A 514,923-nucleotide genomic window follows, 5' to 3' on the forward strand; every position below is an offset into this window, starting at 1 on the left:
TCTGGAAGCAAATACTTAAAGTATTCATTAGACAGACATCATTGTCTTATACTGTAAATTAATAATTTTTATAAATATTCAAAATGTATTACAATATCTTATGAATATATCTATGTGAATATATGAATTTCTACTTCAAACTCGTAATGTTCTGCAGATGACTGTCCTCTGGGTTGTTGCACCATTTGTTCTAGTAGAAGTTTACTGACGCTTCAGAGGCAGCAAGCACCCCTGAACTATTCGTAAACTTCTACCAGAACGCAGCCACCTTCATTGGAACTTTGAATCTCACTTGTTTTCAAACTTTTGCCCCACTCCATCCCAAATAAAGGTTTCTACTGTGAATCATGAACCGCAGGTGGTTTGTGTCTGATCCAAATCGCTGATAACTGTTAGAGCCATCTGTTGCAGAATGTAGGAATTACGCGGTTACAGTAGTTTACGATTACTGGTTACCACAGATAATACCAACCTGTAACGAAAATGTCTCAAAGCATAAAGTTAACTTGCCCTGTACAAGCTGTTAATCGATGCCAGCAGACGTTTGATAAAATCAGACGCTTTGAACTGAAGGGAACGACAGGAAATTGCCAGCAATTGAACAAATTCAAGGCGTCGTGCCACCTGTCGCCCAATATCCTAACTATTTACCACTAAGAAACAGCATTCGGTTTCGTTACGTAATTATGCACAGATGATCACAGTAAATAAATATTGTTGTCTCCATAAACGACCCGGCGTTGTTACTGTTTATGTTCTGAAAAAGATAAACATGCTGATTTTTCTTCATTTCCTTCTTTAGAAAGACAATTGAACTTATTTTACTTTATTTAAAGTGTGAGTATATAAAACCCTTCATTCTTTTTTGGAATAAGGAAAACTGACATAGCCATGAATGGAATTCTGATTATTTACAATATTTTTAAAGATAAGTCCCTGAGCTCTTGCGTAAAAATTCCGAAAAGGGGGCTCCATTGTAATGAAAATTATTAAAATATCGGTATAAAATATTTTTTGGAGTGTACAGCAAAATATAATAAACACTCCCACGGTTAAGGTTTAAGACTTTCGAAATCTGCACGATGTCCTCAGTGGCTTCATTGACCCGATTCTGTGTTCTCGGTGTAGCTGTTGCAGAATATTTTCCGCAAAGCAGCCATGATTGGAGTGTCCAGAGAACTTTCTATTGACATTAATTCTTCTGGGAATTTTTCCTCAACTAGGCAGAACCATTCTCGAAATTCACATGCCATATTCTAATCAAACCCTCGTGGTACACTTGGCAAAAGATCGCGGGAGACCTGTGTACCGCGGCACACAGGTTAAGAACCACCGTTTTATGATAATCGTCATCAAACATGAAGGTCTCTTTGGAAAATAATGACTACTTTTTGTATTAAAATATAGTCACTGCCCAATTTATACCAAATCTAATAAATTTAGGAGAGCTTTTGATTTCCGGTTCCAATAATTGAGAAATGAAGGCCGTAGCTTGAAACCTCTAAATTATTTTATATATTTAGAATCAGCAAGGCTACTTTAATTTCTGCTCTGTCATATTTCGGAAAATAAAGGTTCCTTTAACACGTATCTAATGTCTCGGGTGCTCAAATCTAGTTCTCGTCTTCACAGCCTTTTTCCACAAGAAATATTTTTAATTGTATCTCTCCATAGAGGTCTGGGCTATATAATTGGTCTCTTCACTTAAAACTCTTTGCCCTAAATCACAATCAATTTGTTTCCCTGCTCGTCTCATTCGTAATTATTCAATCACCCCAAAAATATCAAATGACAATAAGAAATCATGTAATTTGTCAGTCATATGTTAATTCATCTGCCATGAGTTCTGATGTACGTCAGTCAGTGTGAGACAGACATTTCATACTAACTGTAAAACAAACCAATTAACGATATGAAGATTTCTGTCTTCTGGCTTATAGCGCTGTGTACTCTGGTAGAAGTTTGCCAACGTCTCAGAGGTCGTTGCAGTGCCCTGATAATAACATCTTTCTACAGGTTTCGACAATCAATGTGTAGCCCATTCGCGAATCTTCTGTTTCATATAGTCGACGTCTTAATATTCTAACCTTATGGGAATAAGGATAATTAGGTTATCAAACTGACCAAAAAATACAGTACAACTGCTCTTGAAGTAGACAGTGCCCATAACCACATGCTCGAAGGAAGATATTGATAAGTAATGTTACATTTATAACTGCTCCAACTTTGGTTATAAGCAGATATTTGAACATTGGTAAAGAGAAGTAACCTTATGGTTCTCACGGCGCAACAACCCCGAAGACAGCCATCTTCTCATGGCATATCGCACAGACAAAGACCTATATATACAACGAAATTTCTTAGTGCAATTAAGCCAGAAAAGTATAAAACAAACGAAATATATGCCATTGTGAATTCGCCTCGTGAGAAAGGATGAGACTTTCAAGATAATATGCTCGTGGGTTGGCCTTCAGTGCCATCGTAATTCATTCGTGCAATTTAATGTCTTGGATCGGACAGCCAAAACATTATAATCGCGTTTTACTCTCATTACAGAATTAAGGTCGAGAGTCACGTGATACCTCAGATAAGGCAACCCATGGGGGTGACGAGACAGACACACAGAAGGAGCGCGATGTGGAAGAACAAATTCCGCGAAGGCAGTGGTTGTGCGTTGTTGTTCCTGGTTATCTGCGTGGGGTTCATAGTCATCGTGTACCTGAACAGCGCAGAAGAGGACCCAGAGCTGCAGGTGTTCGTGAAGCAGGGTGCGCTCAGGGGTCAGCATTTCACCACCAGAAAGGGACGTCATATTTTGGGTTTCCAGAGGATCCCATATGCTCTACCACCCATCGGAGATCTCAGATTCCGGGTGCGTAGAAAATTGTTCTTTGCCAGAGAACATCTGTCCTGACGGAGGTTGTGCATGGTAATCCACAGAAAAGGACTTCCATGACAGCTTATGTTTTGCGGTTTGATATTTGAATGAATTTCTAGTTGTAAGACTTGAGGTTCTCACAGCGGTGAGTATGAAGATTTCTGTCTTCTGGGTTGTTGCGCTGTGTAGTCTGGTCGATGTTAACCAACGTTTCAGAGGTCATACTGCCTCCTTTATCAGGGCGATGAGTATGAAGATTTCTGTCTTCTGGGTTGTTGCGCTGTGTAGTCTGGTCGATGTTAACCAACGTTTCGGAGGTCATACTGCCTCCATCATCAGGGCGATGAGTATGAAGATTTCTGTCTTCTGGGTTCTTGCACAGTGTAGTCTGGTCGATGTTAACCAACGTTTCAGAGGTCATACTGCCTCCTTTATCAGGGCGATGAGTATGAAGATTTCTGTCTTCTGGGTTGTTGCGCTGTGTAGTCTGGTCGATGTTAACCAACGTTTCGGAGGTCATACTGCCTCCATCATCAGGGCGATGAGTATGAAGATTTCTGTCTTCTGGGTTCTTGCACAGTGTAGTCTGGTCGATGTTAACCAACGTTTCAGAGGTCATACTGCCTCCTTTATCAGGGCGATGAGTATGAAGATTTCTGTCTTCTGGGTTGTTGCGCTGTGTAGTCTGGTCGATGTTAACCAACGTTTCGGAGGTCATACTGCCTCCGTCATCAGGGCCCTGATGACGGAGGCAGTATGACCTCTGAAACGTTGGTAAACATCAACCAGACTACACAGCGCAACAACCCAGAAGACGGAAATCATCGAATTTCTAGTTTCTCCAATACCAACCACACACACACACACATAATTTAAATGGTGCATACGAAAAGTCTCGTTTCATTTCCATTTCAAACACTCCTCCAGATGTCTTCTCCGTAGTCATTTGGTTATCGTCAAACACGAATATTTTTACATAAAATTTAACAGACTTTACGTTTCACTCTGTACTACATTGCGTATCTCAGTACTTGCATCGTCTTGAACCACTCAGACATTGGTATCGTGGGTTTGAATCCCATATAGAATACGCAATGTTGAAGCTTCAGGTGCAAAGTTCGTGTAGAATTGTGCCATCCAATAATCTACTTTTATATTGAAATAATGTTTCACAAGACATATTCTACACCGTCTAGTTTAAGTTCAGAAAAACGTGTATCCACTGACGCCAAGCTAAGAATTATTCTCTGAGGACAACAGATAATTTCTCTTTCATCCAGATATAGTCTAGTTAGTCGATTGCTTGAATTGGACATGGAATTCTGTGAATTACCTGCTCTTCATATTCACACGTACTAGCGGGGATAAGGATTCGTCTCTGGAAGTTCCTTTAAAGCAAGGAATCCTCAGAGGTTATCGCCTCAAATCTTGAAAGATCTCAGATTTCGGGTAGGTAAATGATTCACTTAACAGCGCACGCCTTCTTCATTTAAAAATTTTAGGTTTGTGGAACCATCTTGAGTGTTTATTACACTAATTGGTTTGCTTCATAAAATATGGTAACATTACAGTTTCTAAAATAGTAGGCCTATAGCAAACATGAAAGATATTAATTGAATAAAAATTTACTTGGATATTATCCATCGTCTAGTAATAAAACGTAAAAAACGTAAAACGACGTTTCGGAGATGGGGCTCTATCTCCGGAGATAGGGATTAGCTCTATCTAGTGGGCCCAACTGAGTGGGAACCTGAAGACGGAGATAGAGCCCCATCTCCGAAACGTCGTTTTACGTTTTTTACGTTTTATTACTAGACGATGGATAATATCCAAGTAAATTTTTATTCAATTGACTCTTCACCATAGTCAAGAAGTTTTAGATTTGATATGAAAGATATTAGTATATAAAGACATTTCTGACACTCATACACACTATTATTTATATCTGGGTTGTTTCTTATTACTAGTCGATGTTCAAACTCCGTGTTCTATCAGTAAACAAACAAAGCAACCCAGATGGTTAAAGACGAATGTTGAACTGTGACATTTGATATGATGACAAGCAAAAACGTTTCTACGCACGTGATATAGACTTCTTTTCGTGTAGTCTGTTCAAAGTGTACCAACGTGTTTGCAGAGCGAGATCTGGGATGATATTTGTCTCATGTCTTTGTTAACAGACATTTTCTGCCAAGACACGTTAATAAAACATACATGCTTTTATTTTAAGTTCATTCAGATCATTATGCAGACGATATAATTTAAACGAAATCGTAACTTGTTATTTCGAAAAATGTTAAATATTATATAAAATATTCCATATTCCTATACAATGACATATGAGTATTTTAGGCTGTACTTATAATTATATTTTTTTAATACGTAATGTCTTGTATTTCATAATATTACCAAAAGTTACTAATTTGTATCCTATATGCGTCATGTTTGTGTTTGATTAAATATATTTATTTTGTACAGTCTATATACAAACGTTTGAAGTTTATTGGTGTTGTAAAAATTATATAATATTAAAACATTTTATTGTGTAAAATATTATATTAGCGCTCTTAATCGTAAATACGATTTTACATTACTATTTTTAATAGATATTTATACGAATATTTATTTATTTCCTATGTCAATTCATACTCACTCCAAGAAAATAATTAAACATTAATTCCACAGATAAATATAACGTCTGACTACAATAAGCAACTTACCATGAAAATGGAAAGCTACAAACAGAACTACGGATCATTATAATATATTGCATCAAATATCTAATAATTTTTAAAATATTTTAAATTGATAAAAACCTGAAGACGACGATATTACCCGTCGAAACATGTCGTTTTAATAAAAGCGCTAAAAATATAATGTAAAATCGTATTTACGATTAGGAGCGCTAATATAATATTTTACACAATAAAATGTTTTAATATTATATAATTTTTACAACACCAATAAACTTCAAAAGTTTGTGTATAGACTGTACAAAATAAATATATTTAAAAGTTACTAAGTATAAAGTGATAATTTATTTCGTTAGATATTGGCTCACGATATCTGGACAAATAAAAAACTGTTCGAAATTGCTGTAAATATAGAAGGAAGATGTCGGGATTTATGTAACTCATGTACAAAGTCATTGGCATATTTTATTGTAGTATGTGCCTAGTTATTACTGTTTAACATAATTAGCCCTGTTTTACGTTTTCAGGATTTTCCTTAACACCATTTACAAGCGTTATCACCTTCAAAACTTTGTATTCACCTAAATGTTAAGCCGACAAGTAAAATCTCGTAAAAGTTCTGAAATGACAAATATTACGTCATCGGTATACAAGAAAGTGGATCTAAAGTAACTGTGTTCATTATCCTCCAATTCTTATTCCAAACTTAAAGAGACTTCTTAAAAGCTTCTTTTAAATACTCTAAATTTATGATGTTGACATTTGGCTGCACAGAGAAGTCGTTATGCATTCTTTGTATAAAGTGAACGAATTACGTAGGGATCACTTAAGTCCGTAATGTCTTATCACTAAAAGTAATGAACTGACTGTGTCCCGTAGCGCGCACAAGAGAAATGATAAATACATATACAATTTTAGTATGATAACATGAGAGAAAGGATCACTTAGGAGGCAAAGGCGTAGACGAGAAGATGATTCTGAGGTGGATATTAGTAAAACAGTGTACGAAGTATGGGCTGGATTCATCTAATTCAACATGGGGCCAATTGGTGTATTTTTAACACAGTATGAAACTTCATGATTCATAAAAAAACGAGTGAATTTACTAATTTATTGACTAGGTAAGAGAGTATAAACTTCTCAAAATGCCTGCACTCCATGCAATTAATCGATAGTTAAGGGTGCATGTGCTGCACACTGCTGATGAATTTCGATTTTATAAGCAAAGACTATATAACCCATATATGAAGCTCAAATATATTTTATCGCCTAGGTCAGTGGTATTGAACTTTTTTGTTCGCGTACCCCCAGATATAATTTCTCTTCAACTTTGTACCCCCAAAATTGTTGGTGTATAATTCAAATTATACATAGTATATAATCTACATCTAAAATCATTTAAATAAATTACATTACTGATTATTCAGTGTTTATCATAAAATAATATATTTTTTTAAAATTTCACGTACCCCCTAAGATGTCTTCGCGTACCCCCAGATATAATTTCTCTTCAACTTTGTACCCCCAGAGTTGTTGGTGTATAATTAAAATTATACATAGTATATAATCTATATCTAAAATCATTTAAATAAATTACATTACTGATTATTCAGTGTTTATCATAAAATAATATATTTATTTTTTAAATTTCACGTACCCCCTAAGATGTCTTCGCGTACCCCCAGATATAATTTCTCTTCAACTTTGTACCCCCAGAGTTGTTGGTGTATAATTAAAATTATACATAGTATATAATCTATATCTAAAATCATTTAAATAAATTACATAATGATTATTCAGTGTTTATCACAAAATAATATATTTATTTTTTAAATTTCACGTACCCCCTAAGATATCTTCGCGTACCCCAGGTTGAATACCACTGGCCTAGGTTATTCGCATTACATAACCTCAATCTTCAAACAGCGTCGTTATGAAACTTGTAAATGAAGAAAATCTTGCTTCTGTTAGGGATACGTATTTCAAACTACTCCCCTACAGACATATTCTCCTTCGCCATTGTTTGGGAGGACGAATCTTACAGTATCAACAGTTTTAATGAGCACGTAAGTTAGCCTTTAGGAAGACCGCGCCATGTTGATACACGATCTCTACGATTTCAGAGCCCCCAGCCTTTCGGTAATTGGAAAGGGGTGTTGGACGCTACACGGCCAGCCCCAAAGTGCGTGCAAAGGAATGTGTACCTTGAAGAACAAGAGGTGTCCGGGCAGGAGGACTGCCTATTCATTAATGTCTACACTCCACATGTTAGTATCAAAACAGTTTTCATTTCATAGCATAACATTTGGAAAAGCTGACATCTACTGCTTCGATATATCGAACCATAAAGTACTGGTGTTAATGGTGGCCCACGATTTGAATTTAGCAGAATCTGTGAAAATAAATAAACAAGCATGTTCGCTTTCACTTTTACATTTCTTGTCTTGTGACGTTTGACCTTCGCTGGGTCATAGGGCGGCCAAACACATTACAGGGGTGGAACAATCTTCAGCCGAAGCCATTAATTGCTGTTTGGTGAGGCCAAGAAGATCACGAACAGTCGGACCTACCAACCTTACTACGACGCCAAATAATAAAACAAACACGTGGTAAAACATGGAATTCCTTAGCTGATCTAGGCTTTTAAAATCTCATTTTTCTGCGTATTAAAAAAAGACTTTATTTGTTACCATTAGCAGTGCTAATAATGTTTCAAATTTTATTTATTTTTTATTAACTATGAGATTATAATCAACAGTTTTAATAAATTCAGCATATGGCTGAGTAGCAAGTTTTTTAATTTTGTATTTAAATTTTTAAAGTTCCTTCCATCCTAATGTTGTACCTACAATAACATTTTTTAATAAATGCGCGTTTCCTAAAGTTTTCTTTAAATTCTTTAACAATTCCGTTGGTGGACCAGCTTTGAATTGTTTTATCCGTAAGGTGGCCAACGTGTACAATTTTCCATTTCGGTTTGTGGTTTCCAAACCGTACATTTTAATCATTTCTGTGTGTTCCTTTATTCTCACTTATGTAGCGGAATTCTATTTGCAGGACACAAAATTTTAAAAATGTCCAAACTCTTAACTGGCGCCTGTACCTTATAATTAAAAAATGGCCTGTTTAAAGCTAAACAGGGAACTTTATAGCCCTGCTTTGTTTATTAAATGGCGCCTCATTTATTTAACAATTTTTCTATACTGGATATATTATGCAGCGTCGAATGATAAGAAAATGTTAATGATTGATTGGAAAGAATATCGAGTTTATCTTGGTTTATTTTATATAAATTTAAATTTATGCAAATGGACTTAGTAAATCTACACAAAACCTCAGTCAGGATGATAAGCATCGAAAGCGCAAATTTTCTGTTTGTCCAGCTTTGTGTTTGGCAGGTCCCGGGTTCGAATTTTGGCCAAAAGAGGGACTATTCTGTTTGAGGTTCTCCATTTGCAAAATTATATCTGCAGAATACTCACAGATTAAAGGGCACCACCTTCTGGACGTGATGGTCTACATACATGGTGGAGGATGGGTGGCTGGCACGGGGAGGAACTACCAGCCGACATACCTCCTGGACAGAGATGTCGTCCTCGTCACCTTCAACTACAGACTAGGACCACTTGGTATGAACCCACTAACAAACGTTTCCTTTTCTGGCCAAAATGTGTAGAAATATAAAATTATAGGCAATTGCAAATATCTCAAAACCACCACAAAACTTTATCATGATATATATATATATATATATTCATTGTTTGTTGTGTCTTATTGTTTTTGTTGTGTCCTTTTTTATTGTTTTGTTCTGTCTCTGTGTTGATGTATCTCATTGTTTGTTGTGTCTTATTGTTTTTGTTGTGTCCTTTTTTTATTGTTTTGTTCTGTCCCTGTGTTGATGTATCTCATTTTTTGTTGTGTCTTATTGTTTTTGTTGTGTCCTTTTGTTTATTGTTTTGTTCTGTCTCATTGTGTTGATGTATCTCATTGTTCTGTTGTGTCTCATTGTTTTGTATCTTATTGTAGGTCACTGCCACCGGGTATAAACCCATTTGCAGTCAATAATAAATAATAAATAAATAAATAATAAATATATATACGCAACATGAAACCTATAATACACGTTTTAAAATAAATATATTATTTTAAACTCCTTTGCTACATTTCTGATACTGAAGGATATAGGTTAATATAAAGAAGCCAAAAGATTTGGAAGCTGAAGATTTTCTGAAAGTCTTTATAAGATTCGTTGAATTGGAAACCTTATCCGGTAATACAGACATCAGGAAAGGCTTGAGACAATGCCAGGTATGAGTACAAACTAAAAAATAAATATCAAATCTAAAACTTCTTGACGATGGTGAAGAGTCAATTGAATAAACATTTCCTTGGATATTATCCATCGTCTAGTAAATATAAAACGTAAAACGACGTTTCGGAGATGGGACTCTATCTCCGTCTTCAGGTTCCGGTCCGGAGATAGGGATTAGCTCTATCTAGTGGGCCCAACTGTGTAGGAACCTGAAGACGGAGATAGAGTCCCATCTCCGAAACGTCGTTTTACGTTTTATATTTACTAGACGATGGATAATATCCAAGGAAATGTTTATTCAATTAAAAAATAAATTATGAAAAAATTTCCCGAGACCTTTGCTTCTTCCATCAGTGCCATCCACCGCTGCCCCACATAGACAATGGGCTCCAGACAGACAGACTCTCATCCTGTAGCATTAGTAAACAATAAAGAATGTTTTAGTGTAATAATGTTTTTTTCAGTTTTTAAAATTTTTTCTGGAGTCTGTATGTTTAAATGCAGCGTCTTGTGTGATTGAAATCACAGCCATCAATTCATCGCATAAACCCTCTTTTAAGAACGAGTTCTTCAAGAAACGTATTTCAGCTAAGCTTTTACTGTGAGCCGAGTAGCAGCTTAAATCTGCACACACCTGTAATATATCAGGTTTTAATGCACAATTTCGACATAGAAAATACAAATGTTTTCAAATTCCAAGTTCATTCGAATGTCTTGTAAGTTTGCTTTGCTTGGCAATGGTCTAGGTTTCCTGAGCACTGGAGATTCAGCGTGTCCAGGTAACAACGGAATGAAGGATCAGGTGGCAGCACTGCGCTGGGTGCGAGACAATATCGCAGCGTTTGGCGGGAACCCGAGCAGCGTAACGATATTCGGCGAGAGCGCGGGTGGCGCTAGTGTGCACTATCACATGCTGTCACCTACCAGCAAAGGTACGTTTATAGTCACTGAAGACAAATCGTGCGTTGAAATTACTGCATCCACTGTCTTCCTCATCTTCATCCACAATTGCCCACGGTATTCCAGGCATAGAAGTCACAAAACGGCGCTAGATAAAGAATGTGTCTGTTGATTGCGTAGGCCTGTTTCACCGCGCCGTGTCCCAAAGCGGAACTGCTTTCTGCCCCTGGTCCCTTGCTCCTAATGGGTCGAGCAAACACCAAGCTGAGGAACTTGCATTTCTGCTCGATTGTCCGACACAGCCCAGCAGCGAAATGGTTTCGTGTCTCAGGACGAAGGACGCTGTGGACATCACAGCAACTGACAGAGCTTACATGGTGAGTATGGAGCAACCCCACGCATCACCAACAGCGGAACGACATCTCAAATTGACCTAGAATGATGCGTCCTCACGTTGCAGGAGCAGGAGATGTGTTGAGACGTTTGCAGATTCACGAGTTCTACCGAAGCATTTCATATATCGCTTGCCCCTAAAGAATGATATTCTGTTATCCGCTGGTAGATGCAGACATCTTAGTGAAGGAAGATGTTCGAAAGCACTTGATGGGAAATTAACGTCGGTTGTTCACTCTGTGATCCGTTGCTTTACTAACTGAAGAACTAATATTGTTAATAAGTCCGATATTTGATGTTATTCACGTATTTATAACACAACTATTGTTTCTTAAGGCCGATGGAAATCTTGTGATTGCGACGTCCTGGTGTCTAAACTGCAGAGAGCAATAGTTCATAGTGCCTTTGTCTTCTCTTGGAGTGACTGAGATAAATGCAATAAGTCACAGTTATTATATCAGTCTTAATAGCCGGTTTCTGGGCTGAAATCAGAACCTGAAACCTCACCAACAAGAAGCAGGTTTGCCAACCACTCGGCCGCGACGTTCGTGACTCTAGTTATCTTCCACTTAAGTAAAGTGTCCGTTATAATCTCAAGTTTTTTCAAACTACTAAATATTCTAACAACTTCAAACCGACACATTCTTACTGACAGCAATATTCCGGTCTGACTGCCTGAGGGTATACGAGGCGAAAAATAGTTCTTACTGTGATGGCGAAGCGTTAAAGTTGGTCTATACTTGTCTATCACTAAAACGTTAGCTTCACGTATGGTTAATTTTGGCATTTGATAGAAATTAACGACCACTTTCATATTGCAGTCTTTGTACCCTTGAAAAGATTCAGGTTTTCCTTTGAGGCAGTCTCAAGGTTACAGCGATAAGAAGTCGATCCCAGGTCTTCCAGCCCATAGCGAGTCACTGACCGAAGTATTGTGATTCATAGACACACAATGTGACTTTTGAATGTCTAACCAAAGAACTTGTATCTGTGATATCACATAGATTCATAGACGATAAACGTGAAACAAAGTAAGTTCTGGCCATGAAATGTTTTACACCAGTCCAATATATAACTTTCTGCAGGAATGGAACATTCATCCTATGATACCCTTCAGACCTGTGATAGAGAATGGGGACGACGCCTTCATACCTGCCAGTCCTCTGGAACTGTCGAGGAACTACACAGCTGTGCCATGGATGACCGGCATAACTTCGGAGGAAGGAACCATCGCCGCATCAAGTGAGAAACAACTCAGAACACATAATTTCTATGCACGTTTCTTAGCGTCCTGGGTTCGTTGTAAAGTTTATTCTTAACATATTTAGAACCTGCACGTGGGCAGACAGTGAAGATGGCTGTCTTCTGGGTTCTTGCGCCGTGTAGTCTGGAAGACGTTTACCGACGTTTCAGAGGTCATCAAGATGGAGGCAGCATGTGACTGTAAACTTTAACATAGAACCAAAAGACACCAAGAAGTAATAACCCAGAAGACGACTATCGTAGGGAAATATTACGTGAGAGTGTAAAGTTGGTCTTACTGACTGAGAACTGGTTTATGCGATGAGCTATTGTACCCACAGTGATGAAACGTCGTGTATGCTTGATCAGTCATTTACCTATTAACAGTGAGTAATACGTAAATTAACCGCCACGGTGGTCTAGCGATTAGAACGCTGGCCTTGTAATCCTGGGGTCTCGGGTTCGATTCCCGGCGGTGCCCGGATTTATAACTTGTGTTGGGCAAGGCCGTGGTCCAGGCATCAGGGAGTTTTCCTCCGGGGTTTCTCCGTGGCATCCCAACAATTACTCCATTCACACACAGAAGAAGGCAATGGCAAACCACTTCTGGATCATCTGCCAAGAACGTACATGAACAGGTCCGAGTCCGAGAAAAGGATGGAAGGATCCTGTTCATATGGACCTGTCGTCAGACAGAACACTAAATAATAATAAGATGGGGTGGTCTAGCGGTTAGAACGCTGGCCTTGTAATCCTGGGGTCTCGGGTTCGATTCCCGGCGGTGCCCGAATTTATAACTTGTGTTGGGCAAGGCCGTGGTCTAGGCAACACGGAGTTTTCCTCCGTGGCATCCCAACAATTACTCCATTCACACACAGAAGAAGGCAATGGCAAACCACTTCTGGATCATCTGCCAAGAACGTATATGAACAGGTCCCAGTCCGAGAAAAGGATGGAAGGCTCCTGTTCATATGGACCTGTCGTCAGACAGAACACTAAATATAAATAAATAATACGTAAATTATAAAAACTGGAAGCTCGTTTCTTATTTACGATGTAACGTGACTGCAAGAAAACCCTCGGGATTACGCGAAACTGTGAATGTGTTCTAGGACTGTACGGGAAGAATCTGATCCCCGACATGGATGCGAGGTTCAAGTACGCAGCTCCCATCGCTCTGTACTACAGCGAGACTTCGCCCCGAAAGGATGAAGTCACCAAACTGATAAGAGACTTCTATTTCGGAAACAGCACCATTAATAACGACACAGTCGCATCTGTGGTGAATGTAAATATATATCGATTTATATCGATATTATTTTACGTAATTTTTTTTATGTGAGTTTTCATATGCGTTCAGACGACGCATTTTGAAAACCACATATTAGTTTTGTCATGACTGCAAATAGCAGTATCCAATCTGATTTCCATCAAGTCCGGTATTTATTTATCCATAATAGGAGATTTGAGATTCTCATAATGGTAAATGTTCTGATATACTTTTCTGGGTTGTCACGCCGTGTGGATTTGAAGGTTCATACAAACGTTTCGGAGGAAAGCACTATCTCCATCTTCAGGAGTAGGGGAGATCGAATAAATGTACGTGCGTCTAAGGAGTCAGGTGTGAACTCAAACCCCAGCCGAATTTGGTAGTTCTTACAGTATTCTTGGATAAAATCTGGCGCGGAATTTAAAAGGAGAAACATTTGAAATTATTCCGCCTGACCAAGTTCACTTTGTGCCCTAAGGTAGCAAAGAGTTTTAAGCAATCTGGGGATGATAAGGCACTGGCAAACATTTCAGTCTTCGTAATATCAGTACACAACATATGTTACGTTTAATGCTTCACAGCTGACGAACAGTCTCCTGTGTATCTAACCTAGGCCTACTTTTCGAAGGTAATCCACTCTCGACTACGAAATTTCTGCAGGACTTTAACTGGAAATATTGCGAAATTCAGATAAGCCAATTAGATGTGTGGTTATTGAAAAGTATTTCTCAGCTTACAAGCTGTTTCTGTGAAAGAAAATACTGAATCAGAAAACATTAAACTAACTAACTAGATGGCTTACCGAACCCGAAGGTTCATCACCGAATTAACTAAAGCCCTCCACCGGACCCTGTCCTGGGCCAACAAAATCCAGTTTCCTTCAACTCATATCTCCCATAGATCCCGCCTGAGATTATCCTCCCATCTACGTCTAGGTCCCTCCAGAGGTCTCTTCCCCTCAGGCTTCCCGACCAGTACCCGGTGCACACCTCTTGTCCCATCCATGCGCGTTACATGCCCCGCCAATCTCATTCTTCTCGACTTAATCACCCTCACAATACTGGGGGAGAAGTACAGATTTTTAAGCTCGTCATTGTGCAGTTTTCTCCACGCCCCATCATCTTCCCCCTTAGGCCCAAATATCCTCCTCAACACCCGATTCTCAAACACCTACAATCTGTGTTCCAACCTCTGAGTGAGAGACCATGTTTCGCACCCATACAAAACAACAGGTAAGATTATTGTTTTGTACACTTTAATTTTCAGGTTCTTAGAAATCAGACGGGAAGACAAAATATTTTGAACTGAGAAGTAGCAAGCATTTCCGGAATTTAGTCTCCTCCTAACTTCCTCACGAGTATCATTTTGATTTGTTATTGTTGTTCACAAATATTTGAACTTCGTAACCATTAATGAGATTTTTAATTGATTAATTTTCGTTGTTATGTATGCTTATTTAAACCAATGAAAGCGGTGTCTGAACATTATTAGTTTCATCATTAGTGCACATTTGCAGTTGCTTCGTACACCGAATAGACCAGACCGAGTCTCGAATCAAACTGTTTAACTGTCTGCAGATGTTCACGGATGGCTGGTTTTTACAAGGAGCGGACCGGGCCGTGAGTCTACATTTCGAAACAGGGACTGCACCAGTTTTCTACTATTATTTTACGTACCGGGGTTCCAAAAGCCACAGCGCGGTCTTCGGCGATGCGAACAGAAATTACGGTGAGAATGTGAGCTTTATTTTCCTTTTGATAAGAGCACAAAACCGAAATTTCGTACACATCGGATAGATATTACATGTAATGAGTAATGGATGACTATTCTTCAACAATTTCAATTCCATTAAGTTAATTCTGTTAACACTTTGAAATTAACGTAAATGTTTTATTAGTAATTTCATATAATCTTAAATGTAATTATAATGCAAATTAATTCACTGATATACTTGAGAACAGCTAGTCTCATTAGAGGCAAGTTTTAAAATATATTGGTAGTCAAAATTCTTGTATCTACAAAAAGTAAAATATAAAAACAAACACAACAAATATGACAAAGAGTACAGGAATATATACAAAGCACATAAAATATAAATAAATACAACACAAGAATAATATTCGTGTTTTTACAACATAAAAACAACTGAACACAAAATAAACAATTCGGCTTCATAACCGGTATGTAAGAAAATGGTTGTCCCACTTTATCCCATGTAGGCGTTTGGGAGGAGAGTCGATTGATTAGCATTCCTACTTCGTATTCAGAACATCTCGCGTTAAAATCTTTGCCCGGAGACTGGTTGTATTCCCTGAGATTTTTGGTGATTTTCCTCAGTTCTTCCAGGGGAAACGCCTGGGTGGTAGCCCATCTTAAAATGAGGACGCACACTTCCTACAACATCGTTTCCATCTCATTAAACATCCTGCCATACGAAACTCTATGCTGAGTTACTGGCAGTTTCGTTAAATAAATTACAAATAAATAAATACGTCAAGACTATCTGGAACTAGTGATATATAACTTTAGAGATTTCCGTCAGCTATGTTGATGTTATTAATGACAAGTAATTATAAAGTGTATATGTGGATCAGGTTAATTAGTTGTCACTTAAAGAGAGTAAATTTGTTTTCTATTTATGTATCGAGTACTGAGAAAAGCTTGTGAGATGTCTCATGATGTAACATCTTCCTTTGCAGGAGTGTGTCATGCCGACGACTTGATTTACATCTTCCCTTCTGGAGACACTTTGCTTGGTACAACACTGACGGAAACAGATGACAAAATGGTCGACATTATGACAACATTATGGACTAACTTCGCTCGTACTGGGTGAGATAAAATTATTATCCTACAGCGTATCAAATTGCTCTCGATTGTCAGGAATTTCTATAAAATTGTTAATGGATTACGGATTTCACAAAGTATAATTTCTGAAAAAGCAATTAACCGAAAGACAAGAAACTTCAAAATGCGTTATTTATTTAGTCATATATCTTGGGAAATATATTTTCTTAATCACAATACACAGAGCTTCTTATTTTCTGCTGTACACAATTGCGTGTATTGTACCTAACTCTGTGGACATTGTAAATTGTCTTGGTTACGACGTTTCGGAAGTTAACTCTGCTATCTGGATAGATTATTATAAAATAGATTATTGACGACAGTCAGGATTGAATCCTAGATCTTTAGACTACTGTGGCTAATACGATAACCTCTTAACCACTGGATGGTATATGAAACATTCTTCGCCTCAATGGCCAATGTCCAACACAATATTGGTGTAACGACACAAACCCTCAGAGGTAACTTGTGTTTATAAACTTCGCAGGAATCCAACTCCCACCCCTTTCAACGGCGTTCAATGGCTGCAAGTTGCTTCGCCTTATTCAAAAGAATACGTCCAAATTGATAAAGATGGCTTGAGTCCGAAAAGAGGACTGCTGGAAGAAAGGGTCAATTTCTGGAACACTTTGCCTTTGGAAATTCCACCCTCGAGTTCCGGAAAGGATGAACTCTGAAAAACGTTTCTTCAAGTGGGTAATTTCTACTACATAAAAACTTTTTGGTTACTAATCTACAATACGAATTAAAATAACTCGTTATCTAAAGAAACTGGCTAATATTATTAATTTAAAAACTAAAATTATCTCATCAATATAAAAAAAATGTAATAAATGTCTTAAATCTCTGACAAGTCTTTGTACTGAATTTATTTCATTTGCAGATCAAATTCTGTCCGCCATATTATAGATCTTTTAAAATCGAACTTATTCTTGTAGCACCAGAGGGCAATGCAGTTACCTGAGGGTTAATGGGAGCGAATTATAGAGGCAAATAAAAAATGTACACGAATTTCGTCGTAAGCCTTCGCTGGAGCGAAATCGGCATTATGGTTTGTCACCGAGAGTGTCAGAAGCCTCTTCTAGCTTTTAATTACGTAAATGAGAAGGCTTCCAATTCCTCTTACCGTCGGATAACTGCGTTTTACCAATGTGAGCGCGTATCGAAGATGACTTGTCTTCTGAGTTGTTGCGCCGTGTAGTATGGTAGAAGTTTACCGACGTTTCAGTGGTGCTGATGTAAGAGGCAGCAAGCACCTCTGAAACGTCGGTAAACTTCTACCATACTTCACGGCGCAACAACTCAGAACACAGCCATCTTCAGACTCACCGCCGACATAACCCCAAATCCTACAATTTTTCTGCAACAACGTCCTTGGATCCAGATGTTGGGAGACGATTTGCCTTGTGGAAGGAAGGCGGGCTCTATGGCAGGAACCTAGTAAGGAAAAAGTAGCTTAAAGATTTGGCTTCCTTGGCCCTCTCCTTATGCGGAGAATCTCAGTCAATCGGAAACGGTGTTCTGGTTTACAAAGAGCTCATCCGTCCGTTCTATGATGGATTATGCTTGCCCCGTCTGGAGGTCAGCCACGTCCAGAAACTGAAAGTTTCGCAACCCAGGCGTTTTCCAACTACGACCAAGGCAGCCTGGTAAGTTCGAAACGAGGATTCGAAGATTTCAGTCCCTCCGACCACGTCTGAGCATTACCTAAGGATGTCGACCCAAATTTAGCTTATAAACTCCCAAGAGTGAACAGCGATGTTAAACAGCAAAATAATGCATAAATCTTTTTACATGTTTATGTTTTTATGAAAGAAATCGAATAAAATCGTGCGTTAACTCGACTTCCATTAACTGGGAAAGCTTGAAGTGACTTTCAGATCTTGTTTGCAGGAGATAATGGAAATGGCCTGATACACCATATGGACAGATTATTTAATTTCGTGGGGTGTACTGCACTGAAGTCCACAGTCGGCCCAAATTCGATCAGCAAGAAATTAGAGAATATGCTTCAGAGAAAGATACACCATATCCCAAGTATTGAATATAAGTGATTATTCTGAAGGCCCTTCGAAGGTCTTTTAAAGTAGCGTACTCGAGAATTCAAGGTTCTTCTAACTTGAGACTCAGAAATTTGTCAAGGCGATTTCGAGTTATTGCTAGGTTATTGCCATTACCCATTTCGTTACACATAAACCTCTAGTGTTCAGCTTCACGTTCTAGTTACTGAGACAATCTGTCCAGGGTTCATTACCCGATACGTCATTTAACCTAGTTCACTGAAAGAGGGAATAATATAGCCAAAGTTTTTGTATAAAACACTTAGTTCCAGTTTAAAGACGACATTCTATCGGTAAGAGAAGGTTATGTGGGACAATGTGGCGCCATTTGAGTGACTTTGACAAGGAGAAAACAGAAGAGGAAGGACTTGTTTTTCACCAAGTCATCGTAAATGCGCGCTAAACAGACGTTTCCGAATATACAGGTCAGGATGAAGGCTGAAGGCTCGACCAGCAAAATTTGTACAGGTCATATGACGCAGAGCCTTACTGGAACAGCCAATCAGCTCTCTGCACTTCATTTTTTTTTTAAAAAAAAAAAAGCAAGGTCGACCTCGAAGGTTCGGGACTTCGACGAGGACACGTCGTCCTTTAATCGGAATTGTACTCAGCTCTGCGAAATTTGTGTTTATCAACGATTTCTGCACGCAATACGCAAGAATCATGACGTGAAAGATACGTGGAAAAACGCGTTCTATAACCGGTGCTTGGTACGAAGGCCAAGGAATACGAAGTACGTTGACATAAGACCTTATTACAAATCACCAAAGGAAACACTGTTAAGTATTTGGCTGATGTTATTGTATTCAAGCCAAGGACGATGATTTGAGCGGCGCATTTAGCACGCGTGAGAAACTCGCACAACATTTTAATCGGAGTACCTGAAGTAAAAATACATCTTCGGGGTAGCCAATGCGTAGAAATGATAATAGCATAAATGTAGAGTTTAAAGAATCACTTGGACTTGCCCACATTTTGCACGTGATACGGTCCAGTTGTCTGGTCATTCTCAGACGGAAATTACGTAGGGAATATTTTTACCTAAGTATGCTCCTAGGCTCATCGGCTACACGTCAAAGCAAATGGAATCCAACTTTTTAAAAACTGGAGAAACTTAAAGAAACCTTAAGAAAATTATCGAAGTAATAACACTCAATTTTATTGCAAATGTTCTGCAAAGAGGTCGTATTCGGAAGGTCCCAGGTTGAAGTCTCGCTCAGAGACCGGTCATCCAGACCAAGTTTCTTCGTGGTGTTCCTCAGTCCCTCTCTGGAGATGACGGATCGGGAGAGTGCCTTAAGTTATCTCACGACATCTTTCCATTTATTTTCCAGTTCATAATTCGTTACTGACAAATAAATAATATTCTGTTTGTGTATCGTACAAATTTGGAGACACGTGCAACGGTGTACCGGTGAAACGATATGGTCCAATTAAAAGCAACAAAGATTTTTGTGACAAATGGTTTCCTTGACAACATAAGACAACTTAAGCAATATTAAAACACTACGTCCATTAGCGATCTAATAGTTTGAGAAATACGCCCGTTAGCTTCAACCTGTCTGCCCGTTTTTCCGATAATGGCTTAATCAAAGCACATTATATTTTATGTTAGGGAATATTCTAAGATTCGTTGACACATGCCACTTCTGGTTAAAATCGGACAAAAGCAATGCATTTTTCCGGGGAAATAACTTGGATGTGGAATTCTCACACTGTCTTGGTTACCATAGTTTTCTGGGGAATCCCCAGTCGCTCAGCCACTACAGGAATGCTCCATGATGACATCATCCGGCCAGACATATACCAGACTACGCACAGACGCAAGGTAATTATCACGGAAAAGACTGCAATGTGGAGGTAAAATTCTAGCGAAAGAACCCGATGTTATAAAAAATCCTAATTTATTTCGAGATTAACCTCAGTCCGTCATGTAATTTACGCATTTTTACGTGATCTGGAGTCAAACTGGTTCTGGAAAAATGTGTCAGCATATCATTCAAGCCTTATTCTTTGCAATAGTTCTAGCCTAGATGTCCTAGTAATACTTTGTAAACCTTGTAATAGTGAAAGGAAGCAGCAGAGAGAATTATTCTTGATAGACTAACATCACTCTGTCACTTGAAGATTACAAATTGCGAAATTTCACCTCGCCAAAATCTCTCATTTATTTTGTTATATCGTATTTATCGTATGACTTAAGTCCAATGCAAAATAATCTAATCTAAAATAAATCTCTCCTTATCCAGCAGTTTAATCACTGTCTCAAAGAAATAGTGTCTCATTTTCGTAAGACGAATATATATATATATAAATTTTTTTTTCCCCCAGAAAGGTATTGAACACCAGAAGCCAATGCTCTCGTCACTACTGAGAACAAGTAAGCCTGAAATAGTCAATTTTGTGTTTTCAGCATGAACGCAAAAATCTATATTTTTGCCTAATTCAGTATTTAATTATCTTGCTCAATGGAAGTATTATGTTTTAGTGACATAACCCGGTCTTCACTTAACCTTCTAAGAAATAAATTTTACTACGCAATTAATAGACCTGTCACATTTTACCAAATTTTGACTTCATACTATTTTCCTGCAATAGCACAGACTGATTTTGAAAATAAATATCAGTTTTCTCGCGTGAATATTAAAATCTGAACACAGTTACACTTTACTAGTTAAGCGCCTTTGAAGTTACCTAAAGTGACAGGACAAATATGTCTCAATCGAAGTCCTCTGGCCTCTCAAGGTCAAAGGAAAACCGCTGAGTTATTGGTTCGTATCTTAGATAAATAACACAAGCTTATTAAAATAAAGTCCACAGTTCGCTTGCACCTTGAATTACGTAACATGATTCAGTACGTCTACATACAGTTTCTGCATTGTAACTACCTAGCAGAGACCTTGAAAACTTGTTGCCCGCTTAGCTAGTCAAGAATTTCTGCGTCTCTTTTAGAATCAGAATGTTTACAACTCTTCATCCCGAGCAAAAAGAATTCAGCCAACTTCAGACTTTATTTTGTATTTAGGGTCTTTCATAATTTGCAGTGTAAACTGGGATTATTTCCTTAAAGAAAATTAACAAATCTGTTTTCTGAGGGTAAAGTGAAATATTTTCTTTGAGGTACGGATTGAATTCTTAAATATTATTACAAATATTATCACCTATTTGTAAAACATCCACATGACGTGTATCGACCTTCCACCAGTTTCCAGTTTACGTGTCTGTACTTTCATGTCTTCTGCGATGACCTGGTTTCAGATTATCGAACCCGGTGGAAAGAGTAGGGTCCCCGTGTGGGGCATAGCACTCAACAGCGACAGCGAAGTTTTTGTGGGGCGGAGAGAAGAGAAGGTTTTTGTGAGCTAGGGCTAACAGGTGGGACAGATACACCTTAAGGACGCAGCCTTACCTGTTAAAGAGGGCCTCCGCATGGTTCGGGTTAGTTTATGATGGGTTTCGTCAGGTTAGGTTATGTTAGGTTTGTTAGGTTAGGTTAGGTTAGTTTAGGTTAGTTTAGGTTAGGTTAGGTTAGTTTAGGTTAAGTTAGTTTAGGTTATGTTAGGTTAGGTTAGTTTAGGTTAGTTTAGGTTAGGTTAGATTAGGTTAGTTTAGGTTAGGTTATGTTAGGTTATGTTAGTTTAGGTTAGGTTACATTAGGTTAGGTTAGTTTAGGTTAGGTTTGGTTAGTTTAGGTTATGTTAGGTTAGGTTAGGTTAGGTTAAGTTAGGTTATGTTAGGTTATGTTATGTTAGGTTATGTTAGGTTAGGTTATGTTAAGTTAGGTTAGGTTAGGTTAGGTTAGTTTAGTTTAGGTTAGGTTAGGTTATGTTAGGTTAGGTTAGGTTAGTTTAGGTTAGGTTAGTTTAGGTTAGGTTAGATTAGGTTAGTTTAGGTTAGGTTAGGTTATGTTAGGTTATGTTAGTTTAGGTTAGGTTATATTAGGTTAGGTTAGTTTAGGTTAGGTTTGGTTAGTTTAGGTTAGGTTATGTTAGGTTAGGTTATGTTAAGTTAGGTTATGTTAGGTTAGGTTAGGTTAGGTTATGTTAGTTGGGTTAGATTATATCAGACGAGATTAGGATAGGTTGCGTTAGGTTAGGTTGGATTGACTTAGGCAAGGGACGTTAGGTTGTGGTAGGGTAGGTTGGGTTATGCCGAGGTTGCTGGATGGGAGAAAGTCCTTTCGGTAGGGCTGAGCCCCAACGAAGACGGCAATTCTTTTGTGGGTGGGCGCCCTAAGAGATGCGGAGAAGCATCATGTGACGGCTACCCCTGGTTGGAGCCGGGTCGAAGTCACGGTTAGGTTACGTAAAGTTATATTGAATGAGGAAAGGTTAGAAAAAACTGGCTTAGATGCATTTATAATTTCAAAATTCGCAAAGAAAGCTTATGGAAACTGTGTTGTTCAGTACGGATTATACCTTCACACCTTGTTAGAGGAGTTTCAGCTTCAAGGACTTAATACTATTTTCCCATCCACGTCTAGTTCTCGCAAGTGGTCTCTTTTCTCAAAGTTTTGAAAGTACATTTATGTATACTTTCGTCATATTTACCATTCCTGCTACATTGCAGCGTCCGACCTCATCCTCTTTGGCTATTTTAAAGTGTACGTAATCTGTGATAATAATAATACAATCTCAACTTAAAATTCATCCAACCAATGCAACGAAATGCACGGAGAGGCGGATAGATATACGTGACCTCCCCTACACGCATTCACTTCGTGCACTGCGCAAACAGAACGCATATAAATGGCACACAACAACGCCCCAGCAAACTCCAACTCACGTAGGTGCAGATTAAAAAAATTTCTATCATTTATATCAGCACGACGTGTCATAAGTGTGTAAACAGCGCGTACCCTGACCAAGGCCAAGCACAGAGACCACAAACTCGCAACTACAGACATTAGTTTGTGCGCGGATCTCAACCACAGAGCAGGCAAATATGATGAGATCTGAATTTATATTTCTGTTGACATCTGTCGCCGTCATCCTGGCTGACGATATTATTGTACTAAACCAAGGAAGCGTCAAAGGACATCGTTTAACGACACGGAAGGGCGGGGAAATATTTGCTTTCCAAGGAATTCCTTACGCAAACCCACCAGTCGGCGAGTTGAGATTTCAGGTAAGGTGTCACAAACGTTTCGCATTTTTCTTTTAACTCGATCCTTGTAAGGTGGCGACTGATTTGTAACATTTACTCGTAATGTAACATTCGCGGCGAGCATGCTACATTACACCACAACTGATGAGGCGTATCGAATGCTCGTTTTGAACGCTCGGCTCGACTGTGCTCCATTCATTTCATTCAATATGTCGGACGTGGAGGTTGTGTTATCTTTGTTCCATTTAATACGCTACTCTTATCTAAAGAACTCGTGAATGCTCGTTACGACGCCGCTCGACTGACTGACTGACTTGTAAAGGTACAATTTTGCTGCACGCGACAGAGACGAGAGACGGACACATCGCAGCTTGTCGCCACACACTTTTGAGGTGACGACCGAGACATGCGGCAAAGTGTTTGTTTTCTTTGTTTTGTTGAGACATACGTGCACATATTCTGTGAAAAATGAGTACAAAAATGCTTCTAAAAAGGTTAATCGAAGAAGATGATGTGTTGCTGTGTTATTTGTTGCGAAAGAAACAAAGAAAACCTATGAGTTCAATATTCAAAACCAGACGCGAAGAAGGATCTTTCTGTCGGTGGTCAGTGGTCGGTTTTCTGCTACTAATTCTACCAATTGCTCATCTCGGTCACCAGTAAATTTAATTTCTAACATTATTTTACTCAACAACACACGTGCTGCCTGAGCCCGTCGCGAGACACTACTGGTCCGAGAGCGGTAGCCTGTGCTTTGTCTCTGTCGCCTGTCTTTGTCTCGCGCTCGTAATTGTACAGAGAGCAGACAGGAAGCGACCAGTCTCGGTCTCGTAACTCTGTCGCCTGCCTCGGTCGCTTGTCTCTGTCGCGTGCAGCCAAATTGTACCTTAACACTCAAAGGGATTCACGAAAAAACCGAGAACACGATGGAGCGCCCGCGAGCGTGAGCGGCTCGCATCGAGCGGCTCCGTTCGCTGTCTTCACTTGTGTAATGCTCGATTTGTAACACGTTACATTACAGGCAAATGTTACAAGTCAGTCGCCACCTGTAGACGAATGCTATGATCGCCGTAGAACAGGGCATCATCAGTCCACCTGGCATTACGGATTATTTGACCTCAAAAAACACTGCCTTCAAGGCAGTCCGCCTACACGCATTCCGCGACCAGTTCTCATGCATGACTGTTAACGAGTCCTACCTCTATTAAAACATATTTTGTAATGGTAAATAAACTTCTCACTTTACTGTTTTCATGTCTCTGGCGTCGATGTTGACTTATTGCAGATATAAGCGTGATCTTGAAAAGCTAACCTCACTACCTCTTACATATTCAGTGTTTGGTACGAGCGGCTGTTTAAGAGAGAAATTATAAGTTTGAACTGATTTTAAAGTCAATTCGTAAAATAATAGTGTACCATCGAAAATAATACGGACGGAAGGAGAGACGCGGAGTCTGATATGGGCAAAGTCTTCACTGTCCAGGGAATGCATAACAGCAAAGGGGGACATCTTACGTAAGAAACTTTTGTGACATAATTCCCTGAAAGGCATCTCCTACGTTATCTGTGGATCAAATTCAATTGAACTTCATGATATCACGCCCCTTCGTTCAATAACGGGCACTATTCAATTTTTTTTTTTGCATTATCAGGTCAAAGTATCATTTGACTGATCTTGTTAAGTAATTTATGGAATCTGTTACAATTGCAAGAGCCAAATGAGATGGGGAATGTTTCACAAACAGAGATTAATTATAAAATTAGAGAAAGGCCATGGCTTATTTAATAAAACGATCCCAAAATTTGGTCCGGAGAGACTGAGTCAAATCACGAGAGCCGTGTTCAGTATCGTTTCAAGGTAACATGAAACTGTTACAACGCTGAAACACGGACAGCGGAGTCCAGTTGAGTGACGACAGCTCAGAACTCGCAGCGTAGCTAGCAAACGCTGCACTGGTGACTTGCAGACGCGAGATAAGGGGGTAAAGTCCTTCCGTGGTCTTGAAGCATGCAATTTGGTGACATCGGCGGCTTTTATTTGAGCTGTATGTACGATTTCATATCCAGTGTTTTCCTCTGTAATCCAAATTTGATGAGATAGATCTAAAAGTAGTACACACAGGCATATTTTGACTTTCGCGTAAGATCATAACATTTATATAGGTTTATTTATAAACTGAAGTTAGAATTGACAACATTAATCATCATATAATCTATCTTTAAACTCTATATAATCAATGTAGTTATACGTAAAAGCATAGTTAAACCGAAACCAAACTGGAAGCAATAGTGTTCCACAGGTTGCAAGCCTAACTGATTGGAGCTAACGAAGAAAGCAATTTATCTAACAGATTTTGCTATATTTCAGTGTAATGAGTACCAATGAACCACGAAAGTAGGATTACTTTATTTTATCTTTCAAACTGTTAGCTGGGCTAACACGGTTAACAAGAAAGGTAATAAATAACGCAATTTTTTCCAAATAAATATGTAATATCATGTTTTAAGAACACAGGATTTGAAATTTAAAGTTAAAGCGTTTCAGGAGATTTGTTATAGCTTTGGTAAAATTAATCCGGCCCCCAGTTCTACCTTACTCGCAGTCACTTACCACACACGCAGGTCCATCAACCTTGGAAGTCTGCATGTCGAGTCATGGTTACAAGAAGCGGTGGGCTGTTATTAGATTATTATGTAAATATGAACGTTTGCGACTATGGACAACAGTGAAGTCAGTGATATATTGGCGGAGATTCGAGTTGCTTAATGCATCTATGTAAATTTTAATATCAATGACATAAAATAAAAAAAAATAGTAAGATTTTCACTTTTACAGATGCAAGGAAGGTAAATTAAGGTCTCCAAATAAACTATTTATTGCAGTGATATTGGTGTTTCCTTTCTGTACAAGAAGGGAGACCATGAAATGCAATGAACATTACAGAAGTCTATAAATTAATATACGCAACACTAATAAAAATTAGGAGCCACGGTGGTCTAGCGGTTAGAACGCTGGCCTTGTAATCCTGGGGTCTCGGGTTCGATTCCCGGCGGTGCCCGAGTTTATAACTTGTGTTGGGCAAGGCCGTGGTCTAGGCAACACGGAGTTTTCCTCCGTGGCATCCCAACAATTACTCCATTCACACACAGAAGAAGGCAATGGCAAACCACTTCTGGATCATCTGCCAAGAACGTATATGAACAGGTCCCAGTCCGAGAAAAGGATGGAAGGATCCTGTTCATATGGACCTGTCGTCAGACAGAACACTAAATAAATAAATAAATAAATGGACTTAACCTATTAATCTAATATACAAAGTCGTCACAGATGAACCTTTTTCCAGGTGTTTTCCTACATTGCAGCAGCGTTTGTGAGTTACACCAGAGAAGAAATGACTTTACTGCATAAATACGCAGGAGTCAAATAGCAAATTTTTCCCTGTTTGTGCATAGTATTTTTAGAACAAAAACTTTCTCTATTAATATATGTAAGTGACCGGTATTAATACGCTCATGTCCCACTGATTTCAATGGGCCATCAGCTTAGCGTGTTTAACTACCAACAGCACACAAGAAATACTCTAACATTGTTCATGAACCGAAAGGCATTTGAGTAGATTATATGTTCAAGGTTATAATTCGTGCCACTTGAGTTTAAAAATCTTTCCACCTTAAACCCTTACATTCACGTATGTTCAAAATGGCGTCTCAAGTAGAAAAATCTAAATGCGTGCTGTTGTTTCGCTGTTGTATCTGTGCTGTTACAGTGTCAAGGAGATTTCGTACCGTGTTTGGAAGACAGCATCCAACACGTTTGTCGATTTGCAAGTGGTATAAATTGTTCATTAGTAGAGGAAAAATCCCTAGAAGACTTGTTTAACAGCGAGTGGACTTATATCGAATACAGATATGACATCTGCTGGACCACTCATGGTCTGAAAACGTGTTTATTTAACCCATTTAAATGTACTTAGGTTTCACTCCTGTGCGTCTTAATTCATGATAAAATGGCATAGGCCTAATTGCATTTCATGGCAGTAGGCAGCTTTGATATTTCAATGCGTTAATTATGAATGTTGTCAAATTCTTCTGCTACTACTGAATGATAATTTTTATTTAGTGTTCTGTCTAACGACAGGTCCATATGAACAGGATCCTTCCATCCTTTTCTCGGACTGGGACCTGTTCATATACGTTCTTGGCAGATGATCCAGAAGTGGTTTGCCATTGCCTTCTTCTGTGTGTGAATGGAGTAATTGTTGGGATGCCACGGAAGAAAACTATGGGTTGCCTAGACCACGGCCTTGCCCAACACAAGTTATAAGTCTGAGCACCGCCGGGAATTGAACCCGGGACCCCAGGATTACAAGGCCAGCGTTCTAACCGTTAGACCACCGTGGGGTGTTGTTAAGTTCATACGAAATAAATAATGCTACCGGGCATTCTTACCTAAATGTAAAAAGTACCTAGAACGATGAATAAATAATTCTGATAGTAGAATTTCAATTGTAATAATTATATGTTTTTGATACAAACTCTTAAAATTAACAAAATTCTCGCATGTGGACAGCGTTTACTCAAAATGTGTATGATATTTAAAGAGACGTTATGAATTCAGCAATCTTGGAATTAATTCGTTGTCATCGCAATATGTAAATGCCCAGTGGCCGTTTGAGTTATCTGGGTTGCACTTCACGGACTATTTATAGATTACGTAGTTTCGAGAATGTATTATAAACAAATGACACGCGGACATATCGGTCCTCATTACTATGGACCACAAACTTGTGAGTCCAATTCAAGTTCTATCCCTTTTGAACATTCCCAATGGCTTATTCTTATAGAAAGTTGAAGGACAGTGATAACAAATCACAAAGGACATTCTGATTAGGAAATGGGCCAAACAAATATTGACTCTACGAACTACACATTTTAAATGACCTAAATAGTTAAATGTGTGCATAGAATTTACTCGGTGTACTTTGGGGTCTCGGGTTCGATTCCCGGCGGTGCCCGAATTTATAACTTGTGTTGGACAAGGCCGTGGTCTAGGCAACACGGAGTTTTCCTCCGGGAGCTTCCCCGGTTTCTCCGTGGCATCCCATTCACACACAGAAGAAGGCAATGGCAAACCACTTCTGGATCATCTGCCAAGAACGTATATGAACAGGTCCCAGTCCGAGAAAAGGATGGAAGGATCCTGTTCATATGGACCTGTCGTCAGACAGAACACTAAATAATAATAAGATGATGTGGTCCAGCGGTTAGAACGCTGGCCTTGTAATCCTGGGGGTCTCGGGTTCGATTCCCCGCGGTGCCCGAATTTATAACTTGTGTTGGGCAAGGCCGTGGTCCAGGTATCACGGAGTTTTCCTCCGGGGGCTTCCCCGGTTTCTCCGTGGCATCCCAACAATTACTCCATTCGCACACAGAAGAAGGCAATGGCAAACCACTTCTGGATCATCTGCCAAGAACGTATATGAACAGGTCCCAGTCCGAGAAAAGGATGGAAGGATCCTGTTCATATGGACCTGTCGTCAGACAGAACACTAAATAATAAATAATAATAACTTCTCTTAACCAGATTTCATTTAACAGCTGATGAATTATCCCACTGTACTCCCTTTTACTTTAGCACTATCTTGAGAATGTAGGACATCTGATGAGCTGTTGATTGAATTCTTGAAGTCCACATTAATGGTCACTAATAATTTCAGTTACAAATGGGGTTAACCCTGAACGAATAGTGTTGAATAACATTCGTTGATAAGAGTGTTCTGTGTATTGTAACATCGCAGCGTGAGATAGAGGCCAATGCCGGAGATAACAGACGAAACAGGCCTCATGTGCATTATAGTATATATTCTGCTTCTAAACTCATCAAAAATAATATTGCCTCGCCAAATCATTTTAATGAAGACCAATGATCTTGCTACTATAAGATACGTTCTGCGTTCCTAGTCTATTCCAAAGATCAATTACGAGATTAAGTTGCTTAGTCATTCTCTTCCACAAATATCATCATCTGTTTAACAAAGCTTATAATAACGATGATGTTACATCAGTGTCGACTGTCCCGCACAGAACTCTGGAATAACAGTTTCACTGGCTATAAAAAAATACAGAAATTAACTTAATCGAAGTAAAAATTATATTTCCCTAAACCTTGTCTTCGAAAGTAATCTGAACTGGTTATTTATTTATATAGAATAGTAAGTGTTTGTATTGCGACACTATCTGATATCCGCTGTGGGCCTACTTTTAAGAAATCAGCATTACAAAAATTCTAGCCGAATAAGTGCAAATAGTGACATTTACCTCCAACCCTATAGGAAAATGGTTACTGTGACAACTTCCGTCCTTTAAACTCTCGTTCATCTGTTATACACGGCCTTCCCATCTCTTTGAATGCTATATAACCTCTGCAGTTAAAACGGTGTTTTTAAAAAGGCTAAAATTAGTTTTATTGTTTTGATATACAATTGTTTTAGCATGACTATGTATTCTATTATCTGTCAAACATAATTCTTTATTTTAAAATAGAGTAAACCCTTCTCCATTTCGGGTTTGTCCAACGCGGATTCAATTATACGCGTAAAATAAATGCAGCGGTTAGAACGCTGGCCTTGTAATCCTGGGGGGTCTCGGGTTCGATTCCCGGCGGTGCCCGAATTTATAACTTGTGTTGGGCAAGGCCGTGGTCTAGGCAACACGGATTTTTCCTCCGTGGCATCCCAACAATTACTCCATTCACACACAGAAGAAGGCAATGGCAAACCACTTCTGGATCATCTGCCAAGAACGTATATGAACAGGTCCCAGTCCGAGAAGAGAAAAGGATGGAAGGATCCTGTTCATATGGACCTGTCGTCAGACAGAACACTAAATAAATAAATGATGGCTTAATGTTCCGTTAATATTTTTTGTTATTTTAAACTGTAACTTCCCGTTAATATATTCCTTTTTGCATAAATTTCTGATGAAACTTTATTGTATTGCACTGTTTGTTCACGAATAAATATCATTTAAGTAAATTTATGATTATTTTGTTTATTTACCCACGGTCAGTATTCAATATTTTTAAAAGTATATAACCTTCAGTTTTGATATAGTTGTTTTATTCTCTTTTATAATATTGAATATTTAAAATATTTTAAATTGTGTATGATTTTTGACGTAATTGTTTTATATAATTTTTAAATTTTAATATGACAGTCCATGGAAATGTGGATATACTTCACAGTAAGCATATTTTCTAGCATATGTCGTGTAAAAACAAGGATCTGATGATGGCATGAGAAGTGCGGAAACATATAACCCAAGATATTGAAATATCATATTATGTATTTCAAATACGGAATTGAGTTGGACGTATAATAGAATATCTAGCTACAAATTACTCATTCAGTCGTTGTACGAGAATTAAAATAGGGATTCAGATTGTGTAGGCAACAACTGCAATGAACTTTTTTTGTTTTGTGTGGGTAGGAAACTTGGTATCTAGCCGTGAAAGGAGCACACAGATTGATAGTGTTTGACATCAAAGTTCTGAGGAGAAATTTACAATTTGGAGGGAGGGGATGATAGAAGAATGTTGACGAATTGAACACTGAAGAACTTCGTAATTTGTGTTGTCCCCAAAATATTAATCGCGCGATCAAAAGGAGAATGAGACGCTCAGAAATGTGTACAGAATATCAGTCAAAATTCCTGAAACTAAGGGATCGTTTCGAACACGTAGGCCTAAGTGGGACTATAATATTAAAATAGATCTTAAAGGAAACGGTTGCTAAGTTATGTAGTTTATTCAGCTAGCCGTGGATATGTGTCCAGTGGCAAGCTATTTCAGACACAGAAATGAACCTCTAGGTTCTGTTATAATAAATTTCTTGAGCAGAACCCTACTCCATTTATATTCAAACGTACAACCAAAACTATGATTTCTGTCGACAGCCACCTCAAGCCAAGGAGCCATGGAGCGGAGTGCTTGATGCCACCAAAGAAGCTCCGGTATGCGTGCAGCGAGGGATATACCCTGGAGACAATGAGATCAGAGGACAAGAAGACTGTCTTTATCTCAACGTGTACACGCCACGGGTAGGCCCAATACTACAGCGACATTAACACGATATTCTACACTGATTAGACACGTAAACAAAACGTATAACAGTTCTACAAAATTTCTTTAAAATTATACAGAACATTAACATTGCTTTGGAATCGGAAGAAAACAAACATTTATTAAATCTGTGGTTCCGATTCCACAGAACACGACAATGCAACAAAATATATAGGAGAAATTATTAAGAGTTATGTCGTCCCCCTCTCAGATTCCGAGGACTGGCCACAGATGATGTAAGGCAAATAGAAATTCAGCCTCCATTATCTGTTCATAATATAAAACCAGAAAAAGTACACGTGACATACGAATATTGAACCTTACAGAGGTTTTTACACTAAGGAAGTCTGGGTCAATCCCAGGATAATTCCTGTAGTTCTATTATCAGATACGATAATACTATTTTGAGTCTTTTTCTGACTTTTTTCTCAAATGCCAATACTCAATCTGCAGATACATCGCACTCACAGTCATAAATGGGATGCGAGGTAGTATCAAGTAGCCCGCAGGGGAATCACAACATGTGATCCATCACGTGACCTGTTTCATTGTAAGGAAATGTGGTTTATTGTTTCAAGTTGGGCGGTACTTTTGTATTATTACCAAACTTTCAATACAAGAAGGAATGGTAAAGATGGTTTTGTTTCGTTAGATGCCGGACAGCACTCTGGGTGTGGTACCGCTCGATGTAATGTTCTGGATTCATGGCGGAGGTTGGTTTAATGGCTCGGGGAACACAGATTTCTATGGACCTCAGTATCTTCTGGACAAGGACATTATCCTTGTTACCATCAACTATCGTCTTGGAACAATAGGTAGGATTTATGCTCATTATTTCTCTTTCCCTCTCTCTTAATCTAAATAGCAAACACCTGTATATATATATAAATACAAATTATTTAACACAATATGTAATTTTTAATTAACGGTAATTAATAGACGATTAAATTATTCTTAGTGAAGGAGCAGACTCAGAGTTCTGCGGGAACCAAACAGATCGAACCCAATAAATGGGCAAAATGATCATTACAAATAATAATATGCGGAATAATAATTAAATAAAATAATTAAATTTAAATAATTAAATTTAAAACTACACCTTTTGAATCATTCACACTAATTGCAGATGACGTACTATAAGTTATAAAAAATAACTTTTCTCCTCTCAAAATAAGAGCACACGCAGAGTTAACAAGCTTAATATAAAATATGTCGTGTGATTTTATGATACTATGAGCTGTTTACGAAAAAAATGTATAAATAACAAGTTTGTGCATACCACGTGCTTAAAATACAGCAGAGCATGAAAACATGAGAACATCGGGAACAGAAACGTATTCACATGCTTAATATTCATTGTACAGTTGTCAACAAGAAGATTATACGCTGAGCTCTGCAGCAAACAGGTTGAATGAATAATGTTACGTGAAGTAAGGTAACGTAAGATAAGATAAGAAGTAAATTATTTGTAATGCAACCCTCTGTTTGTCCATCTTATCGAATATGACTCGATTAAATTCATAGAATTTTACGATAAAAATCTAAGTGATGTGCACTCTTTGAAAAGGATTATAATTCAAAAACTCTGATGTTATAGGCAAATACCATTATGCAGACTTTAAATTACTTTTTATTTATGTTCACTGTTCATAATAGGCTGTTTATTAAAGAACGACATTATATGAACTGCAGATATTTTGGTCTGAACGACTACCAGAGAATGATTTTGAATGCAGGTCAGACATCTGCCGTGGCCTATTTAAGGTACTATCATGCATGCGTCTCGGTGCTCAAGTGTCGAACCGGGTGCCCCCTCTCACATCCCGGTCTAATTTTACCTCTAAGAAAACACCTCACGCCCGAATTCGATATTACTCAGTTACTACGATGAGTGGGTGTGTTTTAAGCGTGCATATGAAGTTCAAGTTGCCCCTGGATCTTAATTAAGTCCCATGCCATGCAGATATATGGCGAAGTGGAGATGTTTATAACCTCAGCATTAGGCTGATGTGAATGGTTAGCTTAACGACCTAGTTACGAAGAGAAAATTCTGTTCTGCCTTTAACCTAACCCCGATTACTCAATCCATTACATAATCGATAGAATGAATTATCCGGGCTCCAGCTGAGATATTCATCAAAAAACGTACTTAATATTTCCACTTTACTGTAATTTATAAATAATTCTAGACTGGTGTTGCAAATGGTTGACCTGGTGCAAGGTTGGAACGTTTATGTCATTCGTGTTAGCCACATTGGCCCAGCTAAAATGAAAAATGTTTCCCGTCTTACGTACGTGGTTCATTGACATTCCATACAGTGGAATACAGCAGAACCAACTAGATATAATGGATCGTTAGCCATTTTTAACCAGCCAATCAGGGGTTGTTATCGGGTTTAAACTTTTAAAAACGAGAAAAATGGTCGGTTTTGGAAGTGTTAGCCGGGCTAACACATCGGTTTTGGAAGTGTTAACCGGGCTAACACATCGGTTTTGGAAGTGTTAACAAGGCTAACACATCGGTTTTGGAAGTGTTAGCCGGGCTAACACATCGGTTTTGGAAGTGTTAGCCGGGCTAACACATCGGTTTTGGAAGTGTTAACCGGGCTAACACGTCGGTTTTGGAAGTGTTAGCCGGGCTAACACATCGGTTTTGGAAGTGTTAGCCGGGCTAACACATCGGTTTTGGAAGTGTTAGCCGGGCTAACACGGTTAACAAAAATGCTCCGCCCCTGACCTGAAGTGTTAAGAAGTGACGCGGTTGGCTTCTTTTTACGATAAAGCGACATGCAAAATGTATATTTAGGAGCGAAGGGTCGGGTTCAAAGCTACACTACGTCTTCCGTAGCACGGAAATTGCCACGCCGGCAACAATATCGTAACTGAAATTAGAACAGATAACATAAAACATACTGATTCACACATTATTTGCATTTGAGTGTGCAGAATTTTATCGCAGGTTCAAGGATAGTTTACATTCATCACTCCTTCCCTCCATTACCCCTGAAATGAAATGTCCCCGTATTTCAGTGTACCCCAAAGGCCCACACAAACCAATACAATACCCAAGTTTGCTTCTGTCCTATTTATGACATCCGTTTATATCGTTCAACCAAAAATTGTTTTAAAACCGATTACTACAAAATAATTCCTCCCCTATTTTATACTCGTATTTAAAATTACAACATATCAGAAATATCAAATTTTCCTTTCAAATGTTAAATGGCTTTATTCATTCTTAACGCAAAAAGATAAATGATTATTATTTTTAATTCAATATTCTACTGGCATGTTAAGTTTCCTGTAGTCAATAGCTGGTGACATCACTCCAAGATTTTAAGAACAGCTCTTATTTTCTGTTAATTTGTTATAAATTTGGTCTCAAGTGGCGACAGCTCCTAGATAGACTACTAAAGATAACTGTAAATATACTGAATAAGCAGTAGTGGACAGCCGAAAAGGAGTGATCCTGCAGCTTGGTGGTAGGACTAACAATTTCTTAATGTAAATTTTGGGCATTACTAAACATTAAACAGGACTTATGGACTGCTGGAATCGCACTGTCACATACGTTTTGAATAAAATTCCTATGTGTACCTCTGTCTTGTAAAATCTCTCCACTCCTCTCATTGTTTTATTCTACTCAACATTAAGACTCTGCCGAAAATTATAAATAAAATAACAAACAGAAAAGTCCCACGACCGACGGTACTTTACGTGTTATTTCGTATGTAAATGTTTACAGGATTCATAAGTACTGAAGATGCGGCGTGCCCAGGTAACAACGGAATGAAGGATCAGGTGGCAGCACTGCGCTGGGTGCGAGACAATATCGCAGCGTTTGGCGGGAACCCGAGCAGCGTAACGATATTCGGCGAGAGCGCGGGTGGCGCTAGTGTGCACTATCACATGCTGTCACCTGCCAGCAAAGGTGAGAAAATGCGAAAACTTCCCCATTTTGTAATAACGACCAACTTTAAACCCATTTTATATATCGACATAAATCGATTATTTAAAATGAACAGAAGCGTTATTTCAGAGGTATTCGTACCGGATCGCTCCCTTAGTCTAGCAAGTCGAGTGTAATGATAGTTATCTCAAATTACGTCTACTTATTCTTAATTCCACATTCGAAATTGATAATAATTATACACTGCACGTTGTATGCCCTCTGTATTTGAAAAAAAAATCATCAAATTATTTTAATTATTATTTTTAAATTAAAATGGAAATTTTTTAGAAATGTTATGCTTTGAAAAAAAAATATTGACCTTTACACCGTAAGCTATTAAAACTGCCATAATCATGTATTTCTTCACAGGTTTGTTCCATCGCGCCATCTCCCAGAGTGGCAACGCTTTGGGCGTGTGGGCATTTACACCTAAAGGAAGACCAAAGTATTTGGCAGAAAAAGTAGCAGATCTGTTTGACTGCCCGGCTCAACCGAGCACAGAATTAATCTCCTGTCTCAGAAAACAGGACTCATACAAGTTATTCAAGGCGGAACTTTCCATTTCAGTAAGGTGTAAAAGAGAGAGAGAAGGAAACAGAGGCCCGGGAAAGCGGCCCTAATAAGAGCCCATAATGGTTCGGCAAATGAAGCCCTAATAAGGGCCGTTTTCTCAGACCTCTCTCTTTCCTTCTATCTCTCCCGTGTAATTATCCCTCCTACTAGCCAGGCTGAGACACAAACCCCACTCCTATTGGTTCCCAGGCCCTCGAGGGATTCTGTCTCCAGCCCCAAATATAACTCTAACCGTTTCCACGCGAGCGGCTTACTCATCGCCCTGATGATGGAGGCAGCAAGAACCTCTGAAACGTAGATAAATTTCTACCAGACTACACAACGCAATAAATCAGAAGACGGCCATTTCAATTAGTTAAGGCTTATGAAACCCGATATCTGACGGGTTCCCTTGTGTTCCGGTGAAAATATTTCAAAATAAGACAGAAGACTTTATTTTCAGTTTTCCAATTCATTGGTTAACTCATAGAATGTTCCGCCCCCTGGTTCTATTCGTGGAAAGTTTCGTAAATAGTGGTGGGACAGTTTATAACTCGAATCTCGATAATCGAATTTCGTGCTGCCATTACTGAATCGATTTGAAAATTTCAAGATAAGACACCTCAGCTATCTTCGTCTTGATTACGAAATAACGGCTTGTTTTCCTCGTCAGTACTGGGCGTTTTCCACGTTTTCCTAATCCTTAATTTTCCTTTAATAATAATAAAGCAAGTAGCTCTCGAAAAGCGAACCAATACACTCCGTTAACCCTCCCTCCCATCCTGTTATAGCTTTCTTCTGGTTGATTTTCAATCAGGCTTTATTTTTTTTTATTTAGTGTTCTGTCTGACGACAGGTCCATATGAACAAGATCCTTCCATCCTTTTCTCGGACTGGGACCTGTTCATATACGTTCTTGGCAGATGATCCAGAAGTGGTTTGCCATTGCCTTCTTCTGTGTGTGAATGGAGTAATTGTTGGGATGCCACGGAGGAAAACTCCGTGTTGCCTAGACCACGGCCTTGCCCAACACAAGTTATAAATTCGGGCACCGCCGGGAATCGAACCCGAGACCCCAGGATTACAAGGCGAGCGTTCTAACCGCTAGACCACCTCATCTTATTATTATTTAGTGTTTTGTCTGACGACAGGTCCATATGAACAGGATCCTTCCATCCTTTTCTCGGACTGGGACCTGTTCATATACGTTCTTGGCAGATGATCCAGAAGTGGTTTGCCATTGCCTTCTTCTGTGTGTGAATGGAGTAATTGTTGGGATGCCACGGAGGAAAACTCCGTGTTGCCTAGACCACGGCCTTGCCCAACACAAGTTATAAATTCGGGCACCGCCGGGAATCGAACCCGAGACCCCAGGATTACAAGGCGAGCGTTCTAACCGCTAGACCACCTCATCTTATTATTATTTAGTGTTTTGTCTGACGACAGGTCCATATGAACAGGATCCTTCCATCCTTTTCTCGGACTGGGACCTGTTCATATACGTTCTTGGCAGATGATCCAGAAGTGGTTTGCCATTGCCTTCTTCTGTGTGTGAATGGAGTAATTGTTGGGATGCCACGGAGGAAAACTCCGTGTTGCCTAGACCACGGCCTTGCCCAACACAAGTTATAAATTCGGGCACCGCCGGGAATCGAACCCGAGACCCCAGGATTACAAGGCGAGCGTTCTAACCGCTAGACCACCTCATCTTATTATTATTTAGTGTTTTGTCTGACGACAGGTCCATATGAACAGGATCCTTCCATCCTTTTCTCGGACTGGGACCTGTTCATATACGTTCTTGGCAGATGATCCAGAAGTGGTTTGCCATTGCCTTCTTCTGTGTGTGAATGGAGTAATTGTTGGGATGCCACGGAGGAAAACTCCGTGTTGCCTAGACCACGGCCTTGCCCAACACAAGTTATAAATTCGGGCACCGCCGGGAATCGAACCCGAGACCCCAGGATTACAAGGCGAGCGTTCTAACCGCTAGACCACCTCATCTTATTATTATTTAGTGTTTTGTCTGACGACAGGTCCATATGAACAGGATCCTTCCATCCTTTTCTCGGACTGGGACCTGTTCATATACGTTCTTGGCAGATGATCCAGAAGTGGTTTGCCATTGCCTTCTTCTGTGTATGAATGGAATAATTGTTGGGATGCCACGGAGGAAAATAAATCTGGTATAGTATCGACGGAACGTGAGTCACACACCGCCAGTCCACGTTACTGGCATGAATCCTAGTGAGACTCGAATATGAACATTAATCATTGCTAATATGCGATATATCGCGATATACCGTGTTCGATAACCTGTTTATGTTTCAGGACGAAGGGAATTTCCCGATCACATTCGGTCCTGTCACTGAGACTGAGGTAGGGAAAGGAGACGAACCATTTGTCACTGATCATCCCTTGAAGATGCTTCTCTCTAGTGACTTGGAACCTGTGCCCTGGATGACGGGAATAATGGCAAAGGAAGGAGGATTTTTTCTATCTTGTAAGACAATTTTGCATCAAATTAACTAACGATTGTGTTAAAATTGTTGGGTTTAGACTTTGCCCATCGTCTAGTATTCCGATGTCACGTCCAATGGGTACCGGGGTCCTTTCTACGGGGGTTTAGAGCGGCCGGGTCGTGACGTTGACCTCACCCCCATCTAGTGTCGAGGTTGAGAATGAGTAGGAGCTACACTCTCTCCCCCCCGAAGTGTCTATATGGCGTGTAGTGAGACAGCTTTACTTTTTTATTTACTAGTATTGCGAATTGAACACAGTTTTTCGATTTGGATTTGTTTCCGACCTCAGGTGGAAAACTCGAGAGTACCTCCTGGTACCTAATTAATTTCGTACTTTGGAAATCACTGTTCGGGATCAGAGACGATGGACAAACTCAGAAAATCCAATAGCAGGTGGTAAAGGTATTTTCAATTTGAAGCTAATAGCCAACGTTGTGGCCGAATGAGTAACACCGCTATTATGAAGGTCCCAGGTTCAAATCTCTGTCCATACGCCGGGTATCTTAAGATATGTTTCTCGTTTTACTTAATTCCTCCAGCCAAATTCCGGGATAGAACCCAATATATTTGGCCACGACCACCTCTTTACTTATAATTGAAATTTATAATAATTAATTGATCATACTATCTCTTTCAACACTAAAAGCCTGAGCTATTGACAGAGTAGTGTAATGATGTATAAATAAAAATACTTACTCTTAAGTACTCGGATAGGAATATGCATTATTTATTCCGGAATAATTATACTTTCTATTCTTTCCTTACAGACGCCTTAGAACGTATATTTACAAATTTACAAATATTCTACTTATTTGAGCACAAAAGTCATATCCCCTTGTTTGTTGCAAGTTCTTTTTCTTTAGTACAGAAATTTCTGTTGTTTTTATTTTTGATTTCTTGTTATAGTTATGTATGTCTTATTACTTATTTTCGTAATAATGATTATATTTTTCCAGTAGATTACTGTATGTTTGATTTCTGACGCAGTAAAAAAAAAATTGTTTTAGGATTTATCGTATTCTGCGATTGTATTGTACTAGTGCTAATTGTTGGTAGACATCAGTCACATAATCGCCACAAATACTATATACAACACAACTGATTCTCTTGTGTTTCAGTTGGGTTTCTAGGGGAAAAGTCGGAGACAAACCTGGAAGACAGTCCTTTAATTAAACTTCTCCTTAGTGAATTCGAGGACAAATCACTAAGAACTGAAATTACTCAAAAGATACAGAAATTCTACTTCGGAGATAAACCAACTGCAACTGATGCCACTTCAAGTGTAATAGACGTAAGTTTTCGTGCACGCATCGTAAATTAGATTCGTGCGGGTGTGAAACTTTGGCCTCTCAATCCCAAAGGAAAATCATACAATGTGGACAAACTGAAGCACATTCAAGAACACATAACGTCTTATAAACTGGCTGATGATACAAAATACTTCAGCCTAGTTTATTAAAATGTTCCTAAAATTTATTACATAAATCAGAGTGATTTTAGAAATAGTCAGTTTCTCAGTTGATTAAGAAACTTCTCACTCGTCACAATGTTCATAAGAACAAGCCGCTGGTCACTATTCTAAATCAGATAAATCGTGCTCAAAAATTCTGTCCCAAGTTCAATCCCTTCACCTCAGTAGTGCTATTTTCTGACAGAAACTGACTTAAAAAATTTTCATTGCCCCAAATGACTAACGACATTGTTATTTAAATATTATTCCCCGTTTAATATCTCTCTTATCTCGTTACAGAGTTGCACTTCGTGTACTATAACACATAAATAAATACGAAAACAGTGAAACAAAACAGAAAGGCACAATAGCCATATTTATTATTCTAGGTTAAATTCTTTTATTTTTTTTTTCTGTTTTACTGAAATTCTTCTGTGACAGATGATTACTGACATATTTTTCTTCACCGGGACGAACAATGCCGTGAAGCTTCATTCTAGCAAAGGGGCAACAGTGTACTACTATTACTTCGACTATCGCGGTACTAACAGCTTTAGTACTAAGGCCACGGGTTCAGCAGAAGATTATGGTGAGTGCTTACAGTCCACGGTAAAAGTACAAATGGACACGAATTTGTAGCAAACTCCTGAATCTTGTGTTCGTTTCAGAATACAGGAAACAGGTTCACACACGCAGATACACACAATTACCATTGTTATTGTTAAGGAGGATAAGAATGTCTGCATGGAACTGTGACCACGAACAGGGTCTATTGTATAGACCAGTGGTATTCAACCTGGGGTACGCGTACCCCCCGGGGGGTACGTGAAATTTAAAAAAATATATATTATTTTATGATAAACACTGAATAATCAGTAATGTAATTTATTTAATTTATTTTATATGTAGATTATATACTATGTATAACTTGAATTATACACCAACAACTTTGGGGGTACAAAGTTGAAGAGAAATTATATCTGGGGGTACGCGAAGACATCTTAGGGGGTACGTGAAATTTAAAAAGTATATATATTATTTTATGATAAACACTGAATAATCAGTAATGTAATTTATTTAATTTATTTTAGATGTAGATTATATACTATGTATAACTTGAATTATACACCAACGACTTTGGGGGTACAAAGTTGAAGAGAAATTATATCTGGGGGTACGCGAAGACATCTTAGGGGGTACGTAAAATTTAAAAAATATATATATTATTTTATGATAAACACTGAATAATCAGTAATGTAATTTATTTAATTTATTTTAGATGTAGATTATATACTATGTATAACTTGAATTATACACCAACGACTTTGGGGGTACAAAGTTGAAGAGAAATTATATCTGGGGGTACGCGAAGACATCTTAGGGGGTACGTGAAATTTAAAAAAAAAATTTTTTATGATAAACACTGAATAATCAGTAATGTAATTTATTTAATTTATTTTAGATGTAGATTATATACTATGTATAATTTGAATTATATACCAACAACTTTGGGGGTACAAAGTTGAAGAGAAATTATATCTGGGGGTACGCGAACAAAAAAGGTTGAATGCCACTGCTCTAGACCACTGATACTACATGAGATCATATGGAGCAGAGATGGGATGATAGAAACAGAGGAAAACACAATAAATTTGAGAAAAAGATATCTTACGTTACTTCTAAGCACAGGAACAAAGGCAAAATATATCGATAGGATGTACATGTCTCTGTAGACAAATTTGGAATATTTTTTTCAAGTTACGTTTACCAAATGTCGCATTAATTTCATCCTAAATGTCCTCTCCACAGATTGTTTTACGTATGTACTGCAGTTAACTGAAAGGCAATCAATAGAAACTTTTACTGGGAATTTAAAATTTTTTTCAGAAATATTATAGTGCATTCCCACAATGTCTACGCCACGATCACTCGGTAAAAACGGAAAAGTGAACCACACTCGCAGCGTGGCACAGATTGACCTTGAGATAAAGTACGACCAGGCCTCGGCAATGTGACCAGTCACACAACGAAAAATTTTCCAAGATTAAGGATTTTTTTTAAATCTCTCTTGTGTATGATTTCCATGTTTAGTAATACGTATTTACTTAGGGCAAGCAGTTATTCATTTTATTTGAATTTCAGGTCCCGTTCACCTAGACGACGTGTTGTACTTGTTCCCACAAAATCACACATTCCCTAACTCCAAACTGACGCCAGAAGATGAACATATGGTAGAAACTCTAACAACGCTTTGGGTGAACTTCGCTCGCCAAGGGTATGCTAACCTCATTCCATACACACTACATAACTTATATGAATTTCGATGGCTTTATCACACGCTGTATAAACTAGTATGGCAAATTAAAAGTACGTTCATTTTTAGACTGACGTCAGATAATGAGAATTAGATATGGCGGGAAATATGGGCTTAATACAGTGAAATGACGTATTAAATATTAAAATATTAAAATATTATTACTATAATTAACATTTAATATTTAAAATATTTAAAATATATTAAAATATATATTAAAATGATGCTCTTTCTATCGAAATGTTCGATTTACAATTAGAGCATCATCATTTTCACGACATGGTTATTTATTTTTAAAATGAGACGTGTTTTTATAATTTTTTTTGAAAATATATTAGTGGTATCATTTTAAAGTTTTATTCTTTGATCCTTACACGATGCGGAAAGGCGGAATAATTGAAGTTCACATTTTAAGTTGTTTGAATTTTTCAGTTATTTTTGGTAAACTAATATTAAAATTAGAGCCCTTTAAAACGTATTAATTGTATCAAAGCACATTTACGTTGCACGCTACTTACGGCAGACAGAAACACCAATGCATGCCGACATATTTTTAGGACAAAATAATTATTATATTTGTTTACCGTCAAATCATAATAAAATAGTAAGATAAGATAATTGAAATGATTAAAATATCATCTTATGTTCCATATCGAGCATTCGATTTACATCGGAACATTGTGAATGTTCCGATGTAAATCTAAATACAGGGTGATTCTAAAAGGACTTTACAACTTTTAAAGTGTATAGAAATTTAATCAGAAAGCTTACAGAATCGGTTGAGGTGTCATTTTGCAGCAAAACAAATCAAGTTTGACTCACGTTGTGCTGTAGTACCGAATTCCGTCACCGCGAGCGCAAGCAGCAGTGCATTTAAAATAGCTACTTCTATTCTTTTATATGTAACGCGGAGTAGAGAGAGTTCGGTGACATTTCAGGTTCTCACGGCTGTCCTCTGGGTTGTCGCGTCGTGTAGTCTGGTAGAAGTCTGTCGACATTTTATATGTACTTCCTGCCTCCATCATCGCCCTAATGACAGAGACAGCAAGTCCCTCTGAAATTTTGGTAAACTTCTACCAGACTACACGACGCGACAACCCAGAGGACAGCCATTTTCGGAGATCTTTACTGTACTTCGTGTACAAGAAGCTTACACTGACCATTCCATGACAACTGTAAGCTAGTACTTGGTGACTGTACAGCTTGAAATAGGATGACTTCACTGTCTGTTAATAATGTTCCGGTTTGTAAAATGTTCTTTCTTACAACAGGAAACCAGCGCCATCATGGAATCCTGTGTCTTCACCCGATGTGCTCGACTACGCTCGCATTGCTTACGACGGACTACACCTAGGCCAAGGGCTTCTAAAAGAGCGAATTGAATTCTGGGACTCTCTCCAAAGCAGATTCAAAAAGACCTCAGATAAAGACGAACTCTAGCGATTTCATACATTCTGCGAAGTCGATGTGAAGATTAATGATTCGTTTACGAAATAAAACATGTTTTATAATGTATAAGAACACTTGTTTCATGCTACAAGTCAGACTATAATAATTGTAGTTTTCACAGAGTACATTTAATAATGGCGTGAATACTGTAAATAATTATTATTGTTGAGTTGTTGCCATATGGAGTAATTATAAATTGATCAAAAGAATTTCGAAACGGACGTAGACACTATAAACTATACAAGGTAGGGGTCAGAACTTTCTGCTCGCAGGCCACATGTGACACTTGCAACACTTTTATGCAAAGTTTGGGAATTAGCCGACGAGAGAAGGTTAAAATTGTTTACATAAAAATATAAATAACAACCTTCTGGGTTCATCATTCTGTTATTTGACAAGTCATGAAGACTAATTCATAAGAACTCTTGCACGAAGTACTGCTGGTTTCTCATTTGCGTCTTATTACGATGCTGTATGAAAAACAGATGAATGTACCCTTTGCGTGGCCTTCAGAACACAACTTTCTTCTACGCATGGCAACCCTAACCACTGCACATTAACCCCTTCACGTACAAAAATGACCAAACCAGCTTCAGTAATGAATTCCTGCAGATGGTTTGGTCGTGTTCGAAGTTATGAACTCATTCCAGCTGTTTCGTCACTGGATGCTCACTTGTTACAAACAATTCGTACGTTACGAAAATGTTATACCAATTGTTGTCTTATTCCGTACCTACTTCTTGTCAGGACACACTATATGATTCATAGACAGCAGCAAATGACTTCGATATAAAACAATTTTCAAAAATAAGACACGTTCTACTCGTGAATATACCATGTTCCCACAACTGGCGAAATGACCTAGTAACTGGGATGACCTTGACTCGAATATCACAGGTGAGATTGGGAGAGTCTATTACAAGGGGTGGACCTGGTTGTAATCTGATTTTTGTATAGCTGTATTCAGCGTTTTTGGCCTTTGAACTATGTGAATTGGAGCCTCACTTACCAGAAGTTTGCTGGACAGGGACTACAGCAGGCCGCGTACAATACACTCCAAATAAAGTGAAACATCACCATGGTATATAACACAGGAAAGTCGATTTCACTACACCACACTACACATCACTATTAAAATTAACACTGCAGAGAGTATTTGATAATTTTATCTTCTTAACAACTCTATAGTCCCGGTACGACCTGCATACGGAGACTACTACAATTAGTACACGGCCGGATGATAGCAAAGGTTAGACAGGGCGTTCAATGGCGCACATTTAACACCTCACGTTCTTAAAACAAGTAAACATTGTATAACATAATATTTTCTTCAAATTCATGTAATATATGTGGATTTCTTTTGTACACTTTGTATTTCAAACTGCCCCAAAAATTAGAATCAGATTACTGTGCCTGAGATAAGTCCGCCCGTAAAGATAGAACGAGTTATTCTCCTTGCATTTAATCCATACCAAATACCAACTTTCGAGTCATGAAGAATTCCAGGGTTTACCGATGATCAGTATTGGTTATTATGCGTGTTCATACGTCCATTTAAAATCAATAATTGTGGGGCAGGTGTACGTTCATTCCTGACTGGATAAACCAGTCACAAACATGTAACCTTGTAGCAGTCTCTTGGTTGCAAAGAACGCACTTGTTTTATATGGGCAAAATTTAAAAAAAAAATGCTGTTCTTGCTGAGGAGGTTGTAACGTTAGCTTCCTGGACTCGTTTTGCCAGTGATTTTGTTCGCGAAATCTCCGGTCTTGCACCAATACCAACGTTTTCTTCATTCAGTATGCGTCTTCCTTTTGTTTTCTTGTCCAAAACCGTAATTTTGAATTTATGAATCAAGTAATGAATAGTAGATTTAGCAGTAATATCAAAACCTGAGAATCTTTGTTGGAACTCTGTGCGACATGCACAAGTTGAATCGCTGTTTACTTAACCCTTTTCCTATAGGCGACGGACCGACTCGTCCGGCATTTAACTACGTTGATTACCTTATACTGTACTTATGCACCACCCAGAGCACTACCTGCGCCCACTCTGAGTCATGGCGGCTGAGCCAATCACGAGGCCCTTTGAGAAAATAATACACGTACGGCATGTTAGGCGACTTAAATTATTATAATTTTAACGATTTGAAAACTAACTCTCTAGAACAGACTCACCCAATTCATGGAAACCTTTCTTTCAGCCTAATGCGAGTAATTATCGAATTGACGACATATTTAAATAGTGTTAATCGATATCTAATCGAACAGCACATAACCAAACTACCGTCAACAACAGCATTTTGTGGCAAGGCATCGTTTACTCTCAGGCTTTTATACAAAATTTCCTCAATTTCTTCTCCGTTTTCAACCTCATACAAAAGCACATGTACAAGATAAACTACTGTAACAACATAAGACGAAAGGGCAATACGATTTGTTATGGAAACCTTCAGTTTGGTTGTAGGCCTGTTTGTTACCTGTGTGTTAAACTCTGGAGGTTAAAACAATGGTTCATGTCTTGAACTTCAGTAACACGCCCGAAGTAACGAACTGCCAGTGCAGATGGAAAAACTTCGACTATCTGAACTTTCTGAAGGGTGAATTCTTTAACATTAGTTGCCTACTGTGAATCCTATATCATTATTATATAAACACACTATACATTCTAGTAAATTATTTACTAGAATGTATAGCATGTTTGTTTTTAAGGGAAGATAAAATAAAATCTCAAGATTCTTACGTTTCTGATATTAAAGATGCATATTTTATATTAAATATAATGGGAAACTGAAAAATAACTAAATACATACTAATATCAATTTAATAAACTGGTTGTATGTTTCATATTTTTTTGTGCAGAGTGCTGGGTCCATAACACACGCATGTAAAACATACCAAAAGTAATTATATCACTTGTCTGTTGGTTTCATTCAGGCTTTGCATTTAAAGAAATTATTTCATTGTGCAACTTCACTAGCGGATGTCCCGAAAGACCAAACCCTCCAACGCAAAGTCATAATATTTTCAACGTGCACTAGCTCATAAAGACAGCTTCATTGTTTGGGACAGTCTTACAGCCCACAAACTAGCAATGGCTTATTTACATCTTTGAAGCGTATCACAGGTGCCAGGGTTAAGACTTCAAAATTAATATTTTAGGAAATTAATATTGAATTGAAAAGTCCTCACAAATTTTTGCTACTTAACACGTAATATAAAATAGTAATCATATTCTTAAGTTACAACCCTGGTGATATAATTATATACTCCCACTCATGTCCACAGGAGATTAAACGTGAGGACTCAACTCAATATTATTGGTCGGGGACATACAAGGATCAGAATGTACAGAACTGAATTTGTTAAAAGATCGAAGTAGGTGGTGTTAAAACAATCACTGTAATCCCTTATTTGTTACATGTTAAATACATTACAAGTAGCACAGTCTATATATTCCTTTCCCAATGAATTGAGGTGTTGAGTGCAGTAGATAACCAATAAAGCAATGTGAATATACATAAATGATTACCAAATGCAGTTTTAACTCTGAGCCAAGTTACGGGAAATCCAGTACCAGCAAAGCAACATCCTTTCAGATCACATTGGCCAAAACTCTACAAATAATGACTAGAAAATCTATATTCATTACCGGTTAGTGTCATTAAGAATCAAATAAGTGAAGCAGTGTTCCATGGAAATTCTGATTGGTTTATTCCTGGTTTTTACTGTGCAGAAATTAAGTCGCCAAGTACTTCTTGTTTAATTAGGCATTTCTGTCTCTGTTACTGCAATTCTAGTCATGAAATATAACAGAAACATATAACCGCAGTGCCATTTCTAGTAAAATACCAACCAAATAAAAATACATCTAAGTCCTGTAGAGACACTGCTTTTAATTCGACTTTAAAAGCTGTAACAAATGCAAGGCATCACAAAGGTGAAGCCGTCCCTTCTTTCGTACCCAGCACTGAAACAGAAAAAATGCAACAAGTATTACTGATTTCTGCACTTCGTCCATAATCTAATATTCTGAAAAGAACACAATATTTGGGAAAAGTGGAACTGTTTGTGCCCTCAGGTGAAAAGGCGTGGAGAACGTGCTCAGCCGATCTGTTAAAACACGCTAACCTCAATCACTCTTTCTAATTGACCCAATATAGTGGGAATTCCCCATCTTTCCATCTGTAGACCACTGCCTGACACGTGCGTGCTAACTAAGCTACAGCTTAGGGCCTCGCAGAGTGAGGGTGTAAATATTTTAATGAATCTGTTGTACAAACACCGTCCATCTTAGCTTTACACTCATCTTCGCATATTACAGTTCAGTTTCACGTTCATTTTTTAGTGTTCCCGTCAGTCAGGATAATAAATTTCACTCTGATGGTCAATTCTGGCCCTGCTGTGGACAGAAACAGATCCAGTGTCCAAAAATGTCTTCCTTTCAGAATACTGGACAATGGACAAAGTTCAGAAATCAAGTTAAATACCATTTGTAATATACAAATGACAGAACAGATTTAAAAATCAATCGATACATAAAATAGAATAACAGAAAATGGAAGCTTTTGTTTTGTCAGGTAATAAAATGCTGGAGGTATTCATATTTAAGTTTAAAAGAGGTGAAACACCGTGTTCTACAAGCTCTTACAAATCTACAAACTAAGCTAAAAACAAGCTACTAATACATCTTTCAAATTAGCATAGCTTTCTGACGCTATCAATTTACAGCATTACAAAAATTTGAGGCCAAATGAACTATTATTACCTCACATATTTAATCTTCTCTACATTAGTTACAAATATTCATTCCTTCGGACATATTTCAGTTTCAGTTACGCAGTACAGACTACGTTTAGAGAACAATTTATTCCTGATTCAAAGCGCTGTGTACGCACTCTACAGAAAATAAAAACTATTCATAATCATGTTAAGAACTGCTTTCTTTTTTAGTAACATCTCAATTCAGTGGTTGCAGACAACAAAGATAATTTTATTTCTCACAATAATAATAATATTAATAATAATAATGATAATACCAACGGTTTCTCACTAAATGTCATTATTTCAACTTCGAGGTCATAACGATATGAAAAACTATGGGCAGTTTTACTTTCTTGCTTCATTAATAATGAAATATTACAAATTTCTTTGGAAGTGTGTGTACTGTTGATCCAACGCGTGAGCTCGCTTCTAACAGGTGCTTCCACATGTTAAGCCTCTAAAATTACATCAACATTCTAACATAACTTTTTAAGACACCATTACTTAAAAGGCAGTGAAAAAGATTATGAAATTTTAGCTGTTTGGTATAAAATATTTTTTTACGCTATAAATGAGGTAAATTACCGGATGTCTTCACCCGTAATATCGGATTCAGCAGGACACTGAGGCAACACCCAGAGCGATTCAAAATGTCGTAACAAAAATAACTACAACGCACTTGCCAGGGATCAAACCTCAGTCATGAAGATCATACTTTACTGAAGAATTACAGCTGGGTGAAAGTGGAAACCACACTTAAAATTCATACCGGACTGAAGCTACTATCGTTTCAGATGAACAGTATCCTGAACAAGAGATACAGACCGTCAGTACAACCTGAACATCCACTGTATCTGTTTTTCTATATTTATTATTAAATATAGAATTCTGATAAAGACGATGATAATTATTAGCACCACAACACTTCCATGGCATATATTATTTGCATTTTTTTTAAACTTCTACTATTCGATGCAACCGTCACAATAACACATGAACGAACCATATTCTGACGTGACTTAACCATCTCTAGAATTTATTATTTTGTAATGTTCACACATTTTAAAACTGTTGCAAATTCTGTGACAAACATTCACTGGCACTACGAATACAGTTAATCAGTCTCGGCTGTAGTTATAACAGAAACACGCAAATTCCTTTCTACTCTAATAACCTGAATTTGTCAGTGATATTATGTTTGAATTCATTAAGATACTAAAATATTTAATTTCCAATGGAATTCTTTTGCTGCTAAAGGTTGAGGTGGGTCTCGATCACACAAACCTGACAACGAAGGCCAAATGGCTACAAAATCACTGAAATATTGTGAAATATTAAAGGCACTGTCAGTAACTGCAAATGTGATACATGGAAGTTTGCCAAACACATCCATAAACTTCATTCCTAGCTACCAAAAGCCATCAGTAACAGAAAGGAAATTTCCAGATATGCCGCAAAGTTACACTATGTCCTCGTAAGAGTTGAAAAGCTAGTTCTGATTACACAATCTATATCCTCCGTGGCTGGAGAATCAGTCAAATAACTTTAAAAAAATGTGTTCTTATATCCCTGAATATCCTTAAACTATGGCTTTTTTTTAACATGTGGCACTGTTTTATATTCTGTTGTATACACGTCACCAAGTCAAGAACGTAATCACAAGCGAAGCGAAGTTTCCGCTGGAAGCAGCAGAAAAAAAGCAATCGACCATTTCTGGGAAAATATAAAAATATTTCAAAAGCTACTAGACTTTCATTCTCATTACAACCAAACCTGATAACAATTCACCCAGCTTATATTTTAAGCCACAGCTGTGTTTTTGAAGTACATTATCCGCACGCATAAAGAGATTAACGTCTGAAGAAGAAACATCAACTTGAATTGTAAATGCAAAATTTTCCATCATGGTGATCATTAAGAAATGATTTAAAATACAAGAAACATAGTTCAAATGTTAAACGTTACGACAGCAGAACATGAAGGTTCGACACTAGCGACACCAAACCAGTTTCATCCAAATTCCAACTACACAACCCATCATCCAAGATTCATATCACTGTTATTCTCCCCTCGCCTTTTCATCTTCAAAGTATAAATTTTTCAAAACAGGTTTCCCCATCAGTTTTATGTAAATTTAACTTAACATTATTTGTTTCATGGGTTTACACATGGAAGCAAAATACCTTTGATTCCCATTAACTGATATACCACGAGAGACCAAAAACTGTGCCATCCCGAACATACCGTGCTTATGGGATAAATGTGTGACATTGGGGGCTTGAAAAGCATTCCGTATAAAGACAGACAAAAGAAGAGAGACTGCACAAGACAAATATACCAAATAAATTTATCTTGACACAACATAAAATTATTTTTCCATCAATTTTCCAGTGAAGGGTCATCTTCGCATCAGCAATTCAGTAAATTACAAATTTCAATATGGCATTTAATACCAACTGTATAAAAACACAGGGTCGTGCCATCAAAACTGTAAAGCAGCGACTTTTAATTCATTCTGCATTCTAGCTGTACCGTCGTCATCAATTTAGCTTTAAATTAAGTTTATGGTTTTCAAACAGCTACGAGTATTGTATTTTCTATTTGTACAGGGAAGACTAAGAAAGTATAACCGCATCCTGGTTTCCAAACTGAATATGGAGGAGCTATATAAAATTGAGGGGTCTGTAGTGGCCGCGCGGTCTGAGGCGTGGGCCTTGTGTCGCTTGGTCACTGGGACCGTGAGTTCGAATCCCACTCAAGCCATGGATGTTTCTCCACGTTTTTCTGTGTTGTGCTGTCCTGTGTACAGGTAGAGGCCTTGCGGCGGGTCGATCCCTCGTCCAAGGAGTCCTACCGAATGTCTATAGATCAAGCCAACGAAAAAGTTGGGACCCGCAGTGCTCAGGCACTTGGGGAACGGGTCGTTCCCAGTATATAAAATTGAAACATGATGCACAACCACTTTAAATACAATTCTTGTCTCAGTGCAGTAATATACAGTAGTGGCAATTAAATGGTACATACTCTTCCTATATTTTATAATTCATATTAGAATGTCTGTACATACAGCAATTACCCATAGTCTATCCCCCAATAAATGCTTAACAGATGGGAGCACCTTAACATGCCTTCCAGCTGCAGGAGGGCATGCCAAAATATAACTGCGTGTTTTGAATAGCCTTACAAAAACTCGCAGAGACGTGGTCCTGGACGGAAACTGAGAATCTTCACTGAACCGGTAGTCAAAATCAATAAGATGCAGTAAATATTCATTCAGAGGGTTAGAAATTTCACAGTGTTGTAGTGAACCCAATTGAGAGCACACAAGTTTTATCACAAGGCTACAGAGTTTCTTGTAAGACTATTACTATGACCATTAACCGACAAATAAAAAAAAAAAATTACACGATGAAGAAACCATTCCATGTTGATTCGCGCACGACACTTTTCTTGTGCGATTTCAATCTTCGGTATCAAGCTTCTGAACACTGTATGGTTATATGCACTTGTACAAATTTGTATTAACTATTTTCAGAAAAAACAATATTGATCAATACTCTGACGTTTCTTTTCTATTAAAGTTTTGACTTCAAGTGGCAGAGTACTATATCACCAGGGTGCGTGTTCTGATCAATGAAATCTTGCAGTGCTAAGTCCGACACCATAATGCTGAACTGCAGAAGTGCTGATATTTGCATATTCGAAGCTGTTTCTGGGCAGTTAAATTTCAGGCTTCCTGTTGAACTTCCTATAAATTTCACTAACACAATCCACTGACACATTAAATAGAGGTTTCTTCAAATGACAAACTGACGAGAGTACCTTAATGTCCATGTGAACTCAATACCATTCCTGAAGTTCACTGATAAATAAATTGTTATAACACAGAAGTTTCCAATAAATGTTAACCCTTTCGCTACTAGTTCACATCATAAGCTACAACAATCTTTCAAGTCCATTTCATTACTTCATATTTTGAGCTTTACTTCAGACTGATCAATATGAAGTTCACAGGTGTCTACTGGAATGCACGATCCTCAATTTTGCTTAATAAATCAGACAACTGAATAAAAAGGTTATTTTTAGGAAGTGTTACAAATCAATCTGTCTGTATGTAAGATTTGAGGTTTTCACAGCGGTTGGGTTGTTGCGCTGTATAGTCTGATCGATGCTAACCAACGTTTCAGAGGTCATACTGCCTCCGTCATCAGGTCGATGAATAGCTACCATTGATCCACTCCCACGCCTCCTCCCATTAGCTCAGGGCAGGCTACTCCATTCACATTCCGGCACCTATGAACCTAGCCCCACACCCCCTATTGGCATATTCATCACCCTGATGATGAAGGCAGTATGACCTCTAAAACGTTGGTTAACATCGACCAACTACACGGCGCAACAACCCAGAAGACAGAAATCTTCAATCTGTCGGTACTTTAAGAACATTGGAACCATTTTTACTGATGCATAAACAAACAGTACCCCAGATTTCCACCACAAGCCAGTTTCTTCTTACACAAATAAAAATATATTTACCTCACTTCAATTTTGAAGTTTGTAAAACTTAACCTTTAAAATAAAACACATAGGATGTGCAATATAAATGCAATAAACATTTAAATGTACTTGGAATTGAGAGGAAACAAAACTAAAGAAATTGTTAATTAAAATAGATTCATCATTCTACAGAGATCATTCCAAATAACCAAAAAATTATACGTTTGTATAATGACAATAATACGACACATTCGAGAACATAAAAAAGTCCAATTACTGTCCTTATTTAGTTGGAAGATAGGCAAGATACGACTTAAACAGACGTAGATAATTCTACTGCAGAAAGAATCATATGTATTACATTCACAATATGTGTAAGCCATATATCCATATATACAGTAAGCATTATTACTGTGCCAGTGATAGAATATAATTACGGTTCCAATTTCTTAGAAATAATTAAATAAAACTGAGTTACTACTTTAAAATAATACTAAGTCACAACTAAGCAAACTAAAATCAGTATGATTTCAGTCATAAACATGAAATCAAATGAGCAAAATGAAAGACATAAATAGACTAAGGAAAGATGACGCTCACATGTGGGGTCCACTTCAGCTAAGTTGGAACTGGCTTCAATCACGAACAGCCATCATTACCAGTCAAAATACTCGGTTGAAAATGCTGTTCTATCGTACAGAATACGACAACATTTTATCAAGGACCACAATTTTCCTCTCACACAGAGTTCAGCAAATCCACTTACTATCCAGAAAGTGGCTTCTTACGACAGAAATAAGTTATATGAAGACATATCTGCATAGAACAGACACATCACATTTTTATCTTTCGTCATCTTAAATAGGATCCTGGCATTTTGGCGCTTCTGACAGCTGAATTGTGTTCATAAAAAGAAATTCTCAAAAAGTATACATTATTTTCTTATTATACTACAAAAATTGTATAAATATGTAATTTGACTTAACTATTTCATGTTTTTATAAACTGAGAAGCCCTAAACAGCATTCATTCCATTTTGAAGTCTTGAAGAATAATGTTTAGCTCATGTTCAACTATTAGAGAAGTTTGTTGTGAGATTTCATGTTCTTACAGAGGCAAATATGAAGATGGCTGACTTCTGGGTTGTTGAACCATGTACCATGGCAGAAGTTTACTGATGTTTCAGAGGCGATTCATCAGAGAATGATGGAGGTAGCGAGCACCTCCAAAAGGTCGGTAAACTACTACCAGAGCAGACAGCACAAGAACAATGAAGACAACCATCTTCAATAAATACAAAGTTTATTGTGAAATCTTGCAATAATACAAAGTGGAACCTTGCCAGTTTGGTTAAACAGCACAGATAGAAGCAGAGTAGTTAAAAGGAAAAATACAGTCTTTGAAGAGAATCACCTGGCTACATGTTGAATTTGTACTCTGCATGTGTCAAAATGAATGATAAAGAGTAAAATCATGGAGTTTAGTAGGGAGCTGTTGTAATGATGGTATAAAAAGTTCTTCAAAATTCTCTGTTTGACATACTATCATTTCTTGAACAGACTTTCTATTAACACGTCAACACAATCCTTGAATATTAGAGAAGTTGCACATTCAAATGCTTCTGCTTCCAGTACTGTACATTTATAAGCTGACAATATTGTGTACACATACACATTCCAAGTCTTCTATTATAACCTAAGAAAAATGTATAAAAAATTAAGGTAACTGAAACAGATACTGGTATGCAAAAGTTTAATACAGCATCCATCCAAAGCAATCATGGGAGGTCCATGTTGATGAGTAAATTTTTTCATTCATATATATTTTATCTGGATAAGTAATAAAATAGTTTTCTCAAAAACCTGTCTTGTTTTAAAGTCAAGTAAATAATAAATATACTTGAAGTGTTAAAGTGTTACTCTTACGGGTTAAAAAAAATATCTTTATTCTTTTTCATTTCTGATAATTATCAGAAATTATAATTTTATGCAGACCACACAAAGAGATTTCTGCCTCATGAACAAATATTTATACATATGTACATTCTCACTTCTTCATGGATGTCTGACCCATTTTCGCTAACTCTTTATAATTTTACACAATTCATACAAATATTACGAGACGTGGAATTCAGATCATCGTGAATCGCAGTAATGCAGCATTCATTAAAATGGCAAGGTCCCACTAGGACTAATACCTAAAATATGGAAAAATATGGTACTTTCAAAATGCAACGCTAACATTTTAACTAAACACGTCTCTCCTTTCACATCTCTTGTTTCAGAAATGAAACAGAGAAGAGAAGACTTGCTTTGGTTGAAGCTGTAACGAAAGGGTTAAAAATATACTGCACAGTACAATGTTTGCAGTCTCTTTTCAACAACCAAGCTGGATATCAACTTGTGTTTAGAAAGCTCCCCTGGAGAAAGCTTCCACAACACGCGGAACCTCAGCATCAAAGCCTGCCACATCCAACATACCAGGATCATCGGGGCACGCCACGGCAAACTTTGAAATGCCCAAACCACAGGTCACCAATCTAGGGAATGTGAACAAGCGTAATCAACAATAAAACAATGTTACAGCAGACACAAAATAACTACAAGATTCACTGACTGTTACAAATATACACACAGGAGAGAGGGGAAGACTGCAAAGTGTTAGCGCATGTCGAGAGATAACACGATCAATACGAACGATCGAATTTAGGCTACAGAAGAAATGTGTGCCTGCATTGCTAGTGTTTTAAAGTTCCTTTGGAGCACAAAATACAGTTTAGTGTGAAAGTGTATCAAAATGTGTCAAAATTATAAGGGTAAAAAATGCTTTCACACAGAATCTTTGCAGTCTTGCTCCCACTTGCACTTTCCACCGTCTCCTCCCCTATTAATGTGACAAAGCCCAGGTTCAGAGTAATTTGTGCCCAGTGTACTTAAGACCTGAACAACAGAAAATAACACACTGTGAAGGTATGAGCATCTCCAACAAATACTGAATTTGAAATAATATATTAGATGTTACAGGGCCTGATGTACAATATCCTGACCTCAAGGCTTATTTCCAGTTCATTCAAACACTTAGATGCAAAGGTAACTATGATAGCAATTTTCACTTCAAAGTAAAAATAAAATTGATAAAAAATGTAAATATGTCAACATTTCTAACATAAAATTTTAAAAGCCTAATTGCAACAGATTATCATTTACAGTAAATTGGAAATATTACACTTTTATCATATGGATATTTACAACACTAAATCCAAGTGATGTCAATTAAGGAGGTCGCATGTAAAAGTATTCACGACTGGTCCCAAGAGTTGCTCCCAACACAAAAGTGTACTCATTACCAGGACAGAATGGTCTAAAAGGAAAATGGTATCAGGGAGAAGTCAGAAGGTTTGTCCAAAATTCATTAGAGACAGACACACAATGTCTTCTAGAAGTTTCCGAGTTAAAACAGCGTATCTGAACACTAAACTATGAAACAGTTTAAACACAGTTAATTTAACAAGTTGAACAGAACCTTGAATCAAGATCATTAAATTGTAATTGCAGCCTAGAATGCAACGACCTGAGAGCATAAGTTTGCTTCCCCTTCAGCAAACGTCAATATCGTAAAACTTGCAAAGAAGTTGATCTAAGGACACACCAAACAAAAGACAAAACTTAGTATTAATCAAAAACATTTATTTTTCCTGCACGCACATTGTGGTGACCAACAGCAACAGTACTATCTTCAAACCTTAACTTCACCGACAACAAGTTAGACTAGGAAGGCGACTTACTTCGCGTTGGGAAGGTTGAGAGCAGTACGGTACTGTTGCAGACTATTAACGGCATTGGATTTGCCTTGCTTCACCTGAGTGTCTGTCAAGATAATGAACACATCCACTAGTTTCTTCAATTTCATGGCCCACAAGATAGGCTGAGACAGGTCTACAGGCCCATTTGGTATCTAAACAGAAGAAAAAATGAAGTGGCAACATAACCCCTCATTTTACTCCTATTAATGCCAGGAACAAGACTGTCGGATACACACCCACAAACTGTTAATCCCACCACATCTTTACTTTATCCTACGCAAAGTGACAAACTCTACTATAAACATAGACTACAGTGAAACCTCGATGCATTGTTTTCGGCGGGGGCGGGAAATAAAAACGATGAATGCGGGAAAACGATAGATGCGGGAAAGCATTAAAAATTTAAAAAAAACAATGTTTCTCTTTCAAAGTTACTTCTTTTTACCAAAAAAGTCTTTAATGGACAACTGGTTTGTTGAAACTTTACGTTTTAGACCAAACAGAGCACTTTCCACGTTCAAAATGTTTTCTTCGTCACGTTCACTAATATTAAGCGCATAAAAGAACGACTTCACTTTCGCCAATGCAGCGTGTGCTTCGGCAAAACTCGGCAAAGCTTCGGGCTCGCATTCATCGTCTTCCTCTTCCTCACCACTCCCACCCCCTTTGCGGACAATAACAGGAAGAATGGAAATACTATTACTGCCGAACTCAACGAAACGTAGCTGTAGAAGACCCTGAACCGCTGGAAACGAGATGAACCAGAAGAATGAAAAGTGCCGCCAGCCTTTCCTTTGTACTTGTAATAAAAGCATTTGTGAAGAAATTCACACTGCACATGCCATCTGGCATCGCTGGAACGAAATATGAGTGCACCCTAATTAAAATCGTAAAATTTCTGACAATGAGCACCGCCATTCACTCCAACTATCACCCCTGCACCGCTGACCCTCATTCCAAAAGAATGTGCTGGTTGGGCGACATAACAGGTTACCGCTACTGCGTATTCCAAAAACATTGTGCATCTTCCGGCATTAATTTATCTCAAAACCCAGCATTTTAAATTCTCAGAAACGATCATTGCGGGAAAATTGTGGGACGGGACTAAGATTTTTGAACGATCGATGCGATAAAACGATAGTTCGAGGAACGATAGAAGCGGGAAAATGTAACATTATTTTATATGGGATGTATTCGGGACCGAACAAAACGGACGATGCATCCGGGAAAACGATAGTTCCGGGAACGATGGATAGAGGTTTCACTGTATTTACTTCAGCGTTGAGCCATTTCCAAAACTAAAAACATAAATTCACAATTAGTATTACTAGGATAGAAAAAAAAATACATAAAGCTAACAAATTTCATTATTAACAAGAATTTAACTAAAAGCAACTACATGCAAATAAAATTCACAAAGTTAATTTTCAAACTGTGACCACATTCCTATTTCCAAACACAGAAGTCAGATTACACATATATTTTCACTTGTTCGTTTTAAAAAGAAACAGCTGAGTTTGGAAACCTGTAGTGTCTCTTTATGCACATAAATAATGACAGAGCAATAAATTATGCGACTCAGATCTCCTTCATTCAGTGATAATGAAACATCATGAAGGAAGATTGCAACAAAAAAATGACACACACATAATCTTTGATACCTCTTTCAATCTGTTTTGTGTTTCCTGCATTGAGATGTTCTTGCCCAATTCCACTGGTTGCATCGAACCTTCTGCACCAAACGCAGCCACTGTCACATCACGTTCTGCTTTTACTAGACAAAGAGTCATCAAGACAGCTGCCTGTGCTGGTGAAATGGTAAGGCAATGCCAACACTTGCCATGCACCATCTGGTTCCTCACATCAATTGCCACCAAGTAACGCATCCCTGTTGGTACTAGTAACTGAAACACAAATACAATCTGACATAAGGAATCTGCAGGAAATTTAATTAAAAAGTAAGGTTAATTATACTGTTTTAATTAGTCTAGTGACTCAAAAACTTTCTGTTTGCACAACGCCTGGATGTCATGATGCTGTGGAACACTTTGAAATTTGATTTTTTGCCATCATTAAACTAGGAAAAATAAATATTAGCCTACAAGTGAAAAATATTTTGTCAAATTATACTGTGGTCTGCACATCTCAAGATACGACAAAATGAAGTGAAAAGCTTAGTTCCAAAACAAGACATCAGCAGATTTTTCTTTTTGAATCGACAGAAATTTATTATATAGACGATGTTAACACCATGAATGCGTCTTTGTTTTAGGATTGATATGCCACACCTCAAAGAGATGTTCAGGCTATTATCTGAAATCCTAAGCCAACATCACTCTGTTTATTTGAATTTTAATTTTGCATATGTCTAGTTTTGAAACAAAAAATATGTCTTTTCTTGGAAGCAAAGAAGTAATTCATATGCAGATGGAGATAAGCACCCTGATGATGGAGGCAGCAAGTACCTCTGAAACAATGATATATTTCTACCACACTACATGGTGCGACAACCCAGAAGAGAGCCCATCTTGCATTTCCTGTAAATGACAGGATTTTTATCAGTCCATAGAAAAGAGTAAATAAGGGGTTTCACCGTATTAAATAGTATTCATGTCACTTCCACATAAAAAAAGCAAAAAAAAAATGCATTTTTTGTTACTAATTTTATGAAAATTAAAGCTAAAACTTCTCAGACCTACCGTAAAAGTAGACATTAACAGTTGGTTCAAAGCCTCTATGATTTTTGGGTGTGGCTGTGGTGTTGATTTTGTTTTAGTGTCTGATTGAGATGTTCGAGGCACAAATGCTGTTGGCCTGTCAACATATTCCGAAACATTATTTGATGCTCTCTTTATACTTATAAATAACATTCAAATAACATATTTAGTACCTTAAAAGGCAACATAGGTACATGATAAAACTAGTTTTAATCACCTCTACAGAAATTGATAAAATAATTAGCTGCTGGCATGTTACGTGACAGAACGGACAACTGTCACAAATACAATTGCAATGAGTAAAATTTTCTTTAAATGTAACAATTGTAATCACTTGTAAAAAATACAACTACTTTGTAGGATTTGAGGTTTTCACGGTGGTGAGTCTTAAGATTGCTGTCCTCTGGGTTGTTGCACCGTGTAGTCTGGTAGAAGTTTACCAATGTTTCAGAGGTCCTTGTTGCCTTCATTGCCCTGATGATGGAGGCAGCAAGGACCTCTGAAACATTGGTATACTTCTACCAGACTACACGGTGCAACAACCCAGAGGACAGCAATCTTCAATACAACTACTTCTTCACATTTTATTTTCAGAACTCTTAAGAAGCCACGGAAAGGGTAAACTCCCCAAAATAATATGAAACTATGTCTGTCTGAATCATAATAAAGCTACGAAGGACAGAATTATCATAAACTGACAAGCAGGACTAAACTTCTTTATTACCCACATCATCTAATTAATTCCCATCACAACATAAATTCAAATACAAAATCAGACATTATTTGTTACAAAGCAATATTAGTTTCTTCTTTTACCCTTTTGAGTCCGATATTGTGATGTGGTGACCCTGCCAATTAAGATCTTTCCACAACACCAAAAAAATTGGAAAACCTATCAGCGATCTATTGGTGGTACTTCCTCACTATTACTTCTCAGACACAGTCAGAGGTAGCAGCAGCTTTGGGTTTTTACCACTTGTCAATGTGATGTCTAGGAGACAAGCAGCAAATTAAAACATTGCATGACAAGCAGTACACTATGACCCGTCAAGAAGCCCTAGTGGAAGTGACGGCAGTTGTGCCATGATGCCGAAAAGTTTAAATATTACAGTGGTATTCTGATAAAAAGTACGAAGAACAATTTATGCTGTTATTAATGGGGTTTTCACTAATCTATAATAAAAAAATGTCATTTTGATATTTGCGGATGGGTATGTTTTTAACTGTCACAACACAAACATACTCTCACAGACAACATATTTAAATTGATGTGAACCCCAGGGAAAACATTAAAATTATGTAAAGTAAAGTTTGTCCCTCTACGTGCCGTAAAAGCACTTGGGGTGAGTGGAGGTATAGCTCCTCTCTTTCTTGACCTCGGCACTAGATGGGGGTGAGTGGTCAGCATCACGCCCCCAGCCGGCTTTACCCCCGGGAAAGGACCCCGGTACCCATTGTAGAGGAGGCCGGGTGGGCCCCAGAGCCGGTCTGGACGAAGAGGCCAGAGGAATAATCCTCTGCCCCCGTCAGGGATCGAATCCCGGTCGTCCAGCCCTTAGCTAGTCACTATACTGACTGAGCTATCCCGGCTCATATTAAAATTATGTAAGACATGTTTATGCCTGATATTTTTTATTTCTGTTCTGTTATGGTATGTTTTGAGATACTTGTCACTTTGCATTACTTGGTAATATGTTGCCTTTTAACTGTGCAAGTTATCCAAAGGCGTGTAGCAAGTTCATCTTTGGTACAACAGTGAAAGAAGTAAATGAAGGGAGGACATGCTATTGTAATTTAATTTTGCTGATGAGCTGATGATACCCCTAAATCAATTTCTGCAGAAGGCCTCAAAATGTAGCTGTTTGGCTCTTACAATATCCGTTACCTTAAAAATCTGAGCACAATTAAAAGAAATAAAGAGCCAGAATAATTCGGCCACTCAAGCTGGATGATTAGGGTTCAATTTCAGACAGGAGCAAAAAGGTTTTCTCTTAGCTTCTTCATTTGCACCAGCTCTGGAGCCTATCTAGACTCCTGTCCGATTAATATTCGGAGCCCCTTCCTGGGGCATGAAGCTAATCACCCACCTTCATACAGTGCCAAGGCCATGAAAGACTGGAGCTATACCTCCACCACCCCACATCTCCGTGGCATGGCGCTTAGTAAGTATGAAGGACAACTTTATCTTTAATAAGAGCACATAATGAGATTTTTTTTACAGCTGCATATTTTATCCTTTAGGGATCAAAGTAGGATTGAAATCCTTTGGTAATGTACAGACATATGTCATAATGAGATTTCACTGTGTGATGTACTTACAGTATATAAATGACTTAAGTTCTTCTGTTTTAACATACTAAACGCGTGAAACATACCTTCCCAGACTCTCATAGTTGCGAAGTGCCACAAACACATGAGCTGGATGCAGGTTTGATTCACCAATAGCTGACTGGTCATTCAAAGCATCCAGTATTTTAGCCACAATGGGTTGATTTCCTTTAAGAAACCACAGCCGTCCAAGTCGTTTCAGATTCTGTAGCAACACTCCCAGTGACAGATTAGGTATCAGCGCATTCCACACCTGATGGTTAAATAAAATAAAGAAACTATTTTTCCTAAAGCATATAATAGAATCATCTCAACACATACAACACCCCCGAGAGGAAAAAAAAACAATATATTGAATGAAATGCTAGCATCCAGAAAGTATAATCTGAACACAAGTGTCTGGAAAGTACAATCAACACAATATTGTACTAAAATAGCTATCCTGTTTTTGGAACTATCATCAAATAGATGGTCATATCAATAAGGTGTACAGCCGTTGATGTTCAAGGTCTGTACATGATGGAGAGCGGTTTCCTGGAGACAGAGTATGACTGCATTATCATACTGAATTATAGCTTGTAGATGTGTAATCCTAGAATGGAATTCATTAAGATTCCATTAGATCAGGTCCATAAGGCGAGAGAAAGACTTATTGTTTATTACGCCGTCTTCTTTACAAGAGGTTGGTGACATATTATGAACAGGATCCTTCCATCCTTTTCTCAGACTGGGACCTGTTCATATACGTTCTTGGCAGATGATCCAGAAATGGTTTGCCATTGCCTTCTTCTGTGTGTGAATGGGATGCCACGGAGAAACCGGGGAAGCCCCCGGAGGAAAACTCTGTGTTGCCTAGATCACGGTCTTGCCTAACACAAGTTATAAATTCGGGCACTGCCAGGAATCGAACCTGGGACCCCAGGATCACAAGGCCAGCGTTCTAACCGCTAGACCACCATGGCGGTGAGAGAAAGACTATGGAGAAGTAAAAACTACGGTGCTTTTATAAGGTATAATCTCGATTTCCATCCTCTTTCCCTTGGGAGTGTAAATCAGAACACAGAATGTTTTGACAAATTTCCCTCACCTGCTTTGATTTCAGAAAGTGAGCAGGAACATGTTCAAGTGTGAGAGAGTGCATTTCTATGAGCCTTGCAGCATTATGTTCATCATCACAATGCTTAAAATCCTCAATGGTCTGCAGGTAAGTCATCACTTGTTGTGCCTCAGGTTTGTCCGCAAACTCCTTCTTGGCATCCTTCAAGCCATGGATAACATACTTCAATACTGCAGCCATTGCTAAAATCATAGTTTATATACATATAACGTTAAATATATACACAGTGTGTTTCAAAAGTAGCTTTACAACTTGAGGGCGAGATATTGGTGAACTGATACGAGAAACACATAATTTCAGAACATAGAAATGTAGTCAAACACTTCAAGTTTTATGTCCATCAGATTTTTATGGTTCAATGTGACTTCCATTTGTTATGCGGCAGACGTCCCATCTGTAGTCAATATCTTGCCACACGTGGTGTAGCATTTCCGGTGTCACTTCAGCAACTGCAGTGGTAATTCGAGTTCGGCCACATTTGCAGGTAAGGGTGGCACGTACACTTGATCTTTAACAAATCCCCACAAGAAAAAATCTAAAGGTGTTAGATCCGAGGAACGAGGTGGCCATGCTATTGGTGCGGCCCAACCAATCCACCGACCTGGGAAACGGCCGTTGAGGTACTTGCGCACTTCTCCGAAGTAATGAGGGGGTGCGCCGTCTTGCTGTAAGTGAATGCGTCCTTCCTGGTCATCTTCGTCAAGTTGAGGAATGAGGAACTGTTGGAGCATGTCCAGATACACAATGCCGGTAATGGTCTTCTCCATGAAAAGTAAAGGGGTGTACACTTTATCTTTGCTGAGGGCGCAAAACACATTAACTTTTGGACTGTCACGAGCATGTTCCAGGAAGGCACTTGGATTTTCACTACCCAAATCCTGCAGTTGTGGGTGTTGACCTTACCAGTGACATGGAACGTGCTTTTGTCACTGAAAATTACCAAGTCCAGAAATCCTTCAACGTCTTCAACCTGCCGCAACATTTCTGTGGCGGTTTTCGGTAGTACAGTTAATGTGCATGAAACTTGGTGTGTTTGGCTAAATTTGTGCATTTGAAAATATTGTGCACATCCTTTAAATAAATTTATATTCTCCTGCAAAGTTGTAAAGCTACTTTTGAAACACAGTGTATTTTAATTCAGAACCTAAATAATTCACAGACTTCAGTAGCTACAAGACTCTCATACTGATTTAACCATAGGTTATTACAAAATCTCAAGTTTTTACACTGGACATAGACCCAGCTAACATTCAACAACTACAGAATTTACAGGGCAACAGATTACTACCATATCCTGAAATAACAACATATCTATATTTCAGAAAGAATTTACTGGGTCTGTTGCCTCAGAGCAGTCATACGCTACATTATTTCAGATTCAACAGAACCTGGATCAAGTGTAAAAATGTCCAATAATGAAGATGGTTGTCTTCTGGGTTGTAGCACTGTGTAATCTGGTAGAAGATTACCAACGTTTCAGAGATTCTTACTGCCTCCATTATCAGGGTGATAAGTTAGTAAGGACCTCTGAAACGTTGGCAGACTTCTACCAGATTACATGGTGCTACGACCCAAAAGAGAGCCATCTTCAGACTTACCGCCATGAAAATCCTACATGCCAAATATTAACAGAATCTTTAAAAACAATTTCAGGTCATTATTTACATCTTAACTACTGACTATATATGTAAACAAATTTTGGTACTTGAGGGTTATCGGGACACATCGCTTTAAAAATAGGTTAGGTTAGGTTAGGTTGTTGTTCTGCAAGATTGTTTACCGCACCTCCTGTTCACTCTATCACTGAAATATAGTTTCATAGCAACCTAACCTAACCTAACCCAACCTATTTTGAAATAGATGTGTCCCGATAACCCACAAGTACCGAAATTTTTATTACTATTTTCAATATATATTCATTTCACCTATAAAATTAACAGACTTCACATTTTATTTATACACTCAAACCATGAGATATGAAAATATCAGTATTGGTCTCATGTAAGTTACCATTTAATTTGAGATAAAGTCACCACCCCTTACTCCAAATAGGATGAATGAATAAAATCATATAATCCAGGGATTCACAATCTGTGACCCACTGACATGATCATGGTTTCTATGGCAAATGCACATGAGCTTGCAGCATGATAGTGCTAAGCCAAATCTGGAATGAGGCTACATATACATAGCGAATATTCTGCTAATGGTAAAACATCATCGCCTACTTCTTTGCTTCTATGCATCTCTTAAGTCTGTCATTAGCATGTTATTACTAACAGTTCAGCTGTATGTACTTGAATCTATGAACAACAGTTACCAAAAAATAGCGCAACAGCAAAGAACACAAAACACCAATTTCATAACATAGGCCATCATTACCAACATCTGCTGACTTCGGATGAGACAGCTTAATGATATCCCGGTGCGTCCAACCATACTGACCACGGAATTTTGTTACACATTCACATAATTCCATTGGCTCCTTCCTCAAGTACCAATCAATTACCACACGTCGCCAGCCATGACCACAACCTGGAAAAAGTAAGAAATAAGCATGATAAAAATGTATAATGGAACGAATATCTTAAGTGGGGACAGGCAGGTCACGGAATGCGGCATGTCATTAAACCTAGCTTACCTGAATTTGACTGTGAGAGATCATGAGCAAATTTAATGAACAGGAAGAAATCGATAGGGGCTTTGCACACCGTCTTAAGGGCATTGTAAGCAGCTGCACGCAATTGTTCACTTGTCTGCTGACGGGCGCACAATGCTAAAGCATACACTAATGATTGTGGATGTGCAGAATAACCATCACTGAATGCCTGCAAAGGAAAGCAATTTTTCATTTCACATCTGTTATATGCAACGTACAACAAAATCAAGCACTTGCAGTTTTCGAAGTCCCAAACCAAAAATAATAAGTGTACAGCTGGCATCATAATTCCAGTCATTCATATTCTTGTATTTGTCTGTATGTGGGTTTTCTTCACCTTCCAATAACTATAATGACTTTTGCATTGTGGGCTGTATACTTGTGTTTTGAAGTGTATAAAAACAATGAACCTTGCTGAGAAGCGCTGGTTGCTATCAAAGCCATAAAAAATCTCATCATTGATGTATGTAAAAGAAAATTTAATGTACAGGGTGTCTACAATGAAACGCCCAAATTTTATCGTATTCTCAGGAAGTAAGGAATAGAGACATGGCCTATTTATTGACAAATATCAGTCACACAACACAACAAGTACGTGAGCACCGTTGGTGACACGTAGGATATCTAGCCTGTAATCGAGTTCCGCCCAGGTCCGCTGCAACATATCCGGAGTGGTGGTACCGACAGCTTCCACAATCCAGGCCCGGAGGTCTCGCACTTTAGTGGCGTAAATTCTGTCCTTCACGTAGCCCCACAAAAAGAAATCTAACAGCTAGAAGAAGAATCCTCTGCCCCCGTCGGGGATCAAGCCCCGGTCGTCCAGTCCGTAGCCAGTCACTATACTGACTGGGCTACGCTGGCTCCTCTATGTAGTTAAGAATAAGAAAAATTTATTTTATAAGAACAATATAATACTGCACCTTAACAATGTGAGCAACTGGATCAGTATCTTTACCATCAGCTATCAGCGCCTCTATAGAAGTCACATTGCCTGGTTCAAAGTACTTATTTGCATAACGGTCACCTGGCTGATATAAAGCTGTCTCACGCCCATAATGAAGGAACCGTTTCAGTTTCAGTTCCGAGGATGCCGATGTCATAGTCGGGAATTTGACCACGTGACACCGACAGAGTAATTATTCTGCAAGAAAAAGAAGAGAATGAAGCTCTCCTCAGTGTGTCTAAAACAAATGACAAAAATTCATTTATCATATTAATTAATACTTACAAGGTCTTGTAAGTATTGGATGAATGTTATCAGAAAGAATTGGCAGATGGAAAGTAAGTGTGGAGTTGCAATAATTCATCAAATCAGTATATTTGAGCAGTTTCCTTTCTCTTATGTTCCATTCTCTCAACAAATCACCATAAGGAAACTTAAATATCACTAAAAAAAACTTCCAACAGTGCAACTACTATTCCCACCTTACACATTCAACCATGAGGTTAGTATTGTTAATTATGGGAAGTTTAGTCCGTGACTGTAATCTTGAGACTTGCGGGATGAGGAAGTGGGGTGAAGGAGGAAAGATAGTGTCTGCCTTTGACGCTTCAGACATCCTGCATTCCTTGCAAGTCTCAAGATTACAGCCGCGTACTGTACTTTGTCATCAGATGCTCTGTACATAAACTTAATCAATAACATTGAGGATAATAATGAAGGACATACACACATAAGCAGCCCAGTAACATAATTTCAAATTAATGGAGTTTCTTCTTGTACAACCCTAATAAGACAACCAAACTTCTGGGGTCTCTTCATAAACCTTGTATTAAAAATTTTCTCCTCCCTCCTGTGTACAGTTTGGCATGTAAGTATGAGCAGAAGCTATTTTATGCACATAAGAACTCACTTTAAACTACTACTTTACATGTAAATATAAGATGTTAAATTCTTAGCAAGAGGTGAAAATGTAACATCAAGACCAAGTTTCATAGCACAGTTTACGCCATGTCAATGTGACATGTTGTGATGTGGAACAAATTAACTGTGGCTACAACTGTCATAATTCAGACACATTCTTCTTTGACAGTGATAACTGATGACCCATTGCTGTTAGGATCCTGAAATGTGATATAATATACCATAATCATACCTACACATTTTTGCACAAACAGTTCACTGCATTAAAAATGACAATTATGATATCAGCACATAACCTGAAGGTTATGTATAACAAATTACAGGCAGAATTTAAAGCAAAAATCAAACTACACATGAACACAGATCAGTGTGCTGTGTAATTGTAATTATCTGTATTATACATAGGCCAGTTTATGTGTATGTTTGCTTACGCTCACAAAGAAATTTTTTATAGGATCAGGTCTCACGGAAAGCTTAACATAGTCCGATTGAGATTTTCCATAGTTTTCTACCTGCAATGTAATGTTAGGTATTATCTTGGCAATAACTGTTCAAACTAAGCAAAATATGAAAAGAAAGGGCAAGAGTAGTTCAAGAAGTGACATATGAACCTATTCGGCCATAAGAACTTATTGAAGGAACAAGAAGTAAATGAACCAGGAGATAAGGCCTCATATAGTTTTATTTGCACATGTGGTGTTTCAACTTTTACTGACTTATTACATATGGTTACTCCCTTTGTACAAAAATACCCATGAGAAATGCTGTTCTGACCAGCCAAAAACTTTCTGCTACTTTATGCTTTCTGGTTATTGGACAAGCATTTGAAGATCTGAAATTAACAAATACAACACGACCTCAAACACTGAGCAGAATAGTGCTTCAACCAAGCAAGATGAGCCTTAAAGTAAAACACAAAGGTAATAAAGTTACTTGCTATCAAGCTGAAAAAATACAATATACTTAAAAAAATTCAATAACTCTATTGTTATGATATGCCACCATGACAACAGAACCACAACTGAAGAGATAATGCACTGTGTACACACCAAACTACACAATAAACTTGAAGCAAGGCTGCTTTCACAACATGTATATCAAACTAGCTCGATGTTTCTTCAATCATTGCACAAACCTTCAATACTGTCCATACACTGTCAATTAAAACTATGCAAACCCAATACTGTGCAATTAATATTGCACGTCTAGGGGCCCCTTTTGAGTTACAGACCAAATTTCACATCTATATAAAACAGGTACAATTGCCTTTTTGTATGTTTTCCTATTTAGGTCATTATACAGGTGATGAGACAATAAAAAAATTAATTGTATATCAGCAAGCATTCACGAATTTAACATTCTCTTAACTTCTTCGTCAGTACTTATTTTGATTTGTTACTGTCTTTCCACAGTATTTGAAAGTTAATGCATTTTTTAAAACCTAATCTCTACAAGTTTTATAGTATTCTAGTGACGAGACTAACATCGAACTAAACGTGGTGCACATTTTTCATAAATCTTCTTGGTCAACAGATGACTATCTGCACAAAGCCACATACATAAAAGAATTAAATAAATGTTCTTAAAGGTAATATTCGTTCCCATAATAACAGGACTGCGAACTTAAAATCAGTTCTGCAACAAGTTCCTATGAGCACTTCACCAAAGTAATTACAAAAACCACAGTATTATAAATCTTCGTATATTATATCTTAATAAATGACACAAACCTTTGTATATTTAATATTTCTTCTTCAGTATTTCAGAGATGTCAACACAAGGCAATAAATGCACGATAAATGTGGGTCAGTACTGAAATTATGAACTAATGGGCAAGATGAAATAATCATAAAAAATTATATTTCGCCTTTAACTTATAAAATCTAACAGCACCTTTGTCTACCTTGAAAACTATCTTCATTAATTTGGTATCTAATTTGAACTTAACAAATTCATGTGCAATTACTTGGAAGAAACTCATACGACTCTGCACCACATAGAACTGAATGTCACTTCTCGAAATAGAGGCTGATCAAGAGCACACAACCCACGGATTACACATAGACATTTATATGATCTATGCGCACAACATACTTGTATTGTAACGTCTATGACTATATAAACGGCGATATTCTTTGAATCAGAAGAAAATCTTTGATTTGTAACGTCTAAACATATCTTCAATCGAATTTAACTTTAATAATTTACAATGATAACAGCAAGTCCTAGTTCACATGCTGATATTTTCGAGGGAACAGTTGCTCAACTACCTGTTAAAATGATTTAATCTGAGGTGAGATTCAGCCAGTAATGGTAGAAGGCAGGAGATCGACTTCAAACGACCAACAAATCGTACTTTCTTTGAACATATAACAGATGGTAATTTTAATTTGTCAATAACAGACACATAACACCAGCTCACAAACCGGTAATTCAATGCTACAAGTTGGCAACGCACTCAGCGTGTGACGTCACGCATGTATTGTTCTGCCATCTGTCCGCAGCTATAGTAAAACTATTAAAATGATTAATCTGGTAATAATTTGGTATCAAACACTAAAACAATCAATGCCGTGAGATCAGTTGGAAACGTCAATTGCATTGTGAACTGTACGGCTACTGGTTGTCATAAAAACCTTCGACCATGCCATTCAATTTACTCAAATCTAAACCTCCCCCCCCCCCCCTTCATGACATAGGAATAATTAATTTTACAAATCTTAAGATTTGCGAAATTAGTTTCAATAGGTTTTTATTTATGCAGTAAATTACAGCAAAATTCCGTAACTGTAAGTTCCTAAATTGAGGGATAGGCATAACTAGTCCCTTGGCACATCAATGTCAAAAGGGTTGCTTCCAACCCCATCATGCTGTCACCAAAAATTAATGATCTGAAATCCAACCTTTTGGCTACCTTCCAGCAATAAAAATAAAATGTTCACAACTCTACATAAACCCCTGCTACTCCAGATGTTGACAAGTATGTGGTTCATTGACAAGTTTATTGACCTTTATTGACCATGCAGTCCAGATGGCTGTGTGTCACAAGAGTATACCCACACTATACCATTACAGTTATAGTAGTACTATTCATAGTATATAAAGAATGTAAAACATAATTACAAAAAGGATACATAATAAAATCCATTAAAATGCTTATCTACTATAAAAATCTGTGATTTACCATTGTCGTTAAAAAGTGACGTCACCAAACAATGTCACGTTATATTTGTTTACTCGGCACTATTGAACCAACACAACAATGCCGAGTAAACAAATGATTTGACTAGTATCTTACACAAGATTTTAAAACGCAACCAACCCCCCCCCCCCCAAAGGGGGATTGGTCAAGTGTTTTAATCCCCTATTTGGGAGGGGGGTGGGTTGGTTGGTTTAGTTTCTTACACAAGATTTTAAAACGCAATCAACCCTCCCGAGGAGCTCCGAAAGGAGCTTTCCAGAAGGAAGGGGGGGAAAAGAAGAAGAAATAAAGAAAGAAGAAGAGACAAACAGAGAATGTTTACATGGATATGCAGTAAACAGAAATACAAATCTTAATTCACAGACATGTTGCTCTATATACTATTGTGAACCATTCTTCTCTCAAAGCCAAACTTCATATGCAGATGAAACTACTGGGGATCATTACAGATCCACATTGATTCGAACATAACAGAACACCTGCTGATCAGTTATTCTGTATTTGCCAGACTCTGGAGAAAAATGGTAGTATTATTCAACAGCACACCAGATTTTTATAAACATCAAGAAAGTCAGGAGACAGATACCATGTAACACACGATAATGCAGGGAATCGAACCCTGGTCGTGCAGTTAATAGTCTGTCACTATACTGACTGAGCTACCCTGGCCCTCGATCAGTTGCAGCAGCAGTGCTGGGTTTGTCACATGACATTGTTGAATACTGGTACTTGAAACAATTACAAGAAACATTCAAGATAGGTTAACTGAAACATGAACTAAGCAGTGCCTCATATTAAATATATCATTTAAAGTGAAATGCAAAGATAGAAACATGAAAGCTGCACCCCTGAACAATATAAATCACAGAATTCTTTGGTCTCAAAATAATTCTGTGGCAGAAATGAAAGAATGTATTACAGGCTCCTGGGACTGCATCAGGAAGATGATTTATTTATGAAGTGGAATAATTCAATTACATATCTCACGGCCTACCTCAAAGTTTAGCTTAACTAGGTATTATATTACCTGTGAAATACACAATAGCCTTTCTTAACTAGTTATAGATTCCACTGATACAACTTTAATTCAATACTTTCATTCATCCATTATATTCTTACTATCACTTTCAAAAATCATCTTTCATTTTATGCCTCTCCCCCATTCCTCTTATTTTAAACAAGTAATTACAATATCTATGAGACCAATAGGGGTGAAGGTATTGTTTGTTAACGACAAATATTCAAGTCCGAGAAAAGGATGGAAGGATCCTGTTCATATGGACCTGTCGTCAGACACACACACAATAAAAAAAAAAAAAAGAAAAAAAAAGAAAGAAAGAAAGAGTTTCCTAGATAGTGGTTTTAATTTGTTTTTAGCTGTGTGTGATATAATTTTATGAACATGTCTGGAACGAATTCAAGGTTTAGACATCTTTATAAAAGAAATAATTTGGTGTCTGAGGGTGGCGGAAAGTATAAACTAGCCAAGAAGAAATTAGAAGAACGCCATGTTTCCAGAATTGAACATTTCAACAGGAAACGCAATTTGACCGGTGTAAATGATGACTCTGAAACCGTCAGGACGGTGGTTGACTCACACAAATAAGACTTCAAAAATGGAAGGAAGAGAGACTCAAGAAAAAGTAGTTAATAAAGGCTTCACAAAAAACACCTTTTAAATGTGGCATTGTGCATCATAGTTTGTGATCTCCCTAACGCAGTGATATCTCCAATGTGCCAACACCTGCAAGGCTTAGACAGAAAACATTCGTAGGGAAGAAAAATCCTTTTCCAGATGATACAAAACAATCATTCGCTCCATCAGGTTTCAAATTCAAATCTTGTAGTCATAATATATTTTTTATAGGGTGCAGAATAACTCAACAATTAGTTGCTTATTGCAACCAATGTTTCAAGGATATGTGAACATAATTTGTATAATTATACATGTAGCCATTATGTAACAAATATCAATATGTTAATATCCCGCAATTGCAGTGTGTCATTCCACTGGCTAGTTTATGTCAGAAAATTGGTGATGTCAGCTTATTTGTATGAAACTTTCCCCACTATGTCTCATTTTATTTTACATTTGTTAATTTTTGTTGTGGGTTTATGATCATCCTCATACTTTCTGTGGAAGAATGAAACGTATGTAGTGAATATATTTTGTGGGTGTGCATGGATATTAATGTATTTTGGTAGACAATATTGATAAAGGATTTCTAGTTTAATTTGTGTATCACATATGATTAATATTTGCTGATTCTTCTGTACTTGAGCTATAATTATTTTATAGGAGGAACTTAAACTGGTGATGCAAATTTTATGTCTGGTCTCTTTGTGGAGGATTTATCACTGAACCCACAAGAAACCGAAACAAAATCTCTATTGCGGGGGGGGGGGGGGGGGGGGGGGGGAAGAAGAAGAATAAAAAAGAAAAGAAAGAAAGAAAGAAAGGGATCTATAATTAAATTTCACTAATAATAACTCTTCATACATTAACTATTTCTTACATTTTAAATACATTCTGTAACCTGCAGCCCAAAATGACACTTTTAGCACCATCTGTTTCACAGATTCTCTGTCTGTAGGCCCTATACAGTATCCAATTATAAGATTTATTCGATCTTCCTTTTTGAATACCACTATTTTGGTTTTCTTTTCAAACCATAGTAGATTTCCTGCCATTTATTTTTCTAATTTTGTCCTTAGATAACTGATCAAAGAATAGAAGACCTGCAGATCGTTCGATACTTTCAGGTGGTACCTAAACAAGAAAGCAAGTGTTAAAATGATTTTAACTGATAACAATACTGATACATGTAAATCAATAAACTGGTAACAGAAATGAAAATATTGTTAAACCTGTATATTATGAAACTGAAAGAACCAAATATTTTAATTACTTTTACAAGAACGAAAATTAAAGGTATACTCCCGCTTGAATACAGAATTTCCAAGTGTGTTCCTGCAGTTTTATTTGATGTAAAGTTGATTTACATACATTGTTCACAGACAGGTTAAAATTTATCTAAACAAAGAAAGATTGTTTTATTTGGATAAAACCCACTTATGGAATCCATAATTTTGCCAATTATAAAAAATATATTCTGATGTGATTTATGAAGGGTTGGTTCCTTTACACTAAGACAGATAGCATTCTTTTTCTGTTTTTTTACTCACAGTTCAACGTCATGCAATCATGATTTATTCTATACCTACTTGAAATACAGTTAGAGGTGTGTTGTCATCTATAGCCTGATTAGGCATTACGTAAGCTTCCATGTCCAACTTGTAATCATCAGTCTCTGCAACTAGAACTTTGAAAAAATGTGTTGGCACCGCAACTGAATTTGCTCCTATAACTTGGTATCTGACATACATTTTTCCATCAGTATCTTTTCTATAAAAATCAAAAACATTTATAGTGTTCAGTGTTCACAGAACACAACAAATTTTGTATCTTTATGACTGTCAGATAAACACACTTTTAAAACACACATATCGTTGACATTGCATATCAGTTTAGGTACTGATAAACGTCAATACTCTAAAGTGTATATTTCCTTACAAGATTTTCAATGTAGCTATTAATTAAAATTTTTATGAAGAAAAATGCGTGTACTATGAAATATTAGAAACATGGCAAATATGTGGACACTCAAAAGAAAAGATGTCCTCTTTTTGGTTTCTTGATATTTTCTTATAAATGCGCATGCAACAAAGAATGTGTCAGAATCAGACAATATTGAACCAAACCGTTGTAAAAAAATAACTAATACTAGAGGCAAAACTAAGAGTTATATTTCCTATTGTATTCCTCACAATAAATGAAAGATGAATATCGATAAAGAAGACTGGCACGGGAAACAAAATACCCAGAGAAATGCCTGTTCCAAAATTTTTGCATATATTGCCCTGAAATTGAACGCAAGTCTTCATAGTAAGAAACCAGCACCTGACAGCCTGGACCGCTGCACAGCTTATGGTATGGAAGGAGATCTTAAATGTAACTTAAACAAAAAGTTAAAGTGAATTTTCCTACACAGCCCTTAATCTGTATGATATAGAAGTGCAAAAGTATGGCCAACATAACGGAAATATTGGTATTCCTGCATGTGAAACAATGCTATTGATAAAAATTTTCCATTCATATCTTACCTGGGCAGAAAAAGAGGACCTGTGCATACATACACATTCTTGTATGTTTTTGTCATCTTACGGACATATTTCTCCAGTCTGTTCCAAGAATGTCTGTTGAAACCAACCCCAACTTGGGGAGCTATATTAGAGAGAAAAAATGTCTGATCCACATGTTTCTGACAAACGCGATGATTACCAGCAGCCGCCATATGACCTCGGTCAAAGCCAGTTCCTCGATAATCTGAGTTAACAGACCTAAAGAGACACATTGTATTAACAGGTGGTGTTCATCTTCCTTACCTTATGAACATTTAGCAGGTTCAAGCTCAGACTTTACTATGACTCATCATCATCAACTACTACAAGGACTAGGCCATTGACCCATTCCAGGACAGTTGCTTAAAGCAAGCATGAAAGTTGCAGTTCTGACACTGGGAGAATCCACTTCATTTACTTTAGAGGACTAACGCATCTTGTTATTTAAGAGTTAATATAACAGGAGTATAAAACCAAAACCTTCAAAATTTGTACTCTTTCCATCAAACAATATTATTTTTATAGTTTAGATGCGTCATGTTTGTGTTCAAAATTCAAATACATATTTATTATTCAAGTCTATACACAAACTTTTAAATTGTTGATGTTAAAATTTAAAATCACCATTAATATTCTGCGCCATTCATCGTTATCTCGATGTTACAATATTGCGCTATATATTACAACATGTTTCAATGTCATAGCATCATCTTCAGGTTTTTATCTTTAAAACTATTCTATATTTATTAACTTTTACTTTTAAACAAAGACACAAAGAACACGTAACAGCTATCAAACATAATAAGGATTACTCAGCTTATGCAAAACATATATTAAACACGGGGCACACATATGGTGGAATTGAACAAACATTGGATATTATAAAGATCGTGCAAAATAGGCGACATAGAGAAACTATAGAAAAATACTATATACAACGCACACACAAACAAAATATCGCGCTAAACGACAACCTATATTTAAATAATCCTATATTTAACACAATCCAGGTCATTGACTCAACCCCCTAACACCTTCTACCTATATATATACGACCCACATCAATGCACCAAACCAGTCTATGAACTGACATTCACCTGATCAGACGGGGACACACTGCACATCAAACTCTTGGTATGTTATTGTGTTTCTACTTTTACAATGAATTTTTATGACAATATCCAAACTCATTTTCATATAAATAATATTAATAACTCAAATGTTAACTATATTGTTGATAATTTCACAGAATAATGAACAAATAACATAATAGGCAACAAAATATGCAAAATAATAAGAAGATCAAAGGAACACCCACAACAGTAATCTACAATCAACAATCAATGAAAAGCGTGCATTAATAAATATAGAATAGTTTTAAAGATAAAAACCTGAAGATGATGCTATGACATTGAAACATGTTGTAATATATAGCGCAATATTGTAACATCGAGATAACGATGAATGGTGCAGAATATTAATGGTGATTTTAAATTTTAACATCAACAATTTAAAAGTTTGTGTATAGACTTGAATAATAAATATATATTTAAACAATATTGTTAATGAAATCAAGAAGGATGACCTGGTCAGAACATATGGGGTAGATGAGATATGTATATAAAATAACAGAAACCTTATAGGAAGGGACAAGGGTCATACTGAGCCTCCTACCCACTGAGTACTTCAGAAGTGAAGCTAGCCATTCATATCAAACAAGTACCATTATTAAAAATGTATGGAGCTTTATTTCCAGTCTTTTTATGCTATGGTGCTTTAGTACACAATCTTTATCTGTACTAATGTAATGCCATAACTTATCTAAAAAGCTGTATAATCACAAAAACACATTTTCACTCTTGTCTTTATGATGATTCATTGAAGTATTGGAGTGAAACTAATCCATGCATTTTAAACCACATCACAGCCAGAAAGTAACATTATGATGTATGATATTGGCATTTGGTTTCATAGGTTCGTATTTTTCTGAGGATGAAATTGGCAGTGCGGTTACTGTGACATTTTATTAATGTGTGCATATGGTAAGCGAGTTCTTGTTTTCAGAGTCATGTCACCTGCCACAACAACAAGATGGAGTGACAGCACATATTGTTCAGCTAGTTGAACACTTTAAGGACTGTGTTTGAACAGTGAATATGGTGACATTTCTTGGTCAGTCAGTTTTCCATTTCTGTCAGCTAATGATTTTTTCTTATGGAGCTACTTGGAAAGCAAAGTGTTTCAAACATGTCTGGCAGGTTTAAATAATCTCAAACAGAGAATTCATGAAAAAATTAATGTCATATCACTAGCCATGTTACAGCATGTAATGGAAAGTGTTAATCAGTGCATCAATCTTGATGGATGACATCTGACAGACATAACTGTTAGAATGTTCTTCAATAATGGCAAACTCTTTTCTTTCAATTCACATTACGTTAAATAAATTTGAATAAACTATGAAATGTGGTCAACTAGAGTATTTTTACAAATGAAGAATGAATGCTGCCCCAGTCTGCATAACAGGCAAAATGGAAAAGACAGAAACTGGCTTGAGTACTCTTGGAAAGATGGATACTAGGGAAAAATAATTCCGATGACTGGCCGTTATGACACATGAATAGAAAATTTTCAGAAAACGAGAACAAAGTCCTAACCAGCTATAATATTGCATATATAAATTACTGCTTGCTCCAGTTTGGAATTTATTTCATTTCAACAGTGAGAATAGCACTACATGGATATACAAGAAGTGTGGCCTGTTTGATTACTTTACCAAATGTTCACATTGAAACTACTTAAATACATTAACAAAACCAGAAGTCAGCTAACTATAACTCTACATCACTATCCATTATTTAGAATTTCAATCACTGATAACTTCTTAATATTACGAATAAAATGGAAATTGTTAAAAGAACTGTAGTAGATAGATTGGTCTTATTCATACCTGAAGTAAGGATGAACTGATGTATCCTCAGCAAATTCACATTTCGACCGATCAACAAATTCATTGTATACCAAGGTCTCTTTTGTAAGGTGTTCAAAAACCCAATGTGGCACTCTGTTTCTACGATCATATGAAAGCACATAATCATCAAATGATCTTACAGTATCAATGCCTGGGAAACCATATTTCATTATCTGAAAGAAAATAAATAATACATGTCGATGAAGTTCAATTGGGTACTACCTCAACTCAAGAAATTATTTACATTTCTCTGAGAAGGAAAAGTAAGAATTAGAGGACAAACTATTAACCTATGAGCTGGGGTAGCTCATTCAGTATAGTGACTGGCTACAGACTGGACGACTGGGGTTCAGTCCCTGACAGGGACAGAGGATTTTTCCTCTAGCCTGTGTCCAGACCAGCTCTGGGGCCCACCCAGCCTCCTATCCAATGGGTACCGGGGTCCTTTCCTGGGAGTAAAGCACGACCAGGGTATGACGCTGACCACTCACCACCTTCAGGTGCCAAGGTTGAGAATAAAATTTATTTACATTTCACAGATCCTTCATAGGCCTAAGCCAAGGATGCAGGTCATAGCACAAATATAAATGCATAATTGTAACATCTGTTTACAGATTTTTGGAACTACAGTATTACAGCAAAATAATTATGATGAGAAACCTTCACCATTGTTACTTACTAGTATTTATAAATTCTTCTACTGAGTAGGAGTGAGAGTGGAGACACTCTTTAACGCTGCCTTAAACATTTTTATATCGTGATTTAAACTTTTGATAATAGGTGAAGGATTATTGAATAACTTCATTCCAGTAGAGTAAACTCCTTTTTTGATATTTACTGAGGTTAGAATTTGGCACATTAAAGTTGTATCTGTATCTTGTTCTTATATTGTGGATATTTGTATTTGTTTAAAATATTTCCATGTTATCCACTACAAAAGATAATAGTGAGAGCAAGAATTCACTGGGCAGTGGAAGAATATTAAACTTCTCTAATAATTCCTTACAAGAGCTCTCCTTTTAGCAGGAGTTATACCTGCCCTCCTCCCAAAAGCCTACGTGGCGTATAGTGGCATAGAAAAAACTATTAACCTGCGATACTCTGCTGGGTTTACGTGGAACAGGAGACGATTCACGTGAAACAAAATCATTTTCCAGAACTGAAAGTTTGTTTTCTGGAGAAGCAGCCGATACTGTTCCAAAAATTGGTAGACCAGGCATTCTTTTTATTTTACACAATAAATCATCCTCAGTGTTTTCGTTAATACATTGACATTCGCATGTAGTTTGTCTTTGTTTCCACCTCTCTGTCAATATTCCACTAAACCAACCTCCGACTCCAACACCTGTCAAAGAAATAACTTGCAACGTTAACTTCACCGTCATATTGTATTCAGACTACTAAACCACACCGACTTCCTTAGCAAATAGCAGACGACACAAAGGAATTCTCGTGAACCTTGAGTCCTTTTAACGATATTCAACTACAGGGCCACCAATCATACAAATTGAAACTCGAAGTTCTCCCGCTTTTAACTTTTAATACGCAACCATATTTCGTGAAAACTGTTTATACAAGCGTAACAGTATGACATAGTCTGTGTTAACTGTTCCGTAGTAATCCATGGTTCTAACTCTATAAACATCTAGAGCCAATCTCATATAGGTTAAGGGTACCAGCTGTGTTAAGCAGCTTAAAAGTCAGTTGGTACTGCCGTGTAAAACAAATGAGGACTAAGTTTTTTTTTATACACTGTTATGTTAGCTGGTGCATTAAAAGTTATAGGTTAAGTACAAACAATGAAGATAAAGTCAGGGGAACGTAACATATCAGCGATGAGTAAATTCGATGTAAAAGGAGTCCGTGAACTACTGGTAGCAGAAAGCAAGTTTATAACACAGTTATTGGATAAGCGTAGCGTACCTGTTACTGGGAACAATGAATCAGGTATGATAATTCTCCAGTGTCTTGTTGTGGTATTATGTACTTTCTGTAACTGACTGGGTGGCACAGAAGTGTTTTTGGAAATGTGTAGCATGTTGTCAACACTTGACCAAGTTCATAGGAAGATAAACCTCTATTGTAATATGGAACTTTTATCCAGATAGCTGTATCACATATAGGACCATACTGATTTAAATTAAACATGAATAGAACTTAATTTATTTACATTCCGTAAATACTTCATAGTACCACATCATAATATGAATACCATCACTCAGTACAAATAACTTTTAATGCTAGATGGAAGAATATTGAATAATTTGATCCCTACACAGTAAACACCTTTCTGAAAACTGGCGATGTTAGCATTCAGCATATGGAAGTCATGTTGTGTTTATACTTTGTATGTCAATTTGTTTGGAACTTCTCCATGTTGTTCACAATGCATAATATTGTTAAACATTAAGATATAACAGGTAAAGTAATGAGTTATAAGTGAAATGTGGCTTTTGCTGTAGAAAAGTCAGTCAGGGCATGCTATGTGATGTGTGTAAGTGGTAGTATTAGGGAATGTACCACCACCACATCCTGTAATTTGGATTTAAATAAGTCATGGTATTGCATTATGTAAGCAGGCTAGGTTAATCAGGGAATAGGAAGAAGCTATTTTTGGACCTACAGAGGAATATTGTCTTGGCTCGTAATCAGATTGTTGGTTTGAAAGCTGATAGCAGCTATTGTTTTAAATGTAACTGTCCACATTTTGGACAGAGGTTGAAACCAAGTCCTGATGCAGATCCAAAAGTTTTCATTCCATTGAGGATCTGAAAATCATTGTATTCCTGAGGAACAAATTTGAGACTGTGGTTATTTCAGGACCTTTGAAAGTTGTTCAGGTCATGGATAGAGAGGATCCAGAAACCAGACTTATAAGGAGATGTCATCAGACTTGATTTAATAGTTTTAATTAATTTGGGATCAATGGAAAGAAGACTAAGTAAATAAACAACTGTCTCACGCTTTCATCCAAAGGACCATAGTTTCAGAAAAAAATCTTTAAAGTATTCTGTTTGGTATGTGTATGGTTTAAGTTGGCTTATTTGCAGACAAGGCATGATAGCCAAGGAGATGAGGTTATTGACAAAAACCTTTTTAATCACTGTCATAATACATACATATATTCATCGTGATGTTTGTGATGTATTAGCATTAATGAAATATATTTTAAAGTAATTATTTTGATGAAACAATTTTTCAGGTGTTGTAAGAGGCAGTTCTGAAACAGATTCTGGTGTTTACAGCAAAAAGAAAGGTCTGTATTACTTTAAACATAACTTGTAAATGATAATAAAAAAACAATCTTCAGTCATATCAGATTTGAGGTTTTTACTGCAGTGGTGATGATGATCTTTTGAAGAAGGAGACTTCATTTCTCTGAAAGCTTGGCATGAGTCAACATGGCACCAAAGCGCAGAAGAACAACATAATTTTCAGTTTGGCAGAATTCACTGATTGACATGTATACTCATTTATAAAGTGAAGCTTTTGCGGTGACTGAAATTGATGAAAGATTCTCGGGTTACAGGCCGCGTCAGGTGACTGAATGGTGAATTAACCATATCTTCTGCCAACGTTTCGAGAACAATCTCTGCTGTCTTCCTCAGGGTTGCTGGATCGGATTTGTTACCCAGAGATTGTTCTCGAAATGTTGGCAGAAGATATGGTTAATTCACCATTCAGCCACCTGACGCAGCCTGTAACTGTAGAATCTTTCATCCATGTTGATGATGTGGCTCAGGAATGTCTCATTCTGTATGACAAAATTCCAAGTGGAGATTAGCAAGTGTGTAAGAGTCATTGTTGCTCCTTGGAGAGATGGCATGATGTGATCTTGCAAATCCTCAAAATGTCTGAGGCTATGCATCACCATTAATGTATTACTCCAGCCTCAGCTGCCAAGTGTCAAGTGCCTGTCCATATGCATCAGTGACTGAATAAGTTGCACCTACTGGTTCAGGACGGCTGGTCTTCTTGCATGTTGCGCGTACTTCACCACGACTTGGTCATAACAAAATGCCGATCCCACTATGCAAACTTCTGATATGGCAGAACATCAATGCTGTATGCTTCCTGCAGGCCTTACCAACAGTCCTTCCAATTACATGCTTATGTGACCTCAATTTTTATCCAAGTTGTTGTTCCGCTGTCATAAACATGATTTTAGAGTGCTACATTAAATGATAATATAACTTTAAATTTTATTGGCTTGCACATCATTGTGGTATGTAGGAGTGTGAATTGGTTGATATGCTTGCCATTTATGCACCTACCAGCGAACTGTACATTCGGCTACTCTCGTGCACTTCTGAAAATGTGTGGCAATGCTGTCATCATTTTCTTCAAACCTTTCTTTCTACTGTTAGGCTAGGAAGTACAGACTAGAATAATTTCTTGATTAGACTGAGTCAGCTTCGGTTGCCATTGCAATTCATAATTATGTAATTGTTCCATCTATCACTGTTTATGAAAGCTTTTCAGCAACAATAAGGCTGTAAAACAATAGAAACAAAAAGGGACCTCCTGGCACCTTAAGTTTTATTTATTTCATGTGAAAATATTAATATCAGTTTCCCCATAACAGTTGTTTTGATAAAATTTGGTCATTTCAGCAAAACTACTTGCAGCACAAAATAAAGGAACAACGCGCGCTAAGAGTTTAGAAGAACTTCACGATAAGCTACAAGCAATGAGAGGTAACGTACATGTTCATCGTTTGTCTGCTAAATTGTAATTTTGAGGCTTATGCAGTAGTACGTAAGATAATATAATGTATCACTCTCCCGGAGAAAGATATGAACAGTAATTTCATACAATATTTTATTTTCCGTCTACACACAAACTTAAAATAATGTTGTTTAAAATTACTTAAAATTATAACATTTTCAGTAGATACTGCATCTTGTTACATTTTTTGTATCGACGACATGTTTCAATGTGTATCACATCATCATCAGGTCCATCAATTTTAATACATTTTAAAAACTGTTGTACATTTTGCGTTGCGTTTATTGATTATTTGGATTTGTTTAATTTTAAGTTTTTGGTTTCTTCATTGAAACATGTCGTCGATACAAAAAATGTAACAAGATGCAGTATCTACTGAAAATGTTATAATTTTAAGTAATTTTAAACAACATTATTTTAAGTTTGTGTATAGACGGAAAATAAAATATTGTATCAATATAACACAAACATGACGCAATTAAGATATAAAGTAATTTCATGTTGGTGCACTGAGGTTATTTTATAAACTTCAGTAATATCAATTCCTGACTTAGTGCACATGATGAATTGTTTGATCTGCTCTGCTCTTGAGGGTACTTGTCACATGGTACATTATTTTTGTTGTTTCTACCAGTGGTTTGATTTTGGTAATTATCAATTTAAACCATCCAACTAATTCATCTCAGTTTCTTTAAACTTACCTTCATTTTACATGAAGATGATCACATGAAACCTCTCATCCTACCTCAACCATATTAAGTCCATGTCTGTGTATACGGCCAAGTTGATTACTCTGCCTTCTTCAAGTTGCTTTTCTAAAATTGAAGAATAATGAATATATGTTGAATTAATATTAGTGTTTACATTCTTTCAGGTAAAAAGCTGGGTTATAAGGATAAATTGTTAAAGAAAGGCTTAAAGAACAGAGTTCTTAAAAAGCAGAAAAAGGATGAACGGAAAGGAAGAAAAAACTTAATTAAGACAGGACCAGATTATAGCGCACAATTTGAAAATAAACCAAAACCGTCAAAACCTATTTACAATAGTGAAGGCAAGATGGTATTCAGCAAATTTGACTTCTCAGAATCAGGATTCAAAAGTGAAGCTTCAGAGAGGAGGGGAAGAGAAGAACGGGATCCACATAAAATACTCAAAAAGATTGAGAAGAGGAATGAGAAGTTAAAGGAATTGGAGACGAAAGGTGAGGTGGAGAAACTTTCTGAGATTAGGGAGAAAATTGCTTGGAATAAAGCACTGAATAAGTCCGAAGGTGTTAAGGTTAAAGATAATCCTGAACTGCTGAAGAAGACAATAAAGAGAGAGAGAAAACAGAAACAGAAAAGTAGAAAGAAATGGGATGCTAGACTAGAAGGAATGAAGAATCGCCAAGAAGAAAAGCAGAAGAAGAGGATGGGTAATATACAGGCACGTAAAAAGCAGGTTAAAGTGAACAAACTGAAGAAAGCTGCTTCGAAAGGAAGGATTATACCAGGATTTTGAACACAATGCCAAGAAGCGAGAAGATGGTATATTGTTCCATGTGGTGTTGAAGTTGACTGAGAACCTGAAATCTCACAATTTCAAGCAGTTGCTGTGTGCATTGCTGGGATGTTTCCTGACTAGCACCAAAGATGCACAAGGGTTGTCTGAGATCTTGTGCTGCTAATATGTAACTGTACAGTTAATGGACCTACCTTATTACCATCTGGCATTGTAAATTTTGAGGTTATGGAATTCTAATATGTACATATTAAATATTTTGAGACCTGATACTCCTTTATGAACTTAATCATTTACAGCCAATACCTGTTCTTTAATCCTTAGCCAGTATCATTTTTTACCGTGTCTGCATGGCGGAAGATTACTTTACCAGACTTTTCAGTTTTCAATCCTGTATTTTTGTATCAGAATGGCCATAGCTTATTGCGTGAAGAAGCCTCAAGGGTTAAGAGTAAGCTTCTTTGGGGCTGTAACCTGGAAGTGCCCTAATCCTCAAAAGTGGCCTAGCCCCATAGACATAAAATATCTTGGGAGTAGTCAAGATCCTCTTGAGGCCATGATGATCTAACCTGAGGTCTAGAGGTGTCCAAAACAACTAGGGATAAGGTAAGGGGGAATGTCAGCGAAGGCAAAGCACTAGAGGGACCACTGGTGAAGTTCTGTGATAGAAAATTTATTTCCAAATTCCTAGTTGGCCAAGAACAGGGCCAGACCCAAATAATACAGAAGGGTCTGGATGGTAGAACCACAGGGATTGACTAAAAATCTCGGTTTTAAATGTATTATTTACTGGCATACGTCACTTTGTTGTTGAGACTAAAACTGTGGGAATATTCTTTAGCCAAGGTGAAAATCTTTGGTCCACGTCTAGTCCGAAAAGCACGCAATAGCAGCTGTACGTTGGAAGAGTCTAAACACGGAACGCTAAGCCCAACATGCTGTGACGTGTGATAAAGGACTACCAGGCCCTGTAGAGGATTAAATTATCAAGAATCAGCTAATGGCGATTTAAAATGACAAGTCCACTGTTCGATGACAACGCAAAACAGATTAGGCGGAAATGGAATGCGATGTCCTGATCCCTGAATTATAATATTCGTAGGCAACAGTTAATACAAACCTGCACTGGCATTTTATTTTCAAAAATTGTATAAAATTTAGTACTGATGTTTATTATCTGTTAGCAATTATTCAATTTGTTTTCGTAAACAATTTTGTGAACCGAATGCAATACCGAGTGGAAGGACACAGCAGACGAAGAGGTTAAAGACGTTCGCACAAACTGACGCAATTCAAGGTCGACATTTGTATTTAGGGTTTAGCAACGAACTGTTCTACAAAACACTTGATGTTTGTTTGCTCGTCACGTTTTATACGCACTTCGAAAGTGTTCATGGAACCGCATGTGGCTATTAAGTCACTGCATTCACGTTTTTAAATTACAAACAGTCATTGCTGCTAGTCAACTGTCATAAAATATATTTTAAAAAATATTAAGTATTTATAATAAAATGTTTTGATTACTAACACATTCTTGAACCTTGTTAGTCTTTGTGGCACAGTTAGATGTGGTTTTCTGTGTCTATCTTTGCATCAGAAAGCTTTTTTTGTATAAAATTGTTTTCTTGCCAGGGACGTTTTCCTTGGCGTGTATTGATATTAAGCGACACTTTGAACAAGGTTTTTCTCTGAAGGATCGGGGGGGGGGGGGGGGAATAGGGAAGGGGTGGGCTATATAAGTGGTTGTTTCCTGTGTGTTTTATGTATTACTTCGAAAACTAAATTACCTTGATCTTTGTTAAATTCATCCATACGAGCTTGACGTTTGCGCGCTAGAAAAACGTGACACTTCTGGCGACTATAATATTTCCAATGAATTTTCTATATTCCCGTACGTGCGCGTGTTATATCTGCTTCTACAAAATATCTTATATCAGTTAAACTTTGCGGTCCTTTGTACCAGAAAATTGTTACGATATTTGAGGCACGCTGCACTATTCACGTTACAAGAGCGAAGTTGTCAGAAGTTCTTTAAAAATCAATGATTCTTAACACAGATCTGCAAAATATTGAATACTGTGATTTATGCATATCATTATTCTGTTAAAAATCATATTAGTGTAAATTTTTCGGTGTGCAATGCTAAACACAATTTGAGACCGTCTTGTAACAGTATTCTCAGATACACCGTCAGCCGAGGATGTCTGTCTTACTCTTCACATTAACTACGTTCATCCTGAGCGGATGCGCCGCTCAAGTTGTCGAATACGACTTCATCATTGTGGGTGGAGGTACAGCGGGATGTTTGCTGGCTGCACGGCTGTCGGAGGTCTCTGACTGGACAGTGCTACTGATTGAAGCTGGTGGAGAGGAGGCCGTTCTGCAGGATGTCCCTATGCTAGCAGCATTTGCTCAGTTTTCGCCGGCAATCTGGACGTATAAAACGGAGCAGTCGCCGACAGCCTGCCTCGGCTTGGACGGTCGGTGTACCTGGATACGTGGCAAAGTCTTAGATGGTAGCAGTGTTATCAATTATATGGTGTATACGAGAGGAAATCGTAAGGATTATGACGACTGGGCAGAGGAAGGGTCCGAAGGCTGGGGATACGACGATGTCTTACCGTATTTCCTCCGGTCTGAGGACATGCTTATTCCGCGTTTGGCTGCAGACAAGAGATACCATTCCACGAAAGGAGAACTGCCAATCACTCACCCTCCATATCACACCCAGGCTGCGTCTGACTTCATCGAAGCTGGTGTGGAAACAGGATACAATGAAGTTGATTATAATGCCGCAAGTCAAATAGGATATTCTTTCCACCAGTGCACCATGAAAGACGGAATGCGGGTCAGCGCAAATCGCGCGTTCCTGGAGCCTGCGAGGACGAGGAGGAACTTGTACGTCCTGAAGAACAGCCTTGTTACAAAAATCCTCGTTCACCCGGAGAATCAGACTGCGTACGGCGTTGAATATGAATTGTGGAGTGTCCTTCCACGAAGAGCTCGCGCTAGGAAGGAAGTGATAATCTCTGCGGGCGCCATAAACTCTCCTCAGCTGTTGATGTTATCCGGGATCGGCCCTAAAGACGATCTGGAGAAATTGGGGATCAGCGTTATGCAGGACTCAAAAGTGGGCTTCAACCTGCAGGATCACATCAGTCTTGGAAACCTCTATTTCACCGCAAATTCCACGATCGGAATTCCGCCTGACTACAATCCAAACGACGTTTCGAACGTTATCAAGTACCTACAGGACCGCGAAGGACCACTTTCAATACCAGCTGGCACAGAAGCATTTGGGTTCGAGGACATTGATGATAATGACGGTTTTCCAGAAATAGAAATAATCTTTTCAACAAGTACTACGTCGTCATTGAATGAAGTAGGGGATGCCTGGGGAGTTAGCCCCGACATATATGAAAATTACGAGTCCTTAGCTGATGAAAATTCTTTCATGATGCTTCCTGTGCTTATGCATCCAAAAAGTCGCGGTAGATTGACGCTCAGAAGTAGAAACCCCATGGACAAGCCTCTTCTTTACCACAACTACTTGACTGAACCAGAGGATGTGAATGTTCTTATAAAGGGAATCAGACGGGCAATTCGGCTGACTGACACCGCGGCCTTTCAGAGGCACGGCGTGCAACTCTTAAAAGTCCCGCTGCCTCCGTGCGAGGTTCACGAGTTCGGTTCTGATGAATACTGGGAATGTTCAATTCGATACATGACTTTTCCCATGTACCACGAAACCGGAACCTGTAAAATGGGCCCAGATTCCGACGAGAACGCCGTAGTGGATCCACAGTTACGAGTGCGCGGTATTAAGAATCTCCGTGTGGTGGATTCTTCCATCATTCCAGTCATCATATCGGGTCATTTAGTCGCCCCAACTTACATGATCGCTGAAAAGGCATCCGACATGATCAAGAATCATTGGAATGCCACTTCGTTCTGATTTGGACATGGAAAGTACTCCGTAGTGTTTCACTTTCCCTCTGACAAAAGTGTCTCGTTGTGCCAATTAGTTTCTTAGGTGCCATCACATCTTTTGTCGTAGATTTAACATTTCACATGAGCATGTGGAAAATTTGGAGGCGGTTTGTCTTAGTTAACTGCAAATGTACTATCGTTACGAAGACTGTGTTCGTAATTGATATACCGCCATCTTCATGACGTTGTCTTGTTACCTACAAGTATGAACATCAGCAGTGGTGAATCCTGGTGTATGAGTCAGGTTGTGTTATTAAATTCTTCAACAATTGCGTCATAATATCTAAGGTATTTTAATAATAATAATAATTTTCCGCCATGGTGTTTCTTTTACATTCCTCCAAGCTTTGGTGATCTGGCGGCCTACTACTAGGCAGATCTACTCATTAGCCACGGATTTATAACTTGTGTTGGGCAAGGCCGTGGTCTAGGCAACACGGAGTTTTCCTCCGTGGCATCCCAACAATTACTCCACTCACACACAGAAGAAGGCAATGGCAAACCACTTCTGGATCATCTGCCAAGAACGTATATGAACAGGTCCCAGTCCGAGAAAAGGATGGAAGGATCCTGTTCATATGGACCTGTCGTCAGACAGAACACTAAATAAAATAAAATAGCACCAAAATAAATAATGTACACCAAAAACATTTTCTGGTATTTGTGCTTTCATCCACGTCCAAATCTCCAAAGCAGTCTTCGTTCAGAATTCCAGACAATTCTCTTTTTAAATCTATCATCTTCCGATGGGGATTTTTCTTGATATTGCCGATTGAAGTGGCCACTTAGATCGAGGTTCCTAATTCCACTGAAGCCACAGATGTGTGTCCAGTTCTCCCTGTGTTGGGGTTGGTTTCAAGGCGCTATCTGCTTGTTTTAATTTTATTCCAAAATAAGCCGTTTAAGAGCCGAACATCTGTTTACTGCAGACTAGCAATAAGCAAATGTAGGCCATTTTCACTATTTAGACACTTTAGACCATAAATATTAATGCAGCTATCAAGACGTTAAATCTGACGCTGGCCACCTCATAGGTCCACTGTGTCTGTTGTGCTGATTTATCAATCAGGAATTTGTCCATCAATAACTTGTCGTTAGAATGCAAGGCACTCATCATGTTGGAACCACATGGACAGACATGTTCAAGCGATAGGTTTCTGAAGAGAGGCAGCTTCAGATGTAAAAACGCTTAAATCTATTCCCTGACAAATATCCTTCAATAAAATATTATCCAAGGCCGCCAATCATGTTATAAAAGATGTTTTAATGCCGTTGGGATCTTGTACAGTATCACTGAAAGAAGAAGTCCATCGAATGTCTGAGTGCGATTAACTTAAATCTCATTAAATTAAATTCTGGATGTCTGATATAACGGAAAGTCATTGCTCATAAAGTGTTAGCACAAGAAACAAAAATTATCATATTTTTGGCGATTATCAATTAATTTGCTGCAATAAATGTTTAACATTAGATATCCTGTAAGATTTGAGGTTTTCACATCTGTGAGTATGAAGATTTCTGTCTTCTGGGTTGTTGCGCTGTGTAGTCTGGTCGATGTTAACCAACGTTTCGGAGGTCATACTGCCTCCGTCATCAGGGCGATGAGTATGAAGATTTCTGTCTTCTGGGTTGTTGCGCTGTGTAGTCTGGTCGATGTTAACCAACGTTTCAGAGGTCATACTGCCTCCATCATCAGGGCGATGAGTATGAAGATGGCTGTCTTCTGGGTTGTTGCGCTGTGTAGTCTGGTCGATGTTTACCAACGTTTCAGAGGTCATACTGCCTCCATCATCAGGGCGATGAGTATGAAGATTTCTGTCTTCTGGGTTGTTGCGCTGTGTAGTCTGGTCGATGTTTACCAACGTTTCAGAGGTCATACTGCCTCCATCATCAGGGCGATGAGTATGAAGATGGCTGTCTTCTGGGTTGTTGCGCTGTGTAGTCTGGTCGATGTTTACCAACGTTTCAGAGGTCATACTGCCTCCATCATCAGGGCGATGAGTATGAAGATGGCTGTCTTCTGGGTTGTTGCGCTGTGTAGTCTGGTCGATGTTTACCAACGTTTCAGAGGTCATACTGCCTCCATCATCAGGGCGATGAGTATGAAGATTTCTGTCTTCTGGGTTGTTGCGCTGTGTAGTCTGGTCGATGTTTACCAACGTTTCAGAGGTCATACTGCCTCCATCATCAGGGCGATGAGTATGAAGATTTCTGTCTTCTGGGTTGTTGCGCTGTGTAGTCTGGTCGATGTTAACCAACGTTTCAGAGGTCATACTGCCTCCATCATCAGGGCGATGAGTATGAAGATGGCTGTCTTCTGGGTTGTTGCGCTGTGTAGTCTGGTCGATGTTTACCAACGTTTCAGAGGTCATACTGCCTCCATCATCAGGGCGATGAGTATGAAGATTTCTGTCTTCTGGGTTGTTGCGCTGTGTAGTCTGGTCGATGTTAACCAACGTTTCGGAGGTCATACTGCCTCCGTCATCAGGGCGATGAGTATGAAGATTTCTGTCTTCTGGGTTGTTGCGCTGTGTAGTCTGGTCGATGTTAACCAACGTTTCAGAGGTCATACTGCCTCCATCATCAGGGCGATGAGTATGAAGATGGCTGTCTTCTGGGTTGTTGCGCTGTGTAGTCTGGTCGATGTTTACCAACGTTTCAGAGGTCATACTGCCTCCATCATCAGGGCGATGAGTATGAAGATTTCTGTCTTCTGGGTTGTTGCGCTGTGTAGTCTGGTCGATGTTTACCAACGTTTCAGAGGTCATACTGCCTCCATCATCAGGGCGATGAGTATGAAGATGGCTGTCTTCTGGGTTGTTGCGCTGTGTAGTCTGGTCGATGTTTACCAACGTTTCAGAGGTCATACTGCCTCCATCATCAGGGCGATGAGTATGAAGATGGCTGTCTTCTGGGTTGTTGCGCTGTGTAGTCTGGTCGATGTTTACCAACGTTTCAGAGGTCATACTGCCTCCATCATCAGGGCGATGAGTATGAAGATTTCTGTCTTCTGGGTTGTTGCGCTGTGTAGTCTGGTCGATGTTTACCAACGTTTCAGAGGTCATACTGCCTCCATCATCAGGGCGATGAGTATGAAGATGGCTGTCTTCTGGGTTGTTGCGCTGTGTAGTCTGGTCGATGTTTACCAACGTTTCAGAGGTCATACTGCCTCCATCATCAGGGCGATGAGTATGAAGATGGCTGTCTTCTGGGTTGTTGCGCTGTGTAGTCTGGTCGATGTTTACCAACGTTTCAGAGGTCATACTGCCTCCATCATCAGGGCGATGAGTATGAAGATTTCTGTCTTCTGGGTTGTTGCGCTGTGTAGTCTGGTCGATGTTAACCAACGTTTCAGAGGCCATACTGCCTCCATCATCAGGGCGGTGAGTATGAAGATTTCTGTCTTCTGGGTTGTTGCGCTGTGTAGTCTGGTCGATGTTTACCAACGTTTCAGAGGTCATACTGCCTCCATCATCAGGGCGATGAGTATGAAGATTTCTGTCTTCTGGGTTGTTGCGCTGTGTAGTCTGGTCGATGTTAACCAACGTTTCAGAGGTCATACTGCCTCCATCATCAGGGCGATGAGTATGAAGATGGCTGTCTTCTGGGTTGTTGCGCTGTGTAGTCTGGTCGATGTTTACCAACGTTTCAGAGGTCATACTGCCTCCATCATCAGGGCGATGAGTATGAAGATTTCTGTCTTCTGGGTTGTTGCGCTGTGTAGTCTGGTAGATATTTACCAACGTTTCAGAGGTCATACTGCCTCCATCATCAGGGCGATGAGTATGAAGATTTCTATCTTCTGGGTTGTTGCGCTGTGTAGTCTGGTCGATATTTACCAACGTTTCAGAGGTCGTACTGCCTCCGTCTTCATATACTAAATTAGTTCTCACAGCATGGGAAGAAAATAAGATTGAGGGTTTTTGACAAGTGGGGAGAGTATTTGGATCTAGTAGGGAGGAAGTGATAGGACACTAGAGAAAACTACACACGAGGAGCTTCATAAATCAAATTTCACTAAATATTAGGATGATCACCTGAAGGAGGGTTGCACACATGAAATAAATAAAGAAAACGAATGCCCACAAACATTTTATTTACACAACCTGAAGGGAACACTTGCATGGCCTAAGTGTAGAAGGGAGGATAATATTAAAATGGATCTCGTGGAAATGACTGGGACTACAGTCATCTGGCTTGGGTTAGGGAACAACGGGAGACTCTTGTAAACATCGTAATTAACCTTTTGGTTCCATAAAAGGCAGTGAATTTCTTGACTATCTCAGCGACAATTAACTTCTCAAGAACGACTTTCCGCCATGAAATTTGTTAGATGGTGTTACGTATTTTTGAACTGCTTCATTCTTCTGTCATCATTTTGGGAGGAAATGATGAAATTTGTTCTGGTTCTTTCATTGCACTTACTTGTGGGCGTGGTTACAACACGAGGCATAAACAGAAAGGCGGGGCCTGTCTAATTTACAATTGTCTTCAGGTCACCACCGTCGTCATTGATGTATGTTTGTGCGCCCTAACATAAATATGCACTTGTGCCCGTAATTCTTACATTATAATTTAAGAAGTACACAAATTTCTTTAATAGAATATAAAGTTTCCACACAGGTAAGAGCAATAATATGTTATGTACATAAATAATTAAGTACAAATATTTTCTTAGCAAGACACAGGTAAAATATTGTGACATTAGGCATTTTGCATTTGCATTTTTCTATTTGACATTCCACTAGAGAAGTTGAAGAGAACAGGAAAGGGCATGAATTGAATGACCACATTAAGGTGATTGATGTTTCGTGTTGGTGGTAATTTTAGCTGAGAGCGTATAATTAAAACAGAGAATGACTAGATTATTTTACAAGGCGCTAAAGAAATTCTCGAATTCTGCTTACCACGCAAACAGTAAATAAAAGAAAATTCCATGTCCACAGATAGCCGAAGACAAAAATCTACGAATTCACAAAAATCTTTACTCATATATAGAATTGCACTATATAGCAATTTTACTGTTGACTGCAATGAAATATTCTGGTTTCTTATTAATTTATTCACAACTCAATGTTGTTTTATTTGATTAAATAACATATCAACACAGTTATTAAATAGAATGACAAGATGCTTCTTTCATATTAAATATTTGCTATGAAAAATCTACGATGTCACATTTGTTTCATTACCTCATATTTTGGTGTTAGTGTTGGTATTTGTGACTTCTACGTACTTAAAAATTTAGCTGTCGAAAGGTACAATTTGAATAATTTTCTGCTCTAGTGAAAGTGTACATTTATTAACTCGGTGGTACATTTTCAAATTTAGACCAAAATTAAATTTGGCCAATAAATTTCTAAAAGTTACGAAACATTATTAAAATGCTCTTACCCGACAGACAAATACAGTGAAAGCTGCATCTACAGGGCAGGAGTTCACAAATTCTGTTTTTTTTAATATACCTTGAAATGCCTGAGAATTTATAAAACATAATATTTGGTCAAATTTAATTAGAAAATTGTGAGTAAAGTGATCAACATACAACACAACTGATTAAAAAATTGTAGTAATACAAGGCAGTTTTCATTAATTTTATTATAACCCACCCATCTCCCAGAAGTGAGACCATAGATATTCTTAAGCGGCCCTCCACGTACGAGTCTGACTCGCGAGTTTGGCTCGGCGAGCTTGACTCTTGAGCCGGGCTCGGATATATTTCACCACACATGCATAGCAGACTCGGCTCGTGACACCCCACCCACAAACGAATTTGGCTCGATGGAACCCGAGCCAAGCCACAGATTCGTACGTGGATGGGCCGCTTAAACAGACTGAAAAATGTTATATCTGACCTTCACTCAGTGAAACGACCAAGTGTGGTGGGTAGTAGTCATCCAGAAAGGACCAGGGCTGCAGAATTTTATAGCCCCACTCACTGAGATCAGCTGGGGGTGTGGACAGGCGAGGCAGTGAGGGTCATCCACAGAGGTGTCTGGTCAACCCCCGACATGTGTACGTGGACCTGGACTCCTACTGACACCTGCCCACCGGCACGTGGAGGATCCTGCTAGCTGTCAGGTGTCATCAGCACCTCTGTGGTCGTCATCTCAGGGTCAGGATCAGAGCGTTCTTCCACCACAGTGTCCAGCTCCAGCGACGGAAATCCGCGACTCATCGTGCGCTCACTTCTCAGGCTCACTGCCCGTGTCCTGCCAGAACCTACTGCAGACAAGTGACTGGAAACCATTCACGAAGACCACGATCATGATAACAGCAATAACAATGTACATGATCTGAAGCTTTCACGGTAACCAAGTATAATGAATTCCTCTGAGGCTGAAAGCCAGGTAAGGTGGTTTAATGGAGAAAACACCATCACCCTAATAATGGAGGCAGTATGACCTCTGAAACGTAGGTAAACTTCTACCAGACTACACAGCGCAACAACCCAGAAGACAAGTCATCTTCTGACTCACTACCTTAAAAACCTCAAATCCTACAAATTATTGAAATCTTTGTAAGCCACAAATCCTTTTAGCGATGTTTATGAATGAACTGCAAATTCTTTCTTACTCTGAACTATGTTAAATAATTTAACGTTACTGAAACATGACCCTTTTGAAGATAACAGAATCACTTGCATAAATATTTACTACCATTCTGTTTTCAACAACTGGTGAATATTTAACCAAGCTGTTCAATATAAAGGTGCCAGGGTAGCTCAGATATTATAGTGAATGACTACGGACTGAACGATCGGGGTTAAATCCTCTGCGTCCAGACCGGCTCTGTGGCCCACCCAGTCTCCTGTCCAATGGGTACCGGGGTTCGTTCCTGGGGTAAAGCTTGGTCAGGAAATGACGCTGACCACTCACCCCCCATCTAGTGCCGAGATTAAGAATTAGTAGGAGCTATGGCGTATCTCTCCATAAGCGCCTACATTACGTGTAGCAGGACAGTTTTACAAGCACTTATGTACTTATTTCCCAAAATGTGTTCGGTAAAATAAAGGATGGAAGATTAATAATGAGACTAAAAATGATCCATTTTCTGTTGCCAAAAAAATGGTTTATGTGAAAAATTACTAAAAGAACACCCATAGAATTTAAACATCAAACAATTTGTCATAACTGTTAGCCAGATATAGGATTATTGCAAACCATAATGCCAAAATAATGTTAATATCAACACCACGGCAACCATTATGATTATTGAAAAAAAAACACAATCACTGTCTCTAAAATTGATCGCTTAAAAAAAACTTAACAGCATACCACGGAAACAATTAAAACAATTTATGACTAATATATATCCACAATCATAAACATCCTCATATTAACACAATAATTTATATATTGAGAGACATACTTACCTAGTCTGTGAATAGGGCTGAAACGCACCAATGAGAGAGCTCCATGGTCTGTATCGTAGTTCCTGAAAACAAACCGAAAATTGGCTGTAAAGACTAATTTAACATCTGGCAGGATGATCCGGAGCCTAGTGGCTTGTGATGTCAGATGTAACAATACCTTCTATCATCTACCTCAGTTCTGTAAATTTTGATTCTCTAAAAAGTTTGTGACAACAGTCAATTAATTACTTTAGAAGTAAATTAAAGATTAAATATCACATGATATTTTTGGAGGTGGCTATAAATCCCAAGCAATTTTATAATATATTTTAAATTGGCGTACACATAAGAAATTACGCCCTCAAAAGGAAAAGTTATTATTTTTAAAATTTAATTTGTATTTTTACTATTAATATCTGATTTCTTACTCCATATGCAGGTATTGTGTCCAGTGTAGGTTTACTGTGTGTATACTAAGTAGTACTTGGTGTCCATTTGTACATGGAACACTGCTGAAGAAAATGGTTTACAACATTCTTCTTGAAGCATGTTTCTGTTCGTATTTAGTGTATTAACGACAATGATAAAGACCAATACCAGACTTAAATCATATCTCACCTCGAACTCAACACAATTTATCTCAATTATAAAGATCAACCGGTTGTAACTCTTTAAGTAAATAATCGATGTTCGCTCTGGAAATCACATGAAGACCGTCATTACATGCAGTAGACAAAACGCAGATTTATGGTACTGGGTCTTTAATTTTGTATCTTCAATTGTCATATTATGCGCGTGTATTCAGCGCTACCAAATACGTGAAACTAGCTTTCCTGTGCAATAATCATTTGCTAAAGTTTTAATAAAGTTCAGTGTTTTCAAATTGCCTGAAGTGACTTCCAATTACAGATTCAGCATTCTTAGCCGTCATTTATACATCTGCTCTGTGAATGATTTCTTTAAAATTTCTGACTAGAGTTTCGTACCCTTCATAGTCATTATAACTGTCTTTTTGAAAATAAACTTTTTACATGCCAAAGAATCTGTAAAGTACAGTAAAGATATAGAAATTCTGATCAAAAGTCCTTGCCATTCTTTGTTACCGCTAATTCCTATTGCACGCCCAAGCTCGTCATTGCATATAAGATATTAACACTTTTAATATCGCGCAAACTGCCTGGGAAATAACTTGTTTGCGCATGTAAGTTGGTGTAATGTACGAGGCGCGTCCACAAAGTAAGTTTCCCCCTCGTCCCACAGCTAGCAAACCTTATATTGCACGAAGCGACTGTGCGTACGTGATAGAGCAATGACGTAGCATGGCTCATGCACTAACGGCACTTCCCGCGTTCTCACAGTAGCATCGTTGCAGCTGTTGAAGATGGAGGTTCTTATTCCAGCTCCCGCCGACTGTGAAGTGCGGTCAGTGATAACGGTAGGCCGCACACGGCTCGACGGACAGCAAGTCTCCTGCAGGAGTTCAGCTGGGAGGTGTTTAATCATTCACCCTACAGCCCGGACCTCGCTCCCAGTGATTTCCATCTTTTCCTACACCTCAAGAAATTCCTGTCCGGTCAGCGTCAGCGTTTTGAGAATGACAGAGAGGCGGAGATGGTTGTCACACAGTGGTTCCAATCCCAGGCGGCAGACTTCTACGACACAGGTGTTCAAAAGTTGGTCCCACGGTATGACAAATGTCTCAATTCCGGTGGCGAATATGTTGAAAAATAGCTGGACACTTGCTGTATCTGTTGCAATAAATATTTCCATGAAATTGTGTTTTGTTTCTGTAAACGGCCCCAGGGAAACTTACTTTGTGGACGAGCCTCGTATTTGCCCCTTTATGGTTATCTGATTTAAATCTGCGATAAATACCGTTAAACCTATCCCTCAATGTACGAAAGTAATTTTGTTGGACGTAAGCTGTTCGTAGATGTCGGTATAACCTTAAAGTTTCCATCGTCGCCATGTTTGTAACATGGTTCACTTGCAAACAATACTTAAATTGTACGTTTACGATCTGTTTCTTATACGAAACTTTACATGCCTAGCTGCAATGATCCATTACTTATCGCTGTCAAACCAAAAGCTGAAGAAACTCTTCGTACGTTTTTGCTTAACATCTTGTAACAGAAAATACCTTGATACAAGTTGCAAATTTTCGCAGACGTAATACCATACACGTTTCTGGGTCTGAAGTCATGTGACGCTCCCATCATACAAGTTCGTTCGTCAGCTATAATTTTACTCCTGATAAAAAAAAGAATGAAGAATGAAAAATTGAGGTAAGTTTGGGGTGACTTCCAACGGTCAAATGTCTACACTAAGTTTGATAAAAAAATTAAAATAATTATTATATTTGTTTACCGTCAAATCACAATAAAATAATAAGATAAGATAATTAAAATGATTAAAATATCATCTTATGTTCCATTATCGAGCATTCGATTTACATCGGAACATTCACAACATGTTTCGGTTTTATGAAACTGTCATCAGGTGTAAATTATAAACTTTTAAACTCAAATTACAATTATTTATAGTTTTTTACAATTTTATACTTTTATCATCTTTCTCAGTATATTTTTTGGAAGTTGTGTTTAGATTTAATCATTTTAATTATCTTATCTTACTATTTTATTGTGATTTGACGGTAAACAAATATAATAATTATTTTAATTAATATCACAATATGACGCAACTATACTATCTCATAAAAAAACATTAGTCAACTGGTTCAAAATTTTAAATTGGGACACACAGACGTCGTTATAACACCAGGCTACTTTCTTCCCTTAATAAAGTAAAGAAGGCTAAGACATGTTGTTTTCCTTGGCCAAATACGATATTATGGTCCACTCTTTTAACAGAATGCGCTATTATATCCAAGGTTCCCACTCAACGAAAATACTTGTCTATAACTTTAATTGTTCTCAACCATATCATTTTAAAAGTCACTGATTTCATGCTCAACATGAATACGGACCAAACTAACCCATCGCATTAATATTAAACATAAAACGACAAGAGGAGTTGGGCATGAAGTTTTATGATCCCATGCGAATCTAGAATTGGCGCAGAATAAACCTTTGAAACACCAAACGCATGAAAAAATTGTGCGCATTTATATTAAGTATTATTTTAACACGCGGAAAACATATTCAATTACATATATCCCTACTTTCTACGTAATAATAATGTCAGCCCAATACCTCTTCATCAAATTTCTGATTTTTCCATGTTATCCAGCTGGGTGGGAACCCTGAAATTGGAGAATAACAGAAGGTTTATGATTCATACACAAATAAGCTATCCTATAAAGCAAAATATACCTTTAGGCCTAATTAAGCAACGTTCCTATACATGGAAGAACGAGATGGTTCGCTGTGTCAATTCGTGACTTCGCTTTTGCTAAGACACGAAACAGGCGATGGAAAATACAAGAACGTCAACATGCAGTTTATGTCCTACAGATATGAAATGTATTTTATTATTTAGTGTTTTGTCTGAGGACAGGTCCATATGAACAGGATCCTTCCATCCTTTTCTCGGACTGGGACTTGTTCATATACGTTCTTGGCAGATGATCCAGAAGTGGTTTGCCATTGCCTTCTTCTGTGTGTGAAGGGAGTAATTGTTGGGATGCCACGGAGGAAAACTCCGTGTTGATGCCTAGACCACGGCCTTGCCCAACACAAGTTATAAATTCGGGCACCGCCGGGAATCGAACCCGAGACCTCAGGATTACAAGGCCAGCGTTCTAACCGCTAGACCACCCCATCTTATTATTATTTAGTGTTCTGTCTGACGACAGGTCCATATGAACAGGATCCTTCCATCCTTTTCTCGGACTGGGACCTGTTCATATACGTTCTTGGCAGATGATCCAGAAGTGGTTTGCCATTGCCTTCTTCTGTGTGTGAATGGAGTAATTGTTGGGATGCCACGGAGGAAAACTCCGTGTTGTTGCCTAGACCACGGCCTTGCCCAACACAAGTTATAAATTCGGGCACCGCCGGGAATCGAACCCGAGACCTCAGGATTACAAGGCCAGCGTTCTAACCGCTAGACTACCTCATCTTATTATTATTTAGTGTTCTGTCTGACGACAGGTCCATATGAACAGGATCCTTCCATCCTTTTCTCGGACTGGGACTTGTTCATATACGTTCTTGGCAGATGATCCAGAAGTGGTTTGCCATTGCCTTCTTCTGTGTGTGAATGGAGTAATTGTTGGGATGCCACGGAGGAAAACTCCGTGTTGCCTAGACCACGGCCTTGCCCAACACAAGTTATAAATTCGGGCACCGCCGGGAATCGAACCCGAGACCTCAGGATTACAAGGCCAGCGTTCTAACCGCTAGACTACCTCATCTTATTATTATTTAGTGTTCTGTCTGACGACAGGTCCATATGAACAGGATCTTTCCATCCTTTTCTCGGACTGGGACTTGTTCATATACGTTCTTGGCAGATGATCCAGAAGTGGTTTGCCATTGCCTTCTTCTGTGTGTGAATGGAGTAATTGTTGGGATGCCACGGAGGAAAACTCCGTGTTGCCTAGACCACGACCTTGCCCAACACAAGTTATAAATTCGGGCACCGCCGGGAATCGAACCCGAGACCTCAGGATTACAAGGCCAGCGTTCTAACCGCTAGACTACCTCATCTTATTATTATTTAGTGTTCTGTCTGACGACAGGTCCATATGAACAGGATCCTTCCATCCTTTTCTCGGACTGGGACCTGTTCATATACGTTCTTGGCAGATGATCTAGAAGTGGTTTGCCATTGCCTTCTTCTGTGTGTGAATGGAGTAATTATTGGGATGCCACGGAGGAACGGGGGAAGCCCCCGGAGGAAAACTCCATGAAGTATAAACTTTAACACCGTGAGGTGGAATTAAGTCACGAATAGGGAGGAAACAGAAAGCAGAAATTATATTTCAGGACAAGCTCATAATAAATTAAATCCTCACATGGCAAACATGCTTCAGTATTACTAATCTCTCTTTACGTCCATAATGGCCTTCGGAACAGTAACGCCGTTTGTGTAGACACCGACGTTTTAGAGGAACACATTGCCTCCATCTTCAGCGATGTTTAATTTTGGAACAATATAAATGAAGAAAGTCACAGACTAGGTGATTGGGATTCAATTCCCAACAGGGCCATGGATCTATCATTTTTCCATCGTTAACTGACTGGCTCTGATATCCACTCAGCACCATATATAATGGGTATAGGGGGCTTATGCCCCTGGGGTAAGTAGGTCGGAACGTTAAACTCTATTTCTGACGTCAAAAATGTGTGGGTGTTTCGTTGTGTTGTATAATACGATAATAACTTACTTGAATTTTATAGGCCTATGACGTAATTCTGTCTCAGAAATAGAGAAAAACTTTTTACACAGGATCAAGACATAATCAGTTATGCTGGGTAAGTGGAATGTTAGAAAATGAAGTTACGTTGACAGACTATATTTAATCAGCTGTTGAAATACCAGTGCACAGATTTAAAACAGTACAAGACTCGTCACATTAAAGTTCACTAGATGTGTAAGTGCATGTTTGGAACGCAGATTTGTGGTGATTGTCCTGGCGAAGTAGCAAATTATTACGTCCTCTGCCCTAAGTTGAGGACTTCACCTCTGACACAGCACTCGGCCTTTAAAGGAGTTTTTAGTGCGTGGGATAAAATTACGGTAGAAGAAGTTTTGAAGAAAAAAAATGTCACTGATTTTATAGCAACATTAAGTTATTGGAGATGAAATAAATATTTATATCAATAATATGCTACAGCTGATAACGAATCTATGAAAATAACGTAGTTTTGACTCGTGTTTTAAAAATTCTCTTATTGCCCAAAGAAATCTAGTTTTAAAATAGAAACATGAATAAGGAAGTAAATATTTTCAGTAGTGGCTTTTATCGAATGACCGATTCACAATTTTAAGCTCTTATTTATAACAATTTTATTACATCTGTCTGAAGATGACTGTCTTGTGAGTTATTGCGCCGTGTGATCAGGTAGAAGTTTACCGACGTTTCAGACTATACGACCTAGAAGGCGGTCATCTTCATATTCGCCGTTGTGAGAAGTTTAAATTACACAATTTTGTTATCTGAATAAGGTTATTAGGTATAGAACTACCCTTGTGATGTCTAGGGGTAGAATAAGCCTCTATCTCTGTCAAAATGAGGGTTAGTGTCCGTTTTGAAAGAAATACTTCGTAATTTATTCCTCTAAAGTAATGACCATATTCTGATTGGTTGAGATAGCCCACAGTGCCATAGTTGGTCACATTTTTGTGAACTATCAGATAGGCCTAATCTTACACGGTTTCGGCAAACGAAGATAACAGAATCCGCGATACAGAGTCGCACTTAAAATATCTTCAATTACTCAGATGGCCAGGAAATTCCCTGTTATTATGAAGACATTATTCATTGTCGTGTTCACAGTAGCCTCACATTAGACATTGCCTTCTCAGCTTTGGTTTTGAAATTTTTTAAGGTGATAAACTTCTTAATGTCAAGATACGTTATCTCCAAGCCCAACCTCTTATACCTGCACGGAATTACACCTGTAGTCTAGATATTGAGTGTTCTTGACAAAAGTTTCCACACCATTTGAAAGAAATCTGACGTGCATTACAGAAACGTAACAATAATTGAGCTGTAAGTTTCCGGTTTGAAAGTGTAACGTATTATTCAAATAAAACGTGAGATAACATTAATGGAAGAAACATTTATTATTAATATCCTGCATATTACTTGGTTTATGGCAGCATTAAAAGTATTTATGGATTTTGGTTATTATTATTATTATTATTATTATTATTATTCTATAGACTGAGGATTATTCAAATGTATCCATACACACTCTACTGATGACAGTAAAAACGTAATGACAACTGACCTCGGTTATCGAACTAAGGACTCTCTAAATGCAAATCTGGAGTGGTAACCAATACATCACAACGCTCGATACAAGTACGGACACAATGTCAAATTCCACGAGGTATTTTAACTTTAGTAATAGATAATGCAAGCGATTACATGTACGATGAATCGGTAAGCCCAGATGATTTATTGTAACGTTGGCAAGGGCTACGGAAATGTTCAGACTTAGAGGCCAGGTTGGCTCAGCGAGCAGCTTGGAGCTCCTCAATAAATTTGATTTTGAAATATACTTACAGGAAAGTTGTTATAAATGGGGCGGTAGCCGATTTGTTTTCCTGTCAGTATAAATTCTGTTTAGATCCGGAAGCTGTGGGAAGAAATACCAGATACCGCGTTCTGCACAGACTACCTCAAATACCACGGATTTGGTCGTTATTTACTACGCTGAATACCGTCTTACTAGGGAACCTTGAGTGTCATTTCATGAAGGATTTTTTTCTCAAAAATACAAAACTCCAGTAAATTTTAAATTAAATTAAGTTCTTTTTTCTAACGAGCCGAACAGACAGTTACATGGATCATTTATAACATCAGCACAAGAATAAAAAATAAATACAAAGTATACAAAACAATAAAAAGTGAAACAGAATTAATTAATACAATCGACCTAAACACTTTCTCACATCGAGAACGTATCCCCAAAGGAGTGAAAAATTTTTATAAAAGGAAAAATATCTGCATATCATTTGCAGAAATGACACGCCTAGCTTCGTCTTAATTTACAGCTCACGCTGAAAGTAGAAAATTTTCTTATTTGCATTGTGGGCACACGAATACCAACAGTGTACATGATAGAATATCAATTATTTTTCCATTAACAATGAAAACACGGAAAATAAATAAAACATCCAAATGTCGTCGTCTAGAATAAAGAGTTCTGAAATTTACAGAATTTAAAATTAAATCTAAATTAAGTGAAATAAAAATAAATTGAAAAATATGATAATAACACAACTGTAAAACTTTCTTTGCTTATTTTGTATTCTATTGGAGTCAGTCGACATAAGATTATTTCACGTGACAGATGCATAATCTAGCTTTATCCTAATTAAAAGAATATAAAAAGAACACAAGACTATCTACAGAAGAGAAATTATAAGTAATAAAACTTAAAAAGTCCTAATGTCCTCAATGCATGAAAATATACAAAATCAACATGGGAATGAAAATACGTTTTACTAACATGATATCAACGTCCTTTATACAGGGTGGGCCAAAAGTCGAGCGCTACAAAAATATGCACAATGCGTTATAACAGAACGAGAGGGTAGGAAGTTGTACTCCCATGGAATGGCCACCACGGTCACCGGACCCCACGCTTCTAAATTTTCCTCTTACACCACCTAGAGTCTAACGTTTACGCCGACCGACCAAGAAATGTTCACGAATTGCAGAACGACACAAGGTTTTGAGTGTGATAGAATTACTGTAGACATGTTGCGGCGGTTGCAAGAAGCTTTTGAGTTCCGTCTCCATAAGTGCACGAATGACACAAATATTTGATAGAATATTATATTAAAAATATTTTGTAACGTAGAAATATAACAGATCAGAGGCTTTTTACAGATTTAAAGACGCCATACCTTGCGTCCTGTCCCTTAACCTCACACCCAAATTTCTCTTCTTTTTTTTATATCTTAATTGCGTCATGTTTGTGTTTTATTGATACAATATTTTATTTTCCGTCTATACACAAACTTAAAATAATGTTGTTTAAAATTACTTAAAATTATAACATTCTCAGTAGATACTGCATCTTGTTACATTTTTTGTATTGACGACATGTTTCAATGTGTATTACATCATCATCAGGTCTTAAAATCAAACAAATCAATATAAGCAACGCAAGATGTACAACAGTTTTTAAAATTGATAGACCTGATGATGATGTAATACACATCGAAACATGTCGTCAATATAAAATGTAACAAAATACAGTATCTACTGAGAATGTTATAATTTTAAGTAATTTTAAACAACATTATTTTAAGTTTGTGTATAGACGGAAAATAAAATATTGTACCAAATTTCTCGTACTGCCGACCACTGGTCCCTGGAACTGAAGCCCAATTCCGGGAAGAACACTGGACAGCGGAATGTCCAAGCTACGTCTAGTGCGTTGCACTAAAATAGTACAGGAATTACGGCGTGTACCACGGAAGAGTCCGGTTAGTTGCCGACGTGGGTTCTACAGTTTTGTCCCCGCTGTAATGGACTAATGACGGTTTAAACACTTGCTGTTCCGGATATTATGACCCCTGGCTTTTATTACTGCATTTAGTGTCATCTTTAAGTTCTGTAATATATTTGTTATTGACCCATAAGCGTTTACAGTGTTTAGTTTTGTGACGCATTGCCTTTACTCGTCTCCTATTTGATCCACGTAGGCAACCCACAGATCATACAACGCCACAGCGTAATTCAGTTTGCAGAGTTGGACACAACATCAAATCGACAGTGAAATCTTTATCCCTCAGTACGTTTGTTACTATACAGTTCTAAAATGTGTAATTCAATCCATTTCCCAGAACTTTTAGGAACTTCTCTTTAGTAGTTTAAATAAATATTGTTAAAAGTTAATAACAAATCTCGAGACTCTGTGTATATATATCATATTTATACGAGATTTTTACGTCAGCTTGTATGAATGGTGGCAGATTTTGCAACCAAAAGGCAGATGAAGAACACTGCTGAAGCTATTGAGTTCCACATACTTCAGCGAAGATCGACTTAGATCTTGACCTTTCATAGTTAGAAACACACACAAAAAAATTTGTGGAGCAAAAGTTTTGCATCAGTAAGGCCACGAGGGATGTAAGATCTCGAAGAAATAAGAGTAGTTCTACCCCCCCTTCCAAACTTCAGCAACTTTCGACATTTGAATTTTGTTAGTAAAACTTTCTATAACTATTGGACTACTGAAAACAAATAACTGTGAAAGTAAAGATTAACGAAAACTGCTCCATTGCTTAACAGTTTTAAAACCGAGATGGAAATTAATGCCGAAAGGCAGTTCTTTCTAGGAGTTCTTTATACTCTAGCGTGAGCGGAGAACATCCTGAGGGCACGTCCATGTCTGCCTATCTGTCTATCGCATTTCTCTTACTAAACAGGCAATTTGCAAGGCTTCTCCAAAGGATGACGCGAATCTAGGCGGCTGCAGTCCGAAAGTGTCTCTCCCGCCCAAACCAGAGGCTTCCACCCCAGATTGTGTCCAAGCGCGGTTCTTTGCCTCAGACATTTGACCCCCCTCGGTCTACCTCACTTTGGGGATTTGACCACAGGGTTTGGTTCCCGTGGTTTTTCTCTCTCCCCTCCCCCGCCGAGCCTTCGCTGGATTGGAAGTCCCTGAGCTTCCACTATCCCGGGTAAAATCACGAGGCCCCCGTAGGATCGAGACTTCTCCCGAAAGACTCCCCTAGATATTAACAGAGTTTTACCACCCATGCATTGAAGGTAACTGAGGTAAATGTCGAGACACAACCTCCTATCATATTATCGCAATAATAACCTCGGATAAGATTTCTGACCTTGTTATTCGTTTCGAGTAGAATGACAGAAACCCACATTTCTTTCGAATCGCGGTTACACCAAAGAAGCAACCTGGGAACATCATCGCTCGTGATGTCGCGTATTACAAAGGATACTCTCGAATCTTATAAACTTTCCCCCCAAGACAGGTCCGACAGTATTGTACACACCGTTTACTCCATGAAGTGAACGTTCTACGCTCAAGAGTATTTTATTGTTTTAATAAATTTAAGAAATGAAATGTCTTGTAAGACCCGTAAAATCACCTGCAAAATCACTACAAGCATTGAAGTTAAAATTTACTGAAATGGCTTTCTCAGAGCTGTAGCGCCGTGTAGTCTGGCAGAACTTTACCAGCGTTTCAGAGGTCTTTGCTGCCTCCATCATCAGGGCGATGAGTCACTCGTTGGTGAACTTCTACCAGACCACAAGCCTCTATAACCCAGAAGACAGCCATCTTTGTACTCACCGCCGTGAACACCTCAAATCTTAATTGAAGTGTACGGAATTTCTAATATTCTGGTTCCGTGCTTGTTACATTTATTATTATTGAGTGTTCTGTCTGACGACAGGTCCATATGAACAGGATCCTTCCATCCTTTTCTCGGACTGGGACCTGTTCATATACGTTCTTGGCAGATGATCCAGAAGTGGTTTGCCATTGCCTTCTTCTGTGTGTGAATGGAGTAATTGTTGGGATGCCATGGAGGAACACTCCGTGTTGCCTAGACCACGGCCTTGCCCAACACAAGTTATAAATTCGGGCACCGCCGGGAATCGAACCCGAGACCCCAGGATTACAAGGCCAGCGTTCTAACCGCTAGACCACCTCATCTTATTATTATTGAGTGTTCTGTCTGAGGACAGGTCCATATGAACAGGATCCTTCCATCCTTTTCTCGGACTGGGACCTGTTCATATACGTTCTTGGCAGATGATCCAGAAGTGGTTTGCCATTGCCTTCTTCTGTGTGTGAATGGAGTAATTGTTGGGATGCCACGGAGGAAAACTCCGTGTTGCCTAGACCACGGCCTTGCCCAACACAAGTTATAAATTCGGGCACCGCCGGGAATCGTACATTAACGTATTTAATTTATTTAACTGTAATTGCAAGTAATCTAAAATGCTTAATGAGACCAGCATTTCGGTGATTGAATTTAGCATTGTAGTCAATATAAGAACAAATGTCAGTAATTCAACCGGGCCACATACCCGGCACGTCTCCTCGCCCGTTCTCGGGCCAATTTGGCTCGTCGTCTTAGGCAGCAAATCACCAACAAGGCCAGCAGAGGAAATCCCAGAATGCAGGATACGATGGGGATCACGATCGATTCCGGAGACACTGCAACAAACACAGAAGGCTTACATTACTCACCATATTCGTGTACGTTCTGAAATCTCTATTAATCATCACCACGGGCTCACAACAGAGCTGAATGACTGTAATTCTGTGGTCGCACGTCGTATCCCGGCGTGGTCCGAATATGATCGAGCTGCCGTCTAACACAATGTCACTATCACTCACAGATTTGTAATTTAAAATCAGAGCTGAGCTTCATGTGAAGTAGGATTATATAGGAATTATACGGAACACAGTCAAATATGTCCCCCACCAAACTTTATGAAAATTTGTGGCGTTATTCCGGAGCTAAAACGAAAATTTGGAAAGACTAACAGTCACGATGTTGCCACATTTCACTAATAAAATGGAACCGTATGTAGTTATCACGTCAAAGCTTAGAAATACGATATTGAGCTTTTTTTATATAAAATGCATGCATATAGGTGTCAATACATTACGTTCATTAATTATAGGGGAACGTGTGGACGTGAATATGACTAAAACAATCAATGAACATAGGGACTTGCCGAGTACCAAGAATTAATTTCACAGGAGCTTCTAGGTTATCAATAGATTTTACTGCTATCTAGTGCCAGCCATTTGCTTCATAGTGGCCACCTCGATCACCAGACCTAAAGCTGACAGACTTGTGGCTTACGTAAAAATGAGGTTAGTAACTTTGGCAATGCCCAGAAGAGGCAGGAATCGAGATTTGAACCACATCTGGGCTGAAGTATGTGTTCATGAAAATTTCGATCAGTTAAACATTTGCAAACAAGTAAATGCTCCTTATGGCAAGCATTTTGCATGTCATAAATGTTGGAACATTATAATCCCGGACCTTCTTCTGTGACTATTCACAGATAAAATTCTATTCCTAAGCTCACTGGATGTTTCTGACTCACACTGACGTACTGAAACTCCACTTTCATTTATGGGACATAATTTAGAACATTCTGTATTCAGGGCGATTCTTAATTATTTGAAAGAAATAATATGTACAAGGACCGTGTTATACTTCTAACATGAATAAGATAGTGTAATTGCGTCATATTGTGAATATTATAACAATTATTTATTTTAATCCGTCTGATCACAATATTTAAAATTTCTTATAATTAAGATAATAAAATATCATTCATGTTCCATATCGATTGATCGATTTACATTTCGGAACATTTACACAACATGTTTCGGTTTTTATAAAACCATCATCAGGTGTAAAATATATCTAAGAACTTAAAACTCAATTATGATTTCTGTAGTTTTTTGGTGATGTTTCATTACGTTTGTTTTTCCATTTTTGGGCGAAGGTGTTGTTTTTCTTAAATGTTATTAGATGTACATATCGGCCTGTAAGTAAATGATTGAAAGAAACACTAAGGAATTTGAAAGAATTTATAAAATAATTTAGGGGATAAAATGAAAAATATATAAATTATAGTTAGAAAGTATCAATAAAATAGAAATAAAAATAAAACATACCAAAGATGTATGAGTGAGTGTCCCGATATGTCCAGAAGTACTACTGTCTTCGAATAGGTTTGGGTCAATGTTGTTGTTATCGAGACATGATAACACCGCGCTATTAAAACACTTTAGTATTTGAGATTCCCAGAACTGTAGGATTACAATTATATTCACCTGTGCAAACAAACAGACCACATGGAACGTATATATTTCACGGCAGAGAGCTTTGTTCCTATCGATTGTTACGCTCATGAACAAAAGAGGAGACGTACAGGAAAATTCCGATAGTTGGACAAACGCACAAACCACGAATAGCCTCTGGGGATACGGTAGAGGTTATTGAAACCTAATGAATACCACAGGCAGCTAAAATACTTTAGACATAATCAAAACTATAACGAGATGAATTATTGTAGTCAGACAACAGGATGCCTAAAAATAAATGTCCACCCTTGTTTTAAAGAAGGTTTTGGACGATGAAAACTGGATGTAATCTTCCGTCGCCAGCTGAAAAGCTTTGATCTTTGCAGTTCAGACCCACGTTTAAATACAACGGCGATAAATCTGTGGCTGAAAATTTTTCAGTAGAAAAGTATTAATATTTATAATTTTAAACAGGTTTGATATGCTGCCCCCCACATCAAGGTCATAGACTTTCTCAACTTCTGCAGAGCGCCCGTAGATTCCCGGCGGGCCTACGAAGCGACTTTCGATGGTAGGCGTGTGTTAATTTAATCTAACCTAAGGAATGGAATATAACATAAGCACAAGCCAGGGATAAATTCATTCAGCTCACGTATCCAATATGCTGTGAGCAGTATCTTCCACTCAGAGTAAAGTGTTAGAATTCGGCATCCAAGTGATGTGGAAAAGGAAGTCATCTGTGACAGCGAGAATTTCGCGTTAAACAATTTAAATAACTTCACCCCTCTGGAGCCACGTTCTCCAGATCTGCTTATTCTGTGTTACTCGACAGACGCCCGCCGGGTCGATTCTGACTTTCCTTTCATGAGAGCAAAAAATGTTTGCCGTCACTCAGAGGCTAGATATTCGAGAGCAGTTCGATTTACAGCTCCAATACGGTGATTACAGTTTCAATGTTTTTTTTAAGAATCCATTACACGTTTCGATCTTAATTGGTCATCTTCAGGTGGTTTTCTTTAACTGCTCGAAATTAATAGATATGTCTGCTAGGTTGACACATTTTCTGTTGTTAGCTTCACCATGTAATGGATGTCTTAAGGAGCTTACCTATTTAAATAGACTGGACTTAAACTAACTTATGCGATTTAATTGTCCAGTTATGAGCGAATTCCAGTAACGTCATATGCTTAAAACATAACCTCATATATTTTGTAATTCTTGGCGCGTGTACGGCCTGTGATTATGAAACTTACTTACTTACTTACTTACTTAGTGTTCTATCTGACGACAGGTCCATATGAACAGGATCCTTCCATCCTTTTCTCCGACTGGGACCTGTTCATATACGTTCTTAGCAGATGATCCAGAAGTAGTTTGCCATTGCCTTCTTCTGTGTGTGAATGGAGTAATTGTTGGGATGCCACGGAGAAACCGGGGAAGCCCCCGGAGGAAAACTCCGTGTTGCCTAGACCACGGCCTTGCCCAACACAAGTTATAAATTCGGGCATCGCCGGGAATCGAACCCGAGACCCCAGGATTACAAGGCCAGCGTTCTAACCGCTAGACCACCGTGGCACGGTGATTATGAAACATCCATATAAAATTTCAAAGCGCAATTATTACCCGTTGGTTAAGACCGTAAAACCGAAAGCTAGATGTAGATTTGAGCGGCCACCATTTTACAAATAAGACTTTAGTCTAATAGCAGTACACATATCTGTAAATTATTATCACATAATTTATGACGAAACTTAAAAATTAAAAGAGTTTGGATGAGTCACATTTACAAAAATACTTACACTTGTCGAAATGAATCAAAACCAGCATAACAGAGCTAGGTTTGTTTTCCAACACTGTGATAAAACACTAATGATTAGTGTTATGAGTTTATCATTACGTTAATGGCGGATGTAAGCTCGTAGCATCATTTAGTAACAACGTACATAAATCTCTCATCAAAATAGCCTTATTTTCCTGTACGACTGAATTTATAAATTACAACTAATTGATACAGTCCTCCACTAAGTCTAACACACATCCACCACGATTACCATAAAGCAAACAGCAAACGAGCGTGACAATACAACATATACATTGCGATCAATGCAATAAATCCGTATCTTATGGGGTCTGTAACACGTAGTGATGGAAAAGTCACGCAACCCATTCCTGACACAATTATATTTGTCAAAAATAAATTTTCACAGAAATCAGGAAACATGAATAATAACAGAGTTAATACAGAGTGTTGGAAATGTCGACCGCGTTCAGGGACGCACGAATTAATTATTTTTCTAGTCTTCGATGCGGAAAGGATTATCCAGACGAGACACTGTCGATTTCTTTGGCGCAGAAGAACCGGGAAATACACCCCTAAACACATTCTAGCCAGGTAATGTTCGACGATGAACACTCGTTACACTTCGACTGATTGAAGACAAATGGCGGACTGGGACGAACAGGTTACAGGCTCGTGTATTGTGGCAACGACGCTGTGTCTTTATGAATCAATTAGAACTGTATTGAACTGTTTTAATAAGGGTGGCGTGCCTTCTCGATCACTGTGTATAACAGAGTACCAGCACGAGAATCGAAACACAGGTCCTTGTAGCCTGGATAATAAACACGGGTTGGGATTTCTGGAAGAATAGAAAATAGAGAAAAGTACATTATGTGGAGCTTTACCTAACACTGTTAAGTCTGGAGTTATCAAATCAAGGTTGATAATGTAAGACTTGAGGTTCTCACAGCGGTGAGTACAAAGATTTCTGTCTTCTGGGTTGTTGCGCTGTGTAGACTGGTCGATGTTAACTAACGTTTCGGAGGTCATACTGCCTCCATCATCAGGGCGATGAATATGAAGATTTCTGTCTTCTGGGTTGTTGCGCTGTGTAGTCTGGTCGATGTTAACCAACGTTTCGGAGGTCATACTGCCTCCATCATCAGGGCGAAGAGTATGAAGATTTCTGTCTTCTGGGTTGTTGCGCTGTGTAGTCTGGTCGATGTTAACCAACGTTTCAGAGGTCATACTGCCTCCATCATCAGGGCGATGAGTATGAAGATTTCTGTCTTCTGGGTTGTTGCGCCGTGTAGTCTGGTAGATGTTAACCAACGTTTCAGAGGTCATACTGCCTCCATCATCAGGGCGATGAGTATGAAGATTTCTGTCTTCTGGGTTGTTGCGCTGTGTAGTCTGGTCGATGTTAACCAACGTTTCAGAGGTCATACTGCCTCCATCATCAGGGCGAAGAGTATGAAGATTTCTGTCTTCTGGGTTATTGCGCTGTGTAGTCTGGTCGATGTTAACCAACGTTTCGGAGGTCATATTGCCTCCGTCATCAGGGCGATGACGGAGGCAGTATCTTCAAGGTTAATAATGTTCACGGTACGTGTAAAACGCAAGTAAAAGATATATCACATCGAATTTTGTTGGAAAACATTCAAAAACGAGACCACTTGTGGACCTAAATTGGAAGAACGTGTTAAAATGAAGCCTATTCTGTCTTTTAAAAAAAACTGTGAGTGTGTGGAATAGATTAAACCGACTCAGGACAGGTTCCAGTGGCGGTCTCTTGTGAACAATACATAAACCTTGGGTTCCATCATACAAGTCGAGAAATTTCTTGATGAACTGACCTACAGACGTCTTGTCAAGGACTTAGATTCATGGAGTTCGGAGCAGAGATTACATAACTTGTTTGCTGTTTATTTAACGACCCTCGCAGTAGCTCAGAATATTCAGCGTCGAGTGACGAGAAGATTAATGAATTGGAAAGGATGTGGAAGGAAGCGGTCGTGGCCTAATTTAAGGTACTACGCTGTCATTTTGTTCAAAGGACTTACAGAAACCACGAAAGAGTACAGATTATAACTTTGCTTACAAGATAGTCAATTCTTTCTTTGCACACCTGTGACTTTGAGACCTCTGCTCCACTGAAATGTTCTTCTATGAACGTCCATCTTTTCTCCAGTAACAAATGAAGCACGAAGTCCATCTTGGCTGGGTCATAGCCATGTTGCAGAAGCAAAACGAACAAACTCGATTCACATTAAAGGCAGAGAATGTGAAGAGGACGGGGTGTTGTTGGGGCTTACGTACCTCGGATTCTGATCCGGTACGATTTTCCAAGAGAGTTGATAACGACGCGGTTCAGATTTCACGCTGACGCGACGGACCGTCGATGTAGTACGAGGTGCGATCGGAAGGTTTCAAGACTGCGCGTATAAAAACCCGTACACTTATCTCAGGTATTAAATTCATCCATCACCCTCGAAGTAGTTCCCCTGGGAGTGAACACAACGATCCCAGCGCCGCTGCCAAGCCTGGAAGCATCCCTGGAAATCTTTTTTTGTCAGCCTGTCAAGCACCATCTGCGATTCTGCCTGAATCTCTTGCCAAAGACTCGCCAAAACGGCTACGAAAACCTATGAAATGCTAAAGCTAGCATTTGGGGAGTCCGCAATGGGTCGTGCACAAACTTTTGTGTGGCATTCACGTTTTAAAAATGGCCGAACTTCTGTCGATGATGACGAGCGTTCTGGACGACCATCTTCGAGCACAACGCCCGAAAATGTTACGAAGATTCGGCAGGCCATTCACGAAGATCGACGTCGTACCATCAACGACTTGTGCGACATTGTTGGGATAGGCTATGGGACCTGTCAGCTGATTCTAAAGGAAGAACTCCACATGCGACGCCAAGGCTCCTGTCTGAGGACCAGAAGCAGAATCGACTTCTCGTTTGTCAGGAGCTCAAAGATCTTGCAAGAACCGACCCCAAATTCCTTTCTAAGCTCCGTGTGACTTCTTCCTCTTCCCAAAGATGAAAATTCAGCTAAAGGGAGGGAGATTTGAGACGATAGAAGAGATTCAGGCAGAATCGCAGATGGTGCTTGACAGGCTGACAAAGAAAGATTTCCAGGGATGCTTCCAGGCTTGGCAGCGGCGCTGGGATCGTTGTGTTCACTCCCAGGGGAACTACTTCGAGGGTGATGGATGAATTTAATACCTGAGATAAGTGTACGGGTTTTTATACGCGCAGTCTTGAAACTTTCCGATCGCACCTCGTATTACGTCTCGTCCTTTCATATTGCACTGGCTTCGTTCGCTAACAGCTCTCAACCACGTACTGACAGAAATAATAGTTCTACAGCCATTTCCTGTTCTGGAGTCAGCGGAGAACGAGCATTTTATTGTTACCGTTCTTTATAGAAGCTGGAAAGTCCAATCCATCGTCACAATAAAAACTGTTATAGAGAAAAATATTACCACGACCACAACTGAAATACTTCCGCGATACGTAGTTAAGAAAATAACGCCACTGCCTATCATATTCTGACCTTTAACAATTTCCGTGTCGATAAATCGATAATGACTTCCTAACCTTTTAATTTAAACTGTTTAATTGTGGAAGTAAAAATCAGACTGTGGAATCTAAAAAGTGAGGTATATTTTAAAACGAACGGTAATAATTTCGTCCTTGAATTCTGTTGTCCATCACTTACAGTTTTATAATAATCACTGCGTTTTCATCTTAAAATGTTAACACTGCCACCGCGTTGATATTTTTTCTTTAGTACAAGCGTACTAAAGAGAAGGAAGTGTGTAGGAATTAATTTTTATAATATTTGCCTCGTTGAATAAAAAAAAAAATTCTGACCGGGTGGTTATTACTTTCGGTTCAAATTACAGGCCTATAGACATGAAACGACCTACATTTATTTAATCTTGTAAGGTAGTATATTTGCGTCATATTGTGAATTAGGTTAATATTTTAATATTTTCCGTCAAATCACAATTTTAATAAGATAATAACTATATTATATTATATATATATATATATTATCTTATTAAAATTGTGATTTGACGGAAAATATTAAAATATTAATCTTGTAATAAGTTTTCGTCTGTTTACCCTGTTTATGATAGACACGTTTCGGCAGTTCTAGCATACTTACGTCATTTCATTAAAACGTTTCACAATTTGCGGGCGTCGCCATATTGCGCAGTACATTACACAGAATAAATGGCTGCGTACTGCAAAGGATAGAAAATGTGGCTACCTACGGAGTGATATATCCTCATTCCAGCACAGCGTGGTCGTTACTGGCGGCCCGCGGGTCACATCCTGACCGAGACCACTTGTAATCGGGCCCGAGAAATCATTTGTTTCTTTATTACCAATTATACAAGTTCCTGTATTTACTTTACTCTGAAGGATTTTAAAAAACCGTGATTCTTAACTCGTCTGATGTTTTACGTAAAATGTTATCGACTTTAAATCCCCACTTTAACAAGCAAGTTTTCCAGGTAAAATTGCGTCAGATACAAGCTGTTGTTGGAACGAAGTTAAAAGAATATGTAACTCCCAGTAACTTGTGAACACTACTACATTATTATTATTATTATTAAGTGTTCTGTCTTACGACAGGTCCATTGCTCTGCCCAAAAAGAGCTCTCCAGTTGTCCCTATTCTCGGCTTCTCGCTTTAATTCCTGGAACGTCATCTTCTTTCCTTGTTTAAGGTCGTCGGTTAGCTGTATCAATCTTCTTCCTAGTCCTCTCTTTCCTTCAACCTGGCCTTCGGTGACATCACTCAGTATCCCATTCCTTCTCATAATATGTCCCAGCCAGTTAGCTTTCCTTCGTGTAATCGCCTGCAGAATGCTTCTTTGCTCGTTGACTCTCCTCAATACTTCTTCGTTGGTCACTCGATCCGTCCACCTGATCTTCTCTATTCTTCTCCAACACCACATTTCAAAACTCTCCAGGTATTTCTGTTCCTTCTTCCTGAGTGTCCAAGTCTCTGCTCCATACGTAACACTTCACTAGTTTCTTCTTCATCTCCATGTATATTTAATTAATTATTATTAATGTTCTGCAGCGAAGAACACAAGAACACGATAATAAATACAGAAAGGAAACAACGAGGAGATTGTGTAAAATTACATGATTTTAGAGGACATTTATACATAAAGGCAACTTGCTACTGAATATATATTTTGTAATAACAGTTTAAATAAATTAAGTAAATTAGATTAAAATGAGAAAATTATGCAAAACAAAGACTGTACTAAATAATACGATTTAAATACTTAGAATTATAACACAAAGCTGATCAAAGCTGATTAATGGAGGATATAAAGAGGGAAAAAAATCTATACAAATGTATTTAATGCAATTAATATCTAATTTATGAATAGGAGAACAGTTTTGGTAGTATGTTATTAAGGGAATAGATTTCTTTTCAAAAAAGATTTGAGTATATATAATGGAAATATGTCAGTTATGAACGAGTAATGTTAATGACTATTAGTTTTCAAAAATTGTGCAAGGAGGTTTTGGCTCTTGGGACTTACAGTAAGACTATTCTTGGTGGCCTGAGGAAGGAAAGAAAATTGGACCACACTGCTCTACCATAAACGACCTAGCCTGATAAAACATTTTAAAATAATTAACTAAAACGTGTTCAACCTCACTGCACTCCTAACCTAAAATGTAACGCCAGCAACCACTGGGACTGAGTTCTCCGTCGAAGTGCTTTGTACTTTAGGCTTTGTACTAAATTCCACACAACTTCGAAAACTTTTCGTCTGAAAGTAACCTGCAACGCAAATGTTAAATTAGACAGCTGAAAGATTTTCTTGCTAACGAGGGATCAACACAGATCCATGGATCAGAGTTCACCAATGATAGATCAACCATTCCTATGAGCGTCGAAGCTGATGGTATTAAAACCTGGATTTGGTGCTGCCATCAAGTTCTTTTGTGAAAATATAGACCACATTCGCATTCACTGCATACAAATGAGATAAAATCAATACATTTTTTTAGAGGCTTCACAGCTCATGCGAGACCTTCACTGGTGATACCCATCAATCAATCAGAGATCTGCTACACGCCTTAAAGCTCTGCTTTGTGAGTGCCAAAGCGAACCTCCTTTGGCCAATTTTCTTCCGGATTTAATGCCGTATAAATGGATGTAGGTCAGTATCTTCCACCAATCAAATGTCAGCTGTTTCACCTAGGCTTCAGTAACACTATCAAATCTAAAACTTCTTGACGATAGTGAAGAGTCAATTGAATAAAAATTTACTTGGATATTATCCATCGTCTAGTAATAAAACGTAAAAAAACGTAAAACGACGTTTCGGAGATGGGGCTCTATCTCCGTCTTCAGGTTCCTACACAGTTGGGCCCACTAGATAGAGCTAATCCTTATCTCCGGACCACGTTTTTTACGTTTTATTACTAGACGATGGATAATATCCAAGTAAATTTTTATTCAATTCAGTAACACTGCTCACTGCTGAAGGAATAATTTTGTGTAGCATCTGAGGCCTATGTGGAATGTAAAATAAGGCATATGAGTCACATTCCTACGAAATATTCTTGCATTTATAGCCTTGCGTGCATTCAGGTTCGTTGTACAGAACGTCGCGGCGAGTGGTTGGCAGCCCTGCTTCGTTTTCAGGAGGTTCTGGGTTCAATTTTCGGCGCGAAGACCGACTATCCTGACTGAGGTGTTTCATTGACCTCAGTAGCAATCTCGTCAGTAATTCATGTAACTGGTCACAATACCATAAACAGCTGTTGACTATTTAAACCACAGCCCGAGAAATTAAAACAAAAAAAGTCTACAGAAATTTTAGCAGCAGTGCAATGTACGCAGATTTGAGCTGCGATATTGTGAGACAGAATTTTACTCGAAACTTTACTCAAAAATATCATGAAGCAACGAACGTTTTGTTTTATTTTTACCAATGAAGCCGTCTTCTCGCCAAACCATAGTTTATTAATTTTATTTCGAGATGCTGGAGAGGTAAACGTTTACGTATTTGAACAAACTCCACAGCTGTGTCATCAGGAAGAGGGAGACATTTTAATTCGGAATATTTATGCTGAGAATTTCCTTACACTTTTCTGCAGGATTCTGTTTTGCGACTTCATTAGTGGATCAGCTGTCTCCATTGAAAGAGTACTGAAGGAACAATAGACTAACCGTTGGAATGTAAAATAACACGCCTTTTCCTTTCTGATTCTCTCGCGTGAAGGAATGAAACAACAAAGTCTCATGGTTTCTCCATTTGGATACATACCTACTTCTTGGCAACGCTCTAGAGCGTGAATAAAGCTTGTAAAGAGAAAAAGGAGACCTCAGATTGTTTACAATTGATTAAAAAACATGGAGAGAACTAATGTGAAGAGAAGATGTAAGATGCATAGATGTAATCCAAGTCGGAATATTTTACAAATGAAAATACTTAATGATTTTTCAGACATCTCATTGGCCTCAGTTTTAATTCATTCATGATCTGCAGACATAAATTTATCTTCCTACTGAAACATAAACTACCTCGGTCATTTCTGAAACGACAACCATAATTACCTAACGAATAGTGTAAACTATTGAAAACTTACAGGAATCTACTATAAAAATTTCTGTACTGTTTTAAAGCTATTAAAACCACATACAAATTATATTTTCATGTAATTTATACGTTTCAAGAAATTTTTTTTAGGTTTAATGAATGCTATATCAGTGTGAGGAAACTTAACAACTTTTTTTTACATTTCTTTATCAATCTTAATTGCCCCGTAAACTTTAGACAGGTGATAATTTGTTACGTATCGTTAAATGTTATACGAAAAAATTGTCTCCAAACGCAACAATCCGGAGCGTAATCAAGCAGTTTACTTGGAGCAGGCGAATTACCTCGAACTGTGCTATTACGTCTTTCACTCAATGCCAAATTTGAACCATAATAACAGTTGAATAAATTAACCTGCTTTCCCATACCTTCGTGGTATGATGCATAATTAAGAACCAGAGTCGGTTTCCAGCATCGTACAATATGGGATCCGGGATTCTCAGTTACAAAAACGAGATGAATGATCGACTTCTTAATTGCATGTCATTTTCCTAAGTAGGCAGACAGCTGTAGGGCCTGTAGTTATATTAAGAACATCTCTTAACACAGAAAGCCCTTCTGTCGGAAACCGAGTCTGGGAAAAGAAAATGTCGTCTTTTAAGCTTCTGAAGAGATACAAGTGCAATTTGTTACTAACAGAAGTACATATTTATTTGTGACGGTAATATGTCTGCTTCCTAAGTATAATATTAAAACATATAACCGTTTTTTGTTATTAAACGTATGACTTCAATTACAAAAATACGAATTTTATATTATGAAGTTTCATATTCCCGCAAAACGTCAGGAATTATTACACGCATTATTAAATCAACTCTTCTCCTGATTTCACTGAATATACGGAAAGTCTACATCCGTTCTGGTTGAATTTTCGGATGATTCATTAGTAATTCGTACAGTATGACTTCGTCCTCCGTTCTGAGGACGAGACACGATTCTAACCTCACAAGCTCCTAACAGACTTTTGCATTTTTGTTCATGCTACATGCATAGCTCATGCGGTCCGTTCGTTTTCCATCATTCCCGTTACCGCTGAACATTTCTCAACGGCGTATTAAGCGAGATCGAGAAGTAACAGCGATAAATCATCGCCTGCTTCACATCCATCGCAATAGAAAATGCATTAGAAAAATGTTTGCTAACACAGACTTCACTACAGCGTATTTTAACACAATACTAAATCAGACCGAAGTACCAGATTAGTTTGCCTTCACCGATTAATACTGGTAGTTCCTGTTCTATCAGAAACCACGAAATATAGGGATTACGTTACAGCCCGAAGCCTTTCTATTACGTAGACTAAAACACGGGGCACATATCCCATATGAAAGGGCAAATAAGAACTGAGATTCTGCATCAAATGTACTTTAAAGGAAACTGGAAATAGGGGCGAAGTCGGTTTACTGGCATTTCAAAACCAGTGTCACCTCAGTGAATACATTTTATAATAACGGTGTCCTGAGGGCATTCATTTTTCATATGATGACATTGCGTGTAGCCAGGAAAAAACTTTTAAACTAAAACCGAGCTGATAAATGGATGGGTTTCAGTTTACAGATCTGTCCGCATGGCTCTCCCACGACCGCCATATTTCATGACATAAACCCCCAAGAGAAACGACTCCAGGGATACTTACCCCCTCCATCCCACCCCCATGCAGAAGAGGAATGTTACGTGTGTAAATATGGGGTTGTTCTTGAAGTAGAAGACGCAAGGGTAACTTTCATGTACAACGACGTTCTGCACATAAGGTCTCGTTTTACGCCATAAAGAAACGATACTGAGAAATAATTCAAGCAGCAAATTATTATCGCAAATCAGTTGAAAATGGAAGTACCTGGCCACAAACTTTACAAGCCAGGGTTGAATTTTAGATGACAGTAATACAGAAATACGTCGAACAGATTCGTGCCGTAATTCGAGTCCAGAAACAATCACAGTCGCGCGTTTAAAGGCTTTTGACAAATAATCTGCCAATTAAATTAATAACGACCTTTGTATTGTGGTTATGTTGAGGGATTAGATACAACACAAATCTGACAATTAAGGACAAGATATTTAACATTGTACCCAAATAATTATTATATTTGTTTACCGTCAAATCACAATAAAATAGTAAGATAAGATAATTAAAATGATTAAAATATCATCTTATGTTCCATATCGAGCATTCGATTTACATCGGAATGTTCCATATCGAGCATTCGATTTACATAAGAATGTTCCGTTCCGATGTAAATCGAATGCTCGATATGGAACATTCCGATGTAAATCGAATGCTCGATATGGAACATAAGATGATATTTTAATCATTTTAATTATCTTATGTTACTATTTTATTGTGATTTGACGGTAAACAAATATAATAATTATTTTAATTAATATCACAATATGACGCAGCTATACTATCTCATTGTACCCAAAGTTAATCTGTAAGAAGATAGTAGTCAACACTGTCACATCTGAAAAAAGTTCAGACTTATTTAAAGCAATTAAACATAACCTACAAGTTCCAGGTATCCATTTCATGATCCGACACGTATATCACCCTAATAATCCATACATTTTATTGTTACATTTTACGAGCATCACTAACCTAACCAGCGCAAGGAAGTTGTATCGGACTATAATCTTCAAATAAATGTTTCCATCTTTCGATTCTAAACGAGTTATACATATTTCAGTTTACTGAATCAAATTTTCTAATCACATTTTGTGGTTCCACATGAAAGGATACGACTAACATAACACGTCGATTTTCACTGTTTTTTCCCTCAATTATTGATCTATCTTCGTGTGCTGAATCCTTTGTCACAACTTTCTAACAATTTACTGGAATCGAACTGTTAGAAACTATTTTTAAAATAGAACATCCAGAATTTTAGTATTGTCAAATTCTATAGCAGCTCCATGTGGTATATTTTCTAAACTAAACATGTCTTTGTAACACACAGATAGTGCGTATATGTAAATTATATCCCTGGTTCAGCTTTGCAAGCACCGAGAAAGATACAAGTTGGGTGTGTTTATGACACGTCATAGCATACATACAAACGTCAGCCGGGCGTGTCTGGATATACAGAGCACGTAATGTACGGAATCAATATCAGCAGAACAGCAGTTAGTCGAAACGGAATCATTTAACAAGGTTGTTAGGGTTCAGAGCTTTGACGTCATCTGTTCGGTTGCTTCGATGATCACACACGTGACACGTTATCGAAGTATGTTATGTCTACGTCACTGGTTGGTGAGTACGTACGTCAGCAAACGTCTCTTTTACTGTCAGTATTTCATTAAAAATAATTACAATTACGTGCTTATTCAGTTTACTATCTACTATTCCGGGAAATAACCATATTTTTAATAGATTATTCACGAAATCGGACTTAAAATGTATCAAAAAGCCTACATGACGGATGAAAATTTAAACTGGCAGGTGCACTTTAAAACGTTTGAATAGGCAGTCAGACCCTGAACACTGAAGCAGACGGCGGTGTCAGAGACGAAATACCAGCGAAGAGGAAAGGTTTATAGCAGCAACTTTATTTAAGTGGAAGGAAATCAGACTCACGCGAAATAAAAATACATTAAATTTATCTTAATAAAGAACGCCCTAAATTCCAAAAGCAGAATAACCCAGGATAGCGATGAAAGATAATCATGCGCTGATGTACCCAAATATTCATTGAAAGAAGGATATAGCAGCGGTAGATTTTTGAACCGACAAGGCCAGATGCATCGTCCCAGATGAACAACACGAAATTTTTCGAAACAACAGCGACGACTAGCTCGGAAAATGGTAAATAATTAAACGAAGCCGTGCCCAAAACATTAAAGATGGCTGACGAATGCTCCTTCCAAAATTTGTGTTGTCTTTTACTACGATACAACAAACAGCAGCAAACAATTAAAAGCTTTGATTTCGTAAGTAAAATTTCGAAATATATTTTCAACTTGGCGGAGTTATATAAAAAAAGTAGAACATTTCTCACAACCCTCTTCTTCAAAAAGCCTTTTACTTATGTTCTTCTTGATTCAGTTTCTGAAATGACCCGTGTTGCCATCACTCTTCCTTCTTCACTCGACATCCTTACCAGAAGTTTACTGACTTCAGTGTTATTTTTCTTCAGTGTGGGCTGAACCACCCTTTTAAAACGATTCGGAATAGGACCGAGACTCAGTTATCACGGTAAAATTGACAAACAACAGTGACGTAGATAACTACGTACGTGACGCCTACACATCTGTTGTCAGAAGCGTACACGTCTACGGCAGAACACAGGCAAATCGAAAGGAAACACATCTGAATCGATACTAATCGAAACTAACAATCCAAAATAACCTATCCTGACAGCAGTCGGAAGTACTACCACCAACCAGTGGTGGGAGAAAATAAGGTGTAGCTCTATGAAGATGAAAAGCGAGTTAAACTGCACATGACGTCATAATTGCTCATAACGAACAATTTAAATTAATTAGTATTGTAGTGAATGCCTACTGAAGCAAGGTAAAACACATTTCTTCACTTAATTTTTCATGTTTATCCAAGCAAACTAAAAAGAATAAGTTTATGAAAAAGTTTTCGTAATAATTTGAAATGATCTGAAAAAAAAAGTTATTTTGCTATGAACTTTAAAATCGACCGATACAAACGTAAACTGAATGGGTTGATGTACAGTTTCAAAATATTTAATTTTAATTCAAACTGGGTCACCCGTTCTCAAGTCGATTTACGCAAACGGTGGAAGATGATCACGCTGTACGTCACAACACCAGGGCACGAGCACACCTTAATTAATACCACCACTGACAACCCAGAAACAGAACCAAGGATCTAAGGAACCCACGCTCATGCCCAGGAGGAAAGACGTTTTTATTGACGGTCGCTCTTCTTTCAAACTGCACTGAATGAAGACGTTGGTTTCATACCGGACGCAAAGTCAACTTCGACGTGTCTCTCCACAATACAAGCGGGTACACAATAAGGGCACCGTCATTCATGAACTTAAATTAACCGCAAGAACACGTGACCTGAATCGATAGTTAGCACCGTAACTCCAGGTACCGAACAGCAGTGTTCGAAATATCGCGGCTTCGATACCAACCATCACGTATAATATTAAAGTACATAAATAAATCTGTTAATTACACGAGCACTAATCACTTGAATATGGAATTAGACTGAAAGCCAACTACAGAAATGTCACGTATATAAAATATATCGCAGACAATGGGCACTTCCATCGTAATGTTGTTAGCAATCATTGACAAGAAAACTTGAAAGAATAATAAGGTATGTAGTATCATTGAGACGCGGTTTCCAAGTTATAAAACATCGATACAGAGAGAATAATTTATCTCTCTTTAATTTAAATTATTTTTCCTTTCGACGAAATAGTTGTCACTGCATTTTCTCCATTAGCATATTAAAATTAAGAACATATGACGAATTCGCGGACAATCGTTTAAATGAGAGTCTGTAAGTTAAAATACACGTTTTGTTCATGATTATTAAGACTACCTTACAGACGTGGGTTGATGGAATAAAATCCTTACCATCAGTAAAATAGGATGCTTCATATAATGTGATAGGCTACTTAATTCTCTCAAAAAGTTTCCTGAAGATGTGCTCTTTTAGATGTGATTACAGAATTATGTCATTTTGAACGTTCATCACTTCAGTACCCTGACAAGAGCTTAAAAGTCACTTACATACAATGTAGCAGTTCACTCACATCAAGTGAACAGCGATATTTAACATTTTCTGTGTGTTGTAGTTCTCATGCAGAATGAATTTCATCCCAAACAGGCTTTCTTCCGTCAATATGCACAAACATAATAAAGGGTTTGTAGCGAATTACACATAGCATACAGACGGCTATCCATAAGTAGACATTTCTAAGAGATTTCCTGACCAAAAACTCTGCGATCATTTCTTACATCCCCCCGCCTTAGCGACACATGTGACCCATCCCAGCTTTCTTGATTTAACTACTCTATATAACAAGTATACTACGTAACCTGTTAAGGTCATGGCTATTTAAAGAGTAATGTTTTGTTTAATATCTTCAGCAACGTTTAAATCTGTATCTGCGAGAATAAATACGCACTTGTTTAATTCATTTAAGCGTGGTTCGTCAAAGAAAACCTTGTAACTTCTTCTGACGAAGCGATCTGGTAATAGATGGTATACACTCTTATTTGTAAGAAAAAGACGGATATCAAATAGCTGGAAAGTACACACGACAATATCACGTTCCAGCTAAACGTACGCACATACGAAGATTCTTAGAATGTCAAATAACCTTTGGTTTGATATTGGATTCCCTGTAGCGAAAAGCTATTCGTCTCTGGAATGCTGCCACTGAGCTGTTCGCAGTGTGACCTCTGATTTTAACGCTGGCAAAGAACAGAGGAGGATATCAAGCGAATCTAACGATCAAGTGGGAACCTACGTTATTAGGTCTGGGTATGCCAGCGTATCGACACTTTAAAGAACGTTCAGTAATATTTATTTCCAACTCAGAGCTGGAAGCACTTCGTAAAACAGTGTCCTTGGAAAAGCCAAGAGACTCTCCCCTAGCTAAGAATTATTCTCCGCCTTTTAGGGGACCCGAAGGCTCATTCCCGGGTTCATAACAGCACGACAGTGGACCCTATCCCATGCCAAATGAGTCCAGTCTACATCGTCATAGTCTATTTCTTTAATATCAACTTTAATATTATCATACATGTAGTAAACTTAGCTCTTTAAAGATGTCTTCTTTCCAGGATGTCCAACTTAAATTCTATGTCCGTTGCAAGTGTCCCATCATGCATTTCCAATCACAGCCTTCTTGATTTCGTCACCTTAATAGCAGATCCGATTACTAAGCTTCTCTTAATGCAATTTGTTCATCGTCACGTTACATCCTCTCTCTTTTAGGTACAAATATTCTCCTCAGTTTCTCATACTCGAGACTTCCTAAATCCACGTTCTTCCGTTAAGGTGAGGGTTATAATTAACAATCCGAAACAAAGGAAATAGTCGACTTACGGTTTTTGTATATTTTTTTATTTACATTTTTAAACAGGAGATTTGAAGAACGTAGATTCTAAACAGGATGATAAGATAAATTCCTCGAATTTAATCTGTTATTAATTTATTCGTGAGTGTATTTTTAATTTCTTCCAGTGTTTCACAAATGTTTGAAGCCTTCACACATTTCAGATGCATTTTATAACTGTATTTTTGGAACATTTCCAGCCTCTTGTTTGCGGGAACTGAACAAACACTTACATAGTTATTCTGAGTTCAATATCTTTACCAGAATCCAACAGACCTCCTGTAACTTTATTGCATTTATATGTTTGCCCATTAAACTACATCAACTTCACTCCTTCTGACTTTCTTGGAACTTAATAACGGTTTATACTAAAAACAAGTTGAAAGGGAAAGATGGAAATCACCTTGTTTCAAATAATTCTGACTGAAGACCTCATCAGGAAAATGTTTACGTACACAAACATTAAAGTATAAATTCTCTATATCACTTTTCAATTAGCGTAATCATTTCGATGTGTATACTAAAATAAATGTGAACAACTGGATATAACATAAATTACAATGTAATTACATTGAGAGTGTTTACCAGAAATATATCCTTGTAATGCTATGTGCTTGCCTTACAGGTTGAGTGAATGTAAAATTCAATCACGACTTGTGTACAAATTTTAACGCAGACAGCGGATGATTAACATTTCATTACGGCAGGATAAATCTAAACTTAGAAACAGAAGACTAGCAAACACTTTATGAATACACCAAGATCCCGGTAACGAGCGATTATATCACGAGAGTTATTAACCTTTAGTAAATGCGACACCACGGATTATTCGCGGAATGAAATGAAGGACAAATGTAAGAACTCGAAGATTCGCTGTTCCAGCGCAGCTCAAGAAGAGCTAATGACTTGGTCGATATTCCACCTTTGAAGCAGCCAGAACTGATCCCTGTCTCAATGACTACCTACTAATTTACCATTACCACACAGGCCTACTTTTTGTGCGAACCAAATATGAGCCTTTCATTCGTAAAGTCCCTCCCACATAACATAAATCACAATTTAAAAGTTCTGTTCTCAGTCAGATCCATCACGTCTTAAAAACACTAATTTTTTTTTTTTAAAAAAATTCCGATCCAATCATTTAACTTCCTTTATCTAACTATTTACATCACAACATTTGTTAATATCAACTTGAGGATAAGCAGATCCACTGAATTAAACATTATTCAAATACTTGCTCCAATAACGCGATTTTACACATAATAACAGGTGAAGCAATCTCGTCTGGCGAAGATGTTATAATCAGCTTTTAATGAATCACCGAATTACGTGGAAACACAGAAATTACGTCATGGACATTTCCTTAAAAATCCTTTACCTATTAACGGTCCATTAAAGTTCTCATCTCATTCGACGATACATAATGTTTCATTTTTTTTATAGTTTTGATGCGTCATGTTTGTGTTTATAATTCACATATATATTTATTATTCAAGTCATATACACAAACTTTTAAACACCCACAATAGTAATCTACAATCTACAATCAACGAAAAGCTTGCATTAATAAATATAGAATAGTTTTAAATATAAAAACCTGAAGATGATGCTATGACATCGAAACATGTAGAAGTATTAAAGCGCAACATTGTAACATCGAGATAACGATGAATGGCGCAGAATATCAATTTTAAATTTTAAATTTTAACATCAAAATTTAAAAGTTTGTGTATATGACTTGAATAATAAATATATATGTGAATAATGTTTCAGTTCAACAAGTTTAGTTAATTTTATCTAATATAAGGATGTACAGCCTTGAAAAAGTTGGACCGACCTATTGAAACCGAGCTGTCATCGCAAGTGTGTCTGATACAGCAACAAACCGCATCTACGCGTTCGTTGTTTAACTTTAATTGAAGCAGCGACGTGGAACAGTGATGTGTCACAGATGGCAGAGACTAAGAGTGGAGTAAAAGTTACGATGACTGACGTAATCTAGCAACTTTTTGGCTGACAATACTCGGTGCTTGGCCACATACGTCGCTGACGCAGAGAATCGGGCCTACACCCGAAGCGACCTCATGACATTCTACTCAACAAAGACGAAGTGTGAATCGTTGATCGGTCTCCCACTGAAACATTAACTTTAGCATAGAAAGCCATTCGAGGGCTGCATTAATCCTCATATCAGTTATCATCACAAACTGCCTTATGAAGCCATGAGTTCGAAGGGTAAGTAACTAACAATGCATTAGAGTTCCTCTGTACGCAATCAAACAATCGATGACATATAATCAATTCTATGTTTTTGTATCTTCATAACTTTTAAAGATGGCTGTCTTCTGGGTTGTAACTCCGTAGAGTCTGGTAGAAGTTTACCAAAATTTCAGAGGTCATACTGCCTCCATCATCAGGGAGATGAGTATGAAGTTTTCTGTCTTCTGGGTTGTTGCGCTGTGTAGTCTGGTCGATGTTTACCAACGTTTCAGAGGTCATGCTGCCTCCATCATCAGGGAGATGAGTATGAAGATTTCTGTCTTCTGGGTTGTTGCGCTGTGTAGTCTGGTCGATGTTTACCAACGTTTCAGAGGTCATGCTGCCTCCGTCATCAGGGCGATGAGTATGAAGATTTCTGTCTTCTGGGTTGTTGCGCTGTGTAGTCTGGTCGATGTTTACCAACGTTTCAGAGGTCATACTGCCTCCGTCATCAGGGAGATGAGTATGAAGATTTCTGTCTTCTGGGTTGTTGCGCTGTGTAGTCTGGTCGATGTTTACCAACGTTTCAGAGGTCATGCTGCCTCCATCATCAGGGAGATGAGTATGAAGATTTCTGTCTTCTGGGTTGTTGCGCTGTGTAGTCTGGTCGATGTTTACCAACGTTTCAGAGGTCATGCTGCCTCCATCATCAGGGAGATGAGTATGAAGATTTCTGTCTTCTGGGTTGTTGCGCTGTGTAGTCTGGTCGATGTTAACCAACGTTTCAGAGGTCATGCTGCCTCCGTCATCAGGGCGATGAGTATGAAGATTTCTGTCTTCTGGGTTGTTGCGCTGTGTAGTCTGGTCGATGTTAACCAACGTTTCAGAGGTCATGCTGCCTCCATCATCAGGGAGATGAGTATGAAGATTTCTGTCTTCTGGGTTATTGCGCTGTGTAGTCTGGTCGATGTTAACCAACGTTTCAGAGGTCATGCTGCCTCCGTCATCAGGGCGATGAGTATGAAGATTTCTGTCTTCTGGGTTGTTGCGCTGTGTAGTCTGGTAGATGTTTACCAAAATTTCAGAGGTCCATGCTGCCTCCATCATCAGGGAGATGAGCAAGTTATCTTGATGGTGACAACAAAAACCTCTGAAACGTCTACCAGACTACACGGAGTTACAACCCAGAAGACAGCCATCTTCGGACTTACCGCCTTGAAAACTTCAAATCGTACATGTACCAATTTTCCAGAGTATATTTTCAGAGTCCAAGAACTGTTTAATATTCAAATGGCGATTTGGGTTAGAAGGAATGGTACTGACCCTACTAGTCCTCTGTATCGTGTTCCTATAGTAATAAGCGCACATGTGGCGCGAGAAAAGCTATTTGAACTCTTAGTTCCCAGCAAATAGCTAGACAACTTTCCAGAATCAATATTGCTTTCCTAAAACGGACGTACGGACGCCCGTGTAGGCAGCTGTCAGTAAGTAAGCGTGTGTTTTATGAAAGTGCCACTTAGCTGGAAGGGGTCGCGAACGTTTGGCTTATGAAACATCCATGAGGCTAGAGACGTGCAACGGCTGTTCTGACGCTGACGGACATCTTGATGGGTTTGAGGGAAATTCCAATTCCACTTTCATACGTCAGTCGAAAACGAAAGAAGTCTGCCCGTGGGCCGTCCATGGATATTGCAGACATTACAAATTTTACACACAGAAACTGGGTTAGAACATCACTTCCTGTGGGAACTTCCGAACACTACAGAAACAATAAAGATAAACGTGAGAACTACTGGAGATGGGGACGTGATCTGACGTATCCTCAAATTTCTGACGTAATCTGCATTTGCTGTCTGTATCTGTTTCGTTAATGACCATCTCCGGAGGAACACATTGCATTTTTATAGAGTTCGGTTGTAAACTTACATCAGACATTAATAACTCGGGATCACTAAGGCTGGAAATGTGTCTAATAGGAAAGTAGGTTTGAGTCACAATACTTCCTTCATCTCTTCAATTCTTCGAGAGGAAAGTTAAAATGCGTGCGTAAAGACCATAAATGAAAAATTATATCATTAGGTCACTAAATGGGGAAGATATCTCCCATGTTTGTTGTCGTATTCCATTTTACGTGGCAGTTCTTGAAGCCATTTCGAATAAGGAAGATGGAACTTTAATTCCTTATAGATACCACTCCAATACGCCGTAAAATAGACAGATAGACGGCTGTCATTTCATCGAGCTTCTGTTTTAGCGTCTTGAGGATGAAATTACACTACTTTTTTTTTGCGAGCTTTCTTTTTTGTTCGATGTTCCGTAAAAACTCGTGTGTTTTAGTGGAAAGAAGGTAACACTTCATGTGATGGTTGGAGGAAATACAATTTAAGGGCAATTCTATAACCTTCACACGCACGAGAATAACATATTTTTCACGTCATGTAATGACGCAACATATTCTCTCTCTAAAAAGCAGTGAACACGTCTTTCGCACACAGAACACATCGAAGCCAAAGGGAAAATATCACAGACTCAAGCGCACTCATAAAATAAATAATAATAACAAATAAGTACGTTAAGTAAGATATTGTATGTGCGTCATATTGTGATTTATTTAAATAGTATTACAAATATATTAATATATGAAGGACGTGAACATGATAAGAAAAATGAAAACTAAAAATCTTAAAAATCAGTAAAAATCAGTAATTCAATTAAAACGTTTATAACATAACACCTGATGATGGCTATATATAGCCGAAACATGTCGTAAAATGTTCCACATGTAAATCCAGTACTCGATACGGAACGTAAAATGATATTTTAATCTTTTAATTATCTTATATTGTGATTGACGGCCAATTTTAATATATTTGTAATACGTTAAGTAAATTAATCAATTAATAAAGTATATAGGCAACTTCATCACAATTACTTTATCATTTTCGGCGCGGCGTGGAGGAAACCTACAGAAGGGCTCGCAATGCCTGCCTGATGAGTTTCGCCTGCCTGTAGATTACACGCTTCACAACGTAGTAGGAGAAGTTGCCGACGCCGCGCGGCGTACTGTGGTGATTACCTCGTGCCTTGTCATAGCAAACGGATGCCACAAATGGAGAGAAGTATAATCACAAGCATTTGAGATATCGCAGACGCATTCTTTGTTTTCACACTTACGAACTTGTCTGTGCAAACTAAAGACAGAATTCAACTGCTCATTTAGTTCTAAACAGGGAAACATTACGAATAAATCATAAATAAAATGAAGTAAATGGAAAATGCTCCTTTATCAACTTACAGGCTTCAAATTTTTTACGTTAGATTGCGTGAAAGGATGATTATATATCCTGAATCGGTAAGGATTGGGTTATTATTATTATTTTTTTTATTATTTAGTGTTCTGTCTGACGACAGGTCCATATGAACAGGATCCTTCCATCCTTTTCTCGGACTGGGACCTGTTCATATACGTTCTTGGCAGATGATCCAGAAGTGGTTTGCCATTGCCTTCTTCTGTGTGTGAATGGAGTAATTGTTAGGATGCCACGGAGATACCGGGGAAGCCCCCGGAGGAAAACTCCGTGTTGCCTAGACCACGGCCTTGCCCAACACAAGTTATAAATTCGGACACCGCCGGGAATCGAACCCGAGACCCCAGGATTACAAGGCCAGCGTTCTAACCGCTAGACCACCTCATATTATTATTATTTAGTGTTCTGTCTGACGACAGGTCCATATGAACAGGATCCTTCCATCCTTTTCTCGGACTGGGACCTGTTCATATACGTTCTTGGCAGATGATCCAGAAGTGGTTTGCCATTGCTTTCTTCTGTGTGTGAATGGAGTAATTGTTGGGATGCCACGTAGATACCGGGGAAGCCCCCGGAGGAAAACTCCGTGTTGCCTAGACCACGGCCTTGCCCAACACAAGTTATAAATTCGGGCACCGCCGAGAATCGAACCGGACACCCCAGGATTACAAGGCCAGCGTTCTAACCGCTAGACCACCGTGGTAAGGTAAGGATTGGGTAGAACGCGATACAATTCCATTGCTAGGAGATAACCTAGGTCTCACTGGAATTGACTGAGTAAAATCACAAAAACCAAACTCATAATAACCGGTGTCCTACCCAAGATCTGAATCGGCTGTATCTGAACATAAGTCAGGCGGGTAACAAGTTACCACAGCAGCCTACTTGAGATGGTACCGCGAAGCAGAGGGAAAGTCTGGGCGACTAAGGGCTTTATTGGTCTGAGGCAAATTACGAGTTATCGTACACCAAGCCTTGCGTGCGTAGCAATGTGGGGGTAATGTCGTAGTTGGCACCCTTCGGATACCAATCGACATGCCACTGAATACAGCCCTCCGTTCCACGTGATGGGCGTGGCAGCATTTCCCTAGCTACTTATGGGACACCCTATAAATAAAAATGCCATGAAAATGTCGGTACAGTGATCCATAGGACTCCCATTAATTGTCTAGCTCCACTGCAGTTGGACGAGTCGTGTCAAGGAATATTATTAAACGGGGTTATGCATCTCTCACGTGTATCTGTACGTGGTCAGATGGAAGGACAGCTTTTGTGGGTCCTCGAGGCATCGAGAGCAGCATCGAAGCGAAGATTGTCTGGGAACGTTGTGCCTTGCCTAAACTGAACAATGTCTACTTCTCTGGATTCCTGGTCAGAGCGGGATTCAGGGTAACTAGCAATTCCAATCTTTTCCATGCGTTGATAAGATCAAAGCTTCAGAGTGTCTGATGGAGAGGCATTCCGAATACTGGGACGCCACAGCAGGTAGGAGGCAGTCGAAGCTCTTTGTCTCAGGCCTTGTGACAAACTACATCCCTGTTGATTTTGGACAGGTAATAATGCAGGCCAGTGAAAGGGTTGTTAACTGGCTACTGGTTGGTCTCTCGGAAAGCATCAAATTTAGGAAATGAGTACAGGAGGAGGAATATTCCTACTGTTCTTTGTCAAAGCCCAATGTTGACTGGGCACAGATTAAGGATCTTCGATTGTGCATCGGTAGAACCGACAGATATTTTACGGGCTTCAATTACGACGAATCTGGTTCTAGCACTGTGGTCAGGGCGCTTTGAAGGGTCCTAACAAGGTCCGGAATGCACAATGACCGAAGCTGCCTTCCCTTGATCAATACCGATGTTAACAGTCAGGCGCCTACCGCAACACGAATCTGGTGTTGCTATGGCTTTACGGTAAGTAGACGAGAAAAGAAAGACCTTAGTGTAATTAGGATTTTCTGCCAAAATTACAGCAATACAAATATAAAACTCGGAGTGGTTCTGGGCCATATTTATTACAGAATTAACTGCATGGTGCAGTCTCTAGAACAATGGTTTACAGTCACTGCGTTGAATGTGCTTACTGACTCGAACGAATCCTACCCTTTTCCTTGATTTTAGTACGCGAAATACTGAAATCATTTTATGAACAGAATTATAAGAATTTTCTGAATATCGTACAAAAGATGCATGTGGGTAGAATGAAAACTCAGCCAGCAGCTAACTGCACAAGCCCTATTCTACAAATATACTACATTGATTGACGTGTAATTGATTTGTTTAATCAATTTATTCATGTATAAATAAACTGTAAACTAAAAATGAAGACAAAGCTAATCTTCTGCCTCCATAAAGACTTATGATAGAAAAAGATAAATCAACATATCTCTAAAATCGGGACGAGACGCAGATGTGCAGTCAGCTTCAAGTTCCAACAACTTTACATCTCGGACAATGAAGGAGAATCTGTAAGAACCCCACAACTGACCTGTGCTTCGTAGATAAGGTAATAATCATTATCCTTGATCAATCAGCAGCCAATTACATTACTGGTTGTGCTGTTCCGGCTATATTTCTGATAACAAATGTTTTATTTTCTCTGTGTTTATAAGCCTCTACCCTCCAATTCTCGGTAAGTGCGAAGCCTTTTAGAGAGGTGTGAGTAAAGACCCCTTAAAAACGATGTTATACGAGAAACTTTGAAGATGTGTAAAATATATCTCAAAATATCACCCTATGATTCGTTTGGAAGTTTATACAGCCTTTTGTTTACAATGAGAAATGTGGGCTATTATTCAGAATTTGTACAGTGGTACATTTTAAATTTACATTAATTACTTTGTCGAGCCTACAAATATTTAAGGTAACTTCAAATGCAGTATACACGTGTCATAAGAATCATAATGTTACCAAGATTTCTGATATATAAGAATAATTTTGATGACTGCTTGCAAGTGAAGGGAAGTCGTAGCAAATTCAGATTATTAATTTAAAGATATAAATTTCTTTAAAACAATAAACTGATTCTTGGACAAGCACCCGTTCCACATGCTAGAAAAATTAATTAATATATCTTAACGTTACCTGATGGACTTTCCCTGAATGAATTCAAATGTGATCAACATAAGAAGGTCCAACAGTTAGAGTCATGCACTATTAGGCCCTATTACTGCCTTACACTATTGTATTTCTCTGACGTGACGTCAGAACTTACCAGTAGGGTACACGAGAATTGTGGGCCTCTTGTTTTGTGGCGCAGCGGACGGTGAGAGGGGTGTTACCCCAGTCTCACCCTTGCTCGCCATGCCCCTTACCGCATGTGACGTCACAATCCCATTGCAAGCCCGCAAAACATCTGAAACAAAGAAACGGCGCACTGGCTGTAGCAGCTGACTCTTTGGTACTCCACATTTTTACACGTTTATCCATACCTCGTTACGGCTTCGTTTGTACAACAGGACGGAAAGGAGGTATTTACCGACAAAATAACATTCATCTCGGCTGTATTCGCTCCATTGTACATTCGTACACTGCTCATGCTATGCGTAAGACGGAGAGGTAGGGCTGGGCATGCGCAGAGCGTCCCGTACTAACCCTTCTCCCGCCCAAGTCAAACAGCGCGGATAACATGTACGAGGTGCGATCGGAAAGTTTCAAGACTGCGCCTATAAACACCCGTACACTTATATCAGGTATTAAATTCATCCATCACCCTCGAAGTAGTTCCCCTGGGAGTGAACACAACGATCCCAGCGCCGCTGCCAAGCCTGGAAGCATCCCTGGAAATCTTTCTTTGTCAGCCTGTCAAGCACCATCTGCGATTCTGCCTGAATCTCTTCTAACGTCTCAAATCTCCTTCCCTTTAGCTGAATTTTCATCTTTGGGAAGAGGAAGAAGTCACACGGAGCTTAGAAAGGAAGTTGGGGTCGGTTCTTGCAAGATCTTTGAGCTCCTGACAAACGAGAAGTCGATTCTGCTTCTGGTCCTCAGACAGGAGCCTTGGCACAAACTTGGCTGCGATGCGTCGCATGTGCAGTTGTTTCTTTAGAATCAGCTGACAGGTCCCATAGCCTATCCCAACAATGTCGCACAAGTCGTTGATGGTACGACGTCGATCTTCGTAACATTTTCGGGCGTTGTGCTCGAAGATGGTCGTCCAGAACGCTCGTCATCATCGACAGAGGTTCGGCCATTTATAAAACGTGAATGCCACACAAAAGTTTGTGCACGACCCATTGCGGACTCCCCAAATGCTTGCTTTAGCATTTCATAGGTTTCCGTAGCCGTTTTGGGGAGTCTTTGGCAAAATTTGATGCACACGCCATTCCGAAATCGCAGGAGAGTCGCTGTAATGCACTACCAAAACGCCCGTAACTAAGAAACAAATGCTAATTCGATGATGCCGGCTGGCACACTGATTCACTATGATTGTAGGCCGCACCTTCTAACGGCAGAAGCTCGTATTACATCCGGTTCGCCCTCTATTGACACAGTCTGTAAACTTTCCGATCGCACCTCGTATACGTTACTACAGACATTCCATGACGCAGTGAACAGAAATTCGTATTCGACAAGTACCGGATCCAAACCTTGCGCGGAATATCGGTTTTTCGTAACGTTCCTCTGTCCCTTAAGGAAAGTAATGGATTTTTACCTGAAGTAGGTCATTACAGCTTCCTTACAGATACATCCAAATCCGTTATTCATAATTATCATATACGATACAACGATGTGATAAGAAGTCAGTCACTGAATAAACATACAAACAAACAAACGGACAATCCCACTAAACTATTTTACTTACTAATAGGAAAAGTGTATAGTTAGTTAGGAGGAAGGGTAATATGTAATCGCTGTAATGTTTAAAGACTGGTATGGAATACTGAACATGAGGAAAGAGACAAAAGACAAATTGGTGGGAATGGGATAATTTTAGTTTTCACTATGTAACTGCATTTCTTTGCCACCGTGTACACCCCTTATAGAAACAGTCAATACAACTTAAGTCCTTCCAATCCGAAACAGGGAGCATATCTCTTATATCCGTGTCCCAATGTTCCTTTCCAAAATATGTGTGAACTTTGACTGTCATTCACTTTGGAGAAATTTCAAGAGAACTTCTTCATTAACTCCTTCTTGTTTCATTTAACGATGTTGTACTGACTGTACACATCATTTAGCTCTGAAAGAGGATGAACTGTAGGATTATTTTCTGAATGGTGCGCATCGAAACGATTTACGTCTGTCTGTAGATTCTACGTCTGCAAATTCCTACAGGGATTTGTAGAAACTCTCGAAAATTTCAGCCAACAGCGCCGGCCATGTTTGTGTACTTCTGACGGTGTACAGCTCATAATCGATTATTATTTTTAAACAAGATATACCATTTGGAAAACTTAATACGTTCTATAAATTGGAGGTGCAAGCTTACTCTATGAACATCGTAATGTTTTTTGTAACAAATTGCAGTCATTTTTAAAGACCGACCTCTTCTATTTGTCTACAGAAACAGAAACGACAGGTGATTCCGGAAAAAGTAAACACTTTATTTGGAATAGATGAGTTCTCAGAGTGTCATTTGTTTCGGCAGAGTACGCTCCTGACAGCCTGATGGATTACAATTGCTTCAGCATCAACGGTTTAGAACCGGATGTTCTCACAGTCCCATGTGCTGCGTTGTCCATGTACGCCTGATGGATGGATTTTCAGTAACATACAAGCTAAAAATTCAGGACTGTTCACCTGATGCTTAGCAATACGTCACACAACAAACCTAATAAAGTATTAACAAAAAATAGCAAAACTACACGCGAATCGGAAAATCTCAGGTGTAGACGGAACACAAAAATCCCCGTCTGTCACTTAATCTTTATCCTGAATTCATTTTTCTACGAGACTAAGAAAGCTTTCAGTGGTCAACCAGCAAGATCGCCTGTTCATTCATCCGTCCGCCCCATTCAACAGCATCTTCCTATAATTTTGATCTAATTATATAATTTTCACAGATCTACTCACTAAGATTATGCCACAGAAGTCAACCCTATTCTCGTACTTTCCCTTAACTCAACAGTACCAATACAAGAACCATTGGGAATTTCTGCAAAATTTCTCAGTTATTGTTGTATGGAGACAAAGACTTGAGATTTGGAGGCAAAATTAAATAATTTTAATGTTACTGTAAGAATAAAACATGGTGAATGGACATTAAAATTGCGGAGAGTAACTGTAAAAATTCAATTGAGATTGTCACTAACACGTTATTGACATGTCTGTATGAAAAACTTAACAATGAAAAATACTGGCATAGCGATACTGCAAAAACACCGAAATTGTTTGATAACTTCCGATATACGCGTATATAAAGAAAATCATGAGAGGAAAATTTTTCATACACATTTTTATCAGAAACATCGTATTTAATGACAAGTACAATTTAAATGTTTCATTTTTAAAATATGTAAATATTCGTAAAACTAATCTGAATAAATTGTTCACGACATTATATACGTAATTATATTAATATTACGCTTCACACTGCCTATTGTATGATGTATATTTAGTATATGTCTACACGACGTTTCGGTAGCTGTCAATTCCCAGAAATTATAAAATGGAATATAATATGCAGAACGCAAGGTGTCCATAAAAGTCGCAACGTCGTGTGAAAGCAATGCGGGTGGACAGACTATAAGTTTTTTTTTCAGGAATCGAGATTAAAGCATATTTTGCAGTCTGTTACGCTGATTAACGCTGTTTGGTCATCCTTGCAAGAAAGTGTATAAGAGACGTACTCATCTGTTCTTTCCTAACATTCTACTGAATTTTAGGCAGTAGATGACTGGGCGGAGTTATTGATACATCCATCGATCATCCATCTCTCCGTTTCTCCTCCAAATTAATCTTCGTCAGATACATAGTATAACACAAACATTCCATGCTTACTTTATTAAAACTTTATGTTTAACTTTAAAACAAAAAGTTTCATCCATGTCTCACATAAACTGATTAACGCTTTCAGATGTTTGAATATGACAGAATCTTACTACTGTGCCTGAGTAAAAATGGATTAATATCACATTTACATCATTATACGTATTTCTACTGTTCAAAATTATTACGAGGCGCGTCCTCAAAGTAAGTTTCCCACTCGTCCCACAGCTAGCAAACCTCATATTGCGCGAAGCGACTGTGCGTACGTGATAGAGCAATGACGTAGCATGGCGCATGCACTAACGGTACTTCCCGCGTTCTCATAGTAGCATCGTTGCAGGTGTTGAAGATGGAGGTTCTTATTCCAGCTCCCGCCGACTGTGAAGTGCGGTCAGTGATAACGCTAGGCCGCACACGGCTCGACGGACAGCAAGTCTCCTGCAGGAGTTCAGCTGGGAGGTGTTTAATCATCCACCCTACAGCCCGGACCTCGCTCCCAGTGATTTCCATCTTTTCCTACACCTCAAGAAATTCCTGTCCGGTCAGCGTCAGCGTTTTGAGAATGACAGAGAGGCGGAGATGGTTGTCACACAGTGGTTCCAATCCCAGGCGGCAGACTTCTACGACACAGGTATTCAAAAGTTGGTCCCACGGTATGACAAATGTCTCAATTCCGGTGGCGAATATGTTGAAAAATAGCTGGACACTTGCTGTATCTGTTGCAATAAATATTTCCATGAAATTGTGTTTTGTTTCTGTAAACGGCCCCAGGGAAACTTACTTTGAGGACGCGCCTCGTATTTATGACGTTTCACTGATATTGATTTCAGAATATCCATACATCTGCGGAGTAACTGGTGGAATTAATATAGCGTGTTATTAATTTACGATCTGTATTGGTGAACTTCAATAGTATATAAATTTGAAACTCGGTTTCTGGTTGCCATTTGGTGAACAAACAAATATCGTGTAACTTTTGCAATACACGACATCAGAGGGGAAAACGACCACCAAATGCAAAGTCAATATGCCAGTCAGTTGTACGGGAAATCAAAAAAAATGTACATTCCACAGAACGAACGTGTTCTGCCCAACGCCTGTGCCATATAAAATATTTTAATCGGATATGCAACTAACATAGCATCCAGCGCTTTCAAATAGAATTCCTAACACTGATCGACTACATCTGGCTGAAGTTAAGCACATTTGCTCATCCCTGGGGGTTTACTACGATGACAATATAAGCTACACATCTATTTTGAGCCAGATAAATTCAATATCCATCAGAGCTACTGTTACCCAGGTGCTACATCGCTTTCCTAATATTATTCTCTCACATATTACATGGTGCAGAACACAAATGACAATCTACTATGAGATTTATGAACTAACATTTTGTATGTTCAGTTTGTTGTTAGCAATTTCTCACAAGGTAAGTTAATGCTATCTTAAAACTTGAATTTATGTAAGTAAACAGGATGATAATAAAATTTGCGAAGAATAATTTCAAAATTTGCACGCTTGGAAAAATACTGCCAGTATGACCAAGTTAAATTATAAGATTGGCCGGAAGTGCAGCACGCGTAGGAGAGAAGACGAGAAGTGCATACATAACTTTAGTCGAAGTGTCTGAAAGGAAGAAACATCTTGTTATTTCAAGAGTCATTACCCTATTAACATTATTAATTTCTGGAGGTATTATGTCTGTGTATGTATGTCCCCTTCTACCGCATGAATCAACTGATAAAGTTATCTTAAATTTTATATTGACAGAATGCCACTTGGGGCTACTAAACTATGTACTTTTCAATTCCTTGCCATCAGTAACACCAACAAGACGGTCAAATATATCTTCTACGAGGCAGCAATAGCAAAGACATGTAATGTAGGCAAGAGGTTGCCAGCCGTGTGCTGCGGGAAAGTTGTCACAATCGGAATTGTTTTAGGTTACACGTGAGAATTTTGAATTATCCATAATACGTTACGTTTTCTAATAAAACGACCTACTTTTAAGTTTATTTTTGTGACCTGGAGTGTGTTTAGCTATTTTTTTAAAAAAAATATGGATTGTGGTTTTCTGTTATGACGCCGCGCGGTCTCGGAAGATTAGGTTAGGTTAGGTAAAGTTAGGTTTGGTTAGGTTAGGTTAGGTTTGGTTAGGTTTGGTTAGGTTAGGTTAGGTTAGGTTAGGTAAAGTTAGGTTTAGTTAGGTTAGGTTAGGTTTGGTTAGGTTAGGCTAGGTTAGGTTAGGTTAGGTAAAGTTATGTTTGGTTAGGTTAGGTTAGGTTAGGTTAGGTTGGGTTAGGTTAGGTTAGGTTAGGTTAGGTTGGGTTAGGTTAGGTAAAGTTAGGTTTAGTTAGGTTAGGTTAGGTTTGGTTAGGTTAGGTTAGGTTTGGTTAGGTTAGGTTAGGTTAGGTTAGGTAAAGTTAGGTAAAGTTAGGTTTAGTTAGGTTAGGTTAGGTTTGGTTAGGTTAGGTTAGGTTAGGTTAAGTAAAGTTAGGTTTGGTTAGGTTTGGTTAGGTTAGGTTAGGTTAGGTTAGGTTAGGTTAGGTTAGGTTTGGTTAGGTTAGGTTAGGTAAAGTTAGGTTTAGTTAGGTTAGGTTAGGTTTGGTTAGGTTAGGCTAGGTTAGGTTAGGTTAGGTAAAGTTGGGTTTGGTTAGGTTTGGTTAGGTTTGGTTAGGTTTGGTTAGGTTAGGTTAGGTTAGGTTTGGTTAGGTTAGGTTTGGTTAGGTTAGGTTAGGTTTGGTTAGGTTAGGCTAGGTTCGGAAAAACGTTTTACTGTGTCACATTCCACAAGAACACGTTTCATATTCTCACCGACGTAAAGCACTGGAATATCGTAAAATATTTCGGAAAATGCTTTCTTCTGAGAAGACAAGATACAAAGCAGTCAGTGACCTAATTATTTCAGGCATAATTTTCTCAGTAGATAAATAGGCTGCAAGCGTAACCCTCTCATATCTTAAGATGACCCAATCATAAAAAGGCGAACTCTGACATAGCGTACTGAAATTTATATTGGAAACAAATCTTCGAAAAATACGGAATTGTTTAGGATAATATTCTTGTAGATAATAAATCATACATGTCGGAGGAACAAAGTCTGTAATCAACTTTGAGTTTAACATCAGGGGCTAATGAACATTTGATCTGATATAAAAAAAAATGCAGGTCGTGATATATTATTTTCTTGTAGGTACAGAGTTACGTGTTCTTGTAATATTAAAAATCTGACAGGGAGAGGGAATTTATTTGTGCCAACAAACAATTGATTTCTTAAGTAACACTTATTAGGCGGCTAATTTACAGATCTATCAGATTTTAAGAATTTACTAATTACGTAAATTGTAGATGTTCCGCTGCAGTTCTTTATAGTAATCGCCCGAGGACTTCATTTCCTTCGAATGACGGTAATTATTCCGTTGAAATTTCCCGTCCAAGCGGATTGCTAACAATGGAGGACCAGTCTATCTTTTATGCAGACAGACATGTTAGCAGCAAACTATAAAAGAAAATCTGAAATCCGAAAGCATGTAAATATACTGCAGCATATTGTGATGACGGTGAGAGATGAAAGTAATAAGCCTTCAACATAAAAACAAAACGAACAAAAAAGGAGAAATTCAATTGAAATTGAAATAAAAGACACAGCTCGGACGTCATCACAGAGTAGGGAAATCATAGACGTATATCAGCAGCTTCTAAAGAACGGGCGATTTTAATACAGAATCGACGAAACTGAAAACGGAGGACGGAATAATGTACACAACTGCAATATATTTCGAAATACATTTTCCCTGGCGGTTTTGCGTACCTTATCGGCCTCGATCACGGTTTATTGCAGAATCGAGCAAATGACTGCAAACACAAATCGACTGTCGCAAAGCTAATCACACTTCACACGCTTACATGACAATGCACACAGAGCGAAATAACGTTAAGTACTGCCCATTGCTGTAGTTCGTAACAGGATCTACGCCTAGATTCTACGCCCGCTTGACATTTATTGCAGTTTATAAAAAAAAAAGAACAAAAACGTTCGATTTGAATTTGACGTTTATCAGGAATTACAGAGGGATTAAGAGAATAAAAATTAAATTTGTACGATAGAATTTAGTGTATTAATATCGGTGTAACGCCGTGTCGACTTGTAGCTGCATAGCAACGTTTCGAAGGAACATACTGAATCAATCTTCAGTCGTGAAGGCATATGCATCTTCACCGGGGGGCAGAACCTCATATTTTTAGAAGCTGTGTGTTCCGATGGTAGAATAATTAAATATTTTATAGAGTTTACTGTAGATTCAAAGATGACTCCTTATTACACGCTAAATTTATGAATTTCATTCCAACACTAATGTAACAGATAGGTGGGTTCTTTCCTGACACAAAAATACACATTCGAGGCATTACAGTGGACTAAAACCTAACATCCGTCAAAACTATTTCGTGATATTAGCACCGCGCGCCCTTGGAGAGAGATAAATCAAGACACTGAAGCGTAAAATTAATTTTCATATTCTTAAGACATTTATATTGCCTCTAGGGTTTTGGCAAACATACTGCTTAGTCTCTCTTTACCCGTCCATAAATCGAGTACAATTACGAGACCCCCATTATTACTCAGGACGCGGTGTTGAAGCGAGAAATCCAATTTGCCACTGCTGAGGACAGAAGATCAGAGGCAGAGACGACAAATATGTGTAGCCTGAGCTTGAGGATTAAGTTACCACGAATTATTATTACAGGAAATGAATGTCAGTAAAATAAGAACACGCTCCGAGTCGGTACTGGATTGGTTTTGTTAGGTTTCTGGATCGATTACAGGTACTACCTGTTAAGATTATTTCTGTGGACAGCGTTTCTCGAGACTTTGAATCCACGTCTCTACGGAACCGTGTCACTGATGACAGAAATAAACGTTCTTTTGTTCACGTATTAAAATAATGTAACACTGAAGAAGCAACATGAAACTCACGAACATTGCTTGAGGTTCTGATGTTCTCATCTACTAAAGACATGTAGTTTGAGTCTGTGTATTGTCAGAGTTAAATTACATCTGCTAAAGTTTCTTTAGGAGTACGGAAAATGAAAAAAGTATAAAATGCTTATGTCCAATGTCCGTTTGTACGTCTATGGACTAGTTGGTAGGCGATCAAAGCCGGTAACACTGCCCCCGTCATCAGGGCGATGACCAGACTACACAGCGAAACAACCCAGAAGACAGAAATCTTCATACTCATCGCCCTGATGACGGAGTCAGTATGACCTCCGAAACGTTGGTAAACATCTACCATACTACACACCGCAACAACCCAGAAGACAGAAATCTTCATACTCATCGCTGTGATAAGCTCAAATTATCATATTTATTTATAGTTAATTTAGCGACGTGGTTAGTAGCTTAGAACATCGAATAATGAAATGATCGATTAATAAAAATTTAAAAAGTATGAAAGTGGTCGTGACTGATTTAAGGTACTATCCCGGAAATTGCCTTGGTGACCCAGGGGAAACTCCCGAATAAGAAGTCAGAGTGATTAAGATTCGGACTTGACGTCCGGTTATACAAATGCAGCTGCAGTTCATTTCAATAGGAACCCGGTCAAATATCTGACAATTTCGGTGGATTTCATTTGCTGAAAAGTAATATGAATATAAATAATGTGAGTTGAAACGATTGTCATACTGAACAGGCAATTTCAATGTCTCAGCAGAGTTTATTTTAAGAAGAGACGGCGAGAAGAACGGACGTTTTCGTTAGCAGAAACCGAATTCCGTTTATGTTTTCTCCTGTTTCCTGTACAACAGAGACAAGTCTTCATGTAATTCTAGTGACAGAGGACAGGATTAATGTCGTACATTTTCGACCAACTTTCAGAAGTTCAAGCCCTACTGATTGCAAAATACCTAAAGTTTGTAAAAGAAAATTTGGATATAAAAGCATAAAGATTTTCGGTCGAACTTAAGGGGCTATGACGTCAAAGAACATTCAAAATGTTCGGTGCTAAGAACGAGATATGTCATTTAGAAACTTTCATATTTAATAAAATGTGTGAAAATATATTTCTCCTGCTCCCTTTTGATAATCAAGCTTTATAAGTTACCGGACTCATTTCAACATTGATGTCTTATTTGTACATCAGTTAATATCTAAATATACAAATCACGTGTTCTTAATGTCTTTTTATGTAACAAAAATCAGTACCAATGTAAGCTAATGCGTATTCGCTCTGCAGTAGCTTACTGGCGTCATACGGAGGTGGTGATGGGTTCGAATCCTAATCGAGTAAATTTTCTTATCGCATTGTTTTTGTTTTATATCGTACACAGAATTGAAATACTAAAGTTGCGTATTTTTCGAATATATGTTGCCATATAACATTGTATTACCCCGCAGTAAAAGGGGCTTATAAATTTGTTCGCCCGCCATGTTAGTATTACAGATTATAGGAAATAAAAAAGATTGCAGTGTCGAAACGTATATGTAAGATTTAATCGAAATCCGTGTAGCGTTCCTCGGGTTAAATCATGCGGACGGACAGTCAGACATGGTCATTCCTATATACGTTCCTTTCGTATACACAGTGCAAAAGAAATCATATTCGTGAAAATGCGTTACTAGGATACCGTTGTTTGCTAGACTGACAGAATTTAAGAGGACGTCTGTAAATTTCCAAGAGTAAATGACGTTACACGCAGAGAAAATTCCTCAGCTGCTTTGTGCACCGATGCACAGACTTACGACACAAACACCGTCGGAAACTTTTAATTTGTATGTGTGGTAATTTCACAGGTAGGAGCAGACACACGTCAGAGAGCATCACGGGAACAATTTTTTTTACAGGTTTTGACACAAACACTAAACTCATGTCATGGAATTACTGAAACTCCGTTTATAAATTTCTTGGCTGGATAATACAGAAACTGAACAAAATATTTCTTCTACATTACAACTATATTTCTCAATTAATAGACCTGGGCTACGATACTACTGCATATATTTTCAGCACAAAACAAATTGAAATAACAGAATCAAAAAGCTACCTGCGAGATATATTAATAATTCAAAGGTTAATTTTTTGTATAAGCTTGTCGCGTGTAATATTCCGGGTTTCTTTTCGTCAGAATATTCCTTGCACCATATTTATTTCAGGAGAAAACGTTAAGTCCATTAACACATTTTATTGAATGTTATGTACCTACCGTAGTACTCGTACATGTATTATGTATATATTCAATTCACTTTAATTCGCGTTACATCACTGAATGACTTAAATTGCATCTTCCTATCCACGAGCGTATCTTCTGAGCCCTTCGACAGATTCTGATGAAAATCGAATTATAGAAGTTATTACATACTGACTACAGTGCCTCGAGACTTCAGTAAGTGATTTCATTCTTTTCATAAGTCGGCCGACATCAAACCCACACACACACAAAATGGAAGAATCACAATTTCGAGTGACTACGATTAATTTACGTGTCACGCCTGTGTAACTTCATGTTCGGGAGGATCCAGTCACATCAGAACCCTGAGGATGGGGACAGAGTTTGTTCCCGAAACGTCGGTTTACTACGGTAACCAGTTAACGCGGCTGATCGCCCGAGAAAATTTTATTGATTAGTCATTTATAAATTAATTATTCGGTTTTTGTCCGTCTAATCACAATTATATTTAAAATTTACAAATAAGATAATTAAAATATCATTTTATGTTCCACATCGAATAATCGATTTACATTTGGAACATTTCCAAATGTAAATCGATTATTCGATGTGGAACATAAAATGATATCTTAATTATCTTATTTGTAAATTTTAAATATAATTGTGATTAGACGGACAAAAACCGAATAATTAATTTAATATTTGATCCAAAATATGACGCAATTATACCATCTTAGTCATTTACAGTTTGCGTTCCGTTAACAGAAAAATTTGAGCAGGTAATCACGAGTGTAGGTCAAGGATTTAGAAGGAGGCAGTTGTGGTTATTTAAATGTCTTTGAAGTCATTCACCTACGGAGGCTGTGGAAAATTACAAATATCCTTAGTTAGAAAGGCCCAGTCGAAATTCGAACCAGTATCGACCAAGCACACATGAGGAATGTTATCAATACATCACAACCTGCTCGGATGCTAGAGTGGAAGATGGACGATGACATGCGGATATAATGCACGCTCTCCGCCCGTTCTCACTAGGAAAAGGTAAATATTCTTGCGGAGATTAACAGGCCTCAAACTGGAGCTCTTCTCACAAAGAATGAAGGTCCATTTCCCATTGCTTCTAGGCGAGTAAACAGAAAATCCATCTGGAATTTGCTTGCTGTGGAAGGGGACGCTTTCACAAGACCGTTCGAACAAGAGTGAAGTAGAGTGGAAAGGAGAATACAGTTCAGCGGAGGTCAAAATTCGTCGCCTGTGGGGAATTTAAGAAAGACGCCAATAAAGAAATTCTTTTAGATTCAACATGAATGTTTTAAATTCAACTGATTTGAAAATGAGAATATCGATTGTGATTTTATATCTGCATTTTCGATTTTAATGCAAATTTAAAAAAAAGAAAATTATACTGACAAACAAATACTTTATTGGATGAAATAAATTGCGTCTTATACAATTTTACTTCAAATTCTCGGATATAACCTTGCTTTTCTTCCTTGTTCGTGAAGAATAACACTAAAAAGAAAATTAATAATAAAATTTTACTACATAATATTTTCGTTAAATGATGTATTTTTCATCAAAGCGGGATGTTTTGTTGGCAACCCTGCACATAATAATTTCATCCTCAGTGTAATTGAAGATTCTAACCCTAAATATGTGCGTTAATATTGAATATTTCAGACTGGTGTACTAATAACAAGTTTTACTTATATTTGTGGTAAATTCACTCTGAAGTTCAAACAACAAAAGTAACGCCCGTCATAAAGGAGGATAACAAACTGTATTTTGGTTATAAAATTGGTGGCCAGAACTAAACTGGAATATTTACTATTCAGCGTGTGTTTTAAATCCCAGGGCCTGGCTTAAAAAACGTGCGTGCTATGTAATTTGCTATACAATGGCTTGAAGGGAACCGAAATAATCTTGTATGAGACTTGAATATGCCCTCGATTCAAGCAGAGGTTGTTGGTTCCAGATTACAAGAATGAAATTTCCTTTTTTTTAAAAAAAATAGAACACACAAAGCGCTCAGTTTTTTATCAGGAAAAAGAATTTGTAACTTTATTTTCTATGAATGGTGAAATATCCTATAATAACAATGTTTATGAAACGACGAGAAATCTAGGGTATACAAATAAGCTTGAGAATTGGCGAATGGTCACTCATTCTTTAAAGTTAAGTCAGAAGGCACATTTTATAATGAAAACAATTTAGTATGAAATCCAGCTGCCCATGGTGTGCACATAAAAGTGTAGTATAAAAATATTATATTTCTGCATAATAAGCACTGTTGGAATATTTATGGAGATTTAGAAGTCATAGATCTTCTATTGGTTATACAAAATATCGCTGCTTCTTAGCGAAGAGGAATATCGCCCAAGGCTTGGTTTCCATGCTGTGACAGAATGGCCTAGTAGTGAGAAGATTGAGAAAATTCTTCCTGGCTACAAGAATGCTAAAAATGACACAGAAGACAGTTATACCTTACGTCACATCAAGCCTGGACTGATAAAAAATTGTGTAAAGACCATGAATCGGAATGGAGAAGGTTCTTGGTGTTTGGAACAGATGATTCCACAGGTAAAAGAATGGATCTGCGTCCGTCCTCTGATAAAGCAAATTTTAATGAAGTCATAGGACGAACTGAGAATACAGTTTGCAGAGAATTATCTGGGAAACCACAAAGCTCCAAACAACAGGTAGTTGGTTAGTTGAGGAAATGCTTGAAGTCTACAGAATGATGGATTGAAATATGTAGCTGAAAATCCACTTCCTGCACTCTCACTTGGTACATATATCCGAGAAATCTGGAGACGTCTGCGACGAACATAGTGAAAGGTTTCACCAGGATGTTTCTGCCATGGACACGCGACATCGAGGAAATGGAATGCTACTATTCTGGAGCTTAAAAGGGAAGTTCCAGACACGTTCAAGAGGAAATCAAGTGGAACAGGATTCTGACTACATTGAACGTAAGAGTGTATTTTGCGTTCCTATAACACAGTGTACTAAATGATAGGACATTCAATTTTATATGGCGTTATTTTTCATTTCATGTTTAACATTGCCTTGAATAAAATTATAGGCACATTCATAATGTTACAGTAAATAAAAACGATTGAATTAATCAATACTGGAAACTTTATTTGTTGTTTCCTCGAAAAATCTGCGTGCTACAAGATTTCTCTGGCCAGATTGGGAATTAACAGCCCGGAACCTGAAAGGATATCAAATATCGTTATGGAAGGAAAAGTTAAAATTTATTTTTCAGTGTCATAAATAAATGTATAAGTGCTACTATCATTCGGCAGTTTTTGGAAGTGCTTCTAAAGAAGATAAAATCACGAAAGGGATAAGAGAAACGAAAACATGGAATATAAAAAGAAGATACGACATAAATAATTTCCCGTTGAATTTCAACGGGAATATTCTTTTAATATCATTAATATTTTTAAATTACGGCCATAAAACATACACAGATCAAATTATTTCCTTGCAAAACGCATGCAAATTATTCCGTTCTTTCAATGTTATACAGTAACAAAAGGCTTCAAGGTTTGTCTTATTTTCAATTTCGCAAATGTATCCACAGTTCATGGCAGTTGGTGCCAACAACATTCTCATAGACGCAGTTGACCTGAGTGCATTGCGGGCACGTCTTTCGCCCCCTGGTGTGGCCGGCCAGCTGTGACTGCGGAGCACATGGGCTTGGAACGGTTGGAAAACGCGGCGGGTTACACGTGCTGTATTGCAACTACACGAACATGGGGGTAAGCTGGGTGTGGGGTGCAATGAATTGTTTTCAACACTTAAGGGCAACAGCTGTAATAATGCGGATTAAGAACGTGACCGACGTAATATTACAGCCCTTGAAATTTCACATTTTTGTGCAGTGTAACTAAACAAATATGGTTTCTGTATGTCTTGAAATTCATCTTGCCGCAAGATGTCAGTGTCACTGTAAACTCGCGTAGTATCGATTAGTCCAACGAATATTATTTTTCTATCTGTTGCGTCATAATAGCCGTTAATACATGTATAATACCTGTATAATCTGTTAATAGGTGTTTGAATTATCGTTGGCGCAGAACAGTAAAGAAATTATCCAAAGAAATATTATTATAGACTTTTTAGATGAAAGCAGTGACTGTTTCTTCATTTTTAAATATTTCTGTCACGGCTCTGGTTCATCAGAACAAGTCTATAGACGCAGTAAAAGACTGTATAAGGCATTCTGTTGGTCTGTCTGTCCGAACATATTCGGGAATTGCTGAGAAATTTTTTTACGGAGAGAGATTTGCTGAAATATGTGGACGCATTGGAGTTTTGGTTGAAATCGAAAAAAAAATCCTGATACTTTACATATGCCTTCGTGTACACTTCTCGAGCGGAACTCCGTAAATATTTATCCAAAGGAAAGAACGTATGCTTCAAACGAAAGTAAGAGAAACACATACAAAATAAGTTTTATGTTGTAAGATTTGAGGTTTTCACAGCGGTGAGTATGAAGATTTCTGTCTTCTGGGTTGTTGCGCTCTGTAGTCTCCGTCATCAGGGCGATTCATCGCCCTGATGACGGAGGCTGTATGACCTCTGAAACGTTGGTAAACATCTACCAGACTACACAGCGCAACAATCCAGAAGACAGAAATCTTCATATTCATCGCCCTGATGATGGAGGCAGTATGACCTCCGAAACGTTGGTAAAAATCTACAAGACTACACAGCGCAACAACCCAGAAGACAGAAATCTTCATACTCATCGCCCTGATGATGGAGGCAGTATGACCTCTGAAACGTTGGTTAACATCGACCAGACTACACAGCGCAACAACCCAGAAGACAGAAATCTTCATACTCATCGCCCTGATGACGGAGGCAGTATGACCTCCGAAACGTTGGTAAACATCGACCAGACTACACAGCGCAACAACCCAGAAGACAGAAATCTTCATACTCATCGCCCTGATGACGGAGGCAGTATGACCTCCGAAACGTTGATAAAAATCTACCAGACCACACAGCGCCCCAGAAGACAGAAATCTTCAAGTTTTATGTTTATTCCATTTCATTCGAAGGTGTTACGGTTTTCGAGATAATGACGCTGTTATAGCTTATGAACCATCGACTGATTTACCATTCACGAATGTCAATCTCGAGGCATTAACAGAGAACACGCGCCAGAATTCTTAACGTCATGTTTACTTTCTGTGAGAGGTTTCTCAACGGATGAAAGTGCGTAGAGAATATTCGGGACGATTGGGAAACGTTTCTAATTTATGAGCAAAGCCGAGTATATATAGACAAAATACGAAATTAATCACGATTAAGCAAACATGCAGTCCTCACTTCAACTAACTAAACAGGGGCGCAGGTCTCTCGGCCGCTAATCAATTAAACAGCTATCTCTGCGGTATTCACATCTTGACCCTTGTCCTGGATTTTGAACGTTCTTTCCCATCTGCTACACAGCTCGCTGATATGAATATCTGAACACCACGTTACGGGTACCACGACACAATTCCCAACAGTGATCTCTAAGCTGCTATTTTCATATGTCTATACAAATTATATACAACAGTTCAACATAAGCAGTACACTCTAATATACTGATGTGTACCTCGGGGATTCTACAAGCTCAGTAACAGAGATTTGTTCGTGGTCGGTCTGAGTGTTTTATCCATCCAAGACCGTACTTGTCTTAGACTGCTCATCCACTGTGATCAGCGAAGAACAGACTTTAAAAGGTTTGGGATTCGAGAAAATTAAAGTTGGAAAGAGGACTTAGTGGGCAAAGGACAGAATTATTGATCCATGAACTGGAATTTATTTATTTATTTATTTATTATTAATTGCAAATGGGTTTATACCCGGTGTCACCGGAAATTTGAAGGGTACTTACGAAGATACACAATGACAAACTGCATTTAAGGAAATAAAAAGAGAAATGGAAATGTTAAATACAGAAATATGAGGGGGAATCCGTCAGAAATTATGAGACAAACAGTGGTATTGGTTTAAACAGAAATACACAATGTGAAGAAAAATATAAATATACTGAGAAGTTAGAAAAATACCAAGGAGTAATATCCTACACTGCAAACAGTAAGCAACATACTTAATAAACGTAAAATGTCAAACACACGCAATTAATTATACGTAGGTGTACACACATATTGGTTCGATGACATAATAACCAGGCTACCCTAGATGTTAGGTTTGATCAAATTACACGTAGAATTTCGGGGGAAACATTTCAAAGATAACACGAAGGATCAGAGTCTGCTTTGCTAATCTTCTTGTTGCTTAGCTAGTCAAAAATTTCGTCTACTTTTATGGATACGTAAAATCATTATCGTCTTCACAAAAAGCCTACCACAAGATACAAGAACCAGATGAATTTAATTAGTATCTTCATATCCAATTTTCTTTAGATTTCTTCAAGATAATCCTCAATGTAGAAGATGATATGTGATGGGTTGAATTTGTTGGTAATCATAATGAAACAGAACTTAAAATATTGTACGTATAGTCAACTGATAAGAGATTTATCAGGTTTCTCTTTGTCTCTTATCTTTTCGTCATATTTACAGAAATACCCAGAGGGAATCTGGGTTTTATTTATTATTTTATTTAGTGTTCTGTCTGAGGACAGGTCCATATGAACAGGATCCTTCCATCCTTTACTCGGACTGGGACCTGTTCATATACGTTCTTGGCAGATGATCCAGAAGTGGTTTGCCATTGCCTTCTTCTGTGTGTGAATGGAGTAATTGTTGGGATGCCACGGAGGAAAACTCCGTGTTGCCTAGACCACGGCCTTGCCCAACACAAGTTATAAATTCGGGCACCGCCGGGAATCGAACCCGAGACCCCAGGATTACAAGGCCAGCGTTCTAACCGCTAGACCACCTCATCTTATTATTATTTAGTGTTCTGTCTGACGACAGGTCCATATGAATAGGATCCTTCCATCCTTTTCTCGGACTGGGACCTGTTCATATACGTTCTTGGCAGATGATCCAGAAGTGGTTTGCCATTGCCTTCTTCTGTGTGTGAATGGAGTAATTGTAGGTCCATTTATGCTGGAATAAAGGGTTCAAGATTTAGCACTGTTGAAGGACGCTCTAATCTCTTTGACTAATGAGAAACGATAAGGACGAAGAGGAATTGGGTTTATACGAAGCGGAAGATGAGACAGAAGAGATAATTAAACAGGAATTGAGAGAACTTGAAGGCGCCCGGGGTGTGAGTTGCAGTTGAAGGTTTAAAAGGTATTGCTTTTATCTCCGAGGCGTCTGTCTGCTCAAATCGAACAACTCAAAAACAGCTGAAAGCTTTTTATGAAATCTGATATCGGCGAGTACTTTTCTTACTACAACATTATAACATTAACGAGCGCTTGAAACGAAGACCTGCATTGTTTCTACGAGAGGAAGTGTCTGGTTGCGAAATATTCGTAATTACGGTCCGCGAATTGAACACCGGTTGTCAAAATTAGTTCCCCCATCCCCTACTCATGTGAATAAATCATTCATCTGCTCCAAGTGAAGTCGTCATAAACGTCATTGATCGATTATTCCAGAGGTTATAATTCTCTCTCCTAAACATATCGTCGAAAAGTTTAAATTGTACTTTCACGGAGTTGTATTATGTTATAGATTATAATTTGGACGAAGAATAGATATGGAAATCAGTTAATCTAGAGGAATATAGGCAAGGATTGCGCGGAAGTTTCTTCAAAGCGTAAAGCGGCATGGAGTAACATAGTTTTTAAACGAACATTGAAAACATTAAGCATTAGGCGATGTCGCGGAGATGGTAAGCTCAGTGACATTAAAATTTCCCCAGCCAAGGTCGATGTGGTTAGATGGGGACAAGCAAGTTGTATTGAGTTTCATATCCTACTACAAAGACGATCATAAACAGAGCTGACACCAAAGTTCAATGGTCAATAATCAAATCATCACGGCCAGGGCCAGGCAATGACGCTGTTTGACACAGAAATAGATAAATGTAATCCGAACAAAACATTTGCGAGCCGATAAAAATTCCAGTAGCCAAGGGAAAATTAAGTGATTAACACTTAGATCTTACATCTTGCAAAAATTTATCCTCACGGGGGAATTCCGAGTGGGGAATCCACAGCCAGCCGTGCAACCACGTAGGGAATCCCTGCGATGACGTCACTACTCAGTCACATGGGCGCCAGGTACTCCACAGAATTATTGCGCCGCGCATGCATCTCCAGACATGTCAGGGTTAAGCTCGTATATTTGGAAACGAGATTTCAACGAAATCAGCAGAGGAGTTGAGACAGCACTGAGGACAGTTACGTTATAAACCTACTTATATACGTGTTTCCTGTAACAAGCTCATGAGCTAAAATATATTAAGTCTGAATTTTAATTAATGAAACGCTTATTATACAGTCTAAAATTCTGTGGTTTGAATGAGCGTGACCGCACATGGTGGAAATATCAGTATATAACATGATAGTATGAATAAGTTAATAACGTCGTATAATGTATGTCTAAATTCTGTCGCAAGTCGTCTTTCTACAGAGAGCGTCTAAGTCGCATGATTTGCTACAGGCTCTGTGAAATGAACTGAAGTGAATGAGATTAGATCCAGTTATATACCGAATACAGATAAAATGTACCACCTACGTAACCTGCTCCTATATACCAGTACCAGGTGAATGTTATTGGAAGTTACGATGTCAAAGAAAATTCGCTACATTTTTGTTTCGTTGCATGGAACGCATAATTTGGAGTCTCTGCGTCTAAGTTAAACCTTGGAACCACTCCCCTGAACCCGCATTTAAAATTTTTGGATGAATTTTTTGCGATCCGTAATGGTGTATTTTAAACCCGACTTCTTAAAAGCTCAGGTAAAATATTTTATAAATCAGCACATCTACAAAATGTGCGAAGATGACATATAAGTACAACTCAGTAAGGAGCATTTCATTTGACATATCTGAATATTTTACGTGTGCAACGGAATGATACAGATAAGTTGATCAGCGTGTACAAGATTCGATTTGAATCCAATATGAATTTCCGCCCAAGGCAAATGATAAAAGTGAAAACGTGACGTGACGCCATGCTTTGTGCAGGAAAGGTGAATAGAAATTCATCTGCCCTTCACATAGCCAAGACGGGGAAGGATCCCAAGATATCCTTTTCCTACAGACCCATCATTCTTCTTAAGACGGTCGGCAAGCTCTGTGAGAAGATCCTATTGACTAGGGTCGTACACGAGGCAAACGAACGTGGACAGCTGCGACTGAGTCATTCAATAAAATGATTAAATTTTCTGAAATTGTTACCTACTGAAGTACATAATATTCCTTTGTCAAAATAAGAACAATGAAACAGACTATTGCACATGATTTCTAAACGAGAATTTATAAAAGAGAAAATAAATTTGCAATTCTCTAAGTACTTTACTTATTCCATGAAGCCAAGTCCTCCCTGAGAAGACAACAGTCGCTTAGCCACTCAAGAATTTCCCAACATTTTACGGGACACAAAGGTTCATTGCCGTGTTCACAAGAGCCCGTCACTGGTTCCTTTACTGGGTCAAATGAATCTATTGCACACCGCGCCATCCTATTTCTCTATAATTCATTTCAATATATATTATACCCCCACCTATGTCTAGGTCTTCCTAGTGGTCTCTTTCTTTTTGGATCGCAGACCAAAATCCTATATGCATTCCTCTTCACTCCAATGCGGGCTACAAGCCCTGCCAATCTCATCTTCCTCGACCTGACCAGTCTAGTTATATTTGGCGAGCTACGTACTCTACACATTCTCTATATATTGTGAGTAGAACATTCTCAAGCCGAATCGTTGATACTCTGGGAAATGCTTTGTTTCCTTAAACCCGTCCAAGATGGCAGCATGGGATTTAAAACGGAAGACTAATTACGCGCACTCAATTAGGATTTGGCGCATTGGACCAGACTTAAGAGCTCTCTGGGGAAGTCGACTCTTCTATCTCTGTCTTCTAGGTTGCATTACAGTATTCTCAAAAGCAAATATGTTGGATAAAAGTACCTTCTTGATGTTCTGATGTAGGCTAGGAAGTTCCCTATTAAATCGCGTCTCCCTCCGCATCCATTTATGAACTCTGATGATTCATTTGTGCTGAATAAGAATGTAGATGGCTGAAATGTGTGTTCCTGACGTTTCTGTTCCTAACTTCAGTATACTTTACATCATTAATATAATTGCCTACTGACAGTACCTTCTTTGCCGCCTTCAACTTTTAAAGATCACTACAATATCAGTCAACGAATCTATCGGACATTCGGAGTAACATCGATCGAGCGTGCTGACCACAGTATCGTATGATCTTGAGTCACTGGAACACCAGGATTGGTTCGAATGTTTTAAACAAAAGCGACCATTTTGTGCTGTGTTATGTGTCAGCTGCCTTCACATTATCGTAGGCCACTTACACTGAAAAAAAATTGTCCTCGGATGACCTTGAAATATTTAATGGTCTCTGTTCGGCAAACCCTTTAGCTGACATTGTCGTGATCTTGGCATGACCTAGGACTACCCGTGACCTAAACGTGACATGAGTATTGGCTTACAGATTCTCGCAGATCGGCAGAAATATACGTTTAAAAAACGACTTTCGAATAACTTTGAAAATTTTACGGCCTATATCCAGCAAATATTGAATATCAAAAAATATTTATTATCCCCAAACCCAAAATTTTACAGAGTCTCTAACCCGGGAGAATTTTGGGTTTATGACCTTAGTTCACGTAATCTTCTCGCCGAAACAAATAATATTGTTCTTTTGGCCCGTTATATCGAGGTTAGTATCCAAGCTACAGAAATGTTCTTCCTCGGGACTCAAACCCACAGCAGCTAGGCTATGGTCTTTATTTCTGTAATCTCCCGCCAGAAACACAGAACTTCAGTCTTGGTGCCTTCATCGGGAATTAAATTCAGGGCACTCTTCCGGAGGTTCAACCTTCCGACATTCTGTTTCCACTCTCAAGAAATAAGCAAACAAAGTTTGGTGTTAATGATTTTATCCCTTCCTGAGCTCTAAGCAAACATGCATACACACATAAAGATACATGCCCGTAATTTGAAGGGAGAAAGCGGAGGAAAGAGACAGAGACGTGTACAAATAAATAATCAAAGAAAGAGGAATGCAAACTTCTGCATAAGAGATTTTGAATCTAATAAGTGCACGGGGATACAGAACAAATGCGCGGCAAACTTTAAAACATGTCGGAGAGGCACCTGAAGAGACATTTTACGCTATTTTGTGTCACAAGAGGAGCCCATTTGTTACGTCCAATGCTTTTAGCGTTCCATCGCTGATGTAATATTTATCTGTGTCGGGCCAACATTAATGCGGATTACCGGGACGCGCTCATAGCCTACAGCGCGTGGTATCTGTCATCGCGATCCGTACGTCCTTGTATACTTTCACTATGACACTGCTACAAACAGCGAAACAGCCTACATTTGACAGCTGGTGGTACTCGTACAAAACACCTGCACTCGTAAACTCACTCCAGAGTATTCCGAAAGCGTTTGTTTCGCCCGGTTATGAATATTTTATTGCCCTATTTGACTGGCAACATCACAGACCGGGGTCTGCAGTGGCCGCGCGGTCTGAGGCGTGGGCCTTGTGCTACTTGGTCACTGGGACCGTGGGTTCGAATCCCACTCAAGCCATGGATGTCTGTCCGCGTTTTTCTGTGTTGTGCTGTCCTGTGTACAGGCTCGAGGCCTTGAGACGGGCCGATCCCTCGTCCAAGGAGTCCTACCGAATGTCCATAGATCGAGCCAACGAAAAGTTGGGACCCGCAGTGATCAGGCACTTGAAGAACGGGTCGTTCCCAGTATCCCAGTACATCACAGACCACCCACAAAGCAAACATGTTGCAAATTAAGGAACATGAGACACAAAGCTGGAGGTCGCGTATTTCTTTCGATACTAATCAACGAACTGATATGGAATCGAGAATTGTTGACGTCGATACTAAAGGCTGTTAATCGAATTTAATTATAACCACATCTCCTCATTACAACAAAACTTTTCAAGAAATTGCTATCGAACTTAATTATTAAGTAACTCCATGGAGCAGAGCCCACCAAGAGAATTTTACACTTGTGCAGCTGTTCAAATTTCAGCTTTCTGTGGAATGAGAAGAATTATTGTCCTATTTCAAGCCACCTGAATCTACTCTACTTCACATTTATTTTATTTCTAAATGCAAGCAGAGGATTTTTCCTCCAACCTCTAGGGTTCACCCAGCCTCCTATCCAATGGGTACCGGGGTCCTTTCCCGGTGACCACTCACCCCTATTTAGTGCCGAGGTTAAGAACAAGTAGGAACTAAATATCCTCTCCCCCCAAGCGCCTACATGGCGTAAAACGACACAGTTTTCTTTATTTTTAGAAGTTACGTTATTGAAAGGACCGCCAATTTCATTAGAAAATTTCTATTATTCTACTTCCATAATCTTCGGATTAGTTACATCCAAAATCAAGATGGCTGTCTTGTGGATTGTTGCGATGAACGCCGTGATGCTGCAGGCAGCAAGGACCTCTGAAACGTCGGTAAAGTTTTACCAGACTAAATGGCAAAGCAGCCCAGAAGACAGCCATCTACAGACTCAAAACCTCAGATCCAACCAAAATCAAATTTCCCTACATGACAAAAAGACTGAGAGATCTAACAGATTTGGTACTCTCTGGGAAGGAATGCTGTTCAACTAATTAAAAATTTAAACACTGTATTTCTACATAATTTCCAACACACAAGATGCTGTATAATTATTCCATAATGAACCAGTCCCTTTGAGACGGAATCTATTTTAAATCGAATTATTACATCGTTATTTACACGTTCATACATTCTTTCATGAGAAAAGGGTGCACTGCGAAAGGATGAGGCAAATATTATTTCTCCTAAACCTCATTTCATACAATTCATTTACTTCGTTTGATCCATTTTAGCTGTGGTCTTCGAATCCCATTAGGACGACTGGAAATGCTGGTACAACACTTCTTACAAACGCCAAAGAAAATCCATCTTCTTCCGTTTATAATTACATGCCATTATTTCAGACCGTATCTTTTCGCTTCGCAGCAAAATAACGGGAAATGAGAAGTGTGAAATAATATTCATAAAAGACGTCTTGACAGCCCCGAGAAACTCGTGCTTCTAAAAGTATGCTAATAATTACAAATATATTTAAGAGTTTATATGATGAAGTAAGTCCATATGAACTTGTTCCTACAATAGTAGCTCTAGAAAGGATTTGGACAGAAATGAATTACCGCTTGAAGACTTGTGTTTTGAAATGAGTACAAGGTGGTGAAAAAGATTCCGAGTGCATTCTGTCAAAACTGAAATACGAGGTGCGATCGGAAAGTTTCCAGACTGCGCCTATAAAAACCCGTACACTTATCTCAGGTATTAAATTCATCCATCACCCTCGAAGTAGTTCCCCTGGGAGTGAACACAACGATCCCAGCGCCGCTGCCAAGCCTGGAAGCATCCCTGGAAATCTTTCTTTGTCAGCCTGTCAAGCACCATCTGCGATTCTGCCTGAATCTCTTCTATCGTCTCAAATCTCCTTCCCTTTAGCTGAATTTTCATCTTTGGGAAGAGGAAGAAGTCACACGGAGCTTAGAAAGGAAGTTGGGGTCCGTTCTTGCAAGATCTTTGAGCTCCTGACAAACGAGAAGTCGATTCTGCTTCTGGTCCTCAGACAGGATGCGTCGCATGTGGAGTTCTTCCTTTAGAATCAGCTGACAGGTCCCATAGCCTATCCCAACAATGTCGCACAAGTCGTTGATGGTACGACGTCGATCTTCGTGAATGGCCTGCCGAATCTTTGTAACATTTTCGGGCGTTGTGCTCGAAGATGGTCGTCCAGAACGCTCGTCATTATCGACAGAGGTTCGGCCATTTTTAAAACGTGAATGTCACACAAATGTTCGTGCACGACCCATTGCGGACTCCCCAAATGCTTGCTTTAGCATTTCATAGGTTTCCGTAGCCGTTTTGGCGAGTCTTTGGCAAGAGATTCAGGCAGAATCGCAGATGGTGCTTGACAGGCTGACAAAGAAAGATTTCCAGGGATGCTTCCAGGCTTGGCAGCGGCGCTGGGATCGTTGTGTTCACTCCCAGGGGAACTACTTCGAGGGTGATAGATGAATTTAATACCTGAGATAAGTGTACAGGTTTTTATACGCGCAGTCTTGAAACTTTCCGATCGCACCTCGTATGTGATTACAGTTTGCAACAGTGCGTTGTAGGGGTTTCGGTTGTAAACATAAAACTGAAAGTGTCAAAGAGTGTAAACTTCGGGAAAATAAATCGACAAATTACGGATGAAAAGTGGAGTGTGACAGGTTGTGAAATTACTAGTGGTTAAGGAGTATTAACGGATCACTCACGACGAATTTTAAACACAATTTCAGAATTCATGTCATGTCAAATATGGTGTGTACACAATACAATCGAATAAACTATATAAAGAATGTGTATTCCATGAAAATGTAACTGGTGATATAAAATGGGTAGAAATGATACATTTATTTAAAATTTATTTAACAAAGTTTTTTCAGTAGCTCAGACTATATAGCGTCGATGAAATTATAAACGAATACATTAATTTTTCATGCGAAATATTATTTAAGTAAATATAACAGACGCGTTTAATGAAATATATTTCGTATTACTTGTTAAAGAATGTGCACATTTCAGTGTTCGTAGGAAACTCAAGTCTGCTCTAGTGATATGTCTGTATTAGGTAATGATTCCCCTTTCGTAAATTGTTACGACGAGGTCATTCTATACAGCACAGAAAGTATATGCACCGACCGTACATGTGTTTATGACATACGATTCCCATAAATAACATAAAAACTGTTGTTGAAAACCCCGGTTGGAAGGGAACATAAGAGATTCCTACAAACAGTTCAATGATGTGGGCTGGATACGTCTTATTTTATGATAGGGTTCATGGTGGGCTCTTGTAATGAATTTTAGGTTATATAAAACGTAAGGAACCTCTTGACTCGCTGAGAGAATATTTGCTTGTGAAGATATATTACATTCTATTAGAAGAATGTAAAAATAGAGGAATTTGTTATACATGTCGAAGCACTTAATAATTCAAACACTTATACCAGTTTATTTGAACTTAGTACGTTGAGTTTTAGACATATTTCTATTAAGAAGGAATGAAAAGGTGTGTTATAAATTGCAATACACTTGTTTTTTAAAACGTGTTCTTTGCTATGTTACATACCTTACTGGATATGATGTTAGTTGATCCTGTTAAAAATCTATTATTGCACAGATATCCGTATTCTTATCAACTTATCAACATAACAACCATCTTCGTCCCACTGCTGCTGAACACTGAACTGAACTCAATCTGATAGCGAATGTTGTGGTTAAAACCCGAAGACGCTACAAACGAAATCGTGGTCGCAACTCAATTCAGGTTTTATTATAACAGCCTTCTGCTGCAAAGCTGTTCACACTGCTAAAGTATGATCAGATACGTTGTAGGTTAAGTCTAATTTTTGTTTCCTTTTGTCAAATATATAACTGCTTCACATGAGGTTTCAATAGTACGTAATATATTTTTTGCAAACCTTTAACGCACAAAAATGTGTGTGAGTTTTTTAAGTTATGCAAAGTACACATTAAAATGGTACGCAATTTGTTTTTCCACTGCTATATTTGACATCATGTTTAACGCCTTAATTGCGTGTATCATAACAACTTGTCTCATAAATGAAAAATAGCAACGAATAGTATGAAATTATGCTCATTAATTACCAATTGGGAAACAATATCGTCCACAAAAGTCAGGACGTCTGTAACCACATGGACATATTGCGTGTTGCATTTCCTGTTCAAAAATGTCTGAATATAGGAGCAGAACTGTTAAGTTCGAAATTAAATTGAATAAACGCGTATATTAGTTGAGCCATGCCTGCATTCTGTCAATCTGTCCGTACGTAACAACTAGGAACCGCGTAATATCATAATAATTAGTAATGAGGAGATTCATCAAAATTTAAAGACACGTTCCAACTATGGTTACATTCGGACACCAACCGGAAATTCATTTGAAACTACGTGTCTTCCTACGTGCGATAGTGAAACTGAACCAGTATGGGAGGGGCTATTCCAACACAGACAGACAGACAGACATCTGTAGTATTGCTCGCATAACCACGTTGATGGAATCTCTCATGATGACATATTAATGCAGACAGTGAGGCACCAGGCAAACTCATGCAAAGGTCTTTAATTCAGACAAATATGACGTCACTTGCACCATTCACAAAAGTTCAAAGTCGTGTTTCACGGAATCACCAGCCTGCCGTTACCATTTACATGAGAGCTTTCGTGAACTGAAATTCTACGAGGTGCGATCGGAAAGTTTCAAGACTGTGTCAATAGAGGGCGAACCGGATGTAGTACGAGCTTCTGCCTTTAGGGAGTGCGGCCAACATTCATAGTGAATCAGTGTGCCAGCCGGCATCATCGAATTAGCATTTGTTTCTTAGTTACGGGCGTTTTGGTAGTGCATTACACCGACCCTCCTGCGATTTCGGAATGGCGGATTTTCATGAACAAATCAAATACGAAATCACTAGCATTGTTACGTTAGGCGTATGTTTTCCATCTAGTTCGTTAAAAAGTTGGTTTTGAGGTAGACGATGAAATTTGATTAACGGTATAAAAACAGGTGTTAAAACTCCGCCAATACGGGGCCAGAATCATGTTCATGTAGCAGTTCACACACAATACCAAATTTAATCAAAATCCGTTTAGCAATTTTGGCAATGAAGCAAGCTGACAGACAATGAGAACGGACAAATATCAGTTCCAAATATGAATTAATCTCATGCAATTAGTGCAAAAATGGAATATTTCAAATCATGATTTAAAATGGTATGTTAGATAATATTATATTTATTTTGTCTCAACTGGGTTGAAGTAAAATATATTACGCTGAGGTCATTTGTAAACGTTTCTTAGAAGATTAAAGAAAAAGAGATGCTTTAGTCAAACACTCCTAAAAAGAAACGAAAAGAGCAAAGCTAACCTTACACACAATTCCCGAGAAAAAAAAACTCAACGAACCAAACACACTTTGAGTAAAATGCGAGTCGAACCGCGGAGAGAACAAAGGTAGACGTTGTTACAGGCGGTCGTGCTTGGAATCCAGAACAAAGTTCCCGGGGTCAAAATCCCGTCACGTTGAAGACGTTGTTTCATTTACGATGGATTAATTACAATTTATTACAAATGGCAATCACAGTTATTTTCTAATTATGAACTTGCATCCTTTCAGATATTGAAGCCTAATGGTGGAAAAAGTCTAAAGTTACAAGCCGATTAAAATTACAAACCACACAACTCCTCAAAGTAAAATTATCCTTGAGAATCTGACAGTACGTCAGCTGGTCAAGATATTTACCATCTTTTGTATAACTCAAAGGTTCATTAAATTGTTTACCAGAGCCCGCCACTAGTCCCTATATTGAGCCAGTTCAGTCCATGTTACTGATTCTATCTGAGAAAGATTTATTTTGAAATTACCCACCCGTTTAAGCCACCTCCCGAGAGGTATTTCTTTTTTTAAGCATTCCATCTAAAACTTTGTGCGCGTTTCTTGTCTCCCCTATTCTAATTCGATTTTCTGGTTGAAAGTCTCGAGTTTTATAAACTTAATTCAAATTAAAGTTTAGCTTATTTATTTTTATGATTTACGCACCAAATGGGGAGGAAAAATATTCCGGACGGAATAACTGCAAGCATTCCTAAAAGTTTAATTGACTTAAGTTTCTTGTTGCACCAATCCGAATTTAAATTTTCTTCGAAACATAACCGGGGCAAAATGTCCCCGATTTTGTGTCAGTCAGTCGGTAGAATGGCAGAATTAATATTCATCACAGAATTCAGCGTCGTCTTAAGAGACACGTCCGTCAGTGTATGAGCATACGATTTCATCGAGCTTTAAAAATAAGTAGATTCGTTTCGTATCGTGCTTTGCCATTTTGACACAGCACACAGCGCCCGTCTCTCATTCAGCCGCGGCGTCATCACTGTTTCACGTGAAGTAATTTGTTTTATGTTTGAACGACGTGAATAAAATGAAAGCATAATGTGGAAAACCTAGGAATTCTTGGAAATACCAAATGTGTTTCCTTCAAACTGAATACTAGATTTTATACCAGATGTCGGATGTAATTTAATTTGCTCTTTACTGGGCAAATGTAACCCCTATACAGCAACGAAGTAGTCCAGATTCCAAATAACAGAGAACACGTGGCTCGAAAAATTGTTATTTAACAATCTTGGTTGCTGGTAGATAATTCAGGCAGCGAGAGAGCTTTGGGTTTCAAACACTTGCAAAGGCCATAATGTAAAAGTTATTGGCTTCAAAGCCAGTTACTTCACATTGGAGTTTGAAAGAACTAAAAAGTTTCAAGTTACAGTTTCGAGTTTGGGCAAAACGTGACAGAATTAAAAAAAAAGCACGCATGGGTCGTGATCTGCTATTTATTTTAACCCCTTCATGTTTGTTGGAGAAATAATGGCTCAAAGGGGTAAGTGCGTGGTACCATGTGTCTAAAAATGACGAAAGTTTTCAGATGTAAGATTTGAGGTTTTCACAGCGGCCAGTTTGAATTTTTCTGTCTTCTGGGTTGTTGCGCTGTGTAGTCTGGTAGATGTTTACCAACGTTTCTGAGGTCATACTGCCTCCGTCATCAGGGCGATGAGTATGAAGATTTCTGTCTTCTGGGTTGTTGCGTTGTGTAGTCTGGTAGATGTTTACCAACGTTTCAGAGGTCATACTGCCTCCATCATCAGGGCGATGAATCTTTGGTAAACATCGACCAGACTACACAGCGCAACAACCCAGAAGACAGAAATCTTCATACTCTGATGACGGAGGCAGTATGACCTCTGAAACGTTGGTAAACATCGACCAGACTACACAGCGCAACAACTCAGAAGACAGAAATCTTCATACTCATCGCCCTGATGATGGAGGCAGTATGACCTCTGAAACGTTGGTTAACATCGACCAGACTACACAGCGCAACAACCCAGAAGACAGAAATCTTCATACTCATCGCCCTGATGATGGAGGCAGTATGACCTCTGAAACGTTGGTTAACATCGACCAGATTACACAGCGCAACAACCCAGAAGACAGAAATCTTCATACTCATCGCCCTGATGATGGAGGCAGTATGACCTCTGAAACGTTGGTTAACATCGACCAGATTACACAGCGCAACAACCCAGAAGACAGAAATCTTCATACTCATCGCCCTGATGAAGGAGGCAGTATGAACTCCGAAACGTTGGTAAACATCGACCAGACTACATATCGCAACAACCCAGAAGACAGAAATCTTCATACTCATCGCCCTGATGATGGAGGCAGTATGACCTCTGAAACGTTGGTTAACATCGACCAGATTACACAGCGCAACAACCCAGAAGACAGAAATCTTCATACTCATCGCCCTGATGATGGAGGCAGTATGACCTCTGAAACGTTGGTTAACATCGACCAGATTACACAGCGCAACAACCCAGAAGACAGAAATCTTCATACTCATCGCCCTGATGATGGAGGCAGTATGACCTCTGAAACGTTGGTTAACATCGACCAGATTACACAGCGCAACAACCCAGAAGACAGAAATCTTCATACTCATCGCCCTGATGATGGAGGCAGTATGACCTCTGAAACGTTGGTTAACATCGACCAGATTACACAGCGCAACAACCCAGAAGACAGAAATCTTCATACTCATCGCCCTGATGATGGAGGCAGTATGACCTCTGAAACGTTGGTTAACATCGACCAGATTACACAGCGCAACAACCCAGAAGACAGAAATCTTCATACTCATCGCCCTGATGATGGAGGCAGTATGACCTCTGAAACGTTGGTTAACATCGACCAGATTACACAGCGCAACAACCCAGAAGACAGAAATCTTCATACTCATCGCCCTGATGATGGAGGCAGTATGAACTCCGAAACGTTGGTAAACATCGACCAGACTACATATCGCAACAACCCAGAAGACAGAAATCTTCATACTCATCGCCCTGATGAAGGAGGCAGTATGAACTCCGAAACGTTGGTAAACATCGACCAGACTACATATCGCAACAACCCAGAAGACAGAAATCTTCATACTCATCGCCCTGATGATGGAGGCAGTATGACCTCTGAAACGTTGGTTAACATCGACCAGATTACACAGCGCAACAACCCAGAAGACAGAAATCTTCATACTCATCGCCCTGATGATGGAGGCAGTATGACCTCTGAAACGTTGGTTAACATCGACCAGATTACACAGCGCAACAACCCAGAAGACAGAAATCTTCATACTCATCGCCCTGATGATGGAGGCAGTATGACCTCTGAAACGTTGGTTAACATCGACCAGATTACACAGCGCAATAACCCAGAAGACAGAAATCTTCATACTCATCGCCCTGATGAAGGAGGCAGTATGAACTCCGAAACGTTGGTAAACATCGACCAGACTACATATCGCAACAACCCAGAAGACAGAAATCTTCATACTCATCGCCCTGATGATGGAGGCAGTATGACCTCTGAAACGTTGGTTAACATCGACCAGATTACACAGCGCAACAACCCAGAAGACAGAAATCTTCATACTCATCGCCCTGATGATGGAGGCAGTATGACCTCTGAAACGTTGGTTAACATCGACCAGATTACACAGCGCAACAACCCAGAAGACAGAAATCTTCATACTCATCGCCCTGATGAAGGAGGCAGTATGAACTCCGAAACGTTGGTAAACATCGACCAGACTACATATCGCAACAACCCAGAAGACAGAAATCTTCATACTCATCGCCCTGATGATGGAGGCAGTATGACCTCTGAAACGTTGGTTAACATCGACCAGATTACACAGCGCAACAACCCAGAAGACAGAAATCTTCATACTCATCGCCCTGATGATGGAGGCAGTATGACCTCTGAAACGTTGGTTAACATCGACCAGATTACACAGCGCAACAACCCAGAAGACAGAAATCTTCATACTCATCGCCCTGATGATGGAGGCAGTATGACCTCTGAAACGTTGGTTAACATCGACCAGATTACACAGCGCAATAACCCAGAAGACAGAAATCTTCATACTCATCGCCCTGATGAAGGAGGCAGTATGAACTCCGAAACGTTGGTAAACATCGACCAGACTACATATCGCAACAACCCAGAAGACAGAAATCTTCATACTCATCGCCCTGATGATGGAGGCAGTATGACCTCTGAAACGTTGGTTAACATCGACCAGATTACACAGCGCAACAACCCAGAAGACAGAAATCTTCATACTCATCGCCCTGATGATGGAGGCAGTATGACCTCTGAAACGTTGGTTAACATCGACCAGATTACACAGCGCAACAACCCAGAAGACAGAAATCTTCATACTCATCGCCCTGATGAAGGAGGCAGTATGAACTCCGAAACGTTGGTAAACATCGACCAGACTACATATCGCAACAACCCAGAAGACAGAAATCTTCATACTCATCGCCCTGATGATGGAGGCAGTATGACCTCTGAAACGTTGGTTAACATCGACCAGATTACACAGCGCAACAACCCAGAAGACAGAAATCTTCATACTCATCGCCCTGATGATGGAGGCAGTATGACCTCTGAAACGTTGATTAACATCGACCAGACTACACAGCGCAACATCCCAGAAGACAGAAATCTTCATACTCATCGCCCTGATGATGGAGGCAGTATGACCTCCGAAACGTTGGTAAACATCGACCAGACTACACAGCGCAACAACTCAGAAGACAGAAATCTTAAAGTTTTCAGATGCCATTCGATTAGATGTGTTGTCTAACGGGTGAGGACTCATAATTACAAGAGCCTAAACAGAATCCACCAGTCATATATGAGGGGTTGAAGGCATGGGAAGAGGAATGAGAAGCTGCCTGTGGCCCAACAAGTTTTCTAAACTCCCAGATACTCGGCTGTTAGTAATTAAACACTACAGACGTGTCCCCGCGAGCCAACAGAATTTATTGTGTAAAAGATTGCAAGAAAAAGAAAGAAAAGATTTTCCTTCTGCATGTTTTTACATCGCACGATATTACATCAGAGTCGTATAGGGAGGAGATTACAATATGAGGTAAATTCAATGGTCACTGATTGATTCTTACGATCTTCAAGTGTGAATTTTGTATTTATCGTGGCTGGTAATGCACAGCTGTAATAAAGTGCGACATTTATTTCTTACAAGAAATTCCGAAGACAAGTTTGTTAAAATGTTTGCAAGAGCCTTAGCAATTTCACAGCACTGATGTTGGCATTTACATTCCTCACAGCCACCGTCCCATGGGCACATGGGCACATGCTGCTCTGAAAGATATTGCGGGCCGCTACAAATATCCATGTAGCCACCTTTCTCACTGGCGAATCTCCAAATTCTTTTGACTGTCATTTTCATAATGGATTAATTACTGAAGAATTCGTATTTTAATACACGTATTCGTAACTGTTGATACACAATGAGGTGATTAAGTTTACACAGTCTATATTTTGCCTTTATTGAAGTAATTCGGTACCATCAAATATATTCAAATTTATTTTAGTTTCATTGTTTCCCTAAAGCCAGAACTCTAAAATATTGAATTTCTCGCTGGAAAAAATTAATCCAGATTCATTCCAGTTAATTCTAGAAATTTTGAATTTTAAACTCAAAAATATTTAATTCTGTAGCGTTCATAATGTTTCTGAAAATTAAATAAGTTTTATCAAGTAATAAAATAACCTTATCATAGGAAGACTACGAATGGAACATGAAATATCAAAGTGATTACGAAATCTGAGGTCCTTAAAGACGCTAAGATGTTGAGGTGGTCTTCTGGGTTGTGACGCCGTCTGGACTTGCAGGTGGTAACCAATGTTTCGGGGGAACATACTGTCTCCATCTACAGGGCTAACGGTTAAGTACGGCGTTCCCCTGAAACGCTTATACCAACTATTCGTCTGCTGTTCGAAAATACTGAAAACACAGATAAATGCAGGCAAACCTCGCCAAAGGGAAGTGATTTGTTACAAGCCACCTTTTTTTGTGTTGGATCAAATAACATCTGAGTGAACAGATTTGGTGTCATTGCTGTTTTACGGAGGAAGTGATAACAGAGATTTCATAAATAAGATAAATGCAAAAAAATGTCGGAAAGAATAAAAAGACAGGGAACAGATGTGAATAGATGACGGGGATAGGAAATTAATGACCCAAAATTCGAAGAGGAACAACGAGAAACAAAGCATCAAAAGAGAAAATGAAGAAGTTGTGAAACAGAGCGAATGGCAGATTCTAATCCAACGAAAAATAATGCATTGTAACGTCTATTTTTAAGTAACACGTTATTAGATGCACTAAAGAAACCTTCAGACATGCAGACGATTTATTACACGTCTTACGCAATGGCTTACATTCAGAGACCGTCAGCCAGTCTCGACTGAAGGGTTGTTTCATTGTGTTCCTCAGTTCCTCCACGTGAATACTAGTGTTTACTATACGCAGCTGAGAAGGGTATTTTAAACAGAGACAATATGAATTTTGCGTTACATGAAAACTTTGTAGCTGATATGGAATAAGTACCCCGTTCATATTTACGTCTATCCGGAACAATTTCCGATTCTACGAGAATTTAACAAGATACATGTACACATATTTACGTCTTAAAATAACTCAGTTAACAGCATCGATTTCCACTTGAATCTACTTTACTCCTTATTAATATATTTCTTTACCGATCTAATTTAATATCATGATTTCTCACATTCTGAAGTGTCCAATGGTCTTTATGTTTCAGGTTTTCCGTAAAATATTCTGTATGCATTTCGTATTACCCAAAAGCGTGACACATGTCCTTTCTAGCTTCAATCATGATGAAAAGAACTACTGAAGTCAGAGGTCGCACGTGACACCTCAAAACATGTTTGTTTTTTTGCGATGACGGGCAATTAGACCCAAACACCCAATTTGGAGCATCCACTGTGAATGTCAGTCACTGCTTATTATAAAATGTTCACAGCTATAACCCATATGTGGGTCCATCCGTCTCGTGAGAGGACACGCTATTCTGTAAGTGTGTAAAATTACCTTCATTCGCCAAACTTATGACGGGCGATGGCAGGTTATGAATGTTGACAACCTCTGCCTGAGACGTTAATCACAGATACCTCGAGAGGTCTCTCATACGAGGTGCGATCGGAAAGTTTCAAGGCTGCGCGTATAAAAACCCGTACACTTATCTCAGGTATTAAATTCATCCATCACCCTCGAAGTAGTTCCCCTGGGAGTGAACACAACGATCCCAGCGCCGCTGCCAAGCCTGGAAGAGGTTCGGCCATTTTTAAAACGTGAATGCCACACAAAAGTTTGTGCACGGCCCATTGCGGACTCCCCAAATGCTTGCCTTAGAATTTCATAGGTTTCCGTAGCCGTTTTGGCGAGTCTTTGGCAAGATTTGATGCACACGCCATTCCGAAATCGCAGGAGGGTCGGGGTAATGCACTACCAAAACGCCCGTAACTAAGAAACAAATGCTAATTCGATGATGCCGGCTGGCACACTGATTCACTATGAATGTAGGCCGCACCCGCTAAAGGCAGAAGCTCGTACTACATCCGGTTCGCCCTCTATTGACACAATCTGGAAACTTTCCGATCACACCTCGTAGTTTGAGAGATGAGCGATCAAACCACACACGCAGATTCCCATCGTTAAGGATCGGCACATCAGAGTACTTCTTGTTACAAAACAACGACGCGACAGTTTAGCGAGCTGCTTCTTTGAAGATATTCCTTCTTTCGATGTAAGGAGTGACATCAGATGGAGTCAGCAATGATTCTGCTGACGTGACATTTGTCACATTTGGCTGATGAGGAAAATGACGAGTGTTTCATCAGAGCAGAAAAGATCAGTGTTGTTATTTGTACATTAACTTTGTTTGTCTGAAGGCTGGATTTTCACAGAAGACGACAATGAACAAAGCGTAGCTTTTCCAGGCGTCAGAACGTGTAAAGTCGTCGGAATGAATTCCAATCCACAGCTCGAGTTAGGTAACGCATTCAGAAAGCTCGAAAGACAGCATTAAGATATACGTTATCGATCAGGAGAGGAGCGTCCTCAAGACAGCTAACAAGGGACCTCTACATCAAACCATCGCGTAGATTAATAGATCTGACACCGTGATGTCGACGGAAGAGATGTGAAGTGAGATGAGACGAGATGAATCAGTCAGAACAGTATACGTGAAACAACAGAGCCTGAATAAAAAATAAGGAAAGAGATTCACAAAGATCACTCAAATGAAAGTGGGTCGCTTCCATCCAAAGACAACATCGGTACTAATGACAGCAGCTGATATTCGTCTGTGGAAATAATCTTCAGGTTTGTAATACAACAGAGTTAATGCGATGAAATTTTAATTAAATGTTAATTATTAATAATTAGATAAATTTATTTTGCATATTAATGTACCTCATTTTATGAGATGATGAAGTTGCGTCATATTGTGATAAATATATATTTGTTTAAATCTTGTCAGTCTTGTAATATTAAAATATTACCATAATTAACATTTAAATATTTAAATGTTAATTATAATTCAATTCAATTCATTTATTAAAGTGTTTGACAACAGCCAAAAAGGCCAATAACAGCCAAGCACTAACAATAATACAAACATTACTATACAAAAGCAAACAAACAACGAACTGAAAACATAAATGTACAATATTGGTAATTATGGTAATATTTTAATATTTAATAGGAATTTTATTGTGATTAGTCTGACAAGATATAAACAAATACCTCATTTTATTTAACTTTGTATAATTTTATATAACAAATCTATTTCATTCAGTAAGTTTTATGGAACTTCCTGTAGCACATGTTCATTATAGCTGAAGTAACAGTCCTGAGTATTATGTCTTAAGCACTATAGCTAATGATCTGCTTTGTTAGCTGTGCTAATTTCTTCAGCCTGGAGCTATTGAAAGTGCATCTCTGACAGCTAATGGAGGTAATTTGTCACGAGGGACCCTCCGGATTTTGAAACCGTCTACAAATTTTACTGCAAACATGTTGATAAGTCTTCAGCGTTTACAGCAGACAACAATAATCTCGTCTCCAAAGCCTAACCAGTCACAAAATTAATTACAAAAAAGTCTTTAATACTAGCGTCTATTAGAAGTACCCAACCAGAATAAAGGATTTATAGCTGACTGTTTATTGTTCCGGGATCTTTGATAAGACGTGGGTCATGCTCTCTGACTTTCGACATCACAGCGTTCTAAGATATTAAGAAGTGCAGTCTCATGGATGTTCAACGACGTTTCAGAGTTTCTTATTGCCTCCATCACCACGGCAGATCTATCATCAGGGCTGCTCGCCCTGGTAATGGAGGCAGTAAGCATCCGCTATCATCGTTCAACGTCTTTCTACAAGACAACACCGCGGCTGTAAGCCTCATGCTCACATCCGTTAGAACCTTAAATCACACGACATCGCATTTAAGTCTGACAGTAGGACACCATTATCACTCCACTTTTAGACCAACCTATCAGAAGGTAACGTACATATTTTAGCTTACATGTTGAATACATCAGAACAGTGAAAACCGTAATAAATCAGACAAGCTTTAATAGTTGCCATACTAAGTTGGTGGTTGCCTGAAGCAGTGGTTTTCAACCTGGGGTACGCGAAGACATCTTAGGGGTACGTGAAATTTAGAAATATATATATTATTTTATGATAAACACTGAATAATCAGTAATGTAATTTATTTAATTTATTTTAGATGTTGATTATATACTATGTATAACTTGAATTATACACCGACGACTTTGGGGGTACAAAGTTAAAGAGAAATTATATCTGGGGGTACGCGGACACATCTTAGGGGGTACGTGAAATTTAAAAAAATATATATTATTTTATGGTAAACACTGAATAATCAGTAATGTAATTTATTTAAATGATTTTGGATGTAGATTATATACTATGTATAACTTGAATTATACACCAACGACTTTGGGGGTACAAAGTTGAAGAGAAATTATATCTGGGGGTACGCGGACACATCTTAGGGGGTACGTGAAATTTAAAAAATATATATTATTTTATGATAAACACTGAATAATCATTAATGTAATTTATTTAATTTATTTTAGATGTAGATTATATACTATGTATAACTTAAATTATACGCCAACAATTTTGGGGGTACAAAGTTGAAGAGAAATTATATCTGGGGGTACGTGAAATTTAGAAATATATATATTATTTTATGATAAACACTGAATAATCAGTAATGTAATTTATTTAATTTATTTTAAATGTAGATTATATACTATGTATAACTTGAATTATACTCCAACAATTTTGGGGGTACAAAGTTGAAGAGAAATTATATCTGGGTGTACGCGAACAAAAAAGGTTGAATACCACTGGCCTAAAGTGTAGTAGCAGATTGTCGTCCTGCAAGTGTATAATAAATTTGATTAATCTGCAAGGTATATTGGTGTCAATTCAGTTACCAACTATGGTCAACATTCAGTCAACACGATTCTGTGGATTAAATCTTACCTCTCCGACTTGGCTACAAATCTTAAATAGATATTAATATTTTCGGTTAATATTTCTGGCGCCAAAATCTTACATCAGCCATTAACTTTTCCTACTATCCATATACTCAACTTAATTGGATTCCTTTACATCAGTTAATTGATAATTTGTATCACCTGTACAGCGGAAGTCGGCCCATCAACACCAAAGAGGATAAGAACGTGAAGAATGTCTATAATCGTTGCTTAGGGTCAGATTAGCATTTTTGTAAATACGAAAATTACTCATTTCGTAAAAAGCAGTGTCTCTTTACCTAAGACTGGCCGCATATGCTACAGTGTTTTAGAAAATGTGTTCCGACGAATTTGATGTCAGATTCCACACAAAACAGACAACAAAAAACATTTCATCCAAACGGTACATAATTTTATTCGCACAATTTAACTTGCACGACTGAAAAACTTGACTTTTTGCCCTACGGGAAGGTAATAAATTGAGGATATTTGAGAACTGGGTGCTAAAAAGAATATGTTTATTGTAAGAGAGAGAATGTACAGTGTAATCGAAAAGTCACGTAACCCATAACCTAATCCTACGAAATGTTCTATCTGTAAAAAATAAATAGCACTGGTATCAGAAAAAAACAAAGTAGATTTGAGGTTTTCACAGCGGTGAGTACGAAGATTTCTGTCTTCTGGTTTGTTGCGCTGTGTAGTCTGGTCGATGTTAACCAACGTTTCGGAGGTCATACTGCCGCCATCATCAGGGCGATGAGTATGAAGATTTCTGTCTTCTGGGTTGTTGCGCTGTGTAGTCTGGTCGATGTTAACCAACGTTTCGGAGGTCATACTGCCTCCATCATCAGGGCGATGAGTATGAAGATTTCTGTCTTCTGGGTTGTTGCGCTGTGTAGTCTGGTCGATGTTAACCAACGTTTCGTAGGTCATACTGCCTCCATCATCAGGGCGATGAGTATGAAGATTTCTGTCTTCTGGTTTGTTGCGCTGTGTAGTCTGGTCGATGTTAACCAACGTTTCGGAGGTCATACTGCCGCCATCATCAGGGCGATGAGTATGAAGATTTCTGTCTTCTGGGTTGTTGCGCTGTGTAGTCTGGTCGATGTTAACCAACGTTTCGGAGGTCATACTGCCTCCATCATCAGGGCGATGAGTATGAAGATTTCTGTCTTCTGGGTTGTTGCGCTGTGTAGTCTGGTAGATGTTTACCAACGTTACAGAGGTCATACTGCCTCCTTCATCAGGGCGATGAGTATGAAGATTTCTGTCTTCTGGGTTGTTGCGCTGTGTAGTCTGGTAGATGTTTACCAACGTTTCAGAGGTCATACTGCCTCCTTCATCAGGGCGATGAGTATGAAGATTTCTGTCTTCTGGGCTGTTGCGCTGTGTAGTCTGGTCGATGTTAACCAACGTTTCGTAGGTCATACTGCCTCCATCATCAGGGCGATGAGTATGAAGATTTCTGTCTTCTGGGTTGTTGCGCTGTGTAGTCTGGTAGATGTTTACCAACGTTACAGAGGTCATACTGCCTCCTTCATCAGGGCGATGAGTATGAAGATTTCTGTCTTCTGGGTTGTTGCGCTGTGTAGTCTGGTAGATGTTTACCAACGTTTCAGAGGTCATACTGCCTCCGTCATCAGGGCGATGAGTATGAAGATTTCTGTCTTCTGGGTTGTTGCGCTGTGTAGTCTGGTAGATATTTACCAACGTTTCGTAGGTCATACTGCCTCCATCATCAGGGCGATGAGTATGAAGATTTCTGTCTTCTGGGTTGTTGCGCTGTGTAGTCTGGTCGATGTTAACCAACGTTTCGGAGGTCATACTGCCTCCATCATCAGGGCGATGAGTATGAAGATTTCTGTCTTCTGGGTTGTTGCGCTGTGTAGTCTGGTCGATGTTAACCAACGTTTCGGAGGTCATACTGCCTCCATCATCAGGGCGATGAGTATGAAGATTTCTGTCTTCTGGGTTGTTGCGCTGTGTAGTCTGGTAGATGTTTACCAACGTTTCAGAGGTCATACTGCCTCCGTCATCAGGGCGATGAGTATGAAGATTTCTGTCTTCTGGGTTGTTGCGCTGTGTAGTCTGGTAGATGTTTACCAACGTTTCAGAGGTCATACTGCCTCCGTCATCAGGGCGATGAGTATGAAGATTTCTGTCTTCTGGGTTGTTGCGCTGTGTAGTCTGGTCGATGTTAACCAACGTTTCAGAGGTCATACTGCCTCCATCATCAGGGCGATGAGTATGAAGATTTCTGTCTTCTGGGTTGTTGCGCTGTGTAGTCTGGTCGATGTTAACCAACGTTTCAGAGGTCATACTGCCTCCATCATCAGGGCAATGAGTATGAAGATTTCCGTCTTCTGGGTTGTTGCGCTGTGTAGTCTGGTCGATGTTAACCAACGTTTCTGAGGTCATACTGCCTCCATTATCAGGGCGATGAGTATGAAGATTTCTGTCTTCTGGGTTGTTACGCTGTGTAGTCTGGTAGATGTTTACCAACGTTTCAGAGGTCGCTGGTAAAGTCTAACAGATTACACGGCGCTACAATCCAGGTAACAGCCATCTTCGCACTTACCAAAGAACTCGCTCAAGAAGTGCATTGTTGAATTTTCTGTATGCGTTGCATTCTTATGTTGCTGAAACCAGCGGGATTGTTCATCAACTTACAAAAATTACATGAAATTCATAATCAATCTCTGGTAACGTTCAGATGTTATCGTCTCCGTCAGAAAACCAAACTTTGTTCGCTGGAATTGTGTCGAATACCTTACCTTCTGAAAGACTATTGTTTTGTATAGACTCGTTCTATTTTAAAACTGTTTGACATTACAGCTGTTTTTGGTAACAAACTAAGTTTATTCCCAGCTGAAGTTCTGTCAACAGTTCCCATCAATCTGTATAAGTCGGAAAGCTTTAGGCCTAAACCAGATGTTACACGCCAGTGGAAATGAAACAGAAAATCGAAGGATTTCATAACTTACAAGCATAGGACGGAACAGGACATGTGAAATCTCTTCCTCTGTCTGGTTATCTGTCTCCAATACGGGGCCTTCAGCAAAATCCAATACACCGCAACGCTTTGTGATGCTTTTTACTCGTCAGATTTCAGCACAGTTAAATGTTGGCAGCAGAACATGTTCAACGATAATGTTACACAAGTGTGAACGTCGTCTAAGTTCTACAAGAGAAATGCCTCGAGATTTACAACATACGTCAACTGAATCTGGAGTAATTTAATCCAATGTTTTACCACAAACCTCTTTATTCCGGATACTGAGTATATATTGTAATATAACATTATTTGGAAATTTAAAATTGTTGTGGTCTGGGTTTTTTCGCCGAGTACTCTGGTAGGAGTTTACTGACGTTTCACAGGTCATTACTGCCTCCATCGTCAGGGCGATGATGGGGACAACAATCACTTCTAAAACAACGGTAAACTACCAGACAACATGACGCTACAGCCCAGAAGACAGTCATCTTCATCAATACCTGAAATTTCACAAATTAAAATTTTCCCCCCTTAATATATGACCCAATTTCCACAGAATCACTGCATGTGGTAAACTCTTTCGAAATTATTCCCACTGCGTTTTGAAACCACGTTATAACGTCAAAGTAAATAGTTGGTTTGGGTAATTGGGCGATTCAGAAATCAATGAGAGTAAGTTTTTGAAATTAATTAACTTCAAGGGCAAGTACGTAATGTGTTGTCTCCAGTCAGCCTTAGGAACTACTGAACGACAATGAATGGCTTCTGAAAATTTATGTCTGTACACTCCACAGACCAAAGAAAATTAATCTTTATTATACTCTCTGCCTTCTGAAGCGTTCTCATGACGTCAAATGTTACTATGACTGGAAATGATGGATTGGAAAATCAATCATAAGCAATACTAACGAATCCCTGTTGAATGTTTCACCCACCACACCGTTCAAACACACGCTTGTGGTTCCTGGTCGGTGATGGAATAGGTTATAAACTTCCGTGCGCTATAACCCACGTGTATCCAGTCTGATAACGAGGGCGTTCGTGAATGTTTAAATCTTACGTAGGCTCCACATGGGAACATAAAATGTAAAGGAGAGGTTGCAAGGGCGGCCAAATCTGTGCTTCCTTAAGTTACGTCACCACAGTCAAATGGGCAGAGTTTGAGGACTTCGCCGCTGGCACAACATCGTCGGAGGACAGCCATCTGCAATGTGATGATGTTAATCAGTGGAAAACATGCTAAGAAGATTTCACTGGAACGTATTACATGTTGCTTCCGTGTGCTAACAAAAAGTTAAAAACATTCTTTCGATGAACAAAAATCTGGTAGTTTGTACCCCCAAATAATCAGTAAAAATTTAAATAACAAGAAAGAGCAGACTGCTGTTGGAAATTATGATAAAAGTACTCTGCCGTTTGTGGAACTGGAGGTTCATTATTGTGTTAACAAAAGCCAGCCACTAAACCCTATCCTGAGCCAGATAAATCCAATCCACATCCTCACGCCCATATTTAAGGTACGTTTTAACACGTATCCACCAACTACAACTCACATGCACACTCGCACATGTCATCCTATTTGATTTAATCATCCTAAGAGTATTTGGAGAAAAGGAAAATTACGAAGCTTACAGTTTACCCCAGTCACCTGTCACTTAATCCCTTTTGAAGTCCAAGTATTCTCTTCAGCAACCTGCTCTCAAATACCCTCAATCTACGTTCTTACATTAACGTGGGAGCCCAGGCTCTATAGCCATACAAAATATAAATAAAACTATGGCTACAAATATATTTTTTAATGTTTCAGATGACAAAAATTCCCTGAATTTAGTCTGCTCATATTTTTTCTGAATAAAATTCTGATTTTTACCGTAGTTCCTAATATTTTAACGTTTACAAATAATCAAAGAATTCGTTACATGCCTTTACGTAAAGACGTTATTCTGCAGTATGGTGATAAGACATCAACATTAGGCACACACGCAAGGTTTTAAGATATAAGGCTCGGTTTATACCGTTTTATCTGAGTTTAATTCCAGACAAATTTCTTAATTGCAACTTATAGAGCTTTTGTACTTTATCCGAGGAATCGGCAATGAATACCAGCCGATATATTCCATTAAAGTCCAGCCATTCTTTGGGTTCTTGGACGTTCCTAATATCGTAGTGCAAAGAAAGTGAGACAGACAATTCTGAATGACAAATTACGCAAACGTTTTCTCCACACATTCTGATAAAAACTTCTCTGGAATACTAGACAGTTTATATATCAAATCTAAAACTTCTTGACGATGGTGAAGAGTCAATTGAATAAAAATTTACTTAGATATTATCCATCGTCTAGTAAATATAAAACGTAAAACGACGTTTCGGAGATGGGACTCTATCTCCGTCTTCAGGTTCCTACACAGTTGGGACCACTAGATAGAGCTAATCCCTATCTCCGGACCTAGTAAATATAAAACGTAAAACGACGTTTCGGAGATGGGACTCTAACTCCGTCTTCAGGTTCCTACTCAGTTGGGACCACTAGATAGAGCTAATCCCTATCTCCGGACCTAGTAAATATAAAACGTAAAACGACGTTTCGGAGATGGGACTCTAACTCCGTCTTCAGGTTCCTACTCAGTTGGGACCACTAGATAGAGCTAATCCCTATCTCCGGACCTAGTAAATATAAAACGTAAAACGACGTTTCGGAGATGGGACTCTAACTCCGTCTTCAGGTTCCTACTCAGTTGGGACCACTAGATAGAGCTAATCCCTATCTCCGGACCTAGTAAATATAAAACGTAAAACGACGTTTCGGAGATGGGACTCTATCTCCGTCTTCAGGTTCCTACACAGTTGGGACCACTAGATAGAGCTAATCCCTATCTCCGGACCTAGTAAATATAAAACGTAAAACGACGTTTCGGAGATGGGACTCTAACTCCGTCTTCAGGTTCCTACTCAGTTGGGACCACTAGATAGAGCTAATCCCTATCTCCGGACCTAGTAAATATAAAACGTAAAACGACGTTTCGGAGATGGGACTCTAACTCCGTCTTCAGGTTCCTACTCAGTTGGGATCACTAGATAGAGCTAATCCCTATCTCCGGACCTAGTAAATATAAAACGTAAAACGACGTTTCGGAGATGGGACTCTAACTCCGTCTTCAGGTTCCTACTCAGTTGGGACCACTAGATAGAGCTAATCCCTATCTCCGGACCTAGTAAATATAAAACGTAAAACGACGTTTCGGAGATGGGACTCTAACTCCGTCTTCAGGTTCCTACTCAGTTGGGACCACTAGATAGAGCTAATCCCTATCTCCGGACCTTTATAGTCACATATAGAATTACAAAAAATATTCAAGAATAAACGATGACAATTAATTTGGTGTTAGTTATCAACGAAGAAATGTGTAGGAAATTACAGAGACATCTCCTTCCACCCCTCCAACTTCGTTTTAAAACGCAGATGTCGAACCTGGACAGCAATAAATTCTATTACTAAAGTATCAGTTAGTTCTATGAGTAACCAGAGTAGTTAAGTGAACTCTAAACCCAATCATTTACAAATTAAATGTCATGTTCAATTCCAGTTTGATTTATATTATTAATTTAGTGTACAGGTATGTGATTAATTAAACTCGAAGTTCGTATTGTACCTTAAATAAGCTGCTGGACACAAGTGAACAATATGACGAAGTGTAAACATTAAAGCCATACGTACAATGTACCACGTGTCTTCGTCAAAATTTATCATATATACTATATTTACTCGATTTTATGACGCCATCGATTTTCAACGCACCCGCGATTTAATAATAGGTTTTAAGGGGAAAAATCACTATATCGATTGTTAGACGCCATCGAAATGTAAGACGGACCCCGATTTCGGAAATATTAAAATATGAAAAAGTGAGTCATTACGTTAAAATATCTTCACTATAAAATATTTTATGACTCACTATCATTGACGAACATTTTCTAGTCTTCTGCTTAACTACGATTTCCATATATTCTGCTGCACAGTGTATATATCTAGAGAGAGTGAGTTTCGTAAATTCAGCACATCGAGTTTAAATTAAGTTATGTCATCTTGGTGCTGTTTAAAGTTCCAGACAACTGAAAATACGAAGGTTAAATTTATACCTAAACACCAAACCGTTAAAACTATTTGCTACTTACAACGGATGTTCTGTTTAATTCACAATTATATCGCGAGAGATGCGATTTAGTAAATGTTTAATTTGCTAATTATACATTCAGTGTCTAAGAACGCATACGTCGTATAAATTCAGTTCCTCTGTAACATATTTCGGTCTCCGGTCCATCAAGTGGGCACAACGTCGTAATTTTAAAACCTTGCCTACCGTGTAGTGTATTGGACTATAAATCATGCATACAAACAAAACTGTTTACACTTTGAAGGACACTAATGCCAAACGCGTTTCGACCTCAAGAGGTCATCTTCAGTGGCAAAACAAATTAATTCATAAAATACAAATCAAAAAGTTTATGGTTTTTAACACAGCATTAAAGGCATGTACTTTACAAAACCATATTTAAGTAACACCTCACTGGACGTTGATTACACAGGAGTTGGTACATTAACTTGAGCACTTAGCTTTTACGTTCACTGGTCTGATGGCCGTGGTGTGCCTGTGAGCATCAACGATACATGGGCGTTTTGTTTGTATGCATGGTTTATATTACAACGTTGTAATACTAAAAAAATTAAACACTGCGTGGAAATTTTTTAAAAAAAATGCTACATCAGTAGGATTTGAGGATTTCATTTCATTCATTTTAATTTACTTTAATGATAGATTGACTGTTGCGTGATCTGTGAGATGTGAAATATGAATAACGAGCAGAAATTGAACTCTGGAAACCGAACAACTAAACGTAACTTTATTTCAACAGAGTGAGACCACTTTATTTCTTGAGCGTTGAAATTATATAAAGGAGTAAAATTTAGACGCAACAAAACGCGAGTATATGAAAAGAGAGAGAGGTTCTTGAATACGAGGTGCGATCGGAAGGTTTCCAGACTGCGCGTATAAAAACCCGTACACTTATCTCAGGTATTAAATTCATCCATCACCCTCGAAGTAGTTCCCCTGGGAGTGAACACAACGATCCCAGCGCCGCTGCCAAGCCTGGAAGCATCCTCCTTAGCTCCGTGTGACTTCTTCCTCTTCCCAAAGATAAAAATTCAGCTAAAGGGAAGGAGATTTGAGACGATAGAAGAGATTCAGGCAGAATCGCAGATGGTGCTTGACAGGCTGACAAAGAAAGATTTCCAGGGATGCTTCCAGGCTTGGCAGCGGCGCTGGGATCGTTGTGTTCACTCCCAGGGGAACTACTTCGAGGGTGATGGATGAATTTAATACCTGAGATAAGTGTACGGGTTTTTATACGCGCAGTCTGGAAACCTTCCGATCGCACCTCGTATAGAGCGAAAGGACTATATCTGCTATTTTAATGAAGTCCATACACGCGGGTCAGCAATGAGACCGACATACATTCTTTTGTACCAGGGGTGGTTAAACGTTTATGCAATGATGTGCTAACCAAAACGGAACTGAACACTGCAAAATAATAGCCTAACAAGCGACATTAATCTCAAACTTGGGCCTAGAGAATTAACATTTGGTTTAATTTCTGAAGTGCCAATTAACATTACATCATGAAAGTGCACTCTGAACGGCGGTACAACCCAGAAGGCAGCCATCTTCGATTTGCTTCATTTGACACATGATAAAGCACGCTAACATGTGTATGTGTACTACCAAACACACTTGACAAATATCGTGCTATCTAAAGTAACACAGAGACTAGATACTGGCAAAGAATATGAAACTACTAAGCAGATATAGGGCTTAAAGCAGCTCAGCCTATTGAATTTGCAATTTTCCAGAGCATTATATTGACGTCAAGGGATAATGGGTATTTTAAAAATACGTATATTTGTAGCATAAGTACCAGAGTCTTTGAATATTATTTTAAAATCCTCAGTCAGAGAATCAATTAATTCTAGAGAACTGACTGTTGGAGAGGGAACATATCCTGATCCACCCCTACGAGGCAAAGAGCAGGAAGATAAATGATGCAGCATTCTCCAGCTGTTTCCGAAATAGTTTCAGCTTTATTTAAAAATCTCTATCGGAGTAAAGTCCTCTTTTCAAAGAAGCATTTTTCCTCTTTTCAGAGCTTGGATATATTTTTTGTAGTTTTCTTTGTACTTTAACTTTTAAAACTCAGTAATGATATATATTCCTTCAAAAACAGCATTACTTCCACTACAAATTAAACACAAAGCTTTATCATTTACAGAAAAGCACGAATATATATCTGTCCACTGTCTCATTATATATTCTTTACCAAGATCCCATTTTACGCTTTAGTCATAAAGACAACAAATGGTGTTTTGTAAAATTCAGTCGAGTGTTAACTAAAGAGAACTCAGAGAAACAATTCTTGGAAGAAACGAAGACGATATTTCTGAACCACAAGAATCTCTTACATTCTACACGAAAGCAAACCAATGTCAAGTTAACTGCTCCAACAAATCACTGGAAAGACATTGGCATCTGGCGGCATGCAGACAGTTCTGTAATGGCCATGACAAACATCTGATTGATCTCCGCTGAAGAATACAATACAACTCACACCTCGTAACAATAATATCGCATGTTTCTGGCGGGAACTTTGAAGATTTGTGTCAACACAGAGTGTTGAAGTTCTGTTCAGAATTTATATGGGAGTTCCTGTTCCCGAAACAAGGTGGCGCATGTAGGATTATTGTTTTACGAAGTCACACACGCCTTCGAGAGGAAACTGGCAGCTGTTTTAACAAAATTTTGAAGAGTGATAGGGAACTATTTTCGCCACTGTCATTAACACAACACTCCTGCCAGTTAATGAACCCTGAGCAATAAAATAAAATCGATTGTAATCACAGAATTCGACAAATAACATGACAGCGAATTCTACGGCCTGGGGTCTCCGTTTCGATTCGCCATACCCAAGAAACGGCCCTAATTACAACTTAATTTCAGGTCGGTTATAAGGGCCGTATGAAGAGATACCGTGGGCCGCATCCGACCCTCAGACGATGGGGTCTGTACCCACCCCTGATGTAAATAAACTCATCACCATCTTACTCACAAAATAAAAACTTATGTTGAGTTTTTTTTATTTAGTGTTCTGTCTGACGACAGGTCCATATGAACAGGATCCTTCCATCCTTTTCTCGGACTGGGACCTGTTCATATACGTTCTTGGCAGATGATCCAGAAGTGGTTTGCCATTGCCTTCTTCTGTGTGTGAATGGAGTAATTGTTGGGATGCCACGGAGAAACCGGGGAAGAAGCCCCCGGAGGAAAACTCCGTGTTGCCTAGACCACGGCCTTGCCCAACACAAGTTATAAATTCGGGCACCGCGGGGAATCGAACCCGAGACCCCAGGATTACAAGGCCAGCGTTCTAACCGCTGGACCACATCATCTTATTATTATTTAGTGTTCTGTCTGACGACAGGTCCATCTGACGACAGGTCCATATGAACAGGATCCTTCCATCCTTTTCTCGGACTGGGACCTGTTCATATACGTTCTTGGCAGATGATCCAGAAGTGGTTTGCCATTGCCTTCTTCTGTGTGTGTGAATGGAGTAATTGTTGGGATGCCACGGAGGAAAACTCCGTGTTGCCTAGACCACGGACTTGCCCAACACAAGTTATAAATTCGGGCACCGCCGGGAATCGAACCCGAGACCCCAGGATTACAAGGCCAGCGTTCTAACCGCTAGACCACCGTGGCGGTACATGTTGAGTAAGGAATTAAAATAATAGTGACATGTAACTTTCGCCTTCATCACGTGCTGTGCTGAACTCACACTGGGTGAAACTACGCGATCATACTCGAAACAAACTGTCATAACTACGCCGTTGTTCCTGTGCAACTCTGGAGTGAGTAGCTCTATTGTTGTTTGCAGCAGGAAAACGCCCCACACTACAATTGTTCAGGGACCCGTGCGTGTGTACAAACCAGTTCTCTCCACCTTTGCCGAGCACTATACTCGTATCACAACACTGATTAACCCTCATAAATGCGGTTGTAGGTGTGTAGTTCTGAACTCTGAACATGGACGGGTAATGAACAGAAGTACGTAAATGAGCATAACCTAACAATGGAGCAGAATTTGAAACGTGATGGTTAGTGTGTTGAATAAATCGGAACAGCGAACATTGCAGAACGCGCAAATCGACCGTAATTCTACTCCGCCATTGTTCTAAACGTGACAACTGAATGGCGAAAATGTTGTTATTATAGACAAGTACGTTCCGTGAGAGGTTAGACATTTCTGCAAGTCAAACATTAGCCATTAAGAGGATAGAATTTGCCTGCTTCTGGAGAAAAGACAAGTCGAAATGAAACAGAGCAAATATTCGCTGAACTTATTCGTTGTCTTCTATCTTTCAAAGCTTCCTTTCCTGTCTGCAAGTAATAACAATCCTGCCACCTCCAATCCACATAACAGAACTTGAGGAATAATTGGTCATATTTTATTCTGAATACTCTTATAAGAGACCTCTCAAAATACTTTCTTATTCTTGGTTTTATTAAATATTTAGGACGATGCTGAAATTAAAACAAACAAACGGTGTCTTAACCGGGGTTGTATTTTACCACGTGTTAACACTAGACAATTAAATTAACGAAGATGTAGTGTCGTTTACCCAGTAAAGAAATTTTACATGCTGCCTATCAAACGCGACCTTTTCATTATCATAATCACAAGGACCCTAAACTGTACCCTGTCCTGAAACATAATTCAGTCTATACTCTCTGCCCCTATTTATTTATAATAAGCTTTAATATTATCCTCACACATACGTCTAGGTCTCCCAAATGCTCTCTTCCTTAAGGTACATTCATAAGAGTAATGATTGCTTCAAGCTCCCCCAGCGTCAGTCTCCTTAATTTGGGGACCCCAATAATTCCTGGTGGACAGCGTAATTATGCAATTTTTTCCATTCTCTTGCTACAATTCTCACTAGGGCGAGGAGTAAAATTTTACAAGCGTAAAATACCAAGTAAAATCACAGACGTGTGTAGAAACGTAGATAAATAATACAGAGTCCTTTGTAATGTACAAGATCTAACAGGCACTGGAAGGCAACCAATACAAAGCGTCTTAACGAGGAAGAAACTTTATTTCAAGCATACGTAAAGAATAAGAAAGAATTACCCACGTTCATGCAATGTAATGAAACACCAATTGTAAGGTTTATTTTACAAGCTTAAATCTTTCTTCCAGAATGTTCCTCGGTTTCAGTGCAGTAAGCGATGTTCGTGGAATCACAGCCACCGAGATTACTTACTAACTGTAGTACATGACCAGCATCTGAAATCCGTAGCCCGGCACAGCTAGGAGATGTTCTAGTGATCAGACTGGACGTCTGACCAGGGGCGACAAGGCAAAATGACCAGGTGTCAAGAGCGAGAACAGTGAACAGAAAACAACTTTGTCACAGCAAAGGCTGGACATCGGCCAGGAAAAAAACGATTTGGAAAACGCGTAACCCTCATCGCAGTTAACTCATCAGGATTTGTGCCCAGGGTTTCATACACCCACGCCGTGTTTAAAATGTACCCTGTAGACAGGGATAAGCTCAGACCGAATGACGAATCGAAATGGGGGGGGGGGGGCACATTTGGTGCAATGCCAAAACGGTACAACGGAGCGCATGAAAAAGCAATTAGTCTCAGATCTCAATAACATGTTCTGAATGAAATTCTTTTGCACCAGACTCAAATTAAGATACGTGGGCTACAGCAGCGGTCGGCAACCCAGAGCCCGAGGGCCGGATGTAGTCCTCGAAACCTTTTTATACGACCCGTCAACGCGATGAATCGAAACATTTCTTACCACTGACGAACTATGAAAATAACTTAGATAAAGCAGAGGAATATTATTATTATTTAGTGTTCTGTCTGACGACAGGTCCATATGAACAGGATCCTTCCATCCTCTTCTCGGACTGGGACCTGTTCATATACGTTCTTGGCAGATGATCCAGAAGTGGTTTGCCATTGCCTTCTTCTGTGTGTGAATGGAGTAATTGTTGGGATGCCACGGAGGAAAACTCCGTGTTGCCTAGACCACGGCCTTGCCCAACACAAGTTATAAATTCGGGCACCGCCGGGAATCGAACCCGAGACCCCAGGATTACAAGGCCAGCGTTCTAACCGCTAGACCACCTCATCTTATTATTATTTAGTGTTCTGTCTGACGACAGGTCCATATGAACAGGATCCTTCCATCCTTTTCTCGGACTGGGACCTGTTCATATACGTTCTTGGCAGATGATCCAGAAGTGGTTTGCCATTGCCTTCTTCTGTGTGTGAATGGAGTAATTGTTGGGATGCCACGGAGGAAAACTCCGTGTTGCCTAGACCACGGCCTTGCCCAACACAAGTTATAAATTCGGGCACCGCCGGGAATCGAACCCGAGACCCCAGGATTACAAGGCCAGCGTTCTAACCGCTAGACCACCTCATCTTATTATTATTTAGTGTTCTGTCTGACGACAGGTCCATATGAACAGGATCCTTCCATCCTTTTCTCGGACTGGGACCTGTTCATATACGTTCTTGGCAGATGATCCAGAAGTGGTTTGCCATTGCCTTCTTCTGTGTGTGAATGGAGTAATTGTTGGGATGCCACGGAGGAAAACTCCGTGTTGCCTAGACCACGGCCTTGCCCAACACAAGTTATAAATTCGGGCACCGCCGGGAATCGAACCCGAGACCCCAGGATTACAACGCCAGCGTTCTAACCGCTAGACACATAAATTTTATGAACAAACACGAAAACATTAAAAACACATGTGACTATTCCTACATATTTCTACCAGCTAAGCGACAGTAAGATGTCCAGTAATTGATTTAAAAATGGATCAGACTACTTGGTGGAGATCCAGAATCATCATCAGCAGAATTAGAAACAGCTGAAGCTCAACAGAGTTACGTCCAGTAGCTACAGATTGAAGAACGGGATTCAATTCCTGGCATCAGAATTTTTTTTTCTTTCAAATACGTTCAGAATGGCGTTGGTCCCAACACTGCGTCCTTCCCCCCCCCCCCCCCCCCCCCTGTTATCGAAGAGGCCATAGCGCGAATCTGACCATTCTGCTCTATTTAGCATGCTGATAAATCAAATTCAAACGATAAATGGGGTTAGTTTTGAATGGCTGGTTCACAATGCGTCATCATTTTATGTAACATGAGTAGTGTCTCACTAATAATTGTATCACGCATCTGGATTTGTTGTTATAGGGAATTGAAGAGGACCGATTGTGTGCCAGAAATGTGCCTCATCTTCCAACTGGAATCCATAATTTCATTGCCAACATGTTGGATAAAACATGATGTTAAACTGAGTACAGGCTCCAGGCTTCAGGCCACATATGGGTAACATATTGAACTAACTATTTATGATTTGAGGTTTTCACAACGGTGAGTATGAAGACTTCTGTCTTCTGGGTTGTTGCGCTGTGTAGTCTGGTCGATGTTTACCAACGTTTCAGAGGTCATACTGCCTCCGTCATCAGAGCGATGAATGTTCTGAAATAGGGGAGGTTTGACAGAGACATCCTGTAGTTACTGCTCGTCTTACAGAAAGCGGTTGTTGTATGTTTCAAGAGAGGGTGCAGAAATCTGCCTGGAGGTCCGAGGTTAAAGGTAAGGCAACGATAGCCAAAGAATCGACCGTCTCAGTTACATATTCAACGACCCTCCTGCGTATTTGGTCCCGGAGGCCACATTCCTGACAGATCCTTTGCTTCATCCCAGCCCCTACAGGCAAAGGTTGGCACAATATTTACAAATACACCGAGATCGCTTTGTTTTTGCACCTTCAAAATTCATTTTTCTCAATCAATTTCCAATTTGACGCTACGCAAAACGATTGAAAGTTCGGGAAACATCGTTAAGTAAACCGAGAAATAGTTTAGAATAGCTTTATACCGATTAGATACCTTTAGAACACACACACTGTACTTATGCATGAGTCATTGATCATTAATTGTATACGCATTTTTTTCTACATTAAAAGTTCCCATTCTCACGTGCACACCAAATTTATGTGTCCCCTTGTGATAAATCAAGAATTTGTTCTGCGATCCGCGTTCTGTTCTAAAATCTCAAATACTTTAATTTATGTACATGAGTGACTTAGCGCAGAAAGGAGAACACGAGTCACTAATGTAGGCAAATTCATACGATCAAACGCATTTTCTATGCCATTACATTATAATTTCACTTTTAAATAATTAAAACGGTCACACTCGCTATCAGGAACATAATAGTTTAAGTTTAACATCGATTAAAATATGGAATAGATCTTGCTATTTCTTTTTTAAACTTTCAGCATAATTATGTATGATGCAGATTCGCCCACCTCGATCATCAGGGTACACCTAAGTATATATAAAAAAAAAACAAGGTCCTTTCAACAAATAGCTCGTATTTATCCGGCGTCCGTCAGTCTGGGGAAAAGTGTATCATGTAATCTATGAGTGTAATCTGAGTGCTTCAGTGTGGTTTATAATTAGGACGGGAGCTGGTGAGAGAATCTCACGCAAAATCATATTTATATGTTAATTAACATCACGCACCCTTAAATCTAAAATAAATGTATAAGCAGAGATCTGTAAAACGTATAAGAATATGAAGAGATTTTGTCCGAACCGGAAAATATTCGCGTCCACGAACGTCATATCTAAGAACGGGTGGGCCTCCGGGGTCCCAAGATAATTTTCCCCGGCACAAAACATTTTTGATCACGTCTGTTACTGGATTTAACTCTTAGACCAATTAAAGTTTTGGTGAATTTAAGATTTTTATGGCGGCAAGTATAAACACGACTGTGTTAATGAATGTTTCGCACTGTAGTCTGGAAGACGTTTAACGATGTTACAGAGGTTCTTACTGCCTTCATCATCGCCCTGATGACGGAGGCAATATCACTGGAACGTCGGAAAATTAAGAAGACATCCCAGAAGACGAAATGAAGACGGCCATTTCAATTTTGTATTGTCAGGTTTCAGCGTACAGACTCGATTGTTTTAAAATGCATCACCTACTTTTGCCCTATAAAACTGCTAACGGAAAACGTATTTTAATAATTCATTTCTGTTCAGTGCTTTATTTTAACGTGATAACTCAGTAGCTCTGGAAGCCAATTACAGAGTCAGCATAAACAAACAGAAACAAAGGAAGGAAACTGTGAAAATACAATGAAATTATAGGATACATGCAATAAAGCTTTCTAGTGCTCGTAGGATACAGGGTAAATTTAGAACACGGTGATTCAAAAGTCGGGCAGACGCCCATAAAAGAGTCTGATAATACGAGGTGCGATCGAAGGGTTTCAAGACTGCGCGTATAAAAACCCGTACACTTATCTCAGGTATTAAATTCATCCATCATCCTCAAAGTAGAACTCCTGGGAGTGAACACAACGATCCCAGCGCCGCTGCCAAGCCTGGAAGCATCCCTGGAAATCTTTCTTTGTCAGCCTGTCAAGTACCATCTGCGATTCTGCCTGAATCTCTTCTATCGTCTCAAATCTCCTTCCCTTTAGCAGAATTTTCATCTTTGGGAAGAGGAAGAAGTCACACGGAGCTTAGAAAGGAAGTTGGGGTCGGTTCTTGCAAGATCTTTGAGCTCCTGACAAACGAGAAGTCGATTCTGCTTCTGGTCCTCAGACAGGAGCCTTGGCACACGCCATTCCGAAATCGCAGGAGGGTCGGTGTAATGCACTACCAAAACGCCCGTAACCAAGAAACAAATGATAATTCGATGATGCCGGCTGGCACACTGGTTCACTATGAATGTAGGCCGCACCTCCTAAAGGCAGAAGCTCGTACTACATCCGGTTCGCCCTCTATTGACACAGTCTTGAAACTTTCCGATCGCACCTCGTAAGTGACGACGCGATGAAATTTCTCCATTTTTCAGTTCGTACAACCTGTGTGTCGTGACGTCTTACAGAAGTGACATGCGTCCCATCGAGGGCTTCGTCTGACTTGGGTTCAGTACGTATTTTACCAGAAACTTCCAACTACGTAATGGAGCACTATTTCTCAACGCGGCCTTACGAAGCGATGCATGAACGATTGTCTGTATTAATCTAAGTAAAACTTTTAGATGTACGTCTATGTTAAGAGCTGTCTTCTGTGAAAAGTCTTGGGGAAACTTGTGTCTCAAGCGGATATGTTTTATTTGAGTTAGGAAATTATGTCAACTCCAGCATCGTGTCCACGCGGTCGGTCTACGAACTGGAGGGACATACAAAGCAATAAGCTGAGGGCATTCCTCCGGGAAAATGGAATGAACTTGCTCGATGCATTTATTTCAATGACGACGCACTGTTCTACTTTAACAGGTGTACACAGCCGGAACAATGGGATTTGTTCCAGTGAAAATACACGTTTTTCCCCACGAAGTGCCTTGCGTCGTGAAAATCTTTAAAGCGTTGTGCTCTCTCTCTCTCGGCGTCGTACGGTGGGCCCGGCCCCCTCTGAGGAGACATTTGCCAGTAACGTACACCGAGATATCATCAGCCAGTTCATTTTTCCTCTCCAAGTCGATGAATGAAATATTTGTGTTCAGAAAGACGACACCACATGAATAATGAGCGCAATTTCAATATGGGCTGTAACTACGATATGTTACCAGTTTTGTTACGTTGGTTGTAAAAATGTTCTTGTAGCATTGTCATTTTGGTAGAGCAACTACGAGGCTCGTCCACAAAGTAAGTTTCCCTGGGGCCGTTTACAGAAACAAAACACAATTTCATGGAAATATTTATTGCAACAGCTACAGCAAGTGTCCAGCTATTTTTCAACATATTCGCCACCGGAATTGAGACATTTGTCATACCGTGGGACCAACTTTTGAATACCTGTGTCGTAGAAGTCTGCCGCCTGGGATTGGAACCACTGTGTGACAACCATCTCCGCCTCTCTGTCATTCTCAAAACGCTGACGCTGACCGGACAGGAATTTCTTGAGGTGTAGGAAAAGATGGAAATCACTGGGAGCGAGGTCCGGGCTGTAGGGTGAATGATTAAACACCTCCCAGCTGAACTCCTGCAGGAGACTTGCTGTCCGTCGAGCCGTGTGCGGCCTAGCGTTATCACTGACCGCACTTCACAGTCGGCGGGAGCTGGAATAAGAACCTCCATCTTCAACAGCTGCAACGATGCTACTGTGAGAACGCGGGAAGTACCGTTAGTGCATGCGCCATGCTACGTCATTGCTCTATTACGTACGCACAGTCGCTTCGCGCAATATAAGGTTTGCTAGCTGTAGGACGAGTGGGAAACTTACTTTGAGGACGCGCCTCGTATTAAACGCATGAAGCCGTCTGAGGAAAACATTCAATTTTAGTTTGTCTAAAACACAAGATGTAAATTATAGTCTAATATGAAGATAAACAAGACATGCAACTTTGGGTTTCGTGACTTTTGGGGCATCGTTATCCAACTAACAACGAGAAATATGCAGTACTAGAATCGCTAATGGGAACAGCTCAAGCTGTAGCTTCATTACAACAACCGCGTCAGGATTATCAAACGTGAGAGTCATCGTAGAAACAGGTTCAATGACGGCCTGCTAAGGAATTCTATAGCAATAAACAGCCTCCGGTATCATTAAAGGCATTGAGCCTTCATTCTACAATGGCTGACAGGATGGTAGTGACAAGTTAAGGACTAAGGGTGGGAGCTCATAATGAATGATAAAATATTAGCATACAATCACCAGTAAGTAATATCAACACAGAAAAAAGATTAAGTAATATTCTTTTAACCTCAACCTCATAACGCTAAACCCAAGTACACAAATAGAAGCTTGGATTACGTCGTCCTTGTTGCGAGTAATAATGACAGTTACTACCAGATTAACCGCGTTCCTGGCCACAGTTAGGAATATTAAACTTACCAATAAAAACTATTAAAACATCAGGAGTATCCGCAACGTTGTTAAAAAAACTACTAACTTTGTTGTCACACGGAAGATACTGGTTACGTAGGTTAAAACTATTACGAATTTTGATTTCTATCCAAACAGATTAATTCATAAATCCCAAATCGTAACTGCGCTTTACTGTAATTATGAGAGCGTCTACAAATCTCTAAACTTCACTCCTTCGTATTTAATTGTTCTTGTGTTGTATATTCTGCTATTGTAACATCAACATTCAATGGCCCATAAAATGTAGGATTTGAGGTTTTCACGGCAGTGAGTATGAAGAGTTCTGTCTTCTGGGTTGTTGCGCTGTGTAGTCTGGGAGAAGTTTACCAACGTTTCGGAGGTCTTACTGCCTCCATCATCAGGGCGATTAGTATGAAGATTTCTGTCTTCTGGGTTGTTGCGCTGTGTAGTCTGGTCGATGTTAACCAACGTTTCGGAGGTCATACTGCCTCCATCATCAGGGCGATGAGTATGAAGATTTCTGTCTTCTGGGTTGTTGCGCTGTGTAGTCTGGTCGATGTTTACCAACGTTTCAGAGGTCATACTGCCTCCATCATCTGGGCGGTGAGTATGAAGATTTCTGTCTTCTGGCTTGTTGCGCTGTGTAGTCTGGCAGATGTTAACCAACGTTTCAGAGGTCATACTGCCTCCGTCATCAAAACTCTCATCGTCCTGATGAAGGAGTCTGCAAGGATCTCTGAAACCTCGGTAAACTTCTGCCAGACTACACTATACTACAATTAAGAAGAGAGAAAACAGAAGACAGAAAACCTCAAATCTTACAAGAATAGAGCCATTTGTGTCACGTGCTCTGGACACAATTAAACACACCACACTCTATCTACAAAATGCCATTTCTTTTTCTTTTGTTCGAATTTTCTTTTTCTCTTTCCTCCCTTTCTAAACTTCAGTCACTAGTTCATTTCTTCATTCTCCTCCTCCCACAAAATCGTACTATCTTTATCCTTACGACGTAGATTAATGTGTGACATCCCCTTATTTATAGTCTATCTGCTTTATGCCAGCGACGACTGAATGGATGTGTGGCTTCTCAGGGGCCTCCACTCGAACTAAGCGTTCGATACCAGCCAGGTTATGTGAAACAATAGGCCACCACCGCAAGAGGAATGCCCCGACGTGACGCAACCAATTATTCAAGAAATCCTGAGGTGTGTAGAACTTTTCTCAGATTTTATATTTGCTGTCCACGTTAGCCTTCTGATCCTCTGGACTGCAAAGCCGATGGAGGCTAACCCAGAAGATCAAAGTTGACATTTTCACGAGAACCTAAAATCTTATTTATATTTTCCTGTTTATAGCCACGATTTTCATTTTAAAGAAAATATAGCTAACATTCAGACATGTCTGTCGATGTCAGTGATTATATTAGGATAGTTTCAGGAACAATGTTTCTGTAAACACAGCATTTGCTGTCTTAAGGGTGTATACTAACAAACCAAATAAAAACCTAACTAAGGGCGGAGTCCTGCGCATGCGCGAGACATTGTTCAACAATACCATTCCTGCGTACGAGACGCATTGCTGGAAATGGTAAACAGAGCCCTCTAACTAAAACGGAAGCTGGCTTAAGCTAACGGGAATTTTGTCGCTGTAGAAAGCCTTGACTGTTCAAAGTAGGGGATCATCCCCGAAAGCGAAACCTGAACAAAGAACATGAATTACGAAATTTTGTATAGAGAGAGAGATAGAGTTTCTCATCATCTACGTAGACTGAAGAACACGTGGTGTAGCGTCTAAGCCCCTTTTCCTGAGACACCGGTAACCACGACGCGTCTGTGTTATAGACGGCGAAGATGTTTACTGAAGGAGGGTTTTACTCTGTGGCTGACAAACCCCTTCAGCTATTCAATTCCAGTTTCTTATCTCACATTTGTTACATCCAAGATATGAGCCCACGTACTAGTAGTATCAGGAACTTCGCAGATTTTATCTTGGATTCCTTTCACCTCTCTTGGCATTTCCTCAAATACGCTTTCAGTTAACGTCGGTTCTTAGATATAATGGGAAGACGGATCGGAAAGCGTATAAGTTAAATTGCAAGGGTGTCCGTCCGTCTGAGGCTAGAAACGGCCAGGTTATTGCTTTACTGTTGCTATGTGTAATTAGCGAGCCGAGTAGTGTAAAGCTCTAGACTGTCATTTGTCCAGGACATGGGTAATATTGCATTCCAAAGATGCCATTGTTACTTTGGTATCTGGAAACAATAAAAGGGTTCAAGCTTCTGCACAAACCATCAAGAGCAGAAAATGTACTCCAAAGGAATAGTCAGATTCTGTAATTCCAAAATAATTTGTTTGCAATTTTGTGTAAATTACTGACACTGAAGTTAAGTTTTCAGAAATACAAATATATGATCCCAGATATAATTTCTTTTTATATTTCGTTAAATATAAACGTCTCAAAATACTTTTTATGCCATAGTAAGATATAAATTTTGTACTATATACCGGTAGCAATATTTTGTACTAATAAACATTTATGAGAACATCGATACGTTAAAACTCAGATTCATAAAAATCATGGATTATGTTCGACTGATATAAACCGAAAACAAGGTATGACGTGGATTTCAATTCCATTTGTTATCCAAATCCGTTCAGTAGTTTGTACACGAAACACGCAGATTCAAAGACAAGGCCTCCCTTTACTTTAATTTTACGTAATGAAAAAGTATAAATTTTAAATTTACTTATTTCCGTCTATGAGATGGTAAAGTTGCGTCATATTGCGATATAATAAATATATATTATTTAAATCTTGTCCGTCTAATCACAATAATCGAATATTTCGATAAAGAACATCATTTTATATTTTAAATATTTTAAACGTTAATTATTGTAATATTTTAATATTTAATAAGAATTTATTGTGATTAGACGGACAAGATTTAAATAATATATATTTATTTCCGTTTCCTACATATTGTTCTGCAGAAATAAAAGTTTAAAATACTAGTTTATTCATTTGAACCCACCACTTTATTATCCGATTTAGTTGACCTGAACAACACGTGTGCGTCAACTATTATAGATTTGAAACCAAGGTACTTAAGAATGAAATTCTTTTCAAACATTTAATTCTTTTGGCATCAAATACTGCATAAAATATGTTACGAAGAAAGAAGGATGACGCTGTACTTTTGGTGGAAATGCTCCCAGATGTCATTGTTTGACACTGCTGTTAACATCTATGGAGCTTTTACTGAACGATGCTGTCCAGGAAAATAATAAAATTTATTATACGAAAAGCTTCTTTGATAAAATGAACAGTTTACATTTGGCATCGCACACACATGCTGAAATAATTTTGTTTGTAAGATTGCTAATGTAATCCTTTTACATTATTAAAAAAAACAAAATTAAGCTAGTAGGAGAATAGCAAAGTATATTTCAGCGATATGTTACCAGACTCCCCTACCTTCAATGGCCTCGACTGACTCAGGATAACTTCGGAGGACATGGATTCCTATTCGAAAGTTGTTCTCTCTGAGTCCCTCTATACGTACCTTCAGTTTGGCCCTAATCTTTTGAATCACCCTGTATATACAACTTCCCTTTGGCAGGTTCCAGGCATTTATGTGAAACTTCTAATTAACTATAATAGTTTGCTGAGTGGACAGAATAAAGCAGTGTGCGAAGAGGCTAAGGATTTGGAAGGAAGCTGTCATTATAAATTTAAAGTTACTATTCCAGCGTTCGTAAAGAGAAAATTACTACAAACCTAAGTCAGAACAGTCGGGAACACAACGGAGATTCGAATCGCATGTTTCCGCGTTACCGACCCTCGATATGACCTAGAATATTCTAAGACGATTCATATTTTTTTTTGAGAGCATGTCGTAGAATCAAGAAAATATTAGATCATTTAACAGCATTTTTGTTATGAATTTCGTATTCATGCTTGACGTCTTATCTGCGAGCGACGCTGCAGATAAACATAGACTCGGAGAAAACACGTTTGTAACAGATGCGAACCGGCACTTCGAGATAGCAGAGACTCCCACAGAAATGTATGCCCTTGAGTCTTCACTCTTGAAGACTCCACTTCAGAGGTACACACAAAACGGTCCACGGGCCACGGAAGACAGTTCTGTACTCTTGTTACAGTGGACATAACGCGTTTCATACAATCACTCTGACACTTCATAACAAATTCTCTTTCTTGTCTTACGCCGTGTTTACGCAACGTGACTCTGACGACGTAAATATGGTGAAGATTTCTGTCTTCTGGGTTGTTGCGCTGTGTAGTCTGGTCGATGTTTACCAACGTTTCAGAGGTCATACTGCCTCCGTCATCAGGTCGATGAGTATGAAGATTTCTGTCTTCTGGGTTGTTGCGCTGTGTAGTCTGGTCGATGTTAACCAACATTTCAGAGGTCATACTGCCTCCATCATCAGAGTATGAAGATTTCCGTCTTCTGGGTTGTTGCGCTGTGTAGTCTGGTCGATGTTTACCAACGTTTCAGAGGTCATGCTGCCTCCATCATCAGAGTATGAAGATTTCTGTCTTCTGGGTTGTTGCGCTGTGTAGTCTGGTCGATGTTTACCAACGTTTCAGAGGTCATACTGCCTCCATCATCAGAGTATGAAGATTTCTGTCTTCTGGGTTGCTGCGTTGTGTAGTCTGATCGATGTTTACCAACGTTTCAGAGGTCATACTGCCTCCATCATCAGGGCGATGAGTATGAAGATTTCTGTCTTCTGGGTTGTTGCGCTGTGTAGTCTGATCGATGTTTACCAACGTTTCAGAGGTCATACTGCCTCCATCATCAGGGCGATGAGTATGAAGATTTCTGTCTTCTGGGTTGTTTCGCTGTGTAGTCTGGTCGATGTTTACCAACGTTTCAGAGGTCATACTGCCTCCATAATCAGGGCGATGAATTGTGAGGTTTCAGGTTCTCACAGTCTTCTGGCATGATGCGGTATGTAGTCTGGTAGACTTCACCGACGTTTCAGAGATACGTCTTGCATTCATCATGATAATGGAGGCAGAAAACACCTCTGAAATATCGGCAAAATTCTACCAGAGTGCATGGCGCAAAATTCAGAAGATAGTAATCATAATTAAAATGACATTAACAAGACGATGTTTATTTCTGCATTAATGTGTAGTACATAAATCTCAGGATCTATATCTTTGAGATTTACTTTTCTGCTGTTACTATTCACTACAGTCTGCAGAATAGTCTCATTCCTACGTAAACTTCTACCGTATAAAGGAATGTGATGAACAGTGTAATCATCTCGAATAACACTGAACAAAAATGTCACGCACGTGAAAGGAAGAATGTAACAAGTTGACCGGGCCAAACCCAATCTCAGAAATGCTAATTTCGTAACATATCCCCAAACACAAGTACCGTTCTTCGACTTCACTAGACAAAATTTCCTACTTTCAATAATACGGAATTTCTGCGCGATCTCGCTGAGTGTATCCGCTCATCTATTCCATGAACGTCTCACCGTAAATTTCAAGACCTATCTGTGCTAACACTGGCGTTCGTTCCATCACAGTTCTTGACGAAGAGTTCAGAAAATTATCGGCAATGACTGAAACCATCACATTCTTTTTCCCCAACTATAAACGAAATAAGATTAAAAATCCCAAAGAACTTGTCGAATTATGCACTTGTTTGTCTAACGTTTTCCATGTTGTGCGCGTCGCCTAGATTCGGTGGACGCCTCTGAACCAGCAGAATAGAGAGTCCAGGAGCTGCGTTAATACCTGTGGTGTCCTGTCGACGTTGCCTGCAGAGACCACGCGACCACCTCTAACGGCTAATCGATAGTAAATTTTGGTGCCCAGACTCAGCAGGTCGGACATAATCCGTGATTTGCTGGATCGAGTGCAATGTTTGTAGTTTCTCCATCGCTCAAAGGCTTCAAAGAAAATAACGTGGCCCCAAAATTCGATCACACCTGCCCACTGCTTTGTGAGACCTCACACTGACACGATTAATCAAAGGCGATTATAATCTGTGACTGTTTATTTGTCGACGTTGTCATTATGTTGGCTATGTCAACGGCATGATGACACACGTCATTTGTCTGGCGCATTGTGTCCAAACTTCCCATTCACAGACTGGCGAAACAGGAATGGTTGGAGAATCAGTGTCCTGTTCACATTGCAGAGAACCATTAATTTAATTACATACACATAGGCTAACCACTCAAATAGCCTACATACAGAGCATTCAAAGCCATTACTTATAATTATGAGCCGACAAACAGCTGTCATAAAAAAATTAACAAAAAATCACGTATTCTCTTTATTGAACATATCAAAGACTTTTGACGAAGTCAGTAACAGTGCCATTATGTAAAATCTTACGTGAAAGACGTCATGACTCTGACCACTCACCCCCATCTAGTGCCGAGGTTAAGAATGAGTAGGAGCTATACTGCCTCTCCCCCCAAGCGTCTAAAAGGCTATACTTTACGTTTACGCAAAAGATGAATACCGCTACATTTAATAAAAATGATGGGAAAAAAAACTACCGGAACACACGAATGTGACTCAGAGCTTCAATAAGGAGAGACGAATTTTAAGCACTCGAAGAATACGACGGAAATGTGCACTTTCTAAAAGTAGATGGTAAAATTGGAAGATGGAAAGAAAATATTTCATTGGCATTAATATTAAAGACGAAAAGTGAGAACTCCCTTTTATTGTAATGAATAGATCAGGATCAGGAAATAACCTGTAGAAAGCACTGTCATCTGAATAAGGTAATTAATTAAAATATATAATAAAATTCAGGTCAATACACAAAACAATACTTTATTTAGATGTTAAAATTTAAAATTTAAATGTTAAAATTTTAAATTTTAAATTTGCGCTATTCATCACTATAAGGATGTTACATTTGAGCGCTTTCGTTCACTTCACAACATGTTATAGTGATGAATAGCGCAAATTTTAAATTTTAAATTTTAACATTTAAATTTTAAATTTTAACATTTAAATTTTAAATTTTAACATCTAAATAAAGTATTGTTTTGTGTATTGACCTTAATTTTATTATATATTTTAATGAAAAAACACAAACATGACGCATGTAAACCTTAAAGGTAATTAATATTACTGATCGATATTGTCTGCTAAAACGCCACATTAATAACAGTTCGAAATAGATACATGGAGCACAGAACAGCGTCTCTACGGTGTATATCTTTGGAAGGACGCACTTTAATGGATTAGGCCTAAAATAATTAGGATATTTAACTCTTCTCAGATTTATTCGCCCCCCAACGGCAGGAATATTGTGTTGGACACTGCCCATTGTCTGAGACGGATGTTGCTTGCAGAGTTGCCTCAACCAGAACGCAAAGCACAGACCGCCGAGGTGGCAAGCAGACTAGCGTCGTCACTAATAATAAAGAAGGATGTCAGGAAGCTGTCAGTATACTGACAACCAATCACCTGGAGTCGGTGAAGTGTTTTCAGTGTCGCGAGAACTTTTACGAAGGAGAGGGAGTTGGGTAAATGCAGGTAGAGCCATTCGCATGCCCGCGGGCACCTTGGTGCTCTCGTGACGGTACTGGAAAACGCGTGAGAATTTTAAAACATTCAAGAGGAGTTTTAAAAAATTTTAACATTTCAATTGCCCGATAATTTGTCACATCATCGCGCCATTTTGTGTAGCAGATAATACATTCGCACTCTGATTATTTCAATTCCCATTTTTTTATCTTAGTTTTGTCTAGATTTATAGGCTGACCGCTATAAATTGAAAGCTTCAAGTTACTTTTCAATCAAGAAAGAATTGGTAGTGTCTGTTATAAGTGTCCAGCCTCTTTAGTAGCGACTACTCTGTGCTTTTATTTGTGACATTTATGTTTTCATTCAATAAGTTAACTTCATTAACATAAATCAGCAACTGCTATGTTGATTTTCTACGACATTTCTATGCCAAAGAAAAATTTTGAAGCAATAACCGAAAAGCACGTGCTCCTCTGAAACCATTCCCAATAGGAAATGCATCAAACTATTATGTGACTTATTATTTATTATTATTTAGTGTTCTGTCTGACGACAGGTCCATATGAACAGGATCCTTCCATCCTTTTCTCGGACTGGGACCTGTTCATATACGTTCTTGGCAGATGATCCAGAAGTGGTTTGCCATTGCCTTCTTCTGTGTGTGAATGGAGTAATTGTTGGGATGCCACGGAGGAAAACTCCGTGTTGCCTAGACCACGGCCTTGCCCAACACAAGTTATAAATTCGGGCACCGCCGGGAATCGAACCAGAGACCCCAGGATTACAAGGCCAGCGTTCTAACCGCTAGACCACCGTGGCTATATTATGTGACTATACAGATATTAATATAGGTTCAATTTAAAAATACTTTGATCAGCCAAGATAGTTCTGTGCTGTGGAAATGTTTTAAAAATGATTAATTAACTTCAATTATATGTTACTGAATTATTTGCTAGTTGTCTAGCTGAGAAATTTTGGACGAAACCTCTCGTTGAAGAAGCAAGCAGCGTGTATTTGTTTAGTTTCCATATAATTCATTCGCGATATGAAAGTTTTGTGGGTCTCTGGAGAAACACAAAATTTTGAACATTCGTAAGGAGACTTAAGGAGGAAGGAACTTCCCTAATGACAGAACAGACTTTTTCAGACCGAGTTTAGAGGCTAATACGATGAAGTAAGAGCTTCTCTTTCAAGAGATTGAGGTTAATTCCCCTAGTTCGGCTTCCAATTCCAAATTGGATTCTTTTTACAGTTTCCCACAAGTTCTTTCAGCTGAACGCTTTAGAACGGTTTAGAAACTCTGAGTGGCGATTCACGTGTGGAGAAAAGAGGAGTTTCACGTGAAACGTAATGAGGTTAGAACAACAGCGTAAAAATGTACCCTCGGGCGTGGTATTAGCGGTGCATTACAATTAGTCTGTACATGACGCGTACTGTAAAATATTAAATGGTTAAAAAGTTGTAATAGGAATTTTAATAAATATGGAAATAAACTAAATAAAATCTACTTTTCTATATATACACTTTTTAACGTGTTGTAAATCGAGCGGACATTCATTCATAGGAGCTTGGACAACGCTTCCAATGCACTAGTGACTCTCGAAATATGTCACGAGACATAATACGTGTAATTTATGATTACCTACAACATTTTTCAGGTCATTTCTCCCTTCAGAAGAATATTTAGAGAAATTAACATGAAAGTGTATAGAAAACCTTAAGTAAGGTGAGTCTTAAAACAGATAAAACTGAACTCCGATGGGAATATTCGTGTGATGGTAGTTCAGCCTGTCGGCCCTTTAATAACGCGATCCTTATATCAACCAAACTAAACTGAAATCAAAATAACTGGGCAGAATAATTTATACCTACCACACAAAATTTTATATCGAAATCTTCCCAGCTGGCCAAACTAAAAATATAGCTTTCGTAGTTATTCCGATTAATATTATTTCTTGGTACAAAAACTTATAAGCTTACTTAATTAAATTAATATGCTTAAAGTTGTTATTTATAATCACCCACTGATTATTTTTAATATTATGCAGTAAATCTTATGCGAGCTATGTAGTAGACGGGAGCTGTTGGCCGTTTTGCTACAGACTAAAGGAGATGACATCGCAAAGCCCCAGTACGTGGAGGATTGGTTAGTTCGCGGTCGATGTCAGGAGAAACTTTTCGAATCAAGCAGTTTAAAGACAAATCTAAAGACGACTACGTTGACACAGGCCCTGTGGAAACCTCAAATGTTACATGTGTTAAATGAGTTTGCGATAAATTCATAACGAGGACGCAGCGAAACTATTTAAAGAAGTCAGAGGCACGAGATCTGCAACAGCACATAAAGTGACGTGAAAAAAAGTTAAGAACACTCAGAAGTTCTACCTGTGGTAATATATGCCTGTGAGCTTTCGCGGTATTTTAATTAGTGGTTTCCACGTCAAATTCTGCAGCTGATCCATTATAAAAAAAAGGCACAAGAGATTATATAATAACGGCTTAAAGAACTTAGACGAGAAACATTCTGGAAAGTGTTCAAGAATATATCCAAAGAAGACTTGCTTCGTTATCTCATTGTGTCCTCAAACCTAACCTAGCAGCGAGCATAAGACAGCTGTCGCAAAAACGAGTATAATCCTCCAGCCTCGAAGTACTTCAACGTCTGGCTCTTTCAGAGTGCACTCAACAGTTGTTTAGTTTGGTTAACAGTTCCAGTAACGCGGAATGAAACGGTATCTGGAAATAAAACCATGTTCATGACAATAGTGACTTAGTAGTAAAGTAACTTGTTAATACATACACATAATATGTATTCATTATTTCACTGCAACATGAAATTAATCTCTTCAGGTATTCTGTAATGGTTCTATATGTGGTTGTCTTACAGCGACATTTTCAACCGAAAGGATGATTAGATGACCTAATCATAGTTTATCCAGCCATCCATGTAGTATAAATGATGGGCCAATTTATTAAGAATAATTATTGCAGGAACAAATTTAAAATAATATACAATTCTATATTAGTTTCTGCACATTTAAATAAAATTTATATTCCAGCATATGGAATGGTATATCAAATCTAAAACTTCTTGACGATGGTGAAGAGTCAATTGAATCAAAATTTACTTGGATATTATCCATCGTCTAGTAATAAAACGTAAAACGGAGATAGGGATTGGCTCTATCTAGTGGGCCCAACTGACTAGGAATCTGAAGACGGAGATAGAGCCTCATCTCCGAAACGTCGTTTTATATGGAATGGTAATTTGCCATTTCTGAATAAGTATTATTAAAGATAATGACAATGCGAAAATAGTGAGAGTAGGGGTTTCTTGGCCCTTGGGTCCAACAGGAAAATTATTCTGGCCCAAGCAAGGAAAAAAGTTGGACCACCCTGGTCTAGACGACTGTGCAATATTACCAGCGCGCTCTTCGTATTTGACAGACGAACGGACTTGACGGCAGTTATGTTATTTTCAGAAATTCTACTTTCAAAAACTGCCTGCACATACATTATTAAAAGTTAGACAACGTTAATGCACGTGAAGTGAATTGTTAGCATAATTAAATGTCGATTTAAGTACGCTAAAGTTACTCACATGAACAATGACTACTGAGTTTAAGACGCTCTTGTGCGTGTGCTATCAAGTGCCCTCGTAAGCTAGTCAGCTTCTGACCGTTGGTGTATAAAGTATTCAGTTGCTTCTAACGTGAGGCAGACGCCATTTACTAGCTCTCTCTCTCTCTCTCTGTCTCTCTCAGCCACCCGCCTTCGATCTTGTCCTCGGCTTCATTTATGTGTTAACCTACGAAATGATGTGTTCAAAAACACACAAGCGTTCGTTCCGTCGTCATAAGGCCAGTGCCCACATTTCCAGCTTAACTAATTGCTGGCGCACAAAGCACGCGTCTCGCCACGCGTTCTTTTCACTTCTCCTTTCTGAATTCTTCAAAACAAAACAGGAAACTCAAGTACACCGCCCACAGGCCTGGTCCTACTACGAAAGTTACCAAAAGCAGCATCGATGTAAGCGTAGGTACCATTTGAGGTTTTCACAGCGGTGAGTATGAAGATTTCTGTCTTCTGGGTTGTTGTGCCGTGTAGTCTGGTCGATGTCCACCGACGTTTCAGAGGTCATACTGCGATCGCCCTGATGGCGGAGGCAGTATGACCTCTGAAACGTTGGTAAACATCTTCCATACTACACAGCGCAACAACCCAGAAGACAGAAATCTTCATACTCATCGCCCTGATGATGGAGGCAGTATGACCTCTGAAACGTTGGTAAACATCTACAAGACTACACAGCGCAACAACCCAGAAGACAGAAATCTTCATACTCATCGCCCTGATGACGGAGGCAGTAAGACCTCCGAAGCGTTGGTAAACATCGACCAGACTACACAGCGCAACAACCCAGAAGACAGAAATCTTCATACTCATCGCCCTGATGACGGAGGCAGTATGACCTCCGAAACGTTGGTTAACATCGACCAGACTACACGGCGCAACAACCTAGAAGACAGAAATCTTCATACTCATCGCCCTGATGATGGAGGCAGTATGATCTCTGAAACGTTGGTTAACATCGACCAGACTACACAGCGCAACAACCCAGAAGACAGAAATCTTCATACTCATCGCCCTGATGATGGAGGCAGTATGATCTCTGAAACGTTGGTTAACATCGACCAGACTACACAGCGCAACAACCCAGAAGACAGAAATCTTCATACTCATCGCCCTGATGATGGAGGCAGTATGATCTCTGAAACGTTGGTTAACATCGACCAGACTACACAGCGCAACAACCCAGAAGACAGAAATCTTCATACTCATCGTCCTGATGATGGAGGCAGTAAGACCTCCGAAGCGTTGGTAAACATCGACCAGACTACACAGCGCAACAACCCAGAAGACATAAATCTTCATACTCATCGCCCTGATGACGGAGGCAGTAAGACCTCCGAAGCGTTGGTAAACATCGACCAGACTACACAGCGCAACAACCCAGAAGACAGAAATCTTCATACTCATCGCCCTGATGACGGAGGCAGTAAGACCTCCGAAGCGTTGGTAAACATCGACCAGACTACACAGCGCAACAACCCAGAAGACAGGAATCTTCATAAAATGTTTTGGACATAACACAACTAACCTCTTGTTTACGAAAAAGAATGGAGCAAATTTCAATCCAATTTATGTTTCTTACGTTATCGTGGCTATTATTAAAACTAAAAGTACATGCATATACGTTTTGGACGTTATTGTCTGTCTTCTTTACCGATTCATTTGTTTATCGGAAACTGATAGTTGAGAGGCACAGTTTCAAACCAAGGGCCTTGACTTTAAGACATTTAATTGTAAGAAGCAGAAATACATTTCATTTGTCCCTGAATAAACTTTGTATGAGCAAAAGATAAAATTCAAGCATCTTGAATACATGCATAGTTCAAAATGGAGTGCCATTATATATCAGAAGACAGAAACGCATAAGCTGGCTGTTGCAACATGAATATGCGAAGAGAGCAGACATTAAGCAAACTTTTGTTTTTCTATCTGAACCACCGGGAGAAGTTTGAATTGATTTAGCGAGGGGATGTGACTACATTATCTGAAGCCTGGAGAGTCCTCGACACATCTCAGCAAGGAAACCACTCTCACTGACAAACAGATCACTTACACCATCTTGGAAAGTTGAATTAAGACAGTACGAACCATCTTCAAACATCATTACATCAATAAACTGTCCCGAATTTCAGTAATAAAGTTACGATTACTAATTAAAATAAGAAATTGTCAGGGTAACTAAATATCCTTACAAATAATAAATTAACAAAAGATGGATTCACGTATACTCTTCACATCGAAAACAAATGAGACTCGTCCTTAAAACGAACTATTAAGATTTCGAAATCTGGCCACTCTATAAGGGGTAATCCGTCACCCATCGTTGTACGAGGTGCGATCGGAAAGTTTCAAGACTGCGCGTATAAAAACTCGTACACTCATCTCAGGTATTAAATTCATCCATCACCCTCGAAGTAGTTCCCCTGGGAGTGAACACAACGATCCCAGCGCCGCTGCCAAGCCTGGAAGCATCCTCCTTAGCTCCGTGTGACTTCTTCCTCTTCCCAAAGATGAAAATTCAGCTAAAGGGAAGGAGATTTGAGACGATAGAAGAGATTCAGGAGAATCGCAGATGGTGCTTGACAGGCTGACAAAGAAAGATTTCAAGGGATGCTTCCAGGCTTGGCAGCGGCGCTGGGATCGTTGTGTTCACTCCCAGGGGAACTACTTCGAGGGTGATGGATGAATTTAATACCTGAGATAAGTGTACGGGTTTTTATAGGCGCAGTCTTGAAAATTTCCGATCGCACCTCGTATTCCTAATAGCATAATTCAAGTATGAGGATTACCTCTCTTTATGCGTCCAAATTGTCATTTCGGTGTGTCTTTATGAAGCAATGTGTTATGCTTTGTATCTCATAGTATTAAGTCTAATAAATATATATTGTATTCGGTAAAGGAACAAGCCACCGACTTAGGCTTTCATGATAGTTAAGAGCGGCACTAGCTCTAAAAGGCGAGGAACTTTAACGATCTGAATACAAACGCAAACCCTCATTTGTCGAAGGATTATCGCACAAAACAGTCTGTTTACTGGTCATTTTAACGTAAAAATTATTACGAGGTGCGATCGGAAGGTTTCCAGACTGCGCGTATAAAAACCCGTACACTTATCTCAGGTATTAAATTCATCCATCACCCTCGAAGTAGTTCCCTTGGGAGTGAACACAACGATCCCAGCGCCGCTGCCAAGCCTGGAAGCATCCCTGGAAATCTTTCTTTGTCAGCCTGTCAAGCACCATCTGCGATTCTGCCTGAATCTCTTCTATCGTCTCAAATCTCCTTCCCTTTAGCTGAATTTTCATCTTTGGGAAGAGGAAGAAGTCACACGGAGCTAAGGAGGGTGCGGGATGACGGCCATGGTGTTTGAGGCCAAAAACTGCCGAACTTTGAGGGCGGTGTGCGCTGGCGCGTTGTCATGATGCGTCGCATGTGGAGTTCTTCCTTTAGAATCAGCTGACAGGTCCCATAGCCTATCCCAACAATGTCGCACAAGTCGTTGATGGTACGACGTCGATCTTCGTGAATGGCCTGCCGAATCTTCGTAACATTTTCGGGCGTTGTGCTCGAAGATGGTCGTCCAGAACGCTCGTCATCATCGACAGAGGTTCGGACATTTTAAAACGTGAATGCCATACAAAAGTTTGTGCACGACCCATTGCGGACTCCCCAAATGCTTACTTTAGCATTTCATAGGTTTCCGTAGCCGTTTTGGCGAGTCTTTGGCAAAATTTGATGCAAACGCCATTCCGAAATCGCAGGAGGGTCGGTGTAATGCACTACCAAAACGCCCGTAACTAAGAAACAAATGCTAATTCGATGATGCCGGCTGGCACACTGATTCACTATGAATGTAGGCCGCACCCCCTAGCGGCAGAAGCTCGTACTACATCCGGTTCGCCCTCTATTGACACAGTCTTGAAACTTTCCGATCGCACCTCGTACAGATCATGCGAAAACACTAAAATGTCGTTAAAGAAAATACTGTAATAAAAGAATGTAAGTAGTTGTAATGTCTAAACACACTTTCCATTTTCATTGAAAGTCTTTAATTTCCTTCAATTAATATCGCAGTCTCATTTTACAGTCTTGTCATTACGCGTCTGTTCGGCTGTTCGCATTTTTTCAGCTCTAGAACGGCAGGACGAATTTTAATAAAATTTGGCACTGACGTTATGGCGTTCGCGAACAACCCAACCGCTTACTGTTTAATCTCCCGTAATCGGTAGTGTTAACAACTCAGAACTTACGATACAGAAACGACACCAACTCATCTGTTTTTAGGTCCTAAAATTATATACGTTAACAGGTCTTTGAAAAATACGCAGGCATTTGAAGGAAGTACTTTACAGACTGTTATTTATTTTAATCCGTCTGATCACAATATTTAAAATTTCTTATAATTAAGATAATAAAATATCATTCATGTTCCATATCGATCAATCGATATAATATTCGCAATATGACGCAATTACACTATCTTATGAATTTACAGACTGTGAAACAATATGGCGGGTGCATAACCCAATTTAGATTTCGGTTTGACGGCAATAACTAAGGAAACATTGGAGCAAATCCTAGATTCATCATAAACATAATTATAAAATTGTGCATAAAATACTTTTTGTACGCAAACAAAGATAAAACTTGGGTTAATGAAAATGTATGAGGTTATATCCAAAATTTAAAAAAAAATGAAATATGTACATAATTAATAAACTCTTCCCAAGAATATAAAAGCAGTAATTTGAAAATATATTAACATATTTGCAGCTATAAGCATTACTACTGAAAATGTAACCGGAGTGGAATGAGATCGACCGCAGAACGTCAAGGTATGAGCAACGCTGCATTTCAATGCTACATTTAGACTTTCATTAACTGAATACATCATTATCAACGTAATTTTAGGTGACTAGAAGAAATAAGTCTTTGTAAATTCCAGCACGAACTCTCACTGAGTTGTGAACGTAAACATTAAGCCATTAGTCGATTAGTAAGCACGTGAGCTCTGTTGTGGACGGCACCAGTACCTTGTCACGCCGATACAGAGCGAATGTAAATTATCACTTCCTCACCGTTGTGTGTTCACATGCAGATCAGCTGGAAGGCCCTCTGCATGACAAGGGGCAACTGATTGTCGTGTACCGGAATTTGATGATTGGGACCCGAGGCCAGAATTCCTCATTAAGTTTGCTTCATATCGAATCACGCTGCTCGTGCAGAAGGCATGCGTCCACATCCAGGAGCTGAGTGCGGTTTAGCAGCTGGAAACCACATTTAAGCCTTGTATTCGATAGGGCTCTGTGGCACGTCCAGTTATCTTATGAATAGTTACCTTCCTCGTTGCCACTCAGGTCTGTCCGACCGCGTTCTGCTGACTGTCATGAAATCATCAGTAGAGTGTACCGTTATTATTAATGATATGCCTCCCGTCACTCGCTGTGCATTTCTGTGTTAAACCTGCTTATTCAGCTATCAGACATTTATTATTATTGTTTAGTGTTCTGTCTGACGACAGGTCCATATGAACAGGATCCTTCCATCCTTTTCTCGGACTGGGACCTGTTCATATACGTTCTTGGCAGATGATCCAGAAGTGGTTTGCCATTGCCTTCTTCTGTGTGTGAATGGAGTAATTGTTGGGATGCCCGAATTTATAACTTGTGTTGGGCAAGGCCGTGGTCTAGGCAACACGGAGTTTTCCTCCGGGGGCTTCCCCGGTTTCTCCGTGGCATCCCATTCACACACAGAAGAAGGCAATGGCAAACCACTTCTGGATCATCTGCCAAGAACGTATATGAACAGGTCCCAGTCCGAGAAAAGGATGGAATGATCCTGTTCATATGGACCTGTCCTCAGACACAACACTAAATAAATAAAATCCATCTGTCTGTCTGAAACCATTTGCATTGCCACACAAGATAAAGGACTATCATGAAATGTGGTAGGCCTTTTGTCATTATAATTAAATTATTCTTTTGAATTAATTTCAAGATTAATCATTTTAAGGTGCAGTTACAGTACAACATTATTTTCGTATTCTTAAACGTCTCCGCCTTACATCTGAACAAATCATTGCGTTATGCTATCGAAGCAGCTGCGGGCATACGCCAGAACGCGGGCTGTCTCGTCGACATATAAACATCGAAATCTCTTGTTGCGTTACGTTGTTAAAGTGTCTATTCACACGGTTTTCGTGAGCCAGCATTTATCTTCCTGGTCTTTGTCGCAAGGCCGATTCTCACCTCATCAACACACACTTCGCCTAGAGGCCGCTGACAGCAACTCGGTTATCGGCAGCGGTGGAGCCTTCCGGCGATAAACTGAAGTGAGATCTATGAAAATACGTCTGGAAAGTGATTGATTTACGCTGTTCACATGGTCGTAGACTCGAAAAATGGCGCATAAAATGTATAACCGGAGTTTCCAACACAATTTACTGACGCGTACGCTTGTGTAAAATAAATAATTATTCTTAAGCGAATAAAGAACGCGGTGAAACAGAAGAAATGGAATTATTAAGTTACTATAAAACGTTTCATCAATCTGTAAAGAAGGAAAATGTTCGGAGTAAATACTCTAAAACACCCATAACTCATTATTAAATAATTCTTCAGATCATCTTCAGTTGATATGCGATGTTCTCTAATTAAAGACGTATGGGGCAAATTGTTTCATTTTCAGGCAGGCATTAACCCAGTAAATTGTTAAAACTTTGCATACCGTGTAGTGTATTAGAATATAGAGTAAGCAAACCAACAACTATTAACACTATAATAAGACACTATAGCCATACGCGTTTCGACCTCAAGAGGTCATCATCATCTAGTGCAGTGTCATTTAAAAAAAATGTCAAATACCTTTTCATTTTTAATTCTGAATCCAGTTTGAACCATTTGATTAAATGTATTAATTTCCCCGACGCCACTGATGAAGACCTCTTGAGGTCGAAACGCGTAAGGCATATCTTATCAGTTGGTTCTTTTGGTGGTTTTAAATTTCAGTTAATAAACCTTTTATCGTTAATATTTTAATTATACAGCCTACTGATATCCTCATGAGCCGGGATAGCTCAGTCAATATAGTGACTAGCTACGGGCTGGACGACCGGGGTTCGATCCCCGACGGGGACAGAGGATTTTTCCTCTAGCCTCTGGGGCCCACCCAGCCTCCTCTACAATGGGTACCGGGGTCCTTTCCCGGGGGTAAAGCCGGCCGGGGCGTGATACTGACCACTCACCCCCATCTAGTGCCGAGGTCAAGAAAGAGAGGAGCTACACCTCCACTCCCCCCAAACGCCTACATGGTGTATAGTGGGACAAACTTTACTTTTACTTTTACTGATATCCTCACTTGTGTGTGGATGTCGAGTGCTTAGAGGGCGTATGTTAAATTTAATAAAATAAAAATTGAAAATCGCAAAACAACTGAATGCCTGCGGTTACTGGGGAGACTGTTCCGGGAGCTTTTTCTCACTCCCATCCCAAAATTTGGCTGAGCAAGGGACGTGTCTCCTTCTTGCGTCGAGGTATTCATTCTCGAGAAAGATCAGTTTGCAGCCATAACAACAGAGCAACTGCGCACGAAGCAGATAACAGAGACAGCAGAATATGCAATCTCTGTTAATAAGTTCTCAGACGGGAGGAAAATGGAAGTTACCAGAATGAAAACTCCGTGTGGGTTCACTTTACGAGCCCCTAAAGTAATCAATATCCAACCAAAACATCGGACGATCGCGCTGCGCAAAAGGCATGCATCTCTTAGCAAGAAAGCTAGGCTATGAACTGATGCTTTCATTGCTACATCAAATATCAGACATTAATTTTAACGATTCACGAAAAACTAATTACGTGGGACACAGCCCTTTCTGATGGCCTGATATCAGTTTATTTGGTAAATAAAATCACCGCCTTAATTAAACTCGAAATTCGTTACAGTTACTAAAGGAGTTGTTGAAACTTAAACCAGAAAATTCTAAACACAGACCTGCAATTTATATTACATTAAGGGCCATCAGCGTTATTTATGTTTCGTAATTAACACGCGCATTTGTGTCACACAGAATATCGATATGCAGTGAAGTCGTTTATAAATCATTATATATGTAACATGAATCCCGCCACGGTGGTCTAGCGGTTAGAACGCTGGCCTTGTAATCCTGGGATCTCGGGTTCGATTCCCGGCGGTGCCCGAATTTATAACTTGTGTTGGGCAAGGCCGTGGTCTAGGCAACACGGAGTTTTCCTCCGGGGGCTTCCCCGGTTTCTCCGTGGCATCCCAACAATTACTCCATTCACACACAGAAGAAGGCAATGGCAAACCACTTCTGGATCATCTGCCAAGAACGTATATGAACAGGTCCCAGTCCGAGAAAAGGATGGAAGGATCCTGTTCATATGGACCTGTCCTCAGACAGAACACTAAATAATAATAAGATGAGGTGGTCTAGCCGTTAGAACGCTGGCCTTGTAATCCTGGGGTCTCGGGTTCGATTCCCGGCGGTGCCCCAATTTATAACTTGTGTTGGGCAAGGCCGTGGTCTAGGCAACACGGAGTTTTCCTCCGGGGGCTTCCCCGGTTTCTCCGTGGCATCCCAACAATTACTCCATTCACACACAGAAGAAGGCAATGGCAAACCACTTCTGGATCATCTGCCAAGAACGTATATGAACAGGTCCCAGTCCGAGAAAAGGATGGAAGGATCCTGTTCATATGGACCTGTCGTCAGACAGAACACTAAATAATAATAAAAATGTAACATGAATACAGAATGACTCAAAAATATGTATAGACGTTATAACACAAAATATAAACCTTGTTTTCAGTTTCTCATCGCTGTCAACTGTGCCACGAAATTAACGGTGGTCATTTTTAACACCTACAATGGATTTGCCAATCCATTAAGTGACAAATGTAAAGGTTTAATTTGTTAAAATGTCTTTGCATCGTTCAATACGTGTGTGTATACATCTTTTTGAGACATTCTATACTTCGTGGTAATGTGGTTGCTCCACACTCCAGGGCACGCATCGAGCTGGTGTTCAGGCACACAGTGATGGTACAGAGCCTTCTTGGATCGGATTTTCAGTTGAATATCCAGTATCTTCAAGAAACAGCAGCCAATTTATTCACAACTTAAAAAACTACCAGATGACTTTTTAAGTGACGGAAAGAAACGAAATAAGACAAGGCGAGAAGGGATTTAAAATTACTTACCACGTGATATTATTGCTATTAAACCGCGAGATTGTTTGCAGATCAACTTCCTTTTTTTTCTAAATGAGTTACTTTGCAGGTAGATTGAAGTTTAGTGCAATGGATGTAAGTCTCTGGAATTTTACCTGCCACAGTATCAGCAACTTCAGAAGAAGTAACTTCCTTGAACATTTTCAGAAAAAAATTCTTATTTATTTGTTATTTAACTAACGATGATGTCATTAGCTCAAACTGTACATTTCTGATCTAAGAAAACGTAATGAGTCCTCAAACGATATCCATTACTTTAAACGGAACGGAATTAAATTTTGAGATTTTGAGGCTAATGATCGTGTTAAATCGAATAGAGTAATAAGTGTTTTGAAGCAATAACAAAATAATTTGCTCTGCTGTCTCGAATTCAAAATTAATCATCTGTCAAAATTACAAAACACGTAGTAAGCTTATAAATAAACGTACAGCATATTACAATAATTTAAAGGCTACTAAATCTGAAAGTGTGGTTCTGATAAGTAGGTAACACTATTACTGAAAGTCTGAACGTAATTATTTATGTATTTTATTATAAAGATCATTACATTTATTATTATTTGACAGACAAGTAAAACAAAAGACTAATAAATAACTGCTAAGTGTACTGCTTAGAGTCCAAAGATGTTTTTCACGCCATAACAAATCGATTTATTGATAATCATGGCTCGAAGGAACATTTATTTATTTAGTGTTCTGTCTGAAGACAGGTCCATATGAACAGGATCCTTCCATCCTTTTCTCGGACTGGGACCTGTTCATATACGTTCTTGGCAGATGATCCAGAAGTGGTTTGCCATTGCCTTCTTCTGTGTGTCAATGGAGTAATTGTTGGGATGCCACGGAGAAACCGGGGAAGCCCCCAGAGGAAAACTCCGTGTTGCCTAGACCACGGCCTTGCCCAACACAAGTAATAAATTCGGGCACCCCCAATAATCGACCCCGAGACCCCAGGATTACAAGGCTAGCGTTCTAACCGCTAGACCACCTCATCTTATTATTATTTAGTGTTCTGTCTGACGACAGGTCCATATGAACAGGATCCTTCCATCCTTTCCTCGGACTGGGACCTGTTCATATACGTTCTTGGCAGATGATCCAGAAGTAGTTTGCCATTGCCTTCTTCTGTGTGTCAATGGAGTAATTGTTGGGATGCCACGGAGAAACCGGGGAAGCCCCCAGAGGAAAACTCCGTGTTGCCTAGACCACGGTCTTGCCCAACACAAGTAATAAATTCGGGCACCCCCAATAATCGACCCCGAGACCCCAGGATTACAAGGCTAGCGTTCTAACCGCTAGACCACCTCATCTTATTATTATTTAGTGTTCTGTCTGACGACAGGTCCATATGAACAGGATCCTTCCATCCTTTTCTCGGACTGGGACCTGTTCATATACGTTCTTGGCAGATGATCCAGAAGTGGTTTGCCATTGCCTTCTTCTGTGTGTCAATGGAGTAATTGTTGGGATGCCACGGATAAACCGGGGAAGCCCCCAGAGGAAAACTCCGTGTTGCCTAGACCACGGCCTTGCCCAACACAAGTAATAAATTCGGGCACCCCCAATAATCGACCCCGAGACCCCAGGATTACAAGGCTAGCGTTCTAACCGCTAGACCACCTCATCTTATTATTATTTAGTGTTCTGTCTGACGACAGGTCCATATGAACAGGATCCTTCCATCCTTTCCTCGGACTGGGACCTGTTCATATACGTTCTTGGCAGATAATCCAGAAGTGGTTTGCCATTGCCTTCTTCTGTGTGTGAATGGAATAATTGTTGGGATGCCACGGAGGAAAACTCCGTGTTGCCTAGACCACGGCCTTGCCCAACACAAGTTATAAATTCGGGCGCCGCCGGGAATCGAACCCGAGACCCCAGGATTACAAGGCCAGCGTTCTATCCGCTAGACCAAGGAAGGAACATATCGTTAGCCAACGAGGTAACAATGGTATCCCAGGCCACGTTTGCGATGTGATCCTAGGGCACAATAACCTCAATTGCCGTTGCGTCCCAACAATGACCTGTCGTCATTGTTGCGACAATGTAATCCAATAATAATATCGGTTCACATTGTTGCTTAATATTGAGCTCCAACAGTGAGCTACGGTCATGCCTAGGACCTGGGAAAGATGCGACAGATTGACGTGAACTCGCTCATGAAGTGTTCCCCCTTCACGCAACAGAGTGAAAACGCATGATAACACACAATTGATTTATCCCTCTTTGAAAGATTTATATTTCCATCACAACCTCTATTTCGTTCCTCATGTTTGAACACGTACATTTCGCTTCCAAAGCGGATTGTTTTAAAAAATCCTGCTTGCAAGATCATATTTAATGTTAAAGAAACAGAATTATTTTAAATTAATTCAGTAGGAAAAATTACTTACAAGTGGGAATATTGGATATACCTGCCTGTCAAGAGCAACTGCATGCCTTATGCGCCTTCCTAAATTTAATAAAGAACTTTTAAATGGATTCGACTTAAAAGTTACAAATTAGCTTTATGTTTAATAAAGTTGTTTCTCTGAAACGAGAACTCCAAAGAATGGAAATTCTTTTGAAAGAAAATATTTCCAGCGAGGTATGTGTAACACAGCTACTGAATAACTGAAATGGGTCTGACAAACGTTTTGCATAATTGAATTTTCTAACTAGCGAAAGTTTGTTTTTTTCACAGCTCAAAAATGCGCTAAACGTAAATATGTTTTTAAGCCGGTAATATTTCACAGACGCCAAGGGCACAGCGTTCATTTCGCTGTGTTGACCCGAATAACAAATACAAAAACAAAAAATAAAAAGGCAGATTTCAGGTTCTCATGGCGACTATATTTCTGTGTTGTTGCGCTGTGTAGTCTGGTGGATGTTTACCAACGTTTCAGAGGTCATACTGCCTCCATCATCAGGGCGATGAGTATGAAGATTTCTGTCTTCTGGGTTCTTGCACAGTGTAGTCTGGTCGATGTTAACCAACGTTTCGGAGGTCATACTGCCTCCATCATCAGGGCGATGAGTATGAAGATTTCAGTCTTCTGGGTTCTTGCACAGTGTAGTCTGGTCGATGTTAACCAACGTTTCGGAGGTCATACTGCCTCCATCATCAAGGCGATGAGTATGAAGATTTCTGTCTTCTGGGTTGTAGCGCCGTGTAGTATGGTCGATGTTTACCAACTTTTCAGAGGTCATACTGCCTCCATCATCAGGGCTTGGTTAACATCGACCAGACTACACAGCGCAACAACCCAGAAGACAGAAATCTTCAGACTCATCGCCCTGATGATGGAGGCAGTATGACCTCTGAAACGTCGGTCAAGGTCTACCAAAGTACACTGTGCAAGAACCCAGAAGACAGAAATCTTCATACTCATCTCCCTGATAATAAAGGCAGTATGACCTCTGAAACGTCGGTCAAGGTCTACCAAAGTACACTGCGCAAGAACCCAGAAGACAGAAATATTCATACTCATCACCCTGATGATGGAGGCAGTATGACCTCCGAAACGTTGGTTAACATCGACCAGACTACACAGCGCAACAACCCAGAAGACAGAAATCTTCATACTCATCGGCCTGATGACGGAGGCAGTATGACCTCTGAAACGTCGGTCAAGGTGTACCAAAGTACACTGCGGAAGAACCCAGAAGACAGCCATCTGGAAAAACGCCTTTCGGCTTGCTTTCCGGCTAGGACTCAAGGAACTGCAGCTGCCTAACGATGCATTTTATCTGATCTGTTCTGCTGCGATGCAATGGAGTACCGATGGACCACGAAGTAAAAGAGAGTACTTTTATTTTTCGTCTTTCTAACCTGTCAGCTGACCTGGCACGGCTAACACGGTCAACTTTGACGCTTCGCCACTACTGGGAACTGCAGTTTTTAAATGTAAGGGCTACAGAGCATCAGTTGGAATGCCAAGAGCGGATATTCACGTTCGTGCAGTGGATACATTCCTTCCTCTTTATCACTCGTGACAGAAGGGAAATAGGAAATGGAATTTCCCTATCGACATTGTCTGTACATTTGCGGAACGTGGAGTGGAAGAAATAAAGAAGAACGATAAATGCATGAGGACGCCGAAGAACAAATTGTCGCAGTGAACACATCTTTAAGAAGCTGACTTGTACCCTAGAGAGAATAGTAAGTTCAGGGGCCCAACAAAACAGAGACTCTGGAAACAAGCTCAGACGACAGATATCCTCAGTGCCATAACACAATTCACATGCAGTCATACAGTGGACAGGAATAAAGGTTACATTAACATGATACAGGGGTCTGGATATTATTAAGGACGTGTTAAGGTACTTAAAGAAATCCTTACAAAACGCGAATTTCTTTAAACTATCGTAATTTCTTTTTTTTATAGCATGGAACACGATTTATAAACTCGGGGTAAAAGTATTACAATTTCGGGAAAATGTACCCAAAAGAGAATACAAATTTTGAGGTAAAACATACAGAAGTTCAACCCCACTAACGCATATCTATTAGCAGGCTCTACCATAATCTGAATTTAAAAAAAATTCACAGAACCAAAATCCATTTTCACGAGATTAATTTTGATATTATCTTCGTAAGAACATCTAGGCTTCCTGTTTTCACCCGAGCAACAGTGCAAACGATGTGAACCTCTTGGTTAAATACCACATAAAGCCCTAATATATAAACTAGAAAGTTTATCGTTTGTAGTTTCATCTAAATTCTTCTCAGTCCACTACTCTTGGGTCAAAACGCTTATAATAACGAAACTGCAAAACATAACGCAACTGATTCTTGTAAGATTTGAGGTTTTCACAGCGGTGAGTATGAAGATTTCTGTCTTCTGGGTTGTTGCGCTGTGTAGTCTGGTCGATGTTAACCAACGTTTCAGAGGTCATACTGCCTCCATCATCAGGGCGATGAGTATGAAGATTTCTGTCTTCTGGGTTCTTGCGCTGTGTAGTCTGGTCGATGTTAACCAAGCCCTGATGATGGAGGCAGTATGACCTCTGAAACGTTGGTAAACATCGACCAGACTACACAGCGCAACAACCCAGAAGACATAAATCTTCATACTCACCGCCCTGATGACGGAGGCAGTATGACCTCCGAAACGTTGGTAAACATCGACCAGACTACACAGCGCAACAACCCAGAAGACAGAAATCTTCATACTCATCGCCCTGATGATGGAGGCAGTATGACCTCTGAAACGTTGGTTAACATCGACCAGACTACACAGCGCAACAACCCAGAAGACAGAAATCTTCATACTCATCGCCCTGATGATGGAGGCAGTATGACCTCTGAAACGTTGGTTAACATCGACCAGACTACACAGCGCAACAACCCAGAAGACAGAAATCTTCATACTCATCGCCCTGATGATGGAGGCAGTATGACCTCTGAAACGTTGGTTAACATCGACCAGACTACACAGCGCAACAACCCAGAAGACAGAAATCTTCATACTCATCGCCCTGATGATGGAGGCAGTATGACCTCTGAAACGTTGGTTAACATCGACCAGACTACACAGCGCAACAACCCAGAAGACAGAAATCTTCAACTGATTCTTAGGTGTTCAAGAACATTTATTTCAATTGAGTTTATTTCGCTCCTTGTAATGAACTGACGGAATGCTTAGGCAGGCGCGTGTATGTTATATTCCACACTCCAACCGACACACCAACGAACAGTAAGTCCGGGCTCCAATACGACACTCGATCTCCTTGTGTTTCGCCATGCAACAGACGTATTTGAAATACCGAACAGAGAACTGCAATACCGTGGACAAGGTGAAGTTACAATTTGCATTAGTTATTTCAAACGCACTACTCGATCGCTGTATGTGGTTACCATTTGATGGCAATGCTTAAGTATGGATCCTGAACTACCAATCGAGCAGATTCCAAAGTGCTATTCGAGCTGTGTCCTTGCCGTCTGACAAGAGATGCTCGGCGCACTGTGTCAGCTACGTCAAGCCGAATGAACAGCTCGTCGTTAACCACGTACGATACCACAGCGTCGCTATCAGTCAATTAGTGTTGACGTAAGTGTTAGAAAGCCACAGACAAAAGCCATAACACATTATTCGTGCCTTGAAGGCAAAACATAATCAGTTTGTTAGGTCTTGGCTGAAAGCTTTCGTTATCATTTCAGAGAACTCATTATCTTAGACTCTCTTATCAAATTTCAAATAACATATTAGCAAAGTTTATCTGCAGTAGACATATGTCACAATGTAAATTGCATATATCGTATTCAAAAACGAAACATAATTTCCCAATACTATCAAAGCTTTCAACTGATTCAAAGGTCAGTGAAATATAAATTCATATTGTGGTTGGTCGTACAAACGCCCTTTACGCCAAACGTTATCAGCACAAATGAAATTTTCACGACACTGGAATAAACATGAAAACCGAAACTATTCCATTTGTGTGAAATTTGGTTTGTCACAGTAAGGACATCGTTAAATTTGTATGCTTGAAAACAGAGGATCAGAAAGATTACTTGAACCTAAAAGAGGGAGTAAGACGATAAGGGAGAAAAATGCATCCTGTGGAGCTTTAAGACTCGTACTGTTCACAGAATGCATAAGGAAAATACCACTAGTCATAACCAGCCGCTAGATGGTCTTTTTTAAAATGGGTAATAACGTTTCGGGTGTTAAACCCTCATGAAAACGGTGTCAAAACCTTCGGGGTTCATAAAAAAGGGAGAAATTTCTACTCGTAAGCCATTTTTTTTAAAACGCCGGAACATTTTATTCCATTGCTTCAGATAAAGTTATCAAATTAAATGTTCATACCCATCGCGCGGTCGCCATATTTTTCCTTTCCATTTAAGCTGTGAAGAATGAAGCTCAGAAACGTAGGCAACGTAATTTGCTTCCAGAAGACAAATATTCGCGGTTTTATCACAAAGAAATCTGCCGCTTAGCAACATCGCTCAAGCACTCAAGTGGCCACTTTCTTAAAAAAAAACGTGTTCAGTCTTTCTTTTGACAAACGTTCTTCTGTCTAGCCGTGCCCTTGCAGATATCAACACGACCTCTTCACCTTAAAGATACAAAGTACAAGCCACAAAGTGTCCTGTGCAATAACAAAAGTGTACACACACGGAAATTAAAAACACATTATGACTTTTATGTTAGGTTACTTATTATTTGTCACAAACAACATAATGTAGAAGGAAAAGTGGAAACAAATGATAAAATAGTGTACAAAGCCATAACTGTACCCGAGTCTCCGTAATTGCGAATACGTACTGACAATGCGAAGGTCGCTAACATTATTAAACCCAGGAACCTAAACTGTGTTGGCGAAACCAACATTTCAAGCTGAGCGTGAACTTCGATTATTCGTCATTAAGGTTCATTATCGTGTTCATAATAGCGAGCTACTGGAACCTACATAAATCACCTGAATCCTGTCCATGTGGGAGACATAGCTTAATATCATCTTACATGTTTCCCTGGGACCCGTTCCCGTCAAGTATTCCAACTAAATTTTCTTACCAATTTCTGGTCTCCTCGCGCGATGAATCGCCCTGATGATGGAGGCAGTATGACCTCTGAAACGTTGGTTAACATCGACCAGACTACACAGCGCAACAACCCAGAAGACAGAAATCTTCATACTCTGATGATGGAGGCAGTATGACCTCCGAAACGTTGGTAAACATCGACCAGACTACACAGCGCAACAACCCAGAAGACGGAAATCTTCATACTCTTATGATGGAGGCAGTATGACCTCCGAAACGTTGGTTAACATCGACCAGACTACACAGCGCAACAACCCAGAAGACGGAAATCTTCATACTCTGATGATGGAGGCAGTATGACCTCCGAAACGTTGGTAAACATCGACCAGACTACACAGCGCAACAACCCAGAAGACGGAAATTTTCATACTCTGATAATGGAGGCAGTATGACCTCCAAAACGTTGGTTAACATCGACCAGACTACACAGCGCAACAACCCAGAAGACAGAAATCTTCATACTCATCGACCTGATGATGGAGGCAGTATGACCTCCGAAACGTTGGTAAACATCGACCAGACTACACAGCGCAACAACCCAGAAGACAGAAATCTTCATACTCTGATGATGGAGGCAGTATGACCTCCGAAACGTTGGTTAACATCGACCAGACTACACGGCGCAACAACCCAGAAGACAGAAATCCTCTTAATTTACTACAATTGGTAATATCGATATGGCGGACAAACAAACGTCTGAGGTGGGACCAACACTAGCGCCACTTACAATAATACAATAAAATTTAGAAAAAATGCAAAACTTTCATACAGTGATTTTTTCTAAAATTTAAAACAACAGCATGGCATCTGCATAAGACGAAACATTTCACTTGAAAAGATTCGATCCCACGACCACGTACACACGCAGCAGAACTAACTCGCATTATATCGCGTAGTTACTAATTCAAAGTGCTCAAAGAAGGGATTAAGAACACGTGATATATACAGTTCGAAAGAATATTTTCATGACTGTACATTAAATTTACTGATCTGTTTGCAATGCAAAGTCAAGGCCCTCTGAATTGAAGCTGTTTTCTTAACTATCAGTTTCCGACAGACAAATTAACAGACAAAGAATAAAAAACGAATGGTGAAATGAATTTTGGTTACAACTGTATAAAATATTAGCTCGTTTCTTTTGTCAGTATGCAAATAAGTAGGTGAGAGTGAACGAATAATTCTTCGCCTGCAATCTACTGCTACTCTCACGTGAATGTTTCGTACGTGCGTGATGATTCTCTTCTATTTCAGCAGGGAACATTCGGAATTTGCAGATAGAAAGAAAGTCTTGTCAACGGTCGAAGAGTTCGTAGACCGAGTTGCAAGGAGTGATATAAATTCGAGGAAAATCAATTTGGACAACCGCCATAAATCACACGTAGAGACCAAGTCACGATTTAGGATACATTTGGCAGGAAGTGTAATGTATCCAAGGCACAAAAGACGCGTAATCAATGTAACGTGATGCCAGATTTCACTTCGTGTTATATAGAAGTCGCCTGGACCGTCTGGTAGAGCAATATTCTTCTTGCGTGACACCTAAACCTGTCAAAGACGAATCAATTCATTGCGGAAATTAAAGGATGGACTTCTAACACGTGACAGACACGAAAAGTCAAATCATGCTTAAACGTCAGTAAACAAGGGGTCAAGGTGAGACATGAGGCTCTAGGGGCAGTAAGGATGTCGATGGTCTATTGCAGTGGTATTCAACCTGGGGTACGCGAAGACATCTTAGGGGGTACGTGAAATTTAAAAAAAAATATTATTTTATGATAAACACTGAATAATCAGTAATGTAATTTATTTAATTTATTTTAGATGTAGATTATATACTATGTATAACTTGAATTGTACACCAACAACTTTGGGGGTAGAAAGTTGAAGAGAAATTATATCTGGGGGTACGTGAAGACATCTTAGGGGGTATGTGAAATTTAAAAAAAAAAATTATTTTATGATAAACACTGAATAATCAGTAATGTAATTCATTTAATTTATTTTAGATGTAGATTATATATTATATATAACTTGAATTATACACCAACAACTTTGGGGGTACAAATTTGAAGAGAAATTATATCTGGGGATACGCGAACAAAAGAGGTTTAATACCACTGGTCTATTGGATGGTAACGTTGTGGACTAGTAAATGGATAAGAGTTTTAAAATAATATCTTCTCTACCTTCACAGCCCTGAAGTAGATAAAACGTTACTCCGAAGCATTGGTATTTACCTACAACTACAAATATCGTTATATTACATGTGACACACAATTCTGGAAGACAACCCCGCAAGACTCCAAGAGGCCAAGTGAACGGAAAAGCGTGGAATGAACAGCTTCTGTGGGCAATGTTGTGTCTGGATTCCGCGGCACAGAAACATCTCCTCTCAATCGGAACGGTATTTCAGAACACGTGTCCTTTTCCGACGGATGTGCTAAAGTCAAATGCGACAAGGGATGCAGGCAAAGGAAGGTATTTGGACCTGAAAGGGGGAGACGGATCATGGAGAAAATTGCATAATAATGAGCTTCACGGCCTTTACTCCTCACCTGAAATTGTTAGGGTGATTAAATCGAGTAGGAAGAGGTAGGTGGGACATGAGACATGCGAGGGGAGAGGAGGAATGTTTACAAGGTATTCGTTTGGAGGCCTGGAGGCAGGAGACCGCTGGGAAGACAAAGACGTAGGTGGGAGGAACGCATTAAGAGGTAGGAATCGATGGATGCAACTGACACAGAATAGAGTCCAATAGCGGGATTTCGTGAACACGGTGATGAACCTTAGGGTTCTTTGAACAAATCGTGTAAGAATCGACTTCTCAAAGAATATCCTGCACCACAGAGTGAGTGAGTGTGAGGGATGCAGGCATGGAACAAATAAATAATGACGACAAAGAATAGAATTCAAGGATCAAGTAGGATTTGAGATTCTCACGGCGGTGAATTCGAAGATAGGTATGTTTTTGGTTGTAGCGCCGAGTATGGTAGAAGTTTACCAACATTTCAGAGGTCCTGACTGTCTCCATCATCGGAACGATGACTCATGACGGAGGCAGTTAGGACCTCCGAAACGCTAATAAACATCTACCAGATTACACGACGCGACAACGCAGAAGACAGCCATCTTAGAATTAAAGAATTTATTGCAAAGCAACTGCAAGTCAGCTCAGGGCCTGAATTAACTTCAAGGCGTGCAGAACGTCTGGAAAATTATTATGGCGCGGTGCGTTCTGTAGTCCCCGAGGTTTAGAAGTTGAGTACACGAAACTGTAATCAAATGCATGTGAGCCGGACGGATGGAAAACGGGCAGAAGTTAGACGATAAACTACGGTGGAAAAGCGACAGCCAGCGTTGCTCAAAATGTCTTTGTGCGGGCCGTCTCTCCGGACATGTTGGGTGAGACGGTAATCTTTCTCGTTGTATGACATTACTTTCTTCAGACTCACAACCGTGTAAAACCTCAAATCCTACGTAGCAATTTGTCTTAAATATATATGACAACAAGTGAGTAATATGTTCTTTAAATGGGGAAAATCTCCCGGAACTAGTTTATAGTTTTTTTCATTTTCAGGTCCATCCTTATTTCTACGCATGCCTTATCCGATTTCCATTCCCCGCAACGACCAAGTTCGAACATCTGCAGTTACAAAGTCAACAGCGTGTTTCAAATCATCCGTGTCACCGACTTTCACACCCGATGTAACCTTTCGACGAAATTCCATAGGTAAGATTCTACACTGAACTGAGCATGGATTCCAGTCCATGTCCTTAGAAAATCCGCATCTAAACTTTCACGGACAACATCTGCGTAGAGAAGTATTTCTACATAAACTTGAGATTGCTTTGTCTTCAACATGCGACAACACATAGCATTCCACCACATAAAACATTATTCGTAACTGTCTAGAGAAGCATTTTCCAACACGTAAGACGTTAAAAAACCTCGGCCACCACACTCCTCTGAAACTTACGCATTACTAGAATTAATTGGATTATTTATAGGCGAAAATCCATCCACCAGGATAATTTTCAGCAAAGAATCAGAGACGCAGTTCAGCGTGTAACACCAGAAGTTCTAAGATTGGAATGCCAAAAGTACTGAAATATCGAATGGGCGTGTTCAAAGCGACTAATGGGATTACATCGAAATTCATCAAGTATTTTTCTTTCGTTCGAAAGATTTGTTGATACGAAAAATTCTTAACGCCACAAAAATAAATCATTTCTAGATTTGCAACAACGGATACCTTTTGTAATCTAGTGGGACGCACTACTGATGATTGTTTTTCCTTCTGTTGGTAAACATTGTCACAAAATTGATGTTATGATAGTGACGTAAAAACACATTACTGGACGAAAATAAATAGTGGTTGATGTTGACAATTGGCGTTTCTTAGATCCTACATTGAAAACTAATTTAAAATAATATATTTATAAGTTCTAGTCAAGATTTAAAATCACATCGTACGGATAGCAAGAATATGTGACGAAAAAAATGTAATGAGATAGTAAAGTTGCGTCATATTGTGATATAATAAATATATATTGTTTAAATCTTGTCCGTCTAATCACAATAAATTCTTATTAAATATTAAAATATTACAATAATTAACATTTAAAATATTCGAAATATTTTGATTTACATTAGACCATCATGATCTAATGTAAATCGAATATTTCGATAAAGAACATCATTTAATATTTTAAATATTTTCAATGTTAATTATTGTAATATTTTAATATTTAATAAGAATTTATTGTGATTAGACGGACAAGATTTAAACAATATATAAAAAATGTAAATAAAGACTACTAAACGAGAGGGTTTATAGAATCGGGAACACCAATGATTTAATGTCATGAAGAATAAATATACCTGCATTTTAATTCTTCTGTTCATCAACTAACCTAAAGAACCACGTAATAAATTTAAAAAAAAAAATTCTCCACAGTTTATAACGCTCACATTATAATGACTGCGCTCGAATTGTTACGCCACTCTTGCATTTCCTTACTTGTTCTGTTTTACGCTGTCCTTTGTCGATGAGTTCCTTGAAGTGGATCGCACCCCTACCTAAGGAGCCCTCCCGAGATTCTAAGGGTTCATAGTTCCAGAATTAACTCTAACATAAAATGACTGTGGTGCCCAATACGTGAAGGCCGGATGGAAAGTCCTTAAGGCACGTTGGCCTAACTGGATGCAGGAACAAAAGACAAAGGAACGAAGCAATGTCACCTGAAATGACTTCTCGGAAAAGCCATTTCGATTCTGCACGCATTCAGATAACTCACTCGGTGCTGCTCACTGCCCCGTCTTTTAAAGCCACAGCGTTTTACTGACTTGCCCCTCTGTTCTAATTAACAAACCTTTTTCGACTGCATAAGGCAAACAGTGTAAAACAGCAGGAAAAGAATGATAAATTTGAAATATGTAAGGACGTGACCTATCTTGAAGTAAATACTGCAATATTTGTTGAAGGAACTCAAGAGTAGTTTAGTCGGGATGGGAGATTCCGATCCGAGATTCGAATCTGCAATCTGTTGAATACGATGGAGTAATAATCGCTAACAAAAGGGGGACTGTCTGAGTGTCCTTGGTATCCAGCAGCGCTACCCTTTGTAAAACGCCCTCTTGTGAAAACTGATACAGAAGCGTCTCCTTCCTTTCTTGCAACAAGACACAAACACTAAAAGGAAATCTATGCATTTTTTCCGTCTCAGTTCCTCTTTGCTTTCAGTTTCTTCTAGGACGATCCCACTGTTCAACTTGGCACAGCCGACGACTCGGGCCATCGAGGAACGGGCTCTAATCAATACACGCTGTTACTACAGGATGACACAAGATCCCATCTCCTGCAACGTTTGTTCTCTGCTTAAATTAAAAAGAAAAATGTCTTGTTCCTGAAAAAACTGAAGCGATTTGAGGCTGTGATTATTGAGATGTTTACTTACACGTTAATCAGTAACAAAAAAAATCATCATATACAGGGTTAGTCTAAATGATGTTCCAGATTTGAAAAAACATCTTACTGGCGTTTAATGAAATTCAGATGCACAAAATTGGTACCGATGGAAAGAGAAACTCTCCAAGTTTATGTTGGTATACTTCGTGGCCGCGTAGTAACACTGTTCGCCGCCAGGGGCGATATGAGAGAAAATGGCTGCCATCGAAGACAGGGTAGCCTTTTGTGTCCTGGATTTCCACGTTCAAAGGTCTGTTATTAGTGTGCAACGGCGTTTCTGAACTAAGTTTTGCGGCAGATACACCCAGTGGGCATACAATTCGTAAGAGGCAGCCATTGAAGCAATCGATCATGATATGCTGTAACGTGTCTGGGAGAAACTCGACAACAGGCTCGATGTGTGCCGAGTTACAAAAAGGGGCTCACATTGAACACCTGTGATGTACTAAAATGAAAAAAAACTTGGAGAGTTTCTCTTTCCATGGGTACCAATTTTTTTGCTTCTGAATTTCATTAAACGTGAGTAGTATGTCTTTAAAATTGGTAACATCATTTAGACTAACCCTGTATTAGGAACTCTGTCACAGAACACGTGATGTACATCTACTGAAACTGGAAGGTGATGTAAGGACATGCAGAGATATTTCGTTATCACGGGAGAAGAATTTTTGTTGAATGGGTTTGAATATGAAATGTAGACTCGAGGATTAACTTCATTTTAGCTACCTGTTCCAAATAAAGTAACAACATTTCCAGCATGTGTGTTCTTGAATGTCGAAGTCCATATGGAAATATGACGTACGAGCTATATAAATGAATAGGAAGTCCTCGGTTGAAGTATTTTTTTCTGAGACGGTCACAAACTTACTTTTATTCGACACAAGGAAAACGAAGAATAAATCCACACAGAATTATAAAAGATGAAACCGAATGTTACGATAAACCATCTGCAAGGGTGTCTTAGTTTGGAGAGCGTCAAGACGCAGTGCCTCAAGATTCTTATAAAATTTCTTCAGACACGTACCACATGTTGACACAGTGTTCCAAACGCATCCGATGATATTTCGCAGTCGCCAATGAAATCAATGTCTCACGACAAGGAAGAAATTTTGTGGTGTTTAAACTTGCCGATAAGTTAAAATTCATTCTGGTTATACGAGGCTCGTCCACAAAGTAAGTTTCCCTGGGGCCGTTTACAGAAACAAAACACAATTTCATGGAAATATTTATTGCAACAGATACAGCAAGTGTCCAGCTATTTTTCAACATATTCGCCACCGGAATTGAGACATTTGTCATACCGTGGGACCAACTTTTGAATACCTGTGTCGTAGAAGTCTGCCGCCTGGGATTGGAACCACTGTGTGACAACCATCTCCGCCTCTCTGTCATTCTCAAAACGCTGACGCTGACCGGACAGGAATTTCTTGAGGTGTAGGAAAAGATGGAAATCACTGGGAGCGAGGTCCGGGCTGTAGGGTGAATGATTAAACACCTCCCAGCTGAACTCCTGCAGGAGACGTGCTGTCCGTCGAGCCGTGTGCGGCCTAGCGTTATCACTGACGGCTCTTCACAGTCGGCGGGAGCTGGAATAAGAACCTCCCTCTTCAACAGCTGCAACGATGCTACTGTGAGAACGCGGGAAGTACCGTTAGTGCATGCGCCATGCTACATCATTGCTCTATCACGTACGCACAGTCGCTTCGCGCAATATAAGGTTTGCTAGCTGTGGGACGAGGGGGAAACGTACTTTGTGGACGCGCCTCGTAGCATCTGCTTCGAATCCAAATCGCCCTACCTTTAACTATCGTGCTTCGATAATGCTATCCGGACGATAAAGCTTACACATATTATGAGCTCTTCATTTCAAGGTCACTGTTTGTGCAAATAAATTTCGTAATACAGTTAACGAAGGATTCTAATGGCTTCACAGCCCAGGAATGCGATCTATATGGAAAGAACCCCGACACAACGAAGCTGTACGTAAGGCTGTTCCTACCTTTTACCACGCGACTTTGCTCTAGGGAAGAACGATGTTACTTCTTCTCACCGCCTGCAAAGACAAACAAATATTTTTCGTTAACAATCGAAAAGCAAAGTAACAGACTGACTCATCCACTAACTCTCAGATTGAAAACCACCAGAATACATCGATTTCTCGAATCCCTTCTTTCCGCGACTGATAATCGATTCTATCGATGCTGATTCTCACTCTGACCCCGGTTGAGCTTTTCAGCTGCTCATTAACCTCAATACACGGCAACCAGAACGCGCATCATAAATTTTCATGTGGCTCGTACAGATAACGGCACACCGAAATGCAACTTTTCCATAAATTCATAGTCTTATAACCTTTCTCTATACCGACCATATTACTGGTCATTGATATTCTCTGACGCATTCTATAAACGTATAAACCACGATAAATACGTTATGCTATTATCGTTACACACAAGACAAGAAAAAACACCAAAGCGCAAATTATATAAGGTTCATAAAGTTCTATCTGCCACGTTGCCTAGCGCTGCTAAGAAAACTTTTAAGTTAAACAAAATTTGCCTCTGCTATTCTTGACTGCTTAGCAGAGAACGTGTCAACCTTTGGAATCCACAAACGCAGAAAGCCGATGATAATTGTTTTGATTTGTTTTTCCTTTCGTGCCGAAATTGGCCACCGATTTTCCAGAAATTCCGAAAGGATAAGACAGTCAGCAGCTGATCTTAATATTGACTTGCTTAACAAAAATAGATCATAAAAGCCTGAACATATAACTACTCAAACTGCAATTACCAGGTAAAAGTTGTTGGAAGGTGTCTAAGACGTAATCAGCTGCTCCCAGTAAACTGGATGTCCTGTGTACAGTTCCACGCCGAGCCCTGGAATGAAAGTAAACACGTTAGTCAACAAGCTACAGTTGTTACGGCTATGCTTAGCATATTATGAACCATGACCTCCTACTTTGAAAGACGAAAGTATTAAACGTGTTTAGAAACAAAGTACTCAGAAATTATATGGACCCAAAATATTTAAGGTAAGAACGAATTAGGCTATACCACGATGAGAATATTCGAAATTTGTACGTCTCCCGATATTGCTGCAAGAGTTCAATTAGTGTCGACATATAACACAGATGGAAGACAGAAGGGTATAGTGGTCAGAATATATTTAGCGGAATTAAAGTACAACTCCGAGGCCCCCCTCCGATATACAAATATGCAGACCCCTAAATCTAACATGAAACCGAAAATGAAAATTAACAAATATTTGCAAATAATTCAAATAAAATACAGGATTCATCAGGAACGAATAAATATTACGCATGATAAATAAACCAAATTTGGCTGGATAAATTGATCTAGCAGTGGCTTTTAAGTGTGTAATACCTGAGTTACTCTCTTGCTTTGTCGTTCTTGGGTCAAAATATTCTCTTGAAATTCTTTCTTCAAAACACTTACAAATTATATTATTTCCTCAAATTATATAAGCACATTTTACACCCGTTCAGAACAAAAAGTAATTTGTTTTCTTCGCGTAAAAAGATAAAAAATTATTTCTTCTCCTGCGTAAGGAAATTATTCAAATAATAATATACCGTAAGAAAGGATTAAAGTTCATGCACTTAAATAAATTTACAGCACAGCCAGAAGAATGACTGATACACGCTGTTTCCACAAATAGTCCCTCCTTGAATATGTCGCCCATAGAGGGACTTAGAAGTTTCGTAAGGTTACACAACAAAATTCATTCCGAGAAGATGAATATAAATTCCGCCCAGCACTGAAGAATTTACCCACAAACATTCACTAGAAACTTGCGAATAAATTCACTGCATGTGTGAGGTTCGCCTCAACTCCTGGCGCATTTCAGGGCTACGTACAGCCGGCAAATAAAGCTGGTACAATATATTTCACTCAAAACTGACGCCGCTTGTTGAGTGAGTGTGACCACACGAACTTCCTAGTAAGGACATTCGAGAGAGTTCTAATTCACGCAGTCCACTCTGTGCCAAGGAAAATTTTAAATCAAATTCTTAGATGTTTAACAGTGATTTCCGTAAGAGTGCTTAATATTTGTTTCATAAGTACAGATATTACGTAAGTTTCTTATATATTTAAAGGATGTGTCAGCAAAGACGGGAAACTTCGAATGTCAATATTTATATTTGGTAAAGAAGATAAAACTTAATACATCAAATGTAAGTGAATATTTGGGGATGAAAGACGCCCTCAGAGCATTTTAGTGGCTACCAGAATGAAAAACGAAGCCGGAAAATCTCGGGATGAGTACGCGGATGAAACAGCGTATTTTCAAGAACTCACGTCGATGAACACGGCGTATGAAAATCTTATGTTGCAAACCTCCGATCAGTCGTACAAATCATAAAGAGTAGTAAATGTCCCTCTATAAACATAGATTATTCGGTCAGTGATAATTTAAGATCAAGCCACAATTTCTTTTTAAATCAGTGATTTAACGCAGTTCTTTTTCACTTTTAAAATAAAGCATGCCATGTGGAATTTTCAAAATCACAATTAATTCTGAAACTTTACTACAATTCTTTGACAGCGGAGGTTTATCATAAGGTATTTATTCCATCTGGGACAAAATACAGTGCGTATTATTTATATTAAAAAACAATAATAATTTACCTCGTAATGGAAACTGACAATGTACTAATAATATCTTCCGCCAACTGCCAAATATGTGGCTGGTTCGAAAATTCATCGACAAATTTTTAAAATTGAGGTTCTCAAGGCGGTCGACTTTAAAGTCGGTTTTGGTTGTAAACCAACGCATAAGAGGAACATACTTTTCCCATTCATCCTACCTCCAAACGTAACGTTAACCACGAAGACAGAAGCATAGAAACACGTAAATACAAACCAGTTCTTGCTAAGAAAAATTAATGAAAAGTGAGACCAAAATTAAATATTGTCAAAGTGATAACCTTCCTTCTACAATTCAGCGTTATAAAGGAATTAACAAAAGCTGAAGCTGACATTTCATTCGAAGGAATTCAAACATTTCGCTCGAATAAGTAACTAGGATCATAGATGACGTACAAGAATATTCTTCACACTGCCTACATCCTGCCTCTAGTGAGAAGCGAATCCATGACCACAACTTTCGAGTGGCAGCCATCATCGGCTTGGTTTGTCCATGAGTGTCATAAAGATGGCCTCATGCGAAGATGACAAAAGCATGTAATCTAGTCGGAAATCTCTGCGGACCTACGGCACGCAAGTGTACCTTAAGGAAATAGCAAAACAGGATATACTTGTAAATATGGAAATGTACATACGCGGTCTCCTAAAAGGCAGACAATGTCTTGATTACGTGATGGTCTATCAACTTCTAAAGCAGAAATCTGTTCTATGCAGTTCTTTGGTGCAAAAATTCAGATACTTTATTTACCGAAAATGCGTCATAGTATTGGTTTACATGATTTATATTTAATGCTATACAAATAAATAAATTCACTAACATTCATTTATGTTGGTAACAACATAACACATGAAGATGAGAATAATCAATACATAAGCTTCCGCCAGACAGCAGGTCCTTGCGCCAAAGCCGTGGAACACAAATAACCTTGTTACATTCGTATAAATAATAAAATAAACGAAGAACATTAAAATAATATCCAATACCAAAACAAGAAATTGCATATAAAGATTAATATGTGTTATAAAGCAAACATTACCAGCAGTCAGAAATATCTGTGATTTTAATTAAAAACATGTCAATTTGTGTTCCTTACTTGAATATGAAGAGTTAAGACTTAAGACATTAAACTGTCATATAGGCTTAAGGGAAAAGATCTGGTATAGATCCTACACACTCTTATCCTTGGCACTAGATAGGGGTGAGTGGTCAGCATCACGCCACGAGAGAGTTAGACTAGCTCGTGTTAATTAAGTAAGGTCGTGTATTGTGTTATATATTATGGCTCCTTGCACAGCCAAATTGAACACAATATTTACTACGCAAATAACACAACTTGAAGTTTCCAAAAGTCTCTTCATACGTAAAACACAATTTTACATTTTTAATAACAGCAGTGATGGATACTAAATAATATTGACCCAAGGATAGTTAAACAGAACAAAAATAAATTCCTTTCCCAGTTTTCATGTGAGTCAAATGCTTAAGACAAGGAAGTGGCATTCCAATGATTCTTGATCATGTCGGATGCCTTTTCAGCGATCATGTAAGTTGGGGCGACTAAATGACCCGATATGATGACTGGAATGATGGAAGAATCCACCACACGGAGATTCTTAATACCGCGCACTCGTAACTGTGGATCCACTACGGCGTCCTCGTCGGAATCAGGGCCCATTTTACAGGTTCCGCATTGGTGGTAGAATGTAAAAGTCATGTAGCGAATTGAACATTCCCAGTATTCATCAGAACCGAACTCGTGAACCTCGCACGGAGGCAGCGGGACTTTTAAGAGTTGCACGCCGTGCCTCTGAAAGGCCGCGGTGTCAATCAGCCGAATTGCCCGTCTGATTCCCTTTATAAGAACATTCACATCCTCTGGTTCAGTCAAGTAATTGTGGTAAAGAAGAGGCTTGTCCATGGGGTTTCTACTTCTGAGCGTCAATCTACCGCGACTTTTTGGATGCATAAGCACAGGAAGCATCATGAAAGAATTTTCATCAGCTAAGGACTCGTAATTTTCATATATGTCGGGGCTAACTCCCCGGGCATCCCCTACTTCATTCAATGACGACGTAGTACTTGTTGAAAAGATTATTTCTATTTCTGGAAAACCGTCATTATCATCTATGTCCTCGAACCCAAGTGCTTCTGTGCCAGCTGGTATTGAAAGGGGTCCTTCGCGGTCCTGTAGGTACTTGATAACGTTCGAAACGTCGTTTGGATTGTAGTCAGGCGGAATTCCGATCGTGGAATTTGCGGTGAAATAGAGGTTTCCAAGGCTGATGTGATCCTGCAGGTTGAAGCCCACTTTTGAGTCCTGCATAACGCTGATCCCCAATTTCTCCAGATCGTCTTTAGGGCCGATCCCGGATAACATCAACAGCTGAGGAGAGTTTATGGCGCCCGCAGAGATTATCACTTCCTTCCTAGCGCGAGCTCTTCGTGGAAGGACACTCCACAATTCATATTCAACGCCGTACGCAGTCTGATTCTCCGGGTGAACGAGGATTTTTGTAACAAGGCTGTTCTTCAGGACGTACAAGTTCCTCCTCGTCCTCGCAGGCTCCAGGAACGCGCGATTTGCGCTGACCCGCATTCCGTCTTTCATGGTGCACTGGTGGAAAGAATATCCTATTTGACTTGCGGCATTATAGTCAACTTCATTGTATCCTGTTTCCACACCAGCTTCGATGAAGTCAGACGCAGCCTGGGTGTGATATGGAGGGTAAGTGATTGGCAGTTCTCCTTTCGTGGAATGGTATCTCTTGTCTGCAGCCAAACGCGGAATAAGCATGTCCTCAGACCGGAGGAAATACGGTAAGACATCGTCGTATCCCCAGCCTTCGGACCCTTCCTCTGCCCAGTCGTCATAATCCTTACGATTTCCTCTAGTGTACACCATATAATTGAGAACACTGCTACCACCTAAGACTTTGCCACGTGGCCAGTTGCACTGACCGCCAACCAGGCCGAGGCAGGCTGTTGATGACGGCTCTGTCTTATAACCCCAGTTTATCGGCGTCAACTGTGCATGTGCTGCGAACAGAGGAATGTCCTCCAGAACGCTCTCTTCTCCGCCAGCTTCGATCAGTAACACCGACCACTCGGAAACCTCCGACAGCCGTGAAGCCAGCAAGGATCCAGCCGCACCGCCGCCCACAATGATGAAGTCGTACTCGGCAAGCTGACCCGCGCATCCCCCACTCAGGATGAACACAATCAGCATAAACAAATTCGCAGACTTCCTCGGCTGAAGGGAAATCTGAAAATACTGTTATAACGTTAATCTAAATCTTTGCTTAACATGGATTACATAAGCTTCATGTTCTTTTTAATGTTCGTGTGCAAAGAAAATAAAAACATTCTGTTACTTATTCTATAGAAGAATTGGATATGAAAACTATCGACTGAAAAATTGAGAATAATTTATTTTAAGATTTTTGAGAAACATAATAATCTTGCTGCACAAAATTTAGTTGCACAGTGTGCCTCAAACAAAGTCAGAGTCGTCTGAATCAAACTATGCTGGTCCCTCAACAATAAGTTTTCAATAATGAAATTAATCAACACAGAAATTAGAGATCAGTAGCATTTAGAACCGTAGCAATGCATTCTGCTGAGAGTAAGTGATCTTTTGAAATGTAGTAAAATTGGACAGAACATTTCACTCGAGTTTTATTTGAGAATAAGAAAATAAGTTTTTTTTTGTATTAAGTAAATATTTCGATAATTTCTATCATGTCCATCTTTTTTGCCATATTTCGTTTCTTTACCCGATATGAACAACATTTTCATATAGTGTCTGTCAGTTTAATTTCTCCTTCATCAATTGTGTTAGACTTTATAATCATAAGAAATGGCCAGCTTCGTCTCATATAGCCTACAGTTCACTATTATAAAGTTTCATAACCTACTAAAAAAAGCATACTTACAGTTTCTACCATCGTTTATATTTTTAATCTAACATTTTGTCCCAATTTTACCCACAAATTATGCAATTATACAGTGTAAAAAGTCCACTCTCCGAAATATTTTCTATAACTTTATATTCCACAGTTCGTTCTGGTTAAAAAAACTCACGTCTAAATCTAAACCACATACAGACACATCCACAAGCATATTCCTTAAATCTTTCGTAACTATATGAATACAAAACTGAAATGTAGTCTGTCTCACTGCACACAAAATATACACTTCCACAAATGAAATATAACTCTAAAAAGAGTTCATTCTAAATAAAGTTATGTTAAATCTGTGGCTATAACAAACACCTGAGACATGGCTTTCGATCCACGAAAATTTGTTAGTATGATAATTCACCACGAAACTCTTTACGGACAAAACACTGGAATTCTGAAAGAAAAATGTTTTTCGCGTAAATTTCATCGCCCTGATGATGGAAACAGCAAGGACCTCTGAAACGTTGGCAAACTTCTACACGGCGCCACAACCTAGGAGACAGCCTCAAATCCTACTTAACACATTAATATTACTAGTAAATTGTTAAACTGAAATAATGAAATATCAGAAACTGCTTACCTGAGGAAGTGCCATACTTTACTAGGACAAGCTTATACAAATATTTAACTTGTTGGGAATACTGAAGCCTATTTATTTATCCTTACGCCAGTGAAACAACACGTGAGTGTTATCGAAATCAGAGATAAAACTTGTTTATATCATGACCGTTGAAAACCACGCAAGCTAGTATACGACAACCAGCTTATCGGACAGAAGAACGAGTTTCAAAAGTGAAAAATACAATTGCTGGCACACACGATAATGCCGGCATGACAGGAAGACCGCAAAAGCTTAAGCTTTTTAGACTTTGAATTCCACTTTCCATACCTGAATTACAGAGAATGCAGTTAATTGATATCACAGAAGATCCCTTTACATAATCTGTGTGTCCTTCTATACAGAATTAATATTATCACAACTTTAAAATCACTCACCGCAGTAGCTCAGTCAGTACAGTAACTAACTACACCCTGGACGACCTGGGTTCGATCAGCGACAGGAACAGAGGATTTATACCTCTAGCCTCTGCGTCCAGACCAGCTTACCGCGGTCTTTACAGGGGTAAATCGCCCACCCTCTTCTAGTACCGACGTTATAAATGAGTGAGATCAAAAGCACTTCGCCCCCCCCCCCAAAAAAAAAAGACGCCCATGTGGCGTGTAGTAAGACAGTTTCACTTTTTTCTACGCCTAAAACCATCTGAAAATCTTAATTTGCAATTCTTACACGTGACTCAGATGTAAATAGAATGAACTTTTACTCCCTTGTTCGTAACTTTCGCTGCTAATAAACAAACTTTGAGTGTTCAAAGAAACCAGGCAACATGATTAACCATATTATATAAACTACAGAACAAAAAATCTACATTAATGGACGTGTGTGCTGGACACTAAATTAGAAGCAAATTAAATGATTTCGTTCTATCGATGTCCCAGAGCTAGAAAAATTGGATCATTCATCGTATGCAAAAGCAAAATTTAGAAAAATCAGTAACAGAAGAAAATTATGACACCAATTTAAACAATACGATACCATGGGAATCATTCCATATTGAATTAGGTTAAGTGTATCGACAGACCTGTATTACACCATTTTTACAGAATAAATGTCATGAAAAACAAGAAATCTTGCCACTAGATGCAATCATAATGTGTTAACTGGTACCTTGACCATGGAGTTGATATTTTCTTCCGAAATCCTGGTAACCACACACAACAAAGTCCAAATTTTAATCACACTAAAAAGGAGGAGGGGGACAGGAGGATTCAGTTGTATATTTATCCATGAAATGAGAGTTGTCCTCACTCTGCTGGGGGTTGATTTCCTCACATACAGTGTTTTAAACAATGGCTCCCACATGCACGTGGGGATGAGTTCGGGAAGTAATTTCTATTGAAAAAGTCAGCATTGAAATGATCCCATTTGCAACCGTTGCAGATTCAATGTGACCGCAGGGGAAGACAAGGCTATTACCCTCACGAATTTATTACCAACATTTTATGAAACATCTCGTTCGAAACGTCCGCCCTGATTTCCGTAGCACATCCTTACCCCTATATATAAAAGGCGACTTCAATAATTCCTCCCTCGCTTGTATTTTAGTCCTCCAAGTTTTCTCATTAATCCTACATCACACGAAATCAACGCGTGGTTAAGTCCGGAGATCTAGGCGGCCAAGGTACTGGACCACGACGATAAATCGATTTTCTTAAACCTGTTTTAAGTAAACCGAAATTTCTTCCTGCACGAATGATCAAATTCGCTGATTTCAATCAGACTTCACCTTTTTTTCGAATTCGGCGATTCGGAATAGGTCCTCGAAATTTTTTAACTGATTCTAAACTGCAACCATCATAGAACCCATGGATAAAATGAATATTAACGCAACCTTTGATTAGATTATTCACAACAGCGTCATGTCTGACGCTCACCACGGAATATAACCAACAAATCTACAAAAAAAAAAATCTAACGATAAAAACATTGGTAGCACCTTGAACTAAAACCGTGATCAGTGCTGCCATCTATTGAAGCGCACACGTGTAGCCATGTATAGTCCGCACGCCTTAAAATGTCCGTCGACTGTCGAAATATAATATATACAAGTGTTACAATAATCACATAAATGTAACTAATACGGTGAAACACGTTGAGACGTTCATTTGTTAAATTATCACAAAATTTGTCTGCGTTAAGAATGCAAATGCATGAATCTCTTTTCAAACGTATTTCTTAAATTCCGGCTAAAATTTTGATTTACATCTATATTTAGCCTACAGAACAGCGAATCTACGTTATTAGTAATAAGATACTAACCTTAATGTCATCGCTTTGTCTGTGGGTACAAATGCGAATGTGTGACTGACTCATATTCAATATCTTAAGGTAGAAGTTCCACCCTATTAAAATAATCAGCTTTAGGCATGATCTCTTCGTCAGAAGTAAAAATGAACACAGTTTAGAACAGGGGGCGAAACCTTCAATGACTAATAAAAACTACGAGTCACAGTCTTCGCGGTAAGAGCCATTTAGTACATTTTTGTGATCTCAAGGAATAAAACTATTTAGAGTTGAGAAACATTGAGAAAAACCAGAAAGAGAAGACGTTTAATATTTGTCCTGATGTACGAGGTGCTATCCAAAAGTTCAGGGAATTTGCCCATAAAAATTTGCTTATCATAACTCCTAGTTTCCACCGTCTCCTTCGAAGTAGTCCCCTTGAGCATAGATACAGAGATCCCAGCGTTTTTTCCATGACTAACGCAAAGCTCTTCTCTTCTGTTAAATAGTTCTGATGTTTTAGTTCTTTACGTCGCTGTTCAGAGGCCAACTGTTATTAGTCAGTCAACTTTCTACGTCCAGTCCCACCCTTGCAAATCGATAATAAAGTCAGTTTGCGCCTAATGCTCTCCCGTAGCCACTTAAAAACTTCACAAACACCATGGATTGTTCGTCTACGATCTGCAACCATAGCCTCTCGCACTTTCGCGATATTTTCTGGTTTTGTGCTTGTCGATGGTCGTCCTGAACGCTTATCGACGTCGACAGACGTTCGTCCATCCTTAAAGCGCTTGTACCACAAAAATGTTTTACTTTGACTCATAGCATTCTCACCAAATGCTCCCACAAACACGCGGTGGGTTTCTAAAGCAGTTTTTTTAAAGCTTAAAGCAAAATTTGATGCAGATTCCTTGCTCCTTAAAATCTGCCATTTATGCAGGTTTAAAAAAATCACCGAACCACTACAACACAACGTTACAAGACCTCACGAGACTCAAGAACGCGGCCTCGCGCCTTCACGGCTGTTGGCACATTAATTCTTAAAGGGTACTGCTCGCCCAATCTAGCGGCGGTAGGCCATTCCACAACCAGTTCGCGCGTGGAATTAAAATTCCCCGAACTTTTTGGTAGCACCTCGTATTCTCTCTTCTGGTAAATAAAACAGTAAAAATGACACACATAGAATTATTTTCTAAGTGGTTCTCGTCAAGTTTATGTTGGTTTATATAACAGTGAAGATAGAAGCAGCTAATGGACTTAGATAAGTCACCGTCTTACCCGGCATTTTATAACTTTTATATACGACCTGAGCTCACATTGACCACAGTTCCCCTATTCAGGTCAGAAAAAGTCGTAGCAGATACCCTCTGACGAGTGTCGCAACGTCACAATATCTGAACGTGACTGTCTTTTATAAAAATGTGCTTGAAACAAAAACGGCACAAGAGTGTCATATACGAGGTGCGATCGGAAAGTTTCTAGACTGCGCCTATAAAAACCCGTACACTTATCTCAGGTATTAAATTCATCCATCACCCTCGAAGTAGTTCCCCTTGGAGCGAACACAACGATCCCAGCGCCGCTGCCAAGCCTGGAAGCATCCCTGGAAATCTTTCTTTGTCAGCCTGTCAAGCACCATCTGCGATTCTGTCTGAATCTCTTCTATCGTCTCAAATCTCCTTCCCTTTAGCTGAATTTTCATCTTTGGGAAGAGTAAGAAGTCACACGGAGCTTAGAAAGGAAGTTGGGGTCGGTTCTTGCAAGATCTTTGAGCTCCTGACAAACGAGAAGTCGATTCTGCTTCTGGTCCTCAGACAGGATGCGTCGCAAGTGGAGTTCTTCCTTTAGAATCAGCTGACAGGTCCCATAGCCTATCCCAACAATGTCGCACAAGTCGTTGATGGTACGACGTCGATCTTCGTGAATGGCCTGCCGAATCTTCGTAACATTTTCGGGCGTTGTGCTCGAAGATGGTCGTCCAGAACGCTCGTCATCATCGACAGAGGTTCGGCCATTTTTAAAACGTGAATGCCACATAAAAGTTTGTGCACGACCCATTGCGGACTCCCCAAATGCTTGCTTTAGCATTTCATAGGTTTCCGTAGCCGTTTTGGCGAGTCTTTGGCAAAATTTGATGCACACGCCATTCCGAAATCGCAGGAGGGTCGGTGTAATGCACTACCAAAACGCCCGTAACTAAGAAACAAATGCTAATTCGATGATGCCGGCTGGCACACTGATTCACTATGAATGTAGGCCGCACCCGCTAAAGGCAGAAGCTCGTACTACATCCGGTTCGCCCTCTATTGACACAGTCTTGAAACTTTCCGATCGCACCTCGTATGTTAATATTATCTTTTGATTTTTTTTACTTACTTCGCGTGTCACCAGAGGTACGCCGGTCTACAGCATTATCACAAACATGTTCGTCAAAGATAACTAGGAAGTAATTTGTGCCGACGCGGGATACAAAGATAAAAATTATGACATGGGAATGTTGGAATGGGATTCAATTGCCTGTGAACTGATGGTTCAAACTAATGAAAAATATTCAACTAACGAAAAGAAACAAGTATTTTATCTTCGTCGCAAGTGGTGATGAGGGTTTCTCTCAGCACTGGCACATTTTTTAAAACCATACTCGAAGTACAAATTAACACGTGATGAAAGAATATTTAATTATTTATTAGCAGAAACAAGCAACAAAACCCAAAAATATTTTTTTTGTTTATTACGTTCATAATAAAAACTTTCTCACATATGCATGGTTATGATTCCTGAAACCGTAAGCTACATCGCAACTGACGCCCGTTCGTTGGCGTACAGGGGAGTTACAACGCATCCAGTTAGTCCAGAAGTGTTCTGGAATAAACAGGGAGGCAGAGAGAAAGCGAACTCAGGTGTGAGCATAAATTCGGCGCTACAGTACTGAAAATAACAAAGCCATTTATATAGCCCCAGTGCGTGACAAACGACGGTTTCCTACTATTATCCAGTCAGTTCGGTAGCTCGCTAAGACATTAAATTCATAACCTTCAAACCCCCATCCCGCTAACTGAAAAAAAAACACGGAAAATAAAAAAAATTGCTTCGGACTTCTGGGAAGGAGCAACTTACAGGGGAAGTTCCCGACCACTTTCAGAACATCCGCCTGCCAACCCATCGAAATCACTTCAGCCAACGAAGTTTGAATATACGAAATCGTGAAGGGCGTTCCAAGAAGATCACAGACGTATACTTAATTACCAACTGATTAAATTATCTTTCTTTCTTACTTACCTCTGTGAATGTAGTTCAGTTAGCAAAAATAATAATACAGTCCGGATGTCTTAAGATAAGGCAGTCTTAGAATTTAAAGGACTTGAAGTTTTCACGGCGAAGAGTATGCAGATGGCTGTCTTCTGGGTTGTTGCGCTGTGTAGTCTGGTAGATATTTACCGACGTTTCAGAGGTCATACTGCCTCCATCATCAGGGCGATGAGTATGAAGATTTCTGTCTTCTGGGTTGTTGCGCTGTGTAGTCTGGTAGATATTTACCGACGTTTCAGAGGTCATACTGCCTCCATCATCAGGGCGATGAGTATGAAGATTTCTGTCTTCTGGGTTGTTGCGCTGTGTAGTCTGGTAGATATTTACCGACGTTTCAGAGGTCCTTGCTACCTTCATCATCAGGGAGATAGTTCTGATGATGGAGGCAGTATGACCTCCGAAACGTTAGTAAACATCGACCAGACTACACAGCGCAACAACCCAGAAGACAGAAATCTTCATACTCATCGCCCTGATGATGGAGGCAGTATGACCTCCGAAACGTTGATTAACATCGACCAGACTTGGACGTGGATTACACGGCATTCAAATGTATTTCAAACAAAGGGCAACCAAGGATGTAGTGTAGCGCTCTTGTGAGCACGGCGATGTACACTCTGTGGAATAGAAATCAAGCCGGAAGTGATGTAACGGTACAGCTTAAACGTCATTCATGATCTCCTTTATTTGTTATTACGAGACTTTCTTCTGCCTTCCATTAATTACATTTATGTCAAGCATGTACGGAGTAAAGGCAGCAACTTGATTTCCTGGCTTGTGTATAAGCATTAATTACTGGTGATGATATTTACGAGACTTGGGACTATTTCCTACGGCGAAGCTGCGTATCTATATCCGGCAGTAGGTAAGTTATTAGCGTAGGAGAATAACGTTGGCTTTCGAAGGCTCGTGCCAACACATGTTTATTTCTGTTTAATGCACGTGCTGCATTCGCACAAATGACTATTCAGAATATCCGTTTAGAATTCATATCAAGAACAACTGATTGCAGAGAAACGCATGACCTGAATAATGGCAAAAGCGTCTTTGGTCTTGGGATCTCGAGAAGTTCATACGCGCGCCACTTCTTTTGCGCTCAGAGAACCTCCGGAGTCCGACGAGAAACGAGCACCTTCCTGACCACCTCGCTGGCTATTAGCTTCCGAAGCAGAGCCATGTGTCACGGAACATTGTTCTTTATATTTTATTTATTATTATTAGTGTTCTGTCTGACGACAGGTCCATATGAACAGGATCCTTCCATCCTTTTCTCGGACTGGGACCTGTTCATATACGTTCTTGGCAGATGATCCAGAAGTGGTTTGCCATTGCCTTCTTCTGTGTGTGAATGGAGTAATTGTTGGGATGCCACGGAGGAAAACTCCGTGTTGCCTAGACCACGGCCTTGCCCAACACAAGTTATAAATTCGGGCACCGCCGGGAATCGAACCCGAGACCCCCAGGATTACAAGGCCAGCGTTCTAACCGCTAGACCACCTCATCTTATTATTATTTAGTGTTCTGTCTGACGACAGGTCCATATCAACAGGATCCTTCCATCCTTTTCTCGGACTGGGACCTGTTCATATACGTTCTTGGCAGATGATCCAGAAGTGGTTTGCCATTGCCTTCTTCTGTGTGTGAATGGAGTAATTGTTGGGATGCCACGGAGGAAAACTCCGTGTTGCCTAGACCACGGCCTTGCCCAACACAAGTTATAAATTCGGGCACCGCCGGGAATCGAACCCGAGACCCCCAGGACTACAAGGCCAGCGTTCTAACCGCTAGACCACCTCATCTTATTATTATTTAGTGTTCTGTCTGACGACAGGTCCATATCAACAGGATCCTTCCATCCTTTTCTCGGACTGGGACCTGTTCATATACGTTCTTGGCAGATGATCCAGAAGTGGTTTGCCATTGCCTTCTTCTGTGTGTGAATGGAGTAATTGTTGGGATGCCACGGAGGAAAACTCCGTGTTGCCTAGACCACGGCCTTGCCCAACACAAGTTATAAATTCGGGCACCGCCGGGAATCGAACCCGAGACCCCCAGGATTACAAGGCCAGCGTTCTAACCGCTAGACCACCTCATCTTATTATTATTTAGTGTTCTGTCTGACGACAGGTCCACATGAACAGGATCCTTCCATCCTTTTCTCGGACTGGGACCTGTTCATATATGTTCTTGGCAGATGATCCAGAAGTGGTTTGCCATTGCCTTCTTCTGTGTGTGAATGGAGTAATTGTTGGGATGCCACGGAGGAAAACTCCGTGTTGCCTAGACCACGGCCTTGCCCAACACAAGTTATAAATTCGGGCACCGCCGGGAATCGAACCCGAGACCCCAGGATTACAAGGCCAGCGTTCTAACCGCTAGACCACAGTGGCATTTGTTCTTTATATAACCAAAATAAATTATACTTTTCGTGTACATGATTTATTTTTGTTGCTGTATCCACAAGTAAATACACTAATATATATTCCCATAGGTACCAATACATTGCATGAATACAGTAAGAGATAGAACATACTAGATTTAATTTAATTAATAGTCACAATATGTGATATATTAATTTATAGGATAAATTCAATATGTTTTGCTTTGTTTAAATATGAAGAAGCAGACTTGTTAAGAGCTACATTTAGTGAAATTCTTAGGGCTTTCTGAATGGACCAAAATCAACATAATATTTACAGTAAAATTAATATAAGTTACTGTTACACTATCGTGACATCTAATTTCCCACACGTTCTTCTCAGACTACAACTTTAACAGAAATGATGACAGATGTAAAACTTCTTACTGTGAGATAATTATGACTCAGGGATAGTGAAACAGTGAGACCAATGCTTAAACTTGGTCACTTGAACCCCACTGATTCCTTATTAAAGCAGCTGCCTTTTCGGCGATCATGTAGATAGGGGTAGTGATGTGACCAGACGGAATTAGTGGTATGATGGAAGCATCCACAACACGGAGATTCTTAATACCTCGCACTTTTAAATTTACATCCACAACAGCATCTTGGTCAGAGTCATTGCCCATTTTACAGGTTCCGCATTGGTGGTAAAAGGTAAAAGTCGTGTAGCGAATTGAACAATTCCAGTATTCGTCGGAAGCGAATTCATACCCCTCGCACGGAGGTAGAGGAACTGGGTAGAGTTCTGCGGCGTACCTCTGAAAGGCGGAGGTGTTAATCAGTTGAAGCGAAGTATGGATTCCACTTATAATAATATCCGCATCGTATGGATCAGTCAGATAGTTGTGGTACAGCACCGGAGCGTCCGTAGGGTCCGAACTTCTGAGAGTAACACGACCCCGACTTCTTGGGTGCATGATCATAGGGAATATCATGAAAGAATCCTTATTAGCTAACGGCTCGTAGGCAGCATATATTTCAGAATTTCCACCCCAGGCATCCCAAACAGGTTTCAGTGACGGAAGAGTACTCGACGCAAAGAGTATTTCTATATCTGGAACACCGGCGGTGCTGTCACTGCTACTAGTATTTAGTTCCTGAAAGACAAGTGCTTCGACGCCACCTGGTATCGCAAGGGGCCCGGTGCGACTTACCAAGTACTCTGCAACGTCGAACAAATCTCCTAGAATGTCGTCAAAACGAATACCAATCGACGAGTTTGCTGTGAAATAAAGGTTTCCAAGGCTGATGTGGTCCTGCAGGTTGAAACCTACTTTTGAGTCCTGTAAAACTTTGATTCCCAAACTCTCGAGCTCTTCTCTGGGCCCGATTCCGGATAACATCAACAGCTGAGGAGAGTTTAAGGCACCCGCAGAAAGAATCACTTCCTTTCTAGCGCGAACTTTTAGTGTTAGTAAATTCAACAATTTATACTGTACGCCGTAAGCTGTGCGACTCTTTGAATCAATAAGGATTTTGGTAACGAGACTATGCGTCAGGACGTGCAAGTTCTTCCTCTTCCTCGTAGGCTCCAGGAACGCACGATTTCCACTAAATCGCAACCCATCCTTCGTGGTTGTCTGGAGAAATGAATATCCTATTTGATTTTCTGCATTATAGTCAGTTCTATCGAATCCTATTTCTTGGGCAGCCTCGTTGAAACTCCGCGCAGATTGGGTGCGATATGGAGGGTAAGAGATGGCCAGTTCTCCAGACGTGGAATGGTATACCGTATCTGCAGCCAAACGCGGAATAAGCATGTCCTCAAACTGGAGGAAATACGGTAAGACATCGTCGTATCCCCAGCCTTCAGCCCCTCCCTCTGCCCAGCCGTCATAATCCTTGCGATTTCCTCTCGTGTTCACCATATAATTGAGAACACTGCTGCCACCTAAGACTTTGCCACGTGGCCAGTTGCACTGACCGCCAACCAGGCCGAGGCAGGCTGTTGATGACGGCTCTGTCTTATAACCCCAGTTTATCGGCGTCAACTGTGCAAGTGCTGCGAACAGAGGAATGTCCTCCAGAACGCTCTCTTCTCCGCCAGCTTCGATCAGTAACACCGACCACTTAGAAACCTCCGACAGCCGTGAAGCCAGCAAGGTTCCAGCCGCACCGCCGCCCACAATGATGAAGTCGTACTCGGCAAGCTGACCCGCGCATCCCCCACTCAGGATGAACGCAATCAGCATAAACAAATTCGCAGACTTCCTCGGCTGAAGGGAAATCTGAAAATACTGTCAAATTTTTTTTTTATCTCTGAATAAATATGCACATATTGCATGCCTTCCAATGCCTGGGAAGATGTTCATATCCACATTTCACTTGCTTCAATGTCTATCACTGAAATTTTAATGAAGTTCTCATCCTGTCATATCTCATTCGGCATTAATCCCTGAAAATACGAAAATTTGGTGTCGATAATTCTTTGAATAATGTAAAATAGCATCATGTCGGTTGCTTTAGAAGAAAAATTGCAACAATCCTTCACACGCTCGGGAGGACCTCTTACACGGTAGATCGGGAAATCAGAAGGTAACACACCACCAAAAACATTTGGCATACATAGAATCCAGATCACAGGAGAACAATAAAAATGCAGTGTTTGCGCCTCGGTCAGTTGTATAAGGATACTGTCTCAGTGCTAGGGTTCTGACCAACCCCTCTACAGTGAATAAGGCTACATGAAATTGTGTAAAACTATTCTGGAGTCATAAATATACAGGCAACTGGTATCACTCAGCGTACGCGCTAACGGTGCATCGCGTGGCTTCTCAACCAAATAAGACATAACTTTTACTGCCATGTCTCGAGCAGGATTCGAAAGTGGAACATAAGTTTTCTTTGGCGAAGTAAAGATTATTCTTAAAATTCGATATCACGGAGAAGCCTGGACAGAATTACAATGCTGATGGAAAATCACGCAGCTTATGTCTAAATTAACAGCCCATGCTACTATTACAAAATGGAGTCGAAACAGTGGGCACTGTTGCTCGAGCCACTAGCACGAGGTAGTTTCATCTGGAAATGTAAACGGGGACTCCATGTGCCTTGGTCCGTTGCCTTTACATGTGTTTACGATCGTCATTTTATTATAACTGCTCAGGTAACACACCCGAAAACATGCCTTTCAGAAAACAATTCTTTTCTGGCACACGTCATAAGAGACAAGTCATAATATTCGTTTAACGTAACTAACTGAGTCCTACAGTGGATCAATACATCGAGTTTGTTTTGCAAGTTTTTAATATGATAAAAATTATAAATCCTGGCATGGTCATATTTCCTTCAAGTACAATGTCATGTTTTATACATTTTATGGCCTACAAAATTACCTCACTACAATATTTTCTCAACAGCATTCCGAGATCTATTCGTTTATCAAAATGTACTGTGACGTAGGTACGCCATTTACTTACAGTCGTTATGTTCATGATATTTATGGAAGAAAATTAAGAACTAGAAATTGTTTCAAAATTATTCACGTGGAACAAACAAGGACACACAGCTGGGTATGCCTGGCTGTCTGTGCGGAGGTACTGGGTTCAAATCGCTAACCCGGGGCCGAACACGCAGGCCTGCCAAAATTTATATTACTCTTTCCTATGCTTGCTGTATAAATACACAGGTACAAATGTCTGCAACGAGAGTTAACAATCAAAATGGCTATCAAATCTAAAACTTCTTGACGATGGTGAAGAGTCAATTGAATAAAAATTTCCTTGGATATTATCCATCGTCTAGTAAATATAAAACGTAAAACGACGTTTCGGAGATGGGACTCTATCTCCGTCTACAGTTGGGCCCACTAGATAGAGCTAATCCCTATCTCTGTGTAGGAACCTGAAGACGGAGATAGAGTCCCATCTCCGAAACGTCGTCTTACGTTTTATATTTACTAGACGATGGATAATATCCAAGGAAAAAGTCAGGAGATAGGGATTAGCTCTATCTAGTGGGCCCAACTGTGTAGGAACCTGAAGACGGAGATAGAGTCCCATCTCCGAAACGTCGTCTTACGTTTTATATTTACTAGACGATGGATAATATCCAAGGAAAAAGTCAGGAGATAGGGATTAGCTCTATCTAGTGGGCCCAACTGTGTAGGAACCTGAAGACGGAGATAGAGTCCCATCTCCGAAACGTCGTTTTACGTTTTATATTTACTAGACGATGGATAATATCCAAGGAAAAAGTCAGGAGATAGGGATTAGCTCTATCTAGTGGGCCCAACTGTGTAGGAACCTGAAGACGGAGATAGAGTCCCATCTCCGAAACGTCGTTTTACGTTTTATATTTACTAGACGATGGATAATATCCAAGGAAATTTTTATTCAATTGAATCAAAATGGCGTTCACGAAGAATCAAAGAATACTTGTTACCATTTATTTCTGAATGTTTCACCCCCTCTTCTGTCTAGAGCGTAAAGATTAAAGTATGAAAAAGTAACTTTATCATTATTATTATTATTTATTGTTATGTGTGGGCGTGAAGCTTTATTTTTCACGTTGATCATGAATTGAAGAAATCCACGTACCTTTGTATTTTGTCATTCCATAAGCTTAACCATTATCAATACAACCCATTTGAACAAATTTTCCTCACAGACAGGAGTTCATTACCAGGCATGAATTCTCCCTAACAGGAAATCCTGGCAGCAGATGCAAGGGGATGGAGTACCGAGTACGGCGTGCTTTGTGTTGTTACCGTGCAGAGCGAATTTCACATAAAATATAACTACACGAAAAAGTTTGACCAAGGTTCATTTAAACGAAATTGGAACAGGGAAACTTAATTCGACTTGACAGCCAAACGTCTACAGAATGTACCACACGAACGCGGCTCTGACAGACAAAATACGTGTGGTAAGACCCGTTAAAATGTCGTTACCTAAAGCTCTGTTCGTTCGCAAACAATATCAAGAAACTTCTCAGAGACAGAATATTCAAACCCATCACGGTCTGTTATACAGACCGACCCATTACCTACCTGAATGGCTTCTGAACCCATGTTGGTCTTCTTGAAGAGGTCTCTAAAACGAAACTTCGTTATAATGCCTTTAAGTACGAGCACGTTCTTTTATATGCCTTCAAGAATGCATGTGTCACGTGATGTTCCCGATAAAACACAAATCTACAGCAAATTCATTATTTTAATGAAACCACGATGATAAACTGTTTCGCCCAAGCCATGTCATGTCAGAATTCTGACACTCTACATTTATTTCTATTTGCAAACCTAAGTAATCTGAATACTGTAAATTACGACCGTCCTCCAACAATAAATACCTTAACAGAACCCATTATATATTTTGACAACGCAAGTCTCATAATTTCTACGAAACACTTTGACGACTTCTGTGCAACATCAAACATTGTTATCTGATATGAGTTAAGTGCTTTACTGCTAGTAAGCTTGCCCTAAATCTATATAAAACAAATATAATAAAATATAATGTAAATATAAATTATATAACATAATATAATGAAACATAATGAAATTTATAACAACTAACTCGCCACAACATTCTTTAAGCATGTTAGTTTATTTTCATTAAACAATAAATTAGGGGTGAGTCATCATCTAACAGCAAAAATATGTACATTTACTTTACGAAAGAAAGTTGTCAGATTAATGGCTGGTGTCAAACCTTACAGAGCTGGGCATTTTCATGTTTATACACATTATCATTAATAAACGTCACTGTTAGTAACCAAGAGCATTTTAAAACTAATTCTACTGTACAAAGTGTCAAGAGAAGACACAAGAATCAGCTTCATAGACCAACTGCCAACCTCTCATTCTTCATAAGAGTTCATAACATGCATCCATCAACATTTTCAACATTTACCATCAGGTCTCATGAGTCTTCTAAATAAAAAGGCGAAATTTAAAGCAGCGTTAAAAAGAATTTATAATTTTCGCAAGAAAATGTCCATTAACGTTTCCTTGTGTTCATCTAATAATAAACGGATAGTATAATTTATAAACTGTATGTAATGGGTGGATGCATCTGTAACATATAACTAATTATGTAAACCTTTGTTTATAGTACTTATGAAACTTTATAACAGTATAAATTGCATTACGCATTGCATTATTATGATACATCCTACTGTCATATGATTAACTTATGGATCTATGGAATTTAATAAAGAAATAAAGTCGGATGAACAAAGCAATGTGTCACAGGGGAGAGAAGAAAGGGGGCAAAGCCCTTTGGTTGAACATAAAACACAAATTTTCACGTGTAAAATTCAGTGCAGAATGAAGGATTTGAGGTTTCCGCGGCAGTGAGTCTAAAGATGGCGATCATCGATCTGATGATGGAGGCAGCAAGGATCTCTACATCGTTGGTGAACTTCTACCAGACTACACGGCGCTACAAACCAGAAGTCTTGCCGCTGTGAAAACCTCAAATCCCACTATTCATTTTCATTACTGTGTCCGATACAAATCCTTTGTAAGATGTGTCGTATCTCAGAAAATCAACACAGTTCTGAACCTCATCCTAAGTAAGCGTTATAAAGGCAGCTTTATGTTCAGAAATCCAGTAGCAAACGAAACATTGGGGCAGAAACTAAAGATGGACACGATTTTAAATGCACATTCGAATTTTTAGCAATTTTCTTTCGCACAGCGTATCAGCAGCTGAAATTTTGTGTACAATCATTACTAGATGGGCTCTGTAGACGAGAAAAATTTCAGGTGATGTTTCGAAATGACCAACCGGACCATTCCTTTGTAAGACTGGGTCGGTTGACACGCAGACAACAGATGCTGTCCCTTCGCTGGCCCTCTCGTCGTCTTGGTAGTCGCAACGACGGCCCGTATAATCGCGTAGATACAACGCATTGGACGAGTGCATACGAGTCTCCTGAAGGCAGACGATGGCTGGGTTCTGATAGCGAATTAAGGACGGCGTGCCAGGGAGCGGCATCCGGAAGCTATTGACATTCCAAAGAGTATCCATGATGGATGGCCATGAGTAAACTACAGGCATTAAAAAGGGAAAATCTACATCACTTTGAAAGGTGATCACTTCAGTCTAACTCTGTGTTTACCTCTCAGAGTGCCGAAAGTGTCCGTCTGCAAGTCAGACGTATCTGAGGAGGAATCTCATAGTTTTTACGTGTTCCTGACCAAGACCAGGATCGGCATGGTTTCTTGACGGGAGACTTCTGATGACTACTCCGGGGATGTCCCTCCTAATGTTGGGTGTTTGACACTGACGTCGTGGTTGGGAGATTTTCAGTGTGGGTGGAAACCTAAATATTGTATGGAGACTGCAGTTCGTGAGAGGAGTTCAGCAATGCGTGATCTCGACCTGGATAGAGTAAGACCCAAGGAGATTAGCTTTTAATAGCGTCTATGCTTGTCCTTCAAAGTGGATGTCACAAAGCTTGGGGTCGGCATTCTTACATTAACAGTTTTATCGGTCGGGTTTCTACTCTAGGGCTTGTATTGTTTTGAGTTTGTTGGGCGCACGGGAGTCACTTTGCAAATGTCCCAAATCCGCAAGAGTAAGCGTGGGATAGAGGGCAACAAGACACCAAAATCTTCCGGTCTTTGCCGGCGTGCGGACCGCCACTACGACCCGAAATCATGAAGTAATTCAGAGACGTTACTCCACCAGAAGTCACTGACAATTACGAACCTGATGGCTTTGGCTTCATGCCCCTATCATGAAAATAACATCCCATGGCTCCCTAACTCTACGCCATGCAAACTTGTGGTTGATTACACCGCTCTCGCAGTCGGCGGTAACACGTCAGGGCGGCACAGCCATATCACCGATTACACTACCTTCAGGGAGTCTATGCCGCATGGGCCCCAACCGAGGCACTAATTGGGCGAACGTGACTTATGGTCCGGGATCGCACCTAGACCAGTATATAAGGGCAGTGAGCAGAGTCCACTTAAGCCTCATTCCAGTGTTCACTGTAGTGACGCACAAGCTTGAAGTCTCGCCGAAACCGCGCAACAGAACAACGGAGACATGAGATTCATAAACCTAATAATCCATATTTAATTATTTTTTTTTTATATATTTTTTATATTTATTTATTTATTTCATTTCGATAGAGAATATCATTTAATATATTTTAAATATTTAAATGTTAATTATGGTAATATTTTTAATAGGAATTTTATTGTGATTAGACTGACAAGATTTAAATATATATTTATCACAATATGACGCAACTTTATCATATCATAACCTAATAATCCTTTAACTGGGTAGTTTACGAACCTAGGAGACACGAAAGTGGAACAAGTTTAGTCGATGGAAAACTTGAGAGTCGCCAAATCGGTCAGGAAGCAGGCCGACCTACCTCGACGGGATATGATTGAGAGTTCGCATCGATTGGCCTTAGCAGTATCTCTTTCACATTCTAGATATTCACTGGACAAGAAATTAAAATTCGGCATTGACTCCGTTTATTATATTTGCATTTCTTGATTATATGGACTGTCGCTTTATAGTTGAATACGACTCAGTCAACATTTTGTTTTCCGTTTGCACTAACATAGTTGGCTGAAAGCAAGACTGCCTGTCAGTTTTGTTAAAGTTTTGGAATAACAGGAATGAACAACTGATAATGTTACTTGAGAGTTTCTGTTTTGTTCGTTCTTATATAAAAGCACTCAATACGTAAGATGCAGAAAATTCGATCTTTTATGGAAACTAATTCAATAACGAACCTTGTTCTGAGATGGTAACGCTTCTGGATCTCTCGTCTGAACACATCAGAACCGATTGCTATTTCATATATGACTGGTATAAACATCAAAACACCACCTCAACAATAATGTTATATTAATAATATCTAGACACAACTTCCATAAAATATACTGAGAAAGATGATAAAATTATAAAATTGTAAAAACTATAAATAATTGTAATTTGAGTTTAAAAAGTTTATAATTTACACCTGATGACGGTTTCATAAAACCGAAACATGTTGTGAATGTTCCGATGTAAATCGAATGCTCGATATGGAACATAAGATGATATTTTAATAATTTTAAATATCTTATCTTACTATTTTATTGTGATTTGACGGTAAACAAATATAATAATTATTTTATTTTAATTAATATCACAATATGACGCAACTATCACTATCTCTTAAATTTTGTCAGTATACCTGCGCGCTGGCTTCATACTGCAATGCTCTTAGGATACAATAAATGTTGGATAGCAGTAAGTGCCGTGGATTTTCAGATCATAACAGCGGTTATGGTAGTTTACGTCGAAACTCCGGGCACTTGGGCGTTCCCCGTGGTGTTAGCTGTGACGTCATCCTCACCTGGAGTGACGCCAGGTCTTCGGAGGTTGTTGGAGGATGAGAGAACAGATTTTATGATCTTGTTTCATGTGAAACTGTTGATGAAGAAAGACATTATGAAGTTGCCGGTAATTAAGTCGCATGTCAGTCTGCAGAACGATAATCAACAAAGAACTTTAACCGGTCGGGTATCCATATTGAGAATTCGTATAAAATTGTACGATCTTGTAACCGATATACATATTTTTTACCGACGGTAAAAGGTTCGGCTTCATATAAGAGTAACGGTCTATACTTGTATTTCAGAGATTCCCAATTCGAATCTACGCTGGGTTACCAACCAACAGTATTAACAGAGATACTTAGTAGATTTCCGTGGTAGTCTCATTAAAAGTTTTTATCCACTCGCCATCTTTAAGAAAATTTACTATTCCATTCGATCCTGTACGTGTTCTTTGCACGAAGTGCGTAAGAAGAACGCATTATGGGCTGGTCGTGTCTGTCCCTCCGTCAGTCCGTCTGTCCAGTCGAGTCAACTCGAGAACCACTGGACGGATTTGGATTAAATTTGGTCTAGAGTCGTACTTCTAAATATTCGTGACAGTTCTGTATATTTTCAGCTAAATTTCATACTTAGAGAATGTCTACATTCGCAACCACGGTAATTCAGTTCAAATAAAAGGGGATAATTTTGTTTTCCAGTTGAGAGATTTTTAGCGTCTGAAGAAATGCTCTTCTTAGCGGAGGATATTACAAACTGATTAAATGATTCAACATCTACACAAAAATCACTGATAATGTTAATAAATTCCATATAAACCAACACCCTTTGTCAAAATACACTTCATTAAGTCGTACTTTTTCTTAAACAATTAATTCTCCAATGCATTATTTTGTATAAATCCTCTATTAATGATCAAAGGCGACGTGTTGTAGCTGAAAAATGTCTTGCTGCAATATTTTACTGGAAAAAATCTGTTTCAACTGCAGAGATTATACTCATGTTGAATTAATGAGATGTTAAAGATTATTATAAATGGTGAGCAGCGAAGAATTCGGAATTAAGTGACCTACTTGAAGCAGGGACGCCTTGTTGTCAACAAAAGAGACAATGAAGCAAGAAGAAACCCTCAGCCCTGATGGTGGTTCGCGGTCGGAATTCGAGCGGACAACACAGAAGTTGCCGATACACTGCACTGCTTGTGTAAACGTATTTCACTTCCTTCAAGAAGATGGATTCTGTAGCTCGGAAGCTAAGCATGGTTAACAGAACGGCAAAGTCTGTTACTTCGGCGAGGAGACCACGGAAACTACAGTCTCGAACCCAAAAACTGGCCTGGGTTCAAGTCCCGGCGAAGATGCTAGGTTTAGGGAGAATAATACGTTTTACTCTGTGAAGATGTTACGGATCGAACGACCAGGCCTGTGAGAAAAAGAAATCGGGCAACAGAGACCGGAAAAAAGTAATAATTTGTCAAATTTAATGGGGCACTTTGCCAGTATAGGATTTCATTCGTTATTGGTCTCATGGTGTACAGCTGTATTGAACATATATTTAAGTTGCTTTCAACTTTTAGTAGTTTACGGTCTGTAGAACAGTCTCTGGATTGTCCTGCAGGAAAGTCGGATGGACGGGGTGGTTTGAGATTGATCAGCTCGGAAATCAACCACTCAGCGGTCGACTCTGAAGGACTTCAAGTGATGGATTTCTGTTCTTAAGTTGGCTCATCTCGGTCGATCTTCCACGTTTTCAGACGATTTGATTAATTTTAGTGCCTTTCCTGATAGTTCGGGAATAGCATTTTTGAATGTAGGCCTGATTTTGTATCCGTAATTCACTATCAATGCTCCAGCCAATTCAGTTTCTTCGGAGAATCAGACGATAATTGATCCATGGCTTTCCAGTTCGGTGTCCGTCTGTTCAGGAATTCGTGAAATGTCGGCGACGGTTTGTATAATGTATTAAACCACTAGAATCCAAACTACACAACAAAACCTTATTTTAGTAAAGTGAAGCTGTCCCGCTATACGCCATGTTGGCGCTAGATAGGGGAAAGTGGTTAGAGTCACGCCCCCGGCCGGCTTTACCCCCGGGAAAGGACCCCGGTACCCATTGTAGAGGAGGCTGGGTGTACCCCAGAGCCAATATGTACGCAGAGGACAGAGGAAAAATCCTCTGCGCTCGTCGGGGATCGAAGCCAGGTCGTCCAGTCCGTAGTCAGTCACTACACTGACTGAGCTACTCAGGCTCCTATTTCAATAAGGTCTATTTTAATATTATTTTCCTAACTATTTCTTGGTCTACCAAGCTGTCTGTTTCCTCCAGGCTTTTAAACCAAAACTGCTCATTTTAATGCCCCCCATAAGCGCTACATACCCCGCCATCCTCCTTATTCAAGTCGTCATAATTATATTTACTGGTAAGAACAAACTATGGAGCTCGTCATTTTTTTCATTTCTCTCGAAACTGCAGTCACTTCATCCCTCGTAAGTCCAAGTACTCTCCTCAGCACCCTCTTCTCAAACACCCTCAACGTAAAAGACAGGGTTTTTTAAACTTCACATTTTTGGATAGCAGACAAAGACTGAATTCTAGCAAGCATTCCCCGAATTTAGTCTGCTCTTAATTTCCTCATAAATGTCATTTCATTTTGTTACCGTTCGTAAAAGATTCAACGTGTAGCGAGGAAATTTATTTGTAAGATGTAAAATAAAATTTCAGTTGTATAAAATATTCATCAGCTGCCATTAACCATCACGACTGATGGATTGGCTGTGATGTAACCTTGGCAGCGATGATAGTAAAATGTCAGGACTATAGTGACAAGTCAAAATTATATTCAAGTAAAGTTAATGTCAGATTAAATTCTGAAAGTGCCATTCAGTTCAGAACCATGTTTGTCTCCTTCGTCATTCTCAAAATCTGATAATTAAAACAGTGAACTTAAATTTTTTTTCTCTTGTTTTAGGGGTACCTGAAACTCTCACTTTCCGAAAGAACGCAAACTGAATGTGTCTGAGAAAACTGCTAAGGAAAGTATTGAAATTAAAATTCATTTGAATTTTCCATCCACATATAATCAACATGATCAAGTCAATTTCGGTTCATGGCGGGTTTGAAGAATTCCCGGAGAAAATTAAAAATTCGTACAGCATTTATCCATAAGATAGTGTAATTGCGTCATATTGTGAATATTATATAAATTATTTATTTTAATCCGTCTGATCACAATATAATATTTTATTTAAAATTTATTATAATTAAGATAATAAAATATCATTCAAATGTAAATGTTCCGAAATGTAAATCGATCAATCGATATTGGAACATGAATGATATTTTATTATCTTAATTATAAGAAATTTTAAATAAAATATTATATTGTGATCAGACGGATTAAAATAAATAATTGTTAGCATTTATCCGGAAAACCAAAATATAAGAGACCACTTGGGAGACTTAAGATTAGGTGGCACTACGAGACCCAATCAGAGACGCACGGTGACGAACCTTAGACAAACTGCTGCAAAATTCTTGATCAGAATGTGACTGTCAGGTTACTCTGTAAAAAGACCTGATGATCGAGGCAGCATGCACCCCTGAAACGTCGGTAAACTTCTACCAGACGGCGCAACAACCCAGATGACAGCGAAAACCTCAAATCGTAGGAAATGAAGTCGCTTGTATTATTCGGCTGGTCTCATTTAGAGCTCATTTGCGTTTTGTTTGTACGGGGTCTTGTGCGCGTAATGGCTGCTACACGCCTACAAACAGTCGACAAACAATGTTTGCAAACAGTTTATCGACTGTATTTTGCTTTCCACTTGTAACCGGAAAAAAAAAAGAAACACCGAATATTAGCTTGGAGAACGATATTTGGTTTCAAAATGTTTTCCACCAGTGTGTTCGGGTGTGTAGGAGCCTTAAAATAAAAAAAAATGATTGCTTGATAACATCACGTGGGTTACACCAAAGGGAGTCAGTCGAGTGTACTGTCACCGCGTCGTAAATATTTTCCCCATGAGATTCATTTTGTAATTTCGTTCTCTGACACTAACTGTAAGTGCATTTTACGAACACACAACACTTTGAAAATATATTCTGACTGTGGCCAATTCCAAAATTTTTCGACAATGGATACCTTCAATTCTAAAGGGTTTTAACACCGGTAGTTTACATCTAAAATTATTCTTTGTCAAGACTTTTTTCATCGTCTGTTCTTTAAAATCACGACGTTTCGGAGGCTAGATCTGTCTCCGTCTTCAGGTGAGAGGTACATACTCTGTTGGGTCCCTTAGTAGTAGAGTAGGTACCTCTCACCTGAAGACGGAGACAGATCTAGCCTCCGAAACGTCGTGATTTTAAAGAACAGACGATGAAAAAAGTCTTGACAAAGAATAATTTTAAATGGATACTTTTCTGCATCATTTAATTTCGGTCTATGTCCACTTGAATAGGTTCATGCCAAAATGACTCAAGTGTATTATAAGATTTTTTCTGAAAAGAACTATTTTCAACATTGAAACAGTTTTTGTTTTTTGGATAATTCTTCTTTCTCGAAATTGTCAATTTTATTGATTTTATTTATTATTGGCCCTTATACTATAAAACCAAGAAACCAAAGTAGTTATTAAGTTTCTTTCATGCAACTGCATTATACATCTTGAGCACAAGTTACATTACAATTTAAAAGAATTAATGACGTTTTATTTAAGTAACGTACTCGAAAACAAATTTCTCTACAACATTGGAACAAAATTCAAATTTTCCTACGTACTGTTGGAGTGTCCAGGCCTTTCCCTAAAAGACGTGGAGATCCTATGAATTACTAATGGCGGATTACAATAGGAAGGAGCGTGCTTTTTGCTGTTCTGTACATGAAGAAACGCATTCATCGACCGCTGCAGAACGTCGTTACCAAATAAGATTTGAGGAGCTGTCTCCTGGCAGTGTGTTCAATATTTGGTGGCATTCGCAGTTCAAAGGATGAATAATTCTTCGGGAACAAATCGTGTTTATTGAAGAAGCTACTTTTCACGAAAGTGGTTAGTACCCATTACTAACCATGCGGGGATAAGAATCGCCCGGGTTCGTAGTTGAACATCATCACCGCCTTCCGAAACTAAACAGCTATAAACAAAAACTTTGATGTTGGACAACTGTTGTAAAGCAATCTATTTTCCAATACGTGGTCTGAATAAAAACCTTTTAAATCTGTACTGTAATTTTCGGTCGCCCTTCAACGTTCGTGCCTCTTTAATTAAACTGTAGTCAAACGACTCACACAGTTTTTATTAAAAAACATTTTAACAATCTCCTACTCACCCCTCCTACGCGATGACTTCGAAGATACTTGTCTTCTTAGCGCATGGAGACCGCACGCATAAGAACGAAGACTGCAGACCAACCAAGTCCTCACAATAGCAAATTATGAACGACACACGCAAAACAGTCAAACTGGGCACCAGAACAGCATTCAACACAAGAAACAGATGAGTCTTCACAGCCAATATGTCTTTTTAAGAAATGTAGACTTTTTTCACGAGAATAAAATGCACATCACTTGGCTTGTAAATCTTAATTTGTGGAAATGACATTAAAGAATCTATACACATCGCAGTATTGATCCCGAAGATTATAAATGTTACGAATAAAATCACAGATAATATCCAACTGACAAAGAAATGACATAGTCAGCACATCATAAATATTATTAATTTAAATTAAGGAACATTAAAACTGTTGTCGAAGGAATTGTGAATAACTCTGAGAAGTTTATTTGGCCATGTGTCGGACAGTTTCGATTGCAGTGGTCAAATAAACATTAGTTTTTTCGTAACAGACCCTTTTATACTTATCTGATACTAAAGAAATTTTGTGATCTTGTTTCAGTTCAAAAGTTCCCAAAGCAAACTCATGATTTAAATTTGGTTTCAATGCACGTTTACAATGAACCACAGTTAGCCCATGTTACATTTTGTGGCGACTTCAGTGTATACAAAACCAGTTACTTGTATCAACTTAACTGACAACAGTCTATTATCCTTAACAAATTGCTTTATTGTAGTAATGACCTAGATATTTTCATTCAAAATAAGGACATAACGTGTTAAAACCTTTCATCTTGCGTATCATGTCATTAAATATAATTTATAATTAGGATCACACAGCAAATTAAATATTCAAAGTAAAATGTTTCGTAAACCAACTTCACAACTCTTCTTTAATGCTGACAATGGACCCGCGAAAATCTCTCACTGCTTATGGAAGTCACAATCACACGCCACGTGTCAACTCCTGAGCCCCTATCGTAAACGCCAATAACGAACACATCCTACCGCCACAACCTGCGACAAGCGACTGTGGAACTCCGCAGAACCAGCGAGCGACTGAGGGGAACGCGCATCGTACACAGAGACACCGCGCACAGTTACCGGAATGGTCTGAAGATGAATAGGTCTGCGATTTAAGAAGTTTCAAAACGTTGCCGTGTAGAAAGAATATCACACCTGAAGATGTCTCTCTTCTGGGTTGTTGCGCTGTGTAGTCTGGTAGATGTTAACCAACGTTTCGGAGGTCATACTGCCTCCATCATCAGAGTATAAAGATTTCTGTCTTCTGGGTTGTTGCACTGTGTAGTCTGGTCGATGTTTACCAACGTTTCAGAGGTCATGCTGCCTCCGTCATCAGGGCGATGAGTATGAAGATTTCTGTCTTCTGGGTTGTTGTGTTGTGTGGTCTGGTAGATGTTAACCAACGTTTCGGAGGTCATACTGCCTCCATCATCAGGGTGATGAGTATGAAGATTTCTGTCTTCTGGGTTGTTGCGCTGTGTAGTCTGGTCGATGTTAACCAACGTTTCGGAGGTCATACTGCCTCCGTCATCAGGGCGATGAGTATGAAGATTTCTGTCTTCTGGGTTGTTGCGCTGTGTAGTTTGGTTGATGTTAACCAACGTTTCAGAGGTCATACTGCCTCCATCATCAGGGCGATGAGTATGAAGATTTCTGTCTTCTGGGTTGTTGCGCTGTGTAGTCTGGTCGATGTTAACCAACGTTTCAGAGGTCATACTGCCTCCATCATCAGAGTATAAAGATTTCTGTCTTCTGGGTTGTTGCACTGTGTAGTCTGGTCGATGTTTACCAACGTTTCGGAGGTCATACTGCCTCCATCATCAGGGCGATGAGTATGAAGATTTCTGTCTTCTGGGTTGTTGCGCTGTGTAGTCTGGTCGATGTTAACCAACGTTTCGGAGGTCATACTGCCTCCGTCATCAGGGCGATGAGTATGAAGATTTCTGTCTTCTGGGTTGTTGCGCTGTGTAGTTTGGTTGATGTTAACCAACGTTTCAGAGGTCATACTGCCTCCGTCATCAGGGCGATGAGTATGAAGATTTCTGTCTTCTGGGTTGTTGCGCTGTGTAGTCTGGTCGATGTTTACCAACGTTTCGGAGGTCATACTGCCTCCATCATCAGGGCGATGAGTATGAAGATTTCTGTCTTCTGGGTTGTTGCGCTGTGTAGTCTGGTCGATGTTTACCAACGTTTCGGAGGTCATACTGCCTCCATCATCAGGGCGATGACTATGAAGATTTCTGTCTTCTGGGTTGTTGCGCTGTGTAGTCTGGTCGATGTTTACCAACGTTTCGGAGGTCATACTGCCTCCATCATCAGGGCGATGACTATGAAGATTTCTGTCTTCTGAGTTGTTGCGCTGTGTAGTCTGGTCGATGTTTACCAACGTTTCAGAGGTCATACTGCCTCCATCATCAGGGCGATGAGTATGAAGATTTCTGTCTTATGGGTTGTTGCGCTGTGTAGTCTGGTCGATGTTAACCAACGTTTCAGAGGTCATACTGCCTCCATCATCAGGGCGATGAGTATGAAGATTTCTGTCTTCTGGGTTGTTGGGCCTTGTAGTCTGGTAGACGTTCACCGACGTTTCAGAGGTCCTGGTTGCCTCCATCAACACCCTGATGATGGAGGCAGCAAGGACCTCTAAACGTCGGTAATCTTCTACCAGACTACAAGGCGCAACAACCCAGAAGACAACCATCTTCAGACCCACCGCCGTGAAAACCTCAAATCCTACTTAAGTCATTCGTAGTTTATATATGCGTACACTACAGTACTAATATGTAAGTAAAAATCTAAATATTATAAAATCTCAAAATTATATATTTTCTAATCCGCACTGTATTCCTAAGCCCGCACCATATGACATTATTGAAATATATGCAGTCGATACAATAAGCAGCTGTGCTTTGGTGGGGCATTGGGAATTCAAATTCGCCATCCTTTGTTTTGGTATTTTCTCGGCCCCATATTTTATGGCAAAGGTTGAAATGAATCTGAAAGAATTAAGAGTATATGGGAGGATAACATTAAACGCATCTTAAATAAATGGAGTTTGAGAATATGGATTGTTTTCATCTGGCGCAGTCCAGTGGCGAATCTTCAAGTTGCATGAAGACGATGATTATCTTGACTACAAGAGCGGTTATCAGCTTCTCAAGAAGAACCCTTCAAAGGAGACCACTTTTAAGAAGTGCCAACTTGGCAGTTGGTGTGACACGAGTGGAGAGAATTTTGTGAAAAATAAATACTCTACTTCATGTTTGGTTTTTGGAATATTCCATCCTGGATCAGTGATTTGAATTCCGCTCAGGGCTTGAATGTTTGTCCGTATTGTGTCTGCATTAAATTGTGATGCAAATGTATTATGAAGACCCATCCTATATTCAAGGATTTCTACGGTTTCTTTTAAAAGGAATTTGGGAAGGTTCTGCGATACATCAGCAAAAATAACCAAACAAATCTGTAACCTTCTTTGGGCTCAATTCACTTGGAGCACGATGTTTTAAGAATAAGTAGCTCCGGGGCACAGCTCCTATAAAGTCTACTTTTCTATTGCATGGATTACTGGTCCTACGAATCTTGTGTTATAATAGCCATGTTTACGTACAACAACAAAACAAAATTTAGTTCACTTGTGTTCCGACGATTAAAACGATCGAGTACGGACGAATGAGTGTGGAGCCATGACCCATCACCAGAATCAAATTAAAATATAAATAACTATAACCAATATATCTTCTCAAAATAAGGCAAAAATTTTAACAGATTAAATCCGGGAAATTCTTGCTTAATTCAGGTCTGGACGAAGTTATGACGGCATGACACATTTCTCACAGTTTTAGGGCAGATCAAACACTAGGATTTGTGGTGAAATCGCGATCGGAGAATGCACGTTTCCCAAAGTCCTATTTTTTTTGTGATCTTTTATCCACGGAGTCTCACAGTTCGCCTGAATAATAATTTTAAAATAATTACATTGAAGGACCCCAAAGCTGCCTCTACGCCTACTCCATTTTATGATTATACACACTTCCACTCGCATAAACATTTGCTTTATCAGGTGACAGTAACAACACTGTGTAAGAAATGTTATTTATTTTCAGCAAAGAAAATATTCACAAACTTCTACTCCACGTTTTGTATCTTCCCCTTTAAGAAGTTGGAAATTACATCAAAATTTACTTTTCTTTTGCAATTTCCGTGTAGTTATGTTCCGTGGCTGAAATTATGTGAATGATATCGGAGCTACCACAATTTTCTCATAACAATTTCATAAATTTGTTCCGTGGTGCTTGGAACACCGGAACAGGCTATAAGCTTTACGACGTAGCCAGTTTCCTCAAACTTCAATAAATGTCCAAACGCACTCCGCGTACGTAACTGGATTTCTTATTGGTTGACTGCTTTAAATTCATCCCATACTTGTCTGTGGGGCCACGCCGTAAAACAAATTGAACCCCGTTCTTCCTGCGCCAAGTAAATTATTCACAACCGCCCTGAACAAAAATTCGACATTGTCACTGGTTTCAGACTTCTCTCAGACGTTCAGTAGTCCTGCACGAAGATGAGACGCGTTTTAAACGTTAATGAAAACCCCCACTCTCGAGTACGTAAATTAAGTCGTGGTTATGAATAAGCAAATAGTTCAGACGTCTTCGTAAGCTTCACGAATCAGTTTGGATGGTTTGTTTCATATGCTGTCCCTCCCTCCAGGACAGCACCAGGGTAATGGCACAAGACAGGAGCGGAAATGCATACCGCAATGGAATTTACGTGTATATATATATATATATATATATACGTATATACAGAATGTCCCATAAACCCCAGGACAATGCAGCAATTTTCCCACTATAAATGTCCCCGTCTTCTGCCAAATAACCAACCTTTCCTATGGCCTCAGGCTTATGGATGTGTTAGCTTTCAAAGGGCACTCTCCTCTTCTGATGTATGCCAACGTACTGCCATGTTTGGGACAATTGCAGAAAGCGGTTTCATGTGAGTTCTCTATTCACGTTGTTCTTAATGTCTTCTTCAAGTGAGAAGTTAACGGCGATCAAGATGGACGGCAAACACTGCCATTTGTTTTGTCGCCAAACGTCGGTTGCTACATGGGATCGAGCGTTGTCATAATGCAAGCATTTCAGGTCAAATATTTCAAATTCATTAATGTTAGTCGCCGTGAAAGCTTAAGATCATACATCGAATTATCATACATAAATATTAAATTATTTACGTAGTTACTCAACAACTTAAACATTTATTTGACTAGTTAAGTATTTCGTTAGTTAATGAAATGGTTAAATCATTAGAAAGTACTAATTCCAGTTTATTTGGTTACATTTGCATATCTGTTAAATAAACGAATTTGTAAGGAAGTCAGAGCAAATACCCACATGACAGTTTTACGGCTGATATTTGTCTGTGAAGTCGGTCTTGTGACCGGTGCACAGATTCCGCAAATCGTTGGTCCACGTAGAGACTGTCTGTCAATCAACTTGGATCTCGCCGATAGACTAAGCCAAGCAGGGGCAGGTGTTCTCCATTAATTCCCACTGACTGACATTTCAGTTACTTCAAAAACTTCTGTACGTACAGTAAATCCCAGTTAATATAATCTGGAACAAAATCTGCTCTACTGAACTGGTAGGTGTATCTTGACATTTCTGATCGAGGACTTTTGTGATTTTTCTCCAAACAGTATCTTGAAATACTCCTTTCAAACTCCGATTTATACAAGACTATTGGGTTAAGTATCCCAGAAGGCAGACATTTTACATCCAAATTCCTATATAGGTCTATTACCCATGATTATCTTTCCATTTCATTGTCAACGATGAAACTGTGTTTGAAACAGTGTCATTAAAAACACAAGGATTAATCACTCAAGTGACACACGTCACTATGAATCCTACAGTTCAAACAAGTACGACCGTCGATTCGACAGGCGATGGCGTAATCGATTGATGAATCGACCCTAATTTCAGCTGTTTCGTAGTCGATGAGCACTTATCAAAGAAAAACACTTCCTGTGTCCAATTCTTTTATTGGTGGGTTTGTTATTTTACTCCATACATTCGTGTCAGAACAGCCTTTGATAAATGATTCAAACCAGCAGAAATAATTTCGATGCAGAACTACGTTCGAGAACAAACACACGATCTGCTCGTTAATCCACCATGTTAGAACCTGGATTGCTTTTGCACATCTGAAGTGGACAGAGACCAAGGAAAAAGGGTGATCCTGACTTGGAGGAGGTCGGTACAGTCCGTTCCACAGATGTGGACCTGCTTATTTCACTTATGTACCGTCTCGGGTTCGATTCCCGGCGTGCCCGAATTTATAAATTGTGTTGGACAAGGCCGTGGTCTAGGCAACACGGAGTTTTCCTCCGGGGGCTTCCCCGGTTTCTCCGTGGCATCCAAACAATTACTCCATTCACACACAGAAGAAGGCAATGGCAAACCACTTCTGGATCATCTGCCAAGAACGTATATGAACAGGTCCCAGTCCGAGAAAACGATGGAAGGATCCTGTTCATATGGACCTGTCGTCAGACAGAACACTAAATAAATAATAAATATTGTATACATCAATGAGGGTTACCTTCATAACTTAAAACAAACTTAATTTTTCAATGATATTCGGTAAGATCATTGGATACCATTTCGAAGTCACAGATCTATTCCTAAAACAACAATTTGAAAATACAAACGTGTGAAATTTTGAGGTGGAAACAGCACTTCATATCATATAGGATTAAAAATGTAGATCTACGCGTCGTAATAGATCATGTGAAAGGAAACAACTGTTAAAGATATTTTTAATCCCTGTGGAAAGGAAATGACCACACGCAGAGCCGTTAGACTGTGTGATTTTGTGTGTTGTTCAGTTGAATTTCCACTTTCTCATATTTTGCGGGAATGTTTTCGACTAGAAAACTTTGGACTGTCATAGGAGAATAGAAATGCAATTTTATTTTGACGGAAATGCTTTCACGGTTTAATGTAGGGGTACGTGACCCATCTTGTTTTCGAAGGGAAGTTGAAAATTGCAACAAGTTTCTATGTATTGATCTAAACTATCTTAAGGCGTCTTTGATGTGTCAAGTCGCCTTTTGGCCAAACAATGCTAACGTGTTTCTCAAAGCGAAATTCTGTCAAAGTGGAGTGAGGGGCATGAACACCTCTTCCAGAAACTTTCCCCACTTTACCAGACACGTGAGTTATTAAATGGACAATTACGGATTTTTCGTTTCTATCCGTCAAGTGACATTTGTAGGATTCGCATTTCTATTTTTTCTAGCGGCGTCTTCGAGGCTTCGGAAACAAAGGAACGTCATTGCAAAGCATTAAACTTCAATATTCACTCCAGTTTCGAGAACCGACGTAAAATTACGAAAGGATTTACGTTCCTCTAAACTTTATTTCTTTTAATTAGGATTTCGTAAATTATAAACTGATCACGTGCCAATGAACAGCAGTCTTGTATTACTAACAGTCTGTTAGTTACGTATGCCTAAAAATTACCTATTAAGACTCTAGGTTACCGACAGTTTGAGCTACACGTGGTATCTTTATAAGCCGGCGTATTAATTAAATTAACCTACAGAATTTACAGAACTTCGAGAATTTGTACTTATCATGGCGACTATAATAATAAGCTACGTCTCTGTCACACCAACGTTGAGGGTCGATGAATGATCGGCATCAGGAGGTTCCGTGTAAGACAAGGCGCATTCCTGACCAAGTTTCCAACAAACTACCTTGGCATATCGTCTTTCGGAAATGCTGTACGATCAGAGGCAGTTGTGTGTGAAATAGTCGTCCTTTACATTTAGCTGAAGTTTATATTATATTAGCAAAGCGTGTTTATGAGGAGTTTTGTGGAGGAAAGAGATATTTCCCTAAAGAACTTTAAATAATTTATCGTTGTAATAATGACTCGTTTATTTTCTTTGATGTATGAAATAAATTTTTAAATACTGTTATATTAACTTCATGATTCGAAGGGTTAAAGTATTTTTCTCTTAATGGTTAAGAGTTGAGGAATTAAAAATTAAGAATTGGGAGAAGCCAAAATGAATAGGCATTTGGGCACTGTGGAGAAGTTTCCAGAAACAAAGGATCTCTTTGCAATTGGAGAAGGAAGATGTAGACACAAAGTTTTAGATTGTAATAGGGAATATTTTAGGAGAATTATTTGGATAAAAAGTGACGTAGATTAATATTCAAAAAAGCAATTATTACATTTACTGAAATAAATATTGTCAAATGTAAGTGGGAGAGTCGAAGTTAGTAAGATATTATTGAAAATATTGGGCAAGATACAAGATACACATTATTTACACAACATAGCTAAGGCGCTAAGGGGCGTGGATTTAGAAAATTAACTTACCTTAAGAGACCACACACACAGCTTTACGTACAAATGAACACAGCAAACTATTTCCCTCCCGCGTCGCGTTTGCACGAAGCTAAGGTCATCTCACCCTTTATTACAAAAGAAAATTAAAAACAAAATTCCATTTTAATTTTTTTTTGATCAGTGAAGTTAAAAATTATCGTCTCAAACATTTAAAACTGACTTCGCCCACTCGCGCTCTCAGGCTACACGAATTTTAAATGTTTTGGTTAACTTTTAATTACAAATATAAAAATGAGGCTTATTGTTCCACTTTTTCGGAGGGGGGGACGCCGTTTAACGCTGATTGGATTGATTTGCTGGCAGATCCAGTCCCTGGTGCCTCCGTGAAGACAAACTTCTGTTTGTTCTGAAGTCGACGCTAGGGCACAGGAATTTCTCCTCCTGAAGAGAGTTCAAACTTAGCAGAAACATTTTTGTAAACTTTCCCAAAGCTGATTTGCTGCTAGCTGAAAGTTGATTGGACCTTAAAATATTTGGGCTTTCTATAGACGCTTGTAAACTGTTCATAGTCGTCCCCCCCCCCCCCAAATTCAATGTGTCGATGATTTATCTTCAGTTTGAGTTTTAATTTCAAAACTGATAATCTGCTTAACGACATTTCTTGACGAGAATTTAAATTGTGTGCCTTTCCGGTCCAACTTCGACCCTAAACTTTACCCTTTCGTATTATTTCCATTAACGTAACATTCTCACAGCTTCGTAGTTTTCGGACGCCGTATCAAATACATTAGATTGACATCGTATTTGCAAATTTTAACACGCGAAGAAAATTCTTAAATTATAAAACGTGTTCTTAATTCCTAACCTCATTTTTGTGATTAACTCCACTCCGTTTATAGTTAATAAAAATAAAGGTAAGCATAGAACACGCGCGGCCGCCATGTTGTTAAAGAGCGTACAAGAAGTTAACGTAACAATTTTTGTACTGTAGGATTTGAGGTTTTCACAGTGGCGAGTCTAAAGATGGACGTCTTCTGGGTTGTTACGCCGTCTAGTCTGGTAGAAGTTTGCCGATGTTTCGGAGGTCCTTGCTGCCTCCATCATCAGGGCGTCAGTGTTACTACCTTCTCAAAAATCCCCAAAACCCAGTCCGTACAAATGTTAAGGACGGGGAATATTGGCAACCTTGGGCAAACGTTTTATACGTGATTTTGGAATAAGCCGATGTGGAAAGGAAAATGTTAAAAGCTGTAGGTAAAGCCTTTCATGTTCCAGAGTTGTGGCTCGAAGATACATTGTTCCGTTATGCAGACGTGATTAAACGAAAATTAAAAGTTAGGTTAGTAAATCTGTTGTAGAGAATGTAACTTTAAAAAGATACGAATAAATACAACAACCACATTTAACGTATTAACACATATCAAAATATTGCTAAAACCTGAAGATTAGGACAGCAGAATACACTAAAAAATTCTTTTTAATAGTTGCCGTTACATAAATCCTTTTTGCTCTTAGCAAATCTTTAAAATTTCAGGCAGTAAACTTGCGCATTTGTTGTATCTGTACGTCATTCTTTTTTTTTTTGCTGATTATCCGGGGTTTCCATAATCTGGGGTTTCGATTATCCTGGGTTTCATTTATCCGGGGTTCCGATTATCCGGGGTTTCCATAATCTGGGGTTTCGATTATCCGTGGTTTCATTTATCAGGGGTTTCGATTGTCCAGGGTTTCAATTATACGGGGTTTCGATTATCCGGGGTTTCATTTATCCGGGGTTTCAATTATCCAAAACATCTCGGATAATCAAGGGTTTGCTGCACTGTTATTACTAATGAAAATACAACGAGTAAAATCACGTCAGGTTGTGTTCCGGCATGACATTAACCCTGTAAAGAACGCTGATAAATATATTTACCACTTGGTTCAACAATCAGTAACTGAATTTTGCATTAATGGGCGTCGTAAGATTGTTTCCTTAAACGGCATTACAAATCTGATCTCTGTAATGGTGAAGTCTTTGAAGTACGGACTGAATTATTATCCATTCTTTGAATAAGTTCGTTTCTTCAGAACAATGAATCATGTACAGTCAAAGTCTTAAATAATATGCAAGACTTCAGTACGTAACACAACACATCACCATTACAACAATGAACAAGTTCATGACAAGGAAATAACCTCTGTTTACAACTAGAATCTTGAAAAACACATAAATGTATATTGCAGTGTCATTGACTGTTAAAGCAAACGGTACTTATTGTTACCACTCGATTTTAAAGGGTTAAGTGTATGTACGACGTAATACTGATGCTTCACATTCAAAAAGACTTGGGAAAATGTAATTTAATACAGCATTTAATTAATAATAAACAATATTCAAGTTATTATTAACAAAACGTGACACAGAAGCTTCGCGGGGCAGACTACAGATGGCTCTGATTCTAACCCTTGTGGCAGGATTTCTGAAGAGTTCCAAATCTAAACAAATGACAATCAAGAACAGGAAATGCAGACGAGGCCGACTTTCAGTTACAATTCTAAAAAAGCAGAAAAGAGTTTTATTAATCCGATTCTTTCGATGAAAACAATTAAAAAAAAATCCTGTTTATAATTTTAATTTAATAATGTCTACATGTTCTTGTTTTACGGTTTGCGACATTGTGTGACGGTTTGTGACGTCACATCTGCAGGATTGCGCCACAGGACGCCATTCTGATTGAGTGAGTGATCTGAACTAGACGTGTGTCGCACCATTTCACGAAGTTAATCAGAATTTTTAAGAAAGGCGTTTCAAAACCTTTTCAATTGATCAAAGCAATAAGAATTGTGTTTAACAACAACACCAGAATGAGGTATTCAGAAAAAACAGACAACACCGAGGGCGTCCGAGTTATCGGAGAGTCTTCTGATGCCGTGAGTAACCTCAACGGACAATCTTTAAAAAAACATCTGAGTGTGGATGCCCGTGTTGGACGTGGTGGTAAGGTTAGCAATCCAGGCTCGAGTGGAAAGTGTAATAGGCGATTCAAACTTTATAATCCGAAACACCGTGATCAGACAGGAAGTTCTGGTGGTACAGTCGTCAAAACTACAAGCATGGATTCAGGTGACCGGAGGATATTAAAGCGTCTCAGGCGCTCTGTACCACTGGTGCTCAGCCTTGAAAAAAGTCTACGTAAAGCAGCCATGTGGTTCCAAGTTACGATTCATCACGGAGGGAACTTCAGAAAGAACTACGTCTTGAGGAATGTTATGGCCAATGTTAGGCCGACGGAATTCATTCCGATCTGCTACAGAGTCACGGGAAGAAATTCTTCGTTCTTCGTAGACGACTGCAATGCTGCAGAAAAGTTGGCCAGCTTGACGGACGAGATCGCCATAAGAGGACAAACGCTGTTGGTGGAAGTGAGGCCCGGACTGCCGCAGGTCGTGACCGATTCCACTGCGATGAAGAGAATGAAGACGGTCATAGCCAGGCGACACGACGCCACCTCAAAATCCCTGGACTTGTCTCGGTTACACACGGATGCAGACCTCGTTGACAACTTTCCTGTGGCATTGTTCGTACCCAGCATGATGCTGGCAGTGCTGGACGTCGTCGTGGAGAACTTTCCCGATCTGGAAGCACTTGATTTGTCTCAAAATAAACTTTACCTGCTCGAGAACCTCAGTGCCCTTCCTAGCAAACTTCCTAACCTCAAAGTCCTTGACCTCGGAAGGAACATGATACCTGAGATGAGGAAACTGGATTGGTTGAAGGGCCTTCCTCTAGAAGAACTGGTGCTGGCGGGGAATCCCCTGACAAGCAAATACGAAGACGATCACGAATACGTCAGCGATGCGAGGAAGAGGTTCCCGAGATTGAAGGAGCTGGACGAAACCGTCCTATTTCCACCGATCTTTGACGACCTGCAGATGGCAAAAATCACGGAGAACCACTCGTCTGCAGCAGAAGGCGCAGGTTTTGTCAGTCGTGTCCTGCAATTGGCCTATTCTTATCTCGAGAAATCCATTTTGGCGCTGAAATCAACACTTGGACTGGGTCAGAGTTGCACGGACACGTCTGCCTGAACGAGGCATGTTCGCCCTCACAACTAATCTTGTCTCTGAGTGGATTGTTTCAGGAACCGGGACCCGGGGAAAGCCAACTTCTGGGGACAGAAGAAATGTTCCGGGGAAAGAGAACTCCGGCTGTAATGTTCCGGCGACATACGCCAGTCAGTGAACTGAGTATGGAAGGGACAATAACAGGTCAGATATTTATTAAGCGAACTTACGTCTTTCGTTACAAAATTATCTGTGAAGTTCTAAAGGGAAACTTCTCATTGTTGTCCCCGTATAAATGTCAGAGGGTCTGAAAAGACACGACAAATTTCTGTAGTTTTCGCCCATTGTTACCTGTGTTATTTACTGACTTTTTTATTTTCAGTTTATTAAACGACGTTTCGGTGGATCATAGTGAAAATTAAATTGGAAAGGGTGTGGAAGGAAGTGGTCGTGGCTTAATTTAAGGTACCATCTCAGCATTTGCCAAGGCGGACTGAGGAAAACCACGAAAATAAAATTCCCTTCAGGCAATCGAGTGGGACTTGTTATTCACAGATAATATTGGAAGTCCCTTAAAACGAGGGTTAAATTAGAACGAAGCTCTGGTCATCGTCCATTACAAATTACTTCATTTGCTTGGCTTAAATTTCGTAAAATTCTGTTTAAAATGACTCGTTAAAAGAAAATGTTGAATAGCAATTTTTTAAAAGATTACGACAGCTTTGTTTCCCACTCGACATCCTTGCCGATTTAACCAACTTCATAAACAGCGCAGAAATACAACAAACGTAAGTTTTGGAGCGCAGGTAAGAAAGGGATTCGAAATCGATTATGGCAACGACGGATTCTTGACAATTCATGCACAAATCAACTGCAGGCTTTGTTCCACGTGTCTTTGCTAGGAAAGAACAAACGGCGTGTAGATGTTAACTGTTCCGAGATATTCAGTTTTTAAATTAATTATTAAATTAATTAGAACGCACAAATCAAATCTTGCTGGAAAGTGAAATATGCTGTGTTGACGTTGAGAATCTCACAAAGACGAAACAGCTCGGTATTATAAAAAAAGTGGCTTGTGTTTACATTTCCCATTGTTGTCAGTTTCAGACGCGTCGTGTTCAACAATGTGTCTGCTCAGTGCTGGTTAAATAGACGTGGCTTACGCCCACTAAGTCAAAGCTTCGAGCTGTTCCTAAAAGATGGAACGAGTGTTAATGAACCTTATCAGTCAGCTGCTCTCCGCTCAACACTTTGAACACGTGGACTAAATCAGCTGACGTGTGTTTACGTCTTTTTGAGATACTCCGTAGTTTTGTTAAAAGTATTTTTCTCATAAATGCTTTTCAATGCTACTTTTACTCTCGGATTTCCCTGTTTCTTAACTTTACAGTTTGCAACCACTGGGACACGTGAGATTCGTCTGCCTTCTGTGCGCATCCGAACTAATCCCTGGCCCAGGAGACCACCGGCACATCAGCGTTTGGCGATGTTAGTTGACTGCCTCGACGGTTACGCTGGAGGACACTGACGACCTAATGACCTCAGAAGCGGAGTCTACGGAATCATCCACGAAGGAAGTGGGAATTTTGCTACGACATTAACCTTGCGATGGCTGTTTAATATTTGAGATTATTGTCGTTATTGTTATTGTTGTTAAATTGAATTATTATTATTGTTACTTGGTATTATTTATTTTATTTAGAATTATTAAATTGAATTATATTACTTAGGTATTGTATATAGCCCATTTATTTGTGAAATATGTTTCAATAAATTAATCGAATTGTTATTATTATTAATATGTTACATTTATACATGTAGTTTCATTTTTTGTTTTACTTTTATTATTATTGAAATAAATTAATTACTTATTATATGAATGAATTGAATTGAATTATTATCATCATCATCATCATGATCCAATAAATAAATAGCTTAACAGAAACAAATCATTTTAATTATTTTCTCCGAAAACCTCTTCATTTCAGCAGACCATATTGGTTATCAATGTCTTTGCCGAAGGCACAGAAAACACTAACATTGTTGTGAACAGTAAGTGAAAATGTGTTTTTATAACTTGAATAACAAAGCCGATAATCACACGAAAACAAAAAAACAGATGTTTTGCTGAATACAACATCGTTTATTGCATAGGCGTTTGTTGGCATTCAGACACTTCCGATTTAATCCCATTGTTAAACTTTATAACATTTCAATTATTAATACAAAAAGTAAATTTGACCGCGGATAATCAGGAGTCTGCTGTGGTATTGAATCCCCTTGACAGAAGAAAATTCTAATTAATTTCACTTTAAAAACTGAATATCTCGGAACAGTTAACATCTACACGACGTTTGTTCTTTCCTAGCAAAGACACGTGGAACAAAGCCTGCAGTTGGTTTGTGCATGAATTGTCAAGAATCCGTCGTTGCCAAAATCGATTTCGAATCCCTTTCTTACCTGCGCTCCAAAACTTACGTTTGTTGTATTTCTGCGCTGCTTATGAAGTTGGTTAAATCGGCAAGGATGTCGAGCGGGAAACAAGGCTGTCGTAATCTTTTAAAAAATCGCTATTCAACATTTTCTTTTAACGAGTCATTTTAAACAGAATTTTACGAAATTTAAGCCAAGCAAATAAAGTAATTTGTAATGGACGATGACCAGAGCTTCGTTCTAATTTAACCCTCGTTTTAAGGGACTTCCAATATTATCTGTGAATAACAAGTCTCACTCGATTGCCTGAAGGGAATTTTAGTTTCGTGGTCTTCCTCAGTCCGCCTTGGCAAATGCTGAGATGGTACCTTAAATTAAGCCACGACCACTTCCTTCGGTTTATTTGTAGGCAGTTTGTATTCTTAAGGTCCCGGAGCCAAAGTTACGAAGCTTTATTCCCACACCATGAGGCTGTTTAGATATTGTTCTTAAGATTTTATCTCGAGGTCGGAGTCTGAGTCGGTATATTTCTATCGACTCCGACTACAATAATAATAACCAAATAACTATTTCGTGGAACCAACAAGTCAAAACAGATAGAATCATTCCGAATAATAAACCAGATATTATATTCAGAAACAAAAATGGAACTTGTCACTTAATTGATATAACAATACCAACTGACAGGAATGTAATTAAGAAGGAAAGCGGAGATCATATTGAAAGCCAGCGAATGTGGAATGTGAAAGCCAAAAACAATTCCGATAATTATAGGAGCAATTGGAACTGTCTCCAAGACACTCATAAAATATTTGGCCAACATCCCGGGCGAACACGACATCAGGTAACTTCAGAAAACTCTCATTTTAGGATCCTCATACATCTTTCGAAAGACGCTGTCGTAAAATATATATTCATCTCTCAGAATAAAACTATATAATACATGTAACATATTTTAAGAACAAAATGTATTTCGGAAATAGCTGCTCAGGGGCGAGGTTTGTCTCGGGTACATCGAAGTAAATTCCCTATAAAGTGGTGAATACATGGAATAATAATAAGAAGAATTATGCGTGATGATGAGCACATTTAAAGCGAGAGTGTCTGGGGACTGGGGCGAAGTTCAAAGGGCATGAATCGGACAGTAATCGATTAGGGTGGTATGAGAAACGACGAAGCTGAACACTAGGGTTCCATAACTAGGAGGACATTTTAACAGCATCACCCTGTATCAGGGAGCTCAAGTAAATAAGAGAAACTCTGAATTCTCGCACGACCTGACTTCTGGACCAGAATTTATCACCGGTGGTTTAGAGATTTAGCTACCGTTTCCTTGTCTCGGGGGAACCTAACCTGCTAATCTCTGTACCCTACTGACTCTGCGGCGCCGTAAGTCCAGTCACAGAAACTAATGGGATCCATTTCTTGAATTTCAGAGCCGCGAAGGACGGAATCCTGGACATCTTGAAGGAGGCGACACGCAGTGACTGCAACAGCAAGGATGAAGACGGCATGACCCCCACTCTGTGGGCAGCCTTCGAGGGCAACCTGGAAGCCCTGCGACTCTTGGTCGGACGGGGGTACTTGCGTGTTTTGAACACTGAAACTGTTCGCACCACATGAGTCCACAGCCTCCCTTCCCAATTTCGAGAAAATTAAGGAAAATCTTGCTATAAAGACACTATTTATTTTACGTTTTATTTATTTTTCTGGGAGAATAGTTGGCACGCATCTAATTTTTTGGCAGAATAATAGGTTACTAACATCTTTTGTACTTACAGTTATAAGCTAAAATTATCTTTTGGACTTCAATTTTGCAATTACGCACATAATTCTGAAGGAACTTTACCTTAATCATAGGTTTTGTGTCACTTTTCACTTTTTATTGACTCATCTAAGTCGCTCTGAATAAAATTGATTTATTTGTGGTGAGTCAGCGTTTCAGCCCGAATGATGATGACCTGTTACCAAACCCCATTTTGCTCGCATCTCACCAATGTTACTCGATACTTCCTGCATAATTTCTTTACATTAAAAACACAGCAGATATAAGGTAAAGTTCACCTTGCTTTGTAATTTTCTCAATTCTTATCCTTGTTTATTCCTCCTTCTTGGATCGAAATTTTCTCTTGTCAATATTTAGTTAAAGCCCCTTCAGTCAACATACGATACCAGTTCTCACACCCATACAAAACAACAGGTAAAATTAAAGATTCTTAAAGGTTCTTAGACAAGGAACACCAATAGTCTGAACTAAACTGCAGCAAACATTTCACAACTTTGATTTACCTTTAATTTCTCCTCGATTGCAATTATTCTGATGATGAAGGCAATAATATCCTCCGAAACGTCGGTCAGTATCTATCAGACTACGTGGTGCGACATCCCAGAAGACAGCCAGATTCGAATCTACCTTCAATTTCTTTCCGACTCTAATTGTGATATTTTATCGTCACTCCCCAATGCTTGAATCTTTCGAGAGGATATTTTTATGTTAAAATTTTTTGTACTCCGTTCTGGTAACGACACGTGGACATATTCAATCTTTAATTTCCCCTGTGTTTAATTTTTTAAAAAACGTCCTCACACAGGGGAAAATAATTTTTGAGGATATCAGAAATATATTCCAATTAGACGTGTGGAAAGTGGAGTTCAGAAGACACGTGAACAGATCTTTGATGGCTAATGAATAAAACATTTAACATGAAGAAGGTCTTACCGTCGTGTGCAGTGAAACTAGAGGACTTGGCCGTCCCTCGAGGTCGCCAGTACCACTGCACTGTCCAAGCGTTGTAAGGTAGACGACCAAGCAGGTCCTGTGACCCAGGTATGACGTACATAAACATTGTCAAATGACATTACTTTGTACGTAACATCAGATGACGTCATTAGTTTGGAAACGTAGCTTTTCACGTTCTGACAATCTGTGAAGTTTCACTGTTGTGAAATATTGGTGTGTTTTCAGCCCTTCGCGATGAGACCCCGAAGACGTTATCGACAAAGGAAGTGTTGGCAGGATGAACAGTATTTGCTTGCACAAAGAATATAAACAAAAGAACACTGATCTCCTTATTGATATGCAGAATATCGTAAACTCCAAGGAACAAATTATTAAATTTAGGTTCAGGAAACTAAAAGTATGTGGCTCTCCCATCTTTTGTATTACAGTAAACTTCCTATTATCTGGATTAATTGAAGAAAAAAAATCCCGCATAATCGAAACCCGGGATAATATTAAAAAAAATATCTTCTTCTCTTTTTAGCCAGAAATTTTTGTTTCCATGGTGCTGCTGTCTGTAAAAGCATTTCATCACGATAAATTGATAGATCCAGAATGGAAGATACAAGAGTGGAGGATGAAATGGCAGTGGCGGATTGTTATTAAGGGAGACTTGAAGTTAAGAACATGCCTGCTGTTCAAATCGTGGACGGACATGACAATGATACAAACCTAGAAGACATAAAGCGAAACACAGCGGAAATAGATAACAAATTTGCTGAAATTATTACATGCACAGACCATCATGATGATGTCTGTGGGTGTGAAAAACATAAGACTGCAGAAAACTTTAAGATTGTTTTGGCAGAAGAAACAAATTATCCACGAGTAAGACCTCTCGTCTGGAATACATTGGTTTCTAACAAGACTTACAAAATTGCAAACTTCCGCAAGGGTCTGTACTGCTAAGGTCAAATCTTTCCTCCTGCGTAAAGAACAGTGCTATCCTTTCACTCTTCAAATTCCCTTCAGAAAAACATCGACTGATTCAAATATACAAATTATTCAATCAAAATTATCAAGAACAAATCTATAAATTGTCCGTGGAAACAGTAGATTGAATAATTTCGAACACAGAGTTCTGCATCTTCGTCAGCGATCGAGCACAAACATAACGCACATTTACGTCATAGGCCCCACTAATACGATCATGCAGCAGTTTTATGACGTCACTGGAGCCGCAGTTCCCACCCGCTGAAGAATGAATTGGGCGCAGAGCCAGGGTTCTGACGTCACTAACCTGCTGAAACGGAGGACATTATTTTAGCTGCTTATGAAGTCGCGTACAGCTTCCCTTTCCAAGAGAAGATGAAATTCAGAACAATCATACCCGGATTTCAAGAATCAGGAGCAGCTGGACGTGTGTACTGTCGATGTAAATATTTTAATTTTGGTGATGAAGCTAGAGGTGGTTGTAATATTACATCGAGTGAAAATAAAAGCATTTAAAATATTTTAATATTGGGAAGTTATGTATAATCTACTGTCATCAGAACCATAAAAGATGGCCGGAGCTTCTGGCTAAGATCTAGGAAGTGCTAAATGGCTCGGTATCAGACTCGACTGGTTACAGCCCCGTGGAACTGATGTATGAGGGAGGCGGACCAAATGCCGTCAACCGAGAGTCACCAGGAAAAAGCTTTGAAGGCTTACATAAAGATGAAGGAGAAAGCTACCAAAAGAAACAGAAGACGAGACGGAGACCTTCTGCTTGTAAAACGCCAGACCGTTTCAGATACAGTTGCTGGGATAACTGGCAAATTCATGTGACCTTACCAGGGGCCCGTAAAGATTTCAAAGGTGATACCTCCAGCGATGTATGAGATTTCAGAAATGAACGGAAAGGTGGGGGGAGTTTTTAACAAGAATGCTCTTAAGCCTTACCTGCGGGAGGAGTGAATTGGTTAAGAGCGGTCAAGGAAGGACGGAAGAATCTTATCAAATTACACCGTAATTTGTTGCAAAATTAAAGATGACATATACAGACGCTGGCCTTGTAATCCTGGGGTCTCGGGTTCGATTCCCGGCGGTGCCCGAATTTATAACTTGTGTTGGGCAAGGCCGTGGTCTAGGCAACACTGAGTTTTCCTCCGGGGGCTTCCCCGGTTTCTCCGTGGCATCCCAACACACACAGAAGAAGGCAATGGCAAACCACTTCTGGATCATCTGCCAAGAACGTATATGAACAGGTCCCAGGTCCCAGTCCGAGAAAAGGATGGAAGGATCCTGTTCATATGGACCTGTCGTCAGACAGAACACTAAAAAAAAAAAAAAAAGAGAAACCATAAACGGGGGCTATACTTACGAATGACAATTGAAGACGGTGACGAACTTAAGGTGATAGTACTCTTTCAGTTGAGTTATGTTTTTTTTTTGACAAAGTAGATAGTCGCCATGGCGCGAAACCATTTTCGCTGTCCCTGTTATGAGTGGCTTGTCTAGTTCAAAACAAGGTCACATAGCATAGTACGTAAGTTGTAGAGATAGTGCGAATGTTTTTATCAATGGATGAGTCTGCACGAATTCGATGTTGTAATTGCCGAGGGTCTAGCCTAAGACAGATAAGCAGGTTGAATGTTGGAGGAGGTCCGTCAGGTAGATAAACCCATATGAAGGACTGATAGGTGGCCTTTTGTGACGTGTGAGGGTAAGCCAATCCTACGAAAAGTGATAATGAGTGCACCCAGACTGAGAGATGAATAAGTGATCCTTATTATTTGACAAAGACAATATCAGAAATGAGTGCAAGGTGAAATTGGTGAACTTTTAGTATCTATATTAGTGTTTAGTGTCATTTAAGTCAGGTCTGAGCTGCATAAATGTGGCATCAGGTGGCAGTGAAAAGCTGATCTTACGGAGTGTTGTCTGTCTTCCGGTAGGGGGAGGATGGGAGTTGTATGATGTTATATAATGTAATGAAGTAACAGACTGTCACGGGCAGTTGAGATGAGGCTGGCTGTTTCTAAGTCGAAAGCGCATCTCATCTCAAGGGGGAGTGTTGTGCCAGTCCAGGTCCGTGGTTCAATTCCCGAAAGGACTGAAATTTGAGATGAGGGGTAAACCAGGCTTTGGCATATTAATCTGGTTTATATGAACGAAGGAGGTGTGATTAGATGATACTTGGTACACCTCACTTCATCAAAATTTGAGTGATTTTATTAAATTTTGGCTTTGTCCAACGTATCACATTTGGGAAAGAGAGTGGCGCCATCCTGGCGTGTGAAAGTCTCTTCCCCCGACATTCGGTTTAGTGACCGTTGGTTTGGGGCGCCCTAGTAGGTGTGGAGTGACGATTGCAAGATGACCGCTGCTTCACTACGACTCGGACCAATGGAATTTGAATGTGGCTGTTCGGCACGTTTCCGACGTCATAAGTGACTTTTTGGGGGGGACGAATCGGATTGTCATATTCAATTCAAAATTCAAGAACAGTTACGTTGCGGGAATATAAAAAAGCGAGATTGCGTTGGGGCTCGCTCTCTGAAAGTTGGGTTCTTCAAGGCAAGCGGACAGTTTCTGCTTGATTCTTGCAATTATAAATACAACAGCCGAATCATCGCGCTGCCCTACAATCAGAATAACTTATTGTACAACAGTGTCTCGAAGGGAAATAAAAGGTGAAACGTCTCCAAGGTGACTTCGGTGTGGTCTGCTGTCGATCATCCCCACAGATTCCACGTCCTTGGCGCACGGCCGCTCCAACTCTCACAGTCCCCGTATAATCCCTGAGAGTCGGAGACTCTTGCTTTCCGACAGAATCCTACATCAATTATCCCTCATATCCTTCCGCATTATCCGAAGTTATATAAAGCTGTAACCGTAAGCAAACCGGACACGCTACTGGCTTTGATCCCGGGGCAACCAGAGTGAAAAGAAAAACAGTCTGCACGGTACGAATACAAAAAATACACAACCCTCTTACGATCCTTCCGTCTATCTATCCATGAAGGCAGGCGCATCGACACACTACTAGCGTAAAATGTCGTGCCTTGTTAGGCCGCACGCAAACGGATATTGGGGACTGAATCCGTCCACAAGTCACGCGTTGCTAACGTTTTTGGGATTGTGAAGACGTACGTCAGCGCCCACCGAGAGTCTTGGCGCAGTGCTTGGAAACATAACTAAATCGTGTGAATTCTAAACGAAGATTAAACATAAACTCAAACTTGATACAGGCCCTGTCTCATTTCGCCAAACAATTCGACGGCTCCTACAATGGAAATAGAGCCTTATTTATAACGGGAATTTATTAATTCAAATATCCTCGCCAGAAAAGTCAAAAGCGCTTACTTCTGACAGACTTTAGTTCTAGAAGAAAGGACCAACGTTTGTGGCAATTTATTTGACTATGAAATTATTTACCAGCGTGAAGTTTGAGAGAACTGATTATAATCCCTCCCCTCTAAGGATCTTTCACCGTTATACTCAATGGGCTGAGACGTATGACCATATGATGGAAGGGAGTGGAAGGAAGAAAGTATAGAAATGCACAAACTGACACTTCAGTGACGTCGCAATTCTAGGAAACTGACAGCTATTCTACTAGTCACTTAAAACGCATTTAATCACTTGAAAAAAAAACATGAAATAGTCTCTTGTCAATACAGCCAAATCTTAAAATACAAACAGGAAGTTCAAGTTTTTACAATCCAAAATGAAAATTGAGACAAATGTTTTCATCATGACGTGGCAAAAACTTCCTCAGCAACCGTTACGAGCATAACGGTCACTCCCACACATCAAGTAGATTACCCATATCTATATGCATAAGTAGTAGATAGGGAATATTCTGTAATGAGCGTTGTTATCTCGGTTCAAAAACCACTGATTCTAAGTACAGAGAGCCTGAGTTGTGTGCTCCGACGTCCCTTGAACTCCTTGTCCTTCGTTATCCTTATCTTTGCAGGGACACACCTTCGAATCCCTCACAGTGCATCAGACGAACTCAGAAATAATTGGCTACGTATGCATTTCGCAACAGGGAGATGAGGAGATACAACTCCAAGGATTCTCAATCTCAGTACTAGACGGTACGTTCTTCATCGCGCTACAGCTGCTTTTGACTCCCTAAACAGTCGCCGGTAACAAATGGACAGTACCTGAAAGCGTACCACAGCCATTCTGCAGTGCTTTCGAGTTTCGTAATATAAAGGTCTCCATTTAAAGAGCGGAACAGGTTAGGCGTGATGAAAATATATGGAAAGAATTTTCACGCACATTTTCCCTGTACAGAGAAACATAAAATGCTAATGTGTAAGTATATTTCAACCCATGGCCACAAATTGTCCTCGGCAAATTAAATACATGGATTTTACTTGTGTGAATATCAGCCATACGCGGTCTTCTGGTACACATTCAAGTCAGACTGCACAAAACTGTAGAAACACTTCTGACACCGTTAGATAGGCAAACGTGAACACACATCCCTTAACAGATAAAAGAAACAATGGCGATATATTATTTGAAGATCGCAAATTTTATATATAGCATAAAAGAAGGATGAATGCGAAAGGAGTACTTCAATATGCAATCCATATATTAGAGTGAAACTGTTCATGTTTATTTCAAAAACAGTTCGGCCTAAAACATTAGGCTATCAACACTAGTTCCTACTGTAACTACCTAGATGGCTTACGGAACCCGAAGGTTCATCACCGAATTAACCAAAGCCCTCCACCGGACCCTGTCCTGGGCCAACAAAATCCAGTTTCCTTCAACTCCTATCTCCCATAGATCCCGCCTGAGATTATCCTCCCATCTACGTCTAGGTCTCCCCAGAGGTCTCTTCCCCTCAGGCTTCCCAACCAATAACCGGTGCACACCTCTTGTCCCATCCATGCGTGCTACATGCCCAGCCCATCTCATTCTTCTCGACTTAATCACCCTGACAATAATGGGGAGGAGTACAGATTTTTAAGTTCGTCATTATGCAGTTTTCTCCATGCCCCATCGTCTTCTCTCCTAGACCCAAATATTCTCAACACCATATTCTTAAACACCTGCAATCTGTGTTCCTCCATCTGAGTGCATCCCATAAATTATTATATCCCATTTACTCACCACTTTATGGGGTATGTACTTCCATGTACCCGAGACAGACCTTGTCCCTAAGGTACATAGGGCAGCAGCTATTTCCGGGATACATATTGTTTTTAGCAAGTGCCAGCTAGTACAATACATGTGACACCAAACTACTTACTTCATTTCTTCTCTTGTCTAAGCCACTCTCGTTTTTCTTGATTGATTTTCTTGTGAGTCTTGGGCTTGATGGCTGTGCGTGTCCATGGTTGGCCTGCGTTGAGTTGCTTCGTTGCCGTAACCAACCTCAGCCCTTGGAGTACCTAGGCGACCTGTACTCCAGATCTTTGCCTTTCCATTCTTCGGTAGTAGCTGCACGGTTGTCCACACTTTGAACTAAAGGATTATTTATCGAGGTTTACTCCTCTAGATCCGCCGTGTTCTGTTATATAACAGGGTCACCTCTAGTCGGATGTGGCTCTTCACCACGCACGGACGGTCTTGAGCAAGGAGAGGCTTTTGGATGCCTAGCATCTCTAATGCGCTTCACTTACTCCTGGCTGGGTGAGGACCAGTGACCAGCATAGTCAGACTATGATGGTGAAAGGTACTACCTCTCCCCATTGCCTTAACCCCTTATTATCATTACCATCTGTGAGAGTAGCAACGCAGTCTCGGGTGTAATCCTTGATATCGCTCGACGCTGGGACCGTGGGTTCGAATTCCAGTCTAGGCATGGATGTTAATGCGCGTTCTGCGTAGGTAGACGCCTTACTACGGACTCCTTACTCGTTCAAGGAGCCCTACCATATATCTAATTAGATCTACCTTGTATGTGGAGGCCAAGGTCCTTGAAGGACTGTAGAGCCATGGTAAGAGGAAAGCCAGACACCATAAATCGTGTTTACAACCAGATTAAATAACGAAGTTCTATTTCATCATTGATAATGACCATACAGGCCAAAGCATGTCTGGTTTTTAATGTTTTAATAATTAATAATAACCAGTCTGTGGTAAAGGATGTTGGTTCTTACTCTTTGCTTACAGCTTTTGTCACAATGCAGGGTAATTCATTTATGTGTTGCAATTATTCAAATCAAAAATATGTTAACACCAACAGAGAGTGATAATTAGTGCTTGTCGAGTAGCAAACAGAATCTGTGTTAATGGATTTTCCTTCGATCATGAAATATTGATGTCACAGAACCTAAGTAAAGAATTCTAATTTTTATGAAAGGAGAGTTTACAAATATGACAGCCCATTATTAAACAGATACCAAGATAAGACATCGGAGATTCTGTTACAGGATATGGGGAAGTGTATCTTGTCAAAAAGAAGGGTGACGGGGATGAGGACCAGTTATTCGCAATGAAGAAATTCAGGAAGGGATGTGATACGTTTGACATAGAGCGTTTGGTGTCTAAGAAAGTATCAGGATACCCATTTTTGGTCAGCCTTCATCGCTCTTTCAAGACGTAATCTCATGGGTACCTTGTGATAGATAAGTACATAAAACACTATACGTATGAGTGGAAGAGGACTCTAAGTCCATGTGCAAGGCCCTTCCTGACTGGGGAAGAGTCTGTTGCACGTCGCTAATCTATCTGTCAGTTTACAGTCTTCTGCAGTGCTTTAATTTGCAGCAACATTGTTGTAAAATTTAATGCATACAACACTAGTATTCAGTGACCGTTAATAGCATTAGGAAGGTCATGTTATTGTTGCAGATTTCATGAAAGGCGGAGACCTGTCAAAACTCTTAAAAAAATCGAAATACCTTTACAGAGGATGAAGATCAATTTTACCTTGCGGAAATTCTTTTTGTCATCGACAGTCTGTCAGAGTGAACCACTTTGATAAATTGCATGATAAAGCGGTATAAACCTAAAAGTTATTTTCCTGATTAATTGAATGTCTACAGAATTTTGTTAGTTTCTTTCAATACTTTATTAGAACGCTGGCCTGGTTCACTCTGACAGAGCTTACCTCATGCAGACTGTCGATGACAAAAAGAATTTCCGCAAGGTAAAATTGATCTTCATCCTCTGTAAGGGTCTTTCGATTTTTTTTATGAGTTTTGACAGGTCTCCGCCTTTCATGAAATCTGCAACAATAACATGACCTTCCTAATGCTATTAACGGTCACTGAATACTAGTGTTGTATGCATTAAATTTTACAACAATGTTGCTGCAAATTAAAGCACTGCAGAAGACTGTAAACTGACAGATAGATTAGCGACGTGCAACAGACTCTTCCCCAGTCAGGAAGGGCCTTGCACATGGACTTAGAGTCCTCTTCCACTCATACGTATAGTGTTTTATGTACTTATCTATCACAAGGTACCCATGAGATTGCGTCTTGAAAGAGCGATGAAGGCTGACCAAAAATGTGTATCCTGATACTTTCTTAGACACCAAACGCTCGATGTCAAACGTATCACATCCCTTCCTCAATTTCTTCATTGCGAATAACTGGTCCTCATCCCCTCACACTTCTTTTTGACAAGATACACTTCCCCATATCCTGTAACAGAATCTCCGATGTCTTATCTTGGTATCTGTTTAATAATGGGCTGTCATATTTGTAAACTCTCCTTTCATAAAAATTTGAATTCTTTACTTAGGTTCTGTGACACCAATATTTCATGATCGAAGGAAAATCCATTAACACAGATTCTGTTTGCTACTCGACAAGCACTAATTATCACTCTCTGTTGGTGTTAACATATTTTTGATTTGAATAATTGCAACACATAAATGAATTACCTTGCATTGTGACAAAAGCTGTAAGCAAAGAATAAGAACCAACATCCTTTACCACAGACTGGTTATTATTAATTATTAAAACATTAAAAACCAGACATGCTTTGGCCTGTATGGTCATTATCAATGATGAAATAAAACTTCGTTATTTAATCTGGTTGTAAACACGATTTATGGTGCCTGGCTTTCCACTTTTCATGGCTCTACAGTCCTTCAAGGTCCTTGACCTCCACACACAAGGGAGATCTAATTAGATATATGGTAGGGCTCCTTCAACGAGTAAGGAGTCCGTAGTAAGGCGTCTACCTACGCAGAACGCACATTAACATCCATGCCTAGACTGGAATTCTAACCCACGGTCCCAGCGTCGAGCGATATCAAGGATTACACCCGAGACTGCGTTGCTACTCTCACAGATGGTAGTGATAATAATAATAATAATAATAATAATAATAATTACAGCTCCAGAGAGCCAGAGCCGACTAGCTTGACCGCTGGCCTCACGTTCACATGCCTAAGCAGAGGTGAACGATCATCCAACCAGATACAAGGTGACGTGTGGTCAGCACGACGAACCCACAGCCATTGCTAGTTTCCATGACCGGATTACGCTACTCATTGTAGCTCCCCAATTTCCTCACGATGCTGGGTTGGCACCGGTCCCATACACCGGTCGAAAGCTCATGAGAAATTTCTTTCCCCGAGACTCGAACCAGCGCGCATTTCGTATCGCTGGTCCGGAGCATGATGCCTCAGACCGCGCGGGACGAAAATATGATTAAACAAATAATTTCCAATTTTTGCAGAAATTCTTAACAAATAAGTACTTCTCTGAGTCACGCAGAATTAAACTATAACAATATAAAATGTCCCGGTCTCACGAACATGTCCTGCTTTATATCATTTCGACCCACTGACCGCGGCGAGAAGTACGCCATTTGTGCTCAACTAGTTAATTGAGAAAATCGGCAATGGAGCACCTGTGAAGGATGCCCCATGTTAGTGCAGCCCATCTACTTATGATTGTGATGTATTGCTTGATACTTGAGTCTGCTTTGATAACTACGGGGTTTGGTAATAGTGATTTTACAATAAAAATTGTACACTAACTGACACCAGAACATCTATGGTACGCAGCTAGTTCTGAGCTGTCTTCAGTCGTATAGGTTCCTCTGTGGTGAAAAACGAAATTATTAATTTAACAGAACGTAACTCTATGTGGATTCAGCATTCTGTTTATTAGCCAGACTTCAGACTCCGCCACTGACTAATGTCAGAATATAATGAAAAAATTCCGTAATAAACTAAACAACTTGAGTCAGCGAACAGACAAATGTAAAACAGGAGTACAGTTACGAGTGTGTGCTGTTTCGATTCTGAGTTGAGGTGCCTGAACTGCACTCAATTAACGCAACAGCTGAAGTTGAAAGTCTCATCTGAATATTAGACCTACCGTTCGCTTTGAAGCACCTAAGAACCAGTCTCAGGATCAGAAACATTATTTCCGACACAGAAATACGAGATTTTATCTGTAAGCGATGGAAGGTTGGGTGTTTATACGTCATTTCCCATGTATTAAATAAACACGAAGGAAAACATAGCTTAATAGAAAGAATGTGATACACCAACATCTTAAAGAATTTTTCAAAACACAAGCAGCTGAGGGGGGATAAGGACACGTGTCACATTTCGATTCTTACACAGGAAGTAAACCACATACTTCGTATCAGCATGGCAGTTTTGAAGAGGACGCCGGAGGCCCTGGAAATTCTACGCAATAAATATGCGTGAGAGCTGCAATCAATTCGCCCTAACACACGTGAATAAATGACAGAGATCAGCTAAACTGTTCGTAACTCTAGAACATTAAAAGATGGCTGCGTAGTGACTCGTGGAAGACGCAATAGTTTAAGGCAGTTCGCGGGTCTTCTGCGTGCACTTATCTTAATCTTTGTCGAATTCTGTCCTGTAACACAGAATGAGATCACAGTGATAAAGGAAATTATACAGTACGTGATTGATGGGGTGACCTCTTAGCTCGCATGACTCTTGCTTCTGAACAGGCAACCAATTTCACTAAGGACGTATTGAAAATGTTAGTTTTAAAGTAATATAACTGAAACGTTTTGAAGCTGTAAAAAGATTGATCAAGGCAAAATGACATGGCTTGACCATGGGAGCCAACTATTAGGGTAATAAAGTCTACAGAAGTTAATAATAAAAAGGAACCCCGCCCTCTTTTCAAAAGTAAGACACCTAAATGTCCACTGGTAATAAACGATTTAATCAAAAATGAAATTTAGGACTGGAGGGCAGTATCACAAATTTCTTAATAATTCTTATATAAGAGAAGTACTTGGGTTATTCTGAAAGGTTTTTAACAGAACAAAACTATCTCGTCTACAACGCAATACTTTTACAAGCTATTCATAGTTGTTCTTTCCTATTGTTGACGTCAATACAACAATGCCGACGAAAAGTATGACGCAACAATTATTGTTCCCTCCATAAAGGAAATGTAGGGCATCCGACTTTGCTTTAGTTTTCTTAATTAATTTTGTAAATTTAATCTTTACTCTTCATTAGGTTATGAGCCTTTTGTATCATTTTGTATTTCACATTCATTCCTAAAGGATTTTAGCATATGTTCAGACCGGAAATGGTCATCCGCTTCTAAGGATTCTCCATTTTACAAACACCAACATCACGTCCACCCACGGACCTTGGAAGTTAAGCAGTGGACGGTTACAGAATGGAGCGCATTTCAGTTTATTCAGACAATTATTAATAAAAATAAAACGGAATTCTTTGCAGCTCGCTCAAAATCTCTAACAAAGTTCATGGATCAAGAAATCTAAATTGGTAGAATTATCTTTCGTAACAGATGCCCCATTTATTAAGCATTTGATGCCGAAGCTCGTCTAAATACTATTTAATAAATCAGTCCGTACCGCGAAGAAAACACTACACTTCACCATTACAAAGATCAACCGGTTAATGCATTTAAAGGATATTATCACTCTTTACCCTGAGAATCAAACGAATTCGACAAATGCATAATGAAAAGCTACTGACTTTTAAAGCAGGCAAGTGGTATATATACTTACCACCAGGTTTTCAAGGGTTTAAACAGTTTCGTCAAGAATTTCGGCTACTAATATGTCTTGTTGCTTTAGAAATTCGAATCCCACAGTTTAACGGAATTCTTTTATTATAAATGATGACGTAAACAAACAGAAATCAATGAAATAAAAAATTGAATTTGTGTTAGAGAGAAGACGAACCTAATTCTCTTCCAAGAGTTCACAAATGTAAATGAAAACCTGTAAATGTTATAAGCAATTATAATAAATAGGATGCACTTACCTCAATCTTTCTTCAATAGGAATTTCTAAGTAATTCACAGAAGATAAGTAAGTACTTTGGTTATGGCGAAAGACTTTTAAAAGCACAAAAATATCTCGTCTACAACACACTTCTACCACAAGCGATTCACAGCTCAACTCTTTCCACAATGACGAAAGTGGATTGTTCACTCCAATATATACTAATGCGACAATGCCGAAGGCAACTATGACGTAACAATTGGTAAAGGAATGGAGTGTAATACGGTCTATACCGTCTATTATACTGCATGCATAAGAAATGAAAAATGACCCTTACGGCATGCTCAGTCAATATTGTTGCAGGTGTGGTTTAGAAATTCCAATAGTTACATTGTTGTACACGCAGGTGTTCATATAACAGCTGACCATTGTTGTCCTATATTTACACATTATTTTTATGAGATGATAAAGTTGCGTCATATTGTGATAAATATATATTTGTTTAAATCTTGTCAGTCTGAGCACAATAAAATTCCTATTAAATATTAAAATATTACTATAATTAACATTTAAATATTTAAAATATATTAAAATGATGTTCTCTATCGAAATGTTCGATTTACATTAGAACATCACTTTTTTACACGACATGTTTCAGTTCTAAAAGAACCATCTTCAGGTGTATAAAAAATTATATAAACTTAAATATAATTTCTTAAATGCAACTTTTAGTCAGATGTTTATCGGATATCAAATGATGATCTCTTCCAGATTTTATTGTATTTTAATATCGTATTCGAAGTTGTTCGTATATGTACGTCGTGTTTAACATGATTTTGTGTGAGAACATCATTTTAATATATTTTAAATATTTAAACGTTAATTATAGTAATATTTTAATATTTAATAGGAATTTTATTGTGATTAGACTGACAAGATTTAAACAAATACATTCTTTTTAGTTAAAAATAATACAAAGTGAATTACTCAAAGGTATAATTTGGTTAAATTCCATCCTAACTGTAAAAAGCATAAATTAATATAAAATATTTTCTCTGTAAGAAGAAAATAAATTTAAAAGTAAGAAAAGAGGAATGTAGAAAATTTTACAATTTCATTTGCCAGGCGGCTTTGGCTCTCAGAGGGCTGTTAATTTCAAGTGAGGTTTCGGCATGATTAACCGGGCCATTCCCTTGTAAGTACAAGTTGTTGTTGGATAATGATTTTAATGGTGGAAACATACAAGAATGAAACAATGGATTTGCATTTGTAATACTTTTCTTTTTCAAGGATGTGTGCATTTCATAATACTCGTGCATGAATTTAATTAACACTGGCTGTAATATAAAATAATGCGAGGCTTCCCAATGGTGTTCATTACGTTATGTTAAAAAACGATTGCTACATGGGTTTTGGTAGTTTTCGTTCAGTCATTCTCTCGACCTGTGTTCAGTTCAACTGCTTGTCGTAGGCGTTTACTAGGTAAAGGTGGCGACTGACTTCTAACATTTGCCTGTAATGTAACGTGTTACAAATCGAGCATTACACAAGTGAAGACAGCGAACGGAGCCGCTCACGCTCGCGGGCGCTCCATCGTGTTCTCGGTTTTTTCGCGAATCCCTTTGAGTGTTAAGGTACAATTTGGCTGCACGCGACAGAGACAAGAGACCGAGGCAGGCGACAGAGTTACGAGACCGAGACTGGTCGCTTCCTGTCTGCTCTCTGTACAATTACGAGCGCGAGACAAAGACAAAGCACAGGAGACCGCTCTCGGACCAGTAGTGTCTCGCGACGGGCTCAGGCAGCACGTGTGTTGTTGAGTAAAATAATGGCAGAAATTAACTTTACTGGTGACCAATATGAGCAATTGGTAGAATTAGTAGCAGAAAACCGACCACTGTCCACCGACAGAAAGATCCTTCTTCGCGTCTGGTTTTGAATATTGAACTCATAGGTTTTCTTTGTTTCTTTCGCAACAAATAACACAGCAACATATCATCTTCGAGTAACCTTTTTAGAAGCATTATTGTACTCATTTTTCACAGAATATGTGCACGTATGTCTCAACAAAACAAAGAAAACAAACACTTTGCCGCATGTCTCGGTCGTCACCTCAAAAGTGTGTGGCGACAAGCTGCGATGTGTCCGTCTCCCGTCTCGGTCGCGTGCCTCGGTCGCTTGTCTCTGTCGCGTGCAGCCAAATTGTACCTTTACATTACAAGTCAGTCAGTCGAGCGGCGTCGTAACGAGCATTCACGAGTTCTTTAGATAAGAGTAGCGTATTAAATGGAACAAAGATAACACAACCTCCACGTCCGACATATTGAATGAAATGAATGGAGCACACACGAGCACAGTCGAGCCGAGCGTTCAAAACGAGCATTCGATACGCCTCATCAGTTGTGGTGTAATGTAACATGCTCGCCGCGAATGTTACATTACGAGTAAATGTTACAAGTCAGTCGCCACCTTAACGCCAGCAAACAGTTTGTAACAAATATTACTTTGCCAAAATAACAAAAGGAATGTTTGTGAACATGTTTCTTTCTTTTATTCTTAAATATATTGTGACGTGTTGCCGTGGGAGCAACATAACAATGTCAATAAACAGTTTAGTTGTCTGTTTATAGACATTGTTGTATTCGTTTATAATTGTTGTTTAATGACATTGTTGCGTTTGGCATTGTTGTATTCCTTTATAATTTTTGTGTTTAATGACATTGTTGCGTTTGACATTGTTGTATTCGTTTATAATTGTTGTTTAATGACGTTGCGTTTGACATTGTTGTATTCGTTTATAATTGTTGTTTATATACATTGTTGCGTTTGGCATTGTTGTGTTTATAATTGTTGTTTGTTTATAGTCATTGTTGTATTCGTTTATAATTGTTGTCCGTTTAATGACATTGTTGCATTTGTTTAAAAGCCGATTGACAAGCACAAAATGAGTGCACCCCTCCCTCTCTGGGTTAAAACCCCGGAGATCCAACCAACCAAATTCCTTTGGACAACTTGCCTGACGGGATAACCTCCCATCAGCAGCAACGGATCCCAGTTGTAATGGTCGAGGCTCTCGCCACGACGAAACCCCGCTAGCGTTAGCAAATTTCCGTTTTTTCTAGTTAAGACCGTGTACCATTTCCAGCAATAAGCCTTGTGCGCAGTTATGGTGTCACCTAGGTAGGGACGATGCTTGCGCTTGCGCAGGACTCCGCCCTCAGTTAGCTTTTTTGGTTGGCAAAATGAGTGCAGGAAGATTTTTATGGCGAAGAAACAGATAGTCACTACGGGTATCTAAGCGCGTTACAGGTTCATAAGTAATGATTCGCGCACAGGATTCACCATACGTAAATAAAGGTATTACAATTGAATCCAAACACATTCAAGTGCCGGATATTAAGAAAAACAATTAAATATACAATACGAATCGCAAAGATCAAAATCGTTTTCGAAAATTACGTGGATATACACCATCACAATGCCAAATATTCAAATCATTACATCAAAATCGAGTACCACAACTAAGAATAAAATGTCTTGGAAATAAATAACAGTGTTACAGATGTTCAGTGTAGAATTCGTCTCTGGCAAGCCCACAGCTAGTCACTTTGCAGACTGAGCTATCACTAAGTCTGAAAATATTATGAATGTTGATAAACAATTTACTGAATTTAGGAATAACACACAGAATTTGAAAAAAAAATCTATATTCCTCAACTGAATGTGTCCGTGTGCGCGCGCGCATGTGCAAGCACACACACTTTTTTCTTATGGCAACAAAGGTTTAATCCTGTAATGGTTTATTTTAAATAATAAAATTACATTATTAAACATTTTAAATATTATATTTGTTACAACTGTCCTGAAATAAAAATAATTATTTAACGTTGTTATTTCCTGACTACTTCAGCAATTCAAGCCTATTACTGTCAGATACACTCGTTGACTTTGTCATCGAAGACATAAAAATACCTAATGCAGCAACATTTCAAGTTCAAGGTTGTCACTGTCTCTTGCAACAAATATTGACAGCTATAAATAAAAGAATACAATTTTAATGAAAACCAGTTAACATTTATGGAAGATCAACCTGAAATTTAATTTTGTTTCTGTAGCTTAATCCCTACTAACACAGATCTACAGAACACAAAATATTAAAAAAAAGTTGGCAAAAATGTTTTTTGTCAAAATGAAAAGTGCATGAATATACGATTTATATATTCAGATAAGATCGAAGGTGGAACTGTAGAAGGCAAATATGCTTATAAAAAGTAACACAAATAAATTTTTATGATACCGGAATTACAAAGGCTTAAAATTAGTGTTTACTTCCTTACACAACAGCAACCAAGAGATATTTTTAATATTGTTAAATTGATTTCTTTGCTGTAGGAACTGAATTCAGCTTCCAGACATTGTGGTCTTAGTATTTAATAATTCAGAAGATGGACAACGTGCGAAAGGGCAATTATACACATTAAAATGCACCATCATCAGAATACTTCAGACTATGATTAGTTTTCGTGTTTTGTATTCAGAGTCCTGTGAATTCACAAGAAAAATTGTTCTTGCAGAGTTACATTAAATAATATGAAATTTAATACAGATGAAAGGAAACAATGTCCCAATTGAAAGTTAAACACACGCCTGCCATCCTGGAAAGACGCTACAAAATGGATGCACTCATAATGTACTGGAAGATTACAGTATGTACAAAAAAGTAAAAGTAAAGTTTGTCCCACTATACGCCATGTAGGCGTTTGGGGGGAGTGGAGGTATAGCTCCTCTCTTCCTTGACCTCGGCACTAGATGGGGGTGAGTGGTCAGCATCACGCCCCGGCCGGCTTTACCCCCGGGAAAGGACCCCGGTACCCATTGGAGAGGAGGCTGGGTGGGCCCCAGAGCCAGTCTGGATGCAGGGGCTAGAGGAAAAATCATCTGCCCCCGTCGGGGATCGAACCCCGGTCGTCCAGCCCGTAGCTAGTCACTATACTGACTGAGCTATCCCGGCTCATACAGTATGTACAAAGTAACTTTAATATGGTGTATAGTTAATTATTTTGAATAACTACACTTGTAATTACAAATTTATGTGTTTAATTAGATGACTGTGAGTTAATGTTTTCATTTGCACTTATATTACTTCGAGTCCACAACTTATAGTATTCAATTTCTAATTCTAAACTTCATATTAATTTTTGTAATACATAATTCTAGACAATGGGAAGTAACAAAAACTCTGCTTCAGAATAAGAAATGTATTCATGATGGACTTACGACAGTCTAGATTACTGAAACATGATGATGATGATGAAGATATATTGTATGTGACAAAGTTTGTTCCTTTATACATAACAGCATCATAATAGGGTGCAAAACATGGATATTTGAGACTTTTCTGGTTCAAAACTCACACTTTTATTAATTCATTTACAAAAATGGAACAAAGGTCCAATATCAGCGACGATACTTACACCTCTATATGCACTCTAACTGGCATAAGCTCTAAATTTAGAAGTATATAAACACAAATTATTTTCCTTAAAAGGAAATAGTCCAGTTGGTCAGATCACGTCACATGAAATTTTTATCAATTACATACATACATATATACATCTTTATTACTGTAACCGTCCAGGCATCAGAGTTCTGTGGAGCAACGCTGCAAGGGCGAGCTGGCCGACATTCTTTAAAAACAAAGAAACGGCTGCGTTAAGTGTGAAAGTAGGGAGAGGACTCACATGTGGTCCTTTTTTTTTGGGGAATGAGCCAGCAGCAAGCAGTGGTGTTCGGGAAGGGTGTCTGGGCAGTCGTAAAGGGTCTTGGAAAGTTTCTTGAAGGAGGTTAAGATCTTATAAAGTTGTGTAACAAGGAAAATACATAATAAAAGTATAATTGCATCAATAGTTAATCATTATCTGCTCGTCATTCACCCGATCCTCGTGGACGACCCTGAGTCCCTGGCTAGCCGAGGCAAACGACTAACCAAGGACACGGTTATATTACATTCCATGGATCCATAAGTTAGTCAGATAACAATAGGATGTAGAATAAGTGATAATAATACAATACATGTTATACAAATACAAGTCATATAAATGCCACAAAAATACAAACAAAGGATAAATTACGACTTACTTGTAGACATTAGGAATTCATCGACAGAGTAAAAGGAGTGTGTAATTAAGTATCTTTTCAATCCCCATCTAGTAATGATTGCACACAAAATATGAGCTGCCAAAACACTGTACAAGGATGCACAAAATGTGCCCAAAATTGGAATGTGCAGTTCAAATTTGTACCACACACGACAGCAGCACTGTGGCATTTCCTCGTGCATTCCAATCATTGGAATCCAATGAAGGCTGTGGGCCAGACGCTGGTAAGACTGAAAGACTTCAGAAATGTCTGATACACACAGGCTCATATATGTCAGATATCAAACAGAACTCACAAAATGCATTTGATAAAACTATCTACAAATCTGTGCACTATAACTCACAGAAATCAGAAACATCAATACCAAGCTTGTCTTGTTATGTCGATCTGCGTCTTATGCTTCTTGGTTCCTATTTAGTATTTATTGGGTGTGCGATTTATCAAATCTTTCAGAGCCTTACAAGTGCCTTTTGACTTGACCATTCCCTTGTAAGACATTTAGAAGCGCAAGCAACTTGCTTTGGTCTCTGGAGTATCAGAGTGCACACCCTAACCCTAAATACCGTTTGAAGATTAAACTTCCTAATTCTGGGCATAACTTGCACTGACTAATGTTTGTTTGTCATTAGTCTTTCGATCAGTTTGATGCAGTCCTCCATTTTCGCCTATCTTGCGCCAAACATGTTATGTACATGGGCGTTAAAGATGAAAGTAAATGTTTTAAATTTTAACATCATAATAATTATAATTTAAAGAGACATTTAATATTAGCCGAAAACATGTGAAATGTACTCAGTCTTATAATACGTAAAACCAAATATAAGGTATTCGTATCCGACCATATCGTCCGCATTAATGCAAATTAACATCGACGTTAATGAAAGTATTTCAACAGTAAATTAAAGCACATTGTAGGCCTGTAATATACATTATAAATTTACGCAGTACTGAAATGGAAGAAATGTCTATAATTTACATTAAAGTATAGTATAATAACCTTATTGCCTGACTCATTATTTGGAGAGGGATTTACTTATAGGCTTGTAGCACCAATAGTATTGGTATTTGTAAAACGAACGTCACTCGTTTTTCATATTTAGTGTTTCCATTGCTTGTCTCATCACAAGTATTAATTTACATATTCAAACAAATAAGAATTGACCTCCATGCATTCTTCATTTGTCAGTAACAGGGTTTTCACCTGGAGCATTATTATTTTTGTAATTTGAATATTGCACTTCCTCTAAAGCAGGGTCACCAAGGGCTATGCAGTGCAGCGCAGCATGTTTAATATTTTGATTATTTATTTATGCATTTACATCATTCTTACTTAAGGGTTCTTCAGAACGCTCAGCCCCTACCTAGAGGGCACGAGAATATCATCTATTTAATTAATTTGGTTAATACCTTCCTGTCCCGGTGGTTTCCAGGTAAGTAAAGTTTGTCCCACTATACGCCATGTAGGCGTTTGGGGGGAGTGGGGGTACAGCTCCTCTCTTCCTTGACCCCAGCACTAGATGGGGGTGAGTGGTCAGCATCACGCCCCAGCCGGCTTTACCCCCGGGAAAGGACCCCAGTACCCATTGTAGAGGAGGCTGGGTGGGCCCCAGAGCCGGTCTGGACGCAGAGGCTAGAGGAAAAATCCTCTGCCCCCATCGGGGATCGAACCCTGGTCGTCCAGCCCGTAGCCAGTCACTATACTGACTGAGCTATCCCGGCTCGGTTTCCAGGTACCTTCGTAAATAAACTTATGGTAAAACCAGGTACTCATAACCATTAAGTTATTCATTTAGGTAAACTGAACTAATGGATTGCCATTAACACTAGTTTCATTGCATCATATAGTCTATTTACCCTTCACTTGTGATACAAAAATAATAATTCTCTGTTAATTTGGTGCTAAGTTTCACAAAAGTGTCATTTTTTTAAATACAGACAGAAGTATGTTGGCTCAATTTAATCGTTGACTCTGTTCTGTTTGTGTGTTCTAGTACAGATACTGTGACAATGGAAGACTTAGATGCCTTTATCAACAGCATCCTGGATGACGAAGGTTAAGACCTCTTTCCTCCCAACAAAGTAAAGTTTTTGATGTGTTTCCTCTGCTGTCATTTTCAGATTTTAACTTTGCTGTCTTATAAACAGCAATTATTGAAAATGTTTTATTATTTTGGCTCATTTTTAGGACATTTACAATCCATTTTCATTATCCTCCTGTGCATGCTTGGGACTTCCACGAGGTCACTTTCCTTAAGGTTTTCCAACTAAAATTCCATGTATTTGTGCATTTCTCATCTCTACCATTGTCAGTACTATCAATTTTTGGACAGGATGAGGCAAAATACATTCAAAAAATATATTATATATAGAATAGTTTTAAAAATAAAAACCTGAAGATGATGCTAAGACATCGAAACATGTTGTAATATATAGCGCAATATTGTAACATCGAGGAAACGATGAATAGCGCAGAATATTTATATCAATTTTAATTTTTAACATCAATATTTAAAATGGTTTGTGTATAGACTTGAAGAATAAATATATATATGAATTCAAAAGAAATCTTGTTGGCCTAATTTAGACACAGATATTACTACAGTAGGATAGTGTCTGAATTGTCATATCATCAATGTGTGCATCTACAGACCACCAGTGCCAGTCCTTGCCAGAGCTACGAGGGCAAATGAATGTGGCTCTTCTAGTCTATGAAACAATGCTACAAAGCACATGGGAGGAATATCAATATCGCTAGCCATTTGTTGTGTACATTGTGGTGCATATACTAAAGACATAGAAGAACCTTGTAGTGTTTCTCATCTGGCTGTTGTAGCTGATCTGTGGAATTAAACACAGTCAATTCTAATAATCTTAAACACCGAGTAAAAACATTGTGTGATCATTAAAAAACGCCTTCCTGGTTTTCGCTAATGATTGGCGAAAGAAAGTGGCTGCCCTTTATCCTGGGGAACCAAATAAGCAAATTAGTGTGAGGTACGTTTCTATACAAAATGTACTTCAGGACAATTACTTGTGAATGACAAATTGTCTGTAATTCTTCAGTGACCTGCAGGGTCACGTGCCTTGGAGACAGATATTTTTTTTAATACTGTAGACCATATTCTGATTCCTATGGGTCTTACTATATGGATTGAACTTTTCTTTCAGGAAGTTTCAAGATCACACATTCAGACCAATTTACAGGGCAGCAGACGGACCAAGATAAGAGACGAGCAGGACACGCAGGGAAAATCAAGGCCCCCGCCCATTCCGGTTGGTGGTTGAGCGTAGGACTAAAAATCCTACCTTGGAAAAAAGAATTGTTCAGAAACCCAATAAGCAGCCTCGGAAAGCGGATAGTGCCTTGGAGTAAATATTGCTTGTCAGGGGATTTTCCGCCAGCACCAGTTCTTCTAGAGGAAGGCCCTCCAGTTTCCTCATCTCAGGTATCAAGTTTCTTCCGAGGCAAAGGACTTTGAGGTTAGGAAGTTTGCTAGGAAGGGCACTGAGGTTCTCGATCAGGTAAAGTTTGTTTTCAGACAAGTCAAGTGCTTCCAGATCGGGAAAGTTCTTCGCGACGACGTCCACCACTGCCAGCATCATGCTGGGTACGAACAATGCCACAGAAAAGTTGTCAACGAGGTCTGCATCCGTGTGTAACCGAGACAAGTCCAGGGATTTTGAGGTGGCTTCGTGTCGCCTGGCTATGACCGTCTTTATTCTCTCCATCGCAGTGGAATCGGTCACGACCTGCGGCAGCCCGGGCCTCACTTCTACCAACAGCGTTTGTCCTCTTATGGCGATCTCGTCCTTCAAGCTGGCCAACTTTTCTGCAGCACTATTCAGGAACTTTGGAAAACCTCCAACATTCTACACTGCTTATTCCTGTAACCCAAAGTTACACATTGTAAAGTAAAGTTATACGTTACTCTGATGAAGAATCCATGGACTGGCTGTGAGTTCCTGCAAGCACTTTCAGAAGAGGCCTTGAAGATGATTCTTCTCCACCACTCTGATGTCTTCATCCGTTCAGAAAACTGACCTCTTGTGTTAATTCAGTGGCCCTCTGCAGTCTTCTGAACTGATGACATGTCTCCTCTTTCAAGAAGCCCCCCCCGTCTTCCTGTCAACTTGAGGTGCTGTCATTCCTACCGGATTTTCCACTCCTGCCACTGTGTTGAACACCACCAGCATCCTCAGGATGATCTTCAGAGATTTCAAGGAGTGGTCAAAGGCAGTACATGCAGAGGCTGCTAACGACAAATTCAGAATCACATTCTTTGTTAGGGCAACATACACACTATTTATTATTATTTTAACACATAAGAATTTTGTATAAATTAAGCTAGAAGTGTGTGATGCGGTCATAAATACCTGAATAACTTATGGCTCTAGTGATGGAAGACAGCACCACATACTTCATGCACAGTTTTATAGATGAGAATACTCAAAACTCGCATTAAGAAATTCAGTGTGGACAAAATATCTGAACGTAAGTCTTTACGGTGGAAAGTAATAGATTTCTCATTATTTGAATAAATAAACTACATTTATGCAAAACTGTACCTTAATTCACAAAACTTTAACTTAATTATGCAACCTGAAACAAGAAATTCTGTGAACACAAACCAATTCTATAAGTAAAATTTCCAGAGCAAAGCTGAGAGATGCTGAGAAAACATTGTGCCAAAATGACGAAGTAAAATTGATTACCTTTATGGGGGAGTTAATGCATTCATGAGTGCAGGTACTCAATTCAGACATCTGTGTCCTTCATGCCATCGTAACATCGTATGAAAGGTTAATATTAAGATCTCATTTCAACTAAATGTGTCTGAATACTACATTGAAGAAACCTCAGTTCAGACAACAGCTATACTCATTCAGATTCTTCCTGGTTTTCCTCAGTTATTCACTGAAAATACTGGATATTATCTTAAGTGATGCAAAATGTTCTTCCTTGCACTCCATTCACAGTGAATCTTTCATTGATCAGCTTAGTACAGTACGCCATATAATCTAAAATAAGCCATCACACTGAATGGGGCAAACCAAGAGATTATGCACACATAACACAAAATAACAATGCTGGGTAAAAAGAGCACTGAGAAATGAACAGCCCACTCTTTCCAGTTATTCCAGCGTATGTCACACGACTGTACGGACATTGTGTTTTGAGTCACTATATTCACCAATCGATACTAAGAAGAGAACAAAATTTTTATTTAAGACTGCTGAAACCATTGCTTGTTAGCATAAGTGTAATTAGTTATACAAGCAGTTAAAATTAACAGAAAATGAAAAATTTTTAAGAAAAGATGGTTTCAACAGAATAAAACTAATGAAAAGCCATAGAAATTTTTAAGATAACTGGAAATGAAACAAATGAGAGGCCACTAAAACAGCCAAGATGTAAGGACATCTGACACAGTGAGGAAGAGACTGGAATGATGTTTACATATTTCTAAATGTGGGATTACAGACTGAAGTGCACTTTTATGCAACGATGCAAAGGCGCATTAGTTTGAAATGATGTACAGAAATTAGAGGAACAGAGTTTAACTATGTGAAATTTGAGGTTCTCACAGCATTTTGAACTAAGTACATGACAGTATCTTGTCAGCAGACAGGCAGGCAGAATCATCTTAGGGTGGCTAATAAATCCTTTGAAAGTGTGACAAAGTTCAAATACTTGGGAACAACAATAACAAATCAAAATGATGTTAAAGGAAGTTAAGAGGATACTAAATTCCGGAAATGCTTGCTACTTTTCAGTTCAAAGTACTTTGTCTTCCCGTCTGATTTCTAAGAACCTGAAAATTAAAGTATACAAAACAATAATCTTGCCTGTTGTTTTGTATGGGTGCGAAACATGGTCTCTCACTCAGAGGGAGGAACACAGATTGCAGGTGTTTGAGAACAGGGCGTTGAGGAGGATATTTGGGCCTACAAGAGAAGATGATGGGACATGGAGAAAACTGAATAATGATGAGCTTAAAAATTCATACCCCTCCCCCAGTATTGCGAGAAGAATGAAATGGGCGGGGCATGTAGTGTGCATGGATAGGACAAGAGGTGTGCACCGGGTATTGGTTGGGATGCCTGAGGGGAAGAGACTGCTGGGGAGACCTAGACATAGATGGGAGGATAATGTCAGGTGAGATCTAAGGGAGATAGGAGTTGAAGGAGACAGGATTTTTTTGGCCCAGGACTAGGTCTGGTGGAGGGCTTCGGTTAATTCGGTGATGAAATTTCGGGTTCGGTAAGCCATCTAGTTGGTTAGTGAAGGTAGAACACGAGTCAGGAAACCAGGAACTGGCCCATTATCACAGAATACCACTGTAGTCAACACAGAACTAGAACATCGGTACACCACTGATGATCACAACGCACACTGGGCCAGTGGAACAACTTTATACAAGCAAACACTAAACATAAATTATGATAATAAATAATAAACGGTCACCCCATAATAATAAACGTTTAACGCTCCATGTAAAGTTGGTCCCAAGTTTTCATTTAGCATCGACAAAGGAAAAAAATCAGAGCTACATCACACATGGCAATAATAGATTTTATACAATCCACAGACCACTCTATATTTTAAATTATTGATTTTAATTTGTAATGTTTTGATTTTAACATTGCAACATTCCTGAAGGGAGGCAAATGCCTGTCTGGAAATGTGTGTGATAGAAACCTGATATTACAGCCCACAAATAACAATCTAGTGTCTGTGTGAACCAAAGAAATCTGAGATGAGTGTGTCCCAGAGTCATTTTACCCAACATACATGGACTGCCTTGGGTTTCAACCTGGACTTCCACATTGAGAACTTGGCAACTAACCACATGAGCTGTGGACTTTGTCTATGGTCAGTTGATGAATACAGCCTGACATGATGGAATTATTCTTTTGTGAATAAATTCAAGGTTGCGAATATGACCTAAGCGTGTCTTTGTGTTTACTATCATCATCAACTAACAAAACACCAAAGACTCTAACGTATTATTTGACCTAGCATTAAACAGGAGAAAGTAAATTTTTTTCAATAGTTGGCCACCCTGATTTCAAGCTTATATATACCCATGCATTTCCAACTGACAGTCTCTCGCCGACGGTTCTGGAGAACATAAATATCCAATCTGTTTCCAAACACTGAGACTCACTCAAATATCATCTGTTGATTGCTTTCTCCTTCTGCTTCAAAAGGCTTAGCTCTTGACAGCATTTCGTGCGTCAAAACCGCACAGCTCCACCAATCAGGTGCCTGCAACAATCCAAATTGGGACAACAGCTGCAATCAGCCATTTTAATTTCTTTACACCTTCCCCCACAGACTCTGAAATGGCCTCCAGAAACAGAAAAATTAAGGATATGAACAAACAGAGTTGTTTATTTCTTGCATCCAATTTCAGGTGGAACATTTCTAAGAACAAACAGTTGCTTTCTTCATTAATCAAGGTGACATAGTAATTGTAGCCAGACATAAACTATGCTCAGTTTTCTACGGTTTTCCTTGTATATTTCTTATTTGTAAGTTAAAAGTTGCTTTCTTAACTTTACTTTCCATTTAATATTACAAAATCATTCTGTATTTACATTTGACATTGATGCCCTCAGCAAATGAGTCTGCATTATTAACAAATACAATGAAAATCTGATCCTGGGATCTTCAGTGTGGATGGACAGACAGCCAACTAACACACACAAACAAACCAACTGGTATTTTTTAAAATTTCAGTTGTTTAAGCGCCTATGATTGATGACTCCGGTATGAACTTATTTCACTGCTGTAAGCTTACTTACATTTCTTATCAAAAGAGGTTGTAGCAATTTTTGTTCTGTGTGAATGTCATACTATATTTAACATTTAAATTTCAGTTTGAGTCTCAGATGATATTATCTTCCTCTATGTTTTGAAGAGTAATGGAGCCAACATAAAGAATTACAGCTAATTTTTCTTGCAACAGCAGACGAACAGACGAAGAATTAAGAAGGGTTATTGGCTACTGCTGTGTATCACCAGTGCTTGTGTTTTAAATTCCACTTTCTTACAAATATGCATTAGCCAATCAACCAGATACCAGGCAGACTGCATCAGATTCAGAAACAACTGGTGGTTCAATTAAATTAAACTGTATCATTACTTTTACATCCTCATGGAATGAATATAATTACCATGCTGTGCCCTGTCCCCTCATTGCTTCAGGGGGCAAGTACTGTAGTGTACCACAGCAGGACTACATTAGTTTATCCTGCTGACAAAACAACATTCCGTGTGACAGGACTTATGAAAGAGATGATACTCACTAGCTGTGGTACTAGAAGCAGAACACTGAGGATTGCTAACACTTAAGATTGCCACTGGAAGCAGCTCAGAGCCAGTTCAGTTCATCACCTAACCTCACAACCCTTTTTCTCTAACATCCAGCTTAATGTGTATTCCTGTCTCCTTCTTGGTCTTAGTGATTACGTCCTTGAAAACATTCATGAAGATGAACAATGACATCGAGGATCTGTACTGGATCTACGCCCCCTGTACTGAATCATGAATCTTTCATAACGATACGCAAAGGATTAGTGGTAAAATATGAAGGTAATGATTAAGCATTGGTAACACTTTGCTTCTAGCTAGACCATTGTTCTGAAAAGGCATTCAAGAACACGGTGAACCATCACAGATAGATCAATACTGTTGGAAAAAACATTTTTGATTGCCTTACTTCAGGGATAACAAAATCTGTACCTTTTATAATTTTCTTCAGCCATTTGTTATGAATTCTTCAAAAAGAGAAAAGATCGACAATAATTCTGTTACAAGAATCTTATGTAACATCAATGAAGACTTGGCTGAATTTATGAATTTTACAGTTAGATATCAGCTGTTCATAATTGTAAAGGTTTGTACACAGTTAAGAATAAGAATAAGACAAAGAAAGCGATAGTGAACTTGTGTTGAGCTGCTATCATCTTGCTTCAGTAACAGTCACTGCTTAATGGCTCAGAAATCAGGTCTGTTTTATAAGCAGAGAAATGCTAATTGTACTTACCACCTGCATGCAGAAGGTTAGTCAAAGTGTTGGCATCACATCACCTTAAGGAAAATCAAATTTTCTTGCTTTATGAACATTGTTTCTCCACTTAGGGAGTACAGGACCTTAACGTGGGTGATGGAGTTTGTATATCCCCATGACCCGGAGAGCTATGCCAGTGGTAGCGTTGCTACTGGTAGGGCCTCCCTTGCCGGACAGGTCAAAGGGTAGGGATCAGACTAAAAAGTACTCCAAGTGATAGGGCAGCGGGGGCTCATAGGTGTGGTGAAACCCCAAAATCAAAACTAGAAGGCTGGGGCTAATCACCCCAACTCTGAAATAAACTGATTCAGAAACCTAAATGTGATGGCAGGACGGATTCTGTAAGACAACATTGGCAAAAGAAAACGGACACAATAACCTATTTTGCTACATGGAATGTACGTAGTCTGTACACGCCTGGTGCAGTGAAACAATTAATGAATGAGCTCAACAAATATAAGATAAAAATTGCTGCAATTCAAGAGATTAGATGGAAAGGAGGAGGGATAAATGACCTAGGAGAATACACAATCTGCTGCACTGGAAGCAATAAAAGGAACAAATTCGGTACTGATTTTCTTGTTCATAAGAGCCTAAAATCTTCAATCTTGTGTTTTGTACCTGTTAATGAAAGGATATGTGTGTTACGAATTAAGGGAAGGTTCTGTAACACATCATTAATATGTAGTCATGCACCGACAGAGGAAAAAATCGTGATATCAAGGATGAATTTTATGATAAACTAACCAGAACCTTCCAAAAGTTATGTAAATATGACAGAACAATCATCGTTGAAGATTTTAATGCCAAGTTAGGGAAAGATACATCCCTAAAACCAAATATAAAACAATATAGTTTATATGCAAAAGAAAATGAAAATAGATTAAGTGATTTTGCAATAACTAACAGTTTAGCTATCAGTAGCACGTTATTTCCACATAGAAATATCCATAAAGTAACACGACAATCCCCTAATGGAGAAACGAAAAATCAAATCGATCATGTCTTGATTAATGCCAGACATGTAAAGGATATAATTGATGTTAAAGGCTGCAGAGGAGCAGATTGTGATAGTGATCACTTTATGGTTAAAATAAAATTCAGACCCAGAATTACTACAACATGGAGGAGTCCAGGACAGAAAATACAAAAGTCTGATGTGGGAAAACTCAGCAATTTAGGTACATCGCTTAGATTTCGAGAGGAGATAAGGAAACAAATTGAAGATGGACCATCAAAATCAGTTAATATAGAGGAGGAATGGAGGGCGGATTAAGGGTTGCATACAAACAACAGCTATGGAGGTAATTGGATAAAGAACTATAATAGCACATAAAGATTGGTTTGATCAAGAATGTGAAGAAGCTATAGATGAACGAAATGAAGGTAAAAAGAAAATGTTAAATAGAAAAACAAGAATAGCAACAGAGAAATATAAAAAAGCTTGCAGAGATGCAAATAAAACCTGTAGAAAGAAAGAGAAGGAATATGAAGAAGAGAAATTAGAGGAAATAATTCAATAGTTACATGGGATAATGATTGTAGTAAAGACATAAAAGCCAGAAGCTTTATCTAAAGTGATAAAAACAAGATATCTATCAAAGTAAACTAAATTTCAGATTTATAATACAATAATTAAACCAAGTGTGATGTATGGTTGTGAAGTATGGGCCGTGACTGAGCAAATGAAGCAAAAATTAAAACGACGGGAAAGGAAAATCATGAGGAAGATTTATGGCGCTATTAAAGACCAAAATGGATGGAGAATCCGCAGTAATTTGAAAATTGAGAAATTGTACAACAAACCAAATATTGTAACTTTAATAAAAGTCAGAAGACTTGAATGGGCAGGTCACTCAATTAGAATGGAGAACACCAAGACTGAGAAGAAAATTTTTATGGGAAAACCAGGTGGGAAAAGAGATAGAGGGCGGCCCAGGATGAGATGGTTGGATTGTGTCGAGAAGGATTTGGAGGAGTTAGGAGTACGGAGATGGAGGAAGATAGCTGAAGATAGGGCTGAATGGGCTATCACATTGAAGGAGGCACTGGCTAAACTTTAAGAGCTGTATGCCCAAGAAGAATTAGAAGATGAACATTGTTTACAACATCAAAACGCTGAATATTAGAGAGTAATTCATCATGAAGACAACACAATAGAGAATTTTGTAATAATTTCTGCTCTAAAAAGTAAACGTAAAGCAGTCCCACTATGCGCCATGATGACCTTGGCACTAGATGGGGTTAAGTGGTCAGCATTTGACAGCACCATTTCTGCTCTACGTTTGATTATTTGACAAAATTTTGCAAAAACACATTTGACGGAATTCCCCCGTCATAAAGAGAAATTCTGCCACGTGCCTGGGGTAACACTACCTTAAACAAAACCCAAGACAAAGCTGACGCTTTTACTTAACAGGTGCATATATTTATTCACCGTATTTTGTATGGTAATTCTAAGTATTTTAATGTGTAAGTACAAAACATAACCACAAAATACACGTGACTAGGAACTTGCATTTATTACGTACAGAGAAAAAAATATGGCTGCTCTGATAATATGGAGAACTCACAGCATGTTTCCCAGACAAAATTACCTACAGAAACTGTTAATTTATCATAACAGGAGCTGAAAGGAGACTTCATACCGTCACAATGCCTGGTACCTGGCCAATGCAGCACCAGAAAATGCACATCAGCGGTGGTTAACATAAAGCATTATTTGTTCCTGCCTGAACCCAGAATGTTACAAGACTGCAGTTTCAGAAGACTAGAGATATATATTTGTACTTTCAAGTGTTATCAGTTGTATTAAGAATAACGAACGCTCAGTTACACTTACCGTGCAATCTGTTAACTTCAAAACTTAATAGATATGCGCCTACAACGAAGTTTTACTTCACAATAAACGCACAACACCCAACACATCCGCCATAACAGCTCTGGACTGTTTGTTTGCTCTCACCACAGATGCCAGAAGTAACAGAGCGCGCTCAATTCAAATCGTTTGAAAGACAATTACAATGACGCCATTGCCTCAAGCGGCGAGAAATCTTCCACGGAGAAACGACGAGGCCCTGTAAGAGGCATGTTAGATAGTACCTTTAATACACAGGTATATTTACAAGAAATCATATAATTCGCACAATAAACACAGTGTTTATTACAATCAAGGAAGTGCCCCCACCTCAAATGGCTTTCTCCTTGGCCAACTGCAAAATTCCTGACCGTAGGGCTCAAAAGCAACGTGTTTAAATATTTCATTATATAGGCTAATGTGTATACACTGTTTAATTATATTATAGAAATTTACAAATTGCTGTAAAGATCGGCCAGTTCACACGCTGCGAAGTCGCAACGGTCTCCAGTTCAAGGCCGACTGGATCCCTTGTGGACTCTGGCGCAAACCTGGAGGAATACGTTGACGTAACACGGCTAACACCTTTACCGTTGTTCTCCTTTAACGCCATATTTTCAGCGAACCTTTTGGCCCAATTAGTCTTGAATTAGTATTACTTTTTAAGAAGGATGCGGCTTCAAGGATGGCAAAAAAACCTAAGGTGACGTGTGTAAGAGAAAGGAAACAAACACTGGGCAAAACAATCACGGGGCTGAAAGTACTAAGAGCTACTACAGGGATCATAAAACTCATGTCAGTTTGAGGTCACTTATATGTCAACTTCATGTCAAAGTCACGTCAATGTATGTCCAAGGGTTTGCAGGATAGAGACATTTTAATTTTTCAGGGGTATTAGAAACTCAATTTTTCAAAGGCATATATCTCGCGATCTGTAGGAATCTGAGTGACAAACCTTATGCCACTTTGAGGTAACGTGTATGTGATCGTCATGTCAGAGGCACGTCAATGTAAGTCCAAGGGTTTGGAGGATTCAGAACTTTTAATTTTTCGATGTTATTCGAAAGTCAATTTTTCAAAGGCAAATATCTCCCGATCTGTAGGAATCTGAGAGATAAAACTAATGCCAGTTTGAGGTCACGTATATGTCAACTTCATGTCTGAGTCACGGCAATGTATGTCCAAGGGTTTGCAGGATAGAGACATTTTAATTTTTCTAGGTTATTTGAAAGTCAATTTTTCAAAGGCATATATCTCGCGATCTGTAGGAATCTGAGAGACAAAACTCATGGCAGTATGAAGTGACGTACATGTCAACGGCATGTCTGAGTCACGTCAATGTATGTCCAAGGGTTTGCAGGATAGAGACATTTTAATTTTTCAAGGTTATTCGAAAGTCAATTATTCAAAGGCACATATCTCCCGATCTGTAGGAATCTGAGAGATAAAACTTATGTCACTTTGAGCCAACGTATATGTCATCGTCATGTTACAGTCAAGTCAATGTAAGTTCAAGGGTTTGGAGGATAGTGACATTTTAATTTTTCAGAGGTTTACGAAACTCAATTTTTCAAAGGCATATATCTCGCGATCTGTAGGAATCTGAGAGACACAACCCATGTCAGTATGAGGTCATGTATATGTCAACTTCATGTCTGAGTCACGACAATGTAAGTCCAAATGTTTTAAAGGATAGAGACCTTTTAATTTTTCAAGGGTATTCGAAACTCAATTTTTCGGAACCTGAGAGACAAAACTCATGTCAGTTTCAGGTCACGTATATGTCATCGTCATGTCAGAGTCACGTCAATGTAAGTACAAGGTTTTGCAGGATAGAGACCTTTAAATTCTTCAGGGGTATTCGAAAGAGAATTATTCAAAGGCATATATCTCACGATCTGTAGGAATCTGAGAGACAGAACTCATGTCAGTTTAAGGTAACGTATACGTCATCGTCATGTCAGAGTAACGTCAATGTAAGTACAAGGTTTTGCCGGATAGAGACCATGTGTCGGACAGTTTCACTTGCAGTGGTCAAATGAACATTAGTTTTTTCGTAACAGACCCTTTTATACTTATCTGATACAAAAGAAATTTTGTGATCTTGTTTCAGTTCAAAAGTTCCCAAAGCAAACTCATGATTTAAATTTGGTTTTAATGCACGTTTACAATAGATCACAGTTGGGCCATGTTACATTTTGTGGCGACTTCAGTGTATACAAAACCAGTTACTTGTATCAACTTAACTGACAACAGTCTATTATCCTTAACAAATTGCTTTACTGTAGTAATGACCTAGATATTTCATTCGAAATAAGGACATAACGTGTTAAAACCTTTCATCTTGCGTATCATGTCATTAAATATGATTTATAATTAGGATCACACACAAAATTAAATATTCAAAGTAAAATGTTTCGTAAACAAACTTCACAACTCTTCTTTAATGATGACAATGGACCCGCGAAAATCTCTCACTGCTTATGGAAGTCACAATCACACGCCACGTGTCAATTCCTGAGCCCCTATCGTAAACGCCAATACCGAACACATCCTACGGACACAACCTGCGACAAGCGACTGTGGAACTCCGCAGAACCAGCGAGCGACTGAGGGGAACGCGCATCGTACACAGAGACACCGCGCACAGTTACCGGAATGGTCTGAAGATGAATAGGTCTGCGATTTAAGAAGTTTCAAAACGTTGCCGTGTAGAAAGAATATTACACCTGAAGATGTCTGTCTTCTGGGTTGTTGCGCTGTGTAGTCTGGTAGATGTTAACCAACGTTTCGGAGGTCATACTGCCTCCATCATCAGGGCGATGATTCGTTGGTAAACATCTACCATATTACACGGCGCAACAACCCAGAAGACAGAAATCTTCATACTCATCGCTCTGATGATGGAGGCAGTATGACCTCTAAATCGTTGGATAACATCGACCAGACTACACAGCGCAACAACCCAGAAGACAGAAAACTTCATACTCACCGCTGTGAAAAGATCAAAACTTACAATATCACAACTGTCTTTATGGCATTTATCCAATCGAGATACGCTTTTCATTTCATCATAACATATTTTAATTTCATCCATCCCTCATTCTACCGATGTTCACTATTTCGCTAATCTTTTACGTGTATATGACCCACTAACTTATTTTATTCGAACTTGTTTGAGAATGGTCCCCACCACAGTTACATCATCCTACTCCACTTTCTTTACAGGCTGTTAAAAAAATGGTATTTAGAACACAAGACTGGCTCATTAATCGACGAATGAATAACGACCCCAAGGTCTGAAACTGGAGCTACAGAGTTTTAACAGCCAATAAAAAAGTACTTAATGACAAGGCAATCCAACGTAAAGGACAAGTTGTAACCTAAATCTTCACAGGCCTTTATGCGTGCGTGCGTGTGAAAATACGGTTAAAGTGCCGGAATCGAATTTTTTGTGTTTAATAATTTACAACTCACCATAACGAGCTCAAGGTACCCTCACATGCGCACGTCATATGACTGCACTGCGCAACGTCTGCGCAGGTGCCCCACTAACCTAACCTAACATAACCTAACCCAAACTAACCAAGACAGGGTAAACACGATCAGTGCAAAATTACTTTCTGCGCATGAATTTTGGAAAAAGCGAATGGATGCTCAGAAATTATTGAAATTTTCTATGGACGTCATGCCACAGGTAATTTAATAATATTTATACTCTATTATGCCTTATCGCTATTTATAAATTCACACGAAGGCATCAAAGTCGTGAGGTGGAGGATGCGCAAAGTCGGCCACGACCACTTACCAATAACGATATTACGTGCTCACATATTCCCCACATAACAAAAATAGTGCTTATATGCGTGTAATACATCATAACACGTCTAAAACCAAATAATGTCTCCACAAGAATTGTTTCTTGCAAAATTGTAGATATTGACGCAAATACGTAGCAGATTCATGCGTAACGATGACCTAATCAAACTCACCATAAATAAGTATCATGTAACGAAAGATTCGGAATAAACATATGTGAATGATAGTACGTCATTTATTAATATAAGTCGTCTCACTTAAACAACTGAATATATATCTCTGGTACATTATTTGCAGTGCTTGGTGGGAGCGGAATTCGGGGCGCACGTCATACTTGAGGTAACATAGAGATGTCCTATGTAAAATGTCAACAAAATATATCGAAAATATTACCTCACATTTACTCGAGGACACGACGTACAAACACAAAGATGCAGTCTACCGGAAAAATGCGGAACCAAAGATAAGACGTGCCATCTGTGAAGACCTCAATGGAAAGAAATCAGTAATTTCGAATGGCATCGAGGACCAATCAGAAGTCAGTCAGTACTGAATCTGTCTTGGAACAGTCGGCTAGTCCCGACTGAATAATCCCCATTAAACTACGGTTGGAATTATTTGATTTCGGTCGGTCAGTATCAACGTAACTTTGTCCTCTAGAAACAGAGTTCTTCAGGACCATTAATAAGATTAATTGCCACCGTTCAATCAGATATTAAAGAGTGCTACCTACAGTGAATCTCAGTGTAAGAATGTCTTATCGGTGACGTGTGAGAATAGAAAAAAGTGAAACACCAATCCAACATAACATGCAAGAATATGTGCGGTTCATCACATTTGAGACATACGGCTTCAGTGAAAGTACATTTGCATGCCATGTCTGCTCACTAAAGACGTTTCTACGAGTGAGTAACACGTAAATCATATACATATATCGCTTATCTGCAGAAGCTGGACCTATGTAATTTGAGAACCTTTATTCTTTATCACGATGAATGGGGTCACTAGTAATTACATGTAGTGTAATATAAAATTAAATAAATATTTTAATAAATTCTTCTTCGTGTGACGACATATATACTTCCACAATGAAATATTCAATAACATCCTATTTAAGTGATAAGTGATTGGTGTAAATGCAATTACTGAAAGAATGTGTCCAATATAACATCCTTGTAAAAAGTTTAAATTAGGTATAAAAGTGAAGGTCAGAGTATAATATTCTTTTTAAAGTGACGGAATCGAATTTTTGGGTGTTTAATAATTTACAACTGACCATAACGAGCTCAAGGTGCCCTCACATGCGCACGTCATATGACTGCCCTGCGCAACAACGTCTGCGCAGGTGCCCCACTAACCTAACCTAACAAAACCTAACCTAACCTAACCCAAACCAACCAAGACAGGGTAAACTCCATCAGTGCAAAATGCCTTCCTGCGCATGAATTTTCGAAAAAGCGAATGGATGCTCAGAAATTATTGAAATTTTGTATGGACGTCATGCCACAGGTAAGTTAATGATATTCATACTCTATTATGCCTTATCGCTATTCATAAATTCACACGAAGGCATCAAAGTCGTGAGGTGGAGGATGCGCAAAGTCGGCCACGACCACTTACCAATAACGATATTACGTGCTCAAATATTCAACATATAACACAAATAGTGCTTATATGCGTGTAATACATCATAACATGTCTAAAACTACGTAATTTCTCCACAAGAATTGTTTCTTGCAAAATATATGCAGTGTAGATGTTGACGCAAATACGTAGCAGATTCATGCGTAACGATGACCCAATCTAACTCACTATAAATAAGTATCATATAACGAAAGAATCGGAATAAACATATGTGAATGATAGTACGTCATTTATTAATATAAGTCGCCTCACTTAAACAACCGAATACAAATCTCTGGTACATTATTTGCAATGTTTGGTGGGCGCGGAATTCGGGGCGCACGTCATACTTGAGGTAACATAGAGATGTCCTATGACAAATGTCAACAAAATATATCGAAAATATTGCCTCACATTAGTCGAGGACACGACGTACAAACACAAAGACGCTGTCTACCGGAAAAATGCGCAACCAAAGATCAGTCGTGCCATCTGTGAAGACCTCAATGGAAAGAAATCAATACTTTCGAATGGCATCGAGGACCAATCAGAAGTCAGTCAGTACTGAATCTGTCTTGGAACAGTCGGCTAGTCCCGATTGAATAGTCCCCATTAAACTACGGTTGGAATTATTTGATTTCGGTCGGTCAGTATCAACGTAACTTTGTCCTCTAGAAACAGAGTTCTTCAGGACCATTAATAAGATTAATTGCCACCGTTCAATCAAATATTAAAGAGTGCTACCTACAGTGAATCTCAGTGTAAGAATGTCTTATCGGTGACGTGTGAGAATACAAACAAGTGAAACACCAATCCAACATAACATGCAAGAATATGTGCGGTTCATCACATTTGAGACATACGGCTTCAGTGAAAGTACATTTGCATGCCATGTCTGCTCACTAAAGACGTTTCTACGAGTGAGTAACACGTAAATCATATACATATATCGCTTATCTGCAGAAGCTGGACCTATGTAATTTGAGAACCTTTATTCTTTATCACGATGAATGGGGTCACTGTAGTAATTACATGTAGTGTAATATAAAATTAAATAAATATTTTAATAAATTCTTCTTCGTGTGACGACATATATACTTCCACAATGAAATATTCAATAACATCCTATTTAAGTGATAAGTGATTGGTGTAAATGCAATTACTGAAAGAATGTGTCCAATATAACATCCTTGTAAAAAGTTTAAGTTAGGTATAAAAGTGAAGCTCAGAGTATAATATTCTTTTTAAAGTGACGGAATCGAATTTTTGGGTGTTTAATAATTTACAACTGACCATAACGAGCTCAAGGTGCCCTCACATGCGCACGTCATATGACTGCACTGCGCAACAACGTCTGCGCAGGTGCCCCACTAACCTAACCTAACCTAACCTAACCTAACCCAAACCAACCAAGACAGGGTAAACTCCATCAGTGCAAAATGCCTTCCTGCGCATGAATTTTCGAAAAAGCGAATGGATGCTCAGAAATTATTGAAATTTTGTATGGACGTCATGCCACAGGTAAGTTAATGATATTCATACTCTATTATGCCTTATCGCTATTTATAAATTCACACGAAGGCATCAAAGTCGTGAGGTGGAGGATGCGCAAAGTCGGCCACGACCACTTACCAATAACGATATTACGTGCTCAAATATTCAACATATAACACAAATGGTGCTTATATGCGTGTAATACATCATAACATGTCTAAAACTACGTAATGTCTCCACAAGAATTGTTTCTTGCAAAATTTATGCAGTGCTGATGTTGACGCAAATACGTAGCAGATTCATGCGTAACGATGACCCAATCTAACTCACTATAAATAAGTGTCATATAACGAAAGAATCGGAATAAAAATATGTGAATGATAGTATGTCATTTATTAATATAAGTCGCCTCAGTTAAACAAATGAATATAAATCAATGGTACATTATTTGCAATGCTTAGTGGGCGCCGCATTCGGGGCGCACGTCATACTTGAGGTAACATAGAGATGTCCTATGTCAAATGTCAACAAAATATATCGAAAATATTGCCTCACATTTACTCGAGGACACGACGTACAAACACAAAGACGCTGTCTACCGGAAAAATGCGCAACCAAAGATAAGTCGTGCCATCTGTGAAGACCTCAATGGAAAGAAATCAATACTTTCAAATGGCATCGAGGACCAATCAGAAGTCAGTCAGTACTGAATCTGTCTTGGAACAGTCGGCTAGTCCCGATTGAATAGTCCCCATTAAACTACGGTTGGAATTATTTGATTTCGGTCGGTCAGTATCAACGTAACTTTGTCCTCTAGAAACAGAGTTCTTCAGGACCATTAATAAGATTAATTGCCACCGTTCAATCAGATATTAAAGAGTGCTACCTACAGTGAATCTCAGTGTAAGAATGTCTTCTCGGTGACGTGTGAGAATAGAAACAAGTGAAACACCAATCCAACATAACATGCAAGAATATGTGAGGTTCGACACATTTGAGACATACGGCTTCAGTGAACGTACATTTGCATGCCATGTCAGCTCACTAAAGACGTTTGTATGAGTTAGTAACACGTAAATCATATACAAATATCGCTTATCTGCAGAAGTTGGACCTCTCTAATTTGAGAACCTTTATTATTTATCACGATGAATGGGGTCACTGTAGTAATTACATGTAGGGTAATATAAAATTAAATAAATATTTTAATAAATTCTTCTTCGTGTGACGACATATATACTTCCACAATGAAATATTCAATAACATCCTATTTAAGTGATAAGTGATTGGTGTAAATGCAATTACTGAAAGAATGTGTCCAATATAACATCCTTGTAAAAAGTTTAAATTAGGTATAAAAGTGAAGGTCAGAGTATAATATTCTTTTTAAAGTCACGGAATCGAATTTTTGGGTGTTTAATAATTTACAACTGACCATAACGAGCTCAAGGTGCCCTCACATGCGCACGTCATATGACTGCCCTGCGCAACAACGTTTGCGCAGGTGCCCCACTAACCTAACCTAACAAAACCTAACCTAACCTAACCCAAACCAACCAAGACAGGGTAAACTCCATCAGTGCAAAATGCCTTCCTGCGCATGAATTTTCGAAAAAGCGAATGGATGCTCAGAAATTATTGAAATTTTGTATGGACGTCATGCCACAGGTAAGTTAATGATATTCATACTCTATTATGCCTTATCGCTATTCATAAATTCACACGAAGGCATCAAAGTCGTGAGGTGGAGGATGCGCAAAGTCGGCCACGACCACTTACCAATAACGATATTACGTGCTCAAATATTCAACATATAACACAAATAGTGCTTATATGCGTGTAATACATCATAACATGTCTAAAACTACGTAATTTCTCCACAAGAATTGTTTCTTGCAAAATGTATGCAGTGTAGATGTTGACGCAAATACGTAGCAGATTCATGCGTAACGATGACCCAATCTAACTCACTATAAATAAGTATCATATAACGAAAGAATCGGAATAAACATATGTGAATGATAGTACGTCATTTATTAATATAAGTCGCCTCACTTAAACAACCGAATATAAATCTCTGGTACATTATTTGCAATGTTTGGTGGGCGCGGAATTCGGGGCGCACGTCATACTTGAGGTAACATAGAGATGTCCTATGACAAATGTCAACAAAATATATCGAAAATATTGCCTCACATTTACTCGAGGGCACGACGTACAAACACAAAGACGCTGTCTACCGGAAAAATGCGCAACCAAAGATCAGTCGTGCCATCTGTGAAGACCTCAATGGAAAGAAATCAATACTTTCGAATGGCATCGAGGACCAATCAGAAGTCAGTCAGTACTGAATCTGTCTTGGAACAGTCGGCTAGTCCCGATTGAATAGTCCCCATTAAACTACGGTTGGAATTATTTGATTTCGGTCGGTCAGTATCAACGTAACTTTGTCCTCTAGAAACAGAGTTCTTCAGGACCATTAATAAGATTAATTGCCACCGTTCAATCAAATATTAAAGAGTGCTACCTACAGTGAATCTCAGTGTAAGAATGTCTTATCGGTGACGTGTGAGAATACAAACAAGTGAAACACCAATCCAACATAACATGCAAGAATATGTGCGGTTCATCACATTTGAGACATACGGCTTCAGTGAAAGTACATTTGCATGCCATGTCTGCTCACTAAAGACGTTTCTACGAGTGAGTAACACGTAAATCATATACATATATCGCTTATCTGCAGAAGCTGGACCTATGTAATTTGAGAACCTTTATTCTTTATCACGATGAATGGGGTCACCGTAGTAATTACATGTAGGGTAATATAAAATTAAATAAATATTTTAATAAATTCTTCTACGTGTGACGAAATATATATTTCCACAATGAAATATTCAATAACATCCTATTTAAGTGATAAGTGATTGGTGTAATTGCAATTACTGAAAGAATGTGTCCAATATAACATCCTTGTAAAAAGTTTAAATTAGGTATAAAAGTGAAGCTCAGAGTATAATATTCTTTTTAAAGTGACGGAATCGAATTTTTGGGTGTTTAATAATTTACAACTGACCATAACGAGCTCAAGGTGCCCTCACATGCGCACGTCATATGACTGCACTGCGCAACAACGTCTGCGCAGGTGCCCCACTAACCTAACCTAACCTAACCTAACCTAACCCAAACCAACCAAGACAGGGTAAACTCCATCAGTGCAAAATGCCTTCCTGCGCATGAATTTTCGAAAAAGCGAATGGATGCTCAGAAATTATTGAAATTTTGTATGGACGTCATGCCACAGGTAAGTTAATGATATTCATACTCTATTATGCCTTATCGCTATTTATAAATTCACACGAAGGCATCAAAGTCGTGAGGTGGAGGATGCGCAAAGTCGGCCACGACCACTTACCAATAACGATATTACGTGCTCAAATATTCAACATATAACACAAATAGTGCTTATATGCGTGTAATACATCATAACATGTCTAAAACTACGTAATGTCTCCACAATTGTTTCTTGCAAAATTTATGCAGTGCTGATGTTGACGCAAATACGTAGCAGATTCATGCGTAACGATGACCCAATCTAACTCACTATAAATAAGTGTCATATAACGAAAGAATCGGAATAAAAATATGTGAATGATAGTATGTCATTTATTAATATAAGTCGCCTCAGTTAAACAAATGAATATAAATCAATGGTACATTATTTGCAATGCTTAGTGGGCGCCGAATTCGGGGCGCACGTCATACTTGAGGTAACATAGAGATGTCCTATGTCAAATGTCAACAAAATATATCGAAAATATTGCCTCACCTTTACTCGAGGACACGACGTACAAACACAAAGACGCAGTCTACCGGAAAAATGCGGAACCAAAGATAAAGATCTGTGAAGACCTCAATGGAAAGAAATCAATACTTTCGAATGGCATCGAGGACCAATCAGAAGTCAGTCAGTACTGAATCTGTCTTGGAACAGTCGGCTAGTCCCGATTGAATAGTCCCCATTAAACTACGGTTGGAATTATTTGATTTCGGTCGGTCAGTATCAACGTAACTTTGTCCTCTAGAAACAGAGTTCTTCAGGACCATTAACAAGATTAATTGCCACCGTTCAATCAGATATTAAAGAGTGCTACCTACAGTGAATCTCAGTGTAAGAATGTCTTCTCGGTGACGTGTGAGAATAGAAACAAGTGAAACACCAATCCAACATAACATGCAAGAATATGTGAGGTTAGTCACATTTGAGATATACGACTTCAGTGAACGTACATTTGCATGCCATGTCAGCTCACTAAAGACGTTTGTACGAGTTAGTAACACGTAAATCATATACAGATATCGCTTATTTGCAGAAGCTGGACCTATGTAATTTGAGAACCTTTATTCTATATCACGATGAATGGGGTCAGTGTAGTAATTACATGTAGTGTAATATAAAATTGAATAAATATTTTAATAAATTCTTCTTCGTGTGACGACATAATACTTCCACAATGAAATATTCAATAACATCCTATTTAAGTGATAAGTGATTGGTGTAATTGCAATTACTGAAAGAATGTGTCCAATATAACATCCTTGTAAAAAGTTTAAATTAGGTATAAAAGTGAAGCTTAGAGTATAATATTCTTTTTAAAGTGACGGAATCGAATTTTTGGGTGTTTAATAATTTACAACTGACCATAACGAGCTCAAGGTGCCCTCAAATGCGCACGTCATATGACTGCACTGCGCAACAACGTCTGCGCAGGTGCCCCACTAACCTAACCTAACCTAACCCAAACCAACCAAGACAGGGTAAACTCCATCAGTGCAAAATGCCTTCCTGCGCATGAATTTACGAAAAAGCGAATGGATGCTCAGAAATTATTGAAATTTTGTATGGACTTCATGCCACAGGTAAGTTAATGATATTCATACTCTATTATGCCTTATCGCTATTTATAAATTCACACGAAGGCATCAAAGTCGTGAGGTGGAGGATGCGCAAAGTCGGCCACGACCACTTACCAATAACGATATTACGTGTTCAAATATTCAACATATAACACAAATAGTGCTTATATGCGTGTAATACATCATGACATGTCTAAAACTACGTAATGTCTCCACAAAAATTGTTTCTTGCAAAATTTATGCAGTGTAGATGTTGACGCAAATACGTAGCAGATTCATGCGTAACGATGACCCAATCTAACTCACTATAAATAAGTATCATATAACGAAAGAATCGGAACAAACATATGTGAATGATAGTACGTCATCTATTAATATAAGTGGACTCACTTAAACAACCGAATATAAATCTCTGGTACATTATTTGCAATGCTTGGTGGGCGCGGAATTCGGGGCGCACGTCATACTTGAGGTAACATGGAGATGTCCTATGACAAATGTCAACAAAATATATAGAAAATATTGAGTCACATTTACTCGAGGACACGACGTACAAACACAAAGACGCTGTCTACCGGAAAAATGCGCAACCAAAGATAAGTCGTGCTATCTGTGAAGACCTCAATGGAAAGAAATCAATACTTTCGAATGGCATCGAGGACCAATCAGAAGTCAGTCAGTACTGAATCTGTCTTGGAACAGTCGGCTAGTCCCGATTGAATAGTCCCCATTAAACTACGGTTGGAATTATTTGATTTCGGTCGGTCAGTATCAACGTAACTTTGTCCTCTAGAAACAGAGTTCTTCAGGACCATTAATAAGATTAATTGCCACCGTTCAATCAGATATTAAAGAGTGCTACCTACAGTGAATCTCAGTGTAAGAATGTCTTCTCGGTGACGTGTGAGAATAGAAACAAGTGAAACACCAATCCAACATAACATGCAAGAATATGTGCGGTTCATCACATTTGAGACATACGGCTTCAGTGAACGTACATTTGCATGCCATGTCTGCTCACTAAAGACGTTTCTACGAGTGAGTAACACGTAAATCATATACATATATCGCTTATCTGCAGAAGCTGGACCTATGTAATTTGAGAACCTTTATTCTTTATTACGATGAATGGGGTCACTATAGTAATTACATGTAGTGTAATATAAAATTAAATAAATATTTTAATAAATTCTTCTTCGTGTGACGACATATATACTTCCACAATGAAATATTCAATAACATCCTATTTAAGTGATAAGTGATTGGTGTAATTGCAATTACTGAAAGAATGTGTCCAATATAACATCCTTGTAAAAAGTTTAAATTAGGTATAAAAGTGAAGCTCAGAGAATAATATTCTTTTTAAAGTGACGGAATCGAATTTTTGGGTGTTTAATAATTTACAACTGACCATAACGAGCTCAAGGTGCTCTCACATGCGCACGTCATATGACTGCACTGCGCAACAACGTCTGCGCAGGTGCCCCACTAACCTAACCTAACCTAACCTAACCTAACCCAAACCAACCAAGACAGGGTAAACTCCATCAGTGCAAAATGCCTTCCTGCACATGAATTTTCGAAAAAGCGAATGGATGCTCAGAAATTATTCAAATTTTGTATGGACGTCATGCCACAGGTAAGTTAATGATATTCATACTCTATTATGCCTTATCGCTATTTATAAATTCACACGAAGGCATCAAAGTCGTGAGGTGGAGGATGCGCAAAGTCGGCCACGACCACTTACCAATAACGATATTACGTGCTCAAATATTCAACATATAACACAAATAGTGCTTATATGCGTGTAATACATCATAACATGTCTAAAACTACGTAATGTCTCCACAATTGTTTCTTGCAAAATTTATGCAGTGCTGATGTTGACGCAAATACGTAGCAGATTCATGCGTAACGATGACCCAATCTAACTCATTATAAATAAGTATCATATAACGAAAGAATCGGAATAAACATATGTGAATGATAGTACGTCATTTAGTAATATAAGTCGCCTCACTTAAACAACCGAATATAAATCTCTGGTACATTATTTGCAATGCTTAGTGGGCGCCGAATTCGGGGCGCACGTCATACTTGAGGTAACATACAGATGTCCTATGACAAATGTCAACAAAATATATCGAAAATATTGCCTCACATTTACTCGAGGACACGACGTACAAACACAAAGACGCAGTCTACCGGAAAAATGCGGAACCAAAGATAAGACACGCCATCTGTGAAGAACTCAATGGAAAAAATCAATACTTTCGAATGGCATCGAGGACCAATCAGAAGTCAGTCAGTACTGAATCTGTCTTGGAACAGACGGCTAGTCCCGATTGAATAGTCGCCATTAAACTACGGCTGGAATTATTTGATTTCGGTCGGTCAGTATCAACGTAACTTTGTCCTCTAGAAACAGAGTTCTTCAGGAACATTAATAAGATTAATTGCCACCGTTCAATCAGATATTAAAGAGTGCTACCTACAGTGAATCTCAGTGTAAGAATGTCTTCTCGGTGACGTGTGAGAATAGAAACAAGTGAAAAACCAATCCAACATAACATGCAAGAATATGTGCGGTTCATCACATTTGAGACATACGGCTTCAGTGAACGTACATTTGCATGCCATGTCTGCTCACTAAAGACGTTTGTACGAGTGAGTAACACGTAAATCATATACATATATCGCTTATCTGCAGAAACTGGACCTATGTAATTTGAGAACCTTTATTCTTTATCACGATGAATGGGGTCACTATAGTAATTACATGTAGTGTAATATAAAATTAAATAAATATTTTAATAAATTCTTCTTCGTGTGACGACATATATACTTCCACAATGAAATATTCAATAACATCCTATTTAAGTGATAAGTGATTGGTGTAATTGCAATTACTGAAAGAATGTGTCCAATATAACATCCTTGTAAAAAGTTTAAATTAGGTATAAAAGTGAAGCTCAGAGTATAATATTCTTTTTAAAGTGACGGAATCGAATTTTTGCGTGTTTAATAATTTACAACTGACCATAACGAGCTCAAGGTGCCCTCACATGCGCACGTCATATGACTGTACTGCGCAACAACGTCTGCGCAGGTGCCCCACTAACCTAACCTAACCTAACCTAACCTAACCCAAACCAACCAAGACAGGGTAAACTCCATCAGTGCAAAATGCCTTCCTGCACATGAATTTTCGAAAAAGCGAATGGATGCTCAGAAATTATTGAAATTTTGTATGGACGTCATGCCACAGGTAAGTTAATGATATTCATACTCTATTATGTCTTATCGCTATTTATAAATTCACACGAAGGAATCAAAGTCGTGAGGTGGAGGATGAGCAAAGTCGGCCACGACCACTTACCAATAACGATATTACGTGCTCAAATATTCAACATATAACACAAATAGTGCTTATATGCGTTTAATACATCATAACATGTCTAAAACTACGTAATGTCTCCACAAAAATTGTTTCTTGCAAAATTTATGCAGTGTAGATTTTGACGCAAATACGTAGCAGATTCATGCGTAACGATGACCCTATCTAACTCACTATAAATAAGTATCATATAACGAAAGAATCGGAATAAACATATGTGAATGATAGTACGTCATTTATTAATATAAGTCGCCTCACTTAAACAACCGATTATAAATCTCTGGTACATTATTTGCAATGCTTGGTGGGCGCGGAATTCGGGGCGGACGTCATACTTGAGGTAACATAGAGATGTCCTATGACAAATGTCAACAAAATATATCGAAAATATTGCCTCACATTTACTCGAGGACACGACGTACAAACACAAAGACGCAGTCTACCGGAAAAATGCGAAACCAAAGATAAGACGTGCCATCTGTGAAGACCTCAATGGAAAAAATCAATACTTTCGAATGGCATCGAGGACCAATCAGAAGTCAGTCAGTACTGAATCTGTCTTCGAACAGACGGCTAGTCCCGATTGAATAGTCGCCATTAAACTACGGCTAGAATTATTTGATTTCGGTCGGTCAGTATCAACGTAACTTTGTCCTCTAGAAACAGAGTTCTTCAGGACCATTAACAAGATTAATTGCCACCGTTCAATCAGATATTAAAGAGTGCTACCTACAGTGAATCTCAGTGTAAGAATGTCTTCTCGGTGACGTGTGAGAATAGAAACAAGTGAAACACCAATCCAACATAACATGCAAGAAGAATATGTGCGGTTCGTCACATTTGAGACATACGGCTTCAGTGAAAGTACATTTTCATGCCATGTCTGCTCACAAAAGACGTTTGTACGAGTTAGTAACACGTAAATCATATACAGATATCGCTTATCTGCAGAAGCTGAACCAATGTAATTTGAGAACCTTTATTCTTTATCACGATGAATGGGGTCACTGTAGTAATTACATGTAGTGTAATATAAAATTAAATAAATATTTTAATAAATTCTTCTTCGTGTGACGACATATATACTTCCACAATGAAATATTCAATAACATCCTATTTAAGTGATAAGTGATTGGTGTAATTGCAATTACTGAAAGAATGTGTCCAATATAACATCCTTGTAAAAAGTTTAAATTAGGTATAAAAGTGAAGCTCAGAGTATAATATTCTTTTTAAAGTGACGGAATCGAATTTTTGGGTGTTTAATAATTTACAACTGACCATAACGAGCTCAAGGTGCCCTAACATGCGCACGTCATATGACTGTACTGCGCAACAACGTCTGCGCAGGTGCCCCACTAACCTAACCTAACCTAACCTAACCTAACCCAAACCAACCAAGACATGGTAAACTCCATCAGTGCAAAATGCCTTCCTGCGCATGAATTTTCGAAAAAGCGAATGGATGCTCAGAAATTATTGAAATTTTGTATGGACGTCATGCCACAGGTAAGTTAATGATATTCATACTCTATTATGCCTTATCGCTATTTATAAGTTCACACGAAGGCATTAAAGTCGTGAGGTGGAGGATGCGCAAAGTCGGCCACGACCACTTACCAATAACGATATTACGTGCTCAAATATTCAACATATAACACAAATAGTGCTTATATGCTTGTAATACATCATAACACGTCTAAAACTACATAATGTCTCCACAAGAATTGTTTCTTGCAAAATTTATGCAGTGCTGATTTTGACGCAAATACGTAGCAGATTCATGCGTAACGATGACCCAATCTAACTCACTATAAATAAGTGTCATACAACGAAAGAATCGGAATAAACATATGTGAATGATAGTATGTCATTTATTAATATAAGTCGCCTCACTTAAACAAATGAATACAAATCAATGGTACATTATTTGCAATGCTTGGTGGGCGCCGAATTCGGGGCGCACGTCATACTTGAGGTAACATAGAGATGTCCTATGTCAAATGTCAACAAAATATATCGAAAATATTGCCTCACATTTACTCGAGGACACGACGTACAAACACAAAGACGCAGTCTACCGGAAAAATGCGGAACCAAAGATAAGACGTGCCATCTGTGAAGACCTCAATGGAAAGAAATCAATACTTTCGAATGGCATCGAGGACCAATCAGAAGTCAGTCAGTACTGAATCTGTCTTGGAACAGTCGGCTACTCCCGATTGAATAATCCCCATTAAACTACGGTTGGAATTATTTGATTTCGGTCGGTCAGTATCAACGTAACTTTGTCCTCTAGAAACAGAGTTCTTCAGGACCATTAACAAGATTAATTACCACCGTTCAATCAGATATTAAAGAGTGCTACCTACAGTGAATCTCAGTGTAAGAATGTCTTCTCGGTGACGTGTGAGAATAGAAACAAGTGAAACACCAATCCAACATAACATGCAAGAATATGTGCGGTTCGTCACATTTGAGATATACGACTTCAGTGAACGTACATTTGCATGCCATGTCTGCTCACTAAAGACGTTTGTACGAGTTAGTAACACGTAAATCATATACAGATATCGCTTATTTGCAGAAGCTGGACCTATGTAATTTGAGAAATTTATTCTTTATCACGATGAATGGGGTCACTGTAGTAATTACATGTAGTGTAATATAAAATTAAATAAATATTTTAATAAATTCTTCTTCGTGTGACGACATAATACTTCCACAATGAAATATTCAATAACATCCTATTTAAGTGATAAGTGATTGGTGTAATTGCAATTACTGAAAGAATGTGTCCAATATAACATCCTTGTAAAAAGTTTAAATTAGGTATAAAAGTGAAGCTCAGAGTATAATATTCTTTTTAAAGTGACGGAATCGAATTTTTGGGTGTTTAATAATTTACAACTGACCATAACGAGCTCAAGGTGCCCTCACATGCGCACGTCATATGACTGCACTGCGCAACAACGTCTGCGCAGGTGCCCCACTAACCTAACCTAACCTAACCTAACCCAAACCAACCAAGACAGGGTAAACTCCATCAATGCAAAATGCCTTCCTGCGCATGAATTTTCGAAAAAGCGAATGGATGCTCAGAAATTATTGAAATTTTGTATGGACGTCATGCCACAGGTAAGTTAATGATATTCATACTCTATTATGCCTTATCGCTATTTATAAATTCACACGAAGGCATCAAAGTCGTGAGGTGGAGGATGCGCAAAGTCGGCCACGACCACTTACCAATAACGATATTACGTGCTCAAATATTCAACATATAACACAAATAGTGCTTATATGCGTGTAATACATCATAACATGTCTAAAACTACATAATGTCTCCACAAAAATTGTTTCTTGCAAAATTTATGCAGTGTAGATGTTGACGCAAATACGTAGCAGATTCATGCGTAACGATGACCCAATCTAACTCACTATAAATAAGTATCATATAACGAAAGAATCGGAACAAACATATGTGAATGCTAGTACGTCATTTATTAATATAAGTCGCCTCACTTAAACAACCGAATATAAATCTCTGGTACATTATTTGCAATGCTTGGTGGGCGCTGAATTCGGGGCGCACGTCATACTTGAGGTAACATAGAGATGTCCTATGACAAATGTCAACAAAATATATCGAAAATATTGCCTCACATTTACTCGAGGACACGACGTACAAACACAAAGACGCAGTCTACGGGAAAAATGCGCAAAAAGATAAGTCGTGCCATCTGTGAAGACCTCAATGGAAAGAAATCAATACTTTCGAATGGCATCGAGGACCAATTAGAAGTCAGTCAGTACTGAATCTGTCTTGGAACAGTCGGGTAGTCCCGATTGAATAGTCCCCATTAAACTACGGTTGGAATTATTTGATTTCGGTCGGTCAGTATCAACGTAACTTTGTCCTCTAGAAACAGAGTTATTCAGGACCATTATTAAGATTAATTGCCACCGTTCAATCAGATATTAAAGAGTGCTACCTACAGTGAATCTCAGTGTAAGAATGTCTTCTCGGTGACGTGTGAGAATAGAAACAAGTGAAACACCAATCCAACATAACATGCAAGAAGAATATGTGCGGTTCGTCACATTTGAGACATACGGCTTCAGTGAAAGTACATTTTCATGCCATGTCTGCTCACTAAAGACGTTTCTACGACTTAGTAACACGTAAATCATATACAGATATCGCTTATTTGCAGAAGCTGGACCTATGTAATTTGAGAACCTTTATTCTTTATCACGATGAATGGGGTCACTGTAGTAATTACATGTAGTGTAATATAAAATTAAATAAATATTTTAATAAATTCTTCTTCGTGTGACAACATATATACTTCCACAATGAAATATTCAATAACATCCTATTTAAGTGATAAGTGATTGGTGTAATTGCAATTACTGAAAGAATGTGTCCAATATAACATCCTTGTAAAAAGTTTAAATTAGGTATAAAAGTGAAGCTCAGAGTATAATATTCTTTTTAAAGTGACGGAATCGAATTTTTGGGTGTTTAATAATTTACAACTGACCATAACGAGCTCAAGGTGCCCTCACATGCGCACGTCATATGACTGCACTGCGCAACAACGTCTGCGCAGGTGCCCCACTAACCTAACGTAACCTAACCTAACCTAACCTAACCTAACCTAACCCAAACCAACCAAGACAGGGTAAACTCCATCAGTGCAAAATGCCTTCCTGCGCATGAATTTTCGAAAAAGCGAATGGATGCTCAGAAATTATTGAAATTTTGTATGGACGTCATGCCACAGGTAAGTTAATGATATTCATACTCTATTATGCCTTTTCGCTATTTATAAATTCACACGAAGGCATCAAAGTCGTGAGGTGGAGGATGCGCAAAGTCGGCCACGACCACTTACCAATAACGATATTACGTGCTCAAATATTCAACATATAACACAAATAGTGCTTATATGCTTGTAATACATCATAACACGTCTAAAACTACATAATGTCTCCACAAGAATTGTTTCTTGCAAAATTTATGCAGTGCTGATGTTGACGCAAATACGTAGCAGATTCATGCGTAACGATGACCCAATCTAACTCACTATAAGTAAGTGTCATATAACGAAAGAATCGGAATAAACATATGTGAATGATAGTATGTCATTTATTAATATAAGTCGCCTCACTTAAACATAGAATATAAATCAATGGTACATTATTTGCAATGCTTGGTGGGCGCCGAATTCGGGGCGCACGTCATACTTGAGGTAACATAGAGATGTCCTATGTAAAATGTCAACAAAATATATCGAAAATATTACCTCACATTTACTCGAGGACACGACGTACAAACACAAAGATGCAGTCTACCGGAAAAATGCGGAACCAAAGATAAGACGTGCCATCTGTGAAGACCTCAATGGAAAGAAATCAATACTTTCGAATGGCATCGAGGACCAATCAGAAGTCAGTCAGTACTGAATCTGTCTTGGAACAGTCGGCTAGTCCCGACTGAATAGTCCCCATTAAACTACGGTTGGAATTATTTGATTTCGGTCGGTTAGTATCAACGTAACTTTGTCCTTTAGAAACAGAGTTCTTCAGGACCATTAACAAGATTAATTGCCACCGTTCAATCAGATATTAAAGAGTGCTACCTACAGTGAATCTCAGTGTAAGAATGTCTTCTCGGTGACGTGTGAGAATAGAAACAAGTGAAACACCAATCCAACATAACATGCAAGAATATGTGCGGTTCGTCACATTTGAGACATACGACTTCAGTGAACGTACATTTGCATGCCATGTCAGCTCACTAAAGACGTTTGTACGAGTTAGTAACACGTAAATCATATACAGATATGGCTTATCTGCAGAAGTTGGACCTGTCTAATTTGAGAACCTTTATTCTTTATCACGATGAATGGGGTCACTGTAGTAATTACATGTAGGGTAATATAAAATTAAATAAATATTTTAATAAATTCTTCTACGTGTGACGAAATAAATACTTCCACAATTAAATATTCAATAACATCCTATTTAAGTGATAAGTGATTGGTGTAATTGCAATTACTGAAAGAATGTGTCCAATATAACATCCTTGTAAAAAGTTTAAATTAGGTATAAAAGTGAAGCTCAGAGTATAATATTCTTTTTAAAGTGACGGAATCGAATTTTTGGGTGTTTAATAATTTACAACTGACCATAACGAGCTCAAGGTGCCCTCACATGCGCACGTCATATGACTGTACTGTTCAACAACGTCTGCGCAGGTGCCCCACTAACCTAACCTAACCTAACCTAACCTAACCCAAACCAACCAAGACAGGGTAAACTCCATCAGTGCAAAATGCCTTCCTGCGCATGAATTTTCGAAAAAGCGAATGGATGCTCAGAAATTATTGAAATTTTGTATGGACGTCATGCCACAGGTACGTTAATGATATTCATACTCTATTATGCCTTATCGCTATTTATAAATTCACACGAAGGCATCAAAGTCGTGAGGTGGAGGATGCGCAAAGTCGGCCACGACCACTTACCAATAACGATATTACGTGCTCAAATATTCAACATATAACACAAATAGTGCTTATATGCGTGTAATACATCATAACATGTCTAAAACCAAGTAATGTCTCCACAAGAATTGTTTCTTGCAAAATTTATGCAGTGTAGATGTTGACGCAAATACATAGCAGATTCATGCGTAACGATGACCCATTCTAACTCACTATAAATAAGTATCATATAACGAAAGAATCGGAACAAATATATGTGAATGATAGTATGTCATTTATTAATATAAGTCGCCTCACTTAAACAACCGAATATAAATCTCTGGTACATTATTTGCAATGCTTGGTGGGCGCGGAATTCGGGGCGCACGTCATACTTGAGGTAACATAGAGATGTCCTATGACAAATGTCAACAAAATATATAGAAAATATTGCCTCACATTTACTCGAGGATACGACGTACAAACACAAAGACGCTGTCTACCGGAAAAATGCGCAACCAAAGATAAGTCGTGCCATCTGTGAAGACTCAATGGAAAGAAATCAATACTTTCGAATGGCATCGAGGACCAATCAGAAGTCAGTCAGTACTGAATCTGTCTTGGAACAGTCGGCTAGTCCCGATTGAATAGTCCCCATTAAACTACGGTTGGAATTATTTGATTTCAGTCGGTCAGTATCAACGTAAATTTGTCCTCTAGAAACAGAGTTCTTCAGGAACATTAATAAGATTAATTGCCACCGTTCAATCAGATATTAAAGAGTGCTACCTACAGTCAATCTCAGTGTAAGAATGTCTTCTCGGTGACGTGTGAGAATAGAAACAAGTGAAACACCAATCCAACATAACATGCAAGAATATGTGCGGTTCGTCACATTTGAGACATACGACTTCAGTGAACGTACATTTGCATGCCATGTCAGCTCACTAAAGACGTTTGTACGAGTTAGTAACACGTAAATCATATACAGATATCGCTTATCTGCAGAAGCTGGACCTATGTAATTTGAGAACCTTTATTCTTTATCACGATGAATGGGGTCACTGTAGTAATTACATGTAGTGTAATATAAAATTAAATAAATATTTTAATAAATTCTTCTTCGTGTGACGAAATATATACTTCCACAATGAAATATTCAATAACATCCTATTTAAGTGATAAGTGATTGGTGTAATTGCAATTACTGAAAGAATGTGTCCAATATAACATCCTTGTAAAAAGTTTAAATTAGGTATAAAAGTGAAGCTCAGAGTATAATATTCTTTTTAAAGTGACGGAATCGAATTTTTGGGTGTTTAATAATTTACAACTGACCATAACGAGCTCAAGGTGCCCTCACATGCGCACGTCATATGACTGCACGGCGCAACAACGTCTGCGCAGGTGCCCCACTAACCTAACCTAACCTAACCTAACCTAACCCAAACCAACCAAGACAGGGTAAACTCCATCAGTGGAAAATGCCTTCCTGCGCATGAATTTTCGAAAAAGCGAATGGATGCTCAGAAATTATTGAAATTTTGTATGGACGTCATGCCACAGGTAAGTTAATGATATTCATACTCTATTATGCCTTATCGCTATTTATAAATTCACACGAAGGCATCAAAGTCGTGAGGTGGAGGATGCGCAAAGTCGGCCACAACCACTTACCAATAACGATATTACGTGCTCAAATATTCAACATATAACACAAATAGTGCTTATATGCTTGTAATACATCATAACACGTCTAAAACTACATAATGTCTCCACAAGAATTGTTTCTTGCAAAATTTATGCAGTGCTGATGTTGACGCAAATACGTAGCAGATTCATGCGTAACGATGACCCAATCTAACTCACTATAAATAAGTATCATATAACGAAAGAATCGGAATAAACATATGTGAATGATAGCACGTCATTTATAAATTAAGTCGCCTCACTTAAACAACCGAATATAAATCTCTGGTACATTATATGCAATGCTTGGTGGGCGCGGAATTCGGGGCGCACGTCATACTTGAGGTAACATAGAGATGTCCTATGACAAATGTCAACAAAATATATCGAAAATATTGCCTCACATTTACTCGAGGACACGACGTAAAAACACAAAGACGCAGTCTACCGGAAAAATGCGGAACCAAAGATAAGACGTGCCATCTGTGAAGACCTCAATGGAAAAAATCAATACTTTCGAATGGCATCGAGGACCAATCAGAAGTCAGTCAGTACTGAATCTGTCTTGGAACAGACGGCTAGTCCCGATTGAATAGTCGCCATTAAACTACGGATAGAATTATTTGATTTCGGTCGGTCAGTATCAACGTAACTTTGTCCTCTAGAAACAGAGTTCTTCAGGACCATTAACAAGATTAATTGCCACCGTTCAATCAGATATTAAAGAGTGCTACCTACAGTGAATCTCAGTGTAAGAATGTCTTCTCGGTGACGTGTGAGAATAGAAACAAGTGAAACACCAATCCAACATAACATGCAAGAAGAATATGTGCGGTTCGTCACATTTGAGACATACGGCTTCAGTGAAAGTAAATTTTCATGCCATGTCTGCTCACTAAAGACGTTTCTACGAGTTAGTAACACGTAAATCATATACAGATATCGCTTATCTGCAGAAGCTGGACCTATGTAATTTGAGAACCTTTATTCTTTATCACGATGAATGGGGTCACTGTAGTAATTACATGTAGTGTAATATAAAATTAAATAAATATTTTAATAAATTCTTCTTCGTGTGACGACATATATACTTCCACAATGAAATATTCAATAACATCCTATTTAAGTGATAAGTGATTGGTGTAATTGCAATTACTGAAAGAATGTGTCCAATATAACATCCTTGTAAAAAGTTTAAATTAGGTATAAAAGTGAAGCTCAGAGTATAATATTCTTTTTAAAGTGACGGAATCGAATTTTTGGGTGTTTAATAATTTACAACTGACCATAACGAGCTCAAGGTGCCCTAACATGCGCACGTCATATGACTGCACTGCGCAACAACGTCTGCGCAGGTGCCTCACTAACCTATCCTAACCTAACCTAACCTAACCCAAACCAACCAAGACAGGGTAAACTCCATCAGTGCAAAATGCCTTCCTGCGCATGAATTTTCGAAAAAGCGAATGGATGCTCAGAAATTATTGAAATTTTGTATGGACGTCATGCCACAGGTAAGTTAATGATATTCATACTCTATTATGCCTTATCGCTATTTATAAATTCACACGAAGGCATCAAAGTCGTGAGGTGGAGGATGCGCAAAGTCGGCCACGACCACTTACCAATAAAGATATTACATGCTTAAATATTCAACATATAACACAAATAGTGCTTATATCCGTGTAATACATCATAACATTTCTAAAACTACATAATGTCTCCACAAGAATTGTTTCTTGCAAAATTTATGCAGTGTATATGTTGACGCAAATACGTAGCAGATTCATGCGTAACGATGACCCAATCTAACTCATTATAAATAAGTATCATATAACGAAAGAATCGGAATAAACATATGTGAATGATAGTACGTCATTTAGTAATATAAGTCGCCTCACTTAAACAACCGAATATAAATCTCTGGTACATTATTTGCAATGCGTGGTGGGCGCGGAATTCGGGGCGCACGTCATACTTGAGGTAACATAGAGATGTCCTATGACAAATGTCAACAAAATATATCGAAAATATTGCCTCACATTTACTCGAGGACACGACGTACAAACACAAAGACGCAGTCTACCGGAAAAATGCGGAACCAAAGATAAGACGTGCCATCTGTGAAGACCTCAATGGAAAAAATCAATACTTTCGAATGGCATCGATTACCAATCAGAAGTCAGTCAGTACTGAATCTGTCTTGGAACAGTCGGCTAGTCCCGATTGAATAGTCCCCATTAAACTACGGTTGGAATTATTTGATTTCGGTCCGTCAGTATCAACGTAACTTTGTCCTCTAGAAACACAGTTCTTCGGGACCATTAACAAGAATAATTGCCACCGTTCAATCAGACATTAAAGAGTGCTACCTACAGTGAATCTCAGTGTAAGAATGTCTTCTCGGTGACGTGTGAGAATAGAAATAAGTGAAACACCAATCCAACATAACATGCAAGAATATGTGCGGTTCGTCACATTTGAGACATACGTCTTCAGTGAACGTACATTTGCATGTCATGTCTGCTCACTAAAGACGTTTGTACGAGTTAGTAACACGTAAATCATATACAGATATCGCATATTTGCAGAAGCTGGACCTATGTAATTTGAGAACCTTTATTCTTTATCACGATGAATGGGGTCACTGTAGTAATTACATGTAGTGTAATATAAAATTAAATAAATATTTTAATAAATTCTTCTTCGTGTGACGACATATATACTTCCACAATGAAATATTCAATAACATCCTATTTAAGTGATAAGTGATTGGTGTAATTGCAATTACTGAAAGAATGTGTCCAATATAACATCCTTGTAAAAAGTTTAAATTAGGTATAAAAGTGAAGCTCAGAGTATAATATTCTTTTTAAAGTGACGGAATCGAATTTTTGGGTGTTTAATAATTTACAACTGACCATAACGAGCTCAAGGTGCCCTCACATGCGCACGTCATATGACTGCACTGCGCAACAACGTCTGCGCAGGTGCCCCGCTAACCTAACCTAACCTAACCTAACCTAACCTAACCTAACCCAAACCAACCAAGACAGGGTAAACTCCATCAGTGCAAAATGCCTTCCTGCGCATGAATTTTCGAAAAAGCGAATGGATGCTCAGAAATTATTGAAATTTTGTATGGACGTCATGCCACAGGTAAGTTAATGATATTCATACTCTATTATGCCTTATAGCTATTTATAAATTCACACGAAGGCATCAAAGTCGTGAGGTGGAGGATGCGCAAAGTCGGCCACGACCACTTACCAATAACGATATTACGTGCTCAAATATTCAACATATAACACAAATAGTGCTTATATGCTTATAATACATCATAACACGTCTAAAACTACATAATGTCTCCACAAGAATTGTTTCTTGCAAAATTTATGCAGTGCTGATGTTGACGCAAATACGTAGCAGATTCATGCGTAACGATGACCCAATCAAACTCACTATAAGTAAGTGTCATATAACGAAAGAATCGGAATAAACATATGTGAATGATAGTATGTCATTTATTAATATAAGTCGCCTCACTTAAACATAGAATATAAATCAATGGTACATTATTTGCAATGCTTGGTGGGCGCCGAATTCGGGGCGCACGTCATACTTGAGGTAACATAGAGATGTCCTATGTAAAATGTCAACAAAATATATCGAAAATATTACCTCACATTTACTCGAGGACACGACGTACAAACACAAAGACGCAGTCTACCGGAAAAATGCGGAACCAAAGATAAGACACGCCATCTGTGAAGACCTCAATGGAAAAATTCAATACTTTCGAATGGCATCGAGGACCAATCAGAAGTCAGTCAGTACTGAATCTGTCTTGGAACAGACGGCTAGTCCCGATTGAATAGTCGCCATTAAACTACGGCTGGAATTATTTGATTTCGGTCGGTCAGTATCAACGTAACTTTGTCCTCTAGAAACACAGTTCTTCGGGACCATTAACAAGATTAATTGCCACCGTTCAATCAGATATTAAAGAGTGCAACCTACAGTGAATCTCAGTGTAAGAATGTCTTCTCGGTGACGTGTGAGAATAGAAACAAGTGAAACACCATTCCAACATAACATTCAAGAAGAATATGTGCGGTTCGTCACATTTGAGACATACGGCTTCAGTGAAAGTACATTTTCATGCCATGTCTGCTCACTAAAGACGTTTCTACGAGTGAGTAACACGTAAATCATACACAGATATCGCTTATCTGCAGAAGCTGGACCTATGTAATTTGAGAACCTTTATTCTTTATCACGATGAATGGGGTCACTGTAGTAATTACATGTAGGGTAATATAAAATTAAATAAATATTTTAATAAATTCTTCTACGTGTGACGACATATATACCTCCACAATGAAATATTCAATAACATCCTATTTAAGTGATAAGTGATTGGTGTAATTGCAATTACTGAAAGAATGTGTCCAATATAACATCCTTGTAAAAAGTTTAAATTAGGTATAAAAGTGAAGCTCAGAGTATAATATTCTTTTTAAAGTGACGGAATCGAATTTTTGGGTGTTTAATAATTTACAACTGACCATAACGAGCTCAAGGTGCCCTCACATGCGCACGTCATATGACTGCACTGCGCAACAACGTCTGCGCAGTTGCCCCACTAACCTAACCTAACCTAGCCTAACCTAACCCAAACCAACCAAGACAGGGTAAACTCCATCAGTGCAAAATGCCTTCCTGCGCATGAATTTTCGAAAAAGCGAATGGATGCTCAGAAATTATTGAAATTTTGTATGGACGTCATGCCACAGGTAAGTTAATGATATTCATACTCTATTATGCCTTATCGGTATTTATAAATTCACACGAAGGCATCAAAGTCGTGAGGTGGAGGATGCGCAAAGTCGGCCACGACCACTTACCAATAACAATATTACGTGCTCAAATATTCAACATATAACACAAATAGTGCTTATATGCGTGTAATACATCATAACATGTCTAAAACCACGTAATGTCTCCACAAGAATTGTTTCTTGCAAAATTTATGCAGTGTAGATGTTGACGCAAATACGTAGCAGATTCATGCGTAACGATGACCCAATCTAACTCACTATAAATAAGTATCATATAACGAAATAATCGGAATAAACATATGTGAATGATAGTACGTCATTTATTAATATAAGTCGCCTCACTTAAACAACCGAATATAAATCTCTGGTACATTATTTGCAATGCTTGGTGGGCGCGGAATTCGGGGCGCACGTCATACTTGAGGTAACATAGAGATGTCCTATGACAAATGTCAACAAAATATATCGAAAATATTGCCTCACATTTACTCGAGGACACGACGTACAAACACAAAGACGCTGTCTACCGGAAAAATGCGTAACCAAAGATAAGTCGTGCCATCTGTGAAGAACTCAATGGAAAGAAATCAATACTTTCGAATGGCATCGAGGACCAATCAGAAGTCAGTCAGTACTGAATCTGTCTTGGAACAGTCAGCTAGTCCCGATTGAATAGTCCCCATTAAACTACGGTTGGAATTATTTGATTTCGGTCGGTCAGTATCAACGTAACTTTGTCCTCTAGAAACAGAGTTCTTCAGGACCATTAATAAGATTAATTGCCACCGTTCAATCAGATATTAAAGAGTGCTACCTACAGTGAATCTCAGTGTAAGAATGTCTTCTCGGTGACGTGTGAGAATAGAAACAAGTGAAACACCAATCCAACATAACATGCGAGAATATGTGCGGTTCATCACATTTGAGACATACGGCTTCAGTGAAAGTACATTTGCATGCCATGTCTGCTCACTAAAGACGTTTCTACGAGTGAGTAACACGTAAATCATATACATATATCGCTTATCTGCAGAAGCTGTACCTATGTAATTTGAGAACCTTTATTCTTTATCACGATGAATGGGGTCACTGTAGTAATTACATGTAGTGTAATATAAAATTAAATAAATATTTTAATAAATTCTTCTTCGTGTGACGACATATATACTTCCACAATGAAATATTCAATAACATCCTATTTAAGTGATAAGTGATTGGTGTAAATGCAATTACTGAAAGAATGTGTCCAATATAACATCCTTGTAAAAAGTTTAAATTAGGTATAAAAGTGAAGCTCAGAGTATAATATTCTTTTTAAAGTGACGGAATCGAATTTTTGGGTGTTTAATAATTTACAACTGACCATAACGAGCTCAAGGTGCCCTCACATGCGCACGCATATGACTGCACTGCGCAACAACGTCTGCGCAGGTGCCCCACTAACCTAACCTAACCTAACCTAACCTAACCCAAACCAACCAAGACAGGGTAAACTCCATCAGTGCAAAATGCCTTCCTGCGCATAAATTTTCGAAAAAGCGAATGGATGCTCAGAAATTATTGAAATTTTGTATGGACGTCATGCCACAGGTAAGTTAATGATATACATACTCTATTATGCCTTATCGCTATTTATAAATTCACACGAAGGCATCAAAGTCGTGAGGTGGAGGATGCGCAAAGTCGGCCACGACCACTTACTAATAACGATATTACGTGCTCAAATATTCAACATATAACACAAATATTGCTTATATGCTTGTAATACATCATAACACGTCTAAAACTACATAATGTCTCCACAAGAATTGTTTCTTGCAAAATTTATGCAGTGCTGATGTTGACGCAAATACGTAGCAGATTCATGCGTAACGATGACCCAATCTAACTCACTATAAATAAGTGTCATATAACGAAAGAATCGAAATAAACATATGTGAATGATAGTATGTCATTTATTAATATAAGTCGCCTCACTTAAACAAATGAATATAAATCAATGGTACATTATTTGCAATGCTTGGTGGGCGCCGAATTCGGGGCGCACGTCATACTTGAGGTAACATAGAGATGTCCTATGTAAAATGTCAACAAAATATATCGAAAATATTACCTCACATTTACTCGAGGACACGACGTACAAACACAAAGATGCAGTCTACCGGAAAAATGCGGAACCAAAGATAAGACGTGCCATCTGTGAAGACCTCAATGGAAAGAAATCAATACTTTCGAATGGCATCGAGGACCAATCAGAAGTCAGTCAGTACTGAATCTGTCTTGGAACAGTCGGCTAGTCCCGACTGAATAGTCCCCATTAAACTACGGTTGGAATTATTTGATTTCGGTCGGTCAGTATCAACGTAACTTTGTCCTTTAGAAACAGAGTTCTTGAGGACCATGAACAAGATTAATTGCCACCGTTCAATCAGATATTAAAGAGTGCTACCTACAGTGAATCTCAGTGTAAGAATGTCTTCTCGGTGACGTGTGAGAATAGAAACAAGTGAAACACCAATCCAACATAACATGCAAGAATATGTGCGGTTCGTCACATTTGAGACATACGACTTCAGTGAACGTACATTTGCATGCCATGTCAGCTCACTAAAGACGTTTGTACGAGTTAGTAACACGTAAATCATATACAGATATCGCTTATCTGCAGAAGTTGGACCTGTCTAATTTGAGAACCTTTATTCTTTATCACGATGAATGGGGTCACTGTAGTAATTACATGTAGGGTAATATAAAATTAAATAAATATTTTAATAAATTCTTCTACGTGTGACGAAATATATACTTCCACAATGAAATATTCAATAACATCCTATTTAAGTGATAAGTGATTGGTGTAATTGCAATTACTGAAAGAATGTGTCCAATATAACATCCTTGTAAAAAGTTTAAATTAGGTATAAAAGTGAAGCTCAGAGTATAATATTCTTTTTAAAGTGACGGAATCGAATTTTTGGGTGTTTAATAATTTACAACTGACCATAACGAGCTCAAGGTGCCCTCACATGCGCACGTCATATGACTGCACTGCGCAACAACGTCTGCGCAGGTGCCCCACTAACCTAACCTAACCTAGCCTAACCTAACCCAAACCAACCAAGACAGGGTAAACTCCATCAGTGCAAAATGCATTCCTGCGCATGAGTTTTCGAAAAAGCGAATGGATGATCAGAAATTATTGAAATTTTGTATGGACGTCATGCCACAGGTAAGTTAATGATATTCATACTCTATTATGCCATATCGCTATTTATAAATACACACGAAGGCATCAAAGTCGTGAGGTGGAGGATGCGCATAGTCGGCCACGACCACTTACCAATAACGATATTACGTGCTCAAATATTCAACATATAACACAAATAGTGCTTATATGCGTGTAGTACATCATAACATGTCTAAAACCACGTAATGTCTCCACAAGAATTGTTTCTTGCAAAATTTATGCAGTGTAGATGTTGACGCAAATACGTAGCAGATTCATGCGTAACGATGACCCAATCTAACTCACTATAAATAAGTATCATATAACGAAATAATCGGAAAAAACATATGTAAATGATAGTACGTCATTTATTAATATAAGTCGCCTCACTTAAACAACCGAATATAAATCTCTGGTACATTATTTGCAATGCTTGGTGGGCGCGGAATTCGGGGCGCACGTCATACTTGAGGTAACATAGAGATGTCCTATGACAAATGTCAACAAAATATATAGAAAATATTGCCTCACATTTAATCGAGGACACGACGTACAAACACAAAGACGCTGTCTACCGGAAAAATGCGCAACCAAAGATAAGTCGTGCCATCTGTGAAGACCTCAACGGAAAGAAATCAATACTTTCGAATGGCATCGAGGACCAATCAGAAGTCAGTCAGTACTGAATCTGTCTTGGAACAGTCGGCTAGTCCCGATTGAATAGTCCCCATTAAACTACGGTTGGAATTATTTGATTTCGGTCGGTCAGTATCAACGTAACTTTGTCCTCTAGAAACAGAGTTCTTCAGGACCATTAATAAGATTAATTGCCACCGTTCAATCAGATATTAAAGAGTGCTACCTACAGTGAATCTCAGTGTAAGAATGTCTTCTCGGTGACGTGTGAGAATAGAAACAAGTGAAACACCAATCCAACTTAACATGCAAGAATATGTGCGGTTCATCACATTTGAGACATACGGCTTCAGTGAAAGTACATTTGCATGCCATGTCTGCTCACTAAAGACGTTTCTACGAGTGAGTAACACGTAAATCATATACAGATATCGCTTATCTGCAGAAGCTGGACCTATGTAATTCGAGAACCTTTATTCTTTATCACGATGAATGGGGTCACTGTAGTAATTACATGTAGTGTAATATAAAATTAAATAAATATTTTAATAAATTCTTCTTCGTGTGACGACATATATACTTCCACAATGAAATATTCAATAACATCCTATTTAAGTGATAAGTGATTGGTGTAATTGCAATTACTGAAAGAATGTGTCCAATATAACATCCTTGTAAAAAGTTTAAATTAGGTATAAAAGTGAAGCTCAGAGTATAATATTTTTTTAAAGTGACGGAATCGAATTTTTGGGTGTTTAATAATTTACAACTGACCATAACGAGCTCAAGGTGCCCTCACATGTGCACGTCATATGACTGCACTGCGCAACAACGTCTGCGCAGGTGCCCCACTAACCTAACCTAACCTAACCCAAACCAACCAAGACAGGGTAAACTCCATCAGTGCAAAATGCCTTTCTGCGCATGAATTTTCGAAAAAACGAATGGATGCTCAGAAATTATTGAAATTTTGTATGGACGTCATGCCACAGGTAAGTTAATGATATTCATACTCTATTATGCCTTATCGGTATTTATAAATTCACACGAAGGCATCAAAGTCGTGAGGTGGAGGATGCGCAAAGTCGGCCACGACCACTTACCAATAACGATATTACGTGCTCAAATATTCAACATATAACACAAATAGTGCTTATATGCTTGTAATACATCATAACACGTCTAAACCTACATAATGTCTCCACAAGAATTGTTTCTTGCAAAATTTATGCAGTGCTGATGTTGACGCAAATACGTAGCAAATTCATGCGTAACGATGACCCAATCTAACTCACTATAAATAAGTGTCATATAACGAAAGAATCGGAATAAAAATATGTGAATGATAGTATGTCATTTATTAATATAAGTCGCCTCAGTTAAACAAATGAATATAAATCAATGGTACATTATTTGCAATGCTTAGTGGGCGCCGAATTCGGGGCGCACGTCATACTTGAGGTAACATAGAGATGTCCTATGTCAAATGTCAACAAAATATATCGAAAATATTGCCTCACATTTACTCGAGGACACGACGTACAAACACAAAGACGCAGTCTACCGGAAAAATGCGGAACCAAAGATAAGACGTGCCATCTGTGAAGACCTCAATGGAAAGAAATCAATACTTTCGAATGGCATCGAGGACCAATCAGAAGTCAGTCAGTACTGAATCTGTCTTGGAACAGTCGGCTAGTCCCGATTGAATAGTCCCCATTAAACTACGGTTGGAATTATTTGATTTCGGTCGGTCAATATCAACGTAACTTTGTCCTCTAGAAACAGAGTTCTTCAGGACCATTAACAAGATTAATTGCCACCGTTCAATCAGATATTAAAGAATGCTACCTACAGTGAATCTCAGTGTAAGAATGTCTTCTCGGTGACGTGTGAGAATAGAAACAAGTGAAACACCATTCCAACATAACATTCAAGAAGAATATGTGCGGTTCGTCACATTTGAGACATACGGCTTCAGTGAACGTACATTTGCATGCCATGTCAGCTCACTAAAGACGTTTGTATGAGTTAGTAACACGTAAATCATATACAAATATCGCTTATCTGCAGAAGTTGGACCTCTCTAATTTGAGAACCTTTATTATTTTTCACGATGAATGGGGTCACTGTAGTAATTACATGTAGTGTAATATAAAATTAAATAAATATTTTAATAAATTCTTCTTCGTGTGACGACGTATATACTTCCACAATGAAATATTCAATAACATCCTATTTAAGTGATAAGTGATTGGTGTAATTGCAATTACTGAAAGAATGTGTCCAATATAACATCCTTGTAAAAAGTTTAAATTAGGTATAAAAGTGAAGCTCAGAGTATAATATTCTTTTTAAAGTGACGGAATCGAATTTTTGGGTGTTTAATAATTTACAACTGACCATAACGAGCTCAAGGTGCCCTCACATGCGCACGTCATATGACTGCACTGCGCAACAACGTCTGCGCAGGTGCCTCACTAACCTATCCTAACCTAACCTAACCTAACCCAAACCAACCACGACAGGGTAAACTCCATCAGTGCAAAATGCCTTCCTGCACATGAATTTTCGAAAAAGCGAATGGATGCTCAGAAATTATTGAAGTTTTGTATGGACGTCATGCCACAGGTAAGTTAATGATATTCATACTCTATTATGCCTTATCGCTATTTATAAATTCACACGAAGGCATCAAAGTCGTGAGGTGGAGGATGCAAAAAAGTCGGCCACGACCACTTACCAATAACGATATTACGTGCTTAAATATTCAACATATAACACAAATAGTGCTTATATGCGTGTAATACATCATAACATGTCTAAAACTACATAACGTATCCACAAGAATTGTTTCTTGCAAAATTTATGCAGTGTAGATGTTGACGCAAATACGTAGCAGATTCATGCGTAACGATGACCCAATCTAACTCATTATAAATAAGTATCATATAACGAAAGAATCGGAATAAACATATGTGAATGATAGTACGTCATTTAGTAATATAAGTCGCCTCACTTAAACAACCGAATATAAATCTCTGGTACATTATTTGCAATGCTTGGTGGGCGCGGAATTCGGGGCGCACGTCATACTTGAGGTAACATACAGATGTCCTATGACAAATGTCAACAAAATATATCGAAAATATTGCCTCACATTTACTCGAGGACACGACGTACAAACACAAACACGCAGTCTACCGGAAAAATGCGGAACCAAAGATAAGACACGCCATCTGTGAAGACCTCAATGGAAAAATTCAATACTTTCGAATGGCATCGAGGACCAATCAGAAGTCAGTCAGTACTGAATCTGTCTTGGAACAGACGGCTAGTCCCGATTGAATAGTCGCCATTAAACTACGGCTGGAATTATTTGATTTCGGTCGGTCAGTATCAACGTAACTTTGTCCTCTAGAAACACAGTTCTTCGGGACCATTAACAAGATTAATTGCCACCGTTCAATCAGATATTAAAGAGTGCAACCTACAGTGAATCTCAGTGTAAGAATGTCTTCTCGGTGACGTGTGAGAATAGAAACAAGTGAAACACCATTCCAACATAACATTCAAGAAGAATATGTGCGGTTCGTCACATTTGAGACATACGACTTCAGTGAAAGTACATTTTCATGCCATGTCTGCTCACTAAAGACGTTTCTACGAGTGAGTAACACGTAAATCATACACAGATATCGCTTATCTGCAGAAGCTGGACCTATGTAATTTGAGAACCTTTATTCTTTATCACGATGAATGGGGTCACTGTAGTAATTACATGTAGGGTAATATAAAATTAAATAAATATTTTAATAAATTCTTCTACGTGTGACGACATATATACCTCCACAATGAAATATTCAATAACATCCTATTTAAGTGATAAGTGATTGGTGTAATTGCAATTACTGAAAGAATGTGTACAATATAACATCCTTGTAAAAAGTTTAAATTAGATATAAAAGTGAAGCTCAGAGTATAATATTCTTTTTAAAGTGACGGAATCGAATTTTTGGGTGTTTAATAATTTACAACTGACCATAACGAGCTCAAGGTGCCCTCACATGCGCACGTCATATGACTGCACTGCGCAACAACGTCTGCGCAGTTGCCCCACTAACCTAACCTAACCTAGCCTAACCTAACCCAAACCAACCAAGACAGGGTAAACTCCATCAGTGCAAAATGCCTTCCTGCGCATGAATTTTCGAAAAAGCGAATGGATGCTCAGAAATTATTGAAATTTTGTATGGACGTCATGCCACAGGTAAGTTAATGATATTCATACTCTATTATGCCTTATCGGTATTTATAAATTCACACGAAGGCATCAAAGTCGTGAGGTGGAGGATGCGCAAAGTCGGCCACGACCACTTACCAATAACGATATTACGTGCTCAAATATTCAACATATAACACAAATAGTGCTTATATGCGTGTAATACATCATAACATGTCTAAAACCACGTAATGTCTCCACAAGAATTGTTTCTTGCAAAATTTATGCAGTGCAGATGTTGACGCAAATACGTAGCAGATTCATGCGTAACGATGACCCAATCTAACTCACTATAAATAAGTATCATATAACGAAATAATCGGAATAAACATATGTGAATGATAGTACGTCATTTATTAATATAAGTCGCCCCACTTAAACAACCGAATATAAATCTCTGGTACATTATTTGCAATGCTTGGTGGGCGCGGAATTCGGGGCGCACGTCATACTTGAGGTAACATACAGATGTCCTATGACAAATGTCAACAAAATATATCGAAAATATTGCCTCACATTTACTCGAGGACACGACGTACAAACACAAAGACGCTGTCTACCGGAAAAATGCGCAAAAAGATAAGTCGTGCCATCTGTGAAGACCTCAATGGAAAGAAATCAATACTTTCGAATGGCATCGAGGACCAATCAGAAGTCAGTCAGTACTGAATCTGTCTTGGAACAGTCTTCTAGTCCCGATTGAATAGTCGCCATTAAACTACGGTTGGAATTATTTGATTTCGGTCGGTCAGTATCAACGTAACTTTGTCCTCTAGAAACAGAGTTCTTCAGGACCATTAATAAGATTAATTGCCACCGTTCAATCAGATATTAAAGAGTGCTACCTACAGTGAATCTCAGTGTAAGAATGTCTTCTAGGTGACGTGTGAGAATAGAAACAAGTGAAACACCAATCCAACTTAACATGCAAGAATATGTGCGGTTCATCACATTTGAGACATACGGCTTCAGTGAAAGTACATTTGCATGCCATGTCTGCTCACTAAAGACGTTTCTACGAGTGAGTAAGACGTAAATCATATACATATATCGCTTATCTGCAGAAGCTGGACCTACGTAATTTGAGAACCTTTATTCTTTATCACGATAAATGGGGTCACTGTAGTAATTACATGTAGTGTAATATAAAATTAAATAAATATTTTAATAAATTCTTCTTCGTGTGACGACATATATACTTCCACAATGAAATATTCAATAACATCCTACTTAAGTGATAAGTGATTGGTGTAATTGCAATTACTGAAAGAATGTGTCCAATATAACATCCTTGTAAAAAGTTTAAATTAGGTATAAAAGTGAAGCTCAGAGTATAATATTCTTTTTAAAGTGACGGAATCGAATTTTTGGGTGTTTAATAATTTACAACTGACCATAACGAGCTCAAGGTGCCCTCACATGCGCACGTCCTATGACTGCACTGCGCAACAACGTCTGCGCAGGTGCCCCACTAACCTAACCTAACCTAACCTAACCTAACCTAAGCTAACCCAAACCAACCAAGACAGGGTAAACTCCATCAGTGCAAAATGCCTTCCTGCGCATGAATTTTCGAAAAAGCAAATGGATGCTCAGAAATTATTGAAATTTTGTATGGACGTCATGCCACAGGTAAGTTAATGATATTCATACTCTATTATGCCTTATCGCTATTTATAAATTCACACGAAGGCATCAAAGTCGTGAGGTGGAGGATGCGCAAAGTCGGCCACGACCACTTACCAATAAAGATATTACGTGCTTAAATATTCAACATATAATAAAAATAGTGCTTATATGCGTGTAATACATCATAACATGTCTAAAACTACATAATGTCTCCACAAGAATTGTTTATTGCAAAATTTATGCAGTGTAGATGTTGACGCAAATACGTAGCAGATTCATGCGTAACGATGACCCAATCTAACTCACTAAAAATAAGTATCATATAACGAAAGAATCGGAATAAACATATGTGAATGATAGTACGTCATTTATTAATATAAGTCGCCTCACTTAAACAACCGAATATAAATCTCTGGTACATTATTTGCAATGCTTGGTGGGCGCGGAATTCGGGGCGCACGTCATACTTGAGGTAACATAGAGATGTCCTATGACAAATGTCAACAAAATATATCGAAAATATTGCCTCACATTTACTCGAGGATACGACGTACAAACACAAAGACGCAGTCTACCGGAAAAATGCGGAACCAAAGATAAGACACGCCATCTGTGAAGACCTCAATGGAAAAATTCAATACTTTCGAATGGCATCGAGGACCAATCAGAAGTCAGTCAGTACTGAATCTGTCTTGGAACAGACGGCTAGTCCCGATTGAATAGTCGCCATTAAACTACGGCTGGAATTATTTGATTTCGGTCGGTCAGTATCAACGTAACTTTGTCCTCTAGAAACACAGTTCTTCGGGACCATTAACAAGATTAATTGCCACCGTTCAATCAGATATTAAAGAGTGCAACCTACAGTGAATCTCAGTGTAAGAATGTCTTCTCGGTGACGTGTGAGAATAGAAACAAGTGAAACACCATTCCAACATAACATTCAAGAAGAATATGTGCGGTTCGTCACATTTGAGACATACGACTTCAGTGAAAGTACATTTTCATGCCATGTCTGCTCACTAAAGACGTTTCTACGAGTGAGTAACACGTAAATCATACACAGATATCGCTTATCTGCAGAAGCTGGACCTATGTAATTTGAGAACCTTTATTCTTTATCACGATGAATGGGGTCACTGTAGTAATTACATGTAGGGTAATATAAAATTAAATAAATATTTTAATAAATTCTTCTACGTGTGACGACATATATACCTCCACAATGAAATATTCAATAACATCCTATTTAAGTGATAAGTGATTGGTGTAATTGCAATTACTGAAAGAATGTGTCCAATATAACATCCTTGTAAAAAGTTTAAATTAGATATAAAAGTGAAGCTCAGAGTATAATATTCTTTTTAAAGTGACGGAATCGAATTTTTGGGTGTTTAATAATTTACAACTGACCATAACGAGCTCAAGGTGCCCTCACATGCGCACGTCATATGACTGCACTGCGCAACAACGTCTGCGCAGTTGCCCCACTAACCTAACCTAACCTAGCCAAACCTAACCCAAACCAACCAAGACAGGGTAAACTCCATCAGTGCAAAATGCCTTCCTGCGCATGAATTTTCGAAAAAGCGAATGGATGCTCAGAAATTATTGAAATTTTGTATGGACGTCATGCCACAGGTAAGTTAATGATATTCATACTCTATTATGCCTTATCGGTATTTATAAATTCACACGAAGGCATCAAATTCGTGAGGTGGAGGATGCGCAAAGTCGGCCACGACCACTTACCAATAACGATATTACGTGCTCAAATATTCAACATATAACACAAATAGTGCTTATATGCGTGTAATACATCATAACATGTCTAAAACCACGTAATGTCTCCACAAGAATTGTTTCTTTCAAAATTTATGCAGTGCAGATGTTGACGCAAATACGTAGCAGATTCATGCGTAACGATGACCCAATCTAACTCACTATAAATAAGTATCATATAACGAAATAATCGGAATAAACATATGTGAATGATAGTACGTCATTTATTAATATAAGTCGCCTCACTTAAACAACCGAATATAAATCTCTGGTACATTATTTGCAATGCTTGGTGGGCGTGGAATTCGGGGCGCACGTCATACTTGAGGTAACATAGAGATGTCCTATGACAAATGTCAACAAAATATATAGAAAATATTGCCTCACATTTACTCGAGGACACGACGTACAAACACAAAGACGCTGTCTACCGGAAAAATGCGCAACCAAAGATAAGTCGTGCCATCTGTGAAGACCTCAATGGAAAGAAATCAATACTTTCGAATGGCATCGAGGACCAATCAGAAGTCAGTCAGTACTGAATCTGTCTTGGAACAGACGGGTAGTCCCGATTGAATAGTCGCCATTAAACTACGGCTAGAATTATTTGATTTCGGTCGGTCAGTATCAACGTAACTTTGTCCTCTAGAAACAGAGTTCTTCAGGACCATTAATAAGATTAATTGCCACCGTTCAATCAGATATTAAAGAGTGCTACCTACAGTGAATCTCAGTGTAAGAATGTCTTCTCGGTGACGTGTGAGAATAGAAACAAGTGAAACACCAATCCAACATAACATGCAAGAAGAATATGTGCGGTTCGTCACATTTGAGACATACGGCTTCAGTGAAAGTAAATTTTCATGCCATGTCTGCTCACTAAAGACGTTTCTACGAGTGAGTAACACGTAAATCATATACAGATATCGCTTATCTGCAGAAGTTGGACCTATGTAATTTGAGAACCTTTATTCTTTATCACGATGAATGGGGTCACTGTAGTAATTACATGTAGTGTAATATAAAATTAAATAAATATTTTAATAAATTCTTCTTCGTGTGACGACATATATACTTCCACAATGAAATATTCAATAACATCCTATTTAAGTGATAAGTGATTTGTGTAATTGCAATTACTGAAAGAATGTGTCCAATATAACATCCTTGTAAAAAGTTTAAATTAGGTATAAAAGTGAAGCTCAGAGTATAATATTCTTTTTAAAGTGACGGAATCGAATTTTTGGGTGTTTAATAATTTACAACTGACCATAACGAGCTCAAGGTGCCCTCACATGCGCAAGTCATATGACTGCACTGCGCAACGTCTGCGCAGGTGTCCCACTAACCTAACCTAACCTAACCTAACCTAACCTAACCTAACCCAAACCAACCAAGACATGGTAAACTCCATCAGTGCAAAATGCCTTCCTGCGCATGAATTTTCGAAAAAGCGAATGGATGCTCAGAAATTATTGAAATTTTGTATGGACGTCATGCCACAGGTAAGTTAATGATATTCATACTCTATTATGCCTTATCGCTTTTCATAAATTCACACGAAGGCATCAAAGTCGTGAGGTGGAAGAAGCGCAAAGTCGGCCACGACCACTTACCAATAACGATATTACGTGCTCAAATATTCAACATATAACACAAATAGTGCTTATATGCTTGTAATACATCATAACACGTCTAAAACTACATAATGTCTCCACAAGAATTGTTTCTTGCAAAATTTATGCAGTGCTGATGTTGACGCAAATACGTAGCAGATTCATGCGTAACGATGACCCAATCTAACTCACTATAAATAAGTGTCATACAACGAAAGAATCGGAATAAACATATGTGAATGATAGTATGTCATTTATTACTATAAGTCGCCTCACTTAAACAAATGAATATAAATCAATGGTACATTATTTGCAATGCTTGGTGGGCGCCGAATTCGGGGCGCACGTCATACTTGAGGTAACATAGAGATGTCCTATGTCAAATGTGAACAAAATATATCGAAAATATTGCCTCACATATACTCGAGGACACGACGTACAAACACAAAGACGCAGTCTACCGGAAAAATGCGCAACCAAAGATAAGACGTGCCATCTGTGAAGACCTCAATGGAAAGAAATCAATACTTTCGAATGGCATCGAGGACCAATCAGAAGTCAGTCAGTACTGAATCTGTCTTGGAACAGTCGGCTAGTCCCGATTGAATAGTCCCCATTAAACTACGGTTGGAATTATTTGATTTCGGTCGGTCAGTATCAACGTAACTTTGTCCTCTAGAAACAGAGTTCTTCAGGACCATTAACAGGATTAATTGCCACCGTTCAATCAGATATTAAAGAGTGCTACCTACAGTGAATCTCAGTGTAAGAATGTCTTCTCGGTGACGTGTGAGAATAGAAACAAGTGAAACACCAATCCAACATAACATGCAAGAATATGTGCGGATCGTCACATTTGAGATATACGACTTCAGTGAACGTACATTTGCATGCCATGTCAGCTCACTAAAGACGTTTGTACGAGTTAGTAACACGTAAATCATATACAGATATCGCTTATTTGCAGAAGCTGGACCTATGTAATTTGAGAACCTTTATTCTATATCACGATGAATGGGGTCACTGTAGTAATTACATGTAGTGTAATATAAAATTGAATAAATATTTTAATAAATTCTTCTTCGTGTGACGACATAATACTTCCACAATGAAATATTCAATAACATCCTATTTAAGTGATAAGTGATTGGTGTAATTGCAATTACTGAAAGAATGTGTCCAATATAACATCCTTGTAAAAAGTTTAAATTAGGTATAAAAGTGAAGCTCAGAGTATAATATTCTTTTTAAAGTGAAGGAATCGAATTTTTGGGTGTTTAATAATTTACAACTGACCATAACGAGCTCAAGGTGCCCTCACATGCGCACGACATATGACTGCACTGCGCAACAACGTCTGCGCAGGTGCCCCACTAACCTAACCTAACCCAAACCAACCAAGACAGGGTAAACTCCATCAGTGCAAAATGCCTTCCTGCGCATGAATTTTCGAAAAAGCGAATGGATGCTCAGAAATTATTGAAATTTTGTATGGACGTCATGCCACAGGTAAGTTAATGATATTCATACTCTATTATGCCTTATCGCTATTTATAAATTCACATGAGTGGCATCAAAGTCGTGAGGTGAAAGATGCGCAAAGTCGGCCACGACCACTTACCAAAAACGATATTACGTGCTCAAATATTCAACATATAACACAAATAGTGCTTATATGCTTGTAATACATTATAACACGTCTAAAACTACATAATGTCTCCACAAAAATTGTTTCTTGCAAAATTTATGCAGTGCTGATGTTGACGCAAATAAGTAGCAGAATCATGCGTAATGATGACCCAATCTAACTCACTATAAATAAGTGTCATATAACGAAAGAATCAGAATAAACATATGAGAATGATAGTAAGTCATTTATTAATATAAGTCGCCTCACTTAAACAACGGAATATAAATCTCTGGTACATTATTTGCAATGCTTGGTGGGCGCGGAATTCGGGGCGCACGTCATACTTGAGGTAACATAGAGATATCCTATGTCAAATGTCAACAAAATATATCGAAAATATTACCTCACATTTACTCGAGGACACGACGTACAAACACAAAGACGCTATCTACCAAAAAAATGCGCAACCAAAGATAAGACGTGCCATCTGTGAAGACCTCAATGGACAGAAATCAATACTTTCGAATGGCATCGGGACCAATCAGATGTCAGTCAGTACTGAATCTGTCTTGGAACAGTCGGCTAGTCCCGATTGAATAGTCCCCATTAAACTACGGTTGGAATTATTTGATTTCGGTCGGTCAGTATCAACGTAACTTTGTCCTTTAGAAACAGAGTTCTTCAGGACCATTAACAAGATTAATTGCCACCGTTCAATCAGATATTAAAGAGTGCTACCTACAGTGGATCTCAGTGTAAGAATGTCTTCTCGGTGACGTGTGAGAATAGAAACAAGTGAAACACCAATCCAACATAACATGCAAGAATATGTGCGGTTCGTCACATTTGAGACATACGCCTTCAGTGAACGTACATTTGCATGCCATGTCAGCTCACTAAAGACGTTTGTACGAGTTAGTAACACGTAAATCATATACAGATATCGCTTATCTGCAGAAGTTGGACCTGTCTAATTTGAGAACCTTTATTCTTTATCACGATGAATGGGGTCACTGTAGTAATTACATGTAGGGTAATATAAAATTAAATAAATATTTTAATAAATTCTTCTACGTGTGACGAAATATATATTTCCACAATGAAATATTCAATAACATCCTATTTAAGTGATAAGTGATTGGTGTAATTGCAATTACTGAAAGAATGTGTCCAATATAACATCCTTGTAAAAAGTTTAAATTAGGTATAAAAGTGAAGCTCAGAGTATAATATTCTTTTTAAAGTGACGGAATCGAATTTTTGGGTGTTTAATAATTTACAACTGACCATAACGAGCTCAAGGTGCCCTCACATGCGCACGTCATATGACTGCACTGCGCAACAACGTCTGCGCAGGTGCCCCACTAACCTAACCAAACCTAACCTAACCTAACCTACCTCAAACCAACCAAGACAGGGTAAACTCCATCAGTGCAAAATGCCTTCCTGCACATGAATTTTCGAAAAAGCGAATGGATGCTCAGAAATTATTGAAATTTTGTATGGACGTCATGCCACAGGTAAGTTAATGATATGCATACTCTATTATGCCTTATCGCTATTTATAAATTCACACGAAGGCATCAAAGTCGTGAGGTGGAGGATGCGCAAAGTCGGCCACGACCACTTACCAATAACGATATTACGTGCTCAAATATTCAACATATAACACAAATAGAGCTTATATGCGTTTAATACATCATAACATGTCTAAAACTACGTAATGTCTAAACAAAAATTGTTTCTTGCAAAATTTATGCAGTGTAGATGTTGACGCAAATACGTAGCAGATTCATGCGTAACGATGACCCAATCTAACTCACTATAAATAAGTATCATATAACGAAAGAATCGGAATAAACATATGTGAATGATAGTACGTCATTTATTAATATAAGTCGCCTCACTTAAACAACCGAATATAAATCTCTGGTACATTATTTGCAATGCTTGGTGGGCGCGGAATTCGGGGCGCACGTCATACTTGAGGTAACATAGAGATATCCTATGTCAAATGTCAACAAAATATATCGAAAATATTACCTCACATTTACTCGAGGACACGACGTACAAACACAAAGACGCTATCTACCAAAAAAATGTGCAACCAAAGATAAGACGTGCCATCTGTGAAGACCTCAATGGACAGAAATCAATACTTTCGAATGGCATCGGGACCAATCAGATGTCAGTCAGTACTGAATCTGTCTTGGAACAGTCGGCTAGTCCCGATTGAATAGTCCCCATTAAACTACGGTTGGAATTATTTGATTTCGGTCGGTCAGTATCAACGTAACTTTGTCCTTTAGAAACAGAGTTCTTCAGGACCATTAACAAGATTAATTGCCACCGTTCAATCAGATATTAAAGAGTGCTACCTACAGTGGATCTCAGTGTAAGAATGTCTTCTCGGTGACGTGTGAGAATAGAAACAAGTGAAACACCAATCCAACATAACATGCAAGAATATGTGCGGTTCGTCACATTTGAGACATACGCCTTCAGTGAACGTACATTTGCATGCCATGTCAGCTCACTAAAGACGTTTGTACGAGTTAGTAACACGTAAATCATATACAGATATCGCTTATCTGCAGAAGTTGGACCTGTCTAATTTGAGAACCTTTATTCTTTATCACGATGAATGGGGTCACTGTAGTAATTACATGTAGGGTAATATAAAATTAAATAAATATTTTAATAAATTCTTCTACGTGTGACGAAATATATATTTCCACAATGAAATATTCAATAACATCCTATTTAAGTGATAAGTGATTGGTGTAATTGCAATTACTGAAAGAATGTGTCCAATATAACATCCTTGTAAAAAGTTTAAATTAGGTATAAAAGTGAAGCTCAGAGTATAATATTCTTTTTAAAGTGACGGAATCGAATTTTTGGGTGTTTAATAATTTACAACTGACCATAACGAGCTCAAGGTGCCCTCACATGCGCACGTCATATGACTGCACTGCGCAACAACGTCTGCGCAGGTGCCCCACTAACCTAACCTAACCTAACCTAACCTAACCTAACCTAACCCAAACCAACCAAGACAGGGTAAACTCCATCAGTGCAAAATGCCTTCCTGCACATGAATTTTCGAAAAAGCGAATGGATGCTCAGAAATTATTGAAATTTTGTATGGACGTCATGCCACAGGTAAGTTAATAATATGCATACTCTATTATGCCTTATCGCTATTTATAAATTCACACGAAGGCATCAAAGTCGTGAGGTGGAGGATGCGCAAAGTCGGCCACGACCACTTACCAATAACGATATTACGTGCTCAAATATTCAACATATAACACAAATAGAGCTTATATGCGTTTAATACATCATAACATGTCTAAAACTACGTTGTGTCTAAACAAAAATTGTTTCTTGCAAAATTTATGCAGTGTAGATGTTGACGCAAATACGTAGCAGATTCATGCGTAACGATGACCCAATCTAACTCACTATAAATAAGTATCATATAACGAAAGAATCGGAATAAACATATGTGAATGATAGTACGTCATTTATTAATATAAGTCGCCTCACTTAAACAACCGAATATAAATCTCTGGTACATTATTTGCAATGCTTGGTGGGCGCGGAATTCGGGGCGCACGTCATACTTGAGGTAACATAGAGATGTCCTATGACAAATGTCAACAAAATATATAGAAAATATTGCCTCACATTTACTCGATGACACGACGTACAAACACAAAGACGCTGTCTACCGGAAAAATGCGCAAAAAGATAAGTCGTGCCATCTGTGACGACCTCAATGGAAAGAAATCAATACTTTCGAATGGCATCGAGGACCAATTAGAAGTCAGTCAGTACTGAATCTGTCTTGGAAGAGTCGGGTAGTCCCGATTGAATAGTCCCCATTAAACTACGGTTGGAATTATTTGATTTCGGTCGGTCAGTATCAACGTAACTTTGTCCTCTAGAAACAGAGTTATTCAGGACCATTATTAAGATTAATTGCCACCGTTCAATCAGATATTAAAGAGTGCTACCTACAGTGAATCTCAGTGTAAGAATGTCTTCTCGGTGACGTGTGAGAATAGAAACAAGTGAAACACCAATCCAACATAACATGCAAGAATATGTGCGGTTCATCACATTTGAGACATACGACTTCAGTGAACGTACATTTGCATGCCATGTCTGCTCACTAAAGACGTTTCTACGAGTGAGTAACACGTATATCATATACATATATCGCTTATCTGCAGAAGCTGGACCTATGTAATTTGAGAACCTTTATTCTTTATCACGATGAATGGGGTCACTATAGTAATTACATGTAGTGTAATATAAAATTAAATAAATATTTTAATAAATTCTTCTTCGTGTGACGACATATATACTTCCACAATGAAATATTCAATAACATCCTATTTAAGTGATAAGTGATTGGTGTAATTGCAATTACTGAAAGAATGTGTCCAATATAACATCCTTGTAAAAAGTTTAAATTAGGTATAAAAGTGAAGCTCAGAGTATAATATTCTTTTTAAAGTGACGGAATCGAATTTTTGGGTGTTTAATAATTTACAACTGACCATAACGAGCTCAAGGTGCCCTCATATGCGCACGTCATATGACTGCACTGCGCAACAACGTCTGCGCAGGTGCCCCACTAACCTAACCTAACCTAACCTAACCCAAACCAACCAAGACAGGGTAAACTCCATCAGTGCAAAATGCCTTCCTGCGCATGAATTTTCGAAAAAGCGAATGGATGCTCAGAAATTATTGAAATTTTGTATGGACGTCATGCCACAGGTAAGTTAATGATATTCATACTCTATTATGCCTTATCGCTATTTATAAATTCACACGAAGGCATCAAAGTCGTGAGGTGGAGGATGCGCAAAGTCGGCCACGACCACTTACCAATAAAGATATTACGTGCTTAAATATTCAACATATAATAAAAATAGTGCTTATATGCGTGTAATACATCATAACATGTCTAAAACTACATAATGTCTCCACAAGAATTGTTTATTGCAAAATTTATGCAGTGTAGATGTTGACGCAAATACGTAGCAGATTCATGCGTAACGATGACCCAATCTAACTCACTATAAATAAGTGTCATAAAACGAAAGAATCGGAATAAACATATGTGAATGATAGTATGTCATTTATTAATATAAGTCGCCTCACTTAAACAAATGAATATAAATCAATGGTACATTATTTGCAATGCTTGGTGGGCGCCGAATTCGGGGCGCACGTCAAACTTGAGGTAACATAGAGATGTCCTATGTAAAATGTCAACAAAATATATCGAAAATATTACCTCACATTTACTCGAGGACACGACGTACAAACACAAAGATGCAGTCTACCGGAAAAATGCGGAACCAAAGATAAGACGTGCCATCTGTGAAGACCTCAATGGAAAGAAATCAATACTTTCGAATGGCATCGAGGACCAATCAGAAGTCAGTCAGTACTGAATCTGTCTTGGAACAGTCGGCTAGTCCCGACTGAATAGTCCCCATTAAACTACGGTTGGAATTATTTGATTTCGGTCGGTTAGTATCAACGTAACTTTGTCCTTTAGAAACAGAGTTCTTCAGGACCATTAACAAGATTAATTGCCACCGTTCAATCAGATATTAAAGAGTGCTACCTACAGTGAATCTCAGTGTAAGAATGTCTTCTCGGTGACGTGTGAGAATAGAAACAAGTGAAACACCAATCCAACATAACATGCAAGAATATGTGCGGTTCGTCACATTTGAGACATACGACTTCAGTGAACGTACATTTGCATGCCATGTCAGCTCACTAAAGACGTTTGTACGAGTTAGTAACACGTAAATCATATACAGATATGGCTTATCTGCAGAAGTTGGACCTGTCTAATTTGAGAACATTTATTCTTTATCACGATGAATGGGGTCACTGTAGTAATTACATGTAGGGTAATATAAAATTAAATAAATATTTTAATAAATTCTTCTACGTGTGACGAAATAAATACTTCCACAATTAAATATTCAATAACATCCTATTTAAGTGATAAGTGATTGGTGTAATTGCAATTACTGAAAGAATGTGTCCAATATAACATCCTTGTAAAAAGTTTAAATTAGGTATAAAAGTGAAGCTCAGAGTATAATATTCTTTTTAAAGTGACGGAATCGAATTTTTGGGTGTTTAATAATTTACAACTGACCATAACGAGCTCAAGGTGCCCTCACATGCGCACGTCATATGACTGCACTGCGCATCGTCTGCGCAGGTGCCCCACTAACCTAACCTAACCTAATCTAACCTAACCTAACCCAAACCAACCAAGACAGGGTAAACTCCATCAGTGCAAAATGCCTTCCTGCGCATGAATTTTCGAAAAAGCGAATGGATGCTCAGAAATTATTGAAATTTTGTATGGACGTCATGCCACAGGTAAGTTAATGATATTCATACTCTATTATGCCTTATCGCTATTTATAAATTCACACGAAGGCATCAAAGTCGTGAGGTGGAGGATGCGCAAAGTCGGCCACGACCACTTACCAATAACGATATTACGTGCTCAAATATTCAACATATAACACAAATAGTGCTTACATGCGTGTAATACATCATAACATGTCTAAAACCACGTAATGTCTCCACAAGAATTGTTTCTTGCAAAATTTATGCAGTGTAGATGTTGACGCAAATACGTAGCAGATTCATGCGTAACGATGACCCAATCTAACTCACTATAAATAAGTATCATATAACGAAATAATCGGAATAAACATATGTGAATGATAGTACGTCATTTATTAATATAAGTCGCCTCACTTAAACAACCGAATATAAATCTCTGGTACATTATTTGCAATGCTTGGTGGGCGCGGAATTCGGGGCGCACGTCATACTTGAGGTAACATAGAGATGTCCTATGACAAATGTCAACAAAATATATCGAAAATATTGCCTCACATTTACTCGAGGACACGACGTACAAACACAAAGACGCTGTCTACCGGAAAAATGCGCAACCAAAGATAAGTCGTGCCATCTGTGAAGACCTCAATGGAAAGAAATCAATACTTTTGAATGGCATCGAGGACCAATCAGAAGTCAGTCAGTACTGAATCTGTCTTGGAACAGTCAGCTAGTCCCGATTGAATAGTCCCCATTAAACTACGGTTGGAATTATTTGATTTCGGTCGGTCAGTATCAACGTAACTTTGTCCTCTAGAAACAGAGTTCTTCAGGACCATTAATAAGATTAATTGCCACCGTTCAATCAGATATTAAAGAGTGCTACCTACAGTGAATCTCAGTGTAAGAATGTCTTCTCGGTGACGTGTGAGAATAGAAACAAGTGAAACACCAATCCAACATAACATGCAAGAATATGTGCGGTTCATCACATTTGAGACATACGGCTTCAGTGAAAGTACATTTGCATGCCATGTCTGCTCACTAAAGACGTTTCTACGAGTGAGTAACACGTAAATCATATACATATATCGCTTATCTGCAGAAGCTGGACCTATGTAATTTGAGAACCTTTATTCTTTATCACAATGAATGGGGTCACTGTAGTAATTACATGTAGTGTAATATAAAATTAAATAAATATTTTAATAAATTCTTCTTCGTGTGACGACATATATACTTCCACAATGAAATATTCAATAACATCCTATTTAAGTGATAAGTGATTGGTGTAAATGCAATTACTGAAAGAATGTGTCCAATATAACATCCTTGTAAAAAGTTTAAATTAGGTATAAAAGTGAAGCTCAGAGTATAATATTCTTTTTAAAGTGACGGAATCTAATTTTTGTGTGTTTAATAATTTACAACTGACCATAACGAGCTCAAGGTGCCCTCACATGCGCACGCATATGACTGCACTGTGCAACAACGTCTGCGCAGGTGCCCCACTAACCTAACCTAACCTAACCTAACCTAACCCAAACCAACCAACACAGGGTAAACTCCATCAGTGCAAAATGCATTCCTGCGCATAAATTTTCGAAAAAGCGAATGGATGCTCAGAAATTATTGAAATTTTGTATGGACGTCATGCCACAGGTAAGTTAATGATATTCATACTCTATTATGACTTATCGCTATTTATAAATTCACACGAAGGCATCAAAGTCGTGAGGTGGAGGATGCGCAAAGTCGGCCACGACCACTTACCAATAACTATATTACGTGCTCAAATATTCAACATATAACACAAATAGTGCTTATATGCGTGTAATACATCATAACATGTCTAAAACCACGTAATGTCTCCACAAGAATTGTTTCTTGCAAAATTTATGCAGTGTAGATGTTGACGCAAATACGTAGCAGATTCATGCGTAACGATGACCCAATCTAACTCACTATAAATAAGTATCATATAACGAAATAATCGGAATAAACATATGTGAATGATAGTACGTCATTTATTAATATAAGTCGCCTCACTTAAACAACCGAATATAAATCTCTGGTACATTATTTGCAATGCTTGGTGGGCGCGGAATTCGGGGCGCACGTCATACTTGAGGTAACATAGAGATGTCCTATGACAAATGTCAACAAAATATATCGAAAATATTGCCTCACATTTACTCGAGGACACGACGTACAAACACAAAGACGCTGTCTACCGGAAAAATGCGCAACCAAAGATAAGTCGTGCCATCTGTGAAGACCTCAATGGAAAGAAATCAATACTTTTGAATGGCATCGAGGACCAATCAGAAGTCAGTCAGTACTGAATCTGTCTTGGAACAGTCAGCTAGTCCCGATTGAATAGTCCCCATTAAACTACGGTTGGAATTATTTGATTTCGGTCGGTCAGTATCAACGTAACTTTGTCCTCTAGAAACAGAGTTCTTCAGGACCATTAATAAGATTAATTGCCACCGTTCAATCAGATATTAAAGAGTGCTACCTACAGTGAATCTCAGTGTAAGAATGTCTTCTCGGTGACGTGTGAGAATAGAAACAAGTGAAACACCAATCCAACATAACATGCAAGAATATGTGCGGTTCATCACATTTGAGACATACGGCTTCAGTGAAAGTACATTTGCATGCCATGTCTGCTCACTAAAGACGTTTCTACGAGTGAGTAACACGTAAATCATATACATATATCGCTTATCTGCAGAAGCTGGACCTATGTAATTTGAGAACCTTTATTCTTTATCACGATGAATGGGGTCACTGTAGTAATTACATGTAGTGTAATATAAAATTAAATAAATATTTTAATAAATTCTTCTTCGTGTGACGACATATATACTTCCACAATGAAATATTCAATAACATCCTATTTAAGTGATAAGTGATTGGTGTAAATGCAATTACTGAAAGAATGTGTCCAATATAACATCCTTGTAAAAAGTTTAAATTAGGTATAAAAGTGAAGCTCAGAGTATAATATTCTTTTTAAAGTGACGGAATCTAATTTTTGTGTGTTTAATAATTTACAACTGACCATAACGAGCTCAAGGTGCCCTCACATGCGCACGCATATGACTGCACTGTGCAACAACGTCTGCGCAGGTGCCCCACTAACCTAACCTAACCTAACCTAACCTAACCCAAACCAACCAACACAGGGTAAACTCCATCAGTGCAAAATGCCTTCCTGCGCATAAATTTTCGAAAAAGCGAATGGATGCTCAGAAATTATTGAAATTTTGTATGGACGTCATGCCACAGGTAAGTTAATGATATACATACTCTATTATGCCTTATCGCTATTTATAAATTCACACGAAGGCATCAAAGTCGTGAGGTGGAGGATGCGCAAAGTCGGCCACGACCACTTACTAATAACGATATTACGTGCTCAAATATTCAACATATAACACAAATATTGCTTATATGCTTGTAATACATCATAACACGTCTAAAACTACATAATGTCTCCACAAGAATTGTTTCTTGCAAAATTTATGCAGTGCTGATGTTGACGCAAATACGTAGCAGATTCATGCGTAACGATGACCCAATCTAACTCACTATAAATAAGTATCATATAACGAAATAATCGGAATAAACATATGTGAATGATAGTACGTCATTTATTAATATAAGTCGCCTCACTTAAACAACCGAATATAAATCTCTGGTACATTATTTGCAATGCTTGGTGGGCGCGGAATTCGGGGCGCACGTCATACTTGAGGTAACATAGAGATGTCCTATGACAAATGTCAACAAAATATATCGAAAATATTGCCTCACATTTACTCGAGGACACGACGTACAAACACAAAGACGCTGTCTACCGGAAAAATGCGCAACCAAAGATAAGTCGTGCCATCTGTGAAGACCTCAATGGAAAGAAATCAATACTTTTGAATGGCATCGAGGACCAATCAGAAGTCAGTCAGTACTGAATCTGTCTTGGAACAGTCAGCTAGTCCCGATTGAATAGTCCCCATTAAACTACGGTTGGAATTATTTGATTTCGGTTGGTCAGTATCAACGTAACTTTGTCCTCTAGAAACAGAGTTCTTCAGGACCATTAATAAGATTAATTGCCACCGTTCAATCAGATATTAAAGAGTGCTACCTACAGTGAATCTCAGTGTAAGAATGTCTTCTCGGTGACGTGTGAGAATAGAAACAAGTGAAACACCAATCCAACATAACATGCAAGAATATGTGCGGTTCATCACATTTGAGACATACGGCTTCAGTGAAAGTACATTTGCATGCCATGTCTGCTCACTAAAGACGTTTCTACGAGTGAGTAACACGTAAATCATATACATATATCGCTTATCTGCAGAAGCTGGACCTATGTAATTTGAGAACCTTTATTCTTTATCACGATGAATGGGGTCACTGTAGTAATTACATGTAGTGTAATATAAAATTAAATAAATATTTTAATAAATTCTTCTTCGTGTGACGACATATATACTTCCACAATGAAATATTCAATAACATCCTATTTAAGTGATAAGTGATTGGTGTAAATGCAATTACTGAAAGAATGTGTCCAATATAACATCCTTGTAAAAAGTTTAAATTAGGTATAAAAGTGAAGCTCAGAGTATAATATTCTTTTTAAAGTGACGGAATCTAATTTTTGTGTGTTTAATAATTTACAACTGACCATAACGAGCTCAAGGTGCCCTCACATGCGCACGCATATGACTGCACTGTGCAACAACGTCTGCGCAGGTGCCCCACTAACCTAACCTAACCTAACCTAACCTAACCCAAACCAACCAAGACAGGGTAAACTCCATCAGTGCAAAATGCCTTCCTGCGCATAAATTTTCGAAAAAGCGAATGGATGCTCAGAAATTATTGAAATTTTGTATGGACGTCATGCCACAGGTAAGTTAATGATATACATACTCTATTATGCCTTATCGCTATTTATAAATTCACACGAAGGCATCAAAGTCGTGAGGTGGAGGATGCGCAAAGTCGGCCACGACCACTTACTAATAACGATATTACGTGCTCAAATATTCAACATATAACACAAATATTGCTTATATGCTTGTAATACATCATAACACGTCTAAAACTACATAATGTCTCCACAAGAATTGTTTCTTGCAAAATTTATGCAGTGCTGATGTTGACGCAAATACGTAGCAGATTCATGCGTAACGATGACCCAATCTAACTCACTATAAATAAGTATCATATAACGAAATAATCGGAATAAACATATGTGAATGATAGTACGTCATTTATTAATATAAGTCGCCTCACTTAAACAACCGAATATAAATCTCTGGTACATTATTTGCAATGCTTGGTGGGCGCGGAATTCGGGGCGCACGTCATACTTGAGGTAACATAGAGATGTCCTATGACAAATGTCAACAAAATATATCGAAAATATTGCCTCACATTTACTCGAGGACACGACGTACAAACACAAAGACGCTGTCTACCGGAAAAATGCGCAACCAAAGATAAGTCGTGCCATCTGTGAAGACCTCAATGGAAAGAAATCAATACTTTTGAATGGCATCGAGGACCAATCAGAAGTCAGTCAGTACTGAATCTGTCTTGGAACAGTCAGCTAGTCCCGATTGAATAGTCCCCATTAAACTACGGTTGGAATTATTTGATTTCGGTTGGTCAGTATCAACGTAACTTTGTCCTCTAGAAACAGAGTTCTTCAGGACCATTAATAAGATTAATTGCCACCGTTCAATCAGATATTAAAGAGTGCTACCTACAGTGAATCTCAGTGTAAGAATGTCTTCTCGGTGACGTGTGAGAATAGAAACAAGTGAAACACCAATCCAACATAACATGCAAGAATATGTGCGGTTCATCACATTTGAGACATACGGCTTCAGTGAAAGTACATTTGCATGCCATGTCTGCTCACTAAAGACGTTTCTACGAGTGAGTAACACGTAAATCATATACATATATCGCTTATCTGCAGAAGCTGGACCTATGTAATTTGAGAACCTTTATTCTTTATCACGATGAATGGGGTCACTGTAGTAATTACATGTAGTGTAATATAAAATTAAATAAATATTTTAATAAATTCTTCTTCGTGTGACGACATATATACTTCCACAATGAAATATTCAATAACATCCTATTTAAGTGATAAGTGATTGGTGTAAATGCAATTACTGAAAGAATGTGTCCAATATAACATCCTTGTAAAAAGTTTAAATTAGGTATAAAAGTGAAGCTCAGAGTATAATATTCTTTTTAAAGTGACGGAATCTAATTTTTGTGTGTTTAATAATTTACAACTGACCATAACGAGCTCAAGGTGCCCTCACATGCGCACGCATATGACTGCACTGTGCAACAACGTCTGCGCAGGTGCCCCACTAACCTAACCTAACCTAACCTAACCTAACCCAAACCAACCAAGACAGGGTAAACTCCATCAGTGCAAAATGCCTTCCTGCGCATAAATTTTCGAAAAAGCGAATGGATGCTCAGAAATTATTGAAATTTTGTATGGACGTCATGCCACAGGTAAGTTAATGATATACATACTCTATTATGCCTTATCGCTATTTATAAATTCACACGAAGGCATCAAAGTCGTGAGGTGGAGGATGCGCAAAGTCGGCCACGACCACTTACCAATAAAGATATTACGTGCTTAAATATTCAACATATAATAAAAATAGTGCTTATATGCGTGTAATACATCATAACATGTCTAAAACTACATAATGTCTCCACAAGAATTGTTTATTGCAAAATTTATGCAGTGTAGATGTTGACGCAAATACGTAGCAGATTCATGCGTAACGATGACCCAATCTAACTCACTATAAATAAGTGTCATAAAACGAAAGAATCGGAATAAACATATGTGAATGATAGTATGTCATTTATTAATATAAGTCGCCTCACTTAAACAAATGAATATAAATCAATGGTACATTATTTGCAATGCTTGGTGGGCGCCGAATTCGGGGCGCACGTCAAACTTGAGGTAACATAGAGATGTCCTATGTAAAATGTCAACAAAATATATCGAAAATATTACCTCACATTTACTCGAGGACACGACGTACAAACACAAAGATGCAGTCTACCGGAAAAATGCGGAACCAAAGATAAGACGTGCCATCTGTGAAGACCTCAATGGAAAGAAATCAATACTTTCGAATGGCATCGAGGACCAATCAGAAGTCAGTCAGTACTGAATCTGTCTTGGAACAGTCGGCTAGTCCCGACTGAATAGTCCCCATTAAACTACGGTTGGAATTATTTGATTTCGGTCGGTTAGTATCAACGTAACTTTGTCCTTTAGAAACAGAGTTCTTCAGGACCATTAACAAGATTAATTGCCACCGTTCAATCAGATATTAAAGAGTGCTACCTACAGTGAATCTCAGTGTAAGAATGTCTTCTCGGTGACGTGTGAGAATAGAAACAAGTGAAACACCAATCCAACATAACATGCAAGAATATGTGCGGTTCGTCACATTTGAGACATACGACTTCAGTGAACGTACATTTGCATGCCATGTCAGCTCACTAAAGACGTTTGTACGAGTTAGTAACACGTAAATCATATACAGATATGGCTTATCTGCAGAAGTTGGACCTGTCTAATTTGAGAACATTTATTCTTTATCACGATGAATGGGGTCACTGTAGTAATTACATGTAGGGTAATATAAAATTAAATAAATATTTTAATAAATTCTTCTACGTGTGACGAAATAAATACTTCCACAATTAAATATTCAATAACATCCTATTTAAGTGATAAGTGATTGGTGTAATTGCAATTACTGAAAGAATGTGTCCAATATAACATCCTTGTAAAAAGTTTAAATTAGGTATAAAAGTGAAGCTCAGAGTATAATATTCTTTTTAAAGTGACGGAATCGAATTTTTGGGTGTTTAATAATTTACAACTGACCATAACGAGCTCAAGGTGCCCTCACATGCGCACGTCATATGACTGCACTGCGCATCGTCTGCGCAGGTGCCCCACTAACCTAACCTAACCTAATCTAACCTAACCTAACCCAAACCAACCAAGACAGGGTAAACTCCATCAGTGCAAAATGCCTTCCTGCGCATGAATTTTCGAAAAAGCGAATGGATGCTCAGAAATTATTGAAATTTTGTATGGACGTCATGCCACAGGTAAGTTAATGATATTCATACTCTATTATGCCTTATCGCTATTTATAAATTCACACGAAGGCATCAAAGTCGTGAGGTGGAGGATGCGCAAAGTCGGCCACGACCACTTACCAATAACGATATTACGTGCTCAAATATTCAACATATAACACAAATAGTGCTTACATGCGTGTAATACATCATAACATGTCTAAAACCACGTAATGTCTCCACAAGAATTGTTTCTTGCAAAATTTATGCAGTGTAGATGTTGACGCAAATACGTAGCAGATTCATGCGTAACGATGACCCAATCTAACTCACTATAAATAAGTATCATATAACGAAATAATCGGAATAAACATATGTGAATGATAGTACGTCATTTATTAATATAAGTCGCCTCACTTAAACAACCGAATATAAATCTCTGGTACATTATTTGCAATGCTTGGTGGGCGCGGAATTCGGGGCGCACGTCATACTTGAGGTAACATAGAGATGTCCTATGACAAATGTCAACAAAATATATCGAAAATATTGCCTCACATTTACTCGAGGACACGACGTACAAACACAAAGACGCTGTCTACCGGAAAAATGCGCAACCAAAGATAAGTCGTGCCATCTGTGAAGACCTCAATGGAAAGAAATCAATACTTTTGAATGGCATCGAGGACCAATCAGAAGTCAGTCAGTACTGAATCTGTCTTGGAACAGTCAGCTAGTCCCGATTGAATAGTCCCCATTAAACTACGGTTGGAATTATTTGATTTCGGTTGGTCAGTATCAACGTAACTTTGTCCTCTAGAAACAGAGTTCTTCAGGACCATTAATAAGATTAATTGCCACCGTTCAATCAGATATTAAAGAGTGCTACCTACAGTGAATCTCAGTGTAAGAATGTCTTCTCGGTGACGTGTGAGAATAGAAACAAGTGAAACACCAATCCAACATAACATGCAAGAATATGTGCGGTTCATCACATTTGAGACATACGGCTTCAGTGAAAGTACATTTGCATGCCATGTCTGCTCACTAAAGACGTTTCTACGAGTGAGTAACACGTAAATCATATACATATATCGCTTATCTGCAGAAGCTGGACCTATGTAATTTGAGAACCTTTATTCTTTATCACGATGAATGGGGTCACTGTAGTAATTACATGTAGTGTAATATAAAATTAAATAAATATTTTAATAAATTCTTCTACGTGTGACGAAATAAATACTTCCACAATTAAATATTCAATAACATCCTATTTAAGTGATAAGTGATTGGTGTAATTGCAATTACTGAAAGAATGTGTCCAATATAACATCCTTGTAAAAAGTTTAAATTAGGTATAAAAGTGAAGCTCAGAGTATAATATTCTTTTTAAAGTGACGGAATCGAATTTTTGGGTGTTTAATAATTTACAACTGACCATAACGAGCTCAAGGTGCCCTCACATGCGCACGTCATATGACTGCACTGCGCATCGTCTGCGCAGGTGCCCCACTAACCTAACCTAACCTAACCTAACCTAACCCAAACCAACCAAGACAGGGTAAACTCCATCAGTGCAAAATGCCTTCCTGCGCATGAATTTTCGAAAAAGCGAATGGATGCTCAGAAATTATTGAAATTTTGTATGGACGTCATGCCACAGGTAAGTTAATGATATTCATACTCTATTATGCCTTATCGCTATTTATAAATTCACACGAAGGCATCAAAGTCGTGAGGTGGAGGATGCGCAAAGTCGGCCACGACCACTTACCAATAACGATATTACGTGCTCAAATATTCAACATATAACACAAATAGTGCTTATATGCGTGTAATACATCATAACATGTCTAAAACCACGTAATGTCTCCACAAGATTTGTTTCTTGCAAAATTTATGCAGTGTAGATGTTGACGCAAATACGTAGCAGATTCATGCGTAACGATGACCCAATCTAACTCACTATAAATAAGTATCATATAACGAAATAATCGGAATAAACATATGTGAATGATAGTACGTCATTTATTAATATAAGTCGCCTCACTTAAACAACCGAATATAAATCTCTGGTACATTATTTGCAATGCTTGGTGGGCGCGGAATTCGGGGCGCACGTCATACTTGAGGTAACATAGAGATGTCCTATGACAAATGTCAACAAAATATATCGAAAATATTGCCTCACATTTACTCGAGGACACGACGTACAAACACAAAGACGCTGTCTACCGGAAAAATGCGCAACCAAAGATAAGTCGTGCCATCTGTGAAGACCTCAATGGAAAGAAATCAATACTTTTGAATGGCATCGAGGACCAATCAGAAGTCAGTCAGTACTGAATCTGTCTTGGAACAGTCAGCTAGTCCCGATTGAATAGTCCCCATTAAACTACGGTTGGAATTATTTGATTTCGGTTGGTCAGTATCAACGTAACTTTGTCCTCTAGAAACAGAGTTCTTCAGGACCATTAATAAGATTAATTGCCACCGTTCAATCAGATATTAAAGAGTGCTACCTACAGTGAATCTCAGTGTAAGAATGTCTTCTCGGTGACGTGTGAGAATAGAAACAAGTGAAACACCAATCCAACATAACATGCAAGAATATGTGCGGTTCATCACATTTGAGACATACGGCTTCAGTGAAAGTACATTTGCATGCCATGTCTGCTCACTAAAGACGTTTCTACGAGTGAGTAACACGTAAATCATATACATATATCGCTTATCTGCAGAAGCTGGACCTATGTAATTGGAGAACCTTTATTCTTTATCACGATGAATGGGGTCACTGTAGTAATTACATGTAGTGTAATATAAAATTAAATAAATATTTTAATAAATTCTTCTTCGTGTGACGACATATATACTTCCACAATGAAATATTCAATAACATCCTATTTAAGTGATAAGTGATTGGTGTAAATGCAATTACTGAAAGAATGTGTCCAATATAACATCCTTGTAAAAAGTTTAAATTAGGTATAAAAGTGAAGCTCAGAGTATAATATTCTTTTTAAAGTGACGGAATCTAATTTTTGTGTGTTTAATAATTTACAACTGACCATAACGAGCTCAAGGTGCCCTCACATGCGCACGCATATGACTGCACTGTGCAACAACGTCTGCGCAGGTGCCCCACTAACCTAACCTAACCTAACCTAACCCAAACCAACCAAGACAGGGTAAACTCCATCAGTGCAAAATGCCTTCCTGCGCATAAATTTTCGAAAAAGCGAATGGATGCTCAGAAATTATTGAAATTTTGTATGGACGTCATGCCACAGGTAAGTTAATGATATACATACTCTATTATGCCTTATCGCTATTTATAAATTCACACGAAGGCATCAAAGTCGTGAGGTGGAGGATGCGCAAAGTCGGCCACGACCACTTACTAATAACGATATTACGTGCTCAAATATTCAACATATAACACAAATATTGCTTATATGCTTGTAATACATCATAACACGTCTAAAACTACATAATGTCTCCACAAGAATTGTTTCTTGCAAAATTTATGCAGTGCTGATGTTGACGCAAATACGTAGCAGATTCATGCGTAACGATGACCCAATCTAAGTCACTATAAATAAGTATCATATAACGAAATAATCGGAATAAACATATGTGAATGATAGTACGTCATTTATTAATATAAGTCGCCTCACTTAAACAACCGAATATAAATCTCTGGTACATTATTTGCAATGCTTGGTGGGCGCGGAATTCGGGGCGCACGTCATACTTGAGGTAACATAGAGATGTCCTATGACAAATGTCAACAAAATATATCGAAAATATTGCCTCACATTTACTCGAGGACACGACGTACAAACACAAAGACGCTGTCTACCGGAAAAATGCGCAACCAAAGATAAGTCGTGCCATCTGTGAAGACCTCAATGGAAAGAAATCAATACTTTTGAATGGCATCGAGGACCAATCAGAAGTCAGTCAGTACTGAATCTGTCTTGGAACAGTCAGCTAGTCCCGATTGAATAGTCCCCATTAAACTACGGTTGGAATTATTTGATTTCGGTTGGTCAGTATCAACGTAACTTTGTCCTCTAGAAACAGAGTTCTTCAGGACCATTAATAAGATTAATTGCCACCGTTCAATCAGATATTAAAGAGTGCTACCTACAGTGAATCTCAGTGTAAGAATGTCTTCTCGGTGACGTGTGAGAATAGAAACAAGTGAAACACCAATCCAACATAACATGCAAGAATATGTGCGGTTCATCACATTTGAGACATACGGCTTCAGTGAAAGTACATTTGCATGCCATGTCAGCTCACTAAAGACGTTTGTACGAGTTAGTAACACGTAAATCATATACAGATATGGCTTATCTGCAGAAGTTGGACCTGTCTAATTTGAGAACATTTATTCTTTATCACGATGAATGGGGTCACTGTAGTAATTACATGTAGGGTAATATAAAATTAAATAAATATTTTAATAAATTCTTCTACGTGTGACGAAATAAATACTTCCACAATTAAATATTCAATAACATCCTATTTAAGTGATAAGTGATTGGTGTAATTGCAATTACTGAAAGAATGTGTCCAATATAACATCCTTGTAAAAAGTTTAAATTAGGTATAAAAGTGAAGCTCAGAGTATAATATTCTTTTTAAAGTGACGGAATCGAATTTTTGGGTGTTTAATAATTTACAACTGACCATAACGAGCTCAAGGTGCCCTCACATGCGCACGTCATATGACTGCACTGCGCATCGTCTGCGCAGGTGCCCCACTAACCTAACCTAACCTAACCTAACCCAAACCAACCAAGACAGGGTAAACTCCATTAGTGCAAAATGCCTTCCTGCGCATGAATTTTCGAAAAAGCGAATGGATGCTCAGAAATTATTGAAATTTTGTATGGACGTCATGCCACAGGTAAGTTAATGATATTCATACTCTATTATGCCTTATCGCTATTTATAAATTCACACGAAGGCATCAAAGTCGTGAGGTGGAGGATGCGCAAAGTCGGCCACGACCACTTACCAATAACGATATTACGTGCTCAAATATTCCACATATAACACAAATAGTGCTTATATGCGTGTAATACATCATAACATGTCTAAAACCACGTAATGTCTCCACAAGAATTGTTTCTTGCAAAATTTATGCAGTGTAGATGTTGACGCAAATACGTAGCAGATTCATGCGTAACGATGACCCAACCTAACTCACTATAAATAAGTATCATATAACGAAATAATCGGAATAAACATATGTGAATGATAGTACGTCATTTATTAATATAAGTCGCCTCACTTAAACAACCGAATATAAATCTCTGGTACATTATTTGCAATGCTTGGTGGGCGCGGAATTCGGGGCGCACGTCATACTTGAGGTAACATAGAGATGTCCTATGACAAATGTCAACAAAATATATCGAAAATATTGCCTCACATTTACTCGAGGACACGACGTACAAACACAAAGACGCTGTCTACCGGAAAAATGCGCAACCAAAGATAAGTCGTGCCATCTGTGAAGACCTCAATGGAAAGAAATCAATACTTTCGAATGGCATTGAGGACCAATCAGAAGTCAGTCAGTACTGAATCTGTCTTGGAACAGTCAGCTAGTCCCGATTGAATAGTCCCCATTAAACTACGGTTGGAATTATTTGATTTCGGTCGGTCAGTATCAACGTAACTTTGTCCTCTAGAAACAGAGTTCTTCAGGACCATTAATAAGATTAATTGCCACCGTTCAATCAGATATTAAAGAGTGCTACCTACAGTGAATCTCAGTGTAAGAATGTCTTCTCGGTGACGTGTGAGAATAGAAACAAGTGAAACACCAATCCACCATAACATGCGAGAATATGTGCGGTTCATCACATTTGAGACATACGGCTTCAGTGAAAGTACATTTGCATGCCATGTCTGCTCACTAAAGACGTTTCTACGAGTGAGTAAGACGTAAATCATATACATATATCGCTTATCTGCAGAAGCTGGACCTATGTAATTTGAGAACCTTTATTCTTTATCACGATAAATGGGGTCACTGTAGTAATTACATGTAGTGTAATATAAAATTAAATAAATATTTTAATAAATTCTTCTTCGTGTGACGACATATATACTTCCACAATGAAATATTCAATAACATCCTATTTAAGTGATAAGTGATTGGTGTAAATGCAATTACTGAAAGAATGTGTCCAATATAACATCCTTGTAAAAAGTTTAAATTAGTTATAAAAGTGAAGCTCAGAGTATAATATTCTTTTTAAAGTGACGGAATCGAATTTTTGGGTGTTTAATAATTTACAACTGACCATAACGAGCTCAAGGTGCCCTCACATGCGCACGCATATGACTGCACTGCGCAACAACGTCTGCGCAGGTGCCCCACTAACCTAACCTAACCTAACCTAACCTAACCCAAAACAACCAAGACAGGGTAAACTCCATCAGTGCAAAATGCCTTCCTGCGCATAAATTTTCGAAAAAGCGAATGGATGCTCAGAAATTATTGAAATTTTGTATGGACGTCATGCCACAGGTAAGTTAATGATATACATACTCTATTATGCCTTATCGCTATTTATAAATTCACACGAAGGCATCAAAGTCGTGAGGTGGAGGATGCGCAAAGTCGGCCACGACCACTTACTAATAACGATATTACGTGCTCAAATATTCAACATATAACACAAATATTGCTTATATGCTTGTAATACATCATAACACGTCTAAAACTACATAATGTCTCCACAAGAATTGTTTCTTGCAAAATTTATGCAGTGCTGATGTTGACGCAAATACGTAGCAGATTCATGCGTAACGATGACCCAATCTAACTCATTATAAATAAGTATCATATAACGAAAGAATCGGAATAAACATATGTGAATGATAGTACGTCATTTAGTAATATAAGTCGCCTCACTTAAACAACCGAATATAAATCTCTGGTACATTATTTGCAATGCTTGGTGGGCGCGGAATTCGGGGCGCACGTCATACTTGAGGTAACATACAGATGTCCTATGACAAATGTCAACAAAATATATCGAAAATATTGCCTCACATTTACTCGAGGACACGACGTACAAACACAAACACGCAGTCTACCGGAAAAATGCGGAACCAAAGATAAGACACGCCATCTGTGAAGACCTCAATGGAAAAATTCAATACTTTCGAATGGCATCGAGGACCAATCAGAAGTCAGTCAGTACTGAATCTGTCTTGGAACAGACGGCTAGTCCCGATTGAATAGTCGCCATTAAACTACGGCTGGAATTATTTGATTTCGGTCGGTCAGTATCAACGTAACTTTGTCCTCTAGAAACACAGTTCTTTGGGACCATTAACAAGATTAATTGCCACCGTTCAATCAGATATTAAAGAGTGCAACCTACAGTGAATCTCAGTGTAAGAATGTCTTCTCGGTGACGTGTGAGAATAGAAACAAGTGAAACACCATTCCAACATAACATTCAAGAAGAATATGTGCGGTTCGTCACATTTGAGACATACGGCTTCAGTGAAAGTACATTTTCATGCCATGTCTGCTCACTAAAGACGTTTCTACGAGTGAGTAACAGGTAAATCATACACAGATATCGCTTATCTGCAGAAGCTGGACCTATGTAATTTGAGAACCTTTATTCTTTATCACGATGAATGGGGTCACTGTAGTAATTACATGTAGTGTAATATAAAATTAAATAAATATTTTAATAAATTCTTCTACGTGTGACGACATATATACCTCCACAATGAAATATTCAATAACATCCTATTTAAGTGATAAGTGATTGGTGTAATTGCAATTACTGAAAGAATGTGTCCAATATAACATCCTTGTAAAAAGTTTAAATTAGATATAAAAGTGAAGCTCAGAGTATAATATTCTTTTTAAAGTGACGGAATCGAATTTTTGGGTGTTTAATAATTTACAACTGACCATAACGAGCTCAAGGTGCCCTCACATGCGCACGTCATATGTCTGCACTGCGCAACAACGTCTGCGCAGTTGCCCCACTAACCTAACCTAACCTAGCCTAACCTAACCCAAACCACCCAAGACAGGGTAAACTCCATCAGTGCAAAATGCCTTCCTGCGCATGAATTTTCGAAAAAGCGAATGGATGCTCAGAAATTATTGAAATTTTGTATGGACGTCATGCCACAGGTAAGTTAATGATATTCATACTCTATTATGCCTTATCGGTATTTATAAATTCACACGAAGGCATCAAAGTCGTGAGGTGGAGGATGCGCAAAGTCGGCCACGACCACTTACCAATAACGATATTACGTGCTCAAATATTCAACATATAACACAAATAGTGCTTATATGCGTGTAATACATCATAACATGTCTAAAACCACGTAATGTCTCCACAAGAATTGTTTCTTGCAAAATTTATGCAGTGTAGATGTTGACGCAAATACGTAGCAGATTCATGCGTAACGATGACCCAATCTAACTCACTATAAATAAGTATCATATAACGAAATAATCGGAATAAACATATGTGAATGATAGTACGTCATTTATTAATATAAGTCGCCTCACTTAAACAACCGAATATAAATCTCTGGTACATTATTTGCAATGCTTGGTGGGCGCGGAATTCGGGGCGCACGTCATACTTGAGGTAACATAGAGATGTCCTATGACAAATGTCAACAAAATATATCGAAAATATTGCCTCACATTTACTCGAGGACACGACGTACAAACACAAAGACGCTGTCTACCGGAAAAATGCGCAACCAAAGATAAGTCGTGCCATCTGTGAAGACCTCAATGGAAAGAAATCAATACTTTCGAATGGCATCGAGGACCAATCAGAAGTCAGTCAGTACTGAATCTGTCTTGGAACAGTCAGCTAGTCCCGATTGAATAGTCCCCATTAAACTACGGTTGGAATTATTTGATTTCGGTCGGTCAGTATCAACGTAACTTTGTCCTCTAGAAACAGAGTTCTTCAGGACCATTAATAAGATTAATTGCCACCGTTCAATCAGATATTAAAGAGTGCTACCTACAGTGAATCTCAGTGTAAGAATGTCTTCTCGGTGACGTGTGAGAATAGAAACAAGTGAAACACCAATCCACCATAACATGCGAGAATATGTGCGGTTCATCACATTTGAGACATACGGCTTCAGTGAAAGTACATTTGCATGCCATGTCTGCTCACTAAAGACGTTTCTACGAGTGAGTAACACGTAAATCATATACATATATCGCTTATCTGCAGAAGCTGGACCTATGTAATTTGAGAACCTTTATTCTTTATCACGATGAATGGGGTCACTGTAGTAATTACATGTAGTGTAATATAAAATTAAATAAATATTTTAATAAATTCTTCTTCGTGTGACGACATATATACTTCCACAATGAAATATTCAATAACATCCTATTTAAGTGATAAGTGATTGGTGTAAATGCAATTACTGAAAGAATGTGTCCAATATAACATCCTTGTAAAAAGTTTAAATTAGGTATAAAAGTGAAGCTCAGAGTATAATATTCTTTTTAAAGTGACGGAATCGAATTTTTGGGTGTTTAATAATTTACAACTGACCATAACGAGCTCAAGGTGCCCTCACATGCGCACGCATATGACTGCACTGCGCAACAACGTCTGCGCAGGTGCCCCACTAACCTAACCTAACCTAACCTAACCCAAAACAACCAAGACAGGGTAAACTCCATCAGTGCAAAATGCCTTCCTGCGCATAAATTTTCGAAAAAGCGAATGGATGCTCAGAAATTATTGAAATTTTGTATGGACGTCATGCCACAGGTAAGTTAATGATATACATACTCTATTATGCCTTATCGCTATTTATAAATTCACACGAAGGCATCAAAGTCGTGAGGTGGAGGATGCGCAAAGTCGGCCACGACCACTTACTAATAACGATATTACGTGCTCAAATATTCAACATATAACACAAATATTGCTTATATGCTTGTAATACATCATAACACGTCTAAAACTACATAATGTCTCCACAAGAATTGTTTCTTGCAAAATTTATGCAGTGCTGATGTTGACGCAAATACGTAGCAGATTCATGCGTAACGATGACCCAATCTAACTCATTATAAATAAGTATCATATAACGAAAGAATCGGAATAAACATATGTGAATGATAGTACGTCATATAGTAATATAAGTCGCCTCACTTAAACAACCGAATATAAATCTCTGGTACATTATTTGCAATGCTTGGTGGGCGCGGAATTCGGGGCGCACGTCATACTTGAGGTAACATAGAGATGTCCTATGACAAATGTCAACAAAATATATCGAAAATATTGCCTCACATTTACTCGAGGACACGACGTACAAACACAAAGACGCAGTCTACCGGAAAAATGCGGAACCAAAGGTAAGACACGCCATCTGTGAAGACCTCAATGGAAAAATTCAATACTTTCGAATGGCATCGAGGACCAATCAGAAGTCAGTCAGTACTGAATCTGTCTTGGAACAGACGGCTAGTCCCGATTGAATACTCGCCATTAAACTACGGCTGGAATTATTTGATTTCGGTCGGTCAGTATCAACGTAACTTTGTCCTCTAGAAACACAGTTCTTCGGGACCATTAACAAGATTAATTGCCACCGTTCAATCAGATATTAAAGAGTGCAACCTACAGTGAATCTCAGTGTAAGAATGTCTTCTCGGTGACGTGTGAGAATAGAAACAAGTGAAACACCAATCCAACTTAACATGCAAGAAGAATATGTGCGGTTCGTCACATTTGAGACATACGGCTTCAGTGAAAGTACATTTTCATGCCATGGCTGCTCAGTAAAGACGTTTGTACGAGTTAGTAACACGTAAATCATATACAGATATGGCTTATCTGCAGAAGTTGGACCTGTCTAATTTGAGAACATTTATTCTTTATCACGATGAATGGGGTCACTGTAGTAATTACATGTAGTGTAATATAAAATTAAATAAATATTTTAATAAATTCTTCTACGTGTGACGACATATATACCTCCACAATGAAATATTCAATAACATCCTATTTAAGTGATAAGTGATTGGTGTAATTGCAATTACTGAAAGAATGTGTCCAATATAACATCCTTGTAAAAAGTTTAAATTAGATATAAAAGTGAAGCTCAGAGTATAATATTCTTTTTAAAGTGACGGAATCGAATTTTTGGGTGTTTAATAATTTACAACTGACCATAACGAGCTCAAGGTGCCCTCACATGCGCACGTCATATGACTGCACTGCGCAACAACGTCTGCGCAGTTGCCCCACTAACCTAACCTAACCTAGCCTAACCTAACCCAAACCAACCAAGACAGGGTAAACTCCATCAGTGCAAAATGCCTTCCTGCGCATGAATTTTCGAAAAAGCGAATGGATGCTCAGAAATTATTGAAATTTTGTATGGACGTCATGCCACAGGTAAGTTAATGATATTCATACTCTATTATGCCTTATCGGTATTTATAAATTCACACGAAGGCATCAAAGTCGTGAGGTGGAGGATGCGCAAAGTCGGCCACGACCACTTACCAATAACGATATTACGTGCTCAAATATTCAACATATAACACAAATAGTGCTTATATGCGTGTAATACATCATAACATGTCTAAAACCACGTAATGTCTCCACAAGAATTGTTTCTTGCAAAATTTATGCAGTGTAGATGTTGACGCAAATACGTAGCAGATTCATGCGTAACGATGACCCAATCTAACTCACTATAAATAAGTATCATATAACGAAATAATCGGAATAAACATATGTGAATGATAGTACGTCATTTATTAATATAAGTCGCCTCACTTAAACAACCGAATATAAATCTCTGGTACATTATTTGCAATGCTTGGTGGGCGCGGAATTCGGGGCGCACGTCATACTTGAGGTAACATAGAGATGTCCTATGACAAATGTCAACAAAATATATCGAAAATATTGCCTCACATTTACTCGAGGACACGACGTACAAACACAAAGACGCTGTCTACCGGAAAAATGCGCAACCAAAGATAAGTCGTGCCATCTGTGAAGACCTCAATGGAAAGAAATCAATACTTTCGAATGGCATCGAGGACCATTCAGAAGTCAGTCAGTACTGAATCTGTCTTGGAACAGTCAGCTAGTCCCGATTGAATAGTCCCCATTAAACTACGGTTGGAATTATTTGATTTCGGTCGGTCAGTATCAACGTAACTTTGTCCTCTAGAAACAGAGTTCTTCAGGACCATTAATAAGATTAATTGCCACCGTTCAATCAGATATTAAAGAGTGCTACCTACAGTGAATCTCAGTGTAAGAATGTCTTCTCGGTGACGTGTGAGAATAGAAACAAGTGAAACACCAATCCACCATAACATGCGAGAATATGTGCGGTTCATCACATTTGAGACATACGGCTTCAGTGAAAGTACATTTGCATGCCATGTCTGCTCACTAAAGACGTTTCTACGAGTGAGTAACACGTAAATCATATACATATATCGCTTATCTGCAGAAGCTGGACCTATGTAATTTGAGAACCTTTATTCTTTATCACGATGAATGGGGTCACTGTAGTAATTACATGTAGTGTAATATAAAATTAAATAAATATTTTAATAAATTCTTCTTCGTGTGACGACATATATACTTCCACAATGAAATATTCAATAACATCCTATTTAAGTGATAAGTGATTGGTGTAAATGCAATTACTGAAAGAATGTGTCCAATATAACATCCTTGTAAAAAGTTTAAATTAGGTATAAAAGTGAAGCTCAGAGTATAATATTCTTTTTAAAGTGACGGAATCGAATTTTTGGGTGTTTAATAATTTACAACTGACCATAACGAGCTCAAGGTGCCCTCACATGCGCACGCATATGACTGCACTGCGCAACAACGTCTGCGCAGGTGCCCCACTAACATAACCTAACCTAACCTAACCTAACCCAAAACAACCAAGACAGGGTAAACTCCATCAGTGCAAAATGCCTTCCTGCGCATAAATTTTCGAAAAAGCGAATGGATGCTCAGAAATTATTGAAATTTTGTATGGACGTCATGCCACAGGTAAGTTAATGATATACATACTCTATTATGCCTTATCGCTATTTATAAATTCACACGAAGGCATCAAAGTCGTGAGGTGGAGGATGCGCAAAGTCGGCCACGACCACTTACTAATAACGATATTACGTGCTCAAATATTCAACATATAACACAAATATTGCTTATATGCTTGTAATACATCATAACACGTCTAAAACTACATAATGTCTCCACAAGAATTGTTTCTTGCAAAATTTATGCAGTGCTGATGTTGACGCAAATACGTAGCAGATTCATGCGTAACGATGACCCAATCTAACTCATTATAAATAAGTATCATATAACGAAAGAATCGGAATAAACATATGTGAATGATAGTACGTCATATAGTAATATAAGTCGCCTCACTTAAACAACCGAATATAAATCTCTGGTACATTATTTGCAATGCTTGGTGGGCGCGGAATTCGGGGCGCACGTCATACTTGAGGTAACATACAGATGTCCTATGACAAATGTCAACAAAATATATCGAAAATATTGCCTCACATTTACTCGAGGACACGACGTACAAACACAAAGACGCAGTCTACCGGAAAAATGCGGAACCAAAGATAAGACACGCCATCTGTGAAGACCTCAATAGAAAAATTCAATACTTTCGAATGGCATCGAGGACCAATCAGAAGTCAGTCAGTACTGAATCTGTCTTGGAACAGACGGCTAGTCCCGATTGAATAGTCGCCATTAAACTACGGATGGAATTATTTGATTTCGGTCGGTCAGTATCAACGTAACTTTGTCCTCTAGAAACACAGTTCTTCGGGACCATTAACAAGATTAATTGCCACCGTTCAATCAGATATTAAAGAGTGCAACCTACAGTGAATCTCAGTGTAAGAATGTCTTCTCGGTGACGTGTGAGAATAGAAACAAGTGAAACACCATTCCAACATAACATTCAAGAAGAATATGTGCGGTTCGTCACATTTGAGACATACGGCTTCAGTGAAAGTACATTTTCATGCCATGTCTGCTCACTAAAGACGTTTCTACGAGTGAGTAACACGTAAATCATACACAGATATCGCTTATCTGCAGAAGCTGGACCTATGTAATTTGAGAACCTTTATTCTTTATCACGATGAATGGGGTCACTGTAGTAATTACATGTAGTGTAATATAAAATTAAATAAATATTTTAATAAATTCTTCTTCGTGTGACGACATATATACTTCCACAATGAAATATTCAATAACATCCTATTTAAGTGATAAGTGATTGGTGTAATTGCAATTACTGAAAGAATGTGTCCAATATAACATCCTTGTAAAAAGTTTAAATTAGGTATAAAAGTGAAGCTCAGAGTATAATATTCTTTTTAAAGTGACGGAATCGAATTTTTGGGTGTTTAATAATTTACAACTGACCATAACGAGCTCAAGGTGCCCTCATATGCGCACGTCATATGACTGCACTGCGCAACAACGTCTGCGCAGGTGCCCCACTAACCTAACCTAACCTAACCTAACCTAACCTAACCCAAACCAACCAAGACAGGGTAAACTCCATACAGTACTTTTATTTTCCGTCGTTACACAAGCTTATTGTTAAAATCATATAAAATTTTCACATAAAATTGTTACATTTTAAAATTGACGACATGTTTCGATATACAATTCTATCATCGTCAGGTCTATCAAAATTAAAATTAAAATCTGGTGTATCTGTTGCTCTGCTTATATTGCTTATGTTTTATCCGTTTTTATTACATCTCCAGGCTTCTTTCATTTAATTTTGGAGACGCGTCTGGGTGCCTATATCTGCAAAATCAATTTTAATTTTCATATCGTGATTCTGGCTACCGACATAGGAAATGGAATAATATTACTCTAATTTTATATTATTTTAAGGAATTACTCAAATATATCGTAATACAAGCAAAAGAAATACACTCACAAAATATAAAGTATTATAACATACCGGGTTGTGTGTGAGGTGCGTGTCCGTTGTTATTGAATTTATGTGAAAATTTTATATGATTTTAACAATAAGCTTGTGTAACGACGGAAAATAAAAGTACTGTATTGAGGAACACAAGCATGATGCAATTAAGATATAAGGGTAAACTCCATCAGTGCAAAATGCCTTCCTGCGCATGAATTTTCGAAAAAGCGAATGGATGCTCAGAAATTATTGAAATTTTGTATGGACGTCATGCCACAGGTAAGTTAATGATATTCATACTCTATTATGCCTTATCGCTATTTATAAATTCACACGAAGGCATCAAAGTCGTGAGGTGGAGGATGCGCAAAGTCGGCCACGACCACTTACCAATAACGATATTACGTGCTCAAATATTCAACATATAACACAAATAGTGCTTATATGCGTGTAATACATCATAACATGTCTAAAACTACGTAATGTCTCCACAAAAATTGTTTCTTGCAACATTTATGCAGTGTAGATGTTGACGCAAATACGTAGCAGATTCATCCGTAACGATGACCCAATCTAACTCACTATAAATAAGTATCATATAACGAAAGAATCGGAACAAACATATGTGAATGATAGTACGTCATTTATTAATATAAGTCGACTCACTTAAACAACCGAATATAAATCTCTGGTACATTATTTGCAATGCTTGGTGGGCGCGGAATTCGGGGCGCACGTCATACTTGAGGTAACATAGAGATGTCCTATGACAAATGTCAACAAAATATATCGAAAATATTGCCTCACATTTACTCGAGGACACGACGTACAAACACAAAGACGCTGTCTACCGGAAAAATGCGCAACCAAAGATAAGTCGTGCCATCTGTGAAGACCTCAATGGAAAGAAATCAATACTTTTGAATGGCATCGAGGACCAATCAGAAGTCAGTCAGTACTGAATCTGTCTTGGAACAGTCAGCTAGTCCCGATTGAATAGTCCCCATTAAACTACGGTTGGAATTATTTGATTTCGGTCGGTCAGTATCAACGTAACTTTGTCCTCTAGAAACAGAGTTCTTCAGGACCATTAATAAGATTAATTGCCACCGTTCAATCAGATATTAAAGAGTGCTACCTACAGTGAATCTCAGTGTAAGAATGTCTTCTCGGTGACGTGTGAGAATAGAAACAAGTGAAACACCAATCCAACTTAACATGCAAGAATATGTGCGGTTCATCACATTTGAGACATACGGCTTCAGTGAAAGTACATTTGCATGCCATGTCTGCTCACTAAAGACGTTTCTACGAGTGAGTAACACGTAAATCATATACATATATCGCTTATCTGCAGAAGCTGGACCTATGTAATTTGAGAACCTTTATTCTTTATCACGATGAATGGGGTCACTGTAGTAATTACATGTAGTGTAATATAAAATTAAATAAATATTTTAATAAATTCTTCTTCGTGTGACGACATATATACTTCCACAATGAAATATTCAATAACATCCTATTTAAGTGATAAGTGATTGGTGTAAATGCAATTACTGAAAGAATGTGTCCAATATAACATCCTTGTAAAAAGTTTAAATTAGGTATAAAAGTGAAGCTCAGAGTATAATATTCTTTTTTAAGTGACGGAATCGAATTTTTGGGTGTTTAATAATTTACAACTGACCATAACGAGCTCAAGGTGCCCTCACATGCGCACGCATATGACTGCACTGCGCAACAACGTCTGCGCAGGTGCCCCACTAACCTAACCTAACCTAACCTAACCTAACCCAAAACAACCAAGACAGGGTAAACTCCATCAGTGCAAAATGCCTTCCTGCGCATAAATTTTCGAAAAAGCGAATGGATGCTCAGAAATTATTGAAATTTTGTATGGACGTCATGCCACAGGTAAGTTAATGATATACATACTCTATTATGCCTTATCGCTATTTATAAATTCACACGAAGGCATCAAAGTCGTGAGGTGGAGGATGCGCAAAGTCGGCCACGACCACTTACTAATAACGATATTACGTGCTCAAATATTCAACATATAACACAAATATTGCTTATATGCTTGTAATACATCATAACACGTCTAAAACTACATAATGTCTCCACAAGAATTGTTTCTTGCAAAATTTATGCAGTGCTGATGTTGACGCAAATACGTAGCAGATTCATGCGTAACGATGACCCAATCTAACTCACTATAAATAAGTGTCATATAACGAAAGAATCGGAATAAACATATGTGAATGATAGTATGTCATTTATTAATATAAGTCGCCTCACTTAAACAAATGAATATAAATCAATGGTACATTATTTGCAATGCTTGGTGGGCGCGGAATTCGGGGCGCACGTCATACTTGAGGTAACATAGAGATGTCCTATGACAAATGTCAACAAAATATATCGAAAATATTGCCTCACATTTACTCGAGGACACGACGTACAAACACAAAGACGCAGTCTACCGGAAAAATGCGGAACCAAAGGTAAGACACGCCATCTGTGAAGACCTCAATGGAAAAATTCAATACTTTCGAATGGCATCGAGGACCAATCAGAAGTCAGTCAGTACTGAATCTGTCTTGGAACAGACGGCTAGTCCCGATTGAATACTCGCCATTAAACTACGGCTGGAATTATTTGATTTCGGTCGGTCAGTATCAACGTAACTTTGTCCTCTAGAAACACAGTTCTTCGGGACCATTAACAAGATTAATTGCCACCGTTCAATCAGATATTAAAGAGTGCAACCTACAGTGAATCTCAGTGTAAGAATGTCTTCTCGGTGACGTGTGAGAATAGAAACAAGTGAAACACCAATCCAACTTAACATGCAAGAAGAATATGTGCGGTTCGTCACATTTGAGACATACGGCTTCAGTGAAAGTACATTTTCATGCCATGGCTGCTCAGTAAAGACGTTTGTACGAGTTAGTAACACGTAAATCATATACAGATATGGCTTATCTGCAGAAGTTGGACCTGTCTAATTTGAGAACATTTATTCTTTATCACGATGAATGGGGTCACTGTAGTAATTACATGTAGTGTAATATAAAATTAAATAAATATTTTAATAAATTCTTCTACGTGTGACGACATATATACCTCCACAATGAAATATTCAATAACATCCTATTTAAGTGATAAGTGATTGGTGTAATTGCAATTACTGAAAGAATGTGTCCAATATAACATCCTTGTAAAAAGTTTAAATTAGATATAAAAGTGAAGCTCAGAGTATAATATTCTTTTTAAAGTGACGGAATCGAATTTTTGGGTGTTTAATAATTTACAACTGACCATAACGAGCTCAAGGTGCCCTCACATGCGCACGTCATATGACTGCACTGCGCAACAACGTCTGCGCAGTTGCCCCACTAACCTAACCTAACGTAGCCTAACCTAACCCAAACCAACCAAGACAGGGTAAACTCCATCAGTGCAAAATGCCTTCCTGCGCATGAATTTTCGAAAAAGCGAATGGATGCTCAGAAATTATTGAAATTTTGTATGGACGTCATGCCACAGGTAAGTTAATGATATTCATACTCTATTATGCCTTATCGGTATTTATAAATTCACACGAAGGCATCAAAGTCGTGAGGTGGAGGATGCGCAAAGTCGGCCACGACCACTTACCAATAACGATATTACGTGCTCAAATATTCAACATATAACACAAATAGTGCTTATATGCGTGTAATACATCATAACATGTCTAAAACCACGTAATGTCTCCACAAGAATTGTTTCTTGCAAAATTTATGCAGTGTAGATGTTGACGCAAATACGTAGCAGATTCATGCGTAACGATGACCCAATCTAACTCACTATAAATAAGTATCATATAACGAAATAATCGGAATAAACATATGTGAATGATAGTACGTCATTTATTAATATAAGTCGCCTCACTTAAACAACCGAATATAAATCTCTGGTACATTATTTGCAATGCTTGGTGGGCGCGGAATTCGGGGCGCACGTCATACTTGAGGTAACATAGAGATGTCCTATGACAAATGTCAACAAAATATATCGAAAATATTGCCTCACATTTACTCGAGGACACGACGTACAAACACAAAGACGCTGTCTACCGGAAAAATGCGCAACCAAAGATAAGTCGTGCCATCTGTGAAGACCTCAATGGAAAGAAATCAATACTTTCGAATGGCATCGAGGACCATTCAGAAGTCAGTCAGTACTGAATCTGTCTTGGAACAGTCAGCTAGTCCCGATTGAATAGTCCCCATTAAACTACGGTTGGAATTATTTGATTTCGGTCGGTCAGTATCAACGTAACTTTGTCCTCTAGAAACAGAGTTCTTCAGGACCATTAATAAGATTAATTGCCACCGTTCAATCAGATATTAAAGAGTGCTACCTACAGTGAATCTCAGTGTAAGAATGTCTTCTCGGTGACGTGTGAGAATAGAAACAAGTGAAACACCAATCCACCATAACATGCGAGAATATGTGCGGTTCATCACATTTGAGACATACGGCTTCAGTGAAAGTACATTTGCATGCCATGTCTGCTCACTAAAGACGTTTCTACGAGTGAGTAACACGTAAATCATATACATATATCGCTTATCTGCAGAAGCTGGACCTATGTAATTTGAGAACCTTTATTCTTTATCACGATGAATGGGGTCACTGTAGTAATTACATGTAGTGTAATATAAAATTAAATAAATATTTTAATAAATTCTTCTTCGTGTGACGACATATATACTTCCACAATGAAATATTCAATAACATCCTATTTAAGTGATAAGTGATTGGTGTAAATGCAATTACTGAAAGAATGTGTCCAATATAACATCCTTGTAAAAAGTTTAAATTAGGTATAAAAGTGAAGCTCAGAGTATAATATTCTTTTTAAAGTGACGGAATCGAATTTTTGGGTGTTTAATAATTTACAACTGACCATAACGAGCTCAAGGTGCCCTCACATGCGCACGCATATGACTGCACTGCGCAACAACGTCTGCGCAGGTGCCCCACTAACCTAACCTAACCTAACCTAACCTAACCCAAAACAACCAAGACAGGGTAAACTCCATCAGTGCAAAATGCCTTCCTGCGCATAAATTTTCGAAAAAGCGAATGGATGCTCAGAAATTATTGAAATTTTGTATGGACGTCATGCCACAGGTAAGTTAATGATATACATACTCTATTATGCCTTATCGCTATTTATAAATTCACACGAAGGCATCAAAGTCGTGAGGTGGAGGATGCGCAAAGTCGGCCACGACCACTTACTAATAACGATATTACGTGCTCAAATATTCAACATATAACACAAATATTGCTTATATGCTTGTAATACATCATAACACGTCTAAAACTACATAATGTCTCCACAAGAATTGTTTCTTGCAAAATTTATGCAGTGCTGATGTTGACGCAAATACGTAGCAGATTCATGCGTAACGATGACCCAATCTAACTCATTATAAATAAGTATCATATAACGAAAGAATCGGAATAAACATATGTGAATGATAGTACGTCATATAGTAATATAAGTCGCCTCACTTAAACAACCGAATATAAATCTCTGGTACATTATTTGCAATGCTTGGTGGGCGCGGAATTCGGGGCGCACGTCATACTTGAGGTAACATACAGATGTCCTATGACAAATGTCAACAAAATATATCGAAAATATTGCCTCACATTTACTCGAGGACACGACGTACAAACACAAAGACGCAGTCTACCGGAAAAATGCGGAACCAAAGATAAGACACGCCATCTGTGAAGACCTCAATAGAAAAATTCAATACTTTCGAATGGCATCGAGGACCAATCAGAAGTCAGTCAGTACTGAATCTGTCTTGGAACAGACGGCTAGTCCCGATTGAATAGTCGCCATTAAACTACGGATGGAATTATTTGATTTCGGTCGGTCAGTATCAACGTAACTTTGTCCTCTAGAAACACAGTTCTTCGGGACCATTAACAAGATTAATTGCCACCGTTCAATCAGATATTAAAGAGTGCAACCTACAGTGAATCTCAGTGTAAGAATGTCTTCTCGGTGACGTGTGAGAATAGAAACAAGTGAAACACCATTCCAACATAACATTCAAGAAGAATATGTGCGGTTCGTCACATTTGAGACATACGGCTTCAGTGAAAGTACATTTTCATGCCATGTCTGCTCACTAAAGACGTTTCTACGAGTGAGTAACACGTAAATCATACACAGATATCGCTTATCTGCAGAAGCTGGACCTATGTAATTTGAGAACCTTTATTCTTTATCACGATGAATGGGGTCACTGTAGTAATTACATGTAGTGTAATATAAAATTAAATAAATATTTTAATAAATTCTTCTTCGTGTGACGACATATATACTTCCACAATGAAATATTCAATAACATCCTATTTAAGTGATAAGTGATTGGTGTAATTGCAATTACTGAAAGAATGTGTCCAATATAACATCCTTGTAAAAAGTTTAAATTAGGTATAAAAGTGAAGCTCAGAGTATAATATTCTTTTTAAAGTGACGGAATCGAATTTTTGGGTGTTTAATAATTTACAACTGACCATAACGAGCTCAAGGTGCCCTCATATGCGCACGTCATATGACTGCACTGCGCAACAACGTCTGCGCAGGTGCCCCACTAACCTAACCTAACCTAACCTAACCTAACCTAACCCAAACCAACCAAGACAGGGTAAACTCCATCAGTGCAAAATGCCTTCCTGCGCATGAATTTTCGAAAAAGCGAATGGATGCTCAGAAATTATTGAAATTTTGTATGGACGTCATGCCACAGGTAAGTTAATGATATTCATACTCTATTATGCCTTATCGCTATTTATAAATTCACACGAAGGCATCAAAGTCGTGAGGTGGAGGATGCGCAAAGTCGGCCACGACCACTTACCAATAACGATATTACGTGCTCAAATATTCAACATATAACACAAATAGTGCTTATATGCGTGTAATACATCATAACATGTCTAAAACTACGTAATGTCTCCACAAAAATTGTTTCTTGCAACATTTATGCAGTGTAGATGTTGACGCAAATACGTAGCAGATTCATCCGTAACGATGACCCAATCTAACTCACTATAAATAAGTATCATATAACGAAAGAATCGGAACAAACATATGTGAATGATAGTACGTCATTTATTAATATAAGTCGACTCACTTAAACAACCGAATATAAATCTCTGGTACATTATTTGCAATGCTTGGTGGGCGCGGAATTCGGGGCGCACGTCATACTTGAGGTAACATAGAGATGTCCTATGACAAATGTCAACAAAATATATCGAAAATATTGCCTCACATTTACTCGAGGACACGACGTACAAACACAAAGACGCTGTCTACCGGAAAAATGCGCAACCAAAGATAAGTCGTGCCATCTGTGAAGACCTCAATGGAAAGAAATCAATACTTTTGAATGGCATCGAGGACCAATCAGAAGTCAGTCAGTACTGAATCTGTCTTGGAACAGTCAGCTAGTCCCGATTGAATAGTCCCCATTAAACTACGGTTGGAATTATTTGATTTCGGTCGGTCAGTATCAACGTAACTTTGTCCTCTAGAAACAGAGTTCTTCAGGACCATTAATAAGATTAATTGCCACCGTTCAATCAGATATTAAAGAGTGCTACCTACAGTGAATCTCAGTGTAAGAATGTCTTCTCGGTGACGTGTGAGAATAGAAACAAGTGAAACACCAATCCAACTTAACATGCAAGAATATGTGCGGTTCATCACATTTGAGACATACGGCTTCAGTGAAAGTACATTTGCATGCCATGTCTGCTCACTAAAGACGTTTCTACGAGTGAGTAACACGTAAATCATATACATATATCGCTTATCTGCAGAAGCTGGACCTATGTAATTTGAGAACCTTTATTCTTTATCACGATGAATGGGGTCACTGTAGTAATTACATGTAGTGTAATATAAAATTAAATAAATATTTTAATAAATTCTTCTTCGTGTGACGACATATATACTTCCACAATGAAATATTCAATAACATCCTATTTAAGTGATAAGTGATTGGTGTAAATGCAATTACTGAAAGAATGTGTCCAATATAACATCCTTGTAAAAAGTTTAAATTAGGTATAAAAGTGAAGCTCAGAGTATAATATTCTTTTTAAAGTGACGGAATCGAATTTTTGGGTGTTTAATAATTTACAACTGACCATAACGAGCTCAAGGTGCCCTCACATGCGCACGCATATGACTGCACTGCGCAACAACGTCTGCGCAGGTGCCCCACTAACCTAACCTAACCTAACCTAACCTAACCCAAAACAACCAAGACAGGGTAAACTCCATCAGTGCAAAATGCCTTCCTGCGCATAAATTTTCGAAAAAGCGAATGGATGCTCAGAAATTATTGAAATTTTGTATGGACGTCATGCCACAGGTAAGTTAATGATATACATACTCTATTATGCCTTATCGCTATTTATAAATTCACACGAAGGCATCAAAGTCGTGAGGTGGAGGATGCGCAAAGTCGGCCACGACCACTTACTAATAACGATATTACGTGCTCAAATATTCAACATATAACACAAATATTGCTTATATGCTTGTAATACATCATAACACGTCTAAAACTACATAATGTCTCCACAAGAATTGTTTCTTGCAAAATTTATGCAGTGCTGATGTTGACGCAAATACGTAGCAGATTCATGCGTAACGATGACCCAATCTAACTCACTATAAATAAGTGTCATATAACGAAAGAATCGGAATAAACATATGTGAATGATAGTATGTCATTTATTAATATAAGTCGCCTCACTTAAACAAATGAATATAAATCAATGGTACATTATTTGCAATGCTTGGAGGGCGCCGAATTCGGGGCGCACGTCATACTTGAGGTAACATAGAGATGTCCTATGTAAAATGTCAACAAAATATATCGAAAATATTACCTCACATTTACTCGAGGACACGACGTACAAACACAAAGATGCAGTCTACCGGAAAAATGCGGAACCAAAGATAAGACGTGCCATCTGTGAAGACCTCAATGGAAAGAAATCAATACTTTCGAATGGCATCGAGGACCAATCAGAAGTCAGTCAGTAATGAATCTGTCTTGGAACAGTCGGCTAGTCCCGACTGAATAGTCCCCATTAAACTACGGTTGGAATTATTTGATTTCGGTCGGTCAGTATCAACGTAACTTTGTCCTTTAGAAACAGAGTTCTTGAGGACCATGAACAAGATTAATTGCCACCGTTCAATCAGATATTACAGAGTGCTACCTACAGTGAATCTCAGTGTAAGAATGTCTTCTCGGTGACGTGTGAGAATAGAAACAAGTGAAACACCAATCCAACTTAACATGCAAGAATATGTGGCGGTTCATCACATTTGAGACATACGGCTTCAGTGAAAGTACATTTGCATGCCATGTCTGCTCACTAAAGACGTTTCTACGAGTGAGTAACACGTAAATCATATACATATATCGCTTATCTGCAGAAGTTGGACCTCTCTAATTTGAGAACCTTTATTATTTATCACGATGAATGGGGTCACTGTAGTAATTACATGTAGTGTAATATAAAATTAAATAAATATTTTAATAAATTCTTCTTCGTGTGACGACGTATATACTTCCACAATGAAATATTCAATAACATCCTATTTAAGTGATAAGTGATTGGTGTAATTGCAATTACTGAAAGAATGTGTCCAATATAACATCCTTGTAAAAAGTTTAAATTAGGTATAAAAGTGAAGCTCAGAGTATAATATTCTTTTTAAAGTGACGGAATCGAATTTTTGGGTGTTTAATAATTTACAACTGACCATAACGAGCTCAAGGTGCCCTAACATGCGCACGTCATATGACTGCACTGCGCAACATCGTCTGCGCAGGTGCCTCACTAACCTATCCTAACCTAACCTAACCTAACCCAAACCAACCACGACAGGGTAAACTCCATCAGTGCAAAATGCCTTCCTGCACATGAATTTTCGAAAAAGCGAATGGATGCTCAGAAATTATTGAAGTTTTGTATGGACGTCATGCCACAGGTAAGTTAATGATATACATACTCTATTATGCCTTATCGCTATTTATAAATTCACACGAAGGCATCAAAGTCGTGAGGTGGAGGATGCAAAAAAGTCGGCCACGACCACTTACCAATAACGATATTACGTGCTTAAATATTCAACATATAACACAAATAGTGCTTATATGCGTGTAATACATCATAACATGTCTAAAACTACATAATGTATCCACAAGAATTGTTTCTTGCAAAATTTATGCAGTGTAGATGTTGACGCAAATACGTAGCAGATTCATGCGTAACGATGACCCAATGTAACTCATTATAAATAAGTATCATATAACGAAAGAATCGGAATAAACATATGTGAATGATAGTACGTCATTTAGTAATATAAGTCGCCTCACTTAAACAACCGAATATAAATCTCTGGTACATTATTTGCAATGCTTGGTGGGCGCGGAATTCGGGGCGCACGTCATACTTGAGGTAACATACAGATGTCCTATGACAAATGTCAACAAAATATATCGAAAATATTGCCTCACATTTACTCGAGGACACGACGTACAAACACAAAGACGCAGTCTACCGGAAAAATGCGGAACCAAAGATAAGACACGCCATCTGTGAAGACCTCAATGGAAAAATTCAATACTTTCGAATGGCATCGAGGACCAATCAGAAGTCAGTCAGTACTGAATCTGTCTTGGAACAGACGGCTAGTCCCGATTGAATAGTCGCCATTAAACTACGGCTGGAATTATTTGATTTCGGTCGGTCAGTATCAACGTAACTTTGTCCTCTAGAAACACAGTTCTTCGGGACCATTAAGAAGATTAATTGCCACCGTTCAATCAGATATTAAAGAGTGCAACCTACAGTGAATCTCAGTGTAAGAATGTCTTCTCGGTGACGTGTGAGAATAGAAACAAGTGAAACACCAATCCAACATAACATGCGAGAATATGTGCGGTTCATCACATTTGAGACATACGGCTTCAGTGAACGTACATTTGCATGCCATGTCTGCTCACTAAAGACGTTTCTACGAGTGAGTAACACGTAAATCATATACATATATCGCTTATCTGCAGAAGCTGGACCTATGTAATTTGAGAACCTTTATTCTTTATCACGATGAATGGGGTCACTGTAGTAATTACATGTAGTGTAATATAAAATTAAATAAATATTTTAATAAATTCTTCTTCGTGTGACGACATATATACTTCCACAATGAAATATTCAATAACATCCTATTTAAGTGATAAGTGATTGGTGTAAATGCAATTACTGAAAGAATGTGTCCAATATAACATCCTTGTAAAAAGTTTAAATTAGGTATAAAAGTGAAGCTCAGAGTATAATATTCTTTTTAAAGTGACGGAATCGAATTTTTGGGTGTTTAATAATTTACAACTGACCATAACGAGCTCAAGGTGCCCTCACATGCACACGCATATGACTGCACTGCGCAACGTCTGCGCAGGTGCCCCACTAACCTAACCTAACCTAACCTAACCTAACCCAAACCAACCAAGACAGGGTAAACTCCATCAGTGCAAAATGCCTTCCTGCGCATAAATTTTCGAAAAAGCGAATGGATGCTCAGAAATTATTGAAATTTTGTATGGACGTCATGCCACAGGTAAGTTAATGATATACATACTCTATTATGCCTTATCGCTATTTATAAATTCACACGAAGGCATCAAAATCGTGAGGTGGAGGATGCGCAAAGTCGGCCACGACCACATACTAATAACGATATTACGTGCTCAAATATTCAACATATAACACAAATATTGCTTATATGCTTGTAATACATCATAACACGTCTAAAACTACATAATGTCTCCACAAAAATTGTTTCTTGCAAAATTTATGCAGTGCTGATGTTGACGCAAATACGTAGCAGATTCATGCGTAACGATGACCCAATCTAACTCACTATAAATAAGTGTCATATAACGAAAGAATCGGAATAAACATATGTGAATGATAGTATGTCATTTATTAATATAAGTCGCCTCACTTAAACAAATGAATATAAATCAATGGTACATTATTTGCAATGCTTGGTGGGCGCCGAATTCGGGGCGCACGTCATACTTCAGGTAACATAGAGATGTCCTATGTAAAATGTCAACAAAATATATCGAAAATATTACCTCACATTTACTCGAGGACACGACGTACAAACACAAAGATGCAGTCTACCGGAAAAATGCGGAACCAAAGATAAGACGTGCCATCTGTGAAGAACTCAATGGAAAGAAATCAATACTTTCGAATGGCATCGAGGACCAATCAGAACTCAGTCAGTAATGAATCTGTCTTGGAACAGTCGGCTAGTCCCGACTGAATAGTCCCCATTAAACTACGGTTGGAATTATTTGATTTCGGTCGGTCAGTATCAACGTAACTTTGTCCTTTAGAAACGGATTTCTTGAGGACCATTAACAAGATTAATTGCCACCGTTCAATCAGATATTAAAGAGTGCTACCTACAGTGAATCTCAGTGTAAGAATGTCTTCTCGGTGACGTGTGAGAATAGAAACAAGTGAAACACCAATCCAACATAACATGCAAGAATATGTGCGGTTCGTCACATTTGAGACATACGACTTCAGTGAACGTACATTTGCATGCCATGTCAGCTCACTAAAGACGTTTGTACGAGTTAGTAACACGTAAATCATATACAGATATCGCTTATCTGCAGAAGTTGGACCTGTCTAATTTGAGAACCTTTATTCTTTATCACGATGAATGGGGTCACTGTAGTAATTACATGTAGGGAAATATAAAATTAAATAAATATTTTAATAAATTCTTCTACGTGTGACAAAATATATACTTCCACAATGAAATATTCAATAACATCCTATTTAAGTGATTAGTGATTGGTGTAATTGCAATTACTGAAAGAATGTGTCCAATATAACATCCTTGTAAAAAGTTTAAATTAGGTATAAAAGTGAAGCTCAGAGTATAATATTCTTTTTAAAGTGACGGAATCGAATTTTTGGGTGTTTAATAATTTACAACTGACCATAACGAGCTCAAGGTGCCCTCACATGCGCATGTCATATGACTGCACTGCGCAACAACGTCTGCGCAGGTGCCCCACTAACCTAACCTAACCTAGCCTAACCTAACCCAAACCAACCAAGACAGGGTAAACTCCATCAGTGCAAAATGCCTTCCTGCGCATGAATTTTCGAAAAAGCGAATGGATGCTCAGAAATTATTGAAATTTTGTATGGACGTCATGCCACAGGTAAGTTAATGATATTCATACTCTATTATGCCATATCGCTATTTATAAATTCACACGAAGGCATCAAAGTCGTGAGGTGGAGGATGCGCAAAGTCGGCCACGACCACTTACCAATAACGATATTACGTGCTCAAATATTCAACATATAACACAAATAGTGCTTATATGCGTGTAATACATCATAACATGTCTAAAACCACGTAATGTCTCCACAAGAATTGTTTCTTGCAAAATTTATGCAGTGTAGATGTTGACGCAAATACGTAGCAGATTCATGCGTAACGATGACCCAATCTAACTCACTATAAATAAGTATCATATAACGAAATAATCGGAATAAACATATGTGAATGATAGTACGTCATTTATTAATATAAGTCGCCTCACTTAAACAACCGAATATAAATCTCTGGTACATTATTTGCAATGCTTGGTGGGCGCGGAATTCGGGGCGCACGTCATACTTGAGGTAACATAGAGATGTCCTATGACAAATGTCAACAAAATATATAGAAAATATTGCCTCACATTTACTCGAGGACACGACGTACAAACACAAAGACGCTGTCTACCGGAAAAATGCGCAACCAAAGATAAGCCGTGCCATCTGTGAAGACCTCAACGGAAAGAAATCAATACTTTCGAATGGCATCGAGGACCAATCAGAAGTCAGTCAGTACTGAATCTGTCTTGGAACAGTCGGCTAGTCCCGATTGAATAGTCCCCATTAAACTACGGTTGGAATTATTTGTTTTCGGTCGGTCAGTATCAACGTAACTTTGTCCTCTAGAAACAGAGTTCTTCAGGACCATTAATAAGATTAATTGCCACCGTTCAATCAGATATTAAAGAGTGCTACCTACAGTGAATCTCAGTGTAAGAATGTCTTCTCGGTGACGTGTGAGAATAGAAACAAGTGAAACACCAATCCAACTTAACATGCAAGAATATGTGCGGTTCATCACATTTGAGACATACGGCTTCAGTGAAAGTATATTTGCATGCCATGTCTGCTCACTAAAGACGTTTCTACGAGTGAGTAACACGTAAATCATATACAGATATCGCTTATCTGCAGAAGCTGGACCTATGTAATTCGAGAACCTTTATTCTTTATCACGATGAATGGGGTCACTGTAGTAATTACATGTAGTGTAATATAAAATTAAATAAATATTTTAATAAATTCTTCTTCGTGTGACGACATATATACTTCCACAATGAAATATTCAATAACATCCTATTTAAGTGATAAGTGATTGGTGTAATTGCAATTACTGAAAGAATGTGTCCAATATAACATCCTTGTAAAAAGTTTAAATTAGGTATAAAAGTGAAGCTCAGAGTATAATATTTTTTTAAAGTGACGGAATCGAATTTTTGGGTGTTTAATAATTTACAACTGACCATAACGAGCTCAAGGTGCCCTCACATGCGCACGTCATATGACTGCACTGCGCAACAACGTCTGCGCAGGTGCCCCACTAACCTAACCTAACCTAACCTAACCTAACCCAAACCAACCAAGACAGGGTAAACTCCATCAGTGCAAAATGCCTTCCTGCGCATGAATTTTCGAAAAAGCGAATGGATGCTCAGAAATTATTGAAATTTTGTATGGACGTCATGCCACAGGTAAGTTAATGATATTCATACTCTATTATACCTTATCGCTATTTATAAATTCATACGAAGGCATTAAAGTCGTGAGGTGGAGGATGCGCAAAGTCGGCCACGACCACTTACCAATAACGATATTACGTGCTCAAATATTCAACATATAACACAAATAGTGCTTATATGCTTGTAATACATCATAACACGTCTAAACCTACATAATGTCTCCACAAGAATTGTTTCTTGCAAAATTTATGCAGTGCTGATGTTGACGCAAATACGTAGCAAATTCATGCGTAACGATGACCCAATCTAACTCACAATAAATAAGTGTCATATAACGAAAGAATCGGAATAAAAATATGTGAATGATAGTATGTCATTTATTAATATAAGTCGCCTCAGTTAAACAAATGAATATAAATCAATGGAACATTATTTGCAATGCTTAGTGGGCGCCGAATTTGGGGCGCACGTCATACTTGAGGTGACATAGAGATGTCCTATGTCAAATGTCAACAAAATATATCGAAAATATTGCCTCACATTTACTCGAGGACACGACGTACAAACACAAAGACGCAGTCTACCGGAAAAATGCGGAACCAAAGATAAGACACGCCATCTGTGAAGACCTCAATGGAAAAATTCAATACTTTCGAATGGCATCGAGGACCAATCAGAAGTCAGTCAGTACTGAATCTGTCTTGGAACAGACGGCTAGTCCCGATTGAATAGTCGCCATTAAACTACGGCTGGAATTATTTGATTTCGGTCGGTCAGTATCAACGTAACTTTGTCCTCTAGAAACACAGTTCTTCGGGACCATTAACAAGATTAATTGCCACCGTTCAATCAGATATTAAAGAGTGCAACCTACAGTGAATCTCAGTGTAAGAATGTCTTCTCGGTGACGTGTGAGAATAGAAACAAGTGAAACACCAATCCAACTTAACATGCAAGAATATGTGCGGTTCATCACATTTGAGACATACGGCTTCAGTGAAAGTACATTTGCATGCCATGTCTGCTCACTAAAGACGTTTCTACGAGTGAGTAACACGTAAATCATATACATATATCGCTTATCTGCAGAAGCTGGACCTATGTAATTTGAGAACCTTTATTCTTTATCACGATAAATGGGGTCACTGTAGTAATTACATGTAGTGTAATATAAAATTAAATAAATATTTTAATAAATTCTTCTTCGTGTGACGACATATATACTTCCACAATGAAATATTCAATAACATCCTACTTAAGTGATAAGTGATTGGTGTAATTGCAATTACTGAAAGAATGTGTCCAATATAACATCCTTGTAAAAAGTTTAAATTAGGTATAAAAGTGAAGCTCAGAGTATAATATTCTTTTTAAAGTGACGGAATCGAATTTTTGGGTGTTTAATAATTTACAACTGACCATAACGAGCTCAAGGTGCCCTCACATGCGCACGTCCTATGACTGCACTGCGCAACAACGTCTGCGCAGGTGCCCCACTAACCTAACCTAACCTAACCTAACCTAACCTAACCCAAACCAATCAAGACAGGGTAAACTCCATCAGTGCAAAATGCCTTAATGCGCATGAATTTTCGAAAAAGCAAATGGATGCTCAGAAATTATTGAAATTTTGTGTGGACGTCATGCCACAGGTACGTTAATGATATTCATACTCTATTATGCCTTATCGCTATTTATAAATTCACACGAAGGCTTCAAAGTAGTGAGGTGGAGGATGCGCAAAGTCGGCCACGACCAATTAAGAATAAAGATATTACGTGCTTAAATATTCAACATATAATAAAAATAGTGCTTATATGCGTGTAATACATCATAACATGTCTAAAACTACATAATGTCTCCACAAGAATTGTTTATTGCAAAATTTATGCAGTGTAGATGTTGACGCAAATACGTAGCAGATTCATGCGTAACGATGACCCAATCTAACTCACTAAAAATAAGTATCATATAACGAAAGAATCGGAATAAACATATGTGAATGATAGTACGTCATTTATTAATATAAGTCGCCTCACTTAAACAACCGAATATAAATCTCTGGTACATTATTTGCAATGCTTGGTGGGCGCGGAATTCGGGGCGCACGTCATACTTGAGGTAACATAGAGATGTCCTATGACAAATGTCAACAAAATATATCGAAAATATTGCCTCACATTTACTCGAGGATACGACGTACAAACACAAAGACGCAGTCTACCGGAAAAATGCGGAACCAAAGATAAGACGTGCCATCTGTGAAGACCTCAATGGAAAGAAATCAATACTTTCGAATGGCATCGAGGACCAATCAGAAGTCAGTCAGTACTGAATCTGTCTTGGAACAGACGGGTAGTCCCGATTGAATAGTCGCCATTAAACTACGGCTAGAATTATTTGATTTCGGTCGGTCAGTATCAACGTAACTTTGTCCTCTAGAAACAGAGTTCTTCAGGACCATTAACAAGATTAATTGCCACCGTTCAATCAGATATTAAAGAGTGCTACCTACAGTGAATCTCAGTGTAAGAATGTCTTCTCGGTGACGTGTGAGAATAGAAACAAGTGAAACACCAATCCAACATAACATGCAAGAAGAATATGTGCGGTTCGTCACATTTGAGACATACGGCTTCAGTGAAAGTAAATTTTCATGCCATGTCTGCTCACTAAAGACGTTTCTACGAGTGAGTAACACGTAAATCATATACAGATATCGCTTATCTGCAGAAGCTGGACCTATGTAATTTGAGAACCTTTATTCTTTATCACGATGAATGGGGTCACTGTAGTAATTACATGTAGTGTAATATAAAATTAAATAAATATATTAATAAATTCTTCTTCGTGTGACGACATATATACTTCCACAATGAAATATTCAATAACATCCTATTTAAGTGATAAGTGATTGGTGTAATTGCAATTACTGAAAGAATGTGTCCAATATAACATCCTTGTAAAGAGTTTAAATTAGGTATAAAAGTGAAGCGCAGAGTATATTTTTTTAAAGTGACGGAATCGAATTTTTGGGTGTTTAATAATTTACAACTGACCATAACGAGCTCAAGGTGCCCTCACATGCGCACGTCATATGACTGCACTGCGCAACAACGTCTGCGCAGGTGCCCCACTAACCTAACCTAACCTAACCTAACCTAACCTAACCCAAACCAACCAAGACAGGGTAAACTCCATCAGTGCAAAATGCCTTCCTGCGCATGAATTTTCGAAAAAGCGAATGGATGCTCAGAAATTATTGAAATTTTGTATGGACGTCATGCCACAGGTAAGTTAATGATATTCATACTCTATTATGCCTTATCGCTATTTATAAATTCATACGAAGGCATTAAAGTCGTGAGGTGGAGGATGCGAAAAGTCAGCCACGACCACTTACCAATAAAGATATTACGTGCTTAAATATTCAACATATAATAAAAATAATGCTTATATGCGTGTAATACATCATAACATGTCTAAAACTACGTAATATCTCCACAAGAATTGTTTCTTGCAAAATTTATGCAGTGTAGATGTTGACGCAAATACGTAGCAGATTCATGCGTAACGATGACCCAATCTAACTCACTATAAATAAGTATCATATAACGAAAGAATCGGAATAAACATATGTGAATGATAGTACGTCATTTATTAATATAAGTCGCCTCACTTAAACAACCGAATATAAATCTCTGGTACATTATTTGCAATGCTTGGTGGGCGCGGAATTCGGGGCGTACGTCATACTTGAGGTAACATAGAGATGTCCTATGACAAATGTCAACAAAATATATCGAAAATATTGCCTCACATTTACTCGAGGATACGACGTACAAACACAAAGACGCAGTCTACCGGAAAAATGCGGAACCAAAGATAAGACGTGCCATCTGTGAAGACCTCAATGGAAAGAAATCAATACTTTCGAATGGCATCGAGGACCAATCAGAAGTCAGTCAGTACTGAATCTGTCTTGGAACAGACGGGTAGTCCCGATTGAATAGTCGCCATTAAACTACGGCTAGAATTATTTGATTTCGGTCGGTCAGTATCAACGTAACTTTGTCCTCTAGAAACAGAGTTCTTCAGGACCATTAACAAGATTAATTGCCACCGTTCAATCAGATATTAAAGAGTGCTACCTACAGTGAATCTCAGTGTAAGAATGTCTTCTCGGTGACGTGTGAGAATAGAAACAAGTCAAACGCCAATCCAACATAACATGCAAGAAGAATATGTGCGGTTCGTCACATTTGAGACATACGGCTTCAGTGAAAGTAAATTTTCATGCCATGTCTGCTCACTAAAGACGTTTCTACGAGTGATTAACACGTAAATCATATACAGATATCGCTTATCTGCAGAAGCTGGACCTATGTAATTTGAGAACCTTTATTCTTTATCACGATGAATGGGGTCACTGTAGTAATTACATGTAGTGTAATATAAAATTAAATAAATATATTAATAAATTCTTCTTCGTGTGACGACATATATACTTCCACAATGAAATATTCAATAACATCCTATTTAAGTGATAAGTGATTGGTGTAATTGCAATTACTGAAAGAATGTGTCCAATATAACATCCTTGTAAAAAGTTTAAATTAGGTATAAAAGTGAAGCGCAGAGTATATTTTTTTAAAGTGACGGAATCGAATTTTTGGGTGTTTTAATAATTTACAACTGACCATAACGAGCTCAAGGTGCCCTCACCTGCGCACGTCATATGACTGCACTGCGCAACAACGTCTGCGCAGGTGCCCCACTAACCTAACCTAACCTAACCCAAACCAACCAAGACAGGGTAAACTCCATCAGTGCAAAGTGACTTCCTGCGCATGAATTTTCGAAAAAGCGAATGGATGCTCAGAAATTATTGAAATTTTGTATGGACGTCATGCCACAGGTAAGTTAATGATATTCATACTCTATTATGCCTTATCGCTATTTATAAATTCATACGAAGGCATTAAAGTCGTGAGGTGGAGGATGCGAAAAGTCGGCCACGACCACTTACCAATAAAGCTATTACGTGCTTAAATATTCAACATATAATAAAAATAATGCTTATATGCGTGTAATACATCATAACATGTCTAAAACTACGTAATGTCTCCACAAGAATTGTTTCTTGCAAAATTTATGCAGTGTAGATGTTGACGCAAATACGTAGCAGATTCATGCGTAACGATGACCCAATCTAACTCACTATAAATAAGTATCATATAACGAAAGAATCGGAATAAACATATGTGAATGATAGTACGTCATTTATTAATATAAGTCGCCTCACTTAAACAACCGAATATAAATCTCTAGTACATTATTTGCAATGCTTGGTGGGCGCGGAATTCGGGGCGCACGTCATACTTGAGATAACACAGAGATGTCCTATGACAAATGTCAACAAAATATATCGAAAATATTGCCTCACATTTACTCGAGGACACGACGTACAAACACAAAGACGCAGTCTACCGGAAAAATGCGGAACCAAACATAAGACGTGCCATCTGTGAAGACCTCAATGGAAAAAATCAATACTTTCGAATGGCATCGAGGACCAATCAGAAGTCAGTCAGTAATGAATCTGTCTTGGAACAGACGGCTAGTCCCGATTGAATAGTCGCCATTAAACTACGGTTGGAATTATTTGATTTCGGTCGGTCAGTATCAACGTAACTTTGTCCTCTAGAAACACAGTTCTTCGGGACCATTAACAAGATTAATTGCCACCGTTCAATCAGATATTAAAGAGTGCTACCTACAGTGAATCTCAGTGTAAGAATGTCTTCTCGGTGACGTGTGAGAATAGAAACAAGTGAAACACCAATCCAACATAACATGCAAGAAGAATATGTGCGGTTCGTCACATTTGAGACATACGGCTTCAGTGAAAGTACATTTTCATGCCATGTCTACTCACTAAAGACGTTTCTACGAGTTAGTAACACGTAAATCATATACAGATATCGCTTATCTGCAGAAGCTGGACCTATGTAATTTGAGAATCTTTATTCTTTATCACGATGAATGGGGTCACTGTAGTAATTACATGTAGTGTAATATAAAATTAAATAAATATTTTAATAAATTCTTCTTCGTGTGACGACATATATACTTCCACAATGAAATATTCAATAACATCCTATTTAAGTGATAAGTGATTGGTGTAATTGCAATTACTGAAAGAATGTGTCCAATATAACATCCTTGTAAAAAGTTTAAATTAGGTATAAAAGTGAAGCGCAGAGTATATTTTTTTAAAGTGACGGAATCGAATTTTTGGGTGTTTAATAATTTACAACTGACCATAACGAGCTCAAGGTGCCCTCACATGCGCACGTCCTATGACTGCACTGCGCAACAACGTCTGCGCAGGTGCCCCACTAACCTAACCTAACCTAACCTAACCTAACCTAACCCAAACCAATCAAGACAGGGTAAACTCCATCAGTGCAAAATGCCTTCCTGCGCATGAATTTTCGAAAAAGCAAATGGATGCTCAGAAATTATTGAAATTTTGTGTGGACGTCATGCCACAGGTACGTTAATGATATTCATACTCTATTATGCCTTATCGCTATTTATAAATTCACACGAAGGCTTCAAAGTAGTGAGGTGGAGGATGCGCAAAGTCGGCCACGACCAATTAAGAATAAAGATATTACGTGCTTAAATATTCAACATATAATAAAAATAGTGCTTATATGAGTGTAATACATCATAACATGTCTAAAACTACATAATGTCTCCACAAGAATTGTTTATTGCAAAATTTATGCAGTGTAGATGTTGACGCAAATACGTAGCAGATTCATGCGTAACGATGACCCAATCTAACTCACTAAAAATAAGTATCATATAACGAAAGAATCGGAATAAACATATGTGAATGATAGTACGTCATTTATTAATATAAGTCGCCTCACTTAAACAACCGAATATAAATCTCTGGTACATTATTTGCAATGCTTGGTGGGCGCGGAATTCGGGGCGCACGTCATACTAGAGGTAACATAGAGATGTCCTATGACAAATGTCAACAAAATATATCGAAAATATTGCCTCACATTTACTCGAGGATACGACGTACAAACACAAAGACGCAGTCTACCGGAAAAATGCGGAACCAAAGATAAGACGTGCCATCTGTGAAGACCTCAATGGAAAGAAATCAATACTTTCGAATGGCATCGAGGACCAATCAGAAGTCAGTCAGTACTGAATCTGTCTTGGAACAGACGGGTAGTCCCGATTGAATAGTCGCCATTAAACTACGGCTAGAATTATTTGATTTCGGTCGGTCAGTATCAACGTAACTTTGTCCTCTAGAAAAAGAGTTCTTCAGGACCATTAACAAGATTAATTGCCACCGTTCAATCAGATATTAAAGAGTGCTACCTACAGTGAATCTCAGTGTAAGAATGTCTTCTCGGTGACGTGTGAGAATAGAAACAAGTGAAACACCAATCCAACATAACATGCAAGAAGAATATGTGCGGTTCGTCACATTTGAGACATACGGCTTCAGTGAAAGTAAATTTTCATGCCATGTCTGCTCACTAAAGACGTTTCTACGAGTGAGTAACACGTAAATCATATACAGATATCGCTTATCTGCAGAAGCTGGACCTATGTAATTTGAGAACCTTTATTCTTTATCACGATGAATGGGGTCACTGTAGTAATTACATGTAGTGTAATATAAAATTAAATAAATATATTAATAAATTCTTCTTCGTGTGACGACATATATACTTCCACAATGAAATATTCAATAACATCCTATTTAAGTGATAAGTGATTGGTGTAATTGCAATTACTGAAAGAATGTGTCCAATATAACATCCTTGTAAAAAGTTTAAATTAGGTATAAAAGTGAAGCGCAGAGTATATTTTTTTAAAGTGACGGAATCGAATTTTTGGGTGTTTAATAATTTACAACTGACCATAACGAGGTCAAGGTGCCCTCACATGCGCACGTCATATGACTGCACTGCGCAACAACGTCTGCGCAGGTGCCCCACTAACCTAACCTAACCTAACCTAACCTAACCTAACCTAACCCAAACCAACCAAGACAGGGTAAACTCCATCAGTGCAAAATGCCTTCCTGCGCATGAATTTTCGAAAAAGCGAATGGATGCTCAGAAATTATTGAAATTTTGTATGGACGTCATGCCACAGGTAAGTTAATGATATTCATACTCTATTATGCCTTATCGCTATTTATAAATTCATACGAAGGCATTAAAGTCGTGAGGTGGAGGATGCGAAAAGTCGGCCACGACCACTTACCAATAAAGATATTACGTGCTTAAATATTCAACATATAATAAAAATAATGCTTATATGCGTGTAATACATCATAACATGTCTAAAACTACGTAATGTCTCCACAAGAATTGTTTCTTGCAAAATTTATGCAGTGTAGATGTTGACGCAAATACGTAGCAGATTCATGCGTAACGATGACCCAATCTAACTCACTATAAATAAGTATCATATAACGAAAGAATCGGAATAAACATATGTGAATGATAGTACGTCATTTATTAATATAAGTCGCCTCAGTTAAACAAATGAATATAAATCAATGGTACATTATTTGCAATGCTTAGTGGGCGCCGAATTCGGGGCGCACGTCATACTTGAGGTAACATAGAGATGTCCTATGTCAAATGTCAACAAAATATATTGAAAATATTGCCTCACATTTACTCGAGGACACGACGTACAAACACAAAGACGCAGTCTACCGGAAAAATGCGGAACCAAAGATAAGACGTGCCATCTGTGAAGACCTCAATGGAAAAAATCAATACTTTCGAATGGCATCGAGGACCAATCAGAAGTCAGTCAGTAATGAATCTGTCTTGGAACAGACGGCTAGTCCCGATTGAATAGTCGCCATTAAACTACGGTTGGAATTATTTGATTTCGGTCGGTCAGTATCAACGTAACTTTGTCCTCTAGAAACACAGTTCTTCGGGACCATTAACAAGATTAATTGCCACCGTTCAATCAGATATTAAAGAGTGCTACCTACAGTGAATCTCAGTGTAAGAATGTCTTCTCGGTGACGTGTGAGAATAGAAACAAGTGAAACACCAATCCAACATAACATGCAAGAAGAATATGTGCGGTTCGTCACATTTGAGACATACGGCTTCAGTGAAAGTACATTTTCATGCCATGTCTACTCACTAAAGACGTTTCTACGAGTTAGTAACACGTAAATCATATACAGATATCGCTTATCTGCAGAAGCTGGACCTATGTAATTTGAGAATCTTTATTCTTTATCACGATGAATGGGGTCACTGTAGTAATTACATGTAGTGTAATATAAAATTAAATAAATATTTTAATAAATTCTTCTTCGTGTGACGACATATATACTTCCACAATGAAATATTCAATAACATCCTATTTAAGTGATAAGTGATTGGTGTAATTGCAATTACTGAAAGAATGTGTCCAATATAACATCCTTGTAAAAAGTTTAAATCAGGTATAAAAGTGAAGCTCAGAGTATAATATTCTTTTTAAAGTGACGGAATCGAATTTTTGGGTGTTTAATAATTTACAACTGACCATAACGAGCTCAAGGTGCCCTCACATGCGCACGTCATATGACTGCACTGCGCAACAACGTCTGCGCAGGTGCCCCACTAACCTAACCTAACCTAACCCAAACCAACCAAGACAGGGTAAACTCCATCAGTGCAAAATGCCTTCCTGCGCATGAATTTTTGAAAAAGCGAATGGATGCTCAGAAATTATTGAAATTTTGTATGGACGTCATGCCACAGGTAAGTTAATGTTATTCATACTCTATTATGCCTTATCGCTATTTATAAATTATCACGAAGGCATTAAAGTCGTGAGGTGGAGGATGCGCAAAGTCGGCCACGACCACTTACCAATAACGATATTACGTGCTCAAATATTCAACATATAACACAAATAGTGCTTATATGCTTGTAATACATCATAACACGTCTAAAACTACATAATGTCTCCACAAAAATTGTTTCTTGCAAAATTTATGCAGTGCTGATGTTGACGCAAATACGTAGCAGATTCATGCGTAACGATGACCCAATCTAACTCACTATAAATAAGTGTCATATAACGAAAGAATCGGAATAAACATATGTGAATGATAGTATGTTATTTATTAATATAAGTCGCCTCATTTAAACAAATGAACATAAATCAATGGTACATTATTTGCAATGCTTGGTGGGCGCGGTATTCGGGGCGCACGTCATACTTGAGGTAACATAGAGATGTCCTATGACAAATGTCAACAAAATATATCGAAAATATTGCCTCACATTTACTCGAGGATACGACGTACAAACACAAAGACGCAGTCTACCGGAAAAATGCGGAACCAAAGATAAGACGTGCCATCTGTGAAGACCTCAATGGAAAGAAATCAATACTTTCGAATGGCATCGAGGACCAATCAGAAGTCAGTCAGTACTGAATCTGTCTTGGAACAGACGGGTAGTCCCGATTGAATAGTCGCCATTAAACTACGGCTAGAATTATTTGATTTCGGTCGGTCAGTATCAACGTAACTTTGTCCTCTAGAAACAGAGTTCTTCAGGACCATTAACAAGATTAATTGCCACCGTTCAATCAGATATTAAAGAGTGCTACCTACAGTGAATCTCAGTGTAAGAATGTCTTCTCGGTGACGTGTGAGAATAGAAACAAGTGAAACACCAATCCAACATAACATGCAAGAAGAATATGTGCGGTTCGTCACATTTGAGACATACGGCTTCAGTGAAAGTAAATTTTCATGTCATGTCTGCTCACTAAAGACGTTTCTACGAGTGAGTAACACGTAAATCATATACAGATATAGCTTATCTGCAGAAGCTGGACCTATGTAATTTGAGAACCTTTATTCTTTATCACGATGAATGGGGTCACTGTAGTAATTACATGTAGTGTAATATAAAATTAAATAAATATATTAATAAATTCTTCTTCGTGTGACGACATATATACTTCCACAATGAAATATTCAATAACATCCTATTTAAGTGATAAGTGATTGGTGTAATTGCAATTACTGAAAGAATGTGTCCAATATAACATCCTTGTAAAAAGTTTAAATTAGGTATAAAAGTGAAGCGCAGAGTATATTTTTTTAAAGTGACGGAATCTAATTTTTGGGTGTTTAATAATTTACAACTGACCATAACGAGCTCAAGGTGCCCTCACATGCGCACGTCATATGACTGCACTGCGCAACAACGTCTGCGCAGGTGCCCCACTAACCTAACCTAACCTAACCTAACCTAACCTAACCCAAACCAACCAAGACAGGGTAAACTCCATCAGTGCAAAATGCCTTCCTTTGCATGAATTTTCGAAAAAGCGAATGGATGCTCAGAAATTATTGAAATTTTGTATGGACGTCAAGCCACAGGTAAGTTAATGATATTCATACTCTATTATGCCTTATCGCTATTTATAAATTCATACGAAGGCATTAAAGTCGTGAGGTGGAGGATGCGCAAAGTCGGCCACGACCACTTACCAATAACGATATTACGTGCTCAAATATTCAACATATAACACAAATAGTGCTTATATGCGTGTAATACATCATAACACGTCTAAAACTACATAATGTCTCCACAAGAATTGTTTCTTGCAAAATTTATGCAGTGCTGATGTTGACGCAAATACGTAGCAGATTCATGCGTAACGATGACCCAATCTAACTCACTATAAATAAGTGTCATATAACGAAAGAATCGGAATAAAAATATGTGAATGATAGTATGTCATTTATTAATATAAGTCGCCTCAGTTAAACAAATGAATATAAATCAATGGTACATTATTTGCAATGCTTAGTGGGCGCCGAATTCGGGGCGCACGTCATACTTGAGGTAACATAGAGATGTCCTATGTCAAATGTCAACAAAATATATCGAAAATATTGTCTCACATTTACTCGAGGACACGACGTACAAACACAAAGACGCAGTCTACCGGAAAAATGCGGAACCAAAGATAAGACGTGCCATCTGTGAAGACCTCAATGGAAAAAATCAATACTTTCGAATGGCATCGAGGACCAATCAGAAGTCAGTCAGTACTGAATCTGTCTTGGAACAGACGGCTAGTCCCGATTGAATAGTCGCCATTAAACTACGGCTAGAATTATTTGATTTCGGTCGGTCAGTATCAACGTAACTTTGTCCTCTAGAAACAGAATTCTTCAGGACCATTAACAAGATTAATTGCCACCGTTCAATCAGATATTAAAGAGTGCTACCTACAGTGAATCTCAGTGTAAGAATGTCTTCTCGGTGACGTGTGAGAATAGAAACAAGTGAAACACCAATCCAACATAACATGCAAGAAGAATGTGTGCGGTTCGTCACATTTGAGACATACGGCTTCAGTGAAAGTACATTTTCATGCCATGTCTGCTCACTAAAGACGTTTCTACGAGTTAGTAACACGTAAATGATATACAGATATAGCTTATCTGCAGAAGCTGAACCAATGTAATTTGAGAACCTTTATTCTTTATCACGATGAATGGGGTCACTGTAGTAATTACATGTAGTGTAATATAAAATTAAATAAATATTTTAATAAATTCTTCTTCGTGTGACGACGTATATACTTCCACAATGAAATATTCAATAACATCCTATTTAAGTGATAAGTGATTGGTGTAATTGCAATTACTGAAAGAATGTGTCCAATATAACATCCTTGTAAAAAGTTTAAATTAGGTATAAAAGTGAAGCTCAGAGTATAATATTCTTTTTAAAGTGACGGAATCGAATTTTTGGGTGTTTAATAATTTACAACTGACCATAACGAGCTCAAGGTGCCCTCACATGCGCACGTCATATGACTGCACTGCGCAACAACGTCTGCGCAGGTGCCCCACTAACCTAACCTAACCTAACCTAACCCAAACCAATCAAGACAGGGTAAACTCCATCAGTGCAAAATGCCTTCCTGCGCATAAATTTTCGAAAAAGCAAATGGATGCTCAGAAAATATTGAAATTTTGTATGGACGTCATGCCACAGGTAAGTTAATGATATTCATACTCTATTATGCCTTATCGCTATTTATAAATTCACACGAAGGCTTTAAACTCGTGAGGTGGAGGATGCGCAAAGTCGGCCACGACCACTTACCAATAAAGATATTACGTGCTTAAATATTCAACATATAATAAAAATAGTGCTTATATGCGTGTAATACATCATAACATGTCTAAAACTACATAATGTCTCCACAAGAATTGTTTATTGCAAAATTTATGCAGTGTAGATGTTGACGCAAATACGTAGCAGATTCATGCGTAACGATGACCCAATCTAACTCACTAAAAATAAGTATCATATAACGAAAGAATCGGAATAAACATATGTGAATGATAGTACGTCATTTATTAATATAAGTCGCCTCACTTAAACAAGCGAATATAAATCTCTGGTACATTATTTGCAATGCTTGGTGGGCGCGGAATTCGGGGCGCACGTCATACTTGAGGTAACATAGAGATGTCCTATGACAAATGTCAACAAAATATATCGAAAATATTGCCTCACATTTACTCGGGGATACGACGTACAAACACAAAGACGCAGTCTACCGGAAAAATGCGGAACCAAAGATAAGACGTGCCATCTGTGAAGACCTCAATGGAAAGAAATCAATACTTTCGAATGGCATCGAGGACCAATCAGAAGTCAGTCAGTAATGAATCTGTCTTGGAACAGACGGCTAGTCCCGATTGAATAGTCGCCATTAAACTACGGCTAGAATTATTTGATTTCGGTCGGTCAGTATCAACGTAACTTTGTCCTCTAGAAACAGAGTTCTTCAGGACCATTAACAAGATTAATTGCCACCGTTCAATCAGATATTAAAGAGTGCTACCTACAGTGAATCTCAGTGTAAGAATGTCTTCTCGGTGACGTGTGAGAATAGAAACAAGTGAAACACCAATCCAACATAACATGCAAGAAGAATATGTGCGGTTCGTCACATTTGAGACATACGGCTTCAGTGAAAGTAAATTTTCATGCCATGTCTGCTCACTAAAGACGTTTCTACGAGTGAGTAACACGTAAATCATATACAGATATCGCTTATCTGCAGAAGCTGGACCTATGTAATTTCAGAACCTTTATTCTTTCTCACGATGAATGGGGTCACTGTAGTAATTACATGTAGTGTAATATAAAATTAAATAAATATATTAATAAATTCTTCTTCGTGTGACGACATATATACTTCCACAATGAAATATTCAATAACATCCTATTTAAGTGATAAGTGATTGGTGTAATTGCAATTACTGAAAGAATGTGTCCAATATAACATCCTTGTAAAAAGTTTAAATTAGGTATAAAAGTGAAGCGCAGAGTATATTTTTTTTAAAGTGACGGAATCGAATTTTTGGGTGTTTAATAATTTACAACTGACCATAACGAGCTCAAGGTGCCCTCACATTCGCACGTCATATGACTGCACTGCGCAACAACGTCTGCGCAGGTGCCCCACTAACCTAACCTAACCTAACCTAACCTAACCCAAACCAACCAAGACAGGGTAAACTCCATCAGTGCAAAATGCCTTCCTGCGCATGAATTTTCGAAAAAGCGAATGGATGCTCAGAAATTATTAAAATTTTGTATGGACGTCATGCCACAGGTAAGTTAATGATATTCATACTCTATTATGCCTTATCGCTATTTATAAATTCATACGAAGGCATTAAAGTCGTGAGGTGGAGGATGCGCAAAGTCGGCCACGACCACTTACCAATAACGATATTACGTGCTCAAATATTCAACATATAACACAAATAGTGCTTATATGCTTGTAATACATCATAACACGTCTAAAACTACATAATGTCTCCACAAGAATTGTTTCTTGCAAAATTTATGCAGTGCTGATGTTGACGCAAATACGTAGCAGATTCATGCGTAACGATGACCCAATCTAACTCACTATAAATAAGTGTCATATAACGAAAGAATCGGAATAAAAATATGTGAATGATAGTATGTCATTTATTAATATAAGTCGCCTCAGTTAAACAAATGAATATAAATCAATGGTACATTATTTGCAATGCTTAGTGGGCGCCGAATTCGGGGCGCACGTCATACTTGAGGTAACATAGAGATGTCCTATGTCAAATGTCAACAAAATATATTGAAAATATTGCCTCACATTTACTCGAGGACACGACGTACAAACACAAAGACGCAGTCTACCGGAAAAATGCGGAACCAAAGATAAGACGTGCCATCTGTGAAGACCTCAATGGAAAAAATCAATACTTTCGAATGGCATCGAGGACCAATCAGAAGTCAGTCAGTACTGAATCTGTCTTGGAACAGACGGCTAGTCCCGATTGAATAGTCGCCATTAAACTACGGCTAGAATTATTTGATTTCGGTCGGTCAGTATCAACGTAACTTTGTCCTCTAGAAACAGAGTTCTTCAGGACCATTAACAAGATTAATTGCCACCGTTCAATCAGATATTAAAGAGTGCTACCTACAGTGAATCTCAGTGTAAGAATGTCTTCTCGGTGACGTGTGAGAATAGAAACAAGTGAAACACCAATCCAACATAACATGCAAGAAGAATGTGTGCGGTTCGTCACATTTGAGACATACGGCTTCAGTGAAAGTACATTTTCATGCCATGTCTGCTCACTAAAGACGTTTCTACGAGTTAGTAACACGTAAATGATATACAGATATCGCTTATCTGCAGAAGCTGAACCAATGTAATTTGAGAACCTTTATTCTTTATCACGATGAATGGGGTCACTGTAGTAATTACATGTAGTGTAATATAAAATTAAATAAATATTTTAATAAATTCTTCTTCGTGTGACGACGCATATACTTCCACAATGAAATATTCAATAACATCCTATTTAAGTGATAAGTGATTGGTGTAATTGCAATTACTGAAAGAATGTGTCCAATATAACATCCTTGTAAAAAGTTTAAATTAGGTATAAAAGTGAAGCTCAGAGTATAATATTCTTTTTAAAGTGACGGAATCGAATTTTTGGGTGTTTAATAATTTACAACTGACCATAACGAGCTCAAGGTGCCCTAACATGCGCACGTCATATGACTGCACTGCGCAACAACGTCTGCGCAGGTGCCTCACTAACCTATCCTAACCTAACCTAACCTAACCCAAACCAACCACGACAGGGTAAACTCCATCAGTGCAAAATGCCTTCCTGCGCATGAATTTCCGAAAAAGCGAATGGATGCTCAGAAATTATTGAAGTTTTGTATGGACGTCATGCCACAGGTAAGTTAATGATATTCATACTCTATTATGCCTTATCGCTATTTATAAATTCACACGAAGGCATCAAAGTCGTGAGGTGGAGGATGCGCAAAGTCGGCCACGACCACTTACCAATAACGATATTACGTGCTCAAATATTCAACATATAACACAAATAGTGCTTATATGCGTGTAGTACATCATAACATGTCTAAAACCACGTAATGTCTCCACAAGAATTGTTTCTTGCAAAATTTATGCAGTGCAGATGTTGACGAAAATACGTAGCAGATTCATGCGTAACGATGACCCAATCTAACTCACTATAAATAAGTATCATATAACGAAATAATCGGAATAAACATATGTGAATGATAGTACGTCATTTATTAATATAAGTCGCCTCACTTAAACAACCGAATATAAATCTCTGGTACATTATTTGCAATGCTTGGTGGGCGCGGAATTCGGGGCGCACGTCATACTTGAGGTAACATAGAGATGTCCTATGACAAATGTCAACAAAATATATAGAAAATATTGCCTCACATTTACTCGAGGACACGACGTACAAACACAAAGACGCTGTCTACCGGAAAAATGCGCAACCAAAGATAAGTCGTGCCATCTGTGAAGACCTCAATGGAAAGAAATCAATACTTTCGAATGGCATCGAGGACCAATCAGAAGTCAGTCAGTACTGAATCTGTCTTGGAACAGTCGGCTAGTCCCGATTGAATAGTCGCCATTAAACTACGGTTGGAATTATTTGATTTCGGTCGGTCAGTATCAACGTAACTTTGTCCTCTAGAAACAGAGTTCTTCAGGACCATTAATAAGATTAATTGCCACCGTTCAATCAGATATTAAAGAGTGCTACCTACAGTGAATCTCAGTGTAAGAATGTCTTCTCGGTGACGTGTGAGAATAGAAACAAGTGAAACACCAATCCAACATAACATGCAAGAATATGTGCGGTTCATCACATTTGAGACATACGGCTTCAGTGAACGTACATTTGCATGCCATGTCTGCTCACTAAAGACGTTTCTACGAGTGAGTAACACGTAAATCATATACATATATCGCTTATCTGCAGAAGCTGGACCTATGTAATTTGAGAACCTTTATTCTTTATCACGATGAATGGGGTCACTATAGTAATTACATGTAGTGTAATATAAAATTAAATAAATATTTTAATAAATTCTTCTTCGTGTGACGACATATATACTTCCACAATGAAATATTCAATAACATCCTATTTAAGTGATAAGTGATTGGTGTAATTGCAATTACTGAAAGAATGTGTCCAATATAACATCCTTGTAAAAAGTTTAAATTAGGTATAAAAGTGAAGCTCAGAGTATAATATTCTTTTTAAAGTGACGGAATCGAATTTTTGCGTGTTTAATAATTTACAACTGACCATAACGAGCTCAAGGTGCCCTCACATGCGCTCGTCATATGACTGCACTGCGCAACAACGTCTGCGCAGGTGCCCCACTAACCTAACCTAACCTAACCTAACCTAACCCAAACCAACCAAGACAGGGTAAACTCCATCAGTGCAAAATGCCTTCCTGCGCATGAATTTTCGAAAATGCGAATGGATGCTCAGAAATTATTGAAATTTTGTATGGACGTCATGCCACAGGAAAGTTAATGATATTCATACTCTATTATGCCTTATCGCTATTTATAAATTCACACGAAGGCATCAAAGTCGTGAGGTGGAGGATGCGCAAAGTCGACCACGACCACTTACCAATAACGATATTACGTGCTCAAATATTCAACATATAACACAAATAGTGCTTATATGCGTGTAATACATCATAACATGTCTAAAACTACGTAATGTCTCCACAAAAATTGTTTCTTGCAAAATTTATGCAGTGTAGATGTTGACGCAAATACGTAGCAGATTCATGCGTAACGATGACCCAATCTAACTCACTATAAATAAGTATCATATAACGAAAGAATCGGAATAAACATATGTGAATGATAGTACGTCATTTATTAATATAAGTCGCCTCACTTAAACAACCGAATATAAATCTCTGGTACATTATTTGCAATGCTTGGTGGGAGCGGAATTCGGGGCGCACGTCATACTTGAGGTAACATAGAGATGTCCTATGACAAATGCCAACAAAATATATAGAAAATATTGCCTCACATTTACTCGAGGACACGACGTACAAACACAAAGACGCTGTCTACCGGAAAATGCGCAACCAAAGATAAGTCGTGCCATCTGTGAAGACCTCAATGGAAAGAAATCAATACTTTCGAATGGCATCGAGGACCAATCAGAAGTCAGTCAGTACTGAATCTGTCTTGGAACAGTCGGCTAGTCCCGATTGAATAGTCCCCATTAAACTACGGTTGGAATTATTTGATTTCGGTCGGTCAGTATCAACGTAACTTTGTCCTTTAGAAACAGAGTTCTTCAGGACCATTAACAAGATTAATTGCCACCGTTCAATCAGATATTAAAGAGTGCTACCTACAGTGAATCTCAGTGTAAGAATGTCTTCTCGGTGACGTGTGAGAATAGAAACAAGTGAAACACCAATCCAACATAACATGCAAGAATATGTGCGGATCGTCACATTTGAGACATACGCCTTCAGTGAACGTACATTTGCATGCCATGTCAGCTCACTAAAGACGTTTGTACGAGTTAGTAACACGTAAATCATATACAGATATCGCTTATCTGCAGAAGTTGGACCTGTCTAATTTGAGAACCTTTATTCTTTATCACGATGAATGGGGTCACTGTAGTAATTACATGTAGGGTAATATAAAATTAAATAAATATTTTAATAAATTCTTCTACGTGTGACGAAATATATATTTCCACAATGAAATATTCAATAACATCCTATTTAAGTGATAAGTGATTGGTGTAATTGCAATTACTGAAAGAATGTGTCCAATATAACATCCTTGTAAAAAGTTTAAATTAGGTATAAAAGTGAAGCTCAGAGTATAATATTCTTTTTGAAGTGACGGAATCGAATTTTTGGGTGTTTAATAATTTACAACTGACCATAACGAGCTCAAGGTGCCCTCACATGCGCACGTCATATGACTGCACTGCGCAACAACGTCTGCGCAGGTGCCCCACTAACCTAACCTAACCTAACCTAACCCAAACCAACCAAGACAGGGTAAACTCCATCAGTGCAAAATGCCTTCCTGCACATGAATTTTCGAAAAAGCGAATGGATGCTCAGAAATTATTGAAATTTTGTATGGACGTCATGCCACAGGTAAGTTAATGATATGCATACTGTATTATGCCTTTTCGCTATTTATAAATTCACACGAATGCATCAAAGTCGTGAGGTGGAGGATGCGCAAAGTCGGCCACGACCACTTACCAATAACGATATTACGTGCTCAAATATTCAACATATAACACAAATAGAGCTTATATGCGTTTAATACATCATAACATGTCTAAAACTACGTAATGTCTAAACAAAAATTGTTTCTTGCAAAATTTATGCAGTGTAGATGTTGACGCAAATACGTAGCAGATTCATGCGTAACGATGACCCAATCTAACTCACTATAAATAAGTATCATATAACGAAAGAATCGGAATAAACATATGTGAATGATAGTACGTCATTTATTAATATAAGTCGCCTCACTTAAACAACCGAATATAAATCTCTGGTACATTATTTGCAATGCTTGGTGGGCGCGGAATTCGGGGCGCACGTCATACTTGATGTAACATAGAGATGTCCTATGACAAATGTCAACAAAATATACCGAAAATATTGCCTCACATTTACTCGAGGACACGACGTACAAACACAAAGACGCAGTCTACCGGAAAAATGCGGAACCAAAGATAAGACGTGCCATCTGTGAAGACCTCAATGGAAAAAATCAATACTTTCGAATGGCATCGAGGACCAATCAGAAGTCAGTCAGTACTGAATCTGTCTTCGAACAGACGGCTAGTCCCGATTGAATAGTCGCTATTAAACTACGGCTAGAATTATTTGATTTCGGTCGGTCAGTATCTACGTAACTTTGTCCTCTAGAAACAGAGTTCTTCAGGACCATTAACAAGATTAATTGCCACCGTTCAATCAGATATTAAAGAGTGCTAACTACAGTGAATCTCAGTGTAAGAATGTCTTCTCGGTGACGTGTGAGAATAGAAACAAGTGAAACACCAATCCAACATAACATGCAAGAAGAATATGTGCGGTTCGTCACATTTGAGACATACGGCTTCAGTGAAAGTACATTTTCATGCCATGTCTGCTCACTAAAGACGTTTGTACGAGTTAGTAACACGTAAATCATATACAGATATCGCTTATCTGCAGAAGCTGAACCAATGTAATTTGAGAACCTTTATTCTTTATCACGATGAATGGGGTCACTGTAGTAATTACATGTAGTGTAATATAAAATTAAATAAATATTTTAATAAATCCTTCTTCGTGTGACGACATATATACTTCCACAATGAAATATTCAATAACATCCTATTTAAGTGATAAGTGATTGGTGTAATTGCAATTACTGAAAGAATGTGTCCAATATAACATCCTTGTAAAAAGTTTAAATTAGGTATAAAAGTGAAGCTCAGAGTATAATATTCTTTTTAAAGTGACGGAATCGAATTTTTGGGTGTTTAATAATTTACAACTGACCATAACGAGCTCAAGGTGCCCTAACATGCGCACGTCATATGACTGCACTGCGCAACAACGTCTGCGCAGGTGCCCCACTAACCTAACCTAACCTAACCTAACCTAACCAAAACCAACCAAGACAGGGTAAAGTCCATCAGTGCAAAATGCCTTCCTGCGCATGAATTTTCGAAAAAGCGAATGGATGCTCAGAAATTATTGACATTTTGTATGGACGTCATGCCACAGGTAAGTTAATGATATTCATACTCTATTATGCCTTATCGCTATTTATAAATTCACACGAAGGCATCAAAGTCGTGAGGTGGAGGATGCGCAAAGTCGGTCACGACCACTTACCAATAACGATATTACGTGCTTAAATATTCAACATATAACACAAATAGTGCTTATATGCGTGTAATACATCATAACATGTCTAAAACTACATAATGTATCCACAAGAATTGTTTCTTGCAAAATTTATGCAGTGTAGATGTTGACGCAAATACGTAGCAGATTCATGCGTAACGATGACCCAATCTAACTCACTATAAATAAGTATCATATAACGAAAGAATCGGAATAAACATATGTGAATGATAGTACGTCATTTATTAATATAAGTCGCCTCACTTAAACAACCGAATATAAATCTCTGGTACATTATTTGCAATGCTTGGTGGGCGCGGAATTCGGGGCGCACGTCATACTTGAGGTAACATACAGATGTCCTATGACAAATGTCAACAAAATATATCGAAACTATTGCCTCACATTTACTCGAGGACACGACGTACAAACACAAAGACGCAGTCTACCGGAAAAATGCGGAACCAAAGATAAGACACGCCATCTGTGAAGACCTCAATGGAAAAAATCAATACTTTCGAATGGCATCGAGGACCAATCAGAAGTCAGTCAGTACTGAATCTGGCTTGGAACAGACGGCTAGTCCCGATTGAATAGTCGCCATTAAACTACGGCTGGAATTATTTGATTTCGGTCGGTCAGTATCAACGTAACTTTGTCCTCTAGAAACACAGTTCTTCGGGACCATTAACAAGATTAATTGCCACCGTTCAATCAGATATTAAAGAGTGCAACCTACAGTGAATCTCAGTGTAAGAATGTCTTCTCGGTGACGTGTGAGAATAGAAACAAGTGAAACACCATTCCAACATAACATGCAAGAAGAATATGTGCGGTTCGTCACATTTGAGACATACGGCTTCAGTGAAAGTACATTTTCATGCCATGTCTGCTCACTAAAGACGTTTCTACGAGTTAGTAACACATAAATCAAATACAGATATCGCTTATCTGCAGAAGCTGGACCTATGTAATTTGAGAACCTTTATTCTTTATCACGATGAATGGGGTCACTGTAGTAATTACATGTAGGGTAATATAAAATTAAATAAATATTTTAATAAATTCTTCTGCGTGTGACGACATATATACTTCCACAATGAAATATTCAATAACATCCTATTTAAGTGATAAGTGATTGGTGTAATTGCAATTACTGAAAGAATGTGTCCAATATAACATCCTTGTAAAAAGTTTAAATTAGGTATAAAAGTGAAGCTCAGAGTATAATATTCTTTTTAAAGTGACGGAATCGAATTTTTGGGTGTTTAATAATTTACAACTGACCATAACGAGCTCAAGGTGCCCTCACATGCGCAAGTCATATGACTGCACTGCGCAACAACGTCTGCGCAGGTGCCCCACTAACCTAACCTAACCTAACCTAACCTAACCCAAACCAACCAAGACATGGTAAACTCCATCAGTGCAAAATGCCTTCCTGCGCATGAATTTTCGAAAAAGCGAATGGATGCTCAGAAATTATTGAAATTTTGTATGGACGTCATGCCACAGGTAAGTTAATGATATTCATACTCTATTATGCCTTATCTCTATTTATAAGTTCACACGAAGGCATTAAAGTCGTGAGGTGGAGGATGCGCAAAGTCGGCCACGACCACTTACCAATAACGATATTACGTGCTCAAATATTCAACATATAACACAAATAGTGCTTATATGCGTGTAATACATCATAACACGTCTAAAACTACATAGTGTCTCCACAAGAATTGTTTCTTGCAAAATTTATGCAGTGCTGATGTTGACGCAAATACGTAGCAGATTCATGCGTAACGATGACCCAATCTAACTCACTATAAATAAGTGTCATACAACAAAAGAATCTGAATAAACATATGTGAATGATAGTATGTCATTTATTAATATAAGTCGCCTCACTTAAACAAATGAATATAAATCAATGGTACATTATTTGCAATGCTTGGTGGGCGCCGAATTCGGGGCGCACGTCATACTTCAGGTAACATAGAGATGTCCTATGACAAATGTCAACAAAATATATCGAAAATATTGCCTCACATTTACTCGAGGACACGACGTACAAACACAAAGACGCAGTCTACCGGAAAAATGCGGAACCAAAGATAAGACGTGCCATCTGTGAAGACCTCAATGGAAAGAAATCAATACTTTCGAATGGCATCGAGGACCAATCAGAAGTCAGTGAGTACTGAATCTGTCTTAGAACAGTCGGCTACTCCCGATTGAATAGTCCCCATTAAACTACGGTTGGAATTATTTGATTTCGGTCGGTCAGTATCAACGTAACTTTGTCCTCTAGAAACAGAGTTCTTCAGGACCATTAACAAGATTAATTGCCACCGTTCAATCAGATATTAAAGAGTGCTACCTACAGTGAATCTCAGTGTAAGAATGTCTTCTCGGTGACGTGTGAGAATAGAAACAAGTGAAACACCAATCCAACATAACATGCAAGAATATGTGCGGTTCGTCACATTTGAGACATACGCCTTCAGTGAACGTACATTTGCATGCCATGTCAGCTCACTAAAGACGTTTGTACGAGTTAGTAACACGTAAATCATATACAGATATCGCTTATCTGCAGAAGCTGGACCTATGTAATTTGAGAACCTTTATTCTTTATCACGATGAATGGGGTCACTATAGTAATTACATGTAGTGTAATATAAAATTAAATAAATATTTTAATAAATTCTTCTTCGTGTGACGACATATATACTTCCACAATGAAATATTCAATAACATCCTATTTAAGTGATAAGTGATTGGTGTAATTGCAATTACTGAAAGAATGTGTCCAATATAACATCCTTGTAAAAAGTTTAAATTAGGTATAAAAGTGAAGCTCAGAGTATAATATTCTTTTTAAAGTGACGGAATCGAATTTTTGCGTGTTTAATAATTTACAACTGACCATAACGAGCTCAAGGTGTCCTCACATGCGCTCGTCATATGACTGCACTGCGCAACAACGTCTGCGCAGGTGCCCCACTAACCTAACCTAACCTAACCTAACCTAACCCAAACCAACCAAGACAGGGTAAACTCCATTAGTGCAAAATGCCTTCCTGCGCATGAATTTTCGAAAAAGCGAATGGATGCTCAGAAATTATTGAAATTTTGTATGGACGTCATGCCACAGGAAAGTTAATGATATTCATACTCTATTATGCCTTATCGCTATTTATAAATTCACACGAAGGCATCAAAGTCGTGAGGTGGAGGATGCGCAAAGTCGACCACGACCACTTACCAATAACGATATTACGTGCTCAAATATTCAACATATAACACAAATAGTGCTTATATGCGTGTAATACATCATAACATGTCTAAAACTACGTAATGTCTCCACAAAAATTGTTTCTTGCAAAATTTATGCAGTGTAGATGTTGACGCAAATACGTAGCATATTCATGCGTAACGATGACCCAATCTAACTCACTATAAATAAGTATCATATAACGAAAGAATCGGAATAAACATATGTGAATGATAGTACGTCATTTATTAATATAAGTCGCCTCACTTAAACAACCGAATATAAATCTCTGGTACATTATTTGCAATGCTTGGTGGGAGCGGAATTCGGGGCGCACGTCATACTTGAGGTAACATAGAGATGTCCTATGACAAATGCCAACAAAATATATAGAAAATATTGCCTCACATTTACTCGAGGACACGACGTACAAACACAAAGACGCTGTCTACCGGAAAAATGCGCAACCAAAGATAAGTCGTGCCATCTGTGAAGACCTCAATGGAAAGAAATCAATACTTTCGAATGGCATCGAGGACCAATCAGAAGTCAGTCAGTACTGAATCTGTCTTGGAACAGTCGGCTAGTCCCGATTGAATAGTCCCCATTAAACTACGGTTGGAATTATTTGATTTCGGTCGGTCAGTATCAACGTAACTTTGTCCTTTAGAAACAGAGTTCTTCAGGACCATTAACAAGATTAATTGCCACCGTTCAATCAGATATTAAAGAGTGCTACCTACAGTGAATCTCAGTGTAAGAATGTCTTCTCGGTGACGTGTGAGAATAGAAACAAGTGAAACACCAATCCAACATAACATGCAAGAATATGTGCGGTTCGTCACATTTGAGACATACGCCTTCAGTGAACGTACATTTGCATGCCATGTCAGCTCACTAAAGACGTTTGTACGAGTTAGTAACACGTAAATCATATACAGATATCGCTTATCTGCAGAAGTTGGACCTGTCTAATTTGAGAACCTTTATTCTTTATCACGATGAATGGGGTCACTGTAGTAATTACATGTAGGGTAATATAAAATTAAATAAATATTTTAATAAATTCTTCTGCGTGTGACGACATATATACTTCCACAATGAAATATTCAATAACATCCTATTTAAGTGATAAGTGATTGGTGTAATTGCAATTACTGAAAGAATGTGTCCAATATAACATCCCTGTGAAAAGTTTAAATTAGGTATAAAAGTGAAGCTCAGAGTATAATATTCTTTTTAAAGTGACGGAATCGAATTTTTGGGTGTTTAATAATTTACAACTGACCATAACGAGCTCAAGGTGCCCTCACATGCGCAAGTCATATGACTGCACTGCGCAACAACGTCTGCGCAGGTGCCCCACTAACCTAACCTAACCTAACCTAACCTAACCCAAACCAACCAAGACAGGGTAAACTCCATCAGTGCAAAATGCCTTCCTGCGCATGAATTTTCGAAAAAGCGAATGGATGCTCAGAAATTATTGAAATTTTGTATGGACGTCATGCCACAGGAAAGTTAATGATATTCATACTCTATTATGCCTTATCGCTATTTATAAATTCACACGAAGGCATCAAAGTCGTGAGGTGGAGGATGCGCAAAGTCGACCACGACCACTTACCAATAACGATATTACGTGCTCAAATATTCAACATATAACACAAATAGTGCTTATATGCGTGTAATACATCATAACATGTCTAAAACTACGTAATGTATCCACAAAAATTGTTTCTTGCAAAATTTATGCAGTGTAGATGTTGACGCAAATACCTAGCAGATTCATGCGTAACGATGACCCAATCTAACTCACTATAAATAAGTATCATATAACGAAAGAATCGGAATAAACATATGTGAATGATAGTACGTCATTTATTAATATAAGTCGCCTCACTTAAACAACCGAATATAAATCTCTGGTACATTATTTGCAATGCTTGGTGGGAGCGGAATTCGGGGCGCACGTCATACTTGAGGTAACATAGAGATGTCCTATGACAAATGCCAACAAAATATATTGAAAATATTGCCTCACATTTACTCGAGGACACGACGTACAAACACAAAGACGCTGTCTACCGGAAAAATGCGCAACCAAAGATAAGTCGTGCCATCTGTGAAGACCTCAATGGAAAGAAATCAATACTTTCGAATGGCATCGAGGACCAATCAGAAGTCAGTCAGTACTGAATCTGTCTTGGAACAGTCGGCTAGTCCCGATTGAATAGTCCCCATTAAACTACGGTTGGAATTATTTGATTTCGGTCGGTCAGTATCAACGTAACTTTGTCCTTTAGAAACAGAGTTCTTCAGGACCATTAACAAGATTAATTGCCACCGTTCAATCAGATATTAAAGAGTGCTACCTACAGTGAATCTCAGTGTAAGAATGTCTTCTCGGTGACGTGTGAGAATAGAAACAAGTGAAACACCAATCCAACATAACATGCAAGAATATGTGCGGATCGTCACATTTGAGACATACGCCTTCAGTGAACGTACATTTGCATGCCATGTCAGCTCACTAAAGACGTTTGTACGAGTTAGTAACACGTAAATCATATACAGATATCGCTTATCTGCAGAAGTTGGACCTGTCTAATTTGAGAACCTTTATTCTTTATCACGATGAATGGGGTCACTGTAGTAATTACATGTAGGGTAATATAAAATTAAATAAATATTTTAATAAATTCTTCTACGTGTGACGAAATATATATTTCCACAATGAAATATTCAATAACATCCTATTTAAGTGATAAGTGATTGGTGTAATTGCAATTACTGAAAGAATGTGTCCAATATAACATCCTTGTAAAAAGTTTAAATTAGGTATAAAAGTGAAGCTCAGAGTATAATATTCTTTTTAAAGTGACGAAATCGAATTTTTGGGTGTTTAATAATTTACAACTGACCATAACGAGCTCAAGGTGCCCTCACATGCGCACGTCATATGACTGCACTGCGCAACAACGTCTGCGCAGGTGCCCCACTAACCTAACCTAACCTAACCTAACCCAAACCAACCAAGACAGGGTAAACTCCATCAGTGCAAAATGCCTTCCTGCACATGAATTTTCGAAAAAGCGAATGGATGCTCAGAAATTATTGAAATTTTGTATGGACGTCATGCCACAGGTAAGTTAATGATATGCATACTCTATTATGCCTTATCGCTATTTATAAATTCACACGAAGGCATCAAAGTCGTGAGGTGGAGGATGCGCAAAGTCTGCCACGACCACTTACCAATAACGATATTACGTGCTCAAATATTCAACATATAACACAAATAGAGCTTATATGCGTTTAATACATCATAACATGTCTAAAACTACGTAATGTCTAAACAAAAATTGTTTCTTGCAAAATTTATGCAGTGTAGATGTTGACGCAAATACGTAGCAGATTCATGCGTAACGATGACCCAATCTAACTCACTATAAATAAGTATCATATAACGAAAAAATCGGAATAAACATATGTGAATGATAGTACGTCATTTATTAATATAAGTCGCCTCACTTAAACAACCGAATATAAATCTCTGGTACATTATTTGCAATGCTTGGTGGGAGCGGAATTCGGGGCGCACGTCATACTTGAGGTAACATAGAGATGTCCTATGACAAATGCCAACAAAATATATCGAAAATATTGCCTCACATTTACTCGAGGACACGACGTACAAACACAAAGACGCAGTCTACCGGAAAAATGCGGAACCAAAGATAAGACACGCCATCTGTGAAGACCTCAATGGAAAAAATCAATACTTTCGAATGGCATCGAGGACCAATCAGAAGTCAGTCAGTACTGAATCTGGCTTGGAACAGACGGCTAGTCCCGATTGAATAGTCGCCATTAAACTACGGCTGGAATTATTTGATTTCGGTCGGTCAGTATCAACGTAACTTTGTCCTCTAGAAACACAGTTCTTCGGGACCATTAACAAGATTAATTGCCACCGTTCAATCAGATATTAAAGAGTGCAACCTACAGTGAATCTCAGTGTAAGAATGTCTTCTCGGTGACGTGTGAGAATAGAAACAAGTGAAACACCATTCCAACATAACATGCAAGAAGAATATGTGCGGTTCGTCACATTTGAGACATACGGCTTCAGTGAAAGTACATTTTCATGCCATGTCTGCTCACTAAAGACGTTTCTACGAGTTAGTAACACATAAATCAAATACAGATATCGCTTATCTGCAGAAGCTGGACCTATGTAATTTGAGAACCTTTATTCTTTATCACGATAAATGGGGTCACTGTAGTAATTACATGTAGTGTAATATAAAATTAAATAAATATTTTAATAAATTCTTCTTCGTGTGACGACATATATACTTCCACAATGAAATATTCAATAACATCCTACTTAAATGATAAGTGATTGGTGTAATTGCAATTACTGAAAGAATGTGTCCAATATAACATCCTTGTAAAAAGTTTAAATTAGGTATAAAAGTGAAGCTCAGAGTATAATATTCTTTTTAAAGTGACGGAATCGAATTTTTGGGTGTTTAATAATTTACAACTGACCATAACGAGCTCAAGGTGCCCTCACATGCGCAAGTCATATGACTGCACTGCGCAACAACGTCTGCGCAGGTGCCCCACTAACCTAACCTAACCTAACCTAACCTAACCCAAACCAACCAAGACATGGTAAACTCCATCAGTGCAAAATGCCTTCCTGCGCATGAATTTTCGAAAAAGCGAATGGATGCTCAGAAATTATTGAAATTTTGTATGGACGTCATGCCACAGGTAAGTTAATGATATTCATACTCTATTATGCCTTATCGCTATTTATAAGTTCACACGAAGGCATTAAAGTCGTGAGGTGGAGGATGCGCAAAGTCGGCCACGACCACTTACCAATAACGATATTACGTGCTCAAATATTCAACATATAACACAAATAGTGCTTATATGCTTGTAATACATCATAACACGTCTAAAACTACATAATGTCTCCACAAGAATTGTTTCTTGCAAAATTTATGCAGTGCTGATGTTGACGCAAATACGTAGCAGATTCATGCGTAACGATGACCCAATCTAACTCACTATAAATAAGTGTCATACAACGAAAGAATCGGAATAAACATATGTGAATGATAGTATGTCATTTATTAATATAAGTCGCCTCACTTAAACAAATGAATATAAATCAATGGTACATTATTTGCAATGCTTGGTGGGCGCCGAATTCGGGGCGCACGTCATATTGCCTCACATTTACTCGAGGACACGACGTACGAACACAAAGACGCAGTCTACAGGAAAAATGCGGAACCAAAGATAAGACGTGCCGTCTGTGAAGACCTCAATGGAAAGAAATCAATACTTTCGAATGGCATCGAGGACCAATCAGAAGTCAGTCAGTACTGAATCTGTCTTAGAACAGTCGGCTACTCCCGATTGAATAGTCCCCATTAAACTACGGTTGGAATTATTTGATTTCGGTCGGTCAGTATCAACGTAACTTTGTCCTCTAGAAACAGAGTTCTTCAGGACCATTAACAAGATTAATTGCCACCGTTCAATCAGATATTAAAGAGTGCTACCTACAGTGAATCTCAGTGTAAGAATGTCTTCTCGGTGACGTGTGAGAATAGAAACAAGTGAAACACCAATCCAACATAACATGCAAGAATATGTGCGGTTCGTCACATTTGAGACATACGCCTTCAGTGAACGTACATTTGCATGCCATGTCAGCTCACTAAAGACGTTTGTACGAGTTAGTAACACGTAAATCATATACAGATATCGCTTATCTGCAGAAGCTGGACCTATGTAATTTGAGAACCTTTATTCTTTATCACGATGAATGGGGTCACTATAGTAATTACATGTAGTGTAATATAAAATTAAATAAATATTTTAATAAATTCTTCTTCGTGTGACGACATATATACTTCCACAATGAAATATTCAATAACATCCTATTTAAGTGATAAGTGATTGGTGTAATTGCAATTACTGAAAGAATGTGTCCAATATAACATCCTTGTAAAAAGTTTAAATTAGGTATAAAAGTGAAGCTCAGAGTATAATATTCTTTTTAAAGTGACAAAATCGAATTTTTGCGTGTTTAATAATTTACAACTGACCATAACGAGCTCAAGGTGCCCTCACATGCGCTCGTCATATGACTGCACTGCGCAACAACGTCTGCGCAGGTGCCCCACTAACCTAACCTAACCTAACCTAACCTAACCCAAACCAACCAAGACAGGGTAAACTCCATCAGTGCAAAATGCCTTCCTGCGCATGAATTTTCGAAAAAGCGAATGGATGCTCAGAAATTATTGAAATTTTGTATGGACGTCATGCCACAGGAAAGTTAATGATATTCATACTCTATTATGCCTTATCGCTATTTATAAATTCACACGAAGGCATCAAAGTCGTGAGGTGGAGGATGCGCAAAGTCGACCACGACCACTTACCAATAACGATATTACGTGCTCAAATATTCAACATATAACACAAATAGTGCTTATATGCGTGTAATACATCATAACATGTCTAAAACTACGTAATGTCTCCACAAAAATTGTTTCTTGCAAAATTTATGCAGTGTAGATGTTGACGCAAATACGTAGCAGATTCATGCGTAACGATGACCCAATCTAACTCACTATAAATAAGTATCATATAACGAAAGAATCGGAATAAACATATGTGAATGATAGTACGTCATTTATTAATATAAGTCGCCTCACTTAAACAACCGAATATAAATCTCTGGTACATTATTTGCAATGCTTGGTGGGCGCGGAATTCGGGGCGCACGTCATACTTGAGGTAACATACAGATGTCCTATGACAAATGTCAACAAAATATATCGAAAATATTGCCTCACATTTACTCGAGGACACGACGTACAAACACAAAGACGCAGTCTACCGGAAAAATGCGTAACCAAAGATAAGACACGCCATCTGTGAAGACCTCAATGGAAAAAATCAATACTTTCGAATGGCATCGAGGACCAATCAGAAGTCAGTCAGTACTGAATCTGGCTTGGAACAGACGGCTAGTCCCGATTGAATAGTCGCCATTAAACTACGGCTGGAATTATTTGATTTCGGTCGGTCAGTATCAACGTAACTTTGTCCTCTAGAAACACAGTTCTTCGGGACCATTAACAAGATTAATTGCCACCGTTCAATCAGATATTAAAGAGTGCAACCTACAGTGAATCTCAGTGTAAGAATGTCTTCTCGGTGACGTGTGAGAATAGAAACAAGTGAAACACCATTCCAACATAACATGCAAGAAGAATATGTGCGGTTCGTCACATTTGAGACATACGGCTTCAGTGAAAGTACATTTTCATGCCATGTCTGCTCACTAAAGACGTTTCTACGAGTTAGTAACACATAAATCAAATACAGATATCGCTTATCTGCAGAAGCTGGACCTATGTAATTTGAGAACCTTTATTCTTTATCACGATGAATGGGGTCACTGTAGTAATTACATGTAGGGTAATATAAAATTAAATAAATATTTTAATAAATTCTTCTGCGTGTGACGACATATATACTTCCACAATGAAATATTCAATAACATCCTATTTAAGTGATAAGTGATTGGTGTAATTGCAATTACTGAAAGAATGTGTCCAATATAACATCCTTGTAAAAAGTTTAAATTAGGTATAAAAGTGAAGCTCAGAGTATAATATTCTTTTTAAAGTGACGGAATCGAATTTTTGGGTGTTTAATAATTTACAACTGACCATAACGAGCTCAAGGTGCCCTCACATGCGCAAGTCATATGACTGCACTGCGCAACAACGTCTGCGCAGGTGCCCCACTAACCTAACCTAACCTAACCTAACCTAACCTAACCCAAACCAACCAAGACATGGTAAACTCCATCAGTGCAAAATGCCTTCCTGCGCATGAATTTTCGAAAAAGCGAATGGATGCTCAGAAATTATTGAAATTTTGTATGGACGTCATGCCACAGGTAAGTTAATGATATTCATACTCTATTATGCCTTATCGCTATTTATAAGTTCACACGAAGGCATTAAAGTCGTGAGGTGGAGGATGCGCAAAGTCGGCCACGACCACTTACCAATAACGATATTACGTGCTCAAATATTCAACATATAACACAAATAGTGCTTATATGCTTGTAATACATCATAACACGTCTAAAACTACATAATGTCTCCACAAGAATTGTTTCTTGCAAAATTTATGCAGTGCTGATGTTGACGCAAATACGTAGCAGATTCATGCGTAACGATGACCCAATCTAACTCACTATAAATAAGTGTCATACAACGAAAGAATCGGAATAAACATATGTGAATGATAGTATGTCATTTATTAATATAAGTCGCCTCACTTAAACAAATGAATATAAATCAATGGTACATTATTTGCAATGCTTGGTGGGCGCCGAATTCGGGGCGCACGTCATACTTCAGGTAACATAGAGATGTCCTATGACAAATGTCAACAAAATATATCGAAAATATTGCCTCACATTTACTCGAGGACACGACGTACAAACACAAAGACGCAGTCTACCGGAAAAATGCGGAACCAAAGATAAGACGTGCCATCTGTGAAGACCTCAATGGAAAGAAATCAATACTTTCGAATGGCATCGAGGACCAATCAGAAGTCAGTCAGTACTGAATCTGTCTTAGAACAGTCGGCTACTCCCGATTGAATAGTCCCCATTAAACTACGGTTGGAATTATTTGATTTCGGTCGGTCAGTATCAACGTAACTTTGTCCTCTAGAAACAGAGTTCTTCAGGACCATTAACAAGATTAATTGCCACCGTTCAATCAGATATTAAAGAGTGCTACCTACAGTGAATCTCAGTGTAAGAATGTCTTCTCGGTGACGTGTGAGAATAGAAACAAGTGAAACACCAATCCAACATAACATGCAAGAATATGTGCGGTTCGTCACATTTGAGACATACGCCTTCAGTGAACGTACATTTGCATGCCATGTCAGCTCACTAAAGACGTTTGTACGAGTTAGTAACACGTAAATCATATACAGATATCGCTTATCTGCAGAAGCTGGACCTATGTAATTTGAGAACCTTTATTCTTTATCACGATGAATGGGGTCACTATAGTAATTACATGTAGTGTAATATAAAATTAAATAAATATTTTAATAAATTCTTCTTCGTGTGACGACATATATACTTCCACAATGAAATATTCAATAACATCCTATTTAAGTGATAAGTGATTGGTGTAATTGCAATTACTGAAAGAATGTGTCCAATATAACACCCTTGTAAAAAGTTTAAATTAGGTATAAAAGTGAAGCTCAGAGTATAATATTCTTTTTAAAGTGACGGAATCGAATTTTTGCGTGTTTAATAATTTACAACTGACCATAACGAGCTCAAGGTGCCCTCACATGCGCACGTCATATGACTGCACTGCGCAACAACGTCTGCGCAGGTGCCCCACTAACCTAACCTAACCTAACCTAACCTAACCCAAACCAACCAAGACAGGGTAAACTCCATCAGTGCAAAATGCCTTCCTGCGCATGAATTTTCGAAAAAGCGAATGGATGCTCAGAAATTATTGAAATTTTGTATGGACGTCATGCCACAGGAAAGTTAATGATATTCATACTCTATTATGCCTTATCGCTATTTATAAATTCACACGAAGGCATCAAAGTCGTGAGGTGGAGGATGCGCAAAGTCGACCACGACCACTTACCAATAACGATATTACGTGCTCAAATATTCAACATATAACACAAATAGTGCTTCTATGCGTGTAATACATCATAACATGTCTAAAACTACGTAATGTCTCCACAAAAATTGTTTCTTGCAAAATTTATGCAGTGTAGATGTTGACGCAAATACCTAGCAGATTCATGCGTAACGATGACCCAATCTAACTCACTATAAATAAGTATCATATAACGAAAGAATCGGAATAAACATATGTGAATGATAGTACGTCATTTATTAATATAAGTCGCCTCACTTAAACAACCGAATATAAATCTCTGGTACATTATTTGCAATGCTTGGTGGGAGCGGAATTCGGGGCGCACGTCATACTTGAGGTCCTATGACAAATGCCAACAAAATATATAGAAAATATTGCCTCACATTTACTCGAGGACACGACGTACAAACACAAAGACGCTGTCTACCGGAAAAATGCGCAACCAAAGATAAGTCGTGCCATCTGTGAAGACCTCAATGGAAAGAAATCAATACTTTCGAATGGCATCGAGGACCAATCAGAAGTCAGTCAGTACTGAATCTGTCTTGGAACAGTCGGCTAGTCCCGATTGAATAGTCCCCATTAAACTACGGTTGGAATTATTTGATTTCGGTCGGTCAGTATCAACGTAACTTTGTCCTCTAGAAACAGAGTTCTTCAGGACCATTAATAAGATTAATTGCCACCGTTCAATCAGATATTAAAGAGTGCTACCTACAGTGAATCTCAGTGTAAGAATGTCTTCTCGGTGACGTGTGAGAATAGAAACAAGTGAAACACCAATCCAACATAACATGCAAGAATATGTGCGGTTCATCACATTTGAGACATACGGCTTCAGTGAACGTACATTTGCATGCCATGTCTGCTCACTAAAGACGTTTCTACGAGTGAGTAACACGTAAATTATATACATATATCGCTTATCTGCAGAAGCTGGACCTATGTAATTTGAGAACCTTTATTCTTTATCACGATGAATGGGGTCACTATAGTAATTACATGTAGTGTAATATAAAATTAAATAAATATTTTAATAAATTCTTCTTCGTGTGACGACATATATACTTCCACAATGAAATATTCAATAACATCCTATTTAAGTGATAAGTGATTGGTGTAATTGCAATTACTGAAAGAATGTGTCCAATATAACATCCTTGTAAAAAGTTTAAATTAGGTATAAAAGTGAAGCTCAGAGTATAATATTCTTTTTAAAGTGACGGAATCGAATTTTTGCGTGTTTAATAATTTACAACTGACCATAACGAGCTCAAGGTGCCCTCACATGCGCTCGTCATATGACTGCACTGCGCAACAACGTCTGCGCAGGTGCCCCACTAACCTAACCTAACCTAACCTAACCTAACCCAAACCAACCAAGACAGGGTAAACTCCATCAGTGCAAAATGCCTTCCTGCGCATGAATTTTCGAAAATGCGAATGGATGCTCAGAAATTATTGAAATTTTGTATGGACGTCATGCCACAGGAAAGTTAATGATATTCATACTCTATTATGCCTTATCGCTATTTATAAATTCACACGAAGGCATCAAAGTCGTGAGGTGGAGGATGCGCAAAGTCGACCACGACCACTTACCAATAACGATATTACGTGCTCAAATATTCAACATATAACACAAATAGTGCTTATATGCGTGTAATACATCATAACATGTCTAAAACTACGTAATGTCTCCACAAAAATTGTTTCTTGCAAAATTTATGCAGTGTAGATGTTGACGCAAATACGTAGCAGATTCATGCGTAACGATGACCCAATCTAACTCACTATAAATAAGTATCATATAACGAAAGAATCGGAATAAACATATGTGAATGATAGTACGTCATTTATTAATATAAGTCGCCTCACTTAAACAACCGAATATAAATCTCTGGTACATTATTTGCAATGCTTGGTGGGAGCGGAATTCGGGGCGCACGTCATACTTGAGGTAACATAGAGATGTCCTATGACAAATGCCAACAAAATATATAGAAAATATTGCCTCACATTTACTCGAGGACACGACGTACAAACACAAAGACGCTGTCTACCGGAAAATGCGCAACCAAAGATAAGTCGTGCCATCTGTGAAGACCTCAATGGAAAGAAATCAATACTTTCGAATGGCATCGAGGACCAATCAGAAGTCAGTCAGTACTGAATCTGTCTTGGAACAGTCGGCTAGTCCCGATTGAATAGTCCCCATTAAACTACGGTTGGAATTATTTGATTTCGGTCGGTCAGTATCAACGTAACTTTGTCCTTTAGAAACAGAGTTCTTCAGGACCATTAACAAGATTAATTGCCACCGTTCAATCAGATATTAAAGAGTGCTACCTACAGTGAATCTCAGTGTAAGAATGTCTTCTCGGTGACGTGTGAGAATAGAAACAAGTGAAACACCAATCCAACATAACATGCAAGAATATGTGCGGATCGTCACATTTGAGACATACGCCTTCAGTGAACGTACATTTGCATGCCATGTCAGCTCACTAAAGACGTTTGTACGAGTTAGTAACACGTAAATCATATACAGATATCGCTTATCTGCAGAAGTTGGACCTGTCTAATTTGAGAACCTTTATTCTTTATCACGATGAATGGGGTCACTGTAGTAATTACATGTAGGGTAATATAAAATTAAATAAATATTTTAATAAATTCTTCTACGTGTGACGAAATATATATTTCCACAATGAAATATTCAATAACATCCTATTTAAGTGATAAGTGATTGGTGTAATTGCAATTACTGAAAGAATGTGTCCAATATAACATCCTTGTAAAAAGTTTAAATTAGGTATAAAAGTGAAGCTCAGAGTATAATATTCTTTTTGAAGTGACGGAATCGAATTTTTGGGTGTTTAATAATTTACAACTGACCATAACGAGCTCAAGGTGCCCTCACATGCGCACGTCATATGACTGCACTGCGCAACAACGTCTGCGCAGGTGCCCCACTAACCTAACCTAACCTAACCTAACCCAAACCAACCAAGACAGGGTAAACTCCATCAGTGCAAAATGCCTTCCTGCACATGAATTTTCGAAAAAGCGAATGGATGCTCAGAAATTATTGAAATTTTGTATGGACGTCATGCCACAGGTAAGTTAATGATATGCATACTCTATTATGCCTTATCGCTATTTATAAATTCACACGAAGGCATCAAAGTCGTGAGGTGGAGGATGCGCAAAGTCTGCCACGACCACTTACCAATAACGATATTACGTGCTCAAATATTCAACATATAACACAAATAGAGCTTATATGCGTTTAATACATCATAACATGTCTAAAACTACGTAATGTCTAAACAAAAATTGTTTCTTGCAAAATTTATGCAGTGTAGATGTTGACGCAAATACGTAGCAGATTCATGCGTAACGATGACCCAATCTAACTCACTATAAATAAGTATCATATAACGAAAGAATCGGAATAAACATATGTGAATGATAGTACGTCATTTATTAATATAAGTCGCCTCACTTAAACAACCGAATATAAATCTCTGGTACATTATTTGCAATGCTTGGTGGGCGCGGAATTCGGGGCGCACGTCATACTTGAGGTAACATACAGATGTCCTATGACAAATGTCAACAAAATATATCGAAAATATTGCCTCACATTTACTCGAGGACACGACGTACAAACACAAAGACGCAGTCTACCGGAAAAATGCGTAACCAAAGATAAGACACGCCATCTGTGAAGACCTCAATGGAAAAAATCAATACTTTCGAATGGCATCGAGGACCAATCAGAAGTCAGTCAGTACTGAATCTGGCTTGGAACAGACGGCTAGTCCCGATTGAATAGTCGCCATTAAACTACGGCTGGAATTATTTGATTTCGGTCGGTCAGTATCAACGTAACTTTGTCCTCTAGAAACACAGTTCTTCGGGACCATTAACAAGATTAATTGCCACCGTTCAATCAGATATTAAAGAGTGCAACCTACAGTGAATCTCAGTGTAAGAATGTCTTCTCGGTGACGTGTGAGAATAGAAACAAGTGAAACACCATTCCAACATAACATGCAAGAAGAATATGTGCGGTTCGTCACATTTGAGACATACGGCTTCAGTGAAAGTACATTTTCATGCCATGTCTGCTCACTAAAGACGTTTCTACGAGTTAGTAACACATAAATCAAATACAGATATCGCTTATCTGCAGAAGCTGGACCTATGTAATTTGAGAACCTTTATTCTTTATCACGATGAATGGGGTCACTGTAGTAATTACATGTAGGGTAATATAAAATTAAATAAATATTTTAATAAATTCTTCTGCGTGTGACGACATATATACTTCCACAATGAAATATTCAATAACATCCTATTTAAGTGATAAGTGATTGGTGTAATTGCAATTACTGAAAGAATGTGTCCAATATAACATCCTTGTAAAAAGTTTAAATTAGGTATAAAAGTGAAGCTCAGAGTATAATATTCTTTTTAAAGTGACGGAATCGAATTTTTGGGTGTTTAATAATTTACAACTGACCATAACGAGCTCAAGGTGCCCTCACATGCGCAAGTCATATGACTGCACTGCGCAACAACGTCTGCGCAGGTGCCCCACTAACCTAACCTAACCTAACCTAACCTAACCTAACCCAAACCAACCAAGACATGGTAAACTCCATCAGTGCAAAATGCCTTCCTGCGCATGAATTTTCGAAAAAGCGAATGGATGCTCAGAAATTATTGAAATTTTGTATGGACGTCATGCCACAGGTAAGTTAATGATATTCATACTCTATTATGCCTTATCGCTATTTATAAGTTCACACGAAGGCATTAAAGTCGTGAGGTGGAGGATGCGCAAAGTCGGCCACGACCACTTACCAATAACGATATTACGTGCTCAAATATTCAACATATAACACAAATAGTGCTTATATGCTTGTAATACATCATAACACGTCTAAAACTACATAATGTCTCCACAAGAATTGTTTCTTGCAAAATTTATGCAGTGCTGATGTTGACGCAAATACGTAGCAGATTCATGCGTAACGATGACCCAATCTAACTCACTATAAATAAGTGTCATACAACGAAAGAATCGGAATAAACATATGTGAATGATAGTATGTCATTTATTAATATAAGTCGCCTCACTTAAACAAATGAATATAAATCAATGGTACATTATTTGCAATGCTTGGTGGGCGCCGAATTCGGGGCGCACGTCATACTTCAGGTAACATAGAGATGTCCTATGACAAATGTCAACAAAATATATCGAAAATATTGCCTCACATTTACTCGAGGACACGACGTACAAACACAAAGACGCAGTCTACCGGAAAAATGCGGAACCAAAGATAAGACGTGCCATCTGTGAAGACCTCAATGGAAAGAAATCAATACTTTCGAATGGCATCGAGGACCAATCAGAAGTCAGTCAGTACTGAATCTGTCTTAGAACAGTCGGCTACTCCCGATTGAATAGTCCCCATTAAACTACGGTTGGAATTATTTGATTTCGGTCGGTCAGTATCAACGTAACTTTGTCCTCTAGAAACAGAGTTCTTCAGGACCATTAACAAGATTAATTGCCACCGTTCAATCAGATATTAAAGAGTGCTACCTACAGTGAATCTCAGTGTAAGAATGTCTTCTCGGTGACGTGTGAGAATAGAAACAAGTGAAACACCAATCCAACATAACATGCAAGAATATGTGCGGTTCGTCACATTTGAGACATACGCCTTCAGTGAACGTACATTTGCATGCCATGTCAGCTCACTAAAGACGTTTGTACGAGTTAGTAACACGTAAATCATATACAGATATCGCTTATCTGCAGAAGCTGGACCTATGTAATTTGAGAACCTTTATTCTTTATCACGATGAATGGGGTCACTATAGTAATTACATGTAGTGTAATATAAAATTAAATAAATATTTTAATAAATTCTTCTTCGTGTGACGACATATATACTTCCACAATGAAATATTCAATAACATCCTATTTAAGTGATAAGTGATTGGTGTAATTGCAATTACTGAAAGAATGTGTCCAATATAACACCCTTGTAAAAAGTTTAAATTAGGTATAAAAGTGAAGCTCAGAGTATAATATTCTTTTTAAAGTGACGGAATCGAATTTTTGCGTGTTTAATAATTTACAACTGACCATAACGAGCTCAAGGTGCCCTCACATGCGCACGTCATATGACTGCACTGCGCAACAACGTCTGCGCAGGTGCCCCACTAACCTAACCTAACCTAACCTAACCTAACCCAAACCAACCAAGACAGGGTAAACTCCATCAGTGCAAAATGCCTTCCTGCGCATGAATTTTCGAAAAAGCGAATGGATGCTCAGAAATTATTGAAATTTTGTATGGACGTCATGCCACAGGAAAGTTAATGATATTCATACTCTATTATGCCTTATCGCTATTTATAAATTCACACGAAGGCATCAAAGTCGTGAGGTGGAGGATGCGCAAAGTCGACCACGACCACTTACCAATAACGATATTACGTGCTCAAATATTCAACATATAACACAAATAGTGCTTATATGCGTGTAATACATCATAACATGTCTAAAACTACGTAATGTCTCCACAAAAATTGTTTCTTGCAAAATTTATGCAGTGTAGATGTTGACGCAAATACCTAGCAGATTCATGCGTAACGATGACCCAATCTAACTCACTATAAATAAGTATCATATAACGAAAGAATCGGAATAAACATATGTGAATGATAGTACGTCATTTATTAATATAAGTCGCCTCACTTAAACAACCGAATATAAATCTCTGGTACATTATTTGCAATGCTTGGTGGGAGCGGAATTCGGGGCGCACGTCATACTTGAGGTCCTATGACAAATGCCAACAAAATATATAGAAAATATTGCCTCACATTTACTCGAGGACACGACGTACAAACACAAAGACGCTGTCTACCGGAAAAATGCGCAACCAAAGATAAGTCGTGCCATCTGTGAAGACCTCAATGGAAAGAAATCAATACTTTCGAATGGCATCGAGGACCAATCAGAAGTCAGTCAGTACTGAATCTGTCTTGGAACAGTCGGCTAGTCCCGATTGAATAGTCCCCATTAAACTACGGTTGGAATTATTTGATTTCGGTCGGTCAGTATCAACGTAACTTTGTCCTCTAGAAACAGAGTTCTTCAGGACCATTAATAAGATTAATTGCCACCGTTCAATCAGATATTAAAGAGTGCTACCTACAGTGAATCTCAGTGTAAGAATGTCTTCTCGGTGACGTGTGAGAATAGAAACAAGTGAAACACCAATCCAACATAACATGCAAGAATATGTGCGGTTCATCACATTTGAGACATACGGCTTCAGTGAACGTACATTTGCATGCCATGTCTGCTCACTAAAGACGTTTCTACGAGTGAGTAACACGTAAATTATATACATATATCGCTTATCTGCAGAAGCTGGACCTATGTAATTTGAGAACCTTTATTCTTTATCACGATGAATGGGGTCACTATAGTAATTACATGTAGTGTAATATAAAATTAAATAAATATTTTAATAAATTCTTCTTCGTGTGACGACATATATACTTCCACAATGAAATATTCAATAACATCCTATTTAAGTGATAAGTGATTGGTGTAATTGCAATTACTGAAAGAATGTGTCCAATATAACATCCTTGTAAAAAGTTTAAATTAGGTATAAAAGTGAAGCTCAGAGTATAATATTCTTTTTAAAGTGACGGAATCGAATTTTTGGGTGTTTAATAATTTACAACTGACCATAACGAACTCAAGGTGCCCTCACATGCGCACGTCATATGACTGCACTGCGCAACAACGTCTGCGCAGGTGCCCCACTAACCTAACCTAACCTAACCTAACCTAACCTAACCCAAACCAACCAAGACAGGGTAAACTCCATCAGTGCAAAATGCCTTCCTGCGCATGAATTTTCGAAAAAGCGAATGGATGCTCAGAAATTATTGAAATTTTGTATGGACGTCATGCCACAGGAAAGTTAATGATATTCATACTCTATTATGCCTTATCGCTATTTATAAATTCACACGAAGGCATCAAAGTCGTGAGGTGGAGGATGCGCAAAGTCGACCACGACCACTTACCAATAACGATATTACGTGCTCAAATATTCAACATATAACACAAATAGTGCTTATATGCGTGTAATACATCATAACATGTCTAAAACTACGTAATGTCTCCACAAAAATTGTTTCTTGCAGAATTTATGCAGTGTAGATGTTGACGCAAATACGTAGCAGATTCATGCGTAACGATGACCCAATCTAACTCACTAAAAATAAGTATCATATAACGAAAGAATCGGAATAAACATATGTGAATGATAGTACGTCATTTATTAATATAAGTCGCCTCACTTAAACAACCGAATATAAATCTCTGGTACATTATTTGCAATGCTTGGTGAGCGCGGAATTCGGGGCGCACGTCATACTTGAGGTAACATAGAGATGTCCTATGACAAATGTCAACAAAATATATCGAAAATATTGCCTCACATTTACTCGAGGACACGACGTACAAACACAAAGACGCAGTCTACCGGAAAAATGCGGAAACAAAGATAAGACGTGCCATCTGTGAAGACCTCAATGGAAAAAATCAATACTTTCGAATGGCATCGAGGACCAATCAGAAGTCAGTCAGTACTGAATCTGTCTTGGAACAGACGGCTAGTCCCGATTGAATAGTCGCCATTAAACTACGGATAGAATTATTTGATTTCGGTGGGTCAGTATCAACGTAACTTTGTCCTCTAGAAAGAGAGTTCTTCAGGACCATTAACAAGATTAATTGCCAACGTTCAATCAGATATTAAAGAGTGCTACCTACAGTGAATCTCAGTGTAAGAATGTCTTCTCGGTGACGTGTGAGAATAGAAACAAGTGAAACACCAATCCAACATAACATGCAAGAAGAATATGTGCGGTTCGTCACATTTGAGACATACGTCTTCAGTGAAAGTAAATCTTCATGCCATGTCTGCTCACTAAAGACGTTTCTACGAGTTAGTAACACGTAAATCATATACAGATATCGCTTATCTGCAGAAGCTGGACCTATGTAATTTGAGAACATTTATTCTTTATCACGATGTATGGGGTCACTGTAGTAATTACATGTAGTGTAATATAAAATTAAATAAATATTTTAATAAATTCTTCTTCGTGTGACGACATATATACTTCCACAATGAAATATTCAATAACATCCTATTTAAGTGATAAGTGATTGGTGTAATTGCAATTACTGAAAGAATGTGTCCAATATAACATCCTTGTAAAAAGTTTAAATTAGGTATAAAAGTGAAGCTCAGAGTATAATATTCTTTTTAAAGTGACGGAATCGAATTTTTCGGTGTATAATAATTTACAACTGACAATAACGAGCTCAAGGTGCCCTCACATGCGCACGTCATATGACTGCACTGCGCAACAACGTCTGCGCAGGTGCCCCACTAACCTAACCTAACCTAACCCAAACCAACCAAGACAGGGTAAAGTCCATCAGTGCAAAATACCTTCCTGCGCATGAATTTTCGAAAAAGCGAATGGATGCTCAGAAATTATTGAAATTTTGTATGGACGTCATGCCACAGGTAAGTTAATGATATTCATACTCTATTATGCCTTATCGCTATTTATAAATTCACACGAAGGCATCAAAGTCGTGAGGTGGAGGATGCGCAAAGTCGGCCACGACCACTTACCAATAACGATATTACGTGCTCAAATATTCAACATATAACACAAATAGTGCTTACATGCGTGTAATACATCATAACATGTCTAAAACCACATAATGTCTCCAAAAGAATTGTTTCTTGCAAAATTTATGCAGTGTAGATGTTGACGCAAATACGTAGCAGATTCATGCGTAACGATGACCCAATCTAACTCACTATAAATAAGTATCATATAACGAAAGAATCGGAATAAACATATGTGAATGATAGTACGTCATTTATTAATATAAGTCGCCTCACTTAAACAACCGAATATAAATCTCCGGTACATTATTTGCAATGCTTGGTGGGCGCGGAATTCGGGGCGCACGTCATACTTGAGGTAACATAGAGATGTCCTATGACAAATGTCAACAAAATATATAGAAAATATTGCCTCACATTTACTCGAGGATACGACGTACAAACACAAAGACGCTGTCTACCGGAAAAATGCGCAACCAAAGATAAGTCGTGCCATCTGTGAAGACCTCAATGGAAAGAAATCAATACTTTCGAATGGCATCGAGGACCAATCAGAAGTCAGTCAGTACTGAATCTGTCTTGGAACAGTCGGCTAGTCGCGATTGAATAGTCCCCATTAAACTACGGTTGGAATTATTTGATTTCGGTCGGTCAGTATCAACGTAAATTTGTCCTCTAGAAACAGAGTTCTTCAGGACCATTAATAAGATTAATTGCCACCGTTCAATCAGATATTAAAGAGTGCTACCTACAGTGAATCTCAGTGTAAGAATGTCTTCTCGGTGACGTGTGAGAATAGAAACAAGTGAAACACCAATCCAACATAACATGCAAGAATATGTGCGGTTCATCACATTTGAGACATACGGCTTCAGTGAAAGTACATTTGCATGCCATGTCTGCTCACTAAAGACGTTTCTACGAGTGAGTAACACGTAAATCATATACATATATCGCTTATCTGCAGAAGCTGGACCTATGTAATTTGAGAACCTTTATTCTTTATCACGATGAATGGGGTCACTGTAGTAATTACATGTAGTGTAATATAAAATTAAATAAATATTTTAATAAATTCTTCTTCGTGTGACGACATATATACTTCCACAATGAAACATTCAATAACATCCTATTTAAGTGATAAGTGATTGGTGTAATTGCAATTACTGAAAGAATGTGTCCAATATAACATCCTTGTAAAAAGTTTAAATTAGGAATAAAAGTGAAGCTCAGAGTATAATATTCTTTTTAAAGTGACGGAATCGAATTTTTGGGTGTTTAATAATTTACAACTGACCATAACAAGCTCAAGGTGCCCTCACATGCGCACGTCATATGACTGCACGGCGCAACAACGTCTGCGCAGGTGCCCCACTAACCTAACCTAACCTAACCTAACCTAACCCAAACCAACCAAGACAGGGTAAACTCCATCAGTGCAAAATGCCTTCCTGCACATGAATTTTCGAAAAAGCGAATGGATGCTCAGAAATTATTGAAATTTTGTATGGACGTCATGCCACAGGTAAGTTAATGATATTCATACTCTATTATGCCTTATCGCTATTTATAAATTCACACGAAGGCATCAAAGTCGTGAGGTGGAGGATGCGCAAAGTCGGCCACGACCACTTACCAATAACGATATTACGTGCTCAAATATCCAACATATAACACAAATAGTGCTTATATGCTTGTAATACATCATAACACGTCTAAAACTACATAATGTCTCCACAAGAATTGTTTCTTGCAAAATTTATGCAGTGCTGATGTTGACGCAAATACGTAGCAGATTCATGCGTAACGATGACCCAATCTAACTCACTATAAATAAGTATCATATAACGAAAGAATCGGAATAAACATATGTGAATGATAGTACGTCATTTATTAATATAAGTCGCCTCACTTAAACAACCGAATATAAATCTCTGGTACATTATTTGCAATGCTTGGTGGGCGCGGAATTCGGGGCGCACGTCATACTTGAGATAACACAGAGATGTCCTATGACAAATGTCAACAAAATATATCGAAAATATTGCCTCACATTTACTCGAGGACACGACGTACAAACACGAAGACGCAGTCTACCGGAAAAATGCGGAACCAAACATAAGACGTGCCATCTGTGAAGACCTCAATGGAAAAAATCAATACTTTCGAATGGCATCGAGGACCAATCAGAAGTCAGTCAGTAATGAATCTGTCTTGGAACAGACGGCTAGTCCCGATTGAATAGTCGCCATTAAACTACGGCTGGAATTATTTGATTTCGGTCGGTCAGTATCAACGGAACTTTGTCCTCTAGAAACACAGTTCTTCGGGACCATTAACAAGATTAATTGCCACCGTTCAATCAGATATTAAAGAGTGCTACCTACAGTGAATCTCAGTGTAAGAATGTCTTCTCGGTGACGTGTGAGAATAGAAACAAGTGAAACACCAATCCAACATAACATGCAAGAAGAATATGTGCGGTTCGTCACATTTGAGACATACGGCTTCAGTGAAAGTACATTTTCATGCCATGTCTACTCACTAAAGACGTTTCTACGAGTTAGTAACACGTAAATCATATACAGATATCGCTTATCTGCAGAAGCTGGACCTATGTAATTTGAGAATCTTTATTCTTTATCACGATGAATGGGGTCACTGTAGTAATTACATGTAGTGTAATATAAAATTAAATAAATATTTTAATAAATTCTTCTTCGTGTGACGACATATATACTTCCACAATGAAATATTCAATAACATCCTATTTAAGTGATAAGTGATTGGTGTAATTGCAATTACTGAAAGAATGTGTCCAATATAACATCCTTGTAAAAAGTTTAAATTAGGTATAAAAGTGAAGCTCAGAGTATAATATTCTTTTTAAAGTGACGGAATCGAATTTTTGGGTGTTTAATAATTTACAACTGACCATAACGAGCTCAAGGTGCCCTCACATGCGCACGTCATATGACTGCACTGCGCAACAACGTCTGCGCAGGTGCCCCACTAACCTAACCTAACCTAACCTAACCTAACCCAAACCAACCAAGACAGGGTAAACTCCATCAGTGCAAAATGCCTTCCTGCGCATGAATTTTTGAAAAAGCGAATGGATGCTCAGAAATTATTGAAATTTTGTATGGACGTCATGCCACAGGTAAGTTAATAATATTCATACTCTATTATGCCTTATCGCTATTTATAAATTCACACGAAGGCATCAAAGTCGTGAGGTGGAGGATGCGAAAAGTCGGCCACGACCACTTACCAATAACGATATTACGTGCTCAAATATTCAACATATAACACAAATAGTGCTTATATGCTTGTAATACATCATAACATGTCTAAAACAACATAATGTCTCCACAAGAATTGTTTCTTGCAAAATTTATGCAGTGCTGAAGTTGACGCAAATACGTAGCAGATTCATGCGTAACGGTGACCCAATCTAACTCACTATAAATGTCATATAACGAAAGAATCGGAATAAACATATGTGAATGATAGTACGTCATTTATTAATATAAGTCGCCTCACTTAAACAACCGAATATAAATCTCTGGTACATTATTTGTAATGCTTGGTGGGCGCGGAATTCGGGGCGCACGTCATACGTGAGGTAACATAGAGATGTCCTATGACAAATGTCAACAAAATATCGAAAATATTGCCTCACATTTACTCGAGGACACGACGTACAAACACGAAGACGCAGTCTACCGGAAAAATGCGGAACCAAAGATAAGACGTGCCATCTGTGAAGACCTCAATGGAAAGAAATCAATACTTTCGAATGGCATCGAGGACCAATCAGAAGCCAGTCACTACTGAATCTGTCTTGGAAGAGACGGCTAGTCCCGATTGAATAGTCGCCATTAAACTACGGTTGGAATTATTTGATTTCGGTCGGTCAGTATCAACGTAACTTTGTCCTCTAGAAACACAGTTCTTCGGGACCATTAACAAGATTAATTGCCACCGTTCAATCAGATATTAAAGAGTGCTACCTACAGTGAATCTCAGTGTAAGAATGTCTTCTCGGTGACGTGTGAGAATAGAAACAAGTGAAACACCAATCCAACATAACATGCAAGAAGAATATGTGCGGTTCGTCACATTTGAGACATACGACTTCAGTGAACGTACATTTGCATGCCATGTCAGCTCACTAAAGACGTTTGTACGAGTTAGTAACACGTAAATCATATACAGATATCGCTTTTTTGCAGAAGCTGGACCTATGTAATTTGAGAAATTTATTCTTTATCACGATGAATGGGGTCACTGTAGTAATTACATGTAGTGTAATATAAAATTAAATAAATATTTTAATAAATTCTTCTTCGTGTGACGACATATATACTTCCACAATTAAATATTTAATAGCATCCCATTTAAGTGATAAGTGATTGGTGTAATTGCAATTACTGAAAGAATGTGTCCAATATAACATCCTTGTAAAAAGTTTAAATTAGGAATAAAAGTGAAGCTCAGAGTATAATATTCTTTTTAAAGTGACGGAATCGAATTTTTGGGTGTTTAATAATTTACAACTGACCATAACAAGCTCAAGGTGCCCTCACATGCGCACGTCATATGACTGCACGGCGCAACAACGTCTGCGCAGGTGCCCCACTAACCTAACCTAACCAAACCTAACCTAACCTAACCCAAACCAACCAAGACAGGGTAAACTCCATCAGTGCAAAATGCCTTCCTGCACATGAATTTTCGAAAAAGCGAATGGATGCTCAGAAATTATTGAAATTTTGTATGGACGTCATGCCACAGGTAAGTTAATGATATTCATACTCTATTATGCCTTATCGCTATTTATAAATTCACACGAAGGCATCAAAGTCGTGAGGTGGAGGATGCGCAAAGTCGGCCACGACCACTTACCAATAACGATATTACGTGCTCAAATATTCAACATATAACACAAATAGTGCTTATATGCTTGTAATACATCATAACACGTCTAAAACTACATAATGTCTCCACAAGAATTGTTTCTTGCAAAATTTATGCAGTGCTGATGTTGACGCAAATACGTAGCAGATTCATGCGTAACGATGACCCAATCTAACTCACTATAAATAAGTATCATATAACGAAAGAATCGGAATAAACATACGTATGTGAATGATAGTACGTCATTTATTAATATAAGTCGCCTCACTTAAACAACCGAATATAAATCTGTGGTACATTATTTGCAATGCTTGGTGGGCGCGGAATTCGGGGCGCACGTCATACTTGAGATAACACAGAGATGTCCTATGACAAATGTCAACAAAATATATCGAAAATATTGCCTCACATTTACTCGAGGACACGACGTACAAACACGAAGACGCAGTCTACCGGAAAAATGCGGAACCAAACATAAGACGTGCCATCTGTGAAGACCTCAATGGAAAAAATCAATACTTTCGAATGGCATCGAGGACCAATCAGAAGTCAGTCAGTAATGAATCTGTCTTGGAACAGACGGCTAGTCCCGATTGAATAGTCGCCATTAAACTACGGCTGGAATTATTTGATTTCGGTCGGTCAGTATCAACGGAACTTTGTCCTCTAGAAACACAGTTCTTCGGGACCATTAACAAGATTAATTGCCACCGTTCAATCAGATATTAAAGAGTGCTACCTACAGTGAATCTCAGTGTAAGAATGTCTTCTCGGTGACGTGTGAGAATAGAAACAAGTGAAACACCAATCCAACATAACATGCAAGAAGAATATGTTCGGTTCGTCACATTTGAGACATACGGCTTCAGTGAAAGTACATTTTCATGCCATGTCTACTCACTAAAGACGTTTCTACGAGTTAGTAACACGTAAATCATATACAGATATCGCTTATCTGCAGAAGCTGGACCTATGTAATTTGAGAATCTTTATTCTTTATCACGATGAATGGGGTCACTGTAGTAATTACATGTAGTGTAATATAAAATTAAATAAATATTTTAATAAATTCTTCTTCGTGTGACGACATATATACTTCCACAATGAAATATTCAATAACATCCTATTTAAGTGATAAGTGATTGGTGTAATTGCAATTACTGAAAGAATGTGTCCAATATAACATCCTTGTAAAAAGTTTAAATTAGGTATAAAAGTGAAGCTCAGAGTATAATATTCTTTTTAAAGTGACGGAATCGAATTTTTGGGTGTTTAATAATTTACAACTGACCATAACGAGCTCAAGGTGCCCTCACATGCGCACGTCATATGACTGCACTGCGCAACAACGTCTGCGCAGGTGCCCCACTAACCTAACCTAACCTAACCTAACCTAACCCAAACCAACCAAGACAGGGTAAACTCCATCAGTGCAAAATGCCTTCCTGCGCATGAATTTTTGAAAAAGCGAATGGATGCTCAGAAATTATTGAAATTTTGTATGGACGTCATGCCACAGGTAAGTTAATAATATTCATACTCTATTATGCCTTATCGCTATTTATAAATTCACACGAAGGCATCAAAGTCGTGAGGTGGAGGATGCGAAAAGTCGGCCACGACCACTTACCAATAACGATATTACGTGCTCAAATATTCAACATATAACACAAATAGTGCTTATATGCTTGTAATACATCATAACATGTCTAAAACAACATAATGTCTCCACAAGAATTGTTTCTTGCAAAATTTATGCAGTGCTGAAGTTGACGCAAATACGTAGCAGATTCATGCGTAACGGTGACCCAATCTAACTCACTATAAATGTCATATAACGAAAGAATCGGAATAAACATATGTGAATGATAGTACGTCATTTATTAATATAAGTCGCCTCACTTAAACAACCGAATATAAATCTCTGGTACATTATTTGTAATGCTTGGTGGGCGCGGAATTCGGGGCGCACGTCATACGTGAGGTAACATAGAGATGTCCTATGACAAATGTCAACAAAATATCGAAAATATTGCCTCACATTTACTCGAGGACACGACGTACAAACACGAAGACGCAGTCTACCGGAAAAATGCGGAACCAAAGATAAGACGGGCCATCTGTGAAGACCTCAATGGAAAGAAATCAATACTTTCGAATGGCATCGAGGACCAATCAGAAGCCAGTCACTACTGAATCTGTCTTGGAAGAGACGGCTAGTCCCGATTGAATAGTCGCCATTAAACTACGGTTGGAATTATTTGATTTCGGTCGGTCAGTATCAACGTAACTTTGTCCTCTAGAAACACAGTTCTTCGGGACCATTAACAAGATTAATTGCCACCGTTCAATCAGATATTAAAGAGTGCTACCTACAGTGAATCTCAGTGTAAGAATGTCTTCTCGGTGACGTGTGAGAATAGAAACAAGTGAAACACCAATCCAACATAACATGCAAGAAGAATATGTGCGGTTCGTCACATTTGAGACATACGACTTCAGTGAACGTACATTTGCATGCCATGTCAGCTCACTAAAGACGTTTGTACGAGTTAGTAACACGTAAATCATATACAGATATCGCTTTTTTGCAGAAGCTGGACCTATGTAATTTGAGAAATTTATTCTTTATCACGATGAATGGGGTCACTGTAGTAATTACATGTAGTGTAATATAAAATTAAATAAATATTTTAATAAATTCTTCTTCGTGTGACGACATATATACTTCCACAATTAAATATTTAATAGCATCCCATTTAAGTGATAAGTGATTGGTGTAATTGCAATTACTGAAAGAATGTGTCCAATATAACATCCTTGTAAAAAGTTTAAATTAGGTATAAAAGTGAAGCTCAGAGTATAAAATTATTTTTAAAGTGACGGAATCGAATTTTTGGGTGTTTAATAATTTACAACTGCCCATAACGAGCTCAAGGTGCCCTCACATGCGCACGTCATATGACTGCACTGCGCAACAACGTCTGCGCAGGTGCCCCACTAACCTAACCTAACCTAACCTAACCTAACCCAAACCAAACAAAAGACAGGGTAAACTCCATCAGCGCAAAATGCCTTCCTGCGCATGAATTTTCGAGAAAGCGAATGGATGCTCAGAAATTATTGAAATTTTGTATGGACGTCATGCCACAGGTAAGTTAATGATATTCATACTCTATTATGCCTTATCGCTATTTATAAATTCACATGAAGGCATTAAAGTCGTGAGGTGGAGGATGCGCAAAGTCGGCCACGACCACTTACCAATAACGATATAACGTGCTCAAATATTCAACATATAACACAAATAGTGCTTATATGCGTGTAATACATCATAACATGTCTAAAACTACGTAATGTCTCCACAAGAATTGTTCCTTGCAAAATTTATGCAGTGCTGATGTTGACGCAAATACGTAGCAGATTCATGCGTAACGATGACCCAATCTAACTCACTATAAATAAGTATCATATAACGAAAGAATCGGAATAAACATATGTGAATGATAGTACGTCATTTATTAATATAAGTCGCCTCACTTAAACAACCGAATATAAATCTCTGGTACATTATTTGCAATGCTTGGTGGGTGCGGAATTCGGGGCGCACGTCATACGTGAGGTAACATAGAGATGTCCTATGAAAAATGTCAACAAAATATCGAAAATACTGCGTCACATTTACTCGAGGACACGACGTACAAACACAAAGACGCAGTCTACCGGAAAAATGCGGAACCAAAGATAAGACGTGCCATCTGTGAAGACCTCAATGGAAAAAATCAATACTTTCGAATGGCATCGAGGACCAATCAGAAGCCAGTCAGTACTGAATCTGTCTTGGAAGAGACGGCTAGTCCCGATTGAATAGGCGCCATTAAACTACGGTTGGAATTATTTGATTTCGGTCGGTCAGTATCAACGTAACTTTGTCCTCTAGAAACACAGTTCTTCGGGACCATTAACAAGATTAATTGCCACCGTTCAATCAGATATTAAAGAGTGCTACCTACAGTGAATCTCAGTGTAAGAATGTCTTCTCGGTGACGTGTGAGAATAGAAACAAGTGAAACACCAATCCAACATAACATGCAAGAAGAATATGTGCGGTTCGTCACATTTGAGACATACGGCTTCAGTGAACGTACATTTGCATGCCATGTCAGCTCACTAAAGACGTTTGTACGAGTTAGTAACACGTAAATCATATACAGATATCGCTTATTTGCAGAAGCTGGACCTATGTAATTTGAGAAATTTATTCTTTATCACGATGAATGGGGTCACTGTAGTAATTACATGTAGTGTAATATAAAATTAAATAAATATTTTAATAAATTCTTCTTCGTGTGACGACATATATACTTCCACAATTAAATATTTAATAGCATCCTATTTAAGTGATAAGGGATTGGTGTAATTGCAATTACTGAAAGAATGTGTCCAATATAACATCCTTGTAAAAAGATTAAATTAGGTATAAAAGTGAAGCTCAGAGTATAAAATTATTTTTAAAGTGACGGAATCGAATTTTTGGGTGTTTAATAATTTACAACTGACCATAACGAGCTCAAGGTGCCCTCACATGCGCACGTCATATGACTGCACTGCGCAACAACGTCTGCGCAGGTGCCCCACTAACCTAACCTAACCTAACCCAAACCAAGACAGGGTAAACTCCATCAGTGCAAAATGCCTTCCTGCGCATGAATTTTCGAAAAAGCGAATGGATGCTCAGAAATTATTGAAATTTTGTATGGACGTCATGCCACAGGTAAGTTAATGATATTCATACTCTATTATGCCTTATCGCTATTTATAAATTCACACGAAGGCATCAAAGTCGTGAGGTGGAGGATGCGCAAAGTCGGCCACGACCACTTACCAATAACGATATTACGTGCTCAAATATTCCACATATAACACAAATAGTGCTTATATGCGTGTAATACATCATAACATGTCTAAAACCACGTAATGTCTCCACAAGAATTGTTTCTTGCAAAATTTATGCAGTGCTGATATTTGCGCAAATACGTAGCAGATTCATGCGTAACGATGACCCAATCTAACTCACTATAAATGTCATATAACGAAAGAATCGGAATAAACATATGTGAATGATAGTATGTCATTTATTAATATAAGTCGCCTCACTTAAACAACTGAATATAAATCTCTGGTACATTATTTGCAATGCTTGGTGGGCGCGGAATTCGGGGCGCACGTCATACTTGAGGTAACATAGAGATGTCCTATGTCAAATGTCAACAAAATATATCGGAAATATTGCCTCACATTTACTAGAGGACACGACGTACAAACACAAAGACGCAGTCTACCGGAAAAATGCGCAACCAAAGATAAGACGTGCCATCTGTGAAGACCCAATGGAAAGAAAACAATACTTTCGAATGGCATCGAGGACCAATCAGAAGTCAGTCAGTACTGAATCTGTCTTGGAACAGTCGGCTAGTCCCGATTGAATAGTCCCCATTAAACTACGGTTGGAAATATTTGATTTCGGTCGGTCAGTATCAACGTAACTTTGTCCTCTAGAAACAGAGTTCTTCAGGACCATTAACAAGATTAATTGCCACCGTTCAATCAGATATTAAAGAGTGCTACCTACAGTGAATCTCAGTGTAAGAATGTCTTCTCGGTGACGTGTGAGAATAGAAACAAGTCAAACACCAATCCAACATAACATGCAAGAATATGTGCGGTTCGTCACATTTGAGACATACGTCTTCAGTGAACGTACATTTGCATGCCATGTCAGCTCACTAAAGACGTTTGTACGAGTTAGTAACACGTAAATCATATACAGATATCGCTTATCTGCATAAGTTGGACCTATGTAATTTGAGAACCTTTATTCTTTATCACGATAAATGGGGGCACTGTAGTAATTACATGTAGGGTAATATAAAATTAAATAAATATTTTAATAAATTCTTCTTCGTGTGACGACATATATACTTCCACAATGAAATATTCAATAACATTCTATTTAAGTGATAAGTGATTGGTGTAATTGCAATTACTGAAAGAATGTGTCCAATATAACATTCTTGTAAAAAGTTTAAATTAGGTATAAAAGTGAAGCTCAGAGTATAATATTCTTTTTAAAGTGACGGAATCGAATTTTTGGGTGTTTAATAATTTACAACTGACCATAACGAGCTCAAGGTGCCCTCACATGCGCACGTCATATGACTGCACTGCGCAACAACGTCTGCGCAGGTGCCTCACAAACCTAACCTAACATAACCTAACATAACCCAAACCAAGACAGGGTAAACTCCATCAGTGCAAAATGCCTTCCTGCGCATGAATTTTCGAAAAAGCGAATGGATGCTCAGAAATTATTGAAATTTTGTATGGACGTCATGCCACAGGTAAGTTAATGATATTCATACTCTATTATGCCTTATGGCTATTTATAAATTCACACGAAGGCATCAAAGTCGTGAGGTGGAGGATGCGCAAAGTCGGCCACGACCACTTACCAATAACGATATTACGTGCTCAAATATTCAACATATAACACAAATAGTGCTTATATGCGTGTAATACATCATAACATGTCTAAAACTACGTAATGTCTCCACAAGAATTGTTTCTTGCAAAATTTATGCAGTGTAGATGTTGACGCAAATACGTAGCAGATTCATGCGTAACGATGACCCAATCTAACTCACTATAAATAAGTATCATATAACGAAAGAATCGGAATAAACATATGTGAATGATAGTACGTCATTTATTAATATAAGTCGCCTCACTTAAACAACTGAATATAAATCTCTGGTACATTATTTGCAATGCTTGGTGGGCGCGGAATTCGGGGCGCACGTCATACTTGAGATAACACAGAGATGTCCTATGACAAATGTCAACAAAATATATCGAAAATATTGCCTCACATTTACTCGAGGACACGACGTACAAACACGAAGACGCAGTCTACCGGAAAAATGCGGAACCAAACATAAGACGTGCCATCTGTGAAGACCTCAATGGAAAAAATCAATACTTTCGAATGGCATCGAGGACCAATCAGAAGTCAGTCAGTAATGAATCTGTCTTGGAACAGACGGCTAGTCCCGATTGAATAGTCGCCATTAAACTACGGCTGGAATTATTTGATTTCGGTCGGTCAGTATCAACGTAACTTTGTCCTCTAGAAACACAGTTCTTCGGGACCATTAACAAGATTAATTGCCACCGTTAGAGTGCTACCTACAGTGAATCTCAGTGTAAGAATGTCTTCTCGGTGACGTGTGAGAATAGAAACAAGTGAAACACCAATCCAACATAACATGCAAGAAGAATATGTGCGGTTCGTCACATTTGAGACATACGGCTTCAGTGAAAGTACATTTTCATGCCATGTCTACTCACTAAAGACGTTTCTACGAGTTAGTAACACGTAAATCATATACAGATATCGCTTATCTGCAGAAGCTGGACCTATGTAATTTGAGAATCTTTATTCTTTATCACGATGAATGGGGTCACTGTAGTAATTACATGTAGTGTAATATAAAATTAAATAAATATTTTAATAAATTCTTCTTCGTGTGACGACATATATACTTCCACAATGAAATATTCAATAACATCCTATTTAAGTGATAAGTGATTGGTGTAATTGCAATTACTGAAAGAATGTGTCCAATATAACATCCTTGTAAAAAGTTTAAATTAGGTATAAAAGTGAAGCTCAGAGTATAATATTCTTTTTAAAGTGACGGAATCGAATTTTTGGGTGTTTAATAATTTACAACTGACCATAACGAGCTCAAGGTGCCCTCACATGCGCACGTCATATGACTGCACTGCGCAACAACGTCTGCGCAGGTGCCCCACTAACCTAACCTAACCTAACCTAACCCAAACCAACCAAGACAGGGTAAACTCCATCAGTGCAAAATGCCTTCCTGCGCATGAATTTTCGAAAAAGCGAATGGATGCTCTGAAATTATTGAAATTTTGTATGGACGTCATGCCACAGGTAAGTTAATGATATTCATACTCTATTATGACTTATCGCTATTTATAAATTCACACGAAGGCATCAAAGTCGTGAGGTGGAGGATGCGCAAAGTCGGCCACGACCACTTACCAATAACGATATTACGTGCTAAAATATTCAACACATAACACAAATAGTGCTTATATGCGTGTAATACATCATAACATGTCTAAAACTACATAATGTCTCCACAAGAATTGTTTCTTGCAAAATTTATGCAGTGCTGATGTTGACGCAAACACGTAGCAGATTCATGCGTAACGATGACCCAATCTAACTCACTATAAATAAGTATCATATAACGAAAGAATCGGAATAAACATATGTGAATGATAGTACGTCATTTATTAATATAAGTCGCCTCACTTAAACAACCGAATATAAATCTCTGGTACATTATTTGCAATGCTTGGTGGGCGCGGAATTCGGGGCGCACGTCATACGTGAGGTAACATAGAGATGTCCTATGACAAATGTCAACAAAATATCGAAAATACTGCGTCACATTTACTCGAGGACACGACGTACAAACACAAAGACGCAGTCTACCGGAAAAATGCGGAACCAAAGATAAGACGTGCCATCTGTGAAGACCTCAATGGAAAAAATCAATACTTTCGAATGGCATCGAGGACCAATCAGAAGCCAGTCAGTACTGAATCTGTCTTGGAAGAGACGGCTAGTCCCGATTGAATAGTCGCCATTAAACTACGGTTGGAATTATTTGATTTCGGTCGGTCAGTATCAACGTAACTTTGTCCTCTAGAAACACAGTTCTTCGGGACCATTAACAAGATTAATTGCCACCGTTCAATCAGATAATAAAGAGTGCTACCTACAGTGAATCTCACTGTAAGAATGTCTTCTCGGTGACGTGTGAGAATAGAAACAAGTGAAACACCAATCCAACATAACATGCAAGAAGAATATGTGCGGTTCGTCACATTTGAGACATACGACTTCAGTGAACGTACATTTGCATGCCATGTCAGCTCACTAAAGACGTTTGTACGAGTTAGTAACACGTAAATCATATACAGATATCGCTTATTTGCAGAAGCTGGACCTATGTAATTTGAGAAATTTATTCTTTATCACGATGAATGGGGTCACTGTAGTAATTACATGTAGTGTAATATAAAATTAAATAAATATTTTAATAAATTCTTCTTCGTGTGACGACATATATACTTCCACAATTAAATATTTAATAGCATCCTATTTAAGTGATAAGTGATTGGTGTAATTGCAATTACTGAAAGAATGTGTCCAATATAACATCCTTGTAAAAAGTTTAAATTAGGTATAAAAGTGAAGCTCAGAGTATAATATTCTTTTTAAAGTGACGGAATCGAATTTTTGGGTGTTTAATAATTTACAACTGACCATAACGAGCTCAAGGTGCCCTCACATGCGCACGTCATATGACTGCACTGCGCAACAACGTCTGCGCAGGTGCCCCACTAACCTAACCTAACCTAACCTAACCCAAACCAACCAAGACAGGGTAAACTCCATCAGTGCAAAATGCCTTCCTGCGCATGAATTTTCGAAAAAGCGAATGGATGCTCTGAAATTATTGAAATTTTGTATGGACGTCATGCCACAGGTAAGTTAATGATATTCATACTCTATTATGCCTTATCGCTATTTATAAATTCACACGAAGGCATCAAAGTCGTGAGGTGGAGGATGCGCAAAGTCGGCCACGACCACTTACCAATAACGATATTACGTGCTAAAATATTCAACACATAACACAAATAGTGCTTATATGCGTGTAATACATCATAACATGTCTAAAACTACATAATGTCTCCACAAGAATTGTTTCTTGCAAAATTTATGCAGTGCTGATGTTGACGCAAACACGTAGCAGATTCATGCGTAACGATGACCCAATCTAACTCACTATAAATAAGTATCATATAACGAAAGAATCGGAATAAACATATGTGAATGATAGTACGTCATTTATTAATATAAGTCGCCTCACTTAAACAACCGAATATAAATCTCTGGTACATTATTTGCAATGCTTGGTGGGCGCGGAATTCGGGGCGCACGTCATACGTGAGGTAACATAGAGATGTCCTATGACAAATGTCAACAAAATATCGAAAATACTGCGTCACATTTACTCGAGGACACGACGTACAAACACAAAGACGCAGTCTACCGGAAAAATGCGGAACCAAAGATAAGACGTGCCATCTGTGAAGACCTCAATGGAAAAAATCAATACTTTCGAATGGCATCGAGGACCAATCAGAAGCCAGTCAGTACTGAATCTGTCTTGGAAGAGACGGCTAGTCCCGATTGAATAGTCGCCATTAAACTACGGTTGGAATTATTTGATTTCGGTCGGTCAGTATCAACGTAACTTTGTCCTCTAGAAACACAGTTCTTCGGGACCATTAACAAGATTAATTGCCACCGTTCAATCAGATAATAAAGAGTGCTACCTACAGTGAATCTCACTGTAAGAATGTCTTCTCGGTGACGTGTGAGAATAGAAACAAGTGAAACACCAATCCAACATAACATGCAAGAAGAATATGTGCGGTTCGTCACATTTGAGACATACGACTTCAGTGAACGTACATTTGCATGCCATGTCAGCTCACTAAAGACGTTTGTACGAGTTAGTAACACGTAAATCATATACAGATATCGCTTATTTGCAGAAGCTGGACCTATGTAATTTGAGAAATTTATTCTTTATCACGATGAATGGGGTCACTGTAGTAATTACATGTAGTGTAATATAAAATTAAATAAATATTTTAATAAATTCTTCTTCGTGTGACGACATATATACTTCCACAATTAAATATTTAATAGCATCCTATTTAAGTGATAAGTGATTGGTGTAATTGCAATTACTGAAAGAATGTGTCCAATATAACATCCTTGTAAAAAGTTTAAATTAGGTATAAAAGTGAAGCTCAGAGTATAAAATTATTTTTAAAGTGACGGAATCGAATTTTTGGGTGTTTAATAATTTACAACTGACCATAACGAGCTCAAGGTGCCCTCACATGCGCACGTCATATGACTGCACTGCGCAACAACGTCTGCGCAGGTGCCCCACTAACCTAACCTAACCTAACCTAACCTAACCTAACCCAAACCAACCAAGACAGGGTAAACTCCATCAGTGCAAAATGCCTTCCTGCGCATGAATTTTCGAAAAAGCGAATGGATGCTCAGAAATTATTGAAATTTTGTATGAACGTCATGCCACAGGTAAGTTAATGATATTCATACTCTATTATGCCTTATCGCTATTTATAAATTCACACGAAGGCATCAAAGTCGTGAGGTGGAGGATGCGCAAAGTCGGCCACGACCACTTACCAATAACGATATTACGTGCTCAAATATTCAACACATAACACAAATAGTGCTTATATGCGTGTAATACATCATAACATGTCTAAAACTACATAATGTCTCCACAAGAATTGTTTCTTGCAAAATTTATGCAGTGCTGATGTTGACGCAAATACGTAGCAGATTCATGCGTAACGATGACCCAATCTAACTCACTATAAATAAGTGTCATATAACGAAAGAATCGGAATAAACATATGTGAATGATAGTACGTCATTTATTAATATAAGTCGCCTCATTTAAACAAATGAATATAAATCAATGGTACATTATTTGCAATGCTTGGTGGGCGCCGAATTCGGGGCGCACGTCAAACTTGAGGTAACATAGAGATGTCCTATGTCAAATGTCAACAAAATATATCGAAAATATTGCCTCACATTTACTCGAGGACACGACGTACAAACACAAAGACGCAGTCTACCGGAAAAATGCGCAACCAAAGATAAGACGTGCCATCTGTGAAGACCTCAATGGAAAGAAATCAATACTTTCGAATGGCATCGAGGACCAATCAGAAGTCAGTCAGTACTGAATCTGTCTTGGAACAGTTGGCTAGTCCCGATTGAATAGTCCCCATTAAACGACGGTTGGAATTATTTGATTTCGGTCGGTCAGTATCAACGTAACTTTGTCCTCTAGAAACAGAGTTCTTCAGGACCATTAACAAGATTAATTGCCACCGTTCAATCAGATATTAAAGAGTGCTACCTACAGTGAATCTCAGTGTAAGAATGTCTTCTCGGTGACGTGTGAGAATAGAAACAAGTGAAACACCAATCCAACATAACATGCAAGAATATGTGATGTTCGTCACATTTGAGACATACGACTTCAGTGAACGTACATTTGCATGCCATGTCAGCTCACTAAAGACGTTTGTAGGAGTTAGTAACACGTAAATCATATATAAATAATGCTTATCTGCAGAAGTTGGACCTCTATGATTTGAGAACCTTTATTCTTTATCACGATGATTGGGGTCACTGTAGTAATTACATGTAGGGTAATATAAAATTAAATAAATATTTTAATAAATTCTTCTACGTGTGACGACATATATACTTCCACAATGAAATATTCAATAACATCCTATTTAAGTGATAAGTGATTGGTGTAATTGCATTACTGAAACAATGTGTCCAATATAACATCCTTGTAAAAAGTTTAAATTAGGTATAAAAGTGAAGCTCAGAGTATAATATTCTTTTTAAAGTGAAGGAATCGAATTTTTGGATGTTTAATAATTTACAACTGACCATAACGAGCTCAAGGTGCCCTCACATGCGCACGTCATATGACTGCACTGCGCAACAACGTCTGCGCAGGTGCCCCACTAACCTAACCTAACCTAACCTAACCTAACCCAAACCAACCAAGACAGGGTAAACTCCATCAGTGCAAAATGCCTTCCTGCGCATGAATTTTCGAAAAAGGGAATGGATGCTCAGAAATTATTGAAATTATGTATGGACGTCATGCTACAGGTAGGTTAATGATATTCATACTCTATTATGCCTTATCGCTATTTATAAATTCACATGAAGGCATCAAAGTCGTGAGGTGGAGGATGCGCAAAGTCGGCCACGACCACTTACCAATAACGATATTACGTGCTCAAATATTCAACATATAACACAAATAGTTCTTATATGCGTTTAATACATCTTAACACGTCTAAAACTACATAATGTCTCTACAAGAATTGTTTCTTGCAAAATTTATGCAGTGCTGATATTTGCGCAAATACGTAGCAGATTCATGCGTAACGATGACCCAATCTAACTCACTATAAATGTCATATAACGAAAGAATCGGAATAAACATATGTGAATGATAGTATGTCATTTATTAATATAAGTCGCCTCACTTAAACAACTGAATATAAATCTCTGGTACATTATTTGCAATGCTTGGTGGGCGCGGAATTCGGGGCGCACGTCATACTTGAGGTAACATAGAGATGTCCTATGTCAAATGTCAACAAAATATATCGGAAATATTGCCTCACATTTACTAGAGGACACGACGTACAAACACAAAGACGCAGTCTACCGGAAAAATGCGCAACCAAAGATAAGACGTGCCATCTGTGAAGACCCAATGGAAAGAAAACAATACTTTCGAATGGCATCGAGGACCAATCAGAAGTCAGTCAGTACTGAATCTGTCTTGGAACAGTCGGCTAGTCCCGATTGAATAGTCCCCATTAAACTACGGTTCGAAATATTTGATTTCGGTCGGTCAGTATCAACGTAACTTTGTCCTCTAGAAACAGAGTTCTTCAGGACCATTAACAAGATTAATTGCCACCGTTCAATCAGATATTAAAGAGTGCTACCTACAGTGAATCTCAGTGTAAGAATGTCTTCTCGGTGACGTGTGAGAATAGAAACAAGTGAAACACCAATCCAACATAACATGCAAGAATATGTGCGGTTCGTCACATTTGAGACATACGTCTTCAGTGAACGTACATTTGCATGCCATGTCAGCTCACTAAAGACGTTTGTACGAGTTAGTAACACGTAAATCATATACAGATATCGCTTATCTGCATAAGTTGGACCTATGTAATTTGAGAACCTTTAATCTTTATCACGATAAATGGGGGCACTGTAGTAATTACATGTAGGGTAATATAAAATTAAATAAATATTTTAATAAATTCTTCTTCGTGTGACGACATATATACTTCCACAATGAAATATTCAATAACATTCTATTTAAGTGATAAGTGATTGGTGTAATTGCAATTACTGAAAGAATGTGTCCAATATAACATTCTTGTAAAAAGTTTAAATTAGGTATAAAAGTGAAGCTCAGAGTATAATATTCTTTTTAAAGTGACGGAATCGAATTTTTGGGTGTTTAATAATTTACAACTGACCATAACGAGCTCAAGGTGCCCTCACATGCGCACGTCATATGACTGCACTGCGCAACAACGTCTGCGCAGGTGCCTCACAAACCTAACCTAACCTAACCTAACATAACCCAAACCAAGAAAGGGTAAACTCCATCAGTGCAAAATGCCTTCCTGCGCATGAATTTTCGAAAAAGCGAATGGATGCTCAGAAATTATTGAAATTTTGTATGGACGTCATGCCACAGGTAAGTTAATGATATTCATACTCTATTATGCCTTATGGCTATTTATAAATTCACACGAAGGCATCAAAGTCGTGAGGTGGAGGATGCGCAAAGTCGGCCACGACCACTTACCAATAACGATATTACGTGCTCAAATATTCAACATATAACACAAATAGTGCTTATATGCGTGTAATACATCATAACATGTCTAAAACTACGTAATGTCTCCACAAGAATTGTTTCTTGCAAAATTTATGCAGTGTAGATGTTGACGCAAATACGTAGCAGATTCATGCGTAACGATGACCCAATCTAACTCACTATAAATAAGTATCATATAACGAAAGAATCGGAATAAACATATGTGAATGATAGTACGTCATTTATTAATATAAGTCGCCTCACTTAAACAACTGAATATAAATCTCTGGTACATTATTTGCAATGCTTGGTGGGCGCGGAATTCGGGGCGCACGTCATACTTGAGATAACACAGAGATGTCCTATGACAAATGTCAACAAAATATATCGAAAATATTGCCTCACATTTACTCGAGGACACGACGTACAAACACGAAGACGCAGTCTACCGGAAAAATGCGGAACCAAACATAAGACGTGCCATCTGTGAAGACCTCAATGGAAAAAATCAATACTTTCGAATGGCATCGAGGACCAATCAGAAGTCAGTCAGTAATGAATCTGTCTTGGAACAGACGGCTAGTCCCGATTGAATAGTCGCCATTAAACTACGGCTGGAATTATTTGATTTCGGTCGGTCAGTATCAACGTAACTTTGTCCTCTAGAAACACAGTTCTTCGGGACCATTAACAAGATTAATTGCCACCGTTAGAGTGCTACCTACAGTGAATCTCAGTGTAAGAATGTCTTCTCGGTGACGTGTGAGAATAGAAACAAGTGAAACACCAATCCAACATAACATGCAAGAAGAATATGTGCGGTTCGTCACATTTGAGACATACGGCTTCAGTGAAAGTACATTTTCATGCCATGTCTACTCACTAAAGACGTTTCTACGAGTTAGTAACACGTAAATCATATACAGATATCGCTTATCTGCAGAAGCTGGACCTATGTAATTTGAGAATCTTTATTCTTTATCACGATGAATGGGGTCACTGTAGTAATTACATGTAGTGTAATATAAAATTAAATAAATATTTTAATAAATTCTTCTTCGTGTGACGACATATATACTTCCACAATGAAATATTCAATAACATCCTATTTAAGTGATAAGTGATTGGTGTAATTGCAATTACTGAAAGAATGTGTCCAATATAACATCCTTGTAAAAAGTTTAAATTAGGTATAAAAGTGAAGCTCAGAGTATAATATTCTTTTTAAAGTGACGGAATCGAATTTTTGGGTGTTTAATAATTTACAACTGACCATAACGAGCTCAAGGTGCCCTCACATGCGCACGTCATATGAATGCACTGCGCAACAACGTCTGCGCAGGTGCCCCACTAACCTAACCTAACCTAACCTAACCCAAACCAACCAAGACAGGGTAAACTCCATCAGTGCAAAATGCCTTCCTGCGCATGAATTTTCGAAAAAGCGAATGGATGCTCTGAAATTATTGAAATTTTGTATGGACGTCATGCCACAGGTAAGTTAATGATATTCATACTCTATTATGCCTTATCGCTATTTATAAATTCACACGAAGGCATCAAAGTCGTGAGGTGGAGGATGCGCAAAGTCGGCCACGACCACTTACCAATAACGATATTACGTGCTCAAATATTCAACACATAACACAAATAGTGCTTATATGCGTGTAATACATCATAACATGTCTAAAACTACATAATGTCTCCACAAGAATTGTTTCTTGCAAAATTTATGCAGTGCTGATGTTCACGCAAACACGTAGCAGATTCATGCGTAACGATGACCCAATCTAACTCACTATAAATAAGTATCATATAACAAAAGAATCGGAATAAACATATGTGAATGATAGTACGTCATTTATTAATATAAGTCGCCTCACTTAAACAACCGAATATAAATCTCTGGTACATTATTTGCAATGCTTGGTGGGCGCGGAATTCGGGGCGCACGTCATACGTGAGGTAACATAGAGATGTCCTATGACAAATGTCAACAAAATATCGAAAATACTGCGTCACATTTACTCGAGGACACGACGTACAAACACAAAGACGCAGTCTACCGGAAAAATGCGGAACCAAAGATAAGACGTGCCATCTGTGAAGACCTCAATGGAAAAAATCAATACTTTCGAATGGCATCGAGGACCAATCAGAAGCCAGTCAGTACTGAATCTGTCTTGGAAGAGACGGCTAGTCCCGATTGAATAGTCGCCATTAAACTACGGTTGGAATTATTTGATTTCGGTCGGTCAGTATCAACGTAACTTTGTCCTCTAGAAACACAGTTCTTCGGGACCATTAACAAGATTAATTGCCACCGTTCAATCAGATAATAAAGAGTGCTACCTACAGTGAATCTCACTGTAAGAATGTCTTCTCGGTGACGTGTGAGAATAGAAACAAGTGAAACACCAATCCAACATAACATGCAAGAAGAATATGTGCGGTTCGTCACATTTGAGACATACGACTTCAGTGAACGTACATTTGCATGCCATGTCAGCTCACTAAAGACGTTTGTACGAGTTAGTAACACGTAAATCATATACAGATATCGCTTATTTGCAGAAGCTGGACCTATGTAATTTGAGAAATTTATTCTTTATCACGATGAATGGGGTCACTGTAGTAATTACATGTAGTGTAATATAAAATTAAATAAATATTTTAATAAATTCTTCTTCGTGTGACGACATATATACTTCCACAATTAAATATTTAATAGCATCCTATTTAAGTGATAAGTGATTGGTGTAATTGCAATTACTGAAAGAATGTGTCCAATATAACATCCTTGTAAAAAGTTTAAATTAGGTATAAAAGTGAAGCTCAGAGTATAAAATTATTTTTAAAGTGACGGAATCGAATTTTTGGGTGTTTAATAATTTACAACTGACCATAACGAGCTCAAGGTGCCCTCACATGCGCACGTCATATGACTGCACTGCGCAACAACGTCTGCGCAGGTGCCCCACTAACCTAACCTAACCTAACCTAACCCAAACCAACCAAGACAGGGTAAACTCCATCAGTGCAAAATGCCTTCCTGCGCATGAATTTTCGAAAAAGCGAATGGATGCTCAGAAATTATTGACATTTTGTATGGACGTCATGCCACAGGTAAGTTAATGATATTCATACTCTATTATGCCTTATCGCTATTTATAAATTCACACGAAGGCATCAAAGTCGTGAGGTGGAGGATGCTCAAAGTCGGTCACGACCTATTACCAATAACGATATTACGTGCTCAAATATTCAACATATAACACAAATAGTGCTTATATGCGTTTAATATATCATAATACGTCTAAAACTACATAATGTCTCCACAAGAATTGTTTCTTGCAAAATTTATGCAGTGCTGATGTTGACGCAAATACGTAGCAGATTCATGCGTAACGATGACCCAATCTAACTCACTATAAATAAGTATCATATAACGAAAGAATCGAAATAAACATATGTGAATGATAGTACGTCATTTATTAATATAAGTCGCCTCACTTAAACAACCGAATATAAATATCTTGTACATTATTTGCAATGCTTGGTGGGCGCGGAATTCGGGGCGCACGTCATACTTGAGGTAACATAGAGATGTCCTATGTCAAATGTCAACAAAATATATCGTAAATATTACCTCATATTTACTCGAGGACACGACGTACAAACACAAAGACGCAGTCTACCGGAAAAATGCGCAACCAAAGGTAAGACGTGCCATCTGTGAAGACCTCAATGGAAAGAAATCAATACTTTCGAATGGCATCGAGGACCAATCAGAAGTCAGTCAGTACTGAATCTGTCTTGGAACAGTCGGCTAGTCCCGATTGAATAGTCGCCATTAAACTACGGTTGGAATTATTTGATTTCGGTCGGTCAGTATCAACGTAACTTTGTCCTCTAGAAACAGAGTTCTTCGGAACCATTAACAAGAATAATTGCCACCGTTCAATCAGACATTAAAGAGTGCTACCTACAGTGAATCTCAGTGTAAGAATGTCTTCTCGGTGACGTGTGAGAATAGAAACAAGTGAAACACCAATCCAACATAACATGCAAGAATATGTGCGGTTCGTCACATTTCAGACATACGACTTCAGTGAAAGTACATTTGCATGCCATGTCTGCTCACTAAAGACGTTTCTACGAGTTAGTAACACGTAAATCATATACAGATATCGCTTATCTGCAGAAGCTGGACCTATGTAATTTGAGAACCTTTATTCTTTATCACGATGAAGTAATTACATGTAGTGTAATATAAAATTAAATAAATATTTTAATAAATTCTTCTTCGTGTGAAGACATATATACTTCCACAATGAAATATTCAATAACATCCTATTTAAGTGATAAGTGATTGGTGTAATTGCAATTAATGAAAGAATGTGTCCAATACAACATCCTTGTAAAAAGTTTAAATTAGGTATAAAAGTGAAGCTCAGAGTATAATATTCTTTTTAAAGTGACGGAATCGAATTTTTGGGTGTTTAATAATTTACAACTGACCATAACGAGCTCAAGGTGCCCTCACATGCGCACGTCATATGACTGCACTGCGCAACAACGTCTGCGCAGGTGCCCCACTAACCTAACCTAACCTAACCTAACCCAAACCAACCAAGACAGGGTAAACTCCATCAGTGCAAAATGCCTTCCTGCGCATGAATTTTCGAAAAAGCGAATGGATGCTCAGAAATTATTGAACTTTTGTATGGACGTCATGCCACAGGTAAGTTAATGATATTCATACTCTATTATGCCTTACCGCTATTTATAAATTCACACGAAGGCATCAAAGTCGTGAAGTGGAGGATGCTCAAAGTCGGCCACGACTACTTACCAATAACGATATTACGTGCTCAAATATTCAACATATAACACAAATAGTGCTTATATGCGTGTAATACATCATAACACGTCTAAAACTACATAATGTCTCCACAAGAATTGTTTCTTGCAAAATTTATGCAGTGCTGATGTTGACGCAAATACGTAGCAAATTCATGCGTAACGATGACCCAATCTAACTCACTATAAATAAGTATCATATAACGAAAGAATCGGAATAAACATATGTGAATGATAGTACGTCATTTATTAATATAAGTCTCCTCACTTAAACAACTGAATATAAATCTCTGGTACATTATTTGCAATGCTTGGTGGGCGCGGAATTCGGGGCGCACGTCATACTTGAGGTAACATAGAGATGTCCTATGACAAATGTCAACAAAATATATCGAAAATATTGCCTCACATTTACTCGAGGACACGACGTACAAACACAAAGACGCAGTCTACCGGAAAAATGCGCAACCAAAGATAAGTGGTGCCATCTGTGAAGACCTCAATGGAAAGAAATCAATACTTTCGAATGGCATCGAGGACCAATCAGAAGTCAGTCAGTACTGAATCTGTCTTGGAACAGTCGGCTAGTCCCGATTGAATAGTCCCCATTAAACTACGGTTGGAATTATTTGATTTCGGTCGGTCAGTATCAACGTAACTTTGTCCTGTAGAAACAGAGTTCTTCAGGACCATTAACAAGATTAATTGCCACCGTTCAATCAGATATTAAAGAGTGCTACCTACAGATAATCTCAGTGTAAGAATGTTTTCTCGGTGACGTGTGAGAATAGAAACAAGTGAAACACCAATCCAACATAACATGCAAGAATATGTGTGGGTCGTCACATTTGAGACATACGGCTTCAGTGAAATTACATTTGCATGCCATGTCTGCTCACTAAAGACGTTTCTACGAGTTAGTAACACGTAAATCATATACAGATATCGCTTATCTGCATAAGTTGGACCTATGTAATTTGAGAACCTTTATTCTTTATCACGATGAATGGGGTCACTGTAGTAATTACATGTAGTGTAATATAAAATTAAATAAATATTTTAATAAATTCTTCTTCGTGTGACGACATATCTACTTTCACAATTAAATATTCAATAACATCCTATTTAAGTGATAAGTGATTGGTGTAATTGCAATTACTGAAAGAATGTGTCCAATATAACATCCTTGTAAAAAGTTTAAATTAGGTATAAAAGTGAAGCTCAGAGAATAATATTCTTTTTAAAGTGACGGAATCGAATTTTTGGGTGTTTAATAATTTACAACTGACCATAAGGAGCTCAAGGTGCCCACACATGTGCACGTCATATGACTGCACTGCGCAACAACGTCTGCGCAGGTGCCCCACTAACCTAACCTAACCTAACCCAAACCAACCAAGACAGGGTAAACTCCATCAGTGCAGAATGCCTTCCTGCGCATGAATTTTCGAGAAAGGGAATGGATGCTCAGAAATTATTGAAATTTTGTATGGACGTCATGCCACAGGTAAGTTAATGATATTCATACTCTATTATGCCTTTTCGCTATTTATAAATTCACACGAAGGCATCAAAGTCGTGAGGTGGAGGATGCGCAAAGTCGGCCACGACCACTTACCAATAACGATATTACGTGCTCAAATATTCAACATATAACACAAATAGTGCTCATATACTTGTAATACATCATAACACGTCTAAAACTACATAATGTCTCCACAAGAATTGTTTCTTGCAAAATTTATGCAGTGCTGATGTTGACGCAAATACGTAGCAGATTCATGCGTAACGATGACCCAATCTAACTCACTATAAATAAGTGTCATATAACGAAAGAATCGGAATAAACATATGTGAATGATAGTATGTCATTTATTAATATAAGTCGCCTCACTTAAACAAATGAATATAAATCAATGGTACATTATTTGCAATGCTTGGTGGGCGCCGAATTCGGGGCGCACGTCATACTTAAGGTAACATAGAGATGTCCTATGTAAAATGTCAACAAAATATATCGAAAATATTACCTCACATTTACTCGAGGACACGACGTACAAACACAAAGATGCAGTCTACCGGAAAAATGCGGAACCAAAGATAAGACGTGCCATCTGTGAAGACCTCAATGCAAAGAAATCAATAATTTCGAATGGCATCGAGGACCAATCAGAAGTCAGTCAGTACTGAATCTGTCTTGGAACAGTCGGCTAGTCCCGACTGAATAGTCCCCATTAAACTACGGTTGGAATTATTTGATTTCGGTCGGTCAGTATCAACGTAACTTTGTCCTTTAGAAACAGAGTTCTTCAGGAACATTAATAAGATTAATTGCCACCGTTCAATCAGATATTAAAGAGTGCTACCTACAGTGAATCTCAGTGTAAGAATGTCTTCTCGGTGACGTGTGAGAATAGAAACAAGTGAAACACCAATCCAACATAACATGCAAGAATATGTGCGGTTCGTCACATTTGAGACATACGACTTCAGTGAACGTACATCTGCATGCCATGTCAGCTCACTAAAGACGTTTGTACGAGTTAGTAACACGTAAATCATATACTGATATCGCTTATCTGCAGAAGTTGGACCTGTCTAATTTGAGAACCTTTATTCTTTAGCACGATGAATGGGGTCACTGTAGTAATTACATGTAGTGTAATATAAAATTAAATAAATATTTTAATAAATTGTTCTACGTGTGACGAAATATATATTTCCACAATGAAATATTCAATAACATCCTATTTAAGTGATAAGTGATTGGTGTAATTGCAATTACTGAAAGAATGTGTCCAATATAACATCCTTGTAAAAAGTTTAAATTAGGTATAAAAGTGAAGCTCAGAGTATAATATTCTTTTTAAAGTGACGGAATCGAATTTTTGGGTGTTTAATAATTTACAACTGACCATAACGAGCTCAAGGTGCCCTCACATGCGCACGTCATATGACTGCACTGCGCAACAACGTCTGCGCAGGTGCCCCACTAACCTAACCTAACCTAACCTAACCTAACCCAAACCAACCAAGATAGGGTAAACTCCATCAGTGCAAAATGCCTTCCTGCGCATGAATTTTCGAAAAAGCGAATGGATGCTCAGAAATTATTGAAATTTTGTATGCACGTCATGCCACAGGTAAGTTAATGATATTCATACTCTATTATGCCTTATCGCTATTTATAAATTCACACGAAGGCATCAAAGTTGTGAGGTGGAGGATGCGCAAAGTCGGCCACGACCACTTACCAATAACGATATTACGTGCTCAAATATTCAACATATAACACAAATAGTGCTTATATGCGTGTAATACATCATAACATGTCTAAAACTACGTAATGTCTCCACAAGAATTGTTTCTTGCAAAATTTATGCAGTGTAGATGTTGACGCAAATACGTAGCAGATTCATGCGTAACGATGACCCAATCTAACTCACTATAAATAAGTATCATATAACGAAAGAATCGGAATAAACATATGGGAATGATAGTACGTCATTTATTAATATAAGTCGCCTCACTTAAACAACCGAATATAAATCTCTGGTACATTATTTGCAATGTTTGGTGGGCGCGGAATTCGGGGCGCACGTCATACTTGAGGTAACATAGAGATGTCCTATGACAAATGTCAACAAAATATATCGAAAATATTGCCTCACATTTACTCGAGGACACGACGTACAAACACAAAGACGCTGTCTACCGGAAAAATGCGCAACCAAAGATAAGTCGTGCCATCTGTGAAGACCTCAATGGAAAGAAATCAATACTTTCGAATGGCATCGAGGACCAATCAGAAGTCAGTCAGTACTGAATCTGTCTTGGAACAGTCGGCTAGTCCCGATTGAATAGTCCCCATTAAACTACGGTTGGAATTATTTGATTTCGGTCGGTCAGTATCAACGTAACTTTGTCCTGTAGAAACAGAGTTCTTCAGGATCATTAATAAGATTAATTGCCACCGTTCAATCAGATATTAAAGAGTGCTACCTACAGTGAATCTCAGTGTAAGAATGTCTTCTCGGTGACGTGTGAGAATAGAAACAAGTGAAACACCAATCCAACATAACATGCAAGAATATGTGCGGTTCATCACATTTGAGACATACGGCTTCAGTGAAAGTACATTTGCATGCCATGTCTGCTCACTAAAGACGTTTCTACGAGTGAGTAACACGTAAATCATATACATATATCGCTTATCTGCAGAAGCTGGACCTATGTAATTTGAGAACCTTTATTCTTTATCACGATGAATGGGGTCACTATAGTAATTATATGTAGTGTAATATAAAATTAAATAAATATTTTAATAAATTCTTCTTCGTGTGACGACATATATACTTCCACAATGAAATATTCAATAACATCCTATTTAAGTGATAAGTGATTGGTGTAAATGCAATTACTGAAAGAATGTGTCCAATATAACATCCTTGTAAAAAGTTTAAATTAGGTATAAAAGTGAAGCTCAGAGTATAATATTCTTTTTAAAGTGACGGAATCGAATTTTTGGGTGTTTAATAATTTACAACTGACCATAACGAGCTCAAGGTGCCCTCACATGCGCACGTCATATGACTGCACTGCGCAACAACGTCTGCGCAGGTGCCCCACTAACCTAACCTAACCTAACCTAACCTAAACTAACCCAAACCAACCAAGACAGGGTAAACTCCATCAGTGCAAAATGCCTTCCTGCGCATGAATTTTCGAAAAAGCGAATGGATGCTCAGAAATTATTGAAATTTTGTATGCACGTCATGCCACAGGTAAGTTAATGATATTCATACTCTATTATGCCTTATCGCTATTTATAAATTCACACGAAGGCATCAAAGTCGTGAGGTGGAGGATGCGCAAAGTCGGCCACGACCACTTACCAATAACGATATTACGTGCTCAAATATTCAACATATAACACAAATAGTGCTTATATGCGTGTAATACATCATAACATGTCTAAAACTACGTAATGTCTCCACAAGAATTGTTTCTTGCAAAATTTATGCAGTGTAGATGTTGACGCAAATACGTAGCAGATTCATGCGTAACGATGACCCAATCTAACTCACTATAAATAAGTATCATATAACGAAAGAATCGGAATAAACATATGTGAATGATAGTACGTCATTTATTAATATAAGTCACCTCACTTAAACAACCGAATATAAATCTCTGGTACATTATTTGCAATGTTTGGTGGGCGCGGAATTCGGGGCGCACGTCATAGTTGAGGTAACATAGAGATGTCCTATGACAAATGTCAACAAAATATATCGAAAATATTGCCTCACATTTACTCGAGGACACGACGTACAAACACAAAGACGCTGTCTACCGGAAAAATGCGCAACCAAAGATGTGAAGACCTCAATGGAAAGAAATCAATACTTTCGAATGGCATCGAGGCCTAATCAGAAGTCAGTCAGTACTGAATCTGTCTTGGAACAGTCGGCTAGTCCCGATTGAATAGTCCCCATTAAACTACGGTTGGAATTATTTGATTTCGGTCGGTCAGTATCAACGTAACTTTGTCCTCTAGAAACAGAGTTCTTCAGGACCATTAATAAGATTAATTGCCACCGTTCAATCAGATATTAAAGAGTGCTACCTACAGTGAATCTCAGTGTAAGAATGTCTTCTCGGTGACGTGTGAGAATAGAAACAAATGAAACACCAAACCAACATAATATGCAAGAATATGTGCGGTTCATCACATTTGAGACATACGGCTTCAGTGAAAGTACATTTGCATGCCATGTCTGCTCACTAAAGACGTTTCTACGAGTGAGTAACACGTAAATCATATACATATATCGCTTATCTGCAGAAGCTGGACCTATGTAATTTGAGAACCTTTATTCTTTATCACGATGAATGGGGTCACTGTAGTAATTACATGTAGGGTAATATAAAATTAAATAAATATTTTAATAAATTATTCTTCGTGTGACGACATATATACTTCCACAATGAAATATTCAATAACATCCTATTTAAGTGATAAGTGATTGGTGTAAATGCAATTACTGAAAGAATGTGTCCAATATAACATCCTTGTAAAAAGTTTAAATTAGGTATAAAAGTGAAGCTCAGAGTATAATATTCTTTTTAAAGTGACGGAATCGAATTTTTGGGTGTTTAATAATTTACAACTGACCATAACGAGCTCAAGGTGCCCTCACATGCACATGTCATATGACTGCCCTGCGCAACAACGTCTGCGCAGGTGCCCCACTAACCTAACCTAACCTAACCTAACCTAACCTAACCTAACCCAAACCAACCAAGACAGGGTAAACTCCATCAGTGCAAAATGCCTTCCTGCGCATGAATTTTCGAAAAAGCGAATGGATGCTCAGAAATTATTGAAATTTTGTATGGACGTCATGCCACAGGTAAGTTAATGATATTCATACTCTATTATGCCTTATCGATATTTATAAATTCACACGAAGGCATCAAAGTCGTGAGGTGGAGGATGCGCAAAGTCGGCCACGACCACTTACCAATAACGATATTACGTGCTCAAATATTCAACATATAACACAAATAGTGCTTATATGCTTGTAATACATCATAACACGTCTAAAACTACATAATGTCTCCACAAGAATTGTTTCTTGCAAAACTTATGCAGTGCCGATGTTGACGCAAATACGTAGCAGATTCATGCGTAATGATGACCCAATCTAACTCACTATAAATAAGTGTCATATAACGAAAGAATCGGAATAAACATATGTGAATGATAGTATGTCATTTATTAATATAAGTCGTCTCACTTAAACAACTGAATATAAATCTCTGGTACATTATTTGCAATGCTTGGTGGGCGCGGAATTCGGGGCGCACGTCATACTTGAGGTAACATAGAGATGTCCTATGACAAATGTCAACAAAATATATCGAAAATATTCCCTCACATTTAGTCGAGGACACGACGTACAAACACAAAGACGCAGTCTACCGAAAAAATGCGCAACCAAAGGTAAGACGTGCCATCTGTGAAGACCTCAATGGAAAGAAATCAATACTTTCGAATGGCATCGAGGACCAATCAGAAGTCAGTCAGTACTGAATCTGTCTTGGAACAGTCGGCTAGTCCCGATTGAATAGTCGCCATTAAACTACGGTTGGAATTATTTGATTTCGGTCGGTCAGTATCAACGTAACTTTCTCCTCTAGAAACAGAGTTCTTCGGAACCATTAACAAGAATAATTGCCACCGTTCAATCAGACATTAAAGAGTGCTACCTACAGTGAATCTCAGTGTAAGAATGTCTTCTCGGTGACGTGTGAGAATAGAAACAAGTGAAACACCAATCCAACATAACATGCAAGAATATGTGCGGTTCGTCACATTTGAGACATACGACTTCAGTGAAAGTACATTTGCATGCCATGTCTGCTCACTAAAGACGTTTCTACGAGTTAGTAACACGTAAATCATATACAGATATCGCTTATCTGCAGAAGCTGGACCTATGTAATTTGAGAACCTTTATTCTTTATCACGATGAAGTAATTACATGTAGTGTAATATAAAATTAAATAAATATTTTAATAAATTCTTCTTCGTGTGACGACATATATACTTCCACAATGAAATAATTCAATAACATCCTATTTAAGTGATAAGTGATTGGTGTAATTGCAATTACTGAAAGAATGTGTCCAATACAACATCCTTGTAAAAAGTTTAAATTAGGTATAAAAGTGAAGCTCAGAGTATAATATTCTTTTTAAAGTGACGGAATCGAATTTTTGGGTGTTTAATAATTTACAACTGACCATAACGAGCTCAAGGTGCCCTCACATGCGCACGTCATATGACTGCACTGCGCAACAACGTCTGCGCAGGTGCCCCACTAACCTAACCTAACCTAACGCAAACCAACCAAGACAGGGTAAACTCCATCAGTGCAAAATGCCTTCCTGCGCATGAATTTTCGAAAAAGCGAATGGATGCTCAGAAATTATTGAAATTTTGTATGGACGTCATGCCACAGGTAAGTTAATGATATTCATACCCTATTATGCCTTATCGCAATTTATAAATTCACACGAAGGCATCAAAGTCGTGAGGTGGAGGATGCGCAAAGTCGGCCACGACCACTTACCAATAACGATATTACGTGCTCAAATATTCAACATATAACACAAATAGTGCTTATATGCGTTTAATACATCATAACACGTCTAAAACTACATAATGTCTCAACAGGAATTGTTTCTTGCAAAATTTATGCAGTGCTGATGTTGACGCAAATACGTAGCAAATTCATGCGTAACGATGACCCAATCTAACTCACTATAAATAAGTGTCATATAACGAAAGAACAGGAATAAACATATGTGAATGATAGTATGTCATTTATTAATATAAGTCGCCTCACTTAAACAACTGAATATAAATCTCTGGTACATTATTTGCAATGCTTGGTGGGCGCGGAATTCGGGGCGCACGTCATACGTGAGGTAACATAGAGATGTCCTATGATAAATGTCAACAAAATATCGAAAATATTGCCTCACATTTACTCGAGGACACGACGTACAAACACAAAGACGCAGTCTACCGGAAAAATGCGGAACTAAAGATAAGACGTGCCATCTGTGAAGACCTCAATGGAAAAAATCAATACTTTCGAATGGCATCGAGGACCAATCAGAAGCCAGTCAGTACTGAATCTGTTTTGGAAAAGACGGCTAGTCCCGATTGAATAGTCGCCATTAAACTACGGTTGGAATTATTTGATTTCGGTCGGTCAGTATCAACGTAACTTTGTCCTCTAGAAACACAGTTCTTCGGGACCATTAACAAGATTAATTGCCACCGTTCAATCAGATATTAAAGAGTGCTACCTACAGTGAATCTCAGTGTAAGAATGTCTTCTCGGTGACGTGTGAGAATAGAAACAAGTGAAACACCAATCCAACATAACATGCAAGAAGAATATGTGCGGTTCGTCACATTTGAGACATACGGCTTCAGTGAAAGTACATTTTCATGCCATGTCTGCTCACTAAAGACGTTTCTAAGAGTTAGTAACACGTAAATCATATACAGATATCGCTTATCTGCAGAAGCTGGACGAATGTAATTTGAGAACCTTTATTCTTTATCACGATGAATGGGGTCACTGTAGTAATTACATGTAGTGTAATATAAAATTAAATAAATATTTTAATAAATTCTTCTTCGTGTGACGACATATATACTTCCACAATGAAATAATTCAATAACATCCTATTTAAGTGATAAGTGATTGGTGTAATTGCAATTACTGAAAGAATGTGTCCAATACAACATCCTTGTAAAAAGTTTAAATTAGGTATAAAAGTGAAGCTCAGAGTATAATATTCTTTTTAAAGTGACGGAATCGAATTTTTGGGTGTTTAATAATTTACAACTGACCATAACGAGCTCAAGGTGCCCTCACATGCGCACGTCATATGACTGCACTGCGCAACAACGTCTGCGCAGGTGCCCCACTAACCTAACCTAACCTAACCTAACCCAAACCAACCAAGACAGGGTAAACTCCATCAGTGCAAAATGCCTTCCTGCGCATGAATTTTCCAAAAAGCGAATGGATGCTCAGAAATTATTGAACTTTTGTATGGACGTCATGCCACAGGTAAGTTAATGATATTCATACTCTATTATGCCTTATCGCTATTTATAAATTCACACGAAGGCATCAAAGTCGTGAGGTGGAGGATGCTCAAAGTCGGCCACGACTACTTACCAATAACGATATTACGTGCTCAAATATTCAACATATAACACAAATAGTGCTTATATGAGTGTAATACATCATAACATGTCTAAAACTACATAATGTCTCCACAAGAATTGTTTCTTGCAAAATTTATGCAGTGCTGATGTTGACGCAAATACGTAGCAGATTCATGCGTAACGATGACCCAATCTAACTCACTATAAATAAGTATCATATAACGATAGAATCGGAATAAACATATGTGAATGATAGTACGTCATTTATTAATATAAGTCTCCTCACTTAAACAGCCGAATATAAATCTCTGGTACATTATTTGCAATGCTTGGTGGGCGCGGAATTCGGGGCGCACGTCATACTTGAGGTAACATAGAGATGTCCTATGACAAATGTCAAAAAAATATATCGAAAATATTGCCTCACATTTACTCGAGGATACGACGTACAAACACAAAGACGCAGTCTACCGGAAAAATGCGCAACCAAAGATAAGTCGTGCCATCTGTGAAGACCTCAATGGAAAGAAATCAATACTTTCGAATGGCATCGAGGACCAATCAGAAGTCAGTCAGTACTGAATCTGTCTTGGAACAGTCGGCTAGTCCCGATTGAATAGTCCCCATTAAACTACGGTTGGAATTATTTGATTTCGGTCGGTCAGTATCAACGTAACTTTGTCCTGTAGAAACAGAGTTCTTCAGGACCATTAACAAGATTAATTGCCACCGTTCAATTAGATATTAAAGAGTGCTACCTACAGATAATCTCAGTGTAAGAATGTCTTCTCGGTGACGTGTGAGAATAGAAACAAGTGAAACACCAATCCAACATAACATGCAAGAATATGTGCGGTTCGTCACATTTGAGACATACACCTTCAGTGAAATTACATTTGCATGCCATGTCTGCTCACTAAAGACGTTTCTACGAGTTAGTAACACGTAAATCATATACAGATATCGCTTATCTGCAGAAGTTGGACCTATGTAATTTGAGAACCTTTATTCTTTATCACGATGAATGGGGTCACTGTAGTAATTACATGTAGTGTAATATAAAATTAAATAAATATTTTAATAAATTCTTCTTCGTGTGACGACATATCTACTTCCACAATTAAATATTCAATAACATCCTATTTAAGTGATAAGTGATTGGTGTAATTGCAATTACTGAAAGCATGTGTCCAATATAACATCCTTGTAAAAAGTTTAAATTAGGTATAAAAGTGAAGCTCAGAGAATAATATTCTTTTTAAAGTGACGGAATCGAATTTTTGGGTGTTTAATAATTTACAACTGACCATAACGAGCTCAAGGTGCCCACACATGCGCACGTCATATGACTGCACTGCGCAACAACGTCTGCGCAGCTACCCCACTAACCTAACCTAACCTAACCTAACCCAAACCAACCAAGACAGGGTAAACTCCATCAGTGCAGAATGCCTTCCTGCGCATGAATTTTCGAAAAAGCGAATGGATGCTCAGAAATTATTGAAATTTTGTATGGACGTCATGCCACAGGTAAGTTAATGATATTCATACTCTATTATGCCTTATCGCTATTTATAAATTCACACGAAGGCATCAAAGTCGTGAGGTGGAGGATGCGCAAAGTCGGCCACGACCACTTACCAATAACGATATTACGTGCTCAAACATTCAACACATAACACAAATAGTGCTTATATGCGTGTAATACATCATAACATGTCTAAAACTACATAATGTCTCCACAAGAATTGTTTCTTGCAAAATTTATGCAGTGCTGATGTTGACGCAAATACGTAGCAGATTCATGCGTAACGATGACCCAATCTAACTCACTATAAATAAGTATCATATAACGAAAGAATCGGAATAAACATATGTGAATGATAGTACGTCATTTATTAATATAAGTCGCCTCACTTAAACAACCGAATATAAATCTCCGGTACATTATATGCAATGCTTGGTGGGCGCGGAATTCGGGGCGCACGTCATACGTGAGGTAACATAGAGATGTCCTATGACAAATGTCAACAAAATATCGAAAATATTGCCTCACATTTACTCGAGGACACGACGTACAAACACAAAGACGCAGTCTACCGGAAAAATGCGGAACTAAATATAAGACGTGCCATCTGTGAAGACCTCAATGGAAAAAATCAATACTTTCGAATGGCATCGAGGACAAATCAGAAGCCAGTCAGTACTGAATCTGTCTTGGAACAGACGGCTAGTCCCGATTGAATAGTCGCCATTAAACTACGGTTGGAATTATTTGATTCCGGTCGGTCAGTATCAACGTAACTTTGTCCTCTAGAAACACAGTTCTTCGGGACCATTAACAAGATTAATTGCCACCGTTCAATCAGATATTAAAGTGTGCTACCTACAGTGAATCTCAGTGTAAGAATGTGTTCTCGGTGACGTGTGAGAATAGAAACAAGTGAAACACCAATCCAACATAACATGCAAGAAGAATATGTGCGGTTCGTCACATTTGAGACATACGTCTTCAGTGAACGTACATTTGCATGCCATGTCAGCTCACTAAAGACGTTTGTACGAGTTAGTAACACGTAAATCATATACAGATATCGCTTATTTGCCGAAGCTGGTCCTATGTAATTTGAGAAATTTATTCTTTATCACGATGAATGGGGTCACTGTAGTAATTACATGTAGTGTAATATAAAATTAAATAAATATTTTAATAAATTCTTCTTCGTGTGACGACATATATACTTCCACAATGAAATATTCAATAACATCCTATTTAAGTGATAAGTGATGGTGTAATTGCAATTACTGAAAGAATGTGTCCAATAAAACATCCTTGTAAAAAGTTTAAATTAGGTATAAAAGTGAAGCTCAGAGTATAATATTCTTTTTAAAGTGACGGAATCGAATTTTTGGGTGTTTAATAATTTACAACTGACCATAACGAGCTCAAGGTGCCCTCACATGCGCACGTCATATGACTGCACTGCGCAACAACGTCTGCGCAGGTGCCCCACTAACCTAACCTAACCTAACCTAACCTAACCCAAACCAACCAAGACAGGGTAAACTCCATCAGTGCAAAATGCCTTCCTGCGCATGAATTTTCGAAAAAGCGAATGGATGCTCAGAAATTATTGAAATTTTGTATGGACGTCATGCCACAGGTAAGTTAATGATATTCATACTCTATTATGCCTTATCGCTATTTATAAATTCACACGAAGGCATCAAAGTCGTGAGGTGGAGGATGCTCAAAGTCGGCCACGACCACTTACCAATAACGATATTACGTGCTCAAATACTCAACATATAACACAAATAGTGCCTATATGCGTGTAATACATCATAACACGTCTAAAACTACATAATGTCTCCACAAGAATTGTTTCTTGCAAAATTTATGCAGTGCTGATGTTGACGCAAATACGTAGCAGATTCATGCGTAAAGATGACCCAATCTAACTCACTATAAATAAGTATCATATAACGAAAGAATCAGAATAAACATATGTGAATGATAGTACGTCATTTATTAATATAAGTCTCCTCACTTAAACAACCGAATATAAATCTCTGGTACATTATTTGCTATGCTTGGTGGGCGCGGAATTCGGGGCGCACGTCATACTTGAGGTAACATAGAGATGTCCTATGACAAATGTCAACAAAATATATCGAAAATATTGCCTCACATTTACTCGAGGACACGACGTACAAACACAAAGACGCAGTCTACCGGAAAAATGCGCAACCAAAGATAAGTCGTGCCATCTGTGAAGACCTCAATGGAAAGAAATCAATACTTTCGAATGGCATCGACGACCAATCAGAAGTCAGTCAGTACTGAATCTGTCTTGGAACAGTCGGCTAGTCCCGATTGAATAGTCCCCATTAAACTACGGTTGGAATTATTTGATTTGGGTCGGTCAGTATCAACGTAACTTTGTCCTGTAGAAACAGAGTTCTTCAGGACCATTAACAAGATTAATTGCCACCGTTCAATCAGATATTAAAGAGTGCTACCTACAGATAATCTCAGTGTAAGAATGTCTTCTCGGTGACGTGTGAGAATAGAAACAAGTGAAACACCAATCCAACATAACATGCAAGAATATGTGCGGTTCGTCACATTTGAGACATACGGCTTCAGAGAAATTACATTTGCATGCCATGTCTGCTCACTAAAGACGTTTCTACGAGTTAGTAACACGTAAATCATATACAGATATCGCTTGTCTGCAGAAGTTGGACCTATGTAATTTGAGAACCTTTATTCTTTATCACGATGAATGGGGTCACTGTAGTAATTACATGTAGTGTAATATAAAATTAAATAAATATTTTAATAAATTCTTCTTCGTGTGACGACATATATACTTCCACAATGAAATATTCAATAACATCCTATTTAAGTGATAAGTGATTGGTGTAATTGCAATTACTGAAAGAATGTGTCCAATATAACATCCTTGTAAAAAGTTTAAATTAGGTATAAAAGTGAAGCTCAGAGAATAATATTCTTTTTAAAGTGACGGAATCGAATTTTTGGGTGTTTAATAATTTACAACTGACCATAACGAGCTCAAGGTGCCCACACATGCGCACGTCATATGACTGCACTGCGCAACAACGTCTGCGCAGCTGCCCCACTAACCTAACCTAACCTAACCTAACCCAAACCAACCAAGACAGGGTAAACTCCATCAGTGCAGAATGCCTTCCTGCGCATGAATTTTCCAAAAAGGGAATGGATGCTCAGAAATTATTGAAATTTTGTATGGACGTCATGCCACAGGTAAGTTAATGATATTCATACTCTATTATGCCTTATCGCTATTTATAAATTCACACGAACGCAACAAAGTCGTGAGGTGGAGGATGCGCAAAGTCGGCCACGACCACATACCAATAACGATATTACGTGCTCAAATATTCAACATATAACACAAATAGTGCTTATATGCTTGTAATACATCATAACACGTCTAAAACTACATAATGTCTCCACAAGAATTGTTTCTTGCAAAATTTATGCAGTGCTGATGTTGACGGAAATACGTAGCAGATTCATGCGTAACGATGACCCAATCTAACTCACTATAAATAAATGTCATATAACGAAAGAATCGGAATAAACATATGTGAATGATAGTACGTCATTTATTAATATAAGTCGCCTCACTTAAACAACTGAATATAAATCTCTGGTACATTATTTGCAATGTTTGGTGAGCGCGGAATTAGGGCGCACGTCATACTTGAGGTAACATAGAGATGTCCTATGTCAAATGTCAACAAAATATATCGAAAATATTGCCTCACTTTTACTCGAGGACACGACGTACAAACACAAAGACGCAGTCAACCGGAAAAATGCGCAACAAAAAGATAAGACGTGCCATATGTGAAGACCTCAATGGAAAGAAATCAATACTTTCGAATGGCATCGAGGACCAATCAGAAGTCAGTCAGTACTGAATCTGTCTTGGAACAGTCGGCTAGTCCCGACTGAATAGTCCCCATTAAACTACGGTTGGAATTATTTGATTTCGGTCGGTCAGTATCAACGTAACTTTGTCCTCTAGAAACAGAGTTCTTCAGGACCATTAATAAGATTAATTGCCACCGTTCAATCAGATATTAAAGAGTGCTACCTACAGTGAATCTCAGTGTAAGAATGTCTTCTCGGTGACGTGTGAGAATAGAAACAAGTGGAACACCAATCCAAAATAACATGCAAGAATATGTGCGGTTCATCACATTTGAGACATACGGCTTCAGTGAAAGTACATTTGCATGCCATGTCTGCTCACTAAAGACGTTTCTACGAGTGAGTAACACGTAAATCATATACATATATCGCTTATCTGCAGAAGCTGTACCTATGTAATTTGAGAACCTTTATTCTTTATCACGATGAATGGGGTCACTGTAGTAATTACATGTAGTGTAATATAAAATTAAATAAATATTTTAATAAATTCTTCTTCGTGTGACGACATATATACTTCCACAATGAAATATTCAATAACATCCTATTTAAGTGATAAGTGATTGGTGTAAATGCAATTACTGAAAGAATGTGTCCAATATAACATCCTTGTAAAAAGTTTAAATTAGGTATAAAAGTGAAGCTCAGAGTATAATATTCTTTTTAAAGTGACGGAATCGAATTCTTGTGTGTTTAATAATTTACAACTGACCATAACGAGCTCAAGGTGCCCTCACATGCGCACGCATATGACTGCACTGCGCAACAACGTCTGCGCAGGTGCCCCACTAACCTAACCTAACCTAACCTAACCCAAACCAACCAAGACAGGGTAAACTCCATCAGTGCAAAATGCCTTCCTGCGCATAAATTTTCGAAAAAGCGAATGGATGCTCAGAAATTATTGAAATTTTGTATGGACGTCATGCCACAGGTAAGTTAATGATATACATACTCTATTATGCCTTATCGCTATTTATAAATTCACACGAAGGCATCAAAGTCGTGAGGTGCGCAAAGTCGGCCACGACCACTTACTAATAACGATATTACGTGCTCAAATATTCAACATATAACACAAATATTGCTTATATGCTTGTAATACATCATAACACGTCTAAAACTACATAATGTCTCCACAAGAATTGTTTCTTGCAAAATTTATGCAGTGCTGATGTTGACGCAAATACGTAGCAGATTCATGCGTAACGATGACCCAATCTAACTCACTATAAATAAGTGTCATATAACGAAAGAATCGGAATAAACATATGTGAATGATAGTATGTCATTTATTAATATAAGTCGCCTCACTTAAACAAATGAATATAAATCAATGGTACATTATTTGCAATGCTTGGTGGGCGCCGAATTCGGGGCGCACGTCATACTTGAGGTAACATAGAGATGTCCTATGTAAAATGTCAACAAAATATATCGAAAATATTACCTCACATTTACTCGAGGACACGACGTACAAACACGAAGACGCAGTCTACCGGAAAAATGCGGAACCAAAGATAAGACGTGCCATCTGTGAAGACCACAATGGAAAGAAATCAATACTTTCGAATGGCATCGAGGACCAATCAGAAGTCAGTCAGTACTGAATCTGTCTTGGAACAGTCGGCTAGTCCCGACTGAATAGTCCCCATTAAACTACGGTTGGAATTATTTGATTTCGGTCGGTCAGTATCAACGTAACTTTGTCCTTTAGAAACAGAGTTCTTGAGGACCATGAACAAGATTAATTGCCACCGTTCAATCAGATATTAAAGAGTGCTACCTACAGTGAATCTCAGTGTAAGAATGTCTTCTCGGTGACGTGTGAGAATAGAAACAAGTGAAACACCAATCCAACATAACATGCAAGAATATGTGCGGTTCGTCACATTTGAGACATACGACTTCAGTGAACGTACATTTGCATGCCATGTCAGCTCACTAAAGACGTTTGTACGAGTTAGTAACACGTAAATCATATACAGATATCGCTTATCTGCAGAAGTTGGACCTGTCTAATTTGAGAACCTTTATTCTTTATCACGATGAATGGGGTCACTGTAGTAATTACATGTAGGGTAATATAAAATTAAATAAATATTTTAATAAATTCTTCTACGTGTGACGAAATATATACTTCCACAATGAAATATTCAATAACATCCTATTTAAGTGATAAGTGATTGGTGTAATTGCAATTACTGAAAGAATGTGTCCAATATAACATCCTTGTAAAAAGTTTAAATTAGGTATAAAAGTGAAGCTCAGAGTATAATATTCTTTTTAAAGTGACGGAATCGAATTTTTGGGTGTTTAATAATTTACAACTGACCATAACGAACTCAAGGTGCCCTCACATGCGCACGTCATATGACTGCACTGCGCAACAACGTCTGCGCAGGTGCCCCACTAACCTAACCTAACCTAGCCTAACCTAACCCAAACCAACCAAGACAGCGTAAACTCCATCAGTGCAAAATGCCTTCCTGCGCATGAATTTTCGAAAAAGCGAATGGATGCTCAGAAATTATTGAAATTTTGTATGGACGTCATGCCACAGGTAAGTTAATGATATTCATACTCTATTATGCCATATCGCTATTTATAAATTCACACGAAGGCATCAAAGTCGTGAGGTGGAGGATGCGCAAAGTCGGCCACGACCACTTACCAATAACGATATTACGTGCTCAAATATTCAACATATAACACAAATAGTGCTTATATGCGTGTAATACATCATAACATGTCTAAAACCACGTAATGTCTCCACAAGAATTGTTTCTTGCAAAATTTATGCAGTGTAGATGTTGACGCAAATACGTAGCAGATTCATGCGTAACGATGACCCAATCTAACTCACTATAAATAAGTATCATATAACGAAATAATCGGAATAAACATATGTGAATGATAGTACGTCATTTATTAATATAAGTCGCCTCACTTAAACAACCGAATATAAATCTCTGGTACATTATTTGCAATGCTTGGTGGGCGCAGAATTCGGGGCGCACGTCATACTTGAGGTAACATAGAGATGTCCTATGACAAATGTCAACAAAATATATAGAAAATATTGCCTCACATTTACTCGAGGACACGACGTACAAACACAAAGACGCTGTCTACCGGAAAAATGCGCAACCAAAGATAAGTCGTGCCATCTGTGAAGACCTCAACGGAAAGAAATCAATACTTTCGAATGGCATCGAGGACCAATCAGAAGTCAGTCAGTACTGAATCTGTCTTGGAACAGTCGGCTAGTCCCGATTGAATAGTCCCCATTAAACTACGGTTGGAATTATTTGATTTCGGTCGGTCAATATCAACGTAACTTTGTCCTCTAGAAACAGAGTTCTTCAGGACCATTAACAAGATTAATTGCCACCGTTCAATCAGATATTAAAGAGTGCTACCTACAGTGAATCTCAGTGTAAGAATGTCTTCTCGGTGACGTGTGAGAATAGAAACAAGTGAAACACCAATCCAACATAACATGCAAGAATATGTGAGGTTCGTCACATTTGAAACATACGGCTTCAGTGAACGTACATTTGCATGCCATGTCAGCTCACTAAAGACGTTTGTATGAGTTAGTAACACGTAAATCATATACAAATATCGCTTATCTGCAGAAGTTGGACCTCTCTAATTTGAGAACCTTTATTATTTATCACGATGAATGGGGTCACTGCAGTAATTACATGTAGTGTAATATAAAATTAAATAAATATTTTAATAAATTCTTCTTCGTGTGACGACGTATATACTTCCACAATGAAATATTCAATAACATCCTATTTAAGTGATAAGTGATTGGTGTAATTGCAATTACTGAAAGAATGTGTCCAATATAACATCCTTGTAAAAAGTTTAAATTAGGTATAAAAGTGAAGCTCAGAGTATAATATTCTTTTTAAAGTGACGGAATCGAATTTTTGGTTGTTTAATAATTTACAACTGACCATAACGAGCTCAAGGTGCCCTAACATGCGCACGTCATATGACTGCACTGCGCAACAACGTCTGCGCAGGTGCCTCACTAACCTATCCTAACCTAACCTAACCTAACCCAAACCAACCACGACAGGGTAAACTCCATCAGTGCAAAATGCCTTCCTGCACATGAATTTTCGAAAAAGCGAATGGATGCTCAGAAATTATTGAAGTTTTGTATGGACGTCATGCCACAGGTAAGTTAATGATATTCATACTCTATTATGCCTTATCGGTATTTATAAATTCACACGAAGGCATCAGAGTCGTGAGGTGGAGGATGCGCAAAGTCGGCCACGACCACTTACCAATAACGATATTACGTGCTTAAATATTCAACATATAACACAAATAGTGCTTATATGCGTATAATACATCATAACATGTCTAAAACCACGTAATGTCTCCACAAGAATTGTTTCTTGCAAAATTTATGCAGTGTAGATGTTGACGCAAATACGTAGCAGATTCATGCGTAACGATGACCCAATCTAACTCACTATAAATAAGTATCATATAACGAAATAATCGGAATAAACATATGTGAATGATAGTACGTCATTTATTAATATAAGTCGCCTCACTTAAACAACCGAATATAAATCTCTGGTACATTATTTGCAATGCTTGGTGGGCGCGGAATTCGGGGCGCACGTCATACTTGAGGTAACATAGAGATGTCCTATGACAAATGTCAACAAAATATATCGAAAATATTGCCTCACATTTACTCGAGGACACGACGTACAAACACAAAGACGCTGTCTACCGGAAAAATGCGCAACCAAAGATAAGTCGTGCCATCTGTGAAGAACTCAATGGAAAGAAATCAATACTTTCGAATGGCATCGAGGACCAATCAGAAGTCAGTCAGTACTGAATCTGTCTTGGAACAGTCAGCTAGTCCCGATTGAATAGTCCCCATTAAACTACGGTTGGAATTATTTGATTTCGGTCGGTCAGTATCAACGTAACTTTGTCCTCTAGAAACAGAGTTCTTCAGGACCATTAATAAGATTAATTGCCACCGTTCAATCAGATATTAAAGAGTTCTACCTACAGTGAATCTCAGTGTAAGAATGTCTTCTCGGTGACGTGTGAGAATAGAAACAAGTGAAACACCAATCCAACATAACATGCGAGAATATGTGCGGTTCATCACATTTGAGACATACGGCTTCAGTGAAAGTACATTTGCATGCCATGTCTGCTCACTAAAGACGTTTCTACGAGTGAGTAACACGTAAATCATATACATATATCGCTTATCTGCAGAAGCTGTACCTATGTAATTTGAGAACCTTTATTCTTTATCACGATGAATGGGGTCACTGTAGTAATTACATGTAGTGTAATATAAAATTAAATAAATATTTTAATAAATTCTTCTTCGTGTGACGACATATATACTTCCACAATGAAATATTCAATAACATCCTATTTAAGTGATAAGTGATTGGTGTAAATGCAATTACTGAAAGAATGTGTCCAATATAACATCCTTGTAAAAAGTTTAAATTAGGTATAAAAGTGAAGCTCAGAGTATAATATTCTTTTTAAAGTGACGGAATCGAATTTTTGGGTGTTTAATAATTTACAACTGACCATAACGAGCTCAAGGTGCCCTCACATGCGCACGCATATGACTGCACTGCGCAACAACGTCTGCGCAGGTGCCCCACTAACCTAACCTAACCTAACCTAACCTAACCCAAACCAACCAAGACAGGGTAAACTCCATCAGTGCAAAATGCCTTCCTGCGCATAAATTTTCGAAAAAGCGAATGGATGCTCAGAAATTATTGAAATTTTGTATGGACGTCATGCCACAGGTAAGTTAATGATATACATACTCTATTATGCCTTATCGCTATTTATAAATTCACACGAAGGCATCAAAGTCGTGAGGTGGAGGATGCGCAAAGTCGGCCACGACCACTTACTAATAACGATATTACGTGCTCAAATATTCAACATATAACACAAATATTGCTTATATGCTTGTAATACATCATAACACGTCTAAAACTACATAATGTCTCCACAAGAATTGTTTCTTGCAAAATTTATGCAGTGCTGATGTTGACGCAAATACGTAGCAGATTCATGCGTAACGATGACCCAATCTAACTCACTATAAATAAGTGTCATATAACGAAAGAATCGGAATAAACATATGTGAATGATAGTATGTCATTTATTAATATAAGTCGCCTCACTTAAACAAATGAATATAAATCAATGGTACATTATTTGCAATGCTTGGTGGGCGCCGAATTCGGGGCGCACGTCATACTTGAGGTAACATAGAGATGTCCTATGTAAAATGTCAACAAAATATATCGAAAATATTACCTCACATTTACTCGAGGACACGACGTACAAACACAAAGATGCAGTCTACCGGAAAAATGCGGAACCAAAGATAAGACGTGCCATCTGTGAAGACCTCAATGGAAAGAAATCAATACTTTCGAATGGCATCGAGGACCAATCAGAAGTCAGTCAGTACTGAATCTGTCTTGGAACAGTCGGCTAGTCCCGATTGAATAGTCCCCATTAAACTACGGTTGGAATTATTTGATTTCGGTCGGTCAATATCAACGTAACTTTGTCCTCTAGAAACAGAGTTCTTCAGGACCATTAACAAGATTAATTGCCACCGTTCAATCAGATATTAAAGAGTGCTACCTACAGTGAATCTCAGTGTAAGAATGTCTTCTCGGTGACGTGTGAGAATAGAAACAAGTGAAACACCAATCCAACATAACATGCAAGAATATGTGAGGTTCGTCACATTTGAGACATACGGCTTCAGTGAACGTACATTTGCATGCCATGTCAGCTCACTAAAGACGTTTGTATGAGTTAGTAACACGTAAATCATATACAAATATCGCTTATCTGCAGAAGTTGGACCTCTCTAATTTGAGAACCTTCATTATTTATCACGATGAATGGGGTCACTGTAGTAATTATATGTAGTGTAATATAAAATTAAATAAATATTTTAATAAATTCTTCTTCGTGTGACGACGTATATACTTCCACAATGAAATATTCAATAACATCCTATTTAAGTGATAAGTGATTGGTGTAATTGCAATTACTGAAAGAATGTGTCCAATATAACATCCTTGTAAAAAGTTTAAATTAGGTATAAAAGTGAAGCTCAGAGTATAATATTCTTTTTAAAGTGACGGAATCGAATTTTTGGGTGTTTAATAATTTACAACTGACCATAACGAGCTCAAGGTGCCCTCACATGCGCAAGTCATATGACTGCACTGGGCAACAACGTCTGCGCAGGTGCCTCACTAACCTATCCTAACATAACCTAACCTAACCCAAACCAACCACGACAGGGTAAACTCCATCAGTGCAAAATGCCTTCCTGCACATGAATTTTCGAAAAAGCGAATGGATGCTCAGAAATTATTGAAGTTTTGTATGGACGTCATGCCACAGGTAAGTTAATGATATTCATACTCTATTATGCCTTATCGCTATTTATAAATTCACACGAAGGCATCAAAGTCGTGAGGTGGAGGATGCGCAAAGTCGGCCACGACCACTTACCAATAAAGATATTACGTGCTTAAATATTCAACATATAACACAAATAGTTCTTATATGCGTGTAATACATCATAACATGTCTAAAACTACATAATGTATCCACAAGAATTGTTTCTTGCAAAATTTATGCAGTGTAGATGTTGACGCAAATACGTAGGAGATTCATGCGTAACGATGACCCAATCTAACTCATTATAAATAAGTATCATATAACGAAAGAATCGGAATAAACATATGTGAATGATAGTACGTCATTTAGTAATATAAGTCGCCTCACTTAAACAACCGAATATAAATCTCTGGTACATTATTTGCAATGCTTGGTGGGCGCGGAATTCGGGGCGCACGTCATACTTGAGGTAACATACAGATGTCCTATGACAAATGTCAACAAAATATATCGAAAATATTGCCTCACATTTACTCGAGGACACGACGTACAAACACAAAGACGCAGTCTACCGGAAAAATGCGGAACCAAAGATAAGACACGCCATCTGTGAAGACCTCAATGGAAAAATTAAATACTTTCGAATGGCATCGAGGACCAATCAGAAGTCAGTCAGTACTGAATCTGTCTTGGAACAGACGGCTAGTCCCGATTGAATAGTCGCCATTAAACTACGGCTGGAATTATTTGATTTCGGTCGGTCAGTATCAACGTAACTTTGTCCTCTAGAAACACAGTTCTTCGGGACCATTAACAAGATTAATTGCCACCGTTCAATCAGATATTAAAGAGTGCAACCTACAGTGAATCTCAGTGTAAGAATGTCTTCTCGGTGACGTGTGAGAATAGAAACAAGTGAAACACCATTCCAACATAACATTCAAGAAGAATATGTGCGGTTCGTCACATTTGAGACATACGGCTTCAGTGAAAGTACATTTTCATGCCATGTCTGCTCACTAAAGACGTTTCTACGAGTGAGTAACACGTAAATCATACACAGATATCGCTTATCTGCAGAAGCTGGACCTATGTAATTTGAGAACCTTTATTCTTTATCACGATGAATGGGGTCACTGTAGTAATTACATGTAGGGTAATATAAAATTAAATAAATATTTTAAATTCTTCTACGTGTGACGACATATATACCTCCACAATGAAATATTCAATAACATCCTATTTAAGTGATAAGTGATTGGTGTAATTGCAATTACTGAAAGAATGTGTCCAATATAACATCCTTGTAAAAAGTTTAAATTAGATATAAAAGTGAAGCTCAGAGTATAATATTCTTTTTAAAGTGACGGAATCGAATTTTTGGGTGTTTAATAATTTACAACTGACCATAACGAGCTCAAGGTGCCCTCACATGCGCACGTCCTATGACTGCACTGCGCAACAACGTCTGCGCAGGTGCCACACTAACCTAACCTAACCTAACCTAACCTAACCTAACCTAACCCAAACCAACCAAGACAGGGTAAACTCCATCACTGCAAAATGCCTTCCTGCGCATGAATTTTCGAAAAAGCAAATGGATGCTCAGAAATTATTGAAATTTTGTATGGACGTCATGCCACAGGTAAGTTAATGATATTCATACTCTATTATGCCTTATCGCTATTTATAAATTCACACGAAGGCATCAAAGTCGTGAGGTGGAGGATGCGCAAAGTCGGCCACGACCATTTACCAATAAAGATAATACGTGCTTAAATATCAACATATAATAAAAATAGTGCTTATATGCGTGTAATACATCATAACATGTCTAAAACTACATAATGTCTCCAGAAGAATTGTTTATTGCAAAATTTATGCAGTGTAGATGTTGACGCAAATACGTAGCAGATTCATGCGTAACGATGACCCAATCTAACTCACTAAAAATAAGTATCATATAACGAAAGAATCGGAATAAACATATGTGAATGATAGTACGTCATTTATTAATATAAGTCGCCTCACTTAAACAACCGAATATAAATCTCTGGTACATTATTTGCAATGCTTGGTGGGCGCGGAATTCGGGGCGCACGTCATACTTGAGGTAACATAGAGATGTCCTATGACAAATGTCAACAAAATATATCGAAAATATTGCCTCACATTTACTCGATGACACGACGTACAAACACAAAGACGCTGTCTACCGGAAAAATGCGCAAAAAGATAAGTCGTGCCATCTGTGAAGACCTCAATGGAAAGAAATCAATACTTTCGAATGGCATCGAGGACCAATTAGAAGTCAGTCAGTACTGAATCTGTCTTGGAACAGTCGGGTAGTCCCGATTCAATAGTCCCCATTAAACTACGGTTGGAATTATTTGATTTCGGTCGGTCAGTATCAACGTAACTTTGTCCTCTAGAAACAGAGTTATTCAGGACCATTATTAAGATTAATTGCCACCGTTCAATCAGATATTAAAGAGTGCTACCTACAGTGAATCTCAGTGTAAGAATGTCTTCTCGGTGACGTGTGAGAATAGAAACAAGTGAAACACCAATCCAACATAACATGCAAGAATATGTGCGGTTCATCACATTTGAGACATACGACTTCAGTGAACGTACATTTGCATGCCATGTCTGCTCACTAAAGACGTTTCTACGAGTGAGTAACACGTATATCATATACATATATCGCTTATCTGCAGAAGCTGGACCTATGTAATTTGAGAACCTTTATTCTTTATCACGATGAATGGGGTCACTATAGTAATTACATGTAGTGTAATATAAAATTAAATAAATATTTTAATAAATTCTTCTTCGTGTGACGACATATATACTTCCACAATGAAATATTCAATAACATCCTATTTAAGTGATAAGTGATTGGTGTAATTGCAATTACTGAAAGAATGTGTCCAATATAACATCCTTGTAAAAAGTTTAAATTAGGTATAAAAGTGAAGCTCAGAGTATAATATTCTTTTTAAAGTGACGGAATCGAATTTTTGGGTGTTTAATAATTTACAACTGACCATAACGAGCTCAAGGTGCCCTCACATGCGCAAGTCATATGACTGCACTGCGCAACGTCTGCGCAGGTGCCCCACTAACCTAACCTAACCTAACCTAACCCAAACCAACCAAGACATGGTAAACTCCATCAGTGCAAAATGCCTTCCTGCGCATGAATTTTCGAAAAAGCGAATGGATGCTCAGAAATTATTGAAATTTTGTATGGACGTCATGCCACAGGTAAGTTAATGATATTCATACTCTATTATGCCTTATCGCTTTTCATAAATTCACACGAAGGCATCAAATTCGTGAGGTGGAAGAAGCGCAAAGTCGGCCACGACCACTTACCAATAACGATATTACGTGCTCAAATATTCAACATATAACACAAATAGTGCTTATATGCTTGTAATACATCATAACACGTCTAAACCTACATAATGTCTCCACAAGAATTGTTTCTTGCAAAATTTATGCAGTGCTGATGTTGACGCAAATACGTAGCAAATTCATGCGTAACGATGACCCAATCTAACTCACTATAAATAAGTGTCATATAACGAAAGAATCGGAATAAAAATATGTGAATGATAGTATGTCATTTATTAATATAAGTCGCCTCAGTTAAACAAATGAATATAAATCAATGGTACATTATTTGCAATGCTTAGTGGGCGCCGAATTCGGGGCGCACGTCATACTTGAGGTAACATAGAGATGTCCTATGTCGAATGTCAACAAAATATATCGAAAATATTGCCTCACATTTACTCGAGGACACGACGTACAAACACAAAGACGCAGTCTACCGGAAAAATGCGGAACCAAAGATAAGACGTGCCATCTGTGAAGACCTCAATGGAAAGAAATCAATACTTTCGAATGGCATCGAGGACCAATCAGAAGTCAGTCAGTACTGAATCTGTCTTGGAACAGTCGGCTAGTCCCGATTGAATAGTCCCCATTAAACTACGGTTGGAATTATTTGATTTCGGTCGGTCAATATCAACGTAACTTTGTCCTCTAGAAACAGAGTTCTTCAGGACCATTAACAAGATTAATTGCCACCGTTCAATCAGATATTAAAGAGTGCTACCTACAGTGAATCTCAGTGTAAGAATGTCTTCTCGGTGACGTGTGAGAATAGAAACAAGTGAAACACCAATCCAACATAACATGCAAGAATATGTGAGGTTCGTCACATTTGAGACATACGGCTTCAGTGAACGTACATTTGCATGCCATGTCAGCTCACTAAAGACGTTTGTATGAGTTAGTAACACGTAAATCATATACAAATATCGCTTATCTGCAGAAGTTGGACCTCTCTAATTTGAGAACCTTTATTATTTATCACGATGAATGGGGTCACTGTAGTAATTACATGTAGTGTAATATAAAATTAAATAAATATTTTAATAAATTCTTCTTCGTGTGACGACGTATATACTTCCACAATGAAATATTCAATAACATCCTATTTAAGTGATAAGTGATTGGTGTAATTGCAATTACTGAAAGAAAGTGTCCAATATAACATCCTTGTAAAAAGTTTAAATTAGGTATAAAAGTGAAGCTCAGAGTATAATATTCTTTTTAAAGTGACGGAATCGAATTTTTGGGTGTTTAATAATTTACAACTGACCATAACGAGCTCAAGGTGCCCTCACATGCGCACGTCATATGACTGCACTGCGCAACAACGTCTGCGCAGGTGCCTCACTAACCTATCCTAACCTAACCTAACCTAACCCAAACCAACCACGACAGGGTAAACTCCATCAGTGCAAAATGCCTTCCTGCACATGAATTTTCGAAAAAGCGAATGGATGCTCAGAAATTATTGAAGTTTTGTATGGACGTCATGCCACAGGTAAGTTAATGATATTCATACTCTATTATGCCTTATCGCTATTTATAAATTCACACGAAGGCATCAAAGTCGTGAGGTGGAGGATGCGAAAAGTCGGCCACGACCACTTACCAATAACGATATTACGTGCTTAAATATTCAACATATAACACAAATAGTGCTTATATGCGTGTAATACATCATAACATGTCTAAAACTACATAATGTATCCACAAAAATTGTTTCTTGCAAAATTTATGCAGTGTAGATGTTGACGCAAATACGTAGGAGATTCATGCGTAACGATGACCCAATCTAACTCATTATAAATAAGTATCATATAACGAAAGAATCGGAATAAACATATGTGAATGATAGTACGTCATTTAGTAATATAAGTCGCCTCACTTAAACAACCGAATATAAATCTCTGGTACATTATTTGCAATGCTTGGTGGGCGCGGAATTCGGGGCGCACGTCATACTTGAGGTAACATACAGATGTCCTATGACAAATGTCAACAAAATATATCGAAAATATTGCCTCACATTTACTCGAGGACACGACGTACAAACACAAAGACGCAGTCTACCGGAAAAATGCGGAACCAAAGATAAGACACGCCATCTGTGAAGACCTCAATGGAAAAATTCAATACTTTCGAATGGCATCGAGGACCAATCAGAAGTCAGTCAGTACTGAATCTGTCTTGGAACAGACGGCTAGTCCCGATTGAATAGTCGCCATTAAACTACGGCTGGAATTATTTGATTTCGGTCGGTCAGTATCAACGTAACTTTGTCCTCTAGAAACACAGTTCTTCGGGACCATTAACAAGATTAATTGCCACCGTTCAATCAGATATTAAAGAGTGCAACCTACAGTGAATCTCAGTGTAAGAATGTCTTCTCGGTGACGTGTGAGAATAGAAACAAGTGAAACACCATTCCAACATAACATTCAAGAAGAATATGTGCGGTTCGTCACATTTGAGACATACGGCTTCAGTGAAAGTACATTTTCATGCCATGTCTGCTCACTAAAGACGTTTCTACGAGTGAGTAACACGTAAATCATACACAGATATCGCTTATCTGCAGAAGCTGGACCTATGTAATTTGAGAACCTTTATTCTTTATCACGATGAATGGGGTCACTGTAGTAATTACATGTAGGGTAATATAAAATTAAATAAATATTTTAATAAATTCTTCTACGTGTGACGACATATATACCTCCAGAATGAAATATTCAATAACATCCTATTTAAGTGATAAGTGATTGGTGTAATTGCAATTACTGAAAGAATGTGTCCAATATAACATCCTTGTAAAAAGTTTAAATTAGATATAAAAGTGAAGCTCAGAGTATAATATTCTTTTTAAAGTGACGGAATCGAATTTTTGGGTGTTTAATAATTTACAACTGACCATAACGAGCTCAAGGTGCCCTCACATGCGCACGTCATATGACTGCACTGCGCAACAACGTCTGCGCAGTTGCCCCACTAACCTAACCTAACCTAGCCTAACCTAACCCAAACCAACCAAGACAGGGTAAACTCCATCAGTGCAAAATGCCTTCCTGCGCATGAATTTTCGAAAAAGCGAATGGATGCTCAGAAATTATTGAAATTTTGTATGGACGTCATGCCACAGGTAAGTTAATGATATTCATACTCTATTATGCCTTATCGGTATTTATAAATTCACACGAAGGCATCAAAGTCGTGAGGTGGAGGATGCGCAAAGTCGGCCACGACCACTTACCAATAACGATATTACGTGCTCAAATATTCAACATATAACACAAATAGTGCTTATATGCGTGTAATACATCATAACATGTCTAAAACCACGTAATGTCTCCACAAGAATTGTTTCTTGCAAAATTTATGCAGTGCAGATGTTGACGCAAATACGTAGCAGATTCATGCGTAACGATGACCCAATCTAACTCACTATAAATAAGTATCATATAACGAAATAATCGGAATAAACATATGTGAATGATAGTACGTCATTTAGTAATATAAGTCGCCTCACTTAAACAACCGAATATAAATCTCTGGTACATTATTTGCAATGCTTGGTGGGCGCGGAATTCGGGGCGCACGTCATACTTGAGGTAACATAGAGATGTCCTATGACAAATGTCAACAAAATATATAGAAAATATTGCCTCACATTTACTCGAGGACACGACGTACAAACACAAAGACGCTGTCTACCGGAAAAATGCGCAACCAAAGATAAGTCGTGCCATCTGTGAAGACCTCAATGGAAAGAAATCAATACTTTCGAATGGCATCGAGGACCAATCAGAAGTCAGTCAGTACTGAATCTGTCTTGGAACAGTCTTCTAGTCCCGATTGAATAGTCGCCATTAAACTACGGTTGGAATTATTTGATTTCGGTCGGTCAGTATCAACGTAACTTTGTCCTCTAGAAACACAGTTCTTCAGGACCATTAATAAGATTAATTGCCACCGTTCAATCAGATATTAAAGAGTGCTACCTACAGTGAATCTCAGTGTAAGAATGTCTTCTCGGTGACGTGTGAGAATAGAAACAAGTGAAACACCAATCCAACTTAACATGCAAGAATATGTGCGGTTCATCACATTTGAGACATACGGCTTCAGTGAAAGTACATTTGCATGCCATGTCTGCTCACTAAAGACGTTTCTACGAGTGAGTAACACGTAAATCATATACATATATAGCTTATCTGCAGAAGCTGGACCTATGTAATTTGAGAACCTTTATTCTTTATCACGATAAATGGGGTCACTGTAGTAATTACATGTAGTGTAATATAAAATTAAATAAATATTTTAATAAATTTTTCTTCGTGTGACGACATATATACTTCCACAATGAAATATTCAATAACATCCTACTTAAGTGATAAGTGATTGGTGTAATTGCAATTACTGAAAGAATGTGTCCAATATAACATCCTTGTAAAAAGTTTAAATTAGGTATAAAAGTGAAGCTCAGAGTATAATATTATTTTTAAAGTGACGGAATCGAATTTTTGGGTGTTTAATAATTTACAACTGACCATAACGAGCTCAAGGTGCCCTCACATGCGCACGTCCTATGACTGCACTGCGCAACAACGTCTGCGCAGGTGCCCCACTAACCTAACCTAACCTAACCTAACCTAACCTAACCCAAACCAACCAAGACAGGGTAAACTCCATCACTGCAAAATGCCTTCCTGCGCATGAATTTTCGAAAAAGCAAATGGATGCTCAGAAATTATTGAAATTTTGTATGGACGTCATGCCACAGGTAAGTTAATGATATTCATACTCTATTATGCCTTATCGCTATTTATAAATTCACACGAAGGCATCAAAGTCGTGAGGTGGAGGATGCGCAAAGTCGGCCACGACCACTTACCAATAACGATATTACGTGCTCAAATATTCAACATATAACACAAATAGTGCTTATATGCGTGTAATACATCATAACATGTCTAAAACCACGTAATGTCTCCACAAGAATTGTTTCTTGCAAAATTTATGCAGTGCAGATGTTGACGCAAATACGTAGCAGATTCATGCGTAACGATGACCCAATCTAACTCACTAAAAATAAGTATCATATAACGAAAGAATCGGAATAAACATATGTGAATGATAGTACGTCATTTATTAATATAAGTCGCCTCACTTAAACAACCGAATATAAATCTCTGGTTCATTATTTGCAATGCTTGGTGGGCGCGGAATTCGGGGCGCACGTCATACTTGAGGTAACATAGAGATGTCCTATGACAAATGTCAACAAAATATATCGAAAATATTGCCTCACATTTACTCGATGACACGACGTACAAACACAAAGACGCTGTCTACCGGAAAAATGCGCAAAAAGATAAGTCGTGCCATCTGTGAAGACCTCAATGGAAAGAAATCAATACTTTCGAATGGCATCGAGGACCAATTAGAAGTCAGTCAGTACTGAATCTGTCTTGGAAAAGTCGGGTAGTCCCGATTGAATAGTCCCCATTAAACTACGGTTGGAATTATTTGATTTCGGTCGGTCAGTATCAACGTAACTTTGTCCTCTAGAAACAGAGTTATTCAGGACCATTATTAAGATTAATTGCCACCGTTCAATCAGATATTAAAGAGTGCTACCTACAGTGAATCTCAGTGTAAGAATGTCTTCTCGGTGACGTGTGAGAATAGAAACAAGTGAAACACCAATCCAACATAACATGCAAGAATATGTGCGGTTCATCACATTTGAGACATACGACTTCAGTGAACGTACATTTGCATGCCATGTCTGCTCACTAAAGACGTTTCTACGAGTGAGTAACACGTATATCATATACATATATCGCTTATCTGCAGAAGCTGGACCTATGTAATTTGAGAACCTTTATTCTTTATCACGATGAATGGGGTCACTATAGTAATTACATGTAGTGTAATATAAAATTAAATAAATATTTTAATAAATTCTTCTTCGTGTGACGACATATATACTTCCACAATGAAATATTCAATAACATCCTATTTAAGTGATAAGTGATTGGTGTAATTGCAATTACTGAAAGAATGTGTCCAATATAACATCCTTGTAAAAAGTTTAAATTAGGTATAAAAGTGAAGCTCAGAGTATAATATTCTTTTTAAAGTGACGGAATCGAATTTTTGGGTGTTTAATAATTTACAACTGACCATAACGAGCTCAAGGTGCCCTCACATGCGCAAGTCATATGACTGCACTGCGCAACGTCTGCGCAGGTGCCCCACTAACCTAACCTAACCTAACCTAACCTAACCTAACCCAAACCAACCAAGACATGGTAAACTCCATCAGTGCAAAATGCCTTCCTGCGCATGAATTTTCGAAAAAGCGAATGGATGCTCAGAAATTATTGAAATTTTGTATGGACGTCATGCCACAGGTAAGTTAATGATATTCATACTCTATTATGCCTTATCGCTTTTCATAAATTCACACGAAGGCATCAAAGTCGTGAGGTGGAAGAAGCGCAAAGTCGGCCACGACCACTTACCAATAACGATATTACGTGCTCAAATATTCAACATATAACACAAATAGTGCTTATATGCTTGTAATACATCATAACACGTCTAAAACTACATAATGTCTCCACAAGAATTGTTTCTTGCAAAATTTATGCAGTGCTGATGTTGACGCAAATACGTAGCAGATTCATGCGTAACGATGACCCAATCTAACTCACTATAAATAAGTGTCATACAACGAAAGAATCGGAATAAACATATGTGAATGATAGTATGTCATTTATTACTATAAGTCGCCTCACTTAAACAAATGAATATAAATCAATGGTACATTATTTGCAATGCTTGGTGGGCGCCGAATTCGGGGCGCACGTCATACTTGAGGTAACATAGAGATGTCCTATGTCAAATGTGAACAAAATATATCGAAAATATTGCCTCACATTTACTCGAGGACACGACGTACAAACACAAAGACGCAGTCTACCGGAAAAATGCGCAACCAAAGATAAGACGTGCCATCTGTGAAGACCTCAATGGAAAGAAATCAATACTTTCGAATGGCATCGAGGACCAATCAGAAGTCAGTCAGTACTGAATCTGTCTTGGAACAGTCGGCTAGTCCCGATTGAATAGTCCCCATTAAACTACGGTTGGAATTATTTGATTTCGGTCGGTCAGTATCAACGTAACTTTGTCCTCTAGAAACAGAGTTCTTCAGGACCATTAACAGGATTAATTGCCACCGTTCAATCAGATATTAAAAAGTGCTACCTACAGTGAATCTCAGTGTAAGAATGTCTTCTCGGTGACGTGTGAGAATAGAAACAAGTGAAACACCAATCCAACATAACATGCAAGAATATGTGCGGTTCGTCACATTTGAGATATACGACTTCAGTGAACGTACATTTGCATGCCATGTCAGCTCACTAAAGACGTTTGTACGAGTTAGTAACACGTAAATCATATACAGATATCGCTTATTTGCAGAAGCTGGACCTATTTAATTTGAGAACCTTTATTCTATATCACGATGAATGGGGTCACTGTAGTAATTACATGTAGTGTAATATAAAATTGAATAAATATTTTAATAAATTCTTCTTCGTGTGACGACATAATACTTCCACAATGAAATATTCAATAACATCCTATTTAAGTGATAAGTGATTGGTGTAATTGCAATTACTGAAAGAATGTGTCCAATATAACATCCTTGTAAAAAGTTTAAATTAGGTATAAAAGTGAAGCTCAGAGTATAATATTCTTTTTAAAGTGAAGGAATCGAATTTTTGGGTGTTTAATAATTTACAACTGACCATAACGAGCTCAAGGTGCCCTCACATGCGCACGACATATGACTGCACTGCGCAACAACGTCTGCGCAGGTGCCCCACTAACCTAACCTAACCTAACCTAACCCAAACCAACCAAGACATGGTAAACTCCATCAGTGCAAAATGCCTTCCTGCGCATGAATTTTCGAAAAAGCGAATGGATGCTCAGAAATTATTGACATTTTGTATGGACGTCATGCCACAGGTAAGTTAATGATATGCATACTCTATTATGCCTTATCGCTATTTATAAATTCACACGAAGGCATCAAAGTCGTGAGGTGGAGGATGCGCAAAGTCGGCCACGACCACTTACCAATAACGATATTACGTGCTCAAATATTCAACATATAACACAAATAGAGCTTATATGCGTTTAATACATCATAACATGTCTAAAACTACGTAATGTCTAAACAAAAATTGTTTCTTGCAAAATTTATGCAGTGTAGATGTTGACGCAAATACGTAGCAGATTCATGCGTAACGATGACCCAATCTAACTCACTATAAATAAGTATCATATAACGAAATAATCGGAATAAACATATGTGAATGATAGTACGTCATTTATTAATATAAGTCGCCTCACTTAAACAACCGAATATAAATCTCTGGTACATTATTTGCAATGCTTGGTGGGCGCGGAATTCGGGGCGCACGTCATACTTGAGGTAACATAGAGATGTCCTATGACAAATGTCAACAAAATATATAGAAAATATTGCCTCACATTTACTCGATGACACGACGTACAAACACAAAGACGCTGTCTACCGGAAAAATGCGCAAAAAGATAAGTCGTGCCATCTGTGAAGACCTCAATGGAAAGAAATCAATACTTTCGAATGGCATCGAGGACCAATTAGAAGTCAGTCAGTACTTAATCTGTCTTGGAACAGTCGGGTAGTCCCGATTGAATAGTCCCCATTAAACTACGGTTGGAATTATTTGATTTCGGTCGGTCAGTATCAACGTAACTTTGTCCTCTAGAAACAGAGTTATTCAGGACCATTATTAAGATTAATTGCCACCGTTCAATCAGATATTAAAGAGTGCTACCTACAGTGAATCTCAGTGTAAGAATGTCTTCTCGGTGACGTGTGAGAATAGAAACAAGTGAAACACCAATCCAACATAACATGCAAGAATATGTGCGGTTCATCACATTTGAGACATACGACTTCAGTGAACGTACATTTGCATGCCATGTCTGCTCACTAAAGACGTTTCTACGAGTGAGTAACACGTATATCATATACATATATCGCTTATCTGCAGAAGCTGGACCTATGTAATTTGAGAACCTTTATTCTTTATCACGATGAATGGGGTCACTATAGTAATTACATGTAGTGTAATATAAAATTAAATAAATATTTTAATAAATTCTTCTTCGTGTGACGACATATATACTTCCACAATGAAATATTCAATAACATCCTATTTAAGTGATAAGTGATTGGTGTAATTGCAATTACTGAAAGAATGTGTCCAATATAACATCCTTGTAAAAAGTTTAAATTAGGTATAAAAGTGAAGCTCAGAGTATAATATTCTTTTTAAAGTGACGGAATCGAATTTTTGGGTGTTTAATAATTTACAACTGACCATAACGAGCTCAAGGTGCCCTCATATGCGCACGTCATATGACTGCACTGCGCAACAACGTCTGCGCAGGTGCCCCACTAACCTAACCTAACCTAACCTAACCTAACCTAACCCAAACCAACCAAGACAGGGTAAACTCCATCAGTGCAAAATGCCTTCCTGCGCATGAATTTTCGAAAAAGCGAATGGATGCTCAGAAATTATTGAAATTTTGTATGGACGTCATGCCACAGGTAAGTTAATGATATTCATACTCTATTATGCCTTATCGCTATTTATAAATTCACACGAAGGCATCAAAGTCGTGAGGTGGAGGATGCGCAAAGTCGGCCACGACCACTTACCAATAACGATATTACGTGCTCAAATATTCAACATATAACACAAATAGTGCTTATATGCGTGTAATACATCATAACATGTCTAAAACTACGTAATGTCTCCACAAAAATTGTTTCTTGCAAAATTTATGCAGTGTAGATGTTGACGCAAATACGTAGCAGATTCATCCGTAACGATGACCCAATCTAACTCACTATAAATAAGTATCATATAACGAAAGAATCGGAACAAACATATGTGAATGATAGTACGTCATTTATTAATATAAGTCGACTCACTTAAACAACCGAATATAAATCTCTGGTACATTATTTGCAATGCTTGGTGGGCGCGGAATTCGGGGCGCACGTCATACTTGAGGTAACATAGAGATGTCCTATGACAAATGTCAACAAAATATATAGAAAATATTGCCTCACATTTACTCGAGGACACGACGTGCAAACACAAAGACGCTGTCTACCGGAAAAATGCGCAACCAAAGATAAGTCGTGCCATCTGTGAAGACCTCAATGGAAAGAAATCAATACTTTCGAATGGCATCGAGGACCAATCAGAAGTCAGTCAGTACTGAATCTGTCTTGGAACAGTCGGCTAGTCCCGATTGAATAGTCCCCATTAAACTACGGTTGGAATTATTTGATTTCGGTCGGTCAGTATCAACGTAAATTTGTCCTGTAGAAACAGAGTTCTTCAGGACCATTAATAAGATTAATTGCCACCGTTCAATCAGATATTAAAGAGTGCTACCTACAGTGAATCTCAGTGTAAGAATGTCTTCTCGGTGACGTGTGAGAATAGAAACAAGTGAAACACCAATCCAACATAACATGCAAGAAGAATATGTGCGGTTCGTCACATTTGAGACATACGGCTTCAGTGAAAGTAAATTTTCATGCCATGTCAGCTCACTAAAGACGTTTGTATGAGTTAGTAACACGTAAATCATATACAAATATCGCTTATCTGCAGAAGTTGGACCTATGTAATTTGAGAACCTTTATTCTTTATCACGATGAATGGGGCCACTATAGTAATTACATGTAGTGTAATATAAAATTAAATAAATATTTTAATAAATTCTTCTTCGTGTGACGACATATATACTTCCACAATGAAATATTCAATAACATCCTATTTAAGTGATAAGTGATTGGTGTAATTGCAATTACTGAAAGAATGTGTCCAATATAACATCCTTGTAAAAAGTTTAAATTAGATATAAAAGTGAAGCTCAGAGTATAATATTCTTTTTAAAGTGACGGAATCGAATTTTTGCGTGTTTAATAATTTACAACTGACCATAACGAGCTCAATGTGCCCACACATGCGCACGTCATATGACTGCACTGCGCAACGTCTGCGCAGGTGCCCCACTAACCTAACCTAACCTAACCTAACCCAAACCAACCAAGACAGGGTAAACTCCATCAGTGCAAAATGCCTTCCTGCGCATGAATTTTCGAAAAAGCGAATGGATGCTCAGAAATTATTGAAATTTTGTATGCACGTCATGCCACAGGTAAGTTAATGATATTCATACTCTATTATGCCTTATCGCTATTTATAAATTCACACGAAGGCATCAAAGTCGTGAGGTGGAGGATGCGCAAAGTCGGCCACGACCACTTACCAATAACGATATTACGTGCTCAAATATTCAACATATAACACAAATAGTGCTTATATGCGTGTAATACATCATAACATGTCTAAAACTACGTAATGTCTCCACAAAAATTGTTTCTTGCAAAATTTATGCAGTGTAGATGTTGACGCAAATACGTAGCAGATTCATGCGTAACGATGACCAAATCTAACTCACTATAAATAAGTATCATATAACGATAGAATCGGAAAAAACATATGTGAATGATAGTACGTCATTTATTAATATAAGTCGCCTCACTTAAACAACCGAATATAAATCTCTGGTACATTATTTGCAACGCTTGGTGGGCGCGGAATTCGGGGCGCACGTCATACTTGAGGTAACATAGAGATGTCCTATGACAAATGTCAACAAAATATATAGAAAATATTGCCTAACATTTACTCGAAAATACGACGTACAAACACAAAGACGCTGTCTACCGGAAAAATGCGGAACCAAAGATAAGACGTGCAATCTGTGAACACCTCAATGGAAAGAAATCAATACTTTCGAATGGCATCGAGGACCAATCAGAAGTCAGTCAGTACTAAATCTGTCTTGGAACAGTCGGCTAGTCCCGATTGAATAGTCGCCATTAAACTACGGCTGGAATTATTTGATTTCGGTTGGTCAGTATCAACGTAACTTTGTCCTCTAGAAACACAGTTCTTCGGGACCATTAACAAGATTAATTGCCACCGTTCAATCAGATATTAAAGAGTGCTACCTACAGTGAATCTCAGTGTAAGAATGTCTTCTCGGTGACGTGTGAGAATAGAAACAAGTGAAACAACAATCCAACATAACATGCAAGAAGAATATGTGCGGTTCGTCACATTTGAGACATACGGCTTCAGTGAAAGTAAATTTTCATGCCATGTCTGCTCACTAAAGACGTTTCTACGAGTTAGTAACACGTAAATCATATACAGATATCGCTTATCTGCAGAAGCTGGACCTATGTAATTTGAGAACCTTTATTCTTTATCACGATGAATGGGGTCACTGTAGTAATTACATGTAGGGTAATATAAAATTAAATAAATATTTTAATAAATTCTTCTACGTGTGACGACATATATACTTCCACAATGAAATATTCAATAACATCCTATTTAAGTGATAAGTAATTGGTGTAATTGCAATTACTGAAAGAATGTGTCCAATATAACATCCTTGTAAAAAGTTTAAATTAGGTATAAAAGTGAAGCTCAGAGTATAATATTCTTTTTAAAGTGACGGAATCGAATTTTTGGGTGTTTAATAATTTACAACTGACCATAACGAGCTCAAGGTGCCCTCACATGCGCACGTCATATGACTGCACTGCGCAACAACGTCTGCGCAGGTGCCTCACTAACCTAACCTAACCTAACCTAACCTAACCTAACCCAAACCAACCAAGACAGGGTAAACTCCATCAGTGCAAAATGCCTTCCTGCGCATGAATTTTCGAAAAAGCGAATGGATGCTCAGAAATTATTGAAATTTTGTATGGACGTCATGCCACAGGTAAGTTAATGATATTCATACTCTATTATGCCTTATCGTCATTTATAAATTCACACGAAGGCATCAAAGTCGTGAGGTGGAGGATGCGCAAAGTCGGCCACGACCACTTACCAATAAAGATATTACGTGCTTAAATATTCAACATATAATACAAATAGTGCTTATATGCGTGTAATACATCATAACATGTCTAAAACTACATAATGTCTCCACAAGAATTGTTTCTTGCAAAATTTATGCAGTGTAGATTTTGACGCAAATCCGTAGCAGATTCATGCGTAACGATGACCCAATCTAACTCACTAAAAATAAGTATCATATAACGAAAGAATCGGAATAAACATATGTGAATGATAGTACGTCATTTATTAATATAAGTCGCCTCACTTAAACAACCGAATATAAATCTCTGGTACATTATTTGCAATGCTTGGTGAGCGCGGAATTCGGGGCGCACGTCATACTTGAGGTAACATAGAGATGTCCTATGACAAATGTCAACAAAATATATCGAAAATATTGCCTCACATTTACTCGAGGACACGACGTACAAACACAAAGACGCAGTCTACCGGAAAAATGCGGAACCAAAGATAAGACGTGCCATCTGTGAAGACCTCAATGGAAAAAATCAATACTTTCGAATGGCATCGAGGACCAATCAGAAGTCAGTCAGTACTGAATCTGTCTTGGAACAGACGGCTAGTCCCGATTGAATAGTCGCCATTAAACTACGAATAGAATTATTTGATTTCGGTCGGTCAGTATCAACGTAACTTTGTCCTCTAGAAACAGAGTTCTTCAGGACCATTAACAAGATTAATTGCCAACGTTCAATCAGATATTAAAGAGTGCTACCTACAGTGAATCTCAGTGTAAGAATGTCTTCTCGGTGACGTGTGAGAATAGAAACAAGTGAAACACCAATCCAACATAACATGCAAGAAGATTATGTGCGGTTCGTCACATTTGAGACATACGGCTTCAGTGAAAGTAAATTTTCATGCCATGTCTGCTCACTAAAGACGTTTCTACGAGTTACTAACACGTAAATCATATACATATATCTCTTATCTGCAGAAGCTGGACCTATGTAATTTGAGAACCTTTATTCTTTATCACGATGAATGGGGTCACTATAGTAATTACATGTAGTGTAATATAAAATTAAATAAATATTTTAATAAATTCTTCTTCGTGTGACGACATATATACTTCCACAATGAAATATTCAATAACATCCTATTTAAGTGATAAGTGATTGGTGTAATTGCAATTACTGAAAGAATGTGTCCAATATAACATCCTTGTAAAAAGTTTAAATTAGGTATAAAAGTGAAGCTCAGAGTATAATATTCTTTTTAAAGTGACGGAATCGAATTTTTGCGTGTTTAATAATTTACAACTGACCATAACGAGCTCAAGGTGCCCTCACATGCGCACGTCATATGACTGCACTGCGCAACAACGTCTGCGCAGGTGCCCCACTAACCTAACCTAACCTAACCCAAACCAACCAAGACAGGGTAAACTCCATCAGTGCAAAATGCCTTCCTGCGCATGAATTTTCGAAAAAGCGAATGGATGCTCAGAAATTATTGAAATTTTGTATGGACGTCATGCCACAGGTAAGTTAATGATATTCATACTCTATTATGCCTTATCGCTATTTATAAATTCACACGAAGGCATCAAATCGTGAGGTGGAGGATGCGCAAAGTCGGCCACGACCACTTACCAATAACGATATTACGTGCTCAAATATTCAACATATAACACAAATAGTGCTTATATGCTTGTAATACATCATAACACGTCTAAAACTACATAATGTCTCCACAAGAATTGTTTCTTGCAAAATTTATGCAGTGCTGATGTTGACGCAAATACGTAGCAGATTCATGCGTAACGATGACCCAATCTAACTCACTATAAATAAGTATCATATAACGAAAGAATCGGAATAAACATATGTGAATGATAGCACGTCATTTATTAATATAAGTCGCCTCACTTAAACAACCGAATATAAATCTCTGGTACATTATATGCAATGCTTGGTGGGCGCGGAATTCGGGGCGCACGTCATACTTGAGGTAACATAGAGATGTCCTATGACAAATGTCAACAAAATATATCGAAAATATTGCCTCACATTTACTCGAGGACACGACGTAAAAACACAAAGACGCAGTCTACCGGAAAAATGCGGAACCAAAGATAAGACGTGCCATCTGTGAAGACCTCAATGGAAAGAAATCAATACTTTCGAATGGCATCGAGGACCAATCAGAAGTCAGTCAGTACTGAATCTGTCTTGGAACAGACGGCTAGTCCCGATTGAATAGTCGCAATTAAACTACGGATAGACTTATTTGATTTCGGTCGGTCAGTATCAACGTAACTTTGTCCTCTAGAAACACAGTTCTTCGGGACCATTAACAAGAATAATTGCCACCGTTCAATCAGACATTAAAGAGTGCTACCTACAGTGAATCTCAGTGTAAGAATGTCTTCTCGGTGACGTGTGAGAATATAAATAAGTGAAACACCAATAAAACATAACATGCAAGAATATGTGCGGTTCGTCACATTTGAGACATACGTCTTCAGTGAACGTACATTTGCATGTCATGTCTGCTCACTAAAGACGTTTGTACGAGTTAGTAACACGTAAATCATATACAGATATCGCTTATTTGCAGAAGCTGGACCTATGTAATTTGAGAACCTTTATTCTTTATCACGATGAATGGGGTCACTGTAGTAATTACATGTAGTGTAATATAAAATTAAATAAATATTTTAATAAATTGTTCTTCGTGTGACAACATATATACTTCCACAATGAAATATTCAATAACATCCTACTTAAGTGATAAGTGATTGGTGTAATTGCAATTACTGAAAGAATGTGTCCAATATAACATCCTTGTAAAAAGTTTAAATTAGGTATAAAAGTGAAGCTCAGAGTATAATATTCTTTTTAAAGTGACGGAATCGAATTTTTGGGTGTTTAATAATTTACAACTGACCATAACGAGCTCAAGGTGCCTCCACATGAACACGTCATATGGCTGCACTGCGCAACAACGTCTGCGCAGGTGCCCCACTAACCTAAGCTAAGCTAACCTAACCCAAACCAACCAAGACAGGGTAAACTCCATCAGTGCAAAATGCCTTCCTGCGCATGAATTTTCGAAAAAGCGAATGGATGCTCAGAAATTATTGAAATTTTGTATGGACGTCATGCCACAGGTAAGTTAATGATATTCATACTCTATTATGCCTTATCGCTATTTATAAATTCACACGAAGGCATCAAAGTCGTGAGGTGGAGGATGCGCAAAGTCGGCCACGGCCACTTACCAAACACGATATTACGTGCTCAAATATTCAACATATAACACAAATAGTGATTATATGCTTGTACTACATCATAACACGTCTAAAACTACATAATGTCTCCACAAGAATTGTTTCTTGCAAAATTTATGCAGTGCTGATGTTGACGCAAATACGTAGCAGATTCATGCGTAACGATGACCCAATGTAACTCACTATAAATAAGTGTCATATAACGAAAGAATCGGAATAAACATATGTGAATGATAGTATGTCATTTATTAATATAAGTCGCCTCACTTAAACATAGAATATAAATCAATGGTACATTATTTGCAATGCTTGGTGGGCGCCGAATTCGGGGCGCACGTCATACTTGAGGTAACATAGAGATGTCCTATGTCAAATGTCAACAAAATATATCGAAAATATTACCTCACATTTACTCGAGGACACGACGTACAAACACAAAGATGCAGTCTACCGGAAAAATGCGGAACCAAAGATAAGACGTGCCATCTGTGAAGACCTCAATGGAAAGAAATCAATACTTTCGAATGGCATCGAGGACCAATCAGAAGTCAGTCAGTACTGAATCTGTCTTGGAACAGTCGGCTAGTCCCGACTGAATAGTCCCCATTAAACTACGGTTGAAATTATTCGATTTCGGTCGGTTAGTATCAACGTAACTTTGTCCTTTAGAAACAGAGTTCTTCAGGACCATTAACAAGATTAATTGCCACCGTTCAATCAGATATTAAAGAGTGCTACCTACAGTGAATCTCAGTGTAAGAATGTCTTCTCGGTGACGTGTGAGAATAGAAACAAGTGAAACACCAATCCAACATAACATGCAAGAATATGTGCGGTTCGTCACATTTGAGACATACGACTTCAGTGAACGTACATTTGCATGCCATGTCAGCTCACTAAAGACGTTTGTACGAGTTAGTAACACGTAAATCATATACAGATATCGCTTATCTGCAGAAGTTGGACCTGTCTAATTTGAGAACCTTTATTCTTTATCACGATGAATGGGGTCACTGTAGTAATTACATGTAGGGTAATATAAAATTAAATAAATATTTTAATAAATTCTTCTACGTGTGACGAAATATATACTTCCACAATGAAATATTCAATAACATCCTATTTAAGTGATAAGTGATTGGTGTAATTGCAATTACTGAAAGAATGTGTCCAATATAACATCCTTGTAAAAAGTTGAAATTAGGTATAAAAGTGAAGCTCAGAGTATAATATTCTTTTTAAAGTGACGGAATCGAATTTTTGGGTGTTTAATAATTTACAACTGACCATAACGAGCTCAAGGTGCCCTCACATGCGCACGTCATATGACTGCACTGCGCAACGTCTGCGCAGGTGCCCCACTAACCTAACCTAACCTAACCTAACCTAACCCAAACCAACCAAGACAGGGTAAACTCCATCAGTGCAAAATGCCTTCCTGCGCATGAATTTTCGAAAAAGCGAATGGATGCTCAGAAATTATTGAAATTTTGTATGGACGTCATGCCACAGGTAAGTTAATGATATTCATACTCTATTATGCCTTATCGCTATTTATAAATTCACACGAAGGCATCAAAGTCGTGAGGTGGAGGATGCGCAAAGTCGGCCACGACCACTTACCAATAACGATATTACGTGCTCAAATATTCAACATATAACACAAATAGTGCTTATATGCGTGTAATACATCATAACATGTCTAAAACCACGTAATGTCTCCACAAGAATTGTTTCTTGCAAAATTTATGCAGTGTAGATGTTGACGCAAATACGTAGCAGATTCATGCGTAACGATGACCCAATCTAACTCACTATAAATAAGTATCATATAACGAAATAATCGGAATAAACATATGTGAATGATAGTACGTCATTTATTAATATAAGTCGCCTCACTTAAACAACCGAATATAAATCTCTGGTACATTATTTGCAATGCTTGGTGGGCGCGGAATTCGGGGCGCACGTCATACTTGAGGTAACATAGAGATGTCCTATGACAAATGTCAACAAAATATATCGAAAATATTGCCTCACATTTACTCGAGGACACGACGTACAAACACAAAGACGCTGTCTACCGGAAAAATGCGCAACCAAAGATAAGTCGTGCCATCTGTGAAGACCTCAATGGAAAGAAATCAATACTTTCGAATGGCATCGAGGACCAATCAGAAGTCAGTCAGTACTGAATCTGTCTTGGAACAGTCAGCTAGTCCCGATTGAATAGTCCCCATTAAACTACGGTTGGAATTATTTGATTTCGGTCGGTCAGTATCAACGTAACTTTGTCCTCTAGAAACAGAGTTCTTCAGGACCATTAATAAGATTAATTGCCACCGTTCAATCAGATATTAAAGAGTGCTACCTACAGTGAATCTCAGTGTAAGAATGTCTTCTCGGTGACGTGTGAGAATAGAAACAAGTGAAACACCAATCCAACATAACATGCAAGAATATGTGCGGTTCATCACATTTGAGACATACGGCTTCAGTGAAAGTACATTTGCATGCCATGTCTGCTCACTAAAGACGTTTCTACGAGTAAGTAACACGTAAATCATATACATATATCGCTTATCTGCAGAAGCTGGACCTATGTAATTTGAGAACCTTTATTCTTTATCACGATGAATGGGGTCACTGTAGTAATTACATGTAGTGTAATATAAAATTAAATAAATATTTTAATAAATTCTTCTTCGTGTGACGACATATATACTTCCACAATGAAATATTCAATAACATCCTATTTAAGTGATAAGTGATTGGTGTAAATGCAATTACTGAAAGAATGTGTCCAATATAACATCCTTGTAAAAAGTTTAAATTAGGTATAAAAGTGAAGCTCAGAGTATAATATTCTTTTTAAAGTGACGGAATCGAATTTTTGGGTGTTTAATAATTTACAACTGACCATAACGAGCTCAAGGTGCCCTCACATGCGCACGCATATGACTGCACTGTGCAACAACGTCTGCGCAGGTGCCCCACTAACCTAACCTAACCTAACCTAACCTAACCCAAACCAACCAAGACAGGGTAAACTCCATCAGTGCAAAATGCCTTCCTGCGCATAAATTTTCGAAAAAGCGAATGGATGCTCAGAAATTATTGAAATTTTGTATGGACGTCATGCCACAGGTAAGTTAATGATATACATACTCTATTATGCCTTATCGCTATTTATAAATTCACACGAAGGCATCAAAGTCGTGAGGTGGAGGATGCGCAAAGTCGGCCACGACCACTTACTAATAACGATATTACGTGCTCAAATATTCAACATATAACACAAATATTGCTTATATGCTTGTAATACATCATAACACGTCTAAAACTACATAATGTCTCCACAAGAATTGTTTCTTGCAAAATTTATGCAGTGCTGATGTTGACGCAAATACGTAGCAGATTCATACGTAACGATGACCCAATCTAACTCACTATAAATAAGTGTCATATAACGAAAGAATCGGAATAAACATATGTGAATGATAGTATGTCATTTATTAATATAAGTCGCCTCACTTAAACAAATGAATATAAATCAATGGTACATTATTTGCAATGCTTGGTGGGCGCCGAATTCGGGGCGCACGTCAAACTTGAGGTAACATAGAGATGTCCTATGTAAAATGTCAACAAAATATATCGAAAATATTACCTCACATTTACTCGAGGACACGACGTACAAACACAAAGATGCAGTCTACCGGAAAAATGCGGAACCAAAGATAAGACGTGCCATCTGTGAAGACCTCAATGGAAAGAAATCAATACTTTCGAATGGCATCGAGGACCAATCAGAAGTCAGTCAGTACTGAATCTGTCTTGGAACAGTCGGCTAGTCCCGACTGAATAGTCCCCATTAAACTACGGTTGGAATTATTTGATTTCGGTCGGTCAGTATCAACGTAACTTTGTCCTTTAGAAACAGAGTTCTTGAGGACCATGAACAAGATTAATTGCCACCGTTCAATCAGATATTAAAGAGTGCTACCTACAGTGAATCTCAGTGTAAGAATGTCTTCTCGGTGACGTGTGAGAATAGAAACAAGTGAAACACCAATCCAACATAACATGCAAGAATATGTGCGGTTCGTCACATTTGAGACATACGACTTCAGTGAACGTACATTTGCATGCCATGTCAGCTCACTAAAGACGTTTGTACGAGTTAGTAACACGTAAATCATATACAGATATCGCTTATCTGCAGAAGTTGGACCTGTCTAATTTGAGAACCTTTATTCTTTATCACGATGAATGGGGTCACTGTAGTAATTACATGTAGGGTAATATAAAATTAAATAAATATTTTAATAAATTCTTCTACGTGTGACGAAATATATACTTCCACAATGAAATATTCAATAACATCCTATTTAAGTGATAAGTGATTGGTGTAATTGCAATTACTGAAAGAATGTGTCCAATATAACATCCTTGTAAAAAGTTTAAATTAGGTATAAAAGTGAAGCTCAGAGTATAATATTCTTTTTAAAGTGACGGAATCGAATTTTTGGGTGTTTAATAATTTACAACTGACCATAACGAGCTCAAGGTGCCCTCACATGCGCACGTCATATGACTGCACTGCGCAACAACGTCTGCGCAGGTGCCCCACTAACCTAACCTAACCTAGCCTAACCTAACCCAAACCAACCAAGACAGGGTAAACTCCATCAGTGCAAAATGCCTTCCTGCGCATGAATTTTCGAAAAAGCGAATGGATGCTCAGAAATTATTGAAATTTTGTATGGACGTCATGCCACAGGTAAGTTAATGATATTCATACTCTATTATGCCATATCGCTATTTATAAATTCACACGAAGGCATCAAAGTCGTGAGGTGGAGGATGCGCAAACTCGGCCACGACCACTTACCAATAACGATATTACGTGCTCAAATATTCAACATATAACACAAATAGTGCTTATATGCGTGTAATACATCATAACATGTCTAAAACCATGTAATGTCTCCACAAGAATTGTTTCTTGCAAAATTTATGCAGTGTAGATGTTGACGCAAATACGTAGCAGATTCATGCGTAACGATGACCCAATCTAACTCACTATAAATAAGTATCATATAACGAAATAATCGGAATAAACATATGTGAATGATAGTACGTCATTTATTAATATAAGTCGCCTCGCTTAAACAACCGAATATAAATCTCTGGTACATTATTTGCAATGCTTGGTGGGCGCGGAATTCGGGGCGCACGTCATACTTGAGGTAACATAGAGATGTCCTATGACAAATGTCAACAAAATATATAGAAAATATTGCCTCACATTTACTCGAGGACACGACGTACAAACACAAAGACGCTGTCTACCGGAAAAATGCGCAACCAAAGATAAGTCGTGCCATCTGTGAAGACCTCAACGGAAAGAAATCAATACTTTCGAATGGCATCGAGGACCAATCAGAAGTCAGTCAGTACTGAATCTGTCTTGGAACAGTCGGCTAGTCCCGATTGAATAGTCCCCACTAAACTACGGTTGGAATTATTTGATTTCGGTCGGTCAGTATCAACGTAACTTTGTCCTCTAGAAACAGAGTTCTTCAGGACCATTAATAAGATTAATTGCCACCGTTCAATCAGATATTAAAGAGTGCTACCTACAGTGAATCTCAGTGTAAGAATGTCTTCTCGGTGACGTGTGAGAATAGAAACAAGTGAAACACCAATCCAGCTTAACATGCAAGAATATGTGCGGTTCATCACATTTGAGACATACGGCTTCAGTGAAAGTACATTTGCATGCCATGTCTGCTCACTAAAGACGTTTCTACGAGTGAGTAACACGTAAATCATATACAGATATCGCTTATCTGCAGAAGCTGGACCTATGTAATTCGAGAACCTTTATTCTTTATCACGATGAATGGGGTCACTGTAGTAATTACATGTAGTGTAATATAAAATTAAATAAATATTTTAATAAATTTTTCTTCGTGTGACGACATATATACTTCCACAATGAAATATTCAATAACATCCTATTTAAGTGATAAGTGATTGGTGTAATTGCAATTACTGAAAGAATGTGTCCAATATAACATCCTTGTAAAAAGTTTAAATTAGGTATAAAAGTGAAGCTCAGAGTATAATATTTTTTTAAAGTGACGGAATCGAATTTTTGGGTGTTTAATAATTTACAACTGACCATAACGAGCTCAAGGTGCCCTCACATGCGCACGTCATATGACTGCACTGCGCAACAACGTCTGCGCAGGTGCCCCACTAACCTAACCTAACCTAACCTAACCTAACCCAAACCAACCAAGACAGGGTAAACTCCATCAGTGCAAAATGCCTTCCTGCGCATGAATTTTCGAAAAAGCGAATGGATGCTCAGAAATTATTGAAATTTTGTATGGACGTCATGCCACAGGTAAGTTAATGATATTCATACTCTATTATGCCTTATCGCTATTTATAAATTCATACGAAGGCATTAAAGTCGTGAGGTGGAGGATGCGCAAAGTCGGCCACGACCACTTACCAATAACGATATTACGTGCTCAAATATTCAACATATAACACAAATAGTGCTTATATGCTTGTAATACATCATAACACGTCTAAACCTACATAATGTCTCCACAAGAATTGTTTCTTGCAAAATTTATGCAGTGCTGATGTTGACGCAAATACGTAGCAAATTCATGCGTAACGATGACCCAATCTAACTCACTATAAATAAGTGTCATATAACGAAAGAATCGGAATAAAAATATGTGAATGATAGTATGTCATTTATTAATATAAGTCGCCTCAGTTAAACAAATGAATATAAATCAATGGTACATTATTTGCAATGCTTAGTGGGCGCCGAATTTGGGGCGCACGTCATACTTGAGGTAACATAGAGATGTCCTATGTCAAATGTCAACAAAATATATCGAAAATATTGCCTCACATTTACTCGAGGACACGACGTACAAACACAAAGACGCAGTCTACCGGAAAAATGCGGAACCAAAGATAAGACGTGCCATCTGTGAAGACCTCAATGGAAAGAAATCAATACTTTCGAATGGCATCGAGGACCAATCAGAAGTCAGTCAGTACTGAATCTGTCTTGGAACAGTCGGCTAGTCCCGATTGAATAGTCCCCATTAAACTACGGTTGGAATTATTTGATTTCGGTCGGTCAATATCAACGTAACTTTGTCCTCTAGAAACAGAGTTCTTCAGGACCATTAACAAGATTAATTGCCACCGTTCAATCAGATATTAAAGAGTGCTACCTACAGTGAATCTCAGTGTAAGAATGTCTTCTCGGTGACGTGTGAGAATAGAAACAAGTGAAACACCAATCCAACATAACATGCAAGAAGAATATGTGCGGTTCGTCACATTTGAGACATACGTCTTCAGTGAACGTACATTTGCATGCCATGTCAGCTCACTAAAGACGTTTGTACGAGTTAGTAACACGTAAATCATATATAGATATCGCTTATCTGCAGAAGCTGGATGAATGTAATTTGAGAACCTTTATTCTTTATCACGATGAAATAATAATAATTACATGTAGTGTAATATAAAATTAAATAAATATTTTAATAAATTCTTCTTCGTGTGACGACATATATACTTCCACAATTAAATATTTAATAGCATCCTATTTAAGTGATAAGTGATTGGTGTAATTGCAATTACTGAAAGAATGTGTCCAATATAACATCCTTGTAAAAAGTTTAAATTAGGTATAAAAGTGAATCTCAGAGTATAAAATTATTTTTAAAGTGACGGAATCGAATTTTTGGGTGTTTAATAATTTACAACTGACCATAACGAGCTCAAGGTGCCCTCACATGCGCACGTCATATGACTGCACTGCGCAACAACGTCTGCGCAGGTGCCCCACTAACCTAACCTAACCTAACCTAACCTAACCTAACCCAAACCAATCAAGACAGGGTAAACTCCATCAGTGCAAATTGCCTTCCTGCGCATGAATTTTCGAAAAAGCAAATGGATGCTCAGAAATTATTGAAATTTTGTATGGACGTCATGCCACAGGTAAGTTAATGATATTCATACTCTATTATGCCTTATCGCTATTTATAAATTCACACGAAGGCTTCAAAGTCGTGAGGTGGAGGATGCGCAAAGTCGGCCACGAACACTTACCAATAACGATATTACGTGCTCAAATATTCAACACATAACACAAATAGTGCTTATATGCGTGTAATATATCATAACATGTCTAAAACTACATAATGTCTCCACAAGAATTGTTTATTGCAAAATTTATGCAGTGTAGATGTTGACGCAAATACGTAGCAGATTCATGCGTAACGATGACCCAATCTAACTCACTAAAAATAAGTATCATATAACGAAAGAATCGGAATAAACATATGTGAATGATAGTACGTCATTTATTAATATAAGTCGCCTCACTTAAACAACCGAATATAAATCTCTGGTACATTATTTGCAATGCTTGGTGGGCGCGGAATTCGGGGCGCACGTCATACTTGAGGTAACATAGAGATGTCCTATGACAAATGTCAACAAAATATATAGAAAATATTGCCTCAAATTTACTCGAGGACACGACGTACAAACACAAAGACGCTGTCTACCGGAAAAATGCGCAACCAAAGATAAGTCGTGCCATCTGTGAAGACCTCAACGGAAAGAAATCAATACTTTCGAATGGCATCGAGGACCAATCAGAAGTCAGTCAGTACTGAATCTGTCTTGGAACAGTCGGCTAGTCCCGATTGAATGGTCCCCATTAAACTACGGTTGGAATTATTTGATTTCGGTCGGTCAGTATCAACGTAACTTTGTCCTCTAGAAACAGAGTTCTTCAGGACCATTAATAAGATTAATTGCCACCGTTCAATCAGATATTAAAGAGTGCTACCTACAGTGAATCTCAGTGTAAGAATGTCTTCTCGGTGACGTGTGAGAATAGAAACAAGTGAAACACCAATCCAACTTAACATGCAAGAATATGTGCGGTTCATCACATTTGAGACATACGGCTTCAGTGAAAGTACATTTGCATGCCATGTCTGCTCACTAAAGACGTTTCTACGAGTGAGTAACACGTAAATCATATACAGATATCGCTTATCTGCAGAAGCTGGACCTATGTAATTCGAGAACCTTTATTCTTTATCACGATGAATGGGGTCACTGTAGTAATTACATGTAGTGTAATATAAAATTAAATAAATATTTTAATAAATTCTTCTTCGTGTGACGACATATATACTTCCACAATGAAATATTCAATAACATCCTATTTAAGTGATAAGTGATTGGTGTAATTGCAATTACTGAAAGAATGTGTCCAATATAACATCCTTGTAAAAAGTTTAAATTAGGTATAAAAGTGAAGTTAGAGTATAATATTTTTTTAAAGTGACGGAATCGAATTTTTGGGTGTTTAATAATTTACAACTGACCATAACGAGCTCAAGGTGCCCTCACATTCGCACGTCATATGACTGCACTGCGCAACAACGTCTGCGCAGGTGCCCCACTAACCTAACCTAACCTAACCTAACCTAACCCAAACCAACCAAGACAGGGTAAACTCCATCAGTGCAAAATGCCTTCCTGCGCATGAATTTTCGAAAAAGCGAATGGATGCTCAGAAATTATTGAAATTTTGTATGGACGTCATGCCACAGGTAAGTTAATGATATTCATACTCTATTATGCCTTATCGCTATTTATAAATTCATACGAAGGCATTAAAGTCGTGAGGTGGAGGATGCGCAAAGTCGGCCACGACCACTTACCAATAACGATATTACGTGCTCAAATATTCAACATATAACACAAATAGTGCTTATATGCTTGTAATACATCATAACACGTCTAAACCTACATAATGTCTCCACAAGAATTGTTTCTTGCAAAATTTATGCAGTGCTGATGTTGACGCAAATACGTAGCAAATTCATGCGTAACGATGACCCAATCTAACTCACTATAAATAAGTGTCATATAACGAAAGAATCGGAATAAAAATATGTGAATGATAGTATGTCATTTATTAATATAAGTCGCCTCAGTTAAACAAATGAATATAAATCAATGGTACATTATTTGCAATGCTTAGTGGGCGCCGAATTTGGGGCGCACGTCATACTTGAGGTAACATAGAGATGTCCTATGTCAAATGTCAACAAAATATATCGAAAATATTGCCTCACATTTACTCGAGGACACGACGTACAAACACAAAGACGCAGTCTACCGGAAAAATGCGGAACCAAAGATAAGACGTGCCATCTGTGAAGACTTCAATGGAAAGAAATCAATACTTTCGAATGGCATCGAGGACCAATCAGAAGTCAGTCAGTACTGAATCTGTCTTGGAACAGTCGGCTAGTCCCGATTGAATAGTCCCCATTAAACTACGGTTGGAATTATTTGATTTCGGTCGGTCAATATCAACGTAACTTTGTCCTCTAGAAACAGAGTTCTTCAGGACCATTAACAAGATTAATTGC

The 514,923-nt window shown here is 38.4% G+C and overlaps 10 protein-coding genes and 3 long non-coding RNA genes across 24 annotated transcripts; 5 read left to right on the plus strand and 8 right to left on the minus strand.

The window, feature by feature from the left end:
- The first annotated feature begins 2,582 nt into the window (after window positions 1-2,582).
- On the plus strand, window positions 2,583-17,388 carry LOC110835929 (carboxylic ester hydrolase). The gene is made up of 10 exons (XM_022076640.2): window positions 2,583-2,872; window positions 7,695-7,838; window positions 9,056-9,200; window positions 10,630-10,815; window positions 10,964-11,160; window positions 12,262-12,418; window positions 13,531-13,706; window positions 15,266-15,416; window positions 16,388-16,520; window positions 17,023-17,388. The coding sequence occupies exons 1-10, from the start codon at window positions 2,600-2,602 to the stop codon at window positions 17,210-17,212; spliced, it is 1,752 nt and encodes a 583-aa protein (XP_021932332.2). The 5' UTR covers window positions 2,583-2,599; the 3' UTR covers window positions 17,213-17,388.
- A 5,998-nt stretch (window positions 17,389-23,386) lies between these two features.
- LOC110835937 (esterase FE4) lies at window positions 23,387-46,990 on the plus strand. The gene is made up of 10 exons (XM_087340724.1): window positions 23,387-23,722; window positions 31,655-31,798; window positions 32,473-32,635; window positions 35,566-35,751; window positions 36,142-36,338; window positions 38,656-38,827; window positions 39,965-40,137; window positions 40,738-40,885; window positions 42,439-42,571; window positions 43,882-46,990. The coding sequence occupies exons 1-10, from the start codon at window positions 23,540-23,542 to the stop codon at window positions 44,048-44,050; spliced, it is 1,668 nt and encodes a 555-aa protein (XP_087196850.1). The 5' UTR covers window positions 23,387-23,539; the 3' UTR covers window positions 44,051-46,990.
- Window positions 46,991-47,441: 451 nt separating this feature from the next.
- Window positions 47,442-70,097, minus strand: LOC110835931 (RNA-binding protein Ro60). Of its 4 annotated transcripts, XM_087340726.1 has the most exons (11): window positions 69,537-69,871; window positions 66,863-67,083; window positions 65,925-66,111; window positions 65,666-65,818; window positions 63,254-63,465; window positions 62,214-62,419; window positions 59,821-59,935; window positions 58,783-59,025; window positions 57,104-57,273; window positions 55,800-55,858; window positions 47,442-48,028 (listed from the first exon to the last, which is right to left on the minus strand). In XM_087340726.1, the coding sequence occupies exons 2-11, from the start codon at window positions 67,040-67,042 to the stop codon at window positions 47,991-47,993; spliced, it is 1,563 nt and encodes a 520-aa protein (XP_087196852.1). In that variant the 5' UTR covers window positions 67,043-67,083; window positions 69,537-69,871; the 3' UTR covers window positions 47,442-47,990. The 4 variants fall into 4 exon arrangements, with proteins under 4 accessions (XP_087196852.1, XP_021932337.1, XP_021932335.1 ...); XM_022076645.2 differs by lacking the exon at window positions 69,537-69,871 and adding an exon at window positions 70,077-70,097 and having other exon boundaries at window positions 47,442-55,858; XM_022076643.2 differs by having other exon boundaries at window positions 47,442-55,858; window positions 69,710-69,872.
- Window positions 70,098-70,789: 692 nt separating this feature from the next.
- EndoG (endonuclease G, mitochondrial) lies at window positions 70,790-79,625 on the minus strand. The gene is made up of 5 exons (XM_022076656.2): window positions 79,253-79,625; window positions 78,141-78,334; window positions 75,173-75,409; window positions 74,234-74,414; window positions 70,790-73,778 (listed from the first exon to the last, which is right to left on the minus strand). The coding sequence occupies exons 1-5, from the start codon at window positions 79,544-79,546 to the stop codon at window positions 73,674-73,676; spliced, it is 1,011 nt and encodes a 336-aa protein (XP_021932348.2). The 5' UTR covers window positions 79,547-79,625; the 3' UTR covers window positions 70,790-73,673.
- Window positions 79,626-79,852: 227 nt separating this feature from the next.
- LOC110835935 (Surfeit locus protein 6) lies at window positions 79,853-84,661 on the plus strand. Its single transcript, XM_022076657.2, has 4 exons — window positions 79,853-80,108; window positions 81,364-81,417; window positions 82,775-82,858; window positions 83,764-84,661. The coding sequence occupies exons 1-4, from the start codon at window positions 79,961-79,963 to the stop codon at window positions 84,387-84,389; spliced, it is 912 nt and encodes a 303-aa protein (XP_021932349.2). The 5' UTR covers window positions 79,853-79,960; the 3' UTR covers window positions 84,390-84,661.
- On the minus strand, window positions 81,995-86,070 carry LOC147871146 (uncharacterized). Its single transcript, XR_015532662.1, has 2 exons — window positions 85,510-86,070; window positions 81,995-83,704 (listed from the first exon to the last, which is right to left on the minus strand). It is a non-coding gene; the product is annotated as an uncharacterized LOC147871146 (long non-coding RNA).
- A 180-nt stretch (window positions 86,071-86,250) lies between these two features.
- LOC110835936 (uncharacterized) lies at window positions 86,251-308,182 on the minus strand. 5 transcript variants are annotated; one of them, XR_015532663.1, is made up of 8 exons: window positions 257,730-257,864; window positions 228,700-228,785; window positions 227,909-227,962; window positions 134,377-134,517; window positions 107,441-107,570; window positions 95,755-95,816; window positions 94,235-94,604; window positions 86,251-86,879 (listed from the first exon to the last, which is right to left on the minus strand). XR_015532663.1 is itself a non-coding variant. In XM_087340734.1 (7 exons), exons 4-7 carry the CDS (start codon window positions 134,465-134,467, stop codon window positions 94,450-94,452), a joined length of 438 nt encoding a protein of 145 aa, XP_087196860.1. In that variant the 5' UTR covers window positions 134,468-134,517; window positions 227,909-227,962; window positions 228,700-228,785; window positions 307,884-308,182; the 3' UTR covers window positions 92,459-94,449. The 5 variants fall into 5 exon arrangements, 4 of the variants coding, with proteins under 4 accessions (XP_087196860.1, XP_087196861.1, XP_087196859.1 ...); XM_087340734.1 differs by lacking the exons at window positions 86,251-86,879; window positions 257,730-257,864 and adding an exon at window positions 307,884-308,182 and having other exon boundaries at window positions 92,459-94,604; XM_087340735.1 differs by lacking the exon at window positions 86,251-86,879 and having other exon boundaries at window positions 92,459-94,601.
- On the plus strand, window positions 86,590-89,107 carry LOC110835938 (glucose dehydrogenase [FAD, quinone]). Its single transcript, XM_022076660.2, has one exon. The coding sequence runs from the start codon at window positions 86,590-86,592 to the stop codon at window positions 88,342-88,344; it is 1,755 nt and encodes a 584-aa protein (XP_021932352.2). The 3' UTR covers window positions 88,345-89,107.
- On the minus strand, window positions 231,291-235,213 carry LOC110835932 (glucose dehydrogenase [FAD, quinone]-like). The gene is made up of 2 exons (XM_022076648.2): window positions 235,117-235,213; window positions 231,291-233,848 (listed from the first exon to the last, which is right to left on the minus strand). Exons 1-2 carry the CDS (start codon window positions 235,129-235,131, stop codon window positions 232,058-232,060), a joined length of 1,806 nt encoding a protein of 601 aa, XP_021932340.2. The 5' UTR covers window positions 235,132-235,213; the 3' UTR covers window positions 231,291-232,057.
- On the minus strand, window positions 243,111-257,867 carry LOC110835933 (glucose dehydrogenase [FAD, quinone]-like). Of its 4 annotated transcripts, none has more exons than XM_087340731.1 (2): window positions 257,730-257,867; window positions 243,111-245,337 (listed from the first exon to the last, which is right to left on the minus strand). In XM_087340731.1, exon 2 carries the CDS (start codon window positions 245,299-245,301, stop codon window positions 243,541-243,543), a length of 1,761 nt encoding a protein of 586 aa, XP_087196857.1. In that variant the 5' UTR covers window positions 245,302-245,337; window positions 257,730-257,867; the 3' UTR covers window positions 243,111-243,540. The 4 variants fall into 4 exon arrangements, with proteins under 4 accessions (XP_087196857.1, XP_087196856.1, XP_087196853.1 ...); XM_087340730.1 differs by having other exon boundaries at window positions 243,111-245,346; window positions 257,730-257,865; XM_087340727.1 differs by lacking the exon at window positions 257,730-257,867 and adding an exon at window positions 248,100-248,220 and having other exon boundaries at window positions 243,111-245,346.
- On the plus strand, window positions 268,562-271,919 carry LOC147871147 (nuclear RNA export factor 1-like). The gene is made up of 2 exons (XM_087340732.1): window positions 268,562-270,379; window positions 270,558-271,919. Exon 1 carries the CDS (start codon window positions 268,976-268,978, stop codon window positions 270,197-270,199), a length of 1,224 nt encoding a protein of 407 aa, XP_087196858.1. The 5' UTR covers window positions 268,562-268,975; the 3' UTR covers window positions 270,200-270,379; window positions 270,558-271,919.
- On the minus strand, window positions 291,802-305,683 carry LOC147871148 (uncharacterized). Of its 2 annotated transcripts, none has more exons than XR_015532493.1 (3): window positions 305,574-305,683; window positions 300,824-300,924; window positions 291,802-297,904 (listed from the first exon to the last, which is right to left on the minus strand). It is a non-coding gene; the product is annotated as an uncharacterized LOC147871148 (long non-coding RNA). The 2 variants fall into 2 exon arrangements; XR_015532494.1 differs by having other exon boundaries at window positions 291,802-297,907.
- Window positions 308,183-378,046: 69,864 nt separating the features above from the next.
- On the minus strand, window positions 378,047-378,341 carry LOC147871149 (uncharacterized). Its single transcript, XR_015532664.1, has 2 exons — window positions 378,304-378,341; window positions 378,047-378,143 (listed from the first exon to the last, which is right to left on the minus strand). It is a non-coding gene; the product is annotated as an uncharacterized LOC147871149 (long non-coding RNA).
- Window positions 378,342-514,923: the final 136,582 nt, after the last annotated feature.

Source organism: Zootermopsis nevadensis, unplaced genomic scaffold (assembly GCF_977971745.1).
Source record: "Zootermopsis nevadensis isolate Lab colony 2312 unplaced genomic scaffold, Znev_1.0 Znev_ptg000061l, whole genome shotgun sequence".
Classification (NCBI taxonomy): domain Eukaryota; kingdom Metazoa; phylum Arthropoda; class Insecta; order Blattodea; family Termopsidae; genus Zootermopsis; species Zootermopsis nevadensis.

Bases quoted from the DNA above. Each gene is read 5' to 3' on its own strand.
- LOC110835929 (XM_022076640.2), top strand. From the start codon at position 2,600: ATGGGGGTGACGAGACAGACACACAGAAGGAGCGCGATGTGGAAGAAC. The intron at 2,873-7,694 runs GTGCGTAGAAAA...CTACGATTTCAG, and splicing joins TCGGAGATCTCAGATTCCGG to AGCCCCCAGCCTTTCGGTAA. The intron at 7,839-9,055 runs GTTAGTATCAAA...GAATACTCACAG, and splicing joins TTAATGTCTACACTCCACAT to ATTAAAGGGCACCACCTTCT.
- LOC110835937 (XM_087340724.1), top strand. From the start codon at position 23,540: ATGATGAGATCTGAATTTATATTTCTGTTGACATCTGTCGCCGTCATC. The intron at 32,636-35,565 runs GTAGGATTTATG...AAATGTTTACAG, and splicing joins CTATCGTCTTGGAACAATAG to GATTCATAAGTACTGAAGAT. The intron at 38,828-39,964 runs GTAAGACAATTT...CTTGTGTTTCAG, and splicing joins AGGAGGATTTTTTCTATCTT to TTGGGTTTCTAGGGGAAAAG.
- LOC110835931 (XM_022076645.2), bottom strand. From the start codon at position 67,042: ATGACATCGGCATCCTCGGAACTGAAACTGAAACGGTTCCTTCATTAT. The intron at 57,274-58,782 runs GTATCAAAGATT...TCTTCTGTTTAG, and splicing joins CACAAAACAGATTGAAAGAG to ATACCAAATGGGCCTGTAGA. The intron at 55,859-57,103 runs GTAAGTCGCCTT...CACATTCCCTAG, and splicing joins CTCAACCTTCCCAACGCGAA to ATTGGTGACCTGTGGTTTGG.
- EndoG (XM_022076656.2), bottom strand. From the start codon at position 79,546: ATGACGGTGAAGTTAACGTTGCAAGTTATTTCTTTGACAGGTGTTGGA. The intron at 75,410-78,140 runs GTATGAATAAGA...GTGTCTCTTTAG, and splicing joins TCAGTTCATCCTTACTTCAG to GTCTGTTAACTCAGATTATC. The intron at 73,779-74,233 runs GTAGGTATAGAA...TTTCTTGTTTAG, and splicing joins CACCTCTAACTGTATTTCAA to GTACCACCTGAAAGTATCGA.
- LOC110835935 (XM_022076657.2), top strand. From the start codon at position 79,961: ATGAAGATAAAGTCAGGGGAACGTAACATATCAGCGATGAGTAAATTC. The intron at 80,109-81,363 runs GTATGATAATTC...ACAATTTTTCAG, and splicing joins TACTGGGAACAATGAATCAG to GTGTTGTAAGAGGCAGTTCT. The intron at 82,859-83,763 runs GTAACGTACATG...ACATTCTTTCAG, and splicing joins TAAGCTACAAGCAATGAGAG to GTAAAAAGCTGGGTTATAAG.
- LOC110835938 (XM_022076660.2), top strand. From the start codon at position 86,590: ATGTCTGTCTTACTCTTCACATTAACTACGTTCATCCTGAGCGGATGC.
- LOC110835936 (XM_087340734.1), bottom strand. From the start codon at position 134,467: ATGGCGAGCAAGGGTGAGACTGGGGTAACACCCCTCTCACCGTCCGCT. The intron at 95,817-107,440 runs GTATGTGGCCCG...GTTTGTTTTCAG, and splicing joins CGGGCGAGGAGACGTGCCGG to GAACTACGATACAGACCATG. The intron at 94,605-95,754 runs GTAAGTATGTCT...ACTTGTCTGCAG, and splicing joins CAGCCCTATTCACAGACTAG to TAGGTTCTGGCAGGACACGG.
- LOC110835933 (XM_087340727.1), bottom strand. From the start codon at position 248,120: ATGGGTTCAGAAGCCATTCAG. The intron at 245,347-248,099 runs GTAGGTAATGGG...AAAATTTGACAG, and splicing joins TGGGTTCAGAAGCCATTCAG to TATTTTCAGATTTCCCTTCA.
- LOC147871147 (XM_087340732.1), top strand. From the start codon at position 268,976: ATGAGGTATTCAGAAAAAACAGACAACACCGAGGGCGTCCGAGTTATC.